Raw genomic sequence first — 567170 nt, forward strand, 5'->3', positions numbered from 1 at the left:
GTGTGGGGGCAACAGGCAGCTCATCACAAGTGAAAGCTAAGGAGCATGTTTAAGAATAGAAATCTTATGTCAGCGGGTACAGGTTTGTTTGCAAAATAATTCCAATTAGGTATTTACCATCTCAGTTCTGTAAGAGCCACCAATTACCCAAATAAAGCACTATTTTCTAAAGTTTTCATATTTTCTAAGGGCCTGATTCACTACCGTATGCAACTGCAATAGCGATTACGCTCGTAGTTCAACTGGGATGCAGTCAGGAAGCCAACAGTCAAAATGCCGACCGCCGGCTTCCCGACTGTGAAATCCCGACATGGTACTAATGACAGGCGTCGAAATCCCGACGCCTGTCATTATACCTACGCCGGGAGCCCGACGCCCGGCATACCGATCGAAGGTAAGCCGGGTGGCGGCCGCAGGGTGGGAGAGGGTTAGGTTAGGGACTCCCAGGGGGGGACTTAGGGTTAGGCACCCCCCCCGTGAGGGTTAGGGTTAGGCTAGGGAAAGAGGGGGTTAGGGTTAGGCACCCCCGGAGGGAGGTTAGGGTTAGGCACCCCCCCGGGAGACTTAAGTTTAGGCTGCGGGGAAGGGGGGTTAGGTTTAGGCACTTAGGGGGCGTTAGGGTTAGGCACTAGGGGGGGAGGTAAGGGTTAGGCACCCCTAAGGGAGGGTTAGGGTTGGGGGGGTAGGATTAGTGATACCTAAATCCCCTGTCGGGATTTCCACTGCTGCCGGTCTGCCGGCGTCAGTGTACTATGGCGATTTTACCTCATACTGATTCCGTTCAACTATGATAGTATGCTAATACATTGCGATCGCAATGCCCTCGCAGCACAACATAAGGATGCCCACTGTACTTACCACACATCCATAAGTTTAGCAAAGACTGCAAAACCATCGGTATAATCGAGTACCATAGCAGTCTCACGCAGTCTTGCACAAGCCCTGACCTTACGCAGAAATTGCTCATTTCCACGCACGCTATCAGGCCTCAGGCTGCATAGGCCATCGCAGTGGATAATTTATGCACGCCCCTGCAACGTTGTTGAAACGCACTGGCAGTGGTCCCCTGACCCCCCACCACCCACAAATGACACTTCCTGCCAATCACTCTGCGATGAGTCTGCACAGTCATTGCGATCGCCATCCCGATCGTAATGGCTAGTTCAGATGTAGCTCGGGTACCAAAATTCTATTCTACTTATGTCTCTGCTACATGTCAGCTGCATCAATTCACTCGCTTTCCATGGACGTTTCCAAGCAGCGAGGATGGTCGTTTAAAGTAACAATCACATTACCCTGTGAATATGTAAACAAATTGGCTACAGGGGCCGTACATGCAATGGAGCATTCCATTGGCTGCCTGTATTTATACAGTATTAGCGCAGGCAGCCAGGCACTCACTATATGTTATACTTGCAGTATTCTTGGATCTTGCTGTTATTTCTTTGCCCTGACCTCTGACAGAATTGTAACTACTTTACAGGATGAGTGCGTTAGCTGTTTACGCTTTGTGAATGTTTTCCTTTTCACAATAATAAAGTATTTTTAAAGAATTTTCCCTAAGTATAAGAGAACTATTAGTCACCTTGGGTTTCAGGTTTAGCTATTCTAAAGCTTTAGGTCCTGCAGAGCCACTGTACCATTACTGCATATTGTGTTACTAGTATTTCATGGATCATTAAAGTTCATTAGAACGTTACAAGATCCTGTGCGGAACTGATAGGAAAACAGGTCCATGAAGTCTCTTGCTGAAAGAGGAGAGGATTGCCTTCAACTGCATTTACCTGCAGAACTGTGTGCTTAAGACAGAGATCATCTTTTGTCTGGTCATTATTGTAAAGGAAACATCTTTTAGTATCTATGTGCTCATCCACTCGTGAATAATTATATTTATTTTATTATTCTTATTTTAAAATCAAAATCTAAAATGCATGTGATGTTTCAAAGACACATTCCTGTATAATGTAATCATTCCAGGAGGTGAACAAGAAATACCATTGCCCATGATCCCAGGGGAAGCCGGATTACAGCAAGCAATGAAAGCAGATGTGATTCACTAACGATGTAGCAGGTAAATACAGGAAAACCACACATTTTATTTTTACTAATTGACTTTTATCAGCATGGTCTCACTTTAAGCTGCTTAATCCTTATCGGTCTGAATATTCCCAGGGGGTTTTACATTTTTCTTATTTCTTTTCAGACTTGGCCTCCAGCACGCCAGGTTTCTGCTATATTAAGTCTGTTTGAAAGATCAGAATTTCCTAACAATGTTTTTATCTTAAGGGATCGTCTGTCACATATTAATAGCTAATCTTATCATTAAAATGCATGCCACAGCAACCCCTTTAAGATGTCTTTGGGGTTTATAAACACCTTGTCACTTCATGTTAAAAGGAACTGTTTTCTTTCAACTAGCAGGAAAAGTGATTTATGTTTTGATTTAATTACTTTCTATTTACATCAATAAGACGCATATATTATAGGAATCAGAGCCATTTACCAGATTCGGTCATGTATAGAAAGGGCTTTGGATGCAGCAAAACATTTAAACAAAATGTAACAACAACTGAAATTGATATTCACTTTAAGGAAAAATAATGATCTTCATCTACTGATGTCTAAACCACCATTATTGGGTCAATTGTAACTTAAAAGAAGTCTCTACACATTTTCTTCGCTCATAAATTATTTACAATTGGAAGAAACATTTCTGCTAGTGAATTTTTTTTTATATCGTAATAGGTAACAGCATATCAGCTTATAAGTTGATGTATCGATTCTGAAAAAATAGTAGCCTCGGCTCTTGCTCTCCCATCTTCATTCACTACAAGAGCATTTGGCAGATGATCCCAACTATTATGAATCATTTTACTTTTTGAGACTCATGTCATTGTCTCACCCCATAACCTGCCCATCTCCTGATTCCATTGCATACCCATCTGTAGCTCACCCCCTTCTCTCATGCTCCACTAGCCTCCTCACTTATAAATGTGACACTATTCCATCTTGTGTATATGACCTGACCTAACATTATTATATTGCGTACAAACTGGGCAATGTAAGTTTTACATTTGCCACATCTCTACATTACAGTAAGGTGTAAGCATACACACTTCTAGTTCTTGATGTACACCTGGCACAACTCCTAGTGATGTACAGTACAACTGATTGGCATGTAGTAAAAAAACTAAGCTATCATACGGTTGACACCAAAATGTTGCCTGACATAGTGCCGACATGGTCAAATTTGTAGACAACTAAAAGGATGACGTGGACATGAGGTTGACAGGGTCATTAGATCGACAGTCAAAATGTCTACAAGAAAAACAGACAGTCAAAATGTCTACAAGAAAAACAGACACAGTCAAAATGTCTACAAGAAAAACAGACACAGTCAAAATGACGACAAGCAAAGTGTCCAACTCTGGATGCACTTACAGTAAAAACGCTTTTACAGGCCTTTATCTTTGCTGTGTATGTGGTACCCCAGACCCTGGGAATACCACTTATGCTAAAATGACTGGTTAGGTCTCAAATGCTTATGCATGACTACATATGTACTGAATTGGACATTTCTCTGTATTTAAATTGGTCCAGCTACTGTTATGGTTGTAATTGATATTTAATGCCATTGACTGTACTTCCCTCTTAAAGAGGATGATGGTTTCACCCAGCTAGCCCAGACTGATTAAGACTCCTGGGGCACAGGACAAGGACACTCCCACTGGAATTTAGAGGGGAGCCCTGCATTCCATTGAGTGACCAGTAAACTGCCTTCCAGTAGTCTGGCAGAAGTGTTATAAGGAGCAGGGACTGACAGTCTGACTGCAGAGGTTAGCTGAGTGTGTGCTCCCCCGGCTGTCGGCAAAAGAAACAGTAGCGCGGTGACACTGGACCGGTAGCAGCTGTGTGAGGGAAGCCGTATATGATTGACAGCAGCTGGAGGCAAACTCGGGTGGAGCTGCCAAGTGGGTGGCGACAAAGGAAGAGGAACTTCCCCAGTGGGCGGCAGACTGAGAAGCCAGCTCTCTGAAGAAAGGATAGAGAGAGAGAGATGTAGTTACTTCAGTGACAGGCACCTGCTTCAGGACACCCAGATCAAGCAGCAGAGTGAGGTCTGTATTAAATTGCCTATTACTGCTTTGCACCTTCGCCCTACGCTTCAGCTGACAGCTTAAAGCACGCGAATGCTAGAATAAGCATGAGAGGACATAAGCACCCTGTTTTTATTGTGCTAATACTGGTTAAAACTGGTTTGGGGGTTGCAGTCTTGTTATGGGTTAGGTTAGTGGGTCAATCAGTAGTGACAGCCTATCAGGGACCTGTTTGGGCGGGCTCTGTTTATGAATATTAGGGCGCTGGGAGGAGTCAGCTTTCTCTTTTCCAGTTGTGATCTCCTCTGGATAAGTACCTCAGTACCTCAGTGTCTTAATAATTATCAGTAATCCTTTCTACTGTTGTGTTTACCTCCCTTTGCTATCCTATATATTCTGCCTACCTTCTTTTGCTATCCTATATATTCTGCCTATCCTGTATTCCCCTCTACCTTTCATCCTTCCTCTGTATCCTCCCCCCCACACGCTTTTCAGCTCCCCCTGCCTGCCCTTGGCCTTGCCAGCTCTTGATATCCCCACTCCTGTGTCCCATCTGCCATGCCGCGCCCGCGCCGCAATGCCCCCCCCCCCAGCGGCTGGCAGATGCAGCCAGGCCGCTTGCCTTAGCCTCTGCCTACCCTTACACGCGCGGCGCTCGCACTGCGCCCGCGCGGGTGTCATCGCGGGCGCCGGCGGCTATCACCGTAGACAGCGCTGTATTGGCGCCCTCACCGTCGGGCCTGCAGGCATGGCTGGCCCGCGGTGGGGGGCCTTCCCCGAGCTCATCACAGGCTTCAGGGGTTGGCGGCGGGAGCGTCGCTGCGGAGGCCGCGGCTCCCGTCGCTGGCCCCGCCCTGGTGGGGGAGGCGGGCATTTTAGGTGCGCAGGGCTCGCAGAGCCCTGCGTTAATGGCCGCCGGCCGACAGGACCCGGCTGGCAGCGCCGGAAAGGGGGGATTTGCGCCCTCACCCGCATGGCTGGCTGTTCCGACGGGAGGGCCATTCCCCCCAAGTTATTAATGCACCAGGGGCTAGCGGTGGGAGCGCAATCGCGGTAGCCGCGGCTCCCGTCGTGGGCCCCGCCCACATGGCAGCGGCGGCCATTTTAGATAGGCGGGGACAGCAGAGCCCGCAGTACATTGCCGCCGGCTGTCAGGATGTGGGGAGGGCAGGATCGCTGACCCCACTTCCCGACCCCGCAGGTTTTCGTTCGCAAGCGTCCGCGGCGCCACATCATTTGTGCACCCCTGTTTCCGCGACCTCCATTGCTTTAGGGGCAGGGAGGACAGAGCACAGCACCCCTGGCAGAGCGCTAACCCCCTCGGGTATGGTGCTTTTTTCCAGCCCGGCTGGGCTGCAGGCGCCTTCTATTAGGCGTGGTGCTGCGGCGGATAGACGCGGTGGTGTCTCCGCTCGCAGCACCCCCATAAATCAACAATATGGGTTACCTCTCGCTGCGCCATTACCGCAGGCTCCCAGCGTAGCGTTTTATGGCCCGGCGCGGCAGAATTTGACTTTGCACAGCCCGGCATTGGGGACGCAGTGGTCCCCTTATTTTGCTCAGGGCCTAGCGCAGCAGGTGCTTCCAACCATCCTGCCAGCGTTTACGCAGCAAGGTTTCGACCCGCGGCTGTCCCAGGTGATGCCGCCCTATGCGGGCACCATTTTTATTCTGCCCCCTCATGGTTCCAATTGCAACATCCGGTTTCTCACCAGGCACCAGACTATGTTGTCAGGCAGGACCCAATTCAGCAACCCCCTCTGCCAGCGGCCCCTCCTCCGGTTAGGCCACCCACCCACCCCCCCATGCTCAAGCCACGCGCAGGCGAGGGCTTCCACGTCCGCAGTGGTCCCAACCCAAGCCCCCGCAGCGGCCTCTGTGGCGCACGAGATTGTGTCTAACACTGTTGTTACAAGTCCACAGGGTCCATCTGCTTCGGCCGTCATTGCTGGTGATGCTGTGTCTACAGAGGATGCCCAGCCGTCGTCAAACCCGAACGTGATGGACATGCCACGCGGCGCAAGTCAGGAGGCGGTTTCCGCCGTGGCGTCAGCTACCCCGTCGACTTCCGGAGTAGGTGAGATACCATTGCACCACAGCCACATAGATTTGTCACACTCGGAGGATTCCTCCGACTCTTCCAGTTCAGTAGATAAACCGCGTAAGCTAATGCGCTATTTCGTTCAGCAATTGAAAGGGAAGCGTAAAAGCCCGAATAGAGCGCGTAGTTCTGCAGGCATCTCGGTTCCGGATGCGACGGGTGATGCCGTACACTGCTCTAACACTGCCATTTTAAGAGGCGTTAGGTCGAAAGTGAGGGAGCGTATTAGAAAGGGCAAATACGTACACATGTTTGCCATTACGCATGACGCCAAAAAAGCTTTGGATACAGCTAAATCTGGGGGGGCAGCAGCGGAGGAGGCGCGGCGCAGCTACGCCAATTGGCTTTGCGGGATGTATATATTTGCGGCTTGCTACACTGAGACTAGGCCTGCCGAGTTTCTGAACATCCTGAAGTACTTACACCTCGTTCACAGCATTCAGTTGTCCGCTAGGCATAATGTGTGGCGGCAATATGACGAGGCTTTCCGTAAGAAGCAGGATGGCCAGAAAATTCTTAGCTTTGGCTATAAGGACGTGGAGGTCTGGCTTGAGGTCACTCAGCAGAACAAACCCACCACGGAAGCACCAGTGGGCCGTAAGCAGCCCTTTGTTGCCCGCCCAGGTTTCAACACGGCAGGAAAGGGAAAGTGCTTTGCCTTTAATAACGGGCAGTGTAACAGAGGAGCAAGCTGACGTTTTAAGCATGTCTGTCTGTCGTGTGGAGGCAATCACGCAGTTAAAGAGTGCAGGCGCACAGGCGGGCAGGCAGCGGGACAGGGCGAGCAGCGAGCTGCTAAATAGAGCCGCTTCGCCAATACAGTTAGATGTGTTGGAGCGGTGGTTGGGCCGCTACCCGCTTAGGGCGGAAGCAGCCTTTTTATTGCAAGGTTTTCAGGAGGGTTTTCGTTTGCCAATAGTTAGGTCAGTTGCAGCGTTAGCAAAAAGGAACCTTAAATCGGCTAGGGATTATCCTGATATTGTGAGAGCCAAAGTAATGGCGGAGGTGGAATTGGGCCGCATGGTTGGCCCTTTCTCATCTCCTCCTTTAGTGGATTTGTGCATTGCTCCCTTGGGAGTTGTGCCCAAGAAGGAGGTGGGTAAATTTCGGCTGATTCAGCACCTGTCCTACCCGGAGGGAGGATCAGTTAACGACGCTCTGGACCCGAGGGACTGCAGCGTCACTTACCAATCTTTCGAGGACGCCCTCCGGATAGTGCAGGGGTTTGGTAGGGGAGCGCTATTGGCAAAAATAGACATAGAGTCGGCTTTCAGGTTACTTCCATTGCACCCCGACTCTTTTAGGTTCATGGGTTTTAAGTTCGAGGGTTCATATTTCGTGGACAAATGTTTGCCAATGGGTTGTTCCATTTCCTGTGCCTTTTTCGAGTGCTTTAGCTCATTTTTGCAATGGTGCATTCGAGTGGGTTCGGGAAAAACTGGGATAGCCCATTACTTAGATGATTTTTTATTAGTTGGTCCAGCTGATAGCGGTGTCTGCAGCGAGCTGCTTTTATCAGTGCAGGCTCTTTTTCGCGTTATGGGGGTGCCCATTGCGACGAAGAAGACAGAAGGGCCTACCACAGTTTTGTCCTATTTAGGTATCGAGATTGATACCGTGATGGGTTTATGTCGATTGCCCCAGGATAAAGTCAGTAAGATGCGGGAGTATTTAGGGCTCTGCCTCTCTGCAAAGAAAATTTCATTGAGGCAGTTGCAGTCGTTACTTGGCCTACTTAATTTTTCTTGCCGAGTGATTCCTATGGGTAGGATCTTCTGCCGTCAGTTGGAGAGGGCCACGGCGGGCGTTAAAAAGGCGCACCATTTAATTCGTTTGACTAGGGAGCTTAAGGAGGACGTGCGTATGTGGTGTGCCTTTTTACGGGATTTCAATGGTGTGAGGATTTGGTTACCCGAATTGGTGGCCAACTCTGAACTCCAGCTTTATACGGATGCGTCCGGAGCTTGCGGTTTTGGGGCATTTTTCGAGGGGCAGTGGTGCGCGGAGCCATGGGCGAAAAGCTGGCAGGACGCCGGTTTGACATCTAATATGCTCCTTTTGGAGCTTTTCCCGATTGTAGTGGCAGTAGAGATTTGGGCTGCGCAGCTTAGCAATCGTAGCATAAGTTTCTGGTGCGATAACTTGGGGGTAGTCCAGGCCATTAACAATCAGAGGTCAGTCTGCCCTCAGGCTCTCAGTTTACTGAGGCATCTGATACTTTTGTGTCTAAAGGGGAACATTGATTTCAGGGCTCGGCACGTCCCTGGCGTTGAGAACGGGATAGCGGATGCTTTGTCTCGTTTTTAATAGACTAGGTTCAGGGCATTGGCGCCTGCAGCCAGCGCCCAGGGCTTACCTTGTCCCGCTCATGTCTGGCAGATCATCGGGCCGGCATCGATGGACTCGCGTTGAGAGCTTTGGCACCGAGCACCTTAAAGTCATATACGGCAGCGTGGGATTCGTGGCTGGCTTTCTTAGCTGAAGTAGATCGGGGTAAGAATATTGAGGATAGCATGTTGCAATTTGTTTGGAGGTGGCACGAGCGGGGCCGGTCTAAGGCCGCAATGTCCGGCGCCTTAGCCGGCATCTTGTATTTTTAACGCTTGCGTGGTTTGGTAGACCCAACCAAGTCGTTCCTTCTGGCCAAGGCTTTAAAGGGTTGGGCTAGAGAGCAGGCAGGGCCAGGTGACTCTCGGAGGCCGGTTGACACCGGTTTGTTGAGAAATCTCCTGGTGGCAGTAGCAGGAGTAGCCTTGGGGCAGTATGAATCCTTTTTGTTTCAATTAGCTTTTGTGTTGGCATTTTTCGGAGCGCTGTTGGCGGCCGCTAGCAAGAGAGCAACAAGCTCGGGGATTCTTTTGAATAACGTGATGGTTAAGTCGGATTTGATCTTGCTCAAAATTCAAAGATCAAAGACCGACCAATTAGGTAGGGGACATTGGCTGTCGATCCCTGCGCATCCGGACCCGAGCATATGTCCAGTAACCATAGCTAGGCATTGCAATTCTCAGCGTCCGCAAGGCGGTTTGCAATGGCTAGTTCATGAGGACCTTTCGCCACTGACACGTTTTCAGTTTTCTGCAATTTTTAAGCTGTGTTTGGTAGCGCTTGATTTGCCGGTCGAGCTTTACGGCACACATTCGTTTAGGATTGGAGCAGCTACTTGTGCGGCAGCAGCGGGCTCTTCCAGCGACGCAATCAAACGGTTGGGTCGTTGGAGGTCTTCCGCTTATAAAGGTTACGTGAGAGGCGACATGCTGCCTAATTAGACAGCGCATCTGGCGAGTTTGTTTTTTGGGAACCCAGTGCCTTAAGCTGCCCGCCGCTAGGGGGGATTGGAGTTCTTTTCACCTTTTGCCCTCCATTGAGGTTTTGGTGTTGTTCACCTCCATCTGGGTCACTTAAATAACTCATTTTACCCGACCTTGTTGTTGGTTACTTGAAATTCGAATTAAAACTAACGTTCTTTTAAATAATTTCCCCTTACAGGTGGTGGTAGGGTGTTTGATAGGGTGTGGATCGTAGGCCATTCATATGTGTTTTGGGCTTGCAGGCACCCCCTTGCTCGTGATAGCCCCGGTAATGTACGCTGGATCGGGGTGCGAGGCTTTCGTTGGAGTGGTTTGTTGCCTCTTCTTTGGGAATCAGAGAAGAAATGGGGTGCCCCGGATTGCTTGATCATCCACTTAGGCGGCAATGATTTGGGCACTTGTAAGGGTGTTGAGGTTATCCTGGCCATTAAAAGGGATTTTCAAATAATAGCCGAGCGTTGGCCGCAGGTGCATTTGGTGTGGTCGGAGGTTATTCCTCGTAGGTTTTGGCGAGGGGAGCAAGGTGGCGCGGCTTTGGATAGGGTGAGGAGGAAACTGAATGCCGCTGTGTCTCGTCATGTAGAGGGTCTGGGAGGGCGTGTCATTAAACACCCCCGTATACGTTTTGAGGAGGTTGACTTCTACAGAGAGGACGGAGTGCATTTGGCAGGAGAAGGTTTGGCATTGTTTGTTTTGGCTCTTTTGTCGGGCATGGGTAGAAGTTAGTGGTCCTGTTAGCTGGTGGCGGTTCGTTGTCTAGGGACCTCGTTTTGGCAGAAAGCAGTGCTCCTCGGCGGCTCAATTTAGTGCAGCTGAACTTGGCTAGCATCCCCCCTTTGAGAAAGGCGAGTCGGTTGCTGCCTTAGGGGAGGACCAGGTCTCCATCTTATGGAGGGATCAGCACTGTGCTAGATTAAGGGGGGATGGTACTACTCAAGGCAGCTCACATCGGGTGGTGGATTCTCCACCTCCTTCTTAGTAATACTCTTAAACGGGCTGTAGTCGAGTTAGCACTGCTTTTTCGCCACCATGCTCGATCATTACAATTTCAATTCCTAATCTGATTTCAATAAATTTGGCTGCGACCTCTTTTTTGCAAATCTATATCGTTGTCAGTGTCTTTATTTTAGTTGGATAAGTTTGATTTAAGTATGGTAGAATAATAAAACTATGGGTGACTTAAAGCACGCGAATGCTAGAATAAGCATGAGAGGACATAAGCACCCTGTTTTTATTGTGCTAATACTGGTTAAAACTGGTTTGGGGGTTGCAGTCTTGTTATGGGTTAGGTTAGTGGGTCAATCAGTAGTGACAGCCTATCAGGGACCTGTTTGGGCGGGCTCTGTTTATGAATATTAGGGCGCTGGGAGGAGTCAGCTTTCTCTTTTCCAGTTGTGATCCCACCCACCCACCCTAGGTTTATTGAATCGGCTTGGGCCGATGTGTTTCGTTGGAATGTTGTTATTATATGTTTTTCTTCCAACAGGGGAGGTGCAGCTGGCGGAAAGCAGTGCTCCTCGGCGGCTCAATTTAGTGCAGCTGAACTTGGCTAGCATCCCCCCTTTGAGAGAGGCGAGTCGGTTGCTGCCTTAGGGGAGGACCAGGTCTCCATCTTATGGAGGGATCAGCACTGTGCTAGATTAAGGGGGGATGGTACTACTCAAGGCAGCTCACATCGGGTGGTGGATTCTCCACCTCCTTCTTAGTAATACTCTTAAACGGTCTGTAGTCGAGTTAGCACTGCTTTTTCGCCACCATCCTCGATCATTACAATTTCAATTCCTAATCTGATTTCAATAAATTTGGCTGCGACCTCTTTTTTGCAAATCTATATCGTTGTCAGTGTCTTTATTTTAGTTGGATAAGTTTGATTTAAGTATGGTAGAATAATAAAACTATGGGTGACTTATTTCTATTATTAATCTCCGGCTGTGTAAAGAGCAGCATAGCCAGTAACTATAGAGAGACTCTCACTCATCCTCCTTATCAGTTTTAGTACATTCAGTATACGCTGCACATTCCCGTAGGATATCTACAGGTAGAGAGAGAGAGAGCAGAAATCCTTGTTTAATTAGTGACTGGATGTTAAAAGTGTAGGTCAGCCTACGTGTATACTGTATTCCTCTGTGCATAATATTACCGCACTCCGATCTATCTAAGGAACACTGCATCCCAATCCAGTATGATAACTGGCAAGTGAGAAAACATATGCAGGCTGCTTAGGACAGACAGCATATCTCTCTATAAACCCCACAGGGCTGCTGTTAATAGAGAGGGAGAAACCAACATACTGTAGTGTAACAAACAGAGTCTTCCATTCAATACCAACCAGGCAACGGCCTACAGCATAGTGTCCATCAGCGTTTATACAACATTAATCTGGAAACCAAAAAGACAAGTTCCTGAGTGCACCAACTCTATAGTAAGCGCTGGACCTTATTACTGCCTTGCGTGCAGTATATATTTAGGTAAAAGGAAAATTGAATTAGAAATATATTTAGAGTGTAATTTATACTGTGGTTCTCTGATATATCGTTGCTTTATTCTTGTTTTTGATAATTTCATGTGTAAAACTATATTTAATGTGAACAGTTGGCATGGTTCCTCATAAATATGCATGTTTATTCAAATAACCAATCAATATCCACAGTCTCCCGAGTTTGCTGTTTGTCTAGATGCAAGGAACATTCAGTGTTCCAGTATAATAAATGTGATCACTTGGTAATGAAAACTGGTAACTTTACAGTGTTATAACATTGTTGAATCTGTATTAGTCTGTAGTAAAGAGTAACTTTAACTTGAAGTTGCAGCTTCCTAAAGGCCCCCATACATAGGGCGATATAGCAGGTGATCCGACTGATTGGTGCGATTTGCCTGCTATATCGCACCGTGTATGGCCCTGATATCGGGCCGAGCGCACTCCTGTGGGGTTGTACATCGCACCCCCTGATCTGTCTGCAGGACCATGAGATCAGGGGATGCGATGTGCGATCCCATGGATTGCTATGCGGGTGAGACAGGGGGGAGCCGGCATATCGGGCGCGCGGCCACCCAATCGCACCGTGTGTGCGGACCGCCCGATATGTCTGGCGATGGATCCCCTATCGCCTCGCACGGTGTATGGGGGCCTTTAATCTGCTCCATCCTCCTTACCTCTCTGATCAACTTAGAAGAAACAAGGAACCTATTCTAACCTGGTAAATGTAGACAGTACAACATCTCAGTTTTACAATTCCTGTTGGGTATCGCATTTAAAGTTGAGGCGAAAATGTGGCCAACTCTGGATGAGCCCAATTATAATTTTCCTGTGAAAAAATGTCATAGACATTGCAGGACATTTCAGGATATCAGATATTTTATAGTGACTAATACAGTGCTGCTATGAACACTGATGATCTGAATGGCTAAATGCTACAAACATCCTACTGATCTGATTGGCTAATAAACGGAGGATACAAGTATTGGAGCATACACACGGTCAGATTTGTCAGACTTGTCAGATGAACGATTGAACGATTAAACAATTTTAACGATTTGAACGATTTTACCAAAGTTTTGAACGATTTGAACGATTGAACGATTTTTGACTGCATTAAAATGAATGGAATCGTCCAAGTCTGACTGCAAATACATCAGATGTCAGAAATCGTTATCTGACCATCGGGAACGCGCATCGTTGATCGTCCATCGTTCAGGCATGTCAGATATGAACGACTGAACGATTTTTAAATCGTTATCGTTCATATCTGAAGGAAAAATCTGACCATGTGTATGCACCATATGACAAGGAAAAAATTAATGAAAACAATAAGGTGATCAGACTCTAGTCAAACACTAAACACACCTTCAAATTAAAACACAAAGGGGCATAATCAATTGGGGTTGAGAATAGCAAAAATCCCACACCAGCGAGGTTTTTCCTGCAGGTGCGGGATTTTTGCTATTCAATAAGGTGCAGATTTTTTCTTCCTTTGCGCGCCGGGAGGTTTTTATTCTCGCACCTCCAGAGCAAGTGTGATTTTTTTCTAAAATTGTTAATTTTAGGAAAAATCAGCGGGACTTGCTCTGGCACCTCGGCGGCAACCCCCTGAGGACTAATTACGCAATTGGAAGTTTCCAATTAGCTTAATTAGTTCTTAATGACTTACATTCTGTTGTCTTCTGCATCCAGCGTCGGAAGCCGGGTCTTCTGCAGCAGGGTGAGTATGTCAGTGTGTGAGTGTTTGTTAGTGTTTGTAAGTGTGTATGAATGAGTGTGTGTGCGTGACCCCCGGTGAATGTGTACCCCCCCACTACATCTCCCAGCAGCCCTTGCCCCTCCCACCAGCCCCTGGAGCCTCCCAGCTGCCCCCGGGACTCCCAGCAGCCCCCTCTCCAGTGAGAAGATATTGGGGAGGCCACCGGCGCCGGTTTTTCAGAGCTGAAAACCCCTCGAGCATTTTTTGAAAATTGTATTCCGCTGGTATCGGGAGCGCGCATACATGTGGTAATTCAAAACTGGGCGCGAGGGGTGTGAGGATTTTTCCTCGCTAAGCCTCGCGCCCAATTGAATATGCCCCAAACTATTAATCAGTTTGATGTACTCTACATTATGCATATTGACAAATGTAATATGATCACTAAAAATAAATAATTTCTAAAGGAACTTGTAAACTGCTATAAGGGAGTCTATTTAATATGTTGAGCCCACAAAGCTCTCTTTATTAACACTACATTTACAGTATTTACTGTACAGCTTCTGAATATTCGTTGCATGCGCAGATGCCAGTGGATCCGTCTAGTTTAAATAATTGCTCAACATAGCTTTGCAGAACTAGCACAGTCATATTGCATACTGAATGCCTGCTTGCTTTCAAACTAATTCATCACCTTTCACATGTCTTTCAGATGTCTATTTCATTTTGTCTGCTAGAAAACCACTTGTAGACTTTAATACACTGAGAAGTGTACAGTGGAGCTGTGCTTTTATGCAGGAGATGAAGAGCAATTATAGGAGGACAAGTACAACCAGTGAATACAGTCAATGCCAAAATGAAAAAAAAAATACAAAAATATTTCCTTGATGATGCTGTTAGTGAAAGTACTGTACTATAAGTTGTTAGTTGAGCACTAACAAAAAATCTAGTTTAATAGTTGTGCCCGTTTTAAGATGCAAGTAGGAACTGATTTACATGGTTATCTTACAGTTATACTCAGAACATGTTTGCCTCCGTTAGCCTCAAACGGTGCTTTGTAAATGTAAAGGGTAAACAAGCTGCAATATAATTTCACCCTTTCTTTTTACAGAACAACTTTCAATGATTACACATAAATATTATTGGTACAATAATAGTGCCCCAGTGCCATAGTTGCCTACTTTTGAAAAACACTTTCAGGGAGATTATAGATGGGAGTCGTTGAGGGGGTGTGGTCTGCCCCACCCCAAGGGTGTGTCTAGCTCCACCTATGAGCGTATATATATATTATATATACCTATAAACTGACACCCTAGCTACCCCACTAACATTAATATATCCCTGCCCTGCCACATTGACAATTGACATTAATACACGATCTCCCCCTGTCACATTCACATTAATAGATCCCAACACACACACATTACTAGATGGGTCACACTTTCCTGAGCCATAGAACAAATCTCTGGTAGAAATAAACTTATTAAGAAGCAGCCAGAGACAGCCAACCGATAACACAGATACATCTGGGGAACCAAGCTTTCCTTCATCAGCTGATGGTGGTCTACAGCTCTCAGCATGCGCAGCCACTATCTGGGAATTGTTGTGTATCAGCACATATTGATTTATGTCCTTATAAACTACAGTAAAGTAACAACATATCAAACCAACAGGCAGGGACTATAAGTCTCAATACACTATAGCAACCTGAATGCCTGGCACTGCTGGTACATGTAATATATTATATATATATATCTCCCACTATGCAGTCATCTGAACATGTCCTGCACGGTGGAGGTAAATAATAAAACCCATGCTTGGGAGTGTAGTGAGATAGGGAGAAGGTCCTACCTTACAGTGTGCAGAGTGGTTGGAGGTTCAGGACAGTAGTTGCTGGGAGGCTTGAGCTGCTGGCTTTGAGCAGGCCGACTCTCTCTCTCCTATAAATACCTGTATATATTATATCTTGTCACAGGCATTAATTGCACTCTAAACGGACACTCACTGACAGCCATCCATTTAATAATTAAATGGATAGCTGTCAATGAGTGCCCTTTAAGAGTGCTGCTGCGCCGCTGATCAGAGCACCGCAGCGGAAGCACCGCTGTGTACCGCCGCCGATGCAGCCAAGCAGTCTGCCCGCCGATGTCATTGCTAGCTAGCTGGCCACCGCTACTCACAACCCCCCAGTGGCCGGTCATGACATCCCGTGCAGATCCCGCCCCCAGCATTCCCGGACTCGCGCATGCGCGGTCCGAACTTGAAAAAAACAATAAAAAAATTCCGGGAGTTGATGTATACTTGCGGGGGAGCGGGAGGCTTAATAAAAAATTGGGAGCCGCTAAAATCGGGAGGGTAAACAAGCATTTCCAGTGCATCTGGAATTGTAGGGCAGTGCACAGACAGGATTTCATTTAGCACAGTAAGACATACTCCCGGAAAGCACTTCTACAAAGTTGGTAAGTATGCAGTAAGATTAGTGCAAGTTAGGAGGCGGAGCGTGTGGCTGGGTTGGGTGAGAAGTGACTCACGAGTCACTCGCTCACTCTATTGTGCGGCAGCAGCGGGGGCCCTGGCTGGGAGGATAGTACTGGGTGTGGGCGGCCTGCCAGTTGTTGATGTCTTCCACCGGGGTCCGGGGGTGGGAGAGTGGTGGACGGGCCCCTGAGTGTCCAGGCCCGGGACTAAAGTCCCGGCAGTTTCCTCCCTGATGGCGGCCCTGGTCAGGACCACCCACTTTGATTAGTAGGAGGGCTTGGTGTAGTTTCTATACAAACAAATCAAGTACCCAAGTTCATCCATGATCCTGCTCCTCCAATAGAAGAGTGGGTAGGGCCCTCAGGCAGTAGGGCCCACCAAGGATTTCCCCTGTACACCTGTGGGCCAGTCCGAGCCTGGTTGTGCCATGACATGGCGCAACTAGAAGGGTTATTTAACGTGCAAGGAGATGTATGTGGACACATCTGTACTGTTACTGTATTGGCATTTTTGTTTGTGAGACATAGTATGAGTAATGTATAAATCTTTCTAAATTATTTCAGTAAGTCCTAAGAAATCTGTTTGAGCTTGCAACAAGTAAATACTGTACTTCCCAACCATCCCAATTTCGGCAGGACAGTCAGGCAGTATTACCCCTTCCCATCCGCACACCATAGTGGAAAATAGATGCTGTGTCCACGTCCAAGCAGTGCCAGGAAAGGCTGGGACAGCACAACAGCCCGGCGAGCACTGTGCATGCCACAGCATGACGCGGAATGGAAGCATGTTGAGTGGCCATGTCCCAAAAATGTGTGATGTAATTGTGAACATAAGTAGGCTGCAAAGAGACACATATAAAGTTTAAATGCCTTATCAATTATGGATATCTGAGGGCAGGAGCACTAGATAAACTGCTTCTGATTGGCTGATTACAGATTTACCGCTTAATGCATTTTTGCATCACTATTGTAATTTATATACAGTATGATCTGATTCTGAGTACGTATTTAAGCAAGTTCTTTATTCATTCTTATTCAAAATTAATAACGATACAGAAAAATGCTTTATAACATGGGTGCAGATGTAATAGACATACACTACCGGTGCAGACCTGCATGGATTTTTTTCTCAGTTTTGCGTATGCACATTATAGGGTCCAAACTCAGCAGAGCCCACCTGCTCACCGTATCCAGGCTGTGTGCCCCATTGTGGTGAGCATATCAAGCGATCATCTGTCTGATGCCACTAGGCATGGCCCTAGCTCATTAATGAAGTAGAGTGCATTAATGTATAGTTGTATTTGCAGGAATGTGAACAGATACAGTAGATGTTTAGTAAATAATTTTTGTGCTACATAACTAGGACCATCCACTCCCTTAGGGGGTAATAAATCTATAATCTGTTTTGAACCTTATGGGTCAATCATTTTATAATCTGTTTTGTCAGCTAAAATGTACTAAGATTTTACCTTTATGTTTCTATACATTTTTATATGTATATGCCTTTATACTCTTATTTTCATTTTAATATTGCTTGGTTTTATTCAAATCTCTGCATAGTGGTGGTTAGGGTGGGCTTTATATACAAACATGTACACTCAGTAGTTAAAGGTGCTCAGTTTACAAAAAATTTCCTTTTTTAAAAATAAAATACCCATGTATTAAAATAGTGTAAATTACCCAAAATATTCAAAACAACATTCATTCGCATATAGGGCCTGATTCAGAGGTGCACGCTATTTGCGTGTGCTCGCTCTGAATCAGGGCGTCCTTTTTTATAAAAAATTCCGGCCTCCAGGCCGCTCGCACAGCTGTGGGTGACCACCCACAGCTTGTGCATGCGGCCTGGCGATGGTCGCGATTATCGCGACCGTTGGCATTTCGAGGAGACCCTTGTGGTAGGATCTCAGCACTCGCAATGCCAAGTGGACTTCCTGCTCTAATAGAGCAGGAAGTCCACTACTGACATCACGAGTGATGTCAGTAGGGCCGCCCGCAAACGGCAGGTGTTCTTTCAGGAAAGCCTCCATTTGTACAGCCACCCACCAGAGGTGGAATATACGCATGCACATCACTTGGTAACATAGGTGGTCAGCAGCTGTACATATAGGAGTATTGGGGTCACATACCTGAGAGATTAACTGTGAATGCTGAATATGCTTCTTCCTGAAGCGAAGCCATTAGCCAACTGCACAATGAAAAAGAATACTGGTGTATTATAAGTATGGCCATCACAGGGTAACATTGGGGTCAGCAGCAGTCAGTGGCGTAACTAGGGTCTTTGGCACCCATGGCAAGATGAAAAATGGTGCCCCCCAAAGTGGGCATGACCACATGCCACAAGGGGCATGGTCACTGAAAAAATGGGACGTCAACATTTCTTGTCACTCTGGGAACATTGCTTTCCATTCCATATGCCCCTTGTAGCAGTGCCCCTAATGCAATGTCCCCAGCAGTAGTGCCCTTTATGCAATGCCCCCTGTAGTAGTTCCCCTTAAGCAATGCCCCCTGTAGAAGTGCCCTTTATGCAATGCCTCCTGTAGTAGTGCCCCATAAATGCACCCTGTAGTAGTGGGCCTTATGCAATGCCCCCTGTGGCAGTGCCCCTTTTGCAGGGCCCTCTGTAGTAGTGCCCATATGCAGTGCCCCCTGTAGTTGAGCCCATATGCAGTGCCCTTGTAGTTGTGCCCATATGCACTGCCCCCTGTATTTGTGCCCATATGCACTGCCCCCTGTAGCTGTGCATAATGTGTAAGGGGCATTACTGTGTAGCATAATATGTTGTAAGGGGCATAATTTGTTATAAGGGCATTACTGTGTGTCATTATGTGTTATACATGGCATTATTGTGTGGCATAATGTGTAAGGGGCATTATTGTGTGGCATAATGTGTTATAAAGGCATTAAGGTGTGGCATACTGTGTTATAAGGGCATTACGGTGTGGCATAATGTGTTATAGGGGCATTACACCATGGCCTAATTTTTATAAGGGCATTACTGTGTGTCATAATGTGTAAGGGGCATTATTGTGTGGCATAATGTGTTATAAAGGCATTAAGGTGTGGCAAAATGTGTTATAAGGGGCATTACTTAGTGTGTCATAATTTGTAAGGGAAGGTATCATGAAACCACACACCTTAAACGTTGTCTTTGGGTGTGTGTTTTTTTTTCTTTTATTTGGGGGGGTGGGAGGAGCACTTGAAACTTTTTTGGCAGGGGGGAGCAAAATTTATAGTTATGCCACTGGACTTTGGATGCTGAATATGCTTCTTCCTGAAGCAAAGCAAATAGCCATCTGCAAAATGGAAAAGAATAAGGGTGTCTTTTAAGTATGGACATCACCGGGTAACATTGGGGTCACCAACAGTACACATAGGAGAGCAGTGGTGCAATATAAGTATGCACATCACTATGTAACATAGGTGGTCAGCACTGCAGTAGTACACATATGAGAATAGGCAGAGCCGACCCTAACCAATTGGTGCCCTAGGCAAGATTTTTTTCTGGTGCCCCCAGAAGAAAATCCCAGGTTATCCCCTCACAGCACCCATCTCAGCACACTGCTATAACTAGCTCATACAGCCACATGCTACAGCTCTGGCTGTAAGACTTGTTTACTTATTCCTTTTACAGTGATAGGGAGAAAAGGGACAGGTTTTAGGGAAAGTTCATTATACCCCTACCTCAGCAGGCATTCTACAGGGCAAATTCTCCCCTCACAGCACTCCTCTTCCCTCATTGCACAGCACCCCTCACCCATGACAACACCTGTCACCCAGGACAGTACCCCAACAGTACAGATTACAGCACAGCATCCCTCACCCAGCACAGCACCTCTCACAGCACACATTACAGTACAACATCTATCATCCCTCACTCAGGGCCTGATTCAGAGCCGCTCGTAAGCGGCCGCTCGTTCGCTCCGAGCGATGTTCGCACAACTGCGCATGCGTATGGGTTGTAATACGCATGCGCGAACCAATCATTGCGGTCGGAAATTGTGTGCTCGCAAAATAGCGAATGCCTGCTAATTTGAGTGACAGAATGAGGCGTTTGTGGGTGGTAACAGGGGAAGGTGCTTGAAAACGGAGAGTGGAGATCCGAACGCAGGGGCGTTTTAAGGGTGTGCATAATTAACAAAGCAGCGTCATCGACCACGTCACTTGGTTGTCTTTTAGCCTGAACTGTTCGCATGATTGCGGTAGGAAAATCCTACCACAAGCACTGCGAGCAGTTCATACGCCTTTCGATGTACTCGATTAATCTAATAAATAGCGGAGATGACGTAGGATGCGAGCGGCCAGGGGGCGTTTCTTTTAAAAAAAAGCGAGCGCATGTTTCATTCGCTCGTTCAGACATAGAGGCATCAACAGACCGCAAAGAGTGAGCGCTCTATTTAAATATCCGGCCCCTTTTTCTGAACGAGCGAGCGCAAATAGCGTCCGGCTCTGAATCAGGCCCTCAGTGCAGAACCCCTCTCCCAGTAAGGCACCCCTCACAGCACAGATTATAGTACAGCGCCTCTCGCTGAACACAGATTATAGTACTACACCTCTCGCCCAGCACAGATTACAGCACAGCACCTCTCACAGCAGATAACAGTACAAGATCCATCATCCCTCACTCAGTACAGTACCCCTCTCCCAGTACAGCTCCGCTCACAGCACAGATTATAGTACAGCACCTCTCGCTGAGCACAGATTACAGCACAGTACCCATCACCCCTCACCCAGTACAGTACCCCGCTCCCAGCACCCAGCACAGGTTACAGCACAGCACCCCTCATCCAGCACAGCACACCTCACAGCAAAGATTACAGTACAGTACCCATCCCCCCTCACCCAGTACAGTACCCCTCTCCTAGTACAGCACCCCTCACAGCACAGATTATAGTACAGCACCTTTCGCTCAGCACAGATTACAGTACCAACACCCATCACCCCTCACCCAGTACAGTACCCCTCTCCCAGTACAGCTCCACTCACAGCACAGAATAAAGTACAGCACCTCTCGCTGAGCACAGATTACAGCACAGCACCCATCACCCCTCACCCAGTACAGTAACCCTCTCCCAGCACAGCGCCCCTCACAGCACAGATTACAGTACAGCACCCATCACCCCTCACCCAGTACAGTACCACTCTCCCAGTACAGCACCCCTCACAGCACAGATTATAGTACAGCACCTCTCACTGAGCACAGATTACAGCACAGCACCCATCCCCCCTCACCAGTACAGTACCCTTCTTCCAGCACCCATCACAGATTACAGCACAGCACCCCTCACAGCACAGATTACAGTACAGCACCCATCAACCAGTACAGTACCCTCTCCTAGAACAGCACCCCTCACAGCACAGATAATAGTACAGCACCTCTCACTGAGCACAGATTACAGCACAGCACCCATCCCCCCTCACCAGTACAGTACCCTTCTTCCAGCACCCAGCACAGATTACAGCACAGCACCCCTCACAGCACAGATTACAGTACAGCACCCATCAACCAGTACAGTACCCTCTCCTAGTACAGCACCCCTCACAGCACAGCACCCCTCACAGCACAGATTACAGTACAGCACCCATCAACCAGTACAGTACCCTCTCCTAGTACAGCACCCCTCACAGCACAGATTATAGTACAGCACCTTTCGTCCAGCACAGATTACAGCACAGCATCCATCGCCCAGTACAGTACCCCTCTTCCAGCACCCGCCACCCAGCACAGATTACAGCAACCCTCACCAAGCACAGCATCCCTCATAGCACAAATTACAGTACAGCACCCATCATCCCTCACCCAGTACAGTACCCCTCCCCCAGTACAGCACCTCTCACAGCACATATTATAGTATAGCACCTTTCACCCAGCACAGATTACAGCACAGCACCTATCACCCCTCACCCAATACAGTACCCCTCTCCCAGCACTCGTCACCCAGCACAGATTACAGCACAGAACCACTCACTCAGCACAGCGCCCCTCACAGCACAGATTACAGTACAGCACCCATCACATCTCACCCAGTACAGTACCCCTCATCCAGCACCCCTCAGCTAGCAAAGAACAGATCACAGCACAGCACCCATCACCCCTCAGCCAACACAACACTACTCACCCAGCACGGCACAGTCAGCACCCATCACTCACAGCACAGGCATACCCCCACATCCCATCTACTCCCCATTTGTCTTTATCTCCCCCCTCACATAGCAATATCATCAGCCCCCACTCCCCATATGTATCTGTCTCCCATTCCACCATAGCAGTAACTATTATCAGCTCCCTGAGCCCCTACTCCCCATATGTCTCTGTCTCCCCCTCCCATAGCAGTGTCATCAGCCCCCACTCCTCAGATGTGTCTGACTCCCCTCATCCAGCTCTTACCTTATGCTGTGTGGTGGGGCAGGGTCTAGCAGCAGCTCCGCGGGTGTTGCCTGCCTTACCTCTGCACAGCTAGATCCCCTTCCATTCTCTGCTGCACTCTGCAGCAGCTGAAAGTGAAAGTGAAAGTAAACACTTCCTGCCTGTGTGAGAAGTGTCCTGCTGCTGCTACTGAGTCCTGACTGGCTCGTGTTGCCAAAATTCTACATCTGGCCCTAGGCTTGGGATGGCCCTAGGCATTCTTGTTGCCCCTAGGCATTTGCCTATAATGCCTATGTGGCACCCCACCAACACCCTGTGTTCCTACCCATGCTGATGTGCCTCTATGAAAATGTAAAATATTAATGTGACTCCTGCCATTGTCTAATATAGGGCATGATTTAACTGGTTTCATTAAGGTTCAGGGACTATTTGCACTGCCCCCTCAGTGGTGGTGGACGTTAGGGGACCAGTGAGTACTGTAGCAGGCTCAAGGATTTGAACTAGAGGAAAAATGGCGGTTGGTGTGTGCAGTTGTTGAGGTAGCTGGACAGGAGAAGGGGCTGCGCTGCCTTGATGCTTATCTGAGGGCTGCGGCTATACTCCGGGACAAGCAGCGGAGGTCTCTGAGGCGGGGAACATCCGATGGGACCAAGTTGTATCATCCAGAGAGGTTCCTGAGAACAATCAGCCTAAGAGGGGTGTGTCGGATGACCCCTAAGGGAGTGCCTCAGGCAGAGCTGCGGAAATATAGAGAGACTGAGCTTGTAAAGGAGCTGGAGGTTGAGAGCTGATACTAGAGGGGTAAGAAAACTGCTGTAACCTCAACAAATAGGCACTCAGTGACATTAGCGCTTATTAACTGGAGGCCTACAATTGTCCACCGTGACATATCCACAACTGTCCCTTCAGAGATCAGCGTGGGGTTTATATACTACATTCATGATAGTAAAATTAACCCCCTGATACCGCATATTGGAGGTTAGGTACAACAGTTACCAGCAGTGTTAGGGCGACACTTCAGTGCCAGCACTTGTAATACTATGAACTAAGGGCCTGATTCAGACCCACTCGCGAGCGGCTGTCCGCTCGCAAGTGGGTCGATGTTCTGCACTGAGCATGCGCACGACGGAGGGAGCTCCGTCGTGCGCATGCGCCAGACGCGACGAGCGAAGGACTTTCCTTCGCTCGTTGTGTCTGATCAAAGGGGGCGTGCTGTCGATGTTGATTGACAGCACACCCCCTTTGGTGGGCGTGCCGGGGGCGTGCCTCCCTGACGGGGGCGTTCCTAAGGGAACGCCTACCTTCAGAAGCCGGCCCACTGACATCACTAGTGATGTCAGTGGGAGTGATTTTGGCTCTGATAGAGCCAAAATCACTCCGGGCCTTGCGGTTGAAAACCTCAACCGCAGGCTCCGGCTCGCAGTTTCGATGGTCGCGATTGTCAAGACCATCGCGGCCATCAAACTGCACGCTCGTATAGGCTGTGGGTGGTGACCCACAGCTATTCGAGCGTCCAGGAGGACGCTCCATAGTTATGGAGGACGGCCCTCATTCAGAGCGTGCGCTCTGCTCAGAGCGTACGGCTCTGAATGAGGGCCTAAGGTTGCTAAGCAGAGAAGGAACTGACTGTAATACCAACACCATCGCAGCAGGATAAGTTACAGAGGATTACAGTATTGCATTAAATACAGACAAGTACTGTATGTAGCTGGAGCAGTTTAAGAACTGTTCTTCATATCCCGGGCAACGAAGGGTGCACCCTATTAACTATTTCAGCGCTGAACTAGCACTGTATGAGACATGTAAAGTGCAGTAGTGTGAGGAAAACATTTTCCTAAAAAGGTGTATAGAAAACTTTGCAATTGTATTCTTGATGTAACCTTGTCCATTTATCATACTCACGTGAGGTTTTTGTATATATTTTAGAGATGTTAGGGGAATTGCAAAATTAGTCATTTGTTAATTTCCACTAGAGCATACTTACACATTTATAGTTTGCAGGTTCGAAGTCCAGAGTTCGCTAGTGATCTGCAGGTTCCTGAAAAATAAAATAAACATAAGAAAGGATTCACTATTGCCATCTTTATTGTTATACTATGTTGTCTGATTACATTGTGAATAAACTCATAGTATAGGGTATCACACCTATGCTCTGAGAATAGGGGTACAATATATACGCATGCACATCACTACATAGGTAGTCAGCAGCAGTACACATGGGAGAATAGAGGGGTGGAGGCATGGACATCACATACCAGAGATGCGCAGATTGGATCTGGACTGCAAAAATAAAATAAATGCTGCTGATGCTGCTTCATATCACTCCAAGGATGATCCTGACACAAAATGGAGGAGGGGAATGTCCAGGAAGTGCCTCAGGTGACGTCCACATTGGGCAGGTTGGAACAACATATCATCGTTCAGTAGAGCGTACACACTGCACGATTTGAACAAAGGCCCTCATTCAGAGCCACTCGCTAGCGGCAGTATGTTCGTTCCGAGCGATGTTCGCACATCTGCGCATGCGTGCGGTTTTTAGTACGCATGCGCGAACCAGTCAGTGCGGCCGAAAATCATTTGTACGCAATATAGCGAGTGCCTGCTATTTTGAGTGACAGAATGAGGCGTATGTGGGTGGTAACAGGGGAAGGTGCTTTAAAACGGGGAGTGGAGATCCGTTCGCAGGCGTGCTTAAAGGTCAAAACGGGCGTTTTAAGGGAGTGCATAATTAATACAGCAGTGTCATTGACCACGTCACTTGGTTTTTTTTAACTCAGAACTGCTCGCAAAATAGCGGTTGAAAACACCAACCACAAGAATAGCGAGCAGTTCATACGCTGTACGATGTACTCGATTAATCTAATAAATAGCGGACATGACGTATGGTGCGTGCGGCCAGGGGGCGTTTTTATCAAATAAACGAGCGTATGTTTTGCTCGCTCGTTCAGACTTAGAGGTGTGAACAGACTGCAATTTGCGAACGGATCATTTAAATAGCCACCCCTTGTTTTTGAACGAACGACCGCAAATAGCGAACGGCTCTGAATCAGGCCCAAAATCTTTAATGAGATTGTCAGATTGAGCTACATGTAGGAGCGACCTGAAGATGCGACTGACAATGCCGCAGGAGCGCGCATAGTGCGTACACACTTGACGATTTAAACGATTTGTCGTTCTGATCCGTCAGAATTGGACGATTTGTCTAATGTGTACCCAGCTTAAGTCAGCTAACCCAGATTCACTTGTGTAATGTTCTCACAGCTGTACATAAGTCCAAGCCTCACTGCATATGTCACTGAACGTACTTTGGGCCTGATTCTGAGACGGACGCTTTGAAAGAGCGCTCGCTCTGAATCAAGGCCTTTTTTTTTTTTGTGTGACCTCCTGGCCGCTCGCTTAGCTGTGGGTGACCACCCACAGCTATTGCGAGCGGCCAGGATGGTCGCGATACCATCGGGGCTTGCGACGAGACCCTTGTGGTTCGGTCTTGTGGCTGCAAGCCCCAGAGAGCTTCCGGCTCTAATAGAGCCGGATGCCCGCCCAGCTACATCACTGGTGATGTCAGTGGGACCGCCCGCAAATGGCAGGCGTTCGCTTGGGAACGCCTCCGTTTGAAGTGTGGCTGCTGCACGTGCACAGAGTCCACCATCGACCTGCTTGCGATCGCTCAAGCACTTGCGAGCGGGTCTGAATCAGGCCCTTTAAGTGCAATATGAATTATTGTTAATCATAAAAAGTATTACTAACTTTGGGCCTGATTCATTACGGATCACTGTTGCTATGGCAGTTGTGATTACGCATGCAGTCCTACTGCGAAAATATGCTAATGAATGCTATTGCAATGCCGTCGCAGCCTACCATAAGGACGCCCACTTCACCTTACACACATCCGTAATACTTAGCAAGTCTGCGAAACCATCGGTAACATTGAGTACCATTGGAGCCTCACACACACTTGCACAAGGTTTGACTTTACTCAGAAATTGCTAACCTCATCGCACTCAGTGAAAGCCCAAGCTGCGTATGGCTTCGCAGTAGCAAATTTATGCACGCCCCTGTAACGGCGTTCAAACGCACTGACACGCCTGCATTTCGCGGACCACCCCCAAATGCTCACTTTCTGTCAATCACTCTGAGATGGGTCTGCGTAGTCACTGCAATCGCTGTCCGATCACAGTGGAGCCTTCGCATATGCGCACTGTGATGCATACGCATGCACAGTGCACAACTATCGGCCGTCTGTGTGCGTAATCGCAGTTGCAGCCGGTAATTAATCAGGCCCTATATTGTCTTCTGTCGTCTACCAATGTAGCAGTGCATTTCCGGGAATTATTGCCAATGGGTCCAGCTGATCTGGATCCCACGGATCTAGGTTGTATTTTGGGAACCTTTTACAGTAATAAATGTGTCCACCCGGGCTCTTACTTAATCTCCATGGGAATTTCACTTTAATTTCAAACTTAAACCAAGATAATGCTATTAACAGAGAGATGGATATATGGAAATAGATAAGGCATGATAATGGTAGCACTTATTACATGCATGACTCATCTCATTTTGGGGGTGATTCATTTGTTTTGGGTGTCCCCACTGGGCATCTTTACGAATGGGAACCCAACTGAGCAATTCAATTGTTGCTCCATTCGGTTACTTATAGCTGTGTGAGGACACATTTCTTCTTGCAGCCACCCGAGCACAGAATAATTGAATTGCTCCGTTGGGCACCTATTTGTATAGACGCCCGGCAGGGGTCACGCAAATCAATTGGATCTCCCCATTTGAATGTGATGCATCCCGCCACTCATTCTCAAACATAGCAGTGTTTACGTATGCCATATGTTTGAAAAAAATAACAAAGAACAGCTCTCGTTAGAGCTGTCCTTTGCGATAGAAGGACTTCCGGGTACAGGACCCAGGACTTTTTCTGCACATGTTGAGTGACACAGTCACCGCAGGGGGTGCTGGGAGGGATCCGATCGGATCCCTCTCAGGGGGAACGCGATTGGGTAACGCCATCTATAGATGATGTTGCCCACTGCATCCAAACTCTGGAATGTATCGCATTCAGGAGTTTGGTGCTTATGCAATAAGCTGTCAAACCTCTGAAAACATCATTTTTGGAGGTTTGACCGCAAAAATTGCTTTGATGCACCCGCCCAATATGTATGTATTCATTCTCTGCAGTAACTGGCAATAACAAATAGATACTGCAGAGAGGAAACGTAGGGGCCTGTTTATTATTTATTGCATTATGGCCCCAAACAACTCCTATCTACTGCATATTGTGCTTGGATTTGTTTGTGGAACCTGATTTGAGTCTTGGGCTGGAATGGAGTCTGAGGCTATTGACGCAAGATGGATGGTCAAAAGTAGCTTTTGCTTATAGATTGGAACCGATGATACAGGACATCGGACTGGAACTGATGGAATCAGGTTTCAGGCTGGAACCAATGGTGCTGGTTATCAGATTGAAACCGATGATACAGGATATCAGACTGGAACCAATGGAATCAGGTATCAGACTACAACCAATCGTGGAAAAACACACAACAATAAAGGGTGCTGTGATTATAACAATGATGGATGGGTAATCCGTCTGCTGCTCTCTGAGTGGTGACTAACCACTCTAATGGAATAAAACAAAAAATCTGAAAAATGGAAGAAAGCGCAATGGAATATAACAATTATATATTTAATATATTAAATTAATTAATTAAAAATAGCTATAGCATAAATGACAAAATGAACAAACTTGGACCATATGTGTTTCCTCGATAATAGTACAATGACTGTATAGATATATTCAACAATACTGTATACATAAATTTAAACATAAAAAATATATATATATACTGTATAAAAATGTAATGATCAGATTAATAATCTGAATGTGACTCCGTGGAACATATGTCCATACACCTCTATCCGATGCTGGAGGTGTATAAATAATCCCAGATGATAAGAAAGGAGAACTAGTGAATAGCTTGATCACTTGTACAAGCTATACTATATGAGTTAATTTGAACGGTGGTATTGTGCACAATACAAGCTGACCTGTTTAATATGGCTCCCGGTTTTCACTCCAAATAAGAACAGAGGGCAGTATCCGGAATGCCGCTCTGATAATATATGTCACCACACGAAGGGATAATCTCCTATTGGTATAATGGAACTTCTTATAATAAAGCACCGGGAATGAGTCAGCCCAGGGTTACCACTATTTGTGGAGCCGCTTGATAGGATCCTTCCATCTGGTCCGTGCTCCCTCTCTATAGCTGCAGCTGCTGATGATCGCTGTAGTCAGTGGTCAGAGCTCCGTGTATAGGAGAGCCAGGAAAGATGACAAGCCGGGTGTCAGCTAATGTACGGCTGCTGAATAAGAGCCGTTTTTTATAGCTCCATGATCCATCTGGAACTCAGCGGCAAAAGTGATAAGCCACTGTGGTAGGTGGTCAAAAGGTCCTTATAATGAATGAAGAAATAAGGTGGACTAACGCGTTTCTAAGCCCTCTTGTATCTGGCTGTTTCTCTGCCCTCTGTTCTTATTTGGAATGAAAATCGGGTACCATATTAAACAGGTCAGCTTGTATTGTGCACAATACCACCGTTCAAATTAACTCATATAGTATAGCTTGTACAAGGGATCAAGCTATTCATTAGTTCTCCTTTCTTATCATCTGGGATTATTTATACACCTCTACCATCGGTTAGAGGTGTATGGACATATGTTCCATGGCTTTACATTTTTATACAGTATATCTCCTTTGATCAGCAAGCCAATTGAGTATGTGACTGTCTCATCTTGCTTATTGCACCGATATTCTGCATAGAACCTCATGCTTGCAATCGTGTGTGGATTCAAATGTATGTGACTGTCTCATCTTGCTTATTGCACCGATATTCTGCATAGAACCTCATGCTTGCAATCGTGTGTGGATTCAAATGTATGTGACTGTCTCATCTTGCTTATTGCACCGATATTCTGCATAGAACCTCATGCTTGCAATCGTGTGTGGATTCAAATGTATGTGACTGTCTCATCTTGCTTATTGCACCGATATTCTGCATAGAACCTCATGCTTGCAATCGTGTGTGGATTCAAATGTATGTGACTGTCTCATCTTGCACAGTTTTTTTTTTCTCTTCCTGTATAGTCTGTATTGGTCAGTGAAGCATAGTTTATGGTATATATCTGGCCTGGTTTTTGCTCCAACTCAGAGCAAGTTATCTCCTTTGATCAGCAGAGCAATTGAGTCAGTTGTAGCCTGTCTTAATCAAGGGTTACCACTCCTTATATTCAGTCTAGGGGCAGCTGGGGTTAAAAACACCAAGTGTTAAATGCACAAAGTGTGATTACATAACAGTTAATCAAACAGTTGAACAAACATTGACCAACATCTTTGGTAATTTCAGATTAAGATACCATTACTTAAAATTTGTCTAAAAAACCTAAAACTCACCATGTACTACACATTTCATTTTTTCAAATCCCTCCTTTGTATTTTCTCTAAGGATATAACATCCCTAACTCTCCCTGCATCTCACCTCTCTGGGCACACTGACTCCCTATTGAGTCACTCACCTCCTCTAAAAACTAATGAGATTTCTTTTCATCAAAAATTGACTATTACAGCCTCATTGTGTCACTATAAAATTTTTTTACACACTTATAACTATATGTACTTCTCCATTCTTCTGCTTTTATTAAGGCCCCACACACGGACAGCGGATATACTATGGAATAAATATCCTGCAAACCTCACATGTCTCCCATCACCCTCCAAATCAATAAATGTGCCTTATAGAATTCACACTAGATCACAACTTATTATTTTACATCTGAACATCTCTTTACAATAACTACTTTTACCAATTTCTACATTTACTTGAGACTGCTGGTTTATACGTTAACCAAACTCTCTAAATAGCCCTTCACGAAGTGGCTTCAGCTACCCGTCAGACTTCACGTAAACTGATATAACAGCCATGGCTTTCCACAGACACCGACAAAAACTGCCTCTTAAAGTAGAATGTCAGTGGCATAAATCTTAATTCAAATGACTTCCACACATACTGTAAAATAGGAATCCACCCATCTGTCATCTTAACCCTCTGTCCCATGCTCACTTTCTACCCCATCCTTGTCACCCCTGTCTGTTTGCCCATCCCCTCTAGAATGTAAGCTCTCACGAGCAGGGCCCTCTTTCCTCTTGTGCTTATTCTTTCTTTACTTATATTATCTGCTCTATACTCAAAAGCACCTAACCCGTGACTTTTGCCATCCTGCTTCTGTTGCAGCAGTGTTTATATACCATGTACTTGTATTGCATTGTCTTAAACTGTATGACACTGTTTTCTTGTTCTGCTCAACTGTCTATGTACTATGTTTGTGCACTATGTTTATGTACTATGTAAGGCGCTGCGGAATCCTTGTGGCGCCATATAAATAAAGGATAATAATAATAATAATAATATATATATATATATTTTATGCTTAAATTTATGTATACAGTATTGTTGAATATATCATCTATACAGTCATTGTACTATTATTGAGGACACACATATGGTCAAAGTTTGTTCATTTTGTCATTTATGCTATAGCTATTTTTAATTTATTAAATTAATATATTAAATATATCATTATTATATTCCATTGCGCTTTCTTCCATTTTACAACCAATCGTGCTGGTTATCGGATTGGAACTGATGGTGCTGGTTATCAGATTGGAACTGGAGTGCGGGATCACCGGGATAGAACCAGATTGCCGGAGCCATGAGTGCAGCAAAATGGTACTAGTACTTGGAGTCTCTGGGGGTCATTCAGACCCGCTCGCGAGCGGCAGTACGCTCGCAAGCGGGTCGATGTTCCCCACTGCGCATGTGCACGACGGAGGGAGCTCCGTCGTGCGCATGCGGGAGACCCGGCGAGCGACGGGCTCACCATCGCTCCGGGTCTCGCACCAAAGGGGGCGTGCTGTCGATGTTGATTGACAGCACGCCCCCTTTGGTGGGCGTGCCGGGGGCGTGCCTGCCAGACGGAGGCGTTCCCATGGGAATGCCTACCGTCTGAAGCCGGCCCCAATGACATCACTAGTGATGTCAGTGGGAGTGATTTTGGCTCTGATAGAGCCAAAATCACTCCAGGGCTTGCGGCAGGGAGACCCTACCGCAGGGTCTCCGTCGTAAGTCCGATGGTCAAGACCATCGCGACCATCTTTATGGCCGCTCGCATATGCTGTGGGTGGTCACCCACAGCTATGCGAGCGGCCAGGAAGCCGCTCCATTTTCAAGGAGGAGGACCCTGATTCAGAGCGAGCGCTCTGGTCAGAGCGTTCAGCTCTGAATCAGGCCCTCTGTACAATGATAACAATCTGCTAGAGCTCACTGGAAAACACACAGCTAGGCTTTGGACAGCATTGCACTGACGAGTGCTGTGTGCAGGGAGAATCCTTATATACTCCTGGTAGGGATTGGCTGCAGGCATCAGTTGACAGCAAATTGGTCTCCTGTTGGTGGATGGACAGTCACCTGATAAAGACTGTCATGGGTGCACCCAGCAGTCAGCTCTGGAAACCATACTGCACATGGAAACCAGTGAGTATGTCGGAAGCTGCAGGGAGTGGAAGTGCCGAACTGAATCACAGGAGCCAGAGCAGCAAACACTGAGATTTGTGACAGGTAATTTGGATTTTTTTTTAGGGCTGGTTGATATGGAGTAGATGCCAGGACATGGGCTTTAATAAACTCTACCACTTTACTTCTAGCAAGCTTAATTAGCATGCGTAGCCATAATGCAACATGCAAGCAGTAGTTATCTACCTTTGGAACCCTTTAATAAAAAAATGTGTTAATGCAGCCTATAGAATACAAAGGATAATGCCATCTAAAGGCATTATCACAGTTCGCCAAGCATGCTATGAGGACCAGGACCATAACAAGGGATTTGCAATTGGTGCTCTACGGCTGCTGCATTTGGCTTGCAGGAATCCTGGAATTGGCACGCTGCAGCCAGTGTTGCTGTTGCAGAGCTGCCCTTTGGAGACTCCGGGCACTGGCGTATCTATAATGGCCCACACCCCACACCGCACACCCATACCATTAGTGTACTTACCTCTCCGAAGTCCTACCTACTTCGGCTGGTATTGCAGACTGAAAATCACCAGGAAAATGTAGCAATGGCCATTTTCCCCGTGATTTGCGCCATGTAACTAGAAACCTGCACATGTGCTGTAGACTCTACTAAGCTACCAGAGAGGAGGGGGCCAGCTTGGAGGCTGCACACAAGCTCCTCTCTCTTAAAATAATCCTGGATATTCTGGGCTGTTCTGTACTTCACAGTGCTGGTGGCCTTGCACGCTTGATGTCGGTGACATCATGACATGTGTTCAGGGACAAGATGCAGTGCCACCCTGCTTTGGCACTGCCGAAGACCACAACAGCTATCTCCAAAATCCACTGTGGTTTCTATCCCCTCCCCCCTCTTAAAAACCTTGATGCTCTAAATCAGGGGTTCCCAACCACAGTCCTCAAGGCACACTAACAGTCCAGGTTTTAAGGATAGACATACTTGAGCACAAGCAACTTAATCAGTACCTCAGTTATTTTGATTAAACCATCTGTGCTTTAGCAAGGATATCACCAAAACCAGGACTGTTAGTGTGCCCTGAGGACCGAGGTTGGGAATCACTGCTCTAAATTGACCAATATAGCAGAATGCCATACCAGCACTTCTCCCCACTATTCATCTACAATAACTTACCACTGGGTACAGAACTGTCACAAACTAAGTTGTCTCCAATGCAGAAGCCGCAGTGTATGAACTATCGTCCTAATTCAAGTTGGTTCGCAAGACTGCGTTCGCACGCAGCCAGCCGTAGTTTGCATTATGAGCATAAGACACAGTGCGCGTGTACGAACTGGCCACTGCGATCGGGAAGCGATTGCAGTGAGTATGCAGAGTCTTCACATGGTGATTGACAGGAAGTGACTGTTTGAGGAGTTGTGACGGGGGTGGTCAGAGAAACGCAGGCGTACTTGGCATTTAAATGGCGATACAGGGGCGTGCTTAATTAAGCCCCTGCAATAGCATATGCTGGCATAGGTCTAGATGGCGACAGGAAGTTTAGCAGTTTCAGCGGTAGGGTCAGGTCATCCACAACTGTGCGGATGATTCCGTTGTTACTCGATGTCACCGATGTTTTTGCTGACTTGCGGATGCATGGCTTGGCAAGTGAGCAGCTTTATACAGTGGTGGGCGTCTTGGTATAGAGCTGCGGTTGCCGTGCGATTGCATTCATTAGCATATTTTCGCAGCGAGCGGGGTGCGTGTGAATGCAGCCTTGCGAACCATCCTGAATCAGGCCCTATTTGCATAGGCTCAGTGTATTTAACTGTTCAGTAAAGTGTCAGTGCCCTGATATAATGCAGTTAGTAATAGAGATATGCTCTAAGATAAAAGTTCATTCATCAGAAAATGATGTTCTAGAGAAAGGTCTATTTAGGAACTTCTCAGCAGCATGAACAGAGTGTATTTCTTATAGTTACATTACTCAATGCTATTCTCAGCGTTCATACTATGGCTTGGTCAAATGGTAAACATTAAGTACTTTCATGATAGAGTCCTATAAAGAGGGAGTCATCTGGCCTCCATATATATAGCTTCTGTGATTTATCCTATGTACAATATATTTTGTTGTGAACTATACAGAATCACTGCTCAAATAATAAAGAACATTAATAACACTTTTACTGGCAGTAATATGATGGTTTGAGATGTAAAAAGAATGGCCCTCATTCAGAGCCGTTCGCTATTTGTGGTCGCTCGTTTAAAAACAAGGGGTGGCTATTCAAATGATCCGTACGCACATTGCAGTCTGTTCACACCTCTAAGTCTGAACGAGCGAGCAAAACATACGCTCGTTTATTTGTTAAAAACGCCCCCTGGCCGCTCGCATCCTACGTCATGTCCGCTATTTATTAGATTAATCGAGTACATCGACCAGCGTATGAACTGCTCGCTATTCTTGTGGTTGGTGTTTGCTACCACAAATTTGCGAGCAGTTCTGGCTATAAAATAACCCAGTGACGTGGTCACTGACGCTGCTGTTTTAAATATGCACACCCATAAAACGCCCGTTTTGACCTTTAAGCACGCCTGCGTTCGGATCTCCACTCCCCATTTTCAAGCACCTTCCCCTGTTACCACCCACATACGCCTCATTCTGTCACTCAAAATAGCAGGCACTCGCTATATTGCGTACCAACGATTTTCGGCCGCACTGACTGGTTCGCGCATGCGTACTAAAAACCGTACGCATGCGCAGATGTGCAAACATCGCTCGGAACGAGCGTACTGCCGCTAACGAGCGGCTCTGAATGAGGGCCAATGTTGGCAAAGGTAAAAGCATTTCCTCGATTCTTTGCTTGTGTTCGGCATTAAATATTTAGTGGCTGATACACTGTTGCATGCCACAGATGTGCCCACATTGGGTTCTTGGAAATAAATGCCTGTATTCATAGCACAAATGACCCGTTGTCAGCCAGACTCGGTTGAAAATGGAGATGTGGCTGAGATGTGTACGACTGAATCGCCTGTAGTGGCTCACTCACAGTGCGCAAAATCGCAAGCTAAGGACTTGCAACTCTGAATGAGCTCCTTATTGCCATGTTTGTCCAGTGTTTAACAAATAGAGATTATAAGGAGGAAGACGGCAACAGTTCTGAATAGCTGGTTTTTTCATCATTGTTAGCAATAAGAAACATTAGTTTCACTAGCAACAATTTAACAGCCTAATAAGTTTCAGCAAGCAGTGAACAACATTATACTGATAACATACATGTAGACACAGATGCTATGTTGCAACATTGTTAACAATAACCTTTACCTATGTAATAGAGTAATGGTGCATACACACGGTACTATATCTATGAATGATATGAACATAAACGATATTGTTCAACGATATATCGTTCATATTGTTCATTTTTATGCAATGAACGACCAACGATGCACATTCCCACATGAACGATAACTATATCTATGATTGTCCGTACATGCAGGCCAACTTGCACGTTATTGTAAACTTCGCCTGTTCAGAGATGTGGCAGGATGACTTCACTGAAAGATAACTTTCAAGTCATTGGTGGTACACATCGTACAGTGGGCCTGATTCAGACACGTTCGCTAGATGTGTACGCTTGCTCCCAGCGTATGCAAATTCGGCTAAGTGACGGCAAGGCAGGTGATTGCACGGCAAGGCATAAGCATGCCCACCACGTGCGATGGCTATGTGTATGCAGACGCCCACTAGCGCACGTCATCTCCAGGAAGTGTATGCAACCATCAGTACATCGGGTTCCATCGGAAGTGAACACAGCGCTTGAGGTTGACTATACCCTACCACAAGCACTGCAAGCACTTCAGTGTATAATTCAACTAGGTGACGTGTACTATGGCTGTTAATTTTGCACGCCTCTGAAACGGCGTTAAGATGCTCAGGCATGTCTGCGTTCGCACCTCCACTCCCCCGTTTCCAGTGGCCAGCCCCTGTTACCACCCACAAACGGCTTGACCTGTCACTCATTCAGCTGGGCTGTCTCTGCTGGGCGAGCGAATGCTTCCCGATCGCTCGGCCTAGTTCGCACATGCACACTGCCATGCATACGCATGCGCACATTGCAAAACATCACTCGCTCCGAGCAATCGCTTGCTAGCTAACGGGTCTGAATCAGGCCCAGTGTGTATGCAGCATAAGAATATTAATATCATAGATAATTTACTGCAGCAGCAGTGAACAAATATTGTGGTAGTGAGTTACAGGTTGAGTCTCCCATATCCAAATATTCAGAAATACAGAATTTTTTTAGCATGACTAAGATAGTGAAACCTTTGCTTTTTGATGGTTCAATGTACACAAACTTTGTTTAAGGCACAAAATTATTAAAAACATTGTATAAATGTACCTTCAGGCTCTGTGTGTAAGGTGTATATGAAACATAAATTAATTACATGTACTGTATGTAAACAAACTTTGTTTGAGCCACAAATGATTGAAAATATTGTATAAAATGACCTGCAGGCTGTGTGTATACTGTGTATATAAAACATAAATGTATTCTGTGTGTATATTGGGGTCCCATTCCCAAGATATTTCATTATGATATGCAAATATTCCAAAATACAGAATATTCCCATATCCAAAATACCCCTGGTCCCAAGCATTTTGGATATGGGAGACTCAACCTGTATATTTGATTTCAAACTAAGAGCCAAATTCAATTAGAGTCAAAAAGCTGCGTTCGGTGAAAAGTTTGCGCCAATTTCCGCTTTTCGCCTATTTTCAAAGTATTTCTGTATTCAATTCCAGGACGTTTTCACCTAAGTGAAAACTCCATATAGGTAAAAATAGGCGAAAAAGTATCTCCAGCAATAGGCAGGAGACAAGAAGTGCAAAATCCATATTTTGGAGTACAAATGTGGGGACTTGATTAAGAAACCTTTGGACACCCCCCAATGACTAATAAGGCAAAAAAAAAAACTTAGACCATCCCAAAAACAAGTAGGGGCCTGGTATTTTGGGGGGCAAGAAAGTTGAGATAGGTGTTTTTAGATTGCAGGAGGCTGCAGCAGGTGTATTTTTTAGATTTTTAAAATTTTAATTTTAGAATATACTAGTACCCATTTACATGTACCCCAAATTTAATTGCAGTACTTATTCTTCTCAAAAAATATTGCATTGTATCATTTTTTCACACTTATGCAAACATGCTTATAACAGCCATTTGACTAATTTTAAGATCACTAAACACTTTTATTAGGGCTATTATTGATTTCCAGGGTCAGTGAGGCTTTTTTTGGGGTACAGACTGATTTCCACAAATTATGCTGTCCTTTTCGCTAGTTTGTTATTAAATACATTCGCCTATCCACATTTCCGCCTGTTTTGGAATTGAATAGGGTGAAAAGCGGGGACGCGCATGAGGAAAACATTGCATCAAATCATTGCGCTTTTTGCCGATCTCTGCTTTTCCTGGCTAATTAAATTCAGCCCTAAAAGGGGAAAAATCATAGATTCACACCAATATACTCATAGACTAATATTTGTCTCTGTGATAATTAAAAAAATCTCAATATTCATTAATTCTATGATTGACTAATATATGTCCCTAAGCTTTTTTCAAGGATGTAGTTAATAGTCCGGCGGAAGGTCTAAATCCCGACTCGTCCTGCCTGACAAGGGACTTAAGATAGGCGTCAAAATGCCGATGCCTATCTTAATCCCGATGGCCGGAAGACCGACCCTCGCCATCCCGATTGTCCTCTGACGGGTAAGTAGAACACTTAGCCAGGGGATGGAGGGGATAGGTTTAGGGACCCCCAGGGGGACTTAGGGTTAGGCACCTCCCCGGGGAAGGTTAGGGTTAGGCTAGGGGTAGGTGGGGTTAGGCACTAGGGCGGAAGGTTAGGGCTAGGCACCCCCCCCTGGAGGGTTAGGTTTAGGGTGCGGGGAGGGGGGGTTAGGTTTAGGTACCCCTGGGGGGAGGTTAGGGTTAGGAACTAAGGGGGGAGGTTACAGTTAGGCACCCCTAAAGGAAGGTTAGGTTTAGGGGGGGAGAGGGGAGGGTTAGGTTACTTACCTTTCCCTGTCAGTATTTGATCCGGCTGCTAAACAGCCACCGGCATTACATACCGATTCCCTTTTTTCAAACTACTTTTTGATCAATAATTAATAGTACAAACTTGGAATCTTATTTTACCAATATAGGATTAATAAGAGATATGTATTAATACGACACAAATAAATGAAGACACACAGCAGGTTAATTTAATTTATTTTATTTCACATTTTTCTATTCACAGCACTCTTTAATCTTATCTTGATACTTTCTATATTGTTTTAGCATATTTCACTGGCCATATCCTGAATTGTCCTTTATGGACCTTTTTGGGTTTTTTATACAGTATACCTAATAAGTAAATTTTTATCTTTGGACTAAATTTGTATTACAATGGCTTTTTGTTGTACTTTGGCTGCAACCCCCAATAAAGATATATATTGTATGGTATAATAAGATACGAGGTCTCACAAAAGTTTCTCTCAAACTTATACATATTATAATATAATGTGTGCAGATGTATATTTGTATTCCTTTTGACTAAATGTAAGTTAAAAAGAAAGTTATTACTATTGTTCTTGTCTTTGATTTGAAAGGTACCACCACATCCCATGTTGCCCTGGTTGGCTATGGTAATAAGGAAGATCATGACAACAACATTACTATTATTGTGGATTAAAGCTGTATTAACATAAGGCAATAGAGGAGATTCTCCAGAGCCTGAAGAGGGCATCAAGTTTAATCTACACTCCAAACTGTCTAATTTAGACCAAATAACCTACTATATTACTGGGCATACACTGCACAGATATCTGGCCAATCCGCCATATATTGGTATATCACCAGGATAATTGCCACAATTGACCACTGTTTATCGGTTTGTTGGACATGTTGAACTTGTCCGGCATTTCTGAAAGATTTCATAACTAGTCGCCTGTATCTGGCAGTGTATGCGCTGCCTGGGCCAACTTCCAGCATTTCCCCTGTTTTGTCACATGGGAGAAACGAGGAAATGTTACTTCCCCGTGAAGGAACGTAGATATCGCATGGCCATACACTGTGAAATATATCACAGTGTGTGACAATATCTAATGGTTTCAGCTTGTCAGATATGTCTGTCGTCCTGAGGAGGTGGTGGATGGATCCGCTCGGATTCCTCTTCACAACCCCGGATCTCCATCTCATAGGAAGGAGAGGAGCTCAGGAATCAACGCCATCTGAAGATGGTGTATGTTAAAGCAATCAAACTCCGAAAGCTTCCAGTTTTCGTAGCTTGCTTAATATTAGGCGCCCATATCGGGCCCCTAATCAGTGACTGTTACAAAAATCATGCAGAAAATCTAGTTTCCACATGTGAAATGTGTCCATTAGTGATGTGAGTAGGCCTCAAAGGGTATTTGGGAGACAAAGTACTGTACCTCAATACGGGCCAGGGTCCTAGCCCTGGTAGTGGGTCTGGGGCATAAAGCTTTCTGCAATATAGCAAACACAAATTTCAATTATCCTGAATATCAAAACTATTAAATTATGCAATGTTTGCTATAGACAACAAAACACGTTATTGCCTTAACTTGTGCAAAATGTTGAATATCCAGATCTGTAAACAGGTGAAAATGGAAAAGTCTATTTAAAAATCCCTTTAAAATTTAAATGTGAGACTTGTGAGTGAAGATTATTGAAGGCCCAATAGGGCAGAGAGTGAAGTTAAATTGTTCAAATAGTCAATGTTAGCATAAGTTGACCTTGAATCACTGAAGTATCAGCTTATGGAAGAGATGTGATGACTCTGTGTCCCACTGCTGCAGAAGTCTAATGTGTGAGACACTACTCACAGTATATGAAATACAGATAAGGTTCTTTCAGTAGTTACAAATAACAGTGCATTTATTGACAGAGGACCTGATTCAGAGATTGATGCAAATCGTGTCGCGACTGAGATTCCATATGCAGCAGACTTGCAAAAGTATGCTAATGACTAAGTTACCATTTTGTGCACTGAAATGCCCACCACCGGTGTCAGAAATCCGTCACTGACGCACAATAGTGAGAACATCAGAAACATAGGTCGCACACCGAACTTCTGAGTAAACCTATGCTGTCTCAGACACAGCAGCTCTCCAAAGACGACAGGGCCTCTGCTGCTCTGAACGAATTCGTAGTGCCTCACTAGAGCATGCCCAGAAAATGCTCCTTCATTTCTCTAACTACACCATTCTCTCCCCAAACGCTGACTACCTGTCACTCACTTTGCAAAGAAATCCTCTATGCGACTGCCATTAATAATCCATCACCGCACATGTGCAATGCAGCTTTGACACATGTGCAGTGGCAATAATTGGCTCCACTGCGGACGACATTAATCTCTGAGTCAGACCTAAATCAAGATAAAAACAACAACAATGTTAGAGCTGCTATCACAAGGTCTGTGTGGATGTGTAGTGCTCAGGGGTTCCTACTGGTGCGCTGCTAGAAAACTAATGATAAGTGATACAACACTGCAGTACAATTGATGTTCAGGGGTATACGTTTATTAAGGGCCTGATTCATACCCATTCGCTATATACATGCGCTAGCAAGCGACCTGATGTTCTGCATACATGCATGTGCACGCTTCGTTCTGCGCGTGCGCCAACTACTCATTGCGATCGCATACCGCTCGCTCACCCTGCAAAGACAGCCCAGTGTAGTGAGTGACAGGAGAGGCCGTTTTTGGGTGGTAACAGGGGCAGGACACTAATAACGGGGGAGTGGAGATGCGAACGCAGGCATGCCTGAGAATTTCAACGCTGTTTTAAAGGTGTGCATAATTAACAGGCAGCGTCATAGTACACGTCACTTGCCTTTTTTTACACTGATTTCCTCGCAATGCTTGTGGTAGGGTAAAGCTACCTCAAGCACTGTGTTCACGATGTACCAATGTTTTAGTACACTTCCTGGAGATGACGTGGTGATGGTGGGCGGCTCTGCCTGTGCGATTGGGCATACACAAAGTGGCCGCTCACTAAGACATGGTGGGCGTGCTTATGCCTTGGCGAGCGATCTCTTCCCGTGGCGTCACTTTCACAAATTTGCATACGCATCCAGCGAGCGTATGCAGATAGCGAACGGGTCTGAATCAGGCCCTAAGAGTATACATATCATGGAAGAAATGCTGCTCCTGCATCTACTATTATAGTGGCAAAACAGGAAGCATTTACCACTGTATATATGTGTGAGGATACTGGGTTCTCTCAATCACCCAGACACCCAGCAGATGAAACCAAAGTGATGGTTTTTGTTTCCACAGCACACAGCAACAGATAATATGTATGGACAAGCGGTAAATACAGTGAACAGACAATTTGCAGGTAGCAGTCCAGACAGAGGTAGTCCCAGTAGAGTATAATGTCCCAGAACAATTCCACAAAATAGCTAGAGACCCTCAGTCCCCGCAGTAGAAACTATCACTGATCATGCATGCAGTGAATAGCATATAAGTCCACTCAATTGTTTCCAGGACCCCACATGTAGAAACTATCAGAGATCATACAGCAGCGATAGTCCCTAGGTCCAACCAAGCATTTCCAGGATCCCATACAGTAGAAGCTAATCACAGAACACAGCAGTGAACAGCGTATAGGTCCTTGCAGAGTTCCCAAAGTATAAATCCACATAGAACTGGTGATGCGTTCCACTAGCACCTTGGCAGAGCGAGGCCCCTTAGCCAAAGTCAGCGACAAGCATGTGGAGTTGCCTTCTGTGACCTCTTTTGAAACCTTCCAATTTCCCATGATATTGTGACCACCCAGGGGGGGTTGCACCGTTTCCTGATTGGTGCACGTCCCTTATAGCCTACCTCCCCCAGATATTACGTCCCTGACGAACACCTGCTGGGTTGGTTCCGTTCTGTCTGACAGATTCAAGTGAGGCACAAAACAGGCAAATGGAAGGAGGAGTAAATCCTGAGCATCTCCTGGGGAGGTGGGAATTAACTTAGGGGGTCTTTTGTTCTGGGAGGTGTCACCTTGCTCTAGTGGTTATGAATTACACAGACATATGGACCAGGCTAACATCAAGGGCTAGACAGTACTAAACATTACATTTCCTGCCATTCTTACAGTAAATAATATACCTGATCATGGAAATGTGTGTCCAGAGAATGATCACACATACAATAGGAGACGGGAAGGGCTAAAAAGTTAATTAATCGCTACAAGGACTGAGAAGCTGCAAATACATTTCTACCACACATCTCATTTCGTTACAATGTGTTACAAGTCGCAGTCAGGACTTGAATCCTTCTGACAGGTTGCCCATACAGGACGGGGTTACTTCAGTTCTTCCTGCGATCGGCACACCTCAGGAAGTGATGTGTTATCCACAGTGCAAACCTGATTGGGGCGTCAGCCTATTTGTACTCACTGGACTAGTGCAGTTGTGCCGACTATAGAGTATCTGTGAGTTCCCTCGGCTTGGCTGCATAGTCAGGTTGTTCCTGTTTTTTCTTCATGATACTTCCAGACGCACCAAGCAGCCCCCATGCTGCCATCTGTTAATCATACCTCCATACGGTTTCCCAGCCGCACCAAGCAGCCCCGGTGCTGCCATCTGTTCATCAAGCCTCCATACGGCTTCCCTGCTGCACCAAGCAGGCCCCGTGCTGCCATCTGTTCATCAAACCTCCATGCGGCTTTTCAGCCGCACCAAGCAGCTCCCATAATGCCATCAGTTCATCAGCTTCCTAACGGCAATTGCCACAACATTGGCACTATTGCCGCACCATCGGCACAATTGCTGCACCATCGGCTCCCAAACCATTGTCAAAACCAAACAGTATTCTAACGGCCATTTCCGCACCATCGGCACATCTGCTGCACCATCAGCACAATTGCCACACCATCACCACAATTGCTGCACCATCGGCATAATTGCCGCACCATCGGCTCCCAAATCATTGTCAAAACCAACAGTATTCTAAAGGCTATTTCTGCACCATCAGCACAACTGCCGCACCATCTGCACAATTGCCGCACCATCGGCTCCCAAGCCATTGTCAAAACCAAACTATATGTATACTAAAGGTTATTGCTGCACCATTGGCTCAACTGCCACACCATCGACACAATTGCTGTACCATCGGCTCCCAAGCCATTGTTTACACCTATATGGTTTACTAACGGCTATTGCCGCACCATTGGCACTATAGCCGCACGATCGATATTCTTATCATCATCATCGGTATCAATTCTAAGTGAACATTTTATCTATTGAATTCCCTTGTACCTCCATGTGAGCTGCTACTACCTTGAGTATAAATCCAGGCGACCGCCTAAGTACCGGTGAATGTTTCCCAGTTCTAAGGGAACAACGGGTGGCTGTTATTGGTGAAGATCTTATTAGCTGGGTTCTAGTGGTCTCACATGGAGTAGGCATCAGGATTCGTAAAGTGGGAGAACAATAAATCAGCGATTTGTACAGATATGCCAAGCTATATTGTTGCCAATGGCGCAGCGAATCACGCCATGCATAGCGCGATATGAGCACCCGCGAGCGGATAAGCACACTTGCCCTCATTCAGAGGCGGTCGCAAGAAGCGAACGCTCTCTCTGAATGAGGGCGGTCACTTCATTTTTGAAGTGCGGCCTCCTGGTCAATAGGTAAGCTGTGGGTTACCACCCACATCTTATTGAACGACCAGGTTGATCGTCACGATTATGATCACCATCGCGACCATCGAGGCTTGCGATGAGACTCTAAGGTTGGGTCTCGGCAACCGCAAGCTCCAGGGAGCTTTCTGCTCTGATGGAGCAGGAAGCTCCCCACTGACATCACTGATGATGTCAGTGCAGCCGCCCACAAAATGGTAGGCGTTAAGGAACGCCTCCATTTTGGAAACCACCCCCCCGGCCAGCCTACAAAACGGGGTGAGCTGTCAATCGACAGCCGCCCCTTTTGTAGCGAGTTCCTCTCTCGCTCCAGGGCTTGCGCACGCACAGTGCTGCCGCTGCGCGTGCGCAGGGCTACACATCGGTGCTTGCGACTGGGTCTGAATGAGACCCACTGTGTACACGACAGCGCCTTCATAGGATTGCATGGTGGAATTGCAGTGTGTGCCATAGTGTAGCATGGCATATGTAGTCATGGGGAATCATGGTGCGATCAGTGCGCACATTTGTGATGCAATCATCCACAATGTAACTGGGCGCATCTGTACATAGACGCATAGAGGTCTTTACTGTTGTTTGCGCATTCGCAATAATAGGAGCTATCTCCCAGAAAGAAGGTTGAGGCAAAACAAACATTTTAATAAACTTTATTGACAAACAACCTTTTAAACTTTGACCACCTGCTTCTCTCACACTAACGCACAGGACAAGAGGTACATATCGGAAACTTCAAGTGGCGATATCAGCGATGGAGAAGAAATCCAACGGTAAGGGATTTTAATTTTGGTAATACCAGCATTATATATATATAGATGAGTCCAGCTACATCGTTGCTGCATACGCAGCAAATCACATTGTGCAGGGCGTGCACCCAAGAGCGGATATACGCACTGCACTCGCACCCGCACCTCCATAGGATTGCATGGTCAGGGAATCTAAAATCAAAGCACTCTTTTACGTTGGTAAAGAAAAAAAAATCAAAGGGAAAATTAGCTGCAGAAAGACAAAACTGGCAATATGCCTTTCACCACATGGCAAGGAAAGGCTAAGGCCCTGGCTTTTATTTATGACTGGTGGTTTTGCTTCTTATGATGGTGTAAGACCTTCTACCTGTAGAAGTTTCAAAAAAATGAAAATAGTTAAGGCACATCAACCACCTGTGCGCTCAGAATTGTCACAAATCCCTGAAGGGAGTCTAAAGCTGCATACACACGTAAAGATTTTGTGTTCAACCATCCAACTAGTTGATTGGTTGGAATGAAACTCTGGTAAGGTATGAAAGCAAATGACAATCAGCAATTTGCTCTCAAATGCCGGAAAATGGACAAAAACTTGTTTGAACAAATGTTTTAGATCAAACATTTAACAAACTTGTCTGAACGACCATTTTCATCTGTTTTCTGGCATTTAGGAGCAAATTGCTGATCATCATTTACTCCCATACGTTACCAGATTTTCATTCCAACCAATCAACTAGTTGGATGGTTGGACAGAAAATCTTTACGTGTGTATTCAGCTTAAGTGTTTCCGCGGGTGCCATGTGTGAGCCTGAACTTTCCAATACTGTACTCAAAGATGAGCCTCCATCCACCATTTGTGCACCCTCTACAAATGTGGGAATGAGCAGCACAATTCAACATGCTGACATAGAAATTGAGGATGCTGCTGTGGAAGTGCACCAGGATGAGGGAAATATTTGTGTAGCTGATGCTAATAAGGATGTTGATGATGAGGATGCTGTTTGTGTAAATCAGGCAGCAGTGGAAACAGTTGTTGGCCATAATAAGGAAAAGCTTATTGTCTTGCCTGGGCATAAGACAAAAAAATCTACTTCATATGTGTGGAATTATATCTACCCAAATTCGGATAACAATTGTCAAGCCATCTGTACCCTTTGTAATGCCAGAGTAAGTAGAGGTAGGGACCTTAACTATCTAGGTACCTCCTCCTTGGTATGTCATCTGCAGCACATCCATCAAAAGTTTTGGTAAAATTTCGAAACTTTGGCTAAAAAAGTAACAACAAGCAGTCCTGTGTCAGCTAGCTCCCATCTCTCTGCTAGATCCAAGCACCTGCTATCTTCGTCACCAACGCCTTCATCAACAATATCCTCAATCATGATCAGAAGTAGGCCTGCATCTAATTTGATGAGGCCAACTCAGTCCTTTCCTATCCTGGATTCCTCAGAAGAATCCTTGAGCGCTATGCCTGCTGCTGGGAGTGGATTTTCATCCCAGAAGGGGACCAGGAAGACTACTAGTAGTAGTTAAAAAAAACAATTGACTGTTAAACAATCCTTTGCAAGGGGAAGCAGTCACCCAGTTGCACTGCGGATCACTGATGCCATAACATCTATGCTGGTATTAGATGTACATTCAATATCCACCATTAGTGCAGTGAGTTATAGACAGTTAATTGAGGTCCTCTATCCCCGCTACCAAATCCCATCTAGAGTCCACTTAACTAGAAAAGCAATTCCAAGCCTGTACAGGGCCAATAAAAAAACTTTAGTGTCCTTCAAACTGCCGTTGTACCCACTGTCCACTTAACCACAGTTATGTGGACAAGTGGAACAGGGCAAATGCAAGAATACATGACTGTAACAGCCCACTGGGTGGGTGTATTGCCTTCAGCAGCACCAACAGCAGCAGCATCTAAGGTAAAGCAGCTCATTCAGAGGCAGGCTACTCTGTGTATCACGGGTTTCACTAAGAGGCAAACCGCTGATAACCTCTTAGAAAAACTCAGGGAAGTCATTGCAAAATGGCTTACCCTACTTGGACTCTCATCGGGATTTGTGATTTCTGACAATGCCACCAGTATTGTGAGAGGATTACAGCTGGGTGAATTCCAAAACATGTCATGTTTTGCTTACATATTCAACTTGGTGGTGCAATTCTTTTTTAAAAATGACAGGGCCATGCAGGAAATGCTTTCTGTGGGTTGCAAAATTTCTGGACATTTTTCGCCATTCAGCAGGTGCATGTAGAAGATTGCAGCACCTGCCAGTAATGTTGCATTTGCCCTATCATCAGTTGACGCAAGAGGTAGTTACAAGGTGGAACTCCACCCTATGCTTCAGCGGATGGAGGAACAGTAAAAAGCCATCTAAAGCTACACAATGAACTATGACATATGAAGAGGAGGGGGAATGTACCTTCCTCAAGTTCAATGGAAAATACTTTCAATGTTGTACAAAGTGCTGATACCCTTCAAAGTAGTCACCTTTGAAGTGAGTTCAGACACTGCCAGCTTGAGTCAGGTAATTCCCCTAATTAAAAGGAAGAAAAAGGTGCGCTAATCAACCAGAAACACAATGCTTGACCAAAATGGCAGCTCCTAACAAGCAGGATCTGCTACCTGCTAAAAATTGGAAAGTGAACAAGGAAGAATGTGTAGGAGCGCTTGTTTGTAATAAATAAATTCAAATGTAAATACCAATAATTTAATCACAATGAATGATGACAATAATATGTAAACATAGGTCAATAACAACAACAATAGAGTATTGCTCTGTGCAATTTAGCTCTGTGCAAACCTTCAAAAGATTGAAACTGCTATAGTAGGACTAATGATAAGATGAACCTTTTCCAAGGTTGAAACAGAGCTTAGATATGGAAGATCCTGAAATATACAACAGTAAAACAGTATTCTTTCTTTATAAGCATGTATGTCCCAATGACAATGAAGTATTCCTCTGTGCAATAATTTAGACTGTCCTAGAAGAACACTGCTAGGGTAAAACTGCTGGTATGAATAAGTTAATTCTGATGTAAAACAAGGCTTTAAATAGGATGATCCTATAACATGAGAATTGAGACAATTTATCTTCTTTGTAAACGTTTGTGTCCCAATAACATAAACCAGCAATACTGAATGGCTGCAGTTGGAAATCACTGGATAAATGGAAAAAAGGCACTTTCCTATATATACCTGAGTGCAAATGGTATAAAATAGATAATGTCTATACCGCTATTAGCGGGAGTATTCCTCTCATGTATTGTGGAATATTTACCATGCACATCTGTCCAGTCTCCAGATAGCCCACAGGGAGATGCCGTGAATGTGATCTCTGGAAGAAAGTAGCTCTCTGACCGCTCGTCAGCGGGAGCGTGGGGCTGGCAGTGCTGGCGGTGCTGACAGGTTTAAGAGCTGATGTCTATATGCTCCATAGGCCCAGATATATCTCCCGTGTAGGTGCAGACAGCCGCCAAGTGAAGCCCAGCAAATCGCAGCCTCCTCAGGCAGGAAAGAACCCAAATAGCAGGTAAGAAAGGTAGTCTTGGTAGGAGCAAGCGGAATCCTTGACGTGTTTCTCTGAGTAATGAACACCCGGTTTCCTCAGAAGGAACCTAGTCAGCGATTGGCCTAGGAGGCTACTTCCTCATAATGTGGAAAATATGATGTTCATCAAAATTAACTACAAATACCTTTACCGCCAATTACGTAGAAAAATTACAGAGGCACCTGAGACTGTAACGGTGGATTCCAGCAGGGACAAATCAATATTGTGTAAAGATAATGTACACGCTCAGTGGCAAATGCAGGATTTCTAGAGGGGGCTTTCCAAATGCTTGATTATAGAGCGAGTGTGGCCAGTCCATGAAGAGGGTATAAGTATCACTTAACCAGCTTTTATATGCATCATACAAAGTGTATTGTGTGTCATAATTCCAGCATATATAGAGAACCAGTGATCACAATAAGCCATTAAATGCAGCAGTAGGACCATACTGCCTGAGATTAATGTTTTTATTTCAGATGTGGGCACCATTCCAGAGCATTGGAGCTAGTCCGGGCAGAAGAACCTAGCACTGCCCTGGACCTATATGTACATATTGGTCTCATCATGCACTAGATAGTGTATTATTATATGTTATTAATAATTAACTCTATTGATGGTCTATAGCAGTGCTCACCTAACTGTGCATGTTTTCTAGATCTCCTAGTTGGTGCACAGGTGTATTTATTACTGGCAGACATAAAAAATGCACAGGTGGTGCTAATTATTTCATTTGTGATACTAAGAAGAACATGCAGCAATAATAAAATTCTATATTTCTATTTCTATAATGGACATGGTGTGGCCTGGGGAGGGTGGTTTCCAGGCAATCAGAAACCCCCTCTGCATATGCCTATGACTGATGAGAGTGAGGAATCGGATGATGATGGCGACAACATCTTGCCTCTGTAAAGCCAGTTTGTTCACAAAGAGATCATTCCCACTAATGTCAGCTGCCCATTGGTAGCTTGTTTTGTGGGACCCAAACAAACCAATTGCTTCAGCCACAATTGGCAGTCCCTGTCACTGAAGTGATTGGTTTGTTAAACTGTGCATGTCCTGTTTAATATATACTACATAAGGGTGGGTGGAAGGGCTCAAGGACAATTACATCTTGCACCTCTTTCTTTGCATTACTTCCTGTTCGGGGCATTGCTGCCTGACATTTTTTATTTTATAGTTTATTAAACTGCCATCCTGTCTGCCACTGCTGTGTGGCAAATGTTTCATAGTTGTCCTATATTATTAAACACTGCCATGATTTTGTGCCGCTGCTCTGATGCTTGTTTTTTTTTTTTGTTTCATACTGCATTTATTTAAACTAAAATCACAAATAGGCATGCTTGCAAAATACTCTAATGGCATTTTTCAACCTTGATTTGTGCATACCAACCTGGTGGACTTGGCATTCCTTGATCATAACAGCCATGTTTGGTCAGATGCAACTCAAGCACCAAATGGAGAGGTTATTTTGTGATGGTATCTGGAGATGTTCTCCCTCCTCCCCTCCCAGCCTTCCCATTCATAATCCCAGAAGCACAATGATAAGAGATGTTTAGGACCAGACTTTAAAATCCCTCTGCCCCCTCTCTGTTCAGAGCTTCCATTTTGTGTACTGCCATATTAATAGTTAATCCACCCATTCAAGAATCGAAATGGGCAGGTGCGACACCGGCATTACTCCCATCGGTGTGAGGGTCCAAGGACAATTACATCTTGCACCTCTTTCTTTGCATTACTTCCTGTTCGGGGCATTGCTGCCTGACATTTTTTATTTTATAGTTTATTAAACTGCCATCCTGTCTGCCACTGCTGTGTGGCAAATGTTTCATAGTTGTCCTATATTATTAAACACTGCCATGATTTTGTGCCGCTGCTCTGATGCTTGTTTTTTTTTTTTGTTTCATACTGCATTTATTTAAACTAAAATCACAAATAGGCATGCTTGCAAAATACTCTAATGGCATTTTTCAACCTTGATTTGTGCATACCAACCTGGTGGACTTGGCATTCCTTGATCATAACAGCCATGTTTGGTCAGATGCAACTCAAGCACCAAATGGAGAGGTTATTTTGTGATGGTATCTGGAGATGTTCTCCCTCCTCCCCTCCCAGCCTTCCCATTCATAATCCCAGAAGCACAATGATAAGAGATGTTTAGGACCAGACTTTAAAATCCCTCTGCCCCCTCTCTGTTCAGAGCTTCCATTTTGTGTACTGCCATATTAATAGTTAATCCACCCATTCAAGAATCGAAATGGGCAGGTGCGACACCGGCATTACTCCCATCGGTGTGAGGGTCCAAGGACAATTTCAACTTGCAACTCTTTTATTTGCATTATGCACTGTTTGGGGCATTGTAGACTGTCTTTTTGTGTAGATCACAAACATTATTGTTATAGTTTATTAAACTGCCATTCTGTCTGCCACTGCAGAGCCATTCTCTGTCCTAGATATGCCATGTTCGTAATTGAACTGCCGCAGCCACTGAAGTCTTCTACATGTGGTTGTTGAATGCCAAAAATGTCCAGAGATTTTTATATCCACAAAGCATTTCCCGCATGCCCCTTTTATTTAAAAAAAAAAATGCGGAACCACCAAATACCTCAACTGGGGCACAGACTGATGTGAATGAGTCAAATTTCTTTGTAAATGACTCCCCTCCTCCCTCCCTCATAAATAGCTTTCGAATCCAAAACTTAAATTTACTACAAATCAACCATTCCTTTTCCTGCCTTTAACTACATACATATTTCAACTCCATCAGGCCTCAGTCTTGATTAATAAAAAACATTTGTTTCCTGATGTACCAAGTTGGAAGTTGAATTGCCACAGCTGCTTCAATCTTCAACATGCGGTTGCTGAATGCCAAAAATGTCCACAAATTTTTATGGCCACAGACAGCAGCACTTCCACAAGCAAGGTCACTGCATTTCTATTAGATGTATAAAAAAAACTTCCTCCAGATCAAAGATGTCTTTCAAGAACTGAAGAACTTGATCCTACATTGATCTTCCCTTATAAATGTTCTTAAGAATCAAAACATTAAAATATATAAATTAAAAACTAACCAATCCTTCCTTCCTTTGTCTGTCTTCAGTCCATAAACATATTCCAACTCCCTCGGGCCTCTGATCTAATTCTTGATTAATGAAAACATTCTTGTTTTTTAAACTTCCTATGGGGTTGTATAGTTTATTAAACTGCCATCCTGTCTACCAGTGCAGTGCCACTCTATGCCATGTTAGAAGCTGTCAATTCTGTGTTGTGAGTTAAGTCTAAACAAATATAATAAAAGTTCAGTTTTAATACTGTATTAAGAGTGCCCCAACAAAAAGTTTACTTTGTCTCAAATTGCTTGTTAGGATCTAAACTCTGGGGTGTACCACCGGTTATAACAATCTCTATACATCTAATGAAATGTATCAATACAAGTTTCTGTGAATTTATACAAATCTGTTAGTACACTGGTTCTAATTATAACAAACCCCGCTAATTGTGGGGTGAAATCAGTGCACCTCCCTAACCCCAAAACCCTACCACCATGTTAAAAGCTGAACTGCCACATGTTAGTGCCACCCACTGCTGTCGCTTAGCTTAGTCAGCCAGCTAGCTCGATGCAACCTTTTGGCCTAAACGGGATTAAATCAATATTGTGAGCTGTGAGGTGGTCAAAATTGCCTGGGAATAAATGTTATTGAGGTTAATAATACTGTAGGAACAAACACAGGCTCAAATTACTTGATTTTAGCTGTTTTTATATTTTTTTGAAAAAATACAGTTCCAAAACTGAAACACGCAAGGGCGGCGCACATCCTTAATATATTCATACATGCACAGGTAGGCGTCATTCCTGATGTTAATTTTGTTGTACCGAGTCTTGTTTACAACCCGGAGTGTCGCCTACCTGTGCATGTATTTGTATTTCAGCAGCTGATGTTACTATGGAGGGCACACATTAAGTAAGACACAGGTCAGAATCCCTGAGTGCTGGATAAACAGTTGTGTGTGTGTACGTGTGTATGTGTATACACAGAAGCAATCAATGTTGTTTGAATGTATATGAAGATTGAAGTCCGGTAGAAATGGACGTACTGTATGATCATGTCAGACATAATGTGCACAAGCTTTTCTGAAAAGAAAAAATACAAACTAAACAAGGAGTGCTACTATCTCAGGAGCCCAGAGACAGCCACCAAAGGCACCACATGGAGATGGCGGGGACCCACTGTCACTTCCCAGGATTCTGCAGTGCGTGAGAGTGGGTGCTCCTCACAGCTCACCTATTACACCTGTCAGGGAGAAATTTGCAGTGTGTGCCAACAGTCCCAGATCAATCTCCAGCCACCCTACACCCATGGCAGTTCCACCTGCCATCCCCCCAGGGAGGGCATTGCCTATTTTATCAGTACCGGGCCACACAATTTCTGATGACTGCCCTGCAGAGTATTGTCTGCTTGGCTGTGCTGGACCTGGAGGACTTTGTGTGGAGGTACAGTAGGTTAATTGGCTACCAGCAAAAATTAACCCTAATGTGTATGGGAATGGGTATGATATGGCGGTGCATGAGATGTGGGTGGTTCAAACTCTGACACCAGAAACTCGATTGTGCAGAATCCCAACAGGGGCCAGTAAGTACCCTAACCCTCCCCCTCTCCCCCTCTAACCCTCCTTTGGTGGTGCCTAACCCTAACCTCCTCCCGGGGTGGTGCCTAACCCTAATCTCCCCCCAGTGGTGCCTAACCCTAGCCTCCTCTCCCCACAGCCTAACCCTTCCCTAACCCTAACCCACCCGGGAGGTCCCTAATCCTAATCCCCCGTCCCTGGGCTAGGGTTAGTATACTTACTTTCGAGATGTCGGCGTTTGGGCTGCCGATGCCGGTATCTTGATCCCTACGGGATTGCAGCGTCGGCTTCCTGCTGGGCATCGGGATTTCGGCGTCTGTATACCGGCATCTGGCATTATGTCTGCCAGCATCGTAACCGCATCCCTGTGTATGTGTCTGTGTGCATGTGGTAGGGAATATAGAGTGTGAGCTCCACTGGGGCATGGACTGGTTTGAATGGCCAAATATTCTCGGCAAAGTGTTGCGGAATATGAAAAGGGGGGTGTTTCTAAACCACACCCCCTTTTTGAGTGGCCACTCCCTTCTCTTTTTATTGAGCATGATTTTTTTTTTCCTCTTTCCCTAACAGGTGCCCTGCCCCCTGCAACTCTAGAATATATATACACAATATGTAATATAATTTGTTTTCCAAGAAACAGTAACACAATATCTGACACAGTGCTAAACTTGGGACCACCCAATACCAGATCTCTAGTTTCGCCTATGTGACCTTTATGTCATGAACCTGAATTTGTGACCCAGTAAATCCAGTAATTTAAAGTTCTGCATAAATCATCATTACTCTCCTTTCTCTTCCCAAGTAATTTGTTTCAAAGCTGTTTCTAGCACACCCAGACCACACAAATGTTACTGTGCTGTACATGTTAATGCATTAAATTGAGCTGTGAGAGGTGCACAAGTATGAGAAGCAGATTAGTGTTCTCACATGTATCAAATGAATCTCAAGCAGCAATCTTGTATCTTCCACCAGATACCAGGTGCACAAATGTAGAATATGTATAAGGCGATAAGATGAGAAATACTCAGAGTACATTTGCAGTCCTCTTTGCTTAGTGATCTGACAAACCTGCCAGCAGTTGCTAGTCTTTGAAATGATGCCTTTTAAGTTTATGGAATCAAAATCCACCTGGGAATTTATAATAGTGTGAGTATGCAGATTATTGCTGGACCATTTCCACCACCTTATTTCTAAGCAATGCTATTTCATCACATACACACAGAGAGATGATAAATATATACAATATAAAGGGGTTATTCAGAGTGAGATGTAAATGTAAATTTTGGCTTTGCAAGTTGCATCCTTCTTTAGTATGCAATGTGTATCTTTTCTCAGCCATATGACTGTATGCGGCTGGAAGGACTGGGACGGTATGCAGTCGGGATGCTGAAGGTCTAAATGACGACTGTCGGCATCCCGACTGTCTAATCCCGGAAAGGGTCTAATGACAGGCGTCGAAATCCCGACGCTTGTCATTTTACCTACGCCGGGAGCCTGACGCCCGGCATCCCGATCGAACGTAAGCCGGGAGACTTATGTTTAGGCTGTGGGGAAAGGGGGGTTAGGTTTAGGCACTTACAGGGGGGTTTAGGGTTAGGCACTTGGGGGGGAGGTTAGGGTTAGGCACTCTTAAGGGAGGGTTAGGGGGGATTTGGTTAGTGAATAGGAAAATACTTACCTGTCGGGATTAGAACCGCCGGTCTTCCAGCGTCGAGATTAGATTATTTCATAACGATCCTGACTGGGACTGGTACTGGAATAGGTGTGCAGAGGAGGGGAGTGGGCGTGCAGATACGGTAAAAGTAGAGTAAGGACATGGTGTTGTAAAATGTGAATAAAATGTGTGGTGACAACGTCACAAATGAAGTCACCTGGAGGGTAATTAATTGCACACAGTGAACACAACCATATTTGTAAAATCACTAAAACTGCTGCAACAGTGTTTTTAAAGTCATGTTACACTGCAGTGCACACTCGTTTTGCAGAAATAAAGAATACGTCATGCTCAGCTGGGGAAGGGAAAGCATTTTTTTTTTGATTGAGTAATATTTTATTAACTTACCATTTTAAACTTGTAACATATAATACAACATAAAATAAAACATAGTGATGCTTGACAGGCATAACACAGCAACATGTCTAAGATTCAAAACCAATTCCAACATTTGGTGAATAGAACCAAAGGCCAATATATAGCGCTTAGAGGGAAATTGAAATACACTTCCATATTAATCCACCATAGCCATAGCAAAATTTATTTCTAAATATAGCAACCTAAAACATAGCAACAACTATAACAATTAAACGTAACAATAATTATAACAATTACAACTAATTTAACCAAAATAAATATTAACCATGGTGAAAATATACAGTTATTATGGGTATCAAAACCACTAACACATCAACTATAAATTTATTAACCTCAAATATAATAACAACCTTAATGACTATAAATATGTGATCGTAAATATGAAAGTGTACCTTATTGATTATAATTGCATTGATTATAAATGTGTTTACTACACTTATAATAACTATAAGGGGTAAATTTACTAAGCTCAAATTAATTAGAGCGCGACTAAATCGCACGTTAAATGCATATTCGCAATTTACTAAACACTAAAATAGTCCGAGTTTGTCCCATTCTAAAGGTAAAAATCGGTTAAGAACACCTAAAACTCGGACGGTAACATGTTTTCGGACTAATAGACCAGTGGTTTTCAAACTCGGTCCTCAGGACCCCACATAGGTCACATTTTCCATGTCACCCAGCAGGTGCACAGTAGGGATGTGCGCCGGACCATTTTTGCCGGATTTGGATTTGGTTCTAATTCGTCGTCCGGCTTTGGATTTGGATTTGGATTTGCCAAACTGCGGTGACTGGCTTTGGATTTGGATTTGGATTTGGATTTTTTTACAAAAATTGACAAAAAAAGCTAAAATCACATAAATTGGTATTTTTTTTCTTCCTAGAGTATTATTAACCTCAATAACATTAATTTCCAGTCAATTTAGACCATATCACAGCTTATAATATTGTTTTCAACATTATTGGCCAAAGGTTGCAGTGAGCTGACTGGTTACTAAGCGACAAAGCAGCGGCACAACGACACAGACACCACAGTATAAAGCACATCTATGACACATTGCCACACAGCAGTAGCAGAAATGAAAAGTAGGGCACCCACCCAGTGGGGTACGGCCAGCAGAGTCATAGTACTTGTTTACAAAGTGGGCTACGGCCCTAGGAGTCACAGTGCACAATCTTATTAGCATTACACCGCACATAGGGCCTGATTCACATTACACCATAAAGTAGTGTCTCTTATTTATGTTACGACACACAGTAGTGCCCCTTTTACACAATGCCCACAGTAGTGACCCTTTTACACAATGCCCACAGTAGCGGTGTCCCTTACACAATGTCCCCCAGCAGTGGTGCCCCCTATGCAGTCCCCTTAGTAGTAGGGTCCACTATGCAGTGCCCCCAGTAGAATGCCCCCCAGTAGTATGCCCCCCATTAGCAGGCCCCCCCCAGTAGTATGCCCCCCATTAGCAGGCCCCCCCAGTAGTATGCCCCCCATTAGCATGCCACCCAGTAGTATGCCCCCCCAGTAGTATGGCTCCCCCAGTAGTAGGCTGCCCCAGTAGCAGGCCCCCCCAGTAGTAGGCTGCCCCAGTAGTAGCCCCCCCTGTAGTATGGGCCCCCCCGTAGTATGGCCTCCCTGTAGTAGGCTGCCCCAGTAGCAGCCCCCCCCCAGTAGTAGTAAGCCCCCCCAGTAGTATGGCCCCCCCAGTAGCAGGCCCCTCAGTAGTATGGCCCCCCCAGTAGCAGACCCCCCCCAGTAGTATAGCCCCCCCCAGTAGCAGGCCCCTCTGTAGTATGGCCCCCCAGTAGTATAGCCCCGCCCAGTAGCAGACCCCTCCCAGTAGTGCAGACCCCCCCAGTAGTATAGCCCCCCCCAGTAGCAGGCCCCTCTGTAGTATGGCCCCCCAATAGTGCAGATCCCCCCCAGTAGTATGGCCCCCCCAGTAGCAGACCCCCCCCCAGTAGTATAGCCCCCCCCAGTAGCAGGCCCCTCTGTAGTATGGCCCCCCCAGTAGTATTGCCCCCCCAGTAGCAGACCCCCCCCCAGTAGTGCAGACCCCCCCCCAGTAGTATAGCCCCCCCAGTAGCAGGCCCCTCTGTAGTATGGCCCCCCAAGTAGTATAGCCCCCCCCCCAGTAGCAGACCCCCCCCGGTAGCGCCCCCGGACCTTTGACAAGTAAAAAAATAAAAAAAATAAAACTTACCTGATTCCCCGCTCCCGCGCCGTCCACTCTGTCACACGCTGAGGAGGGAGCCGGAAGACGGAGCTCATGTGTGAGCTCCAGCCGGCTCCCTCCGTGCAGCAGCCAATGAGAGTCTGTGTGACTCTCATTGGCTGCTGTAACAAACACACAGCTGCCGCTGGCGGCTGTGTGTCTGTGTCTGTGTAGGGCAGAGCGCTATCACTGCGCTCTGCCCTACACGCGAGGAGACCTGATGTCGGATTCTCTAGTGAGAATCCAACATCAGGCGGCCGCCGTTCGGCCCCGAACGGGGATCCGAGTCAGGCGGTGAACACCCGAACAGGGTTCGGGTGGACTCGGATCCCCAATGTTCGGAGCGGTTCGGATTCCACAGAATCCGAACCGCTCATCTCTAGTGCACAGGTGTGTATTCATTACTCACTGACATATTTTTAAAGATCCACAGGTGGAGCTAATTATTTCCCTTGTGATTCTGTGATGAGACCTGAAAAACATGCACTGTTTGCGGTCCTGAGGACCGAGTTTGAGAACCTGTGAAATATAACATCGATCCATCTCGTCAGCCTTGTGCCATAAACATCAATAGGACCTGAAAATTGCTAAGGATTCAAATTTGTCATCGTGGCCGATATATAGTGCGAAAGATGCTAAAACGAACCCAAATAGAAATCTCAAATAGAACACCTTTTTCAATTTGAGTTTGACATCACTGACAACTCGAATCTGTGGCCACCAAAAGGGGATTAGGCATATGCATACACTTCTCAAAGAGAAACAAAGCATGGCAGAGTTTGTGGGGGCTATGAGATATCTGATGCCAGGGCCGGATTAAAGGGGGGGCGACAGAGGCGGTCGTCCTGGGGCCCCTACACACATAGGGGGCACCCACACATGAGAGCAGAGCAGCATATCGCTGCCTGCCCTCTGATTCTGCTCAGCGGCAGCTCAGCTGTGTCACGAGATGATAACATCTCGTGAGACTATGTGTGTGTGTCAGAGGCTGTCACGGTAAGTGAGACCAGACAGTCACATAGAGCTGTTGCAGTCAGTGGCGTTCAATGTTGTTTATGACCACAGGGCGCCCATGGCTGAGGCTGAGCTGCTGAATCTCACAGACTGTTCAGTAGCCAGGCAGGTGTCCATAAAAGTTTCTTGCCCCTTTTTCACTTCCTTGTATTTATGTGTGTAATATATATATATATATATATATATATATATCATAAAAGAAATTTACAAAGGGCACACGTGAGCATATAATAAGTAGCAATTTACTGAAGTAATAAGGCTCACATATATCAAAGTTAGCATCAATAAACACGGTTACTCAGTAAGAGGAAGCATCGGCGTCCGTGTCTACGGGAATACACAGCACCTCCGTACTAACCGTAGCCGCGATGTCCTGATACCATGCAGGTTCCTGGTTGCGTTCACAGGTGCCGGGACCAACATTGATGTCACCACTTCTGCCATCAATAAGCCACGCTCACTGCATTTCGTCACAGTGGGACTTTGTTAGGGGGAGGTCTCTTTCGGAACTTGCGAAATCGGATGAGTTAGAGTGATTGCGTATGCATCTGCACAATATGAACGCATACGAATCCTGCCATGTTCGGCCAAGATGATCAAAATCGAATGCAAAATGCTAATTCAAATTTTGAATGGTTACGAATGAATAAACCATCGATCGACACGAATGACAACAAATCGTCAGCTTAGTAAATTCAGTAACCTGTTCCAAAAATGAAACACATGAATACAGACAATGTCATCCGAGATTGATCTCGGATGACATAGAATAGAAATCGGCACCTTAGTTAATTTACCCCTAAGTGTATTAACTATAGGTGTATTATTTATAATTTTACTAACTATAATTATATAGTGACAATAATAGTGACAATTAATAATTTATTAAACCATATAAATTGTGTCTGTAAATATAACTACATATATGCTAACCATAAATACAACCTTTATATGCTTGATAATTATAAACTAGAAAATTACAACCAAAATATATAATTCATGAAAACATATATACTTGCAGACATTTAAAAAAACGTCTATTCCCATATAAAATATAATAGCTATCTCATTTTACAATATACATTTTATGCCTATACATAGCATCACTTATATATACACAAACAAGGAAAGAGAAAGGAGAGAAACAAAAAAAAATAAAAACTTAAATAACTCAAAAGCTGCACTGGCTCTCTTATCATAACTTAAATACACAAGAAAGCCATACACTATTATATACATCTAATAATTGGTAAATGTTCCCCTAGAGATAAAGTACTATGAAATCTTCCTTATTTGTGTATGATGTGGCAAATCTGGACTCCATCCATCTACCCCAGATCTGATTAAATTTAATTTCCGCCTTACATGTAATATAGATATGTCTTTCATGATGAACAGTAAGGCGAATCAAAGACAACCAGGCTTCATCTTCCGGTCCCTCGGAAGCCATCCATAAATGATCAATAGACACTTTAGCTAAGGCACACATATTTATTATAAACTGTTTACTATTTTTATTAACAAGATTTCCCTCGATGGTTCAGAAACAACACGCTACTGGGGTGAGTATTACATTTGGAATTCCCAGTTCGATTAAAACAGACTTAACACGCTCCCAGAATTTGCAAACTAATTGACACTCCCACAATAAATGCCTAATGACCCCTCTTCTGTGTGGCATTTAGGACAATGATCGGTAGAGCGGCCTCCATATCTAAATCAATGCAGTGAGATACGAGCGGCCTCCACCATATCTAAACAAATGGAGTGAGATACGTACAATGTAGAAAAAACAATTGAATTTGTTGAAATCTATTAGATGTTGTAGAACCCTTAGGAGACTTCAATGCTTCAGCCCAAGTGTCATCTTTATTAGGACCCAACTCCTCTTCCAACTGAGATTTAAATTTAGGTAGAGAGTCAGCAAAATGTTTTTAATAAAGAAGAAATTAAAACAGGGGGTGAATTTTAAAACTGTATCAACAAGGCATGTCTAAGCTGCAAATATTGATAGAAATACTCTGATAGTAAATAATACCTCTGTCTAAGCTGATCAAATGAACAAAGAATTTAGTTATCGTACAGGTGACCTATTGTGGAAATGCCCACGGACTGCCAGACTGAGTTACAGTAGGCTGTAAACCAGCAAGTTTGGTAGGTATACTTGAGCTACTCAAGGAAGTATCAGGGTCTAATCCAGGAGCCTCTATCATGCCGGAGACCTGTCTCCAAAAATGTAATTGCTTGTTTTAATAAGGGCGGGTTAGATGCAATAATTGTACCTTCTAACAATATTTGTAGAGGAGTAAACCCAGGGACTGAGAAACTAAAAGTCTATGCAAAGCATTGCTGGACAGGTCCTGAAGCCATATCCGCAGATGTACCATTTGAGCTGCATAATAATAGTATTTAAAATTCAGTAATGCAAGACCTCCGGCTGATCTAGTCCTAGTAAGAGTATCTAAACTAATACGAGAACGACAATTCGCCCAAACCAGTGAAGAAAGGCGACTATTTAGTTTCCTAAATATACCAGCAGAAAGAAAAGCAGATGAATGCTGAAGTACTGTATGTAGAAAAGCTTGGGTTGCAGGACCATTTTTATTAAATTGACCAAACCCACAACTGTAAGGGGGAGTCGGCTCCACACCCTAATTTTATCTTTAACATAAATAAAAAAAGGGTTTATATTAAGGGAACCAAAATCACTAGGTGTGTTTGTTATCCAAATACCTAAATATTTAAAATGGTCTACCCAACAAAGAGGAAGAGAGACTAAAGGGGTTACCTAGCAGCTACCACTAAGTGGCATAATATAGGACTTAGCAAAGTAATTTTCTAGGTCAGAGTGCACTCCAAATAAATCTATGACTTTAGGAGCTGCTGGTAGCCTGATTACATAATTAGATAAAAACAATAATAAGTTGTCAGCATATAAAGCCACCCTATCTTCCCTTCCAGCCACTCGCAAACTTATAGTGTCTGAATGAGACCATAGGATACATGCCAGTGGCTCCATCACCAAAGCAAATAAAGACAGAGACAATGGGCACCCTGGTGTGTGCCCTGGGCCAATGAATAGGGGGAAGAAATAGAACCATTCACAGACACTGGCACTCGGCCTGTTGTATAATAATTGTATCCATTTCCGATATATTGTGCCAAATCCGAATGACCTCCCACAGGAAGGACCACTCCACTTCAATGATCATATTGAATATTTCTAACAATTTCAGAACAAATTTTTTGGCATGATTTTTTATACCTCAATAGGGATGCCATCAGCCCCTGGTGCTTTACCACCAGGGAACAATGCTATGGCTGCCCCCCACCTCGTCCACTGACAGAGGGGAATCAAGGTATTCTCTGTCCTCCTGAGATAACTGAGGGAGACCTGCTGAAGTTACATATGCCTGCAAAGCAGAAACATCACAGGTCAAGCAAGTAGCATATAGGGTGGAATTCAATTATCTCCAGCCCCTATCGCACCCGACGGAGCTATTCTATTCTTGCTCCTGTCGGGCGCGATCAGCTGCCAAGCGCTACATTTCAGCTTGCAGCCCCTGGGGGATGAGAGCTGAAATGTGCGAAAAGTGACATGTTTGGGCGCCCAAACATCACTTTTCGCGATCGCGCCCAGCACTTTGGTCGGGTTTAGCTGCTTTACGCGGCTAAACCTGACCTCTATGGGCACGATCAGCGTGAAATTCTGGCACAATTGAATAGCGGCCCGCGATCTCCTGTCACTTTAGACGGGAGATGCAAACCGCGAAATCAATTGAATTCCGCCCATAGAGATTTAAAATTAGAAGTGATTGTCTCAACAATGTCTGGAGCAGAGGTAACTGTGGACTTGTCTACCTTTAGTACTTCTGAAACACAAGTTGTGGGGCGTTCAACCTGCGCCAGATGTGACAGAAAACTACCCGTCTTATCTGCCTGCATATAAAATCTGTGCAATTGAAACAATAATCTACAGCTTGCTTTATCTGTTAGATGAGCACACCATTCCTCCTGAGCAGCCAACCATTGGATACGGGTAGAATCTAGTTTATCCCCAATATACAGTATTGCATCTCTAGATTTTTATAAGTAGCATCCAAGTCAACTTTAATTTTCCTATATTGCATTTTAATCTCAGCCGCTCGCCATACAAAGGAACCTCAAAGAAAAGCCTTAAGGGATTCCCATACAATTGACATCAGGGCGCTACCAACATTTACTGCAATATCTACTTCAACATTTACTTCCACATCTCTTCCAGCTCTAACCCCGCCCCCATTTGTAGTATCCACGAGGGATGTAATTTCCATAATTGTAATCCTCTGGGAATGCCCCAATCCAATTTTATTACCAATGGTGAATGGTCTGATACACCTCTTGCTTTATATTCTGTATGCAATATCTTGGGCAACAATGTACAGCACAAGGTCTATACGTGCAAAAGTGTGATGGGTGGAAGAGGAACAGAAAAAATAGCTAACCTGGATGTCTAAGTCTCCACACATCCACTCACCCCAATTCTTTTATAAAATGTGAAAAACCAGAAGCACCCTGACTAAAGGAGCTCATAGAGGTCCTCCACCTATCTAAGACTGGGTCCACAATAGAATTGCAATCTCCCAGGCATACCACTGGTGTATCAGGGAATTTTGCAATAAAGCCGGCAGCCCGTCTTAAAACATCAAATGAAAAAGGAGGAGGAATATAAACTGCCAATATAAAAATAGGAATAGAAGAAATATTACAGTAAAAAAAAACATAACGACCATAAGTTTCAATTTGTAATGACTGTAGCACAAATGGAACCTTTTTATGAATCAGAATGGAGACCCCTCTGGATGATGTAGTGTATATAGAGTAGTAAGCGCAACCTACCCAGGGGCGTTTAAGCATCAATGATTTACTCCCCACTAAATGTGTTTCTTTTAAACACAAACTATCAGAATTATATTGATTAAGTAGCTTAAAAACCAATTACCTTTTCAGGCGATCCTTTACATCTCTAACATGCCAAATTAGAAAATGTAACATTAAAAATAACAAAAACTAATATGACAAATAAAAGGAAAGACCAGTGCAGCAAAAAAATGGAAGAAAAAGAACATAAAAAAGGTACAATCTCTACAATTCAAACCCAACCAACCTCCCCCTACCCTGTACACCCCCCCCCTCCTTCCTGTGGTATGCTTATCCCCTTTACTTAACCAATGCTAGAATAACAACATTAAAAAGAAAAAAAGGAAAATTAGAAAAAACAGCCACCATTGTACATAATGTCCATAGATCTAACACTATATAAGCCAACATATTATCTGAAATTACATGTCTGAAGCAACTTCCCCTCCACAACAACATTCTGCTAATCTTAAATTAATGAGATGAATCAGAAGCTAACTGTCTATTGCCAGGTTTTCGAAAATCCAACCGTGCTACAGCCTCCTTTAGTGTCGTAAAAAAATGTTTCACCATCCGCTACTATGTGTATTTATCAGTGCCGTGTGGTGAGGTCAATGGCACATGGAGATGGGTCTGACTGCTGGGAGCCTGTCTCACTACCTACTCACTATAACTCTCCCCTCACTACACTAAGCTTCAGTGTCCATTGATTATCCTACATTCATCACTGTGTCTTCTTTTTCTGCTGCTGCTGACTGAGCTCCAATCTCTAGACAGTGCAGTGCACTTCCAGCGATCACCAAGTTCTTCATTCTTCAGAAAAGAAATGAGGTTAACACCAAATGTAACAAAGATTGGATGTGTTTGAGACATGTAGATAGAAGTGGCCACTGAAACCGTATTCTAGATGCTATAGATTTGGTTTCTCTGAACTGAGAACTACTTTATCTGCCACGAAAGAGAGCTCTTGATGGACACTTTACTCATATGGGCATGAAGGCAATATCAAGAGTAAACACAACAGGGAACAGGGATACATACTGTAAATTCCAGAGTGTTCTCTTGATGTCTCCAGTCTGAATTGGGATCTACCACAACACATGCAACTCAGCAACCACTCATGCAGTTCCAGACTTTCTAATTGGGTAATGCATACCCCTGAACTAATATAACAAAATGCGCTGACTCTAACGTGGCTAGCTATGTTATGCAGCTAATAAAGCAACCACTAAGTGTAGTGCACAAAATCAACAATCCCACAATGAGAAGACACTACAATACAGCATGGCACAATTTTCTGATTGAAATATACTTTGGCTCAGAACTGGCAGAAACCAGTGGGAACCAGGTACTGATCGGAGAAATCTGGCCATAAGTGGTTTTCCTGGAGGAATTGCGGTCAAAAGCCATACCTTCAACGTTGAAACAAGGCCAAGCTACTCAACTATGCACGAATACATAGGAACTGGGGTGCAGAAAAATGGACTGATGAGGTACTTATCCATTATGCAATACCATCAGGGAGGCATCTGATTGGCTCCATATTTATTCTGCAGCAGGACAATGACTCCAAACATACAGCCAATGTCACAAATAACTATCTTCAGCGTATAGAAGAACAAGGAGTCCTGGAAGTGATGATATGGCCCCACAGAGCCCTGATCTCAACACCATCAAGTCTGTCTGGGATTGCATGAAGAGACAGAGGGATATGAGCAAGCCTACATCCACAGAAGATCTGTGGTTAGTTCTCCAAGACATCTCTAAAGAGATGATTTATCTTCTGTTCATTTACTTTGCATATATATTACACACATATATATCTATATATATATATATATACACACACATATATATATATGTATATATATATATATATATACAGTGTATATATATATATATATATATATATATCTCAGGCATAAGATGTTACTTTCAAATGTACGGTGTGGCAGCACAGCCAAAACAAAAATACAAAATACACTATAGAACATGCATCAATCAGGCTTTAGAGCAAATTACAACATACAATGAATACACTATGAATGCAAAGCAATAAATCAGCCAATCCAACTTTTAATGGGGGCCTGATCAATAATATGATGGAGACAGTGACATAAAGGAGAAACCTGAGGGTCTGCACCAAATGAGTGACTCTGAAGTGTTAAATACAACCAATAAGGGCTAGGCACTAAATCAAAAATATAGATGATGCCCCTGTGCCTTACCAGATCTGGGTGCATGTGTCGCCAGCAAAGGAGAACTGGCCTGTGAGCTGGTGGTCGTGAACCTAATGGTTGAAGAATAAAAATGGTGCCACATGAGTCTTACCTGGCCTGACCATTTGTGTCACCAGCAGGGTGTAACCGTGATTTCTTACCCCTGTTGTCTACTGCTCTAGGTGGCCCTGTGTCATTTAGGTTTCCAGGTATTTTTTATGTGTGTATATTGTGAGCTTTCCCACTTCTCTCTTTGTCTGCCTGTCTGTTATTACACAGTCTTGTTCTATTACTGTTATGTTCACAGTTGTAAAATGCAACGGAATATGCTGGAGCTAAATAAGTAAATGTTAATAATAGTAATGTTGAGCCCAATGTCTTTGTTGACTTTCATTCCTCCACCAGTCTCCAAAATCATCTTCCTTCCTGACATATGCATCGGACTGAGCATCTCCCCTCGAGTGTGAAAGGGTGGGGTGATTAAGAGGCAAACCTATATTGGCTCATTGTAGTGCACCCATTCAAGAGACTCACATCTAGCTCGGATTGTCTCATAATTAGGGCTTCTGATTAGACCACAGCAAATCCTTTCAGATTTGAGTGGTCCAGCTCCAGAGGGAGTTGCCACTGCTGGAAATGCAGGGGACTTATCTGTTCGCCGATGGTGACCAAGTAAGCGATCTCCTACTCTGCAAAAAGTGTCTCCACTGCTCAGCAGATAAACACAAAGGAAGCTTGGGCAGTCCTTTATTATCTGGCTAGCTGCCCATCAATAAAGTAGGTGGGCTTGCCAAATCTTAATTTATTTTGTTCAGGAAGCTCTAATGAGTGCTTATTCAATTTATTTGGTTGGCTTTAACCAATTAATCTATGTTAGCTCTAGAAAGAAGCAGAAAGGTAAGTATTACCTACTACAATAAGAATAACATGGGCATATATTAAATATTCATTTAGAAATGGTACAAATATTAATTTAAAGTTAAAGGTGGTACAGATCACGGATATGAATAATAATAATAATAATAATGACAAAATATTAATTGTAACCACTTAACTGGCTAATATGTTTTCCACAAATGTCCCCAAACCAGTCTATTTTTTATTATCAAATTATGTAAATAAGCTATTTATAACCAATTCAGTATAATTTTATTCAAAAACTTTCCAATTTTAGGTACATTAGTATATTAGATTTTAGTTGATGTGTTGAAAAGGTTAAACATAAGGATCTGTGCAATTTTGACAAAGAACAAATTGTAATGGCTAGATGGTGGAGTCATAACATCTCCAAAAACAGCACATCTTGTGGGGTGTTCTCAGTATGCAGCAGTTAGTACCTTCCAAAAGTGGTCCAAGGAAGGACAACTGGTGAACTGGTGTGAGGAACATGGGCACTGAACACTCATTACTGCATGAGGGGAGCAAAGGCTAACACGTCTAGTCTGATTCCACAGAACTACTGTAGCACGAATTGCTACATAAGTTAATGCTTGCTATGATACAGATTCTTCGTAGCTACAGACCAGTCATATTACCCATGATTACCTCTGTCCACAACTGAAAACACCTACAATGAGCACATGAGCATCAGAACTGGACCATGGAACAATGGAAGAAGATGACCTGGTCACATTTTATTTCATACACAGAAACAAACAAATATCAGGTGCACAACTCCAAATTATTGATAATATATAAATGCAATAAAATTTTGCAATCAATAGATACATTTTATTTCATATCATGTGGATGGCTAGGTGCATGTGTGTCATTTTTCTGGGGTACAGACGGCATCAGGATGCACTTTGGGAAAAAGGACAGCCGGCAAAGGCAGTGGGAGAATCTGGGAAATGTTCTTCTGGGAAACCTTGAGTACTGGCATCCATGTGGATGTTACTTTGACCCATACCGTCTACCTAAACAATGTTGCAGACCAAGTTCACCCCTTCAAGGCAACGTTATGATGCCAGTGACCTCTTTCAGTAGGATAATGCCACACTGAAAAAGTTATTCAGGAATGGTTCGAGGAACATGACAAAAGACACCTTGTAACTTTTAAAGGATCTGATGCTAACGTCTTGGTGCCAGATAAAACAGGACTCCTTCCAAGGTCTTATGCAGTCCAAACCTTCGATGGTTCAGAGCTGTTTTGGAAGCCCGAGGGGGATCTACACAATATTAGGCAACTGGTTTTAATGTTTTGGCAGGCATACTGAACGCACTTAAAAAAAAAAAAAAAAATTTAAATCATAACTATACTTACAGTATATTTCTTTCTTCCTAAGTTTTGCCCTTGGCAGAAAGAGAACAGAGGGAGGTGGGTCTGCTGCAGTGCAGTCAGCCCAGGTTGATAGGCAGACCTATTATGATCACAGCCTCCCTCCTGCAGGGCCTGTGGCTAGAGAAGGGAAGCCGTAGCTTCCCTGAGCTCAATGAGCTGCGGGAAGACTGTCTTCTTGCAGCCCCGAATGAGCGACCTTAATAGGATCGTCCCCTTTCTGTTACCTGGTCGACAGTAGGAGGCAGTGGGGAGGTTGCCCCTGCGACCGAGAGGCCATCTGTGTGAGTTGATCCTACAGTTTGCATAAAAATCAACATGGCATTTGAAAATGGCATTTTTGCAGCAATTATTTGTGGGTTTTGCTTTGATATACCTGCCAAATTAATTTACCAAAATGAAGCCACAGTGCATGGTATAATTTTTTTGAGCTTATAGTTTTTGTGAAGATTTGTCTAGAATTGTTGTCAATTTGAATATCTTCAAATTCCATAGATTTATTTGTACATTTATCAAATGTTATGATTCATTTATTTACTACCTCTTATTTCCCCAAGTAATTTTATTGTTGTTATTATTTTAATATTGTCTTGAAATGTATAACTAACTAACACATAGTGGATGCTCACATCCAAACTTTTGGTTGGTTTCTACACCCTACAGATGAATCTATCACACCTAGGCAGCCAAGTGATATATTATTTGCATATCTTTATTTGTGTAATATCACAGGTCACTATGCAGATGCTGTAAGTATTATGTATTTAGATTAGGGGTGTGCACCGGCCACTTTTCGTGTTTTGTGTTTTGGATTTGGATCTTTCTTTGTGTTTTGGATCTGGATTGGTTTTGCCAAAACCACCCTTCCGTGTTTTGGGTTCTGGGTTTTGTGTTTTGGATCTGTATTTTTTTTTTAAAAAAGCATAAAAACAGCTAAAATCACAGAATTTGTGTGTTTTTCTGCTCCTATGCTATTATTAACCTCAATAACCTTAATTTCCACTCATTTCCAGTCTATTCTGAACACCTCACACCTCACAATAGTGTTTTTATATCCAAAAGGTTGCACCGAGGTAGCTGGATGACTATGCTAAGAGATACGAGTGGGCGGCACAAACACGTGGTCCATCTAGGAGTGACACTGCAGTGGCATACAGGATGGCAGTTTGAAAAACTAGGCCCCAAACAGTACATAATTCAAAGAAAAAAAAGAGGTGCAAGATGGAATTGTCCTTGGGCCCTCCCACCCACCCTTATGTTGTATAAACAGGACATGCACACTTTAACAAACCAATCATTTCAGCGCCAGGGTCTGCCACACGACTGTGGCTGAAATGATTGGTTCGTTTGGGCCCCCACAAAACAAGCTGGGCATTAAGCTGTCCCTGCACAAACTGGCTCTACGGAGGCAAGATGTCGTCCTCATCCTCCTCATCCACCGATTCCTCACCCTCTTCAGTGTTGTGTACATCCTCATCCTCACAGAGTATTAATTCGTCCCTGCTGGAATCCACAACCACAGGTCCCTCTGTACGTTCTGGAGGCTGGTCTTCCTGGAAGAGTTGATAATTCGTTTTATGAACATCATCTTCTCCACATTTTGTGGAAGCAACCTCCTACGCCTTTCGCTGACAAGGTTCCCGGCTGCACTAAACACTCTTTCGGAGTACACACTGGAGGGGTGGCAACTAAGATAAAATAGAGCCAGTTTGTACAGGGACCTCCAAATTGCTTCTTTTTCCTGCCAGAACAGGTACGGACTGTCTGACATGCCTACTTGGATGCTGTCACCGATGTAATCCTTTAACAGACAGACGCATGCTTGTCGCTGCTGCTTTAAGGATGCAGGTGCGGCTACAGCCCACACATTTCACAAAGACAGAAAAAAAAAGAATTTTTTTATTGTTTGTGGAGCACACTTTGAGGGTTACACCACCCTTTAACAGACAGACGCACGCTTGTCGCTGCTGCTTTGAGGACAGTATCATATGCAGTGACAGTAGACTTGTCAGAAATTATTGGCACGTCCTTCAGTCCGGACCAGATGTCCAAACCGGCCCTTGACTTATGACACAGGCGCACGCTTGGCACTACTTTGTTGATGCATGAGCGGCTACTGCGCACACAATTCACAAACACAGAAAATATTTTTTTATTTGGTTTGGACTGGAGTGTACTTTGGGGGTTACAGCACCCTTTAATGGTCAAGCCAGCCGGCCCTTTACTTATGACACAGGCGCACGCTTGGCACTACTTTGTTGATTCACGTGCGGCTACTGCGCACACAATTCACAAACACAGAAAATATTTTGTTATTTGGTTTGGAGTGTACTTTGGGGGTTACAGCACCCTTTAACGGTCAAGCCAGCCGGCCCTTTACTTATGACACAGGCGCACGCTTGGCACTACTTTGTTGATGCATGTGCGGCTACTGCGCACACAATTCACAAACACAGAAAATATTTTTTTATTTGGTTTGGACTGGAGTGTACTTTGGGGGTTACAGCACCCTTTAATGGTCAAGCCAGTCGGCCCTTTACTTATGACACAGGTGCACGCTTGGCACTACTTTGTTGATGCACGTGCGGCTACTGCGCACACAATTCACAAACACAGAAAATAATTTTTTATTTGGTTTGGACTGGAGTGTACTTAGGGGGTTACAGCACCCTTTAACGGTCAAGCCAGCCGGCCCTTTACTTATGACACAGGCGCACGCTTGGCACTACTTTGTTGATGCATGTGCGGCTACTGCGCACACAATTCACAAACACAGAAAATATTTTGTTATTTGGTTTGGAGTGTACTTTGGGGGTTACAGCACCCTTTAACGGTCAAGCCAGCCGGCCCTTTACTTATGACACAGGCGCACGCTTGGCACTACTTTGTTGATGCACGTGCGGCTACTGCGCACACAATTCACAAACACAGAAATTATTTTTTTATTTGGTTTGGACTGGAGTGTACTTTGGGGGTTACAGCACCCTTTAACGGTCAAGCCAGCCGGCCCTTTACTTATGACACAGGCGCACGCTTGGCACTACTTTGTTGATGCACGTGCGGCTACTGCGCACACAATTCACAAACACAGAAAATATTTTTTTATTTGGTTTGGACTGGAGTGTACTTTGGGGGTTACAGCACCCTTTAACGGTCAAGCCAGCCGGCCCTTTACTTATGACACAGGCGCACGCTTGGCACTACTTTGTTGATGCACGTGCAGCTACTGCGCACACAATTCACAAACACAGAAAATATTTTGTTATTTGGTTTGGAGTGTACTTTGGGGGTTACAGCACCCTTTAACAGTCAAGCCAGCCGGCCCTTTAGTTATGACACAGGCGCACGCTTGGCACTACTTTGTTGATGCACGTGCGGCTACTGCGCACACAATTCACAAACACAGAAAATATTTTGTTATTTGGTTTGGAGTGTACTTTGGGGGTTACAGCACCCTTTAACGGTCAAGCCAGCCGGCCCTTTACTTATGACACAGGCACACGCTTGGCACTACTTTGTTGATGCACGTGCGGCTACTGCGCACACAATTCACAAACACAGAAAAAATATTATTTTTTTTAGCACTTAGGGGGAGCACCCCTGATGGACAGAGCACCCCCTGGACAACACTACAGCACCCCTTTAGGACTGGGACACTGCACAGGACTTTGGAGTGGACACAGCCCCTATGGACAACTGACTGCACAACACAGTCCTGCCAGCCCCTATGGACTTTGAAGTAGTGGACACAGCCCCTATTAACAACAGCAGCACAGCACAACACAGCCAGCCCCTATGGACTTTGAAGTAGTGGACAACAGCAGCACAGCGCAGCACAGCACAGCACAACACTACTCTGCACTACACTACACTACACAGCCCAGCCAGCCCTAACTCCCACCCTCCCTCTTCACTGTCCACAGCCGAGTGAGAAAATGGCGCCGACGCGGGTACCTTATATAGGATCCAAAACCCGCGAGACTCGGAAGGCGGGATGATGACGTTTTGCCTCGATTTCAGAATCCGAGTCAGGCGGGAAAAGTCGAGCCTGACTCGGATCTGCCTCGGATCGGGGGGGCTCGGGGGGGTTCGGATTTCAGAAATCCGAACCCGCTCACCCCTAATTTAGATACATTCAATTACATTGTTGTAGTGATTTCAATGCAATCGCATTCTATGCTAAAGGTTTATGTGAAAGACTTTTATCACAAAGATGCCAATAATGCACAATAATGTGTCCTTGACGTCCTAAACATTGAGAATAAGTAATCCGATGGAGTCACCAACAGCTGCCTGTATTACATATACCAGACGCTCATGAAAAAAACACAAAATGGAACTTTTAAAGCATCAAGACAGTAATCATGAATTGCCTGGAGATTTGCAAGGATATGTTTTCTCATTGTACAGCAGCAAAGCACTAATAGAAAACACTAGACAATACATGGGTTATTTGTGTTTCAATTACGGCCTGACTTTACAGAATGGAGCCATGACATAGTATGTATTCATCACAAGCACACAATACTGCAGGACAACTCCAGGTGCCACTCTGTGCTTCAATCTAGAAAGGTGAACTTGACACATAATACTGAGCAATGCCTAATGCTTCTTTTAAGATGAAGCCAAGATTTCAGCTGCTGTGTCTTAATGGATATGTACTTTACTGTTGCAGAAGCATCACAAGATCTTCTGAATTTTGAGACAACTGAAATTGCCATCTCCAAAATGCCCAAGTACAGTTCTGATTTTCCTATTCTGCTTCTGTGAGAACACTATGATTGGTGATATAGGAAACCGTGTAATAATAATCTGCTGCACATAGCTCTCTTGTCATTTTTTCCCTCTGTAGCTAGGGTGTTTTTTCACGAGTCCAAAAGTATACACATGGGTACAATGTAACACCTGTGGGAGTAATATTAAAATCCATTTTCACTGCATGAAAGTTTTTTTTGTATTTGTATTATAGTTTGTATCACCACCCCTCTCCTCACACTCTCTCGGCACTTTCCTGCTGTAGTCTGACATCTGTAAACTACAATCTAGACATTTGAAAACTTAGGTTGCTGACAAACTTCATCTGTGTAAAGGATTATTACATGGAAACTTGGACTTGTCATTTTCTTTTTGTGATGAATATGAATGTGAGGTCCACTTTCATATATTTTTACCATGAGCTTAGGCAAAACTATGGAGGGGTACGAGAGTGCACAGGACCACCCATTAGTGCATTTGCTTTCCCTACAACTATACACAGGATGGGACACCTGACTGTTGATTGCTCATGCTGGCATGGCAGAGCACCCACCCCTTGGCCATCCTGCAGGCACCCAGAAGAGCCTCTCAGTTTATCAAGAAGCTGTCTGAGCTCAGTGCTAAATTAGTGAATGGACTCCCACACACAGACGGGGTCCCACAAATAGCCAGAAATGGTCAGCTGCATTGCTGACTCACAATGGCAATCTCATCGCCAGACATAAAAGAAGAAGGTGTGCAGTCTTTGACCCCTCATCAGTGGACGACAAAGGGCTCACTGGTAGTGAGTATACACCTGAGAATATCAGATCAATTATTCACAGATGGACGAATGCAGCAGTGAGATCTACGCATTTATGTTAAAAATTGAATGTGTAAAAAAAAAAAAGCGTAGCCTCCCCCCCACAGAAATCAACCAGCCCCGGGCTTTGGAGCCCCAGTATTGGTTGTTCTAAATACAGGGGACAAACGACGTAGGGGTCCTCTGTATTAAGCACAACCAGCACCAGGCTTTTGAGATCCTGTCCTGGCTGCCAAAATACAGGGGACAAATGACATAGGGGTCCCCCACATTTGGTGCAACCAGCACAGGGCTCTGAGCCGGTCCTGGTTCTGGAAATACAGGGAGGAAAAAATGCATAGGGCTCCCCCTGTATTTCCCAAAACCAGCACTGGACTCCGTCTAGCAGGGTGGTGATGTCACATCCAGGGGAGCCCTTTCACCGGGCCCCCCAGCCGCAGCATCACCCCTGACCACTAGTCAGCCCTGGCCGGGGATCCCTGGGAAGTTGGGGTCCCCCAAATAAAGGGGTCCACCTCCTCAGGGTACCCCAGGCCCAGGCTGATAGCCCGGGGCTATCCCGGAACCCCTGTGCGGTGGGTGCCGGGTTGATTATGTATAGTGTGGTGTATACTACAGGTCCCAGCAGGCATCCCCCGCATGCTGGTACTTGGGGAACCACAAGTACCAGCAGGTGGGGTATTAAGGGCCTGTTGGCACCTATAGTACCCCAGCAAAATAAATATTCAAATAAAACAAACAAACACCGTTTTTAAAAGTATTTTATTATGCCGCACCTTCACCTGGAGGGCGACGGCCTTTAAGCTCTTTTACAAGGCCGTCGCCCATCCAGGACTTCTACAGCATCTTCACCTGGAGCGCAGAGGCCAGTAAGCTCTTTTGCGCGGCCGCCGCACATACAGGGCTTCCCCTCATCTTCATTCTTCAGCTGGTCTCTACAGCTCCCCGGCCGACGACTGAATGGATGGGGCTCGCACTGCTGGCTGTATTTAAGCCAGCCGAGGGGGCGGGGTGATGACGTCGCAAGCCGTGATTGGCTCGCGGTGGCCATCTTTGAATCTCAAATGCCATTTGTGGAAAGGGCACGCTCGGTTCTCACCATTGAATTCAATGGTGAGAACCGCTCATTGGCTGAGAGGCGGAAGGCTCGCCTCTCTCAGCCAATGAGCACTCCGCATTGGGATTTCTGTACTGAAATCCCGGGCGGAGCTGTCAATCGGGCTGCCCCGGTTATCTCCGTTTTTTTTTTTGCCAAGACCCTGGATTGTGTGAAGAGGACCTGATCCACATATAGGAGGAGGTGAGTATGGATTTTTTTTTCACAGGTAATCCATTGGATTGTCTACTGGTGAAGAGGACAGATTGGCTTCAGTTGAGTATGTGAGATAGCGGGTGCATGTGTGAGTACATGTGTGTGTGCATGTATGTTTTAATAAAATTATACTTTTCTACGGTGTGTGTGTTTTTTTCAATATTGCTTTTGCTGTGGAACTAAAGGTACCAGCAAGCCCATAATGCTGATACTTGTGGTTCTCCAAGTACCGGCATATAGGTGAGGCTTGCTGGGAACTGTAGTTCCACAGCAAAAGCCAATATTTATATTTTCAAATGCACCACACTTTACCGGGGAGCTGGAGAGACCAGCTGAAGAATGAAGATGACGGGAAGCCCTGGATGTGCAGCGGCTGTGTAAAAAAACTTACTGGCCGCCGCGCTCCAGGTGAAGACGCCGCAGAAGCCCTGGATGTGTGGCAGCCGCGCAAAACAGCTTACTGGCCGCCACACTCCAGGTGAAGGTCTCAGTAAATAAAAGATTTATAATACTGTGTCTGTGTGTTTTATTTGAATATTTCTTTTGCAGGGGTACTATAGGTGCCAGCAGGCCCTTAATACCCTGCCTGCTGGTACTTGTGGTTCTCCAAGTACCAGCATGCAGGGGATACCTGCTGGGACCTGTAGTGCTATTGCAAAAGACAAAATTTATATTTTCTTATGCACTATACATAATCAACCCAGTACCCACCGCCCAGGGGTGCCGGGGATAGCCCCGGGCTATCAGCCTGGGCCTAGGGTGCCATGAAGAGGGGGACCCCTTTATTGGGGGGGTCCCCAACTCCCCAGGGATCCCCGGCCTGGGCTAACTAGCCGTCAGGGGTGATGCTGTGGGACCCGGTGAAAGGGCTCCCCTGGCTGTGGCATCACCCCCCACTGGACGGAGTCCGGTGCTGGTTCCGGGAAATACAGGGAGAGTGCTATGCATTTTTCCCCCTGTATTTCCAGAACCGGGACCGGCTCAGAGCCATGTGCTGGTAGTGCTAAGTACGGGGGACCCCTACGTCATTTGTCCCCCGTATTTTGGCAACCATCACAGGTTCTCAAAAGCCTGGTGCTGGTTGTGCTTAATACAGGCAACCCCTACGTCATTTATCCCCTGTATTTAGCACAACCAATACTGGGGCTCCAAAGCCCGGGGCTGGTTGTTTTCTGGGGGGTGGGGCCATGCCATTTTTTTTTTAAACACAGGCAGCCAGTCATGGTTGTGCTTAAATGCAGGGAACAAATGACATAGGGTTCCCCCATATTTATGGCACAACCAGCACCGGACTAGTCAGAACCAGCCCTGGTTGCCAAAATACTGGGGACAATTGACGTAGGGTCCCCCGTAGGTTATGCAACCAGCACTGGGCTCTGATCTGGTCCTGGTTCTGGAACTACAGAGGGGAAAAATGAGTAGGGTCCCCCTGTATTCTCCAGGACCAGCACTGGACTATTTCTTACGGGGGGCTGATTCCACAGCCAGGGGAGCCCTTTCACCGGGCCCCCCAGCCGCAGCATCAACCCTGACCGCTAGTCAGTCCAGGCAGGGGATCCCTGTGGAGCTGGGGCCCCCCCAATAAAGCATTCCCACTCCTCAGTGCACCCCAGGCCCAGGCTGATAGCCCGGGGATATCCCCAGCACCCCTGGGCGGTGGGTGCTGGGTTGATTGTGTTGTGTGGTGCATTTTAAAGAATATTTTCTTTTGCAGGTGAACTATAGGTCCCAGCATGTCTCCCTGCATGCTTGGAAAACCACAAGTACCAACATACTGGGCATTAGGACCCACTGCCACCTGTAGTCCACCTGTAAAAAAAAATATTAAAATAACACAACACACTTTAATATTGTAATATTTTATCTTACAGGTCTTCACCTGGGGGATAGTAGCCTTTAAGCTCTTTTGCATGGCCGCTGCCACCACAGGACTTAGGCAACTTCGCCTGGCGGGTGCCAACCCGCCAGGGCTTCGGCGTATTCGCCTGGCGGGCACCAACCCACCAGGGCTTCGATGACTTCACCTAGTGGGCGGCAGCCTGTGATAGCTCTTTTTGATGGCTGCCACCCACTAGGACTTCTGGCATCTTTGCCTGGTGGACGCCAACCCGCCAGGGCTTCGGTGTCGTCGCCTAGTGGGCGGCAGCCTGTGATAGCTCTTTTTCATGGCTGCCTCCCACTAGGACTTCTGGTGTCTTCGCCTGGTGGGCGCCAACTCGCCAGGGCTTTGCGTCTTCACCTGGCGGGCACCAACCCGCCAGGGCTTCCACATCTTCACCTAGTGGGTGACAGCCTGTGTCAGCTCTTTTGCATGGCCGCCGCCCACTAGGACTTCCGGTGTCTTCGCCCGGCAGGCGGCAACCCGCCAGGGCTTCGGCAATTTTGCCAGGCGGGCACCAACCCGCCAGGGCTTCGGCCTCTTCACATAGTGGACGGCAGCCTGTGTCAGCTTTTTTGCATGGCCACTGCCCACTAGGACTTACAGTGTCTTCACCCGCCTGGCGCCAACCCGCCAGGGCTTCGGTGTTTTCGCCCCGGGCACCAAACCCGCCAGGGCTCCGGCCTTTTCACCTAGTGGGCGGCAGCCTGTGTCAGCTCTTTTACATGGCCACTGCCCACTAGGACTTCCGGTGTCTTCGCCCGGCAGGCACCAACCTGCCAGGGCTTCGGCGTCTTTGCCTGGCGGGCGCCCACCTGCCTGGGCTTCTGACGTCTTCACCTAGTGGGCGGCAGCCTGTGTCAGCTCTTTTGCATGGCCGCCACCCACTAGGACTTCCGGTGTCTTCGCCCGGCGGGCGCCAACCTGCCAGGGCTTCGATGTCTTCGCCTGGCGGGCGCCCACCCACCAGGGCTTCTGGCGTCTTCACCCAGGGGGTGGCTTCTATGGTCCTCTGCAGGTGCTGCCGCCTCCAATGACGTAACGAGTCATGATTGGCTCGCGACGTCATGGTTGGTGGCAGCGGTGGGACCGGCGCCTGTTCGGGTGTCAGCGGCAGGCCTGGATCTGAGAAGATCTTGTCCCCATCAGCCATTCTGCCGAGTACAGCAGCGGCACCCATTTTAAAATTAAAAGATGGCCGCCGTGAGCCGTGATTGGCTAGCGGGGCCATGTTTGAATTTCAAAATAGCGCTGTGGCACCATTTTTGAAATGGACGCCGTTGCCATATTCGGCATAATGGCTGTAGGGGTCTAAATCCTCTCTGGTCCAGGCCCGCCGCCAACGTCCTCATCACCGCTGGACCCTCCGCTGCCAACACCCGTGCCCCCGCCGACACCCACGTCCCCCGCCAACAACCGCGACCCGCCGCCCGCCGCCGCCACTGAGGTCCCCACCACCGCATCCATGTCCCCGCCACTGCTTTGCCCGCTACCGCCCGCAAACGACGGCCATCTTGCTGCATCCAAGTGAAGCCACTATGACTACACCTGCTGGAAGCTCCTACTGCCGCTGCGTGACAAGTTGAAAAGTCCTATCTTTAAAATGGCGCATTCTTGAGGTAATAGTTTAAAAACTGTCACTTTCTAATTTACCTGAACCCCAAAAGCACGTACCCTGGCACAATAGCTACCTTATAAAACAAACCCCAAGTCTAAATTCCACCGTTAACTTGAGTTTTGCCTTCCCAAAAATCCCCCATAGACTACCTCACAAAAGGGTTCCTAATTGACAATGTCAAAAAAATGACAGTTGGAGCATTTAGATTACTCCCAAATCCTCCTTTTTTATGTTTTTGCCCTGAAAATTGGCATGCAGCACCCAGTGACAGTTCTACCCGGCCATGCCACATTTCAGATCCGTACCTCCTATATCCGTACCCCCCCATTCAGAATTCTCTATGGAGCAATCAGTTTTTTTAGATGCAGCCTTAATATAAGGGCACGACTGTGCCCTTATAATATACAGTATATATATATATAAATAACTGAAAAAACAGAGGGCGCTTAGACCATTAAAAAGCAACAAATGTTGTTTATATGAACACTTGGGTATACAACACACTTAATCAGTGGTGTAACTAGGGTCTTTGGAGCCCAGGGCAAGAAGAAGAATGGCACCCCCACACACACACACACACACACACACATATACCTGGAAATAAATGTGCGTGCGTGAGGCATGCAGCGAAAATGGGCATGGTCAAATAACAGAAGTGGCGTGGTCACTGAAAATGGGGCGTGCAAACATGACATGCCACCCATATCTCGTCACTCTGGAAACAATCCTTTCCATATGCACCTTACCTATACGGTGGTTTCTCACAATGTGGAACCCCTGAAGAAATACATCCTGCCTTAGAAGATGGCGTCTTCAGTCGGTATTCACTATTCATGTAGGTCACATCATCCTGAAGATGCCTGTTTGTGTAGGAATATTAACAAGGTCATCATCATACAACAGCGGATCAACCACATGTGTGCCTCCTGTGTAACTTCCTAACCCCCTGCGTCTCTCAGCCACACCACCTCCCCCTAAGTCATCACAGATGCACACGCTGACACAGATACAAACACGCTGACACAGATACACGCACACGCTGACACAGATACACAAACGCTGACACAAATACGCACACACTGTCACAGATACACACACACTGACACAGATACGAACATGCTGACACAGATTCACACACTGCAACAGATACACACACGCTGACACAGATACACACATAAATATATTGGTGGTGCGCTCTGGGTTATGCTAACTAGGTGGTGTGTGGGGAAGAAAGTTCCTTAATGCCAGACTGTAGATGAAATGTTCCTTAGCAACCGATCAGCTACTAATGTCTCAAAAACCTTCTTTTCCCTAACGGGAGATGTCTATAGTTATGTCCACAATGTTTTATCAAATCTCATGGGAATCCAACATGAGGGGTCTTGGAAGAATGTCTTAATAAATCTGTGGGATGTGTGTTCTTTATGGAGTAAAGTCTCACAATGAATGCTTGTTAAATTCTGTAGGATGGGTGTTCTGTTTAGACGTACTCTCTTCTCTCTCCTCTCAAATGTAATGCATAGGCACAGTATCAGGAACAGGGTATACACAATATTGCAGGTAGGTAAGTGATGGATGTACTTACCAAATTGGTTTGTTCCTGCTGGTATTACTTTTCCCGGTGCTTAAAGAGGTCCACGATAGAGAGAGGGGTAGTGTATAATATGCAATATAAAGGAGGCTATGGACTCCAATGAAAATAAGGTACTATTTATTCCATGATAAAAATTTAAAGACTCACAAGAGTCTAAAATAACAATAATGGGTTAAATGTGAAGTCCCAAACTGTACAAGACATATAGGTAATCCAAGTATTATGTATAAAAAGGGGGCGTGGTCCACCGCGTTTCATCCAGGTAAATGGACTTTCTCAAGGTGCTTACCTTTCCTTCTGTTCCCTCTTAAATATGCTTTCCAAATGTTATGTCCACGTTGCCGCTGCTCGCGCCCACCGCACTTCCGGGTTTGTGGTTGTGACATCATCATCACGCTGACACAGATACTCACACACTGACACAGATACACACACGCTGACACAGATACTCACACACAGTGACAGATACACACACACTGACACAGATACGCACACAATGACATAGATACACACACGCTGACACAGATACACACACACTGACACAGATACACACACAACGACACAGATACACACGCTGACACAGATACACACACGCTGACACAGATACACACACAACGACACAGATACACACGCTGACACAGATACACACACGCTGACACAGAAACAAACACTGATACAGATACACACTGACACAGATACACACCCCCACGCTGACACAGATATGCACACACTGATACAGATACACACCTGACACTGATACGTACACATTGACACAGAAACTCACACACACTGACACAGATAAACACACACTGACACAGATACACACACAATGACACAGATACTCACACACTGACACAGATACACTTAGCTAACACAGACAGATCCACATGCTGACACAGATACATACACACTGACCCAGATACACAAACACTGACACAGACACACACACACCCACACTGACACAGATACATACACACTGACACAGATACACACAAGTTGACACAGAAACACACGCTGACACAGATACACACGCTGACACAGATACACACACGCTGACACAGAAACACATGCTGACATAGATACACACACTGACACAGATACACACACGCTGACACAGATACACACATACACTGACACAGATATGCACACACTGACACAGATACACACACACGCTGACACAGATATGCACACACTGATACAGATACACATGCTGACAGATACACACGCTGACACAGATACATACACATTGACACAGATACTCACACAAACTGACACAGAAACACACACGCTGACACAGATACACACACTGACAGATACACACACACTGACACAGATACGCACACAATGACATAGATACACACACACACGCTGACACAGATACACACACGCTGACACAGATACACACACTGACAGATACACACACACTGACTCAGATACGCACACAATGACATAGATACACACACACGCTGACACAGATACACACACGCTGACACAGATACACACACTGACAGATACACACACACTGACACAGATACGCACACAATGACATAGATACACACACATGCTGACACAGATACACACACACTGACACAGATACACACACAATGACACAGATACACACACACTGAAACAGATACACACCCCCACGCTGACACAGATATGCACACACTGATACAGATACACACCTGACACAGATACGTACACATTGACACAGAAACTCACACACACTGACACAGATACACAGACGCTGACACAGATACTCACACACACTGACAGATACACACACACTGACACAGATACGCACACAATGACAGATACACACACATGCTGACACAGATACTCACACACACTGACAAAGATACACACACAATGACACAGATACACACACGCTGACACAGATACACACACAATGACACAGATACACACACGCTGACACAGAAACACATGCTGACACAGATACACACACTGACACAGATACACACACGCTGACACAGAAACTCACGCTGACACAGATACGCACACAATGACATAGATACACACACACGCTGACACAGATACGCACACACTGACACAGATACGCACACAATGACATAGATACACACACACGCTGACACAGATACGCACACACTGACACAGATACACACAATGACACAGATACACACACGCTGACACAGATACACACACAATGACACAGATACACACACAATGACACAAATACGCACATGCGCACACGCACAAATAAGCACACACTGACACACACACACACACTGACACAGATACACACACATGCTGACACAGATACACACACGTTGATACAGATACACACACACTGACACAGATACACACACACTGACACAGATACACACGCTGACACAGACACACACAATGTCACAGATACACGTACGCTGACACAGATACACACATGCTGACAGATCACACACACAGTGATAAAGATACACACACGTGCTGACACAGATACACACACACTGACACAGATACACACAATGACACAGATACACACACGCTGACACAGACACACACACAATGACACAGATACACACATACAATGACACAAATACGCACATGCGCACTCGCACAAATAAGCACACGCTGACACAGATACACACACGTTGATACAGATACACACACACTGACACAGATGCACACAATGACACAGATACACACACACTGACACAGATACACACACAATGACACAGATACTCACACACTGACACAGATACACTTAGCTAACACAGACAGATCCACATGCTGACACAGATACATACACACTGACCCAGATACACAAACACTGACACAGACACACACACACACACACTGACACAGATACATACACACTGACACAGGTACACACAAGTTGACACAGAAACACACGCTGACACAGATACACACGCTGACACAGATACACACACGCTGACACAGAAACACATGCTGACACAGATACACACACTGACACAGATACACACACGCTGACACAGATACACACACACACTGACACAGATATGCACACACTGACACAGATACACACACACGCTGACACAGATATGCACTCACTGATACAGATACACATGCTGACAGATACACACGCTGACACAGATACATACACATTGACACAGATACTCACACAAACTGACACAGAAACACACACGCGGACACAGATACACACACTGACAGATACACACACACTGACACAGATACGCACACAATGACATAGATACACACACACACGCTGACACAGATACACACACGCTGACACAGATACACACACTGACAGATACACACACACTGACACAGATACGCACACAATGACATAGATACACACACACGCTGACACAGATACACACACGCTGACACAGATACACACACTGACAGATACACATACACTGACACAGATACGCACACAATGACATAGATACACACACATGCTGACACAGATACACACACACTGACACAGATACACACACAATGACACAGATACACACACACTGAAACAGATACACACACAATGACACAGATATCCACGCTGACACAGATACACACACGCTGACACAGATACACAGACGTTGACACAGAAACAAACACTGACACAGATACACACACTGACACAGATACACACCCCCACGCTGACACAGATATGCACACACTGATACAGATACACACCTGACACAGATACGTACACATTGACACAGAAACTCACACACACTGACACAGATACACAGACGCTGACACAGATACTCACACACACTGACAGTTACACACACACTGACACAGATACGCACACAATGACAGATACACACACATGCTGACACAGATACGCACACACTGACACAGATACACACAATGACACAGATACACACACGCTGACACAGATACACACACAATGACACAGATACACACACACAATGACACAAATACGCACATGCGCACACGCACAAATAAGCACACACTGACACACACACACACTGACACAGATACACACACATGCTGACACAGATACACACACGTTGATACAGATACACACACACTGACACAGATACACACACACTGACACAGATACACACGCTGACACAGACACACACAATGTCACAGATACACGTACGCTGACACAGATACACACATGCTGACAGATCACACACACAGTGATAAAGATACACACACGCGCTGACACAGATACACACACACTGACACAGATACACACAATGACACAGATACACACACGCTGACACAGACACACACACAATGACACAGATACACACATACAATGACACAAATACGCACATGCGCACTCGCACAAATAAGCACACGCTGACACAGATACACACACGTTGATACAGATACACACACACTGACACAGATGCACACAATGACACAGATACACACACACTGACACAGATACACACACAATGACACAGATACTCACACACTGACACAGATACACTTAGCTAACACAGACAGATCCACATGCTGACACAGATACATACACACTGACCCAGATACACAAACACTGACACAGACACACACACACACTGACACAGATACATACACACTGACACAGATACACACAAGTTGACACAGAAACACACGCTGACACAGATACACACGCTGACACAGATACACACACGCTGACACAGAAACACATGCTGACACAGATACACACACTGACACAGATACACACACGCTGACACAGATACACACACACACTGACACAGATATGCACACACTGACACAGATACACACACACGCTGACACAGATATGCACTCACTGATACAGATACACATGCTGCGTTGTCCCTGTTCGGGACAACGCAGAGAGGAGACATCACTGTGTCCGGCATCCGCAGGCTGAGAACAGAGATTTCCATACTTTGGATTTATTGGATTTTCGTGTTTGCTCAGTATTCACATTCATATTGGAAAAAGGATTACCACATTCTCATTGTTGTGCCATCTATAGCAACGGGATAAGGAGCATCACGGACCATAGACAGTGTCATCTGGACACACTTGTTCCTATTTGGGACACTGGAGACCAAGATACAAGGGACTGCACCAGCTGCAGGATATTACTAACCCACTTGGACACCATCCACACTGTCTATATTTGGAGTGACACCGTGCCATATGAAATTCCTTCTTCACACAAGTTCTAAAGGACTACACAGGTTGTAGAGATTAAATCCATCTGGGATATTACCTGCACACTGCACTTGAGAGTGGTACTGGTAACTATATACGAGACTATTTATCAGCACACGATTGATTATCCATGTGAGAGAAACACCTCTGATTAAATACTACACTTTTTATCTATATATACAATTTATGTATTTACTCACACTATTTATATGTTATTATGTCTATGATATTTATTAAATTGTGCAATTTATGAAGGTTTCCACATGACTCTATTTTCATGCTAGTAGCATTATATAATAGCCACATTATTTCTATTGGTTATTACATGTATTAGTCACACGTGCGCTGTAGTGTTTATATACATTTTTGGTTTGTGTTTGTCTCCCAGAGAGACTACTCTGGTATACGGCAGCAATTTTAAAGTGTATTATTATTGCTTTTTATACGAATTATATATTTACTATTATATTTATTTTTATAATTAATTAATTAATTTTTTAAGTGGTGAGACCCACCCTCAGTGGCTCTTTTTCAGTGCCTTATATACATACATTCAGATACACACATGCTGACATAGATAACACCCTGACAAAGCCTACGCAGACAAACAGACACACATATACACTTCTTTCCTACAAATGCAGCCAGCCTGAGACAAATAAATGCAACAAATGCAAAAGTCATTCCCTCCCCCAATACCCTCTGATCCCCCACCCCACCCGCCGCCAGCTTCCACTTCCCCACTCCCCCGCATCAGCACCCTCCACCCCCCAACGGCACTGCACACTAATATTCACCTGCGGTGCAGCTCCAGAGAGCTGGGGAAGGAGAAGTCACACTGACAGTGACAGGTGTTACCCGGCACCGGCGGCAGCTCTCAGGATTCAGCATGCAGAATGCTGGGAGTACTGCCTTGGAAGTGCTGCACACTTCTGCTGCAGCTCCCCCTAGAGTCAGCCCCAGCAAGTCATTCACTCCAGTAGTCGGTCTTGTCGGTCAGGGGCCAGAGAGCAATGATAGCATGGTGGCAGGGGGGGAGCAGGGTGCAGGTACGATGCTCCGGCTGGCTGGCAACGCCCCCCCCCCCCCTGCTGGCACTGCCATGGCACCCAGGGCACAAGCCCCACTCGACCCCCTTAGTTACGCCACTGCATTTAATACTCAGTCCTTAAAAATAAATTCCGGCAATGGATCAGTTCTAGATAGATGTAAAGATGAAATGTGGTCTCTTCTTAGAGCAAACTTTTTGAATTCTCCTCAAGTTTTTTCTTCAGTGTATGGATGGACACCGATAGTACAATCCTCCAAAAAACCAATCCTTCCTTGGGATCGTGCTGGAATAGAACCCTCACGCCAGAAAACACCCTGAAATAATAGGCCAAAAGGCCACCATTAATATATTAAAAAATATTTATTTGACAAATATTTGATATAAAAACAGTCAATATAACGAAACTGTTAAGTCAGCTTAAATCAGATATTTCCAATGAGATATTCTGCTCAAACAGTAATTGGTTTAATTATCACACCCACTGCTATAACTATTGGCGAAAGCAAACTGTGGTGGACCCTGAGCAATCAGTAATATGACCCAACACGTTTAATCCTTAAAAAGACTTCATCAGGAGTATATAACAATTCAATGTATAATAACACAAGTTGCATAAACGCAGTTAAGCTGCAGGCTAAGGAAGCCAGTGTCCATACCTACAGGAGGCAGGTAGGACCACAAGAGAAACTTTGTGTGAAAGCCTGGCCGGAGCCTGTGATAGACTCTGCAGGAAGCAGAGAGAGACTTTAGATTTTTATTTGCAGATTAGCTGTCCAAGGTTAGTCAGGGGTGAAGAAGTGAGTCAGTGTCCGAATGGGGGCTAGGCATTATTTTTGTTTCCAGATTTATGCTGACTGTGAAGCACTTTTCTTTTATTTATAACCTGAAATTCTGTATGTGGACCCTGATTCGAGCATCTAACACTGCACCACTGACACACACACACACACATATATATATATATAGATATATATATATATATATATATATATATAGAAAGAATAGATCCAGAGGTACGGCACTCAGAGCATTTTCCAAAGCAGACTACAGGTACACAGATCTGTTTCACTGTTTCAATATTTATGATTTTTGTCAGAAGATATATTAATAAACATAAAATCACATCCTACCTTATAACCCACCAGATAGTGTGAATGGCCGACTCCCGTCTGGGAGGTGCACCGTGATGACCATAGCATATATACGCAACACACATCAGAGTAATAGATACAATCCACATGGAAACAGAATAAACATAGATGCGCTGAAGAGACAAATGTAACGGCTGCATTCAGTATATGTAACAAACAATCAAGCTTAAGTAGACAACACACAGCATGTAATAAATAATATAACATAACAACAAATACAGTGTAGTACTTAAAGAACTGTATCAAATGCCCATACTATTAAAGCATAATAATAGAACTTACTGGCACAGTATTAATGCAAATAGGTTAATGGTAAGATCTCATTTAACCCTTTGGGAAAGATCACATCTAAACAGTGGATCCAAAAAGTCTCCCATTTTATTAGGAGCTTACCTCTGTTACCACCTCGTCTAAGACAGGGCACGTAATCTATCATGCGGTAGCGGAGGCTGGCAAGATTGTGTTTGGCCTCTGCAAAGTTTCGAGCCACTGGTTGATCACTGGATCCACTATTAATGGTGGCACATATAGAGTATCTATGTGCCCCCATTCTCTCGTTGAATTTCCTAGTGGTCTTAAGGTACCCATCCACTAGACGATTAAGTTGAGCAATTGAACGATAACGATCGTTGGCAAATTGTTTGCAAATCATTTGCAAAAATGTCTAATACGACCAGCGATGCGCGCTCCCGCTGGTTGTTTAGACATCTATCATCGTGCAAATATGCTAGTCAACCTGACGATAAAGTCAGTTTGAGCATGTTTGCAGATGATTGATGAGCCTGCACTGAACGACTGTTCGTTCAGTGCAGGCTCATCACAGACTGACAAACGACTGCACGATTACAATGTCGTATACGTGCAGTCATTTTCATGTCTGTTAGTGCTTCGGCACCTTTACCAATATAGGTGAGACCACAGGGGCATACAATCTGGTAAATTAAAAATAGAGTGTCAAAAGTAAGATGGTATCTAATTTGTAGTTTTTTGCTTGAATGCAGATTAAAAAATGTGTCCCCTGTGAGCATATGTCTACAGGTCACACAAGAGCATTTAAAGCAACCATTTTTTTTATCAAAAAACTCCTAGATGGGGATTTACCACTACCTGTAATGTCTGTTTTGACCAATAGGTCTGTTAAATTCACAGATTTAGAATAACAAGATCTTAATGAGTGGTCAGATAACTGTAGGCCCCTATCAGTTTGTATTAATTTCCACAACTTTTTGAGATATTATTAATTTGAGGGGATAACACTTGGTATTGTGTAATCCATACAACATTTTTAGTGGTTTCTACACTTTGTTTTTTACATAAAAGGTCCTTCTGATCAAATGATAAAACCTTATGATTTAAAGGCAACAATTCTTTCCGGTCATAGCCACATAAAACAAAATGACCAATTAGATCATCAATTTGTACCGCCGCATTCTGTGTTACATTATTGATCCTCCTAAGAACTACCATGTGGGAGTAAGGGATACCAAATTTAAGACCCTTAGGATGGCAGCTACTGGTGTGAAGAAAAGTATTTTGGTCTGTATTATCTTTACGATGGACTGTACAATTAATGCCAGACTCCTGAAAACTGATTTTAACATCCAAAAATTCAATTTCATGTTGGTGCATCTTGTAAGTGAATTTAACAGGACAATCTGACATATTATGATCATTGACAATACACTGTAATTCTTCACATTGTCCATTCCAAATTAATAGTATATCACCAATAAATCTCTTATAAAAGAGAATCTTAGACGATACAACACTATTCACAATAAATATATCTTGCTCTATATCGAACATGTAGATGTTCGCATAGGTGAGTGCCACCGAAGATCCCATGGCACATCTCTTGGTTTGTAAGAACTCACCATCAAATTAAAATAATTTTTTTGTGAGAATCAATTCTAACAAATGTAGCAAAACCTCAATATATGCAAAATCCAAAGAACATGTCCTCACCAAAAGCTTCTTAACAGATTGTAAGCCCTCTGAGTGAGCAATCACAGTATATCACCCAATTGTTGGAGATTGTTAAGTAACATCGTAGTGTCCAGGAGAAAAGTGAGGCTGGTCATGGATCATCAGTTGTAATATAGAGTCCAACAAAATGACTGATGCCTGGAACAAAGAATTGCAAGCCGATATTATCAATCTACCAAGGGGGGGATAATTCCCCTTCTGGACCTTTGGTAGGGTATAGAGCAAAGTTGTGACAGGGAACTCAGGAAGTAGAATCTGATAGACTTTTTCATTAATACAATGAGCATCCATCGCCAGACAAAGAACCTCTTTCAGTTCTTGAGTAAACAGTGGTGTAGGATCACCCTGAAGTTTACGGTATACACCAGGTTCATCCAATTGCCTCACAACCTCATTCTTATAATCCTGGAGGTCCTGCAATACTATCGATCCCCCCTCATCAGATGGTCAAATAATATGTTCATTCCGTCTTAGATTGCTGAGTGATTCCCTCTCATCTGCTGTTAAATTCGGATGCATTGGTTTAGCATTTTTCACCAGTTCCATTGTTTTTGATCTAGCCTCCTCATAAAGTTTTTAATGGAGGGGTTGTTAGATATGGGGTTGAACGATTACTTCTTTTGTAATTTGCGGCACTCTTGTAAATAAAAGGACAAATATCGGCTGGATAAATAACGTTTCGGTTTATCACCGTCTTCAGATAACAAACAGTACATAAAACATCTTACCTTTATAAGCATTACACCCAAGTGAAACTCACAAGCCGGAAACGGGACACAGCACCGGTCGGCCGACGCAGGATGATGACGTCATCGCGCATGAAGCGCTCGACGTTAGTGACATCCATCACCATAACAACCAGTAGCTATAGTAACAAAATATAAACAGACGCTATAATAGCATTAGACCATGATACATATTGCACATCCATAAGTTAGCGACAGCATATACAATCTACACACTATTATAAAGCAAAAAAGCAAAAAAGCTATAAATATTGTCAATTGTACCAAAAAGCATCTACATTAAGCTTGCACATACTCGGAATAATATGGTAAATATAAATGATATCCGACTGCTATATTCTACTATGAAACCCTCAATTAAAAATACCCTGACACAAAACAAGCAACACACTTACAAAAAACATGATAAGGGCAGATTTTCATTTAAACCTCTTGGATTAATAATGTCTAGTCTATAGATCCATTTCGATTCACATTTTAATAGTGCCAAATGATGATCACCACCTCTGCTAAGCGGAGGGATGTGATCTGTCATACGGTACTTAAGATTCGCAAGAATGTGTCCTAAATTGGCAAAGTGCCGTGCAACTGGCTGCTCGCTTTTACCACTTGTAATGGCAGCACGAATAGCCGAACGATGTAAACCCATCCGTTCTTTAAATTTCCTTTGCATCTTCCCAATATATGAAAGTCCGCAAGGACATATAATTTGGTAGACGACAAAAGAACTGTCACATGTAAGATGATGAAAAACACAAAGCACCGCACAGATTTAGCTCAACAACCACCTTGTAAATGCAAAATAAATATTCTGTATTATTAATATTAAATACACCAAGGGGGTGCTACCTACTACTATTAATTATACATACAACAGACAAACAAAAAGGAGTAGTATATTGGTGCACTAGTCGAGAATTAAGTAATAATTCTTAAAAATTAACTTTTATTAATAATTGATTAAAATAGTCCCTCTAAAGATTCATAATTTGGCGAAGTATTAAAATTAAAGATTAAAGAAAGAAATGAAGTTTAAAAATGATATGCCAAGGGCTCCGTCACCAAATGGCAGACTTATATTCTTCCTCTCAGAACGTCTACTATTATGTCTGTAAATGTATAAACCTTTATTGTCTGAGTATTTTGTGTGAATAAATATTATTTGAATCAATTGTTATTTGATTTATTTATTTATGTCCTCTAAATATAAAGCACTGTAATCACCGTCTGCTCCAAAATGATGTTTATAAGTGCTTTCCAGCACAATTCTGCCAAATGAATGATGGTAATCCTGCTGCTATCAAGTTGTTACAAAATATAGCAACCTTGATTCACTCTGCAGAGTTAATAACAATGTATCAGTCTATCTCTGCTATTCAGATGGTGACATAGTTGGTATATCAATCAGTAGTGTCACTATCCATTTATATTTCAATTATTTATTTCACTCTTATGATGCCAAATAACATGCCATCAAATGCACATCAATCTATTTATGACATATGTCACCAACAATTATAGAATTATGTCAATGCAGCGTGTATATGAACAGTGCTTCTAAATACTACAGGACCTCAAGAACATATGTATATTTTTCATTGATCATCGATGCCGCACAGCATCAAGTCAGGCACATTAAATACATATGGTACTTTTAAAGAATATCCAGATAAATTGATTCATCCACACAATAATCCCAGTGAATGATGTTCTATCCAATTATATCTCTTATTAATATTAAATGTATAACAAGGTTTATAGATTCATTGTGGTCACATTCAATACTGCAAAGCAGCGTATATGTGTGTTAAACACATTGAATCAATACTATATGGACGATATCAGTTGTTAAATCACATCCATATTTACTATTACTCATAGATGTCACAAAATGATCAGACAGCGTACATATCCACTAGGTATATCACAACAGTGCTTATGAGTGCCACCGTTTTAATGTATGTATTGTTTGCAATGCTATCACACCTAAATTGATTTAATGTATATGCTGCTTAATACACTTCATATGGTAATCCTCAATGTTATAAGACTGTCTTTTGTCTCATTATTTATTCATTAATGATAAGATTGTCATTCACTGTCTCATAAATGAGGACACTCTTTTTAATTTATATTGAGTAACAGATCGATATATATATATATATTTACAAAGCACATTAAATCAGTGCTTATCAATGCCACAATTAATCAAACAGTATATATGTTTTCTCAGGGCACATTAAATTAGTGCTTCTAGACACCGCAGAAACATACATATATTTGCAGAGCACATTACATTAGTGCTTATGGACGCCACAATGTGAACCACATAATGCTTCTGATGATATCAGACATAGGTAGACATAGTTTGTAATTAACGGAGATTGCTGCTCAAACTACGTGTAGCCGCTAAGTAAAAATCGGCATTGTTTTTTAACATAAAGTGAACGGGGCCCTCAGCATAGACCCGATGCGCATTTCGCCTATGGCTTTATCAAGGAATCAACCAGATGGGGGTGATTAGGGCTTTTAAATACCCTTACCTTTCCTTACTGCCAATCAGTGCTCCGTGGAAATAGATTGCCGATTCTAGTATCAGACATAAGTAATGGATCATTGAAAGAATGATCCTGTGCATTCCAGTTACCTTACTGCAAATCTTTATTCTATGGAAATAGAGACAGGAATTCGAGTTAATTGCCGATTTTAGTACCAGACCTAAATAATGGATCATTGAAAAGATGATCCTATACATTCCAGCTGTAATAGAATTCATCTACAGATCAGATAGAAGATCATAATATCTTTGATGTTATGATGTAATACTATGTAGGAATCCAATTTATATTTATATAGGAGTCCAATTTATATTTATATGAATAGAACATATTTTTCACATATATAAATTTCCTTATACTGATTATTATACATATATCAGGTCTCCTCATCTACTTTAAACCAAGTGATGTAATAAGTGATTATATATTATATAGTGATATAATAATCCCACACAAATTTTAAAATAAAATAAATTAGAAGTCCTTCTCATTAGGACTAATATCTTTTATGAAAATTATATATAAGTGTATATTGTAATCTATGTAAAATATTAATTTATAAATTGTGAATAAATTTTAGTATTCATACATAATCTATATCCCTATATTATAAGATAATAAAGTGATGATGTGCTGTGTAATAAAAACAAAAGATAACTGTGAAAATTATGAGAGAGAATAAAAAATAAAACTTATGACTCTCATGCCCTAAACTAATATTATGTTTGTAAATACTCCCCTTATGTAGATAGGATAACATGATATATCTGTTGTTTGAACTGTCCAATAAGAATTTTATCCAAAGTATATATATGATAAAAAAAATTTATACACTCATAAAAAGACAGAATAATTATTATTTTCATTTAGGCCCCAAGGGTGAACACATCCCATCAAAAATATAAGGCGTGCTTCTCTTCTGAGAAGTTGTTTAGTTGTTTCACCTCCTCTACCATCTGTTTTAATTTTTTCCATTGCGAATGCTTTAAGTAAACGTGGGTTACTTTGATGAAAAATTAAAAAGTGTCTGGCTACCGTAGTCAATATTTAGAATCTCTTCTGATCCGCATCTGCTTTCCGGATATTTCCTGCATGTTCAAGCAGTCTTTGTTTAAAGGGTCTGCTGGTCATGCCTATATATCGAAGATTGCAGGGGCACATTAGACAATAAATGACATTTCGTGAATTACAGTTTAGAAAATCCTGAATCTGCCACGTATGATTATATCTGTCTGAGAATTGTTTTGTATTAATCATGTGTTGGCATGCTTTACAATGACCACAGCTAAAGAATCCTTTGGTGGTTAGTCTAACAGTGGATTCTGATTTATAATGGCTGTGTACCAGGGAGTCTCTTAAATTCCTGGACCTCCTCCAGGAAATTTGGACTCTATCTCCAATAATATTGGCTAAATCTGGATCAGCTCTTAAAACATGCCAATGATTTTGAATGATCTCTCTGATCTTTTGATTCTCTTGACAGAATGTACCAATGAATCTCAATGTTTGTTGTTCTTGACCCATAGATGTTTGTTTAGGTTTAGGATGAATCAGTAACTCTCTTCTTTTCTGTTTGGCCAGATGAAATGCTTTCCGCGTGGACCTTTTGTTATATCCTCTTGCTGTCAACCTCTGGTCCAATTCCTTAGCTCTTATTTTGAAGGTTTCTTCCTCAGCACAGTTCCTGCGTGTTCTCAAAAATTCTCCTTTAGGTATACCAGATATTACCGATCTTGGGTGGGAGCTTGTTGCATGCAGGATACTGTTTGTCGCTGTCTGTTTTCTGTACATATCAGAAATCAAATGACCATCTTCTTTAACTGAGATTAATAGATCTAAGAAACTCACGGACTGTTGGCTCATCTCTATGGTGAGTTTCAAGTTGAAATCATTGGAATTGAGAATAGCTGTAAATTTCTCAAATGTATCTTTGTCTCCATCCCATATTATGAAGAGGTCATCTAAATAACGCAGCCAGAGGAGGACATGCTGGGTATAGCGTTCATTACTGTCTGTAAAGACATGTTCTTTTTCCCACCAACCCATGTATAAATTTGCATAGGTTGGTGCACACGTTGTACCCATTGCAGTCCCCCTCTGCTGCAGGAAGAAGCCACCATTGAAGGTGAAAAAATTCCTTGTCAAAATGAACTCAAGAAGTTGAAGCAGGAATTTATTGAACTCTGAATGAATATACATGCTTAAAAAATATTCAATTGCATGCAATCCTCTAGTATGTTGTATACTAGTATACAGGGATTCCACATCACATGTGACCAACCATGTCCCAGAAGAAATAGTCAGATCTTCTATTTTCGTCAAAATGTCCATGGTGTTCCTAACATATGATGGTAGACTTACAACATATGATCTTAAATGTTGGTCAATAAAACAACTCGCCTTCTCAGTCTTGAGGATTACCATATGAAGTGTATTAAGCAGCATATACATTAAATCAATTTAGGTGTGATAGCATTGCAAACAATATATACATTAAAATGGTGGCACTCATAAGCACTGTTGTGATATACCTAGTGGATATGTACGCTGTCTGATCATTTTGTGACATCTATGAGTAATAGTAAATATGGATGTGATTTAACAACTGATATCGTCCATATAGTATTGATTCAATGTGTTTAACACACATATACGCTGCTTTGCAGTATTGAATGTGACCACAATGAATCTATAAACCTTGTTATACATTTAATATTAATAAGAGATATAATTGGATAGAACATCATTCACTGGGATTATTGTGTGGATGAATCAATTTATCTGGATATTCTTTAAAAGTACCATATGTATTTAATGTGCCTGACTTGATGCTGTGCGGCATCGATGATCAATGAAAAATATACATATGTTCTTGAGGTCCTGTAGTATTTAGAAGCACTGTTCATATACACGCTGCATTGACATAATTCTATAATTGTTGGTGACATATGTCAGAAAAAGATTGATGTGCATTTGATGGCATGTTATTTGGCATCATAAGAGTGAAATAAATAATTGAAATATAAATGGATAGTGACACTACTGATTGATATACCAACTATGTCACCGTCTGAATAGCAGAGATAGACTGATACATTGTTATTAACTCTGCAGAGTGAATCAAGGTTGCTATATTTTGTAACAACTTGATAGCAGCAGGATTACCATCATTCATTTGGCAGAATTGTGCTGGAAAGCACTTATAAACATCATTTTGGAGCAGACAGTGATTACAGTGCTTTATATTTAGAGGACATAAATAAATAAATCAAATAACAATTGATTCAAATAATATTTATTCACACAAAATACTCAGACAATAAAGGTTTATACATTTACAGACATAATAGTAGACGTTCTGAGAGGAAGAATATAAGTCTGCCATTTGGTGATGGAGCCCTTGGCATATCATTTTTAAACTTCATTTCTTTCTTTAATGTTTAATTTTAATACTTCGCCATTTATGAATCTTTAGAGTGACTATTTTAATCAATTATTAATAAAAGTTAATTTTTAAGAATTATTACTTAATTCTCGACTAGTGCACCAATATACTACTCCTTTTTTTTTGTTTGTTATACATGTAAGATGATGTCTGATATAGAATTCTTTACCAGAATGGGGGTGAAAAAATGTGTTGCCAATGATCAAATAGCGACATGTAACACATAAACACTTAAAACAACCCCATTTTTTGTTAGATAAAAAGTGTTTGGGCACAACATTCCCCATTCCTGTAACATCAGTTTTGACAAGGATGTCTCTCAAATTTTTCCCCCTTGTGTAACATGGATTAATCGATAATTCATTGAGACCCAATGCTACATCTGTTTTAATAATTGGCGACAGTTTTTTGGTAATCTTATTAATATTATATCCATTCACCCATGGAAATCTATCACCAGATTGAGTGTTTACTTTGGAGATCAATAATTGTTTCCAATCCAATGCTAGTACTCTTTCCTTCGTTTGCAATAACATTTGTAAGGAATAACCTCGAGTGACAAATTTTTCAATTAACTCATCAATCTGAACACAAGCTTTTTCGATGTTATCATTAATGCGTCTAATACGAATCATCTGTGAGTCTGGCAAACCAAGCTTTAAATTGTGTGGATGACAGCTATTCATGTGTAATAAAGTATTACGATCAGTCTCTTTTATAAATACTGAAGTACTAATACCACAATCATTACGAGTGATTAACAAATCAAGAAAGTTAATGCTTTGTTGATCCATACTATATGTAATTTTCACAGGATTAGAAGACACATTATGTTGATCAATTAATAATTGAAAGGACTCTTTAGGCCCATTCCAGATTAGAAAAATGTCATCAATAAAGCGAGTGTAAAACAGGATCATAGAACCAATCTCAACACGGTCAAAGAACAATTCTTGTTCAATGCCAAACATATATGTATTCGCATATGCCGGGGCCACAGAGGACCCCATAGCACATCCCGACAGTTGCAGGTAATACCTACCATCAAACAAATTCTAAGAGCTGCAATAAAAACTCAATAAATGGTTTTTCTAAAGAAATATTGGAAAGTAGTAACTGTTTCACTGCCACCATACCCGCATCATGCGGAATAACCGTGTATAAACTAGTTATATCAGCACATACAAACCATTTATCTGGAGGTAATGGATCGAGTCTAGCCAATTTGTTCAAGAACATAGTGGTATCTAGCAAAAAAATTTAATGACACTGAACTAGTGGCTGAAGAACTGTATCCAAGAATATTGCAGAAGGTTGTGACAATGAACCACGAGCCGAAATGATCGGACGTCCAGGTGTGGATCAATGCCCTTATGAATTTTCGGCAGAGTGTATATTAAGGGAGTCACTGGAAAATCTGGAAGTAACAGCTCTTTAAGCTTTTCATCGATATTATGCATATCCATAACCATAAATAAATATTCCGATAATTCTTTTTTAAAGGATGCAGTAGGTTCGCCTTGTAATTTCTGATATATCGTGACATCACCCAGTTGACGATAGATCTCATTCTTATATGCTGACAAATCTTGTACTACCACTCCTCCTCCTTTATCCGCAGAGCAGATAATAATATTGTTATTGGATGACAAAGATCTTAATGCATTACGTTCAAGTGGAGATAAATTCGGGTGTACAGGTGAAATTTTAGTGGTTATTTCAGAGACCTCCTGATCCAATAATCACATAAATGTCTTAATTGCTGCATTAGATGAAATCGGTTCAAAATGTGATTTCTTTTGTAGCTTCTTTAAGGACACGGGGATTTCTGTAGAACTAGTAACAGGTGATGTTATTTTATCTTTATCCTGTTTATGAAAGAACTCTTTTAATTTAAGTTTTCTCTGAAAACAATACTTTTCTTTTTGCCATGAGAAATCATTAAATGATGTAGTCGGTATAAAAGAAAGTCCTTTTTCCAAAAGGCTCTGTCCGGCCGTAGTTAACTCATAAGAGGATAAGTTAAAAATTATCTCCTTCGTGCCAGCGGTGGCTTTCCGCCATGTCCCCTGCCTTTGGTTCTGCCCCCCTCTCCGAGTGCAACCCCTGTAGCCGGGCCTTGTCTTCTTGTAGTTACCCCTAAAGGGGCACGAGCACCAGTAGATTGTTGTGTGTCAACGGGGGCAACTTCAGAATCACTCGCAGTACTAGTGGGGTCCTGTGAGGACTCAGTATCAAAATATGTTCTTGGATATCGATTGCGTCTAAAAAAAGGCACTCTCTTATCATTGGATATGTTCTCTGATAACCATTGATACACCTTATGATATTCATAGTCAAGCTCAACTTTCAATAGCTTCTCTTTCATGAATTTAATTAAGTCACGCCTATAGATGGCAATCTGATTATTTAATTTCGTAATCCAATCAGTCTCACTATCTGTTGTCAGACTAGATAGATGCATTGTTTCAAATGATGTAATTTTTTCTTTAGTGGACATAAGTTCCTTATTGGATTGTTCAATTACCAGCAGGATTAAATCGTAGGAGCATTTGTTCAGAATGCCAATCCATTTTTTACAAAAACTCGGGTCATTCCTGCCAATGGTCGGGCAATTCCTAACCCGGAAGCCTCAGGGAATTTTCTTAGAGCGATAATAGTCACTCAGTGAAATTGCATGATATTGAAAGTCCACTTCTTTTTTCTTTAATCAAAATAAATCACGATATATAATATCCAAGGAGGCCAACTCCGGAGCATCACTAAGGCATCCCTTATGTAGAATCCCCTCCCCTTCCACATCTGAGTAGCCAAAAATGTCCCCCACCGGGAATAGTGTGGGATTAAACACAAAATCATCTGCTGGTAATTCTGCCATACTTGAATCTGTTACTCCAATGCACTATAGAGACTTGCAAATAAATCCTTCCAACGTGCTGCAGAAGTATTATACCAAATCTCAATAATTCACGATGATGCTAATCAAAGCTACTGGTATCACCAATTTCATCAGTTAAAAACAAAGTCACACTTGCACATCACAGAAAACAGGATGGGTTCCAGTAATAGGTGAATAAATATAAATGAAAATCTGCCCTTATCATGTTTTTTGTAAGTGTGTTGCTTGTTTTGTGTCAGGGTATTTTTAATTGAGGGTTTCATAGTAGAATATAGCAGTCGGATATCATTTATATTTACCATATTATTCCGAGTATGTGCAAGCTTAATGTAGATGCTCTTTGGTACAATTGACAATATTTATAGCTTTTTTGCTTTTTTGCTTTGTAATAGTGTGTAGATTGTATATGCTGTCGCTAACTTATGGATGTGCAATATGTATCATGGTCTAATGCTATTATAGCGTCTGTTTATATTTTGTTACTATAGCTACTGGCTGTTATGGTGATGGATGTCACTAACGTCGAGCGCTTCATGCGCGATGACGTCATCATCCTGCGTCGGCCGACCGGTGCTGTGTCCCGTTTCACTTGGGTGTAATGCTTATAAAGGTAAGATGTTTTATGTACTGTTTGTTATCTGAAGACGGTGATAAACCAAAACGTTATTTATCCAGCCGATATTTGTCCTTTTATTTACAAGAGTGCCGCACCTTCCGCTATCTACATTTGATTATTCGTGAGGGCACCTTGGAATTTATTCTGTTTATATATGGAGTACCGGACCCCCTGTATATGTATATATATATATATATATATATATATAGTACAGTCAATCCAAGGCTGCACTCAGCGACTCAATAAATAGATGTATTCTTTAATTCAACGTTTCAAGCAAAGTGCTTGTCATCCCTGATGATGACCACTTTGCTCGAAATGTTGGATTAAAGAATACATCTATTTACTGAGTTGCTGAGTGCCTCCTTGGATTGACTGTACTACATAGGGGATTGCACCACATGGAGGGCACCAGCGTAAGTACTTTACTTTAAAACTGACGGGAGGAGTGCCGATGACTTGTTATATGTATATATATATATAAATCAGGCCCTCTATCTCCACCTGTCGGATTCTCCTGGACATGATAATTTTATAGTAATGAAGTAGCTAATCAATGGTTAGCTTCTTTAAAATGACATGCCGCAGGTCAATCTATGGCTTTACCATCAAGGGACATTCGAATTGCAGAACGGTGTAATGTATTCTTTGAACTTTTGAGTGGTTTGTCCCACATACTACAAACCACATTGACATACAATAACATACACTACAAATGTAGTATTACACGTGAGCAGATGTCTGATATACATTTTTTTGCCACTGTGTGCATGAGTAAAGTTCTTGCACGCCACCATGTAGCTACATGTCACACAGTTGTTACATTTGTAACATCCAGGTGATTTTCTCACAACATTATGAGGGTGGGGAATACCAAAGCCATATATATCCGTATTGTCACATTTGGACTATGGAGATCCCTTACTGATTGACTGGAAGTCGGGATCCCAAGTTGAGAAAGGAACCAGAGGTGAGGGGCCTGGATATATGCCTTCCTCATCCACAAGTACCAGATTTTTGCTAGAACTGACCAAAGGCACAAAGTGTAACTTACTGGGAGGTGTTCACCAGTGACCCCTCCAATTTGGATCTGGGTTTAAGCTGCACCCAAAAAGCAGGTCACAGCCCCTCTGGTCAGGTATCTGGCAAAAGTGGGAAAAGGAAGAACATAATTGCAGGTAGAGCACAGGAGAGTGATACTGGGAGTTTGCACTTGGATGAAGTACTGAGTACATACACTGTGGTTCCAGATGCAGAACTGGCACAGGAGGTTGACACTTAGGTGTCGGTACTAGGATGACATACTGAGTACACACACTGTGGATCCAGACGCAAAGCTGGCACAGGAGGATGACACTACGAGATTGTACTCGGATGATGTACTGAGTACACACACTGTGGTTCCAGACGCAGACCTGGCACAGGAGTTCTGGACACTTAGGAGATGGTACTCAGATGACGTACTGAGTACATACCGTGGATAAACACTAGGAATAAATCACAAAAAGAAAGGAGCATGGAACATGGAACGTTGCAACAGTAAGTATTCACTGGAAGTAACAAAGTTGTAACTTCCTGTTATCCAGAGCCCATTATGTTAACCGCAGGAACAAAGTCACAGAGCAGCACATGGATGTCCTAGCAGACCACAGGCATAATCCTCAACACGTCACTTGCTGCCACACCTGGCGTCTGACCGCTTAAGAGGTCAGGAAAAGCTGGCGATCAGGTAGGACTCCGGACACCTACAAGGCTTAACAGGAAATTTTTTGTGAAAAGCTCAAACAAGCTGAGGAGCATAAATCCAGAAAAAAGAAAAGTTTTTTAGTTAATGCAACCTGCGCCCCACAGACCGCAGCTTAGTCCACTCTTAGGAGCACCACTCCTCCAAAATCGCATACAAAAGACAAATAGAGTGATCCAAAGAAGTGCGATCCTCAGGAAGTGTATAAAGATTGTCCGTCTTGACAATGGTTCCACTTAAAACAGAAGAAAAGATATGCAGTATATCATATTTCTTAATGCGGGTAGACTTTAAATATTCTGGAGTCTGCTGACTGAGACTCACCCCAAACAAATGTAATGCTTTCACATAAAGGTATCTTTTTGCCAACTGTGGAGCTTAGAATATCTTGTTCCCAACCAGGACCCCTCAGAAAGGAGCACTCACCTGAGATCAGGTCTAAGTGTTCCCATAAAGGTTTCTTTGTATGTACAACCCAGTCAAAGGAAGGGAGTTCTCCACCAGCAGCCACAGCATTCTGTGGGCTTTATATATGGTACGTGTGGAGTCTATAAAATTTATATGACACTAGGAAAGTCTAAATTTAATGCACTAGGAGGCACCTTTTGCCTTTATTTTATCACAGATACTTCACCTATTGAGCCCTTCTGCTCCACGGGAGGTTTCTGTCCTCCCTGAGCTCACCTTAGGACACCTGCGTTATGGTTTGACAGATGTACCGCCCCAGTCAAACTCCCAACCTGCCACTGTCCCGGAGCTGCCTGTGGCAGCCACTGGAAGTTCCGGGGAGTGCGCATAGAGAGAAGACTTCCATAAATTACACTTATAAACACCTTTATCACTATTTGTTTTATATATATATATATATATATATATATATATATATATATTATACATATGTAATTTTTGTATTCTGTTATTTACTTTATATGTTGATTAAAGTTGTTTTTTCTTTTTTTCAGTTTTTGCACCTGATTTTTAGTTATATTTTGTTGTGTTTACCTTGTCGGCTTACGTGTATGTGGACCCTAAGCTGCAGTGACTGCCTGTGTCTGAGGGGTGCACTGTGTGATAGGTTAAATCTTAGACTGCATCTTGCAGTGAAACGCAAGCCGCATGATCACCATGACACCAGGGACGCTTGTGACCGGATGTCTGCCGCACCAGGGCTCCATGGGCTGAGCTGACCATTTCCATCAGCCCAAGGCCTAGATCTCAGAAACTGTAAATCCTGCAGCTGTAGTGGATGTGGCAGCCCCGATCTGAAATGAATATGTACAGAAGCTCATGGCGATAGGTCAACACTGGTGACACAGTGCTTCAAACACCAGCCAAATTAATATTTTGTCAGTGATGAGTCCATCATTGTGCAAAAGCCAGGAACCCATGGATGGGGGTTAGGATGGTCCACTTTAACATTGCCAAAAACAAAGATTCTTGAATTGTGCTTTCACATGACTCCTATTTTTGTATATTATAATGTAGTAACTTGTGTACCAAATTCTAGCTTTGTGCGTTGTAGTTTAGTGGTCGCCCAGAAGTTTACTTTCTGGAAGCTGACACAAATGAAGATTATGCTTTCAAATATCTTCTCATGTATATTCAGCTCTACTGGAGGCCCAGAAATTGGAATTTTCAACCGCTTTCAGAAACAATGGAGAAATATTGATAAAGACTGTCATAGTGCAGTGGATATTGCCCTCTTCCAAGATCCTGTATTAAACAAATTATGACAAGAAATGTTAGAATATTTACCAAATGCACTAGAAAAACAGCAAGAAAGTGGCAAATATCACAAGCTATTGCATTTATCTCTTTCGTTTCTTGGTGGTGGAAATAGCAGGGAAACTTTTCGAGCTCCTGGTTCTACTCACAACGCTCGATGGATGGGTAAAGGTATTCACGCTCTGAAAGTATGTCTCTTTCTCAATCAGTTCCAGTTAACACCTAGAGAGGCAAACAAAATGGTGAATTTGGCTTTGTTTGTAAGTCTGATTTCTGTAAAGTATTGGATTGAAGCTCCATTGGTAATTAGAGCACCATATAAAGTCTCCTACAAATCTATCCTGATGTAACAATTAGTAAGAAAGCTTACATTGCTTTTGCCAGACACCTCTGGTTTCTTTCTGAACACTTGGTAGCTTTAGTATTGTTTGACAATCGAGTGTCTACGAAAACCCAAAAAACAAAATTATAAAAAATCTGAAACTTCCACAGCTACCAGGTTTTCCACGATGTATTCAACTATCTGAGGACATACAGTAGATCTGAGTCTAGAAAAGTTTAATATAGGATGACCCCTAAATATTGTTTGTTTGGAAAATGTTTTGGTGTACTATTGATTTACTAAGGAATAAAAATAACCTTGTGGAGAAAGAAATTTGAATGTTTTATTTTTTGGACCACCATAATGGGGGCCTAATGGACAAAAAAACAGGGTATTCAGGCAAATGCATCAGTCCCTAGAAGGAACTAATGAAATCCACCCATTTGGAGGAGGCCTCCAACTCTGAAATCAGAAAGGCCCTATGAAAGGCTAAACCAAATATTCAATTGCACCTCAAAATGTGAGACCATGATGTCCACACGGCCGCTAGTGTGGAAGGAGTTTAGGATTAAAGGGACGCCTCCTGTTGGGTGGAATCAGAGCCCTGCTTGCCCAACCTTTTTAAAGCTTTTGTATTGAGTTTGGAGATCCCTTTCGATTTAGAGAATTAGGAAATACCCACTAGGTATGGAGAAACCAACACTCTGAATCTACCAGGGACATACTGTATAGCCACCAATCTTGCAGTTTATCCACCTTCTCCTGAGAAAGGTGGCAAAATCCAGCACAGGTATTGATCACAACACCTAGGTAAGATAAGCAAGAGATCAGACCTTTCATCTTGTCATCAGTCACGGGTACCATGTAATGAAAAACAAAGCTTGAATGGAAACGAGTAAGGCAACATTCCGAATCATCAGGACCCAAATCTCGTGACAAACACAAGAAAACTACACACACCAATGAAGAAAGGTGCTAATTATTTTTTTTTTTTAAAAAGGCACAGGATATGGAACATCTCATAGATAAGCACTTCTCTGTGAAATATTCACCTGAAATGCAGAAACCCATGAACCTAAAAGAATCAGGATGCAAGGGAAGCAAATGAAAAGTGGATTTAACATCAATCTTAGCCATGAGGGCACTGAGCCCTTAAGGCTTAAGCCATAACAATATTAGGAACCTTTTCAAAAGAGGAGATATAGCATCATTGACAGACAACCATGATTGATAAAACAGATGCCAAATAAGCCTAAATATGCCAGTAGTCTTATTGGGAACAACACCCATTGGGGAATGAACCAAATTTACAAATGATGGTTCCATGAAGAGTATAGCCATCCATCATAAACTCACTTCCATGTCAAACTTAATCCAAAATTCCTCCGGGAACTTCTGCAATGGTTTAAGCTTCCTAGGAGAACCCACACATAATCCTCGATTATGGACAAACAAAAACAGAGCATCCGATCAATTTGGATACTAATCCAACCATTTGGTCATAGCACCCAAACTGACCATGGAAGGGAAATTACAAATAGTGGTGAAGGTCTGCGCTAAAGGTGGTGCAAATATAGAGTGTCTCAGGTATTTAATAACTTTATACCAGCAGTTTTTAAATACAAGTCACCTTTAATCATATATTTTATGCAATGGGAATCACAATGCTCCCCTCTACTGTTAATTTAAATTGTATGATCACTTGTTCTTCCCCAAATAGGGTATTCTAATTCTAAAGTCCAGGCTATAAGGGTTAATTAAATAAATGGCTATTGGGTAAAGAAAAAAGTCCCTTAGTAAAAAGTTAATTTGTTAGAAAGTCACTTTGTTAAAAGTTAATTCAATCATTTGTTGTGTCCAATATGTGGGTGCAGGTGTTGGGGTTTTGGGGTGGCGTCCCATATCCCCCAGGTGCACAACTTACCCTTTGCTGTCTTTCTTCGCACACTTCCTGGTGTCTGGTCTGGTCCTGTTGTCCTCTTCTTCCTCCATTCGCTCCGTATGCTGCTCCTCTATGTTGCAGTGTGTGAACGGCTATCACACGCTGGCTGGGATGCAGCTCTCACCAGCTCACCGCGAGACTTCCGGGGTACCATAATCTTGTGAGATCACGCAGTCCCCAGGTCTCGGTCAGCGTACACGGCAGCTCACTCGGATATGCCAAGGAGACTTCTAGAATGTTCAGTAATAGGTTACAGAGGTGGTAGTGACTGCAATAGGTGATCAGTGCTCCAACGCATATCGGCCTCCAGGCCTTCCTCAGGGAGTTTAGTAAGCGCCATCTTTGTTGTGGTTCCCTTAATATAGTGTCTAATATGAGATGCCATCTTGGTTGTGGCAATCATGTGTTTACAGGGATTTGTGGTCGCCATCTTTAAATTTGTCTTTAGTGTCTTGGTGTTATCTTGGTTCAGGGCAATACTGGGTACATTAAACCTTAGTCTTTATTATTGGACTTGTATATGTTGGATACAGTCATCTTAAATATGAATTACATAGTAGTAATAAATTCTTTCCTATATTATTAATATACAATATGTAGGGATACCTCATATTCTCATAATCCCATTGTTTGTTGTATCTGTATAGATTGACAGTGATTGCATTCTTTAGCTGGTAATCACTGCTTTGACCTCATTCTCGATATTGAGACCTTTGGGTTTCAAGGATTTCAAAGTAAAAATCCAGATCAATTCTTCCTTATTAAGTGCCTTTTCAAAGTCCCACTCTCTCCAGTTCTCTTCTATAAGGCTAATCCCTAAAAATTTTAGGTTGTCTGGGTTTTGACTATCGGTTTCCTTAAAGTGTAAGGTTTAGTTAAGCATAGTCTCTCCCTTCTTCATATTCTGCATGTGCTCTGCAATCCTAATCTTCAGTCTGCGTTTTGTTCTCCCTACATACTGAAGGCCCCATGGACATTCAATCAAATAGATGACCCCTGAACTGTTGCAATTTATGTGTTGTTTTATCCTGTATGTTTCATTTGTGGAGTTAGACTTGAAATGTTTCACCCTTTTAGTGGTAGTATGTTTTCTCTTGCAATGATTGCAGGTACCACAATGGTAGAAGCCCTCTTTTATCTTTGTGTTACTTAAGATGGTTTGTGTTAGTTTTTCTTTTTTGATGTGGTTTTTCACCAATCTCTGTTTCAAATCAGATGCCTTCCTATAAATGATTTTGGGTTTATCTGATAACATGTCGGCTAAGGCCTCATCCTCTATTAGTACATGCCAGTGTTTGTTTAGAATTTGGTTCAACCTTCTCGTATCTTTACTATTCTGTGTAATAAATGACATTTTCAAGTGGTTGTTTCCCTTTTTCTCTCGTTCTTTGTAAGTGAGGAGTGCATCCCTATCCAGTTGTTCAACCTTGAGGTAGGCTTCATTTATCTTCTGCTCATTGTATTGTTTGGCTATAAATAGTTTTTTAGATCTTGGCTCTGGGTTCTGTAATGTTCTAATTTGGTGGAGTTCCTTCTGATTCTGGTGAACTGACTCATGGGGATACTTTGTTACCAGTTTTAGTGGTGGCCACTACTTGAGAATATGTAGCTATTTACATCCATGGGTTTGATGTATGTTTTGGTATGTAACTTTTGATCCTCGGTGTATATCGTGATGTGAAAGAAGTTCACACTCTTTTGCTTATATTCTGTTGTAAATGTCAGATTATGTTTGCTATTGTTGATGTGGTCCAAGAACTGTAGGAGTGTTCCTTCATCCCCCTTCCAAATAAAGAACACGTCGTCTATGATCCTCCGCCATAGGACTAGATTTGCACCAAAAACATGCCCAGAACAGATGTTGGTGTCTTCCCAAAAACTCATAAAGAGGTTGGCATAGTTTGGCACAAATCTAGTCCCAATTGCGGTCCCTGTAAACTGGCTGTAGAATTCGCCACCAAACCAAAAGTAGTTGTGCTTTAGTATGTAATGAGTAGCTTGTGTTATGAAATGTACTTGTTCTGGTTGTGATGTTTCATCCTGTGATAGGTAGTGTTGTATTGTGTCAAGTCCCTGTTCAATGACCATATACAAGGACATGACATCACTTGTACACAGCCAGAAACTCTCCTCCCACTCTACCTGTTGGATTATCCTTAATATGTCTGTGGTGTCTTTTATGTAAGATTTAGTCCTTTTCACATACAGTTGTAAAAAATTTCAATGTATCTGGATAGATTTGAAGAGATAGAGTCTATCCATGATATTATAGGACAACCTGGTGGTTCCATAATACTCTTGTGTACCTTGTGTAGGTGGTAAAATACCGGTATCGGTGTTGATGATACCCTGCTCTAGGCCTTTTTTAAGTAGTATTTTAATAATCTTCTGGTATTCCATTGTTGGATCTCTGTGTAGCTGTTTGTATGTTTCTGTGTCACCTAGTATTCTGTTAGACCCCATAATGTAGTCAGTGGTATGCAATATAACAATGCTACCCCTTTGTCTGCTAGTTTTATTGTTATATTCCTGTTGTTACTTAGTTCTTTTAGAGCTTGTTTCTCTGCATTTGTTATGTTCATACATTGTCCTCTTTTCAAATCTAACTCCACAAACAAAACATACAGGATAAAGCAACACATACAGTAAGTTGCAACAGTTCAGGGGTCATCTATTTAATTGAATGTCCATATGGCCTTCAGTATGTAGGCAGAACAAAACGCAGACTGAAGGTTAGTATTGCAGAGCACATGCATAATATGAAGAAAGGTTTAGATACCCATAGTCTCTCCCAACACTTTAAGGAAACCCATAGTCAAAACCCTGAGGGCCTAAAATTTATAGGGATTAGCCTTATAGAAGAGAACAGGAGAGGGGGAAACTTTGAAAAGGCACTTAATAAGGAAGAATAGAGGTGGATTTTCACTCTGAAAACCTTCAAACCCAAAGGTCTCAAAATAGAGAATGAGATCAAAGCAATGATTACCTGCTAAAAAATCCAGGAGGTGTGCGAAGCAAGACAGCGAAGGGTAAGTTATGCACCTGGGCGATATGGGACGCTGTCCCACCAGACACAACCCCAACACCTGCACCCACATATTGGACACAACAAATGATTGGACTTTTAACAAAGTGACTTTCTAACAAAGTAACTTTTTACTAAGGGACTTTTTTCTTTACCCAAAAGCCATCTATTTAATTAACCCTTATAGCCTGGACATTAGAATATCTTATATTGGGGAGTAACAAGCGATCAAACAATCTAACTTAACAGTAGAGGGGAGCACTGTGGCTCTCATTGCATAAAATATACGATTAAAGATGACTAGTATTTAAATACTACTGGTATAAAGTTATTAAATACCGCTAACACTATAATTGCACCACTTTCAGCGTGGACTTTAACCACTATTTGTAATTACGTTTTCTACAGGGTTGGGTAACCCTGTTAGCAGGGCCGGATTAAGGCCCACATGGACCTGGAGCTGAAAATGTTCAAGGGCCTATACTGAGTAGGGGAAGAGCTGTGATCAGTGCTGTGTGGGTGGTGTCAGAACCATCCTGGTGTATACACCCCCAAAACTATGAACACAATGCATAATTTTTTTTTTTTTTTTGGGGGGGGACTAGAAAAACTGTTTAAATACTTAAAATTGATGGCCAGCTAGGCAGCTGGTAATCATGCTGTCATGTTGATGGGCCTATTTTTATGAGGAGGCCTGGAGCTGTAGCTCCATCCGCCTCATTGCTAATCTGGCCCTGCCTGTTAGGTCCTGCAGCTTATATTGATATATTGTAAACCCCAAAACATAGTGTAGTGCGAGTTCCACCCTAAGACTAGTGATCATGGAAGGGGCTTTGTTTAGGACCACTGTTTCCTGCTGGCTTTGCCACCTGCTGACTTACCAGCCGGAAACAGTTGGAAACTCCTGGGCTCCTCCGTATCACAAGCAGAGTTGACGAAAATGACACCACTGCTACTGTGAACAAGTTGCTTTATTAAAGGCAAAACATTTGCCTTTGTTAGAAACCTGAGCCAATATCCACTCTGGTCCCGCCAACTGTCAACCATCGGAGGCTGCGTGACCTCAAGCCACATCTCCACGTCCTGGAAGCCCATATTGAGAATACTATCCTGCTTATGTTAAAATTCTTCATCATAAGCCCTCCAAGCATTTCCCCTAGAGCTGTGCTGCATGCTATGGATCAGATGCAGATATCTGATCACAATCAGATGTTCTTCAGGGAGGGTTTTGAGAGAACACGCAGCAAAAACATAAAAACCCACAAGCCAATTGCTATATGATGTAAAGGTGTGTTATTGTCACAAATTCTTGTTTTTAACATTAGAGAAACTGTTCTAAAACCTATTACATAATATTCTTCCACAATGATTACTATTATTTACTAAAATAAATTCCTTGTTGTTTTGCTAAAGCTAATGTCTCACATTGGCTGGACACAGGTTCTTATTCAATACGGATCGCAGCTGCGATTATGCACGCAGTCCTACTTCCAAAATATGCTAATGTTTGCAAGTGCAATGCCATCACAGACTAACATAAGGACGCCCACTTCACCTTACCCACATTCATAATACTTTGTAAGTCTTCAAAACATCGGTAACATCGATTACCATCGTAGCCTCACGCACACTTATACAAGGTCTGAGCTTTCTCAGAAATTGCTAACCTCATAGCACGTAGTGAAAGCCCAAGCTGCATATGGCATCGCAGTGGCTAATATATGCACGCCCCTATAACGGCATTGAAACGCACTGGTATGCCTGCGTTTCACCGACCACTCCCCTGCCACCACCCCACAAACGCTCGCTTACTGTCAATCACTTTGCAATGTGTCTGCGTAGTCACTGCAATTGCAGTAGAGCCTTCACGCATGTGTACTGCAATGCACAACAATCGGTCGTCTGCGTGGGTTAACGCAGTTGAAAACGGTAATGAATCAGGCCCACAGTTTTCACTTGCTTGCAGACTTACAAAATTAGCTTTTATTTATTAAGAATATTTTTTTACAGTGCCAGCATTCTCTTCAATGTTATACTATTTTCAGAGTGGTATAGGACAATTTTATATAATAACTATAAGTACCTTATTTTCCCTTGGCTCTGTCCCAAATTTCTGTACACTAATGCTTTATAGTGCTCTACAAATATTATATTGTTTTCTGCCTCTGAAGTTCCAATAAACATTAGTCCCCATCATCTTAAGAACATTGTTGTGCTTACTCAAGAGGGAAAGCATCACAATCATCGTCGTTGAGATGATGTGTGTAATGTATGGCAGTAGTCACTGGGATGCTATCTGTACTGTATGGAGATCAGTAGGATGCTGTATGTACTGTATGATGGTCACTGGGATGCTGTGTTTACTAAATTGCAGTCATTAGGGTTACGTTTAGGTTGTACCTAGGGTTAGGTTTAGTGTTAGATAAAGTGCATGCAAAATGACATTGTTGACATGCTGACTTTCGACATTCTATCAGTGTCAACATTTGAATGTTGACATTCAGACCATTTCGACATTCTGGTGTTGACATTCTGATTGTCGAGTTAATATGCCACACCCCTGCATGGAGAGATGTAAGAAATGTGATCAATGAAATGTGTGTAAGCAGATTGAGGGCCTGATTCTGACCCGCTCACGAGCGCTGAGCGCTCGCAAGTGGGTCGATGGTGCCTTTGTGCGCATTCGCACGACGGAGGGAGCTCTGTTGTGCGCATGCGCGAGACCCGAATAGCGACGGCCAAGCCGTCGCTATGGGTCTCGCACCAAAGGAGGCGTGCTGTCGATGTTGATTGATAGCACGCCCCCTTTGGTGGGCGTGCCGGGGGTGTTGCTGCCCATGCGAACGCCTACAGTCTGGGGCCGGCCCCACTGACATCACTAGTGCTCAAAGCTTTGTTTATTCTTGCTACTACAGTAATTAGTAGTGAAATGAAATGAAATGTAATGAAAACATGAAAACAATCAAATAACTCTCAAACTCTTGAAACTTTTTTGCATGCATCCATGAATCACATTTATTTCATGGCCGGACTTTGGTTTACTAGCACCCTGTGGAAGAAATTTTGGAGTGCCCCTCCCCAATTGTATTAAAAAATATTACTAATAATAATAATAAGTAGAGATGAGCGGGCCCAGTTCTCAGAGAACCGAGCCCACCCGAATTTCGGGGATCCGGGAGGATCCGAAACACAGCTCAGATCTTCCTGCCTGCCCTGGATCCCTATTCGGGATCCTACTGTCAGATCTGAAGGTTTTGTCTCGAGCGGCAATTTTACAGTCCCATGAAGTCAATGGGCTTACCGCTGATTGGCTGAGAGAGCCGTCTATCAAGCCCCCCGAACTGAGGACACCGTCAGCAACCCTGCACTGCCGACACCATCATCAACCCCACACTGCCGACACTGGCACTCCCACACTGAGGACACCGACGGCACCCCGCACTACCGACACCATCAGCAAACCTGCACTGAAGACACTGATGGTATCCCTGCACTGCCGACATCATCAGCACCCCTGCAATGAGGACACTGCCAGCACCCCTGCACTTCTGACACTGCCAGCACCCCCGCACTGAGGACACTGCTGGCACCCCCACTCTGCCATCACCCTGCACTGAGGACACTGCCAACACCCCCGCACTGCTGCCCCACGTACTGAGGACACCGTCAGCAACCCCACACTGCTGACAATGCCGGCCTCTCACACTGAGGACACCACCATCATCCCCACACTGCCGACACTGTCAGCACCGCTGCACTGAGGACTCCACTGGCACCGTGCAACCGTACACTGAGGACACCGCTGGCACCCCCGCTCTGCCGACACCACCGGCCGCTTCATGACGCGGGCGTCGGGCATGCAGTTGGAGGCTATGTAGCCAGCTCCTGCGCTGCCCGGTGTTAAGTGCGGCCGCGTCATGACGCAACCGCGGCCGGTGGTGACCGCAACCGCGTCAAGACGTCATGACGCGGCCAGGTACTATGCGCGGTGGGGGCGGGACCCAGCCATTAGCCCCCCTGACTGCAGGGGGGCTACTAACTGCTGAGCAACAGGCGCTGCGACACAATGCTGACCACTGGAGTGTCAAGTGCGGCCACCGCCGCGGTGGTGTCAAAAGCACGGCATGGGCGGGAATCTGAATGGACTGGACTGATTCCATCTTCAGACGTCATGAGCTGCTGCTGACAGCCTGACACAGACACCAGCTGAGACTGCAGCCAAGACCCCAGACAATCGTGTGTGCAGTCACAGTGAGTGTGCACAATTTGTATTCCCCTTGGTGTGGTGGGTGGGCTACTCTGTGGGGACTACCACTGGGGCCAATGCATAGGGGGTACTACTACTGGGGGCACTGTATAGGGGGGGCTACTACTGGGTGGACTGCTACCATGGGCAATGCATGGAAGGACCACTTCTGGGGGCACTATATAGGGGGACCACTACTGGGGGCACTGCATAGGTGGGATGGCTGTTACTGGGGGCACTGTATGGGGGGTGGCTGCTACTGGGACACTGTATAAGGGGGGGGTGCTACTAGGGGCACTGCATAGGGGGGACTACTACTGGGGGCACTGCAGAGGGGGGACTACTACTGGGGGCACTGCAGAGGGGGAACTACTACTGGGGCACTGCAGAGGGGGGACTACTACTGGGGGCACTGCAGAGGGGGGACTACTACTGGGGGCACTGCAGAGGGGGGACTACAACTGGGGGCACTGCAGAGGGGGGACCACTACTGGGGGCACTGCAGAGGGGGGACCACTACTAGGGGCACTGCAGAGGGGGGACCACTACTGGGGGCCCTGGATATGGGGCACTACTGGCAGCACTGTATATGGGGCACTACTGGCAGCACTGTATATGGGGCACTGCATTTCCCCCTATTCCTCCTCTCTCTCTCCCAACTTCCTCTCTTTCTCCTATGTCTCTCCCATCTCCCCCTATTCCTACCCTCTATCTCCCAGCTTCCCCCATTCATTCTCTCCCTCCCTCCCCCTCCCCCCCCCCCTCTCTCTCCCCCCTCTACCCCCCTCTCCCCCCCCCTCTCCCACCCCCCTCTCTCTCCCCGTCTCTCTCTCTCTCCCCCCTCTCTCTCTCTCCCCCCCCTCTCTCTCTCCCCCCCTCTCCCTCTCCCCCCCTCTCCCCCCTCTCTCTCCCCCCCTCTCTCTCTCCCCTTTCTCTCTCCCCCCTCTCTCTTTCCCTCCCCCCTCTCTCTCTCCCTTCCCCCTGTCTCTCTCCCTCCCCCCTCTCTCTCTCCCTCCCTCTCCCTCTCCCTCCCCCTCCCCCCCTCTCTCCCTCCCTCTCCCTCCCTCTCCCTCCCTCTTCCCCCCTCCCCCTCCCTCCCCTTCCCTTCCTCCTCTCTCTCTCTCTCTTCCTCCTCTCTCGCTCTCTTCCTTCTCTCTCTCTCTCTCTCTCTTCCTCCCCCTCCCCTCAGCCAAGCTCCCTTCACCTATGTCTTTCCTGGCCTCCCCAATTCCTTCTCTCTCTCCCGGCTTCCCCTATTCCTTCTTTCTCTCCCAGCTCACCCTATGTCTCTCTAGCTTCCCCAATTCCTCCTCTCTTTCTCTCAGCTCAACCTGTTCCTTCACTATCTTGCGGCTCTCCCTATTTCTGCTCTCTCCCGGTTCAACCTATACCTTCTTTCTTTCCTGGCTCTCCCTATTTCCTCTCTCTCTCTTCCCTCTCCCTTCCCACTCCCCATATTTATCCTACGTCTCTCCTGGCTCCCCATGTTCTCTCTACACCAGTTCCTCCTCTCTCCTGGCTCTCCCTATTTCCTCTCTCTCTTCCCTCTCCCTTCCCACTCCCCATATGTATCCTACATCTCTCCTGGCTCCCCATATTCTCTCTCTATCCCAGTTCCTCCTCTCTCTCTCTCTCTCTCTCTCTCTCTCTCTCTCTCCTGGCTCTCCCTAATTCTCCTATTTGGTCCCCTCTTTCCTTCTCTTTCCCCAGCTGCCCAAATTCCTCCTCTTTTTCCTGTCTCCCTCTATTCCTTTTAGAATTTTGCTATTTCAAACCTGCAGATCCATGTAGTATTAATATTAATTGTATACAATATATTTTTTATAATATTTCTATTTTATAATACTTGTTATGTGCAAATATTCATGTTTGTGTATAAGGGACACTATTGTGTGACATAAGGTGAAAAAGGGACACTGACGTAATGTGAAAAAGGGATACTACTGTGTGTTGTAACATGAAAAAGGGAAAATACTGTTTGATGAAAGGTGAAAAAGGGTACTACTGTGTGATGTAACATGAATAAGGGACACTACTGTGCAGTGTAGTATGATGAAGGGATACTACCGTGTGGTGTAACGTGACTATGGGGCACTACTGTGTGGCGTAACATGACTATGGGGCACTACTGTGTGATGTAATGTGAAAAATATACTACTGTGTGACGTGACGTGACTATGGGGCACTACTGTGTGACGTAATGTGAAAAAGACACTACTGTGTGACGTAACATGAAAAATTAGGTGGCTGCGCCCCTTCCTAGCAAGACCACACCTGAATTTTTTTGCATGCGCTCTCCCTGCTTCACCTATGGATTTGGTACACATGCTCTTTAGTCAAAATGTGTACTTACGGCTCTGCTTTGGTGTGCATAGATGACATCTGCGTTCAGCACCCCTTTCCTAAAAAAGTCCTACAGTGAACACTATCTAATCTACAACTGCTAAACTAGGGCTTGGGAAAATGCCATACCCCTTTCTTTGTGTATGACCTGCACCAGTGAAGTGCCAGCTTTACCAATAGATATCTTTCCAATCTGTCTGGTGGGAAGGAAAATATGGTCCATTTTCCAGCATCTGGGAGCAAATTTCTATTGTTATTTGTCCCATACATTCCCAGATTTTCTGTCCCACCACACGAATTGGACAGATATATCTATAGGTGTGTACACAGCTTAACAGAACCGACACCATACCAAATGTTTGACTCCCCTGCAGGATGTGCTCTGTTGTATGTATTTTAATAGATAATGATGTGTACTTGTCTGTTCTAATATCAATTATATATGTAAGAGCTAGCGTTCCCGCTAGGCTGTTTCAGCGGGGTGCCGCGCCCTGCCCTATTTCTGAAGAACAGAAAGCACCCTGCCCTCCAGCGCGGCGCCCCGCTGAGACAGCCTGTGGGTTCTCTCTCCACCTGCGGGTCGCCATCTCCCATGGGTGGTCAAAACAGTGGCGCAGCGGTCACTGCCAGTGAATGGATGCTGGGTGCATGCGCCCGGCATCCATTCACAGTGACCGCAGCGCTTGGGGGCTGCCCAGCATGTCCGTAAGTGCCGGACACGCCCCCAGGAGTGACAAAAAGGGGACATGTCATAAAAACATGCCCCCTTTTCTTTAGTCAAGCCCCCTAAGAACACTAAGAGCATAGACTAAGGAGTGGGAGGGGTCAGGAATAGTAAGGGGAGGAGTCTATGCCAGAAGCCAGATGCTGACACAAAGTGGGCCTGTGTGCTCTTTAAATGCCAGGGCCTATTTTTAGTCCCAGTCCGGCCCTGGTGGCCAGCCACCACAGTTGCTTGGCTAACCATTAGGCAAATCTTAGTGTAGTTTCTATAGAAGCAAACCAAGAAACAATGTTTATTAGTGGTCCTACTCCACTAGGTAACTGACCCTCTAATAGAGTAACAATGTAGAATTCAGTGCACAGTCTAGAACAGGATGTAGTGAGAATCCCGGCGAGCGGGAAGCTGGCGGTCTATATACCGGCGCTGGAATGATCCTGGCTCCAGTATCCCAATCGCCGGCATCCCGAAGGTAAGTATTGGGAGTTAGGGGAGAGTTAGATTTAGGGTTATGCACTATGGGGAGGGTTAGGGTTAGGCACTAAGCAGGAAGGTTAGGGTGTGGGTAGGGTGAGGTTAGGTTTAGGCACTAGGGGGGAGGTTAGGTTTAGGGACTGGGAAGGGAGGATTAGGGTAGGGGTTAGGGTTAGTGGTAGTATACATACTTACAGGTGTCGGGATTCTTACTGTCGGGATGCCGCTGTCTGTATTCTGCCCAGCAGCATCCCAACCTCCGGGAACCCATACCCAACCCGTCAGTACCACAACTCCTGGAAGAGGGTGTGGCTGCCCAGGCAGTGTGAATTTTCCCTGTACCCCTGTGGGCCAGTCCAACCCTGCCCACAATGTATCTCACACTGTATCTGATTCGCACTATATTCAACCCACACTGTATAACACACTGCATCCGGCCTGCACTGTATCCAATCTACACTGTATCCCGCACTGTTTCAGACCCGCACTGTATCCAATCCACACTCTATCCGACCTGCACTATTAACTGCACTGTATCTGACCCAGGCTGTATCCCGCACTGTAACTAACTCACACTGTACCCCGCATTGTAACCGACCTGCACTGTATTTAACCCACACTGTATCTGACCTTCACTGTATACTGCACTGTAAGTATCCGACTGTAATCTGCACTGTATCCGACTCACACTGTATCCAACCCACACTCTATTCCAAAATGTATCTGACCCGCACTGTATCCGACCCGCACTGTATCCAACCTGTACTGTATCCAATCCACACTGTATCTGACCTGCAATGTATCTGATGTGCACTGTACCCTGCATTGTATCTGACACACACTGTTTCTGACCCGCAGGTATGGAATGCTGTTTTTATGGTTGGGGAGATTTTGGGGAACTGCTCAACAAAAAGATTGATCGGGGATTTACATGGGCACAGAGTGGGGGTATCCCTACTTCATTTTCCCCCCGTATTTTGCATAACCAGCACTGGGCTACTAAAGCCCGGGGTTGGTTGCTCTTTTTTTTGGGGGGGGGGGCTCAACGTTTTTTTTTTCTACAGTTTATTCATTTTTTAGACACAGATGCACGGATGGAGATTCAACCATGAATCCGTGTCTTCATGATTGCAGCATGGATCTTTCTGATCCATGCCAGCTAGCATTGTATGCGGATCCGAACAACATATTGTACAGACGTAAACACTGTACGATATGCCGCCGGATTGTGTACGATATTGGCAAATCTTGCCTGCTGTTGGCAAGATCTGAAGATGCGAGGTATGACCCGCGGGGACGCGCATCGCCAACGTGATCGTGAGTGGACACACACGAATGGACATATTTTACACGATCTGTCATTCCGATGCGTCGGAATCGGGCAAATCATGTAAAATGTCGTCTAGTGTGTATGCCTCTTAAGACTAATTGTTTTAAGCAAGGATATTCCACGCACAATGTTCTGTGTTATGTTGTTTTCTATTGAACGTACTTGTTAGTTTGTTTGACTGGTTATTGCTAATACATTACTAATTTGGAAAACATTTCTAAACAGAAATAACTGCCGTGTGTTTGTACCGCTGCTCTGTTGGTTGCTTAGTTTACCCGGCCAGCCTGTGGCCCAGTGGCGGAACTAGAGAGTGGTGGGCCCAGGTGCTAGAATATGCTTTGGGCCCCTCCCCCGCCCATTCCTGACACCCCGCACCCCAACATTTTTTCACCACCCCTCACTCCCCCAGTAATTAAATCCAGTGTCTGTCCTGCTGCCCAGACTAATTTTTTTACCTCCTAGTCATTAAATCCAGTCTGTCCATCCCCAGTGTGTCAGCCTCATTCTCTCCCCCAGCCCCAGCGTGTGTCCCAGCCCCAGCGTGTCAGTCTCATTCTCCCCCCCAGCCCCAGCATGTCAGCCTCATTCTCCCCCCCAGCCTGTCAGCCTCATTCCCCTCACCCAACCCCAGCATGTCAGCCTCATTCTCCCCCCCCAGCCCCAGCGTGTCAGCCTCTTTCCCCCCCCCAGCCAGTCAGTCTCATTCCCCCCACCCAACCCCAGCATGTCAGCCTCATTCTCCCCTCCAGCCTGAGTCTCATTCCCCCCACCCAACCCCAGCATGTCAGCGTCATTCTCCGCTCCAGCCTGTCAGCCTCATTCCCCGCACCTAGCCCCAGTGTGTCAGCCTCATTCTCCCCCCCAGCCCCAGCATGTCAGCCTCATTCTCCCCCCAGCCCCAGCGTGTAAGCCTCATTTCCCCCCCAGCCTGTCAGTCTCATTCCCCCCACCCAACCCCAGCATGTCAGCCTCATTCTCCCCCCAGCCCCAGCCTGAGTCTCATTCCCCCCACCCAACCCCAGCATGTCAGCCTCATTCTCCCCTCTAGCATGTCAGTCTCATTCTCCCCTCCAGCCTGTCAGCCTCATTCCCCGAACCTAGCCCCAGTGTGTCAGCCTCATTCTCCCCCCCAGCTCCAGCGTGTCAGCCTCATTCTCCCCCCCAGCCCCAGTGTGTCAGCCTCATTCTCCCCCCCCCAGCCCCAGCATGTCAGCCTCATTTTCTCCCCCAGCCCCAGGGTGTCAGCCTCATTCTACACCCCCAGCCCGTGTGTCACCCTCATTCTCCCCCCCAGCATGTCGGCCTCATTCTTCCCCCAGCCCCAGGGGTCAGCCTCATTGTCCTACACCAGCCCCAGCATGTCAGCCTCATTCTCCCCCCCAGCATGTCAGCCTCATTCTCCCCCCCAGCCCCAACATGTCAGCCTCATTCCCCCCTCCAGCATGTCAGCCTCATTCTCCCCCCCAGCCCCAGCATGTTAGCCTCATTCCCCCCCCCAGCCTCAGCGTGTGTCTGCCTCGTTTTCCCCCCCAGCCCCAGTGTACCCCAGCATCAGCCTCTTTCCCCCCAGCCCCAATGTGTGTCTCAGCCTTGCTCCCCCAGCCCCAGCATATGTCCCAGCCCCAGCATGTGTCCCAGCCTTGCCCCCCCACCCCATTCCACCATAGCCACTTACCTTGTTTCCTTGGCTGCTTCTTCCTCGCTGCTGCTCTCAATCCACAGCTCCTCTCGATCCTCTCCCTCCAGCAGCCCTGCCCCTAGTTATGACATGGTGCACGTGACATAACAAGGGGCCGGGCCGTGACGGGTGTCTGTCATGTTCGAGCTGGAGCGGCCAAAGCGGGCCCGCTCCAGCTCCAACCATTTACTTAATGCAGACCGTGTTGGCGGGCAGCGGTGCTGTCGGATGCAGGTGGCCATGGGCCCCTACACCACAGCGGGCCCAGGTGCAAGGAACCGGCTGCACCGCCGCTAGTTCCTTCCCTGCTTTGGCCTATGTTGGTGAACAATATTGTGTGAGGTGGTCAAAATTGAGTGGAAATGATTTATGTTATTGAGGTTAATAATACTGTAGGAACAAAAAAAAGGCCTAAATTATGTGATTTCGGCTGTTTTTATGATTTTTTAGAAAAATACAGGGCTCGATTCAGACCCGCTCTTAAGACGCCCACTTGCGCACGTCATATCCAGGAGAAGTATACAACCAACAGTACCTTTGGGTAACATCGGACCCATACACAGCACTTGTGGCTGACCATACACTACCGCAAGCACTGCGAGCTCTTCTGTAGTTTAATATTCAACCAAGTAACGTGTACTATGACGCTGCCTCTCAATTATGCACACTTCTGAAATGGCGTGGAGATGCTCAGGCACGCCTGCGTTTGCACCTCCACTCCCCTGTTTTTAATGGCCAGCTCCTGTCACCACCCCCCACAAACGGGTTCTCCTATCACTCATTCAGCCGGGCAGTCTATGCACGGTGAACGAAAGATTCCAGATCGCTCAGGGTGGTTCGCGCACACGCACTGCGATGCATACACATGCGCAGAATGCAAAAATCGTCTGGCTGTGTGCAAACACTTCCTAGAGAACGGGTCTGAATCGGGCCCACAGATCCGGGGCCGGAGTAAGGTCTGTGGGGGCCCCCGGGCATCAAATGTGTAGGGGCCCCTATCAATAAAAGTTTTATATATATATATATATATATATATACATACATACATGCATATATGTGTGTGTATGTATATATTATAACATTATATGTACTGTATATTGTGACACAGTCAGATTAGGGGTCCCTCTCCTGGGTAGAGGTCTCCTTCCTTACACACACACACAGCAGCAGGGAAGCAGCACACCAGTCTGGATGCGAGTACAAGCTGGTCGGCACCAGTCTTTATTGTACAATGTCAGAAATAACATAAAGAAAACATAAACATAAATCCTAGCCCTGTCGGGGCACTAACTTCACAGGTGGTTCCCTCACTACCAGAACCTGGCAGGGCCTAATGCCTTCACCAGCAACAAAGGCACAGCACAACACTCACAGTTAGGTTTTCAAGTGTCTCTGAGCAAACTCCCTGCCTGCTCTCCCAGGTGAGACACTCAGCCCTAAACACACTAGGCTTATATTGGCCACTCTCAGGTGGAAACCCTAACAAGCCTGTTACCAGGCTAAGAGAACCAAAACCTGGAGTGGCCGTGGGTGGAGCCCTCCCTCTCCTCTCACCCACAACCCCCAGGTCCCAAACCGGCTTTTCAAAAAGCCGAGACTCAAGCCTGCTACACTGCAGACTTTCTCCTGGGGGTTTAAAACACATAAGACAGGAATCTGGAACAAATGTACCTGCCACAGACCACTTTACCAGTGATCCTATCACATATCCCCCCCCTTTGTTTCGACCTGTGGGGCGGAACAACTGAAGCCCCCAAACAATGAACGCGTGACAACGCGCCTGCATTGGCCAGCTGGCTTCCTGGCCTGTGTTCCACTGAAAATGTAAAAGTTTGTAACACCAAGAACCATCTCGTAATTCTTGCATTACTGTCCTTATTTTCAGACATCCACTTCAGAGGGGCATGGTCAGTGATCAATTTGAACTTTCTTCCGACCAAGTAGTACCTGAGAGCCTCTAACTCCTACTTTATGGCCAATGCCTCCTTCTCCACTGTGGCATAGTTTCTCTCATGTACATTCAACTTTCTGCTTAGATAGAAAATAGGGTGTTCCTCACCCTCCTTGTTCTGGGACAGGACCGCTCCTATACCTACTTCTGATGCATCGGTTTGTACTATGAATTCCCTTTCAAAATTAGGAGTCATCAGGACTGGTTGGGAACACAACGCTACTTTCAACTCCTGAAAAGCTTTCTCTGCCTCAGGACTCCATTCTACCATGACTTTTTGTTTGCCTTTGGTCAGGTCAGTCAGTGGGACTGCCATGGTGGCAAAGTTGGGTATAAACCTCCTGTAGTACCCCATAATTCCCAAGAAGGCTCTCACCTGCTTCTTATTCAGAGGCCGTGGCCAGTTTTGTATGGCATCAACTTTATTGAGCTGAGGCTTTATCAGGGCTCTGCCAATGGTGTATCCCAGATATTTTACTTCCTCCATGCCTAGACAACACTTTTTTGGGTTGGATGTCAAACCTGCCTTACAGATGGAGTCCAACACTGCTTGTACCCTGGGTAAGTGAGACTGCCAATCAGGACTATGAATGACCACGTCATCCAGATAAGCAGCCGCATACCATCTATGGGGCCTTAGAATCCTGTCCATCATTCTTTGGAAGGTAGAAGGTGCCCCATGTAGCCCGAAGGGCAACATCTTGTACTGAAACAAGCCCACTGGCGCTGAAAAAGCTGTCTTTTGTTTGGCGCTCTCGGTTAACGGTACTTGCCAATACCCTTTGGTTAGGTCAAGAGTGGATAAATACCTTGCCGTCCCTAGTCTCTCAATCAGTTCATCCACTCTTGGCATCGGGTAGGCATCGAATTTTGATACACTGTTCAACTTTCGGAAGTCATTGCAGAAATGCACACTCCCATCGGGCTTTGGAATCAACACAATGGGACTTGACCATTCACTATGTGATTCTTCAATAACCACTAACTCTAGCATATTTTTTATTTCTTTCGACACCGATTCTCTTTGTGCTTCTGGTAACCTATATGGCTTTAGATTAACTTTAACCCCTGGGTCAGTGATGATGTCATGTTTAATGACCGAGGTTTTCCCAGGTACGTCAGAGAACAGCACCCTATTTCTGATCAGAAACTCCTTGACCTCTTGTTGTTGAATTGCCGACAGGGTTTTTGCCACTGTCACTTCGGGAACTAAGGGCCCTGGATTTACTGGAGGGGCTCGGACGGCCGACAGTACCGTTCTATCTTTCCAGGGCTTTAACAAATTTATATGGTATATCTGTTCCGGCTTTCTTTTCCCCGGCTGGTAAACTTTGTAATTGACCTGCCCCACTCTTTCTAAGATTTCAAAGGGCCCTTGCCATTTAGCCAAAAGTTTATTTTCCACAGTGGGAACCAATACTAACACTCTGTCCCCAGGAGCAAAGCTGCGTAACCGAGCATTGCGGTTGTATACCCTCTGCTGTGCCTGTTGAGCCTGTTCCAGGTGCTCTCTCACTATCGGCACTACCGCAGCAATTCTCTCCTGCATTTGAGAAACATACTTAATCACCGTTTTGTAAGGACTAGACTGCCCCTCCCATGTCTCTTTGGCAATGTCTAGTAACCCCCTTGGGTGTCTCCCATACAACAAGTCGAAGGGTAAAAACCCGGTGGAGGACTGGGGAACTTCTCTTATGGCCAACAATAAATACGGCAATAAGTAATCCCAATCCCTACCATCCTTGTCGACCACTTTCCTAAGCATGTGTTTTAACGTTTTGTTAAACCTCTCGACCAGCCCATCGGTTTGGGGGTGATAAACCGAAGTTCTTAACTGTTCGATTTTGAACAGGCGGCATAACTCTTTCATGACTTTTGACATAAACGGTGTACCCTGGTCTGTTAGTATCTCCTTAGGTATACCCAGCCTGCTAAAGACATGAACTAGCTCTCTGGCAATGGTCTTGGTTGACGTATTGCGCAACGGGATTGCTTCCGGGTACCTGGTAGCGTAATCCATTATGACCAGAATATACTGTTGTCTCCTGGCAGACTTCATTAAGGGTCCAACCAAATCCATCGCTATTCTTTCAAACGGCACCTCTATAATAGGCAATGGAACTAGTGGACCCTTAAAATGTGGCCTGGGAGCATGATACTGACACTCAGGGCAGGATGCGCAAAAGTCAGATACCTCTTTATGCAGCCCGGGCCAGAAAAACCTCTGCATTATTCGCTCAGTGGTTTTCTCTACCCCTATATGGCCTGCCGTTATATGACCATGAGCCAGATCCAACACTGTTCTTCTGTAGGCTTTGGGAACTATTAGTTGTTCCACAACATCTTCCCCCTTCTTAGTCACCTGGTATAACAAATCCTGCCATATTGCCATGTGGGGATAGGACAAAGGACTATCAGGGTGTACAGGTTTACCATCAACTACTTTTACATTCTCCCTGGCTTTTACCAAAGTAGGGTCATTCAACTGCTCCACGGCAAAGACCTCTCTTCTGACCTCTAAATCAGGCAGACGATCACTTGACCTAACAACACTTCCCACCTCAATGGGAGGCACATCAGTTGGCGGGCCACCGTCACGCTCCGCATTCTCTAGTTCGCCAATCATAGTAGAAAAAGGGAATAACTCTGACTCAGAAGAAACTCCCTCCTCCACTACATCGACAACCTTCTCAAATGGATCGGAGTTGTTCACCTCTGGAACAAAACGGCTTTCCCACAACTTCCAGAAGAGAGCAAAGTCTCTCCCCAATATTGCATCGTACATCAGACCATGAACCAAACCCACAGAAACTATAGCAGAACCACATGGTGTCTCGATGTTCACCTCGGCAGTAACATAATATCGAGTATCCCCATGTATGCAGGTCACACCGACAGTTTTCCCCTCACGCCGCAAGGGGTTCACAAGCTCAGCTTTTATAAGTGTCACCAAGCTACCAGAGTCTAACAGTGCCTCTACTCAGTTGCCATCCACAGTGAGTACACACATGTGCTTATCAGTCTCAGCCTGCCGGTCAGCCGTACAGGCTATCTGTGCAAAGAAAGACCCCCTGCGGTAGACATGAGCAGTATCACATTGCATAGGTTCAGTTGTAAGTGAACAATTAGCGGCAATATGGCCGAAGCCACCACATTGGAAACACTGAGTCATATTAATGTCTAGTCGTTTACGGGGCAAGAACCTTCCTGGCCCGGTGACTGAGGGTGTAGAACCTGGAGACGTCAGGCCTGTCTCCAGGTTCTACACCCTCAGTCTTAGGTACATCCAACGCCCAGCACCCTTCTCACCTGGAACAGTCTTACTAGTGTCTGTGGGAGTTCGCCGGTGCGCCATTGGGGCTCGGTGGGGCATACTCATCAGCTCCTCAGCCACCACGTACCTCTCCACCAGCTCGACCAACTGGTCCGTGGACTTAGGGTCTGCATGGCTCACCCACTTGCGCAGAGTCACAGGTAATGATCGCAGGTACCGGTCCATCACGACCCTTTCCACGATCTGTGGTCCCGTCAGCATCTCGGGCTGTAGCCATTTTGAGGACAGATGGACGAGGTCATGCATCTGTGAACATGGAGGCTTATCCATATGGAACTCCCAGCAGTGGACCCGTTGGGCACGAACAAAGGTGGTGACTCCCAAGCGAGTTAGGATCTCCAGTTTTAGTTTTTTATAGTCCTTGGCATCAGCCAGGCATAAGTCGAAATAGGCCTTTTGTGGCTCCCCTGACAGAAAAGGTGCCACCAGACTTGCCCACATACTCCACCATATTGTGACACAGTCAGATTAGGGGACCCTCTCCTGGGTAGAGGTCTCCTTCCTTACACACACACACACACACACAGCAGCAGGGAAGCAGCACACCAGTCTGGATGCAAGTATAAGCTGGTCAGCACCAGTCTTTATTGTACAATGTCAGAAATAACATAAAGAAAACATAAACATAAATCCTAGCCCTGTCGGGGCACTAACTTCACAGGTGGTTCCCTCACTACCAGAACCTGGCAGGGCCTAATGCCCTCACCAGCAACAAAGGCACAGCACAACACTCACAGTTAGGTTTTCAAGTGTCTCTGAGCAAACTCCCTGCCTGCTCTCCCAGGTGAGACACTCAGCCCTAAACACACTAGGCTTATATTGGCCACTCTCAGGTGGAAACCCTAACAAGCCTGTTACCAGGCTAAGAGAACCAAAACCTGGAGTGGCCGTGGGTGGAGCCCTCCCTCTCATCTCACCCACAACCCCCAGGTCCCAAACCGGCTTTTCAAAAAGCCGAGACTCAAGCCTGCTACACTGCAGACTTTCTCCTGGGGGTTTAAAACACATAAGACAGGAATCTGGGACAAATGTACCTGCCACAGACCACTTTACCAGTGATCCTATCACAATATATATATATATATATATATATATATACACATAGGGCTGCGTGTGTGTTTGTATAATATATATATATGTATATATATACATTTTTCTATATTAGAGTTGTGCGCCTACCCCTGTGTTTCGGTTTTGGTTTTGGATTTGGATCTCCCCTGGTTTTGGATCTGAATCTGGTTTTGGATTTTTTTCCTTGGTGTTTTGTTTTCAGGTTTTGGTTTTGGTTTTGGATCTACAAAGAGACCTCTCCAGTGCTAATAAGCCAGAACGATCTGTTACCAATGTAGCAGTGAAAAAGAGGTGATTGCCAACCTCACTAGTAATACCAAAACAAAAGAGCACTGCGCTCTAATAACTATGTTGGGACATAGATGATAACACATATATGTGTGTATAGGTCTGCACTGACCAATTTATTCAATATTAATCAAGAATATACACATGAATAATACAATAAAAAACCAATAATTAGATATAGGACCGGAATTGATCAGATTCCTAGTCCACAAGATATAAAAATATCAACACTCAACATGTAAAACGAGCTCTGATTATAAATACTGAAATCAGCAACAAATTGAGTACACTATTAAAATAATAACAATTGTAAATTGCATAAATATATTGAGTTGCTACATATATCGCAAATGTAAGCAAGTAAATCCAAATACATAAATCGCAATAGTCCTGAGAAATCCCAAGTGCAATCCTTGCAGATATTTATGACTCCCATTGGAGAACCAATTGTAGCTAAATGGCAATGGGGTCTAAAAAATGAAATAACGTATCCTAAAAGGTCACAGTACGGCTTAGGTAACTGCCGCAAGAAGAGACTCCTGTCTCTAATCAAGCCAACGTGCTGGGAGTCATTTGGTTTCGTGCCACAAGCAGTCGGGCATTTGACTGCACATATAGGCGGCTCCGTGGAACAGGAGAGATCAGCCTGAGGTATCTGACGGGGTAGCTGAAAATATACGTGGTTGGCGGTCAGTAGTCCCGCATCGCTTACCAAGACACAGCCGGAGACCATACAGTGAGCAGCAGCCAGCGGCACCTCACACACTGATCCGCCAATTGTAAAGTAAGATCAGGTGGTGCTTGCTGGTGGTAATAGCCGCATAGAGTAAGTACCAAATCAGCGCTCCTCTCCGTCATGGTCTTCGCTCTCTCTGTCAGAGTCTCATGGAATCTCACGCCAATAAATAGTAAATAGATCCAAGTAGACAGCAGGGCAGGAAACCAGGAAATCCTTAGGAGAGGACAACAGCAGCAACGCGTTTCGGCTACACTGTAGCCTTTTTCAAGCTAGAATGCCCTCCTGTTTGAGTTTGGAGTATAAATAGCCACAGAATTGGAGATATTGGATAATTGAACAATCGGTATTAACTATTTCTAGTCCAACAAAAATTGAGTTTATTAGGACTTACCTATTCAGTTAGACAGAAATTATATATCTCTCTATAGGCCATAAATATAAATAAATAAATACCAATACAATGAGATCAATGAACATGGTTTCATTCATCCTTAGCTAAATGGCACATATACCTAAATATTAGAAGATTTATATGCATCAATAAATAAATACACATATATAATGACCAAAAGACAACACAATACAAACACAAATATTTTTGTTAAACAAACTGCATGAACTTGCTGCAAATGATGTAACAGGGAGGAGGTGCCTAGATGATTAACGTCCCTTCCTCTGCTAACTTTGGCTTTACAAATGGAACAGATGTCTTCACAACTGTTGTCAGAATTTAGATTAAAACAATTCCACACCCAAGACGTTGTTTTTCTGGCTTTCTTTTTATCATTCAACTGACCAATGATCCTGGCGCTTATCCAAAGTACATTTAAATTATATAGATTCAGAAATATTCCTAATTAATATAAAGCAGCAAGTCTTAAACACTGGGATTTGTGAATACCCATATATAGAACAGTCATGGCTCCATAGATTAAAAATATATATAGAAATCTTTATTATATAAATAAATATGTATCAAGTTTAATAAAGACAATTATCTCACAATTTTAACAAAAAAATGCCTCTTAGCATTGAAACAATATAACGCTGATGTATATTAACACCACTGCTTGAAAACTCACTTGTGTACTTGACACATTAAAATATTGTGGTCAGTTTAGATCAAATAAGTCGTTGACACTCAATACTGAGCAAAAAATCCAGTTGGGATTCTGAATTAGTGTCCAAAAAGGTATCAAGTGCAAGTTATCTGGCCACATATGCGTAACGCTGTGAATGAATTATACCTGTCTGTAGCCATTTGCATCTGTACAGTGCTGAGGTGTTTTAATAGAATCGGCTTCACAAGTGAAGTGAGCGGCTGCCGGAGCTGGGCTGACGTTGCGCCAGAAATCCCATTGCAACTCTCCCACTGGGCATGCACCAGAGATGCTGTTTATAACCCCTCAGAGCTGGCTGATAGCTTCAACAGTGCCAACCATGCTGACATTGATGCAAGTTTGCGCTTTAAACGCACAGTCACTTTGTAATGCAGAGACCTCTCTCTCAAATAGAGCCCATTAGCAGTTACTGAACTCATGAAATCACTATAGTATCCAAGTCTAGGACAGCATCGAAATTGATGCTATTTTGCGCTTTCAACGCACAGTCAGTTTGTAATAAAGAGACCTCTCATACATAGCCCACTCTCTACCAAGTTCTGAAGTCATGAATCACTATTGTGTCCAAGTCTGGGATAATACAGAGAGTGGTGCAAGAGTGCAAATTCAACCGCACAGTCAGTTTTTAATATACAGTACAGACACATTCATAGCGGCACACTAGTTGTCCTAGCCGATGGGGTTGGTGTCCTTGGCAATGGTTACTATTCGTAGCCTTTTCAGGACACAAGGGCAGAGCTGACTGCTTACAGTAAATGGCTAACAGAGCATCCTTTATTATGGTAATGAGAGACTTTTGCTTGCTTTGAGGGAAGGGACCTGATGCACTGTGTGTGACTCCCAACCCACTGGGTATGCGCCAGAAATCCCATTGCAACCCTCCCACTGGGCATACACCAGAGATGCCATTTATAACCCCTCAGAGCTGGCTGACAGCCACCACAGCCCCAACCGTGCTGACATTGATGCAAGTTTGTGCTTTAAACGCACAGTCAGTTTGTAATGCAGAGACCTCTCTCTCAAACAGAGGGCCTGATTCAGACCTGATCACAAGCGCTGAGCGCTTGCAACCGGGTCGATGGTGGCCCAGAGCGCATGCGCATGATGGAGCCGGCTACATCGTGCGCATGCGCGAGACCCGGATAGCGACGGGCAATCCGTCACTCCGGGTCTCGCACCAAAGGGGGCGTGCTGTCGATGTTGAGTGACAGCACGCCCCCTTTGGTTGATAGGCTGGGGGGGTGGCTGCCCAGACAGAGGTGTTCCCATGAGAATGCCTACCGTCTGGGGGCGGCCCCACTGACATCACAAGTAATGTCAATGGTAGAGCTTTCGGCTCTGTTAGAGCTGAAAGCTCTCTGGGGCTTGCGGCCATGAGACCCTACCACAAAGGTCTCATCACAAGCCCAATGGTTGCAATGGTCTTGACCATCGCGACCATCATCCTGGCCACTCGCATTAGCTGTGGGTGACAACCCAAGGCAATGCGAGCGGCCAGGAGGCTTCTCCATAAAAAAAAAGATGCCCTGATTCAGAGCGAGCGCTCTGTCAGAGTGTCCGGCTCTGAATCAGGGCCAGAGCCCACTAGCAGTTACTGAACTCATGAAATCACTATAGTGCCCAAGTCTAGGACAGCATCGAAATTGATGCTATTTTGTGCTTTAAACACACAGTCAGTTTGTAATACAGAGACTTCCCTCTCAAACAGAGCCCACTACTGTAGCAGTTTCTCAAGTCATGAAATGACTATTGTGTACAAGTCTGGGACAGCACAGAGTGGCACAAGTGTGAAAATTCAGCTGCATACTGTGTAGTAATACAGACAACAGGGCATGCACAGTGATGATCTTCCATATGCCATGGCATAGCGATACATGGCGTATGGCTTGGCTCCACTGGGCATGCGCCACATATTCCATTGTCATTGTAACCCCTCCACTGGGCATGCACCAGAAGTCCCATTGCAACCCCTCCACTGGGCATGCACCAGAGATGCCATCTATAACCCCTTAGAACTGGCTGACAGCCACCACAGTGCCAACCATGCTGACATTGATGCAATTTTGCGCTTTAAACGCACAGTCAGTTTGTAATGCAGAGATCTCTCTCTCAAACAGAGCACACTAGCAGTTACTGAACTCATTAAATCACTATACAGCAGTGTCCAAGTCTAGGACAGCATCGACATTGATGCAAGTTTGCACTTTAAATGCACAGTCAATTTGTAATACAGACTCTCTCAAACAGAGCTCACTAGCAGTTTCTGAAATCATGAAATGACTATACAGTAGTGTCCAAGTCTGGGACAGTGCAGAGAGTGGCTCAAGTGTGTAAATTCAACTGCATACAGTATATTAGTAATACAGACAACTCGGCATGCGCAGTGTAATGATCTTCCATGCGCCATGGCATAGCGCTACATGGTGTATTGGCTCCACTGGGCATGCGCCACAGATCCCATTGTAACCCCTCCACTGGGCATGCACAAGAAATCCCATTGTAACCCTTTGGAGCTGACAGCAACCACAGCGCAGACATTGACGCAAGTTTGCACTTTTTAAATGCACAATCAGTTTGTAATGCCTTACTTTTAAACAGCCTTTTAAACAACAACACTACTACAGTAGTTTCACTATAATGTCCTTATTCTTTTCCATGGCTCGAACCCAGGACCAGCATTGCAAAACAATCACCTAACCACTAGTCCACAAGCCAGCTATATTAAGAACCGCACATAGCGGGCTCATCCTTGTGCACTCCACACACCTGCTGCTGTTTTTAGCAATAAAAAAAATTGTTTCCCTTTCCAAATATTATACAATACTAGTAAATATATACACAGTACCCCACCATTAGATAATAATTCATCCCATCTCAGGGAAAGCTGTGTGCGCATCTCATTAATCTACAGTATCGGTTATACCATGATAACAACACGGGCAACTTCACTACTGTACAGTTATGTACAATATGTGCACTGATTTGTGTACCGTTCTAAGAGCTTACTGTACTGTATGTATATATATAGACACACGCACATATATACACATAGCTACACACATAGACACAGAAACACATATACATATAAACATTATTACTTATTTCAGAGGCAGCAGACCAGCAGCAGAAGGGGGCGGGACCAAATGTTGGGAGGGGGCGGAGCTGATTTGCTAGCCGCGGCAGGCGACTCCGATAAAATAAAAATAAAAAGAAGTTCATCTTGGGGAAGGGGCTATGTGTGGGGGCCCCGGGACAATTGCCTCTGTCGTCCTCCCTATAATCCGACCCTGCACAAATCCAAAACCAAAACACACAAGGGTGGTTTTGCAAAACCAGATACAGATCCAAAACATTTAAGAAGATACAGATCCAAAATAAAAAGAAAAACAAGGGGGTCGGCGCACATTCCTAATAATAATTCAGAATCACACACTTTGGCCCCCCCACAGAGAAAAAACATACACACATTGGCCACCATGGGAAAAAACAAATATATTGGCCCCCACAGGAAAAAATAAAACTCACATTAGTTGCTCCAGCCCCCCACAGATGACTGAACTGTCAGTAGCACTTCCAAGCAGAAGAGCTCCCAGACCCAGTCCCAACAGTGCAGCCATAGGGCTCTATTCATAATCATTTAATTGCTACAAAAGCAGGTGAAAATTAAAATTTTCAACTGCTTTTGTTGAAATTAAGTTTTTGGGCCATTCATCAAAAAGGTAATGCAGATATCACAGATATCACATGCTAATCTTTGTCTCCCGAAATGGCCCGAGGTCCCTATACACTAGTATGGAGACAGAAATTCATCAAGCTACGAAAATACAATATTTTCAGAGCTTGACTGCAGGAGCATTCACCATCTTCAGATGGCATTTTCTCCCGTAACTTTTCGGATCCCTCCGCCCCTGTCCAGCTCCGTCCAACTGATGCCAGGGTTTTTGTGTGCCTGCGTGAACTCTAGGTCATGCAGGCGCACTAGTTTCACTCCTCCAAAAGTGAAAAGATTTGGGAAAAAAGCTGATTTTCGGATCAGTTGTCCCCACACCGGAGAAATGATGAATTGCTCCGGCGTTCGTGGCGAATTGAAATGTTAACAAAATGAATAGAGCCCTTAGTAACTGAGGGGTCTATGTACTAAGCCTTGGAAAGAGATAAGGTGGACGGAGATAAAGTGTCAAACAATCAGCTCCTAACTGTCAACTCCTAGGAGCTGATTGGTTGGTACTTTATCTTCATCCACTTTATCTCTCTTCAAGGCTTAGTACATAGACCCTAAGGGCCTGAATTATGGCGGGATGCAGCAACGTGAGAAATGCAGTCAAACCCACAAAATGCGGGTTTGACAGCATTTCTCATATGCACCAAGCCCCGGAATGTGATGCATTCCCAGGCTTGGATGCGGTGGGTAACGCCAGTCCATCTCCTGACTGAAGCCCATAGGCTTCTATTCAGAGAGAGTGCTGTGAGAGGGATCTCTCCCAGTACCCCCAGTGGCGCGTCGGTCATTCTGCAGAATGACACCAAAAGCAGCCAGTATTTACCACGCATGCAATTTTTTTAATGTATTTGCACCACTTGCATTGCAACATGGTTGTCCAGGTGTACAGTTACTTGCTTTATCTTACTCTGTTCCCAAGTCTGAATCAGGCCTTAAATCACTGTTAAGATGGGACGGTGTGCAGCTGACCTATTTTGTAACACCATATCATCTGCATAGGTCATGGGCCAGCGATGCCTGGACCCGAAGTTAGGAATGATGGTGCTGCTGGCAGCTGGTGCTGTGGTTGCCGCCAGTCTTAATCAGTCCAGGACCCTGGCTATGTTGCATCCCCTATGGGGTTGCACCCCTGTTCGGCCTTTCAGTAGGAAAGGCTATTGAGCTGGCCCTTATTAATATACAGGTCAAAATGTAATACACATTGCTGTGTGCAGGAGCAAATCCATGCTCATTTTATATGCATTGAATAATATAATAAATGAGAATAGATATATATTTTTAATAATTTATATTGTTGACACTTTAGTCAGATAAACGGTATATTCAGATCACTAATAATAATAAACTAACAAACAGTTGGATGCCTTTATCCATCAAAACTAGAGATGTGCGCCGACCCTCGTGTTTTGGTTTTGGATCTGGATCTCCCCTGGTTTTGGATCTGGATTTGTTTTGCCAAAACCTCCATGTTTTGTTTTTCGGTTTTGGTTTTGGATCTGGATTTTTTCTTTAAAAAATCATAAAAACAGCTAAAATCACATAAAATTGGACTGTTTTTTGTTCCTACAGTATTATTAACCTCAATAACATTTATTTTCACTCATTTCCAGTCAATTTTGACCGCCTCACAGCTGACAATATTGATTTTTTTCATCTAGTTAAGGGCCAAAAGGTTGCATCCAGCTAGCTGACTCAAAACTGAGTGATGAATTGAGTTGAGGACTGTGCAAAGATGATGGTTGGTGTACCCCTTGAGGATTGAAGAATTGATAGTTGACGCAGCCACTGGCTGAAGTAAGAAGAGTTGATACTTGATAATTGGTGCAGCCACTGGCTGGAGAATTGATACTTGGCGCAGACACTGGCTGAAGTAAAAAAAGTTGATACTTGATAATTGATGCAGCCACTGGCTGAATAATTGAAAGTTTGCAGAGACACTGGCTGAAGTAAGAAGAGTTGATTCTTGATAATTGGTGCAGCCACTGGCTGAAGAAAGAAGAGTTGATACTTGATAATTGGTGCAGTCACTGGCTGAAGAGTTGATAAATGGTGCAGGCACTGGCTGAAGTAAGAAGAGTTGATACTTGATAATTGGTGCAGTCACTGGCTGAAGAATTGATAATTGGTGCAGCTACTGGCTGTAGAAAGAAGAGTTGATACTTAATAATTGGTGCAGCCACTGACTGAAGAATTGATAGTTGGTGCAGACACTGGCTGAAGTAAGAAGAGTTGATACTTGATAATTGGTGCAGTCACTGGCTGAAGAATTGATAGTTGGCATAGACAGTGGCTGAAGAAAGCAGAATTGAAACTTGATAATTGGTGCAGCCACTGGCTGAATTAAGAAGAGTTGAAACTTGATAATTGGTGCAGCCGCTGGCTGAAGTAAGAATAGTTGATACTTGATAATTGGCGCAGCCACTGGCTGAAGAAAGACGAGTTGATACTTGATAATTGGTGCAGTTACTGGTTGAAGAATTGATAGTTGGCGCAGACACTGGCTGAAGTAAGAAGAGTTGATACTTGATAATTGGTGCAGCCACTGGCTGAAGTAAGAAGAGTTGATACTTGATAATTGGTGCAGCCACTGGCTGAAGAAAGAAGAGTTGATACTTGATAATTGGTGCAGCCACTGACTGAAGTAAGAAAAGTTGATACTTGATGATTGGTGCAGCCCCTGGCTGAAGAATTGATAGTTGATAGTTGATTGTTGATGCAGCCTCCAGGCTAGAAAAATACAGAGCTATGATTAGGAAAGAACCAGTCCTGCAACAGCCTTGAGGGCTGGAACTCTTGGCAAGTTGCGGCCGTTACAGCCTTGAGGGCTGGTGAGGAGTGACGACAGGTGGCCTTTGGGCTGGGAAGCAGGATGCGGCCTTTGGGCCGTGTAGCAGCCTTGAGGGCTGAGAACCCTTGGCTGAATATCACTGTTGTGCGACTTGTGCTGCCGGGTTGACACAACAAGCAGCAGTTGGTTCAGACTTTTCTTTAAAAAAAATGAAAGGAACATGCAGGAGATGCTGTCTGTGGCCATTACAATTTCTGGACATTTATAAGCCATAACATTAAAAATGTCAGACAGCAATGCCCCAAACAGCGCATAATGGAAAGGAAAAAGGTGCAAGATGGAATTGTTCTTGGGCCCTCCAACCCACCCTTATGTTGTATATATGAAACAAGACATTCACAGTTTAACAAATCAATCACTTCAGCAACAAGGGCTGCCACTTGTGGCTGAAATGATTGGTTTGTTGGGACCCCCCACAAAACAAGCTGCAAATGCGCAGTGGACATTGGTGGCAATGATCCCATACACAAACTGGCTTTACAATACATTAGATTAGATGTCAACATCATCTTTGTCATCCCCATCAGTGTGTGCATTCTCCTCTTCTTCACACAATATGAATTTGTCCCCGGTGAAATCCACCATTACAGACGCTTCTTTATTTTTTTGACTTAAGTGCTGGTAAATGACTTCCTCATGGAATTTGTAATTCATTTCAATGAACATCATCTTTTCCACATTTTGGGGAAGTAACCTCCTACGACGATCACTAACAAGGTTCCCGGCTGCGCTGAAAAATCTTTCAGAGTACATACTGGAGGTTGGGCAACTTAAGTACAGCAAAGCCAGTTTGTGTAAGGGACTCCAAATTGCCTCTTTTTCCTACCAGTAGTGAAAGGGACTGAGTGACATGTCTATTTGGATGCTATCCCTAAAATAACCGTACATCATTCACTGAATGGTGACCATATCAGACAAAGTCATGGTAGACATGTCACTCATTGTAGCCAGTTCTTTCAGACCCAACCAGATGTCATGAGGTTTTGCTGACTGAACTGCATCACCACCAGCAGTGGGTCTCTTAGGAAAGTTTTGTTTTTCCTGGATGCTGTAGAAAAGTAGGAGATGCTGCCGTGTCACGTTCCGCTTGAGCTGACAATTTTTCCACCACCAGCTCTTTACATCTTTTCATAATTATGTCATCGGAAAGACACAAGGTATGACTTAAACCTAGGATCAAGTATGGTCGCCAAAATATAGTTATCTGATTTTAAAGAGATTGACGACCCTTGGATCCTGTCGAAGCGAATGAAGGGCTATATCTATAAGTCCAACATACTTAGCGGAATCACTCCGTTCCAGCTCCTACTTCAATTTCTCCATCTGCTTTTGCAAAAGTCCGATTAGGGGAATGACCTGACTCAAGCTGGTAATGTCTGAACTAACTTCACATGAGGCAAGTTCAAAGGGTTTGAGAACCTTGCACAACATGGAAGTTATTCTTCACTGTGCTTGACTAATGTGCATTCCCACTCCTCTCCCTATGCCATAGGCCACAGTGTAGCCTTGGATGGCCTTTTGCTACTTTTTTTTAATGTCCTTATACAGATTGGGAATTGCTATTCTAGAGAAGTGGAATATAGAAGGCATACGGTAGCAGAGACACAGGACCTCCATTAACTGTCTAAAATCCACTGCATTAATGGTGGATACTTGACACACATCTAATACCAGCATAGATGTTATGGCGTCAGTAATCCGCTGTGCAACTGGGTGTTTGCTGTCATACTTGTTCGCCAATGCAAAGGATTGTGTGGCAGTCAATTGTTTGGTTGAACTTGAACTACTAAAAGTAGTCTTCTTCCTGGTCCCCTTCTGGGATGAAGATCCACTCATAGCAACAGCAGCAGCAGCAGCAGGTGTAACACTCAAGGATCCTTCTAAGGAACAACGGATAGGAGAAGAGTCAGTCCTACTTCTTATGATATTGGATGCAGGACTCCTTCCAATCATGAATGAGGATGTTGATGATGATGCAGGTGTTGGTGGTGAAGATTGCAGGCACTTGGATCCAGATAGAAGGAAGCAGCTAGGTGACACTGGACTGATTGTTGTTAGTTTTTTTGTCCACAGAGTTTCTATACCCTTTCCAATGTGATGAATGCGCTGCAAGTGACGTAACAGGGAGGAGGATCGAAGATGGTTAATGTCCTTACCTCTACTCACTGTTACATGGCAATGGATACAAATGGCTTGGCAAAGGTTGTCTGGATTTGGGTGGAAATTATATTTTGGTCCTTTACCCAGGCATGGCAACAATGGGATATTTCCCACCATGGGCCACAACTGTTGCCTGATTTACAGTTTTTACACAAACAACCTTGCCATCAACATCCTCATCATCATCAACATCCTTATCATCCTTATTGCTATCGCCAACTACATAAATATCCTCCTCATCCTCCTCGTGCAATTCCACAGAAGCATTCTTGATTTCTACGTCACTATGTTGACTTGTGCTGCTCATCCCCACATTTGCAGAGGTCACACAAATGGTGGAAGGAGGATCCTCTTCAAGTACAGTATTAGAAAGGTCAGGCTCACAAATGGCAACCGTGGACACACTTGGACTCTCCTCTGGGATTTGTGATTTTTCGGAGCACACAGATGGTTCCGGTGTTTTACTCGTCTTAACAATTTACATTTTTTTTGTATCTCTCCTACCTGTACAAGCAGAGGGGCTTAAATCATCACTAGAACCATCAGTCATAAATAATAAAGGCCAAGACCTTATCCTTTCCTTCCCAATGCAGTGAATGGCATATTGCCAATTTTCTGTTTCTCTAAAGCTGATTTAGCTTTAGATGTTTTTTCTTTAACAGGGTAAAAGTTGAATTTTTTTGCCTGACTTTTTGGCCTGGCTTAAGCCCTGGTACATCGGCCAATGACGTTGACGGCCTTGCAACGTCATCATGACTGTTGCCTGCAGCTACAAGACTGGTATGTGGAACCTGCTCTCCTGTCATATGACTGTCCTCCATACTCACTGTGGTCTTACTGGTTGTGTGGCAGGCTAACACGCACACACCAAAAAATTGTTAATATTTTCACACTTGTGGTGTGGCAGGCTAACACGCACACACCAAAAAATAGTTTTTATTTTCACACTGGGGGTGAAGAAGAGCACCCCTGATGGACAGAGCACCCCCTTGACAACACAGCAGAACAGCCAGCCAGCCCCTATGCACAACAGCCAGCCAACTCCTATGGACTACAGCCAGCCAGCCCCTATGGACAGGACAACCTCAAAACAGCCAGTCAGCCCCTATGGACAACAGCCAGCCAGCCCCTATGGACAACAGCCAGCCAGCCTCTGTGGACAGGACAACAGCCAGCCAGCTCCTATATGGATTATAGACAACAGCCAGCCCCTATGGACAGGACAACCTCAAAACAACCAATCAGCCCCTATGGACAACAGCCAACCAGCCCCTATGGACAACAGCCAGCCAGCCCCTATGGACTACAGCCAGCCAGCCCCTATGGACATGACAACAGCAAGCCAGCCCCTATATGGTATGGATTATGGACAACAGCCAGCCCCTATGGACAACAGCCAGACAGCCTCTATGGACAGGACAACCTCACAATTATGCACAACAGCAGCACAGCACAGCTCCCAGCACAACCTCACAAGTCACAATTATGCACAACAGCAGCACAGCACAGCTTCCAGCTCCCTTCCTCTTCACTCTCCACAGCTGGAATGAAAAATGGCGGCGATCGCGGGACCTTTATACAATCCAAAACACACGAGAATCCAACAGCGGGATGATGATGTTTTGCCTTGTTATGAGATCAGAGTCAGACGGGAAAACCCAAGCCGGCTCGGATTTGCCTCGTATCTGCTAAGTTCACGTGGGTTCGGTTCTCAGGGAACCAAACCCGCTCATCTCTAATCAAAACAGATTAGAACATCAGATTTAGAATATGTCAAAATAAATTAAAAATACATTTTTGGTGTGGTTAATCATGGAAGGGTTGTGATCCACGCATGCGCTGCATCCGGCATGCGTATGCACAAGCCCCATCGAGCGACTGAAGTTCAGTTGCTACGGGCATCGCTACAAGATGGGGCGGCTGTTGATGGTGAGTGACAGCTCGGCCCGTTTTGTAGGTCGGTAGGGGGGGTGATTGGCCAAACGCAGGAGTTCCCTTAGGAACGCCTGGCATTTGAGGGAGGACCTACTGACATCACAACTGATGTCAGGAGTGGACTTCCTGCTCTATTAGAGCAGGGAGTCCACTCGGCCTTGCGGCAGCCGATGCCATGCCACAGGGTCTCGTCGCAAGGCCGATGGTCGCGAACTTTGCTCACTGCTCTGTAGACTCCATACTTTGAGGTCTTTAAATCGGGACAGTAATGAGTCTATGACAAACTGGGACAGTTGGCAGATATGAAGCAAGATATGAGGATACAGCAGCATCATGGGCCTCTACATACATCTTTCTATGGGCTCAAGCAATATACAAGCTGATAATTGATAAATATGCACCTATATTTTTGTGCAGCTCATTTTGTTGTCACCATAACCTACAAAATTATGTACAATGTACATATTTGTTTACACAAAATAATATATCATACTTTTGCATATTAAATATATATTTTTTGTGTTTCAAAATCTCCCATTTTGATATCTCATACATTTTTTACAGCTCATTAGTGCACAAATACTGCTGTCTAGATGCAATTCCCCATATAGCTTGTAACACCACTCTCTTTCCAGAGTGTAAAAATTCTTTCCTAGTTCGTCAATAATGACATTTTGTTAACAGAAACCAGTTCAATATTATTTGTGTGTAGAAACTGTGGGCTGAGGAGAGCCTTTATTATGTAGCGAGTTTGCCTTCAATTTACAGAGTTTACTAAGGATTTGTTTAAGGCCACGTATCCACTAGTAGATATTAATGAGCGATTGCATGATCACGACATCGTAATCGTGCAATCACTCATTAATTGTGCATGAATCGGGCATGGTCGTTTTCGTCATCAATCATCGCCTGAGCATGCTGGTGACAGATTGACCATGTTCAGGGATGAGGGAGGGTGCCTGCACTGAACGACATATCATCCAGTGTAGACACTGCAGGGGATGAGGAAAGACTGTACGACTACAATGTTCTAATCGTACTGTCGTTCCACTATCTGCTAGTGGATACGCACCTTAAGAATAGTGGTTAAGATTCATACTGACTTGTCTACTTTTTCAATTATCCATAAATCTGCATCTCTGGCAGGGAGCTCACTGTGACTTGGAAATGCCACCAGAGAGGAGACAAATTGGGGGGCATTTCTGAGAACTTGGACAATAATATAAGAGCTCGAGGGAATGTATCACCATAAAAAAAAAGAACAAGGCATTAACTCAAATTATAGATAAGAATTATTAATTATGGGATAAAGACAGTGTTGTGAATAATATATGTTTTGCCTGTATGGTGGGAGGGTGCACAATAATAAATATCTCCCTGACCTTTCCTGTAATATGCGAAGCCACCATATACGCAGCATTCTGTCACTTAAGACTACACTCAATTAGATGGCTCATTAGTGGCAGATCAGCCAATCAAGTGTGCAGTCAGGAAATAGCACGTCAGGTCGGGGAGTCGTAGGAGCACAGCAATGCAGCATTCGCATCAGCTTGACCAGTAGACAGTTATTGAAGGCAATGACCTCAGAGTCTGTCTGACATGTGCCACTTGCTAGGGATATATACTGCTGAGAAAACAGCCTGCAAAACAGATTCTAAGCAGGGACAGACTGACAGTGTGTTAAATAGGAGACTAGAGGCAGGCAGGTAAACAAAATAATTGTAAAGTCTCACATAGCAATACATTAGCTACTTCCACTGTCAGCAACATAATATTTGAATTGCGAAAACTTGCTCCTTGTGAAGCAAAGGGGATTGGGGAGGTTCCTAGCTAAATACAAGCAAAGTGCACTAATGTGCCTTATTATCATACCGTGCTCACGTGCAAAAACAAGATTGTGCCTCATGAGACATAAGTGAGCTTTAATTGACAAGACAAGCACAATTTAAGGAGATTTGAAAAGTTAGCAGAAGGCCACAAAACCTTTTACCTCAGCGAAAGGTCTACGGCTCTATTTATAAAGCTGTAATAACCCCTTTCCCCGAGGCACTGGTGGGTCCAGGGGGGGGGGGGGCGATAAGGACAATTGCCCCCCGTAACACACAGAACCAGCCCCGTCCCTCCCCACTGCTGATCCTGTTGGCAGTACTCAGTGTAGCAGCAGCGCCGGGCGCAGAGGCTGTGGTGAGCAGGAGATCCGTGGTTGCCGCACCCTGCCGCCGGCGCCACTGACTGATCCCCTTGTTGCTTGTGCCTATGCCTGCCTCTCTGTGTGACAGCCTGCCGCTGCGGTTGTTCATAAGCGGAGAGGACTGTGCCTGCGGTGCATATCCACTACGTGTCCCAGGAAAGACAGTACGAGTACAACATTGTAATCGTACCGTCGTTCCCCATCCCCTGCAGTGCCTACACTGAAAGATTAGTCATTCAGTGTAGGCACCCTCCATCACCCCCGAACATGGCTAATCTGTCATTATCAACAGATTGACCGGCATGTTTGGGCGATGACTGATATCGGAATTGAGCAGCACGCATCGCTGGTCATTTCCGACATTTTAGTGCACGATTAATGGATGACTGAACGATAACGATGTTGTTATTGTTCAGTCGTCCATTAATATCTGCTAGTGGATGTGGCCTATAGAAGATAATGAAGATAAAGAGCGCAGTAATTGTAAAGAGTGCTCCCCAGGAGCAAGGGGTGTCTGTGCACCTGTCAGATATTTGGTTCTAAAATAATAATGCTATAGTAACTTATTATACCAAAGGGTGCTAATTGTTATTTTTCAATGTGTTACTATATTTTCATATGTTTTATATGCATTAGCCCAAACTATGAACTAGAATATGTAACTGTGAAAAATATATTCCTGTCCTTGGCATTTGTACTTGGCGTTGTTATGTTGAACCTATTGAGAGGAGGGGATAATGAGCATAAATTATGTAAGTGGTGAGGGGAAGGGTTTAAAAGCATAAAATATATAAGGGGTGAGGTTGATTGTGATACATTTAAGGGGTGAGGGAAGGAGCATAAAATATGTGCTTAGGACAGGGCATAATGACAAGGGAGAAGAGTGAAATTTAAAATGAAAGTGGGAAAAGAATGAATAGAAGAAGCAAAATTATAAATAGATGGAGACAGGAATGGATATACAAACTATGACGTAAGGTTATTGACTGAAAACAGGAGGAGCCAGGACTGGAAGTGGGAGGAGGAATGAGGGGAGGAGTCATCTTTTATTCTTAAACCGTCCCCCTAAAAGAAAAGTCTAGATCCACCTATGCTCCAGGTTTACAACAAACACAGAGGTGTCACAGATTTCTCCACTGGTACCTCTCTTTCTGCTGTCCCCGTAGACTTCTATGGAGATGGCAGGCTGAATTAGAAAAAAGCTTAGCTTACACTGCTGGCTAACAGCACCTCGGGGTGCCATTACTAGAAATGTGGGAGCAGCAAAGCCAGATCCCCTCCAGGTAAAATCACTGATGGTGATGGTAGTTGTACACATGTTGTCCCTTTAACCCTTTACTGGCAACCTGGAGAAAAACCTCACTGAGGAGCTTGATTTTAATTCCGGCCCAAGCATGGTAAATTGCATCGCCTGAATATTAGGTATAGCTGTGATATTGAACAATAGATAATGGGATTTATTACAGGGGCACAGTAAATAGATCCAGTTTTACATCTCTTTTAGGTAGATGGAGATTTATAGGAGAGGACTTTTTGCACCTTCCAAGCATATTAGGGCTGATTCTTAGTCGGACAAATCTGCGGCTGTTTTTCCCTATGGCCGCGGCAGTCTGCTTAGTGCCTTATGCTAACCTGATTATCCACCTGTGTATGCGGAGTATCCGTGTATCTGCATTTGGAAGGCTGGCCTGCATACAGTTTTGCCATCCACATCCATCATCATTAGTATTGGGACTTGCATCCACCCCATGCTGGGTGCAATAGATCTGTCTAAAACAGGCGTCCCATCTCCATCTGCGTGCTTTGAATAAGCACGGAAGTCGGCTTACATGCTTAAGACATTCCCATGACACTCCCATGAGATGGATTATTTGCTACTATGCATACGTGAAAAATACTGAAAACCTCTACGACACATGTGTACACTGAGTGTACGCTGCTGCGTATTGCATCGCTGGCATTAGTACACAAAAAGGTCTGTCTCAGGGGAGTGTTATCGAAGTGACATGGGTATGTCAGTCAGGGGCACTGAGAGGGAGCTGCGAGTACTGATTACCAGGACCCGGGCTTGCTGGAGGGGCTAGACGGAAGCCCGGGTTCGCTGCTCCCTGACTCCCTCCTCCTAGTTCTGTCAGCGGTCATAGCACAGTGAGTACAGGGATCCTGTCGCTGAGCGCAGCAGCAGTCTCCTCTGCCTGTTCCTGATAGGAAGGGGGGGATCAATCGTACTTATCCCATCCCCCCCCCGTCCTGGATCTGACCCTAGCTGAGGGGCACAACGATGCAACGCAGGAAGATGCCTTTGTTTGTTTGGGTCTTTTTGTACAGAGGCGTGACCATGTCTCAGGGCTTGCACTCTCCAGCTCTCTCTAGTACACAATTTGCATATTACACCGCTGTGACTCCACAAAAAGTCTCAGTCATGGCTGCAATAGTGTGCATCTCTGAATCAGGCCTAGTGACGTGAGGTGAGGTCAATGGCTGGGGAGGCACACATATAAAAACACAGTTTGTATATCAAAACTCTGGAGCATGACAGGGAGTATGACAGGGGATGGAGTATGCCAGGGGAGGCTCTGCCTCCCCTGCCTAATCTGACTTCATGGTCTGATGTCAGTTGAAAGGCCTTGCTGCAATTACCTAATTATGTGTAAGTGTTCCATGTGTTTTAGATGCAAAGGTGTAATATCCAACTTAAGAGCTGTCTAGCAAGGAACGTACAGGAGCGAATGCACATACTTGCCCAATGTTTTTGCTCTGCGCATGTGTATGCATCCAGTGGCGCAAGTTCATCCCAGACGCCCGTTGGCAAGTTATAATTTGGTGCCCCCCGTCACAGCCGCTGACACTGTAATGTGCTGTAGCATTTTGCAAGCAGATACACCAGCAGTTGCACACAGAATATAGGCATGCCATGGAGGAGTGAGACAGAGAGTTATGGGTGAGAGGGGGCACCGGACTTGGCACACTGACAAAAGAAGCTGCCACACCAATGACTAGGGACAGGCTACAGACAGACAGAGGCAGCAGCTGACACAGAGCTCTCCACTAGTGTATGGTGGCTTCTCAGGTGCTGGGAAAAGGTGCCATGTATTGGGCAGCCATGGCGTTACACTCCAGTTATATAGTTACAGCCCTAAGTGGGGTGAATATATTGTATTGTGTGCAATGGAGGAGGTGCCCCTTCAGTGCTGGAGCCCAGCGGCAGGGCGCCTCCATTGTCTCCCATAGTTCTGCCCCTGTATGCATCGCACTGTGCATGTGCGAACTTGTCAGTGCAATCGGATTATGGTACGTAGACAACACGCAGTGTGTACGCAGACCCTTCCTAAACTGACTGACAGGAAGTGTCGTTTGTGGGTGGTGACAGGGGGTGGTCAGGCGAACGCAGGCGTTATAACGCCCGTTATAGGGGCATACATAATTAAGGCAGTGCGGTGGCATATGCAGCCATACCGTAAGATGTACACAGGAAGTGGTCAGGTCAGGTCAACCACTATTATGCAAATGGGTCCAATGGTTCTCGATGTTACCGATGTTTACGTTATCTTGCGTGATGATCAGGCTGTATATAAAGGTAGGTGGGCATCTTAAGACTGGCTGGTGGGCGTCTGCATACACAAAGCAATCGCATGCCGAGACATAGTGGGCATGCTTATGCCTTGCAGTGCGATCACCTGCGTTGCTGTCACTTAGCTGAATTTGCATATACGGGGAGCGAGCGTACGCATCTAGTGAGCAGGTCTGAATCGAGCCCTATGTACTAAGCCTTGGAGAGAGATAAAGTGGATGGATATAAAGTACCAACCAATCAGCTCCTAACTCATTTTCAAACACAGCCTATAAAATGGCTGTTAGGAGCTGATTGGTTGGTACTTTCTCTCCATCCACTTTATCTCTCTCCATGGGTTAGTACATAGACCCCTTAGACTTGGGAGGGGTGTGTCCAAACTGAAATCTAAATTGCAGTGTAAAAATAAAGATTATGTGGTCAAGATATCGGCAGTGAGCATCCTGCCCGTCACAATACCGGCAGCAGAAGGCGTATTTATTTTTTTCTTGGGGGGTGGGTGTTTTAATACTGCCTGTGCTAAGTGTGGTGCATTAATGTGTGTCTGTGTGGGGGGTATTATTATTTTATGTGTGTGTCTATTATTGTGTGTGTGTGTAGCAGGGTATTGTGTGTGTGTGGCGGGGTACTGTGTGTGTGAGAGGTTTATTCGTATTATCTGTTATATGTGGGTCACTCATGGTCTCTCCTTATCTGGCATTCACTGCAACTCTCTCTGTATTGATTGGTGATCACTGCAATGCTGTCTTTATTATATGGTGGTCACTGTGACTTTCTGCATTATTTGGTGGTCACTGCAATGCTTTCTGCATTATATGGTGGTCACTGCGACTCTGCATTATTTGGTGGACACTGTGATGCTCTCTGCATTATTTGGTGGTCACTGCGATGCACTCTGTGTTATATGGTGCTCAATGCGATGCTCTCTGCATTATACAGTGGTCACTGTGATGTTCCCTGCATTAAATGGTGGTCATTGCGATATTCCCTGCCTAAAAGGTGGTCACTGCGATGTTCCCTGCCTTAAATGGTGGTCACTGCGATGCTCTCTGTGTTATATGATGGTCACGGTGATGCTCTCTGTATTATATTGTGCTGACTGTCTACAGTATATTCTCTGCATTATATGGCCGTAACTGCGATGTTCACCGTATTATATGGCACTCACCGCAATGCACTCTGTATTATATGTCGGTCACTGCGATGCTTAAAAGGGATGACCAGCGCTATGTACTGCACAGAAATCTGACACTGACTGGGGGATAGAGGTGTTGCAACACACTATATAAAGACAGGCTTAGTGTAACAGTACAAGTGGGGGTCGGATACTGCACCCACACCTGGTGCCTGGACACTCAGCTCTCCCCCATGCTGCTGCCTGTATGGTGTTTATAGAGAGAGATGTGACTTCTGCAGCTGCACCGAAATGATCCATCTGTGGCTTACTCCAGCTGCGCCTGAGGGGCGACATTCAGCAATTTAGGAGTGTCACAATAAAATTATATCTTGCCCACCCCAACCTAAAAGCGTTGTGGCACCCCTAGATACTACCAATCAAATGATTTAGTGAGGTCTTCAAATCATCCCTGCCATAGCTGGACACAACACTTTGGTGAGCATCATGAGAACAATTACATTTAGAGGAAGTGAAAACTGTAACAAGGTGTCAGTAGGAGAAACTTACTGAGGGACCATTAACATGGAGAGAGTGCAGGAGAAGGGGCCATTGGAGCAGACTGAGAATGCGCACAAACCCAGACCCAGAGCTGGCAAAAAGGTGCATAGATTATTGCCAGATGGGCGGCCTGAGCCTGGGATGTCAGAGCAGTGAGTCTGCCCTCTGATTGGTCATAAGTTTCAGCCATTCAGTAATCAGAGTGTGGAAACTACCCACTACTCTGATAGGTGAATGATCCATGTAGTGGGAAGAACCGTCCATCAATCGCTGTCATACACAAAAACTATGCAGCTGTACATTGTATTGCAGTGCCGGGCAGCAGAGAAGCAGGGAGAGGTAACTCAAATGTTATTATAACACAATCAGAGCCACTGGGAAGTACCCTCTGTCTATGAAGTGTGCAGCCTCAGGCAGATGGCCGGGTGGGTGGCCCAAAAACATTAAAATTGGATCAGCCCAGAGGGAACATGTACCCTGCGCCCAACCTGCCCCAGCTAGAATATGCTGCCAGTATAGTCGTATTTATAATGGGTATTTATAATGGGTGCAAAGTGTTCGGTGTACAAGAATCCCTGACTACAAGGGGCTCCGTCACCACACTCCCTGTACCCATAGCATACTTACCTTGTGCTGGCAAGTGGGTCTCTCCTCCTCCGCGGTATCATCTTCCCAGTGACATCTTCAGGAAGATAGCATTGAGCAGTTAGAACAAAGCACTGTGCCAGAGCCTTTGATCTCTAGTTCACATGCATCATTTTACCGAATATCACTGGGAAGATGGTGCCATGGAGGAGGTGGCACCCACCTGCTACACAAGGTAATAGATGCCTACTTAACTTAGGATAGAATTATAAGAAGGTTTTCAACACTCCAAAAAAACAGTAGTCATAAAATACTGTATATTATGTGGTCTAGTTGCATTATCAGTATTTTATGTATAGTATGTTCAGTGACCTAAAAGGTCATGGTGACTATAGGGAGTCACAAAATGCAACAAATCCCCAACTCATTAAGACCTTTATGCCAATTAGGTTTGTCTTAAAATAATTATGAGCTCATAAATTACATAGCAATTAAATGTTTTTAGCTTCTACCAAATTTTCTGAAAAACAGACTTCAAAGGTACTGGGAAATATAAGATCACTTTTCAGTATTGCTAATCAGTCTTTGCAATATCCTGCTTCTTTATAGTATTCTTTCAACTCACTCATGAAAATAGTAATATTGTATCATGCACATTTCTTCCATGTACCAAGTGTCAGCTAAAAGATCTGTACAATACAGCAGTATCACACATTTGTGCACTAGAGGTGGCACATATTAAAAAGGGTAATTTAACCCTCCCAGTGCCATAGGCTATTTGACTCTGCTACTTTTGGACCCTAACTGCACTGTTTATATTCATTATACCAAGTGACCCTGCTCAACTACTATTAACCCTGTAGTACTACACTATTACAGCACTCTGAGTATGTCAGTTATTGAATATTGATTTGTCATAAAACTGTGTACCTGTACCCAGGCTGAATTATTTATGATATATGATTGTCATTGCTATCTGTACTGCATATAGTAGACCTGAGATCAAAGGTCCTATGTTTCATTTGTATTCAAGTAAAGCTATAATTACAGCTACTAAGTAGCTGATTTGAAGTTACTATTGTGGATGTTTCAACACAGTGTTTTCTCTATTGTACTATTTCTATACTCCCCCAGTGGTTCCCATACCAGCCTTATATTCTCTCACTGGTTGTCCGATACCGCACGGCAAGACAACTAACAGCAGAAATTGGGGTTGATGACGGCAACCACTGCCTGACTTTTTTTTTTTTCGTGGGATCACTGCACTAGCAGATCTCTCACTCCCTCTCCTCTGCAGCTTGTATGAGACTGAGCAGCAGAGCCTATTTGCAAACTGATTATCCCCACTTATCTATATCTTTCTCTAAATCCTAATTATCATCACATGACGATGTTTGAACATCGATTACATTTACCTTTGTGAGGATTTTAGAATGATATCACTGATATGTAAAGTGCAACGGAATCTGCTACGCTATATAAGAAACTGTTAATAATAATAATAATAATAATAATAATATGTATACCCAATGTATAATCATCCTCTTTTAAGGTGATCTCATACCGTATTCACAGGGATTTAGGTACATGTACCAGCATCCTTTCTTTACATTCCCAGAGGTTTTACATACCAACCTATTGATTTTCTCATTGGTTGTCCGATGCAATTTAGCAAGACAACCGATAGTAGAAGTTAGGGTTGATGACGGAGACCACTTTTGACTGCTACTTCCAGGGGTTACAGCACTAGCAGATCTCTCACTCCCTCTCCTCCACTCCTTTGTGTGATAGGGAGCAGCATAGCCTAGCTGCAGTATCTTATATACCATTATTCCTCTCTTCATTATTCACTGTCTTATCCTTATCTTGCTGGGTGTTGATACTCCAGGTTGTCACTCTACGTATCTATTGAATATACTCAGCAACATTCTGATCTGGTGTTTTTATGATTATCATACATGTTTAATGTTGTATTGTTTTTTGTTATATTTTCATATCTCGCCTTTCCCTCATCTGGGTAACCTCTACCGAGATAACAATCTGTGTAAGTCCATTTTAATCTTTTTTCCTTGCAAAAATTATTAAAGGTTATGTTTTAAGATATTTTGATTGAATTTAGCTATGAGAGTGCACTCCTATAAAGTCTTTGGGTTGAAGTTCTCATACAACTGATATACCCTCCCTTTTGTGTCTAGGTACAGAAGGTCGACAGGGTCATTATGTCGACACACAAATGGCCGACACATGTTGTTGTTTATTTTTTAAGGTTAGGCACTTACCGGAGGGTTAGTTACACCGACAGATAGGGTTAGGCCCTTACCCCGATGGTTAGGGTTAGGCACCATTAGGGAGGATTAGGGTTAGGTACTTACTTGGAGGTTAAGGTTAGGCACTAGAAGGGACGGTTAGGGTAAGGCACCTACTCCGACGGTTAGGGTTAGGCACCAAGGGGAGTGTTAGGGTGAAGATTAGGGCTAAAAAAAAAAAACATGTGTCGACCATTTCTGTGTTGACCATTTCTGTGTCTAACATTTCTGTGTAGAGATTCTGTACCTGTCGACCTTCTTACTAGTCGACCCTACTAGTCGACCTTTAGCGTGTCGACCTTTTGTGTGTCGACCTTTAGTGTGTTGACATTCAGACCCTGTCGACCTATTGCCTGTCTAACTTCCATTGTCTACCCAAACATTTTCTACCTATTTACTGTAGACCCAATGATCCACACACCCCCAAACTTGTAACTCCCATGCCACCCGCAACCCAGAAGGTAGTGGACCCCTGAGCCAGGCTTGTAGCTCCACCCATTCTTGTGGGTGGGTGGGGCCATGCCCTTGCGCACTACTCTCAACCCTGCCAGAAAGCACATTAATTCACTGGTGATCTGCATTTCTGCATAATGATTGCTCAGAAGCACTCAGTTGCAGTCCCCATCTTCTGAGGACTGAGGGCCTGATTCAGAGCCGCTCGTAAGCGGCCGCTCGTTCGCTCCGAGCGATGTTCGCACATCTGCGCATGCATATGGGTCGTAATGCGCATGCGCCAACCAGTCAGTGCAGTCGGAAATCGAGTGCTCGCAAAATAGCGAGTGCCTGCTAATTTGAGTGACAGGATGAGGCGTTTGTGGGTGGTAACAGGGGAAGGTGCTTGAAAACGGGGAGTGGAGATCCGAACGCAGGCGTGCCTAACGGTCAAAACGGGCGTTTTAAAAGTGTGCATAATTAACAAAGCAGCGTCATCGGCCATGTCACTTGGTTGTTTCTTAGCCTGAACTGTTCGCATGATTGCGGTAGGAAAATCCAACCACAAGCACTGCGAGCAGTTCAGACGCCTTTCGATGTACTCAATTAATCAAATAAATAGCGGAGATGACGTAGGATGCGAGCGGCCAGGGGGCGTCTTTACAAAATAGCGAGCGCATGTTTCGTTCGCTCGCTCAGACATAGAGGCGTCAACAGACTGCAAAGAGCGAGCGCTCAATTTAAATAGCCGGCCCCTTTTTCTGAACGAGTGAGCGCAAATAGCGTCTGGCTCGGAATCAGGCCCTGAGCTCAGCTGAGTTATCTCATTATCCGGAGCTGTGGTTGTGACTGGTCTCACTGACTATGGATGATGCGATCAATGGCATAGAGGGTGAAAGGAGCCGTCTGCAATGTGAAAACTCACAGGAGGAATCAACAAGCTGCAAAAAAGAGACAGATCTATGCAGCATTGTATTTAGCAGCTAGCAGCACACACATGGCGTTAAGATGGTGACATTGGTGAATAACAGTAATTAAAGTTTATTTGCTATAAGAAAAGAAACATGTCTAGCAGGGCTGAATATGCAGTAGTCCTCCAAAAAAACTAGGGTGTCTCAGGACATTGACAATGTTCTTACTCCTCATCCAGCATTCAACACTGTCTGTATTGTGTTGTTAGAAAGAAAACCATTAACATTTAAATGATTTTAAAATTGGTGACATAATTACTTAATGGAGCACGCAGAGGTTCATGCTAGGGCTGATCAACAGCCACAGTCCATCCCTGCTGCCTGTGCAATACTAGAGCCTCTGCATTAGCTAGTGAGCCCTGTCTATAACACATAGGTACTGCACAATAATGGACCTTAATAGCAGTATATAAAGTAAGAAGTTGTTGGCCATAGAAGCTATTAAACAGATGACCTCTGCATCCCTTATAATAAAAGGCAAGGTACAAACTGTCCATATATCTTACAATGTAATTGACATTGCATGCCAATGCTGCAATGGAATCGGTATGATTTACCACTGGTCCGCTGGCCGGCAGTTTAAATCCCGACAGCGGCAGCCTGACAGGGATGCAAATCCTGATCGTCCCCAGGTAAGTATTCACTAACCTATTCTACCCCCTAACCCTAACACTCCCTTAGGGGTGCCTAACCCTAACTTTCTCCCCCAGTGCCTAACCCTAATCCCCCCTCTAAGTGCCTAATCCTAAACCCCCCTTCCCCACCGCCTACACCCAAGTCCCCCGGGGGTGTGCCTAACCCTAAGTCCCCCCCGAGGGTGCCTAACCCTAACTCTCCCTCCCCCTAGTCTAACCCTAACCTCCCGGGGGGGTGCCTAACCCCTTACTTGCCGACTATCTGGCTGCCCCTTCCAGGAGGGAGCAGCCACATCGGCATGACTGGGGGGTGTGGCCGGCAAATGGGGGCGGGGCCGGACAGACGATGAGTGTTTTGCGGGCGGGGCGGGGCGGAGCCACGCAATCACGTCTTTTTGGCCCCGCTACACACTGCCGATATTACAGGCAGTGTGAAGCAGGGGGCGGGGCCAAAATTACGCAATTCCACGTGAATTGCGTCATCGCCGTCCCCTGCTGCGGGGGCTTTACATGTAATTGCGGGGGGATAGGAGGGGTCACCAGCAGCCAAGAGGCTTGCCTGCCTTCCTGGGAGTTTGGGAGTGGCACACGATTTTTGGGAGGCTCCCGACCAAATCGGAAGGGTAGGCAAGTATGCCTAACCCTAAGTTCCCCGGGAGCCCCTAACCTAACCCTCCCCCGCGCGGGTTGTCCACGCCCGGCATCACTTCGATCGGGATGCCGGGCGCCGGTCTCCCAGCATCTGTAAAATGACAGGCGTCTAGATTTAGACGCCTGTCATTTAACCCTCGCCGGGATTAAGCAGTCGCGAAGCCGGCTGTCGGGATTAGGTCCGCCGGCTTCCCGACTGCATACCCGCTGCAATGTAATAGTAGTCAGAACATTTGTAATCTCTGGTATAAAAGGTTCTGGTGTACAGTGAATATCAAACATTGTCGATGGTGTGTCCTCTGCAAAGACATGTCCATTCATGTTTCCTCACACAGGATAGATTGCTTACTATAATAAGCAGTAATGGGATTTTTCATACATACAACATTTTTTCATAATGATTTATAGAATATTATTGAATATACTTAAAGCATTGTGTGATTCCAACACCAATATAGCTATAATATTTAGAAGTTTCTTTTTTCATTAGCATTGCTTGTAATACTATGCAGCAATGGGCGTATCTATAATGGGGGCCTACACCCACATATAGTAATACAGTACTTACTCTCCACAGTCTCCAGTCTCTGCAGCACCGGGCCATGTGCTGTAGAGGTGCTCCCAGGAATAAGGCGCGGGTGCACCAACCCAGAATCAACTGCGCTGCCAGAGAGGAGGGGGCCCACATTGAGTCTGCACAGGCCCTCTCCTCTCTTAAAATCCCCCTGCTATGCAGCATGCTGGAGGACAGGTTGGAATGAATGTAGTGAGCTTCTGGTAGTTTTGCGTTGGGTTTGGTTCTTAAGGTGCGTATCCACTAGGCGAGAAAAATAAGCAATTGAACGATTATGACATCATCATGCAGTAATCGTGCAGTAAAATGCCGGCAAAGACCAGCGATGCGCGTTCCCGCTGGTCACTGTCGGGATTTGTCTTCGCCGACACATGCAGGCCAACCTGTCGATATGTTCCGGGATGAGGGAGGGTATCTTCACTGAACGACAGTGTGGGCACATTATCCACTGCACAGGATGATGAACGATTGCACGATTACAATGTTGTAATCATCCATTTGTTGCCACTCTCGTATAGTGAATACGCATCAAATCTAGAAATGCCTTTGGTGGTATTCTGTAAAAAGGTTGTCGTCACTTCTGTCATGCATCACAAATGGTTCTGTTGGATGTGAAACATTGGAGTACAGTTTTCTTTTATTTACAATCTAGAAATCCCAGTGGTTTTTGTAAGAAGGGGGGAATTTAGAACCTATCTGAGTAGGCTGATTGCCCGCTGTAACTCTTTTTATATTCACTGTGAACACTTCAGTTTGTTCAATTTTGTTCAACTGTAGAACGGGCAACAAATAAGGTAGAAGCACTTTCAGACAATAGGGTAAAATAGCCATTTCTGTATGCACAATATCCTTTCATAAAACCTCTACTGTTATAGTGCAGTGGTGCTGCTGACATGATTTGGTGCAGCCTTCATACAGAATAATGTATTTAGCTTCTTTGTTTTGAGGCATGAGAGCTTTGTCCCAATCTCAGATTAAAGAATGGTCTCTAAACATGCACGCAATTATAATTTGTCTTTTATCTGCTCCTGTGAAAGCGCAGCTGTGTTTTCACATAGCCCGTATTATATACTCAGCAGTACCACCCCTCCAAACTGACTCCTGTCTCCAAACAATGTTTAGCTGGTCCCAGAAAGAGATCTCAGCTAATTAAGATGGTTTAGTTTAGCCAGGAATAGGCTAGAAAGACCTCAGCTAACCTGCTAAATCTTTCATCTTGCCAACATGCTAGATATATAGTCCCCTCCCCATCGCAAGCTTACAGCCAAGACATGTCTTCCTTCCAAAACCAATCAGTAAACTATTGTGCTTTTTAGATGATACACCTTTATCATACTACAGTCCGACAGATATAGCAGGGTGGTTATTTTATGATGCTATATTAAAATACTAGTGCTCAGTCATCGCCAATGTCAGTGCCAGACTGGATAGGGATGTCAAATATTGTCATGAAAATTGCTGTTGTTATTGTTGTATTATTTTTATTTTGTGCATGAATTTTTATTGTTTCATTTTAACGCTCTTCCTATTTAACATTTTTATTAGTTTGTTTTAGAATCTGTAGAACACTGTTTTCACAGCTGCTACATAATAACTAAAATAAGGATCTTGAACAAATATATATATATATATATTATATAATATATATATATCACTCATGCTGTTTAATTACGCACACAGTCTCACTGCGATAGTATGCTAATCCACTGCGATCACTATGCTATCACATCACAACACAACATAAAGACACCACTTTACCTTACACACATCCGTAATCAGTGGCAAACGCAGGATTTTACAGGGTAGGGGTTTCCACACACACACATATATACTGTGTACACATACATACATACATACATACATACATACATATATATACACACAAACAAACATATGTCACACATACCCTTACACACACACCTACTGTATGTCACACTTACATTACACACACACTTACCTTGCAGCAGGTTGTAGACCTGTGATGAGGATGGGACCTGGCAGGCTAGCACCATGTCATTAGGCCAGGGCCGGCTCCAGGGGTCGGAGCACCCTGTGCCGCCTCTTAAGAGGGCGCCCTTACATTGCGCGCAGCAAGCCGTGCGCAACCGGAAAATGGGAGCATGGCCTAATTACAATAGGTCACGACCCCTATCTGATGTTATTTGGAGGTCTGCCGGCATGACATGCCTCCAAATAACATCAGGCTGGGGGAAGTCTCACTAGCTAGGCTTTCCCCAGCCCTCTCCCGTCACTGAATGGATGCCGCGCACATGCGCGCAACATCCATTCAGACTCAGGGGTCCGACACCGCGCAGTGCACAGCCACACGGGCCAGGGTGCAGACACGCTGAACTGGTGAGCCCCACACACCTCATCCAGTCCGGTGGCCAGCCAACCCGCCCACGCTAGCTATGAAGCAGCAGCCAGTGCCCACTGTGGTATCCACGGTCCACCACATCGTCCACACAGCCACCGCCGCCCGCAGAAATCGGAGACTGCGCGGGCAGGGATGATGTGTGACATCACACCCGGCCCGCCCAGCTCAATCTAGGAGGAGGGACTGTCAGCGCTCAGCGGCTGGTGGTGGTGTTATAGGGTAGGGCGAAAGCGCAGCAGCGGGGTGGGTGGGCTGGGCAGAGCCCGGCATGACAGGGCAGGGCCAGCCAGGGAAAATGGCGGCTGAAAATCGGAGCACCCACTGTAGGTAGTGCCTTTGTGCAGCCGCTCAGGTGGATTATGCCTGGAGCCGGCCTTGCATTAGGCCCCCCCTAGCGACAAAATGCCGCGATTTGTAGGTCAATCGATAGGGGGGCAGAGCCAAATTATGCAATTCTTATGGAATCACATCATATTGGCTCCGCCTCTTCCCAATTGACCCGTAAATCGAGGCATTTTGCCGCGAGGGGGCGGGACTTAAAAGATGGTGCCTGCTCTCCAGTCTGTCTGGGGGGTTTCTGGGTACACAGAAATCACCTCCTTCCGCTGCGTGCTCTAGTGGTAATCCTTAGCAAGACTGCAAAACCATTGGTAACATCGAGTACCATCGCAGCCTCACACACACTTGCACAAGCTCTGACCTTACTCAGGAATTGCCTAACCTCGTCGCACGATATGAGTACTCAAACTGAGTAAGGCATCGCAAGTGGATAATTTATGCATGCCCATGCAATGGCGTTCAAACGCAGAAGCACACCTGCATTTTCCCTACCACCCACCCACCCACCATCACCTTCCACAAATGGCACTTCCTGTCAATCATTCTGCGATGGGTCTGTGTGGTCAATGTGATCGCAGTCCCGATTGTGTGCGATAATCGCGGTTGCGATCGGTAATGAATCAGGCCCTCAGATCATAGCTTCAAATAACATAGCCAACAACTGATTTCAATGTTTCAATGTCTTTGTATTATGACACTTTCATCAGGGACACAGTATAAATGTACAGAAAGGATTGGTTCAAATCCCGACAGCGGATGCTGGACAGACGAAGATCCCAACTGGCTCAGGTAAGTACCCTAACCTTCCCGTCCCCCCTTTACCCTCCCTTAGTGTTGCCTAACCATTACCTCCCCTTAGTGCCTAACCCTAACCCCATTTTACCGCCCCCTGAACCTAACCCTCCGGGAGGGTATCTAACACTGACCTCTCCCTGGGGGTGCCTAACCCTAACCCTCCCCCCTAAGAGTGCCTAGACCTAATCCCCCCCCCCAAACCTAACCCCACTAGACTCCCTAATCCTAACCCTCCCCCCTCCAGTGGGGATAACGCTGAGGGCTCCCCAGATCTACCTTCGTTTGGGTTGGCATTCCGCGTCAGGATTAACAGGATTAACATAGGTGTCGGTATTTCAATGCCTAAGTTTTATCCCTTGCTGGGATTCCGCTGTGGGGTTTGAGACGGCGGCCATGCAGCCGCTGGTCTCATAACTACAACCCTAAATGTTAAACTCAGCCTAAAATACACTATATTACACCAATACTTGCCTACTTTTGAAAATGCATTTCAGGAGATTGTGGAAAGCGACACCTACAGTATGAGTGCGTGTTACAGTGGGCGTGTACTGCTAAATCTGAGAGGAGTGTCATAAAATTTACTTGCATCCAAATGTAATGAGCCCAAAAGCAGTTAGTAAGTTCTATTTGTTGATGAAAACACACTAAGGGTTAAATTTACTAAAGTGAGAGTTTTTAGAAGTGATTGTTAGAAGAGATGTTGCCCATAGCAACCAATAGATTCTACTTAACATTTAACTAGCACCTTCTAGAAGATAATAGCTAGAATCTGATTGGTTGCTACGAGCAACATTTCTTCTAAAACTCACTTCTAAAAACTCTCACTTTAGTAAATGTACCCCTAATACTTTTCAGAAAATGCATAGGGATCATTGTGCCTTATAACCAATGCAGGAAAATAATACTAATTATCCAATTTGAATGTATATATCTCTGTTTTTGCAATATAACAACTTCATAATGGGGTAAGGTGCAATCAGGGAGATTGCTAGACTCTTCGGGAGTCTCCCTCACAGTGAGGGAGAGTTGGTAAGTATGGATTACACCATGTACATAGCCAGTCAGTCCCTCTCCAGGGAGGGTCATCGGCTGATGACATCATCAAGTGAATCATATCACCAAGGAAATACATAGTAAACAAAAAAGCCATGGGTAAGTATCATCTGTATTTAATACAGCAATCATCAGAAACCTACTAAAATTGATACATAGTTAAATGTGCAGATACTAAGTAATGCAGCTGTATCTAAAAACTTAACATGCACGATAAAATTTAGTATGCAATTGTGATGCCGGCATTCGAAATAGTGATGCAGAATCCGCCGCCTGGAAGATAGTGCTGAACTGATGGTGGGATAGAGAACTTTTTTTGGTTCTTTTTAAGCGACCTAACACTGTCAAAGCCCCCAAAACTTAAAGGGGCCTAGCCGGACCCTAGGCCTCCGGCCTTTCACTTTAATGTTTCCTATACACAACAGTGTGTGTGTGTGTGTGTGTGTGTGTGTAAAGATCAGTCTTCACATTGTTCCTGGCCACTCAGAGTAGCTCCGCCTAATGTGTGTGTGTGGGGGGCGGGTGTAGGTGGCGGGGGAGGTGAGGTCCACCACCTCTCTGGGACCACTTTAAGCCCTGCACTGAACGATGTGGCAGATTCTCCTGGCAAATTAGAGTCTTGCAAATATTTTCTGTTTCTTTGGCAAGGTGGTCCATTATGTCCTCTGGACTGTACACCTGTGATCCAGCTGTAAACAACCAGAGTCTGAATCTGTATACGAAGTACTACGATGCAGCAGCCATCACTTTTCTCCACGCCAAGTCCTATTGTGCTTTTGTACATAGATTCATTCCATACAGATAAACAAGTGTCGCATATCAAATTAATCAGCGCAGTCTCATGAAGTTGTTAGTTGCATCCATTTGCGACTAAGCCACATTTCTGGATGAAAAAGATGCTCAGCGCAAGCCGACTCGAACGGGCCCTGGCAGCTCACTCGCTTCAGGTTTCTCATGCTTTAGAGTATTGGTGGTGAACTTACTAAGCGTCTGCCCTTGTTTTTCTGGGCAATTTTCCATCAATTTTGCAATTCGACCCATTTACTAAAGGTGAAACTGTCAGAAAACTGACCAAATAACTGACTTTAGAACACTGTAGAACATCGGATCAACTATGGATTATTTTACATAGAAAAGTATACAAACCGCAGATTTACTTAGCATTGGTTTGTAAACCGACTATCAACCTGTCCAAATAAACATACAATAATGTTACCTCATAGAGGATAGGTGCATGATGGATATCCTCAACGGTTCCTGTGTCTGCTGCATTTATTACTCTGATCCAGTTTGTGCTATCTGCTTCATGTTTTGGAATCTAGGCCCGGAATTCTGCTGTCATCCACACTACTACCGGCTTAGCATGAGAGGGAGCTTCATCAAGTCTCCCAGCTTCAATTACTCTCCTAATACAGAAGCCAGCCCTAAGGTTCCTGATCTGTGTCAACAAAACCCATGCAACCTGACAGTTTGTTCTGGCCTTATGGACGCAGCAGGGGGAACAGACCCAGAGGGTGGACACAAGGCCTGATTCAGAGATGGTTACAATTCCAATGTTTATGCAGTTGATCGAAAATTGGTGATCTGCACATGCATATGAGCAGCACTGCACATACATCAAGTTTCATAACCGTTGCAGGTCGCAGCAATGATTTGGCCACAGTTTGATTGACAGTTAGGGAGCTTTGGGGGCGTTACCAGGGGAGTGGTTATGAACATGCATGTGTTGCGACCAGTTTGGGATCGTGTCTCAGACTGCGATTGTGACCCAAATGCAGAAAAAATGGCTCCAGTGTCTCAGTCCAGCAAGGTTACTCAGAACTCTGATAATAATCAACTGATCTGAGTCCAATGCTGCAACTTTGTCATTTCCATTGGGCGTCTCAATGCACATCCTTTACAGTATGTTGGCAGCATAGTTGATGTTATATGTTACATACATAGTGTTTATTCGCAGCCCCCATTGAAACCTATGTGGGCTGTGGACAGTCAAAAAAATGTCAGAGATCTCAGTGTTTTCCTCCGCACTTATCTCAATACTAAATATAGGGAAACAATATTGTAGGGTTTGTCCAGCTTAAAATGCTGAATAACAGTCTTTTTTAGTTTACTAAAAGGAGCTCTAAGGAATGTAACACTAGAGATAGGAATTCAAGGTTTATTCATCAAGAGAGGAAAGTCCCCGGATAAAGGTCCAATGCATAAATAAACATATTCTCTATAATGGAGATCATCTGTGCCATAGAGACTATTGAGAGGAGACTCATTGTTTTTCAATCTTGGGAAATAAGGATTTTGCAGCTGCTGGATTATGAGCAGTGAGGAGAGAAATATGGGGTGGTGGAGGTAAGATGGCAGTAAAAATTGATCAAACAAGATAATTTTAGGGTATATTCAAATTTGTAAGAGGAGGAAGTCAGCATAGGACTAGGATTTTCTCCTCTGCTGATTGGTGGTGTGGGAATACTTTTGGATTGGGATTTGGATCCTTGGAGACATCGAGTAATGGTTTGGGTCGCTTTGTTTAAAGTTGTGGTGATTGTAACATTGTAGGAGAGGATTTTGTGAAGGGTATTTAGGTGTCGCTGTGTGAGCACGGTGATGATTGCAGGAAGGTTTATGGGAGGCAAGGTGAGAATAAAAGATATGAGAAGCGGAAGGCTGAGTTCAAGAATTTGCAAATGTTGCATGTCACGAATGTGGGTTTTCCTGTACCCAGACTGGAGTGTGCGGCAGGAGCTGGAGTGGAGGCTATGTGTACAGTAAACAGCTTGATGAAATTCCTTTGCATAGAGTATGAGGGGAATCAAGGAGAGCAGCCACTAAATAACCTATAGCATGTGTGACCTCTAGGTGATAAAATGTCCGAAGATAAACTGCTATAGCTATTAACCATGGGCTAGGCTTGATATGTAGTATGTGGGCTGCTACTGGTGAATTGTCACCGGTCTAGACTTGGTATATGGTGGCTGGGCTGGAACCGGTAGATGCTGACTGGGCTAGAACAAGAATATGCTGCCCAGGTTGGGACTTGTATAAGGTGATTGGGCTTGAACCGGTATGTGGTGACCGGCTGGAACCGTTATATGGTGACCAAACTGGGCCAGTATAAGGTTGACCAGGCATGGACCGGTAAATGCTGTCCAGGCTGGAACCGGAATATGCGGACTTGGCTGGAACTGGTATTTGCTGAATGTGCTGGGATCGGAATATGTTGAACAGGGTAGGCAAGAGCACAAAAAAGGTACTCCTATTAAGAGGCACACCTCCTATTAATGAGATAAAAGATAAATCTAAAATTTAACACCTTGTTATAAATTATGGGTATTAGTATTATTTTTCTTAGAATACACATTTTTCATACTTTCATGATTTTTTATATGTAATTATGTATATATATTTTTTTGACTTTTTATTTGATTATTATTCATCTTTTGTGTGGTATTGTACTGCTGTATTGACAGTGGTACATAATATTGGCGAATTATACTAATTTTTAGATTGGTGATGTTTTGCTAATTTTGATATATATAATTGCATAGTTATTTGACATCCTAATTTAAGCAGAATTTACATACATCTTACATGTGTATGTATGAATATATATGCATGTGTATATATGTTTGTATACGTGTGTGTGTGTGTACATGTATGTATGTGTATGTATATGTATGTATACATGCATGTATATGTGTATATGTGTGTGCATGTGTCTGTATATATATGTGTGCAATTCTTCTAAGAACATCATATTTTTATATTTTTGTATTATCCCTTCAGTTCTATATAAATATAAATATTAATACTGTTTATGCATAAACAAATAACATATATATATATATATATATATATCTATCTATCCCAATTGTCTCCAATTCCTCTTGGACGTTTATTTATTTATTTATTATTTTCTTGCATTGCCGATTTACTGTTCCCCCTAGCACAGCTGTTTTAGATGCAGCAATTAATGAATGACTGTGGATTTACCTAAGACCTCCCATTGGAGGATTCTATTGGAGGAGAGTTCCTTCTCTCTTAATTGTACTATCCAATCAGCTAACAGCGGGTATTATTTACACCCGGCTAGCGGGATGCATGACGAGCTTCCTTGAAAAAGCCCCCCGGCGAAACGCGTGTCGGCACCGCTCACGGGGTTCCTCTGTGCGCACGGAGGTCCCTTGCACCTTGGATCATTGACCATCCTGCCGTATTATATACCATCACTACAAACCAGGTACTTTTCTCCCTCCCTGCTCTCTCACCTACTGCGGCCCAGTACGGGCACACTGCACTGTTTGTCATCAGTGTGCTGTCACGAGTACAGCAGAGGCAGCAGAAGCATCTGCTTACTTTCTTCACTGTGCCATTACCCTGAAACTCTCATTCCCAATCCTCTGTATATCAAGAATGGGAAAAGCAGATTTCATGATATATCAGAACACAGGTACTAATTTTCACGATCTAGATACTTTTTATTGGGGGAACCTGGCACCCCTTTTCTAGTACATTTATACCAGCTTATTGATTAAAAGCAATAGGAATTATACAATTTGTGTTTTCCAAGTGCTATATTTTACATCTTTAAACAGCTGGGTTTATTCATATGATTATAGACCAGGTACTTTTTCTCTCCTCCCTGCTCTCTCACCGGCAGTGGCTCAGTATTGGTACACTGCACTATTTGTTAACAGTGTCACAGCCAGAGATCAGCACCGGTAGCAGAAGCAGTTGCTATTCTTATTTCACTGTGTCTTTACTGTGGAACTCTCATTCCCAATCCTATACTTTGTATGATTGGCAAAAGTAGATTATGTGGTACATAAGAACACAGGCACTTTTTTCACTCAAATTAGGATATGTTCTATCTATTGGGGTGACCTGGTACCCTATTTTCTGATTATTTGATACCTGATATTTAAATTTTTCCATTTCAGGATGGTCCCCAATTAATGACATATTTATTTTGAAAATTAATAATTAATTTTTTTGACCTTTTTGCATTTTAATATGTGTCATCTTTTTCACTTGTATCTTTTCTATTGTCACTTATATTTTCGCTGATATTTACACTAGGTAATTATTCACCTTGTTTACACAGTACACTATTTGTGTTTCCTTTTCTTCATTGCTGAATTTGTCATTATCTTTTTTTCTGGAATTTTTTCCAGATATTATGCTCGTCGTTTTGTATAATTTTTTTAATCCTTTTTAATAGACTTCAATAAAGATTTATCTTTTATCTCATTAATAGGAGGTGTGCCTCTTAATAGGAGTACCTTTTTTGTGCTCTTCCCTACCCTGTTTATCCATAGATTTTGCTCCGTGGGTGCACCCTTCTGTAGATTATAAATATCCGCTTTACCAATATTGCGTAGGAATTATATTGAATAACTATATATCTATTTTTGTAATTATCTCTATTTTTCCTGTGCGGTGATTCTCCAATTTGTTTTTTTCTCCATTACCCTTTTCCTCCCCCTTCTTTTCCCTTCAAATAAATCGGAATATGCTGTGAAGGCTGGGACTGTAATATGCGGACCTCACAGAAGAACCAGGAAGAAAATGCTGCTGACACTGTGGAACTAGGATGGTGTCTGGAGACAACAACATTGCACTGGCAACTGATCAGCACAACAGGGAAGACTTATATAGGAACTGCTGGCTCCTGATTGGCCACCCGAGTCAGCAAGACCGAAGAAGCATTCCCATTGATGGAGTTGTGGTCAGGTGACCACCACCAACATGGCGGCACCCATGCACCAGAGCGAGCAGGAATCCCGGCATGGAGGCTCTGGGCACAACACGCTGCAGGAGGCAATGAACATCAGCGAGACCAGAAAACTTCAGAGCAAGCCAAGTGAGACAGTGCAAACAGAGGTGTATGTAGGGGTCTGAGCGCCCATGTCACTATAGGCTCCTCTTGTGTCACTCTGGACATCCTCTGTGTCTCTCCAGACTCCCCTGTGTCACGCCTAGCCTCCTCCATATCACTCCAGGCCAAAAGTTGCACTGCTGCACCGAATAGGTTTTGCTTGAAATTGTGGTAAAATCTTCCTTAACCCAATAGAGAAACCATAACTATATAGACAATGGTATAGTGCAAAATCACAATCTCCCAAACATCAATGCTCCCAATCTTTAATTATTGAAGCCCAAGGTGTATGCTCCAATCACCCAATGCAATGAAAAACTGTGCTGGGTGCATAGGACATTAGATTCTCTTCAAAAAGAGATGGGTTGCAGGCCACATTGAGGAGAAAAGGGAATGTTCAAGTATCCCTACACCAAAGCTAGCATGGACCCCTCAACATCACAGACTCCCAGAGCCAAAAGGCTCCTTAGGGGAAAGAGGCCTTCAAGCTTCCTTCCACCACAAGGATGCTCCCAATGTGTTATATGGCAAATACAAACAGCATATCCAACATGTGGGAGAAGTTATTAGAATATGCAAATAAACATTAGGGATATAATTATCCTTTAATGTTAGATAGATAGTGCACACATTCCTTCATTTACAAGCATAAAGTTTAGCAGCTAAATAATTAGCATTTATATGGCTATAGAGAAGGAGCTGGGTGCCTGGCAAATAGCACACCCCTGTCAAGTGCCACTCTGGCCAAGAGGTATATACACCGCTGAGTGCAGAGGTAAGTAACCCAGTCTGATCCTTCAGAGCATAACAATACAGAGACAGGAGAACACAAGAATCTGGGAGTGTCTGACCATAGTAGGAGAAATAAAGGCTACGCACGAGAATATTTTGTAATGAGTATAACTCAACATGTTTTGCAAATACCTTGACTTGCTCAATAATTATAAATAAAGATTAGACAAGGAACACAGCATATTTAGTAATAACAGCTGTAGTCACAAATAACCAGAATTTTCCACTAATCCCAATTTACATACCAGTACTATATCAGTAAGAACCCAATAAGAAGGTGATTAGAATAAGTGATTTATGTTTATGACCAAACATGATGAGATTTTAGGCTTTTTAGCTTTAAAATGATGCCTTCATTAAATTTGCATACAAGAGTTTTCAGGGCTCTCACATATTTCATCATTACTTTTTTTTTCTTCATCAGGTAATAGTCCACATTTATGAACAAGCCCTGCCTTTTTCTACAAGCAAAAGACTCATAATCTAAAGAAAGTAAAGTTGTGATTATTTCTGCTCTTCTTTGATAGAGAACATTGCTTTTGCTTTTAATATGGAGCTTTCATTTTAGATATTTTACCAGAAACTCCATCAGAAACAGGACACTAATTACTTCAGGATCTGATTGCTTCGTGATTTATCTAGAAATTATTCTATACATGACAAAGCTTCTCTAATAAGGGCTTGATTCAGAGATATCAGTATCTCGATCTCTTTGAGATAGCAGCGTCGAAATTTTCACAGGCGACGGGATTCCGGCGTCGGTATCCTGACGTCTGGCATCCTGTCCGTCGGCATCTTGACTGGTTCCCAGGACCATAATATTAAATCTTTTTGCAAACCATGAGCTTAAAAAAAAAGAGTCATAGGGGTCTATTTACTGAGCAGTGTAAGGAGGCAGAGTGAAAAGTGATAAGGTGCCAGCCAATCAGCTCCCAACTGTCATTTTTCAAACACAGCCTGTGAGTTGGCAGTTGGGAGCTGATTGTCTGGTACCTTATCACTGTTCGCTCTCCTAACACTGCTTAGTAAATAGACCCCATAGTTACCAAAATTTGAAGAATACGCTTTTCAGGTCTTTACTTGTCAAGAACTGACATAGATGGGTGTCGAAGCTGGATAATTGGCTGAGACAAGCTCCGTTTAAAGTTGGATCGCAGCGACACCATCTTGCGACTGGCCGCAAGACGCCATCTTGGAAATGAGATCGCAAGACGCCATTTTGCGAATTGCCGCCTAAGTGCCATTTTAGATTAACTCACACTTTAGTACATGTGGCGATATTACTATTAGCATCATGTGATTGCATCTGTGACCATCGCCATAAGTTACGGCGATTCATCAAAAGCCCATTTCATGACTTTACATAGTTTGGGTGCTCTGGATAAAGTGTGTATATTATTATAATTCCCCTAAAGGATATATTTCAGAAATGGCTGTACAGTATGTCAAAATTGGATTGCATTAGCTAAACAGAGCAAATGGCCACATGACAACTAGCCTGTGAAGACAAGCTTCATGGACATAACGTCTGCTCTCACTCCAGGTGGCCCTGCTGGAATACAGCAAGAGGGTCGTTTGTAGCACCTTACATTAGCAGGCTTCCTACAATAAAATACCTTCAAAGCCAAGAGTGTTATCTGAGGTTTGGGTCTTGTAGCTGTGCTAATTTGCATCTACACAGGCCCTGGAAGAACAAAGACCAGTATTTTGGAGCCTGAAAAGGGTGGGGGCTGCTGGGGCATGAGCAAGTCATGGAACTATAATGCTCAGCATTCCACACTGCTAGATGTTCACTTCTAAGGATAGCTGAGAGCGAAGAAGTGCTCCCCATGTCAGTCTATGGTGGTCTCCCTCCACACAGATTCTCTAAGACTTCAGATCAGCGTTATCTGTTTGCTCTAATGAATTCACGTGCCTGTAGAGGCTCATGCTATAATTAAGTAATCACTGTGAGTTTAAGTGAGATTTAAGTGTACCATTTCTCATACACACATTAATACGCACAATTGCGTTGTTAACTAGTCGCATATTAGCGAATGCATAAGACCCTGTATGAAAACGCTGAATATTAGCTCCATGCACACGCATGTGCCCCAAGTTAACTAGCGTCTTTACATCAAACCCCACATACTCACACATTACATATTCACATACAAGGTTCCATAAGCTTTAAGGTATAAGATTCGAGTATGCACATTTATTATCATTGCTAGGAAATAAAGGTTATTTCGTAACTAAGGTTTTATACGTGATAAGTAAGCTATGTTTGGTATTGTACTGATGCGTACTCTCTCAACAGTATTCCGGTAATATCGATGGAGAGATCGCAAAATGCATTCTCAACTTATGGACCGCAGAGACTTCAAGCAACAAAATGTACATTATATGAACAACTGTTAGGATTTGCATGAGGCGGGAAACCAGAGACCACCAGTTGTTAGAGGCTGGATTGTGTCTATTTGAACCAACCTGTTAAATGCCTTGTAACATATGCCCTCTCCTTTAGGACCAATGGTATTAGCAACAAACTTCTCTATTGTGTTGTTTATTCCTGGGGGTATAAATATGTGTGCTCTGACCCTGGGTTCCTAGTCTTCGTGCTGAATGCTGATTGACGAGGGGTTTCTTGCTGATGCCTACATCTGGACCAGAGAGCGCTGCGTATGTATAATTTTACTTGGGTCTGTATAATCTCTTTGCACTAAGATTATATGAGGAGCATAGCGTGTAACTGCTGTACTTTTACTTGAATAATACTTTGTGCTTTGGAACCACAGGTTCTAGGTCTGGAGTCTTTATTTACTGTATGACTGCGTACGCAAATTAGCGTCATCCTTAGAGGTTTCCTTAGAGGTTTATAGGCAGGATATTAGAAGGTATAGGCAGGGGTATATAGAGGTTCAAAGGCAGTATCCTTATGGGGGAGATGGGATTTATCAATCAATGAAAAGAGTGATGATGTGGATAAATTGCCCATAACAACCAATCAGCTTATATCATTTTATAGACTGTACAGGATAAATGCTGCCTCAAAGCTGATTGGTTGTTATGGGTAACTTCACTTATCCTCTTTTCCACTCTTTTCACTGTTTGATACATTTCCGCCAAAGACAAGAGCCACTGAACATTTCATAACATTAGAAAATTGTGCTTCAATTGTTATGAAATGTTTCAAAATTACACATCAAGTAGTTAGATCATGAACAAGGCAGGAGTACTGTGTAATTTTCTTTTAAAGTTTGCTACTGGATTTCAATAATATTATGGGGCTATTCAATTCTATGACAGAATTACCGGAGCTGTAGGCAGTGCTGTGCATGCCCTAGTTTTACGAATGTAACAGCGCATGTGCAGCACAGCTTACAGCTGCGGAAAGTTAGTGTAGAGAGGGAAAATTATCTATTTCCTGAAAAGCTGTCATCGCAAAAATGGCAGCTTTTCAGAATAGCTACTTATGGAGAGGAGATATGATGAATTCCTTCGGTAATTAGGTAGAACTACATGCGAGTTCTAAACCTAATTACCTCCAGAGAATTTTTAGTAATGATGAATAGGCCCCTATGACTCAAGAGTTTCTCATGAATATAGCAATTTTCAGTTTTGAGGTTTTGTTTTCTATAGTGACTGGATACTGTTTTTATCCCTTTTGTCCTTCATGGACAAGGAAAGAGAGTACCAGACATTTCAAAAAGGTTAAGACCCTTTCACATTGTAACAGTATCCCCCATCTTTTCTGTATGATGATAATATATCACTGTAATCCATTGTATGTTAAACTTTTTAAAAAGTGTCTCCAAAATAGTTTTAGTCCCCCAGAAAGAATCATCACGCAAAGAATGTTCCAAGGGCATTCTACTTCAAAGGTTCACTTAAAGTCACTTGTTGCTGTTGCCGATACTGGTAGTAAGCATCCAGAGGATTGGACAGAATTCTCCAGAAGTGTTGGTCAGCTCGGGAAACCAAGGAAAAGATATAATAGGTTAATTTAGGGATCACAGCTAACTCTATCATCAGTGATTAAGCTCCTTTGCTGAGAGCCAATCGCTCTTTCAGAGTTGGTAGATAGAGGTCAGATCGTAGACCCCACTGATAATAAGGGGGACTGCGATCTGCAATGCTAATTAGCACTCTGCCAGAGATTTCTGTGAAATCTCCTTCAATGTGCCATTAGTACTTAGCAACAATTCATACAATTATGCAGACACTGCAGTTTCTACATAAGTTTATGGAAAAAAACTTGATACAAAGGCCTCATAGTCAGCAATCAAAACACATCCTTAAAGGATTTTAATCGTTTGAATGCCCTGGAGAATGACCATAGATCATTTAGAGGGAACGATAGACAACCTAACAGTGCAATGTGGACCCACCTGGCAACATTTAAGAACCTTTGAATGCATACTGTTACACATGTGACTTACCAGGAGGCGTCATCACCAGCATTGGCGCCATTTTACTGGAGATATGCGCATGCACATTAGACCCTAGCATAGTGCCAAAGTCTTCTCTGCACATGTACCTGGAACTGCACACCAGCGCCCTCCTCTGATAGGGGATGACATGGGTTTTAACCTTTATTTCTGATGCCCAGCAAACTGCTCTTGACATCCACATTGCAAAATGGATATCATTGGAAACTTGCACTAGGGAATTGTCTGTGCCATCCAGTCAGCAGGTAGCTTTAATCCATCAACAATAGCTATACTAATTAAAGCAAATACCTGATTGGTTTCACATACACATGTAAACACATCTGCTATTGATTGCTTTAGAATTGAGCTTCTATTTTCTTTTAATTTCCAGATTGCTAAATGTAGAGATGGAGCATTGTTGAATTGGTCCCTCCCCAGTGACTTTTCCTTTCCAGATTCAGTACTCAAGCCTAGCATATGGCATACATAAAAAAAAGCATTAATGCGCCCATATACAGAAATGTATGCATCTTTGTTGCCGGACCGTCCTCTATCCATATGTTTAGTTTTGTAGTCATCATCCTCATCAGGGCCCACTTTCACCAGCCTTTTCTTTGTGCAAAAATTGCAACTGATAACAATCTAATTATGTTTCCATCTAAATCAGCAATTGCATCAACATGCCCCCACTGAACATTGTCTACGTGAGAACTCTCCTTACAGCCCAGTGACACCTACTTATACCCCTTTCACACCAGAGCTAAAACCCGGGTTATTGCAGGGTTAACCCGGGTAGCTCCTTGGTGTAAAAGGGGACACGGTTGGATTGTCAGGTCGAGTGACCCGGCAATCCAACCCAGGTAACTTGCAGGGTTTAACAAGGGAATAACCGGTGAAACCCTGCAGTGTAAGCGGCACGATCCGGGTCAGGGTGACTTCAGTGGCGCTTGGTGATGACGTCATCTCCAAGCATCCACTTCAACGCCGGAAAAGCTGGGTCTCTGCAGACCCGGCTCCGGTGTGAATGGCACCAACTTGGGAATATCCTGGGTTGTGGGGAAATTCTGGGTCTGATCCGGATTGGAACCCCATCCCAGCCTCCGGGTCAGACCCAGAATTTTGGTATAAAAGCGGTATTAGTCGCAAGTGAAAATGTGACTCTGCATCACGACTAGTTGCATACACTTGGTACCAAAGCATGCGCAGTATGAAGAAAAACGCAAGATGCAAACAGGGATAGGATAGATCCACTCAGGGCCAGATTAAGCTCTGTGTGGCCCCTGGGCAACAAACATGTGGGGCCCCTATCAATAAAAGTTTATATATATATATATATATATATATACACACACACACACATATATATATATATATATATACATATAGTAGTTGTGCCCCTTATCCGATGCCCCCAGTAGTTGTGCCCCCTGAAATGTCCCCTGTAGTTGTGCCCCTTCTCTAATGTCCCCTGTAGTTGTGCTCCTTCTACGATACCCCCCAGCAGTTGTGCCTCTTCTTCAATGCCCCCTGTAGTTGTGCCCCTTCTCCGATGATCCCAGTAGTTGTGCCTCTTCTTCAATGCCCCCTGTAGTCATGCACCCTAAAGTAGTGCCCCCTGTACTAACTCCTCCTTCCCGCTGCTGTGAAAAAACTTACCTGCCTTCGCTCCATGCTGTCAGGGTTCCCGGGTCCCACCATCTCTGCTGCTGTCCGCTGCCTGCTGGATCTAATTGGATCCAGTAAAGGCGAGCAGGCTCCTCTCATCATGGGTAACGTCATGACGTCACTCGCGCAATGCATCACTGGGAACGCTGGCCTCTGAAGCGATCAGAGGATTCAGAGGCCAGCGTTCCCAGTTACCTTCCAGTAAGTTGGTCGCGATCTACATGCAGGAGCACCGCGAGCTTCCAGTAGATTGCGACCAACCTTTTTAGCCGGCCAGGGGTCGAGGACAGTGTGTGGGGGCCCCGGGATGACAGCCCCTGTTGCCCTGCCTTTAATCTGGCCCTGGATCCACTCTTCATAGGCCCCTGACCAGTAGAAAAATGAATATGCCAGGTATTGTCAACCCTAATCCTCAAGTACCACCAACAGGATTTCTTTAATCATACACAGGTGAATGAATCTATTTTGCCGGGTCAGTATTTATCTCACAAGTTACCATAGACAGAAATCCAGAAAACATGTCCTTGTGGATAGTGGTTGAGAACCCCTGGAATATGTTACTTTGTTAATAAAACAATATGTGCTGAATATTGCACCAGCATCTTGTAACCACAATTCTCTTTACATGCCAACTGAAGTCTGCTATCTGCTGGCATGTGTTCAGAATCCCAGCTTTTCTATGCAATCTTGTTAAGAGTTAGCATGTGAAGCAGTATTTATACAAGCCTATTAGAAACTCAATGCCACTGCATGGTAAATGCTGTTAATGAAACCTGTTTCAGCGCTCTGCCAGAACGTAAGCCATCAGTGGGCACTTTGCATTAGGTAATTTATCTCTGTGTGCATATACCACTTCTTTCTTTCTCCCTAGTGTAATGTAACTATGGTTTTCCTTTATTAATATTATTAAACATCCGTCCCCTGCCTCCTGCTGAGCATTGTTCCCAGGTGAGGACTTCTCCTTTGTCACACTAACTTTAAGAAAAAGAGAGGGAGTGGGGGGGAAAGAGGGAGGATCTCTGTGTCAGCCAGTGGATGTCAGTGCCCTGCATGGATCTCTTCTCTCCTTCCCAGTGTCTGTGAGAACAGCAGCATGTACTCTGATGATAGGTGACAATGATCTGCCACCAGTACAATCCCCACATACACTCATCACAGGAGAAATAAGGGGACCCCTGGCGTCGCTGCTGCTTGCAATGAACTGGGATTGACTTGAAGCAGCTGTGGAGCTGCTGGTACAAAGAGCTGAATTTCTCCTCCTGCTTTTATTATTTGCATTGCCAGCCTCAGCAGACAGAGCCATGAATCCGGACTTCAGGAGCTGGGTACTCGCCACTGTCACCTTGTTAGTGGTGTTCCTCATCTTGGCGGATATATCTGAGCTAGAAGAGGAGATGGGGTAATTAATTATGTCTATAAGCTTTCATGTTGGAACAGCTTGGGTGTACTGGGGAAATCGCTGATTATATAGTTTCTTTGTCCTCTTACTTAGCATAAGTCTACCTTGTTCCATTTATTTCCTATAACAAAGAGTTGTAGTTTAAACCCAGCATGGATCAGGTGCTGTGACCGTGTATATGTACAGTAGCTCTAGCATGACATGCAATGCTGATTTATCCACTGAATCAATACTTTTGATGTCGGTCTGTTTATACTGACCATCACTGCTGATGGCTCCATCAGCTTTGCTTACAGTATTGTCATCAGGGTCAGGATAACATCAGCAAAGAGAATGCAAAACAGTACTTGGGATGGAAAGGGTGCCGACAGAAGCTTGTAATGAAATCCTCATGCAAACGTAACATATTGTTGGAAAGCAATGTGCTTAATGTAGGACCATGCCTTTGAGACAAATCAGAGCTTATGATGCAGAACAGGGGATGCTGGAAAACAATACTTACGATGCAAAGCTGTGTTCCCATCACAATGCAATGTGTCAGAATGCACAGCCATGCTACTCTGCAAAGAAAGAATGAACTCACTTTAAAGTATGGGGAGTTAAAGGCTCATGTAAAGGAACCATAACTGATTTAATGAGTTATTCGCAGTTTCACTGTACCAGAGTAAAGGGGGATTGTCTCGTGTATGGGGAGTTAAGGGGGATTGTCTTGTGTATGGGGAGTAAATGCTCAAGTTGGGGAGTAAGGGCTCGTTTCTAGTGCTACATTCAGCATGGAGAGGGAATTAAGACTCTACTGCATGTGTTCTTTTCTGTATAGGTTTATTCAGTTCTATAGGAAAGTATTAGCATTTTATTATCTTACTTGAAGCCTCATTAGTTGTTTTCTCCAATACTTCACGGAGAGCTCAATAACTGCTGTAGTCTGTAGCAATACTAATATTAGAACTTTCACAGTGGGAATTATATTTTGTTCTATTGATTTATTCATTTCTGTCACTCGGTCATGGATGACCTATTGGAGTTTTGCTTCATTGTGGATGTACAATGCAGGGTTTGTGTTGTCTGTATCACCGTCTGCCAGTGAAGTTCTTTGCAGTGTGAGGTGTGGTGAGTGGCCCCCATTACTGGCACTGTCATCACACGTGTCTGGATCAATATTGGACAGCAGTGGGGATGAGCTAAGCTTTTCCTGGTATAGTCTGGGTGTGTTGAGAGTTTTTATTCTCAGTGCAGCCTTTGCTCTTGTTGGTAAGGATGGCTGTGCCACTGGGGCTGGTTTATGATATCAATGAATTGAAAATCTATTATGATTTTGTGAATCACTACAGAAAATTACCTGAACTACTGTTAACTCTTCCTTTTTAATGATTAAAATTCAAATAAAGTAATATAGGGTCTATTAGCATTGGATGGAGATAAAATGAATAAGGATAAAGGGGGTCTATTTACTAAGCAGTGTTAGGAGACAGAGTGAAAAGTGATAAGGTGCCAGCCAATCAGCTCCCAACTGTCATTTTTCAAACGCAGCCTGTGAGATGGCAGTTAGGAGCTGATTGGCTGGCAACTTATCACTTAGTAAATAGACACTGCTTAGTAAATAGACCGCAAAGTATCAGCCAAACAGTTCCTAACTGTCATTTTTTAAACACAGCCAGTGACATGGCAGTTAGGAGCTGATTGGATGGTACTTTATCTCCGTTCACTTTATCTCCATCTAAGGCTTAGTAAATTGACCCATATATGTACCTATACTATACATTATAATATGTTATGATATTCAGATACTCAGTATCTGATGGATGATGTACTTGGCATCAGAAAAATCCTTTATAATATTTAGTCATAGTGGAAACTGTGCAGAAATCCCATTTTGTCTGTTCTTTTAATTGATGCATTCACATACTGTACAGAGGAGACCTAAAAGATATATCACATTCAAGATCAACATCACACATTGGCTTCTGTTTTTGTTCAGTGACCATACTTCTGTAAGTTGTTTCATAACTGTTTGACCTATCCAAATACATCATAAAGTGTCAAACTTTAATCTAAATCATAGTTGTTGTCCAGTTGTTATATTATGATTGTACAATATGCCTTTGGTAGACACTTCTTGGGATCAGAGTCTGGCTGCTGATATGGGTGGGTCTACTGAAAAAAAAAATACTTTGCTGAACTAAAAAATAGAAATATTTTTATTATGTGTCTGAGTGTTTCTTCACTTTATTTTGTACAATCCTGTTCTGTTCAAAAACCTTGTTGACAACTCCTAATTAGTGGGTTAAAGAGTAATATAAATCGGTAGCAATACTTGACATTTACAGCCCTGAAGAGTGCACCTTTCACAAAGCTAGTGTTTTTCTGCCTGCATTTGGCTTTTTTCACATCTCTAAGCACTTGTTGAAAAACATACATTTCTTTAATGTCAAGACCTGTCCAGAACATACGGTATTTACTTTTAAATCTTGGAGACAGCAGAAAAGCAACATTAAAGTAAACAATGTAAAACTACAATGTAAAACTAAATTCAATAACTGCAGGTACTTCTCAGTCCTCCTTATAGTACAGTAGAAGTAGATCAGCACAAGTCAATATGGAAGATGTACATGATTGATTATGTGCCAGTCTGTTACTAAAATGCTTACTTACCTAATCAATATATCAAACAGATCATTCTTGCTTATGTATTTTTTCCATATGCAATGAATAATACTTTACCATGTCAATGCTAAATCTGGCTTGCCCTTCCATCTGAGGTGCTTTGTGCAGGTAGGAGATTTGTTTTTTTCTTGTGTAATATATCTACTGTACAATACATGTAGTACATTGCTGCTCAGTCTAGATGGTGCCTAAAATGCAACAAGTGGTTAGTGAGGCTACAGAGGACTGAAGCCACCATGATTCATTTTTGATTAGTTTGTTAATTCATCATTATTGTTTGGGTTTTTCACCAATCCGGAACAAATAAACTGTTTACTTACCATACAGTCCATGCTGTGCCGCTTCATGTTAATATTGTATACAGTATGCTGGTGTATTTTCCTCTTTTAAATAGAACTCCTGTGATAGTAATAGAGAATCGGAACCCAATAAGAAATTCTTTTTTTTTATCAAACTATCTATACCATCTCTTGCTTCTGTTGGGATGCCCAAAGAAGTAAAAAAACTTGTGTTCTATTCCAATTAATTCTGGAAATTTATATGAAGGGTCTATTGAAGAAGCTGAAAATCATATGGAAACTATTGGGGTTATTTAAGAAGAGCCTAATGCAGGAGATATCAAATGGGGATTATGGTCTGACCAATTTACCAATCAGATGACATTAGTCATTGTAGCCTATATGATGCCTCTCAGACAGCTGAACTGGGAGCCGATGGTCTCACATGGAGCAACTTCTAGCAGGGCATCTAGGAAATGTTTTGCTGCTGCATTAAGCTAGTGGTGAAAGATTTTGCAAAGGCAAAAGCGATGCGCTAGTACAGACTCTTTTCGAATCCACTGTCTCTGTAAGCAGAAATTGATAAATATCAGAGAAAATCGGAGCTAACAAATATGAATACATTTATCATTTATCAGGTAATTACACAATAAATAATAAATAGGCCCCCTAAATCAGGAGTCTGAAGTTTAGTGACAGTGCCACGTTACCACCCAGTTTTGGCCATTCACCAATATGTGGAGTTGAGATTGATCTTCATACAAGTGTGAATTGCCCGTAGATTTATGCACGTCGCTACAGGGCAGAATTAGTGCTATAAGTCACAAGATTCATCTGCAAATTGCAATGCCGCATAGGTCCCTTTGTGTCAACATTTTTAATGGTGCAGCAAAGCCTAGGACATAGGAGAATTGAATTTTAACTAATTTTCTGTTCCACTTTCTAGAGTTTTCATTCCCAGCCAGGGGCGTTTTAAGAGAGGAGGGCCCCATGTTCATTCCCTGTCCGGGGCCCCCTCCTCTCTGACGCGTATGGCCACCGACCGCAGCATCAATAGACTCTGGGCACTAGAGTGTGCCCAGAGTCTACTGCACATGCACAGGTCACTGGGGAAATGGCACGGCCCCTGACTTACCGGCGATTTCCTCACTGCGCATGCACAAAACGCCGGAAAATTGGCGGCGGTGGCCATTTTCCAGCATTTTGTGCAGGGCTGAGACACCTGACGCGGGACCTCGGAGAGGTAAGTATTAGATAATATGGGTGCAGGGTGTACACCCATTATAGATACGCCCCTGTTCCCAGCAATCTAATGGTTTCAATCAATCTGTCATTACCTTGAACTATGGAGCTCATTCAGACCCGCTCGCTAGATGCATTCTCTCGCTGCCAGCGTATGCAAATCCAGCGCATGCCCAGCACGGCAGGCGATTGCACGGCAAGGCATTAGTATGCCCACTATGTCTTGGTGTGCGATCACTTTGTGTATGCAGATGCCCATCAGCCATTCTAAAGACTCCCACTTGCGCACGTCATCTTTAGGAAGTGCATGAAAACATTGGTACATCGAGCACCATCGGATGTGCTCGCAACGCTTGAGATTGACTATGTACTATGACGCTGCCTGTTAATTATGGATGCCTCTGAAACGGCGTTGAAACACTCAGGCATGCCTGCGTTCATACCTCCACTTCCCCGTTTCTAGGGGCCTGCCCCTGTTACCACCCACAAATGGCCTCTCCTGTCACTCATTCACCTGGGCTGTCTTTGCTGGGCGAGCGAGTGCTTCCCAATCTTTTGCAGTGGTTCGCGTATGCTCATTGTGATACATACGCATGCACAGATTGCAAATATCGGCCAGCTACGAGCGATCGCATCCTAGCGAGCGGGTCTGAATCAGCTCCTATATTTCCTATAACAAGATTGTTTGTTTCATGTGGACCCACAATAACGGTATAAAATCCAAAACAGCTTTCAATGTTGAATCTCTAAGTGACCAGTGGAATAGGCACCATTTTCCTTCTCCTGTGATTGTGCTAATAGCATAAGATTGCAGTTGCTGAGCTGAAGTTGTACCATCGTTCTTACTCTATAAGCACTCACAATGTTAAATAAAAGATTATTTTGAATTGTGCTTCAGATATAATAGTCTTTTCATGTTCCTCGGGCGCACTCAACAGTATTTTTTTTCTTTGCAACAAGCAACACAATGAGAAAATACCTTCTATTCAGATTTAATAACCCCATCATGTTCAGTTCTATGGAAAAAAATGTCCTTTACAAATTGTTTTTAGTCTGTTTGGGATGAAATGGGTGGAGGTGGACAGTCAGCCTGACAAAGTGAGTTACGGGATGGTGTTCTTCATTTGAATCTTTGTGGGCCCCTTCACATCTTGCTATGGATAGGCTTGCCATGTCATCCCTTTAATTTGGGACATATATGAATTACACAGGTTCTGTGGCTGGCTAACTTCAAGTCTCCATTTCACCTGGTTTTAATTAGCCACAGAACCTGTGTAACTCACGTGTCCCGAATTAAAGCGTCCTAGCTACTAGCTAGTGTCTACATGAACATGTCGACATCTGCAAAATATTGTCATATTCACAAGGTCAACATGGGCTAGGGATAAGTTGCAGGAGGGGAAGGTTAAGGTTAGGCTGCGGGAGGGGAGAATTAGCACTACAGGGAGGGTTAGGGTTAGGCTGCGGGGATTAGGGTTAGTATTAATGCTAGAGATAGGAGGAGGCTGCAGGGAGAGGGTTAAGATTAGGGATAGGGTTATCATACTCATTACCCCTGTATAAGCTGACATCCGGACCCAGAAGACAATGCTGCATTGCCAGGTAAGTGAGGCCGCTGCACTGCCAGGGCACACAGTTTTGTTGACATTCTAATCATGTCGATAAATGTTGTCATGGTCAATATAAATATTCTCATGTTGACATTATGACTGTCAGTATGATGAATGTTGACAAAATATACCCAACCCAAAGGTCGAGACATTTTCTGCTTGTTACTAGCACCCCTCCCACCTGTCCTTAGGTGATTTTAGTCAGCACAGGTCCAGCATTGCTATTTACAGGTTAGGGGGCACTATTATGGTAAGTCCTTGATACATTGATATTATGGGGTCTATTTACTAAGCCTTGAATGGAGATAAAGTGAACGGAGATAAAGGGGTCTATTTACTAAGCAGTGTTAGGAGACAGAGTGAAAAGTGATAAGAAAGTGATAAGGTGCCAGGTAATCAGCTCCCAACTGTAATTTTTCAAACACAGCCTGTGAGATGACAGTTGGGAGCTGATTGGCTGGCACCGTATCACTTTCTTATCACTTTTCACTCTGTCTCCTAACACTGCTTAGTAAATAGACCCCATAGTTCCAAACAACCATCTCCTAAATGTCATTTTTCAAACACAGCCTGTGACATGTAAGATAGGAGCTGATTTAACTCCATTCACTTTATCTCCATCCAAGGCTTAGTAAATACACCCCTTTGTGCTAGTATTAATAGTGTTAATGATCTTCACCTTGACGTGGTAGATCGGCACACATTTTTACCCAAACATGCTAAAAGCCTAATTTATACCCATAGGTGTCACCAGAAGTGGTGACACCGGGGCACACTCTATAGCCCTCCCCCATCACGTGGCTCTGCTGCGAGCCCAAAAAGGGGGCGGTCTAACAAAGGGGCGTGGCCTATCAGGAAATCCCGATCACGTCACTCTGGGGATGTGCCCAGCATCCCCGGAAATGCTAAGCTGCCCCCGGAGACCTGTGCCTGCACTGTTGGCGGCTCCTCTGTGGATGGAGCTGAGTGCTGCAGGAGAATGTCACACTGCAGCACCTGGCTCCTGTCACTGAAGAGGAACTGGCATTTGGTGTCACCCCCTTCAAGGGTGACACCCTGGTGCGGCCCGCACCCCCATTGTGATGCCACTGTTTATACCCCAGGTTGATTATAGAATTTATTATAACTATATGACATGACTATCAATATTCTTTGGAGTGTACACCTTTTTTTTCTACATGACACTACAAGTGTCAGCATGGTAGCACCTCTTCCTATGGTAAAAGTAGGGTGTACAGTCCAAGTATGGGGGATAGCAGAAGTGTTTGGAGACTGTAGATGTGTATTACTCTGGAAGATCATATTAATTAGTGATCATTTAATAAAGTGCATACATTTGGCTGCAACATTCAAATGTACCAATGTGTCGGTTCTGCCAGAGTATACACACAGGTAAACACCAATATATTAATTTCTATTGGGAAATGCTATCTCAGAAGAGACTAGTGTGGTTATTCCCCATTCCTGAATATGGGGAATTACAGAAGTGTTTATAGACTGTAGATGTGTGTAACTCTGGACGTAACATCACTGATGGAGGGGTCGGGGTCAGAGTTCATACCAACTATTATTGCATTCCAACACTGTGCAGTCATGTTTATCACTCTTTAGCTTTATATACTCTGTACTTTAATATCAGAGATCATTTCTAGTATTGTAACATTTCCTGAGATTGTGGAAGTGACATAAATCAGTATATGTTAACAATGACTCACGTAGAAAGACATGAATTGATGAATGTTATATTAATGCATTTTATGTATGTTCCACTTGAAGTAACATTATTTTTTATATAAACTATGCAGTATTTACCATGGGTACATAATTTTCATGATTGTTTAGGTAAACTTTGTAGTGTATTACTAAGGGAGGAGAAATTAGGAAATGGCTAGACAAGACTAACATGTACAATGTGACATTATTACAATGCCGGTGAATCAGCCAGTTCTGAGAGGAGACATTAAATACTTCTCTTTCTTCTGTAGCATGAGTGTGTGTGTAATGAGTGGGAAGCAGTCATGACCCTGATATCAACTAAGCCAAAATCAGTTTGCATAAATGCAATTAGGATAATAACCATCATTTATATGTATATATGGGTGGAGTTGCATCCTTCATTTTTCGCTGGGCCTAAATCAGAATAAAACTAGGCTGCGGATGCCCATAACACTTGGCCAGATTCAGAGTTGTACGCTAATGTCGTCACTGCTGCGAATGTGCACGCAGCTGTGATGCGGATATACGCAAACGTCGCAACCACCGGGAGATGTATTGAGACAGCCACCTGCGTCTTTGCAAATCCACGCATCTGCATACAAAGGCATAGCATCTGTTGCAGATCATGTGATTGTTGCAGTCCTGAGTAAGCCTATGGTTCCACAGAATGGCTGTGGGATCTGAGACACCGGAGCCATACTTCTTGCATACGGTATCGCAGTCGCACGCTGTGATGACCCAGAAACATACTTACAGACATTCCTCTGTAGCTTTCCAGAAGCAGCAGGAGCAGACCTGCTGCTCACCTCTTTCGGGGGGCGGGGCCAGACGATAGACGCATTTAGGCCTGCCCCTTTACAGAAAACCCCAGATGGTGAAACAGATCGAGTTTTTTCTTCCAAATTGCGAGTTTAGAGGAGAGTTTAGATGAGAGTTTGGATGAGATTACTCACCCGAGATTGCAGTGTTTTCTCTCTTCCAAACTCACCCAAGCAAGCAGCCTGCACATATCAGTGAGATATGTGTAAGCTGCTTGTGTGTTAAGACCTGTAAAAATTGGGTTAAATATTTAAATTAAAATATGACATAAGTTCCTCCCCTAAAGCTTAACCAGCCCCGGACTTGCCAGCCTGTCCTGGTACCTAAAATTACGGGGAACAGAACGAGTAGGGTTCCACCATAAATTAGGTACCAGCACCAGGCTGCAGGGTCAGTCCTGGTTTTAATTATAGGGGTAAAAATTTTGCGTAGTGGTACCCCTAAAATTCAAACCAGCACTGGACCCTTTCTAGTGGGGGACTGGTGCCACAGCCAGGGGTGCTCTTTCACCGGGCCCATCAGCTCTGACTGCTAGTCAGCCCAGGCCAGGGATCCTTGGGGAGTTGGGGTTCCCTCCAATAAAAGGGACTCCCCTCTCCAGGGCCCGCCTGGCCTAGGGTGATAGCCCTGGTCTATGCCCGCCACCCCTTGGCGGTGGGTGGTGGGTTGATAGTGTAGGTGTAGTGTTAAAAATGTAATTAACATTGTCTTTACAGTAGAACTGCAGGCCCCAGCAAGCCTCCCCCGCATGCTGGTACTTGGAGAACCACAAGTACCAGCATGCGGGGCATTAAGGGGACACTGGTACCTGTAGTTCACCTGTAACAAAATGTGTAAAAAAAAACAAGACACACACACACATACATACTCACCTGCTTCCAGATGTTTACGTCCCCTTCTCATTGTAAAGTATCCAATGGTTGTACCTGTAAAAAAAGATCCAATACTCACCTTTTGTCCCACGATGTTCTCCACAGTATTCCAAAGAGGGCCCTGGAGACACTGCAACAAGACGCTACAGCACATTGTTACAGTATCGCTAATGACAGCTCCGGGCTTGAGCTATCATCGGTGCTGGGGCACCAGCCAATCAACGGCGGCTTCCATTAGTGGTCGCTCATTGGCTGGGTCCCACGTGGAGGAGACGCTCATTGGCTAAGCCCACGTGGGTCCCAGCCAATGAGGGGCCGCTAATGGGAGCCGCCGCTGATTGGCTGGCACCCCAGCACTAATGATAGCTCAATCCCGGAGCTGTCATTAGCGGTACTGTAACAATATGCTGTAGGGTCTTGTTACAGAGTCTCCGGGGCCCTCTTTGGATTACTGCGGAGAACATCCTGGGACAAAAGGTGAGTATTGGATCTTTTTTTCAGGTACAACCATTGGATACTTTATGTTGAGTATCTGAGAGCAGGTAAGTATGTGTGTGTATGTATGTAAGTAATAAATCTATATTTTCACAGTGTATGTTGTGTTTTTTTACACATTTCTTTACAGGGTGAACTACATGTACCATTGAGACCCTAATACCCCGCATGCTGGTACTTGTGGTTCTCCAAATACCAGCATGCAGGGGAGGCTTGCTGGGACCTGTAGTTCCACTGTAATGACAATGTGAATTATTCAAATTTTTACACAGTACACCTACATTATCAACCCGCCACCCACCGCCCAGGGGTGGTGGGGATAGCCCCAGGCTATCAGCCTCAACCAGGGGTGCCCTGGAGAGGAGGACCACTTTATTGGAGGGGTCCCCAACTCCCCAGGGATCCCTGGCCTGGGCTGACTAGCATTCAGGGCTGATGCTGCGGCTGGGGGGCCCGGTGAAAGGGCTCCCCTGGTTGTGGCATCAGTCCCCCGCTAGAAAAGGGTCTGGAGCTGGTTTTAAAAATAGGTGGAAACACACGCCATTTGTTTTCAACTTGTTTTTAAAACCAGGTCTGGCCCTGCTGCCTGGTGCTGGTTCTTAATTTACGGTTGAACCCTATTCATTTTGTTCCCCATCATTTTAGGAACCAGGACTGGCTGGCAAGTTTGGGGGGGGACCCTATGTAATTTTTTAAAAATAAAAACACTTTATAGTAAATATACAGGCAGAAACATACACAAATCACACTGATCTGTGTATGTTTCTGCCAAACTCGCAGCTAAGGGGGTGATCTATTTGAAACTTCTATTTCACAGTGAGTTTGCTACAATCTCACACGAGATTGGAAACTCGATTCTTAGTAAATTTGCGAGTTGCTTCTTTTTCATCTAAAGTACTTCCTATTTTGCCCGATGGTGAGTTTTTTCGAGTTTGCAAACTCACGAGTTTTAACAGTGAAAAAAGAAAACTCACTTCAAACTCACTCGAGTTTGTATTTAGTAAATTAGCGAGATGAAAAAAATGCTCACACAAACTCGAATCTTAGTAAATTTACCCCTAAGGGTCTGTTTGCACAACTGTAAACACATGCAGACTGGCACAGGGAGCTGCACTTGCTTTATTAGAGGAGGGTTTTTTAAAGTTTTATTGAAACCTGATAGAAAATTTTGTTTTTTGTATTTCTCGTGCAAAAAACAAATGGTTAAAGTGTATGTGATGTATGTCTGATGTGAACTATGTAGATATGCTGTTTTTGTTTATTTTTTTTGCTTGAGTTATGTCCAATATGTACCCAAATCATCTTCAGGCACAGTGTGTTATGAAGACACAATTGGTGTAATCACTAAGTGTCAATTATACTCAACATAATAGAATTTCAGGGCTTTTGTATAAATATTGAATCATGAGTCTTTTTAGCGGATAACAATTATTTATTCTACAATGAAATGAATAACAATTGACAAGTATGTTTCTAAAAACAGTCATACAAGGGGAGGATACACTCACATTTGAGTGGGTTTAAAATCGCTTTTGCAAATAGAATCCTAATGATTATAAATACAATGAATCCAAATACCAGCATGTAGTGGATGGGTTAATCCTCCAGACACCAGTGAGCTCCTGAATTATATCCTGGCTTCAATCAACAGGCTGCCTCTTCATTAATGTATGCCTAGGACTTTGTATTTCATCCAACATCATCTGTTGGCATCAGCCCTTTTCCCTGTTTCACTTAGCAGATATGGCACAGTCCACATGTGACCCTAATTTTGAAGGTTAGTACTATCACCTGAAAATTCATATCTAGATCTGCTGAGAATAGATGGCTCATATGCACTCTCTGGCTCAGCTAAGTGATTGATAGAGAATAATGGCCATCCGCAGTAAGGTTCAAAGCTTAGTATTTGTCAGTCAAAGCAGTAGTGAATTCAGAACAAATAGGTTTCTGGAATGAATCCTACTCAATTCACTCATCTCAAATGCAGACCTGTTACTCCAACTGCCTCTGACCTATGACCCATTAGAGCAGAAGCTTTTTCCATACTGTTCTTTTTTTTTTTTCCTTACATAATAGAAGGTCATTTATAAGTGCCGAGCACGGTGTGCCTGGCTATTGCACCTGTGTGCATTCCTGTATGGTCTGACCTGCACACATCAAGGGGCTATTGGGATTCCCTACTATATGTGGCTCTTTTTTGTGTTTACTGGTTTGTTTTACATTGTGCAATGTGCTCCTAAAAATGTGCTTCTGAGCCAAAGTACAAATTGTGTCCCATTAAATGCATACAGATGTGTACTAATACACTGTGGCTTCAATCGCGCCAAATACTGTAGCTCCTCTCGGCTCGCCAGGTCACCGGGCAACTCAGCTACACTGCGCATACTTCCTGCTGAAATTGTGCATCTTATTCACATTAATAAAACAGCTGAGAGCAACACAACTCCCTTGCTACTGATTACACTAATGTGGGACATTTGTACATCTGTGTGTGACTGAGGGCCTGATTCAGACACGGATGGATTTTCAAAGCAGCACACAAGCGTCTGTGCAAATCTGTCCATCTCAGATGCAAATGCAGAATGAGGTATCAGACACCTCCTTGCTGCATTTGCAATTCCAGCACTGCGCAGGCTGGGATCACCATCACGCCAGCCCTGGAGGGAACACACTGACCTCCTCCATTGCTCCAGGTTCTGCTTTCTGCACAGGAATAAGTAGGCAGCCCTGGCGGCATGTGCAGTGAATGTGGATTTGGGGGAGTGTGTGTGAGTGCTGCTGGGACTGGTAGTGCATACAGGCAGAGGAGGGCACCAACAACTATCTTGCCTCCAGGCTCCTGGTATGAACTTACACCCCTGCAGACAGCAGACTAATACCCCTTTTACACCAGAGCAAAAACCTGGGTTTTTGCTGGGTCTACCCGGGTCGCAGCTCAGTGTAAAAGGGTCCCTGAAAAATAACCCAGGTCAAGTGACCCAGCAATCCAACCCAGATAGCTACCAGGGTTGGACCCGGGTAATGGTGCAGTGTAAACGGTGCAACCCGGGTTATCTGACCTGGGTCATGCCTAAAATGAGCTGATTGGTGGTTGTGGGGCATTCACCACCCACTTTTAATGACCTCACAGGTTTAGCAGGGCAGACCTGAGTTCAGTGTGAACAAGGCTGACCTGGGAGTTACCCAGATCGAAAGTGCAGTGTAAATGGGCCTGATCTGGGTCTGACCAGGGTTGGAACCATGTCCAAAATCCCAGGTCAGACCTGGGTTTTTGGTGGAAAAGAGGTATAATACCTCTTTTCCACCAAAAACTTGGGTCCGACCTAGGTTTTCAGACATGGTTCCAACCCAGGTCAGACACTGTTTACACAACACCATCGATCTGGGTTATTCTCAGGTCAGCCCCGATCACACTGAACCTGGGTCTGCCCTGCTAAAGTTGTGAGGTCATAAAAAGTGGGAGGTGATTGCTCCACAACCACCAATCAGCTCATTTTAGGCATGACCCAGGTCAGATAACCCGGGTTGCGCCGTTCACACTGCACCATTACCCAGGTCCATCCTGGGTCTGACCCTGGTAGCTACCCGGGTTGGATTGCAGGGTCACTTGACCCAGGTTATTTTTCAGGGACCCTTTTACATTGAGCTGCAACCCGGGTAGACCCAGCAAAATCCCAGGTTTTGCTCTTGGTAAAAGCTATGGAATTTGCCATTTAATGAGAAATGATCAGTATAGATGGTAAACTACAGTATACATTCTCTTAATATATTTTATTGATACAGTGAGCAACAGCATTCCTTCCACAGTGGTTGTTCAACTCTGAATGTGGCCAAACACAAAACAAGTCAAACAGCAAATCAATATTATTATTGGCTAATCACAGGTATCATGGTGGAATAGATTGATGTGAATGAAATTGAGCTAGCAAGTCAGAGGAACTTAACCCACAATTGTGTGAAATAAATAGTAGTGATCGAAGATCATTGATCCTATTAAATGAGCAATCTCCCTGTTAGCTGGCCTGGCAGGTGACGGTGATCAGCGGAGAAACATGAAGATCCATTCCATCAATGATTATAGACAGTTTTGTTACTATTATATAGAATATTTCCCAAAAGCACAGAACCCAGCAAATTTTTTCAGATGAGAACAAGGAGAGTTTTGTAGCACGATCATGGGCTGTAGTGACCTGGCAATACCTGAGACTCCAAGGTTGGCATAACACATCTGTCTGTTATACACAGAGAAGTAAAAATAAATACAGGTTTTAAAATATTTAATTGCACAAAATAGATCTGCATTGCTGTTAAAAAAAAAGGCTTTTAAGGTTTTCACACTTTAAAAAAAAATATATCAACCTTATCTTAATGTTATATGACTGTGGGTTCTGATTCAGAGATGGAGGCTAATGCGATTGCAGTTGCATTTTTTGATATGCAATGCAGCTATGAAAATATGCTAATGTCTGCAAAGATCACCGAGCATAAAAACGCCCACTGCTGCCTTCTTGATGACGCATACCTGCATAAATACCAGTAACATCAGCGCACATCGAGTGGCCATCTTGCCCTTGTGGGCTGAGATTTCTTTTTCAGGTTAATCCAACAAATTATAATTTTACTTATCTGAGTTGAGCCACTAATTGGCTTCAGAGCCGGATTCAGGCAAGATACCGGTTTGGGCCCACGCCCACCCTCCCTCAAACAATTCATGTACTTTGTTAGGCTCTGTGGAAACCTTGTGAAAATGAAGGATAATATATAAAATATATATATATATATTTCACAATATGTCCCACAGTGGTGGGTGACAGGGGGAGGTAGAGGCTGACTGGGGAGGCATAGGGTGACAGGGAGAGGCAGAGGGTGAGAGAGAAAGGGTGATGGAGAGAAAGAGAGGGGGACAGGGAGAGGGTAACAGAGAGGCAGAAGGTGACGGAGAGAGGGGGACAAGGAGAGCGTGACTGGGAGAGGTAGAGGGTGACATGGAAAGGGTGACAAGCAGCGGGTGATATTGAGAAGCAGTGGGTGACGTGGAGAGGATAACAAGCAGAAGGCGATAGGTAGAAGCAGTGGGTGACAGAGAGAGAGTAAGGGTGACTGAGTGTAGGTGAAAGAAAGAGGGTGAGGGGCAGTGGGTGACGGGGAGAGATTGATGGGAGATGGTGACAAGGAGAAGCAGCAGGTAACAGGGAGAGGGGAACAGGTAGAGGCAGAGGGTGACGGGGAGAGGGTGACAAGCAGAGGGTGATTGGGAGAAGCATTGTGTGACAGGGAAAGGGTAACGGAGACAAAAAGGGTGATGGAGAGAGAAAAATCAGGAGTTAACTGTGAGTGAAGAACTGACCTTTACACAGTCTGACTGTAGTGTAGTTACTGTAGTGCTCCTCTCCTCTGGTTTTCATGCCGGAGCCGATCATTAGATTGTGACGTCGGACCCCTGGGTGGTATGGCGGCCGTCTCGCCACAGAGAGGATGAGATAAGAGGAGGGGAGGAGAGAAGATAATAGGGGAGGAGATGAGGCGTGCCGGACCGCCTCCTACTTCTTTGTTTAGGCCAGCCGCATTGTGACTCATTATTATCACTTCTGTCAATACTACAGTGTGGCCCCCTTAATTGCAGCGGGCACTGGTGCAATACATCGGCGACACCGCCGATATGTCCACAACTGAGCTTGCCGGATGATCAGGGACGGATTTTGGGGGGCCCGTCTGCGTGCCCATGGGTCCCGCCGGGTCCTAGGCGGGCACCTAGGTTGCCTAGCAGTAAATTCGGCCGTGATTGGCTTGCACACTTGGGATCTGATCAGATATCTCTCGAGATTTGATACCTGCTAGGCTTCTGCCTTTGTGGTATTTATAGTCCTGCTCAAGTCTTTAGGCATATTTATTAACACTATTTTTACTAAAATAATGTGAAAACGAGTGTTTACTAAAGGGCAATTGGAGTAGAATTTGCAAAATTCTTCTCCAAACCCTAATTATTACATATGTTTAGTAAGCAGATTGCATTTCCCATGCTTGAAATCAGAAATGTGATTTGTCCAGATTTACTAAAAATATATTTTGAAAAAATACCGGAGGATGCCCTGTGATAATAACTCCACCTACAGATAGCATTATTAGGGTTTTCCCCCGGTTCCCCGACTCCTGTTCTGCTCTGACAGGCAAAGCAGTGCCGGGACCGACCCCTGTGATCAGCTTTGATTATTGTAAAAAAAAATAGTTAAAACACTTACCTGCATCCAGGGACCGGTGATTGGTGCTCTGGGGCTCCGGTCAATTGGTCTCGCGTAGGGGGCGCTAGCTGTGCCAGCGGCGAAGCATGCACAGATTCATTCTTTCTGTATTTTTTTTTTTTTTACGGGATTCGCAGGGACAGAGCTTTATTGCAAGCTCTGTCCCTGCATGCGGATGTAAATACATTCATGTGATATTTCCTAAATTTGCAATGTGAATTTAGTTGACAATATCACACTACAATCTGCATTATAAATGCGGATTGTAATAGGGGCCTTTGTGCATAATATTATATCATTAGCCTAAGTATGACTACCAGAAGTCTGTGCACATATTACATTGTATTATTGGTGTTATTACTTATACTGCTTTTATACCTAAATTCCGGGTCTGACCTAGAGGTTGGAACAGGGGACCTCATTCAGACCCGCTCGCTAGATGCATACGCAGGGGCTGGCTGGCAACTTTTAGCCAGGGGGGCAAATGCATGCAGGCGGCCCTGGCAGAGGAGTAGCGTGTTGCCAGGGTGCCCGAAGAACGTGCGTGCTACGGTGCCCCCCCCTCAAGTGTTCCAGGGAGGAGGCGGGTCCATATGGCATTAATGTAAAGTAAAAATAAAGATTAGGGGCAGCCCCCTGTCAAAGTGCCCATATGCAGTGCCCCCCTGTGCCCCAGGAGAGGACCCCCTTATGCAGGCCTCCAGTAGTGCAACCTGTAGTGATCCCCCCTATGCAGTGCCCCTTATACAGTGCCCCCAGTAGTGGTCCCAACTGTGCAGTGCCCCTTGTGCCCCCAGTAGTAAGCCAATTATATAGTGCCCCAAATAGTGGTACCCCCTATGCAGTGCCCCTTATATAATGCCCCCAGAAGCAGTCCACCCCCCATGCAGTGCCCCCAATAGTGGTAACCCTTATGCAGTGCCCCTTAAATAGTGGCCCCAGTTGTAGTCTCCCCCCTTTGCAGTACCCCCAGAATTGCCCTTTATATAGAGCCCCCAGCAGTGGTCCCTCAATGCAGTGCCCCCAGTGGTAGTCACCTCCCCCCTATGCAGTGCCCCTAATAGTAGTCCCCTCCCCCCTATGAAGTCCCTAGTAGTAGTCCCCTCCCCTTGTAGTGCCCCTAGTAGTATCCCCCTTTGTAGTGCCCCCAGTAGTAGTAGTCCCCCCCTTGTAGTGCCCCCTGTAGTAGTAGACCCCCCCGTGTAGTGCCCCCAGTAGTAGTAGCCCCCTTGTAGTGCCCCCATTAGAGGTAGTCCCTCCCCATGTAGTGCCCACAGTAGTAGTAGTCCCCCCCTTGTAATGACCCCAGTACTAGTAGTCCCCCCCTTGTAGTGCCCCCGCTAGTAGTAGTCCCCCCCATTGTAGTGCCCCTGGTAGTAGTAGTCCCCCCTTGTAGTGCCAACCCCCCCCGTAGACACACGTAATAAATTTTTTTTTTTAAAAACCACTTACCTGAATCCCCACTCCCGCCACCAGCATCCGCTCCTCCGTCTGTCCTCCCGGGCCGGGCCGGGCCGCACTGCATTATGGGAGAGACGTCATATGACATGATGACGCCTCTTCCATTGACCACTGCGGGAGCCGGAAGATGGAGCGGCTCCCGCAGTGGGCGCAGCAGCAGCTAATGAGAGTCTATCAGACTCTCATTGGCTGCTGATCAAAACAAACACACAGCTACCGCAGCCGGCGGCTGTGTGTTTGTCAGTGTAGCGCTGACCAAACTCTGTCCGGTCAGCGCTACACACGCGGTGCAGCCTGTGTCACAGAGACACAGACTGCCCGGGGCCAGCGGCCCACATGGCGCTGCGGCCCGGGGGGCATATGGCACCCTGCCCCCTGGCCCAGCCCGCCACTGTGCATACGTTCACACGATGCGTATGCAAATTTGGCTAAGTGAGGCACTTGCACGGCAAGGCATAAGCATGCCCACTATGTCTTGGCATGCGATCGCATTGTGTATGCAGATGCCCACCAGCCTGTTTTAAGATGCCCACTTGCGCACGTTATCTCCAGGAAGTGTATGCAACCATCAGTACCATTGGATGCATACGCAGTGCATGAGGTTGACCATACCCTAACGCATGCAATGTGAGCACTTCAGTGTAAAATACAGCCACGTGACATGTATTATGACGCTGCCTCTTAATTATGCACGCCTCTGAAGCAGTGTTAAGACGCTCGGGCACGCCTGTATTCACATCTCCACTACCCCATTTCTAGCGGCCAACGACTGTCACCACCCACAAACGGCTTCTCCTGTCACTCACTCTGCTGGGCAGTCTATGCGCAGTGAGCGGACGCTTCCCGATCTGTCGCACTGGTTCGCGCATGTGCACAGCGATGCATACGCATGCATACAATGCAAACCATTGGCAGCTATGGGTGAACGCATCCTAGCGAAAGGGCCTGAATCAGGTCCAAGGTTCCAAACTGGATTGGACCCGGAATTTAGCCGGCGCCAACCCAGGAAATTTGCGTGTCGGCGCCATTCACACCGGAGCCGGGTCTGCAGTGACCCGGCTCTTCCGGCATGGAAGTGGACGCTTGGAGTTGACATCATCTCCAAGCGCCACTGAAGCCGGCCATTGTGACCTGGATTGCGTTGTTTACATTGCAGGTTACACCCGTGTTAAACTCTGCAGGTTACCTGGGATGGATTGCCGGGTCACTCAACCCGAAAATCCAACCCTGTCCCCTTTTACACCAAGGAGCTACCCGGGTAAACCCTGCAATAACCTTGGTTTTAGCTCTGGTGTATAAGGGGTATCAGTGAGTAGCAAATGCTGGACTCAATAAAATACAGCTGCTGTCACTGGTTGCCTGGAGATAGGGAAGAAACTTTCAGACCGGGATGCGGTTAATATCCCTACGATTGGGATGCCGACTGCCGAAATCCATCCAGATTCTGCATTTCTGATAATCAGCAATAAGAAAGCACCATCTCTGTACACAGCTGAATATGATTGTCGTGGAGAGGTGATTAGTTTCTGGTCACTGTACCCATCTTATCTAGATAGATAGCTCTACTGTACTGTCTGCTGGCCTTACATGTTTCCATTCTACAAACTTAAAACACTTTCCCACCATGTTTCATTTATTTAAGTAGTAAGAGGCTAGAACTGATTTGTACAGATCAGATGTCAACTACTGGTTAATATCATTTAGTGCTGGGATGGTGAATCATGTGAAAAGGAGGAGACCTTTTTTAATTTAAATTCCGTTTTATGTTCGCTAAAACTCAGCGAGGCTTGCAAGAATTGTATGCAAAATAATTTTGATACTTTGTCATTATGGTAGAGTGGTGAATATAGATTCCGAAGACATAATTCATTTTTGACACTTTAGACATAGAAAGAAAATGCCTGGTGTGTCTAGCAACGAGACCTAGGAAGAAACACTGAGACAAGTAGATCCACTTTGAGTGCCTGCATATTGTAAGACAGCCCATTAATAAATCAGTGGCTTAAAGGGATAATCCCTGTCAGTCAGGTTAATTTGTTAAAGCCTAAACTGGCTTTGTTGGCAGGAATTTGCTGTCACTGTCTCGTATAGAGAGATTTTGGCTGAATTCAGACAATTGTGTGATGTTAGGCAGACATATAGCACACCGTAGTCCTTTGAGTGGAAGTGGCCCCACCTACCAGCAGAATAGTTATAGAGTAGAAAGTGTAGTCAGCTTAGTAACTTCAGAGAGTGTTTAAAAATCAATGCATGTCTCTTTGGCTTAGTGATATTTCCTTTTGAAATGGAAATCTGGGATATCTGAATCGATAGAGGAAAAGTGAATAGGTCAACTTTTGGAATGGCCCTCATAAACAGAACATATTAAATGATAACTTGTTAATTTGACAAACAATTGTTAAACCTTTAATTTCTGAATTGGGGCTTTTATTTAGTTTTGGACACACACATCTATCAAGAGCACATGAGAAGTACGATACCTGTTTGCGCAGGAATAAATTATAGCCTTCACTGCTTTTTGTACCCAATCCTCTTTTGGTTTTAGCTGTTTATTCCAGACATAATAAACTTACAACAAAACATAGAATTTGACTGCAGATAAAAAACTCTTGGCCCATGTAGTCTGCGCCTGTTTTCCTACACCTTTCCTGCCCCCCCAAAATGTATACAGTAGATCCACGATTTTCTAGGGTAAACAAGTGGCGAGGTTTGCATAAATAGAAAAAAGTCACAGTAAATCAAAAAATGTACATGCAGAATATGTAGGGGTACACACCAGAAACATAATGAGAACATAAACAATGAACATGTGCAGCCTAGATCACTCTATTGTTTAGTACATACTTGACTATTCTCCCGAAATGACAGGGAGTCAAAATCGGGTGGCACTCCCGTCCACCTGGGAAAGTGGTCAAATCTCCTGAGTCCCGCACACTGCAGCCTCCCCCCTCCACATGTTCGTACCCACCGCAGCCGCCCACTTACAGAGCACAAGTGGGTGGTGCGGGTGGAGGGGAGGGCACCCCTGCTATATAATGCCTGTTTTCTCAGCACCGCATAGCAGGGACGGGGCCACGATGACGCAATCATGCTGCCATGCCCCGTGCACAACCCACTTTCCCGGCCGTCACGCCCCCTCTCTTCCGACCTGGCTGCCCCCTCCCGCTTTGTGCGGCTAAATCTTATGCTTTTAGGTGTGTTAAATACTAATGGGTGCCCGAACAGAGAAAAAATTCCATTGCTCTGTTGAGTGCCTATTCGTATAGACTCTACGTACGTGTGCAAAACAATTGAATCGCCCCTCAAGAGTCCAAATCCAGGGATAACAACAGGATCCAGACATCTAAAAATGACTAGACACAGGAACACTCTGGTGGAAGTCTCAGAGAGAGCTGGAAGCAAGGAGCCAGGATCTTGCACAGGGAAATTGCCACAGAGTTACAGTCACCGGTTATGGCCCCCATATACAAGCAACAGATTGTTTCAATGCTTCAATCCACAGATGCTGTGCTGGAGAATCAGTGAAATCCAACAATGTTGGATTTTCCCCGATTTGCCGATCACATTCAAAAAATTATCGTGATGTTCAAATCGGTGAAATGTAATATGTATAATTTCACCAATCTTCCTATGCATCGAGGAAAATTGGTGGCCACCAGTCGGCATTTCAGATCGGCGCATGGCCGTTTCTGATCCGATTGCAGAATCAGACAATATGCTGGGGGCCTTTAGACTTGATGATCTGGCCCTGAGCACATAATTAAGCAAAAATAAATAGCAAGTCTCAGGTGCAGCTGAGGTAATTAATTAGGGAATTAGTCCAGGTAATCACAAGTATAGTGTCTGAGATGTGCTGCATCCTGACCACAGGCAGGGTAGATAAACTGCACAGATCATGACACAGGGGACACATGCGCTGGATGACCTTGCTCAGACAAGGCCCCATCTTTTCAGAACCGAGCAAGGTTCTAAGAGGCTACAGCAGTGAGCATCCATCTCTGAATCAGGCCCACAGTGCCTTAGCATTGCTATCAAAGAGGCAAATAGTTAATTTTGCCAACCTACTACAGTATATTTAAGGTTAGTAGGAGGATACTGACAAGCATACATGTTAAATCAAAGTGAGTTAATTAAGCCCTATAAAAAACATACCAGCAGAACACATGTTCTAAATAAAAAATAATAATATTACAAATAATGGACTGAATGCTGGGTGGACCATGGATGCAGGATGGCCTATGTGTCCATTTTGTCACCAGTGTCTTCTTTAAACACTTGTGTATACTCCTGGGGTGTTCACACATCAAGGGCACATGAATATCACATGTGAATTCAAGCTCTTAGGCTCCCTTTAATGTCAGTGCTACCTTCTAAAGCAGAGGTTCCCAAACTCGCTCCACAGTGCTCCCTAAGGGTGCAGGTGGTGGAGTAACATGTCTTTGTGGCCCCGCCCCTCCTGTTTAAAGTCACTATTTATGGCAATTTACAGTTGGGGTGGGTCTGAGTGTCACAATTCAATGCGAATCATATCATAATACCAATAATGAGCAGCATGGTAGTCAATTCCAACCAGGGCCCAATCTCTGTGGAGTTTGCATGTTCTTCCTGGGTTTGTAAAGCGTTCCTTTAGGTCCTCGGTATCCTCCCACAGTCCAAGAACAGACTAGTAGGTTAATTGGCTTCTGATAAAAAAGAGCCCACGTGGTAGGGAATATAAATTATAAACTGATGTGAATGGCTACAGTTTCTCTGTAGCGCACTCACTAATATGTGTGTACTATATAAATAACTGTTAATAAACACATTTATTTTTTATAATAATTTAGAGGGCCTGCTCAGTGGTGCACACAGTCCCTGCACAGAGATAATATGTAAATGGTGGTGTTATCCTTCGCCTTGTGTACTAGCATGCGCTGGAACGTGCAAGCCCTGACACACTGCCCACTTTCAGTGCCTGTGCATGCTGCAACACCTCCGCTGGTTCTGGACAATCCACCATCAACACTTATATCAGCCCTTTGGCAATTGCAGTCTCTCCGCCTGAACACGGCCACTGTGGCTGTGGCACTGAGTTTGAGAACACAGCGACTTTCACTAACACGCCCATGTTTCTGATTTTTTTTTTGCATTCTCTTGAGACTACAGATGTGTCCTCTTGCATCTTTGCCGATCGTGCTACAAACGTGCGCACGCATCGCGCCATGCAGTTACCCGCAGTAGCATACGCTATGATACGCCATGGCGTGCACTACGATCGCACCATGCAATCCTATGGAATCACGGGTAATGCAGTGTGCATATCCGCTCGCGGAAAAATGTCTCATGCCATGTGAGGAGCGATTTGCAAGAATACACATCAGTACCTCCCAGTCACCACCCAGGAATGTCCATGGTTGCCCCTCACCAGTTCTGTTACCAGCGGTCCCATACACCACACCGTATTTGTGCATACACTCAGGGTAATGCATGCACCATAGGAGTCTTCAGAATATTTCACACAAGCGCGGTATCAAGTAATCGCTTAACTACAGTATGTGAACATCGGCACAGATTATGTATAAGTTAGATGAAATGAGTCATTGTTGAAATATTGGCATGGCTGTAAGGCTTAAATCCCATTATCATGAAGCTGTTTGTGTGAGCGATGCGAGAAGGGGCTGTCTTTTCTATACATCAAACCACAAAGTTTTCCATATGTTTCTGTGCTGCTGCTTGCCTGTTGCAGTTGTTGATGCCTGTTCCTTCTTTTATTTCCACTCATTTTATCATATTACAAGGATCTTCTCATTGCCGTGTGCTGGTCACTGGAATGTTCAGAAAATAGACATTAACTTTCCACTGTGGTCTGGGAAGAATATGATACATAGAAGTGACAGTTGGACATTTTTATAAATACCACAAGATGAAATTACAGTGACTCAAGTTGTGGGCTGTATATGTGTTAGAAATGTATGTTCAGTGGCTGGATACTGTTAAATATGTAAACATTTAAGTGAGTGAGGGTTCTGCCCCTGCCCCACTCGACTAGTAGCACTCACTGTGAACGTAGAAGGGAGGAAGAGGACACGTCCTCTTTCCCCTGTGTTTCATGCTTTCTGACAGTTATTGTGCTTCTAAAACACTGGGTTAAGAGGTTGTGAATTATATATTTTTATCCTGGTGCAGATAGGGAGAAGTATTATACAGAGGCAGGATGGGAAGGAGAGAACTCTGTAACCTCTAGAACTATGATATTTAGGACAAGGTCCCCACCTCTCATGGCAGGAATGGCTCTGGTTCTCAGCATGGGTGACAAGTCATGTTTTTATACAGTATAATTGTACCTTCTACACCATATAAGATCATCTTTTCAGAATGTACCTCGTAGTCTGGTTACACACTAGAGTTATGTTTGCATAAAAAAGCAACATCAATGAAAAACTATGTTTGCTTATGTGTATGTTATACATTTCAGATGCAGTGTATACATGGTTGATATACACTATGTGGGACTCATCCTCATGTGTTTGCTAATACTGTATATTTGGAATGTACAGAGGTTTACTAAGTATGGGCTATTTTCAGCAGCCCATTGATTTCATTGGTGTTTCCAGAGAGTTTGTTACATGTAGAAACCCCACTTAAAAAAATGGCCTATTAAAATTAATGGGAGAAGTTTTGCAAAAGGCTCTACTGATAATGTTTGGAGTGTAATTGAAAGACTTTGTGGCTTATTAAGAGGTGAACACAAGTCCACTGTAATAACTCCTTCACTTAGCTGTCTATATGTTGCATACTGAGGCTGCCACATAATCCCATGCTCAGTGGTGTTCCCCAAAGTGGCTCTCCCGGGGTGCAGGGACCCCATCTAAGCAAAAGGGGGAGCACTTCTGTTCTATCTGCGACAATTTCAGTATTGTGACTGAGAACCGGGCTGTGTTGGCTATTGTTTGCCAATCTAAATAATTTCTTTGATTTCCTGTTTCTGACCGTTTTTATTTTATTTCATTTCAGACATCTCAGTCTACTTGTAACCATGACATTTGGTCCATTTCCTCACACAAACACTGTGCTGCCCTGGCCACACTGACTTTTAATCTGTCTCGGACTCCGTTTGTGTCTTATCCCTGATACAGGTTGAGTCTACCTTTTTTAGAATGTAGGCCCTCATTCAGAGCCGTACGCTCTGAGCAGAGCGCACGCTCTGAATGAGGGCCGTCCTCCATAATTATGGAGCATCCTCCTGGACGCTCGTATAGCTGTGGGTCACCACCCACAGCCTATACGAGCGTGCAGGTTGATGGCCACGATGGCCTTGACCATCGCGACCATCGCCACTGCGAGCCGGAGCCTGCAGTTGAGTTTCTCAACCGCAAGGCCCGGAGTGATTTTGGCTCTATCAGAGCCAAAATCACTCCCACTGACATCACTAGTGATGTCAGTGGGCCGGCTTCTGACGGTAGGCGTTCCCTTGGGAAAGCCCCCATCAGGGAGGCACGCCCCCGGCACGCACACCAAAGGGGGCGTGCTGTCAATCAACATCGACAGCACGCCCCCTTTGATCAGACACAACGAGCGAAGGAAAGTCCTTCGCTCGTCGCGTCTGGCGCATGCGCACGACGGAGCTCCCGCATGCGCAGGGCACACCATCCACCCACTTGCGAGCGGACAGCCACTTGCTAGTGGGTCTGAATCAGGCCCGTAAGCTCTTACGAGCAGGGCCCTCTACCCTCTTCTGCTTCTCCTTACTTTACTTTCATCTACTTCTTACTCACCACTAGGGCACCTAACACTTGGCTGCTTATGTGGGTGTTATGGTTGCTAATTTAGCCATGTATATTATCCATGTCCTTTTCCTGTATTGTATTGTATTGTTCTGTAAGTCACTGGTCACCTATTTGATTATGTACTTTGTAAGGTGCTGCGGAACACTTGTGGCGCCATATAAATAATTATGATTATGATGATGATAATAATAATAATAATAATAAAATCCAAAATGCTTGGGGCCAGGGGTATTTTGGATATCGGAATATTTCGTATTTTGGAATATTTGCCTACTATAATGGAATATCTTGGGAATGAGACCAAAATCTAAACACAGAATGCATTTATGTTATATACACCTTATACATACAGCCTGCAGGTAATTTTATACAATATTTTCAATAGTTTTGTGACTCAAACAAAGTATGTGTACATACATAAAATTCATTTATGTTTCATATACACCTTATACACAGAGCCGAAGGTAATTTTATACAATATTTTTCATAAATTTGTGCCTTAAACAAAGTTTGTGTACATTGAACCATCAAAAAGCAAAGGTTTCACCATCTCAGGGCCTGATTCAGCAAGGAATGCACGCTACAAGACGCACGCACCCAGCCGCTGCTAGAATATTCTAATCAATGCACACGCACGGAGACCACAGCACAAGAAGCAGACACCCAGCAAAACATAAAGCCGCCCACCTATGCCGTGATTGACAATGTACACATCGGGAACATCGAGTGCCATCGAAGCTGCGCATAAGCTAAGGGTAGACCTGACCCTGCCGCAGGAGTTGAGAGATTCCTACACGCAGAGACGCGCACGGCTACGTGCGGCACCACTGAGATTAATTTATGCACGCTCCTGTAATGGCATGCGAACGCACAGGCACGCCTGCATTCGGCCGACCACCCCCCTGTCACCACTCACAAACGGCACTTCATGTCAGTCAACATTGAAGGTCTCTGCGGGCTCCGGACTCTGAGATAGCCCAGACTCATGTAGTAATTTACCATCACCTTGGTTGCTGTAGATCTTTCTTTAGCAATTGAACCCCCCCCCCCCCTGTAACATCCCTCCCCCAGTGTCCATATGTCCCATTTTTGGCACTACCTTCACCCCTTGTGCCTACAGGCCTGAGGTCTCAGCATTACACCCTTCAGTCTTCATATATACCATCAATGGCATGCTGTCAAAGCGAAGGCATAAATGTATAGCTATAGCTTCTACTAGCACTGCACTGCAATGTTTGGGCCACTCAGTTCCGCTGCACATGAGTGGGTTGATGGCAAAAACTCAAAGAGGGAAGGTAGGAAAGGAGATTAGTGGAGGAGCTCTAGCCCATAGGTGAGGGATCAGAAGATCCTTCTCTGGATGGGCTATTTCTAAAAGGGAAATTGGCTAGAAAAATGTGAGGACATCTGCAATTTTTCCAAACCTAGGTGATATCTTAAATCTTGCCTGCGCTATAGTGCTGTTAATAGAGAGTGAAGGACCATACTTATTTTTGTTTTAACAGCCGTGTCCATATGTTTTAGGAATAGAAATCATTTAATAAATAAGCCCCTAAGAATGTAGAGGAGGCACAGGGCAGGTCATCTACAGTAGATGCACTACTGCCAATCCAAAGCATTTACAGAGTATCAAATGCATGTGAGAATGAAGTCTATAGATAGATGCAGTATAGCAGCTTAAACCTATATTAATAAGAAAACTAACAAACGTGCAAGTTCTAGTGTGGATGTTTTATAAATAAGGATTTGAAAAAATAGTACTAAAAATAATGAATAACAATATTTATGAATGCTACAAAGTATTCAGTTACATTTTCAACTGATTATAGATGTATTTGCAAAATGAAACCCCTGCAGGCAGCATGCAGTAGGGCTCGGTTATAAATCAACACTTGTGAATATTTAAGTATCTCAATATTCATCTGTCCATTTGATGGCAAGCAGCTAGCTGTTACTTTCTAGTTTCATATATTTTTTTTTACTTCATTAACAATTTGCAGCAAACCTACAAAAACTTAGAGCATACATGCCTACCCTCCCGGTTTTCACAGGAGGCTCCCGATTTTTCGGGTAATCCCCCACACCCCCGGAAGGGTAGGCACTTCCCAATGAAGTGGGCAGAATTGGGAGAACTTCTGCGGCGATCACTGGTCCCTGTGTAGGGGGCGGGGCTTAATTATGCGATTCTACATGAATCGTGTCATTTAGCCCCATCCCTTATTTAAATGTGCGCCAATTTGCCACAGAAGGGGCAGGGCTTAATGCCGCGAATCACCAGGCCTTGCCCCCATCGCGACCCAGCTGCTTCTCCTCCCCGGGTTCTCCCGGGGAGGAGATTGACAAGGTAGGCAAGTATGACTTAGAGTACAGTAGTTGTCACAGCAAGCATATGCATAAATATTTGATAACCCCCCACTCAAAAACTACCTATTATGTGAATCTTTTCTGAGTTTCCAGACCTGGAGATGATTTCTTGATTTATCAGTAGCCTTAATTCACCGCTGATTCTCCTAGGCAGTCTTTGCAGCTCCTTCCACAATGGTGATTCAGGCTGTGGTCAGTGGACTATCTGTAATGGGTGTGGGGTGCACACCAGCCCTTGGCAATATCACACTCTCCAGAGCTCTGCATTGGCATTGGCATAGGCACAAATCATTTTGTGCATGCGCAGTTGAAAAATCTCCGGGAAAATAGCGGCAGCAGCATCATCTTCCCGGTAACCTGCGCATGCGCAGTAGACTCTGGCACAGCAAGAGGAAGGGCCCGGACAGAGACTGCACACGGGATCCTTCCTCTCTTAATATGACCCTGGTTAGATATGTAGGATAGGTGTTTGACTGTAATCTTATTTCATCTTGTGGAACAATCTTCTATGTTACCTGTATCCCCTAAATTTAATTTTATTGCCACTTTGGTTGTTTTCCTTTGTGTCTGACTACAATTGTTCCTAAGGATGAACTGCTTGTAAAATTTGCTTAAATTTGAGTGACACAGGGGCAAAATGAATAGATGTTTTCTCCGGAAAGTTAATAATTGCCAGAATTAGATAATGATTTTGCTTTACAAATTCCGTGATTATTAGCTAGCAGATTAGAGTCTAACCCTTTGCCGTGGTTCTTCTAGTTAATGGCATGTGTGTGATGCAGATCACCTTCTCCTTTTGGAGCCTCCACCCACAAGGGTTGGAGCCTCCACCCACACCTTGACATGTGGCTCTCCTGAGATAACGTCTGGGTCCATGAACAGGGGGGAGATTTGAGGGCCCCCTTACAATGCCACTTATTAAGACAACAGATCACAGAAATTTATCAGATATGTTGCACAATCCACCCTGGTACATTTATCAATGGGGTAAGATAACCAGTGTTAGTCAGACTTGCCTATTTTCCTGAAAGCCAGGAAGCTCTTGAGATTTGGGTCTTGGATACCTGGAAGAGCAGGCAAGTCTCCTGGAGCAGACTGCCACCCGCCCACTGCCACCCAAATACTGAGCGAAAGTGGGCAGGCAGAACGATCGATGACGCAATTCATTGTGGTCGACATCCTAGACTGACTTTCCCTATAAACTCTGCTCACTAGCTTCTTTCTAGACTACTGAATAGGACCATCTCATGGACTGTGCCAGAGCCATGGCAAACAATTCCTCTAAACTGTCTCAAAGATCTGCCCAACAGAAGAGGGATGTTTTAGGCTAATCTGAGGCACCAATGCTCTAAATTTCAATCACTAAAAAATGTGACATGTTTTGCCTGGAAACAGACATTAGCTTCTAAGCATATGCGCACTAGATCATGCAAAGGCACAAATCCAAGTGTGATTGAGCTGTCTGATTGTTAATGGCCTGCACCACTACAAGCTTAGCCCACCAGACCACAATGTTGCAATTGCAAAGCTGATAGAACCAAAGTTCAAACGCAGCAACTATCGGAAATAATTCCAACAGCAATATATTTGCAGTAAAACCTGCAGAATGCCAAGCTTGAGGCCTAGGCTCAACACCCCATCCATCTTTTAAGTATGCTCCAATGCCCACGGAGCCCAAGTATATAACTGCAAAATAGGGCTGGCCGTATGTGGGTCTAAACAAATACAACCCCAGTAAGTTCCTTCCAGCATGACAATCCATACTGTATCCTATGCTGCAGTATGTCTAGCTGTGGCCCTTTCAAACTTCCTACTGAAAACCTTCCCTATCGGTATAACCCCACATTAGAAATGTGGTAAACCTAAAAGAGATTGTACTTTACTCAACTCAACCATCCTAGATGACAAGCAACTACCGATCTGAATTATCAGCTCCAGCACTTTCTCTGCCGGCCACTGACAACAACCCTCTACAGTGTCTATTTCAATGCCCAAATAAGACAAACAGGGAGCAGGTCCCTTCGTCTTATCATTAGCAATGGGCACAACTAAAACCTAAAACAAATCTTGTACCAAAAAAGGTTTTTGCTCCAAGGTCATGAAATTCATAAGACCCACCACCAAAAAGTTACCAAAATAATGTATGATCCTATTGTGACCTGTGCCTGCCTGCATACACCAATGGAGAAAGGAACTGAACATTTCAAAGAACACACAAGATACTGCACAAGCCGTGAGCAAACAGTCATCCACAAAATATTGTCTTTTAAACTGAAACCCATCAGTCTGAAGGAATCAAGGTAAAAAAGTAATAAGCTTCAGGCTGATACAATATCAATCTAGTCATCAGATGCCTTAGGCCAAAACTCCTAACTAAAGACAATGGCCCTCATTCAGAGCCGTACGCTCTGAGCAGAGCGCACGCTCTGAATGAGGGCCGTCCTCCATAACTATGGAGCGTCCTCCTGGATGCTCGTATAGCTGTGGGTCACCACCCACAGCCTATACGAGCGTGCAGTTTGATGGCCGCGATGGTCTTGACCATCGCGACCATCGAAACTGCGAGCCGGAGCCTGCGGTTGAGGTTTTCAACCGCAAGGCCCGGAGTGATTTTGGCTCTATCAGAGCCAAAATCACTCCCACTGACATCACTAGTGATGTCAGTGGGCCGGCTTCTGACGGTAGGCGTTCCCTTAGGAACGCCCCCGTCAGGGAGGCACGCCCCCGGCACGCCCACCAAAGGGGGCGTGCTGTCAATCAACATCGACAGCACGCCCCCTTTGATCAGACACAACGAGCGAAGGACTTTCCTTCGCTCGTCGTGTCAGGCGCATGCGCACGACGGAGCTCCCTCCGTCGTGCGCATGCTCAGTGCAGAACATCGACCCAGCCGCTCGCGAGTGGGTCTGAATCAGGCCCAATGTGTCATCAAAGGACTGATAAATGACACTGCAAACCTCACAATCATTGGCATAATTAATTGAAGCCCCTGGAGATTAAGATAGTTGTTGAATTAACATGAATTTACCCTGCATCTTCTTTGGCACAATGGTTAAAAGTGAGATGCATAAATTATTTAAAGGAGGATTGTAAAAATGGGTCTGACATCCTACCCAAACCAAGCTCAACGTCTAGTTTAGTCATAACCACATCAGGGAAGTCCCTGGTGGAGTAAAGTTTGTGCGAGGCGATGGCAACAACCAGACCAGTAACAGGAACATTAAAACATTCCACAAAACTTTGCTGTAGGAATTCTGCTTCAGTCTCTTAAGGGTACCACCCCAACCATTTGGACAATTCTGAAACAGAGATTGGAGAAGAGGCCTTCCCCAAATCATTTGCAGCCTGGGTCTTCGTAGCAAAGGAAGTGGCTGCTTCCCTCTCACAGTCCTTGGCCGAATGCTCCCCTGCACAGATGGCACATGAGAGGTGAAACTTACAATTTGCCCCCCCTCGAATAGTGAGCTATTAAATGCAAAATAATTCCCATCTGTAAATGTGCCCTGATGCTTTCAAACAGCCCCTGCTGGACTCTTACATGGAAACACATCCCCAGTGAATCTCCTCTGTTGCAATAATTCTAGCAATAGACATACATTTAATAAAGTTAAGGCCATCATGCTTCTTAATCATAAGAATGCCAAACCACCCCCTTTTGACTTCAGTAAATGTTGTGAATTTAAATCATATATTTTAAAATATTTCAGTACCTAGGTCCAACCTCCAAGTAACAATCAGAACAGACAAGAATTCTGCTTAACTAATTGTTGTAGTACCTATAGGCATTTACCAAATACCCCTTGATGACTTAGCTAATGCCAAACCTATCGTTCATTGTTCAGTGATTTTGTACATATCTACAATAAATAACCCTTGGCTATCCTGTCTCTCACATTTCTACACAACCCTCTGTAATAGCTGTGTTAGCAAAATGCATTGGTCACATCTGAGGTTTGGTTTAGACTGCAGTGCGGGAGACTGAAGAAGTGTGCACAAATGTGGGTGGTTTTAACCAGGACTTCCTCATATAGTAATATGAGGATGCTGCGACGCTGGATGGCGATGGCTGGAAGGATGAAGTCTATTATATGAGTACTTGGTAATTGCATAGGCAGAAGATCAATGATGGTTGAGATAACTTGATATAGATAAAAGTCCAATGTAATAGAACAAACTTGTTAATAGTTGATTAATGTCCATAAATGAAGAATGACATTTGATTTGTTGTTGATCTGATGTTTGAAGAATGATAATTGACTTGATGACGATCCGATTTTGAAGAATGATAATTGATTTGATGAGGATTCGATGTTTGAGGAATAATAATGGATTTGAGGAGGATTCGATGTTTGAGGAATGATAATGGATTAGATGAGGATCCAATGTTAGTTGATTGGTAGGAACAGATGATGAGTTTATTAGAGATGATCGGTGGGAACCGATGATGATACTTGGTAGGAACTGATGGTAATACTTTATTAGAGATGATCAGTAGGAACCGATGATGATTTGATAGATAATTCCCAATGATAATTTCCAGACTCCAGCAGATGATAATTGAAAGATAATTCTTAATAGCAAATCGAGAATGTGGCAGATCATATCAGAGGAATTCCCAATGGAAAGTCTGGACTGCAGCAAATGATGAAAGCGTCTTGATAGAAGATGGAGACAATCGCATAGGACGAACTGCGCCATTCAGAAACAGCAATTGAGGGATCTCTGCACTAGAGCTGTTACTTCAGTAAGAAGCGATGTTGTACTGGCAACAGAGGCCAGTCAGTGAAAGGAATTTATAGGACTAGATTCTGGATGATTGGTCAGTGCAGTCAGCAGTTCAGCAGGCCGTGCACTGAGTGGAAGCTTAGCATCATGTGACAGAGTCCTAGATGTCCCGCCCTTGTATCCGTTCCGAAGGAATACCCAGAGTGCGGCCTATATGTCAACAACCTGGAGAAGCCTGTTTGTAGTAGAAGGCCGTGGAGCACCAAGTGTACATCCTGATACCGTCCGTGTGCGGCGCATGACCAGGAGAGCCCTCTGTGCCACCCTGTGTCAGCCTGGCAAGCATGATGGCGAGCTGCTATCACTAGAATAAGAGCTGCTGCAATCATGAACACCAACATCCAACAAATACCCACCAACTCCTGATGGACCCAAAATCTGACAGAAGCAATCTGATCCACTAAGGCACTATGTAGCATCTGCTGCAGGAGACGCTGCAGAAGATGCAGTAAAAAGGGGAAAGAGGAGAAAGGGATGGGGCAGAGGCTCAGAGAGATGACAGGAGTCACAGAGCTGCACCCATCTGGGGAATAAACAGTTGAAGCTGCAAATATTGTGACCTGGGCCACACTATACTACTGCAGCTAGGACTCCTGCCAATACAATGACTGCTGCTGAGGGCACAGGATTGTTTGCTGGAGGACTTGTGGGAGCGAGAGCGGCCACAGATTGGGCGGAGCTTCCATCCATCGGCTGCTTGTGGGACCTGGGCAAGATGTGCCCTGGTGCAAATACCAGCAGGATTTCATAAATCCTCCCTTACCCCCCAGAATCTTTGCCAATCACTACTGGTTATCTCTTTAACTTATACTTTTCTTTTGAAACATGTACATAGGGATTGTTTTCACATATTCTAATGTTATGTAATTCAGGCTTGTTTCTTTCACTGACCTTATGTAGTGTTCTTCGTAGCCTTACTGGTTTTACTGTTTTGGAAATGAACAATCTTGATTGCTTTACCCCAATATGTCATTCACACACTATGGTTCTTCCTCTTCGATATATTAGTTTATTCACCATTGCACAAACTTGGGGTCTGAACACAGGGCCTGATTCTTTGAGAGCGCTCGCTCTGAATCAGGGCGTCCCTATTTTTTTTTAAAGACGGCCTCCTGGCCACTCGCTAAGCTGTGGGTGACCACCCACAGCTTTAGCGAGCGGCCAGGTGAAGGTCACAGTGGTTACGTCCATCATGACCATCGAGGCTTGCGACGAGACCCTTGTGGCAGGGTCTCGTTTCCGCAAGCCCAAGTGAGCTTTCGGCTCTAATAGAGCCGGAAGCTCACCACTGACATCACTTGTGATGTCAGTGGGGCCGCCCCCAAATGGCAGGCGTTCCTTCGGGAACACCTCCGTTTGGCCAGCCACCCCCCCTGCCCGCCTACAAAACGAGGCAAGCCGTGAATCAAAATTGACAGCTGCCCGTCGCTGGCCGGGTCTCGCGCATGCGCACGCCGGAGCCGGCTCCGGCGTGCACATGTGCAGTGAGCGACCATCGACCCGACTCGCGAGCGGGTCTGAATCAGGCCCACAGTTCTATTCCCTTTGAAGATAGACAAAGCAGGGATACAGAATAAAGTAAATGAGACCTATGCAGAATATTGATAAGTAAAAACTCTTTAAAATGCATAATATTGGAAATGCAGATAAAATAGTTAATGTAAAACTACACAAATACAATACACTCATATATATATATATATATATATATATATATATACAGTACAGATGGTTAACCAAGCTAATAGAACTGTAATAGTTTAAAATAGCTAATATTCACTGACAAGGTTACATAGTATTCCCATTGTGATTAGGAACATATTCTGAGGAATTAATACGGTGCCTCTAAGGGGAAAATGTCCCAAAACGTCCGTCTGAAGATAGTGCTACCAGAAACATAAAATCCATGTAATGTGAAGTCACAGTATTGTATATAAATTATCTTTCTGGTGAGAATGGGGGAACCTAGGAAGTGAAGGCAACGTGCCTCTAGTCTTTCTGGGGTCCTATACTGCCCATTATATTGTTTTGCAGTGTTACTGTATGTGCAGCGAAAGAGGCCTGGCTTTTCCCTGGTAATTTCCCTTATGACAAGCATCTTCACTATAGTCTTCCATGATAGGTAGATCTGGCTTGTCAGATTTTCCACTGTGAACGTCAAATGAACTTCACGTGAATTTTTGGAGCCAGTACATAGTTTTTAATACTTAGAGCAGTATTCAATTTGAGGCGAAAACCCGATGATGTAATTTTTGTCTGTTTTATTTATCCCTATATTCAATTTCAAAGACTTTTCACCGATGCGAAAAGTCTTTGTAAAAAAAGGCGGATAACTTTTCTCCACACAATAGGTGGCGAAAAAAAGTGCAGAATTGGAGTTTAGGGGTGCAGGCTTAAATAAAATAGCCTGGACCCCTGGCAATGGCCCCTAAAATTAATGTGTGTCAAAAAAGTAAAAAAAAAAAATTGGGACACCACAAATAATTAACTTGAATTTTGGGGTTAAAAATAAAATATGGGGGACAAAATCCTAAAGTATCAAAATAGATTCCAGAGGGGTTCCCAAGTATGGGGAAGGTGTTTTCTTCATTGCGGGTGATAGCGGCATGTGCATTTTTGAAGAATTTTAAAAATGCACTTTAGGGACTTAAAAATATGCTTGCACCCATTTTCATGTACCCCAAATTTTATGGAAATAGTTATTTAAAAAAAAAAAAATCTAAATGCTATTCTTCACCCCTTCTTCTTAAGCCGGATTTATGCACGTGTCATGGCTATTACAAACCCCGACTTCCTTCAGCAGACAAAAATGAGGGTACCCATAGTGATCCCCCATGTCTGGACATCTTTAGAGGGGTGCCAGGAACAATTCCCGAAAATTCCCTGTTTTTTTCTATACTTACCTATCCGCCGGGTCCCGATTCCGCAGCTTCTGGAATTTAATACGGGGATAAGCGGGCACGCGCCCGATACTTTATACCCTGCCAAACCTCCGATGTGGAGCGAAAAGTCCGGATTTTTCGCTCCAAATTGAATACCCCCTTATTATTATACTTATTATTAATAATATAGTTTACTATACTTATTATTAATAATATATTATTATTTATTATAACACTGTACACAGAGTAAACAATATTATAGTGCATGCTACAGATACTTTGAGACTTAACCTTTCTTTCAAATGAAAACACTTAAATCATAATTGTTTGTAAAAAGCCTTCCAAACAACAACACAATTGAAACTAACTCTGCTTCGCATAGCACTTGTTTTAAAGAAAGAACATAAAATTGGAGAAACAATGGCCCCCGCTGGGTGTAGGACAGGAGAGGTGAATGCATTATTGGTGAACTGTGATGCTAATGAAAGTGGAGGTTGATTTGTTAACAAATTCCAGCTCTAGCTAACCTTCAAATTTATCCTTTCAATCAGAAATAACATTTAGAAAAAGCAAGTTGTTTACAACAAACAAGAAAATCACATTGGGAATTTTCTTTTACCATTTTGTACATATTTGTTTATTATTTTAAAGGAACCTTGTTACATAAAATATTACTACTATTACCACGACTACTACTACTAATAATAATCATTAGTAATAATAATATTGTAATCAATTATTATTTAATATCAAAGGATTCATGTCACGGGATGTAGTTAGCAGACCGGTGGATGGGATTCTGCCAGTCTAAGGGCCTGATTCAGACCCACTCGCGAGCGCATAGCGCTCGCAAGCGGGTCGATGGTCGGCCAGTGCGCACGCTCGGCGTGCGCAATGTGCGTAAGCGAGCCCCGGAGCGAGTGAGAACTTCACTCGCTCCGGGGCTCGCTACAAGACGGGGCAGCTATCGATGTTGATCGACAGCTCGCCCCGTTTTGTAGGCGGGGAGGTTGCTGGACAAACGGAGGCGTTCCCTTAGGAATGCCTGCCGTTTGTGGGCGTTAATACTGACATAATTCGTGATGTCAGTAGTGAACTTCCTTCTCTATTAGAGCAAGAAGTTCACTCGGGCTTACGGGAACCGAGACCCTACCACAAGGGTCTTGTCGCAAGCCCGATGGTTGCGATAATCACGACCATCGCCAGGCCACTCGCAAAAGCTGTGGGTGGTCACCCACAGCTATGCGAGCGGCCTGGAGGGAGATTTTTTTTTTTAAATCTGCCCTGATTCAGAGCGAGGCCCTAAGTCCCTACGGTGGAAGCACGACGTCGGAATCTAGACTGATGCCAGCCCAAATTAGGTAAGCCGGGGCGTCTTTGCTGATAGCCTGAGGAGGGATGTTAGTTTAGGCAGCATAGCAGGGTTAGGGTTAGGTTTTGGGGGGAAGGTTGGGGTTAGACACCCCTAGGGGGGGTTAGGGCTAGGCACCATAGGAAGGGGGTTATGGTTAGGCACTAAGGGGAGAGGGTTAGGTTTAGGCACGAAGGGGGGAGACTTAGTGCCTAAACCTAACAGGAAGGGTTAGGGTGTGGGGTGGGGAGGTTAGGGTTAGGCTACAATAAGGGAGGGTTAGGGGCAGAAAGGGGCAGAGGATTACTATACTTACCCAACCCCTATTACATACCCATTCCCATGTCACTGCCCTTTATGTGCAGAATGCACTTGTAGGCCCTATCAACAAAAGAACATAAATATATTAGAAAATTTGCAGGGCAGATGTATTATATAGTAGATAATATGCAACAAAAAAGTTACCAGAAAATGTACCTCACTCTAAACTTTGAAGCAGGGAAGTTTTAGGATGGATGGGATAGAAACATTCAAATATATCAAAGGTTTTTTCAAAGAGGAGGAAACCATTCTGTAGTGGCAGCGATGTATTAGGACAAGAGAACATGCACTAAAAATGGCTTAAAGAGAATTTCCTATACCTACAGCACTCCTGATATGCACAGTAACGCTGATAATCATCCTTCATTTATCTGATTCTTCACCATTGAAAACATGAATATCATCACTTCTCATTGGAAAGTTGTTTTAACAACTTTCTGCACTAGCCACAATGGCAAGCCTATTAGCTTCATGGACAAAGTGAAGATAATTATTGGTGGAGCACCTCTGTAGTGGAGCCACCTTATCATTTCTTCCTTCAATGGCAACACTTGGCTCGGACCACATCCTGGCAGAGAAGCAAGGACCCCGCCATTTCCCATACTCAATGACTGACAACTGTATGGACAAAAAGAACATTTTATTTATCTCCAGTCCATGACTGCAATGCCAGGTTACCTTTTTCTTTAAAATGTCAAATTTCAGTTTATCCAATATACAATAAAATAGAACACAATTTCTGTACTTAAATACATTCACTGTAGAATAACGCTTTTCCTTATGCAATTCTACTTAAGCGTGTTAGGTAAAACAGTCTATACTAAGGCCACATATCGCTGCATGAGCGATATCGTGTAGTGTGTCTCTGGCAATGGTGTGCTCAATGTCCTTAATGACATCGAGCACACACACTGAATGATATCATTCGGTACCCTCCTTCATCCCCGAACCTGCACAACCTGACGTTATCGTCAGGTTAGACAGCAGGTTTTAGCAATGAGCGACATCGCCAACGACCAGCGGGAGCGCGCATCACTGGTCATTGATGGCATATCCACTGGCCAATATAATGAACGATAACAATATCATTATCGTTCAGTCATTCATTTTATCGGCTAGTGGATACGCGGCTTTAGTTTATGAGTGAAGGTAAATATATAGGTGTATATACACTACAGTATATGGCAAACACTTTTCTACTAATACAATAGAACACACCTTTCTCCTCACGGTAAGCAGTCAGGAAGCCGGCGGACCTAATCCCGACACCTAATCCCAGCTTCCCGACTGTCATATCCCGGCAAGGGTCTAAAGACAGGCGTCGATATGCCAACGCCTGCCATTAGGCATACGCCGGGAGACCGACGCCCGGCATTCCGACCGAAGGGATGCCGGGCGCCGAGTGCGGATAGCCGTGTTTAGGTTTAGGCAGACCCCCGGGAGGATAGGGTTAGGCTAGGGGTAGGGGGGGTTAGGGATAGGCACTTAGAGGGGGGAATTAGGGTTAGGTACTGGGGGGGAGGTTAGGGTTAGGCACCCCTAAGGGAGGGTTAGGGGGTAGAATTAGGTTAGCTAATACTTACCTGAGGACGATCGGGATTTCCACTGCTGCTGGGATGATGGTGTCAGGATTCATACAGATTCCCCCCACATATACACTTTCTAAGACTTGATATTCCCAGATTTCTAATGATGAGTTTGGTGACAGTTCAAGACAGTCTGCTCCTTCTTTTTCTTGTTCCAGAGACAATTATTTAAGAAAGAGCAGGAGTATGAGCATATTATAGCCATACTAGTTAGGGAAGAGTTATGAGTCCTTGGCGGGGATGTGGGACTCACTGTAGAGATCTCTCGCTTTTGAATGCAAAGGAAATTATAATTTCTGTTTAGGAATGTGATCCTTATAAAGTAGGGGTAAGCTTTGATAGTTTCCTAAATAAGGGGCTCACTGGAGCTACCAACAGTGCATGTTTTCCATGTCTCCTCACAGAATCACAAGTGAAATAATTAGCTCCACCTGTGGATCTTTTCAAATATGTTAGTGATTAATGAATACACCTGTGCACCTGCTGGGTGACCTGGAAAACGTGAACTGTTAGTTGCTCTCGAGGACCGAGGTTGGCTACCCCTGTCCTAGAGGGTTAAGCAAACCTCAAATAGCTCACTGTCTCTAAGAGGTCTATGTACTTAGCCGTGGAGAGAGATAAAGCGGATGGAGATAAAGTACAAACCAATCCATTCCTGTCATTTTACAGGCTGTGTTTGAGAATTGACAGTTAGGAGCTGATTGATTGGTACTTTATCTCTGTCCACTTATATGTGAGGAGGACTTTGCCTGGCTCTGGCCATGTTTTAACAAATTCTGAGGTAAACCTCCCTTCCATAAAGTATGTCACTGTGGTGCGCGCCCCCTCCGGAGAACGATCCCTGCTCCCGGCGTAATTTGCTGCCTGAATACAGTTTTCTATCACTTTCATTACTTGCCACTGAGGGAAGCAATAATATATCTGAAGTCTCTCTTATGCTGCAGGCCATTGGGGATAGGACAGTTTGGCTGTGCGGAAGTAATTACTTTAATCTGGTCCCTTAATCTAAATTAGCTATTGCTGTGGTAATGTTTATCCGTCTGTTATATTCCATAACAAGATTACTTGGGGCAGTTCTATTGAATACAATTTGTTTCTAAATTTGTCACAAAATCTGCAGGGTGAAGTGAGAGGGTTATGTTGTACTGTGAGGGATCTTTGGTCCTGATTTAGACCCGGTCGCGAGCGCTGGGCGCTTGCAACCGGGTCGATGGTGGCCCACAGTGCATGCGCACGACGGAGCCGGCTCCGTCGTGCGCATGCGCGAGACCCGGCTAGCGAAGGGCACCCCTTTGTTGCGAGACCCTCCGTCGCTCCTGGTCTCGCAACAAAGGGGGAGAGCTGTCGATGCTGAGTGACAGCTCGCCCTCTTTGCTGGGCGGGCTGGGGGGGTGGCTGCCCAAACGGAGGCGTTCTCATCGTTTGGGGGCGGCCTCACTGACATCACGAGCTCTGTTAGAGCCAAAATCTCTCTGGGGCTTGCGGCCATGAGACCCTACCACAAGGGTCTCGTCGCAAGCCCGATGGTCGCGATGGTCTTGACCATCATCATGTAGCTGTAGCTGTGGGTGGTCACCCATAGCTATGCGAGCGGCCAGGAGGCTGTTCTAAAAAAAAAAAAAATGGCCCTGATTCAGAGCGAGCGCTCTGTCAGAGCGACCGGGTTTGATTCAGGCCCTTAGTACATTAGAGCTCCATTTATTTTCCCCAGTTTTCACTTCTCCTGAGTCCAGGGGCTCAGAGAGGGGGGGAGTAACAGGTACTAATTACCCGGACCTAATTGCGGGAGGCGTGACCACGCCCCCTTGAAAAAAAAACAACAACATACTTTTGCAGCGCCACGCAGCGGGGACGGGGCACTGTGAGCTCCTCAGCCCGGCGCAAAGCCAGAGGGGGGCGCGATCAGTGTGATCACTCCCCCCCTCAGGCATAGGAGATGCTGTGGCTGCTGCTTAGCAGCCGTGAGCAATCTCCCACTGCAGATCAGCACATGCTGTGTGCTGGGCTGCTGCGAGGAAGGGAGGAGACAGGAAGGGAGGGGGGGCGGCGCTGAACCTGGGCCCCTGCCAGGCCCCCCTGGAAGCCCGGGCAAATTGTACCCGCTCCCTCCCTCTTGGCGCCCCTGCGCACAGCACTGTGAATAGAACAAAAATAGCAAAAAACATAAGAGATGTGGCCATGTCTCCTTTGATTAGGTCACGCCCCCTTCCCCCGGGCACGGACCGGCTTTCTACGCCTATGCCTGAGGTAAAGCAGTGACAGTCAGACAGGAGACCAAATCAGCAGCTCCCTCCCTCCTCCAGGGAATCAGTATGCGGCCGGCGGTTCAAATCTCTACAGAGGAAGCCCAGCAGGGGTGAAAATCCCGAAGCTAGAAAAGGTATGTATTAACTAACCTTTTTTTTACCGCCAAACCCTCCTTTAGGGGTACCTAACCCTAACCCCCCTCTAAGTGCCTAAGCTTAACCCCCCCCTTCCCCGCAGCCTAAACTTAAGTCTCCCGGGGGGGTTCCTAACCCTAACCTCCCCCTGGGGGTGCCTAACCCTAAACCTCCCTTCCCCATGCCTCACTCTAACCTCCCGGGGGGTCCTCACTGCCTGTGTGCTCAGAACAAGGTTTCTATATTTTCAAAGAATGTCAACTTGTAAAACAGGTGTTTTCATCATTATTATACCACACCCTGCTACAGTAGTTGAAGAAAAAAAGGATTGAGAACCTCACACCAAACTTCAAGAGACCAGCTGTTCAGGGGCGTATCTATAATGGGTGCAGGGTGTGCGGGGCACATGGGCCCCTGGGTCCAGGAGGCCCCCGAACCACACCCCCTGCACCCATAGTATTACTTACCTCTCCAGAGTCCCACATCGGCGCGGGGGTCCGGCGCTGTAAAAATGACTGGCCGCTGTGACCATTTTCCCATCGTTTGCGCATGCGCAGTACAGGGAAAATGGCTGCCGTGGTCATTTTCCCGGTGACCTGTGCATACGTTATAGACTCTAGGCACACTCTAGTGCCCAGAGTCTATAACTCCGGCGCTAGCCGTGCACAGCTCAGTGCGCTGCCGGGCACCGGACCGAGAGGAGGGGGCCCGTCTCGGACACTGCACACGGCCTCCCTCCTCTCTAGAAACGCCCCTGCTGCTGCTTGTACAGTGGATTGGAATAAGTGGACAAGTTGTGCAGTCACAGAAGAACATAAATACATTGGAAACTGTTTGAATCTTTCCTAAGTACAGTTTCAGCATTGCTCATTCTCCATCAGGGCTCCCTCCTCTCTAGCCAGTGGTACAAGCGAGTAGACTCTGGTGCTATGCCAAAGTCTACTGTGCAGGTCTCAGCCCATATTCCTGGCAAGTTTTCACAGCTTTCTAAAGTTCAGCTAATGTTGGAACTGGTAACGTAAAATGTACAATGTTGCTGAAGTGCAGTTAGAGTGAACAAATCAAATGAAAAAAATGAACATTTTTACATAAGGGGAGAATTCAATTAGCCATGATAAGCCATTTTTCCACCCAAAAATTGCTTTTTTGTGCAAATTTGTAGTTATTGTGCAATCCCATAAACTACAACTTTTCGCGGGTGCAGATTGTCCATATCATTTGCCACTAAAAGTTTTCACCACCTCCTGAGTATGTGAAAAGTTGTGCAACACTCCTATGTTTGGCTAAAAATGTTGGTACCTGGTTCAGAACCACTGGGACACCCTCATTAATAACTAATTAGGCAAAAATAATGTTTTAATTAGCTTAATTTGGCCAATAATGACATGTAATTTTTGGGGTGAAAAAGTACAAAGTGCAGGAAAATGGGTTAATTGATGTGGGACAGTTATATGGGGAGCTGTATGAATGGAAAAGGTGTTTTTAAAATTGCAGGTGGGTTTTGAAAGTGTCTTTAAATGACACAAATACAGTATATACTTATAGGCATTTTAATGCAAACTCAATTTCAGTAGAACATTTATTTTGCCAAAAAACACTAGCTATCTATCATTATTTCACTGTTCTAGAAACATGCATATAACAGCCATTCCAAATACTTTTATTATGGCCTCTAATACACTTTTATATTGTTATCCTATATCAGTTTGGCTTTTTTTGGGTTACAAGCAGATTTCCTAATTTTTACCTACACTTATCGCTGCAAAATACACAAAAAATTATTGCGAAAATGACGCTTCTTGAATCTTGTAATAGGATTTCGCAAAAAATGCAGATGTTCATAGCTGTGATAAGTGGTAAAAACCTGCGAATGGCACGATAACTTAACGTGCATTAAGTTATCACATTATCGCGGCCAATTGAATTCCCCCAAAGGTGGCAGAACATGTAACATATGTGTCCATTGATATGAATAGTAGAATACATACGTGTCATGGGTAAAAGCAATAACCTGGTGGGATTACTACATATAGCTGAAGAAGAAGGCACATAGGTAAAAGTGTAGTCTGTAAGATAAAATAGTGTTCAGCTAGCAGTCCATGCCATTTGTATCCACATAAAACATATCAGCAGATATTAGACACAGCGGCCACCACAGTCAAGATCAAACCAACAGACGGAGTAGTCAGCAAAAGAAATAGACGAAGCTATTTGTGAAGAATGATTTCAAAATAAACTGTAGTTCAACTGTAATTAGTGCAGATAAAAGCAATAAGATATCTGGTAGTTGTATGGGTAAAAATGGCAAGTCATACAAACAGTCAGAAGCTGCTGCCAAGCATAGCAGAAACAAAACAAGGTCCCACATCGCAGACTGATAAATAAACTCAAAAACTTGGGATTGGATTATAAAATGTTAAAATGGATACGAACTTGGTTTCAAAATAGGAAACAGAGAATTGTAGTAAAAGGATTGCAGTATCCGGAGGGAAACACAAGTTACAAGTGGTGTACCCCAAGCATTTGTACTTGGACCAGTGATTGTTAATATCTTTGACATTGCAAATGGTATTAAAGGGAATGTATGCCTTTTTGCAGATGACACAAAAATATGCAACAGGGATAAAACAAATGATGGAAGATTTAGGTACACAAAAGAAAGGGTCATGAATGTGGCAACTACAGTTTAATGCTAAAAAATGCAAAATCATGAACTTGGGTCTGTAGACCCCAAAGGCTAAATGAAGGCTAAATATAGTATCGGGTGCTCTAATGGAAACTGCAGAGGAGGAAAGGGATCTAGTAGTCACTATTTCAGGTGATTTAAAGCCTGGAAAGCAATGTAACAAAGCAATGAGAAAGGCAAGTCAGATGCTTGGTTGCATAGGGAGAGGAATCAGTAGCAGGAAGAAAGAAGTAATGATGTCTCTATATAGGTCATTGGTAAGGCCTCATCTATAGTACTGTGTTCAGTTCTGGAGGCCACATATCTAGAAGGATATAAAGACATTAGAGACTGTACAAAGAATGGCAACTAAAATGGTGCATGGCCTACATCACAGAACTTAACAGGAAAGACTAAAATATCTCAATATGTATAGTTTAGAGCAGAGAAGGAAAGGGGGAACATAATAGAAACTGTCAAATATATCATGGGTTTTAACAAGGTGCATTAGGGAGACATTCTTCAAAGAAAGAGAAGTACTAGAACACGGACACATGCACTGAAACTGGAGGGAAGTAGGTTCAAAGCAAATTTGAGGAAAAATTACTTCACAGAAAGGGAAGTGGATAAGTGGAATAGCCTCCCATCAGAGGTGGTAGAGGCTAAGACAGCAGAACAATTTAAAATGATTGGGATAGGCATAAGAATATCCTTACAAAGAACTAAGGATCACGTAGGGCTGAGGTTTCTAAAAGGTAAAAAATATCAGACTAGATGGGCCAAGTGGTTCATCAATTCTATGTTTCTATGTAATACAGTATGCATATTATAATATCAGCATCTGTTATACAATAAAGGACAATAAGTAGGGTAAAGATTAGGTCAACAAAAATGTGAGCTGTGTTATGTGCATGTTGTCACAAGTAGGGTAGAAAAGAAAACGTTACCGCATGGACAGTGTAGAAGCTATAATTAAATAAAACAACCAAGTTTGAAATTCTTATTCAAACCATGAAGTATAAATTAATTCAGTTTATTCATCCATCTGAGTTCAAACTGACAGAATATACAATCTCTGTCTCCACCCCAATTCATGTTGATGGTATATTTTGCATGTTGTTCCTGATGACAGCCAAAATTGTGGCTGAAACGGACGCCGTCGGGCAGATGCTACATACACCAATGTTGGAATAAAGCTTCATATTTTCTTTCACCAAACAAGTGAGTTCTGGCCCATCATTACTGCTGATAGGTGCTATCATTTTTCATTTATATTTCTTTCTATTGCATAACTTTTAATGTTTATTTTTATGAATTTGGTTTGGCTCCAGTTGAAATGCGATGTGACCTGGCAATGCCAAAAGATTTAAACTGGCCAGGAGGTCAGTAAATATATGGGCTTTTTTGTTTGTTAAATAACCCCTAAAAAAATCTATAGCACTATTATGTACTGATTCATAGGTCCCCAAGTGTTTTACCATGTTTCAGAATTATTTATGGGTGGTATATATTAATTTATATCTATAAATTATAATTCACTTTGTTTGGATGGTGCAGATAATAAGAAATCCCACCCATATTAATAAATATGCAAAGACCCACATACTGTAAAACCATACTGTTGTATGCTGGCAGAGCCTAGTGTTCTGTAGAGAACCATTGTCTTTGCTCATAGGCATAACTCCCTTAGCTCATCACAAATTTTGCTTATCAGCCATTTTCATGTGCGATAATAACTGTACCATACAATACTTTGTGAATTTCCTAGTGGCATTTGGTTTGGTATGACTGACGTTTAGGCATGTCATAGTGTTACTGTGGTCTCTGAGTCCAGAATGTTTATTAATATAACCAACAGCTGGCAAAAGGGATGATTTTGCAACCTCCTAAAATTGCATTATAGCCTATGCACAGCAGTAACCTGAAACTAGATGTAACATAGATTCCTCTTCGATAGTCTTAATTCTGCAAATTATATATCATTTTTCTTTAGGCGAGGATGCCTTTAAGTAGACAGTTAACTTCTTTAATGCCAGGAGATCCTTGGTAATAGAAAATTAAAATTGTTAATAGCCAGTATAATTAAATTATTATAGGTATTATAATTCAGAGTAATTATCATTTTCACATAATGCGTTTATATAATCAGATAATTAATGTCCTAGTAGATTTTTTTATAAGTCCCTGAAACGGGCTAAGCTTTTGCATGTTTCAGCTTGCAAAGTAACTTTGTAAAATGATAATGTTGAATAATGTGAAAGATCTTTCATTCTCTTGAACCTCCATGGAGCTGTGTCAATAAAAAGCTAACAGAGGATTCAGATTCTGTCATATTAATTATCCCCAGCTGAATATTTATGACTCATTAACATTTTTCAGTGTCCTAACACTGCTGTTTTATATGCTTGATCTCTAATTGTAAATGAAAAGGACTCTTTTTTTTTTCTTCTAAAAATAATCATGTTATATTTAACCATGCAATATCCTATTTGTGAATTCAAACGCTTCTGCCTTCCAATGAGTATTATGAATGGAAAGCACGCACCACCATTGGGAGATAACCTGCTTTGAATTACTTTTGGCCAACGTTTTAGTAGTGATGAAAAGTTTCAAGCAGCAAAAAAAAAAGTTTGGCAGTCTAACAATTTCTGTACTAAAGTACATCATTCCAACGTTATCGGTATGAATTACCGCCGGACCTAAGCCCAGCGGATGAAATACCGACGCTGGAAGGCTGGCACATGAACATCCCGACAGAGGTAAGACCCCTAACCCTCCCCCCTAACCCTCACCCTTCCTTAGGGGTGCCTAACCATAACCTCCCCCCTAGTGCCTAATCCTAACCTCCCCCAGTACTGCCTAAACTTACCCCCCCCTCCCTGCATCCTGATGTGGCGCTAATGATCGGCGTCGGTATTTATAAGCCTATCATTAGTCCCATGCCGGGATTTCACTGTCGGGAAGCCAGTGGTCAGCACTGGCTTCCTGACTAAATCCCCATTCCAACACTGAGACAGGGGTAGACTTTTTTCCCCAACCAGGCTACATTATCCCCAGCATGTCATTTATATCTGCAATAATCATGACATATTGACTAATTATTAACAACTAATATACCCAGTAATTATTGGGGAATAATACAAGCACATTTCAGCTATATTAAGTCACATTGCATAAATGGACCCACTATTGTATATTACTATAATGTTCCATGAAGAAATGACTGTGCAATCTGTTGGACTAGTCTATGGTCCATATTCATTTAGTGGCAAAATTGGCCGATTTTCGCCAAAAAACAGGCACAAACGAGAGGGGCGAAAAAAAACCATGCAAAATGTTTTCACCATCTCAAACCAGGTAGAAAAAAAAGCATTTTTGCCTAAAAATGAGGGGATCTCTTTCAGAATCCTTTGGACACCCCCTAATGATAAATTACCCCAAATGTTTTTTGTAATTTGGTGAAAAACGAACCATCAAATTTTGGGTGAAAAAAAAGAATGATGAAAATTAGTTTAACGTATTGGGTCTGGTTTTTCAGGGGGGTTGTATGGATGCGTCAATTGTTTTAAACATTGCACGTGGCAGCAGCAGGCGTTTTTCTCTAAAGAATAAATTTTATTGCAAATAACACAGTGCGAGAGTACAAATACACAATCAATGTACTTTCCAAAACAAGAGAAACAGGGGCTGGGGGCCCGAGTACAATATATCACAGTACAAAAAACAAAAGCAGGACATGATTTTTACATTTAAATCCAAGTAGGAAGGAATAGCAAGAATTAGAACAAAGACAAAGAAAAGGAAAAAGAGAGCGGGTAAACTGGGAGGAATGGGAGAAGGGGAGGGGGACCACCATGAATAGCCAGATTATCTGGCTGACGTACCAAAGACACACAAAGTAGAACATATCATAGAAATAAAAGATTGAAATTGTATATTATAAGGTAGGTACATATTCAAGTTATCTATACATGACCATAATATAGCCCAGAAGGGAAGTGTACATATAACAGCAAGGAAAATCCACAATAAGTATAGTCAGACCCAAATTCCCAGGTTATTACCTTATATCTTAGGGATATGTGAGCCAAGGTTCCCAGACTTTGTCAAATTTATCAGATCTATTATGCAGGGATGAGGTGATCTTCTCCATAAAACCAGATCTTATCCATTACCATATCTATGGGAGGAGGAGTGGGAAGTTTCCAGTATTTGGCCCAGCACATTTGGCTGCATGAAGAATATGAAGTGTAAGCTTATTGGTGTAAGCACTAAGACTAAAGATTGATAGCCCTAATAGTGTGGTCCAGGGGATCAGAGAAACTGGTGTTGAGAGAATATTCTCTAAAAGGGATTCAATGTGGGTCCAAAATGGGCGGACTTTGGAACAGGTCCACCAAATATGGGTAAAATTACCTAGTTGGCCACACTCATGCCAGCATAATGAAGAGGATAAAGGGAAAATCTTATTTAGCCTTGAAGGAACTAAATACCATCTGGTATAGATTTTGTATGAGTTTTCTTTAATCAGTAAAGATATGGAAGCCTGCAACATTCTGCCTAATGACTTTCCATGCATCCTCTCTTGGGGAGGCATCTCGCATTCCCATTTACTTTCATGAGGCAGAGTGCAGTCCGAATCTGAGGAACGCAATAAACTGTATAGAATAGAAATAGTACCCTGCCTCATGCTGAGTAGAGACACAACCTTTCGAGAGGCGTGAGCTGTGGGAATATCTTTGCTTTGGGTAAGGAATTTAAAAAGGAGCGAAGTTGTAGATATTCATAAACTGGGCAGAGAATCTGGTACTTATGGGCTAAAGATTCTAGGAAGCACCATGAGTTGCCCTCGATAAAATCAAAGACAAATCTAGAACCCATCAATACCTGAAGCCAAGAGTGTGACTGGAGAGAGGAGCCCGGAGGAAAATCTGGGTTATCCCAGATAGGGTTAAGAGGAAAAGGACACGTAGAGAAGCCTTAGCCTTGGGTGCACAGAAACCACACCGAGCAAGGGAATTGGGTAGCAGGGATACAATCATATGCCTCATGGTTTGACCTAGTCGGAAAGAGGAGAGAAACAAGTGTAGATACTTTGGCTTCTGCAGGGTAAATTGACTGATGGGGAAAGCAAGGTGAGCATTTGGCTCAAATGAGTCGCATAATAGAATTTTCTTATATCAGGCAGGCCTCTTTCTCCTCCCAGTGGGCTTCTAAATAGAGTAGAGGTTTTATGCATAGGTGGTTTATCTAATCAAATAAAATTGAGAATGTCCCTCTGCACCTGACTCAGCAGGCATTTTTTTAACGGTTTTTAAAAGTGCGCTTTTACAACATGAAAATATATTTGCACCCATTTTAATGTGCCCCCAATTTACGTGGAACAGTAATTTCCAGGAAAAAATTGCTTTATAATTTTTTTTTTCATATATGCAAATTACTGCCAACCGACACAATTTAAGAGCCCTAAGTACTTTTATTACAGCCAATAATACACTTTTAAATCAATTTCCAATGTACGTCAGCCATTTTTTGGATTACAGACGCAATTTCCTGACTTTTTCACCAATTTTTGCCTGGTTTTTTTTGCGCCTCCCTTTTTCACCTGTTCTTTGTTGCCAATGGCGAAATCAGCCTATTTTGCCGCTAATTGAATCCAGCCCTATGTGTATACAAGTTACTGTGGCAGAGTTAGTATACTCCAACGGGTGCCCTGAGACAACAAACAGCCCAGATTGCTTAACCAGTGTGATGTTTATTGATAGCAGTGGCAGTACAGTCGTACTCACTTATCCACACTGATTATGGTGCGGAGCAGGATGTCATACATCTCCCCAACCGGTGAGTGTATGCAGGTAGCGGTGCATCTAGAACCAGACTTTCTGGTAGCAGAGGATCGTTGTATAAGGCAATATATCACAGGTCTCATAGAGCTAAGTTTAAGACTTGTGTCTTCCACTGTGGCACTCTAACACAGTGAACAAGATGGTGCTGTGCACGAGCAGTACTAGGTCCAGTGGCCATCTAGGTAAGGGAGTGAAGCCTCACCTGGAGGTTCCAGTATGGAGTGTGTGCAGTATAGCTCTCCATGATCAACACAACCTTCCTACCCATGTCATGCTACATCAACCCTTTCCTGTCTCCCTTAATATTTAATTTTTTTGACCATGTATGTACACCTACTTAAAAATTAACTTAAGTAAACACAAATTATTTAATTAATTCCCTCAGTTATCTTGAACACATAAACAAATAACTAAGATATATATTTGATATCATATAAACAGTACATATAAATCCTTAAATAACATACTTATAATATAGTACAGTTCAAACGATAAGATAATATATCACTACACTAAACCACTCACAGAGGTGGTTTCAAGCTTATAATTTCACCCAGAAATAATGTTTATTTTCTACTTTGGATTGTGTTAGGATTTTGCGTAGTGCTATAGACAATTCACAGACACACCATATCAGCTATCCTAGATCGCATATACACTGTACATATATGCGCTGATGCAGAGTGGGATACTTGCTTGTTGTGCATCAAAAAATATGCAAATTTATACTTTGCATGCCTAAAAACTAGAGATGAGAGGTTCGGATTCTGTGGAATCCGAACCGCTCCAAACATTGGGGATCCAAGTCCACCCGAACGCTGTTCAGGTGTTCCCCGCCTGATTCGGATCCCCCTTTGAGGCCGAATGGCGGCCTCCTGATGTCAGTATTAAATATAATACCACAGTGTTCTAGAAATATATTCACTCCTAGAATGGACGCACAATAAGTTCATCAAAAAAGTCTGGCTTCTTATATGCAGACACAAAGGTGATCGTGTAGGATGGGGCCACTCTGAAGTTTTTAATGGGTAATTCAATTCACTCCTAGAATTGACACATCTCTATTTCTACAATTATGAGAATTTGTCCTCACTAAAATTATTTCCTTCATGACAGAAAAGATGTTCTGCAACTCTCATAATGTGCAATGGGGTTGAACATTGTCCCATCCTATGCGATCATCTTTATGTTTGCATATAAGAAGTCAGTCTTTTTTGAAGACCCCAAATTGCAAATTGTTTACCTACTTAAGGTATATAGATTTACAAATTTTTTGGAGAGATAGTAAAACATCTTTTGTTAATACTGTAGCATAAAGTCAATCTAATTGAATCTCCAATTAAATTCACCTTTACTTACAACAAGTGTTGTATCAATTATTTGGATGTGAATATTAGTTTGGTTAATAGCCTCATTGTCACATCAAGAACAACTGAGCATAATATGTTGCTGCGAGTTGAAAGCCACCATTCAATGGCATTAAAGAGGGGCCTTCCTAGGTCTCAGATGCTCAGGGTGGCCAGGATCACCAGTGAACCAAGTGAAACTAGATAAAGTAGCCAACAATTTCATAGAGAGAATTTATCCCATAAGATTATTAGAACAATATGGCTCTTCATTGCTTGATGACATGCTCAGCTTTGGAAGAAATTGAAATTGATCAGCCGGAAGCTAAACATTTTAAGCTTTCTGAGCATTATAGAGCCAGCTTAAAATATAAAATAATAGGCCATATACCTATGTCCATCAAAGGAGGCTGTGGAGCTGGTAAACTTATTAGCACTGTCTCTTTAAGATGGATTTTCACTTATAGCAGGTGAAGCCGGGTCTTTTAATAGATATCATGGCATTTGTTTGCTGCTACAGTAACAGTGTTGTCATGACATTTGTTGCATCACTTCCGGGCTTCCGGGGCCGGGTGTTTCTCTTCTGGTCAGTACTATAATTCTCTTCTATCCAGCATGGTATTTAGGGTACGCCAGCTTTCTCTCACATGCTTGTTACTCTATTACATGTGATCATAACGCCATAAAACGTTGACAAAATGTTTGACCATCTGTTTACATACTGGGGCTGTAACTGGTAACTATATAATGAGACCTGTACCTGCTAATACAATTAACTTTGATTTGCAACAAAAACCAGTGAATGTCACCTTTTGTTCCATATGGGATATCTGCAAGAGATCCATCTTATGGGAGTGTAGCTGGAGTTCCGTGGTATTCTGAGGTGTGCATACAGTGAAGGGAAGCCTAACCTGCATGGGGCAGGTGCCAATACTAACAATGACAGTTGCAGCTGAGGATGGAAAAACAGTGGTAGGCCGTACGTATAGTTTCACTCGCATAGCCGTACGTATACTCGCATTAGCCCTACATACACTCGCATTACCTGTGCAAACACTCACATTATCTGTACAGACACTCGTATTAGGCGTACAGACACTCACATTAGCGATGGGGCACTCACATTACCCATACAGACACTCACATTAGCCCTAAGGACACTCACATTAGCCGTACTAACACTTGCATTAGCCATGGGACACTCGCATTACCTATACAGACACTCGCATTAACCCTAAGGATGCTCGCATTAGCTATTGGACACTCGCATTACCTGTACAGACACTGGCATTACCTATACAGACACTCGCATTAGCCCTAAGGACGCTTGCATTAGCTATTGGATACTCGCATTACCTGTACAGACACTCGCATTAGCTATGGGAAGCTGTCATTACCCATACAGACACTCGCTTTAGCCCTAAGGACACATGGGGCACTCGCATTACCCATACAGACTCTCGCATTAGCCCTAAGGACACTCTAATTAGCCATGGGACACTCGCATTATCTGTACAGACACTCGCATTAGCCCTAAGGACACTCGTATTAGCCATGGGGCACTCTCATTGCCCGTAAAGATACTCGCATTACCCATACAGATACTCGCATTACCCATACAGACACTTGCATTAGCCCTAAGGACACTCGCATTAGCCCTAAGGACACTCGCAGTAGCCATGGGACACTCGCATTACCCATACAGACACTCGCATTACCCGTACAGACACTTGCATTAGCCCTAAGGACACTTGCATTAGCCCTAAGGACACTCGCAGTAGCCATGGGACACTCGCATTACCCATACAGACACTCACATTAGCCCTAAGGACACTCGTACTAGCCATGGGACACTCGCATTACCTGTACACACACTCGCATTAGCCATGGGACACTCGCATTAGCCCTAAGGACACTCACATTAGCCGTATGGATACTCGCACCGGACTGCTTGAACTTAGGAGCGGCGAGCATTTATGTTATATGTACTGGCTGCTTCTGTCTGTTATTGAAACAATTTGGATATCTCTATCCTGATATCCATTTGGATAATGTCTCATTATTATGTACACACCTAAAACTGCAGATATTCCATATCGATACACTTCCTACATTGGAGGACCAGATGCTGACAAGAGGGGGAGGAAGTTAGATGAATGGGGGCAGACTCCTCCTCTTGTCTTAAATGCTCTGGGCCCCCTGAAGGATTCCTCCTACCCTGGGCAGACACAGGTGTTTCTGAACATGATTAACAAATATCACCATCAATTAAATTCTAGCTAGGTTGTCATGTCTCCACAGCCCCACTGAAAATAGCCCCTGGTCAGTTCCATTACAGAACTCCAAAGGTAAGATTTTTAAGGACAACAATTAATGTAAAGTAATGTCCACCACTTGTTCACATAAACATAGTTTGCTGCTCATTTACACATGGAGAAGCAAACAAACCAGCACTGCATGTCATGTGGACCAAGCAGAAGGAACTATACACTGCTTGGGTGAGTTTTCAGTGTTGGACGTACAATGCCAGCATACCCATGGATGCCAGGGCATATTGGCACTTGTGTAACTACATAGGGATTTTGTTTCAGGTATGATCAGACCGGAAAAAAAAATCCCCAATAAATAACCTGTTAACGGATGAAAAGACCCCGTTAACGCATAGGTCTGTGAACATTTCACGGATTCTATGTGTTAACGCCTGTTAACATATGTTAATACCTGTTAACACATTAAATTAACAGGTGTTAAAAAGGGTTTTGAATGAAAAAGGGGCTCTAATTGAATAGCCTCGGGCGTTAAAGCCCGAGACTGCTATCCTTTTTTACACCTGTTAAATTAACGGGTCTGATTGAGTTCCCCCCATAGTAAAAGATTTAGAAAATATCCCCACTATATTCAGAGTCAATTAATTTCAATAAACACTCCCCTAAAACTGCATTTTCCACTTTATTAAAGTAAAAAATTCTAAGAGATGTTCTTCTGTCTTCGTTTCAACATTCTTTCTAAGTTTCTTCTGTCTTATCTAGCAATGCATAGGTTAAAAAATAAAAAACCATCACAGATCATGTGAATCTGCTCCTTTAGGAATCAACAAGTAACCAATACATAGCAGAAGTGTTCTGATTGGTGAGAGTGTGGGAAAGCCGCTGTGTTTGACTGGGTCTCAATGAATTTCTTTGTAGCAATATATTATTTTATTATTATTTTTATTGTATGTATTTCTACTTTGCACATTTCTGTACTGCATGTGCAAACCGAAAATACATACACAAATTTTGGTGCATTTTGCACCAAAATTACTCCTTGCCTCTGTAGACACGTAATAGCGCAGGTGTGGGTTAGAGTAGGATGAGTACAGCAAGGGCACGTACACCAATCAGGAAGAGTATTTCTTGCAGGTGCTAGAGGGCTGGTGTAACAAAATGCAACTATGATAATGATGGACAGCAGCACTAAATGGCTACTTCTGATTGGATGATTGTGGTTAGACCTTTTCCAGCTCGCAGTACTTAATTACTGTGGCTGCTATATTATAGGAAATCTTGGCTGTCTATTTGTTTACTTTATTGGCATTTCCATTTGGATCACTACAAAAAGAAAATTCCCATTTGATTTTTTAAATGGAATAACAGCTGTTTGTATTTATTTGTATTTAATTTGTATTTAATTGTGTTTTATATTGTAAAAATAACTGGCATTTATTAATAACAGTGAAGACACAATTCCCTTTTGTGAATACTATATAACACTTCATTACATTGTTATATTGTACACAAATACGGTAATGTAACTTTCACATTTACAACGAACACTATCAAGACACATCTTTGTGCTTCCTCTACGCTATGATGGGGGGGCAAATATATACACTTGTTACTCCTGATGTAAACAGCTGGGTCCCAATGAACATATATTCATAAATGTCCTTTGTCATGCATGCGCCTTTTCCTGCTTACATTTATTATGCAAATCCGTCCAGGTCTACATGAGCTCACATTTGTATAAGCTTATAAATTGCTTTCATCATCACCACAACATACAGTATGACTTAACATGGTAAAGGATTTACACTTAAGATTTGGCTTAGACTGCAAAAATATATAAATGTGCCCTCTGTGATGTAGACGTCTAGATGTAATATTGCATAGAGTCAGCTTTCTGTACAAAACTACAAACATCAGAAAATCTGTCTCATAGTAATACCCAGGATTTATAATGTCATCACTTAGAAAGTGGATTTTAAAGCAAAATATATGGACCAAGGTTTTTATATATATATTTTTTTATTATTAGGTTTCTTGCTTGGCCATAAAACATATAAAATGTGAGTATGGTCACTGCATCAGGTCTGCCTGCTTGTCTGACACTAGCTTTTAGCCATATATTATCCACATAAATGATATCTGGGATGTGAGTGGAAAGCATATAGCAGCATTCAGTATAATTATACAGCACTGTACATTTCGAGTGTAGGAGTGTGGATTTATGAACAGTTAGATATGAGCAATTCTGCTCCAGGAGGACAAAAATAAATAGCAAGAAGCCCAAACAAAGACATCTAAAAAGATGACTCTTTACATCATGGTCCAGTGATTCAGACACATGCTGGAAGTATTCAATTTATATGATTAAAATACCTTCCGCTGACTAAAGAAAATTTATTAGATCATCTAAAATCGGGTTTTAAAATCAAAATTAGCAATCTTCAACAGGCAAGTGGGAGCTGTCAGTGAGTACACAGTAGAGCGAGCTTTTCCTAATTCATTAAAGTCAGATATTGGTTAACTATAAATTAAGTGTGTGCGAGAGGTCTTTTTTGTGGGGATACTTGGCTGTCCTTTTTTTTTTTCGTTCTAGTCTTTAATTCTTATAACTGGTTCCAGAAACGGGAAGAAATCAGTTAAATAAATTCAGAAATGAATAAAATAAGATTCTGAACACTTATAGAGGCTTGTAACTTGTATCTACTTGTAACTTTAGGTAAGTATACTATCCGCACCTTCTTTTGAGTACTGGAACCTTTTTCCAAAGAAAAAAAAGCATATACTTTATATCCTTGTTACTGCACTCTGAACTAAGGGCCTGATTCAGAGCCGCTCGTAAGCGGCCGCTTGTTCGCTCCGAGCGATGTTTGCACATCTGCGCATGCGTATGGGTCGTAATGCGCATGCGCCAACCAGTCAGTGCGGTCGGAAATCGTGTGTTCGCAAAATAGTGAGTGCCTGCTAATTTGAGTGACAGGATGAGGCGTTTGTGGGTGGTAACAGGGGAAGGTGCTTGAAAATGTGGAGTGGAGATCCGAACGCAGGCGTGCCAAACGGTCAAAACGGGCGTTTTAAGGGTGTGCATACTTAACAAAGCAGCATCATTGACCACATCACTTGGTTGTCTCTTAGCCTGAACTGTTCGCATGATTGCGGTAGGAAAATCCGACCACAAGCACTGCGAGCAGTTCAGACACCTTTCGATGTACTCGATTAATCTAATAAATAGCGGAGATGACGTATGGTGCGAACGGCCAGGGGGCGTCTTTACAAAATAGCGAGCGCATGTTTCGTTCGCTCGCTCAGACATAGAGGCGTCAACAGACCGCAAAGAGCGAGCACTCAATTTAAATAGCTGGCCCCTTTTTCTGAACGAGCAAGCGCAAATAGCGTCCGGCTCTGAATCAGGCCCTTAGGGCCCCATTTAAAATCGTGCCTAAAGACAAGCAGCATATTTAGTTTAGTATTGCAGTGATACTAACGAATTGGTATTCAAAATTACTCACCACTCTAGCAAGGTCTGGGGAGGTAAATCGACTATCCCCTTCCTCAGCAGCATCCTCTGCTCTGTTCCTGGCAGCCTATAGCGACGAGTTGCTGTGGCAAACGCAAGACACTTTCACCCTGCAGGGATCTGGTGGTGCCTGGAAGGCTTCACTGAAGCCAGAAAAGCTGCTGCCAGGTCCCCATTGCTGGCAATAGGGACAGTATTGCTCTCTCCAGGTATAGATAGTATAAGCGATACAGTTACAAACAGTAGTAAGCTTAGATTACCTCTGTCTGTTAAATATTGAAAGGAGGACATAAGCTATTTTAGTGAATGTGAAAGGGGTTATGCCTCACTGATAAATAGGGCCCTATATACCTTCTTCTGTGATCCCCTGGTTGTATAACCTATCTATACAAGTGTTACGGTAACATGTTTGTAAATACACCAATATAAATGTTAATGAGTTTTGTGTTATATTGTTACTGTTCTTTTGATACTAGGGTGGATATGGATGGCAATACCAAGCAGTCTATTATAGCCCTTCACATTCTAACCAAGACAACATATCTTGCACTAAGGTCAACAAAGCTCAGCAGCTATAGTATTGGAGGGGGGTGCTAATGAGGGGTTAACCCCTTGATGTTCCTTCCTTTCTAGTTGCTGAGATTGTAGAAATAATATTTAAATTCCTCCATGGACAAGGTGCGGTGGGTACTATGAAATAGAGGTTAAGCATCAAAGGATTCACTTTCCTAACAGATTCCAGAAAAAGCATCTTCATGAAGTATAAAATGTAATGCGTTGTGGTTTAGTGCCGCTGCACTTTTCCTGCTATACTTCCTAGTATGTAGGTTAGTCCTGAGCGCTGGATCTCACAAAACAACTGCAAGGTGTTAAAACATGGAGGGAGCCACAGATAAAGTCATCAGCAGTGATTATGTCCCTCTGCGGAGAGCTAAATTGTGTGCATGTTACCAGCAGACTTTGCAGAACCACATAGCATTTAGGCACCTATCAAGACCACAGAAGATAAGGACCAACTGTTGGGCATTCAGAGTGAGCATTTAGAGTCATGTCCAGAGACCAGAGGAAGATTTGAGGAGTCTTAAAAACTCAAAATTGGGGAAATTTGTTAAGAGGAGTGACTAGGTAATATACCTCTGCTGGACTTCCAAGGATCAGAAGTCACAAAAAAGGACTGCAAGAACCAGACATTCGGGCTGATGCAGAGTTGAACACAAGTTATTTTTCAGAATGTATCTTGCATATTTTCACCCCCAAAATGACAGCAACCCGCCTGAATTTTGCCGACCATTCCCTCCGTTTGCTCCCCTAAACAGTGCTTTCCTGTCAATCACACTGCAATTCCTGAAGGTATGCATGCAGGATTGCAGAGGGGACTTGGCACATGTGCAGTTCATTGATAATCGGTCAACTGCATACAAGTTGGAACAGTGTACATCTCTGAATGGTTCCATGCATGGACTGCCTTGAGAACCCAAGAATAGGGATTGGCTTGGAGAATCTGGTAATTGTAATATATTGTTGCCCTGTATGTTTTATTGCAGTAAATCAATGTAATTATTAACCCTTAACAAAATAAGTGCTACAGCCAGGGGCGTATGTATAATGGGTGCAGGGTGTGCAGTGCACACGGCCCGCTGGATCCAATGGGGACCCACACCACACACCCTGCACCAATATTATCTATTACTTACCTCTCCAAGGTCCCGCATCGGGTGTCTCAGCCCTGCAGAGAACGCCAGAAAATGGCCGCGACAGCAATTTTTCCGGCGTTTTGTGCATGCGCAATAGACTCTGGGCACAGACTAGTGCCCAGAGTCTACTGATGCTGCGATCACTGGTCAGTCTGCTGCCCGCCGCCGGGGAGAGAGGAGGAGGCCCCGTACATGGAATGCACACGGGCCCCCTCCTCTCTTAATACACCCTTGGCTACAGCTCTTTGTTGATTGTGTTAATTACCTTAAATACATTTACATATCATTGCTGACATTTTTATTCTCCCTTTGAAGTAGCATTTTAGCATAATTTTACTAGGTAGTGTAATTTGGAAATGTCAGTAACCCTTCTAATATTTTTAGTGAGACCAAGGAAACAAAAATTAGATCTTATAAATGAGCATGGCAGTAATTTTAATGCTACAGAATTTATTTTATTTACTGTGATTCTTGCTCCACTTGTCTGTAGTTCTGATTGTTTTGTACACTGTTATTTTTTTAAATGTACATATTCTCGTACTACTCGTTTGAATTGGATTCTTGTAAATTCAACTGTTGTTATTATTATATACTCTAACAATATGTATATATGGTAACCATGGCAAGGATTTTAGTTCGAACCACTCACGACGCATAAAAATAGAGCATTTTAAAAATCAATTATAAATTGATGTGTACTACATAATGTATAGGGTATTTGCTCTCACCTCTTATGCATGCCACAAATCATCAGCTGGCAATATTTTTGTGGGTATTATACCTGTAATGCTGCTGTAGCTTTTGTAGATTCAATCTAAATATGAAGATGTTTTCTTTTATTCTATACAGCTGTTGCTATAATAAAACATAAATTGTACCATGTTTTGATAGATGGCTTCCTAGACGTGCATGCACAGATCCATCAAAGAAAGCATTAGAAAAGAAGACCTTTGAGCAAACACAGGATCCTTTGGGGCAGCAGATACAGGTGTGTCCTCATGCACCTAATGGTTTTGTACCATATGGCGCGAGACCCTGGTGCGACTCACACGCTCCGCCAGAGGTTGTGATTCCCATAATTTCATACTTTTTAATGAATTTATGCATCTTGTTCACATTTTAGCTGCATACATATTCACTTATATAATACCTTATGTATTTAGAACTAGCTAGGATACCCAGCATTCCCCGGGTTAAGAATGGATCTTGAAGTATATCTGCAGCCTTTATTTTTTACATTGCAGACCAACATTGGAGAGCATGACATATAAAATGTAGTAACGGTCAGTGCAGGTGCAGTGTGACAGTTGATCCACCGACTCACTGCTCTTCTGTTGTAGCTCTGCCTGTCCCCAACTGGTACATATCATCCTGTGCCTTCAGATCAGTGCAGCTTTAGGCACTTTAAGACGTGCAAACTTGCTTAAACCACTGCATACTTGGTGGGCACCATTTAGACCTCCATGGACCTGACTACTGCAAACACCACCATTCCAAATATGGTGGAGCTAGGTGCAAAACTCTGGCTATGCATAAAGGACAAACAGACACACACACACACACACACACACACACACACACTCACATACACACACACACACACCCTTTCTCGCTTATTATATAGATGAGTATTTTTGGTATAAATTTGCAGATTAAGCATAAGAATATAAGGCGTGAGACATGGTATGGGTTACTCGTATAGAAATTCTGGGCCTGATTCACTACTGTTCGCAACTGCAATTACGCATACAATCGGCCGATTGTTGCGCTCTGCACATGCGTATGCATTGCAGTGTGCAAACTAGCTATTGCAGTCAGGACTGCGATCGCAGAGGCTACACAGACTCCTTCCAGATTGATTGACAGGAAGCACCATTTGTGGGTGGTTAAGGTGGGTTGGTTAGGGAAACGCAGGCGTGCCAGTGCGTTCGCACGCTGTTGCAGGGGCATGCATAAGTTAGCCACTGCGATACCATACACAGTCTGAGGTCTCATGGCGTGCATGGTTGTTAGTAATTTTTGAGTAAGGTCAGAGCTTGTGTAAGTGTGCGTAAGGTTGTGATGGTGCTCGATTGTACCAATGGTTTTGCTATTCTGCTAAGTTTTACAGATGTGTGCAATGTAAAGTGGGCATCCTTATGTAGTGCTGAGTTTACATTGTGCTCACAATGGATTAGCATAGTATCGCTGTTGAACTGCGTACGTACGCAATATTGTGATCCGTAATGAATCAGGCCCTCTGTCTTTTGTCTTTTCACCAATTAGTGAATAAGTCACACACAGCAGTACTGTACATCAAATGCCAGCACCAGTCTACAGGGTACACTTGCATTGAACTTTTCTCTCATTTGTGATGTGAATAAGGAGCATATTTTGTGAAAAAGTCTCTGGCGGGATGCTTGGCGCAACTAACTGGCAAAGGCCATGGTGCACCTAGCAGGGCTATTTGGCACAGTTTTAGGATAGGTGTATGTGGACACATCTGTATCAGTGGCAATTTTGTGGATACCCCTGAATGGACAACACTCAAGGAGACCTCAGGTAGTGTGTTAGGAATAGAGGTGAGCGGGTCCAGTTCCCCGAGAACCGGACCCAGCCAATCTTAGTGATCCGATGCGAGATCCGGATCCGGCTCGGGTTTTCCCGTGTGACTCAGATCTGAAAATAAGGCAAAACGTCTTCCTCTCGCTGTCAGATTTTCGTGGGTTTTGGATTCTATAGAGGTTCCGGTGATTGACGTTATTTTCACTCCAGCTGTGGAGAGTATACACAGCAGATGTGCTCTGTTCTTCTAGGGTGCAGTCAGTGTTGTGTGTTGTCAGTGACTTGTCACTATTTGTTCAAGGGTGCATATTTGCAGTACATAAAGTGGGGAGTTCTGCTGTGTCACTCACTGTTGTCCTGTCAATCAAGGGGCAGGGGCTGCAGTACATAAAGGGCTACTGCTGTGTTGTCCATGAAGGTGCTTGGGCTGTAGTACATAAAGGGGTGCTGCTGTATTGTCCTGTCCATCAAGGGGCTAGGGCTGCAGTTCATAGAGGGGTGTGGTGTTGTCCAGGGGTGCTCTTCCCCAGTGTAAAAAAAAAAACGTTAATATTAAAATCTTTTTTTTTTTTTTTTTCGTGTGTGTGCTAGGTAGTTACTAGTTAGTAACTCATTACACTATTATTGTTTAGTGACACTGCCAGGCCAGATTGCAATTTATCATCCACGTATTTGTGATTCTGCAGGTGGTCTGTCTGCACTCTGCAGGGGTGCTTTGTTGTCCATAAAGGGGTGCTGTGTTGTTCATCAAGGGGCTGCTGCCTTGTCCAGGGGTGCTCTTCGCCAGTGTAAAGAAAAATAAAAGTTAAATAAATTTGCAGTCCACAAAAAATAAGATCTTTTCTTTTACTTTTTTTTTGTGTGTGAGCTAGTTAGTAGTGACGATATTATTGTTCGGGGACACTGCTGGCCAGACCACAGTTTATCATCCACGTAACTGTGACTCTGAAGGTGGTCCATCCACACTCTGTAGGAGTGCTTTGTTGTCCATAAAGGGATGCTGTGTTGTTCATCAAGGGGCTGCTCTTTTCCTCAGTGTAAAAAAAAATAAAAGTTAAATAAATTGGCATTTCACAAAAAATAAGATCTTTTTTTAGTTTTTTTTGTGTGTGTGCTAGTTAGTAGTTACGCTATTATTTTTCGGTGACACTGCCGGTCAGGTCGAGGTGTAAGTTTGTTTATATGGAAGACAATCAAATGAGAGGAGAGCAGGAACCACATACTAGTGTTGCCAGCAGTCATGATGACAATACAAGGCCGTCAACGTTATTCACGAAGGCCGATGCCCAAGGGCTTAAGTCAGGGCATGTAAGATCAAACAATGTTTTACAGTGTTAAAGAAAAAAAAACAAAAGCTAAGTTAGCTGCAGAGAAATAAAAAAATGCCAATATGCCATTCACTACACGAAGTGGCAAGGAAAGGATAAGGCCTTGGCCTTTATGTATAACTGGTGTTTCCTCTTCTTATGATGATGTAAGCCCTCCTCCCTGTAGAGGAGTAAAAAAAATTAAAATTGTTAAGGCACAGGAACCAACTGTGTGCTAACAAAAGTCACAGATCCCCAAAGAGAGTCTAATTGTGTCCACGGTTGCCATGTGTGAGCCTGACCTTTCCAATACTGTACTTGAAGAGGATCCTCCTTCCACCATTTGTGTGCCCTCTGCAAATGTGGGGATGAGCAGCACAAGTCAACATGCTGACTTAGAAATCGAAGATGCTTCTGTGGAATTGCACCAGGAGATTAAGGAGGATATTCTGTAGTTGGTGCTAATAAGGATGATTGAGGATGTTGATGCCGAGGATGTTGTTTGTGTAAATCAGGCAATAGTTGTTGCCCATGGTATGAAAAAGCCCATTGTCAAGCCATCTGTAATTTTTGCAAAGCAAGAGTGAGTAGAGGTAAGGACCTTAACCATCTAGGAACCTCCTCCCTGTTATTCACTTGCAGCGCATTCATCAAATTGAAAAGTATGTTTCAAATTCCGAAACTTTGGCTAAAAACATAACAATCAGTCCAGCGTCACCTAGCTGCTCCCTTCTCTCTGTGAGATCCAAGCACCTGCAATCTCCAACACCAGCTCCTGCATCATTATCAACATCCTCAATCATGATCGGAAGTAGTCCTGCATCCAATTTCATAAGAATGACTGACTCCTCTCCTATCCGTGATTCCTCAGAAGGATCCTTGAGTGCTACGCCTGTTGCTGCTGCTACTGTGAGTGGCTCTTCATCCCAGAAGGGGACCAAGAGGAAGACTGCTTTAAGTAGTTTAACAAAACAATTGACTGTCAAACAATCCTTTGCATGGGGGAACAAGTATGATAGCTTGATAGGGTTTTAGACAGTTAATTGAGGTCCTGTGTCCCCGATAACATTTCCCTTCTAGATTCCACTTCACTAGAACAGCAATTCCCAGTCTGTACAAGGACATTAAAAAAACCTTATTAGTGTCCTCCGAAATGCCATTGTAATGCCATTGTACCCACTGTCCACTTAATCACAGATATGTGAACAAGCGGGACAGGACAAACTAAGATTACATGACAGAGACATCCCACTGGGTAGATATATTGCCTCCAACAGTGCAAACAGCAACATCAGCAGCATCTAAGGTACAGCAGCTCATTCAGAGGCAGGCTACTCTGTGTATCACCGGTTTCACTAAGAGGCATACTGCTGAGAATCTCTTTGAAAACATCAGGGAAATCATTGCAAAATGGCTTACCTCGCTTGGACTCTCCCCGGATTTGAGATTTCTGACAATGCCACCAATATTGTGAGAGCATTACATCTGGGTGAATTCGAACAGGTCCCATGTTTTGCTCACACAGTTCATTTGGTGGTACAACATATTTTACGAAATGACAGGGGCGTGCAGGAGATGATCTCGGTGGCCTGAAAAATTTTGGGACATTTTTGACATTCAGCAACTGCATGTCAAAGATTGCAGCACCAGCAAGTATTGTTGAATTTGCCTTGCCATCAGCTGAAGGAAGAGGTAGTAACTAGGAGGAATTCTACCTTATATATGCTTCAGCAGATGAAGGAGCAGCAAAAGGCCACCCAAGTCTACACAATGGTCTATGACATAGGGAAAGAAGCTGGAATGGAACTTAGTGAAGCACAGTGGAGAATAATTTCCATGTTGTGCAAGGTTCTCAAACCCTTTGAACTTGCCACATGTGAAGTTAGTTCAGGCACTGCCAGCTTGAGTCAGGTCATTCCTCTAATCAGACTTTTCCAAAAGAAGCTGAAGAAACTGAAGGAAGAGCTGAAAGGGAGCGATTCCGCTAAGTATGTCGGACTTGTAGATCAGGCCCTTCATTCGCTTTGCCAGGATCCAAGGGTCGTCAATCTCTTGAAATCAGATCACTATATTTTGGCGACCAAACTTGATCCTAGGTTTAAGTCATACGTTGTGTCTTTTTTTCCGATGAACACAAATCTGAAAAGATGCAAAGAGCTGTTGGTGAAAAAATTGTCAGCTCAAGCGGCACGTGACATGGCAGCATCTCCTCCTTCAGTTTCTGCGGCTGCCAGGAAAAAAAACTAAATTTTCCTAAGAGACCTACTGCTGGTGATGCAGATCAGTCAGCAAAACCTTATGACATCTGGTCGGGTCTGAAAGAACTGCCTACAATTAGCGATAGGTCTACCGTGACTTCGTCTGATACGGTCACCATTCAGAGAATGGTAGATGATTATTTTAGGGATAGCATCCACTTAGGGTGACAGACACTTGGTTTCACATCTGGAAGGAAAATGAGGCAATTTGGAGTCCCTTACACAAACTGGCTTTGCTTTACTTAAGTTGGTTACTTCCAGAAAATGTGGAAAAGGTGATGTTCATCAAAATGAATTACAAATTCCATGAGAAAGACCTTTACCAGCAATTAAGTAAAAAAATATACAGTGGCGCCTGTAATGGTGGATTCCAGCGGGGACGAATTAATATTGTGTGAAGAAGAGGATGTACACACTGATGGGGATGATGATGACGATTACGACATTTGATCTTATCTATGTTGTAAAGCCAGTTTGTATATGTAGAGCTCATTGACAGCAATGTCAGCTGCCCATTAGTAGCTTGTTTTGTGGGGACCCAAGTAAACCAATCGCTTCAGCCACAATTGGCAGTCCCTGTCGCTGAAGTGATTGGTTTGTTAAACTGAGCATGTACTGTTTAATATATACAACATAAGGGTGGGTGGGAGAACCAAAGGACAATTACATCTTGCACCTCTTTTCTTTGCATTATGTGCTGTTTGGGACATTGCTGCCTGACATTTTAAATTTTATAGTTTATTAAACTGCCATCCTGTGTGCCACTGCAGTGCCATTCTCTTTCCTAGATGTGCCATGTTGGTAATTGAACTGCCAAAACCACTGAAGTCTTCGACATGTGGTAGCTGAAAGCCGAAAATGGCCACAAATTTTTATGGCCACAGACAGCATCAGGCATCAGTCTTGATTAATAAAAAAATTTTTTTTTCTGATGTGCTATGTTGGAAGCTGATCTGCCACATGTTAGTGCAGCCCACTGCTGTCTCTTAGCTTAGTTGGCCAGCTAGCTCGTTGCAACCTTTTGGCCTAAACTGGATGAAATCAATATTGTGAGATGTGAGGTGGTCAAAATTTACTGGAAATGACTGGAAATAAATGTTATTAAGGTTAATAATACTGTAGGAACAAAAACAGGCCAAAATTATGTGATTTCTGCTGTTTTTATGCTTTTTCAGAAAAAAAACAGATCTAAAACCAAAAACAAAACACGCAAGGGCGGGTTTGGCAAAACTAATCCAGATCCAAAACACGAAGTAGATACAGATCCAGAAAACAAAAACAAAATACGGGGGTCGATGCACATTCCTAGTTAGGCTGGTAACTGCTCTTCTGAACAGGTATATTTGTTCTGTGTTTCCTTCCAGGGATTGCAGTTACATCATGTTATGATATGATGTAACAATGGATAGAGAAACTGATGTTCTACGTCATAGGGGCATATTCAATTAGCCGCGATAAGCCGTTTTCGGCAAAAAGTTTTCACCAGTGAGGTCATTTCGCCAGGCAGAAACTTATCCCCGTATTCAATTTCAAAGACTTTTCGCCATGACGTCATTTCGCCAGGCGGAAACTTATCCCCATATTCAATTCCAAAGACTTTTCGCCAGTGACGTCAATTTGCCAGGCGGAAACATATCCCCGTATTCAAAGCCCAAGACTTTTCGCCGGTGACGTCATTTCGCCAGGCGGTAACTTATCCCCGTATTCAATGCCAAAGACTTTTCGCCGGTGACGTTATTTTGCCAGGCGGAAACTTATCCCCGTATTCAATTTGAAAAACTTTTCGCCGGTGACATCATTTCGCCAACGGAAACTTATCCCGGTATTCAATTCCAAAGACTTTTCGCAGGTGGGGAAAGTCAATGCATTGGAATAGGTGAAAAAGATTCACCTATGAAACCCGGTGGAAAAAAGTGCAGAATTCGGGGTTTGGGGTGCAAACTTGTGTAAACCACCCTGTACCCTTGGGACAGCCCCCCAAAGGTAAACTGTGTCAAAAAAAGTTTAAAAAATACTTAAGAACACCCCAAAAAAGTACTTTAATTTTAAGGGTAAAAAAAAACAAAGTTGGGGGACAAACTTAAAAACCAGCAAAATAGTCTCCAGTGGGATCCCCAAGTATGCCCCAGGTGTTTGCGGCAAGTGGATTTTTAAAGTTTTTTAAAACTTAACTTTAGCAACTTCAAAATATGCTAGCACCCATTTTCATGTACCCAAATTTGCTGGGACTACTAATTTCTGCTAAATGCTAATCTTCACCACTTCTGCAAAGACGCTAATTACCAGCTATTGAGAGCATTTAAGTACCCCAAATACCTTCAGCAGGCCTATTCTGGGGTTATCTATAGTGATCCACAATGTCACTGCATCTTTTTGGGGGTTTCAGGCTGATTTCCCCAAATCTGACATGACTTTTCGCTGGTTTCGAATTCGCCGGGTTCCGTTTTCGCTAATTTGGAATTGAATACAGGGATAAGCGGGGACGAGCGCGATACTTTTTCACATGCAAAACCAGCAATGTCGGCGAAAAGTTCGGGACTTTTCGTGGCTAATTGAATATGCCCCATAGAAGAAAAAAACAGATCTAAGTCTTACAGCTTGCAAGAAACTGAAGTAGGTAAAACAACAATAATGAATATTAAGATAACTGGGTCCCACCTGACAATGGAGACATTTCCGGAGCACCATGCTGATGTTTTCAAATGTTTGGGCTGTTTTCCAGGAATATACTCTGTCAAACGGAAACCTGGAGCATGATACACTCACTGAGAAGAGTTCCTATAACTCTTAGAAAAATAATATAAAAGAACCTTGAATGTATAAAAAAAATTGTTATAGTAAAGGTCACATACTCAGTTCAATGGCAGCAGTGACAAAGAAATCAAAGAACATACTGAGAATGCAGAGACCTAAGAAATAACTCAGTTTATAATGAGAACACTCTCTGCACTAGGATGACATGTTATATAAACTGCAAGGAGCAAAGTTCTTCAGTGCTCTTGATCCCCTGGCCTGGATGCTGGCATCTAGTGCTGAATGAAGAAAGCCCTATGGATTATACAGATTTATATCTATACAATTTTGAATCACATTTGCACAATATTTTCCAAAATAAGATACTAGCATGTCGAGGGGTCTCTCTCTTTCTTCAGCCCAGCTTTATTCAAGCATGCCCCAGAGAAGGTGCAGCTGTTACCACCATTCCGATTCAAGCCTCCAGATCCAAACCGGTTCCACATCTGCTACCTCCGATTCAAGTAAGGTTCAAGCCAGTGACGTATTCCTATTTCTAGCCTGCATTGTAGTTTGAAGTCCCCAGGACATCCTAAAGACTTTCCTAGTGCTTCCAAGTGCCAAGAATTTAAAGAACAATTTAAACATGCTTGGGATATGCATAAGAATATCTTAACAAAGAAGTGAGGATCACATAAGGTTGAGGTTACCAAAAGGTAAAAAAGGGCAGGCTAGATGGGCAAAGTGGTTCTTATCTGCCGTCAAATTCTGTGTTTCTATGTTTATGTTTAAGACTACTACCTACAGTGATCCTATTAGCAAGTCCTCTGAGTACAACTCTCTTGCTCATTGTGGGTTCAAGTGGACTGTACTTTCACTGTACTTTATATTATATTTGTACTCTGCAAATTACATTGCTTCCTCTCAGCAGCTCCTTTTACTTTACTTTACTCACTATACCATCGGTACCTCTGTCGGTGGTGATTATTGCCCTGAGGGTCCTCTCTTAGGCCCTCATTCAGACCCGCTCGCAAGTGCTATGCGCTCGCAAGCGGGTCGATGGTTGTGCATTGTGCATGCGCGGCTTGCGGCAATGCGCGTGCGCAAGCCCCATAGCGAGTGAGAAATTCACTTGCTCCGGGGCTCGCTACAAACGGGGCGGCTGTCGATGTTGATCGACAACTCGCCCCATTTTGTAGGCAGGATGGGGGGGTGGCTGGACAAACGGAGGAGTTCCTGAAGGAACACCTGCCATTTGTGGGCGGCCCTACTGACATCTATTAGAGCAGGAAGCTCACTGGGGCTGGCGGCAGACGAGACCCTACCACAAGTTTCTCGTCGCAAGCCCGATGGTCGCAACCATCGTGACCATCACCTGGCCGCTCGCAACAGCTTAGCCAGCGGCCAGAAGGCCGGCTTTTAAAAAAAAAAAGCGCCCGCCCTCATTCAGAGCCAGCATTTGCGAGCGGCTCTGAATGAGGGCCTTAGAGCGTAAAAGGTTTGTGATAAATTTTTACTCCAGTGTTCACTTTGGCTGCTGGGGACTGCTGGATCTTCTTTAAGAGTCTAGTGACCCAGCTCTGGTAATCGCTTTGCTACATCTGTACACCAGATGGGCTACCGATTACCTGTATTACTCGCTGCTCTGTTCCATGAGTTCTCAAATACTGGTTCTGGCTCCTTATCCCTGTATTCAGGGTAAGTGGTTGAGTTCATTCAATTAGTAGGGACAGACAGGGAGCTTTCCAGGTGTCACTGACCTCTCTGAAGGCACCAGGCATTTACTGCATGGGTCTCACCCCATGAGTTGACCTCTGATTTAACCACATTGATTCCGCTACAACCCTTCAACCAAGTCTATGGGTCCTGACTAAGATCTCAAAACCCAAAACCACAATTGTGACAGGGGAGAGGTCTCCTGCTTTCAAGGAGCGCTGGTGCAGGAAGATGCTACATGGTCCACTGGCTCAATAGTGGATCTTCCTGGTATTTTTTTTTTTTTGGGGGGGGGGGTGGACAGGCTGATTTTCAAAAATATTTTTTATTACCTGTAGGGTTTTGTGGCACTGCAACCTTTTAAATTGGATAGCACGGTTTTCAGGAGCATACCAGTGACAATGAAAAGATGGACGCAATAGCCACTGTAATTTTTATCACAAAATCGCGCACCCAATTGAATATGCCCCTTTGTGTACAAGTAACCATTGATAATATCCTGGTGTATGGGCAAAGAAGGGCTGAACATGTAAACCTAAATGCAGTGCTAATATGTTACGGAGAGAAACAATTCAAACTTACTTCATCTTCATCTTGTTAAAATGCAAATAGGAGGTGTTGTATTTTGGTCACATAATAAGTAACAAGGGTATGGCCAGCCCCAGATCTACTAGCACTCTGTGTGATAATTTTTGAAGTGCTCTCCCCCTCGCCATTGCCCCTACAGTGCCCCTATGTGCCATTGTCCCCTCAGTGATTGTATATATCCCATTTACTCCCAACAGCATCTCTATATGCCATTGTCCAAACAGTGCCCATATATGCCATTTTCCCCACTGTGCATTTGGAGACGGACAGTTTCACTGTGTTGCGGCTGTACTGCCTTCCTTCTACCTCCTGTGTCGCAAGACTTGCAGTCACTCTCCTGGAGTCCCTCCAGTTGGCGGGCCATGGCCTATGGAATCGTCACACAGATAGTAATAGTTATGCGCCATGTGACCCAGTGACAGTGACCTCACAGCTCATGTAGTCATCCAATGTGCCCGGCCCACCTCAGAACATGATTAGAGCATTCGGGCAATCCAGGGATTGTGTCTGAGGACAAATCATAGTGCCCTGCAGTATGACTCTAGTCGAACAGCTCTCGAGCCTACCATGAGGGAGGATATCAAACCAGAGTCAAAGAACATATAAGCAGCCATAAAGATGTCCACACCAACATGCCAGGAAGTAGAAGAGAGACTGTGTTTGGCATGTTCAACTATTGGGCTAAATTTTTAGGTTAGGACAAGATCCTGCTCCTTTTTGAACCTTACTCTAAAATGACACAATATATATTGCTTTTTAAATGCCAGTTTTTGAGAATATCAAAGAACTCATAACAAAGCAAACAGGAACAATATTATGTATCTTTGATATACAAAGTAGATGGCTAGTTTAGTGTAGTGCAGGAGGATTCAGCATGCGGCCCTCCAGCAGTGGTGGAACTACAAATAACAGCATGTCCTGCCACAGTTTTGGTATTAGGACATGCTAAAACTGTGGCAGGGCATGTTGGGATTTGTAGTTCCACAGCAGCTGGAAGGTCGCATATTGAATATCTATAGCTTAGTGCATATGTAGAGCCATTTGTTTGAGAGTAATTGCTTTTCAATGGATGTCTGACAAAAAAACACCAATGTAATGTAAATAGATACATTTGTTAGTGCACAGAGCAGGGGTTCCCAACCACGGTCCTCAAGGCACACTAACAGTCCATGTTTTAAGGCTAGCCATAGCTGGGCACAGGTGACTTAATTAGTACCTCAGTTATTTTGATTTAACCATCTGTGCTTAAGCATGGATATCACTAAAACCAGGACTGTTAATGTGCCTTGAGGACCGTGGTTGGGAATCACTGGCATAGAGACAATTTGATTGTCTCAAAATCAAACAGGTAGGACCATCAAGAGTCCCCATACGGACAGTGGGCCTGATTCAGAGCCGGACGCTATTTGCGGACGCTCGTTCAGAAAAAGGGGCTGGCTATTTAAATTGAGCGCTCGCTCTTTGCGATCTGTTGAAGCCTCTATGTCTGAGCGAGCGTCCGAAACATGCGCTCGCTATTTTGTAAAGATGACCCTTGGCCTTTTGCATCATACGTCATCTCCGCTATTTATTTGATTAATCGAGTACATCGAAAGGTGTATGAACTGAACGCTATTCTTGTGGTAGCATTTTCCTACCGCAATCATGCGAACAGTTCAGGCTAAAAGACAACCAAGTGACGTGGTCGATGACGCTGCTTTGTTAATTATGCACACCCTTAAAACGCCTGTTTTGACCGTTTGGCACACCTGCGTTCGGATCTCCACTCCCCGTTTTCAAGCACCTTCCCCTGTTACCACCCACCACCGCCTCATCCTGTCACTCAAATTAGCAGGCATTCGCTATTTTGCGAGCACACGATTTCCGACCGCACTGACTGGTTGGCGCATGCGCATTACAACCCATACGCATGCGCAGATGTGCGAACATTGCTCGGAGCGAATGAGCGGCCGCTTACGAGCGACAGAAGCAGCAGAATGCATGGAGAACTAGATACAAGGTACATTTACTGTGGTTTGGACATGTGATGATGTGTATTGTATTGTGTATTGTATTGTGTTGTCTTTGTTTCCTTTCCAAAAACTTTACTGTTTATTTTATTTCGAAAAACATTACTGTATCTGTCTTGTTCTGCAGGGACATTTATTTGCTGGACTTCATGCAAATTAATTTCATATTGATACCATTTGTATTTTATGAAATCCGTACAAACTTTAACCAGAGGCGAATTGAATATCTCAACTCAATAGATCAATACATGATTTTATGTGATCATTATTATGATATTATGTGATAGGATCACTGGTAAAGTGGTCTGTGGCAGGTACATTTGTCCCAGATTCCTGTCTTATGTGTTTTAAATCCCCAGGAGAAAGTCTGCAGTGTAGCAGGCTTGAGTTTCGGCTTTTTGAAAAGCCGGTTTGGGACCTGGGGGTTGTGGGTGAGAGGAGAGGGAGGGCTCCACCCACGGCCACTCCAGGTTTTGGTTCTCTTAGCCTGTTAACAGGCTTGTTAAAGGTTTCCACCTGAGAGTGGCCAATATAAGCCTAGTGTGTTGAGGGCTGATGGTCTCACCTGGGAGAGCAGACAGGGAGTTTGCTCAGAGACACTGAAAAAACCTAACTGTAAGTGTTGTGCTGTGCTTTTGTTGCTGGTGAGGGCATTAGGCCGTGCCAGGTTCTGGTAGTGAGGGAACTACCTGTGAAGTTAGTGCCCCGACAGGGCTAGGATTTACGTTTATGTTTTCTTTGTGTTATTTCTGACATTGTGCAATAAAGACTGGCGCCGACCAACTTGTACTTGCATCCAGACTGGTGTGCTGCTTCCCTGCTGCTGTGTGTGTGTGTAAGGAAGGAGTCCTCTACCCAGGAGAGGGACCCCCTAACCTAACTGTGTCACAATATGGTGGAGAATGCGGGCAACCACACACACTGAAGTTGCAGCAAGAGGAAAACTTTCTGTTTAAAAATTAAAGGGACAGACACCCAGTTTGTGAGTGTGGAAATAACACTGTGTCCTTGGAGTCCCATAGAGGAGGCGTCAGCCAATGCTCAGAGAGGCAAGGTTCAGCTTCCAACCTACACCCCAGGACAAAATGGAGGACATGATTAAGGCCTTGCTCCAAGCTACAGCAGCTCAGCAGGAATCTACCAGAGTTCAGCAGGAGACGAACAAACTTCAGCAGGAATCTACCTGGGCACAGCAGGAATCCACCAGGGTGCAACTGTTGGCCTTGGAGACAGCCCAGAGGCAACAACAGGTCGCCATCGAGGAAACCTGCCAGGCCATAAAAGAGGTGCTACAGCACCTGGTCGCCCGGCCCAGAGATGTTGCTACTGGTCCTCCCACCCCCACTCACTCTGTACGAGCCAGTCCCTTCCTTCAAAAGATGACTTCGGGCGATGATGTGGAAGCCTATCTCGCCGCATTTGAAAAAACAGCCGAAAGGGAGAGTTGGCCCCAGGAGCAGTGGGCAAGTCTGGTGGCACCATTTTTGTCTGGGGAGCCACAAAAAGCATATTTCGACTTATGTTTGGCTGATGCCAAGGACTATAAAAAACTAAAACAGGAGATCCTAACTCGCTTGGGTGTCACCACCTTTGTTCGTGCCCAATGGGTCCACCGCTGGGAGTTCCATATGGACAAGCCTCCACATTCACAGATGCATGAGCTCGTCCATCTGTCCTCAAAATGGCTACAGCCCGAGACACTGACTGGACCACAGATTGTGGAAAGGGTCGTGATGGACCGGTACCTGCGATCATTACCCGCGACTCTGCGCAAGTGGGTGAGCCATGCAGACCCTAAGACCGCGGACCAGTTGGTCGAGCTAGTGGAGAGGTACGTGGCGGCTGAGGAGTATGCCCCACCAAGCCCCGATGGCGCACCGGCGAACTCCCACAGACACTGGTAATACTTTTCAAGGGGAGAAGGGTGCTGGGCGGTGGGATGTACCTAAGACTGAGGGTGTAGAACCTGGAGACAGGCCTGCCAGGCCAGGAAGGTCTTGCCCCGTAAACGACTAGACATTAATATGATTCAGTGTTTCCGGTGTGGTGACTTCGGCCATATTTCCGCTAATTGTTCACTTACAACTGAACCTATGCAATGTGTTACTGCTCATGTCTACCGCAGGGGGTCTTTCTTTGCACAGACAGCCTGTACAGCTGACCGGCAGGCTGAGACTGATAAGCACATGTGTGTACTCACTGTAGACGGCAACCGAGTAGAGGCACTGTTAGACTCTTATAGCTTGGTGACACTTATAAAAGCTGAGCTGGTGAACCCCTTGAGGCATAAGGGGAAAACTGTTGATGTGACCTGCATACATGGGGATAATCGATATTATGTTACTGCTGAGGTGAAAATCGAGACACCATGTGGCTCTGCTATAGTTTCTGTGGGTTTGGTGCCTGGTCTGGTGTACGATGCAATATTGGGGAGAGACTTTGCTCACTTCTGGAAGTTGTGGGAAAGCCGTTTTGTTCCAGAACTGAACAACCCCGATCCATTTGAGAAGGTTGTCGATGTAGTGGAGGAGGGAGTTTCTTCTGAGTCAGAGTTATTCCCTTTTTCTACTAAGGTTGGCGAACTAGAGAATGCGGAATGTGACGGTGGCCCGCCAACTGATGTGCCTCCCATTGAGGTGGGGTGTGGTTGGGCCAGTGGATCATCTGCCTGATTTAGAGGTCAGAAGAGAGGTCTTTGCCGTGGAGCAGTTGAATGACCCTACTTTGGTAAAAGCCAGGGAGAATGTAAAAGTAGTTGATGGTAAACCCATAGACCCTGATAGTCCTTTGTCCTATCCCCACATGGCAATGTGTCAGGATTGGTTATATCAGGTGACTAAGAAGGGGGAAGATGTTGTGGAACAACTAATCGTTCCCAAAGCCTACAGAAGAACAGTGTTGGATCTGGCCCATGGTCGTATAATGGCAGGTCATCTAGGGGTAGAGAAAACCACTGAGCGAATAATGCAGAGGTTTTTCTGGCCCGGGCTTCATAAAGAGGTATTTGACTTTTGCGCATCCTGCCCTGAGTGTCAGTATCATGCTCCCAGACCACGTTTTAAGGGACCACTAGTTACATTGCCTATTATAGAGGTGCCGATAGTGAGAGAGCACCTGAAACAGGCTCAACAGGCACAGCAGAGGGTATACAACCGCAATGCTCGGTTACGCAGCTTTGCTCCTGGGGACAGAGTGTTAGTGTTGGTTCCCACTGTGGAAAATAAACTTTTGGCTAAATGGCAAGAGCCCTTTGAAATCTTAGAAAGAGTGGGACAGGTCAATTACAAAGTTTACCAGCCGGGGAAAAGAAAGCCAGAACAGATATACCATATAAATCTGTTAAAGCCCTGGAAAGATAGACCGGTACTGTCGGCCGTCCAAGCCCCTCTAGTAAGTCCAGGGCCCTTAGTTCCCGAAGTGACAGTGGCAAAAACCCTGTCGGCAATTCAACAACGAGAGGTCAAGGAGTTTCTGGTTAGAAATAGGGTGCTGTTCTCTGACGTACCTGGGAAAACCTCGGTCGTTAAACATGACATCATCACTGACCCAGGGGTTAAAGTTAATCTAAAGCCCTATAGGTTAACAGAAGCACCAAGAGCATCGGTGTCGAAAGAAATAAAAAATATGCTAGAGTTAGGGGTTATTGAAGTATCACATAGTGAATGGTCAAGTCCCATTGTGTTGATTCCACAGCCCGACGGGAGTGTGCGTTTCTGCAATGACTTCCGAAAGTTGAACAGTGTTTCAAAATTCGATGCCTACCCGGTGCCACAGTGGAGAAGGAGGCGTTGGCCATAAAGTGGGCGTTACAAACTTTAAAATTTTCGGTGGAACACAGGCCAGGGGGCCTGTTGTTTAAAGCACACGCGTTTTCACGCATTCATTGTTTGGGGGCTTCAGTTGTTCCGCCCCATAGGTCGAAACAAAGGGGGGGATATGTGATAGGATCACTGGTAAAGTGGTCTGTGGCAGGTACATTTGTCCCAGATTCCTGTCTTATGTGTTTTAAATCCTCAGGAGAAAGTCTGCAGTGTAGCAGGCTTGAGTCTCGGCTTTTTGAAAAGCCGGTTTGGGACCTGGGGGTTGTGGGTGAGAGGAGAGGGAGGGCTCCACCCACGGCCACTTCAGGTTTTGGTTCTCTTAGCCTTGTAACAGGCTTTTTAAAGGTTTCCACCTGAGAGTGGCCAATATAAGCCTAGTGTGTTGAGGGCTGATGGTCTCACCTGGGAGAGCAGACAGGGAGTTTGCTCAGAGACACTGAAAAAACCTAACTGTAAGTGTTGTGCTGTGCTTTTGTTGCTGGTGAGGGCATTGGGCACTGCCAGGTTCTGGTAGTGAGGGAACTACCTGTGAAGTTAGTGCCCCGACAGGGCTAGGATTTACGTTTATGTTTTCTTTGTGTTATTTCTGACATTGTACAATAAAGACTGGCGCCGACCAACTTGTACTTGCATCCAGACTGGTGTGCTGCTTCCCTGCTGCTGTGTGTGTGTAAGGAAGGAGTCCTCTACCCAGAAGAGGGACCCCCTAACCTAACAGTGTCACAATATATATATATATATATAAATATATATTGTGACACAGTTAGGTTAGGGGGTCCCTCTCCTGGGTAGAGGTCTCCTTCCTTACACACACACACAGCAGCAGGGAAGCAGCACACCAGTCTGGATGCAAGTACAAACTGGTCGGCGCCAGTCTTTATTGTACAATGACAGAAATATAAAGAAAACATAAATATAAATCCTAGCCCTGTCGGGGCACTAACTTCACAGATAGTTCCCTCACTACCAGAACCTGGCAGGGCCTAATGCCCTCGCCAGCAACAAAGCACAGCACAGTACTCACAAATAGGTTTGTCAAGTGTCTCTGAGCAAACTCCCTGTCTGCTCTCCCAAGTGAGACAATCAGCCCTAAACAAACTAGGCTTATATTGGCCACTCTCAGGTGGAAAACTAACAATCCTGTTACCAGGCTGCGAGAACCAAAACTTGGAGTGGCCGTGGGTGGAGCCCTCCCTTTCCTCTCACCCACAACCCCCAGGTCCCAAACCGGATTTTCAAAAAGCTGAAACTCAAGCCTGCTACACTGCAGACTTTCTCCTGGGGGTTTAAAACACAAAAGACAGGACTCTGGGACAAATGTACCTGCCACAGTTCACTTTACCAGTGATCCTATCACAATATATATATATATATATATATATATAAGAAAGTCAAAGTCCGCTTTCAAAGCATAATACATATAGAAATTGCAGTGGTGCTCCTCATGAATCCCAAAGGGCAATCAAAAATATAAAACATAGAAAAAAGGGCACTCACCAGATAGTTGAAAGATAAAATCACATCTTTATTGAAAACTCACTAAAAAGTTGTCATAGTAGTCAACGTTTCGGTTCTCTCAGGAACCATCATCAGGGCAGCAATTCATAGATGCAAACAGCATAAACGGTGTAATGGTTAGCATTACTGCCTCACAGCGCTGAGGTCATGGGTTCGATTCCCACCACGGCCCTACCTGTGTGGAGTTTATATATTCTCCCTGTGCTTGTGTGGGTTTCCTCCGGGTACTCTGGTTTCCTCCCATACTCCAAAAATATACTGGTAGGTTAATTGGCTCCCAACACAAATTAACCCATAGTGTGTATGTGTGTGCGCATGTGATAGGGAACATAGATTGTAAGCTCCACTGGGGCAGGGACTGATGTGAATGGGCAAATACTCTCTGTAAAGTGCTCGGAATATGTGTGACTATATAAATAACTGGTAATAAATAAATAATAATAATAAACAGTGAAGCATGTGGTGAAGCATTGTCCCGTTTGCATCTATGCTATATATATTGTGATAGAAACACTGGAGAAGTCTGGGATGGCATATATGTGTGTCCCAGATTCCTGTTATTATTATTATCGTTTATTTATATAGCGCCACAAGTGTTCCACAGCGCCTTACAAAGTACATAAACAAATAGATTGATTTACAGTGACTTACAGTAGAGTACAATACAATACATTACAGGACATGATAATATACATTGCTACATTCACGACCATAACACCCAGATAAGAAACAATGCAAAGCAACCAAGTGTTAGGTGCCCTGGTAGAGAGTAAGAAGTAGATGAAGGAAGAGTAAGGAGAAGCACAAAAGGGTAGAGGGCCCTGCTCATAGGAGCTTACATTCCTATCATATGTGTTTTAAAAACCCCAGGAAGAGTCTGTTATGTCAAACAGACCAGAAGTGTCGGCTTTTGGTAAAAGCCGGATAAGGGGTCCTAGGGGTGTGGATGTGAGAAGAGAAGGGAGGGCTCCATCCACAGGTCATTCCAGGTGTTGGGCCTTTCAGTCTGAGAGCAGGCTGATTAGTAGTTGCACCTGGATGTGGCTCAGATGAGCTGTGTTAGGTTTTGGTTCAGTGTCTCACATACCCTGGGAAGAACAGACACTGAGGTTTTTTTCAGAGACACTTTGATATTTGAAAGTGCTATGTTTGTGTTTGTGGTAAGGCAGTAGACCCTGACACTTGTAGAGAAGGAGTAACCTGTCCAGTTAGTGCCCAGACAGGCTAGGATTTAGTTTTATGTTTTGTTTATTTTGTGATATACATTGCACAATAAAACTGGTTCCGACCAGCTTGCAATATGAACTATTTGTTCTTTTATACACTCAGCTAACATTATATTTTAGAAGTATTGTTAATAATAAAAAATAATAATAAAACAAAACATTAATTGTTAAAACATTATATTTCCATATGCATCATGTTGCTGCTTGGTCCTGTGAGTGTATTTATATTCATTTCTTGGAAAAGGAAGTGGCACATTGCAGTTACTGAGATCAATATGGCTTTACATAATAGAGAGAAGCTTCTGTTGGAAGGTTTTACATGTGTACGTACTTGCCTGGAGGTGACACATCAAGCAATGGCCCTGATGGGAATAGAGTAAGAAAGAGCATGTAACTGTGCACCTTGGTAAAACCATTCTGCACTGCAGATGGGGGAGATTTAAAAAGTGCAGAAAGATTTAGATTTGGGAGTGTCCTAGCTCAAATGTAAATTGCAGTGTAAAAATAAATCTGTCCAGCATTTGTGGGCTACATGCAAAACCAGCCCGTATTTACCCCACATGCAAAACAAATGTATTTGTACCCCTTGCATTGCAACATGGTTTGTCCAGGTACAAAGTTATTTCCAATATCATACTCTGGGCCTGATTCACTATGGATCACTATTGCGATCGCAGCTGCAATTTCACACGCAGACCCGCTTTGAAAATATGCTAATGAATGCTATCACAATGCCATTGCACAGCCAGCATAGAGACTGCCACTACCGCTATCTCACATCCGTAATACCTTACAGTCCTGCGTATACATCGGGAACATCGAGTAACATCAGCCCCTCATGCACAATTACAACAGGTCTGACCCTACTCAGAAATTGCTAACCTCATCACATGCAGCGAGGTATGGCGGTGGCTAATTTATGCACGCCCGTGCAACGTCGTTCAAACCGCCAGACACGACTGTGTTTCTACAACCACTCCCCCATCACCACGCCCAAAGGCTCATAGCCTGTCACTCACTCTGCAATGGATTTTTATCTGCGTAGCTGATCGCAATGCGATCGCAAAGCTAACTCACGCATGCACACTGCAGTTCATACGCATGCGCAGTACGCACCATCGGCCGATCTGTGTACGCTGTTGCAGTTGTGATCCGTAATGAATCAGGCCCTCTATTTCCCAATTGGAATTAGGCCCTATGTCCTTTCCTGCAGTACCTTTGATGAACCTACACTGCAGTATCCACCTTTGAACTTTGTGTGTGTGCATGTCATATAGTGTAGTGTCTAAGGTGAAATGTGACGTTATAGAAAAAATTTTGAGATCGGGGATGATTCTGAGTCTGATGCATCTCTTTTCACTGACGCAAATAACGAGTTTTAACATACAGCATATGCACAGATGCGAATGCACTCATTTATGTAATATCTCCGTCCAAAACTAATGATGACTGTTGCCGCTGTGGACGGAAAAACACTGGGCAGAACGGCTTCCTGCATCAAGCCTCATGGATCCTCAGAGCTCTGCAGGAACTGGCATTAGCATGAGGTAGTAAGCCAGGCTCCTGCGGCATCAACATGGCCACTTTGCATCAGACTCAGAAACTGTCACGTATCTGCACTCATTCTTTAACTGTATTTGCTATATGCTCTATGATAATAATAAGATTTTAAAACATTGCTATTTATATTTGTTATGAGAAACAACACTTATTGGCTTCCCAGCAGTACAGGGATTACCCAATGGTGCAGAGGCGTTTTATGTACTTAGTGCTCGCCATCCCCTCCACTACCATAATTACTGGATGAACATTTCTGTTAAAGCAACAAAAATTATAATTTCAGTGTATAGGAATTGTTTTTTGGAGGCTATTTATCAAGAAGTAGATTGATTATTTATTTATTTATTGTCAGTTATTTAAATGGCGCACACATATTCCGCAGCACTTTACAGAGAATATTTGGCCATCGCATCAGTCCCTGCCCCAGTGGAGCTTACAATATATATTCCCTACCACAAGTACACACAAACATACACACTAGGGTTAATTCTTGTTGGGAGCCAATTAACCTACCAGTATATTTTTGGTGCGATCACTTTACCTCCAGGTTAGTACCCGGCTGAGTTACTGCGCATCCAATGGATCTCCCGCTGAAAAAAAACATGGACCATAAAACAGAAATGTAGTCTATAGTTTATGATGGGCTTACACCATGTAAAGACACCATTAGTAAGTAAATGGGGCCTTTTTGCTGTCCTAGCACTGGCATAACTATAGAGGGTGCAAGGGGTGTGCTTGCTATGTGGCCCGGCGGCATAGGTGACCCGCCAGCCCAGCAAGCATCCCCCTGCACCCACTGTAGTACGGCCGGCCAAGTCGTCAACTTGCTGCTGCAACTGGGAACGCTGATCTCTGAAGCAACCAGAGACTAAAGAAACCTCTGATTGCTTCAGAGGCCAGCATTCCCAGTGATACTGTGCATGGTGCGCGGGTGACGTCATGACATCACCCATGTCACCCGTGATGAAAGGAGCCTGCGCCTACTGGATTTATTTAGATCCAGTCAGCGACAGCGTCTACATGGGGCGCTGATGATGTGGACTGGAGCAGTGCCCAGCAGACAGTGTGAAGAGAGGTAAGTACTGCACAGGGGAGTGGGGCCTGTTCTACACTGGAAGGGGGCACAGCATAAGGGGCACTACTAGCGGCATTACTGGAGGCACAGCATAAGGGTCACTACTAGGGGAATTACTGGGGGTACTGCATAAGGGGCACTACTGGAGGCACGGTCAAAAGGGCATTTAATGGGAGTGCATAATTAGTAAAGGAGCGTCATCGACCATGTCACTTGGTTGTCTTTTAGCTTGAATTGCTCGCAGTGATTGCGGTAGGAAAGTCCTACCACAAGCACTGTGAGCAGTTCAGATGCCTTTTGATGTTCCTGATTAATCTAATAAACACCAGAGATGACGTGTGATGCGAATGGCAAAGGGGTGTCTTTACAAAATAGCGAGCGCATTTTTCGTTCGCTCGCTCAGACATAGAGGCATCAACAAACCGCAAAGAGCGAGAACTCAATTTAAATAGCCGGCCCCTTTTTTGGAACGACTGTCCGCAAATAGCGTCCGGCTCTGAATCAGGCCCATATTCCACAGCACTTTACAGAGAATGTTAGGACATTCCCATCAGTCCCTGCCCCAGTCAAGCTTACAATCTATATTTCTTACTTTAAAACCAAACCTCATTCTCTGATAATTCCCTGGCTCTTAAGTGTACCAAATATTCGGCTTTAACCCTGGCCTCTTTCTAGTACAGAATTAGCATTTCTAAACAAAGCTGCTGATACTTGTGTGCTTTCAGCTACAGCAATTCATTCAGGAAAACAAGACTGCCACAAAACAGTTTTATTGTCTATAACATCTATTTATATGTCAACAAATATCACAGTTAGAGCACAAAAGACAATTCATTGCAATATAATCACTTTAGATAAAGTATCCTTAATAGGCCAGGAATAGACTGATGAATAGTGTACTATTTTGGTTTACATTGTAATCTGTTTCTTTGACCAATATGCTATACCAGTGTTGGCTAACCTTGACACTCCAGCTGTTATGGAACTACATAACCCAGCATGCACTGCTACAGTTTTGCTATTAGGGCATGCTAAAACTGTGGCAGGGCATGCTGGGATATATAGTTCCACAACAGCTTGAGTGTCAAGGTTAGCCAACACTGTGCTATACTGTAGTAGTGTATCCTAACTCTTCCATAGTCAACTTCTTACAAGAGGCCGGTGTCTTAACAATAATGTGTCCTTTCCTCTCCTTGGTGCTTTTTCGATCTCACACAGATACAGTATTCCATGGTCCTGGTCATTTGCAGCAGCAGTCTCATGTATGCTGGGGGGCTTCTGCATACTCCCTGTGTGACATAGGAGAAGTGTCAGGGAAAGGATAGTATAGATTCTCCGCTAGGGAAGAGACAGTGATACAAGTGGCGACAGCAATGACTATGTGTGTTGGGCGGGTAAGCCACTGTACTGTGACAGGAAAATACCAGTGGCAGCACATGTCTCGTGTGAATGGGAGAAGCTGTGCCAATGAGTTTTACACTCGTTTCCAAACATTATAGAATAGTTTGGCATGTGGAAACCTTCCTGGCGTTGTCAGCTGATTATCAATTCTTTCTGGTTTTTACCTATTTTCCTAGAACATCATAGTAGCATTTTTTTCCCTAGAATTTCTGGTCTATAACTAAATAGTTAATTCATTTATTACCTTCATTATACTCATCATTGAAAGCTCTTACTACTATTTTATTAACATGATTGCGATGGGCAGTTTTAATATTGAGCATAAAAGTGAATGAATGATTGGCTTACAAAGCTCTATAAATATCAAAGTTGAGATGATATTAACCAGTTAACTTGCTTCAGTGCTCTAGGCAATGGAAACAAATATTCTATAGGTAGCCTGTGTGGCTAGTAATGACAAACTACATTATTTTCATTGCACCCATTAATTTACTCTTTAAGGCCCCATTTGTATTCCAATCGTCATTTAAAATGTGGTTGTAGTGTGATATTTTTTACTAAACTTTAATTTAATTTAGGAAATATCATCTGGATCTACAAACATCCATATGCAGGGACAGAGCTTGTGATAAAGCTCTATCCCTGTGAATACTGTCCGCACACTTGACTGTGTATTTTGCCTGCTCTTCTGCCGGATACCACATACATCCCCCAGCCCCCCGGGATCCTAACCCCTCCAGCCATGCGAGCCCCCCGTTCAGCTTACACTTACCTTGTGATCAGTCAGCTGGTCTCCCAGGCTCCAGCACTGTGACTTCGGTCAGCTGCTCTATGCAGCAGCTAACCAGGGTCACAGTGCAAGAGCCCAGAGACCAGCTGACAGGAGCCCCAGAGAACCTCACTGGAACACCGATCTCCAGTCCCTGGATGGAGGTGGGTATTTTTTAAACTATTTTTTTTTTTTTACAGTGATCAGCGTGTGGTCCATTGAGACCACAAAGCTGATCACATGGGGCTGGCTCCCGGCAGAACAGGAGTCGGGGAACCAAGGGAAAGCCCCAATAATGCCATCTGCAGGTGGTGTTATTATCACAGGGCTTCTCCTGGTATTTTTTCACAATATATTTATAGTAAATCTGGGCATATCACATTTCCCATTACAAGTATGGGAAATACGATCTGCTTATTAAAAATATGTGAATTGAATGGATTGGAGTAATTTTTCATGAAAACTAGTCCAATTGCCCTTTAATAAATGTATGTGATACTAAAATAATGTGAAAAGGGTGTGAAAACACCCGATTTCACATTATTTAGTAAAAAATAGTGTTAATAAATATGCCCCTAAATGATGAGTGCCTGTCCCTGTGACCTGTTTGAATACTCCATTTGCTGTAAAAAAAACATTGGCCCTTATTCAGAGTTGGGAATAGAGTGTAGCTGCCCATCCACTAGACGATTTATGTGAGCGATTGAACAATGATAATTATATCATTATTGTTCAATCATTCATAAATCGTTTGCAAATTGCTTGCAAATCGTTTGTAAAAATGTCTAAAACGACCAGCGATGTGTGTGCCCATTGGTCGTTTAGACATCTATCATCGTGCAAACATGCTGGACAATCTGACGATATCGTCAGGTTCAGCATGTTTCCAGATGATTGATTAGCCTGCACTGAATGACTGCTTATTCAGTGCAGGCTCATCAAAGACTGACAAACGACTGCACGATTACAATGTCATAATCGTGCAGTCGTTTTCATGTCTACTATTGGGTGGGCATCTTAAGATAGAGCAAGTAACTGTGCATCTTGGAAATACCATGCTGGTGGGGCAGATGTAACATGTACAGAGAGATTTAGATTTGGGAAGGGACGTGTCCAAACTGAGATCTAAATTGCAGTATAAAGATAAAGCTGTCCAGCATTTGTGGGCTACATGCAAAAGCCAGTATTTACCCCACATGCAAAAAATGTATGTATATGCACCCCTTGCATTGCAGCATGGTTTGTCCAGGTGCACAGTTACCTGCTCTATCTTAAGCTGGCCACACACTAGACCAACTTACATCCAACCATCCAACTAGTTGATTGGTTGGAATGAAAATCTGGTAAGGTATGAAAACAAATGACAATCAGCAATTTGCTCCCAGATGCCGGAAAATGGACAAAAACTGTTGTTTGAACAAATTGTTTAAATCAAACATTTAACAAACTTGTCTGAATGACCATTTTCATCTGTGTTCTGGCATTCAAGAGCAAATTGCTGATCATCATTTACTCTCGTACGTTACCAGATTTTCATTCCAACCAATCAACTAGTTGGATGGTTGGATGAAAGTTGGTCTAGTGTGTGGCCAGCTTTACTTTATTCCCAACTCTGAATCAGGCCCACCTGATATTGATGGAAGTGTTCTCCTTTAAATACACTCAAATCAGTTACAATGTATAAAATGTTTAATAAGTAACAAATTTAATGAAACACAGTAAGTCATGTAGCAAAATCCAATATCAGCTGTGTATTTAGTAGACAGCACTAGGCTGAATGTCCAAAATAAAATAAAATGAATATAAAAAATAAATATATATAAAAACCTACCCTCCAACATGACCCATTCCATCAGGTACACAATGTTCTGCTGCTGAACTTCCCACCTAATTTATGATTGCAGTCACCTGTGTTGAACTAGTTAATTGATGAGACAGGTGTTTCAACACAGACGGCTGCAATCATAAATGAAGTGGGAAGTCCAGGAATGGATCAATTTGTACCTGATTGAACGGGTCATATAGGAGGGTCTGTAAAAAGTCCCAGAGGTAAACCAATGGAAAAATTAGCAGCAAAAGTACTCATATGGGATAAATTTCCAAAGTATTTTTAGAATGTCAATAAGTAGCAGCGTGAATTTTACTTTCTGGTCGGGCAGAAGTGACCTGTCTAAAAACTGAATGGGACACGGCTGTAGCTTTCCATTGGTTTACCTCCAGGACTTTTTATATATATTTATTTTTTTCTATTCATTTTCTTTTCTTTTGGACATTCAGCCTAGTGCTGTCTACTAAATACACTGCTGATATTGGATTGTGCTACATGTTTTACTGTGTTTCATTAAATGTGTTACTTATTAAACATTTTATACATTGTAACTGATTTGGGTGAACTTAATTGTAACTTCCAGACTCTATAGTTACTTTTACTCTATTTGATGTATTATGTATGGGTGAGAGTGACTTCTTCACACAAATGCATTGTGTCTGAAAGCTTTAACTCTTCAGCACCTGGGTTATTTATCTATCTTCTATTCTCCTTTAAATACCAATGGACAGAACTAGGTGAGCACAAAAAATCCTCCCAGCCTTAGTAACACCATTAAATGTGGTGTATACAAAATATAAAAGTACTGTATGTTTTCCAGTGCTCACCATCACTGCTATCATTCAAACAGAATAGGATGCCTTTTATAATATAATTACTTTCCTGTTTAGAACTAATTCTTTTTAAAAACATGGAAATAGACAATCATTAACATGAGAAGTTATATTTATATGCGTCACACCATGCTTTCCAGTAGAAAAAGCTAGGAAAACCATGAAATATAGATGTAGATGGCTCCTCTCTTCTAGTGTCATAATAGTACAGCTTGGTTTAACAAGATAAAGGCGTAATGATAATTGCTAACTTGATATGAACATGTTTCCCATATAATACGCCTCTGTAACTTTCTCTGTCTGGTTCCGTAAATGTCAAAGAGATAAGTCAAATTAATGTCACACCTCATTTTAATAAGTATAATTGTTGTCACATTAGGTGACTGCTGTTACTGCCATATAGATATTAGTGTCATTGTACAATATCTTTAACATTATTCTCTTGCACCCACATGAAAGCAGACATGTTATTACATTACACTGACTGATATATTTTGCTATATGTGTTAACTGTTTTTTTTTTTAAACATTATTTTTTACACCTGTAAGACTCTCCCCCCTTAGCTTTAATTTCCCCTGTATGAATGTCAAGATTGATAATGTATATTGAAACCCGAGCAGTATTCAAGTAAATCTGGAATTGTGCTTCATATTCATTTCTGATATACACGTGTTTGGAATTCATGTATATAAGTTCCGAACAAGGCCTAGGGATTCAAGGCTTGCTTGCTATTATTAGAAGGCTAGTGCACTTGACACAGTCATTATTCATGGTTTAGGCTTTCTAACTGGATTAACGCCAGCTGTACTGTCCAACTATTTGCAGGTTCTCTGTGTGTGGAATGAAAGTCAAAGACAGCTAGAAATAGCTACTGTACTAGGTCTTAATTTAATTCAGCAATAACATTCTTATATTAACATTCTAGGTGCTGAAAAACAATTGTATTCATTTCCTTTACATATATATATTCTGCAATGCTGTACAATCAGGGAATTGTATTCATACTCATCAATCCCTGCTCCAGTGGAGCTTGCAATCTACAGTAATTTCCATACCACAAGGCAGGCAAACATACACATAACCAGTGACAATTTAGTCAGAAGTTAATAATGTATTTATTTGTGATGAAATTGCAGTACCTGGGGAAATCCACACAAAAATGGAAGAGCTTACAAACTACTGAGGGCACCCTGGTAGTAGTGAACTCCTAAGCAATGAGAGGCAGAAATCCTAGCCAGTAAGCGCACGCACTGAATGCAAACCAGTAACTATGGTCCCCTGCTGGGGATTTCACTGGTTCTACATGGGTTAAATGAAAATATTTTAGCAAACATATTGAAGCAAATTAATGAAACAAGTAAGTTATTATTATCTAAAATAATAGCAACACAATATAGCAAGTCACAAATATGAGTTAAATGTTTTACACAGTAAAATGTTGTCCTGATGAAAACAGTAATTAAAAATAATAAATGCACCAAAATGAAGAATATGTATGGTAAACAGGGGAAGGGGTGGCTTAGACACATATTAGTGCCTAGCTTACACGAGGCAACAACTGAAATAGCACCACTCACACCCCTTATATACTGTACATAAACATATACTTTTATGCTGTAGTAAAGCTTCCAATATAGATATCAAGTGTGGTTTTTCCTGCAGAAATCAGAAGGGTTATATGATTAATTAATTGCAAACAAGGGGATTGTAATACCCCTAACCCGCATGTAAATCCATGTCTAGCTACAGTATTAATCATAGCCAAACTAGTTAGTCTGCAGACTATATTTTGTATTAGCAACTTTTATAATTGGGGGTCTAGGTTATTTGTGAATAAAACATACTTATTAACTACAATAAGAGAATGGAAAATCAAATGTTTGTTAGCTGATTATTAAGCTGTTGGACACCTAGTGGTCAATTTAATTATGCGTACAAAAATCCACGCATTCAGGTGAGATTGGGCCACAGGGGGGAGAGTCCCGCTGCCATAGCCGGTGTTTCTACTCCATTGCAACGGCAACTCGCCCCCCTTTGCTCGTAATGGAATTGGGCCCCTAGAGTAGGGCAGCCTATCTGGCAGATACAGTGAGACTGCTAAGCAGCTCGTGTGTATCTCTAGTTTATTAGTAACAAGAGATGACATGAATTCAACTGTCATAAGCTCACAGGACAGAGCGGCGAAAGTCACATAACATATGCACTCAGATCCTTGTGTACACAAGGAGCAATGACAGAGCTCAAGATCAAGGAGCCAAAGTCGAATTAGATCGATTCCTCTTGTTATACGGCTATACTGTCTCTAAAAGTTTTATTTTGGCTATCCTGCTGAGCACAGGAAATAAAATACAGGCTGCTGGTAAGACAAAAAAATATGTCCAGATATTTAGTACTAGATATTGACATTTTGTTTATTCTGCAGAGAATAATTGTGTCTGTCCAGAATAGTCATAGTAGGCACCAACAATTAATCTCCCAAATCCGCGTTGCAGAGAGTGGTGTGTTCACAGCACTGATCAGTTATAAAATTAAGCCCTGAGAAAATATCAAGATGTGGCACCCTGACCAGTGACATTACACATGCCTAATTAAGTTTGAAACCACATTGCACAGACCACATTGCCAACTACTGTACATAATACATTCCATATTGCACAAACCACCCACTGTACTAATTTACCCATTTATTTGGAATATTAATTTTAACTGTGTCCCCTGCTTCCATATAGCTGGAGAGGAGAAGTTTTACCTCATTAAATGTGAAGCTATCACCGCAGTTCTAAATCTGTAAGTTTCCCTTAATGCCTTATGGAAACTGCCTTACTATATGTTTATAAAACCAGCGCTTATTGTATATGTCTGTACAGCAGTTTTCTTGTTATGGTCTGGTTCAGTAAACATAGTAGGTTAAACATTGCAAAGGTACATATTGTTCCACCTTTACATCTCCCCTTTGGATTTGAGGGCCTGATTCAGAGCCGCTCGTTCGCTCCGAGCGATGTTCGCACAACTGCGCATGCGTATGGGTTGTAATATGCATGCGCGAACCATTCATTGCGGTCGGAAATTGTGTGCTCGCAAAATAGCGAATGCCTGCTGATTTCAGTGACAGGATGAGGCGTTTGTGGGTGGTAACAGGGGAAGGTGCTTGAAAACGGGGAGTGGTGATCCGAACGCTGGCGTGCCAAAAGGTCAAAACGGGAGTTTTAAGGGTGTGCATAATTAACAAAGCAGTGTCATCGACCATGTCACTTGGTTGTTTCTTAGCCTGAACTGTTCACATGATTGCGGTAGGAAAATCCAACCACAAGCACTGCGAGCAGTTCAGACACCTTTCGATGTACTCGATTAATCAAATAAATAGCGGAGATGACGTAGGATGCGAGCGGCCAGGGGGCGTCTTTACAAAATAGTGAGCGCATATTTCGTTCGCTCGCTCAGACATAGAGGCGTCAACAGACTGCAAAGAGCGAGCGCTCAATTTAAATAGCCGGCCCCTTTTTCTGAACGAGCGAGCGCAAATAGCGTCCGGCTCTGAATCAGGCCCTGATTTAGGGATGACCATCGATTATTGCCAACCATCGATGGATAATTTCCAATGGCCGATGGTTTTTCCTTTGATGGTGGAGATCCAGTAGTTCTCGGTCATCAATGGCAAAGAGCCCCACAATGTTTTTTTTTCCTCCTTGGCTCTGGGACACAGAACATAGCACCATCCCCCGGCACAACCTGCGTAGCCTTGCTCCCAAATCTTTTTGACCCGCTGCCTAGTGTCTACTAGAGAAGGGCTTACCATCGGTGGATGAAACCATCCATGGTATCCTGCCTATGGATCGATAGTTAACCCACCGTTGGCCATTCTTAGCCTGATTAAAATTAAACAGACAGCATAGCCACTCCTACTTTTAATAATCTTATCTAGATGACAAAATCTAAAGAAGAATGGTGTTTATTGTAATAGTAGAAGAAATTGGTAAAACTGTAATACAGTACAAACAGTAGAATGCACTGATATAATGTAATGCAAACATAAAACAGCTGTCAGCAGATATTGGCCCTCATTCAGAGCCGCACGTTAACAACAGTACGCTCGTTGCGTTCCGATGTTGACTAACCGCGCATGCGTCGGTGTTACACTGCGCATGTGCGTACGGCAGATTGCAAGCTTTTTTTCTCTCGTTCCTAAAATAGCGTACAGGAAGTGACATGTCAAATGTGATTGACAGAACAGGGCGTTTTTGGGTGTTGACGGGGGTGGAGATGAAAAAACGCAGGCGTGGCGAGGCGTTTTTGGGGCGTACATACATTAGCAGATGCGAACGTCAAATGTGTTCGGACCGTCTCATACGTCACTGAAACATCCGCTTTCCCTTCAAAATGCTCGCACAGCTTAGGGTCAGGATTACTCGACCACATTGGCGATGGCCTTCTCCTCCGTCCCGGGACTCCACGATGGTGCAGCGATTAATCGCGGCTGGTCAGTAAAGTAATTAGTGTTGGATTGAAATCCGGCTTGGTATGTGTTTGGAAAGCAGTTTATTGGGATAGCACAAAAGCGTACGCAGGTGGAAATCAGAGCTGCTAATGTCATGATTACACAATCAATTAGCGTACATTTTTGGGGTTTTATTTTGGCCACAATTTGGTGGTTATGGCCTATTGTAACAATAATGTCATCATCTTTTAATTAGCTCCCCTTTTTTTTGGTTTACTGTGGAATTTGCATCGCTATGTGATTTTTTAAACGTTCCTTAAAGAGGCCTTTTTTTTTTTTAAAGAGGGTCAGTTTTTGCGTTTAAGGCCAGGATTAAATGTAACCCATTTGTACAATAATGTCACAATACAATGTCAGTGTTTTGTTTTTAATTTATTGTTTACACACAAACAAATTGGCCTAATATTGTATTGCCTTTTTTTGTGGCCAAGATATTTGATCCAAAAAAAAATATAACATAACTACTAACATAAGCGTAAATACAAAATTTAAAAACATTTCACAAGAAAGGAGAGGGAAGTTTTGACCAGAAAGGAATATGAGCCAAGCACAGAAGGAGTGTGGGAAAAGTCGCCATTGCTGTCACCGTTTTCTCGCCCGTTTGGCTGGGTGAGGGTGGGCGCCAGACCGGGTCCGGGATGCCATCGGGCTGGCCTGTCCAGAGGCAGATGTTGTGGCCTCTGGACTAGGCACAGGGCTAGGCACATTTGGAGGATTGGCTGATGTTGTGCCAGAGGTGGAGGATCCGGATGTTCCGGCAGGAAGGGAGGTCGGCTCCACCATGTGCTGGCGAACGAGCTGCTCCAGGGCATCGGCGATGCGGATGTTGGCCCTGGTATTTTCCGCCAGGGCCTGACCAATGGTCACGTTGGCCGCAGCATTTTGCTCCAGGGCCTCAGCCACCCGTATCAGACTGGCGTCCATCCTCTGCAGAATCTCCGTATGGCAATCCGATTTAAAATTGAGTTCTGTGAGGAGGCCCACTGCCTGCGAGGGGGCACGCCCTGGACTGGCTTCTGCAGGGTCCTCAGCCGGATGTACTGGTTCCTCCCCTGCAGAGCCAGCAGAAATTCTGCGCCCAAGGCTCCCCTCTGGAGCAGACTCATCCGCCTCTTTCTCTGTTAGGAAATTGGAGAAAAGACTCACATTAGAATCTACATATTGGCACAATAGCATTTCTGAGTTGGTGACATCACAAGACTTACCTTGGCCAACATGAGGAGCCGCAAAGTCTGGCATGTCCGTATCCATGTTGGACACGCCAAACACCTCCACAGCCTGCACACACCCCTGTGCCATCTCTTCTAAGTCTGTCAACTCCAATGACACAGGGGTGGGACCCCCACCTGTCCCCCTTGCATGCCTAGCCCTGTCGGCAAGTTTTTGTTTGAGACGATATTTGAAGTCTGCCCATCTGTGGAATGAATTTGGAACCATTATCCTTTTTTTTACAATGGGGTTTGTTTATAGGATGGGAAAGTGTTTACTTACCGCCGTTTGACATCCCGGGCTAGACGGACATAATCACCCACCCTATTGACAGCAACGGCGACCTCCTCCCACATTCTCCACTTCTGGCTTTGGCTCATATTCCTGGCTGCCTGGGGCAGGATGTCAACGCACTTCTGGATCAAAACCTCCATCTCCTTGCTTGTGAAATGTGGCTGCCTTTTTTTTTTGCCAGCTTTGGCGGGTTGACTGGGGCCAGCAGTCTCTTCCATGTCATCCTCCTCACCTATTTGGGTAAATATGCAGATTTAGCCACTTCACAACTTGCACAATATTATGTTTTAAAAGAATCATTGACACAAAATGCATGAAGGCCTTACCGTCGCAATTTTGACCATTGTTTCCCTGGTTTGAAGCCATGTCTCTGCTTCCAGCATGAAATCATCCAGAAATTCTATGTGATTTCGTGACGTATTTATACATGCGTCCTTAGTTTGCGGCCGCATCATTGATTGTGCGTCCCTATGATTCATCCTTAATTTGTGCGGGAAAATAAACACTATTTATGGCTTGGTGTGTGTGGAGTCGAGGTGGGGTTGTTGGAGTGTTGTCGGTTAAGTGGTTTGGATTTGGTTGTTTGCGGTTGGAGGATTTGGCAGAGTTGGTTTTTTGTTTGTTTTTGCTACATTTCTTTGGTTTTTCCGTTCGCATTTTTTTCATTTTTTCCACATCCTTTCCTGATTTGGTAAGTTTTGTGCATTCAAATTTGTGGCCAATTGGTGTATTCTTCTGTTTTGTGGTTCGTTAATTTGTTTAACACTCATTTCATCTTTTTTAGTTTTTTTTGGTTTTCGGACCCAAAGAAGTTTTTTGTGGAAATCTTATATATTCGAGTTGGGTAAGTCCATTTTTTGTCTTGCATTTGCGAATTAATTACCGCATTTTTGACTGTTGGTGTAGTGACTTGCATTTGCGAATTAATTACCGCATTTTTGACTGTTGGTGTAGCGACTTGCATTTGCGAATTAATTACCGCATTTTTGACTGTTGGTGTAGTGACTTGCATTTGCGAATTAATTACCGCATTTTTGACTGTTGGTGTAGTGACTTGCATTTGCGAATTAATTACCGCATTTTTGACTGTTGGTGTAGTGACTTGCATTTGCGATTTAATTACCGCATTTTTGACGGCTTATTCATCATATAATCCAGTTTTGCTTTTCCCTTTTCCATTTTTTGGGTCCATTTGAACCCTATTTGACGTACGGTGTGCAATGTCGTTTTCATCGATGGCCAAATGTGTGTTTCCGCTATTTTCTGTGTTGGCTTGCAACAATTTTTAAACAAAAAAAACACCCTCTAAATTTTTGAAGTCTCATTGTTGGCTTTTTTACAGTTTATACGTATCATGACAATACCCCGGCATGTAAGCAGCTATGGATGGTATCAGAAAGCTAAGCTGTTTTTTGTTACTTTTGGGGTGGGTCAAAAGCCTTACATTGTAAACTTTGAATTTCAGGTAGATCTGGGGCGAATTGTTCTGGCCCTGCTCCCGGAAGACGACCAACCTCAAACTCGTCCCAGGCGTAGGCATCGTAGGCATGCAAGGCCCCAGATATTTCGAACACGTGTCACCCTTTTTGGAATGCCCGATGATGAGGTTTTAAGACGCTACCGTCTACCTCCCAAAATCATCATAGACACTCTCTCATTAATAGAAAGTGATCTGGAGCGGCAAATTGACAGTCCAACAGCAATACCACCACTGACGCAATTTATGGCGGTGTTACATTTCTGTGCCTCAGGATCGTTTCAAACAACGGTGGGAATAGTGGCGGGCATCTCCCAATCCTCCTTTTCCCGGATCCTGAGGGCAGTGATGGAGGCACTTTTCAAGCACCTCCATCATTTTATTAAAATGCCTTTGGATATGGGTGCCCTTAGTGTGGCCAAGGCCAATTTTTACCAAATAGCTGGCTTCCCACACATCATAGGGGTTGTGGATGGTACTCACATACCACTTCAGCCTCCAGCACGGCAATATTTAGAAACAGGAAACACTATCACTCCCTGAATGTAATGGTGGTATGTGATGCCTCCCTCCAGATCCTGTCCCTGAATGCTAAATTACCCGGAAGTGCTCATGACTCCTTCGTCATCCGGCAATCAGGGATATGGCAGAAATTAACCAACCTACAAGCTGGTGATGCGTGGCTTCTGGGTAAGTGGAGACCTTTAGTACATAACAATGTTAAGCTTGATACACAGTGTTCCTGATGTGGTCTATTTTTGTTCACAGGAGACAGTGGATACCCTTGCATGTCCTGGCTGCTCACTCCTTATTTGGCTCCCACACCAGGGCCACAAAGTGCGTATAATTCAGCACTTACAGCCACCAGGCAAGTGGTGGAGCGCTGTATCGGCCTTTTAAAAGGCCGATTCAGATGCCTCCACCGCTCTGGTGGCGAGCTCATGTATGTGCCGGATATGGTGTCGAAAATTGTGGTCCTGTGTGGGATATTTCACAACATTGCCATAAGAAGTGGTGTCCCAATGCAGCTAGAGGATGCCTTACCTGAGGATGGCCCCCCCGAGGTTGGTCGAAGGTCAGTATGTGGGGGGGCCATACGCGATGATGTGGTGGCCAGATTTTTTAGGTAAGTTTGAACAAAACTCCAGTGTTTATACCTAATGTGTTTGTGTTTTTTGGCGAACATCTAATTTATTTTTATTTTTCTCACCATCTTCTGTTTGTTCACATAATCTTTGGCACTCCAACGCTCACTACTTCCTGCTACCCTTACCAAACCTGGATCTGGTCCTTTTGGGCATATATTCTGGAACCCATATCGCAACGCCATGTTTGTGGAATCATGTTGGCATGGTCCTTCGTCAACCAGTTCTTGATTTTTTGTTTTTATTTAATTATTTCTTGGTATGTGTTGTATTTGAATTTATCACTGTGTATTTTTTTTGGGAGTGACCACTTTGTTTTCTCTGTTATGTTGTGAATAAATGTTTGAAGAGTGAAATGGTCTTCCTTTTTTGGGACGTTAACAGCAAGTGTAACCAGGTTAACACAAGTTACATTTGACTAAGGGGTAAACCAGTACTGACGCCAGTTGAGCAAAACTGAAATATGTTTTCAGCTTCCCAATCCACACCAAAAGGAAGCCTGGCCCAACCTTGGGATTTGTAAGATTGGCCTAAGCAGCTTGCGCACCAAGTAGGAACCTGGAAAATGTAGAAATCTGTAATTGACACTACACCCAAAAAGGGAAATGACATTGTTACTGTTATGTGTTTCTGGTGTCTGTTTGACATACAAAGACAAAACACAATCTAACTTTTAAAAAAGGGAAATCCTTGCAGGAACAGTCTACTTATGTCAGGCTAAACTATCTTGGTTTTGGTTTTTAAAAATGAGCCACAACGTATATTTGTCTTAATAAATTTATTTGGAAAATAGAACCAAAAAAAAAAAACTAATGCCGAAGGAGGCCAGACAGCCGGTCGAGGGCCACCAGAAGGCCGATTACATGTTGGCGCATCTGCCCCACAACATCCGCCACCTCTTGCCGACGCCTCTGTTCCTCTGTGGGTGAGAAAAGTGTTTGGGTTAATACAACAATAGGGAATCCACAGAAAAATTAAAAAAAAAAACCAAATCACTCCTAAACCCAAAAACAAAAATAAAAAGGGTGGGCTGGCAAAAATACAAGGCCTAGGTACAAATTCCCACAGGTATGATATGTGTATGCTTAAATCACCAGGAAGAGGTAAAAGCAAACCTTCACAATCAACAAAAGTCAAGCCACAAAAACACGAAGAAAGGCACGACACATGATTACATACAAACAGTTTGTGCTTTAAAAAAAAAATTTAAAAAACATACCGGGAGATAAATCGGGAGCTCCGGCCAAACCTCCATGATCCTCCTCGGAGGATCCGTCATTCCCCAAAGAATGGGGCGGAGTTATGCTGGACTCCGGGGAGGGGGTAATTGGAAGAGGGGTGGGTGGAGGAGAGGGGGAAGTGGGACGGAGGGGAAGGAGGCCCGACATTTCCGGGAGAGGGTCTGGGAAGGATGGGGAGGAGTGGGGAATAGGGGAAAGATTTGGGGTGGAGTGTTGGCTGGGGGTTGGGGAGAGTGGGCGGGAACGCCGTCTGGACGGACGTTGACGGCGGAGTCTTGGCTGTCCCCCTAAAATATGTCAAAGAAATTGCGTTTAGTTTATGGACAAATCCGGGCAACCAAACAAAACAAAAAAAAAAAAAAAAAAAAAAATAGCAGTAGAATTAAAAAATCAGAAATAGAGGGGAAACATGCAGACGCAGATATGAGTACAAATAATAAATAGAACAGACAGGAAAACATGCAGACGCAGATATGAGTACAAATAATAAATAGAACAGACAGGAAAACATGCAGACGCAGATATGAGTACAAATAATAAATAGAACAGACAGGAAAACATGCACACGCAGATATGAGTACAAATAATAAATAGAACAGACAGGAAAACATGCACACGCAGATATGAGTACAAATAATAAATAGAACAGACAGGAAAACATGCACACGCAGATATGAGTACAAATAATAAATAGAACAGACAGGAAAACATGCACACGCAGATATGAGTACAAATAATAAATAGAACAGACAGGAAAACATGCACACGCAGTTTGCCCCACAAACACAAACATTAAAACCACAATACATAACACTTACTTGCCAGGATCTGCATGCGAAAGCATGCCAGCAAGCGGGGCGTTCGCCGTTGCAGGTCGGACCACCTGCGCTCCAGCTGCCCGATGTTGCGGCGTGAGCCGAAGGACCGCAGGCGGGACCGTACCTCCGCATACGCGGAGCGCTTCTGCCGGTTGGTCATGGGTTGAGGCTGGCTGGTGATCCGGCGATCCATGACCTCCGTAAGCACCAGCAGCTCACGCCTGGTGAATGCGGAGGCTCTCATGATGGCAATGGTGTTTTTCTTAAAAATCATTTTTGATAAAGTGTGTAAAAATTTTCTGATTGGCTAATGTATTTTGGAAATTAACAGGAGCAATTTTATTGGTTAGTGTATGAGTCATGTGTTCGACAGGGCCAGAAATCTCTGGAGAGTTATGATAGGCTTGATGCAGTGACATGCGTAAGCAAATTTAAATAAAGAAATCAACCCAGGGAAATATGCGGGGATCCACAGCAATAGTACAATTGTTTAATTGTGGTTCACATGTTTTTTGAACAATAAAAGCGAATGTTTCATCCGTACGTATTCTGCGGGTAAACACAAACACGGACAAGAGTAAAGTTTCTTGCATTGTGTTGAAAAAAAACAAACAATTAAGCTAATTGATACATTGATTGGCATGATACGATTGATGGAGGTAGGCAGAATAAAGGAGCAGGTAATCGACATCTGACAAGGCCACTTCCTGTTTATACGTGTGCGTGCGTTCCTTTCAAGCCATTTCGGGGATGTACGCTCGCTATTTCGTACGCTCGTTAGTTAGAGGAGGGGTCGTCAGAGTTTAGGGAGGAATTTTAGATGCGAACGAAAATACGAGCGAGCCATTGAATTTAAATATTTTTGTACGTACGCCTAACGTACGTGCGCCCGCTTGCGAGTGGGTCTGAATGAGGGCCATTGTCATTAATGTTGTGCTAAGGGGAGGAATTCATGCACCTCTGCTGACCATGTGAGATCTAAGATTCAGATTTGCCCTATAACCTACCCATGGTGCATTGGGTGTAGCTACTACAGAAACCTGAGAAGTTAAATTGATATCATGCTGACCACTAGGTAGATCTTACATAGAATAAACACATACAGTAAACAATGATGCTGAAGGCATGACAGGTAGGTGTCAGTAAATATGTCCAAAATCTAAGAGCAAGTTCCAAATACTAGGAATAAATATATGCTGAGACATAACTGGTCCCAACTATAGAAATATGTTATATTGGGTATTGAGCTGAATGAATTACATTTTTTAAATATGTTGGATGAGTCGTTTCAATAAATAGATGGTGCAAGAGCTACCCATCTACCAGGGGTCAATTTTATTTCCCAGCTTCACCATGATGCACTTGCACAGGAGCACCAGGTGATTAAAATCAAACACACCAAGTTCTCTCCTCTGTGCGCAGCCAGGCATGTATTATTTAAATTGCCATCCATCTTTCTCCTAACTGCCACCCAATCCCAAAATCTGTCCATCTGTCCATCTTCCTGCATGTCTGTGTGTTTGTGTATGAGTATGAAAAAGAAAACATAATATGTGGATGAAATTAACAATGTTAAAAATAAACATTATAGAACATAAAATATTAATTTTTCATTGTTAAGGCCAGGTCTTAAAGTGGTCCTGTAGAGGTGGTGAAACTCATCTCCCCCATCAAGGTCCCAACTCCCCCCACTGCCCCATACATTATTCAGAGCTACTATGAGATTGTGCCTTTCCAGAGACTCAACTAGAGTAGTCCAGAGCAACTAAGGTGTCCAGAGCAAATGAAAAATATGTTGCCCCTTGAAAACTGTTCCTTAAAATTCTTGCTATATACTGTACTTATATTGGTGCTGAAATACATATTAGAAATACAAAAAGAGAAGTGCAAGAGCAAAGTAAAACATCAATATAAATCCTCCTTTACTAAATCCTGTCTTTCTTATGACATCTCGTGGTTAGGTAGATTAGCAGCATTTAAAATGACCCTACTTCCAAAACTTATGTATTTGATCCACACAATCCCGTTTTGGTTTCCTAAATCCTTTCTAAATAAGTGTCGAACTGTTGTATCCTTATATTTATGGAAAAATAGACCTCCTAAAATAGCATACTCTACATTGATTCTAACTAAACAACAGGGAGATCTGACACTTCCAGATATAATTGGCTACCATGAAGCTTGTCTTCTGGCCCAACTTTGAAACTGGGTTTTTCATCCTTCAGCGAAAAGCTGGGTCCTCTTAGAAAGGGCACAGTGTGTAGCTAATCCACTAGCCAATGTATTGTGGACCCCTAAATCTCTGTGACTCAAGTGTCCTTCAATACTATCATCTACAAAAGCTTCATTGCAAGTCTGAGATAGAGTGCTCTCTCTACTTAACCTGGACATCCCCTTAATTGCTCATCTTTCCTTTCTGGCTCTCTTTAAGCTAATTCCCAATTTATGGATATCTGTATGGACCTCTTGTGGGACCTCTTGAAAGAGGGCCTCTTACTACCCTTTTCTAGACTGCAAAGTTGCTTCACCCTCCCATTTTGTTATGATTCTCAGTCAATGATGAGATCACAGGACTGCTGACAATGGATAAGACTGGGTAGAGGTGTGGTAGTCCTTCCACAGCTGGAGCTAGCTGGAGTGAGGCTGCAGAAATATGACACAACACAAGCAGTGGCAGGTCACTGTGGTATGAGCAATGTTTAGGGACTATAATGCATCTAGGAAGCTAGACAGGGTCTGACTAGACACAGGGTATGTACTGCAAGGCAGGAGCAACCAGGACTAGGATATGCAGGATTTCAGACAAGACTGGACTGGCAAGACAAGATGGGCAAGACTAGAATGACAATGACAAAACAGGTGTGACTTGAGTGACAAGGACAAGACAGGCAAAACAGGACTAGAGGGCTGAGGTGCGACTTGAGACAAGACGGAACGGCCGGGAGGGCTGTGGTGAGACAAGAACTAGATGATGCAGCCTTGAGGGCTGAAGTGCAACTTGAGACTGGACTTGAGTGGCCTTGAGGGCCAGTGTGCGACTTGAAACAGGATGGAGCAGGCTTGAGGGCCATGATGACTGGAACTAGGTGCGGTGACTGAGACAGGTCAGAGTGGCCTTGAGGGCCATGGCGACTGGAACTTGGTGATGCAGACTTAAGGGCCGATGTGCGACTTGAAACAGGATGGAGCGGCCTTGAGGGCCGTGATGACTGGAACCGGGTGCTCTGACTGAGACAGGACAGAGAGGCCTTTAGGGCCATGACATGACTGGAACTAGATGAAGCAAATGAGACAGGACAATAAACAGATGAGCTTTAGACACGGCAGGAACAGTGACTGGAAGCAGCATGGATGAGAACACTGCAAACTTGACTCTGGTCAACATAAACAGACATGGCTTCATAGTCAATGGATTTGCAGGCTGTGAAGCGGCCTAGCTGGCTGAGATGCAGGAGCCAGATGGCATACAGGTGCACTCAGACATGGTAGGACTATAGACTGGATGACACACATCCAGATCAGACAAACAGGCACTGGGAACTGGAACAGCAGAACTTGGTAAACCGGCTAGAACTCAGGACCACATACTCTGGAAGTCAGGCATTAAAACCGGCATGGAGTGAAGGGATGGCTGTAACTTAACAGATGCAGGATCCAATCAGAGCAAACCCTGCAAGCCTCCCTAATGACAGACTAGTGTGCAGCTGGGTTCAGCACAGAGAGACAATTAATAAGTGTGCAGCTGAAGTCTGCTCACAGACAGACAGGCAAGATACAGGTTAGCTGAAAACAGACTAGACAGGATTTCCAGCTGCCTGCAACAGCCAGAACAAGACATGATGCAGTGTCCCAGTAGTAACTATGACTGGGAACTGCCACCAAGATGATCTGCTAACCACAGATCCTAACACATCTACGGCTGTATACCAATATTATCAGATTAGTCATTGGTTTAAGAGTATTAAACTTTTAGAATACATAGGTGTACTCCCAGGAGATCTAATACCCCATTTAACATCTAGTAGAAGACAAGGGGACATTTCCTACTGGTATAACCTTAGGCTTCAATTATAGCAATGAGAAAAGTTCCCTTCTCAGGTATGCTGGAAAATAGATTTGTGCCGATCTATTTCTGATGCTCAGTGGAATTTAATTTCTACAACATCTTATCGCATGTCCAAATGTCTGAATCATTCAGAAATGTATATTAAATTATTGTATAGATTGTATCTGTCACGAACCCGGGCTGACTCGCAGATACAACAATCTGGATCAGCTGGTTGTGATGCCGGCGCACCGCGGTCACTTACCAAAATACACGGTTCTTCTGCCACCATGCAGACTGTTCTCCGGAGGTCTGCGATCTCCCAACAGATTAATAATAAATCACATTCAAATGAGACACAAATATGTAGCATGGGCCTATCCAGGCACGCAAGTTCAATAAGAATCACGGAGAATATGCTAGATTAAATGTGTTTAATCCAAAAAATATTTTCAAGGCTTAGTTACAAAAATATTAATAAAAAGACAAACAGATTATAATGCAAATATTCTCTTACAAAATAAAAGAGAGAAATAATTCAGAGTCCCTAAGACACTTACACTAAAGTTCTTAGCACTGCTGATGGGGTGGGGGATCTCACCCACAGGAATATCCTGATGCACTCCCAGACCTGACTGTCTGAACCCCAAGGAGTGAACATTGAATGTTGGATGGTATTCTCTTTTTATACATCCCTAATTCTTTGTTCATACTTAACAGGGTCTCCCAATCAGGTCAGCAGGGTTTGAGATTAATAGATTTCCAATACAGGGTTACCTGGCCAAACTAACAAGGTCCCTGCTTTAAAGATAATTGATGATATAACTCACTCTTCAACTTCCCCCTTCTAGACCTATAGTAAATACCAGAATCCTTATCTTAGCCTCTATAGCATAACAATAGTCCTTAGAAGTAGGGCACTGGGGTACAAGGAGGTCTGGTTCTGGGATTATGATCTAGGACACTGACTTCAGGGTCATAAAAAGGGAGAGTTGTTCACACATGACCTCACACTGTGAGGGATATACATAATTTTGTTACCTGAAAGCCATTCACTTGCTAATTCCAGCCCTTTCTGACCTGCACACCAAATACACACAGGTCAATTAAAGGACTTCATAGTTCACAAAATATTATTTCTGGCGATTATTCTTGTGATTAATTGTCACACGCCCCCCTGAAGTTGGACACAGGAGAGACATGATCCACCTATCACATTCTCTCCTGTGACCCCCAATACCATGTTACCTCATTGCAGTACCCATCTGCCTCTTAAGCAGCAGCTGCTACATTTACCAAGGGGTCAGGTTTCTGATCATTTTCATTTAGGTGACACATGGCTATTACACAAGTTTCCATGTCATGCCAAGCTCTGAGAATATTACTGTGGTAATGTTGCTCTTCCATCCCTCCCCTGCTGCCAACACATAATTGACATCTTGGAGATGTGGCACTATTAGCTGGGGACTTTCCCAGGCAGCCTGTAGCTTGGTCAGCTGCATAGGGCTCAGCACCAGGCCCTTGTGGCCCAACTCATAGGTGCCCTCCCTCATGCTGCAGTCATACCAGAGCTTTTGTTTCACCTGCGCAGGGTTTAGGTCATTCTGCGCCAGTCCCCTGAGGGACTGTAACTCCTCCCTGAACGTCACCATGTACGACACCACTGACATTTCAGGGGGAATCAATTTACCTTCCCACTCTTCCTTAACCAAATCTAAGGGGCTGCACACTCTGCACCCATATAGGAGTCCAGAGGGTGAGAAGCCAGAGTGTTCCTGCGGCATCTCGCGGTATGCAAAGAGGCGACGTGGCAGGAACCCCTCCTGGTCTCTTCCCTGAGACTCCACGAAAGTCCTAAGTATTTGGTTTAAGGTGATAGAGTGGGATTCAGAATGGGAGTATTCAGCAGTACCTAACATAGACACAACCTTCTCATCAACCTTAGGGGTAGACCCTGAAGCTATAGCCTCAACCATGTCTGATTGTGGGTGACGGATACCACCTTCTACCCTGTGCCTTGAGTACGGCACGTCACTCATGCCTTCTGGGCAGTCCTGGGCCTCCAGCTCATCTGACCTGGTCTGAATCACTGCTGGTTCAGGTAGGGAGTACTTCCCTTTATCACTCTGCCCTGGCTCCATCTCCTTACACAGTATCTGGGAGTGATCATTGTCAATTTCTAGCTCCCTGAGACCTACAACAGGAAAGGGAACTTTTGCAACCTCCATGTCAGTCATTGGAGACAAAGTACAATCAGACACCACATTTTTAAAAAATTGATCACCAGCCTGCACTTCTAATTCAAGAGGTAGGATGCATAACAGTGCCAGCTGTGACTCTGACACACCCTCCTCCCTCACAGGATCATCTAATGCATTTGTGAGGGGTGGGTGCGGTGCAATGCCTGCTGCCGTGCAGGTGTACGTCTGTTACTTACCTTGCGTCGCACCCTCTCACCTTCAGGCCGTGTGTTGAGCAGACGTTCCTGGAACCTCCAAATAGAACACGGACACGATGACCTAGGGGTAAGGAGACGAGGTGAGAACCGTCCTTCCTCACGTCGACCGACGCGCCCTACCGAACCGGGGGATAAATTCAGGTTTTAAGTGAAGATCATCATTGGCACTTTTGGCCTCAGATCCCGAATTTTCACCTATCGGTACTCACGCACCAGGTGAAGATCCGTCCTTGCACCGGGTTGCAAGGTTCACCATCCGCCCAGAAGGAAGGAGAGATAGATAGTAACAAACAAACAAAGAGAGACAGTACACACAGATATTCCTCACCGTGTCCACACTTGCTCTTCGTCCGCTCACTCGCCTACAGGTCCCTGTAAGGAGATACACAACACAGCCGTGCAGGGCCTAAACCTATGTCAAGCAACTACACATACTAAAACGGCATCACCCTCAACCTGCAGTGTGTGTAGTGCGACAGATATAACAACAACTAAACTTTTGCCCTGCACGGAACACCAATCACAGACTAAATATACAAGAGTAAAACACGGTACTGTCTCTTTAAATGTCTGCCACCTACCTATCCAGAGCTGGCCAGCTCCTCTTCTCGGTGACTGGGGAAACCACTACCTCATGGGTGGAAGCCGTACAGCTCTCCACCACTGCTCACACCTCTCATCCGCCTCTCTGTTAGCGCTGCAGCTAATGGGATCAGGGTCCTGGGCCTAACGCCCACGGTCTTACCTGCGGCTCAGGCCTAGGTGCCTGCCAAACGGTGGGCTCTGGTAGTGGTCTGGGCCTAATGCTCAGACCACTTATTATGGGGCTCAGGCCTATTTGCCTGCCTATCGGTGGGGCTCATATATAGGGCCTAGTGCCCTCCTGTATGGGAACAGGCCTATGCCTGATTTATGGCCACGGGCCTGGTGCCCGCCTACTTTATTGAGTAGTGACCTGGGCCTAGTACCCAGGCCACTTATACCTGATTAAGAGGGGATCCTTTTATGGGGCCTAATGCCCGCTACTGTGCCCCGGGCCTTGTGCCCGACTAATTGCCCACGGGCCTAGTGCCCGACAATGCTCCACGGGCCTAGCGCCCGACAACCCTGGCGGTCTAGGAAGGGGGGTATATGGTGGGCCTCATGGAGGGCCTACCTGCTACGTTGGAAGAGGCTGCGGGGGGGAACTTCGTGACGCTCTTTTACTTCCCTCCCCTGCAGTCCTCTTCGGTCCTCAGCCGCATTCTTCGGCCGCTGGCCCGTCCTGGCCAGTGGCGCCGCCTCTTCTTCCAGCCGGCACCGCCTGTCTTCTTTCTTGACAGCGGCGTCTTCTGGCCTCTTCCGCGGCTGCCGCCCCTGTTGCCGCGCCGATCTTCCGCTCTTCGGGAGGTCTTCTCTCCTCCCTCTCCGCCGCCGAACTAACTTTTCCCGCTCTGCGCCGTCTAATACAAGACGGCATGAGTGGGCGGGGCTATGACGCGGCGAGCCGTGATTGGCTCGTCGCGTCCGCCTCTGATTGGCTGCTGGCCCGCGAGCCAGGTTTGGCTCGCGGCCAGAGCCAAACGCCCGCCGCACTGACTGCCGCGCCCAACGCCTGACTGGCGCTGAGAGCAGATACTCTGTCCCAGCGCTGGCTTCCCGCCGCTTCTTGGCTGCCGGGCGCCAAGCTCCGCTGAGCTTGCGCCCGGAGCCAAGCTTCTCCCGGCGCCAAAGTACCGCCGGCACTGGTGAAAGGGACCAGGCGGTCCCTTCACCAGGTGCCCGCGGTATCTGCACCGACGCTAGGGACATTACTGTCCCAGCACCGGCAACGGATGTGTCCCGCAGAGGACACATCCCCTCTGCCTGCCCCTGCACCTCGGCTGATGCTGGGATCAAACACGTGATCCCAGCACAGCCTTCCACACATTGCTATCCAGCATTCCAGTCAGGTCCTTATCAAACAGCCCAGTGGGGGGTGTATGGCTTATGACTGGATCAGTTTGCTGTTCAGCTTTGATAGCATCCCTCTGGAATACCTGGTCATTGTAATGAGTTAGGGCAGCAGCTGCCCCACCCTTTCCAAATTCAGTGTCTGAGACTGACGAGTGTACAAGGAGGGAGGGGGAATAAGGGGGATTAACCTCTATTGAGCTGGTTTTCACACCTGCAAGGGTTAACTCACAGCCCCTCTGCGCTGCTGTGGGCCGGGTCATTACTGTAAATGAAGGGGTTACATTGGACTCATTGTTGCATACAGTATTAACCTCAAATACTGATAAGGGAACAGTTATCAAATCATTTGTTAACCCCATATCACACATATTTGCAATGTAACACGTTTCTGCCTGCCTAGATTCTGCACTGGGAATCTGCAAAGGGTTAGTTTCTGGGACAGACAGATCAGCAATATTTTTGTCATCACATACTGTTATACCCAAATTGCACTGGTCATCATAATTCACCTGGGTGAAAACAGGGTTATCTTGTATTATCACAGAATTATCAACATCAGCAATGACATCATCTTCACATGTCTCTGTCACCTTCCAAAATGCAAAAGGATCACTGAGCATTTCAGGTTCTTGACACAAAGTCACAACATTGCAAGATTCAGTATGAACACATACTACCTGAGATGAGTCAAACGGTGCAATAGAGATAGCAGGAACAACATTTGCAGGAACATATTGGGATGAGAATCGTCCAACTTCAGTGTCCACTAACACATTTGTGGGATTATTCGCAGACATTCCAACCTCTCTCATAGAAGTAGGATTCTGAACATTTATGTTCTGTGCAAAATTGGCCTCCCCCTGTAGCAAATTCTGGGCATCCTGTGGTGGTACGCTGCTAGTACCATCAGCTTTCCTCAGCAGCGTGAACTTGGCCTCCGGACGCAATAACTCAGCAGAATACTCCACGTTGACTGTAGCTGGGGAGGGCATCTTTTCCTTGCGGGCAACCTCTGTAGGCTGGGTGGCTGCTTCTCTAGCTTGTGTAATAAGCTGTTGCAGGCGGTGCCTTTCAGCATCCACCCGGCGACACTGGTCTTGCCAAAATGGGGTATGGAGTTTCTCCCAATCACATGCTTCTTGAAAAGCGCATTCAAAACACTCCTCTAGACACCACAGCTGGTATGCAAGACTCATCTTTGGGCCCGGAGAAATAGTACTCATGCGATAATCGCTAAACGCATTGGCTGGGTCTTCCTGTGCAGATATTAGCTACTTGATTATCTCACTGCGATTATTGCTGTGGCAGGAGACACCTTGCAGCTGATATTCTTCAATTAGCTCTGCTATACTCATCGTTGGCAATGGATCATCTGGATCTGGTACAACATGTTCACTCTGATCCCGTGGTGCTGACTGGGTTCTCAGCTCAGGTTCCAACTCAAGGAAATTCTCTGGGTGAGTGACATGTAAGTCTCTAGCAGCAGGCTAATACTGTAACCCAGCCTGGTCCAGCTGGTATAAGCGCTCTGCTTGGCATTCTGCAGCTTCACATTCTGCAACCTCCCGGGCAGCTTCCTTGTCTGCCTCACGTTCCGCTGCTTCCCGTTCTGCAACCTCCCGGGCAGCTTCCCTAGCAGCAGCAGCACGTTCCTCTGCTTCCCTGGCTTGGGACTGATGCATTAGCTGCATTTGCTGCAGGAGCAACGCAAAGTCCTTTTTCCCCAAAACTTTGTGGGCGTTTTCCAAGAACTTATAAAAGGCCATAACATCACTGGAACTAGCAAAGGTATCCGACCTTTCCCTAGTATCGGTGGTAATGTCCAGTGTCAGAGGATTTCTCCCAACAAAGTTTGCCTCAGCGTTATCCTTTCCAGCATCCTGGCCCTTATCTGCCTCTAGGAGTGCTTGGATCAGCTGATCTTTGCTCTTGTGGGTGCTGACAATCCCTCTGTCTTTACATAGGTCACAAAGCTCATCCTTCTTTAGATGCTTGTACCCAGCGGCCATCTCGGATCTCACTTCTTGCCAAATAAAAATAGAAAAGAAAAACCAAGAGAAGGGGGGGGACAGAAAGTATTTGCAACTGTATGTCTTTTACAATATTATAAGCCTTGAGCGTACTCTCCGGTCAATTAGAATGCTGATCCTATCCAGAATCACACAACTAATTGACTTAAGTTCTTATCAAAATAAAAATGATTATCCCACCGCTTGCCACCAATTTGTCACGAACCCGGGCTGACTCGCAGATACAACAATCTGGATCAGCTGGTTGTGATGCCGGCGCACCGCGGTCACTTACCAAAATACACGGTTCTTCTACCATCACGCAGACTGTTCTCCGGAGGTCTGCGATCTCCCAACAGATTAATAATAAATCACATTCAAATGAGACACAAATATGTAGCATGGGCCTATCCAGGCACGCAAGTTCAATAAAAATCACGGAGAATATGCTAGATTAAATGTGTTTAATCCAAAAAATATTTTCAAGGCTTAGTTACAAAAATATTAATAAAATGACAAACAGATTATAATGCAAATATTCTCTTACAAAATAAAAGAGAGAAATAATTCAGAATCCCTAAGACACTTACACTAAAGTTCTTAGCACTGCTGATGGGGTGGGGGATCTCACCCACAGGAATATCCTGATGCACTCCCAGACCTGACTGTCTGATCCCCAAGGAGTGAACATTGAATGTTGGATGGTATTCTCTTTTTATACATCCCTAATTCTTTGTTCATACTTAACAGGGTCTCCCAATCAGGTCAGCAGGGTTTGAGATTAATAGATTTCCAATACAGGGTTACCTGGCCAAACTAACAGGGTCCCTGCTTTAAAGATAATTGATGATATAACTCACTCTTCAACTTCCCCCTTCTAGACCTATAGTAAATACCAGATTCCTTATCTTAGCCTCTATAGCATAACAATAGTCCTTAGAAGTAGGGCACTGGGGTACAAGGAGGTCTGGTTCTGGGATTATGATCTAGGACACTGACTTCAGGGTCATAAAAAGGGAGAGTTGTTCACACATGACCTCACACTGTGAGGTATATACATAATTTTGTTACCTGAAAGCCATTCACTTGCTAATTCCAGCCCTTTCTGACCTGCACACCAAATAGCAATGGACATACCATGTTTATACAGTCTATAGAACTAAAGGACACACAGTTATATAACACTCCTCAAATCACAGGACATAGGCCCTCATTCAGAGCCGCTCGTTAGCGGCAGTACGCTCGTTCCGAGCGATGTTTGCACATCTGCGCATGCGTACGCTTTTTAGTACGCATGCGCGAACCAGTCAGTGCGGCCGAAAATCGTTTGTACGCTATATAGCGAGTGCCTGCTATTTTGAGTGACAGAATGAGGCGTATGTGGGTGGTAACAGGGGAAGGTGCTTGAAAATGGGGAGTGGAGATCCGAACGCAGGCGTGCTTAAAGGTCAAAACGGGCGTTTTATGGGTGTGTATATTTAAAACAGCAGCGTCATTGACCACGTCACTGGGTTATTTTATAGCCAGAACTGCACGCAAATTTGTGGTAGCAAACACCAACCACAAGAATAGCGAGCAGTTCATACGCTGGTCGATGTACTCGATTAATCTAATAAATAGCGGACATGACGTAGGATGCGTGCGGCCAGGGGGCGTTTTTAACAAATAAACGAGCGTATGTTTTGCTCGTTCGTTCAGACTTAGAGGTGTGAACAGACTGCAATGTGCGTACGGATCATTTGAATAGCCACCCCTTGTTTTTAAACGAACGACCACAAATAGCGAACGGCTCTGAATCAGGCCCATAGATCATTATAAACCCCTCTTCCTGGAATGCCTATCTTCAAAAGAGGTGGGGTAATGCCTCAGCCCTTCTAGACACACACAGGTCAATTAAAGGACTTCATAGTTCACAAAATATTATTTCTGGTGATTATTCTTGTGATTAATCGTCACACTTATCCTTTATCGTTTACATACCATTTGGTCAACCCACTCAAAGTTCTGTTGGCTGAATTGCAGGGAGGATGGCCATATTTATCATGTTTTTTTGGACATGCCCTGCAATTAAAGAATTTTGGAAAGAAGTATATTCTTTGAATGACAAAGTATTAGGACTTGGTCTGTCTCCCTCCCCTGATCTGGCTCTTTTTTCATCTATACCCTCCATTGGTTCGAGCATCTCAAAGTTATGTGTTAGGTCATGTATGTATAGCAGCACTAGCTCAGAACTGGAAACAGCCACATCCCCCTACCCTACTTAAGGTATTTAAAAAAAATTAAGTTCCATTTTGAGATGGTAACTGCCTTTGTGTCCTATTCATTCAAAGCTTCCTCCCCACTTGTAAAATGGTGGCCATGTAATGAGTTTGTTACTGAAGGCGAAGGTATGCAATTTCTTAATAAGCCTTCATTATCTGATTCACTTCAGTTACGCCTGAATGAAATAGATGACACTTGATCTATTGCAACTTGTATGTGTTTCTGTTTCTTTTGAGGGTTTGCTGTCATTTGTTAGTAATATTTAATTATTTTTCTCCTTCATTGTTGTAAATGTTATATTTAGTATTGTGATCTATCAGTCCTGTCTAGATTTCTTTTGGAAACGTTATGTTGGATGCCCATATGTATCCCCCTTTTTTTTCCCTCTCCTCCCTTAATCCTCTTTTTTTCTGTATCCTATATATGGCTGGGATAAATACCACTACCATTGAGACTAAAATGTTAGGTCATCTAAAAAGAAAAAAAAAATGATACCATCAGTGTCACTCTTATTTTTCAGTCACTCTCTGAGTTTTTTATCGGGTCCCCAAGTTTTTGTTATTTGGGTGCCCCATTTTCTTTTTTTTTGCCATCCCTATGTACACCTGTGTACTTGAGTCTTTTCTGACCTATATGGTAGTTTCCCTGCAATGGGGGACCTCTGTAGAAGCTGAGCCTCACTAGGCAGACAGTGTCTTGAACCAGTATTCAGTATGCAGATAGCTCATGTGGTACGGAAGCTACCTGTTTGCTTAGGAATAATATGTCATATTCATACAATAGAGGTTCAACGAGATAATACATAGTAATATAAGTTATTGGGCAAGGCAAAATGTGAACTTCCCTCATCAAACATCCTGGAGAGACGCCATCTTACAATGTCTCTTCAGCTCCTTCCCATGTCTCATCAGCCTCATTCCCCTGTGTAACTCCAACGCCCATCCCCCATGTCTCTTCAGCACCTTTACCTGTGTCTCACCTGTGTCATCCATCTCTCCAGTGCCATCTCTCCAAATGCTTTTCTTTGCATCATGTCTGCATCATCTTCCTATATCTCACAAGCATCATCTCCCATGTCATCCCCCCTGCGTCTCTCCAACACCAACCCCTCTTTTGTCTCTTCTGCACTCTTACTGTGTCTCACCAGCACCATCTCCACTGAGTCTCTCGAACACCAACCCTTCTTGCAACTCTTCAGCACCAACCCCGCCTGCCTCTGTACAGCGCCATCCCCCCATGTCTCTCCAAAACCAACTCCCTTTGTGTTTTTCCAGCACCAACCCCCTGCGACTCTTCAGCATCATCCCCCTGCATCTCACAAGCATCATGCCCCCTGCATCTCTTTAGCATCATCTTCCTGTCTCTCCAGCTCAACCCACCTGTGTCACTCCAGCAGCTCACCCCACCTGAGTCCCTCTGTAGCTCACCACACCTGAGTCCCTCTGCAGCTTACCCCACCTCTGTCCCTCTAGCAGCTTACCCCATCTGTGTCCCTCCACAGCTCAGCCTAACTCTGATAAATAGACCTGTTATTAGTAGAACATTATGCATATAAAATCTCAAGTTATGGATAGAACAAAAGACAAATTTTTCATGTGGCAACTTACTATTCTGTCTAGGTACCACAGCTTAACGAGTGTGCCACCATTTCACAACATACAGCCTTATAGCCCCTGACATTCTTGTGAAATGAAGCCTGGGAGTCTTGCTCTTGTTGACATTTTTTTATTTTAAAACAAGTTTGGGGACTTAGGGCCTTAGTCAGTTTCTGACGGAATTGCAAAGCTGCTCGCAAGCAGCTTTGCAATTCCATTGTGCAGATATGGTAATGCACAGGAGGCATCACACCTCCTGCTGCATTACTTATCAGAGCTGCATTGTACAACGCAGCATTAGATAATCTGGGGAACATCGGCCGGCTAAGGTGACCCATGGGGTCACATAGCCGGCCGCCACAGATGAGAGCAAGAAGCCAGGAAATCTCCATCAGCCGCTGGAGATCCTGGCCTCTTCCCTCCCCCCCTGGGAAACGGAGGCTATCGCTACCCCCTCCCCGCCCACAAATGGCAGCAGACTGTCAATCACTGACAGTCTACTGCTGCTCTGAGTACACATACGCAGTACGGGTCAGGCACCTGCGTAGATTCCCGATCATCAGGAATCTGCTTTCAGTCCAGATATAAACCCATGCACACCAGCCCTTCAGGCCAATGCCAGAAGAAGTGCTACAATATTACTATGGTCCAGGTGTCTGTAAACCTACAGACATAATAATCTATGCTATCATTATGCTATCATTATAACATTTTATTTAATACATTGAGCTGTTCCTACTGTACAGAAAAACAAAGTTTTAGGACTCTCACATTCATCCTGTCTACCTCATTTTGTGAAAATAACTCAATATATAATACGGCGTCTTCCATTTTCCTAGACTTTTCTGCTGCTGTCTTCTATTTTTTCTTTTCTTTTGTAGTGTCAAGAATACAAAATAAAAGCATATTTCAGACGGATAGTACAGTAGATTGGAGTTGAGTATCACTTGTTAAAACTTTGAGAACAGAATCAGCCTTATCAATGCAAGTTGGTATATAGACTCCTAATTGCTATCAAGCTTACTACTGTATGCAGAGTAGGGAATTGAGGAAATACTTGACTAGGCAATATAGGTACAAATAAAAGTGACAGCTCTAGAATTAAGTTCAGTAGTTTATTTGAATGATGATCATTTAAAGGGGTTGTCCACTTTTGTACAATAACCTACTTAAGTACACTAAGGACCTAATTCAGACCCACTCGCAAGATGCAATCGCTCGCTGGCAAAAAGGGGCTGGATATTTAAATGATGCGCTCGCACTGTGTCGCATAAGGACGCCCACTATGTTTTAGTGAGCTATGGCAGAGTGCGCTCGCAAATGTCTGAAGACGCCCCCTTGCCACTCGCAACACACGTCATCTCCGGGAAATTAAGGATTAATCGAGACCATCGTGAGCCATCGGAGCTGCTCACAGCCCTTGGGGTTGCCTTAGCCTGCCGCAAGCACAGCGATCAGCGCTGGCTGAAATACATGCAGGTGACATGTACAATGATGCTACTTTGCTAATTATGCATGCCCTTTAAACACCGTTTTGGCGGCCAGACACGCCTGCGTTCGCACATCCACTCCCCCGTTTACAAGCACCTTCCCCTGTTACCACCCACAAACGGCACTATCTGTCACTCAAAGCAGCGACCTGATAGTGGCTTACGAGCTACCAAAATCATATTACAACGAATGGCTTGCGCACGCGCACTGCGAATTATATGCATGCGCAGATAGGAGGAAATCGCTCGGAGCGAGCGATCACGCCTTAGCAAGCGGGTCTGAATCAGGTCCTAAGTTACACTCATAAAGCCCTTGGGGATTCACACCTAACAATTGCCCCTTTAACCTGTACTCCGCTCGCTCCCTTTCCTCTGCATCTGAAAGTGGGTAGAGGAGATGTGTCAGACTGTACCCATAGAATATTAAACTAAGGTGTTGGTTCAGTACTGAATTGATTGGTTACTGCGCTTCTCTCAACAGACAGGCCTGGCAACTGGGGGCTACAAGTGGGACACTTGTTTCAGATTCTGTTGGTCCTCAAACCCTCAGGAATCTTGGGAGTTCAGTTCATGTGTCCCCCTTGCCTGTGCCACTGCAGTATTCAATAGAGCACAGGCAGGAAAAGGGAGCCCAGTGGCCAGAACACAAAAAAAAAACATTTTTTTGCCGGCACAGCACAGAGACATTGAGTCACTGGATCAGAGAGGAACTGTGCCATCTGCGAAGGGAAGCGGTAGTCAGCAGGAGGTAAGTGTGAGCTGGGCTGGAGAAACTCTGGGGTTGGGGGGTGCTGGAGATGAAGTGACACAGGGGAGGATGGAGCTATAGACATGGGAATGGGGAGACAAAGGGGTATGTGCTGGAGAGACACTGTATGATGGAGCTGAGAGACATGGGGGAATGATGCTGAAAGACACGAGGCTGAGAGACAGACTATGGGGAGTGAGTCTGATAGACACAGCAGATTGAGGCTGAGAGACACATGGGGGAATGTGGCAAAGAGACAAATGGGGGTGAGACTGAAAGACACAGGGGAGATAAGGATAAGATACACAAGGGAGATGAGCTGTTGGCTACAGATAGAGAGATACAGGTGGGATGAGGCTGGAGACACAGGTGTGGTGCTGGAAAGACATGGCAGAGATGGTGCTGGAGCGGCACAGGTGAGAATAAGGCTGGAGTGGCACAAGCTGGGATGAGGCTGATGAGATGGGGATGAGGCTAAATAGACACGAGGGTATACTACTGAGAGACAAGCGGGGATGAGGATGGGGGATAAGGCTGGAGAGACATAGGGGGATGAGCCATTGGCCAACCAGCCTATACCTAACAGGGAGGAATAACGGGCCCCAAAAAACATGAGTGTGCCGGGCCCCAAGATTTCTGTTACCGGACCTGTGAACAGGTCTCGCATACACTACTGGCCTATTGTGCTACAAATTTAAATAACCATTCCAATTACTCAGACAGTGATATCTTTTTCTGCTGTCAGCCTGGGTGGATATGCAAAAACTTGCTCAAGGGCCCCATACAATTACAGGGCAGTCTGCAGATCCACCGATCAGGCCAGAACAGCCAATCTGCCTTTCGGAAATGCTGACTGGTGGCCATCAATGGTTCTCGATCCATCAGGGAATCCATGAAATTGTGCATGTTAAAAAGCCCGATTTGCTGCTCACAATCATATTTCAATCGTGATCGGCAAATCAGTAAAATCCAACATGTTGGATTTCACAGATGCACTGGCCCCGACATATGGGGATCAATGATTTGCCCCAATCAATCGTAAATGTATGGGGTCCTTTACAGATGAAACCTCCACTTAACACTGCACAAAGTCCAAAATTTAAAAACTCATTTAACCCTTTTCTTACCATGTGCTGAGTCTATTTTGGCACCCCAATTGTGAAATGTACTTTTTTACATGGCCTCCAATACCACTTCTTGGCAGTTAATACACCTTTCCTCCCTTGAAATGTAATATCTCTAAAACTAAATTTATCATCTTTCTCTCCCTCTTTCCCTCTCTTTTGATAACTTCTCCCTCTGCTTTGTTCCCCAAGTCAGATGTCTTGGTGTCCTCCCACATTTAGGCCCTTTCCTAGTCCACCTCCGCAATATCTTGAGAATCAGACTTTTCCTTATCCTGGAAGATACTAAAACTCTCATGCATGCCCAGAAACAGTTAATTTTAATAAAGTGCTCTAATTGTATGCCATGGGAAAGCCCCCTGTTTTAAGTGCCCCAGGCACTCCAAAGTTTAAGAGTTTGGAGCGCCTGGGTCAATTTAACACAGGGGGTTCTCCCATGGTATAAAATTAGAGCATTTTATTAAAACTCACTGTCTGCATATCACTTGGCTGTCAGTCCACCTTCTTGTGTTCTGCAAAGCACTAGCTATAAGAGATGAGCTGCTGTTGCTGGGCATACACAGCCATATCCAAATTAAAGCTGGGTACACATCAGACCATGTGTACCCAGCCTGATGTTGCGGACGGCCTTGTGGCCTAATGTAAAATGCCATGCCTGCAAGCCACTCCCCCCATTTTCATCATGCTGGGGGCATGCCCACCGCTCCACGAGCTAATAGCCATGCCCCCAGGCCCTCTCTCTAGTGAATAAGTACAGAAACCATGTGAATGAGTATTTTCTTACCTATATGGTTTCTCTGCAACGTGGGAACCTCTGAAGAAATTGATCCTCCCAGGACAGGCAGTGTCTTCAGTCAGTATTCACTAATGATACAGGAGATCACATGGGCAGCACAAATGGCATAGTGGTTAGCATTACTGCCTCACAGCACTGAGGTCGTGGGTTCACTTCCCACTACGGCCCTATCTGTGTGGAGTTTGTATATCCTCCCTGTGCTTGCGTGGGTTTCCTCCGGGTGCTCCGGTTTCCTCCCACACTCCAAAAATACACTGGTAGGTTAATTGGCTGCCAAAAAGAAAAAAATAACCCTAGTTTGTATGTGTGAGAGCATGTGGTAGGGAATATAGATTGTAAGCTCCACTGGGGCAGAGGCTGACATGAATGGCCAAATATATTAAGCGCTGCATAATATGTGTGCGCTATATAAATAACTGGTAATAACTACATGGTAATAAATGGTCTGGAAGCTGCCTGTTTGTGTTGTAATAAAGCCAATGTCATCATCATGCAACTTAAGTTCCAGATAGTTACAGAAGTTTTGGGGCAGGACAGAATGTGAGTTTCCCATATCAAACAATTTTATATTAATAAAATATATTTCCTTATTTGGTTCTATTTGCATTAATAATATGACTTCTTTAGAATTGCTGTCTTACTGAAGACTACTGTCCCCCAGTCTTTTCTTCTAATAGAACCAGTGGTCCTGCCATCCTCTATGTGTGTCTCCAGTACCTTAGCCTTGGGTGTCCCCAGTGCCATCATCCTGTCCTAGCACATAATAGCCCCTCTCCTCCACACACAGATCATAGTCCCGTAGCACAGAATAGACTCCCTCCCCACAGACAGATCATCATCTCCCCCTAGAACACCAGATCCCCCTCAGACCGATCATCTCACCCAGCACAGAATAGCCCCCTTCAGACTGATCATCTCCCCTTAGCACAGAATTACACCTCCCAACAGACAGATCATCGTCACCCCTGGTACAGCAGATCCCCCATCCCAGATCATCATTTAACCTTAGCAAAAAATTATCCTTCCCCCACAGAGAGATCATCTCCCCTTATTACAGAATAACCTCCCCCCAACTCTCAAATAATCATTAATTCCACCCTCCCCCAGGTATTCCCGCCGTGCAGGCTGTGAAGTTAACTTCAGACACAGAGCCTTCCAGGCTGTGAAATTAAACTTAAACTTGACACTTCACAGCCTGGGAAGGGGAAAGTGGAGAGGAGACAATTTGGCTAACAGGCTGCTCTGAGCAGCCCACTCCCCGTCCCCCCTCCTGTGGCCACGCCAACCACTGCAGCCAGTCACCCACGGACCTGCGCCACTTCGTTAACCCTCGATGTGATGCTGATGGCAGGCTGGGTGGGGCTTTAATAGGCTGGCCTCTCTTCTCATGAGAGAGGCTCAGTCACGGCCAGGCACTGACAGGCAGCCAGGTTGCCTGTGTAAAACACATACAGACAGTCCGTACAGGAGCCGGGTGATGTGAATCGGGAACGGGGCTGAAATTGAAAAGCGGACACACAACCAATCGGCCCACCCCTGTATCTATCTATCTATCTATCTATCTATCTATCTATCTATCTATTATATGCAAAAGATAGATGGCACACTGTCATAGGAATGTAATTTGTATTAAATATTAGGAAAAATATCACTACTGTAAGAGCGGTGTGTTGAGGCGGTGTGGTGTTGGGTATAGTGTGTGCTTACCTCTCTCCACATGGTCTCACTTTCAGGCTGCTGATCATGTTGTAGATGGTCCTGGAACACAGGCTGTATGACTCATTGCAAAGAGTAGGATGTGAGGAGCAGGCAAGCTTATGATTTTAACACATTGATAATGTACTTGAACCTGTCCCAATTCATGGTTCTAAAAAAAACACTTGGGGACAAACTTAATAGCCTCTGGGTTGTCGAAAGTGCCAATCAGGGTTTTGCCTTAAAAAAGAATTGCAGCTACTATACATCGCCAAAACCCTCTGCACTGTCTGCTACCCAGAAGCTATTACGCTTGGCCCATAGACTGTAAAACTGTCAGGCACACCTATTAACTATGTGCATAAAAAGTTGCACAATGGATTGAGATGGACCAATAATACATCAGGCAGCTATTGGTGCAATTCCCTGTTCTGCCGATGCCTGGGTCGGGGCACCAGTGAAATCCAACATGTTGGACAATCCTGATTCGCCCAGGACTCTAACATTCTGTATTTTGCCAATTCTCTGATGGATCGCCGATCATCGATGACCACCGATATGCATTTTTGATCGCTGATCTGCGGATCGGATTGGTGTTGGTAGAGCGGGAATCAGCCTGTAGATTTATGGCCCGCACTACATTAAATGACTGAGATAACTAAACAATTGTATCATTAAAATAAGTCAGCAGATAGATTTTATAAACAATTTTCAATAATACATGAGCAACAGAGCACATTACATGAAACACCATGTTACAGTATTGCACACTGATTTTAAGAATGCAGATTACTCATTACTCCAGTAAGGTTAACTAATTCTCATATATGATGATCTGTCACTAGTATACAGGTTATAAATTACATTCAGCAGGTGCACATGAAAATTCTGCGCTCCTGTGTAGACATTTATTCTAATGATGCATATGACCTGCGCTGGGCTTAGACTGTATGTTGTCTTAAAGTAAATGTAAGAATTTTTTACAAATAGCTGTGCTGCACAACTTGTCCTGGATGGAACTGAACCGGGTGCACATTCCCCCATCCCGGTCTGCCATTGTGTATAAAGGCGCTGTCCACCAGTGGACTGGTGATGTACACCTGTGTGTGCACTGAGTATCTCCATGTTCTCCAGTTTAGAAACTACCATTGAATGGTTTCTGCTGCATTTGTACTCCAATTATTACACCTTGCTTGCTGTAAAAAAATATTTAGTGAATATTCTTTTGACGACACATTATTCAAAAAGGAAAAAAAATAGCTGGCTATTAGTATTGATAGTTTACTTTTGTACTTACTAGAGATGTGCAGTTCGGTTATCCAGATATGTGAGTGAATCCAAATTTTCTCAATCCGAACCGAACCGAGTCACGGTTCTGATCTTCCCACGGTTCAGAATTTGGGGTTTGGATTGCAAAAATTACATAATTTTAGCTGTTTCTATCATTTAAAAAAAAAAAAAAAAAACAGACCCAAAACCAAAACACTTGAGGGTTGTTTGGCAAAACCAAAACCAAAGCATGAAGATGCATCCAGATCCAAAATCAAAACACGGGGATCAGCGTACATCTCTAGTAATCACTATAAGTAGCACTTTAGGGAATCATTCACAGTTGGTTGTACATCTGTTTTTATGTCTATTTTTTGCATGAGATACGTATTTTAAAACTGTGCATTTGCACAAGACTCTGTATGCATACATCCATATCAAGATTTTTTTCTTAAATGAGATACTGTATAGTTCATTACACCTGTAGAGGTGAAACAGGTGAGGGAAGGATGAGTACAGCAAAGTAATTTTTACTCCATTGGGTGTGGATACCTAAAGATATACACCTGTTTGGAGGACTGCCATTTGCAGATGGTCTATGATACAATATGCAATGATGATGATGATGACGACAACTAGGAGCAGCTCTACTTAGCTTCATCCGATTGATCCATTGCATTTTGACCTATCCCAGCTGCTAGTACTTAAATCAGGGATGGGAACCTCAGGCCTGGGGGCCGTATAAGGTCCGCGGAATCATTTCGTCTGGCCCTCTGAGCTTTTTCCTGCTATCCTCATCTGGCTAGCAGGGTGCCTAGAATGGCACCCTACAGCCAGTATCTCAGCCAGTATCTATGCAGCAGTGCTGCCTGGAGCGTCCTTAGGACGCTTCAGGCGGTCACATCGCTGCCCGTACAGCTCCCCGGAGCATCCTGAGGATGCTCTGGGCATTGCTGTAATCTCTGGCGATTGTGGCTCCGCACCACGTGACCTCACACGGAGGGGGCATGGCCTGCACCGGGCTTGCAAATAATGTTATATATATCAAAATGGCCCTAGGCAGAAAAAAGGTTCCCTACCCCTGGCTTACATCATTAGCTTTGCAGCTAAATTCCATTAGGTCATGGTTATATATTTGTATTACTTTTACTCCATTTTGACTACTGCAGGACAGAATCCCATTGAATTATGTAAGGGGAAAACAACAGATGTTTGGATTTAGTTTGATATTATTTGTATTTAATCCCAATGTGTATTAAAAATGCGACTTTCGAATGTATTTATAACTGACATATTATAATATTATATTGTGCAAAAATAGAGTAATGAAACTTTATCATTTACTTCTAACACTGTCAAACCACATATTTTCACTATCCCTGCACTTTCTCTAAACTATTCTTAGCCAAATGCTGTTTTTGAGCTGCATGCAAGTTGAGTTGTGTCCAACTGACCATATGAGCGCAAATACCCTTTTATGGTGTGTGTACCTTTCCCCAGTGAGTGTTTTGAAGAGAGGAATGACAGGGCTTGTCTAGGGGAAAAAGGAATCATTTGAAATGTCATTACAGAACACTTCTTAGCTGGAAAACCTTAAATCCCAAGCACTCTGGATAATATATCCCATACCTGTATGTATGGAATATTAGCTTCTTTTACACTTAAAGTGATGGCACTTTCTCCCTTGCTGTGTGTGTATATATGCAATGCATATTGTATAATTTCCCTCCATATAATTATTATTATTTTTTAAATCCCTATTTTAAACTCTACTGCTTAAATAATCAATTTATTCTCAGGATTTACTGGAAATCTTCTCCTTTCAACCTCCCATTTCTAGATTTCTGGAACAACCTACTTCAGTTACAGTACTTAAACCTGCTACGTGATAAAGAAATTTCTATCTCCAGGTTCTATAAGCATGATTGTAATGTTTAATGACTACTGGCTATAACCAGGTCACTGCTGTATAGTATATGATGTGTCCAGGACATACTTGAAAATGGGAGATGACTCTCAATTTACGTTTTCCTGATTTAAATACTTCATAAATAAAATAAAGCATCTGACCTATACCTAAACCACAAAGTTTCTAAAATATATTTGTTACAGGGGCAAACGCAGGATAATTAAAGGGGGGTTTCTACATCCTCAATACCGGAACAAGGAAATAACAAAAAAAAAACTATATATATATATAAATATTTATATATATAAATATATATATATAGAAATGGTTGGCACTCCAGTGCCCTCCAAACGTTTCTACCTTGGCAGGTAAAAACACTGTATAGAAAGAGATGGTGGCACTCGCGACGACTCACAAATCAAGCAACAGCCCGTTGTGTAAATAATCAACGTTTCAGGGACTTTAATGCACCCTTCGTCAGGATATAGAAAGAAGAAAACATTAACATACGTCCTACCTTAGATACACTGCACCAACGAGTGAGCAGACGCCGTATATATATATATATATATATATATATATATATATATTCCATGTAAGGGAGCACTCACCAGGCTAGTATATCAACAGGACAGAAATTTTTCTTTTAAGTATTTATTCCATGATGTAAGTCGACGTTTCGGTCCCACAACAGGACCTTTCTCAAGACCCCAAGACTGCAGAAGCAGAGAGAACCATACCTAACCACCACCACCATGCCGCCATAAATACCATACAAGGGACAAGACACGCCCCTAAACACCGCGTTATTCGCGCCAAACCTTATGTCCTATTATTAATCCAAATAATAGTCATACTATGACCTTATACTCACTTCTAATCAGCTCAGCGCCATAGTACCACTCCACAAGCCGGAAGTCACATGTCACGGACACAGGAAATGATGCACCTGCATCATCAGTTGACATGACAATATACGCGTGCGTTCCACACTGTGGAACGCACCACTGCGCTAAACCGGAAGTTACCTTCCGTGCACAGTCAAAAGAATCCCATAAGTATAATTTTAATTTAACGGTACTGGCACAAACTGCGGGGCATAATAACAACCTATCCCAGTAAAAGAAACAATAGAGCTCTCTCTAGAGGATGGAAGCAATACTAATATGCTCTAGAAAAACTACAGCTATGGTGTTTGGGAAGCTATGCACAATCCCAAGCATGAGTAATCATGGGAACATGGAAATAACATCATCACCATTACAAATACATAGCAACGAACTAGACAAACAACATTAAACATACATAAAAAATATATTTACTATACAATAGGTCAACAGGTCCAAAAAAAACCTACTAAAACCTTATCAGAAAAATATATATATCATCATATCCTATGATCCTTGAGAGGTTTTATACAACCAGTCACTAGTCCTAATAGGGCAACCACAAAAAATCATAGAAAAATATTCAGAGGATTTACCTAATTCAAGCCCCTGGGCACCAGTGTGCCTAATCGATGGATCCATCTTGCTTCTCTTTTTAGGAGCTTCAGACCCCTGTCTCCACCTCTAGGGACCGGTGCAACCCAATCGATAATCATATATCGTAGTGTTGAAATTTGATGTTTCACCTTTAAATAATGTTGAGCCACTGGTTTATCAGAACTCCCTGTGGCATATGCCAGTCTGATAGAGGATCGATGCTGTGACATCCGTTTCCAGAAAGTGCGTATCGTTTTCCCCACATAAAATAGTCCACGTGGACACACCAAATAGTATATCACATGGTCCAATAAACATGTTAGATGGTGTTGCAGGAAGATTTTACTCCTATTCTGTGGGTGACAGAAAAATTGTCCTGTAATCAGTGCTCTACAGGTGGTACAGTTCAAACACTTAAAACAACCATTGCATTTACGAAGCCAACAAGTGTCATTCATTTTATTAGGGCGCATATCTGTGCGTAACAAGACATCCTTGAGGTTCGGGCCCCTTCTCACACCTAACAAGGGAGGGTTTTTTTAAATTTTCTTGAACGCTGGGTCTGACTAGACAATAGGCCAGTACTTCCTAATAGCTCTTTGCGTGTGTTGTAAATTTGAATCACACCTGGTACTTAGAATCATCGTATTTGAGTCAATCTTCCGGCGAGTAGGACAGTCCTGTGAAAAAATCTTTTTAGCCCTGGTGAGGCTTCTTTTGATTGTCTTCATGGAGTATCCACGTGCTGCAAATCTATCACACCATTCCTGTAGCTGTAACTCAGCTCGCTCAGGAACAGAGTTATTGCGCAATACTCTGATAAACTGAGATATAGGTAAGTTAGATTTCAAGGATACTGGGTGATGGCTCGTAGCCCATAGCAGCGTGTTTCTGTCGGTTTCTTTTGTGTACAGAGTATATTCTAAACCATTTGAACCCTTAAAAACAGTCACATCCAAAAAGTTGATTTCAAAGTTATCACATGAATATGTGAATCGAACTGGACCATCAAGTTTATTCAAACATTGTGCCATTTCTACAAAGGAGTCAGTGTCACCATTGTATGGGCGTGTCTTGTCCCTTGTATGGGTATTTATGGCACCATGGTGGTGGTGGTTAGGTATGGTTATCTCTGCTTCTGGAGTCTTGGGGTCTTGAGAAATGTCCTGTTGTGGGACCGAAACGTCGACTTACATCATGGAATAAATACTTAAAAGGAAAATTTCTGTCCTGTTGATATACTAGCCTGGTGAGTGCTCCCTTACATGGAATATATTGGTGGCAACTCGTGAACGTTTTTGCCTTTGGGTTGCTAGTGGGACATTTTGTGCACCCCAACAACAATAACACGGTGGAGTGTGTGCAGCTTTATGCTTCTACTATATATATATATATATATATATATATATATACATATATATATATATACACACATACATACATACGAAGGTGAGTCAAAATAATATTTTAATCAACTTTCAGAAAAGACAAATACATAATTTTTGGCATAATCTCCGTGCTTTTCAATATTCTTTGTCCATTTGTCAGCAAGCTTCCGTATTCCCTCATAAAAAAATGTTTTAGGCTGAGCTTCGAGCCACGATTGCACCGCTGTCATCACCCCTTCATCAGACGTGAATCATGGCTGATTTGCAAATGATTTGCAACATAATCCACTGTCACTCGTCTATCCAACAGAATCAGTTCACGTGCACACTCAATGTTCTCATCAGTCATGGACGTGGACGGGCGTCTGGCTTCTTCTTCATGGCTGACACTTGTGTCACCTTCTTTGAACTTCTCTATTCATTCATACACACTTCTTCATGACAAAACACTTTCTCCATACTGTGCAGAAAGTCTTCGATAAATATCGGCACCAGACACACCCTCAGACCACAAACAATGAATCACTGCACGCTGCTCTTCTTTCGTACAAATCACAAGTGGGGCAGCCATTTTTCCTTTCACTGCAATCACAAATGAACTGACGTAACATTTTCAACCCTGCACAGCAGTGACTGAGGAGACAGCGACCTAATACAGAAAGCTTTGATAAGACAGTGCGGCCAACGGAAGATTTAATTTTTAAGCAATATGTGATCAATAGTGCAAGCGCTAGCAATGTATTGGAAGGACCAGGGACAGGTAACCAATGGAGAAGATATGGCTAAAGCTCTAGACCTCTGCATAAAAGTAGGCCCATCATCATGACAGCATGAGGATGATCAGCCACCAGCTAGCCACACAGTGGATCATAAGTATCAAAATTGTATTTCTATTTTCCTTACAAAATAATTAAATTTTTATACTTTTACATATTTAGGGAGACATTAGGGCTGATAGTGTAAAGATATACACCTCCACATGGCACTGACCACACCCACACAGAACTGGTCACACCTCCTCTGCTTCTCATAATAGGCCCTTCAACATTTTCAGCCCCAGACCCATGTGGCCCTTAATCCGGCCCTTGGAAGGACACCCTTGTAGCAGAAGTATTCATTAATAATTGCTACAGAAAATATAGAGGATTTTAATGACAACTCACCATTGTGACTGTTGGGCTGACCTGAACACAGTGGAGAGCTCCTGCAGCAACCCAGAGAGGGGGAGGGTTCAGAAACCCCCTGAGAGCAGAAAAAGCTTCCTTGCCTCTAACTGCAAAAGGGAGTTTTGGGCTGTTGGTGTGTGTTCGCAGGGGGGATTTCTAGGTACTCAGAACTCAGATCCCCCCACCCCTGAGTGCGCAACTGTGTTATAGACATTTTAATTTTTTTACTTCTATTGGTTCCTTCTCATAAAATGCAGAGAGAATGCAGTAAATCTGTACCATGTTAATGAAACATTTATTCCAATGCTATGGCAGTGTCAATTCTAAAAGGAACAATAAATCCAAGGTTGCAGTCCTGACACATTGAGACCTCAATAAAGAGCAATTTATAAAAAATTAAAAAATGAACAAATATGTTCTTCAAATTATTATTATTATTATTATTATTTTATTTTATTATTTTTAATAAGTAATGTGAGAAGCTCTAACAGAGGCAATTAAACAATCATTAACACTTTTAGTGCTCTTGTAGATGGGAAGGCATCGCCTGTTTTCACAACAATGAGACATCCGTGAATTTATGCCAGCCAGCCTTGGGATGTTCTTCTTAGCTGAGAAAGCACATTACCTCCCTCTCTCTATTTTATGGTGATTTACACCATTGAAGCACAATTTTGTGTACAGCTTAAAAATGACAGCAATTTAAATAAAACGTAGAATCCGATCCATGTCTGTAACCTTCACTCTGTGTACAGAGTGCAGTAAATTGAAGAAGCTCAAGGTTGATAGCATTATTCAGAAAAACATATTTTTGTTGCCTAGAGGCGGGCATCAATGCCAACCAAATGCTGGATTCACTTATCTTCCAATTCACATATAATGTGCTCGGCCTGTTACTTGAACCTGTTTTATGGCTTTCCTGGAAGTGATCCATGATGCAGACATTAGATATAACTTCATAAATAGAAAGGCGAGACTAAACTGAGATTAAAGGGACAGATTCAGATACTGGTATCTAATAGTCTACAGATGTGTCAGGTGGAGAGGCTGTATGGCTCATGGAAGTCACGGTAGACTGGACCCTTCCCAATGACATCATGCTACAGTTTATTGCAATTGTGTACAGTATTTACAGAAGTATGACTGCAGTTTATTCCATACAGATGACAAACTGGTCCACTCTGCTTCTACCTGCACCATCCCTTCAGCTCCCTTCCAGTTTTTTAACTATCTGCTCCCCCACCTCTCTTTTTCCCTAATGTAGAGAATGTGGGCATATCAATTTATGTCTTTGCAGCCCCAACCATTGTGGACATTTTTGCATCACACAGAGGGAGCAGGGCATAATAACTTTTCTCTACAAATCACGTCATAGACCTTCAGGAATCTGGGAGGAGGTGGGTCTACTCTCCCTGTACATTCCCCCAAAAATAGAAACAATTCTGGTTATTCTGGGAGAGTAGGCAAATAAGTTCCTGCTACAGCAATTCAGCTACAATATCATCCACTCACATGACTCTCTTCTCTCTTCCCTTTCTTCCAATTTCTTCCCTGCTACTTATCTTAGGGTTCTGTCTGTCTGTCTGCCATTCCCCGTTCTACACTTGAACTTGTACTTTACACTTGTGCTACTGAGTGCTTGCTAAGTGAGCAGCAAACTCTTCTTCTTATCCTCCGTGGACCTCAGTGTTGTCAGCTGCTTAGTAAAATCCAGAATTTATGTTTCCTTATGAACAACTATCTATCACTTGTATAGAAGTATTCACTCTAGGACAGTTGTTCCAGAAATGCACGCAAAGCACAAGATGCCCGCTGTATGGCCTTGGTGTCTGTGGAATGCCATTGTATGTGCAACATGAAATAGTGTGAGTGCAGTGCTGATAGAGTGTGGCAAGCCAATACAGGGAATAAGACCAGCTACCAGAGATGTCTGAATGTGTAACAATACTGTATGTCCAGACATACATACAGATGTGTCCAGCTACATCTGTGCCAATTGCACTACAAACATATGTACGCATTACGCCATGTGATTACCCGCAGCAGCATATGCTATGGTAAGCTTCAGTGCTCACTGTGATCGCACCATGCAATCCTATGGAGGTGCGGGTGCAAATGCAGTGTGCCATACTTGGCACAATTTTCTGCGTACACAGCAATGATGTAGCAGGACACATCTATAGGACATATATTTGGTTTATGATTTTGTGGTATATGGATTATCACAGGACCTGATGTTACCTTCTGCTGATGCATCCGGAAGGAGTGACACTTGTCCCAGTACTTCTCTTCAGCGGCACTCTTGTTACTGTCCAATTTCACACTACAGCAGAGAGGCAGGGATTTTCCCCCAGATAAAGACAGTAATAAGACCAACATTTCTTTATCTCACCCAGAGCAGAACTCAAAGGTTTAGCATGCTCTCCTGAAGGTGGATACAGCTTGCTGAACAGCCGGTAAATAACTACTTTTCTCCACTGATCGCAGCAGGTCTGCTTTCACGCCAGTGGTTGTCTATAAGTGTAAATGGTCTTGTCATACCAAATAGTTGGATACTCAATAGGGATGCAGCTTTCCCTCCTGCAGATGTGCACAGCTTACACAGGAACACCCTATTTAGCTCTGGCACTGCAAGTCCTGGCATTGACTTACCCAGTTTTGATCTGTAGAATATAATAGCAGTTTGACTATCTCTCAGGCATATTTTCTCTGTCTCGCTTACTGTAAGACTTAGGCAGCTGGGTACTCTATGGCAGGATGCAAAGTCCTTTGCATGTCTTCCAGCTGAAAATAATGGATGGACACTCTCCACTTCATCTCATCACCTCCCTATTTGCTCACCTCTAGACCTTCCTGCCCTCCATCTGCCCTCCCCCCAGCAGGGCTCCTCCAATCTCTTACACCCTCCTGCTCTCTCTGCACTACTCTTTGCCCCCCTTCTGGTTTTTCAAAAGCTTTTACTCCCATTTTATTACACTGCCTCATTGTATTATAGTTCTCTTTGCAGCTTAGTGCGAGGGGCAATCATAGTGATATTCCCGCGTTTGGGAGCTATTACACAGTGTATATAAACTGTTTCATTATTTGCACATTCACTTTGAAAATAGTTTTATATTATAATCACATTTTTAGTTTTAATTAAAATTAAACCATTTTTCTGTGTTTAGTAGCAGTGGTATACATAGTACTGCATTAAGTCTCCATCTTCATCATTACCCTTCCACTAAAAAGTTCTATCTCTGTAATTTTTCTTCGCAACCTAAAAGCACACTTATACCGTCATATAACAATACATTTCAAGTGGCTACATAGAGAGATAAAAGCGGAGATTACCGCTACCTTCCACACACGGTCAAGCAGTTTATCTTCTTTCTGAATCAACTGCAGCGTACAGCAATATTTTGAGATGCTTAATGTGCATTTCATTCTGCAACATGGAGTTTCTTTCTGTGAGCACTTCTGTAATTACTTCAATTAATCTCATTAATCCCTGTAAACATATATATTAAGTCTGATGAATCTGATTATTTCATCATCTTTTCATGTTGATTATTGCATAACACCATTGCATTAAATGTATATTTTAGATGTCATGTGCTTGTTTTTCAGAAAAGATCATGTGGGCCTACTGAAAATGGAGATCCTAATACACTACAGGTCTTGGCATGCATGCAAATTGTTATATGCCTAGAGAAGCAGTGTTTATTATTATTATTATTATTATTATTATTATTATTATTATTATGTATCACCACACATATGAGATTTCTATGCAACTGAGTGACAGATAATAATATATAGTAACATTGGTAATAATAACATTGGTAATCAATGATCCAGTTCCCTGGAAGGGCTGTCAGACAGAGCTGCTGAGCAGGGGCGCACTGTATGGAAGGATAGTGCACGGTGATAATTTAAGCTGGGTGCATACTTGAACAATATATCTGCAGATGATGGTTATTTATACACAATGAACAATCATAATTTGTCATATGGCCAGGGGTCGCATCGCGCCACCCTCCTCAGTGCCCTATGCAGCAAGTGTACGGGCGGTCATCTGCATATCTGCAGATCTATCTGCCATCGGCTGTGCTGCACGTGATATGGTTGTGATATGTTCACAGACATAACAGGATTAATGTAATAGTTTCCGAGTTTTAATTGCGAGACAAACGCAGACCTTATCGCACATTTAAAGGTCCAAGTATGTCCCACAACTCGCCAAATGTAATACCCTGCAAACTTGAGGCTATTACATTATACAAGTCTGTGCGAGTTTTCCTCTATGTAAACTCGGATCTTGTAATACGACTTGCACTACAAGGTCTGAGTTATACAGAAACCTTCACAGATCAGTGAGATACATGAAGGCTTCTGTGTTTAAAAAAAAAAGTAAAATGTAAAAATAAATGTTAAAAATTATGTGGGGTTCCCCCTTAAAACATAACCAGCCCTGGGCTCTGTTAAGTCTGTCCTGGTTCTTGAAATACAGGGGAACAAATGTGTTGGGTTCCCCTGTATTTTATGAACCAGCACCAGGCTCTTTTGAGCTAGTCCTAGTTGAGAGAATACAAGGAAAAATAATGTTGGGGTCTCCCATATTTTCATCAACCAGCACCAGGCTCAGTGAGCTGTCCTGGTTGTGGAAATATGGGGAACAAAATGAGTTAGGAACCCTCATATTTTTCGCCATTAGCATCGGACATTTTAACTCTGTCCCCCGACCAAAGCATTACAACTGATCGCTAGTCAACCAAAGCTGGGGATCCCTGGGAAGGTGGGGACTCCCCAATAAAGAGGTTCCCCCTCCCCAGGGTACCCCAGGCCCGGGCTTATAGCCTGTGGCTACCCCCGTCACCCCTGGGTGGTGGGTACAGGGTTGATTGTGTAAATTTGTGTAAAAAATAGAATTAATAATATTGTCTTGTACTGTAGAACTAGCAAGCCTCCCCTGCATGCTGGTACTTGGAGAACCACAAATACCAGCATGCGGGGCATTAAGGGCCCACTGGTACATACATGCACAGTCACATTCACACTCACGCATACTCACCTATAATCCCTGTAGCCATACATATCCACTTTTCCAGTAGCATCCACACCTGTAAAAAAAATCTATACTCACCTATTCCTAGGGTATATCACGCCCAAGTAGATATTCATAAAAAACTGACATGCAAAACCAAGGGGAAGGGTATTTGTTTACACATACACTTCCTCCACACAAATGACTGGGACCTGCGTGACACCTGTCATTACAGGAGCTGCCAGCCAATCAGCGGGCACCCCTGTAAAGCTGCCCGCTGATTGGGAGAAAGTTTGACAGACAGGCTGACCGAAAGTTTGACAGGCAGGCTGACTGCTCAGAGCCAATCAGCAGGCAGCTCTTACGGAGGTGCCCGCTGATTGGCTCTGAGCGGTCAGCCTGTCTGTCTAACTTTCCCCCATAGACTTCAATGGTGAGAAAGTGCAATTGAAGTCTATGGTGGGACCGCTACTTTGTAGCTTATGATGGGAAACACATACCCTTCCTTGTGTCTGACTTGGTTTCACGTGTCCGTTTTTTGTTTTTAACCCCTTGGATGTAAAGATACTGGCAATATGCCTCTATACGCTCCTACCTATACCATCTAAAACCTGCCTATAAACCTCTAAAATTGTCGCTATTTGCGTACGCAGTCATACAGTAATATAAAGACTTTAGACCTTGAACATGTGTTTCAATTATGAATTATTCAACCAAAGTACAGATAATACATGCTGTGATCTAAGTACAATTTAGTGCATAGAAATTATACAGACCCAAGATACAGTTATTACATATGCAAAAAAAACAGTGATTAAACTTCAAACAATGAGAGAGAGACGGAGAGAGGGAGAGAGAGAGAGAGAGAGAGAGAGAGAGAGATGTCTGCTGTGAGCACATTTCCAAGATGGCTGATGAGGGTGTGTGTGTGTGTGTGGGGGGGGGTTGTTAGCGCCCGTCCTATTGTTCAAACCGCATGGTCTCCAAACACAAACTCCATTTTGAATGTAAGAAAACTCACATAATGTTGTAACTCTGTAAATCATATATCCACTAATGGTCATACTTATAATAACTACAACAACCTATTTGTACTATACAACAACAAAACTGAGTAGAATTATAACTATAATAACAAGACTATTAATTTACAACTTCCATGAATCAAGCACATGTTTCAATGGGGGGGGGGGGGGGGAGTATCACATGTAATGCCATTGTCTAACCCACGCGCTGGTAGCCATCTTTAACAAAAACTGCAGTGTTTATCTTACACACGATTATTACTTGTACCGTTCAAAGCTGTTATTAATTAAACTTCCATGATATAACACTGATACCAGCCTATGATTACATTCATGATACTATACAAACTTATTCAGATAGTAATTGTCATATAGTAGCCAAAATACCAGTACTCACAATACACAATTCTATCATAACACTGAAATAACACCAAACCCATGCCAGTCTTATTGCCATAATCACACTATTAATAATTCACCATTCCAATGAATCAAGTACATGGTACCAGGCCCATATCACAAAAGGAACAACACATGGAACCAAGTTTGTATGTATATATCAGTCAGACCCATATTGAATACTACTTTTACAAATTCACTTCATTATTAAATGTTAACACAGCCTTTACCAGACTACAATACAAACGTGTTACACATATAGTTTACTACAGATTGAGACAAACTTGCTACAAATACACTAACTACCCAAGGGATATTCAAAGCATTACAGCTTGATAACCTTGCTGTTAATCACCATATTAATCACTACACACAATCAATATAAGCTATAAACAGATTAATACAAACTTGTTACAAATACCCAAATAGGCTAACTAATGTACAGTTTACTTAGCCATTATGAGTAGATATCTCCAGGCCTCCTGGGGAATGAAGCTGCATTTTGGCCTCCTTCTGGGGGGGGGTGGGGGTCTGCTCTGCCTGTGTCTCTGGTGTCTCCTTGCAAGAATGTGTGTTCCCAGTGTGTCCCTGTAAGGGTGTCCACAGTGTAAAAGCCATACTCCTCCCCTCACCTGTGAAAAGGGCCTCCCAAACCCCCACCTTGAAACTCCTATCCCACCTCGCATGTAGGCTATTATGTATTCACTAATGTGTGACATATTAACAGCGCAACTGTGTGTATTAATGTGCGTATGAGGTATGGTAAAATATGCGATCGCTTGATGCTAATAGTAGCATCGCCATATGTACTTAAGCGTGAGTTTAGCTAAAATGGCGCTGGGTGGTCATTCGCAAAATGTAATGTAGTTCTATATTTACCTCAGTATTCATATTGCCATTATTGGCCACCATCAGAATTTCATTCTTTCGTTTTACTCTATCTTTACATTTTCTGCACTTCAACACATTAGGAACACACTTGACACATATGCCAATTACTATGATGACAACCAGTATAAGGATCAGGAGTTTACCTATGCTTGCGATCATTTCCTGGACCCACTCCCCTAGACCTGAGAACCACTTCACTGGGTTCAACCATGAAACCCACTCCTCTACCTTCTCCTCTACTTCAGCTGCTGAAGCATTATGGTTCTTCCGAAATTCCTATTTTAACTGCAGAATTTCATCCATCTTCCGGTCTATCACCTCCTTGGGGTCACTGGTGTTATTAGTAATATATGTGCAGCCCTTTACTCCAAACTGGGTGGCCAAAGTTACGCAATACCCTCCAGTGACAGCTGTTAAATAATTTAGCACTAGTCTGTGTTGCACCAGTTTTTTCGCTTGCAATTCCCTAACTGTATACCTGAAGGTGTCATCATACATCTCGGTGATATTATCTATCAATTTAGCAAGATCTTGGATATATCTAAAATTTAGCGTACCCTGAGCGATCCTTGTGGGATCCAATGCGACTAAAACTTGAAAGCCAGTTGTCTCACTAATTAACTGAGTGGCTTTATGCACTTCACCAGGTATCATATTATTTGGTCTCTGTGTTCATACTGTGTGTGAAGATATGGTGATGGTGTGTTTTTATGAATATCAAGCATTTCACCATGTGTAAGGGTCATAATTTCTGGAAGCAGTCTTCCCAAATAACATAGCAATTACGGTACTAAGATTGGTCAGACACTCCCCTGATTTGGCATAGCACTCCTCCTCCTGACTCCACTCCATCAGCACTGCCATCAGCTCCCATCTCCTCTATCGGTCCTCCATCACAGAAACTGGGTATCCCCAAACAAACCAAGATGATGGGAACTTTTTTTAATCCTCCCGGCACAAGCTCGCGATCGACAGGTCCACATTATTGGCCTCGTTTCCGCCTTGTATCTCCACCTGTTGGTTAACCTCCCTATAGTGAGTGGAATGGACCCACGTATCTTCCCCGGCCACCCTTTGAGGATGTGGTACTTTGTCAACAACGTCAGATACGGACCTTTCCACCGATCAGTCAGGCAACCTGAACATAAGAAATTATTGGATCATAATGGTTTCTCCAGGTTTAACATCATGAGAGTTTGCTTTAGTCATGTTAATAATATTTTAAATTTCAGTTGTTCTTACTCATCTTCGTGAGACACTGCACAGTAACCTCATTATCATATTTTCACATAAGGCTGCCTGTTAAACAGTATCTCAAAGGGGGACAGGTAGACAGATGGTCTGGGATGATCTTGATATTAATACCCATCACCTTACACAGGTTATAGAAGACATTACTTGTGAAATGAGTATCCCTCCTATATTCAATTATTCTAGGGATACTGTATTTGTACACAAATTCCTGCAATTTAAATTCTGTTATCAATATCTACTGCTCTAAATATTGTCTGGGCCCCTGGGTTGGACAGTATTCTGAGTATTTGACCTTAGCCTGGCATGACTGCTGTTTGTCCTTAGCGACCTTGTTTCCTGTGTGTGAGAGATAAAGCACAATAGTTTAATATCATTTAAACATGACCTAAATACAACAATAAATCGTCCACACTTTACATTAGAACAGATCCATTGGCAGGTTGAAAAGATTGTAAACAGTCATATAAGGCCTGGGAGAAGATACTGAGGTTGTCTATGAACCAATGGGACACTTGTGTCCATGTGTAGTGTACACCTCCCCCTAGGTGGGAAAAGAAAAATACTGACAGTCAGGGTGTTAGGGCACAGGGAAGAAAGCAGAACAGAGATTGGGTATCAGTTACATCAATTACCATTACCAGGTTTTCCCTAGTACTTCCCATCAACCTGTCTATTTGCAGACCACAAGTATGACCCGACTCCTAGCGTTGGCTCCCACTCTCCAATAAAGCATTAACGGCCACAATTGGAGCTGGTGCCTGTTGGACATTTGCTGGTCTCTGTGCATATCCCTTATGGGGATATCCAGGTACTCCCTGGTTTGGGGGTCCTACCCTTTGCCGTGCAGCTCTTACTTATGTGTCCTGGATGGTTGCAATTAAAACACTTCCGTGGGAAGGATTGTTGTGTGGGTTGAGCAGGAGAGAAAGGTGGTGGGTATGGGTAAGGATATTGAGTAAAAGGATATTGTGGGAGGTATGGAGCTTGTGGGTAGTATGGGACTTGTGGTTGTGTAGGATAAGTGGGATAAGGCTGTGTTTGCTGTGGTGTAGTATTAGGGAGGGCGTATAACTGTTCAGGTGCAGGTGTGGGTGCAGGTGTGTCTGCTGGCTGTGATGTTACCGTCATTCCTTCCAGAGCTTGAATACTGACAGCCATTAGTTTCTCGCTCTGTGTCTCTCCCTTCTTTGAGATGTTTTTATCATGTTCTATGGCGGATTCTATGAGGGTGTGACTCCCCTCCAGCCAGGCTGTGAGGTCTGAACCCGGGTTTTTAGGTTCTCTTTAAGGCCATCCATGAGTATGGTGACAATCATTCCCCTGTGGTGAATGCTATCTTTAATATCCTCTAACCCAGTGTACTGGGTGATAGCCTGCAGAGCCCGGTCACAATAATCTTCTGCAGATTCACTCTCCTTTTGCTTTATGGTGAAAATTTTGTTCCAGTTAACTACTACTGGAAAATATATACCCAATTGAGTAATAATGCGGGAAATATTACCTTGGTTTACTTGTTCTGTTAAAGGAACATCACCATCCAATACACAATCCGTGATAAATTTTGTCACGTCGATATTTCGTGTTAGACAGGCCCTTAACACCACCCACCAATCTTTATTGGTGGGCTCATGAGAACTACCCAAATTTCTCAAAAATCTTTGACATTTGGCTAATTCCTTTCTGGGATCGGGGAAATCATTTATGATAGAATTTAGCTCTGCTCTTGTCCAAGAACAATGCATTACCAAATTCCTTGTAGGTACAACTCCGTTTGCGTCTGCATTCCCTTTCGGAACAGTGATTGTCCGAATGGGATGCAGACCAGCCGCAGTGCTACCTTTGACCTTATTACCTGGCTGGGGGTTTAATCTGTTGCTGCAACATATAGTATTAACAAGACCATCGCGACCATCATCATGGACGCTCGCATATGCTGTGGGTGGTCACCCACAGCTATGCGAGCATCCAGAAGGACACTCCATTTTCATGGAGGAGGGCCCTGATTCAGAGCGAGCGCTCTGGTCAGAGCGTTCGGCTCTGAATCAGGCCCATAATGTTGTAACTCTGTAAATCATATATCCATTAATGATCATACTTATAATAACTACAACAACCTATTTGTACTATACAACAACAAAACTGAGTAGAATTATAACTATAATAACAAGACTATTAATTCACAACTTCCATGAATCAAGCACATGTTTCAATGGGGGGGGGGGGGGGGGAGGGGAGTATCACATGTAATGCCATTGTCTAACCCACGTGCTGGTAGCCATCTTTAACAAAAACTGCAGTGTCTATCTTACACACGATTATTACTTGTACCATTCAAAGCTGTTATTAATTAAACTTCCATGATATAACACTGATACCAGCCTATGATTACATTCATGATACTATACAAACTTATTCAGATAGTAATTGTCATATAGTAGCCAAAATACCAGTACTCACAATACACAATTCTATCATAACACTGAAATAACACCAAACCCATGCCAGTCTTATTGCCATAATCACACTATTAATAATTCACCATTCCAATGAATCAAGTACATGGTATCAGGCCCATATCACAAAAGGAACAACACATGGAACCAAGGGCCTGATTCAGAGCCGGACGCAATTAGCGCTCGCTCGTCCAGAAAATAGGGGTGGCTATTCAAATGAACCGTTCGCTCTTTGCGGTCTGTTCACGCCTCTATGTCTGAACGAGTGAACCAAACTTGCGGTCGTTTTTTGGAAAACTACGCCCCCTGGCCGCTCGCATCCTACGTCATGTCCGCTATTTATTAGATTAATCGAGTACATCGACCAGCGTATGAACTGCTCGCTATTCTTGTGGTTGGTTTTTGCTACCACAAATTTGCGAGCAGTTCTGGGTATAAAATAACCCAGTGACGTGGTCAGTGATGCTGCTGTATTAATTATGCACACCCGTAAAACGCCCGTTTTGACCTTTAAGCACGCCTGCGTTCTGATCTCCACTCCCCGTATTCAAGCACCTTCCCCTGTTACCACCCACATACGCCTCCTCCTGTCACTCATATTAGCAGGCATTCGCTATTTAGCGAACGAACGATTTTCGGCCACACTGACAGGTTCGCGCATGCGCATTACGATCCGTACACATGCGCAGTTGGGCAAACATCGCTCGGAGCCAACGAGCGGCTGCTTACGAGCGGCTCTGAATCAGGCCCCAAGTATGTATGTATATCTCAGTCAGACCCATATTGAATACTACTTTTACAAATTCACTTCATTATTAAATGTTAACACAGCCTTTACCAGACTACAATACAAACGTGTTACACATATAGAGGGGTATTCAATATGAAACGTAAACTTCGCTGTCGAAGTTTACGTTTCATATCGGAGATTTTACCTGCGTTAAAGTATCAGGCGCGCTCCCGCTTATCCCCGTATTCAATTTGAAATCGTCGAAAACGGGACTCGGCGATACTTGGATCGGCGAAAGAAAAATTTAATTTTCTGGAAATAATTGTAGGAGCCCCCTAAAGATGTCCAGACCTCAGGGATCACTGTGGATACCCCCGTTTTTGCCTGCAGAAGAAAGTCGGGGTTTTTAAATAGCCTCACGGGTGTTTTTTTTCCTGACATTGAAGAAGTGATGCAGAAGAGCACTTAGGTTTTTTTTTTCATTTTTTTAAGTGGTCCCATCAAATTTGGGGTACATGAAAATGGGTACTAGCATATTTTCCTTAAAGTTAATTTTTTAAAATTCTGCAAAAATGCACCTGCCGCTACTTTGCGCAATGAATAAAACACCTGCCCCATACTTGGGGACCACACCAGAAATAATTTCGTTAGTTTGGTAATTTTTTTACCTAATTTTTTTTTTTTAACCAAAAAATTATTATTTTTTTTTTAATGGTGTCCCGATTATTTTTTTGGGACATTTTTTTTAACATTTCCTTTTAAGGGGACATTCCCAAAACTACAGGCTATTTTTTATAAGCCTACACCCCCAAACCCCTATTCTGCATTTTTTTCACTTGCTATAGTGATTTGAAAAATTATCCCTGTTTTTTTAAAAATGACCCTTGACCCCATTTAAGGAAACAAACGGGAATTTTCGGGAAATATGCCTGGGACCCCCCTAAAGATATCCAGACATGGGGGATCACTATGGGTAACCCCGTTTTTGCCTGCAAAAGAAAGTCGGGTTTTTAAATAGCTTTGCCAGGTGTTTTTTCCTGCTGCGGCTATTAGAAACCCCAACTTCCTTCAGTAGTTAAAAATGGGGGTACCCATAGTGATCCCCCATATCTAGATATCATTAGGGGGGCCCCTAGAATATTTCCAGAAATTTCCCGTTTTTGTTAAACTGTAAAAAAAAACTGTAAAAACTGACAGTTCCCACGTGGGCGAGTCACACAACGTGGGAACTGTCAGTTGCTGGACCCAATCAGCGGGCGCTCTACAGTGAACGCTGCCGCTGATTGGCTGACGGTACTGCAATGCCCTGTGAAATGCCGATAGCAGGCATTCGGGAGCTATCTGTATGTGTGGCAACACACATACAGATAGCTTGTAGCGTGGATCGGCTAAATGCATTTTTTTTATTTTTAAATCCCGTGGATTACTGCGGAGACCAGCGCTGGATGTAGGTGAGTATGAAATCTTTCTTGCAGGGCCATGTTTTTTGGATATTCTACTTGGACAAGGGGACCGAACATCTGGTATAGGTAAGTATGTGTGAATGGGTAGGTGTGTGTAATAAACTTATACTGGGCACGGTGTGTGTGTTTTGTCTTTTTTAACTATTTATTTTACAGTGAAATTACAGGTGCCGCATGTCTGCTGGCACTTGTAGTTCCACAAGTGCAAAATGGCAGGCATGCTGGCACTTGTAGTTCCACTATAATTACAATAGTCTTACATTATTTGGCCCCCCTATTACCCCCATACCCACCGCTCCAGGGGTATGGGGATGAGCCCCAGGCTTCAGCGTAAGCCTGTGGTGCTCGGGAGAGGGGGGACCCTTTTTTGGGAGTCCCTGACTCCCCCGAGATCACCGGCTTGCGCTGACCGACTTGGGGTGTAATGCTTTGGACCTGGAGTCCCGGCGATTGGGTCTCCGGGCTGTGGCATAACACCCCGGTCGGTTGGGTCTGGTGCTGGTCTTAAATATAGGGGGTACCCCATGTCGTTTTTGCTTCCTATATTTAAAACCAGCACTAGTCCCTGCAGCCTTGGGTTGGTTTCTAAAATACGGTGGAAACCTACACTTTTTGTTCCCCGTATTTTTAGAAACCACCACTGGCTGCAAGCCTGGGGCTGGTTTGGCTTTTGTGGGGGGACCTTATGTCATTTTTTTTGTAAATTTTTACTAATTTTTTTTACAGGATAACAAAAACGGGAATTTTCGGGAAATATTCTAGGGACACCCCTAAAGATGTCTACACATGGGGTTTCACTTAGGGTACCCCCATTTTTAACTGCTGAAGGAAGTCGGGGTTTGTAATAGCCGCGGCAAGTGCATAAATGCGACTTTGAAGAAAGTGGTGCAGAAGAGCATTTAGATTTTTTTTTAGGGAAAAATAACTATGCCCAGCAAATTTGGGGTACTTGAAAATGGGGGTCAGCATATTTTAAAGTTGAAAAAGAGACTTGAAAAAATCATGAAAAACCCACTTGCGCAAGGAGCTGCAATGAAAAAAACACCTGGGGAATACTTGGGGACCCCCCCAGAGTCAAGTTCGCTATTTTTTTAACTTTGTTCCCCAACATTTTTTTTTTTGACCCCCAAATTCAAAGTGCTTTTTTTGGGGTGTCCCGATTTTTTTGGTTTTTTTGACACAGATCGTTTCAAGGGGTCATTCTGAAGGGTGCAGGCTATTTTTTTAAACCTGCACCCAAACCCCAATTCTGCACTTTTTTTCGCCACCTATTCAGTGGTGAAAAGTTATCCCCGTTTTTTATCAAAGATTTTTCAAAACTGCGATAAGTCTCTGAAATTGAATACGGTGTAAAAGTAAAACCTGCGATAATGATGTCATACCTCCGATATTAACGCAAAAACGGACTTATCGCTCCCATATTGAATACCCCTGATAGTCTACTTCAGATTGAGACAAACTTGCTACAAATACACTAACTACCCAAGGGATATTCAAAGCATTACAGCTTGATAACCTTGCTGTTAATCACCATATTAATCACTACACACAATCTATATAAGCTATAAACAGATTAATACAAACTTGTTACAAATACCCACATAGGCTAACTAATGTACAGTTTACTTAGCCATTATGAGTAGATATCTCCAGGCCTCCTGGGGAATGAAGCTGCATTTTGGCCTCCTTCTGGGGGGGGGGGGTCTGCTCTGCCTGTGTCTCTGGTGTCTCCTTGCAAGAATGTGTGCTCCCAGTGTGTCCCTGTAAGCAGGGCCGGATTACCAATGGGGCGGGTGGAGCTTCAGCTCCAGGCCTCCCATCAAAATAGGCCCACAGCATCTGTTGTGCTGCGGCAGAGAGGAAATAAATTTTTCCTGCTAGGCTGCTACATCCAGCCTCCCCTGTCTGCAGCTCTCTGAAGCTCTGCCACCAGCCCCCGACCACCCCCTCCCTACCCTGTCTGTGGCTGTCTGAAGCTCCGCCCCTGGCACTCGACCACCCCCTCCCTGCCTTGCCTGCAGCTGTCTGAAGCTCCGCCCCCGGCACATGACCACCCCCTCCCTGCCCTGTCTGCGGGTGTATGAAGCTCCGCCCCTGGCACCTGACCACCTCCTCCCTGCTCTGCCTGCGGGTGTCTAAAGCTCCGCCCCCTGAGACCCCGGCAACCGACCACCCCCACACCCCCCTCAGCCGCCGCCCGCAGTCCAGATGCGGCCAGACTGTGACATGGACTTGGAGGCACAGTGGAAGGGTTCAATAGCCCTCCCTGCATCGGGTGTCTCAGCTCCGTGCCGCGTGCAAACCCAGCTGCCACCCCCGCCGTGGCAACCTTAAGCAGCCGAGCAGTAGGAGGAACAAAGGTAATGCAAACAGCAAAGGTAATGCACACACTGACTATTTTAGTCATCAAGTTTTATATATATATATATATATATATATGTGTATGTATATATATATATATATATATATATATGTGTGTATGTATATATATATATATATATATATATATATATATATGTATTGATTATGTGTATGTCCTGTCCATATGTATGTATGTGTGTATATATATATATATATATATATATATATAGAGAGAGAAGTTCAAATCCCAGTAGCACTCATTAAAAGAGTCATTGAGGGAGTGCACGGTGCATATGGTAGATAGCAGATACAAAGAACCAGCACATCCAGTAAATTAATGCAAAAAAAAATCTGTATTCAGATAGCAGCAAAGAGCGGCAGCATAAGTGATAACAGTCACTGATAGAGTCCAAGCAGGGTGAAATATAATACTTAATAGAAACCAGGGTGGTCACCAAACTGTCAGTATGCATCTCACCGGACCCTAGAGCAGCAAGCCTAATCTCGACAGCTGTTTCGGCGCTGCATGCGCCTTTATCAAGAGCAGAGAAGACTACAGCACAAGGAGCCATGTATATAGCCATACACATTAATGAACTCACCCACAGGTGCGCGCGTCCACCCCCCTGACACAACGGCTCCAGGAAGTGGCTAGGCGCACACGTGGGCAACAGCGTGTAGCCGAACCACGTGACAAACTCGATCACATGATCGGGGATGACGTGATGGTAACCTAGACAACACAGAAGCGGTAACCACGGAGCCGCATAGTCATAATAAAGCCAAAAAATAGGCAAGGCAATATAGCCAATAATGCGTGCTAGGGGAACTATAATGACCCCAAACAGGTCATATCAATCCACTAAATTCAGTGACTACAATGGCTCAAGTGCATTACAATCATATCAGAATGGCAGTAATAAACACAATATGACACACCAACGATACTTGACAATAGACAACATATATCAATATAACAATACCCCAAAAAACAAAAAAATAACAAAAGACATGTACAAAAAGACATATGGTGGAGAGCACAGGATATATAGAAAGACAGGAGCTTAATTAGAAAAGTCAAAGAAAACAGCTCAAATATTGACCCTCATTAAGCCCATTGGGTACAACAGTGTTCAATCGGTCAATCCAAAAGCTTTCCCTCTGTAATAGGAGCTTATTCCTGTCACCACCTCATTTTAGGGGAAGAATGCAATCAATCGGCATACATTTGAAATCCTTAATGAGGTGTTTAGCTGTGACAAAATGTCTCGCAACTGGTGGCGTATTAGTATCGACCAAATGCAGGGCTTTCTTAATTGAGGAACGGTGGAGGGCAATTCTCTCCCTGAGCGTACGGATAGTCTTACCCACATAGAGCAAGTTGCAGGGGCATTTAATTAGATAGACCACAAACCGACTATTACAGTCCAAGTGATGACGAATTTCATAACTGATGTTACTTTTAGGATCCAAAAAGTGAGTGCCTAGAATTAGAAACTGACAGTTGACACATCCATGGCATTTGTATGCTCCATTTTTGGAGCGTAACCAATTTTTATTGGAAATGGGTCCTATGTCAGACTTAGACAAAATCTGTTTGATGTTGGTGCTTCTTTTATAGCAGAAGAGCGGTTTGTCCTGACAGAGTGACCCTATATTGTCATCACATTGTAAAATGTGCCAATGTCGTAGCACCACTTCGCGAATATGCTTAGAGGCAATTGAATACGTAGAGGAAAAAATCATCCTGGTGTTTCCCACCTTTGGAGCTTTGTTGGCCAATGCATCCTCTCGCTTAATCTGCATACATTTATTGATAGCCTCTTCAATCTCGTTATTGTGGTAGCCCCTGTTCACAAATCTCTGGCCCATCTCCTCCAGGGCACTTGGTAGATCATTCAAATTAGACGTAATCCGTACCACTCTAAGGAGTTGTGAAAATGGCAGCCCTCGTTTGGAAGGATATGGATGAAAGCTATCCGCCAGTAAGAGAGTGTTCTTGTCAGTATCCTTACGATAAATTCTGGTCGATAATCCATGAATGTCATTAGTTACGCAAACATCTAAATAGTTAATATTCACCTCACTATAGGCTAATGAAAACCTAATGTTAGTCTCCAAGCTATTGAGAACATCAATGAATTGTGTCAGGAGTTCCGATCCGCCAGTCCACACTACAAAAAGGTCATCGATATATCGTACATAAAAAAATATAAATTTTGAAAAAAAGGGGTGTGCCATAATATGTTGATTTTCATACATATGCATATATAAATTGGCATACGATGGGGCCATATTAGACCCCATCGCCGTCCCTCTGAGCTGTAAATAAAAAGAATTTTCAAATAAAAAATAATTTTTACGTAAAACAATATCCATGAGAAGCAACAAAAATTCAATACATGGACCCTTGTAGTGTGGACTGTCGGAAAGCAAACTCCTGACTGATTCCACACCGTCCTTATGATCAATATTAGAATACAAGCTAGTTATATCAAGTGTAACCAATAGGCTACCAGCTGGTAAAGGACCTAGCTTATCAAGCTTGTTGAGAAAGTCAGTGGTGTCCTTAAGATAATACTGGGTTTTTTTTACCACCGGCTGTAACCAAAAATCGATGAATTGAGACAGGGGTTGGCAAAATGACCCACATGAAGAAATTATGGGTCTGCCCGGTGGTTTAACGAGTGTTTTGTGGATTTTGGGCAGGATATAGATTAATGGAACCCTAGGATGTGTTTGTGTAAGGAAATAGGCCATGGACTCGTCAATATATATATATATACAGTATGTGTGTGTGTATATATATATATATATATATATGTGTGTGTGTGTGTGCATATGTACTGTCGATATGTATGTATGTGTATATGTGTACAGCATATGTATATGTATATATATATATATATACTAATTTAGCCAGCGCCTGTCTCAATCCCCTGCTCATCCCCACCCCCTCTCTGCTGCCCTCCCCCCTCATGTGGCTCCATTCCGCCTACATCCCCTGTTCGCAACTCTGTCCCCACCCACTTCATCACGGCTCCATTCCGACCATATTTCCGGCCATACTGCCACCATATTTACCCCAACGGCCGATCCACTACTAATGCTGTCCTGTCGCCCCCGCAGTGGGAGCCATTGGGGCTCCTGCATTGAGGAGACGTGATGGCGTTGCACAATTATTATGTAGTATATATGAATATATGTATATATATATATATATATACACACACACACACACATCAGGGTGCACACATACATGTTATAGTATAAATGTTACGCACTAGAGACGAGCAGCGACTTTTGTGTGTATTTTTGTGTATCTGGGACACTACAATGTGGAATAATGTGTATCTGGGGCACTGGAATGTAAAATAAAGTGTTTCAGATGCATAACGATGTGGCATAATGTGTATCGGGACACTGCAATGTGGCATATATGTACTGGGACACAGTGGTATATAGTGTACAATGGGCACTACAAAGTAGCATAATGTGTAACAGGAACATGACATAGTGTCTTATAGTGTACTGTGGGCAATGCTGCAAGATGACGCAGGGGCCACTGCGGCTCCCGGCCTCACGCCCGCAGAGTCAACTTTGTCAGGGAGCCTATGCAGACTGTGTCCAACGGGAGGGGTTGGATGAGGACTCCGATGCTTCAGACTGAAGGTAAGAGGCCAGGGCTCGGTGCCTTCCTAGTGCTTCCTAGCTAACACATCGTAGAGTAGATAGACCTGTAACCCCGTCCTGGGGCTCTTACAGATGTGCTAGACCAGAGGTAGGCAACATGTCGCATTCCATCTGATGTGGAACTAAACTTCCCAGCATGCCCAATCAGCCAAATTGTTGCAGGGTATGCTGGTATGCGTAGTTCCACAGCAGCTAGCAGGCCACATGTGGCCTACCCCTGTAGCTAGCTAGTGCTAGACAGATAAACCATTGCTAGTGCTCCTCTAAGTGTGGGCACTTTATTAATTAATGGAACAGGTCTCTGCTGTGTGTAGTAGTGTGAATAGGCTTCAATTAATTTGTGACATAGTGTGCGGCATAATATGAATTTGGGACATAGGACCTCATTCAGAGTTGGTTTCAAGCACCGATGTGCTCGTAACTGACTCGATGGTTAGTCCTACGCACGCGCAGTGGCCGCACTGCACGTGCACAAGCCCCAGATCGACAGAGAAACTCTGTTGCTCCGGAGCTCGCTACCAAAGGGATGGCTGTCGATGTTGATCGACAGCTGCCCCTGTTTGGTAGGCGGGCCGGGGGTGGTTTCCAAAATGGAGGCGTTCCTTTATGAATGCCTACCATTTTGTGGGCAGCCGCACTGACATCATCAGTGATGTCAGGGGTGAGCTTCCTGCTCCATCAGAGCAGAAAGTTCCCTGGGGCTTACGAGTGCCCAGACCCAACCTTAGGGTCTAGTCGTAAGTCCCGATGGTCGCGATGGTGATCACCATCACAACCATCAACCTGGTTGGTCGTTAAGCTGTGGGTGGTAACCCACAGCTAAACGATCAACGAGGAGGCAGTCGTTCAGGATGCAAGCGGCCGCTCTGATTCAGTGTGACCGCTTGCAACTAACGACCGCCTCTGAATGAGGTGCATAGTGTGTGGCATAATATGAATTTGGAACATAGTATGTGGCATAATATTAATTAGGGACATAGTGTGTGGCATAATATGAATTTAGGGCATAGTGTGTGGCATAATATAATTTTGGGGCATAGTGTTTGGCATAATATGAATTGGTGCAGGTATGCTGGCATGTGAGGAGGTTGAGGGGCATTGATGGGGCATGTTGCGGTGGTCTATACAAGTTTACATATATTTTGGTAGTGGAAAATGGTATGGCTCCTGAACTTTTTAGCTGGCTCCTAGATTTTACAAACAGATTGTCGAGCCCTGGCATAATGTGTACCTGGCGCAGTAAAATGTGGCATAGGGCCTGATTTGATGAGTGGCATGTATAAGTGCACACAGCAGCATCTTTTGGTGGTCACTCACCTGCAAATTTATGCAAATGCCACTGGAAACTCCATCCCTTGTGTACATCTGTGCAGATGAACATGCCAGGACTGAGATGCACACGTTTAGTGCCGAGACACGCAGTAATAACGATTGGTGCTTCCTTATACGCCACCATTGTTCACACCATCCAATCTTGCTCCAGCCCTATGGCATCTACAGTGTCTCTGTCTGACCATGGCCTCCTATGCCTGACATGCCCACAACACTCCCATAACGCCCACTCAACGGACCATGTCTGCGTGTATTTCTAGCCACCGCCCAGTCACCTCCCAGGAGCGCCCATCACTTTTCCACTACATTTCTGCTACCATGCTTCTCTTTCACAAAAGCACCTTTGTTTATTCATTCTGTGTAACTCATGCGCCTTAGTGTATACTCTCTGTATCGCATGCGCCATACTGGTTATTAGGAATTATAGGGCATGCATAGTTGCAAGAAATTGCCTAAGTACGTCACCAGCGCATTTCGTGCGGCCCTAAATAATGTTTAAAATGCCATTGCTGTATGTATATATAGATAGAAAGATATATGCTTGTGTATTTTCATGTTTGGAATGTATGTGTGTGTGTATATATATATATATATATATATATCTTTAATAAATAAACATTTTATTGAATGCTCAATAATATAGCAGGTGGTGTATGCTTCGGGATGCAATCGGGAAGCCGGCTCACATTATACCGACAGCCGGCTTCCCGACTGTCATATCCCGGCGAGGGTGAAATGACCGGCGTCTAGATGTAGACGCCGCGCATTTCACCGACACCGGGAAGACCGGCGCACGGCATCCCGATGGAAGGGATGCCGGACGCCGTGAGCGGACAGCAACGGGGGGTGGGGAGGTTAGGGTTAGGCACCCCTAAGGGAGGGTTAGGGGGGTTAGGTTAGTTAGTACTTACCTGGGGACGATCGAGATTTCCAGAGCTGTCGGGCTGCCGCTGCCGGGATCTGTTCCACTGTCGGCCTGACGCTGCCGGGAATCGAACTGCCGGCCATGCGTCCAGCGGTATTACCTACCGATTCCGTATGCTTCAATGAAGCAGAGGGGAGGGGAGAGAGTTTGAGGTGGTCGACGTAGGTGGTAGCTATGTCCTACACGGTACTAGTCATATGTCCTGTGCAGACCAACCCCCTCTGCGGCAGCACACAAAAGGCCCTTCATAAATTTCTGCTCCAGGCCCATGCGGACCTTAATCTGGCACTGCCTGTAAGGGTGTCCACAGTGTGAAAGCCATACTCCTCCCCTCACCTGTGAAAAGGGCCTCCCAAGCCCCCACCTTGAAACTCCTATCCCACCAGTGTGTTACAATTGCTAAACAGGTCACTTCAAATGGACACAGATCAGCCTCCAAAAGCTTGCTGTCCCCTTATTCCCCCCTGCATGCATAACTAAGCTGCTAACATTTTACAAGGTACATTTTGGTGTTTTAACTCTCTACGGTCCATAAGTTGAGAATGCATGTTGCGATCTTCACCCCGATGATACTGTTGAGAAAGTGCACATCAGTATAACACCAAACATGGCTTACTTATCATGTATTAAACCATATATACCAAATAGTCTTTATTTCACAGCATTTGTAATAAATGAATAAAACTTGGATCTTTTACTTTATAGCTATGGAACCTTTTGTGTAAGTGTGCATTATGTAAGTATTAGGGATATGAGAAAAGACGCTAGTTTGCTATGTGATTGCGCACGCATGCAGCTACTAAACAGCGTTCGCATGTAGGCTATTAGTGCGACATATTAACAGCGCAACTATGTGTATTAATGTGCGTATGAGGTATGGTAAAATATGCGATCACATGATGCTAATAGTAGCATCGCCATATGTACTTAACTGTGAGTTTAGCTAAAATGGCGCTGGGCGGTCATTCGCAAAATGGCGTCTTGCAGATTCTTGTTTCTAAAATGGAGTCTAGCTGCCATTCGCAAAATGGCGTCGCACAAGCTAATTTTTATGCTGATTCCATCTCAGCCACTAATCCAGCTTCGACAGATGCCTACTTAGAATGAAGAGGACATGATCTACACTAGGAATAGGTGAGTTTTTTTTACAGGTGTCGTGGATGCTACTGGACAAGTGGATGTGAAAGGCTACAGGGATTATAGGTGTATATGTGTGAGTGTGAATGCGACCAGATAATCTTCCATCAGTTGCGAATCTCAGATGGACATCCCAGCCCCTCTGCACCCTTGGATCCTTTTCTTGCAGATCACTGCTAGTTGCAGCCACCACTGACATTTAAATCGTGCTGTGCTCCACCCCCAGCACTCACCGATAATCGATTCTGCAATTTATTTTAAAAAAAAATATTTTTTTAAATAAAATTTTTACCAATTTTTTCCCTATTGTCTAATTTCATGGATCATTTTGATTATGGAGATCCTGTATTTATCTTGAAAACATCAATACAAGGCACAGTATACTAGGGATGGCCATTGAGTATCGATGGCTTGCAACCATTACTGGTCTATGACCAATGGTAATCAGGGTTTTTTTTTCCTATTGAGGGCGGGCACTGACACCACACCATCAATGGCTACCTCAATGTTAAGAAAACATTGACTGCACCAGCCTAATTTCTGCAGTCTGCACATGCACAGAATTCAACCATCATTGGCAAAACAATCTATGGTTTTTAACAGATTTAAAAACCATCTGCCATCGATGGTACAGCTGTCTATGGCCATCACTACAGTATACCATAAAAATTCCTATTTTAATGGTATACTGTCTTTAAAAAGAAAAGATTTTTTTAAAATAAAATCCTGTTGGTTTTAAATAGATGTTTTTGACCTAATTCAACCATAACATAACCTGGCAATTTTTTCCAAACAATTTCCAATATTTTGGAAAAAATATTAACAAGTTAAGTGGTTAAGCCAGTAGTTCCCAAACTTTCTTAAATTGCGGCACCGTAGAGTACCTGCATTCTTTTCACGGCACCTCTAGGCCAAAAGTTTTTGAGAAATTCAGAAAAAAATTATTACTTAAGTAAATTGTGTTTTTTTGTCATCCTTAAGGCCAGTTATATGGTGGACAGCAGAGCCGTAACTAGATATTTTGGTGCCCTGTGCGGGAAACAGTATCGGTGCACCCCCCCCCCCCCCGACCTCTCTCAGATAATGCTGCCCTTTTTTTCTTCTGGGATGCCTTTAGTTCTCAGAGCCCTAGCACCCTGTCCCCTCTCTCTCTTTCTCTCTCTCTCTCTCTCAGGATCCCTTATCTCTCCAATACCACCTTGTCCCCATTCCTCTCTCTCTCCCCTTGCACCTTGTCTCCGTTCTCCCCTCAATCATTCTTAGAGCCTCTCCTCTTTGCCCCAGCTCCTTTTCTTCTCTCTCAGTCCTGGACCCCTTCTCTCTACTATGGCACCTTTCCTTGTTTCCTTTCTCTCCAGTGACCCCTTTTCTGTGCACTTGCCCTAGTATCACCTGTCTAAGTGTAGTGAGTGTAGTAAGAGGCAGAGCTAACCTGTCAGTCACTCACTCACTGGGAGTGGCACTGACCAGGACCTGTTGTTGCCAGGGGCATAGAGAGCCACGTGGGGCCCCGGTAAAGAGGGGGGAGTGGCCTAATTTCCGAAGGCGTGGCTCCGCCCCCTTGAAAAAAAAAGTGTTTTGCAGCGCCCCAAAGCGGTGCTGCACGCCGGGGAGGGGGCGCTGTGAGCCCCTCAGCCTGGTGCAAAGCCAGTAGGGGGCGCGATCAGTGTGATCGCTCCCCCCTTCAGGCATAGGAGATTGCTGTGGCTGCTACTATGTGGGAATTGAAGTTGCTGGGAGGTGGAGCCACATGGAGGGGGGAAGCTGCCAGATGCTGTCCTGTTCATTTCAGAGCTGGGCACCGTGCATCGCACTGTAAGCTCAGCAGAGCGATTGTGGTGGGCAGCCAGTGTTCTGCCCTCAGGGCTGTTCTGCTCTGTGAAGTGGCACCGGCCGCACCACACAGTCCCTGGTGGACAGGGTTGTACATCTGTTTGTCCATATATTTTATGATTGGCAGCCACTTCCAATCAAGTTCAACATAAATAATTTGATTTGGTCCTGAACTACCAATCTGTGGCACCCCTGCACAGAGGAGTAGCGTAGAACCATGGTGACCGGAGAAAGTGCATTTCGTAGCGCCCCCCCCTCCCTGTACTCAACTGTGTCAGTGGGGTATGGCCAGCCTGCGGGGGAAAACTGAAATTAAGAGAAAAACAGCAAACAGTGTCAGTATCACATGGGGTATGGAGGTCCCATTGGGGGAATAGAATGCTTCAATGATGCACTATCTAACATTAAGGGGTAGCTCCTTTGGCAATACAAATGAGACTATCTGCGCAAGACCTTTCGGGGTAAGCAGATAAATGTTCAGCAGCCGTTTAAGCAACCTGGGTCCCTTCCCAGTTGACAGGATAAGAGCTAAAAAAAAGCTAAAGTCTAAACTATAGCCATGCTTATGGCGCTAAAACATTTTAAGATTAGAAAGAAGGAATATAATTAAAACAAAGATAGTATAAGGAAGAAAAGTAAAAAGAATGAGAGAATTCCCGCTCTGAGTAAATGGCTAAAAAATATATGTATTTATTTTATAGCAAAGTATTCATAAAATTGTTTCACAAATAACAATAAAATACAAGGTACCTGGAGATGTGTAAACAACAATATATAATAAAAAGCACAATTTCAATCAGTTATAAAATAGTATTTAATATGTCTGTGTGTATCTGGATCCCTGATGAAGCCCAGACGGGGGAAACCGATTTTCAAATAACACTTAGTGGTCATGCCTGGGAACACCTCCATTACTTTTAATAGCAAAGCTGTGACTTTTTTTTAAACTCATATCTTCCAATAAGAAAAGGAGAGGAGAGGGATGGTGACAGAAACCAATAAGAAAGGAGAGGAGAGGGGTGATGACAGAAACCAATAAGAAAAGGAGAGGAGAGGGGTGGTGACAGAAACCAATAAGAAAGGAGAGGAGAGGGGTGGTGACAGAAACCAATAAGAAAAGGAGAGGAGAGGGGTGGTGACAGAAACCAATAAGAAAAGGAGAGGAGAGGGGTGGTTACAAAAGCCAATAAGAAAAGGAGAGGAAAGGGGTGGTGACAGAAACCAATAAGGAAGGAGACTAGAGGGGTGGTGACAGAAACCAATAAGAAAAGGAGAGGAGAGGGGTGGTTACAAAAGCCAATAAGAAAAGGAGAGGAAAGGGGTGGTGACAGAAACCAATAAGAAAAGGAGAGGAGAGGGATGGTGACAGAAACCAATAAGAAAAGGAGAGGAGAGGGGTGGTTACAAAAGCCAATAAGAAAAGGAGAGGAAAGGGGTGGTGACAGAAACCAATAAGAAAGGAGAGGAGAGGGGTGGTGACAGAAGCCAATAAGAAAAGGAGAGGAGAGGGGTGGTGACAGAAGCCAATAAGAAAAGGAGAGGAAAGGGGTGGTGACAGAAACCAATAAGAAAAGGAGAGGAGAGGGGTGGTGACAGAAGCCAATAAGAAAGGAGAGGAGAGGGGTGGTGACAGAAACCAATAAGAAAAGGAGAGGAGAGGGGTGGTGACAGAAACCAATAAGAAAAGGAGAGGAGAGGGGTGGTGACAGAAACCAATAAGAAAAGGAGAGGAGAGCGGTGGTGACAGAAGCCAATAAGAAAAGGAGAGGAGAGGAGTGGTGACAGAAACCAATAAGAAAAGGAGAGGAGAGGGGTGGTGACAGAAACCAATAAGAAAAGGAGAGGAGAGGGGTGGTGACAGAAGCCAATAAGAAAAGGAGAGGAGAGGGGTGGTGACAGAAACCAATAAGAAAAGGAGAGGAGAGGGGTGGTGACAGAAGCCAATAAGAAAAGGAGAGGAGAGGGGTGGTGACAGAAACCAATAAGAAAAGCAGAGGAGAGGGGTGGTGACAGAAGCCAATAAGAAAGGAGTGGACAGGGGCAAAGAGCCTATCCCATGGATGATAGGGGAGGGAATTAAATATGTGAGAAGTGAATGTAATCAATCTGACAGGAAAGGGGAGGTGACAGAAGATGATCACAGAGGAGGGGGTGGCGGAGGGGAGGCAATATGGGCAGCTAGAGGGAGCATGAAATGTAGAAACGGATCTCAGATCCATAACTTATTTAGGATATAGAGCAAACAAACCGAGATAAAACTAACAAATGGCCATCATACTGTGCAGTGCCCATGAATTCCGGAAACCTGAATGGCGCCCTCTGTCCATTTTGGCGCCTGGAGCTCATGCTCCACTGGAAACACCCTGGCTACTCCCCTGCTCCTGCAAGTGCTTAGAGGCACCCAGGGTGCCACGGCACCCAGTTTGGAAACCACGGGGTTAAGCTATATTAAGCTAAATTAACTTACTCTGAATTGAAAACTGATTATTAACTAGAGTTAATCAATGCAATATGATTGTAGTATAGTAGAGTAGGATAAAAGTAGTGCTACAGTACTAATAGACTACTTACAACTATAAAGTAATATTTTAAAATGGATTTTTAATAAACCAATAGGAGAACAAAAAAAAAAAATCACACTCTTTTACAGACACTTACCACAAAGAAAGAATTGTAAAGATTTACAGTATGTTGCTTTACTTCTTCCTTCCATTGAATTATGGGCCTGATTCAGAGATGGATTAATGGATGGGACCAGCATTGGAAATGTGTGCTGGTTTCTGTAGTGCTATTTGGAGGTCTCTAGGTTATATATCGCAACTTAGATATGTCTATGTATGTGCTGTTATCATGTGGCACAACAATATGCAATTATATGGCCCAGAGTGGGTGCTATTATTATGTAGCATTAGGGACAGAGAAGCTTTGACGTGGCCTGGTGCTTAAACATGTACTGTATTTGTAAATATATGCAACACAGATCTCTGAATTTCTATTATCATGCAGTGTGCTGGAGGGAACATTTTTATCTAGTCTAGAGTAAACCCTTCCATTTACAAGCACTTGTGAAAAGTTGATCTGAGCAACCACTATTTTCTACAGATGCAAATCCCGTCACAACTGCCTCTTTGTATGCAACACTAAATGTCACAGTCTCGCGTACCATTGGGCGCAGATCAGTTGAATATCACTAGAGCCTTTGCAACTGCATAAAGGGATCACAGTTGCAGGCTGAGACACCCCCCAAAAACTGTTGTGGCACCCATGGGTTTGAGTCACAACCCCCCTGTTGCCACACACAAATGGTCCCTGCCTGTCAATCTCTTAATCCTTAACGCGAGCGACAATGGTAATCCATCCATGTGCAGTAATTAAACCAGCAGCCAACTGCAAAAATATTAGGTTTGCATCCATCTCTAAATCAGGCCCTATGACCTAGGCACAGAACAAATGCATTTCTCAGACAGTACCCTGTAAATTAAAAACCACTCAAAGCTAAAAAAGCTCACTTGGTTATGCACTTAGGATGTAGCCTAATACCCCTTTTCCACCTAAATTCCGGGTCTGACCCGGAGTTGGAACAAAGGGCCTGATTCAGAGCCGGACGCAATTAGCGCTCGCTCGTCCAGAAAATAGGGGTGGCTATTCAAATGAACCGTTCGCTGTTTGCGGTCTGTTCACGCCTCTAGGTCTGAACGAGCGAATAAAACTTGTGGTCGTTTTTTGGAAACTACGCCCCCTGGCCGCTCGCATCCTACGTCATGTCCGCTATTTATTAGATTAATCGAGTACATCGACCAGCGTATGAACTGCTCGCTATTCTTGTGGTTGGTTTTTGCTACCACAATCTTGCGAGCAGTTCTGGCTATAAAATAACCCAGTGACGTGGTCAATGACGCTGCTGTATTAATTATGCACACCCATAAAACGCCCGTTTTGACCTTTAAGCACGCCTGCGTTCTGATCTCCACTCCCCGTTTTCAAGCACCTTCCCCTGTTACCACCCACATACGCCTCTTTCTGTCACTCAAATTATCAGGCATTCGCTATTTTGCGAGCACATGAATTTCGACTGCACTGACTGGTTCGCGCATGCGTATAACGATCTGTACGCATGCTCAGTTGGGCAAACATCGCTCGGAGCGAACGAGAGGCCGCTTACGAGCGGCTCAGAATCAGGCCCAAAGTTCCTATCCGGATCAGACCCGGAATTTTGCCGGCGCTGACTCGGGATATTCCCGAGTCAGCGCCGCTCACACCGCAGTCCGGTCTGCATAGACCCGGCTATTGCAGAGTGAAAGTGGACGCTTGGAGATGACATCATCTCCAAGCGCCACTGAAGCCGGACCAATCGGCCGGCTAGCAGCGCACTCCAGGTCTTCGTGACCCGGAGTGCGCTGTTCCCATAGCAGGGTTTCACGGGCTATGCCCGTGTTAAACCCTGCTAGTTACCTGGGTTGGATTGCCAGGTCACTCGACCCGGCGATCCAACCCTCTGCCCTTTTACACCAGGGAGCTGCCCGGGTTAACCCTCCAAAAACCCGGGTTTTAGCTCCGGTGTAAAAGGGGTATTAGTTGGAAGCCCGATATCTAGCTATAATAGAACCTTATTTCTGACTTGGAATTGTGTCTTTGTTGATGTGTTCCAAATAAAAAATATGAAACAGCAACCATAATAATGCTGCATTTGAGTCCGTCCATTTTCTTTGTCACAAAGTATTTGGGTGGACGCTGCATTTTACTTTGATATAAATAATGTAAGTAGTCAGGAATGTCTCAAAGACATAAATGAGCTAGAGCTGCAAATTATAATGTGAGGATGGCTCCACAATGCAGGTTCAGTAGAAATGTGAGGAAGTACTGCATTAAATTTCACAAGTACATGGTAGAATGTTTCCCAGTATAAGCAGTAGGATCAATAATTCTTTGTTGTAGTTCAAGCTTGTTCACTTTGCCTCAAATGTTAAGTGTATCTAAAGCTGAAGAATTTAATGTGAATTTTAAAACTTTAGAATTGTTTAACGACCTTTTTCCAGAACCACTTTGAAACAATTTCTAACTGTAAAGCTGCATACACACACGATTTTGTTACCAACGATTTTATGAACGATTTTCTGTCAGATTATCTTTCAGATTTTTTAAAGTGTAATGAACGATTTTTATGAACTACAAACGATTTTTGCATATTCCCTTAATGAAAATCGTTCAGTTGACAAGTCTGACTGAACTACAAACTACAAACGTGAACGCGCATGAACGATAATCGTTCATCATTTGACTCAGAAAGTGAACGATTTTTTTCAAACGATTATCGTTAAACGATATCGTTTAACGATAATCATTAAAAAAATCGTTGTGTGTGTATGCAGCTTAAGGCTTGACAGGCGTATAGTTTGCGGCTTAATTTTTATTACTTTTGCTTCATCTTTAATAAATTTGTTTTTCTTTTTCTTTTCTTTTTTTTTAATTAAACAAACCACAGCTACTTTTGATATCAATTGTGCAATTTTGCAAAAGTTGTGATTCTTCTGCAAATGTTGCATAAAGCTTCATAAATGAATTACAATATGAAGATGCATCTTTAGAAAAGGCAGTAAGTACACTAGAGCGCCACATTTTATAAATGTCCATCATTCCGTTATTAGAGCATCAGCTGCCAGAGAGACTGACCGGATGCACATGAAAATCCAACTAAAGCAATTGCTCTGGTGCCCACAATCATTGGTATGTAGTCATTATGTCGCCTTCAGAATGTCAACACCAGAATGACAACATGGTCTAAATGTCGACATTCAGAATGTTAATATGTTCAAAATGTTGACAGTGGGAGTGGGGGCGTGGCCACGGCGGATCTGGTGTAGGCAGCTGGTCCTGCAGGCTCCCCAGTACTATATCCTGTGTACCTATCCTGTGCACAGTTACCAGGACAAAACTGTTCGCCATCGACTACTTACCCTCCGGGATACTGCTGGTGCTGGTCTTGGGATCCGAGGCTGATCGTGGTGTCCGGCGGGGTCGCCGAGAGTTCGGGCCTTATCGCCGCCATTACTGTGCCTGTGTAGTGCCTGTGGAGCTCCTGCTGCTGCTTTGCGCTCCCGCTGTGACGCGGCTGTGCTAGCCGGGTGTAACCTCCGAATCCAGACGGACTGATGCTTGCTGTCGCGGTCGGGCAGTCGAGACTCCGGTGAGTCTGGCTCTCTGCCCCCTGTGCCCCTTGCTGGCCTGGTGTTCGATTAGGCCTCCCGGTCATGTGACGCCGCCGGAGCTTGTGTTGGGCGCCATTGCTGGCTCCGGAAGGATGGCTGTTCCCGCTCCTGTTTATGCCCAAGGTGGCATTCTGAGTGTAGTGCCCTGATTGATCTATACTTCATGCAACTTATGTGAGCCCGCATCATCATCTAATATACTACACTAAATACACCTGGTTGGCTATTTTTGTGACTCAACTTTCTTGGATCTCTTTTTCAGCCTAGTCTTTATAGCACTCCTATTGCAAATACCATAATTTTCAAAGATATTGTTTATTGTGAAGTGGGCTGTTACTGAAGAACCGGCTATTACATACTTGTCTGGTGGTATAATGGGAAACAGGGTGCGGCGGCTGAGGCTAAACTTGAGCGCTTTGCCCGATCATCAACACCCCCTGTACCTCCAAGCATTGCCCCTCCAGGGACATCCGGACAACCAACTGTCACACCTAACACTGGAATAGGCTCTACTTCATCTTCGGAAGTGACCCTACAGCAGGTGCTGGAGGCAGTCACCTATGGCGAAGCAAGACTGGCTGACAAAGTATTCAGTATGATCTATGTTTACTAGGACATGATGTGCAACGGGTGCGGGAACGTGTCGGAGAGGCGGAAACCCGTGTTTCTAATCTAGAGGATTCGCACACCCCACTACAATCACAAGTTGCTTCTCTACCTACACAATTGGCTAATATGCAGAATAAAATCTCTGATATCGAGAGCAGACTCCGTCGAAATAATGTGAGAATTGTGGGGCTTTCTGAGAAAGAGGAGGGTTCCACTCCTGGATCTTTCCTTGAAAAGTGGCTCATTGATTTCTATGGCAGAGATTCGTTCTCAGCCCATTTTGCAGTGGAGCGGGCACACTGTGTTCCTCCTAGACCTTTGCCACCCGGCGCTCCTCCACGCACATTAATTGCTAGACTCCTACATTACCAAGATCGAGACACTATTCTCAAGTTAGCACGTATTAAAGGTCCATTGGAACGGAATGGAGTTAAACTTCTATTTTCCCAGATTTTGCGGTGGGGGTTCAAAAGGACAGAGCAAGATTTATCCCTATTAAACGTCGCTTCCGTGACCTAAATCTATCATATGCAATGCTTTTCCCCTCTAAGTTACGGGTGGTGGCGGAGGAGGAGACCAGGTTCTTTGCTTCCCCAAAAGAGGCGGCTGCTTGGCTGGATCGTAGATAACCTGGTCCTCGGCAATTGGAACCAGAGTGATTATGAATAATATATATCTGTGATTATATATCTATATTGTTTTTGGAATCGATGATTTCAGATTTAATATGTTACTTCATTGATTGCAATATATACAATACGTAGGCACTGGATATTCATGTTAGTTTATGGAGGATAATATTCAATATTTACTACTTTTGCTCTTTGTTCACTTTTTGTCAGTTCTTATAAGTAGTAGTGAATAGGGTACTGTTGCTTTAATATTATTTTTATGCTGGGGAGCCTATCATGTTTCTTGGTGGTTGTAAGTATTCATTGCTCCCATTACTCTCAGCTTATTTTAGCTATTAGAGTAATTGTTTTGCTGGGTGGGTTGTGTTAAATTAGATTGTAGGGGGGAGAGTTTAATGTTTAGGGGTCCAAGTATGCCTTGGTTGGGTTGGTATTCGGTGTGGTGGGGATTCGGGAGGGATTTGTTTCTTCTTTTTTTATTTTAATTTTATATTATTTTTATGTTTTGTAATGTGATGTACTGTATTGCCATATCGACTTTTTATATTAGTTTTGTTAGTTTGAAAAATGTCCTTAGTAAATTGCTGGTGGATATCCTGAAATTCTTTTTATTCCTCTATCTATGACTAAAATATTGACTTGGAATGTGAGGGGTATTAATGTCAGGATAAAATGCTCCTTGGTACTTAGGGCCTGATTCAGAGCCGCTCGTAAGCGGCCGCTCGTTCGCTCCGAGCGATGTTCGCACATCTGCGCATGCATATGGGTTGTAATGCGCATGCGCCAACCAGTCATTGCGGTCAGAAATTGAGCGCTCGCAAAATAGCGAGTGCCTACTAATTTGAGTGACAGAATGAGGCGTTTGTGGGTGGTAACAGGGGAAGGTGCTTGAAAACGGGGAGTGGTGATCCAAACGCAGGCATGGCGAAACGGTCAAAATGGGCGTTTTAAGGGTGTGCATAATTAACAAAGCAGTGTCATCTACCACTTCACTTGGTTGTTTCTTAGCCTGAACTGTTCGCATGATTGCGGTAGGAAAATCCTACCACAACCACTGCGAGCAGTTCAGACGCCTTTTGATGTATTCGATTAATCAAATAAATAGCGGAGATGACGTAGGATGCGAGCGGCCAGGGGGCGTCTTTACAAAATAGCGAGCGCATGTTTCGTTCGCTCGCTCAGACATAGAGGCGTCAACAGACCGCAAAGAGCGAGCGCTCAATTTAAATATCCGGCCCCTTTTTCTGAACGAGCGAGCGCAAATAGCATCCGGCTCTGAATCAGGCCCTTAGACAGTTGCGACAATATGGATCAGAGATTATCTGTCTTACAGAAATGCATCTGGTGGGTGGGAAACTTTTATCTCTTAAGAGACCATGGGTGGGTTTCATTCCCCATATACCTCCTCTTCTAGGGGAGTGTCTATTTTTATAAGTAAAACAGTCCCATTTGTCTGTAATAATGTTAAGATTGATCCTGGAGGGCAATATGTTTTTTAGATTGTAACATTCATTCATTTAATATATGTATTTTAGCAGTATATATTCCTCCACCCTTCTCATATGAGGTTTTGAAGCGTGCTGCTGAATTTGTAGCTTCCTCTCCTGATACCCCGATACTGTGTCTTGGTGACTTCAACAATGTACTAACTCCTGCTGTGGATAGGTGGCGTGAATCGTCTACTTATCACGTCCCACTAGGTAGAGGGTGGCAACATATGTGGCAGATATTGGCTGGATAGACCCCCAACATCCAAATACACACCAATATTCCTGTTTTTCCCATTCCCATAATTATTTTTCCAGAATCGACATGGCCCTGGTCTCCAGAGATCTGTTGCCCTGCATTTCTGGTATAGAGTACAAGGCTAGGGGTATATCTGATCATTCCCCGCTATTCCTGCAGTTAGATATGAAAATAGATAGGGGTCAACATTTTTGGAAGCTACATCCCTCCTGGTTATTGCAAATGGGGGCGGGGTCTGAACTAGAGGCGGCATGGAAAGGTTATTTTGCTGATAACATGGGTTCAGCTCCCATTGATATGATATGGAATGCATTCAAGGCCTTTATGCGAGGATCACTGATAAAGAGGGTGGCAGAGCTGAAACTATTCTATAGGAAAAGAGAAATTGAATTGGAAACCAAGTGCCGAGCTTTAGAGATGGCATATTTGGTGGATAAGCTAGAATCCTCCAGGGTATCATGGTTACATACTCAAAAAGAATGGACTACTCATTTACAGGACCGGACTGGCCGTCGATTATTATTTACTTCACATTCCAGATATTTTCAAAGTGATAGGTCAGGCAGTTATCTAGCGCACTTGGTTAACTCAGAAAGACCTAGTAATACTATTGCTAAGTTGAGATCAGCTGATGGCTTGTTAGTTGATACAACTCCTGAAATAGCAGATGTGTTTATGAAATTTTTTAAGAATGTCTACTCGTCTGATTTAAAATGTAGCCAGGTAGAACTGCGGAATTATGTAAATGATACTTCCTATTCTTAAATCATTTCCGAGTGGCAAAGCTCCCGGAATTGATGGTATTCCCCTTGAAGTTTATAAAAAACATGCATTATTTTTTACTCCCAAATTATTAGACCTATTTAATGCTTTGTTTGAGGAAGGGGTCTTCCCTGTCTCCATGTCTGAAGCGGTGATAGTGGTACTTCCGAAGCCTGGAAAAGATCCCCTGTTTCCGGAGTCATATAGATATCCCTGATATCCACCGATGCTAAAATTCTGGCCAAACTCCTGTCTATGCAACTTAATCGAGTTATTGCTACTATAGGTCATCCAGACCAGACAGGATTTATGCCAGGGAAATCCACTTCTGAGAATCTGCAGAGATTATTTACACATCTACAGATCTCCCATGGTGATGAATCATCTTCAGGTATAGTGTCACTAGATGCAGCTAAAGCCTTCGATTCCATAGAGTGGCAGTTCTTATGGGAAGTTATGCGAGCATTCGGGATAGGTCCACGCTTCATTAAATGGGTCCAGTTGCTATATATGGCCCCTAGTGCAAGGATCTCAATAAATGGCTATGTTTCACCTTCCTTCTATTTATCTAGGGGAACGAGACAGGTTTGCCCCTTATCTCCATCCTTGTTTGCTTTGGCAATGGAACCACTGGCATGTGTACTGCGCTCCCATCATTATATAGTGGGTCTTCGGGTAGACAATAGAAATGATACTGTTGCCTTATACGCTGATGACCTTTTATTGTTTCTGGTTGACTATGCTCTCTCCATGCCAGCGGTGCTCCAGGTTATTACAGCCTTTGGTATATACTCTGGACTAAAGATTAACTGGGGAAAATCCCATATTCTCCCACTTAGGGGGTCCCCTCCCGCATCTCCTAGTATATCTCTTCCCGCTTTAAGTATTTGGGAATCTGGGTTACCAACTCTCCACAGGATTATATCTCTCTTAATATCCAACCTTTATTGGAATATCTCCGAATGAAATCTCGCACATGGGTTAAACTGACTCTGACACAGACTGGTAGAGATAATTTGGTAAAAATGATCGTGCAGCCTAAATTCCTATATGTATTCCAACAATCTCCTATTTATATCCCACTATACATATTTAGAAAACTAAACAGTTTGATCTCCTCTATGGTCTGGATGAACAAGCATCCTAGGATTCAATTGAATACTCTGACTAGATCCCGGGGTTTGGGGGGACTCGCTCTCCCCCATTTTAGATTATACTATTTTGCGTCTCAGTTAGCACATTTGCGATTATGGTTACAGGGTGGCCCAGTGAGTGACTTAATATGTGTGATGGTTTCCCAGGCTTCGCCGGGACACTCCCCCTTACAGGCATTATTTGTGGAGGGATACTCTAAAAAAGATCCTCCTATGTTCTATCAAGCAGTTTACATCTGGAGGCTAATTTCAATAATGGTCAAGTATGAAGGTGTAGACCCGGACACTTCACTATGGAATTCCAAAACACTAGATGAGTTGTCTTTTTTACAAACAGATAAAGTATGGGGTTCTACAGGGTTGATTTCTTTGGGGCAATTGTATGATAATGGTATCCTTAAATCCTTCACTCAGTTAAGGGATGAATTTTGACTACCTGGTTCATATTTTTACCGATATCTTCAGTTGCGACATGCGCTATCTGCCCAATTCTCTGACTCTTCACCAAACATAATAGATTCTCCTGTTAAAAAGTTATTGATGTCCACGGGGTCCCGTAAAATCATATCTAGTGTATACTATTATCTTATGTCCGCTCATCACTGTTCGGATCTTCCTGGTCTTCGGGAATGTTGGATGGCTGATGTGGGTCCTATGAGTGACGAATCATGGAGTCTTGCCATGGAATCTCCGAGATGCTCTACTGCATCAATTAGATTCCAACAGATACAGTTATTCATTTTGCATAGGACTTATCTCACACCCGTTAGGCTTATGAAGTTTGCTGGAAGGGTAAATGATAGCTGTCCTAAGTGTGTTTTACTTAGTGGTACTTTCTAGCATTTGATTTGGGAGTATTCTGTGATAAGTACATTCTGGAACAGAGTTCTACAGATTATGGCTACTACTGGTATCCCTATTTCTATACTAACACCTAGTGTATGTGTTCTTGGAATAATACCTTATGATGTATTGGATAAATATACTACCCAATACGTTATTAATCTGTGCACATTGGTAAAAGTTGTCATAGCTAGATCATCGTTGGCTTCTATGGGACCTGAATATATGACGTGGAAATCACTTGTTAACTCTACGGTGATGCATGAGAAATATATGTATATTTCGTGAAAGTCTGAGTCTAAGTTTGAGAAGATATGGAATAGATGGCTTCAATCTAGTTTCTATGAGATATTCCGTAACTCATAGGTGGTTCCTGCTCCATATTATGTTTTAATTTGTCATTGTACGTCTTTGTTTGAAGCTCTTTTTTGAAGTTATATATTATACGGTAATATCAATAATAACAAAAACAGTAATTCTAAGCGTGTTAAGTATATCACATTTGTAAAAAGAAGGGAATTTTCTTTATTTTCTTTATTATAATTTAGTATGATTTTTTATTTTTTTTGTTATATTTGTAGATGGGATATTATCTGGTTGCTTATTAGTTATTATATATGTTTAAGATAAATATATATGTATATATATAAATATATATGTATATTTTATTTTATAATTTGTTTAAAACAAATGGAACCAGATATATACTTTAATTCTTTTTATATGTCTAATAATATATATATGATGTATGATTTGTAGACAAGTTAAGGTGTATACAGGTTAAGTTGTATGTACTACATGTTTACATGTTTACATGTCTAAAAAACTACAATAAAAACTTTACTCAATTAATTAAAAAAAATTTTGACAGTGTAAATGTCAGCATTCCGAATTCTGACATGGTCATTACGTCCATATTGTGATTATATTGTGATGTCATGGACAACAGTCCATGACCCAGCATAGGGGGAAGTGCCGAATCTGCACCCCCAGTGCAAGCACCTGTGCACGCCTATGAGTACAGTACATGTCAGTGTTAGGTGTTGGGTTATGGTAAGGGTTAGGCTGCATTTAGGCTTAGGTTTAGGGTTAGGCTGTGGATAGGGTAGGGTTGCAGCTTAAAAAACTGTAACAACGTTATGTCAACATGCCGACCGTCAACATGCATAATATTGATATGATGGTTAAGTTGACATTGTGCATGTCAACATGTTGACATGTCAATGTCACCATTCAGAATGTTGATATTCAGAGCATGTCGACATTATGGCTTCGACATTCTGAATATCGACCTTTTGTACCACACTCCAATCATCCTACAATATTTCCCTTTTTAAATTGCAACAACACAACACCTACTGAATATATCACAAGCCAACCCACAACCTTCACTGACATTTTTTTGTTGCCGTTAGCAGGTTCAGGTAACATTGTTTTTACATGTATTGTGATCATCTGGTATTTATTTTTTGTTAGCTGATTATATTTTATTTACTTTTATGAGTAAGTTATCACTCTATCTGTAGCTTGTTGGTCACTTACCAACATTTGGAAATATTTTCCATGAATACTACCCCTATCCAATAATACAATTATATAATAATTTATGCAGACATGGGATGGACCACTACAAAGACACACTATCATAGGTAGTGCGTTATTGACTGTGTTTATACTGACAGATCAAAGTTTGATATTAACATTACTATGTAAGTTTTGGAATTGTAGCATTCAGCAGGAAAAAGGCTCATTGTGACAGGTAATAAAAGATTCAGTGGAATCAGCCAATATATTGTGCGCCCATAGGCCAGTGTGTAAGAGTAAAGGGCAAGATGCCTGCAGGAAGCCCTTTCTACATAAGGGTCGAGCCTCCAGATGTAAAGAACCCCACCCCAAAACCTCTGAGGCTTCCCCAGAGAGGAGGGTATGTTGGCAAGTCCTATGACCCTATAGGGTTAGCCCCAACAAATTGAAATACTGGTAAGTATACATTACCCCATATCACTCTGTTAAGTTATCATCATATCAGTCTGGCTGTTCAAAACAGTTATGGCCTCAATTTGCTTTTACTCTGGTTCCAGCAATAAATAGCTTAAGACACATTTTGCAGCCATTGCTTAGCCAAAACCTTGTAAAAATCTTTCTGCCAAGTTGAAATAGGTCTGGCAACCACAGACTTGCATGGTTGTATGAGCCGTAAATTCCAAATCTTTATTAAATTGCTTTTTAAAAACGAAAATACTCAGGATGGAAGGCTTACAGGACATCTTATTTGTCCTGCCATAAAAATGTTTCTGTGTGAAAACATCACAGATGTTTACTATGGTTTTGTTGGAAAGATTGCCTTTACCAATGTAAACATTTGGTCTTACTCATATACCTCTACCAGAGCAATAAAGACTTTAATGTATTGTCTACCTGGATGATATACTCTGATAATTTACCAAGAGGTGATCCTATCATTCCTGGCAGACCTAGGGTTTGCAATAAATTATCAAAAAATTAACAAAAATGAAGTTTAGTTTATTCCCATCAAATCATGTTTCTTGAGTTTCTGATGAATATCCCTTCTTTCTCTCTGAGGGGTATATTTACTAAAGTGACAGTTTTTAGAAGTGGAGTTGTTGCCCATAGCAACCAATCAAAATCGACTTATCATTTATCTAGCACCTTCCAGGGGATAAAAGCTAGAATATGATTGGTTGCTATGGGCAGAATGGGTATGATATGCCGGCTGTCGGGATGCCTCCTATCAGAAAACCAACAGCGGCATCCCGATGGTTGGTATCCCGACAGGGATCGGGTAAGTATACTTACCCTCCCACCTGGTAGCCTGACTATAATCCTCCCTGTTAGTTCCTGAACCTAAGTCCCCCTCCTTCGTGCCTAAACCGAACCCACCCCCCTTAGTGCCTAAACCTAACCCCCCCAGTGGTGCCTCACCCTAACCCTCCCCCCTAGGGGTGCCTCACCCTAACCTCCCCACCAAAACCTACCGCTAACCCCTCTAACTGCCCTAACCCTCCCCCCTGTGACTAAGAGGATGGGCGCCCCGTACTTTCCTTGTTCAGGTATCCGTTCGTCTTCTCTCCAGCTTCGGGATTTACTGTAGATAGGTGTCGGCATTTCGACGACTATCTTATCTCCCTTGTCGGGATATCAGCATCGGCATTTAGACCGGCGACTGACTACATCCCGCTATGGGCAACAACTCCACTTCTAAAAACTCACACTTTAGTAAAAATACCCATGAGTGTACAACTCAAAACATTTTAAATGGTGTTGTCTTCAATATCACCAATTTTCCAGAGAGAGTTCATCATGTCATTACTCTCTTGGATTTAGCCATCATTTAGGAAAGATGATTGTACTTTCCCTGGGGTTTCTCCATATTATTCTTAGTAACCTCTTAGAATATCTGTAAAGATGGTCCCTGATTCATGCTGAATGCCACTGGCCAGACACCATACACTTGACACCCCAAGTAATTTAAGAGATGGTGCACCTTGCCTATCCCAGTCCACTGACAGAACCTTCGCCAGTAATTTACAGTTACAACACAAGCTTTCTTTATGGTTGGGGAGATTTCACACATGATAAGGCTGCCCTCCTTAGTCACTACTATCAGAGGTTGGCTTGTGTCTCCCATTAAAAATGTAGGTTTTGACACTACCCAATTTAAAGGAGCAGCTGTCACCAGAGCTGTAACATGCTCTAAATGCATCCTGTACCTGCCCATCCCCTTAATGCCCGATGTCATGATGTTGAACAGAGGGGCGGGGATGGCAGCACTGGTAAGTGGTGCGCTGTCTGGAGCATCCTGAGGATGCTCCAGCCTGCTGAAAAGACTGCAGGGTGCTTGTCTGGAATGTCTAAAGGACTCTCTGGTGGCGCTGCAGCAGTGATCTTGGCGGCAGGGTGCCGTTTAGGCATCTTGCTAGACAGAAGCAAGGATCATGGGGCGACGACAGTGCGTTGGCCCAAGTTGCACGCCCTAGTTATGGCCCTGACTGCCACCAAAGCAGCTTCAAAGGGTTTGCCACTCTAAACGATCATGCATGCATACATTAAAATTTTCACAAAATTTTACTGGAAACCTATCAAAGGAAGATTAGGGGGTATATTTTAATCAATATTAATTTGATTTTGTGTTTCTGGGTCTAAATCACACATTTACTAACAGATGAATTTTAAATTTGTTTTAAAAAAATTTAAAAAATCATGTTAGTAAATGTATTTTAGACCCTAAAACACAAAATCAAATTAAAATCAATAAAAAATAGATCAAAATTGAACTTTAGTAAGTATACCCTTATGTTTCACTGAGCAACCACCAGGTATGTGGTAGTCTGCCCACCAGCTCTTGCTATGTGGAAAGTCCCCTGATGAACAAACTGTAGTTTACAGTACTTTGTGTTCTACAAACTGTATTTATTTTAGGGAATATGATTGCCACTTAGCAACAGCACTCAACCCCCCTCCCCCCCCAAAAAAATAAGAAAGAAATATCTTGCTTACTGTTAGTTACTCTATAAAATAGCAAAGCTTATGAAACCTTTGTCTTTACCTTTGGGCAATTCTGTGGTCACAGACTAACATTCAGAGCACACATTTTGAACTATGATCTTAATAATCTCGTCTTAATTTTCAGGGACAAAACTGAGAGTGGTAAGAGCTGCTACTCCAAAAGATGTAATGTAGGATGAAACATAATGCATTTGTTCCAGATGAATATAATGTATGTTCAGGACCATTACAGTTTTGGTGGTGGACCAACACAAAAAAGACATCAACATTTATAGTGACACAACTTTATGAAAAGTCTGTGAACTAAGCATTACAATTGAAACTATTTTATTTCTAGGATACAGAGTACATGTTAGAGGCCATGTCAGTATGTGTTTTTATATAATTAAGTTAATTTGTTTACTTATTTAACAAAAAAACTATGGTCGTGGACTAACAAGGAAAGTGGTCGCGGACTAACAATGAAAGTGGTCGCGGACTAGAAAATGAAAATTAATTTCAAAAGTTTATTGTAACAGTATTTTAACCATCTTTTCCTTTCCAATTCAACATAAAGGGGGCGACTCAATTCAACGCAAATTGAATAGCGCCGGGAGCGAGCTCCCAGAGCTATTCAATTCAATTCAGTGTGCTGTGTGGTCGGAGAATGCTGGTAAACGCGCCTTAACAAGGGTGTTGAGGCGCGTTAACTGACATTCTCTGACCAAAGTGCCGGGCGTGAGGCTATTAGCGTCGCGCTAAGCAAAAAAACAGCTGCGCACCCAGCACTGTGGTCGGATTTCTCCTCGCATCCCCAGGGGGGTGTGAGAAGAAATCCTTAGCGCGCCCAAACAGCGTGGTGTATTGAATAGCTGCAGGAGTTCCCTCCCGCGGCTATTCAACATCGCGTTGAATTGAATTCCCCCTTTAGTGACTTAATAATCAATATATTCCTTAGAACAGTGTTTTCATAAGTAGGCCCTATAGTGCCTGATAGACCCATTTCTGGACCACAGAAACATTTTGATGGATCATGTAACAGAAGTTTAAAAATATAAAGCAAATGGAGGTGCATTACAATCAAAATAATTATTAGGCCTTATTCTATGGTTCCCTATACATTTTATAGATGTTTACATGTAGCTTTTACATATAAGTTAAATATATTTTTTTTACAAAATGTATGATCAGGGCTAGCAATGAAAGTACTCACTGACTAATAAATTAAATCCATCTCATCACCTTCCTGGCGCATGAAGTATTCATTTATCTTTTATGGGAAGTTTGGAAAAAAATGGCAATAAAACTTTTTGCAGGAGTTCCATGTTTGCATGGTAGCTGCAAATACAGAGGTTAGCTGGAGTCTGAGATACTAGCAGGCAGAACTTTGGACACAGACACAGCTCAAAATACTTTGATTTTCACATTTTTAATGTTGGATATTCCTTCTTAACAGTCATCACAAGATATCAACACTGTATTTTCTCCATTGGCTGTTGGTGACTGACTTGCCCGTGCTGCAGCCTTCCTAAGGCTGTGTACAAACTAGACGATGTGTGTACCCAGTGACGGCAGATGGACGGCACGATATATCATGTGGTCCGTACACACTGCATGATCTGTTGTATGACCACCTGATATATCGTTCCCCTGCCGCATTCAGCGGTTTGGTGTCAGCAGCCGGATCTTCTGATCAGCTGTACTTGCATAGCACATAAGAAGATGCAACAAACGACGCTCGTGAACATGCAACAGTGCATACACACTGAGCGATGTGGCCGATATATCATTCCGATCTGCGTCAGAATGCTGTATCATCCGATATATCGCTCAGTGTGTATTCACCTTAAGTCTGTCCTTTTCTCTGATATTAGTCTTTTTTTTCTTCATCTATTTTGGCATGATAGACACAACTTTTCTCAGCTGAGGTTTTACCCTTGTTGTAAAATACTTTCTATAAAAAAGAAATCAATGCCTTATCTTGCAATTGTTATACATTACAATCCTTAAATCTTCATAAACATGTGAAATCTTATTTAGGTTATGTTGAACTCATAAAATGAATACATTTGAGTAATAATGCTTATGTTAGTCCGTGACCAGGTGTTAGTCCGCAACCATCAATTTTACTGAATGTGCTCACTTTTGAGTTGTTTCAAATATATCTGATTATTGGCCCATCTAAGTAGTAAGAAAATTCTGAGCTCCAAGTTCCTAATCATAATAACTTTTATAAAAATAATAAAAAAAGGATTAACATGGTCACGGATTAACAGTTGGCATCAAGGTTAGTTATAAAAGAAAGTATACCTATTTCAACTCCAAAAGTCTTAAAACAACATCCTAGACACCTTTACATTTGTAGCCATCTTTGAAATTGCAAAGCATCATTGGTATGCATCTTGTGAATGTTTGAATATTCATGATGTTTATTACATTGAAACAGTCCAAGCGTATGACATTATTAAAATGCTTATAACATTCATGAAATTAATATTTCAGGAAAAATGAGACCAGTTTAGGAAAGTAGAATAAATTGCCTTTGCAAAAATATGTAACACTTCTATATTCAATAAAAACTAAAAAAAATTATGTTGCAACTTTGTCCACCTTAATGTGGAATTGCCCCTTTATGCAGGCCCTCCAAGAGGCTCCAAAAGATCAAAACATTTGAGGAGTTTCACTTTTCACTAAAAATTCCAATTTACACTAACAGCTTACATTCATGTGGACTATCTTTAAATTATCAAATTATCAAGGATGTTATTCTAACCTCTTACAAATATATGACCCCTTCATTCTAACAGGGTCAGGCATTTTATTAATTGTTTGTTCTAGAGCAGTGGTTCTCAACTCCAGTCCTCAAGTACCACCAACAGGTCATGTTTTGTGGATTTCTTTAATCACAGGTGATTTAATCTATTTTCATAGGTCAGTAATTATCCCACCTGCTTTCGCAGACAGAAATCCTCAAAACATGACCTGTTGGGAAAACTTGAGTATTGAGGTTGAGAATCTAGAGAATGGGATTAATACCAGTAAACTTCCAACAAGGCTTCAGTGAAGCAATGAAGCACAAAGCTGTTTGCAGGCGTGTACATTATCTCCATGCATGAGCCAATACTACTGTGCATGCGCACCTTCAATGCTAGTGTTAGCAGGGAAAATAATAAAATTTCACTATCTCTGTCTTTCAGTGGAGAACAAGGATCCTTACTGCCTAAGTCCACCTTTTGCTTTGTGCCAATCCTACTGTTTTCCCTAGAACAAATAAAGTTTTCTTGTAGAAAGGACACTGTACCAACAGTTGTTTAAAATGATCTATGGAAGTACTGCCTGGCAGGATAATCAGCTTTGTTGCGCCATCCACTGCGTTGTTGAGATTGAAGTTGGCAGGAAAACCCTGGTAGTACAACTCAGCAACCACTTTGACTGAGTAAGAACACACAATTTGGTTGTCAGTCACAGGGACACTTCCCTTTGTAAAGGGTAATAGGCTGCTTGGTAGGGTGGACTAATTCCCCTGGAGACAAAGAGAGATGATCATCAACATGAATGTATTTGTTTTCGCAATGCTAGTGGCTCTACTGTGTGGTTTACTTCTCATTGTAGAAGTTACAAGTCCCACCAACAGGTGTCAACAGTTTTGCACATTTTTCTATAATTCTTTTAGGCTTATTCCACATTAATTTTGTGCATTTGTTTCATCTTAAGTGCCTACTAATACCAGCTCTCTACTTACTCGAGTGCCATAGTATCATGACTATTTGCGTTGACAATTCTTTAGCCCTCCAGCAACGGTTGCACCGATGAACTCTTTGTCCTGTATCATTTGATACTCTGCTAAGGACCCAATCCTTCTGACTCAAGGACATGTGCCTTGCTTTACTTGTATGTCTCTATGGATCAGATCATATTTACTCAGGTTTTAGTTGCCCTTTTCAGTTCACCTTTCTTGAAAATCCTAACCTTGATGTATTCTTGCCATTGACATTTATTATCTTCTTTTTCTGTTTCTGTTTTTGCATTATTCTGTTAGTTATTATTTAACATCCATTCATATTTTTAATATAGTATTAACTTTACTTTACATATTTCCATTTATTAAATTATTCTATACATTGGTGATTTTCCTAATGGTCTTCCATTGTTACCATTAGTCAAATTATTCTCAAGCTTGGTATTCCACTCCATCTTCTTGTACAATTACTGTACTGAGCTCATTACAGAAACAAAGCTGGGATGACCAGTATATATAAATCTAGAATAAAATGAGCATAAATGATTTGATTTCTTCTAGATACAAATAAAATGATACTTCCGTATCGGGGAATTGGTAACTGCTAGAGATGTTCAAATTTGTTTGTGCGGGATGCATCAAGCATCACATTTTGCATGCGAAGCATCCCGCCACTCTTCGCATGCATGCCGGCGTTAATAACACCAGTATGCATAAATATTTGCAAGTAAAATAACAAAGAATATCTCTCCTGATAGGTGCTGTCCTTTGTGATAGAAGCACTTCCAAGTTTATGATCCAGAAGTCCCTCTGCGCTACGTTGTATGACACGCGCGCTGCTGGGCATGCTGGGAGGGATCGATTGGATCCCTCTCAGAACACTTTGCGAAAGAAGCCTATTAGCTTCTATTGGGTAAAGCCATCTGAAGAGGGCATTGCCCACTGGGTCCAAGCTACGGAAAACTTTGCTCCCTTTACTCTGTGTTCTAGCTCAGTTTAACTGTTCTCCTTTTGTTCCAGCATGTTTTAGCTCAACCTTCTTTAGTTCCTATATAAGCCTTGCCTGTGCCTCTCTTCCTTGCCAAATTATTGTGCTCCTACCAGTAATGAATTTCCTGGTACTGCATCCTATTATCTACTATTCATGTACCAACCTTAGATTGTCCTCGGTTATGCCTTTGCTTCTCTGTGTACTGGACCCAGCTGCCAATGACTATTCTTTATTACACTATCCTCTAGTCTCCGCACTGTTACACTGTTCTTCTAGAAGTGGTTCTTTATATTAGCTCTTAAGTTAACATTTTTTAATTAATTCTCAAACTTACAAAATAATAAATGAGCAAAATTTGAGCAAGAAGAAAGAGTTAGACCATGTCTGAGCTTTTTTATTAATTTATCTTTATACAGTAAAATGAATAATGTATATATATTAGGAATGTGCAGGCTCGGATAGGTTCGAGTTTGCATGCCGAGTTCAAATTTTTCCCTCCAAAAATCGGGTCTCAGAAAGAGGCAAAACGTCATCTTTCATGGACAAACATCATCTTCCATGGACTTTTGGCCAGTCTGGTTTTAAACTAGAAATTATCATAGCACGGACAAGTTTGAGGCCCTCAAACTCAACAAATTTAGTCATATTTCTAAAAAGTTGGAATAATTCCCTAGCAGCTAATCAGTAAGGACGCTCACAATATTAATAGGGGTCACTGTAGTGTTTTCAAACAAAATATTTCCTTTCACCATTGTTAGAGACTCAATATTACTTACGGACCTGAAAATATTGTTGTTTGGAGCTTTCCACATGATCCCTGATGGACCTTTGCTTGGTGTTGACAGACATATAAATGAAATTTGAACTGCAATAAAAAAAACAGACTAAAAAAACAGATATTTGAGAGCTGGAAATAATCTGAAACTCCATCCATTTCTCATCATCCTCTGTGGAGATTTGCTCACAGCAGGGTTTGAACTCACTAGCTGAGCAAAGATAATTTTGTGTGACCTTTCAGTAGTCTATTCCTGCAGAACATGCACAGTGCAATTAATGGCTGTGTATAGTTGAGCATTGAGTTTATTTTGAAAACTAGAGCAGTATTATATACTGAAGACATTTACCGTTTAGGAAAAAGATAGTATGGACTAAGTCATAACAGGAATGTTGTGGAACCGGAGAGATGGCACAACTTGAATTGGTACCATTCTTTTCTCCTGCTTTTATTTTATTCAGTATAAAAGGAAAGTGTAATACATTGTGGTATAAATGCTAAAAAACCAGTGACTTACTGGAGGACCGCTGTGCTTTCATTGCACAGGAATTATAGAAATACTCTACAGATTCTGCTTCCTGTGCAGCAATCACTTATGCTGCACATTACCTCTTTTATTCTTCAGCAGATTTCATAAATGTCCCCAATATGGATTTTTTTAAATATGTACTATGCACATTGATGTAGGAACTTTACAATTCAGTATCTTGTTTCTATTTTCTATAGTTGCTATACCAGCATTATCAACAAAAAGTAATTTACTTTTGTTAAGGATTGCTTTGAATGAAATAATATATAAATCGAAAAATTATTTATATAGCTTAACTCTTATATAAATTAACTCTTTTTTATATTGTGTTTTTCTTTGGATTTTTTAACCAAAGTTACCAATTTTCCCAAGTTTCCCTTGGAAACAGGGAGGCGGCACCAATCTATTTCTTTTTCTGATACCTGGGCTCTGTAATTTAATTATTTGGAATTTAATATATTTTAAAGAGAAGAATCTAAAATCCCTATACACATTACAACGAAAAATAGACCGGGTCTGTAAAACATCCTTGGAATCCCTCTGTGCATGTGCGCACTGAAAGGGGCATTGCCTTGCCTCAACGGGGTGTGGCCACGCCCCACAGGGTTGTGTCGCTAGGCATAGGGGTACACCTCCATCTCTCAGCATGTCAGATAGAGCTGCGGGAGGTGGAGCTGCTCGGCCAGGTTTCCAGGTCAAACCAGCCCATCAGGCCATCGACCTTTCTGGCATCTGATTGCAACTAAAGGCCTGATTCAGAGGTGGATGCAAGAAGGATCGGTGCTGCATTTGCGGTAGCAGCAGATCTGAGAAGTTATGTAAATTATAAAGGTCTCATCTTTTGACATGAGACAAACCTCTGGCTTCTCAGATCTCCTGCATGCGAATCAGATAAACATCGGGAATATCGAGCCAACCTTAGAATGCAGTGGAAATTCTAGCTTGCAAAGAATATCCACTGCAACTAAGCTGCCAAGACCAGTTAATCTTCATTGGAGGACTAGTCACTGGTTTCAGCACAGCCCAAAAACAGGTGCCCCTGTTTTCTTAAACACTCCCCGACTCCAAATGAGTGCAGTGTGTCAACCACACTGTGAGCAAGACCACTGCAGCACATGCGTACCGTAGCTCCGGCACATGTGCAGCAAGGAAAACATTGGTCATTTGCGACCAAATCAAAAGAGCGTCCACCTCTGCACCAAAGTCTATAAAGTGAGTAATGGTGTGGAACTCTAGTTCGCAATGATGCACTAAACTGTGTCAGGTGTAATATGATTCAATTCACCTATTCAGCAGCAAAGTTCCCCTGGAGATTAGATTAGTAAATGTTAGCAACTAAAGTAGTACATCTTTTATTTTTAATTTTTTTTTGTGCCTAACCCTAACCCTCTGACCTCCGGAATCCCCTCCATCGGGATTTTAACCAAATTCCCCTATATTGAGACCTTGCATGATGTCTTCACAAATAAATATGTTTATTGGTTAATTTTTTAACATTTCTATTACTATGTCAAAAAAGGTGCAAATGTGCATGACTCCATAGCATCTTACCATCAATCAGCTTGTAACTGTTGCAAGGTCATGACACACTGAACAGAAGCACAGCCACAACAGCCACTGCTCATTTCATTTAGCATTAATGGGGTTATTTATTTAGTTTGTGCTATGGCATTGCAGGTGCAGCTTGCATTTTTATATTCCTTTATATTTTCCTAGTTTCCTTTATAATACTGCTCAGCAGAGCTTCATTTATGTCGTAAATAAAGCATGAGAGTGTGGGACATTGGAATATTTAAACATGCTTTTACATTGGTAGACGTGTGCCTCGGAATGCACTCTCAAGTTTAAAGTCTGGATGGTGTAAGAGGAAACCAATTGAAAGTCCTGGAAGATGCGTCATCGTCACCTCCATGGACACATTAAAGAAATATACTTTTGCTGGGGAAAATGCACCCGCTAAGCTCCTTAAATCTCTTTTTTCTATTTCACCAGCAGTCTTGTCCTCAGTTATCAGTATATGAAGCATTTACCAGCCCCACAGGTACAACCATCTGAGCATGCATTGTCACAGAATACTGTCAGTGTCTGACGTCATATATAATGTTGCTTGCACTAAGGGACAGCAGTTTTGCACCTTTCGTGACCCCCATCCAAAGCATACGTCTGGTGGCTGTTGCCGTGGTTACATGCATGTTTGAACCTTTGAGTAATGTTAGAAAATAACACTTACTGAATGCTAAAATAAAAGAAGGCTTAATCCAGACTCTGTGACAAAGGAAAACTGTAATAATTACTTATTACCATCCAGTTATTATTCTCCTTTGAATAAATGCAGAGTTGTCTCCCGTTGCACAGCATTGCTGCTTTTTTGTTACATGTCAAATGCCGCTGAGCATTTTATCAAGACCCTCATGACATGAGGTGACAGGTGACAGGTGATGTAATACACCCTTAATAATGCATTGTCTTTCTTGATGGGGATCTGATGTAATGCTACATTTTATTTCAAAGCAATACAGCATGTAACAGCCAACTCTGCCTAGAAATGGGTATTATAACCAGGTTTTGGACAAGCAGCAGGAAAACTTCTAAGCTCTCTATAAAGGATCATTTGATTGTTAAAGCAAAGCTTACAGACAGTAACAGAATTTGATAAATAATGTATTTCCTTTTCTCTTGCAGGAGCTCTGGAGGGAGAGGCACAATCAGATCAGCTGTGGAAAGCTTACATAGCAAATCTAATAGGTTTGTAAATGGGATTTTTTTTTCTGTTCATTTGTTTTGGCTGTGAGGCTGCTATTAATTCGCTACGGCCCTAATTTATGATGCTTGCCTCAGTAGGAACAGTTATCACTCACCCCAATTCTCTACCTGCCTGAGCTCTTCATTGCAACTTCATTTTAAATTATATCAGAAAGTTTTAGAGCGAGTGAGGCAGCAGGCAGATAAAGGGAGGAATTTGCAATTGAATTGCATTATCTTTTTATTTCCAGAGTGTGTTTCCAGTCTTCATTTTGTTGTATATTCTTCGAATAAATAAATGTTTCCATATTATCAAGAGGACCTATTATTTTAATATTAACTGATCTGTTCTATAAAAGCAGGCTAGAGGGGTGGTTCTCTAACACTTCTTGTTTCAGCAATAGAAAACGTCATTAGCCATCATTTATTATTAGCCATTAGCCATATATTTATTAATAAAATATCATCTGGGCAGCTGAGCCAGGAGTGGTAAGAGCTGACTCTCCATGTTCCTGGGCCAGTCTTCAGGTAATGCTCATCCATGACCCGGCTTATGGACTCATACCTGTGCAGTGCATATGAAAGCTTTGACAGCAAAGACCTAACTTGGGTAACATTTTATCATCACTAGACGATATGCTCCCTGAGCGATATCGTCTAGTGTTTCCCTGGCAAGGTGTGCTCGATGTTGCTCATGACATTGAGCACACCTGCTGAACGATATCATTAACGATATCGTTCAGCGACGGGCTCTCTCCCCCATTTCCCAACATGCAGCAACCTGACTATATCGTCAGGTTGGCCTGCATGCTTGCCAGATAAACTATAAAGACGAATGACCTGTGGGAACGTTCGTCATTATCGTTCATCGTTTAGGTGAAAAAATGGATGATAAAGTGAAAAAGTGAACGATAACGATATCGTTCTGTCGTCTACTTTAATTGCCCAGTGTGTACACAGCTTAACACACACAGAAGTACAGTATAACACTAATGATTATAAGATTTTGAAAGTTGTGAACCTATCTTTATCATTTCTAGGGCAACTTTTGTTATAGATTCTGAATATAGTTGTTATCGTATTATAATATATTACTAATATATGTAGCATAACAACGTGTTAGTAAAATAGCTTGCTGGCTACATTGTAAGTAAAAAAATATTTTCAATGGTTGTCAGTTCTGCTACATTTTGGACATCATTTTTAAATTAATTGCCTTATATTTATATTTTCAATAATCTTTTTCCAGTTGTTGTTTTTATGATATATCTTTGAATAAACAATTAGCTGAAGCAGGCTATATGATTGACTGGAACAAGAGACACACTAAGGTATAACAAGTCACTGTTTATAGACCCATTGCCCCAGTGTTGTGAGACAACAGTACTAATTACAGTACCACTGTGCTTCCCATTACGAGGCAGAATGACCCTGATAATATTAATACATGCATAAAATTTTTTCATTTTGTTTTATTACTTAATCCATGCAAGTAAGCCTATTTACAGAGGAATAGATTGAAAAATATATTCTTGAATAACTATTATTATTTTTGTTATTATTATTATATTTATTATATAGTGACATTTTATGCAGCACTTTAAAAAAATGTTTAACCTTTCACGTCAATCCCTAGCTCAGTGGGACCTAAAGTCTAAATTACCTACCATAGATAAACACATCAGTTCATTTTCTGTGAAGCCCATTAACTTGTAGTATGTTCTTAAACTGTAGTAGAAAACTGAGGTCTTTTAAGAGCAGACTTGGTGTTGGAGACTTTTGTCTTAATTTTTACGAAACAGACAGACTTTTAGGTTGCATGTGTCTAACACTTGTGTTCACCTGAACTGAGCTGTTAATGTCAAAACGCCTCAGGCCCTGTTCCTATTTACCAGGCCAACAGAGCTGGTGACCCTGGTTGTGGGCAGGTGTCGGCCAACATTCCCTGTCTCTCAGCCACTGTGGGTACCACTGGCCTCACCTCTTCTCCAGGCCGATGTAGGCGGCTTGATTACAGGCATCTGCGGCTTCCACAGATGCCACTGGACACGCGTACCCAGTGGCATCTTTACCTCTGGTGACACGGTGCGAGAAGGAGCGGAAGGGCTTGTAGTGCCAAAAGGGGTGTGGCATCAATGATGTGGGTGTGGCTTCGATGGTGGGGGTGTGGTCTTGTGGTCCAAACCCCCGTTTTTGTCACTCCGGGGGTCCCAGAGATGCGGACTTCCCCCGGGGACCAATCTCACTGTGTCGGAAGCTGAGTGCTGCATGTCATGCTACAGTGCAGCACTCGGTTCCTGTCACTGAGGAGTCGGCACTTTGGTGTCACCCCTCGGCAGGTGACACCCGGGTGCCGTCCGCACCCCTGCACCCTCCTTGTGATGTCCCTGCGAGTACCACTCTGTCAGAAATTTAAAGGGCCAAGTGTGCCAAATGTGATGTCACATTTGGCTCCAAATTCAAACCCCCGCCCCATAAAAGGAAGTGTTATTCCAAGTTTTCGGATCTGATTCGTCTGACAATTCTTCCAGCCTGCTCCCTTGGTACTGCGTCCAGTGACATCCTGGTTCTGACTTTGGCTTCCCTCTGACCTGATTCAGCTTATTCCCTGGTACCAAATCCAGTGGCAAACGCAAGATTTTGAAAGGGGGGGTTCCAAATAATTGCTTACAGAGCCAATGATAAAAAAGTCTAACCAGAATAAGCCTGCAACATACACTTTGTGTACTTCAAGTGTTTTAATATAAATAACAATAAATAATATAAATAACAAGACATCTGGGCATAAAACTTGCAAAATGTAATTTGTAGCAACTGCACATGTGCGAAAACTTCAGAAAGCCAGTACAGCAAATGTGTTACCCTGAGTGTACACACAATGATGCTGCTGCGATCAGATCAGATGGTATTGAAATGGAGCGGCAGAGTAATGGGAGTTCCTGGGTGGTGACCTGAAGTCAGCGCAAAAAGAGTGTCTCATGGGCATGTTATGGGAGTGTTGTGGGGTCATCAGTGACAGCTGCTGTGTTCTCAGATAGCCGCAGCTACAGAGGTCATGTTTAGACGGGGAAACTGTGCCTAACTAGTCAGAGTCAGAACGCAGCAGTGCAGTGGCGTAACTACACATTTTGCTCACCACCAACAAGAAAAAAGGTTTTGGCGCCCTCCCCCCCCCCCATGGCATTTTGATAATACTAGTGCAGGGCTGTTTGTAGTCAATTTGGCTCCTAGTGCGAACAGTTAAAAATGCGCCCCTAACACCATTTTATTCCCCATAGTAAGGCTTCAAATTACTTTTCTATCACCTTCTCATTGCCAGGGGTCTCATGCTTGTTGCCAGGGGTTTCATGCTTGTTGCCAGGGGTTTCATGCTCGTTGCCAGGGGTTTCATGCTCGTTGCCAGGGGCCTCATGCTCGTTGCCAGGGGTTTATTATTATTATTATTATCCTTTATTTATATGGCGCCACAAGGGTTCCGCAGCGCCTTACATAGTACAGAAACATAGTACATAAACAGTTGAACAGAACAAGAAAACAGTGTCATACAGTGTAAGACACTACAAGACAAGTACATGGTATATAAACACTGCTGCAACAGAAGCAGGATGGCAAAAGTCACGGGTTAGGTGCTTTTGAGTATAGAGCAGATAGTATAAGTAAAGAAAGGATAAGCACAAGAGGATAGAGGGCCCTGCTCGTGAGAGCTTACATTCTAAAGGGGATGGGCAGACAGACAGGGGTGACACAGATGGGGTAGACAGTGAGCGTGGGACAGAGAGTTAGGATGACAGATGGCTGGATTCCTATTTTACAGTATGTGTGGAAATCATTTGAATTAAGATTTACGCCACTGACATTCTACTTTAAGAGGCAGTTTTTGTAGGTGTTTGTGGAGAGCCATGGCTGTTATATCAGTTTACGTGAAGTCTGACGGGTGGCAGAAGCCACTTCATGTGGGGCTATTTAGAGAGTGTGGTTAACGTGTGAACCAGCAGTCTCAGGTAAATGTCGAAATTGGTGAAAGCAGTTATTGTAAAGAGATGTTCAGATGTAAAATAATAAGTTGTGATCAAGTGTGAATTCTATAAGGCACATTTATTGATTTGGAGGGTGATGGGAGACATGTGAGGTTTGCAGGATATATATTCCATAGTAAATCCGCTGTATGTGTGAGGGGCCTGGATTTGGTGATATGTCACCAGATAATAAAAGCAGAAGGATGGAGAAGTAGATATAGTTGTAGGTGTGTAAAAGTTTTTTATAGAGCACAATGAGGCTGTAATTGTCAATTTTTGATGAAAAGAAAGCTCATTCGTTTTTAGAGGAGGTGAGTGACTCAATAGGGCGGCAGTGTGCCCAGAGAGGTGAGATGCAGGGAAAGTTAGGGATGTTATATCCTTAGAGAAAATACAAAGGAGAGAGTTGATAAAAAGAAATGTGTAGTACATGGTGAGTTTTAGGTTTGTTATTTTTAGACAAATTTTAAAGCAATCAGTTTCTTAATCTGAAATTACCTTAGATGTTGGTCAATGTTTGTTCAACTGTTTGATTAACTGTTATGTAATCACACTTGGTGCTTTTAACCCCAGCTGCAAACAGCCCCAGCTGCCCCTAGACTGAATATAAAAGAGTGGTATCCTTGATTAAGACAGGCTACAACTGACTCAATTGCTCTGCTGATCAAAGGAGATAACTTGCTCTGAGTTGGAGCAAAAGCCAGGCCAGATATATACCATAAACTATGCTTCACTGAACAATATAGACTATACATGTAAGAACAATTCTATGCAAGAGATGAAATATCACATACATTTAAAAACTGCACATGATTGCATGAAGGTCTATGCAGAGTATCTATGCAGTAGGCAGGATGAGAGATGAAATATCACATACATTTAAAAACTGCACATGATTGCATGAAGGTCTATGCAGAGTATCTATGCAGTAGGCAGGATGAGAGATGAAATATCACATACATTTAAAAACTGCACATGATTGCATGAAGGTCTATGCAGAGTATCTATGCAGTAGGCAGGATGAGAGATGAAATATCACATACATTTAAAAACTGCACATGATTGCATGAAGGTCTATGCAGAGTATCTATGCAGTAGGCAGGATGAGAGATGAAATATCACATACATTTAAAAACTGCACATGATTGCATGAAGGTCTATGCAGAGTATCTATGCAGTAGGCAGGATGAGAGATGAAATATCACATACATTTAAAAACTGCACATGATTGCATGAAGGTCTATGCAGAGTATCTATGCAGTAGGCAGGATGAGAGATGAAATATCACATACATTTAAAAACTGCACATGATTGCATGAAGGTCTATGCAGAGTATCTATGCAGTAGGCAGGATGAGAGATGAAATATCACATACATTTAAAAACTGCACATGATTGCATGAAGGTCTATGCAGAGTATCTATGCAGTAGGCAGGATGAGAGATGAAATATCACATACATTTAAAAACTGCACATGATTGCATGAAGGTCTATGCAGAGTATCTATGCAGTAGGCAGGATGAGAGATGAAATATCACATACATTTAAAAACTGCACATGATTGCATGAAGGTCTATGCAGAGTATCTATGCAGTAGGCAGGATGAGAGATGAAATATCACATACATTTAAAAACTGCACATGATTGCATGAAAGTCTATGCAGAGTATCTATGCAGTAGGCAGGATGAGAGATGAAATATCACATACATTTAAAAACTGCACATGATTGCATGAAGGTCTATGCAGAGTATCTATGCAGTAGGCAGGATGAGAGAAGAAATATCACATACATTTAAAAACTGCACATGATTGCATGAAGGTCTATGCAGAGTATCTATGCAGTAGGCAGGATGAGAGATGAAATATCACATGCTCGTTGCCAGGGGTTATACGGGAGAAGATGCAGCTTTCTGCATCTTCTCCCGACTGATATGCACTGTGTTCCCTGACAGACACTAGAGGTCAAGTAGCACCTCTAGCATCTGTCTCCAATTAGGTGGCAGCCATTTTTGGAGAGTATTTTCAGCTGATTCCATGCGGGCGGCTAGTCCGCATGGAATCTGCAGCCAAGCGTCCCTTACCTGTTTAAGGAAGCAGCGGCTCGGCTATTGAGCAGCCCGTGGGGGCCAAGGCACCCTTCCCCCTGGCCCAGCCTGACACTGGGCCAAGGGGGGTTTCCAGGTGCTCTGTGTGTGTACCTGGAATTGCACACCTGGTTCTTGTTGGAAATATGTGTATATAGGTGCAGTGGTTTGGCAGAGTTACAGCGGGTAAAATAAGTATTGAGCACATGAACATTTTTCTCAGTAAATATATTTGTAATGGGGCTATTGTAATGAAATTTTCACCAAATGTTAGCAGCAACCCATGCAATCCATACATGCAAAGAAATCAAACCATAGATGTCTATAAATTAAGTTATGTGTAATAACAGACCCTCCAACATGACCCATTCCATTAGGTACAAAATGCTCTGCTCCTGGACTTCCCTCTTAATTTATGATTGCAGCCACCTGTGCTGAAATACCTGTCTCATCTATTACCTAGTTCAACCCAGGTGGCTGCAATCATACCTTAGGTGGGAAGTCCAGAAGCAGAGTGTTTTGTACCTAATAGAATGGGTCATGTTGGAGGGTAGGTAATAATGTGAAATTACACAGGGAAAAAGTATTGAACACATCAAGAAAGGGAGGTGCAAAAAGGCATGGAAAGCCAAGACATCAGCTGAAATCTATCAGTAATTAGAAAGCAATCCCGCCTTTTGTCAGTGCAAATTAATATAAGCTTTTTCAGTCCCAACTGATGGCCTATAAAAAGGTGTCTCATTACCAAGGTGTCACACAAGAAACATCTCATGATGGGTAAAAGCAAAGAGCTCTCTCAAGACCTTACCGATGGCATTGGTTACGGAAGGATTTCTAAGCTTCTGAATGCTCCGGTGAGCACTGTTGGGGCCATAATCCGGAAGTGGAAAGAACATAATTTTACCATAAACCGGCCACAACTAGGTGCTCCTCGCAAGATTTATGACAGAGGAGTGAATTATCAGAAGAGTTTTCCAAGAGCCAAGGACCACTTGTGGAGAGCTTCAGAGAGACCTGGAATTAGCAGGTACAATTGTTTCAAAGAAAACAATAAGTAATGCACTCAACCGCCATGGCCTGTATGCACACTCACCACGCAAGCCTCCATTGCTGAAGAAAAAGCATGTTGAAACTTGTTTAAAGTTTGCTGCACAACATTTGGACAAGCCTGTGAAATACTGGGAGAATATAGGCTGGTCAGATGAGACCAAAATTGAACTCTTTGGATGCCACAACACACACCATGTTTGGAGGAGAAATTGCACTGCACATCACCCCAAAAACACCATACCAACAGTGAAGTTTGGAGGTGGGAACATCATGGTGTGGGGCTGTTTTTTGGCATATGGTACCGGCATACTTCATTTGTTTAAAGGAAGTATGATTGGAAAAATGTACCAAGACATTCTTGATAAAAAAATCTGCTGCCATCTACCAGGATGCTGAAGATGAAACGAGGGTAGACATTTCAGCAAGACAATGATCCCAAACACACAGCCAAAGACACTCCAATGGGCACATTCATCACATTTCACTGGTCATGTGGGGGTGAGGAAAACCCTGGACTTGATCCTCAGGAGTTACTGGTGACCGTCTGTATGTATATTTGTATCTATGCTAAGCACAAGGTACAGCCTCAAGCTTATAATGGTCCTTTATATCCCCTACTTGTTCCAAACCGTCCATGGACCCATATCTCCATGGATTTTATTACAGAATTACCCCCTGTCAAGGATTCAATACTGTCTAGGTGGCTGTGGATAGGTTCTCCAAAGCAGAACATTTTGTTCCCTTAAAGCATTTACCTTTGGCTCAGAAGCTAGCTGATATATTCATCAAAGACCCCCAGGCTGGCAGCAACATCACTGGCTCATCATTCTTTGGCTTAGCCACGGCTCTATGTGTAATCCAGTAACAGCCATTTGAGCTGAATTATTTGCAAGGAGTGCTTCAGGATTGTACTATTATTCTGTATCAACCTCCTATTGTGATTGTTTTAATTGCACATACTTTATTCTGCAATATTTCAACAATTAATTGGAACTCTTCGTTAATTACTTTATTCCAGCTACCAGGTTGCAGTATTGCTATTTACAGTTTCCATCAATCTGGGTTTCCAAAGATTTAATAGAGCAGATGTAATTCACTAAGAAATTCATCTAATAATATTCTATCTCTCACCAACTGCAATGGTATGAAGATACCTGTAATTTGTAGCCATAGACTAATTGTTGCTATACTTTATTTTTGTGCATAATAAATGTACAGCATGGTTGTATTATATATTATTAGTCTGCTATTTTATTAATTTAGTGTTTGCACTCTTAGGGCCTGATTCATAGATGGACAGAATTGTAGAGCCGCACACATGCAGCTGTGCAATTCCGTCCATCTAAAATGCTAATGCCGTAGGAGGTGTCTGTAACGATGTGACTGAGGTCACAGCCTGAGATCCCAAAGTTGCCGAAACTGAAGCTGTAGAGCCATCCAGAACATTTTTAGGAAGCTCCAGGCAGCGCTCTTCTTCCTGATGCTGGTGGCCCCACCCCTTCAGCGTGACATTGTGACATTACATGTTTATAGGGCAGGGCCACACCATTGCCCTGCTACGGTACTGAAGTTTGTATTTTTACTTCTATCACTTATGCACTTAAATCTGATACAAAGTGCAAAGTCATTTTCAAACGCCTGCTCTGTAGCACAAATAGAGGCTTGGACCCACCACAACTTCATACACAAACTAAGCATTTGCAGAGGAGCAGAAGTTTGCACATGGAGATGCGAGTAGAATATAATTCCTATTATGCATTCTGGTGTGTAATTGAATCTACCCCTTAATAGGAACTTATTGTACTGTGATTTTGCATCATGTACAGAAATGGGCCATCACTCTGCTTCAAGGTGTACTTCTACTCTCTGCTTCGGAGCCACCTTCATAAAGTTGCATAAAGCATCTATGTGCTGAGAGGTGTGTGCAACCGTCACGTCCATATCAACCTCTTCAATCAAATGCATTTCTCAGTTTTTCCCTGCAATTTAATCATGAGATACTGTACAAAGGACGTCGATAAGTGTGGTGTCAAGCTCTGTATTACATTGCTCATAGTTGGGGCTGGTGCTGATTTGGAAATGAATCAGGCATATTTTTGCTGAAAGGAACCGTGCACAGAAAAACAGAATATTCATTATTAGCAGCAGTGGCGGTTCCAGGGGTGGGGCTGCAGCACAGTCCAAAATTCAAATAGGGGAGTCACACCAACTGCCAGTGAGTCTCAGCCATCTATGTTTGGCAGTGTTTGAAATGGCAGTTGGTATGTCTTCCCTATTTGAATCTTGGACTTCGCTGCAGCCCCACCTCTGGAGCTGCCACTGATTAGCAGTGTGTACTGGAGATGCCCTTCACTGTGCGCTCTATAAGGCACATCTCTCTCCCCCTCTTTATCTCAATAAAATAATCTTGGTCCACAAAATCATATCTGTTTCTACACCTGTCTGCAAAATGAGGCACACAAGTGCTACTGAGGTGCGCAGGTTTGAGAAGGAATAAAGTTGTATCATACGGAGGAGGGCGATAAAAGGTGTGAAGTGGATACTAATTACCTGGGCTAAGGGCAGCTGCTGCGGGAGATAAAAATCCCCTGTGGCCGCTTTCTGGCACTGCACATAGTATTTTCCATTATTTTCCCACACCACTGTGAATTCGCCACACCCCCTTCAGTACCCATGCCCTGCGCAGTCTTCATGGCTCATGTTTAATGCAAGGGCAGCAAATGCAGGATTTCTAGAGGGGGTTTAAAAGTGCTCGCATTTAGCCATTAGATGGAGCAGTAAGGCCAGCCCACCAGAGCATTGGAGCAAGTCCGGGAGTCTGGGCTAGCGACAGAACCTAGCAGCTGCCATGGACATATATGTACATATAAGTCTTCTTATACAATGGATAGTGAATGTAATAAAGTATTAATGATTAACACTATAAATGGCTTACAGCCATGGCCAAAAGTTTTGAGAATGACACAAGTATTGGTTTTCACAAAGTTTGCTGCTTCAGTGTTTTTAGACCTTTTTGTCAGATGTTACTATGGTATACTGAAGTAAAATTACAAGCATTTCATAAGTGTCAAAGGCTTTTATTGACAATTAATGTTCATTAAGTTTATGTAAAGAGTCAATATTTGCATTGTTGACACTTCTTTTTCAAGACCTCTGCAATTCACCCTGGCATGCTGTCAATCAACTTCTGGGCCACATACTGACTGATGGCCACCCATTCTTGTCTAATCAATGTCTGTAGTTTGTCAGAATTTGTGGGATTTTGTTTGTCCACCCGCCTCTTGAGGATTGACCACAAGTTCTCAATGGGATTAAGGTCTGGGGAGTTTCCTGGCCCTGGGCCCAAAATTTCGATGTTTTGTTCTCTGTGCCACTTAGTTATCACTTTTGTCTTATGGCAAGGTGCTCCATCATGCTGGAAAAGGCATTGTTCGTCACCAAACTGTTCCTGGATGGTTGGGAGAAGTGCTGCTTTTAGAGGATGTTTTGGTACTATTCTTTATTTCTTGGCTGTGTTCTTAGGCAAAATTGTGAGTGAACCCACTTCCTTGGCTGAAAAGCAAGCCCACACATGAATGGTCTCAGGATGCTTTACTAGCATTCCCGCTAGGCTGTTTTAGCGAGGCGCGGCACCCTGCCCTCCTTCTGGAGGGCAAAAAGCACCCTGCCCTCCAGAAGGAGGGTAAAAAACGCCCTGCCCTCACAGCCTGCAGGTGCAGTCTTCACCCGCGGGTTTCAGTGTCCCGCGGGTGGAGAATTGTGCGGTGACCCGGTCACCGCTGGAGAATAGACGCTGGGCGCATGCGCAAGGCATCTATTCTCACTGTCTGCAGCGCTTGGGGGCTGCCCGGCATGTCCATAAGTGCCGGGCACGCCCCCAAGTGTGACGAAAAGGGGACGCATCTTATAGACACGCCCCATTTTCATGACCACGACCCCTTTTTGGCGCGTGCGCCTTCGGCACGTGCACAAAGTTGCCCTCTCTAGCTCCGGTGCCCTGCCTGCTGCCGGAGCTAGATTGAACACTGCTTACTGTTGATATGACACAGAACTGATGGTAGCACTCACCTTTCCTTCTCCGGACAAGTGTTTTTCCAGATGCCCCCACAATCTCAAAGGGGATTCATCAGATAAAATAACTTGACCGCAGTCCTCAGCTGTCCAATCCCTGTACCTTTTGCAGAATATCAGTCTGTCCCTGATGTTTTTCCTGGAGAGAAGTGGCTTCTTTGCTGTCCTTCTTGACACCAGGCCATCCTCCAAAAGTCCTTGCCTCACTGTGCGTGAAGATGCAATCACACCTGCCTGCTGCCTTTCCTGAGTAAGCTCTGCACTGGTGGTGTCCTGATCCCGCAGCTGAATCAACATTCGGAGACAGTCCTGGTGCTTGCTGAACATTCTTGGGTGCCCTAAAGCCTTCTTCACAACTATTGAACCTTTCTCCTTGAAGTTCTTGATGATCTGATAAATGGTTGATTTTATGCAATCTTACTAGCAGCAATATCCTTGCCTGTGAAGCTCTTTTTGGGCAAAGCAATGATGACTGCACGTGTTTCCTTGCAGGTAACCAAGCTCCACCCTCCTTTTAAAGTTTCCAGTCTTTTATTCTAACTCAATCAGCATGACAGAGTGATCTCCAGTCTTGTCCACGTCAACACTCTCGCCTGTGTTAACGAGAGAATCACTGACATGATGTCAGCTGGTCCTTTTGTGGCAGGGCTGAAATGCAGTGGAAATTTTGTTTTTGGGATTAAGGGGGTCATTCAGACCCGGTCGTTAGCGCCGATGCGCTCAGACCGGGTCGATGGCCCCCCACAGAGCATGCACACGATGGCGCCGGCACCGTCGTGTGCATGCGTGAGACCCGCTACGACTGACAGCGCCGGTCGTAGCGGGTCTCGATCCAAAGGGGGCGAGCTGTCGATGTTGATTGACAGCTCGTTCCGTTTGGAAGGCGGGCCGGGGGGGTGGCAGCCCAAACGTAGGTGTTCCCATGGGAACACCTGCCGTTTGGGGGCGGCCCCACTGACATCACTAGTGATGTCAGTGGAGAGCTTCCGGCTCAGACAGAGCCAGAAGCTCTCTGGGGCTTACGACAAGGGACCATTGCGACCATCACCGGAGCGGTCGTTAGAGCTGTGGGTGTTAACCCACAGCCTAACGACCGCAACAGAGGCGGGCGGTCAGGATGCAAGTGGCCGCCCAGTTTCTGAGCGACCGCTTGCATCCTCCGACCGCCTCTGAATGAGGCCCTAAGTTCATTGTCATGGCAAAGAGGGACTTTGCAATTAATTGCAATTCATCTGATCACTCTTCATGACATTTTGGATTATATGCAAATTGCCATCATAAAAACTAAAGCAGCAGACTTTGTGACAACCAATACTTGTGTCATTCTCAAAACTTTTGGCCATGGCTGTATGGCAGTGTTTCCCAAACTGAGGTTCTGAATCAGACTCGGACTCTAAGAAGTGGATGCATGCTATGGGTGATTATCGCCCATCTGCGCATGCGTATGCATCAAAATATGCATGCGTGAACCAATCACTGTGTCCCAGAATTGTGCGCTCCTGCGCTCATAGTACACAGACTGGACGCTACTTTGAGTACCGTTTGTGGGTGGTAACAGGGGAAGGTGCTTGTGAACGAGGGAGTGGTGCCGCGAACCCATATTATGCACACCCATAAAACTGAGTTTTATGGGTGTGCATAAGAAGCAAAGAAGCGTCATTATAAACGTCACTTGGTTGTATTTTAGCCAGTGCTTGTGGTGGGGTAGGGTCTACCTCATGCGCTGCATGCAGCTCCGATGTCTCTCGATGTAACCGATTAATCACACACTTCCTGGAGATGATGTGTACTAAGAAATAAAGGTGGGCGTCTTTATACTGGCGTGCGTTCGCTCTGCCGTCGCTCTCTAAGATATAGAGGGCGTCCTTACACCAGACAGTGCGATCATGGCATTTGCATACCCGGCCCCTTTTGGCTGCGTGAGAGTGCAGCTAATCGTCCAGGTCTGAATCAAGCCCTGAGAGCCCTGAGCTTCTTTGCTAATTATGCACACCCATAAAACTCAGTTTTGACTCCCAGACACGCCTGCGTTCGCAGCACCACTCCCCCGTTCACAAGCACCTTCCCGTTACCACCCACAAACGGCACTATCTGTCACGCAAAGTAATGTCCAGTCTGTGCACTACGAGCGCACGATTCCCGGACACAGTGACTGGTTCGTGCATGCGTATTTGGACATATACGCATGCGCAGATGGGCGACAATCGCCCATAGCGTGCATCCGCTGCTTAGCGTCCAGGTCAAAATCAGACCCTCAGTCCTCAGGGACCCTGTGTTAGAGGTTACTAAAGACCAAGTTTAGGAAATACTGGTCTATAGTATAGTATAGGCTGTTGGGGAGAGGGTCTGAAAAATGTACTTTCTGTATGAAAAATATTTATCTTATATCAGTAGCATAAGTGGACGGGAAAGGTAAAACATCCCATAATAAATGCACATACATAATATAACCAGTAAGAGATAGTACTGAGCTTTCTAAGCGCACCTTATGTTAATATGCCTTGAAACCTCTTACTGGCACAGCAGACTTTGGAGAAGTTGCTGTCACTAGGCTTGCATATTATACAATACTGCTATTGTACTCCTGATTCGAGCTGCTAGCTGGGTGGGGCGAAATGTTTCCGGGCATCTGGAAACTCCCCTGTGTTTTCCCATGGTCAAGGTGCACTTGCACAATTCAAGGCATGCGTTAGGTCCAAAGCTGCATTTGTTCTGCTGTTCAGGGTTCATATTTGTTCTCCAGTACATGCAATATTGGAAGATGTTGTTCACGTCTGCAGGTAACTTATTCACTATTGACTTGGTGCATTGAGTATAGAAATAAGAAGACCTGGCATAAATTTTATAGAAGAATCTAATCATGGCTGGCTCCGTGGTAGTAAATTGTACATAATGTGTAATTAGAATCTATCTACAATTTATAGTACATTCCTTTTTAGAGAAAATTGCAATGTCATGCCTTTTTATGCCGTCAGTGTTTAGATGTTTTATTTTTTTCTTTCTAAAAACCATTCATTTCATAATTAACAGATCATTAAAAAAATAGACTTCTGTAACTTTCTCTTCAAATAGAAATAACAGTTTGAGTAAACAGCAGTGCATTAGTAGTGAGGAAATATAGTCTTGGGGTTCGATTCAATTAGCAGTCAGGGGAGCAAGTTGTCGCTGCAACGATGTGAAAACGCAGAATACGGCTCTACAACTCACCCCTCCTCATGGCCTGATCTCGCCCCGAACTCGGCGGATTTTTGCGAGCAACCCTATGAGGCTGTGAACAAAAATTGTCGAGTCCGGAGCCCCATTAGTGCGGTGTATAATCGCACAACATCAACCCCATAGAATCCATATGATCTACAATATCACATACAAACATTTATGCACGAATAAAACTCCTAAAATATGAATTATCTTCGAAACCTGACAAAATCTAATTCTGACATGCTGAGCAAGGATCTGAGTGCAATTTGCCACACTCGTAAGTGGGGTGAGGTGACTGCACACACAGGCCCTGAGAGGTCATCTACAACCATCGTCTGAATGTATTTGCCTATGTCTGATAATGAGCCAATTCATTTTGATCAGATTGTTATTGGACATAGTAATTGGGACCACACGAGCCGCATATGTGTGCCAATTACTGTATACATCACAGCAGGTGTGACCAGCATAAGGAACACATTATAGAAATAACAAGTGCTGCACACACACATCAATTTATTGCAAAGCTCCACCCATTTATTGACCCTTTATTTTAACAGACTGGAATAATTATTACGGTAGCAGATATCTTGTGATTCTATGGCTGGGAAACAAATCACTAGACTTGATGCTGTAAGTGCTTGTATCTCCCTATATGCCCCATTGCCGTCAGAGAATAAATCAGAGAAGACAAATAAAGAGTGGCAGAGAAAAGTATAGAAGATATCAGTGTACCTGGCAGATCTGTTAAAATAAATGTGGACAACGAGGAGTTAAAAAGATCCACACAGACTCTTAATATTCCATCATAATATTGTGATATTGTCCGATCACTTATAAATAATTAGCAATTATTGCTTATCTCACCAAAAGGGGGTGCACCCTGGAATAAAGTAAATATCCACAAAAGAAAAAAGAAAAAAGTATTCCTATCATGGGGCACTCAAGGACAATGTTATTATTTTCACCTAATCACCAAATATAACAACAGTAATGACCCATTGAATAAATTTAAAACATAACTTTTAATCAATCCTTGGATTGGATGCAGCAAAATAAATTCTCAGTATATTTTTATTATTTTTATCTATATATAAAACCATTAAAATAATTGTGCCACCTTAAAATGTTTAATTGATACTTTATTTATGCGGACTAACTACATCAAATTCAGTGTAGTTTAACGTCTCTCATGGGCGTCTGTAGACAACGGACATATATAATATCAGTATGTACTATGGGCCTGATTCAGAGCCGGACGCTATTTGCGCTCGCTCGTTCAGAAAAAGGGGCCGGCTATTTAAATTGAGCGCTCGCTCTTTGCGGTCTGTTGACGCCTCTATGTCTGAGCGAGCGAACGAAACATGCGCTCGCTATTTTGTAAAGACGCCCCCTGGCCGCTCGCATCCTACGTCATCTCCGCTATTTATTAGACTAATCGAGTACATCGAAAGGCGTCTGAACTGCTCGCAGTGCTTGTGGTAGGATTTTCCTACCGCAATCATGCGAACAGTTCAGGCTAAGAAACAACCAAGTGACGTGGCCGATGACGCTGCTTTGTTAATTATGCACACCCTTAAAACACCCGTTTTGACCGTTTGGCACGCCTGCGTTCGGATCTCCACTCCCCATTTTCAAGCACCTTCCCCTGTTACCACCCACAAACGCCTCATCCTGTCACCCAAATTAGCAGGCACTCGCTATTTTGCGAGCGCTCGATTTCCGACCGCAATGACTGGTTGGCGCATGCGCATTACGACCCATACGCATGCGCAGTTGTGCGAACATCGCTCGGAGCGAACGAGCGGCCGCTTACGAGCGGCTCTGAATCAGGCCCTCTATCCCTATTAGTGGAGAACCAATAATGTTGCCTTCACTGTTTTAATCCTGAAATACGGCAATTGCAGAAAAGGGATTAATCAATCCACTGCTACATAAAGGATACCATATGGATATAATGCACCCAGTATTGCTAACATACCATTATAGGCTTATGATTGCTTATTAATACCTGATTGTAGATAAATTTATTATTAGTGCATTGTATATCTCCTACTTCAGCTATTACTAGATCATAGTCCAGTGCTCAGTTATTAGACATATCGTATAATAAGCTACCATGAAAATATATGGTGCAATTTGATGTCCAATAAGACCATCCAGTAACTTGATATCATGTATCCCTTATTATAACCATCTTAATTGTATCCACTATCCTTAAAAGTAGATGAGATCGATATTGTGGATACAAAGTGTCCAATTGCACTAATATATTATTATGAGCTTATATGGTTCTAGTGATTCACTAGCTGCAGATAATTTACACCTGCACTCTCCTATCCCCCATTAGCAGGGGTTAATATTATACTAGGGGTGTGCATCGGCCACTTTTCGTGTTTTGTGTTTTGGTTTTGGATCTGGATCTTTCTTCGTGTTTTGGATCTGGATTGGTTTTGCCAAAACCACCCTTCCGTGTTTTGGGTTCTGGGTTTTGTGTTTTGGATCTGTATTTTTTTGAAAAAAAGCATAAAAACAGCTAAAATCACAGAATTTGTAGGTTTTTCTGCTCCTATGCTATTATTAACCTCAATAACCTTAATTTCCACTCATTTCCAGTCTATTCTGAACACCTCACACCTCACAATAGTGTTTTTATGTCCAAAAGGTTGCACCGAGGTAGCTGGATGACTATGCTAAGCGACACGAGTGGGTGGCACAAACACGTGACCCATCTAGGCGTGAAACTGCAGTGGCAGACAGGATGGCAGTTTGAAAAACTAGGCCCCAAACTGTACATAATGCAAAGAAAAAAAAGAGGTGCAAGATGGAATTGTCCTTGGGCCCTCCCACCCACCCTTATGTTGTATAAACAGGACATGCACACTTTAACAAACCAATCATTTCAGCGCCAGGGTCTGCCACACAACTGTGGCTGAAATGATTGGTTCGTTTGGGCCCCCACAAAACAAGCTGGCAATTAATCTGTCCCTGCACAAACTGGCTCTACGGAGGCAAGATGTCATCCTCATCCTCCTCATCCACCGATTCCTCACCCTCTTCAGTGTGTACATCCTCATCCTCACAGAGTATTAATTCGTCCCTGCTGGAACCACAGGTCCCTCTGTATGTTCAGGAGGCTGGTCTCCCTGGAAGAGTTGATAATTCATTTTATGAACATCATCTTCTCCACATTTTGTGGAAGCAACCTCCTACGCCTTTCGCGGACAAGGTTCCCGGCTGCACTAAACACTCTTTCGGAGTACACACTGGAGGGGGGGCAACTCAGGTAAAATAGAGCCAGTTTGTACAGGGACCTCCAAATTGCTTCTTTTTCCTGCCAGTACAGGTACGGACTGTCTGACATGCCTACTTGGATGCTGTCACCGATGTAATCCTTTAACAGACAGACGCACGCTTGTCGCTGCTGCTTTGAGGATGCAAGTGCGGCTACAGCCCACACAATTCACAAAGACAGAAAAAAGAAGAAGAATATTTTTATTGTTTGTGTAGCACACTTTGAGGGTGTCACCACCCTTTAACAGACAGACGCACGCTTGTCGCTGCTGCTTTAAGGATGCAGGTGCGGCTACAGCCCACACATTTCACAAAGACTGAAAAAAAAAGAACAATATTTTAATTGTTTGTGTAGCACACTTTGAGGGTGTCACCACCCTTTAACAGACAGACGCACGCTTGTCGCTGCTGCTTTAAGGATGCAGGTGCGGCTACAGCCCACACAATTCACAAAGACAGAAAAAAGAAGAATATTTTTATTGTTTGTGTAGCACACTTTGAGGGTGTCACCACCCTTTAACAGACAGACGCACGCTTGTCGCTGCTGCTTTGAGGATGCAAGTGCGGCTACATCGCACACAAGTCACAAACACATTAAAAAAATAGTTTTTTATTTTTTGGAGCACTTTGAGAGTTACACCACCCTTTAACAGACAGACGCACGCTTGTCGCTGCTGCTTTAAGGATGCAGGTGCGGCTACAGCCCACACATTTCACAAAGACCGAAAAACAAGAACAATATTTTAATTGTTTGTGTAGCACACTTTGAGGGTGTCACCACCCTTTAACAGACAGACGCACGCTTGTCACTGCTGCTTTAAGGATGCAGGTGCGGCTACAGCCCACACAATTCACAAAGACAGAAAAAAGAAGAAGAATATTTTTATTGTTTGTGTAGCACACTTTGAGGGTGTCACCACCCTTTAACAGTCAGACGCACGCTTGTCGCTGCTGCTTTGAGGATGCAAGTGCGGCTACATCGCACACAAGTCACAAACACCTTAAAAAAAAAGTTTTATTTTTTGGAGCACTTTGAGGGTTACACCACCCTTTAACAGACAGACGCACGCTTGTCGCTGCTGCTTTGAGGATGCAAGTGCGGCTACAGCCCACACAATTCACAAAGACAGAAAAAAAAAGAACAATATTTTAATTGTTTGTGTAGCACACTTTGAGGGTGTCACCACCCTTTAACAGACAGACGCACGCTTGTCGCTGCTGCTTTAAGGATGCAGGTGCGGCTACAGCCCACACATTTCACAAAGACAGAAAAAAAAAGAACAATATTTTAATTGTTTGTGTAGCACACTTTGAGGGTGTCACCACCCTTTAACAGACAGACGCACGCTTGTCGCTGCTGCTTTAAGGATGCAGGTGCGGCTACAGCCCACACATTTCACAAAGACAGAAAAAAAAAGAACAATATTTTAATTGTTTGTGTAGCACACTTTGAGGGTGTCACCACCCTTTAACAGACAGACGCACGCTTGTCGCTGCTGCTTTGAGGATGCAGGTGGAATCTAGACGGGATTTGGAACCGAGGACACACTACCTCCATCAATTGTCTAAATCCCACTGCACTAATGGCGGATACCGGACGCACGTCTAACACCAACATAGCAGTCAAGGCCTCAGTTATACGTTTTGCTTCAGGATGACTGCTGTCGTACTTCATCCTCATCACTAGGGACTGTTGGAGGGTCAATTGTTTAGTAAAAGTAGTGATGTTCCTACTTCCTCTCTGGGATGATGAACAACTCCCAGCAGCAGCAACAGCACTAGGAGGAAGTGGTTCTTGATCTTTCCCTATTTTATTTTTATCGGAGAAAGTTTGGTCCTCCATTTATGTTATATTGATATATACGTGCGGCTAAAGCGCACACAAACACAGAAAATATTTTTTTATTTTTGCTGGAGAGTAGTGCACTTTGTGGGTTACACCACCCTTTAAGAAATGAGCCAGCCGTCTCTTTACTTATGGGACACAGGCGCACGCTTGGCGCTGCTCCTTTGTTGATGCACGTGCAGCCACAGTGCACACAAGTCACAAACACAGAAAATATATATTTTTTTGTTTTGGAGTGTACTTTGGGGGTTACAGAACCCTTTAACGGTCAAGCCAGCCGGCCCTTTACTTATGACACAGGCGCACGCTTGGCACTACTTTGTTGATGCACATGCGGCTACTGCGCACACAATTCACAAACACAGAAAATAATTTTTTTTTTGGTTTGGACTGGAGTGTACTTTCGGGGGTTACAGCACCCTTTAACGGTCAAGCCAGCCGGCCCTTTACTTATGACACAGGCGCACGATTGGCACTACTTTGTTGATGCACGTGCGGCTACTGCGCACACAATTCACAAACACAGAAAATAATTTTTTTTTGGTTTGGACTGGAGTGTACTTTCGGGGGTTACAGCACCCTTAACGGTCAAGCCAGCCGGCCCTTTACTTATGACACAGGCGCACGCTTGGCACTACTTTGTTGATGCACGTGCGGCTACTGCGCACACAATTCACAAACACAGAAAATAATTTTTTTTTTGGTTTGGACTGGAGTGTACTTTCGGGGGTTACAGCACCCTTAACGGTCAAGCCAGCCGGCCCTTTACTTATGACACAGGTGCACGCTTGGCACTACTTTGTTGATGCACGTGCGGCTACTGCGCACACAATTCACAAACACAGAAAAAAAAATTTTTTTGGTTTGGACTGGAGTGTACTTTCGGGGGTTACAGCACCCTTTAACGGTCAAGCCAGCCGGCCCTTTACTTATGACACAGGCGCACGCTTGGCACTACTTTGTTGATGCACGTGCGGCTACTGCGCACACAATTCACAAACACAGAAAATAATTTTTTTTTTGGTTTGGACTGGAGTGTACTTTGGGGGTTACAGCACCCTTTAACGGTCAAGCCAGCCGGCCCTTTACTTATGACACAGGCGCACGCTTGGCACTACTTTGTTGATGCACGTGCGGCTACTGCGCACACAATTCACAAACACAGAAAATAATTTTTTTTTTGGTTTGGACTGGAGTGTACTTTCGGGGGTTACAGCACCCTTAACGGTCAAGCCAGCCGGCCCTTTACTTATGACACAGGTGCACGCTTGGCACTACTTTGTTGATGCACGTGCGGCTACTGCGCACACAATTCACAAACACAGAAAATAATTTTTTTTTTGGTTTGGACTGGAGTGTACTTTCGGGGGTTACAGCACCCTTAACGGTCAAGCCAGCCGGCCCTTTACTTATGACACAGGCGCACGCTTGGCACTACTTTGTTGATGCACGTGCGGCTACTGCGCACACAATTCACAAACACAGAAAATTATTTTTTTTTTTGGTTTGGACTGGAGTGTACTTTCGGGGGTTACAGCACCCTTAACGGTCAAGCCAGCCGGCCCTTTACTTATGACACAGGCGCACGCTTGGCACTACTTTGTTGATGCACGTGCGGCTACTGCGCACACAATTCACAAACACAGAAAATAATTTTTTTTTGGTTTGGACTGGAGTGTACTTTCGGGGGTTACAGCACCCTTTAACGGTCAAGCCAGCCGGCCCTTTACTCATGACACAGGCGCACGCTTGGCACTACTTTGTTGATGCACGTGCGGCTACTGCGCACACAATTCACAAACACAGAAAATATATTATTTTTTTAGCACTTGGGGGGAACACCCCTGATGGACAGAGCACCCCCTGGACAACACTACAGCACTCCTTTAGGACTGGGACACTGCACAGGACTTTGGAGTGGACACAGCCCCTATGGAGAACTGACTGCACAACACAGTCCAGCCAGCCCCTATGGACTTTGAAGTAGTGGACACAGCCCCTATTAACAACAGCAGCACAGCACAACACAGCCAGCCCCTATGGACTTTGAAGTAGTGGACAACAGCAGCACTACACTACACTACACTACACAGCCCTAACTCCCACCCTCCCTCTTCACTGTCCACAGCCGAGTGAGAAAATGGCGCCGACGCGGGTACCTTATATAGGATCCAAAACCCGCGTGACTCGGAAGGCGGGATGATGACGTTTTGCCTCGATTTCAGATCCGAGTCAGGCGGGAAAAGTCGAGCCTGACTCGGATTGGACTCGGATCGGGGGGGCTCGGAACCCGCTCACCCCTATATTATACTATATTTAATCATTAAAGGTGCAGATGTTAACAATCAGATTATTTAGCAGGTGATATGAACAGAGATATAATTTGCACCTGAATAACTAGTGTACTTTGCTATGTTATTAATACGGGTATCGTAGTTGTATAACAATGTATCCAGTAGTCTCCAACTTAATATATGACATAAATATTTTCCAAATAACTGTAACTGCTGGGTCACATTCGCCCACTGATCAATGTCCCATATGTCTAACAGACGCCCATAACCATTAGGAACATATTATATACACGGTGGTCACAACATAAACACACACACTATACACGCCAGATAGCGTGCATCGCTGTTTTAAATTTATTCAATGGGTCATTATTGTTGTTATATTTGGTAAGGCTCCTAAAATAAATGTGGAGTCTGCTTGAAGGACACCAGCCAGTCCTAAATACAATTATATTAAAATTATACCTTTATACAGTTCTCTTGTTTGGTCTTATGTATAGGTTTTTTGTTGAATGTTTTAATAAAATCATAATTTAAAATAAAATGTATTACCCTATGTATCTTTATGTTCCAATTCAACTATTCTTAGCTGTTGCAAAGTCGGTTCAATAGGTATACATATATATTCCTTCTATTGGAATGGCATGGTTGGTATATTATTGTCAATGCAGTAACATTATTTTAGGCACTTGTGTTTTTGAGAGAGATATACACAGTACAGTACACAGGAAATCACATGTAAATTAGCCTCCTTTCTCAGCTAGGCAGGGGATGGGGTTATCTTCACCACCACATGCCTGGCTTGAGTGCACACTGGGAGGGTCCTTTGTGCCTGTATATATTATGCCTTGTCAAGCCAAGTCCTGATTGGTTAGCTTAGTGCTGTCTGTCTACCCCTCTCCAAGTTTATCCAACCTGCTCCAACATTCAATAGGATTAGGACAGCATTTCAAGTGCTTATTTGAATTTACTGCAGATATGGAGCCTAGATTTAGCTTTATATAAAGAACACATGCTGCTATAGTGTGTGTTTTCTACTTTAGAACAGCACTAACAGGGACGGTTCAGGATTGTGCCAGTGATATGTTTCCAAATCTCCATTGAATGTTGTCTTGGGCAGGATACATCAAGTATTGCATTTTGCTTGCGATGTGTCCTGCCACTCATCGTATGCATGCCAGCAATAATAACTCTGGTGTGCATAAAGAAAATTGTAAAGGACAGCTCTCCTAATAAGAGACATACTGTAGCTCCCACGATCTGTATTCCTTCCCTAAAAATGCTGTATGCTCATACCCAATTGTGAGGATGCGGCAGTGCGATGAGCCACAATGATATGGCAAAACAATGCAAAGTCAGCATTGGCCCACTACATCTGCTGACCTCCTTGCCTCCTGAGCCAGCGGGCAACTAGGGAAATAGACAAAGTACCCTTGGATGTACAATTACAGCCTCAGTAACAGCTGCTGGGAAGTGTGTTCTGTCACCCTGGGTCTATTTACTAAGCCTTGGATGGAGATAAAGTGAACGGAGATAAAGTACCAGCCAATCAGCTCCTAACTGTCATGTCACAGGCTGTAGTTGAAAAATGACAGGAGCTGGTTGGCTGGTACCTTATCTCCGTTCACTTTATCTCATACATGCCTACTCTCCCGATTTGGCCGGGAGCCTCCCGAAAATCGGGTGCCGCTCCCGGCCCCCCGGAAAAGTAGGCAGTTCTCCCGACTTCTTCAGTCCCCCCACAATGTAGCGCTAAACCCCCGCTGCGGAGGGGCTGATGACGTGATTTGCGTCATCATAACCCCGCCCCCTGCCTTGCAATGCCGGAAATATCGGCATTGTGTAGCGGGGGCGTAGCCTAAATTACACGAATGTGTGGCTCCGCCCCCAACCCCGCCCCTAAACACTGGTAATGTGTCCAGCCACGCCCCCTCTATACAGGCCCCACCCCCCTGCTAAACCGACCTGGCTGCCAGGAAACCGACCGAAGCAGCCAGGATGTAGGCAAGTGTGCTTTATCTCCATCTAAAGCTTAGTAAATAGGGGCATATTTATTAACATTATTGTTATTAACATTATTTTTACTCAAATAATGTGAAAATTGGTGTTTTCACATTATTTTAGTATCACATAATCGCAGGGGGGGGGAGAAGCGGTAGGGGATTCTGCATGCTGATGTTAGTACATCCATGTGATATTTCCTGAATTTGCAATGCAAATTTAGTTAAAAATATCACACTACAGCCACTTTTTAAATGCGTATTGTAGTATAAATGGGCCTTAATGAATCTGCAAGTACTACTGACTATCCCTATATGGCGGTTGCAAATTCTTTCTTTAAAATAAAAAAAAATATATTTTATACTAGAATCTTTGCATTTATTCAGACTCTAAGGGGTATAATTAGTGAAGTGTAGGATTTTTAGAGGTGGAGATGTTGCCCCTAGCAAACAATCCGATTCTACTTATCATTTATCTAGCACCTTCTAGAATATAATAACTAGAATCTGATTGGTTGCTATGGGCAACAACTCCAATTCTAAAAACCCGCACTTTAGTAAATATACCCTTGAGTGCTGTACCTTCATTTGTTGAGTTTATTATACACGACATGCCCGTGTTTAGACTGTTTAGGCATACCTACCGACTTTCTGTCTGTCTCCTCCGACAGCCAGGTCAGTGTAGCAGAGGGCCTGGCGGCAGTATAAATGGACGGTGCAGGGGCTTAGCAGCGCTATTTCATCATCGCGGCCCCACCCCCCGCTTTACAATGCTGATATTTCCGGCGTCGTAAAGGGGCGGGGCTACAATGACATGATTCAGCGCGAATCGCATCATTGCCCCCCTGGTCCCCGGACCGCCCACTTTCACTCGACAGGTGGGTGCAAATCTATAATAGGTGCAGGGTGTCCAGGGGGGCCCCACACCGCACACCCTGCACCCATAATAATACTTACCTCTCCGGAGTCCCACGTCGGCGCGGGAGTCCGGCGCTGTAAAATGACTAGAAAATTACCGCCGCGGCCATTTTCCCGGTTACCTGCGCATACACTATAGACTCTGGGCACACTCTAGTGCCCAGAGTCTATAACTCCAGCGCTGGCCGCACACAGCTCAGTGCGCTGCCGGCGGCCGGGTGGAGAGGAGGGGGCCCGTGTCGGAGACTGAATACGGGCCCCCTCCTCTCTAGAAACACCCCTGAATACTGTGTTTAGTTGTGGAGGCCATATCTCCAGAAGGATCTCAAATACTGAGATATTTTGTAGAGATACTAAAATGTTGCAGGGTATACTTATCAAAGCTTACCAGGAAAGCCTAAAGGGCTTCATAACTTGGAGCAGAGGAGGGTGAGGGGATATGACAGAAATGTTCAAATATATCAACAGTTTTAATAATGTACAGTAAGAATGTACTGTATTCTACTAAGGAATAGAAGTATTAGAACTAAAACTGTAAAGCAGCAGCTTTAAAGGAAATTTAAGGAAGAATACTTTACAGTAAATGTAGTAGATTGGTTGTATAGCTTTCTAACATAAGTGGAAGAAGTTAATAGGAGAGGAAAACGTAAACATGTTAGGGATAGACATAAGGCTATTCCAGAGCCAACAAGTTTGAAGGGGTTTATTTACGAAGCTTCGGATTGTAAAACCAGGCAGTTCTTATGGTGTTTATGCCTGGTATTTTCTATGGCAATGCTTTTAACACAGGACTTCCGGGTTCTGTGGAGCGCACCAGGTCTTGTGACTTTCACCTCACGTGTAAGCATTAAGCAGAATCACGTGTTGTGTATCTCTGGAATGCAGAACTTCCGGGTGCGGTGGTACGCACTCGGGTTGGTGACTTCCGGCTTCCGGTTCCACACACAGCCGCCGGCGTTTGTCTAATTGATATCATGTGAGTTTATTGTATGTAGGGTATTTAAGGATGGAACTGGGTGAGCATACCACGCTTCTGACGACGGACCAATTGATGTCCGAAACGCGTTAAGCGGGTCTCACCCTCTGAACTGTCTGCATGGTCTGCTGCCTCCTCTTGTTGACTTCATCCTAGTGGATCTCTATATCCGGAGTAGCGGTTCCACTGTTTCCATGGTACATCTGGGTGTGGATGTCGACATTTGGACGGGGGCTGGATGCAGTTTTATATTTGTTACATGTGTTTTATACTTCTTGTGATTGTAAGTGCAAATTTGTCATTAAAAGCATATGTTGTTTGAGACATACTGCACTATTAATCCTACTTTTTTTCTTACTTCTCCATGCATATGGAAATATCCTAAGGGAAAATTGTCAGCACCTCAATAGAGAAGCTTAATAGTGGATATCCAGAACTTGGAATTACTAAATACCATTATCATTGGTGACTATTGTCCTTTTTTGTGTGAAAACACAGTGGTGTCCTATTTGTTATACATGTTGAGTGGGGAGCGCTTTTTGGATTTTATGTACTACTTTTGTTCCATGTATGTTAATTGAGTATTTGAGTGTATACTCCTGTGCATTTACCTAGGAGCACCTCCCTCTTTATTTGCGCTATATTTCCTCTATCTACATTTCTATAGATCTATTGTTATGTAACGATAGTTGTTCTTCACCACAGCTTATTTGTAATGTTTGGATGCCCCAAAGCGAAGGTGATTGTCCCCTCCTTGTCACGCAGGCTATTGTCATTGGGATGTTGCAAAAGGCTTCATCTGTTTTTCTTGACCACTTTTAAAATAAATATATTCTAATGTTTATTAACACCTTTAATTGCATTTCCTGAACATGGCCTAATGGATTATTTTTAATGCAAGTGAGCATAGCGACTAACAGTTCTTGATTTCTAGATGTAAGCAAAGGCTTTAGAAATGTGCCCCTACAAATCCCTGTTTTTTCGTAATCATTTGTGAAGCTACTGTAGCAAGTCCCTACGTAAGGATTTCTTGAAACATGGCCTTTAATTACTTCCCAACACTTATCTATTTGGCTGGCAGTGCTGGAGCAGTGCTCATCAGCATCCTGTGCAGGCCCTGTGTGACATCACATAAAGGGGGCGGGGCCAGTTGTAGTAGAAATTTGAAGAGCTTACAGGACGCTATGGGCAACTCTACACACTGCAGGGTGTGTGCCAGGACATCCTTTGGACCCTCTGAGCAGCACTGAAGCTGCACTACAGGCTGTATGATGCCATACCAGGCAAGCTTCTAGCCAGATGCAGCAACAGCAACGGTTCCACCCCAGTGCCCTGCGCCATATTGCGTACACCCATATCTATGGCCCTGTTGGTTGGTTCAACCACAGGGCCGGCCCTAGACCAATTTTTTTGGTAAGCGAATATATTAATTGGCGCCCCTCAACACTTTGGCAAGCACATAAAAAAATTAAAAGGGCGTCGTCTCGAGGGAAAGCCGTACCTACGAGCCACAACCCATTTTTGTCATGCTGGATGCATGCCCAGAACTCTGGGAGCTGCTAGTCATGCCCCTAGTACCTCTCTCCATTGAATAGATGCAGCGTGCAAGCGCTTGGCATTTATTCCCTGCTTGCTTTAAGCAGCACTAACAAATAGTATCATCATTGTAGACTACCTGCAGATCCCCTCTTTACTTTCTGTAGCAACAGAGGCTAGCTGGCAAATTTAAGCCTAGGGGCAAGAACAGACCATAACACTGGCCCTTGAACAGTAAACCATCCTCAAATAGTGGTTTTAAGTATAAAACACACTGTGGGGAAATTTTATCAAAGGGAGATGAGCCCTTTTTATGGAACTAAATGGGAATTTTTGCTGGCTAAAGGGCGAGATTTGACTTTGCCCTATATATTGAGGGGATTACCATCTGCAATAAGTATTTATGAAGAGCGTGCCAGTTCTGCCTGTTTTATTAACAGTATCCAGAAGAAAAATATTTTTTTTAAAATGCTTTATTTGTGGAATATTTTTATTAAATGAAGGATTGTTTAAACCATTTTACTAATTTATATAAAAAAAAGTATTTTTATAAAAATGTACCTTTCACTTTCAGAATATATGTATACTAGTTGTCCCAACCCACACTGCTTTCACCTCCATACTAATGCATAACAATTTATAATTCCATGCTAGCACCTGGAATCCTTACACTTTCTAATTAATTTCTGGACAGAAAAATCTGGTAAATTATTTTCCCATAATAATTCCTTACACCCCTTCATGCATCATGTTAAAGCCGTGCACTACCAGATGACAATGACAACACTATACTGTACATTCATTATCAAATAACAAGCAAAAAATAACCCATGTACACCATATTAATCATTGACTGCCGATAGCAAGTCCCTTGTAGACTTTGAACCATGATGGGTACACACTGACAGTTATATTGGCCGATCAATTGATCGGCCAATATATCTGCTGCCCGTCGGCCAGTGTGTACCAGCGATATGTCTATGAACGACCTCGGCATTCACAGACATGTCGCATTGGCTGTGCTGCACAGCCGATGGACAGATATTTCTGCAGACATATCTGTCTATCGGCAAGTGTGTACGGGAGATCAGCAGATCACCTGTAAACAGGCAGTGGCAGCCGCGGTGAGAGGGGGCGGACCCACCCCCGTTCCGGCTAGCGGACCCATGGAAAAAGAGACATATGATGGTCGTTCAGTGTATATGAACAACCATCATCTGCAGATATATCTGAAGATCACTCGATCTGCAGATATATCTTTCCAGTGTGTACCCCGGGCCGTAACTAGGGTAGTGCGACCAGTGCCATGGCGCTGTTTGGACCTGTCACTTTTCTGTTTATTATCATTCTCACTTGTAGCTTCCTCTTCTTTCATCCCCAGCATCTCCTGGCCTCTCCTATCTCTTCCCCATGAGACCAGTCTCCTTTTTTGGGTGCATTATGCCCCCATTAGAGGAATGTGGGGGCGCCAATTCTCTTTCTGGCACAGGGCACCAAAAAATCTAGTTACGGCTCTGTGTGTACCCACCTTTAAAGTGGACCTGGAGAAAGGTCAGAAAGTAGTGTCATGCAGGCCGGACCAAAAGGATTAGTAGACCATTATTGTGTTCAGAGTGACAACAACAAGAGGCATTTTAAGGGATCTATATACAATACAGGAAGCATACCAGTGAATAAAATAGAGAACAGAGCATCCAAGTGACTTACTTACAATACTGTGAACATTCTTATGACCATCAAAAAAAAACACAATACAGACTACACCATATTGACCACCATACCCACCCACACCACTTGCATGTTCACGGCTACACTCAGTGTATACAGACTGAAACAAAGAGCTCGTGGCTCACACTGGGGGAAGCCATATTCTCGATTTGCTAAAGTGCTACCCGCTTTTAAAAAAAACCACTGCAGATCACCTGATTATGTCCATGTGCTGGGGATGATGTAGGCAGCAGAAATGGCACTGTAGAAACAGATCATCAGCACTAGGACAGCCAAAGTAAGGGGGGGGGGGCGCACATTCCTCTGACCTCTTTACTCAGTTGTGTTTTAAAGACAGTATGCAGTCGCCTGTGCATTTAAGTGGGACTGTCCTATGTGGTTTAGGTATTTGGTTCAATTAAGGGATCAAAGTGCGCGTGCATATCCTTAAGGCGCGTATCCACTACAGGAGAAAAATTAGCAATTAAACGATTACGACATCGTTATCATTCAATCGTTCATTAATCTACAGTAAAATGTTGGAAACGGCCAGCGATGCGCGCTCATCGCTGGTCGCTGCTGGCATCTGTCATCACCTGAACATGCAGGCCAACCGACAGGTTGTGCACGTTCGGCGATGAGGGAGGGTGCCTGCACTGAAAGATATATTCAGTGTGGTCACATTATCCACTGCACAGGGTGATGAACGATTGTACGATTACAATGTTGTAATCATACAGTCGTTCCACTCTCGTGTAGTGGATACGCACCTTTACACCAAAGGTTCCCTAACGTGCTCCTCAAGGTACCCCAACAGTTCAGATTTTAGAGATGTCCAAAGTTGAGTACAGGTGGTTAAATTAAATTGTCTGAGGTACTAATTAAGTCACCTGTGGTCAAGCATGGATATCATTAAATCCTGCACCATTAGGGTGACGAGGACAGAGGACCTCATTCAGAGGCGGTCGCAAGAAGCGATCACTCTCTCTGAATGAGGGCGGGCGCTTCTTTTTTTTGGTGCGGCATCCTGGTCGCAAGCTAAGCTGTGGGTTACCACCCACAGCTTAGCTAGCGACCAGGGTGATGGTCATGATGGTGATCACCATTGCGACCATCGGGGCTTGCGACCAGACCCTAAGGTTGGATCTGGGTACTCGCAAGCCCCAGGGAGCTTTCTGCTCTGATGGAGCAGGAAGCTCCCCACTGACATCACTGATGATGTCAGTGCGGCCGCCGACAAAACGGTAAGCGTTCCTTAAGGAACGCCTCAGTTTTGGAAACCACCCTCCCGGCCTGCCTACAAAAAGGGGCGGGCTGTCGATCAACATCGACAGCCGCCCCTTTTGTAGCGAGCTCCGGAGCGAGAGGGCGTGCGCAGAGCTACCCATCGACCCGGTTGCAAGCACATCGGTGCTTGCGACCAGGTCTGAATGACCCCTAGAGTTTGGGAACCACTGCCTTACACCATATCCACTTCAACCATGCTTCCTGCATTGTGTGTAATTGAAATTGCTAAGCAAAGGACACATAGGAATCTGGGGGCACACAGAGAAAGGAAGGATCATTGAGGATCAAAGGAAGATATGTACTAGAGTCAACAAACAATTAGGGGGGTCAGAGACTGGGGATTCATACAAATATTTATATACATACATACAGATATATATATATATATATATATATATATATATATATATACACACACACACACTATATTCAGATAGAGAGAAGGGAAGATATTACGTGGAGTGCAGGAAGCAGAGCTCTCATAGGCTGCTCTCCTCCTGAGACCCAGGGTCTTTATAAATAAGCTGCTCGCCACTCTGTCTGACCTCACAGCCACCAGAGTGGGAAGAGTATCAGGCACCACGCTCTCTGTGAAGTGAGCCGTGGAGCAGTACCAGTACAGTAGCCCATTTTAATGAGCTGCAGCTGTCAGTCCGACAGACACTATCCGGGTTCTGCATGAGAGCCTCTGGGATCATTTGTGAATGACTTAAATTCCTCACATACCTTCCTGCCTGGTCCATCCATGTGCAGTTCACTTGCCTCATCTCCGGGTTTCCTGTCAGGTAGTGTCACATGATCTGACTGCCGCTGTCTGACTGGTGAAGTGTCTGTTGCTGGCTGCTGCTCCTCAGCCAGAGCCAGCTCCTCTTTACACTGTCACTGGCAACCAATCTGTGAGTGCTGCAGCGTGACCCTATGACATCACACTAGCGCGCTGCCTACTACACGTGCAAAGGGGGAGGCAGGACTGAACAGCCTCTCTGCATTGGGACTTGTAGTGTTGCTAGTGCCCCTTCCATGCAAAGGGGGCGTGTCTGCCGAGCAGCGGAACAGCCGCTGATGTACAGGCAGTTTTGTCAGTGAGTGACACAGTCTGCCCGGCACCTGCGGCCCGCCCAGAGATCAGCTGCTGGCTGCCTTGTGTTTAATAATAAAGTAGCATGGTCGCAGCCACGGCGCCCTCCACTATATGGCGCCGTACGCGTCTGCGTACCATGCGTAATTATAGAACCGGCCCTGGTCAACCAATTTCCCACATATTCTTTGGGAAATGCTCATAAAATTACTAGTTGGAAGCACTCAAAGACTGGAGTTTAGAAACATTGATTTATGTCTTTATAGAGTATAATATAATGGTATTGTCATTAAGGCAAGCTTTCTATGTGAAGCAACTCCCACTGTTCCATTGGCAGGCTTAGCGTGCTTCAATGGGATGCAGCTGATGCAGTCTCCTAGAAGCCGTGCATGTGCACATGCTGGCAGTGATCATGTGACTGGTGTGACATCGCTGAATAGAGGTGAAGCCCATAAAAGCTGTCACTGAATCTAACATATTCCTGATCCTAAATAGGCAGAAAAAACTTGATGCATGATGAGCCCAAAGTAGCAATTTATAACATAACTCTGTTTTGACTAGAGGGAGAGAATTAGGAAGAGAGGTGACTGACTAACACCAAACAATACGTTTTAATAATAGGTTTATCTTTTACAGTGGGTTCTTTATCTGGAACATTAAAAGTTTGGTACTAGCACTTTATGCTAATGCCACTACAAGTGCCTTCCCTAGTGTAGATCCCATGTGTCAGAATGTGCAAGGACTGAGACGCCCACTCACTCATTATCATCTTGTTTATCTTTAGATGCACCATCGAACTTGCACTAGCCCTATGAGTATGGTTCCTATGTGAGTGACTGTGCATCTCTGTACACAACCACTTTTAGCAACAAGTCTGCAACGTGCCTGTGACTCTCCCATTGGGCGGGATGTACTAAGGTTGCGGTGACCATTCCGCCAGTCACCACAACCTTACTAATCACATATGTCCTAACATATGCAATTAGTATCGCAAAGGACAGCTCTTGCAACAAGAGCTGCCCTTTGCGAAGCAGCTGATGCTGGGTGAGGGGGTCTCCGTGGGACCCTGCCCCCTCCGAGCCCCGGGAGCTTCCTGCTGGTGACCTGTGCAGGAAGCCCTGGGCTCCTCCTCCTCCCTGCACCCGGAAGAAGATTAGGAGGAGGAGGCAGAGGACCCAGCAGGAGCACGGGACGGCAACCATGGAGAGCAGGTGAGTGGGGGCCAGTGCTGGGCGACAGCGAGGCAGCAGGGAAGCGTCGGGCGCGGGGTGCGGTAAGAAGCCCATAGGCTTCTATAGGGTAACGCCAGGTTTTTCTGGCCTTACCCTCCGCACTGATGAAAGGGTGGCCGGGGCTTAGTACATATGGAAATGCGGTAAAAAAACCCGAAAACTGGGGTTTTACTGCATTTTTCCTTTAGTACATCCCGCCCAGTGGATGCAACATCTCTTGCATCTGTATAGCTGCCCCCCAGTTACCTCCCAGTCACCATCCATGAAATGCCCCCATTTCTGTTGATGTGCTTCTATATGTGCGGTGTGACTCAGATGCATGTGCAGACAAATACATTGGTCCATTGCATTTGACATTGCCACTGCATCCAACTCAGTCCCTCCTGTGTCCAGTTGTCTGAGAATAGTCACAGGCAGATATAAAGACCTGTTTGAGTGTTGGAAATATTGCACACAGTTTCTTGGGACCAGTCTCTGGGACTTTGAGATTTCTTTGTCCTTGCCATAATGGTGCCACTAGGGAGGAGTCATTTATCATAAACTAACAATAATAGTTGGAAAAACCCTACACTATTTGGGTGACTTTAAGTCCCGATGGTTGTTGCCAATTGGCGATGGCTGAATGTGTTTCTGTGTCCATGTTGAAGTGAAAACCTCAAATGTGATAACCCAGGAAAGATATCTGGGGGTAAATTTACTAAGATGAGAGTTTTTAGAAGTGGACATGTTGCCCATAGCAACCAATAAGATTATACTTAACATTTAACTAGCATCTTCTAGAAGATAATAGCTAGAATATGATTGGATGCTATGGACAACATCTCCATTTTTAAAAACTCTCATCTTAGTAAATTTACCCCCTGGTCTTGTTTAAGGAATATATTTTTCAAGCTTTCAGAATAAGCATTTGATGTGAAAGCAGGACAAACTTTCAGACACATACTGTATCTCTGGTGGCTTGACAGATCCTTTGAAAGGATAAAGATAGCTTCTATCTTTCTGAAAGACAGACGGCACATTACTGAGACAAAATGGCATAAACAGATATTTATAGTGACCATCCTGGGCTTTAAACACAGTCTTACATTCATCTCCTTGTCACATACAAATGAGGTTACCACTCAAGTCTAACTTTTTAAAGATACAATTCTCCTATATTCAGCTGAGAAGCTCAGAGATTAATGGCAATGGGAAGCTATCTTTGATAAGGATGGCATTAAGGCCACTATAATAAATATAATGTCCTAACCCCCATCTTTTTTTTCTGACAATAAAGAATCCTATGCCAACAGGCAAATGCAATTTTCGTATTCTCTTGTATATAATCGCTCATGACCTTGGTCTCAGGTAAAGATAGAGGGAAATGTTTGCCTCAAGGATGAATTTTTTCAGGGTTTAAACTTTAGATCAATGGGATAATCCTATTCCTGATGTGGGGAAGGTCCTCAACTGATTGATTGCTAAAACCACCCAATAAAGGGTAATATTGAGAAGGTAGGGCTGATTTAGTATTGTCAGAAGGGACCTTGGTACGACATAAGGGAGATACAGTAAACAAGTATTGCTTATAGCACTGCATACAGTATCCAAGAGTACTTGGGATGTCAGGCAGCGAAGGACGAGTGAATGTAACCTTAATCACATTAGTCCTAAAATAACTGGGTTTACGGCAGCAGGAATGACATGGAACGAGGAAGTCTTCCTATGCAGTGCTTTGGTATGTAAAACCAAAGGAACAGTTTCATAGTAAACAGCAGCTCCAGGAATTTTGTTCACACCAACTGCTGTGAAGATGACTGCCACCTGTAGTACAATTCTTATGCTACTGCTGAAGTGATAAACTTTTCCATCTGGTCCTGAATTAAGAACGGCTGTGAGGAGCTTCAAGACTATGGGACTCAGGGCCTGATTCAGGTTGGTTTGCAAGGCTGCGTTCGCACGCACCCCTCTCGCTGCAAAAATATACTAATGAATGCACTATACAAAGACACCCATCACTGTATAAAGCCTGCCCACTTCCCATGACATGCATCCACAAATCTGCGAAAACATCGGTACCATAGAGTAACATCGGAACCATCCGCACAGTTGTTGTTGACCTGACCCTACCGCAGAAACTGCTAAACTTCCTGTCACCATCTAGACTTCTGCCAGCATATGCTATCGCAGGGGCTTAATTATGCACGCCCCTGTAACCGCGTTTAAACGCCCAGGCACACTTGCGTTTCTCTGGCCACCCCTGGTCACCACCCTCAAACAGTGACTTCCTGTCAATCACTGTGTGAAGACTCTGCATGCTCACTGCGATTGCTTCCCGATCACTGTGGCCGGTTCGCACACGCGCACTGCGTCTTACATGCAAGTGCAGAATGCAAACATCGGCTAGCTGTTTACGAACGCAGCCTTGCCAACCAACCTGAATCAGGCCCTCAGTATGGATAGGTGCTGCATCTTCAGTTGCAGCGGATCTAAGGTGGTGTTGTCACGAATGGTGTCTGTGAGTTACCTGTCTCAGGTGATGAGTGGGATTCAACGGAGACCGACATGGCTGGAACCACAGATGACGTAGATAGCTCTATTGCAAGATTTATGTAGCAGTGAGAACTGCCTTTGAGGATGAATGACAGGAACTTGGAGGAACCGGACTGGGACCGGCAGGAAGACTTGTTGAGTTGAACTGGTGAACTTGGTACTTGACTCTGGACTGGAATAACGTGGATTGAACTGATGAACTTGGAATTTGACTCTGGACTGGAATAAAGTGGATTGAACTGATGAACTTGGAACTTGACTCTGGACTGGAATAACGTGGATTGAACTGATGAACTTGGAACTTGACTCTGGACTGGAATAACGTGGATTGAACTGATGAACTTGGAACTTGACTCTGGACTGGAATAACGTGGATTGAACTGATGAACTTGGAACTTGACTCTGAACTGGAATAACATGGACTGAACTGATGAACTTGGAACTTGACTCTGGACTGGAATAACGTGGATTGAACTGATGAACTTGGAATTTGACTCTGGACTGGAATAATGTGGATTGAATTTATGAACTTGGAACTTTACTCTGGACTGGAATAACGTGGATTGAACACATACAGATCTATGGAGACAGCTGGCAGTGGTAAGGCAACAGGCAAAAGGTGAAAACTAGACAGGTTCGGGACAGGTGTATTTTGTAAAAAAAACGCCCACTGCTGGCTTCTCATGTCCGCTGGCTGTGTCCAAAGATGCAGCATTGGATCCACAGTGAGACCATCGCCGGCCTATTGGACATTTGCGTAAACCTCAGATACTCAGGATGTCTGGCAAAACTACGCTGCTGGTGCCAATGAAATTGCATCCCAGGATGCAGTCGCGACCTTCAGGGCACCCTGAAAATGGGGCCCACACATCCAAGTTTTCTGGAGCGCTACTGTTGCCACACCAATGACAGCTGCATGTCAATCATGATGCAGCTAATGGGGCAGCTGTATGGAGGCACATTCCCATTGTGTCTCAGGCACATGTGCAGTCCTCCAACCATTGGAAAACTGTGAGAATATAAAAACAGTGTCTATCTCTGAATCAGGCTCCTTGGATGAATGCAGTGTGACTGAAGTGGAGAATGAATCAAGGACCCTGTGTGGGTTGTATGTAGAACTGTGCCAAACTTTGCATCCCCAAGTCAATCAGGCTCTGTATTTCACAGTCTTTTCAGCCCTACAGGTTTTGAAAGTGGGACTGAAAAACAGGGAGCCAATTTAAAGCCTGACAGCTTGGATTGTTCTTTCTCCTGAGAATGTTCCCTGAAATATAAGTTGATTTTAACATAAAGAGATATTCACTCTTCCAGTATAAACGGAAAGTCTCTTATAGTGAATTCATCATATTTTGCTCCATCAAACATTGCAATAAAGAAGCTATTAATGCTATTGAAGCTATTATTTGAGCATTTTGGCTAACAGGTAAATGTTCCTAGCCAAAATAACCTACCACTTTTCTAAAAGAGACAGACTGAAGGCATTGATATTCTACAACATGCTTCATTGTTCCACTGGACATCAGAATTAAACATCCTGAACCAAACTGTATATTGAGCAGTGGTGGTGCTACCTTGTTTGAAACGCAAAAAAAAGAGGTAACTGTGGACGTCACTCATCCAAGCTCATCAAAAATTAATTTTAAAGGCCTCTAGAAATGTCGAACTATTGTATACCAAAGGATATAAGGGTGATTCTCAGGCTAGTTGTTGCCTATCTAGCAGGAAAATAATATAGACCAATGTCTTCTGAAAGTTAGTGGGATGTAACTCAAACTGGATTGAACATTAGTACTCATGGATTGCCATCTGGGAGTGGCAAGGCCACTGGAGTTGGAACTGGGTTTGATGGAACCAACATTGGCTGAATAACAGCCATACATTAGACATAGAACTGGAGACATTACAACTTCATTCAATTTCACCTTTTGTTTATCCACCTGGGAAATAAGATGGTGAATCTTTTGGTGAGGGACTACAAAATAAATACATTTGTGGCGAGAGTATATTGTCATTGCTGCTGGATGCTGTACTACTAACTAGGATTGGTGGTGCCTGGAACAGGTGCACATACTCTAACAGACCAGTGTTTTTCACCAGGGCCCCACAAGTAGGTTTAGACTTTGCTGTGCAGCTCCCTGACAATGCTCCTAGTGTAATAGGCTGGTAATATGGAGAGTAGTCAGACAAGCCAAGAACTGGAACATAAAGAGCAACAGCTAAGACACCGGTGAATCCAAGAGCAATGTTCAGAAATAGCCATGGGTACGAACCTAATGGCTTATGCAAGGTACCACATCAGCAAACAAATTCAAGCATAACAAGTACGGTCAAAATTGGGGAGATCAATCAGCAAATATCTTGAACAGGAGAAAGATAATAGAATGCCTATGATGACTTAGTACTATGCCAGAATTGAATTTAAATAGGCTGAATCATAAAATTTGACAACAGTAGATGATTACAAATTGAGGAGAATGCCAAGACGCCAGCCAAACAGAAGAAGCAGCAGTAAGGATGCCTAGCCAGAGAATAATGAGACTACTGCTGCTGGACCCAATAAGGAAATGCTAGACTCTGGTGTACTGGAACTATTGTCTGTAAGAAACATGAAAGCTAAAGGTCCTACCTTCAAAATTAAAATGTATTATCCTGAATGGTAGAAAGGTGCCACAGTAAATGAACACCACAAAGGGTCACATCAGGCTAGACACACACAGGAATGATATTAGCATTTATAAGTAACACAGACTCCAGGAGCTCAGATGTTCACATTATTGCTGCACTATACACTGTATAAATGTATGGTCTAATATAATTGTAATCTGACGATGTTAGGTGTCAGTTCGTGTTAAGTGGACAGCGCAGACAGTGTAACGGTTAGCATTACTGCCTCACAGTACTGAGGTCAAGGGTTCAGTTCTCTCTACGGCCCTACTGTTTAGAGTTTGTATATTCTCCTGTGCTTGCGTGGGTTTCCTCTGGGTACTCCGGTTTCCTCCCACACTCCAAAAATATACTGGTAGGTTAATTGGCTTCCCACAAAAATTAGCCCTAGTGTGTATGTGGTAGGGAATATAGATTGTAAGCTCCACTGGGGCAGGTACTGATGTGAATGGACAAATATTCTCTGTAAAGCTCCACGGAATTGGTCTGCGTTATACAAACAACTTGTAATAAATAATTAATAAGTATAAAGTTTCATAAAATTATCAGGTCTAATGCTAGTGTTAGTTATGTGTAGCTTCCTCTGTCATTATTGAGTGTAATATAATTGTTTATGGCCATGCTCAGTGATTTCATCATATAGGATACATGTTGGGAGAATCTGTTAAGGGTACTTTTTTCTACCTTTTTTTAAAAACAATCACAACGGCAAAAAGCCATGGAGGCCAATGTCCCAACTCTCTAATTTTTTAAACAGTGATTTCCCCTGAAAAGCATGCAGTTTTCATTGATTTAAAAACATGAATTTTTGAGCAATAATTAAAAAACAAGGTTTTCCCCATTCAACTCAACGTCACAATTATTTAATGGTGTTCCAGCGTGTGCTTTACATAGAGAAACCACATTAAAATGAATTTAATAAATGAACAGGAAAATCTTTAGGCAGCTCCATTTAACATAATAAATAAATAAAGCATGCTTCCCTCAATCCTCAATCTACCAGCCCTGAGATGAATATGTTCTTCCAGACCCCCCTGGGCTCTGGGGGACAGGTCAATGAACAAGATTGGGACCCAAAGTGCGCGACATACCAGTGCCTAGAGTGGAAGAGAATGATTATCTACAGTGGTTAGGTCATGATGAATAAGTGTAACATCCTGTGTCAGCATAGACTATAATATTATGGTCATATTTTCATAGAGTATAGCAGCTTGATCATATGTTCAGAGGTCAGATGAATTTGTCTGTACAGGATGTAATAGAATTGTATTGTGATCAAAACACATTTAACTTTGGATGTCAGTTTATGTTGTGAGATCCTATATCTGTATATACTGTAATAAAATTGTAGTATGATCATGCACAGTGATTCGATAATGTAGGGTAGATATAGTAGTGTCTTATGACTGTATAAAGTATAATAGAACTGTATTATGAGCAATTCCATTGATCATGACATGCTGGATAAGGGTAGTGCCCTATGTCTGTATAGAATGTAACAAAATGGTAATATGGAAATGTATAGTAGTTCCATCATCCTGGAAGGCATAGCCTTTTTTACGCCTAAACTGTAATATCATTGTATTATGATGATATCAAGGTCATGTTGGGAATTGTTGCGTCCTATGTCTATACAGAATAATTGAGTAGAATAAGTCTTCCAGTGGTTAGATCTTGTAGTGTTATCTTTCTCTATAGAGTGTATTGTATATTAGAAAAGTTATAGATGAAATAAGAACATGTTGATTTTACAGTATAATTTAAATCAGAATTGTTATCAAAATTATTTTCAATTTTCTGCATCAATTTAGATATAATTGAAAAAAGAAAATGTACTTCATTAAAGTAGTTTACAGTTTTTATTATAGTGTGTTTATCATTTTGCTATGGATCTTCTTTCTTTATATGTAGTACCTTTTAAAAGCCTGCAGCTGTCAGTGTTGTCGTTTTTTTGTCTAGTCATTGTCTTTGGGTCTATTTAAAATTTAGTACTTCATTAAGGCATGAAAGGCCTCTTCAATTTAATTGATTTAAACTGTTAAAATTCTTTGCGGAGCTCTGTGTAAACAGACTTTTATGGTGTAAAGTCAGTTTTTGATAATGTAAAGCAGATACAAACAGGAAAACCAGGAACAAGGGTGAGTGAGGAAGTGGGGTGAGTGGGGGATTTAGCAGTATTTATTTATTTATTATTTATTTATTACCAGTTATTTATATAACGCACACATATTCTGCAGCGCTTTACAGAGAATATCTTACCATTCACATCTGTCCCTGCCCCAGTGGAGCTTACAATCTATATTCCCTACCACATGCTCACACAGATACACACTATGGTCAATTTTGAGGGAAGCCAATTAACCTACCAGTATATTTTTGGAGTGTGGGAGGAAACCGGAGTACCTGGAGGAAACCCATGCAAGCACAGGGAGAATATACAAACTCCACACAGTTAGGGTAAGTAATAAACAAAGAAATCAATGAAACTAAATAAAAATGAATTGCCAAAAACATGATATTGACAGAAAATGACATCTGGAAAAAAAATTATGTAGTAATAGAAATAAAATAGAAAATGTGAGAAGTTAATTACATGAAATAAACAAATCATTATCCTCATTCCATCTGCAGTTATTTTGTTGACTTCAATGATAGCTTTATCATCAAAAGCAACAATTGTACAGCTTGCATTATCTTCATCGCTAATAAATTGTTAAATACATTCCACACTTTTATAAATAGGTGAAATGTTCTTCCAGCCTTGATTTCTCCTTATGTTTTAGCTGAAAATAAAGGGATGCATAAAGACTGGTGCTGCCCAAAACAAAGTTCTGTAATGCTGGCCATACACTAGTACGACCAGCATAAGAGGAGATTCATCGTACGATTTCCCTTGAACTCCCTGGCAGCTCCCTGGCAGTCCCGGGCCACACGATTGACATATGACATACATACGATCTCATGATATGATCAATCTGCAGTTTAGGTCATTGGAAGAACACACACTTCTTCAAAATGTCACTGAAATGATGCCGGTCTGACGCACGATGCATCGCATGCATAAATACTTTGGCACGATCTGCATATGATAACAATAGATATGATGGGCTGTACATCCGATCATACGATACATTTTAAGAGCAGCAGGAGCGTGCATCGGATTGTAACCTACCTAAATAAAACACGATTTCCACACGATTAATCGTATTACGCGTCGAAAATCGTGAAATCGGCCCGAACTAAATCAAACACGATTCCCACGCGGTTCATCGTATTACGCATCGAAAATCGGGCAATCGGCCCGAAATCGCACTAGTGTATGGCCAGCATAAGAGTTTAGAAAAAGGGTAAAGCAACTTTAATGCAGTTTTAAGCATAAAAGAATGGCTGAGTATAAACATCACCATTGTACAAATTTACCCTCCAATCTAGATACACAGAAACATAGAATTTGACGGAAGATAAGAACCACTTGGCCCATCTAATCTGCCCTTGATTGTCCTAAGATATTAATAGACTGACACATGCAACGGTAATGAGTATTGTAACAAAGCATTAGTGCAACCAGCAGAATCGGACATTTACATCAATCATCCTTTAATAATATGTTCACATTTAGGTGGAACAGTCCTGATTTGTGCTTATGAAAAGTGGTAGGCCTTCATGATTTGTGGACAGATAAGGGACATGGTCTAAAATGTCCAGATTTTAAAAATCAGCTAAAGGAATTATAGCAATATAGTTATGTTATAACTACTTTAAAAGTCAACTCCAGTTCCCATTGCACCCAAATCCTCCCTCCTCCAGCTTATTTACTATTTGCATCAGAAAGAAAAATCTTTTAAAAATTTTTTTAATAATAATAATAACAATCATAATTATAAACAATTTCAAAATAAAGTTATAATGGATGTAAAAGTTCCCTCTCTGACAAATAGTGCAAAAATTTTGAATTATAAATTCAGTATCTATCTTTTGCTATATAAGACATCAGCCAGATGGTACTTGGATAGATAAAACCTGCTGTCTACAATACAGATTGATACAACAGGATTCCAAAACAATTGGTACATAGCTACGCTCAGAATATTGTCCAGAGCTGTCATTATAAAGGCAGGGTAAGAACTCCACTTTATTCCCATTTGGAGCATTACAGTGGAGCACAGCAGGCAGCCATTGGCAATATGACATTGGAGTGCCTTGCTTAGTGACCCCTGTTGTGACACACTGTGCTGTGCAAAAATATTGTCAAACTGCCTTTTCTTCTTAAAAAGGTCTTGTACAAGAGCTACAAACAGTAGTGAGGAATGAGCTTCACTGTCATTTTCTTTAAATTTCAAACAATAGGAATGAACCTATTTTTAGATAAATATGAGTCAAACATACAAAAAATACTGTATAAAATGAAATTTTACTGTAATTTAAAAAAGCAGATGTAAAAATAACAAATTATATAATTGTTACAAAAAAAATTTCAAATTGCAAATGTTAAGTTTAAATTTACATTGAGAAACCTCTACATACATAAAATTATAATATCATAAAACTCACTTTATTAAATAACTATTGTGACATTCTAGGGTATATTGGTCAGTAGAGTGGTCAGTGGAGCAGTGTTTCGGTGCTCAAATAAGTGTCACCACGCAACTTGTTTGGGCTAAAACAAACAGAATTCTATGGGGCTGCAATGTACTTGCATGTAGCAAGCTCTGGAAAGCGTCACTTTCTGGAACTTCTGCTCTCAATCTATAGATGATGTTGCCTATAGAAGCCTATGGGCTCCTATTATGCAGTGTCCGACTCCTCGGGGAGGTATCCGAGGGATCCCTCTCATTCACACCACAGTTCGTGCATACACAGGCCTACGACAGCAACATAAATGTTGTCCCCTATAGCCGGGATCAACATTTAGTTTTAATATATGGGGTATATGGGAATATAAGGCTATACTGCTTGCATTAGCATTTTTTATAATGACATAATGAAATTTACTAATTTAGAGATGAGCAACGTTGTCTAATCTGTTGCATAAGATGTATGCCTCTTTCCGCATTAGGCAGCAACATTTTGAACATTTCGCTGAATTACTTAAATTTTATCCTCCCAGCTTTAGTCATAGAACAACATAAAAAGAAACAGAGTGATATAAAGTGTTAAAAATAAGTGTGAAGTGGTGATACCCCAAAGAAGGAAGTGGTATGATTTATCGCCGGACCCCTGCCCGGCGGTTGGAATCCCGACACCAGGAGGCCTGCAGAGGAGGAAATCCCGATCATCGAAGGTAAGTATTAGCTAACCTATTTCTAACCCCCTAACCCTAACCCTCCTTTAGGGTACCTAACCCTAACCTTCCCCCCCCAGTGCCTAACCCTAATCCCCCCTCTAAGTGCCTAACCCTAACCATGCCGACTAAACCTAAATCCCCCGGGGGGTGCCTAATCCTAACTCCCCCCGAGGGTGCCTAACCCTAACCCTCCCTCCCCCTAGCCTAACCCTAACCTCCCGGGGGGTTGCCTAACCCTAAGTCCCCCCCCCGGGGGCCCTAAACCTAACCCCCCCGCGCAGCTGTCCGCAGCAGCGCCTGGCATCACTTCGATCGGGATGCCGGGCGCCGGTCTCACGGCGTTGGTAAAATGACAGGCGTCTAGATTTAGACGCCTGTCATTTAACCCTCATCGGGATTAAGCAGTCGGGAAGCCGGCTGTCGGGATTAGGTCCGCCGGCTTCCCGACTGCATACCCCAAAGAAGTCCATCCAGTCCAGTCAAGAGCAGTTCAAGTATAGCAAGTCAGTTATGGGGTGAATTTTGGGGTGTGGGGCCTCTTGAACTGCTCTGGATGCACTTCTTTAGGGCATCATCACTTAACACTTCTTTTTAACACTTTATATCACTCTATATTTGTTTTTTTATATATGTTACATCTGCACACATTTATTTTTCATTTTTCTAACACTTTCAACACTAAGCAGCCACTTTCTAATACATCAACACTTCACTGCTATTTTTTATTTTATTTTGTGTGGTGCCTTGGGGTGGTTTGGCTGGTGTGGTTTGGGGGTTTCCCATGTCCCAGACATGAACCCCCATAGTGTTAGGGACTTACCCAATGAGGTTACCTTGACGTTTGTGGGTAAACTCATATCTTTGGATAAATTTATGCCAAAAACCTCGTATATGATGTATAATTATTAATGGTTGTATGGTGCATCTGGTCTCTCTCTTTTTTTCGATGTTGTACTATCAAGCAACATGAAACAGAATGATTGATATAAGAATGAGCCTGGGGGCTGACTTGTGTGAATATCACATGATGGTCCTGGTTCTATTAAAATTAGGGGTGAAATGTAATAGCATCCGAGTTTATGTGCGACTATGGACTCGCATCAATTCTCAACGAGTTTGACACAAGTTTTACACAAAAATCCAGATGTTTTTGGCAAACATTTGGATGCGACTTTGTAAGGGCCGAAAATGCATGATGTGAGTTTCAGGCAAATTTACACCTTCTCGCACTCTATTATATTCAGCACGTTTTTTGCAGCAAGCTCGCACCTTTTTCAAACTCGGACTCTGTTACATTTCCCCCTTGAGATTCGTTTTTAGGGTACTGATATTTAAGGCTTTGGTTTTGCGGGCCAAAGCTTCTTGGTTTCTGCCGTGCCACCCTCTCTAATGTTTTGTTGGTTTGTTGGTTGTATGGTTGAGTGTTTTTTCTGCGGCGGGTCACCAGTCCCAGTGCAATTTGTTTAATGTTTCAGTGCATTTACGTCCATTGACTGGTTAGTTGGCTGTACTACCCTGAAGCAGGTAGCGTCACCACCCTACCGGGTGGCTAGTCAAGAGAGTAGGTTGAGTGGAAAACTCTGCTAGTGCTATAATTTGTGTGTATGCACCTTGGGCAGTATCTGCCTGCAATACACTGTCTTAGTTGTTGTGTGTGCATTGTTGGATTGTGTTTATGCTGGTCATGCTTTCTTTGTCACTATACCCCTCAGACCATAGCAGGTTTATAGAAACTAGTTAAGTCCTTATGCAGTATCAATGAATGAATACAATGTTAAAGTATAAATTATATTGTTATTATCCCTTTAACAAATCAAATAATTTTTTGTGGTCCATTATTGACGTTTTACTTTTTTTTGGGTGCCTTGCTTCTCGAACGTGAACCCCTTAATGCTAGGGATGCCAGTATAGAGGAGCCTTGACGATTGGCCTGGCGCTTATTCATATATTTGCAATAGTATGTAACTAATACCTCTGAATCGCTATTATCATGTAGGATTTAAGTATTGGTTTTGCTGCAGTGTGCTGGGGGGCAAATCTCTTTTTTTTCTGTGTTCAGTGTAAACCCCGCCCTTTACAAGCACCTGTGTTATGCAATTAAGCTGATCTGAGCAACTACCATTTTTTTTGCAAGTTTGGAGAGGCATGAAGGCATAGCATTAGGAGGATGTGCTGATGCTTATAGTGCCATGTGGAGGTTTTTTGGGGTACCTCCAAGGTAAGTTAGCTCTCAGCTTTTATATGTACTGTTATCATGCAGTACATCAATTGTAATTATATGACCCAGAGTGGGTGCTAGCATTATGTAGCAATAATTATTTTGGGGTGAGCGTTTGGGAGTGGGGCCCCCGGGGGGGGTTCTGACTGGGCCTTTCGCATGGCATCACCACTTAATTCACATAGAATACCTTTATCACTTCTCTATTTGTTTGTATATTATTTGTGTCATTTTAATTCTTTCTCATTTCATTAACACTTATTGATTTATACTTACACATCTTTTGTTTATACTTCACTATCACCTTTTTCCCTTTTTCATGTGATGCCCTGGGGATGGCCCTTGGGTGGAATTTTTTTGGGGTGTCTTACTTCTCGGACGTGAACCCCTTAATGCTAGGGACGCCAGTATAGAGGAGCCTTGACGATTGGCCTGGCGCTTATTCATATATTTGCAAATGTATGTAACTAATACCTCTGAATCGCTATTATCATGTAGGATTTAAGTATTGGTTTTGCTGCAGTGTGCTGGGGGGCAAATCTCTTTTTTTTCTGTGTTGAGTGGAAAACTCTGCTAGTGCTATAATTTGTGTGTATGCACCTTGGGCAGTATCTGCCTGCAATACACTGTCTTAGTTGTTGTGTGTGCATTGTTGGATTGTGTTAATGCTGGTCATGCTTTCTTTGTCACTATACCCCTCAGACCATAGCAGGTTTATAGAAACTAGTTAAGTCCTTATGCAGTATCAATGAATGAATACAATGTTAAAGTATAAATTATATTGTTATTATCCCTTTAACAAATCAAATAATTTTTTGTGGTCCATTATTGACGTCTTACTAATCGGAAATCATAATTTGAAAAAAACATGGCAGGTCAGTATCTTAATATTCAAGCTTGCAGGTCTTATAGCAGCTGCTCTGTACAGCACAGACAATAATAACTCTGGATAGTATAACGGGCTTGGATACAGCAGAACTTATTAGCAACTCTCTGGCTTTTACTAGTTATAACAACAGATGATTTAGAATATACATTAGCATGTGGCACCTTAGAGCTGCTTGAAAGTCCTGCAGCGTTCCATATAATGCTCTTCTTACAACCTAAGAGTAATATTCAAACTGTTTTCTACTTCCTAACTGAACTGACTGCATCAGTTCTGAATCAATCACAGAAAAGAGCAACAACATCATCAACACGTGTTCAACCCTGCTCGGGACCCGTGTCAATGCGACCCGGGTCCCGTTCTCTGCATAGAATGAGCCAGCGCTTGGAGATTAGATCATGTCCAAGAGCCCGCTCCACACGTGATGCCGATGGTGGCATCGACCCGGGATTAGTGCTGTATGGGGTCTCAGCCGGGTCACGCCCGGGATGGACGCGTGAACATAATCCTGGGTGCACCCGGCATTCTAATGGAAAATATGTATTAGCGTCATTATACTACTGTATATACACAATAGAAAGTTTGGTTTTTTAAATCGACATACGTTAAACTGCATCATCTCAAGCACAGAGAACAGATAAACTACTTGATAAAATGGTTATAACAACCATATTGCCATACAAGATAGAGACGCTTTATAAGCCAATTCCACACCATCCTCTAGGACTTGATTTCACTACATTACTACTATGAGTCAGTGAAATGAAAAGGAGAATGCACTTCAAAGAATTTGCTATAGAACAGGCAAAATAATCTCTCTCTTTATACTTAGAAAATATCACGACTCCTGTAACCTTCACATGTCTCTGCAGCCGCTGGAGTTGTGCCAGAAGTCAGTGTATTGGTGTAGATAATATGTAGTCCTCAGCGCTCATTAAACAGAACTTGTCATGCTGGTCTTGTCAACGGATCCTGGCCAGCACATGTGTGCTAACTAGTGGCAGAGTTTTATTTAAGGAAGAACAAAAACTTAAAAGAATGTTTTCATATGATTTAGCAGAGGGTGAGCTGTGCTGTCTTATCCCTTTTTCTTTTGCTCGCTATGGGCTGACATTTCTTTAGCAGTGTAAGTCACATCTTCTGCCACTGCTACGGATGAGTGAATAATATCTCCTGCCGACAGTAGACTTTTAAAAGAAAATCTTGACTACCTGCTTATTGTCTCAGGGTTTTATTTTTTTCAAAACACTGTCGTTATTTATAAATAGCTTTCAATATATACAAAAATATTATAATGATCATCCATGCAACTTATATAAGGGTGATCCAATTAGCCACCAGGTACACAGGAACTTTGTAAGCTGACACTATTCAGGTTATCCAGACAGGAGAGCCTCACTTGCCTTTGCTTGTTCCCCCATAGAAGTGTGAGGAATAAATGAGAAAGAAGTCATACCATAACTACCCACTATGTGCACAGCCACACATTGGGAGCCTGGTGGCTAATTGAATCCCCCTCCCCCTCATAGTGTCAGCCTTGACGCATATAGGAGAGATGATGTGAGTTAGTACATATATTTTGTCTTTCACAAACCAGATAGGAACATGTTTATCTCACAAAGCTGTGTTGTCTAATTGGTAGGCACAGCACTGTTCAAATCCAGGGCTGTTATTCTACAGACATGTCCCCTTTGAGCTTTCTGCAGGCAGGAATTAGGGAAACAGTGGCAATCTCAAAGAAGTAACTCCCTAAGTTTGCTTTTTAGCAAAGATAACCTGATGTGCTATTCTCCTCTCTGACAATTATTCAGGGTATTCAATACAAACGGTGTCATAACTAAGGGTGTGTGAGCGGTGCCACCGCCCAGGGTACAGGGCCCAGAGGTTGGCACCATTGCTGGAATGGCACCCTGCAGCTTGTAGAGCCACTCGGAGTGTCATTTGGATGCTATGAGCAGTCCTGGTGGCCTTACCCTCACAACATAACATCATGATGTCACCTGTTGGGTGGGTGGGGCCTGCACAGGGTGTATTTTAGCACTGCTTAGACCCTGAATACACACAACCCATAATTACTGGGGGCACCACACTAGCCCCTTGACATTTGGACACCTTACACCAGGGGTCTTCAACCTTGGCCCTCCAGCTGCTGTGAAACTACACATCCCAGCATGCACTGCCATAGTTTTAGCATGCTGCTATATCAAAAAGGTGGCAGTGCATGCTGGGATGTGTAGTTCCACAGCAGCTGGAGGGCCAAGGATGAAGACCCCTGCTTTACACAGATAGTGACAGAGCCAGGCAGTGTAAGGCTTTGGTAGAGTTTGTTTCCAAGTTCTAGGTTCTATGGGGGAGATGTATTAAAGCAGTGGAGAGAGAAAAAGTACCAACCAATCAACTTCTGTCATTTTTCAAGCACAGTCTGTAAAATAGCAGTTATTAGCTGATTGGTTGGTACTTTAGCTCTCTCCACTTCTCTCTACAAGGTTTAATACATCTACCCTAAGAGCCTCAAAATCAATTTGTTCATGTCGGAAGGGCATTGCCAGTCCTGTCCCATCACCATTTACATAAAATAGATTGGAAGTTTTTTAATGTAGATTAATGAAGATCTGAACCCTGTCTGCTGTGTGCTATATTTATAGGTAGATTATCTGCTTGTGGTAAATATACAAAACTGCTTGTACTGTACTTTCCTCTCTACCAATCTCCCTACACAATGAGAACATGTTGCCCAGAGCTATAGTTCTAGTGAAATTCATACTACGGCTATATGACCAAACCACCACTAAATATTAATTTGCAAGAGAGAGGAAAGATGAGAAAGGAGTAAAGTCATTTAGTGAGTCCACAACCAGGGACAGGGACAGTGTGAATCCAAATCTGTGCTGAGTGAGCAAATGCCTTCTTACTAATTCTTTCATATTTTTGTCATCATACATATTTAACACATTTTCTCCAACACTGCACAAAAACATAAAAACTAGGGATTCTGTATGTAATGCCACTGGATGTATTTCCGGCTGACTAAATACCAACGCTGGAAGCCCAAACCATCAGGATCCCCATTAGGGCTGGTAAATACCCTAACCCTCCCATCTCTCCCCACTAACCTTAACCTTCCCTTAGTGGTGCCTAAACCTAACTGCCCCCTGGTGGTGCCTAACCCTAACCTCCCCCCAGTGATGCCTAACCCTAACCCCCCCTTCACACACCCTAAACCTAACCCTCCCCTCTCCCTCCCTAACCCTCCCTTAGTGGTGCCTAACCCTAACCTCCCCCCGGTGATGACTAACCCTAACCCCCCCTTCCCACACCCTATACCTAACCGTCCCGGGGGGTGCCTAACCCTAGCCTTTTCCCAGTGGTGTCTAACCCTACTAACCCCTCCTTTTTCAAGCATAATCCTAAGCCTCCCAGGAGGGTGCCTAACCCTAAGTCCCGCCTGGGGTGCCTAAAACTACCCATCTCCCCCCCATGACTAACAGCTAACAGTCCCTTCATTAGATAGGCATCTGTATTTAGATGCCTATCTTTAGTACAGAGTCGGGCTTCCAGCATTGGAATTCCGACGTCCGGCATTCCGGACTCCGGTAAATTAACTGCATCCCAAATCTAGCATTGGGCAGGGATTACTATGTTAACAATAAATTTGGTATTTTACTGGCTCATTTTATAAAGCTGCATTCAATATAACAGAAGTTTTTTTACACATCTGCGTTTGCCACCAATAACTTCACCTAGACCAAAATCATTACAGATGTGGTTTCAGGTCAAATATTTGACAAGATACAAAGACAAGAAGATTAATTGTTCTCATTCAGCCAGCAGATGGTGAGGGTGGAATATTGAATCCATACTTCTAATTCCAGCTGTTCATGGGAGATCACTAAAACATGGCGCAAATCCTGCAGTAGAATATATCCCTTATTACAATTTCCAAACAAATTTAGGCTGAGATTGTATAATATGAAGCAATTTCCTGTCAATGTTCTACCAGTAAATTTAAAGTATTAGGTGCCTTATATATTAAATTTGGTACATATTTTACCAGTGCAGGGCAAATTTCCATTCTATAAGCTTATTATAGTATGATGTTTTACTATTATTTTTGTAGACACTTATGCTGACAGGATATGTTATAGTGACAACCTGTTGTGAGTATTGGGGTATTAGACACATATGAATTGCCATTAGCCATTAATATGAAATTCATCAATGCTGTATTGAACATTAATTTTAAACATCGCTAATTACTAATGCACAGGTAGCATGGATGTAACTGATGAATTATTCTGATTGATTCTGACTTCTCTCTCATCCTCTGTGAAGAAACCATAAAATTTCAGATGTTTATTCCAATATTATCAAATTATGTGCAATAGAGATGAAAGCAATAATATAAATACCCAATCAAATATAAGTTCATTATTATATATTAGCTGCAGAATCCATAGGTTGTGTGTGAGAACACCTATGCTAACAAACAGAAAAACATAGAAGTGGTGTCACGGTTGGTGTCTGAGAGTTACCTAACTCAGGTGATGAACTGGATTCAGCGGAGAACAGCATGACTGGAACCATAGATGAGGTAAATAGCTCTATTGCATAACACTTATGTGGCAGTGAGAACTGCCTTTGATAATTATTGGCAGGAACTTGGAACCAGTAGAAAACTTGGAGGAACCGGACTGGGACCGGCAGGAAGACTTGCTGAATTTAACTGGTGAACTCGGAACTTGACTTTGGACTGGAATAACGTGGATTGAACTGAAGAACTTGGGCTTTGACTCCGGACTGGAGTAATGTGAATTGAACTGGTGAACTTGGAACTTGACCCTGGACAGGAGTAACGCGGATTGAACTGAAGAACTTGGGCTTTGACTCCGAACTGCAGTAGAGTGGAATGGATAGCTTGGAACTTGGATCTGACTCCGGACTGGAGTAAAGTGGAATGGATAACTTGGAACTTGGAGTTGGCTCCGGACTGGAGCAATATGGAATGAACTTGGAACTTGGAGTTGGATCTGACTCTGGACTGGAATTAAGTGGAATGGATAGCTTGGAACTTGGACCTTGGATCTGACTCTGGACTGGAGTAGAGTGGAATGGATAACTTGGAACTTGGATCTGACTCCGGACTGGAGTAGAGCAGAATGGGTAACTTGGAACTTGGGTCTGAGTCTGGACTGGAGTAGAGCGGAATGGGTAACTTGGAACTTGGATCTGACTCCGGACTGGAGTAGAGCGGAATGAGTAACTTGGAACTTGGATCTGACTCCGGACTGGAGTAGAGCGGAATAGGTAATTTGGAACTAGTAACTTGGAACTGACTCTGCACTGGAGTAGCGTGGAATGAACTTGGAACTGACTCCGCACTGGAGTAGCGTGGAATGAACTTATAACTTGGAACTGACTCCGCACTGGAGTAGCGTGGAATGAAAGTGTAACTTAGAAGCAAAGGTTTCACACTAGGAACTTAGGAACACAGGTCATGCTGCAGCAAGACCTCTGGATATGCCAGGTATTGCTGTTGGCAGGATTTCTGAATATGTCAGGTATTGCTGTAAGCAGGATTTCTGGATATACCCGGTATTGCTGTAAGCAGGATTTCTGGATATACCCAATATTGCTGTAAGCAGGATTTCAGAATATACCAGGTATTGCTGTTAGCAGGATTTCTGGATATACCAGGTATTGCTGTAAGCAGGATTTCTGGATATACCAGGTATTGCTGTAATCAGGATTTCCAAATGAACTGGTCTAGGAACCAGCAGGAGCCTGGGATACCCCAGGGTTGTCTTAATAGCAGTGTTGGCCCTGGGCAAAGCAATGCACTGGGGCCCCTACCCACCCATTCACGGGAAAATAATGTAATTTGTCAATAGAATGAAACCCTCCTGCATGACCATCTGACCTCCCAAACATGCAGAGAGACTCTGTCTGACCGGGCTGCAGCAGGTGGGTGAAGTGAAACTGGGACTGAGGTGAGTATTCATCACGGGTGGGGGGGGTATAGGGAATGAGGTGGGGGAGGTTAGATCGGAATACAGTACACCAGCGGCCGTCTTATAAAAATATCACAAATTTACCAACTGGCTGCGGCTGCAAGGGGGCTGGCCCCTACAAGGTTCGGGCCCTTGGGCAACTGCCCAACAAGCCCAATGGAAGAGATGGCCCTGGGATACCCTTGTACTCAGAAGTAGCACGAACTATACAGCACGGGAAGTAATGAGATGTTCGGGCCCTGAGTGCTATCAGAGGAGGATCTTTATACTCTGGGTCTGGCAGGAATTGGTGGATAAGGTCAGGTGGTCTGGTAGTACCACTCTGAGTGGTGGAGGGCACAACATGCCGAGGGAGCAATCATCTCTGCAGTACTGAGAATCAGAACTACACCTGCGATTCCAATCAAGGCTAGCAGTGTTCACAGACAGAGGAGGGCCCAGGTGAATAATCACTGTGGAAAGGAGAGCACAGTCCAAATGCATACACAACACAGAAGTGTTGCAGTCAGTATGATTTAGAGCAGATCTCCCAGGCGAATTGCACACACAGATCCATGGAGCAGCTGGCAGAGGTAAGTCTCAAGGCAAAAGGTAAAAACTAGCCAGGGTTGTGACAAGTGGATCTAAGGGTTTCCACAATGTAAGAAGACAAATATACAGTACACTCTAGCTCAATCATAAAATGGACATTAAATGAACATTGCTACGTAGTTAGTCACATGACACAATAATTAAAAATGATCAAATATCTATTAAGGTATTAAAACAATACTGTATGCTGTGGTTGTGGAAAACTGAAAGTTCTGTATATTGAGCTCAGAGTGGTAGGTGTAGTAGACATTATGAATGTCAACAAAATAAACCGCACCCTTCTGGCATGAATACTCCAGACATCTCTCTCCCGTCCACTGATTCTGAGTGCTGCTGACCTCTCTGATGTACTTGCGGCTATGGACCAAAATATTGCAGGAGGCAGACAGAGCATGCTGTGCTGAGCCCCTAGGCATGCGCTGGGTGGATAGCTAAAGAACACAGGTGGTACAGTATAGCCCACCTTGGAGTGAAGGCAGCGCCAGCTAGCACTGTAGCGGTATAGTATGACCAAAGAATAAGCTTAATGCGTTTCACTGTAGATAAGTATGAATATGAATCCAACACACTTTTATGTGGAAGTGCACCATATTTCAAAGTTAATTGATGATCTCAATCACCTGTGTGGTGCAGACTCATGATAACCACATACCCTTTAACTAATAGACATATTTTTCAAAATCATATATGGAAAACATACACATACATCATAGTATACTGGTCATTTTTTTTTTAAATATTAAAAATAAAAATAACTTTTAATAACGGTAAAAGAGATCTGACTTGATGAATAAAGTTATTAATTCAGAAAGACAGAATATATATTAGACACAGAACACACATACAGTATATCAAATTGTAGTTTGATGTAGCAAAAAAATAGTCACATAACTATAGGAAGAATAATAGTGTATATTTTATTTATATGATTTCTAAATCTATATTGACATTAAGGCTATCTGCACTCTGGACATACACATAACTTTCTGTCTACACAAGATCTCGCTCATGGCCCCTTTTATTAATTTTGACAGGTTACACTCCAACAACCCTTAGACAAGCAGGATAGCTATTTTGTTTCTCTAGAAAGTGGTGTGTAACCGTGTGTCAATATTAGAGGTATGCGACCTAGATTTATGAAATCTGGACCATCTGAATTTAGGGATTCCGAATAGAACCGGGTCATGGTTCGGATTTACTTTAATGTCACGCTTCGAGCAGAGTCCCAATTTGGATCTGTTGCCGGTTCGGAACTCTGTTTTTAAAACTGAATTCGGGTTTTGGATTTGGACATTTTAGCTGTTTTTATCGATTTTTTTATTGATTTTTATCGATTTTATCTGAATCCAAAACCAAATGCAGAACACTTGAGAGTGATATTAAAACAGACTGTTAAGGTTTTATTTTATCAGCAACAAAGGAACAGGTGGTACACCTAGTGTGATGGCATTTGAAAAAAAACGTAATTTTCCCCCATTGATGGTATCTGTAATAGCAAAACTGTGGCACTGCATGCTGAGATGTGTAGTTCCACTGCAGCTGGAGGGTCCGAGTTTGACACCACTATATTAGAGGAAGAATTAAACTTGGGAATGAATGACAAACTTTTGTCAGTCAATTTGTTGGTATCTCTTCTGTTTATGCAACAAAGTATTCCTATTTAAGGAGGAGTGTGTCAAGGCTTTATCGAAAAGGTTCTGAGGATAGTCTTTCTCCTTAAAAGAAATAAGCAAATCCTCCACTTGTTTGTGAAAGACTTGTTGCAATGTACAGTTTCTGTGGAGGTGGGTTGTATTGCTTTAGGAATGTTACTTAACATTTCTTGTGATGGTTACTGGAATAATGTAAATGACTATTGGTACTGGAGGAGTTTATTATATGTGGAAGTATGGACAATACCATCAGTTATCTCGAAATTGATATCTAAATGAACCGTGTGTATAGGATGTTGAGTACAGGTGAAGGTTAACTGTAAGAGAATGTAATTCAGATAAGTAATAAACTATAACAGATAGTGTAAAGCATCCCCTTCCCAAATAATAATCAGGTCAAAGATACAGCTACCATAAAGGACCTAATATGGACTGAAGGGGACACCCCAGATGAGAGACTATATGAGGCAGCCCATGTAGATGTTATCAAAACTGTGTGTGAATCTGGTCCCCAACGCTGTACTGAGAACCTGTAAACAGTGCAGATGATCAAAAAGATAATGTTCAACTGCTTCCAATGCAGCAGAATGGGTGTTGCTGGTGTATAGTGCCTGTGCATTACAGGTCACAACCATGTTTAGAGGGGAATTCCATATATGTTACCTCTGAGAGACAGCATATGGCTGAAGAAACAATCATTATAGAAAGACAGATTATAAGTAAGGCCCCAACACCAGAAATAATAAGTCTTCCCAGTGGATTGTGAAGTGATTTGTGAATTTTTGGGTAGATGATAATAAACAGGTGTAGTGGGGTGCTGTGTATAAAGAAACAAGAATTCTAATTTAGAAAGTCAGTGATTATATTACAGCTGTAAAGTTGAAATATTTAATCCATGTAGTGATTCTACTGAACTTCTCAATATATAGGAACATTATTAGCAAGTTTTCATCAACCACAGCCTATATTTGTCTGTTTCAATAGATATTTGATAGTTTTTTTATACTTGTGACTGTTTGTGTAGAAATGTTAATTCAATGGTTTTGTTATATATAGCTTGGTGTACATATACTGTAGATCTTAAATGATATAAAACCTTAGATCTACTTAGCATAGATCCACTTTTTTCTTTCTCGAGTTGATTTGTGTGTGCCCGGGCACTTCTCATTTTAGAATCTTATCATATTGGCCCCAACTGTCTCCCCACTGACCCATAATGTGCAACATTATTCTCCCTGTCTTGCCCATTTTAATAGGCAGTGGACAGAATGTGGAAGGGTCACCTACTCTTCCTGGAACCCACGGGAAACCCCAAACATTTGGAAGTCTTCTGGACATTCTAGGAGTATAGGTAAGTACATTTTTTTACAGAGCCATTGAAATATTTGAAATTACTCTTCAGGAGATTCCCCTGCATGTGAGGATCCTGATACTCTATGTGGCTGCTTTACTAAGAACTTGGGGGTCTATTTAAGACCCTTAACATTTTGTTACTGTAAATTGTAATTTATCACTTAAAATCACAGTGATAAAAAATTATTTTGTGCATGGATTTATCAAAAAAGTCTTGCTGGGACACAGGGCCTGATTCAGACCCGCTCGCGAGCGCTATGCTATGCGCGAGACCCGGATAGCAACGGACAATCTATCGCTCCGGGTCTCGTACCAAAGGGGGCATGCTGTCGATGTTGAGTGACAGCACGCCCCCTTTGGTGGGTGGGCTGGGGGCGTGGCTGCTCAAACAGAGGCGTTCCCATGTGAACGCCTCCGTCTGGGGCCGGCCCCACTGACATCACAAGTGATGTCAGTGGGAGACATTTCGGCTCTGTTTGAGCCGAAATCTCTCTGGGGCTTGCGGCAACGAGACCCTACCACAAGGGTCTCGTTGCAAGTCCGATGGTTGCGATGGTCTTGACCATCGCGACCATCTTACTGGTCACTCGCTATAGCTGTTGGTGGTCATCCACAGCTATGCGAGCGGCCAGGAGGCCGCTCTAAAAAACCAGAAGGCCGGCCCTGATTCAGAGCGAGCGCTCTGTCAGAGCGTCCGGCTCTGAATCAGGCCCACTGTTTCCAATAAATGCCTGTCCAAGCAATGAGTGAATAGGGACCTGGCTGTCTCACTGCAGATGTCTGGACATCAGTCTACACAAACGCACCCATCAGGCCATGCATGCGCAAAAACTGCAAAAAGGGAGTCTAGAGCTTGATTGGAAGAACATTCGTCTCTGGAGATGTCAGTCCCCATTGAAAATTATGGGGCTGTGGTCTTTAGTGTTAGTTTGCTTAATGTAATAGATATATTTTATAAGTATTTCCACTTTGGACATTGAATACTCTATTTACTCGCATTGCAAGTGTCATCTGTTGACCCCATTCCGAGATGTATGTGCAAGCCCTGTTCCATTCCATGTCCAATGCAAAACCGTTAACCATTAAGCTTTACTGGTGTTTTCTTCGCATAAATGTCAGGCCTGTTGGAAGCTCTCTGCACAGTCCTGACTCCTGATGGGTATATATGCGGAAGTTCTATCCAGGGGACAGTAGTCTTAAGCAATTGGATGTTTTATCATTATTGGCTTTGAACTACAACCTGGAATTCTGTGATGCATCTTACTTGTGGTCTAAGTTGGAACTTGGTGGTGGGAATGATGGTGCAAGTGCAAACAGAAGGAGTTGAGCTGTAGAGGGAAGTCCATCTCTTGGAGTATATCTCAAATCGAGGAGCGCCATAAACATGTCAGAACCATCCCTATAACATATATCTAACAGGTGCTTCTCAGAACATACTGCTCTTAATGCTAGTCCATTGTACTTGTGGGTAGCGAGGACCGCTGGTGACATTTGATATGTTCCACTCCCTGGTGAAACTGGAACTCACCACTCATGAACTACATGACTTTGTGATGACTGTGGTACTTGTCAGATTGGGAAGAGAATCTATCTCAAACCAAATGGAATATGAATCCACTAACACAAGGCACTCTTTTCCCCTCCATTCAAAGAGATCTTCAGCAACAATGGACCATGAAGGGCCAAAATAGGGCATCCATAACCTCCATAGCCATATGGTGGCCTCATTTCTGGGGTTCCCCTGGTGGGCCTGATGAGCATGGAAGCCTTGAAGGGCATAAAGTACCAGAAAGCACTGACAACACAGGAGGATGCCATCTGAGAGGATCAATTCATCATGGATGGCAAAGAAAGACTTGAGGTCATAAGACAGTTCCTTGTAGAAAACCATGCAGAAATACGAGACAACTGTTGGCAGAGGTAATGCCTGAGTGTGGCATCCTGGAGCTCCTCCATGCTGCTGAAAGAGAGGACATCAAACTTCATGACATCCAAGCCATCATCAGCATCAGAGAACCCTGAGTCTGTAAGGTGGCAATATGAAAAGGCATCAGCAACATGGAAGTCCTTACCATGTTTTTATATCACATGCCTCTGAACAAATTCAACGTTTCATGCTCAAGCTCCAAAGGTACCATCTGTACCTTTGGAGCTTGAGCATGAAATGTTGAATTTGTTCAGAGGCACTATGCAAGGGTTTGTGGATAATTGTGATCAGGGGTTGGTGCTCTGTTTCAACCAGCAGTGGATGCCCATAGATGAACTTGTTTTGAAACTTTTGACAAGCAAAGACTAGAGCTAACAGTTCCTTATCAATTTTTATAACATGACTCAATAAGGCTGGGAGGTATCGTCAGAGATCACATCAGGAACATGTATACACATACAAAATAGTCTGCGCATCCACTAATTAATAACCCACTCAATAAATAGTAATCAGAACAATAAATTCAGAAAATAAACAACTAACACAGTTGTAAATAGTATTTTAGAACAGTATTGGCAAATTGTGCAGTCTTATTAGTAATGTAAATAAAAAAAAATGTAAATAAAAAGAATATAAATAAAAAACAGATGTGTCAAATCTTAAATAAATTTAATTGACCCATTAAAATCCTTCTATTAGTGAAATGTAGCACATAAATAATGAACATAACATTCACAATGTAAAAAACATTTAACACACTGTAACAGATAAAAACGTAATAAAAAAATTGTTGCAGATCTCTTTGATTCTTATAAGTATTGTAGATCACTCAGAAAATTCCTTTCAGATGTTACAGGATCAGCCTCTTTAAAAATATTCCAGAAGTCTCAGGCTGTATGTAATTAATCCAACCACCTCAGTGGTAAACTTAGACTGTGTCTGGTATTATCCAACCTTTTTTTAGAATGTATAATAAAAGGTGGCACTCACAGACCAACAATCATGTAATGGAAATAAGTTGTTACTTATGGACCCTCCTATCAGGGCCGAAACTAGGATTTTTGTCACCCGGGGCAAGACTGTAATTTGGGGCCCCCCCTGGTAATTCCCCCATAGTAATGCCCCATGCAGCAGTTTCCTTATAGTAATGCCCCCTTCAGCAGTGCACCTATAGTAATGCCCCCTGATGTAATGCCCCTGTAGTAGTGCCCATAAAGTAATGCCCCTGTAGTAGGGATGTGCAGGCTCGGATAGGTTCGAGTTTGCACGCCGAGTTAGGATTTTTCCCTCCAAAAAAAACGAACTCAGAAAGAGGCAAAACGTCATCTTGCATGGACAAACATCATCATTCTTGGACTTTGTCCAGGAATGATGATGTTTGTCCATGCAAGATGACGTTTTGCCTCTTTCTGAGTTCCGTTGTTTTGGAGGGAAAAATCCGAACTCGGCGTGCAACCTCGAACCTATCCGAGCCTGCACATCCCTACCCTGTAGTAGTGCCCCTGAAGTAGTGCCCATATAGTAATGCCCCATTGTAATTCCCCTGTAGTAGTGCCCATATAGTAATGCCCCATAGTAATGCCCCTGTAGTAGTGCCCATATGGTAATGCCCCTATAGTAGTGCCCATATAGTAATGCCCCTGTAGTAGTGCCCATATGGTAATGCCTCTGTAGTAGTGCCCATATGGTAATGCCCCTGTAGTGCTGCTTACACACACAAAAAAAACATTACTTACCTTATACCACGCTCCAACGTCCACCGCCATCCGGTCCACCAGGCTGCTCCTCAGAACTATGGGAGAGACGTCATGAGGTCTCTCCTATAGTGCCCATGGGGAGAGCCGAAAGCTGGAGTTCAGGAGAGAACTACAGCCTCCGGCTACAGCGGCACTGCAGGGAAGGAGCCGTGCACCTGCTGGTAATAAAATCTCAGCGGGCGTCCGGCTTGGAGCCCGCCTGCGGCGCTGGGCTGGAGGACACTGGCGGCGGGTGCACCTCCAGCCCCCCCCCCAGTTGCGGCCCTGATCCTATGATCCGAAGTGAATATATCCACTGAAGGCAATAGATCTTAATAGAGCCAGCGGCAACAGTCCGTATATCAGTGCTCCGTGGCCAAGTATATCAGATAGTCGTTGGCGGAAAAGATGTCCGTATGGTACGGGGGCGAACTTCCAGCGGAGGTATCGGTATTCCGGCCGACAGTGATATCTGTGGCCTGATTGGAAGCACACCACCGCAGTCACCACCAGCAGAGGTATCTGTAATCCAGCCGGTGGTGATAATTATAGACTGGATGGAAACAAACGGCAGACGCGCCGTCAGGGTGATCACTGGTTCCAAAAGATACAAAGTAGAGAGCAGTGCAACAATATTGCAATAATAAAGCGTGTATGAGCGTCCCACTCCTGGAATCAAACTGTATGGGTTTGTTACATTGCTGGCAGACAGCACCAAGACCATGCAGGGAGGTAACAGCAGAGATCACATCAGGAACATGCACATCAAAAAATTGGAGCACTGAGCTAGAAGTGAGCATAACCTTGAGGTGAGAAATAGCAGCAGCAAGGCAGTCCAACCAACACCATTCAACATTGTCATGGCAGAGTGAGTCTGTGACTTCACTGTTGTGTGGCAGAAATTTTGAAAGGTAGTTGGTCATACCCAAGAAATTCTGCAGACACAACTTATCTATGGGGGTAGGTATGTGTTGGATAGCCTGTGTCTTTGCAGGATCCAGCTTAACACCCTGTGAAATTAGGAGGTGGCCAACATATGGCTCCTCAGTTACTCTGAAATGATAATTGTCAGGGTTTAACTGCATGCTGATTTCACAGATTCTTAGGAAGACTTTGCGGAGGAGCATGCTGTCCTCATCCATGGTGCAGCCTCAAACTTGGATGTCATCCACAGGAATCTCACAAGGGTAACTCTCCATGAGATGCTCAATGCAACATTGGAACTTCACTGCCAGTGCATATGCCATAGGACATTCGGAGGAAGGCGTATCTGCCCACAGGTGTCATGAATGTAGTGAGCATGAATGATTTCTTGTCCAGTGTGATATTCCATAATCCCCATTTGGCATCCAGAGTGGTAAATATCTTTCCATTTGGCATATAAGCTATTACTTGCTCCACAGTTCTGAGGGGGTGATGCGGTCTCATCAGGGCTTTGTTCAAATGCACAAGGTCAATGAAGATGCAAACTGAACTGTCCTTTTTTACTGCAGCAACCATAGCAGACACCCACGGTTTCGCTTCTACCACTGGAGCAATGATGCCCAATGATGTCATGCAATTTAAATCTGCTATCACTTTGTTTTTCATGGTGAGAGGCACATGTCTGGGAGCACATACTGTGGAAAGTGCAGTGTAAGGTTGTTTGTCATCAGCGTTAGGCTTGGATCGGCACCAGCATGGAAAATTATTTTGTTTGCCACAAGCATTGCAGTGTTTATTAAAAGCAGGACATTTGTGGCATTCATGGGAATGGTGACCACCACAATTCACACAACGTGTTTGTTGCTGTCGTAGGTCGCATACATTAGACTATCTTTTAAACTCCATTGCACTTTTATTGGACTGCTCATGCAGCATGCATATGTGTATAGCAGTGTACAGTGTTAATTCCTTCTCACGTAATAAATATGCATGAGTTACATCATTATAAGTCCCACACACAATCCTGTCCCTGATGAGCTCACTTGCTAATGCACCTTAATCACATTTCTTTGCTAGTAGTTTCAATCTGGCAGCATATGACTGGATGCTCTCAGAGGGGCTCTTGTATGTACCTTTTTTGATTTGCCAGCACAGCAATATAGGTCTCATTCCTTTTTGAACTTGAGCCATGCATCTGTGATGGCTTTGTCTAAAGCCAGCGGATCTATGTGTCAGAGACCTTGTGCCATCACAGCCAGGTTTCTAACACCATGCAGGTCACCCGGGACAAGACAGTAATTTGACGCCCCCATAGTAATGCCCCCTGAAACAGTGCCCCTATAGTAATGCCCCCTTCAGCAGTGCAGCTATAGTAATGCCCACTGAGGTAATGCCCCTGTAGTAATGCCCCCCATAGTAATGCCCATGTAGTAATGCCCCTGTAGTAGTGCCCAAATGGTAATGCCCCCATAGTAATGCCCCTGTAGTACCGCTTACACAAAAAAAACATTACTTACATTAAACCCCGCTCCAACATTGGCCGCTGTCCAGTCCGCCCAGCTGCTCCTCGGAACTATGGGAGAGACGTCATGATGTCTCTCCTATAGTGCCCATGGGGAGAGCCGAAAGCTGGAGTTCAGGAGAGAACTCCAGCCTCCGGCTACAGCGGTGCTGCAGGGAAGGAGCCGGGCGTCTGCTGGTAATAAAATCTCAGCGGACGTCCAGCTTGGAGCCCCCCTGTGGTGCCGGGCTGGAGGACACTGGTGGCGGGTGCAGCGGCTCTCCCGGTGCATGTGCACATCCAGCCCCCCCCCCTAGCTGCAGCCCTGCACTATGTAAAGTGGTCTGTGTGCAAATCACCACAGGACTCTGAAGAACTGCAGAAGTGTGCCTTTACTAGCTGCAGTCATGATGAATAATGGCTGTAGAGGCACATCCTGATTAATAAGTTGATGTCGGTGATGCAACTTCTGCCACATTAAACCAACCAGCATACATCTACAACCACAACTGTTATACCTTTTAAAAATAGTTGAATATTGTAAAAATATGCAGATGGTGCAGGGTCACTCAGTTTGCCCCAAAAGCAAAATCTACAAGGCCTCCCGAGTCCTATCTACAGCTGTTCTTTTATCATTTGTGTTTTACATTTTTGAACTATAAGGCCAAACATTAGCTAGATATAATAACATGTGTATTTGTTTATCAAGGTCATCAGTCAAATAATTGTACCATAGTTTTTGAAAATGGATTATTTAAAATATATAGAGTCAAGAAAACAGAACATTAAGACACCCAGTGGTGGTGCAGCAGAGCTTACTTAGCATGTGAAACAGGAGCTCTGAACAAATGATCCTTCAATGCCTGACATGTTTACTTAACGTCTAGCACAGAGCCACTTAATGGTCACACCAGCCAAGCTAATTAGAAATTGCTTTGGGTCAAAGAATTACAGTGTCAGGTGAGCAGTAAGATGAACATGAATCAGGAGTGTGGGAAATTAGCTTGTTGCTTGTCATAATAATAATAATCATTGTAAAAGAACACATTGCCAGAAAATGTATCCTACGGTAAGCGGAAATTATGTTACATGACAAGGTTTACTGCATTCAATAATTCTTCTTCAGCTCTCCGGACATAAGGTAAGCTGCCTTATTCACTTGGATTGTGCTACATACAAAACCAGCTGTGGCAGAACTACAAATCTCAGCATGTCTGGCCAGACTGAAGAACCATTATTGCTAAGGAGCCATAGGTCCCCGAAGCCTGGCCTAAATTGTACAGAACATGCTGAAAGTAAAAAGTAAATGTTTTCTAAAGAACATTGACATACAGTACAGGGTATTTCTTTTCTCCTGGATGTCAGCTCGGCTTTTCTTTCAACTGTTCCCAAAGCTGAGCTAAGTGCTCTGCTCCCGCAGCCTGACTCTTTGATCATTTATTTTCTGACTTGTTGCTCATCTGCATGTTCAGAATTTGTGCCTGTAACTGAGAACTGTGGAGGCACAAGCTTTGAATCTCAATAGGAGACAAATGAAAGGATACATGTCCTGTTCCTGGTCAACCTGGACAAGGAACATGTACAGTAAGAGAGGGCATTACACTAACTTTTCTGGTCTGATACAGACCCATTCCCTGAGCTATTGTTTAATGAAAAGAGAATGCAGATGAGTTATGAAAAGGAGTATATATTTATCTGCTTAATAATTAAATAAAACTGTATGACGTGTAGTGAGAGTTGGATGGTGTCACACTATCCCACAGTGCATTCACCCCGCTGAGAGCCCCCACTCTTTCTAATGATGAAACAAATGTACACTACTTACATGAACCTACATTGGACCAGCGCACTCACCTGCCTCCCACAATTACCCAGGCCCTTGGCCACCACTGCTATTGGTCTAGTTCACCACAGCTGCCCATGTGCACCTGCAAAAATATAATCATTAAAAAAAACACAAGGTGGGCATGTGGGCAACCTGAGTAGAGAATAGACACTCTAAAGGAAAGAGTGAGAGATAAAAGAGGGGGAGAGAGAAATAGAAAAAAGGGGGGAAAGAAAGCTAAAAAGGGGTGAGGAGAAGAGATGGAAGGGAAAAAAGGGCAAAGATAGAAAAGGGGGAAAGTAAAGAGAAGGGGAGAGTGCGAGTGAGATGGTGGAGAGAGTGAGACAGAGAGACACAGGTGAAGGAAGGGGGAAATAGAGACAGGGAGAAAGGGGGAGAGTGCGATAGGAGGAAGGGGTGAAGTGGCGTTGCCAGGCTATGAAGTGAGGAGAAGCTAGTGTTACGTGTAGGAGGCCACTGTTTGTTTGAATGTAATTTTTGTGTTTGTTTTTTCAACAAATGGTTTTAAAGAGTTTTACTCTCACACTTTAGCTCAGTATACCTTACATTTACACTTTAGCTCAGTATACCTTACATTTACACTTTAGCTCAGTATACCTTACATTTACACTTTAGCTCAGTATACCTTACATTTACACTTTAGCTCAGTATACCTTACATTTACACTTTAGCTCAGTATACCTTACATTTACACTTTAGCTCAGTATACCTTACATTTACACTTTAGCTCAGTATACCTTACATTTACACTTTAGCTCAGTATACCTTACATTTACACTTTAGCTCAGTATACCTTACATTTACACTTTAGCTCAGTATACCTTACATTTACACTTTAGCTCAGTATACCTTACTCTTACACTTTAGCTCAGTATACCTTACATTTACACTTTAGCTCAGTATACCTTACATTTACACTTTAGCTCAGTATACCTTACATTTACACTTTAGCTCAGTATACCTTACATTTACACTTTAGCTCAGTATACCTTACATTTACACTTTAGCTCAGTATACCTTACATTTACACTTTAGCTCAGTATACCTTACATTTACACTTTAGCTCAGTATACCTTACAATTACACTTTAGCTCAGTATACCTTACTCTTACACTTTAGCTCAGTATACCTTACATTTACACTTTAGCTCAGTATACCTTACATTTACACTTTAGCTCAGTATACCTTACATTTACACTTTAGCTCAGTATACCTTACATTTACACTTTAGCTCAGTATACCTTACATTTTCCCCGTCACAATGTAAGCTCGCACAAGCGGCCAGTAAGTCCTAAGGGGTCTAAGCAGATCATGTTCACTACACCTGGTTCTATTGTCATTTTAGGAGTTTATATGTGTATTTATAATATATATCAACTTTTAAGGATTAGAAATAGGAAGAAATGTATATAAAATGATAAAGAAATTGTATTGAGCAGATGGCCAACATTGAAATATGGAGATATTTGTCACTTACTGTACTGTATGTTATAGTTGAAAATAGTAAAACAGTCTCTCTGAGCTCCAGTAGCACACACAAGGCCTGAATTGGAGTCGCACACCTTGCCGATGTTAACTAAGTTGAGCTATTATTTGCTACTGTGCCAGGCAGTATTACAGTGCCTACAGTGGGTGTCTCAGTCCTCTCAGATGTACACAAGGGAAGGGCTTTGCAGTGGTATTTACATAAAGTCGAAGACAGACGATTATGAAAGGATGCAGCCGAGACCGTGTCTGCAGCCACCTCTAAGTCAGTCCCTCACAGAAATGTAATAAATGCAGTTGCCAGAAGAGAGAACAGGGGCCTTACTAGAAGTGCTCTCTCTACCATTCACTAAAAGCAGCCGTATATCATTCAATTTACTTTTCCATCACTAAGGGAATTATGTAATAGCCTGCAAGATGCTGGCTCTGGTGAGAATTTGGCGAGTCTGGCAGTATTCTTAAAGCACCAAACACTTAACTAAAAGGCAACACCAACCTAGATGGTTGGCGCTTTTATCTATAGTGCTGAGTTTATATGTAGATATTCATTGAATAGCATAAATAGGAGCATAAGTAAATATATAATTTAAAGGCAAAATCATTCAGTTTTACTATTGCTGTAGCTTGTGTATCTATAATGGGTACAGGGTGAGGTGCACAGAGGCCCCTGAGCACACCTTGCTCCCAGAACATATGTACGCTGTTGTGTAATCTCCCTTCCCCCTCTATAAATTTCATCGGCGGCACCATCTTTCCGGAAAAGTCTTTAGAAAGATGCCGCCAGGACAGAAAATATCAAAGACTATAGAAAGAAGGTACAACCGGCAGAAGGTAGGGTGGTGGTGGTAAGGGGGGGGGGTCCTCTGCACTGGTGGGGGCCTCATTGGCTGTTCCCTAAGTCCTTTGGGTGTCATCCTCCATCTGTGGATCCTCCCTATCCTTCACCATACACATTCATTCTATCTCATTCTTGCCATTTCCATCTCAAATGCAGATGAGGTGGAGATATAATAGTTAGTGTGACAGGAGGGGGAGTTGAAGTGGTGATAAGGAAGGTTGAAGTAGATAAAGACATTGAGCAAGGAGGATGGGCAATTGAGCTGGAATGAGAGGAAGAAAGGGCTGTTTGGAGAGACATGAGAAGTCAGTGCAGGTAAGAGAAAGGGAATCAAGAACATTGATAAAGAACACTCAAATACAACAAAAGCAGGGGTTTAAATAACAAAAGCCAATTAAGTAGGGGTCAGACTACAGTAATGCCAAGAAGGAGGGTACACATGGGCACAGCCTATAAAATAAAGGTCAAGGAAAGACTCAGCCTGCCACAAATTTTAACCCATGGGGAGCTGCTGTCTCTCTCCGTAAATTACCCAAACCTTGCCTTTTGGTCTGGGCTCCATCACTGAGCCTCCATGATCAAGTGGCCCAGAAGTGCAGTGCAACGTCAAGTGCCACCTAGATCATACTTGCCTACCTTTACTTTCTGCTCCCAGGGAGAAGCCAGGGGAGGAGAAGCAGGTGGGTTGCGAATGGGGGTGGGACCTGTCAATTTGCGTAATTAAGCCCCACCCCTTCATGGTAAATTACCACAATTGGCGCAAATTTACATAAGGGGCTTGGCTAAATGCGATTATTGAAGAATCGCGTCATTAAGCCCCACCTCCTACACAGGGACCTACGATCGCCGTGGAAATTCTCCCAATTTTGCCCACTTTACTAGGAAGTGGGCAGAATGTGGGAGAAATGCTTACCCTTCTGTGGGTGTGGGGGGTAACCCAAAAAATCGTGAGCCTCCCGTGAATTCCAGGAGGGTAGGCATGTATAACCTAGATACGGTACTGTTACTAATCATACATGGAGTTCATGTAATTTGTATACAGCCTGTTCACAGGACTGACTTGAAAGGCATGAAATTATACACATTTTCACCCAAGACACAAGTAAGTGATCTGTGGTATGGAGACAGGCAATTGGTCATTCCCTGGTGATATTGTAGTTTTATTTATTTTTTCTAAAAGTCTTTGTAAAGTTTGTACTTTTCAGAAAAGTAGATGTAGATAGTAAAAAATATATATATAACAGAGATATTTAATATCTTGCCTTTAGCAGCGTTCTGAAGATTCTGTGTATATGTTTTTTTTTTAAATTTAATAATAATTTATTTCTTTTTAGAGTTGACTTAGCAATAAATAACTCATCAGATCCACCTGGTACAGACAGAAGCAATGAGAGTATCAAATCCAATATAAAACCAGCAACAGTCAAATGGAGACACAACCAAACGCTTTCACTGAACATCAGGTACGTAATCTTGGTTATTGTACAGGAAAATACTCGCAGTTACCAGAGCTCTTGACTTCTAGAAATGTTACCCATTACTTATGACTAGGTTCATGTTTTATAACTTGATAACTGATATTACTTGATGTTGTTTTGTTATCAAGCAAATTAGAATTCAAATATCGCAATCCAACTTATCACCTTTGTAATTAAACTTCTTCATTCTGAGTGGTTATAATCTCTGGCTGACTAAAAGAAGAAAACTGTGTGTTTTCTAGTCAAGGGTCTTTCAAAGGGAGTTCCCTCACTTTTCCAAAGTGTTATAACATTCCAGAATATGAGTATTTTTATTTTTTTTTAAGATTATGATTACCCACTATTGCTAAAGCCAAAGTCAGACATTTTTTTTACTCCATTTTTCTTTGTTTTCCAAACATAAACCTAACTAATTTATCCTTTTAATGAACAGGGTTAATACATTTTTATTTGAATTTAAAATTGCTAAATGTACACTTGCCCATGATTTATCCCAATTATACCTTTACTTAGTGTAACATTCCAAACAATAGGGTTGACTCAGCAGTGGACGGAATTGCAAAACCTCACACAAGGGGCTTTGAAAGTCTGTCCTGCTAAAATTCTAATGCTGCAGGAAGAGACTGAAGAGAAGAGACTCCTCTTGTCAGCATCTTTCTTCCCAGCGCTGCTACCGAGATCATAGTCTGGGATCAATATAGGTAACAATGTTGTGCGGCACCGGCCAGCTGAGTAAGTCTCAGCTTAAGCAGGCTGGCTGGCTTGTGAGGACAGGAAGTCTGCGTCCATACGCTGACCCTGGCCTCGTACCTCTCGGAGAAAAGGGGTGACCCCAGTAATCAGGCAGAGGCAAAGGAGTGCCTGCTTGCAATCTCGCCGGTCCCGGGTCCTGGGCATGATTATCGGGAATCTGTCTGAAAACTTGAAAGTACGTCCTCTGCTGAATCAGCCCCAAAATTCACATAGATAATAAGGGGACAAGGTGCATAATTGAAAGAAAAAAACAACAACTGTATCAGACATGGCCAATAGTGGGCACTATACAGCCGAACCATTCTTTCAGTGCTTATTTATTCGTTGAAGTGAATAACAAACTTGTACAGAAATGTGATCATTGCTGTAAATATTAATTTGTTTATGTTATATGTAAATGTGTCAGTCGTCCCCGAGGTATTGGAAATGAGGAATCCTCCTACAAAAACCCTGCACTTTCCCCTGATTTACTCATAAATAAGTCCCATGGGACATGAATACTGTAATCAAGGTAACCTTGTATACAGACCAGAGAAACAAACGCGTTGCTGCAGAAAGCTGAGTTTCTCATTTACACAATAATATTCTTTGTAGAGAAAACCTAAATATTCCTATTGAATGTTTCCTGTTTGCTTTACTACTGCTAATTTTTATCATGTTTCAATGCAAACTGGTAGACATTATGGCAGTAACAAAACATTTGGTTAACTTAATTAAATATTGATGCATCGATTTGCTTAGCGCTGTTAACTGATTTTATTTTTAATGAAGAAAAATTATTTCTGTTTCAAAATACACGTGTCTCAGATATACAACACAAGCCCTTGCTAGTGTGTAATATTTTCATAACTTAGTTATAAAACTTTAGATTTCATGTAGAGGTCGATAATGAAATTTTGTGACGGAACAGGCCATTTTGCAGAAGTGTGAAGTTCCGATGATACAATCTTCGTGTTCCACTCTTTCTTCTCCATTCCACTGAATGGCCTTCTACTCTGTATCTGTAAATTCAATATTCACACCACTATCTCATAATAAAGAAGGTGCCAAACAGAACACTTCTTCTCAGGAAGACCAAGAAAAACAAGAATGTTTTGTATAAATGTATTGGATCATGAAATGAAGATTTTCTAAACTCGACATGACACAAAATCAGTAATACTGTAATACTATTTGAATGTATTGTAAGAGGCACATCCACTTCAGTGAGCACACATACAGTAAATTCTGACAATGATGGGTTTTTGGCAGCAGCAATGTTTTGTATGAACCAGTAAGGCACTGGAGAATGTTGGATAAGATTAAAGTACAGGTTGAGTCTCCCATATCCAAAATGCTTGGGACCAGGGGTATTTTGGATATCGTAATATTCCGTATTTTGGAATAATTACATGCCATTATGAAATATCTTGGGAAAGGTACCCAAATCTAAACACAGAATTCATTTATGTTTCATATACACCTTATACACAGCCTGCAGGTATTTTTATACAATATTTTCAATAATTTTGTGGCTAAAACAAAATTTGTGTACATACACAAAATTAATTTATGTTTCATATACATCTTATACACACAGCCTGAGGGTAAATTGTATACAATATTTTTAATAATTTTGTGCCTTAAATAAAGTTTGTGTACCTTGTACCATCAAAAAGCAATGGTGTCGCTATCACAGTCATGCTAAAAAAAAAATCTGTATTTCGGAATATTTGGATATGGGAGACTCAACCTGTACTGAGAAATAACTGCCTGTTATCCTCCAGCTAAAAGCTTCTTTCACACTTAATCATATGCTTTCTGTCTTTTCAGGAAACAAATATTGCATTTCTTGGATGCAGAAAGAGACATCTCAGTTCTAAAAGGAACTTTGAAGCCGGGTGATATAATTCATTACATATTTGATCGAGACAGTACTATGAATATATCCAAGAACTTATATGAACTTTTACCTAGAACATCCCCTATGAAAAACAAGCACTTTAAGACCTGCGCCATTGTGGGAAATTCCGGAATTTTGCTTAACAGTGGTTGTGGAAAAGAGATTGATTCCCATGATTTTGTCATAAGGTAATATTGCAAATCATATTTGTCTATGAATTTTTTTTTGAGCATGGCAATTTTCTTTAACTACTGTACTAACAGGTCACTGTATCTACAAACAGATTGTCCTGTCTATGGGGCAAAATAACATGACCATGGATGGTCTTTTCCAGCGCAATCATTTCCTTATGAATTGCTGAACAAATTGCAAGAATTAAGCTGTGGGGTTTTTTGTTGTTCAAAGTATGAAGAAATAGAAATGCCTGGTGTAAGCAGGCACAGATTTAGCATTAGGCACAATAGGGGTTGCAGAGGCGGCTCGTTCTTTGCAAAGTGCTTATTTTAAGATTTTTCCTTTATCACAGAAAAAATGAAATCAGCGAATTATGGAAATCACCTGTTGTGGGTTTACTAGTAAAATGTTACAATAGTTGGGTAGAAGGAGAAATAGTAGGACTAGTCAAGCTAGGAAAGATTTGATGTGATACTATATTCTGTTCCATGACTTGAGCTCTGGAATGTTCTGTGTTAATGAGTTATATAGTAGATAGTTGTTTGGATTGTATGGAGCTGAATGGTCCATTGATAACAATCTGCTTCTGGTTGCAAGTGCTTGTGTGGAGTCAAATGGACAGTGTGTATACTGTGGAGGTAACAGAAAATGCATAGGATATTGTATGTCCTGATTCCTGTCAGCCATTTTCCATTGTTTGTTTTATCAAGAGACCGCTGCTGGCAGATCATTTATAGCCAAATCACCTGTCAAAAAGCAGATCAGAGGGGATTCAGATAAATAACATAAAAACATGCCCATCTACACAAGCCCTGAGGCTAGTTATATTTATTTAGTATCAACACGCTTCAGCAGCAAGTATTATTTTCTGTAATATCTCTAGGGCTGTTTTAGTGCAGAGACCATGTACCCTAGGCTCCGAAAATCTGATTTTTTTTTCTTTAAATTAATAAGAGTCCCAAAATTTTACTTAACCTGTCCTACCATCTCTCTGTCTCACATGTGTATGCACTGGAAACCCAAACTTGGCTATGTCTCAATACCTGAAGATAGCTGTCTCTGGCCTGGGAGCTTCTAAAAAAAGAAATATAAATAAATATGGAAAAGCCCTTTGGAGAAAAGCCAGTTTTACCCAAGTCACAGAAATCAGATGACACTACTAATATCTGTAATAATTTATAGAAGATGATGTATAATTCCTTATAATACACATGTTTGTAATGAGCACTGACCTATTGACATCAGTACTCACTGTTTACACAGACATTAATATCAGGCATGTATTCGTATATAAAGAATGTTGTATATTATATAGTAGTTTGTGTTCTGGGAGAATAGAATGGTTGTGCAGTAATCCACTAAATGCGAGTTAAGTAATATTTTCTTGTGTCTGCTGCTTTGGCACAAGTACTTCTGTTTTGCTAGATCTTGGACAGAGAATTGTTTTTTTTTGTAAGGAAGTGTATTTATTGGAAATCTGTACTATTATTTTGGCATGAAAACCAAACGTCTGTGATTCACAACTTGTCGACTAATGGCATTAAATAAAAACTGTTACTGTGCCAATGTAGTCTGCACATTATGCTGTATATTATTTATCTTCTAGAGAACTGTCTGGGATGAGAACTACTGTGCTGTTACAGATATATCAGTAATTCATGCCGCTATATAAGCAGACACTTTTGTTCAAATGGGCACCCTTGTTTGTACACTGCATACAAACATAAAAAAGTATATTATACAAAACCACAAATGTCACATGAAAAGTCACAGGGTTCTCCAAAGTTGACATAAAAATGTTGAATTTAGGAGTCATTAGTAAAAATCTACATGAACTTAAAATTCATGCAACAGAGAAGAAAAAAATACACAGTCGTATCACTTTTAAAAGAAGTTGACTGTGCCTAAAAAACGCTTTTGGGATACTTAAATTAACCATTTATTTTGCTTCATGTTGTTACAGAAGATATAACTTTCTATGAGCAATGTTAACTTGATGCAGTACCTCTTAGAAACCCACAGGTTGTACTGTGTTATATGAAATACATTTTGCATACATTTATTTATCCATGATGGCTAGTGGGTAGTGCTAAATATCATTCTGTATCGCTGCATATGACAGCGTTACAAAATGTATTACCACACTATTTAACATTCCGGGGCTCCTTGGCGAGCACTGTTGAAATTCCCCTAAGCAGCAGTCTCTATGGCAATATTGGACCCCACAGGTATGATAAGCTAACGCCATTAGCTTAATGATTTCTCAGAGTCAATGTTGCCATAGAGGTCTATGGGGACATTGGTAAGCTTCTGTAACTAGGGTAATGTCATAGAGATCTTTGATTCTCCATTGTTAACCCTTTGTTAAAAATAGAACAATGATTACAGTACCGTCTGTCAATATTTTTATCGACATGTTGACTCTTCACGGCTTCTTCAACCGACCCCATAGGAAGAGTTTTGCAAGTTTAAATTCTGCAATGTAATGCACTTTGCGGCAGGGCAATATAACAAACCAAAATATGCTGAGATGTACATTAAACCTAAGTGAAAAATTTATTTAATGTGGTTGGCTTCTGATTAAAATAGACTACACTGTATATATATATATATATATATATATATATATATATATATTATATATTCATTTTTTCTGAAATACAAACACATCTGAACTTATGGGTTTAGAGTCAAATCGAATCCCAGTTCAGAATCACTTTGGACTTCAGAGTGGAACCGAGTTCCGGCTTGGGTCTGCTGTCAGTTCGGAACTCAGAATTGAAAGCCAAACTCGAGTTTTGGATTGCATGTAAACAGGTCCAAATTATATGATTTTAGTCATTTTATAAAAATTTTTATCGATTTTTAAGGAATCCAAAACTGAACCAAAAAACATGAGGGTGGTTTTGCCAGAATCCGCAGTGGTGGCTTTGACTGTTTACAACACTATACCAGGACATCCTATGAAAATGATTGCACTATTTGCTCTGACATATACCTAAATGTTCTGTAATAGCTACAGCAGTTTATTAAATAAACAAGCCACTAAAAACACAGCACATTATTATTACACTTGGTTTGTTGTGTCTGGAGCTAAGAATGATTTTTACATCTGAAGGAATGGCAGCAGCTCTCATGCTGAGTTATAGTCTCGCAGTGTCTCTGTGCTCAACAGGTGCACAGAGCAGAATGTGAGATTAGAGACTACAAAGCCCATTGAGTCACGGCAGCACGGAGAGACTGTCTTCAGAGACTGGAAGTATTAGTAATGTGACTTCAAAGATCCCGTTAAAGGAAGTATGAATTCAAATAAGACTCTATTTGCATTGATGGAAGGAGAGAACAGCTGATTTGATGCAAGCCTGGTTAGATCCCTGATTAGTGACTATGGACAAGTCTTTTCATACCTTGGAGCCTTATGTCATAAACTATTAAAATCAGGGACATATTAGAGTTGAAAAAAATACATCAACAGATGTGATCTAAACCTTTGTTTCCAGCTAATTTTTGACTCAGGCCCAATCAAAACCTGAAAGGAATAGTTTGAAACTGTAGTTCTCTAAATCGTTCCTCAGGACCCCCCAAACAGGTCACATTTTCCAGGTCACCTAGCAGGCGCACAAGTGTACTTATTACTCACTGATGCATTGTAAAGATCCACAGGTGGAGCTAATAATTTCACTTGTGATTCTGTAAGGAGTCCTGGAAAACATGCACTGTTCGGCAGGACCGTAACTAGGGTTTTGCGGCCGGTGCCATCGCACAGGGCACCACAGGTCAGGGGGCGCTGTTTGGGCCTGTCAAATTTCTATTTATTATCAATCTCACTTGTAGCTTCCTCTTATTTTATCCCCAGCATCTCCTGGCCTCCCCTATCTCTTCCCTGGCCCTACCCCATGAGGCCATGGCCCTTTTTCGGGTGCATTATGTCCCTTTGAAAAATGAGGGGGGCGCCAATACTCTTTCTGGCACAGGGCACCAAAATGTCTAGTTACGGCTCTGCTGTTCGGGGTCCTGACGACTGAGTTTGAGAACCTGTGGTTTGTAACATTCAGAATTACATTGCTTAGAGTTAAGGCGCATTTTACTAAGGAAAGAACACCTATTGTCTTCATTCTTTAAAACTAGCAACACACATAGATCTGCAGTAAAAATAGGCTATAACAGCATGCAAATAAATCAGAGCATTAGAATGTTTACAGCAGCACACATTATTTCAGCTCAGGCAACAATGGGTGTGCTTGTGTAGGCAACTTTGAAATGCAATGTTCTAAGCCAACATATAGACAATGATGTGCTACTGTTAAACTGGGGTTGGAAGATTGTGGTGTTATACACATCTCTCTAAAAGGGAGAGGTATCAAACCATTGAGCTAGATAGACTGGAGAAGCTGCCCATACTGTAGCAGCCAATCAGCTTCTAGCTATAATTTATCTAGTACAGTCTATAAAATGACAGAATCTGATTGGTTGCTATGGGCAGTATCTCTCAAAGGTTTTATAAACCTCCTTCTAAGAAACATATTTTATACATCTAACTTGCTCCATTTTTCAAAGGGTTATGAAATATCTGTTGATTTTTTAATAACTCCCGGAGCTATCAGTTCAACCACTTCTAGAAACCCACAGGTTGCCTTAGTCTTTATATTTTTATCATTTGCAGTAGTTATCGTTCATATTAGTATTGTCCGTGGGGAGTACAGAACCTAGAATTTGTTTTCTGTGTGGCTATATTTATACTCTTGATGTACTGTTTTAGTAAACTGCACCATAACTTTTGTAGATGTAATTTGGCACCTGTAGAGGAGTATGCCAGAGATGTTGGCATGAAGACACACCTGGTAACCATGAACCCTTCAGTTGTACAACGTGCCTTTGAGGACCTAGTGAATGACACCTGGAAAGATAAATTTCTTCAGCGACTGAAAAGTTTGAATGAGAGTATCCTGTGGATTCCAGCATTCATGGCTAAAGGAGGAGAGGAGCGTGTGGAGTGGGTGAATGACCTCATTATCAAACACCACATTAATGTGCACACAGCCTACCCTTCTCTACGTCTCCTCCATGCGGTCAGAGGGTAAGAATTCACCTTGCAATCACAGCTTAAGTACTTTAGTAAAAGAGGTGATGTGTTGAAGAAATAATTTTTCAACTGATATAAGCATGTGTGTAATCTATAAGCCACAGTAAGATACTGACCAACATGCTATAGAGAGGAGACATAATATTCAGAATGTGGCAAGCTTCTAATGAATTTAAATTTTCTACTTACAAAAAGTTAATGTTTTATGTTCCATTCCCTCCTATGAGCATCTTATTGAAAAACAAATCATGATTGGAAATAAGTTGTCTTAATTGTCTAGCTATTTATTAAGCATATAATGATGACAACACAGAGCCAGTAATATATATATATAGATATATAGATATGCTGAAGATCCGGCACTCACACGCACATTAGAATATACAGAGCTCCGATGCCATAACCAGATAAATGTAGAATACAAGCAACAGATGAAAGGCACTCAGAGAGTTAATAATCCAAATGACTACAGCAAGGTAGTATAGTCAACGTTTCGGAGCAACCTCCTTTATCAAGACCATATAAAAAATGCATTTTTTATATGGTCTTGATAAAGAAGGTTGCTCCGAAACGTTGACTATACTACCTTGCTGTAGTCGTTTGGATTATTAACTCTCTGAGTGCCTTTCATCTGTTGCTTGTATATAGATATATATATATATATGTAATCCGGTCGGCGGCACTCAGAAAGAATGAGACTCAGTCTATGATGAAACCAACGTTTCAATGCTCTATTTTTGCATTTTTGTCAGGGTGCAGGTGTGCTGCACCCTGATGAAAATGCCAAAATAGAGCATTGAAATGCCGCCAACCAGATACTATAATCAGGCTACACGATTAATCCCATGGGAGACCATTAATCCAGATTTATAAGAGAAAAAACTCCGGGGTGCACTCACCAGATTTCATAAAAATATCCTTTATTTGATCCATAGGGTAAATAGGCATTACTCTGTTTCTATTTACCCTATGGATCAAATAAAGGATATTTTTATGAAGTCTGGTGAGTTGAGTGCACCCCAAAGTTTTTTCTCATATATATATATATATATATATATATATATATATATATATATCTGTCAAAACAGCTCTGACCCATGAAGGCATGGACTTCAGAAGACCTCTAAAAGTGTCCTGTGGTATATGGTGTCAAGATCCTTTAAGTCCCATAGGTTGCAATGTAGGGCCTCCATGGCTTAGTCTTGTATTTCCAGCACATCCCAAAGATGCTCAATCTGATTTAGATCTTGGAAATTTGGAGGTCAAGTCAAAAACTTCATCTATTTGTTTCTCAAACCATTCCTGAACAATTTTTGCAGTGTGGCAAGCTGCATTATTCTGTTGAGAGGGCACAGCAATCAGGGAAACCTGTTGCCATGAAGGGGTGTACTTCGACTGTAACAATGTTTAGGTAAGTGGTAACATTCACATAAATAACAGGATCCAGTGTTTGCACAGCAGAACATTGCCCAGAGAATCACAGTACCTCCGCCAGTTTGCCTTCTTCCCATTGTGCAATCCTGGTGCTGTCTCTTCCCCAGGTAAACCATGAACATGCATCTGGCCATCCACATGATGTCAAAGAACATTTTATTAATCAGACCAGGCCACCTTCTTCCAACATTCAGTTCTGATACTCACGTTTCCATTGAAGGTGCTTTTGGCTTTGGACAGGGGTCAGCATGAGCACTCTGACCGGTCTACAGTTACGCAGCCCCATACGCAGCAAGCTGCTATGCACTGCGTGTTCTGACACTTTTCTATCACAGCCAACATTAGCTTTTTCAACAATTTGTGCTACAGTAGCTCTTCTGTGGCATAGGGCCACAGGTGCAAGACCACTCAATACAGGCACCAATGAGCCTTGGGCACCCATGACCCTATTGTCGGTTCACTGGTTGTCCTTCCTTGGGCCACTTTTTGTAGGTACTAACCACTGCATACTGGGAACACCCCACAATACCTGATATTTTGAAGAAGCTCTGACCTAGGTATGTAGCCATCACAATTTGACACTTGCCAAAATAACTCAGATCCTTAGGCTTGCCTATTTTTCCCACCCCTTGACACTGCCATTGTAAAATTATAATCATTGTTATTCACTTCACCTGTCAGTGGTTTTAATGTTATGGCCGACCTGTAAATATAAAGTATATATATATATATATATATATATACATATATATATATGTATATATATATATATATATACACTCGCACACACACAGTGTTCATATCAGGAACAAACAAAATGATAGGTACATAACAAATCGGATGGGAAGAAGACATGGGAAAATTGCATTCAAGGATTTTTCATACAGGTTGAGTAATGCCTTTCCGGGACATATATTACGCAGGGTTATAATCCTACGCCATCATAACTGGCATAGTCTGGCTGTTCCTGTACACGTCATCACTAGCTTAATGAATACCACTTTGGCTCCTATTAGGAAACTTTCACCAATACCCTAAAACCAACTAAATATAGACCATCCTTTTGGAGTCCTTGATTCTACTTGTATTCTTTAATTTCATTGATCAATTACTTCATGGGATTTTTATATGTAGATGCAACACTCTTGATCAATTAGGTAGTTTGTAAAGTTACTTTCCTCACCTGCGTTATCTCTTCACTTAAGAAATGTACTGTATGTCCTTAGTGGTTTCATTAATATTTTCATCAATAATTATTGCTAATTTGATAACAATTTTAGGAATGAATACAACATAGTGCCTATGATGGCAAAATACCAAACCTGACCATTTTGTTTTGAGTTTCTAAAATCATCCTCTGGAATTTCAGTATCCTTCTTGTTGGAAACATCTGACCACAGTAAAATGTCCTGAATATGTCTGCAGCATCTGCTTATTTGCCCTCTAAGCCAGACATATAATACATTCCCATATGTATGACTGGAAATGAGCAGGCCTCTATTTTCAAGGAAATATGTCATTTATATGTTCAACCCGATCTAGGCTTTTACTGTACCCTTGTCTATATCTTATCATGTAGCCAGTGGCATCCCTACCTGTCTTTGCACCCGGTGCGGCGCCGGCTAATAAGGGGGTGTGGCCTCATGGGTGAGGGCGTGGCCTCACGGTCCGAACACCCGTTTTTATTTCACACCGGGGGTGCGGGAGGTGCAGGCTGACTTGGGGCACCAGCCTGTGTGAAGTGCCGGCTCCCTCACTGTGCTACGAGCCGAGTGTTGCATGTAGTGCAGCACCCGGCTCCTGTCATTGCGGGCGAGCACTTTGGGTAGTGTCTAAATCCCCTTCACGGAGAGGACCCTGACATCATCAGCCAGTGTCCAGCATCATTCCCTACAATCCAAGTGGGCATAGAGGGAGAATATAACCATGTGGCGAGCGTAGCGAGGCACCGATCCCGAAGCGTGGCGAGCGCAGCGAGCCCGTGAGGGGACAACTTTCTTGTTTTAGTGGGGACAACTTACTGCACTTCCACCCTCACTCACGTCACTTCTAGGTCCCTAGCAAGAAGGGGAAATAAGCTCTACCCAGCACTTTGGTGTCACCCCTCGGCTGGTGACACCCAGGCGCAGCTCGCACCCCCCGGACTTTCCTAGTGATCCCAGTATATGTAGCTAGTCAGTTCTCCTTTTACAGACATTAGTAAGATTTTTATGCATTAAGGTGTTAGCAAACCAAGTTCTATTATTTAAATCAACTCCCCAGCTGGCACCCGTAATGTCTACAGGTTCAGTGGAATAAGTAACATGAATCAGTGGTTCATTGATTAAAACGTAAATTATACATGTTATTTGTAATATTAACCTTGTTTACAGTGAGGTTATAGCAAAGACCATATAACTGGAGCAAAATATTAGAGGGACAAATGTTCTTGTATTCTGCTAGGGACAATCCTCAGAAAGTGGTACTATAAGAACAGGTACATGTTGTCCAGCATGTTGTTACTCCCTTTACAGGCAGCCATTGCTGCTGTTATATGAAAAAAGTCTTATTGTACGAATATGTGTTCTCCTGCATAGAAAATGTGCAATTATTTTCTATTATGTTATTAGATGTGCTATGTCTATATTTTCCTGTCCATATAAATCACCAGGTGTAGGTCAGTGTGCTTGATCCCCATGCAGCACTCTGAACATGCTGACAAGAGCAGTATTATTTATTTTATGTCTGTAGTTATGTTTGTAGCAACAAAGAGTCTCTATTACTACTTATACTATAATACTTATATTATAGACCATATCTATAATAGGTGCAGGGTGTGCTGTGCACATGGCCCCTAGGTCCAAGGGGGCCTACACCCATTTATTCAATACTCCGCATTGGGAATTGCAGCACTGTGCAAAGAGCAAGTAAAATGCAGCTTCTCCATTTTTCCATTATTTTACGCATGCGCAGTAGGGAAATCGCCGGGGAAATAACTGCCGTGCCGCGTGTCTCTGTAGACTCTGGCATAGCACTAAAGTCTACTCTAGTGCCCATAGTCTGCTGCGCTCAGTGCACTGCTGGCTGCCGGGTAGAGCGGATGGGGCCCCGGACGGATACTGCATACGGACCCCCTCCTCTTTTAATATGTCCCTGGTGCTAGCAGAGTGGTTTCTTTGCTTGCTGCTGGTTGGAGTGCTTTGTTCATCTAGGCGGACTCGTTTTGCTTGCAGCAGGATACATGACTGCATACAGCAACTCCTTCCAATATGTGTTAACACCTTCCAATGCAACATATGTGGATGTGATGAGAATTAAGTACCTTGTACTGTATTTCCACTTAGGAGACAAAGAGTTCTTTCACTGATCTTACCTTGATTGTGATCAGATCACCGGGCTGCGGGTTTTGTATATATATCGCCTTCTGCTTAGTTTTCTATTTTAAGCCTCTCTCAACCTGTGTGTGGATAATAGGAGATCAACAAGCATTAAAATCCAGTTTGTTATATATTTGTACATTCCGGATGACGACAGGGCAAGTAGCTGTGCATTTGGCAATTTCATTCCTGTTTGAACACATATTTTGGCAATTTTGTATTTTAGTGTTCTTTCTACTTTTAATGAACTCTGAGAGTGGTTTGGAGTGTGTAGCTGTTATGTGATTAACAGAATCTGTCATATATGCACAGTAAAGTGTGCGCTTGTATTTAAATTAAACATCTGTACAACCCCTTAATCTACTTAAAAAAATCCTTGAACAACTTCATTGTATGTAGTGGAAGCTGATATTACAGATTGGTATGCTTCAGCCCATCCTGAAAATAGGCCAACACAAATCAGCACAGATTCAAATATTTGACATTTAAGCATTGTATAAAATCACACTGTACATTTTGAACAGGTAACATTTTTTGTATCATATGTGCTTCATTTACTTTAACAGATTTTTCAGCAGTTTACAGTTGACAAATAACACATAATTTTGGTGCAGAACACAATAATACACAACTATGCTGGTCTAAACCCTTATAAATAGTGATTCATATAAAAAATTAAATTATACCAAATTTAATGATATATCATGTGTATCAATAAAAACACAAAAGAGTAAAACATGCACACAAGCAAGATAATTATCTTATAAAAGTTCCAGTTCCTTGAAAGTAACAATGTAGCAGCAAATTGATAATTAAATAGCTGTTTTACAGCATATGCTATTGATCCTGTGAATCGTTACTTAATAGTAAAATTTGTAACAGCAATCAGCAATGGTTGAGTAACGATTTACAGAATCAATAGCATATGCTGTATAACAGCTATTTAATTATCCATTTGCTGCTATATTGTAACTTTTAAGGAACTTCTTGAACTTTTACATGCTAAGTATCTTACTTATGTGCATGTTTTTACTCTTTTGTGTTTTATTATTGATACACCAGGATATATCATTACATTTGTTAATATTTAATTACTGGTTTGAATAACTATTTATAAGGGTTTACACCAGCACAGTTGTGTATTATTGTGTTCAGTTTGATTGTGCAATAGGCAATACCTCTGATTAGAGTTCTGCAGGTGTTTACCCATATCCTTTCTGTCCCTGAGGTGCTTGGTGTGTTTATATGTTTAACCAAAAATCTATGGTGCAGTCAGCTAACATCCTGAGTCCTTATAATGCTGAGAACATGCACCCTATAATTGTCGGTTTGTTATACCGCTGGACATCAGCCCAGCGGATGAAATACAGATGCCGGAAGGCCGGCATATGGAGATCCCGTCAGGGTAAGTATAAAGGCTATCCCTAACCCTCTCCCCCCCTTAGGGGTGCCTAACCCTCACCCTCACCTCTCCCCTAGTGCCTAACTCTAACCTCCCCCCAGGGGTGCCTAAACCCAACCCCCCTCCCCGCACCCTAAACCCAATGCCCTCCCAGGGGGGTGACTAGCCCTAACCTCCCCACGGGGGTGCCTGACCCTAAGCCCCCCTTCCCCTAGCCTATTCCTAACACCCTCCCGAGGGGGTGTGTAACCCTAAGTTCACCCGGGAGACCCTAAACCTAACCCTCCTCACGCGGCTATCCGCTCCCGACGCCTGGCTTACCTACGATCGGTATGCCGGGAGTCGAGATTTCGCCGTGGGGCTAATCATAGGCGTCGGTATTTAGAAACCTGTCATTAGTCCCATGCCGAGATTTCACCGTCGGGAAGCCGGTGGCCAGCATTTCAACCTGACTACAATGGAAACTATGGGGTATATTTAGTAAAGGTCTATTTTAATCAATTTAATAGATTTAAAAGGGATAAAAATCGATCAACATTGATGTTGTGTTTCTGGAGCTTAATAACATATTTACCAACACTTAAAAAAAAATCAAATATTGTCTGTTACTAAATGTGTGATTTAGCCCCAAAACATAACATCAATTTTGATAATTTTTTTTTATCATTTTGAAATCAATTAAAATCTAATACAATCAACCTTTAGTAAAAATATCCCAGGATCTTCTGTAAAATCCACTCTTAGCAATTTGGTCAGTGTCAGGATTTATACACCCTTTGTGGGTGTTCATTTTGTCATTTGTTATACATTGCAATTAATGTTAAGAGAGAGTCTTATTTTAGGTAAGAATAAACGTTAAGTTTACATTTTTTTCACCATATCACTCACAGACTGTTTATATTGCTTATATTGTTTCTTTTCAAGGGTACCCCGCCCTAGGCTTCTTTGTCTTTTTTTGGATATACTTCTATGCTCTCTGCATAGAAATATCTCTAAACCCTTTTCAGTGTCAGGATTTGCAAGATTAACTGGATGTTGGGGTCCCGTATGTGCTTGGCATTTAATGACAGCTATAGCTTTATGTAATTAATTAGATTCAACAGAAGTTCAGTATGCTGAAAATATTTGATAGCTGTGCCTGCAGAAGTTTTGAAATATCTTATACCTCTTTTCCACCAAAAACCCAGGTCCGACCTGGGTTTTTGGACATGGTTCCAACCCTGGTCAGACCCAGGTCACACCCATTTACACTGCACCTTAGATCTGGGTTACTCCCAGGTCAGCCCTGTTCACACTGAACTCAGGTCTGCCCTGCTAAACCTGTGAGGTCATAAAAAGTGGGAGGTGACTGCTCCACAACCACCAATCCACTCATTTTAGGCATGATCCAGGTCAGATAACCCGGGTTGCGCCGTTTACACTGCACCATTACCTGGGTCCATCCTGGGTCCAACCCTGGTAGCTACCTGGGTTGGATTGCAGGGTCAATTGACCCAGGTTATTTTTCAAGGACCCTTTTACACTGAGCTGCGACCCGGGTAGAACCAGCAATAACCCAGGTTTTTGCTCTGGTGTAAAAAGGGTATAAGTTTCCAGAATCATGAACTACCCTAACTGCATAGTGAAAATCAGTGTCATCTACTAACACACTGACATTTGTAAACACCTAACCTGAGCTGCATTTAAGAAGGTGCTATGCTTCAATTACTGAACCATGTTGGATAACAATAGCATATGCACCCTGCACCAGTCTATAGTCCAAAAAGCCATTTGAAACGGGAGTATCTGATGGTGAGTGGTGTGTATATGTATTTCCCCATCCTATGGTATAGGTGTAGCTGGGCCACTGGGCCAAATGGACAGCTTGATAACACAATATGTGTTGAATTGCATCAACATGTCCCCCTCCCCAATTTACAATGTCCAGAATCGCAGCATTAGAGTAAGCAATTATATATATATATATATATATATATATATCATACTGTTAGTAGTTTACTTTAAAATATTTTAACAACATAGAACTGTTTCATGACTCCTCTGTAAGTTGGTTCTGTGTTAATAAAAATACTTCTAGAAAAAAATTCTAGTTCAGGCTATAAGATCTGTCTGCTTTTAATTATTATTCTATTATCACTTTAATATGTTACAAATATTTATCAACAAGCTCTCTTGCACATATTTACTTCTTACAATAAGTGATATGGGTGAGGCTCGGTCTCTTTGTTGAACAGCTGTGTTACATCTTGATAAAGGATGTTTGGATGGGAATCTGAAACATGAAACATTTCAACCAGGCTGGAAAATGATGCTTCATATGTTATGCTTATTTACAGAAATAACAAATAAAATTCAAAGCTGGAGAGGAAGGGGGAATTCTTAGTCTGTGGGTGCTGCTCTCTCTCTTCTCTTACAATCTCACCATCTCATTGTATGTACTGTATGTTGTATGGGCAGTATATATTATATACTTGCCAACACTGAATGCCTCCCCTACAAGAGATCCCTGTAGAGGAAGGTCCAAATGGCATGTTGAGGAGGGTGTGGTGATGTAATCAGCATCTCCGCTACCCCGGGTCATGATGCTATGAATGCAGTATCATTCTGCAGGGATTGGGGCTTAATGACACAATTCACTGCAAATTGCGTTATCCCCCAACCAATCACTTACCTGGGGAAATCAATAGGTCAGGACCAACAGCTGAAAAGAGTGCTCAAAAATACAATCTGGGTTTAGGGTTACAGAAAACTAAATTGTCAAATAACAATCTAGGTCAGGGAAATGGAAGGCAAAGTAAGTAGTCAAACAGGCATGGGTAAAAATACTGACAATATCAGGTATACTGCACTGAATGCTATAATCAACAATGTGTGTGTGTGCAACTACTAGTAGCTAATTAAACAATGATCTCCAATCAAAGGATCTCTCACAGCCTGGCTACTATTGAAGATGGACATGTATAACACAAGGAGTAGTAGAATTACTGAGATTAGTAATGTTCTTGTCTCTGATGCTGACACTAATCCCAAAAGGCAGAAATGACCACAAGAGCAAGTGCAAAATACCTCCTGCATATGAAATCACATAATGACCATATAAGGAACAAGAATGTAGCATAGGATGGGAGCTGATTGAAGCGCAGGAAACTGTGGTGCTGTTGGTGTAGGTGATGTGGTGAACAAAGGCAGCACTGGGACATACTGTATAAGTACATGAAGTGTAGCTTTATTGAGAGTCATAGTGCTCCCTGACTAAAATGTTTAAAATTGTCTCTGCTGGGGTTGTGGTCTGGATGCTTGGGTGTGGGGACCAGGGTAGATTGTGTTTGGGGACCCTGAGAGGGGCCAAAAAAACAAGTGGGGGACATACTGGGGATGTTTGGTGGCTCCTTTATCCAGACTTGTGTCTTTGCTATACATCCCTCTATTATATAGTCTATGTAGCTCATACGTTGTCCCACAGACAATTACCACTAAGGCCCTTCTAGTCTTGGGTCATGAAGATGTGGGGAGCTGCTTTGTCCTCCCTACCTCGATGGTGGTGTCCTTTTACCACACTTGTTTAGGTAAGACTGTTCACCATCCAGTTTTGCCCGCATTGGGCTTTACATAGGTGGCATGTAGCACAGAGAGGTATTGGTGATTTGCTGGCTCCAGTGTTTCCTACCACTCTCATACATTCCTCTGCTGGTACAGAGGGTATGGGGAGGGTGGTTGGTTGGTTGTGTCGCCCGGTCGGCACCTTCACATGCTATGATCCCAGGGCAGCATGGTCCAATAGGATCCGTTCGAGGGTCCTCCACGGCTCATGCATGCGCTGACCGATAGCCATGCCTGCGCAGGAGGACTCCCAGGTCATAAAACCAAAAGTCCTCTGATAGCAAAGAATAGTTCTTTTCGGAAGAGCATTGCATTTGTAATCACAATTGTATGTGTATACCAGCGTTATTAACATTGGTATGCATGCGGTAAGTGATGGGATGTATTGCATCCATAATGTGATACTTGATACATCCCACCCTCTGGATGCTAATATTATTTGCAGTGTGCCTCCTTCTTAATGTTTATTTGTTCATCCTATATTTCCTTTCTGATAATTGATTTACAGTATTAAAATAATTGGGTTTCAGTCTTTCATAATGCTGTTGTGCTCTTAAAGATAATGGTACAGAACATTATGTTTCCATTCCTTACCTGTTCTTTGGTGATGTATTATGTTTCTTACTGTAAGACATGTGAGACTGCTATTAATTCATGCCCTTGAGATGTAGGATGGATATATTAATGTAAGGGGGTGAGGATGATATTATGAAGAATTTCTTTAGGGCTAAATTCCTGATAAAGGTTTGTAAATAAAGATACATGTCAAATTTGTGTGTTTTCTTAGTGGGGGAAAATTTGAGTCCCTTGCTTATAAGTGAGAAGTTATTCCTGTCCAAAGGTGAGGTGCTGAGATTAAATATAAGTGTTTTTGTGGTAGCTAATTACCCTTACTGCTCAGTTTGTGTTTGTTTTTTTCTCGGTGTGGTGGCATCCTCTGTATCCTCCTCCGGACCTATGACTTTTCTTTTTAACTGCTGATTTGTTGTTGTGCAGTTTCTCAGGCCTGCCTCTAAATTTAAAAAATCTTGTCCCCATGTGGTTCGATTGTCAGTGGTCTTAGGGCCTGATTCACTACCGATCACAAGTGCGATTGCAATAGTGATTAGGCACGCAGGTCAACTGCGATAGTATGCTAATCCATTGCAATAGCTATGCCGCAGCAGAGCAACATAAGGACGCCCACTTTACCTTACACACATCCGTAATGTTTAGCAAGACAGCAAAAATATTGGTACAATCGAGTACCATCGCAGCCTCACGCACACTTACACAAGCTCTGACCTTACTCAGAAATTGCTAACCTCAGCGCACGCAATGAGGCTTCAGGCTGCGTAGGGCATCGCAGTGGATAATTTATGCACACCCATACAACGACATTAAAACGCTGTGGAACTCCTGTGTTTCGCCGACCACCTCCCCTTCACTACCCACAAACAGCATTACCTATCAATCACTCTGCCATGGGTCTGCATGGTCACTGCGATCGCAGTCCCGATCGCAGTGGTCAGTTGACACACACACACTGCAATGCATAGGCATACGCAGTACACAACAATCGGTCGATTGCGTGTATATTAGCAACTACGATCCAAGATGAATCCTTAGTTGACCTTATTTGTTGATGTACAGAAATGTGTTGGATGGACAAGTTTTCATAACATGAAGGGGTGTTCTCAGCATTCCCTCTAGAGAGGTAACTAAGAGGGACAATGTTTATGCTAATATGGGGAGAAAAACCTCTTGGGTGTGATTGAAAACTTATTAAAAAAAAAATAGTTCACAATGTTTTATCTTCCATATATTCTCTCTGATACCTTACATAGTCATGATTACCCATTTTATAAACAGTATATTATAGTGATGAGCGGTTCGGATTCTGAGGAATCCAAACTGCTCCGAACAGGTGGAATCCGAGTCCACCCGCCTGACTCGGATTCCACCTCGAGGCCGAACGTCACCCGGCCGGCGTCGGATTCTCGCGAGACCTCGCGAAAGCCGCGTGACGTTCGGCCTCTATAAAAGGCGTGGCGCCCGGCTGTTGGCGCCATTTCGCGTGACTGTATCAGACGGAACAGTCACGCTTAGTTAGTGATAGAGAGGGGAAAAGTGAGACTAGAGTTAGATTACAGTTAGAGAGAGTAGTTCTTGCCACTGTGTGCTCCGTGACTGGGCTTAGCCCACTATGTGTGTATTATACAAGCTCTGTGACTGCACTTAGCCAACTGTGTGTATTATACAAGCTCCATGACTGGACTTAGCCCACTGAGTGTATTATACAAGCTCCGTGACTGGACTTAGCCCACTGTGTGTTTTTATATTATACAAGCTCCGTGACTGGACTTAGCCCGCTGTGTGTATTATACAGGCTCCGTGACTGGGCTTAGCCCACTGTGTGTATTATACAAGATCCGTGACTGGACTTAGCCCACTGTGTATATTATACAAGCTCCGTGACTGGACTTAGCCCACTGTGTGTATTTATAATTTTATACAAGGTCCGAGACTGGACTTAGCCCACTGTGTGTATTATACAGGCTCCATGACTGGGCTTAGCCCACTGTGTGTATAATACAAGCTCCATGACTGGGCTTAGCCCACTGTGTGTATTATACAAGCTCCAGGACTGGGCTTAGCCCACTGTGTGAATAATACAGGTTCAGTGACTGGGCTTAGCCCACTGTGTGTATTATACAAGCTCCATGACTGGACTTAGCCCACTGTGTGTAATTATAATTTTATACAAGATCCGTGACTGGACTTAGCCCACTGTGTGTATTATACAAGCTCCATGACTGGGTTTAGCCCACTGTGTGTATAATACAAGCTCCGTGACTGGTCTTAGCCCACTGTGTGTATTATACAAGCTCCGTGACTGGGCTTAGCCCACTGTGTGTAATTATAATTTTATACAAGATCCGTGACTGGACTTAGCCCACTGTGTGTATTATACAAGCTCCATGACTGGGTTTAGCCCACTGTGTGTATAATACAAGCTCCGTGACTGGTCTTAGCCCACTGTGTGTATTATACAAGCTCCGTGACTGGGCTTAGCCCACTGTGTGTATAATACAAGCTCCGTGAAAAGGCATAAGCCCAGTGAGTGTATTATACAAGCTCCGTGACAGGGCATAAGCCCAGTGAGTGCATACAAGCTCCGTGACAGGGCATAAGCCCAGTGAGTGTATTATACAAGCTCCGTGACAGGGCATAAGCCCAGTGAGTGCATACAACCTCCGTGACAGGGCATAAGCCCACTGAGTGTATTGTACAAGGTCTGTGACAGGGCATAGCCCACTGTGTGTATACAAGCTCCGTGAAAGGGCATAAGCCCACTGAGTGTATTATACAAGGTCCGTAAAAGGGCATAAGCCCAGTGAGTGTATTATACAAGCTCCGTGAAAGGGTGTAAGCCCACTGAGTGTATTATACAAGCTCCGTGACAGGGCATAAGCCCACTGAGTGCATACAAGCTCCTTGAAAGGGCAAAGCCCACTGAGTGTATTATACAAGCTCCATGACTGGACTTAGCCCACTGTGTGTTTTTATATTATACAAGCTCCGTGACTGGATTTAGCCCACTGTGTGTATTATACAGGCTCCGTGACTGGGCTTAGCCCACTGTGTGTATTATACAAGATCCGTGACTGGGCTTAGCCCACTGTGTGTATTATACAAGATCCGTGACTGGACTTAGCCACTGTGTATATTATACAAGCTCCGTGACTGGACTTAGCCCACTGTGTGTATTATACAAACTCCATGACTGGACTTAGCCCACTGTGTGTATTTATAATATTATACAAGCTCCGTGACTGGACTTAGCCCACTGTGTGTATTATACAGGCTCCGTGATTGGACTTAGCCCACTGTGTGTATAATATAAGCTCCGTGACTGGGCTTAGCCCACTGTGTGTATAATACAAGCTCCGTGAAAGGGCATAAGCCCAGTGAGTGCATACAAGCTCCGTGAAAGGGCATAGCCCACTGTGTCTATTCTACAAGCTCCATGAAAGTGCATAAGCCCAGTGAGTGTATACAAGCTCAGTGAAAGGGCATAGCCCACTGTGTCTATTATACAAGCTCCGTGAAAGGGCATAAGACCACTGAGTGTATTATACAAGCTCCGTGACAGGGCATAAGCCCACTGAGTGTATTATACAAGCTCTGTGACAGGGCATAAGCCCAGTGAGTGCATACAAGCTCCATGAAAGGGCATAGTCCACTGTGTCTATTCTACAAGCTCCGTGAAAGGGCATAAGCCCACTGAGTGTATTATACAAGCTCCGTGACAGGGCATAGCCCACTGTGTGTATACAAGCTCCGTGACTCCAGTTCATAATGATAAATTAATATGGATCACAAGAATTAACCGAGAGGAGAGCAAAAACAACAAGCAAATGCTAGCGTTGCAGTGGCTGGAAGTACATCACTTTCATCTAAAGCTGATGCTCAAGGGCATAGAGGCTTTAAAAACGTAGGGAACCTGAAATCAAAAAATTTAGATTTCACAGGGGTAAAGACAAAACAAAAACCTCTAAAGACTACTACTATTGCTGAAAAACAGAAAATTGGCAACATACCATTCACCACACATAGCGGCAAGGAAAGACTCAGGCTTTGCCCTTTATTTCTGAGTGGTGGTTCTGCAACTGTCAGTGAGGCAAGACCTTTTCAATCAGACTATAGAAGTGTGAAAAAATGTAAAACCAATAAGGCAGTAGATCAAACTGTGTTTTTTGAAACACAAATGTCAGAAATCCCTGAGGAGAGTCTAAGTGGGTCCACGAGTGGCATTGCTATGTGTAAGCCTGACCTTTCAGAGAAGCCGCCCTCCACAGTTTCTTTTCCATCTGTAGTTGTGGGGATGAGCAGTATTGCTGAGGACATAGAAATTGAGGATACAACCCTGGAATTGCAAGAGGATGAGGGGAATATTTGTGCAGTTGACCTTGACACTAATGAGGATGTTGAGGATGAGGATATTATTTGTATAAGTCAGGCACCAGTGGAAGCAGCTCTTGGCCAAGATAAGAAGGCCATTGCCATGCCTGGGCATAGAACCAACAAATCCACATCTTTTGTGTGGAATCACTTTTACCCAAACCCTGACAATGTTTGTCAAGCCATTTGTAGCCTCTGTTAGACCACAGTTAGTAGAGGTAGGGACGTTAAGCATCTAGGAACCTCTACGCTATTACTTAATCTGCAGCGAGCTCATGATAGATGTTTGATAACAGAAACTACTGCTGAAAAAATAACAACAAGCAGTCCAGCATTAGCTAGATGCCTTCTCTCTACTAAATCCCAGCACCTGCAATCTCTGCCGACAACACCTTCCTCCTCAATATCCTCAGGAATGATCAGTGGTAGTACAACATCCAATTTGTTAATGCTAAGTCACGGTGACTCCTCCAATTTCCAGGACACCTTAGAAGAAACTGAATCTTTGAGCACTAGGCCTGCTGCTGCTGCTGGTGGATCTTCATCCCAGAAGTGGACCAAGAAGACTACTAGTAGTATACCAAAAAAACAATTGACTGTTAAAGAATCTCTTGCAAGGGGAAGCAAGTATGACAGCTCTCACCCTGTCGCACAGCGGATCACTGATGCCATGACAGCTATGCTAATATTAGATCTGCATCCAATATCCGCAATTAATGCAGTGGGATCTACACAGTTAATTGAGGTCATGAGTCCCCGGTACCAAATTCCATCTCGGTTTCATTTTACTCGAAAAGCCATTCCTCGGCTGTACCAGGACGTTAAACAGAACCTAATTATTGGCCTGCAAAATGCCATTGTACCCACTATCCACTTACCCACGGATATGTGGACAAGCGGTAGTGGACAAACTAAAGATTACATGACTGTGACAGCCCACTGGGTGGGTGAATCACCTTCAGCAGCAGCAGTATCTAACAAACAACACCAGCTCATTCAGAGGCAGGCAACTCTGTGCATCACCGGATTCAATAAGAGGCATACCGCTGACAATCTCTTAGAAAAACTAAGAGATGTCATAGAAACAGGGCTTACCCCACTTGGACTCTCCTCGGGATTTGTGATTTCTGACAACGCTACAAATATAGTGAAAGCATTATAGCTGGGTGAATTCCAACACATCCCCTGTTTTGCTCCACAATAAACTTAGTAGTGCAGGTTTTTTTTAAAAATGACAGGGGCGTGCAGGAGATGCTGTCTGTGGCCCGAAAAATTTCGGGACATTTTCAGCATTCAGCAACAGCATGCAGGAGATTGCAGCACCTGCAAGAGCAGTTAAATTTGCCCTGCCATCAACTGAAGCAAGAAGTGGTAACGAGGTGGAACTCAACACTGTATATGCTTCAGCGGATGGAGGAGCAGCAAAAGCCATCCATAGCTATACGACAAGCCATGACATTGGTAGAGGAGGGGGAATGTACCTTAGCCCAGCACAGTGGAGAGTACTAGTACTTTCTGTCTTGTGCAAGGTGCTCAAACCATTTGAAGTTGCCACTTGTGAAGTGAGTGCTGACACTGCTAGCTTGAGTAAGGCGATTCCCCTGATTTCGCTTTTGGAAAAGCAGCTGACGAAATTGAAGGATGAGATTAAACAAAGTGATTCCGCAAAGTATGCTGGACTGATAGATCAAGTCCTTTGTTCGCTTCACCAGGATCCACGGGTGGCCAAGATCTTGAAATCTGATCATTATATTTTAGCAACCATGCTTGATCCTAGGTTCAAGTCGTATGCTGTGTCTTTTTTTACAACTGACCCAGATCTTAAAGAACCAAAGCGCTCCTGGTGAGCAAGTTGGCAGCTGAAGTGACACATGGCACTACGATGACGTCTCCTCCTACGGTTTCTCCAGCAGCAGCAGCCAGAAAAAAAAATCACCTTTTCCAAAAGACCCAGTGGTGATGCAGATAAGTCAAGTCAACATTTTGACATCTGGTCAGGTCTAAAAGATTTGCCCAACACCAGTGACACCTCTACCGTAACTCCATCTAATACGATTACCATCCAAAAAATGGTGGAGGATTATTTTCAGGACACCGTACACGTAGACATGTCACAGAGTCCATTCGAATATTGGAAGAAAAAAAAGGCAATTTGGAGACCCTTGTATAAACTGGCTTTGCTTTACTTAAGCTGCCCACCCTCCAGTGTGTACTCGGAGAGAGTTTTCAGTACAGCCAGGAACTTTGTGAGCGAACGACGAAGGAGGCTACTTCCACAAAATGTAGAAAAAATGATGTTCATTAAAATTAACTGGAAATTTCACGAGAAAAACCTTTCCCGCCAATCACGTCACAGTACAGATACTTCTGTAATGGTGAATTCCAGCGGGGATGAACTGATATTGTGTGAGGAATCGGATGATGTACACACTGATGAGGGTGAGGATGGCAATGATGGTGACATCATGCCACTGTAGACCTGTTGCCTTTAGTAGATTGGAAGATTTTAAGATTTTTTTGTGGGGGTCCAAACAAACCAAGCAGTTCAGCCACAAAGTGGCAGTACCTGTCACTGAAATGCTTGGTTTGTTAAAGTGTGCATGTCCTTTTTAAGATCCAACATAAGGGTGGGTGGGAGGGACAAGGACAATTCCATCTAGCACTACCTTTCATTTCTGCCACTGCTGTGTGGCATAGTTTCATAGTTGTGCTTTAAATTGTGGTGTCTGTGCCACTGTGCCGCTGCTCTGACGCTTGGTAACCAGTCAGCTCACTGCAACCCTTGGCCAATAATGGTGAAAACAATAATTTAAGCTGTGAGGTGGTCTAAATTGACTGTAAATGACTGGAAATTAATGTTATTGAGGTAAATAACATTCTAGGAAGAAAAAAAAGCCCAATTTATGTTATTTTAGATTTTTTTTTGCGAATTTTGGCAAAAAATGCAAATCCAAATCCAAAGCCAGTCACCACAGTTTGGCAAATCCAAATCCAAAGCCAGACGACGAATTAGAACCAAATCCAAATCCGGCAAAAATGGTCCGGCGCACATCCCTAGTATATTATAATATTATTAGGATATTTAATAAGCCCCATTACGAGAATATGTGATTACCAGAACTTCTAAGGATAGCGGTTATTTATAATTGGCACATCATATGCAGTTTCGATCTTTGAATTTAAGTTGGATTACAGATCTCTCGAAACACGAATTATGCAGACATTTGTTTTGAAAATTCATGGTTTTCTTGATAAATATTGTGTATCTGGATTTGATAAAGCATTCGGAGCAAATCAAAAAAGGAGCAATTCGTTCATGGAACAAACCATGTTGCACTGCAATGGGTTTAAATACATTTTTTGGGGGCGTGCAGGGGAACTACTAACTGCTTTTAGATAGAGTGAACAAATACAGAGCAGCTTTGTTCTTAAATTGAAATTTAGAATTAAGCCCTTACCTTCTATAAATATCTCTAAACATTTTAAATCTATCCCACCTGCAGATGAGTGTGAGCATCAAGCGAACAAGAATGACCAGGAAAATGACCTACAGGTAGCAGCATTTCATTCCTCATGGATATTCTGATATCATATGGGGGAATCAGTATGAAATACCGACAGTTGGGATCCTGGCAATCAGAATCCCGATGCCGGGACCCCAACAGGGTTAAAATACCGACACTTGTTGGTCAGTATGCTAACCCTCCCCCTCTTCCTACCCTAACCCTAACCCTAACCCTCCCTCTTTGGTACCTAACCTTAACCTTCCCCCCTAGTGCCTGAACCTTATCCCCCCCTCCCCACACCCTAAACCTAGCCCTCCCTAACCCCTAAGCCTAACCCTCCCCCCATCCCCGGTACTTACCTTCAGCATCCTGCCAGTCAGAATGCCAGCCCCAGGATTCTGTCCGGCAGGATGCCAAACGCATACCTGTATGGGATATCTTGATATTATATGGAGGTTACTTAGGCTCATTGTACTACATGGCAGTCACTGATGCTCTCTGTCTTATACAGTGGTCACTGTGATGTTCTCCTTATTGTATGATGATCACTGATGCTCTATGTATTGTATGGTAGTCACTGATGCTCTATGTATTAAATGGCAGTCACAGATGCTCTCTGCAATATATGGCAGTCACTGCAATGCTCTCGGCATTATAAGTGAATCACTATAATACTCTCTATTATATGGTGGTCATTTTGATGTTCTTAGTTTTATATAGTGGTCACTGTGATCCACTCTGTATTATATAGTGGTCACTGTGATGCTCTCTGTATAGTATGGCGGTCACTGTGATGTTCTCTGTTGTGGGCAAGGTAGTGGAAATACAGACAGCGATACTTTTGAGTCTTGAGATTGTAGAGCCTGCATGCTCCACTCAAAAATGAATCACAGAATAAATGTATAGTTTCAACACTGGGCTCAGCTTCTTTGATGCAGCTAGGGATTGAAGTTGAGTCTGTACTATGAGATGTACCTCCCCTGCTACTTTGTAAGTATGAGGGCAACCTGGGAATGTCTTTATAGCACTAATTCAACTCATGTCTGTCGCTTAATCTTATTATTGCTGGTGGGCAGCAGTTGAAACTCTCCCCTAGCTACTGGATTCATTTTATTGCATACGGCGCAGATTTTGTAACGCCCTTTTCTTCGGTAGAATCATATTATTGGAGGTAGGCAAATGGACCCCCTAGATCCCTACCGGAAGTTAGCCACTTTCCTGCACTGCCTTGTGGATAATCCAGCCCTGTTGCACCTCCTGGTTATTTGGGTGAATATCACCAGTTGATGACCAGCCTCCTGTCTAGACAAGACTTCATTTATTTATTTATCCTAAAGCGGAAAAATAATTGAAATTCACAGACTTGTCTACTCTCAGGTCATTAATATGGATATGTTAGGTTAATTAAGTGACTAGTTGTCTCCTTTAGAATGGCTTATTAGCATCCTCCCCCATGGGTTGTTTCCTGGCCACATTCCAAAAACAATTGATCTGAGGCTAAATTTTTTATGAACAAACAAACTGATACTAATTCTGTAAGTGGACCTCTTCTCATGACACAAGCACAAAGAAATGCCAACACTGTGTGACACATTATTTTAAATATTCCATTAAAGACATTCCATTAACCCTACTCTAGCAGTGCCATTAGACAACCATTAACCCTTTAACATCCTTGACCTGTGAATTCTTTCATGAAAATGTTTTCATCCAATAAAATGGCTTCCTCCGCTGTGTATATGTGATGAGCCCTTTTAAAATATCACACCAGTTAACAGGGATATATTATCTTAATTTAAAAAAATATTTTTGTACTTATTTTTCTGTCAAATTGACAGAATATTTATATACTTTGAGTCTCCCATATCTAAAATGCTTGGGACCAGGAGTATTTTGGATATCGGAATATTCCGTATTTTGGAATATTTGCATATTATAATGAAATGTCTTGGGAATGGGACCCAAATCTAAACACAGAATGCATTTATGTGTTATATACACCTTATACACACAGCCTGCAGGTCATTTTATACAATATTTTTTTTGAATTTTGTGCATCAAAAAAAGTTTGTGTACATACATGGAATTCATTTATGTTTCATATACACATTATACACACAGCCTGAAGGTTATTTTATAAAATATTTTTAGTAATTTGTGCCTTAGACAAAGTTTATGTACATTAAACCATCAAAAATCAAAGGTTTCATTAGCTCAGTCATGCTGAAAATATTCCGTATTTTCGGAATATTCCGTATTTCGGAATATTTGGATATGGGAGACTCAACCTGTAAATAATTTTAGCTTCCCTATTAGAATTATAATTTAGAATTATAATTTGATGCATGCTACGCATAACTTTATAAGTTGCTGTTCCTGGACAGATTGTTTGGTAAGTGAGCGTAGTCATTGTCTGTGCAGTAAGAAACATTACAGGCTGTAGCCATGTTTACATGTCTTAGTAAATCCATTCAATGTGTCTCTTGGGCCTACCATGAAAGCTACTGTTATTCAAAGTAACTACATCATTTAGACCACATTTCCCTTCTGGAGTATAAAAAATAATGGGACTGAATCAATAAGAATGTAAGTAAACTGAAGTGTAAGGTTACATAGAAGAAATGCTGTTATTCGTTATGGTTATTGTGACTACACAAAGAGCTCTAAGTATAGAGTTTGCAAAATAAAGGCCGTGGGTCGGTAGATTGTGGAATTAAACAGATTTAGTACAAGCACTGCAGGCCAGCAATTGTTTGATTTTTGTTCTTTTCTTTGCAAAGTAACTAAATGCATGCATCAACAGGGAACTACACAAGGTTTGAAGACCATTAGCTGTGGTATTAGCTCTGTAAAGAAGTGAAGCTATTTATTCCAGTGGCTTAAATAAAAAAATAAAAATGAACTGTGATTCTTCTGACTGTAACTGACATCCCTTCATCTGTGAAGCTTTTCTGCAATAATAAGCTTCTTTTTAAACAAGCACATTTATAATCCCGGCACTGTGGTCTCAGTACTACCCCCTGTAGATAATTGTATTCACACTAGCCTTCTGCTGGAAGAGCAATATACTCTTTGTAGCGCTATGCACTGCTAAAAGTTGGTTGTCTTTTTTAATAATTGGGTCACTGAATCTAACAGACTTATCTCCAGGAAGCGAACAGGTCGTACAGAGTCGTCACACATAAGTCTTACTGTCAAGACTGAATCCAGTATACTGATGAGAGTTTTCCTATGCATATCCTATCTCAGTATGCCAGAGAGGAATGTGTCAAAGAAGAAACAATTTCACAGAGCACCAGACTTAGGGTTGCAATGTCTTTCCTGCCAAAGGAGTTATAGGAACATCTAATATGGTCTAATCCACACTCATGATAGAAAATGTCATACTTGCTTGCTAAAAGTACAAACATAGGGCAGCACAGACGGTGTAAGGGTTAGCATTACTGCATCACAGCACTGAGGTTGTGTGTTCGATTCGTACCAAGGCCCCAACTGTGCAAAGTCTGTATATTCTCCCTGTGCTTGCGTGGGTTTCCTCCGGGTACTCTGGTTTCCTCCCACACTCCAAAAATACACTGGTAGGCTAATTGGCTCCCAACAAAAATTAACTCGTGTGTATATGTGTGTGTGAGCATGTGATAGGGAATATAGTTTGTAAGCTCCACTGGGGCAGGGACTGATGTGAATGGCCAAATATTCTCTGTAAAGCGCTGCGGAATATATGTGTGCTATATAATTAACTGGTAATAATAATAATAGGCCCTGATTCAGAGGTGGTCGCAAATTCCGGCATGGCTGCGATCCCATACACAGCGGTTGTGGGAAAATGTGCAAATGTCACAGCCGGCGGGATTTGTATTGAGATACCCACTAGTGGCGTCTCAAGTCCGACGCTTGCGTTCAAAAACGCACCATCGGTTGCGCCATCAGACTTCTGAAATGTTGCTCAGAATGTCCGGTGCAAGTAAGATGCCGCAGCCTTAACTACTGCATGCATGGCTGCGACATGTCTCCAAAATGGTCGCGACACGCATGCATTTTAGTTGCCACTCCAACATTACCTCCCCCAAACAGCTACTGCCTTTCAATTACTCTGTGCCCTAATCATCACCACTAGAGCTGTTGCATGACCATCGCGGCATGTGCGTAGTGTGACTCTGATGCACAGGGGTGTATCTAGGGGTCCGTGCCCCCCCGGCAAACTAAGGGACTGGCGCCCCCCTCCAATGACTGCTTCTACTAAAAAAAAAAAAATAACAAACACTGGGGGTAGTTTAATTCACACATGTGAAGAAATAGGGAGAGTATAATTTTTATTTATCTTTGTAATATATCTTTTATATATCTATGTATATATCTTTTATAGAATTTACTCCATTGCAAACCACTATATATAAATTTATTTATGCAAATAAAAACAGGAAAAGCTTAAAAACATTGAATCAAAAACAAACAAAATGCATTATTAGTAACATAATTTACATATATTCAAATTGGGCTATCTATACTGCATTACACTTAACATTAACTGATACCTACACTCCACCTTTAATTTACTGGGATGATAGATCTTTTATACTTTCCAACATAAGAATGAAGACAGTCAATATGGATCATGTCTTATTCCAACATGGGGTTAGCCACAACCCATAAAGATGATAGCCAATCCCCCAAACTGAGGAAAATAAAAAATTTATTACACTTACACTGGGGGTAGTTCAATTTACATGCCTGTAGAAATAGGGAGACAATATATACATATATATATATATATATATATATATATATATATATATTTATTTATTTATTTTATTTTTTCAGTTATAACACTTACTACATGCAAAGAACTGTTTATTAATTTCTATATGTCAACAACACAGGAAAAGAGGGCATCAATAACAAACAAGATGCATTGCGGGCAAGATAATTTGCATATATGCAAATTACCTTGCGAATAGAGCCTTGTGATTGATGTGGTGCTTGCACTCTTTTTCTGCACAGTTGACATATTGGAATTAGTGAGTGGTGATTGGTATGTGTTGGGTATTGTGGGGGAAGAGATATATTAGGGATAAAAATAAAAAAAAAATACTCTCCCTAAGTAGAGAGACAGGAGATTATGTGCTAGTGATATCGGGCTGAAACAGCGCTGCCCCCTCTGCTGGTGCTGCTGGCAAGGGCTATCCAGGCCAATAAGAAGATATGCTCCTGCTGATGCATGCGCAGACTGAAAACATTGACCTCTTGCGATGGAAACAGACACTGCGCCCATCTATAAATTAGGCCCATAGTCTTTATATTTTTTATTGTAAATCATTCCAGTTAGAGCTGACTCTACCATTAGGTCAATTGAGCATGGGCCGTCCTTTGGATTTAAATTAAACTCCCCGTGGATGACAATGGATAAGAGAGTTGTGTGCTTCATTTTTTTTACTTCATATGAGCATACACAGACCACTTCATATGTTATGTTAGTTATGTACTGTATCGATTCCAAGTATCCCAAATGTCCACGGACAGTGCTAAATTGTAAAAATGATCCAGTGCTTTTATTTTCTATAAAAAGGTATCAACACACAGAAAAGAGGTGATGACACTCTCCTAAAGTTACAAGGGGATCCAAAATTTATAGTAGCTTCCATACTTTGGACTAGTTTTCAGATTCTTATTTAATTCATTTCTGACATTGGTTTAGTGATTTTTTTCTTGTTACTGAAATCTATATCCATACCACCATTAAAAAAACCACTAATTGGTGCAATAAGATATTAAGGATGGCTGGGAGGTATCACTAAGCACATGCAGGGACAGAGCTTCTGCGCATGTGTGGTCATCAGACTTTGCATGTGCAAGCAGAGAGTGCAGGGGGGGACCAATCAGCTCAAGTCCATAGGGTACAATGCTTAATGTCACACGGATTTCCAGAATTGGCCTTTCTAGACACAAAACACTAATTCAGTGTATTGTGGTATGCAGCATTAATTTGCCCACACCTCCCAACTGTCCCGATTTTGGCGGGACAGTCCTGCATTTTGGGCACTGACCCGCCATCCACCCACGACCCACAGTGTCCTCTGCGGTTGGGGGGGGGGTGGTTTCAGGTTGGCAGTCAGGATTTAAGAGAAGATTGAAATAGCCTTAGATTTACAGATGTGTCCACATACATCTATCCTCCATGCGATACAAATCGAGCCACACATAATGCGGGGGCTCCGTCTGAGTCGGTAGCACCAAGCATTTTTCATGCAACTTTTTACCTTCAAATGAGTCTTATTCCCACAGCTTCTGCTGATTAAAATGATATGCAGCATGCCTATGTTCTGTGCACGTCTGCAGCTGCTGTGACACTGTAAGTAGTGTTTCGCAGATACACCCGCAGAAGCACATAGGCATGCTGCATATCATTTTAATCAGCAGAAGCTGTGTGAATAAGATACATTTGAAGGTAAAAAGTTGCAAGACAGACGCTTGGCGCTACCGAGTCACTGCGTGAATAAGACACATTTGAAGGTAAAAAATTGCACAAAAGACGCTCGGCTCTACCGAGTCACTGTGTGAATAAGACACATTTGAAGGTAAAAAGTCTCATGAAAGACGCTCGGCCTTACAAAGTCATGCCACAACATGGAGTGGTTAGAAGGTAGTTTAATTCGCAAGGAGGCTAGATGTATGAGGACACATCTGAGGCTTAACATACTATCCCTTTAAATTGTGACACCATGAATTACATAGGTTCTGTGGCTGATTAAAACCAGGTGAAATCCAGACTTGAAGTCAGCCAGCCACAGAACCTGTTTAATACATGAGCGTCCCTGATAAAAGGCATAGTATTGTAAGTCTACTTAGATAGATTTTGCTTTTTTGGAGTGGTTCATCAAGGAGTCTATTGAGCAGGCAAATCATTTGCACTAAATGTAGGCTGCTGCTAGTGCGTCCTTATGATGATGATCATGACTAGTAGCCAAGCAAGCTTTTGGATAGGAGGTGGGCATACTGATATATGCATATAACTGCATACGGGACAATATACACATTTATTTCTGTGCATGCAACGCAGGATCATATACGGATGATTTGATTTAATCTCTGCATCCAGCCCAATTAAATCAAAGCATACTTGATGTAAAACGTCTGACAGATTATTTGTAAGCATGTTCACACTACCGCAATTTGCATGCATTGGAAGTTCTAGATAATGATATTGGATAACATGCATCCTTTATTTTATAGGACTGCTTTACACAGTGAAGTTTTCCAAATCCATTATCTGCTCATTGTGTAGTAAGGTCAGTTCTAGTAAAGTTATCAGAGTCTGGGTAGTGCTATATCTATCCCCTGTGATGTCAACATCCTAAGCGTACCTTGAGGTCAGAGCTGTTGCAAATTTCAAAGTCAAAGTTAGTCTCAACTTTGTTAGCTCCTCCACTCCCTAGGACATAGGGTAACTCATCCTACCCTAGACTTATGTTACCAACTCTACTAACCCCATGGAACATAGGCAGTCTGCACAACCTAATTCATCAGGGCACACTACTCACCTGGGTGACAGTTACTACTGTTGTCTCTTTTCTGATACAGCAATTTCAAAGAGGCCATCATGGAATAAAAATAGGCTTTCTTTTCCTTGAAAACTGGCTGAGATGTGAGTAGGAGAAGCTTTAGGAAGGGTTGGGGCTGTCTAAGGAGTTTGCTGGCCATACCATGCACACCCCATGCGCACACTGATGCCTGGAAAGATCTACCAGAAGATGACTTAGGAAAATCTCTGCCGAGCCATAGTAGATAACTAGTGATTACTCACGGACAGATTGGGAATTTCAAGTCGCCTTGAAAAATATTCTGAAAGTGGCCTCATGTGGTAGGTGTGGCTTGATTACCAGTAGGCAGGATCAAATCACCAGAATCAGGCTGTCAGTGTAGGTGTCACCATGAACCTGGATGTTGAAGTAAATAACACACAAAAGGCTGTAGCTATTGCTTGAAACAGTATTAGAATATTCTCCAATGTCTCCTCTTCAAACACACTGGCAATTCTGCATGGACAACTGTTAGGTGCACGCAGCTGTTCCTTCAAAATGAAAAGCATGAAGAAGGACATATAGTACCTCCTGACTTCCAAATTTTCCCTACTGTCCTAAGTTTGCATACAGTCCCACCACAATCAAGAAAGTTGTCAGACATTCTTAAGCTCAGTTGCTGCCAGGACTGATCCTGGCATGGTAGGGCCCTGTTTGGGAAAGGGACAGATACAATTCACGTCTGGAAAGGCAATAACCTAATAAACACTGTAAGACATCAATGTAGCTACAACATTAAATAATAAAAAGTCTTTGATGGGTCCCCTGTGGCTCTCCTTAAAATGCAATAGCATGGAAGAAGTATTGGCAGGCACTTGGAACTGCTCAGAACTTTTAAAACAACAAGAACAATTCTGGACTATACCATGACCTTTGGACTAGACCAGAATGCTTTTTCATCTGTTGATCTTGACCTCTAGATCTCTGACCCTAACTTTGTCTAGACCTCCAGACTGGACCTGGACTCTCTCTAAACCTCTGCAATGGACCTGGACTCCCTCTGGATTTAATGTGGACTCCCATTTGGTCTTCTGGCCTTGGTTTGAACTATCTGGACTGAGTCTAGACTCTCTCTGCTCCTTAGGGCTTGGCTGAACTCCCTTTGCTTCTCTGGACATGACCTTGACTACCTCTGCCTCTCTGGGCTGGACATGGACTCCTGCAGCTACTCTTTACTATACCTTGACACACACTGCTCTTCTGCATTACTCCCCTCCACCCCCCCTCCACACACACACACACACACCAGTAAAGGACTTAAATTACATTTTCTTGTCTGAATTGAGTCTAAAGTCCCTCCGATTCTCTGGAATAGGCTTTGACTTTCCCATAACCTTTGTCAGCTTACTCTCTTTCTATGGTAAACTACTCACAGAATGATTGGCAGCTATATCTAGTATCTTAGTATTTTTCCCTGTTAGATTGACAACTCTTTTGGCAAGACTGGCAGCATTTTATGTAAGGTTGGTAGCTCTCACTGTCAGATTTACAGTTTCTCTGTAAGATTTGCCGCTCTCTCTAAGGGGTCTACCACCATCTCTTCATCACCTTCGGTATCTCTGTAGTTTCCTTCACTGACTTTGTTTCTTTCTGCTGTACCCTTCTCGCGATAGTACCCCTAATAGTGGGTTTACTTTTAGGAGCTATGTATCCTTTATACTGTTTTTAACTTCATGAGAGTGGACAGACTTTCCTCATCAATTATGCTGACCTATTTTAAGATTGGGGTACCCAGATATCTCATATCTTTGGACAAAATGTGTAGGTAGCCACATATATGCTTTGGTGTGCAAGCAGTTGTTTAGCAAAATGTATGTTTCAATCCTCTTTCAAATATTGAAACAAGTTTAAAATACTACCTGCAAGTTCTAGGTGGTCATTGTGTCAGTCTCTCAATACTTCAAGGCACCGCTTTGCAAGGAGCAAATCCTTGTTGTTCTCTCCAGATATTTTATTTCTTGACAGTAGAAAGAAGAGCCCATGAATTTAGGCAATAAAAAAAAACCACAAGAAGGACCATGGAGACTATTTATATATACATATATATTTATACTATCATCATATGATGAAAGGAAGACACTCTCCAGACTTGACTTGCAATATTAATCAGTTTAATAGGACATACCAAATTAATTTGCCAACGTTTCTGTTCTATAAGAACCTTTGTCACGGCATCTCAGCATTTCATAACATCAGCATATTTTAACTGTATCTCCCTTGGGTCAGGTGTGGTATGTCAGTCACTGTGTTCTTATAGAACCGAAACGTTGGCAAATTAATTTGGTATGTCCTATTAAACTGATTAATATTGCAAACTTCAAGCCAAGTCTGGAGAGTGTCTTCCTTTCATCATATGATGATAGTATAAATATATCTATGGGTAACCACCAAAGCTACCCTGGAAACACCCCAGCAATTGATATACGCTTCAGTGAGAGTGCCGGACCACGTCTCTATATATATATATATATATATATATATATATATATATATATATATATATAATATGACAAGGTGTGGTGTGTACATGTAGGTGTTTTCTTTTTTTGTTCCTATTAGTTACTTTTGAGACACCATGGGGGAGATTCAATTGTTTTGCATGCCCCCTGCTGGACGTCTATACAAATAGGCGCCCAACAGAGCAATTCAATTTTTTCTCCGTTCAGACGCATCTTAGTGTTTAACGTGCCTAAAAGCATTGTGTGGCTAAACCCATTTATAGAAGTGGCTATAGTGCCCACCATTAAGGGCCCAAAAAATTGAGGCTGCGAGAAGAAATGTGTCCCCCCGCGGCATTAGGAATTCCATCCCATGCTACATTTAAAAAGGGGGTTGAACTGCGCTCAAGTGTAATGGCAGGAGGCGTGTTCCAGTGTGCTGTGGTGGTGGTGGTGAGTGTGTGGGGGTAGATAAATGGGGGGGTTGGGGTGGATGGTACGTGGGATGGTGTTGGTTTCTCGAATATGTATTTGGGTGCGTAATGGTTTGGTGGAATGCTGCAGCTTTGTGCGGGAGTACCTCGTCCTGCACTGGTTAGATTGGTGATAAGGAGGGGGGTTTAAGGTGCGCTCTGCCTTGGTGTTATGGTATGGATGATGGGTATGGTGAAGTGAAAGGGGAGGAGATGAGAAAGGGGGGGATATAAAATGTATGGATGGATGAAATTAAAAAAGTCAGGCAGAAATTGGGGGGCCAAATCTTTTATTGGAGAAGTCACAGTGCTGCTCCTGATGGGTCCATCAGGAGCAGCACTGTGACTTCTCCAATAAAAGATGCAAAGTTATTTGTTTTTCTTATTTGTTTTGCTTCCAACACAGGATAAGCCCCATAGTTAATTTTTTTATTTTTAAATTAGCATTTACATTTTTGATGTCTCAGGTTTAATTTTCAGGTTAGTGACAATGACTGCTTCAGTCCAGCTACATCAACATATGCTCAGAGTCTCGATGGAACTGCAGATCTATAGTGCATTTAGAGTTGCATGTGTCTTAAAATCCGTATAACTGTAACTATGCATGTAATGCTCCAATTTTACTGTACTGAAATTAACTCCAAATCAGTCTTATAGACCACAGGTTCTCAAACTCTGTCCTCAGGACCCCAAACAGTGCATGTTTTGCAGGTCTCCTCACATAATTACTAGTGAAATAGTTAGCTGCGCCTGTAGATCTTTTAAAATGTGTCAGTGAGTAATGAATACACCTGTGCACCTGCTGGGTGACCTGCAAAAAGTGAACTGTGTGGGGTCCTGAGGACCGAGCTTGAGAACCACTGTTATAAACAAATAGTATTTGTTGTAATAAACAGGAATTTTTCTAACAAGTTGCCGCTGATTTGATAATAAAATGCTTTCTTCATTACCTGTATTGGTGTAAATTGTGTGATATCATTCTTTGTACACAACATTAGCAACCAAGAGCTTGCCTAGCCTTGCAACGCACAGACAAGCTGATAGCAGTTTCTGTGAACTGTGAATAAAAAAGTAATCAATTAGTTTCGTATTTTGCTCCTGGAGATCCACAGGCACATCACTCTATTGAAGCCCATCTCCTGCCTACCTGCCTGTAGGGTTAGTCCATTTCAGCCATATGTGTTCTCTACAACCGTAATTGAATTAAATGTATTCCGTAGCAGATGCTTACTTTCCTGTTTTCATTCTGTGCTGCCACAGCCAATTATTTACTTAACTCATCTCTGGAACACACATCAAGTTCTCCTTGTGATAGAAGATGCCCCTGGCTGGGTTCTATTTCCCCATACAGTTGCAATTGGCTTATCTACCTGTGCACCTGCTCACAGGACCTGGCTGGCGGAGTGGCCGGGACTTGGACATTTCTTTGTATTTCATTTAGTAATTGAAGGATGCAGTGAGCCGTCCCTCGCTTTCCATTAAATCGTTGGGTTTAATCTGTCTTTCATTATAAGAGAAAAGGGATAAGTGTCAAGCGTTATGTGTTAAGGTATTTGGGATATGCAGAGACTGATTTAATGAGTTATATGCTATACAATACTTACAGGAGCATGTTTTATCTCTCATGGAAAGACAGGGGTTAATGAGGTCTCTTCTTATGTGTATGTTTTCTGGCATAGATGAAAACAATTTACTGACGGTGTAACAGCCATGTGCCAGGTATAACTTGCTTCCTGAAGCATTTAGCACAGGATTCTTACGGTTGAATTTCGGCGATGCTTTACCATGGCTTGTACCACACTCTGACAACTCTTGTTTCATAAATATTGTATATTTAGAGGTCTGAGGAACCCCTAAATGAAGCAATAAGCAAACTGCATATTGTATGTTATTGTCCTGTTATAGTTACAAATATGTATTGCTTGTGCAGCTCTTTCCTTGTGAACACATTGAATTGTAATGTTTATATATACTGTTATGTGGCACAACGCAATCTGTTCACTAACAGATATAAGCAAGTTAATGAATACACTAAAACAGTGGCCTAATGTTATCGAGACCTGAGCATGTGCAGTAGAGGTGTCCCTGGTGCCATGGCGCGGGCACCATGTTATCTGAGACCTGAGCATGTGCAGTAGAGGTGTCCCTGGTACCATGGCGCGGGCACCATGTTATCTGAGACCTGCGCATGTGCAGTAGAGGTGTCCCTGGTACCATGGTGCGGGCACCATGTTATCTGAGACCTGAGCATGTGCAGTAGAGGTGTCCCTGGTGCCATGGCGCGGGCACCATGTTATCTGAGACCTGAGCATGTGCAGTAGAGGTGTCCCTGGTACCATGGCGCGGGCACCATGTTATCTGAGACCTATGCATGTGCAGTAGAGGTGTCCCTGGTACCATGGTGCGGGTACCATGTTATCGGAGACCTGCGCATGTGCAGTAGACTCTTGCACAATGCCAGAGTCTACTGCAACACAGAGAGGAGGGGGCCCCGTGTGCAGGCTACTCCTTTATTAAACCGCCCCTGGCTCTGGTAATGTGGCACATTTCATAAGCCTTGTCGCAGGTTATGCCACAAATCCTTTCTTGAAGCAGCAGCTATTCTCCAGTGTCATTTTACGATTTGCCCTCTCAGAAGCTATGGGTCTGTTTTGTTTGATGGTTGCTTTCCTAATGGTAAGAGAAAAAACCTCCAATAGAGTACTTAAAAAGTTAACCAATAAGATAAATATACGTGTAAATTGCATTCAAAATTTGAATGATTTAAAACAAGAGTGCAGAATTAGTAACCCACAGGTTGGGTCATGCAGCCTCTTCTCCCAGGTAAAGTGCCCTTGGCTATTCAATTAGATACCCATGATCAACTTGCCAGCAGCCCCTAGGCAAAAGCTAACAAAGATTTCTGCTTGCATTCTCTGGAGGGCCATATGGAAGTTCAAAACTTTGCTAGATGCTGAAAAAAGGCAGGAGGCCTCCAATAGAACAATTGTGAGTTGAGAGATAAAATTGGATCTAGTGCACTTACATTTTCTTATTTGAGATGATAAATCAGAGAGGATTCTGTGTTTCCAATTATTTGTTTCCTCAGATACGGGAACTGCTACTTTGCACATAAACTATAGGAGGTTTTCCCTTACCAGTGCTCTTTATACTGCATAAAACTCAAATCAGCCTAGTGTGGAGATGGACATTGGGTTCATGGACTGGAGTAACTGTAGCTGCAGGATCCAAATATATATTTATTTTGCAGAGTTATGAACTGTTTCATATATCCAGGGACAGTCCTGGGTTACAGCTGTGTCCAAATAAATGCTCCTATTTTTCAATATAACAAGTGAATAGTTCTCTGTATAGAAAAAGCTATTCTCAAATGTTACAAAAGATGTGCATTTATTGTAATTTAAAAATAAAAAAATACGAGCACAATATAACTGTATTTGTTGAGCATTGATCTGTGCCAGCTCCAAACTGGTACAATAAACAAGTTTATTTTGCTCATTTAAAATGAAGGAGTCTATTTACTAAGCAGTGTTAGTAGACAAAGTGAAAAGTGATAAGGTTCCAGCCAATCAGCTCCTAATTGCCGTTTTTCAAACACAGCCTGTGAGATGGCAGTTGGGAGCTGATTGGCTGGCACCTTATCACTTTTCACTCTGTTTCCTAACACTGCTTAGTAAATAGACCCTTTAATCTTTGCACTTAGTGTCACAGGACGCTGAACCCCAAAGTTTACTTACCAGGTCCGGCATCATTGGCTCCCAGATCAATGGTAGGGCTGCGGGCGGGAGGTGCCGTTACCTGTTGTAGTGAGCCCATCTGCTGCTGCGGCCTCACCTGCACTCTCTTCCTCCTCCAGGCTGTAGCATGCTGCTTCCTGGTCACTGCACAGGCGGCTCCCATAGGGCCGTACGTGCCACTCTGTGCAGGACTTAAAGGGCCAGGCATGCCAAAATCAAGAATCAAATTTAATAATTAGAAAGAGGCAAAACGTCATCTTTCATGGACAAAAATCATCTTTCATGGACTTGTCTATGAAAGATGATGTTTGTCCAGGAATGGTGACGTTTTGCCTCTTTCTGAGACCCAATTTTTGGCAGGGAAAATCCGAACGGAAGCTAGCGAGCACATCTCTAGTAAATATACCTCCAGGTGCATTATATTACATCACATTGTGACTAAGACACATTTTTGGCAAAAATAAGACACAAAGGGCCTGATTCAGACCCACTTGCGAGCGGCTGTCCGCTCGCAAGTGGGTCGATGTTATGGACTGAGCATGCGCACGACGGAGGGAGCTCCGTCGTGCGCATGCGCCAGACACGACGAGCGAAGGAAAGTCCTTCGCTCGTTGTGTCCGATCAAAGGGGGCGTGCTGTCAATGTTGATTGACAGCACGCCCCCTTTGGTGGGCGTGCCGGGGGCGTGCCTCCCGTCAGAAGCCGGCCCACTGACATCACTAGTGATGTCAGTGGGAGTGATTTTGGCTCTGATAGAGCCAAAATCACTCCGGAGCTTGCGGTTGAAAACCTCAACCGCAGGCTCCGGCTCGCAAATTCGATGGTCGCGATGGTCTCGACCATCGCGACCATCACAATGCACGCTCGTATAGCCTGTGGGTGGTGACCCACAGCTATACGAGCGTCCAGGAGGACGCTCCATGAAAATGGAGCCCGGCCCTCATTCAGAGCGTGCGCTCTGCTCAGAGCGTACGGCTCTGAATGAGGGCCAAAGATGACACTCAGTGCTATCAGAGTCTCATGGGACCTGGTGGCTCACTCGCACTAGGCATCTTGCGCCATGTGGCGTATTGAGGCTAGATGTATGAGGACACATCTGTACTTTTAATTTCAGTGGTAAGTTAAATGAATACATTTATACAATGCAGAAGGCATGTTTCTGTAATAACAAACCAGCAGTCCTGTTAAACAAGTGCTACAATCTATAAAAAACAAATATAATTACAAAGCAGGAAGAAGCTGGGTGCAGCAAGTGAAGGCTCGTAGGGCAGCTTGTTGCCTCACTGATCTCTACATTTATACATATCAGTATAATAAATTAAAGTAATATACGGTGGCGGATTGGGCCACCGGGACAGCGGGAAAGTCCTCGCTGGGCCGTTCCCATCTCCCCTCTGATGGGCCGCTTTACGCTGACCGCCGGTCGGCCGCTCTGAAGACCACTACCGTAATCGGAGCTCAGCTCCGATCGGGTAGCAGTGATGAATAAGCTTCTCCACATGCGCAGATGCTCATTCAGCAGTAATATGTGAAATGGCCACGGGAGGGCTGCTGCAGCAGCTCCTCCCATGGGCCATTGTGGTGCACGTGAGTGCCACCTCACGGCTCCGCCTCCGAGTCCATCAGCCACCACACCCACCAGCGCAGGAGCCGGGGATCTAGCTGAGCCTGTGACCGAGCCAGGAATGGGGCAGAGCAGTGACCGCAGGGCTCAGGGAAGCGAGGGGCCGTGTCTGGCATCAGCAGTGGCACTGTGAGTCATATATTGTCTGTATATATAAGCTTAAATAAAGACTGCACTCCAAGATTCTTGTAAATAAGCATGCATGTATTGGCATCAACGTTTCAGAGCCCCTGTGGCTATGTTTACTTGATTGCCTTGAAAAAAGAGCCACAATGGGCTCTGAAATGTGGGTGGTGTATGCCTGACCATCTTACTACTGAGGTCACCCAACCACCCAAGGAGTTGTCTTTATCAGAGAGTGCCAGTCCAGTCATACATATATATATATATATATATATACACATACACACACAAATACATACATACACACAGTGGGAATGGGCGGCACTCGAGTCTTATACAGCATAAAACACCACACTGTTACAGCATAGTCCGCCCAGCGCCATTTCGGTTTTAATAAAATGAGGTTTAATAAAATGAGGTCTTAGCTAAAGGATGATATACTCTACATTAATTAAACAAAGCTAGTCATAGAGGGAATATTGGGAATATTAGCAAGCTGGTTCTGTCTGGTGATGCCTAGAACAGAGTTTATTTGAATCAAACATGCCCTTGTCTCCCCCATTCTTAAAAAAACCTACTCTTGATCCTAACACTCTCGCCAACTACCGACGCATCTCTCTCCTCCCTTTTGCATCCAAACTCCTTGAGCGTATTGTTTACAACCGCCTTACCAGCTTTCTTTCCTCCCACTCCATCCTTGACCTTTTCAGTCTGGCTTCCGTTCTCTCCACTCCACAGAAACTGCCCTCACTAAAGTCAGCAATGACCTCCTTGCTACCAAATCCAAAGGCCACTACTCTCTACTCATTCTCCTTGACCTTTCTGCTGCTTTTGACACTGTGGACTACCCTCTCCTGCTGCAAATCCTTCACTACCCTCTCCTGGCTATCCTCCTACCTCCTCCTACCTCTCTGATCGATCCTTCTCTGTTTCCTCTCATGGCTTGTAGAATATGGGTAAGGCGTACTCTCTAGTGGATGAGGGAGTGTGTAATGTAGGTAAGTAATAATGAACTGTGTAACAGAGAGACTTAGACGTTGGTGTTGGGTCAAAGGCTTTATTAAGTAGGCACAATGCTGCTTGAGAACAATTGACCCAGAGGTAGTGGGGGTAGAGCAGGATGGATGCATGGGGGGGAAGGTGGGTGGACCCTTTTAGGGGGCTCCTTACTGTGCAGTTCTGGACCAGCATGTTGTCCCTGCTGGACCTTTGGTCAACAGTCTTAACGCCCGGCAGTGTGGTGGTGGAAGTCTGTTTGGGGTGGATGGTGTGGCGGCGTCCCGCAAAAAGTACAACTTACCTACCGGTAGGTGCCTGGGTAGGCATTGCAATAAGGGGATGGTGATCGGCAGTCTTTAGTGGTGTGTAGCGCCAGATCAGCTGGCTGTTCTTTGTGTGCTACGGCTCCTGGTGTGGCTGTGCCACGTGCTGCTGATGCCGGCGATTATGTTTGTGCTGGCAGATTGGAAAATGTCTGAGTCAGCGTGGTGGCTGGACCCGGGCTGGGTTAGCAGACTGCGACGGGCTGGCGGCTCCGTGGTGTGGTATGCGCGCCTGTTCCCTGTGCATGTGCCGCGTGGATCAGTGGGACGACCGAGGGTAGGTATCCGGGTATGAGATGCTGCTTGTAGGTGGTGTTGAGCGGATCCTCATGGCTCCTGCGGCTGAGGTCACCAGGTGTTAGGCGGGGGTGAGTGGGCTTGGTGCCGGAAGTGCTGCGGTCACAAGGCGGGGATGCTGCTCACCGGAGGTGCTGGCGGCTTCGTGTGATGTACGGTCACTGTGCACGGCAGGGGGGATCTCTGGTGATCAAGTGGGGTTTCAGGACGTGGTTCTTTGATGGTGGCTGATGTGGATCTCCAACGCGTTTCGGCTGTGCCTTAATCATGGAGGTTACTGGTACATGGTGTTTCAGCGTCTTAAATGTTTGTAGGGGGGTGGGTGTGTCCGGAAATGGCCAATGCGGGTGAGGTGTGTGTGTAATGGGTGTGGTCAGAGGGTGATGGAAGTCTGACGGGGCTCGGTGGTAAGAGGCTAATAGGAAGTGTGGGAGGGTTTGCCGGATGGGAGAGAGAAGTGACAGGTGTGTGGGCGGAATGGATAGGAAGTGTACAGGTCTGTGGGAGGTGATGACGCGGGGGGCAGAGTGGTGGGTGGTGGTAACAGGGGGGTGTAAAGGATGGTAAATCCATAGCAAAGGATGAACGATTGTGTTAGGGAGAGTGGGCGCTGCGGTTTAGGTGGTTACATGTAATTTTGTTGTGTGCTAAGTGGTGGCTGGGTATGTAGGGGTTGCAGGTGATTGTGGTGTCGTGGGGAAGCTGGGGTGGTGGAATGCGATAACTGCTGTGGGATAATGGTGCCGGGGGATAAGACGGCGGCGGGGGGGTGGCTATCGAATCGGGGGGGGGAGGGGGAGTGGAAGAGTACGTGGGGGTCGTGGATGATTGGTGTGTGTAGTGTGCTACGTCTAGATGGAATTGTGTGTAGTGTATGGGCTGAGCGAGTAGTGTGTACGTTGGGCTGTGTGGGGTTGTTATGGTGATGAGGGGTAGTGGACGGGCAGGCGGATGGGGAATACTGATCTAACGCCTGGGTGGGTGACGTTGGTGTGGAGATTGTGTGGGGTAGTGCAGATGTGTCTGGTGGATTGATGGGCTGGGGGGGTGTTGTTACGGGTGGGTGCGGTGGTGGGGGCTGGTACCTGGGTGAGTAGGATGTGGATAAGTTGTGCATGTCGTCTGGGTGTAAAAGGGGCTGGGTGTGGTTGTATGGGTGTGTGAGGTGTGTGTGGGTGTGGGTGGAGGGATGTGGGTGTGCGGGTCTTACTAAGTGGGTGAGTATCGAGTGGAAGGGGGTTGAAGGTGGTTACTTGCTAATGACGGACTTGATCTCGTTGTCGATGTTCAGACCATAGGTGCGAGGGTTTGGAATGTGATTATCCATTTGAGTTCTTCCTTGTTGAGTATTCTCATGTGGTCCCCCCCTCTCCAGTTCTTTTGCATGTGTCTGATCCCTATGAATTGCAGGCCTGTGGTGCTGCTCTGGTGATGCTCGAGGAAGTGTACCGGTATGTTATGGCTGTCTGATTTGTTAACGATGTTTCTGAGATGTTCCTTGATTCTGGTGTGTAGTGGTCTGGTGGTTCTCCCTACGTACTGTTTGTGGCATGGGCACTGTATGAGATAAATGACATTCTTTGTGTGACATGTAATGTGTTCCTGTATTTTGTATGTGGTGCCCGTCTGCGAGGAAGTGAAGAATGTGGTGGGTTTTGTACTCCTGTAGTGTAGGCTTGTGCAATTGGAGCATGTCCCGCAGTGGTAGAAGCCTCCTCTCAGTGCTCCTTTGTCTAATGTGGTCTGTATGTGTGTTGGTGGGGGAATGTGATTTACAACCAACTTGTTGTGTATGTTCGGTGCTTTTCTGTAAATGACTTTGGATTTGGGCGGTAATACGTCCGATAGTGTTTCGTTTTCTGTAGAAGGTGCCAATGTTTGTTTATTATTTTCTTAATGTCGTTGGCATGGGTGTTATACTGCGTGATAAAAGCGAGGTGGTCTTGTGTCATTGTGGTATGGGGTTTGTTGTATTCGAGGAGTGGTGCTCTTTCTCCTTCTGCTACTTTTTCCATTGTGTCCTGTAGTGTGGGTATGTGGTATGCTTTTTCTGCGAATTGTTGTTTGAGTGTTTCTCCCTGTGATATGTAGTCTGTTAGTCTGGTGCAGTTTCTTCTGAGTCTTTTGAATTGTCCTATGGAAATGTTGTTGAGCCAGTTGGGATGATGACCACTACTTGATAGGATGTAGCTATTAATGTCAACAGGTTTTTGGAAGGTCTTGGTGTGTATTTGTCCATTGTGTATGAATATCTGTAGGTCTAGAAAATTTACTGAGGTTCTGCTGTAGTCTGTGGTGAATTTGAGATTTTTGTCATTATGGTTGATGTAATTGATGAATTCTAACAGTGTGGATTCTGGTCCTTTCCATATACAGATGATGTCGTCTATGTATCTCCTCTCATGGCTTATTTTCCCCTCCACATCCTCTCACAGTAGGTGTTCCCCAAGGTTCTGTTCTTGGACCACTCCTTTTCTCCATATATACATCCTCTCTAGGTGAACTCATCAGCTCTTTTGACCTCCATTATCATCTCTATGCTGATGACACTCAGATCTACCTTTCCTCCCCTGACATCTCTCCCTCTCTCCTCACTTGTATCTCCAACTGTCTTTCTGCTATATCTTCCTGGATGTCCCAGCGATTTCTTAAACTTAATATGTCTAAGACTGAGATGATCATCTTCCCACCCTCCCACATAACCTCACCTCCCACTATTTCTTTATCAATTGATGGCACAACTATCTCCTCTAGCCCCAAAGTGCGCTGTCTTGGAGTTATCCTGGACTCCTCCCTCTCCTTTAAACCACATATCCAGAACCTCTCACAGTCCTGTCATTTCCATCTTAAAAATATGTCTAGGATCAGACCCTTTCTCACCCAGGATGCTGCTAAGACCTTAATACACTCACTGGTCATCTCAAGATTGGATTACTGTAACCTACTCCTATCTGGCCTCCCCAAATCCCATCTCTCTCCTCTCCAGTCTATCCTTAATGCTGCTGCATGGCTTATCTTCCTCTCCAAACGCTCTACATCTGCCTCCCCTCTCCTACAAGCCCTCCACTGGCTCCCCTTCCCCTTCAGAATCCAATTCAAGGTTCTCACACTCGCTTACAAAGCCCTCACACACTCCTCTCCCATTTACATCTCTGACCTCATCTCCCTTCACCTTCCTGTCCGCCCTCTTCATTCAACAAATGCACACTGCCTCTCATGCCAACTGATTACTTCCTCCCACTCCCGCCTCCAAGACTTTGCCCGTGCTGCTCCCCACCTCTGGAACTCTCTCCCTCTCCCCATCAGACTCTCCAAATCTCTACAATCCTTCAAACGGGCTCTCAAGACCCACTACTTCATCAATGCTTTCCAGCTCTCATCCTAACTTGCTACTACATGCTCCCTCCTCCCTGTCTTCCCCATCTGTATCATACCCATCTGTCTGCCCCTCCCCTTGAGAATGTAAGCTCTTGCGAGCAGGGCCCTCTACCCTCTTGTGCTTCTCCTTACTTTATGTTCATCTACTTCTTACTGACAACTAGGACACCTAACACTTGGTGCCTATGCTTTGTTGCTTAATTGGGTGTTATGGCCACCTATGTATCAATGTATTTATCCATGTCCTTGTCCTTCATTGTATTGTATTTTACTGTAAGTCACTTTTTGGTTATGTACCTTGTAAGGCGCTGCAGAACACTTGTGGCGCCATATAAATAAACAATAATAATAATAAAAGATCATTACGTTTACCATTGAAAGCTTATCTCCATCATAGGCAAAGGTTATAGACATTTCTGAGTGAGTTTAAGAAAGAAATCGACAGATTAATAGTGGATTCTTTTTGGGAGGGCCCCGGGGCATCTACGTGTATTTGTTACAGCTGGAGTGCCAGAGTCTTGGTTTGTTTTATATATATATATATATATATATATATATATATATATACCATCCCCAGTAATTTACCTGAATCCAGTCACATCACAGGAGCATCACAGCGCCAAGCGATCTTGGCATTGAGACGTTCCTGTGATATGTCTGCCCGGCGAAGCCTGGTGTATTGCCGGTGGTATTTCTATATAAATCTGCTATGCTTGCTGTCATATCAATGGCCAATATTGGTACATATGCCATTTTTCAGTGTTTTAGGATTGCAATAAATTGTTTTACTATTTGATGCACGATGTGGCACCCCCTTCTTGTGCTTTGATTTTAGGATAGATAGATAGATAGATAGATAGATAGATAGATAGATAGATAGATAGATAGATAGATAGATAGATGTAAATACCATAGGTACAAGGGGTGCAGCTGCTATGGGACCTTCAAATACCTAGTTACGCTCCTAGATAGATAGATATGAGATAGATAGATAGATAGATAGATAGATAGATAGATAGATAGATAGATAGATATACACACACCTGTTTTTATATGGTACATTTATAAATAAAGGGATCACACATCACTATGTACTTATAGCACCATGCATATCTGTCTATTCTCTATTCATTGCCATGTATGTAATATTGATGGTGTAGGTGCATTATATATAGGCGATAGGACACAGAGGATTTGTCTCATATGCAGACACACAGTGCACCCATTGTACGGCCTCTGCCTGCAACCAGGTATGATCTCTAGCTGGGGAAGTGTGTGTGAGCCACATATTTACATTACATTGACCATACAGAATTTAATTTGGTGCTGGACCACCAACCTGAGGCATGAGGTGTTGTGGCGCACAGTTTGGGAACCACTGGTATACAGCATTGTGGGCCTGGTTCTGAGTCAGACGCAGTGACAATGTTGGATGCAGTGGAGCAATGTTTTCATCTGATTTGCACCACATATACATCCTGATGGTGTTGGTACAGAGTCACAGTACTTATTCACATGCACACACAAAGAAGTAAATTAGAAAGGTGATGGGCATTCCTGGGCAGTTACAGGTTTTTGGTTTATTAGATGCAGATGTAGTGCAGTATGGAAATGTTACCCTAGTGTCGCGTGTGGGTTGCTGAAAGTGGCTGCGTACAGAAACTCTGAATTGTTCACATTGGAGGCCATACTCATACGGATGATCTGCAACGATGGTGGCATCTAAAGACACACAAAGCATGACTGCAGCGTCTGTAGACACTAACAGTGGGCGTCTCAGTCCTTGCACATTCAGACACATGGATGTACACCAGGAAGGGGCACTGTAGTTGTATCAGCATAAAGTCACAGACGGAACTGCAGCAAAAGACACAAGGAAGGCCGCCACTGCGTCCAACTCAGAATCAGGCCCTATGAGGAGGGATCTCGCCCCTGCATCAGACCACGCCCCAGTTAGGGCTGCTCCCATAAATTTCCCAGGCTGGTTTTCCATCCCAATCCGCCCCTGTATACAATAATAACAGACAAATGCTGTGAGAAATTTGTAACTGCATATAACAGAACAAAATCTGTAATGTTTCTTTAATGTGAATTTGTAATTATAAATATATAAAGCAAAAGATCAAGAAAGCCCGCTTAGTAGAAGGACATCTATTCTGTCCACATTAAAATAGCCAAGAATGATTGTACTGTATTATTGTAAATGACAGCTGTGGTATAATTTGATTATGTATTTTAGGCAGCCAAAGTGTCATGTTCAGTAAGTGTTAGCTCCATCATAAATAGCAATGTCCTACTTGTTATAAAATGATTCCAGCAGTGTCCTTAACTTGTTATGTGTAATTGTGTTATCTGTAATTCCTAGCAAAACATAAATGGGTCTTGTTTAATTCCCTGTACGGCGTACACGGCGGACATGACACATTTGATCTCTGACTGATTGCTCATTAAATATTTGTTTTCATAGGTCACTGCTCTGGCATTGTCTTCTGTCACCAGAGCAACCGCATCCTGTGTGCATGTGTCATCTTAGAGCTCTAATTCCAGAGCTTGTGTATAATCCTTTTCTGCCTCGGTAATGAAAGTCCCATAAGCCTAGTTCCTTAGTGGGCCAGAACGTGGCAGGTGACAATAATTTGCCATAATCGATGTTGGACAGAGCCTTGGGCACATGTAATATAATTTGTTGCAAGGACAGAAAACATCACATCATATATATCTATTGTGACAGGCACTTGATGCCGAGTAATTTACAGAAGATAACAGCAAGGGTGGGCTTAGCCATCTTTAGATGTCTCTGTAATTACATTTCAAAAAAACTAACAAAAAAAACATAATTATTCCTTTTAGTGAATTATAACATATATTACATGTTTTTTACATTATTCAATGTTACAGCTATTACCAATGAATTAAATACTGACACATGCTATAATGTGCCTTGTTATAGGAAAGCTCCTAAATATCAGTTATGTCTAATTTGGTATAATATTTCATTCTTATAACTAGCTCCAGGCAAAGGAAGAAATCAGATAAATAATATCTGAAAATAATAAAATAAGTATCTGATTACTTATCCAGACGGTGGAAGCTACTATAAATCTTGTATCAACTTGTAACTTTAGGAGAGTATTGTCACCTTTTGTGATAGAAAAAAAAGCAGTGGTAATGCCAATATGCAGTAAAAGATAGAAACCACTGAGAGATTAATAGTGATCTATATCCTGGGAGTGATCTATATCCTGGGAGTGATCTATATCCTGGGAGTTAGAAAATGGTGTTATGGAAGTGAAGTCACTCTATTAGCATTTGTTAGACACAAAGGATCCTTCTGAATTCATAATCTAGGTACATATTCATAGCTTCCAACCTCTCATTAGACTATGTTCTAGTGTGACAATATTTTTTTATTTTGCAGTAAATAATGACTAAACAGTTATGTTGTGTCCTAAATGAAGAAAGCAGTTTTTCAAATATAGATTTTAATGCCTTTATTTAATTATGCTGGCGATTGGTCTCCTTGGGTGAATTCAAGCCCCACTTTGCACTTTGGACTGATGCAGAGTTTGAATGTATTTTGTGTCTTCTGGTGCTGTTGGGGTGTTGATAGTAGATGCTTTTGAGAAGGACGGGGGAGGGCAAGCTCTGTTTTGCAACTGGGAGACGTTATACCCTGGCCAAAAGTGCCTGTTGTCAAATGTACTGTATCCTTAATAATAGTATATTCACACTAATCCATAGCTTCCCAAACGCGGTCCTCAAGGCACCCCAACAGTTCAGGTTTTAGAGATATCCATGGTTCAGCACAGGTGGTTAAATTAAATTGACCGAGGTTCTACTTAAGGGCCTGATTCAGCAAGGATTGCTATTGCGATCGCAATAGCGATTATGCAGTCTCACTGAGAAGATATGCTAATGATTGCAGTCGCAATGCCATATGCAGCCTAACATAAGTATACCCACCTTACCTTACACACAGACTGCAAAATCATCAGTAACATCGAGTACCATCACAGCCTCACGCACACTTGCATTTTTGCATTTTGCCGACCACCCCCCCATCATCACCCACAAACAGTGCTTCCTGTCAATCACTCTGTGATGAGTCTGCGTAGTCCCTGCGATCTCAATCCCGATCGCAATGGAGTCTTCGCGCACGTGCACTGTGATGCATACGTATGCGCAGAACGCAACAATCGGCTGACTGCGTGCATAATCGCAGTTGCGAACGGTAATGAATCAGGCCCTAAGTCAGCTGTGCTCTACCATGGGTACCTCTAAAACCTGAACTGTTGGGGAGCCTTGAAGACCGTGTTTGGGAACCTCTGCACTAATCTATAATGTGTTGTAAATGAAAAATATATTTAGAATTATGTTATTTGTTATTCCTCCATATTGTTATGCATTTGTGCACTTTTACATCATTTTTAAAACTGGTACAGAAGCTACTACAGATTCCATTAAACACCTCCATTAGTGTAATACATATATTAAAGCAATAACATTTGAACAAAACAGAGGTTCCTGATGACTTTAAGGTGCCCACACACATAGCGACATATTACACGATTTGGCCGATTTCGACGAATCGTGATGACGAATCGGGTAAAAAAGTACAAATCGTGAGTTTATACTCACGAGCACGATGCCGATTCGCGTCCCCGCTCGTCGTATATCGCATCTTCTGATCTGCCATGCTATAGGGCAGATTAGCCAACCATGAACATGATGGAAGCCGATCGTGAGGGTTTTTCTCCTGACGATGAATCGTACGATTCATCACACAATGCGGAATTTGACTGACAGAAGCCTGGACATGCCCCATCACCATCTTGTGCAGCATCGTGTATGGAGCAAGACAGTCGCACTTTGGGAGCCTGCACACTGAGGTCTTGTTTTGTTGGATATTTGGTGAGTATTTGTACAGTTTAAATGCAACCACACTGACCACCAATATGTGCTCCCCACTGCCCACCAATGTATGCCCCCAGGTGATAAATGCATGACCCAGCATTGAGGTGGGCAGTGGCTGGGTCATGCATTAAGCTCCCCCACTGCCCACCAATGTGTGCCCAGAGGTAATAAATGCATGACCCAGACACCGCCCGCCGTATTGAGGCGGGCGGTGGCTGGTTCATGCATTAAGCTCCCACTGCCCACCAATGTGTGTAATATAACAAAAAAATAAATAAATAAACACGGATTTTACAAAAAACCCACCATACATTACATTTAAAAACACACATTATTTAAAGCTGGTGGTCTTCTACCTTTCGGTCTCCAGCTGTTGTGGAACTACAGATCCCAGGATGACCTGCCACCCACCTTTGAAACTGTTTTTAGGGCATCCTGGGATCTGTAGTTCTACCACAACGACAGGCCTAAAGGTGGAAAACCCATACTGTCAAACAAAGAAAAACATTATATTACCAAGCAATAAACACATGACATTCCTGTAAAAGAAAACATGATTAGAATACCATAACAAACCTTTAAAAACCTGTAAAAAAGAAACATTAAACATTAAAAATGTGAACTATAACAACATTACATTTAACAAAACTATATACACAAATATTTAAATGTCCTTTTTTTTCTTATTCATAGATAGTCCATGGATTCTGAACGTGAATTTGTTACAGGATTCATTGAAATCCTGCACTCGAAAGAGTGTCTGTGGAAGATCAGTTCTCGGAAGTACCACAATAAGTCGCACAAGTTGGCCGCACTAGAGGAACTTTTGGTGTATACGAAAAAATACATATCTGATGCAGACCTGAAAACTGTACGACAAAAGATTCAAAATCTCAGGACAGTGTACATCAAAGAAAAAAAGAAGGTGGATGACTCCAAAAAATCAGAAGCGGCCACAGATGAAATATATACTCCTGCTCTGTGGTACTACCAAATGATGTCCTTCATCAGTGAACAAGAGCCTCAAAGGGAATCAATCATCTTGATGTCTGAGCGTGAGGGACATGAGGAGGTTGCAGAAGTCTTGGTAAGTAGTGACATAGTTTAAACCAAAATCCTTAATGTTTTTGTTGTTAAATCCCAAATGTCCAATTTAGTCAGTAGTTCACAGACAGTCCTCCTGCCATGGTACAGCACCTGGTCCATTGAAATAGGTCATGTACTCCTCCCTCACTACTTTGGGACGTGCGGTGGATGTTGTTGTAATTGGTGGTGCAGACACAGGTGTCAAATGTTCAATGTCCTCCAGGGGTCCTACATCTTCTGGTCTAGCTGGGACAGGTCCTCGTTGAGTAGATTTTCTTCGCAGAAAGTTGTGCAGCACACAGAATGCCATCACGACCCAGTCTATCTTCTCCACATGTAGATTGATGGTGGTGTGGAAAATGCGGAAGCGGTTGCTCATTATTCCAAATGCATTTTCCACAATGCGCCGTGCCCGGGATAGACGGTAGTTGTAGATCCTTTTCTCTCTGGTCAAGCCCCTGTGTGCAAATGGCTTCATCACATGTTCATGTAATGCAAAAGCCTCGTCTGCAACGAAAACGTAATTTAGGCCGTGCTTTGTCTGGTCCAGTGAGTGCAAGTTGAGGGTTTTGTTGGCGAGTCTCTGGTAGAAAGCCGTCTTTTTGAAGGACCCACCATCCGAAGCACGGACATTCTTGCCGACATCCACGAACAGAAATTCGTAGTTGCCATTCACCACTGCCATGAGATCCGGTGTTGTCAGGTGGGTTGATGCGGATGTGTTTCCCATCGATGGCTCCTCCACAGTTAGGGAAATTCCAACGTTGTTCAAAATCTTCCGCGATGCTGGTCCACTCCTCCACGGTGTTAAGAAACTGTAAAAATAGTAAAAAAGGGGTTAAAACATGACTATAATTTTTTTTATATCTTTTTTCCCTATATAGACTCCAACCCAAGACCCTGATTTAGCATCCACACCGGACCTCAGTCTGCTCGGTGGTGACAGTGATCCGGAGAATAGCACACAAGTGGAAACTCCACTTCCACCTGGACCCTCATCTTCTCAACAACCCCAAAAAAAGAAAAAAAAACAAGGGAGAAAGGAGAATCTTACTGAACGTGAGGACCATTTTTTACAAAACGCAGAACGGCTGCTGCAGAAACCCCCAGATGCAATAGATGATTTCACAGCTCATGTGAACAGCACAATGAGAAATCTGGATACAGATATCCAAATAAATTTTTTAAGGTTAACCCACGACCTGTTGAGTCGCTGTATGAGCAAAAATCTAACAAATTCTACATACATTGCAGATCCAATGCTATTTTCCACTGCCCCAAATAGGTATGTCCATCCCCCCCCTGCCCAGTTAGATATTACTCCCCCACCAAGCACCCCAAGCACCAGCACCACCTTGTATAATGCTCTGCTGGATGCAGCAGATGAGTCACCCCAATATACAGAGATGTACATTTTTTCTTGCTTTTAATATTACCAAATGTTATGATTTCTAATAGGTACTTGCTGCATGGGATAGGGTGGTGATGACGCCATTTGGACAAGGTCACTACGCACATGGCACAAGTAAACATTGCTGGAAGCCGGGGCCACAATGTATACTTGTGCCATATGTGTATTGGCCTGTTCAAACTGGCGTCTGACCCACCCTATCACATACAGCCGGCTACCTATTGGGATTCATAAAATTTGGTGATAATGTTCTTTTGTAAAATTGTTATAAAAAAAGTATATTGCACACAGTTTAGTGCACACATTCAGTTGCCTGCAGGTCAGTACACATTGTACTAAATGAAGGCTATTTTTTGCTTTATGTTGAGTAAAAAATAAAAAAAAATGTTTTTCTTTACACAAGAAAACAATGTGTGGTGTTTTTTTTTAACTTACCTTGCAATAGTGGTACTGTAGCACTTTTACAATGGCTTTGCAGGTCTCCGGAATGATGACGCCCAAGGACTGAGGTGAGATGAGTGTCCCAAACTTTAGGTCTTCCAGTGACCTTCCTGTAGCCAGGTACCTTAGGGTAGCCACCAATCTGTCTTCAGCAGGGATTGCCCTCCGCCACCTTGTGTCCTGTCTCTGTATGTGGGGGGTCACCAGATGCAGCAATTCTTGGAAGGTGGTGTGATTCATGCGCAGGTAGTTCCGATAGTCGTCCGGGTTGTTCGCCTTGATCTCCATCAGCAGGAACATGTGAGAGCGGGTATCCCTTTGTAGCAGCCACTCCTTGGTCCAGCATGCTCTCGTCCTTCTTCGCTGGGCCCTCTTCCTAATCTCCCGGACCCCAGCTTCATCGACCAACACTCTATACTGATAGGGACGCATCAGTACAGAATTCAGGAACATTATAGAATGCAGGTAGGTAGCACACACTTGCAAGTAGAATAAACTTTGTAAAAAGCAAGCCAAATACAAAGAGCACAGTAGCAATGTACAGGATTCAGCAGGAATACACCTAGCCTCATCTAGTAGCAGAGCAGAATGTACACAGAGTTTAAAGGGTGCCTGCTGTTTATACTCCATAGATAGCCCCTCCCATTGTTATGGCTATTTAAATTTCCCACCAATAGTCAAGAGCCTGTTTTATTTTTTTTCTAAACTCACGTTTTGTTATGGCCAATCTCACGATGCGTACGATCCAATAGATCGTGAGATCGTAAGACAGATTGGGTGTCTTTTTTCCAAAATCGTGATCACGATGGCAAGGGAGCTCCCGTGAAAGTTCATGAGGAAATTGGCCATAAAATCGTATCGTGAGGACATCGGTATGTGTGTGGGCACCTTCAGTCTTCCCAAGTGGATTTTAGATTTTAGTGGGTTTTTTTTAAAGCTTTTATTTTTTTGGGGGAAATATATGGTTTATGTTGAGGGCATATTCATTTAGCAGGTATTAGCCAAGCTGTTCTCCCATGACACAAGATCAAAACTTTATCTCATCTTATTAGCAGCAAAACCAAGGTTCTCACCCATCCACTAGTCACTGGCTGCCCTTCAGTCAAGGCACAAGAAGCTTCCTCCCTCTCCTGACCCTACTCTGTAACCCTATGAAATATCCATAGTACTAATACTTTATGCAGCTAATAACTAATGTTCTAAATGGCTGCTAGCACTCTTCCCTATTGGATAATGACCGGTGATGGTACAGAGGGCCTGATTCAGAGGTGGACACTCTGAAAAAGTGCTCGCTCTGAATCAGGGAGGTTTTTTTTTTTGGAGTGGCCTCCTGGCCGCTCGCATAGCTGTGGGTGACCACCCACAGCTATAGCGAGCGGCCAGGTTGATGGTCACGATGGTCAAGACGAGGGCCTTGTGGTAGGGTCTTGTGGCCGCAAGCCCCAGAGAGCTTCTGGCTATAATAGAGCCGGAAGCTCTCCCACTGACATCACTGGTGATGTTAGTGGGGCCGCCCACAAACGGCAGGCATTCGTTTGGGAACACCTCCATTTGTGAAGCCACCCCCGGCCATGCCTACCAAACGGGGCGAGCTGTAAGTCACCATCGACAGCTCGCCCCCTTTGGTGTGAGACCCGGAGCGATGGAGCACCCATCACTAGCCGGGTCTCACGCATGCGCACGATGGAGCCGGCTCCATCGTGCGCATGCCCAGTGGGCAAACATCAACCCGGTTGAGAGCGCTCAGAACTTGCGTCCGGGTCTGAATCAGGCCCAGAATTCATTATGGGTATGACTTTATGATGATGCATATGTGACCCATCACAATTTGGCAATTTAAATTGATTTCAAGGATGCTTAACATGGCAATAAATAAAATAAGTATTTTTTGCAGAAGATATGGACCTTCGCATGCTCACCTAAATATATATATCTCTCTGCCATATTGTGCATCATGCTATGCCACCATCATTGTCATTTTTTCTCTATCATAGTGCTAATGCTAAGCACTGCACAATAAATGCATTTACCATATCACACATGCAAAAAGTATACAATATACAGTTGTGATAATGTGCTGTCTTGCAGAGCGGTGGGACAATCCTGGGAAATCAGTACTGTCCACCTGAAAACAGGACAGGAAGTTATGTGTAAATCCAGGCATTGTTAAATGTTTGTTGGCATAGATGACTATGTACAGTAACATTGCCCTGGTTTTGCATGTTCTCCTCTCAACCAAGCATGATTTTGGACAAAGAGGACATTAGACATTGGGCCTCCACCTTTAAAGGAGCCCAATAGAGAACCACTAACCTTGCACTATACCCACTAGTCTCATACTTTTCAACACTGCAGTTCTAGTAATTGGGGCAGAGGGCATGGCCACAGCATGATGCTGGAGGTTTGCCTAAGCTGCCCCTTAGTCACCTCATGTTCCCTCCAAACACTCGTTCATTTAATGAATCGGTAGCAGGTGAAAGCAATACCTGTTCACCTATGGTCTGCTCAGCTTAAATGGAAGATACCTCACAACTTTCCTACTGTGAGACAATCATACTGTATCTGCGCACAGGCCAGGGCAATGGAGCTATCTAATGACCAATGATATCAGAAAGTTGGAATGTATGTAATCATCATTTACGGCCCTCAACAGGCACAGAGCTTACCGTAAGGAAAAAAGGGGGCATTTCTGAGTGGGTTGGGGAAAAGTTTTGGCAGATCAGAGGCAGGACTTATTTGTCCCGATTTCATATGTCTAATTGTTGAAATGTAGGTGATATTGATTCAATAATATTTATTATTCAATAATATTTAGTCACTTAAGATATTACAGCACTGGCTCAATCAGTTTGCACATGCACTTTGGACACAAACCTCAATTTGAAAGATTACATTGCGTAATGTGTGTGTATATATAGTAATTAATAAAATGTGATAAAATTATTATCATCTCACACTAAACATTTTTCATGAAGTTGAAAATCTGGAGTTGACAAATTCCCTGTTGCCAAGAAAGGTTATTGCTGTCATAGCAGAGAGTCATGGAGACTAATAAACTCCTGGTATTCATTCATCTAGAATCCCACAAGGAGGTTTGAGGTGGATTAAGGAGGGGTCATGGGGGAAAGTGCCCCGGGCCCTCTTCTCTCTGGGAGCCTCCACATTTGCAAGTTGACTTGGGATTTGTGCAATTCTTCCTACCTGTCCCCTACCGCTGGCCGCTGTATAGTAGCACAGACACACACATCAGACAGGGGGAAAGATGAGACTGCAGCTGCAGAGCAGCAGCCTCCCTTGACCCTCCGCATCTCAGCACTCACCAGCTGCTGGGCTGGGGAGGAAGGCTGCTGATGTTAAGCAACAGCAGTGTCTTCTCTCTTCCTGTAAGAAATGTTACAGGGAGGGGGGAGGGGTCATTGCACTGGATCCTCCCCTAGATGGGCAACAGTATAAAGTAATACTTAATGGGGGTTGGCTGGATGATGACTGGGGGCATGACAGGAGTGCCTCTCCCTGTCTTAAGGTACCCGGGGACCCCAAAGGCTTAATGGTTTAATACAGCCCTGGGTCATGACCCCCTGGTCTGCCCTTCAGTGTGATAAGCTGGTAGATAAGAGAATGTCATCAGTTCTTGTGTTCTGCTCCCTACTTAAGGAACTCCATACCCTGTCTGACCAAACTCATTCAGTCCCTACTGAGAATGAAAGAAGATTTCAATAAGAGTTAGAAGAGGAATAGAAGGGAGGGGGGAGGGGGCAAATCTATCAAAAAGAAGGGCCTACATAGAACAGTTAAAAATGAGAACAGATGGATCTTTAAACTATCCTCAATTACTCTTTCAGCACAACAGAATAAGATATTAGAAAAGGCATTAAAGTTGTGTTATATCAACATGTAAATAGGTTTGATTTAATTACTGATCTTAATAAATATATATGTATTTTAACACTACAACACCGTTGTTAGAAAAATCCAAATTGACAATTTGCCTAAACCTACTGTATATGTAGCTTACAATGCTACCCAGAGTCAAGAGGCAGCTGCATAGACATTTTATATGATCCCAAATCACAATGTAACGTCTGCTGTGGTGATAACTTAGTCCAAACACGGAATATGGAAATAGAATCATAATGTGGGAAAACAATACTTAGTCTTTATGCAAACAGTCCAGATTGATGCTTTAGCCTTTCAATTTTCCTTGTTTGATGAAATAACATGAATGCCTCATATGTAAGGAAAAAAAGAACAATATTATGCAATAAATGCAATACAAGCTCCCACGTGTAATTTAAAAATGGTAATGAATATAAGTGTTCAAATTCCACTACAGATAGCCTAAGGGGAAATGGAATTAGAGATGTATGTATGCTGCTGATCACCAAAAGGCTTCATTATAGAGAGCTAAGTAGTTTGATTTCTTTTCCTTACCAATTTTCTATTTAAGATGATTTTAGGAAAATTTAAATTAATAGCAAACACAGATCAAATTTGACCAGTGAGGAAAATAAAGTTCTTAACCATCTTTAGAAAGATAATTCAATGGCTATTGAAACAGCCGACAAAGGAGGGAATAATTGTTCAAGACCATAAGAATTATTTAGAAGAAGCAGATAAAATAATGGGAGGTGAAATAGCACCCAGAATGTTATCAGATGATCCGACTCCAGTATTTTTACAAGAACCTTTTGAATTACTTAATAAAGATTTAATTAAAGGTATACTCAATTTACGAGAGTTTGATTGTGTAGCAAATATCCCAGGATGTCTTGTTTGATCATATCCCTAAAATACATAAATACAAAAAACAACTGAGAAAGACTGATAATAGCAGGAAAAGATTATTTGATGGCAAATTTACCCCAGTATATTTATGTAACCCTGCATCCTTCTGCAAAAACACAACATTCCTATGCAAAAGATTCTACATACATTTTAAGAATATTTTAGTGGCATGAGACTGTGAGATGGTTCATGGTTGTCCATCTATACTACAAGTGGCAGGATTTGATCGATGATTGGTTGTAAAGTTGGCAAGAGAGCTTAGAGTTATTGAAAAGTGGCTGCATTTTATATATGCATTTAACATATATACTGTTAACACATGAGTTTGAATTTAAATACTTTTTTGTATTTTATGTCCTTTTTATCCAGTCCTAATGCTTTGAAAATAGATGATGTTAACGACAATTGCACATATGACACCTATCCATTTGTAGATGAGCATGCGTACTTGCCAACTCTTCAGTACAATTTTAATCTGACCTTTATAGAGGCTCTTTGCAGAAATCTCAAGGAAAGGAATAGAGTGCTGACCTAGCTGTGCTTTAACCCAATCATGATTTGTTAAATGAATCATTGGTAGAATGGCGATGTTTGTTCTTTTAAACGCACATCCTAAATAAATATTGCTATATAAAGCTTATAAATAAGCGTAGACTGTGAGAATTTTACTTTATGCATAGAGTAAATGAAATCATTCTGTACAGTTGTGTAATATTGAAAAACAGGGATATTTTCAAGTAGTAATCTTTAAAATCTGGGACTGAACTGAAATTAAAGGAATTGGGAAACTGGTGGCCACTCTGAAGATAAAGGTAGAAAGATAGAAGTTGGCAAGCAGGAGACATGTTGGCCATGGCAATGTATTTAAAATGGCTTTGTTCAAACTTTCTTACATCTGTGTTGAATGAGTTTGTTCTTCATTTTGGTGGTAGATTAAAAGTATCATCAGCCCTGAACAGTCATGGGAAGTAATACCCCCCACTACTTTCCATATATTCCCTTATGACTGATCACTTAAAATAAACACATTTTTTTAATGCCCATGTCAGACAACATAAAATGTACATTTGTATTACAATATTTAGGATCCCCCCTGTGAAATGTACTAATATACACAGTACACATCACATATATTTTTAAATAACCTGTAAAAACTTTCATTAAAGTCTAGTGGAATAAACCTGAAGATCATATTGTACTACTGAGTCTGAAAATTGGGGCTCCTTGCAGTGTACACCTCTATAATCTGCCACTGTAGTATACCATTATTTCCATTTTGTATTAATGATTGATGTATAACACAGATAGTTGCATAGAAGGGATAGGTATGAAATACCACCGGATGCCAGTTCAAATCCCGATGGCAGAAGACCAGCAACAGAAGATCCAGAGTATTTTTACTATTACTAACCATACCCCCCTAACCTTCCCTTAGGGGTGCCTAACCCTAACCTCCCAGTAAGTGCCTAAACCTAACCCCCTCTTCCCCGCAGCCTAAACCTAACCCACCCAGGGGGGTGCCTAACCCTAACCTCCGCCGAGGTGCCTAACCCTAACCCCCCCTTACCCTAGCCTAACCCCATCCCTCCTGGGGGGGTGCCTAACCCTAAGTCCCCCCCCGGGAGCACCTAACCTAACCCTCCTCCCCCCCGCCCGGTTTACCTTTGTTCGGTATGCCAAGCGTCGGTCTCCCGGCGTAGGGATAATGATAGGCATCGGGATTTCAACGCCTATCATTAGACACCTGCCGGGATAAGACAGTCGGGAAGCCGGTGGTCGGCATTTCGACCGTCGGCTTCCTGACTGCATCCCGCATAGAATTATCTATGGTCTAGATAACATAGAAGAAAAAATATTCCTCTAAAGATAGAATCCATGTATACTATTTATGAGATCTAATAAGATTGAAATGGTTATATTAGAGTTTAAACAATGAATGTGTGCAGTGCTTGGTTCTATGGAAAAAGCTGCCACTACTCAAAATAAAGCTGTCACTACTCAGAAAAAGGGGCTGCTACTCACCTAAAGTTACAGTTTGATACAAGAGTTATAGTAACTTACATCCTCTGAACAAATCTTTTGTTCAGAGGATGGCAGTTGTTAATTTTTTTAATGAATGAATTTATTTATTTACCTGTTTTAACTATATTTAATTATTCGATTGTTTTATTCCTGTTTCCATAAATACTGTAGTTCTAATTAAACATTATAGCAATAAAGCTACCATCAGAATAAAATCACTGTACTGTATGTTTAGCTCTTCTAAATTTTCTTCACAATAAGTAATCAGTTTGTATGAAACAGTTAAAGTATGAGGTGAAAAGGTAATCTTTTCCATGCTTTTAGCCGCAATTCCTGTACTCAGACTAGTAAATACAGTACTTTACTTGTACTGTCTACTTTTGATATCTTAATTTTCACTTACTGTACAGTAGAATACATGAAATGTCAAAGTGTCAAAATGCATCTCATTAAATCATAATTATATTAAAACTTAAATTAACCAAAGGTCAGTGAAGGTCATTTATTAACATAGCTCTAAGGTGCAAATCTGCAGTTAAACCATATTAAATAACCAGTAATAAGCTTTCATCTGTCAAGTGCACATATATGTTGGTTGTTGTTGTTTTAGTGCAAACATTTGTCTATGAGTAATGTCAGCAAATAGCCTTTGCTTAGAGGATGATGTAGGAGACCTACAGCAGTGTACCTTACTTAAAATCTCTCTGCGCATGCTTAGATAAGCGTATACACATATATACGCCTATCCGGATTTGCATTATTATGGCTCTACCGTCAGTCTGGAGAGACGGTGCGGGGGATGGAAGGGGCATTCTAATGTAGGCTGCTTAATTGTGAACAGAAGCATACTGACACACATATGTGTGAAGAGCAGATGCGAATACACAATGATGAGGATGGTTTACTGCAGTAGGGAATCACTCTGATTGGTTAATTGGGAATGCACCAGTGACCAAGCTAAATGCTTTTGTGCATATATTTTGTTTTTGTGCATATATTTTAGCACTTGTTTTCCATACGTGAGATGGAGAGTTAAGTTCTAATTGAATCAAATGCGCATAAGTAAAATAAATGGTTAAAAACATAGGTGTAAGTGTACATGAAACATTTGCCAGACGTAAACTGGGATCATAAGCTACTGAAACTGGAAAGTATTTGGAAGAATTCTTTAAACATTCTAAAGGATCTTGGTCATTTCTAATTAGGGGCCTGATTCAGAGATGGACAAAATGCTGTTCAGCGATTTATTTGCTAATACGCATGTGCGAAAGTCTAGAAAAAAAGTCTGGCAATTGCTTATGACATCGCTATGATTAGAGATGGCATCTGTGGTCCACAGGCCTTTCAGGGTGGAGACTGGGAGGTGAGCTGAAAAGTCTGTCTCATGGGCATGTTATGGGAGTGTCAAGGGCGTGTCTGCATTCCCAGTCGTACATCCACGGCGTCAGAGGCCATATTTGGAAGTAGTTGAGATGGGATGTAGTTATGAGAGCGGCGGCTGCGATGCCGGCGGTCTCAATACTGAGATGGGAATCCCGACAAGGGACTTGATAGACGTGGAAATACCGACACCTATCTTAATCCCGACGCCAGAACGCCGAAGGAGGTAAGTCCAGGGCGCCCTTAGCATTAGCTGCGAGGGGGGGTTAGGTTTAGGGAGCATAGCGGGGTTAGGTTTTGGGGGGGAGGGTAGGGATAGGCACCACTAGGGGGTAGGGTTAGGGTTAGGCACCACTTTTGGGTGTTGGTTAGGGTTAGGCACTAACGGGGAGGGTTAGGGTGTGGGTGGGGATGGTTAGGCTACAAAAAGGGAGGGTTAGGGGAGAAGAGGGGAGGGTAAGTATACTTACCTGACCCCTGTCGGCATACCAATCATTGGGATGCCGGTGTCGGTATTCTGACAGGTGGCTTCCTGACAGCCGGAATTACATACCGATTCCGTTGAGATGAGTAGCCCCTGGGCTACCGCAAGTGCTGATCTGATGGTGCGCCGATGGTTAAGTGTTTACAATCAATGTAACAGTTGTAGAGTTCACAGGGCCTGAAAAAGGGCATCTCAGCCCTTATACTCTCCGTTGCATGCTGGTGCACAAGGGGATGGCAAATGAGATTAGCACTTGCATATATCCACAACCGCGGTTGTACTAGCAAATGCATTATCGTACGGGATGCTGACTACTTCCCACTAGCGCTCTAATAGCCTTTTTAAATGTAGGATTTATGATCACATTATTTTTATATAACTACTCTGAAATCTCTGCATTTTTGCATTTATTTATACGGCATATTGATTACTTAGCTAAGATTAAATGAAACATCTTCCATGATAAGTACATTATATCATGCAAATACTGTATGTCTTAGATCTCAGCTAGGAACAATAATAACAGAGGGACTGATTCAGAGCCGGACACTATTTGCAAACGGTCGTTCAGAAAAAGGGGCCGGCTATTTAAATTGAGCGCTCGCTCTTTGCGGTCTGTTGACGCCTCTATGTCTGAGCGAGCGAAAGAAACATGCGCTCGCTATTTTGTAAAGACGCCCCTTGGCCGTTTGCATCATATGTTATCTCAGCTATTTATTAGATTAATCGAGTACATCGAAAGGCGTCTGAACTGCTCGCAGTGCTTGTGGTAGGTTTTACTTCCCGCAATCACTGCAAGCAGTTCAGGCTAAAAGACAACCAAGTGACGTGGTCAATGACGCTGCTTTGTTAATTATGCAGTCCCATTAAACGCCCGTTTTGACCGTTTGGCACGCCTGCGTTCGGATCTCCACTCCCCGTTTTCAAGCACCTTCCCCTGTTACCACCCACAAACGCCTCATCCTGTCACTCAAATTAGCAGGCCCTCGCTGTTTTGCGAGCGCACGATTTCCGACCGCAATGACTGGTTGGTGCATGTGCATTACGACCCATACGCATGCGCAGATGTGCGAACATCGCTCGGAGCGAGCGAGCGGCCGCTTACGAGCGGCTCTGAATCAGGCCCAGAATCTCTCAGGTGGGAACAAAACCCTAAAAATAAATATATTTTATTTTCCAAATAACAATAAAAATATTTATATGCATATAAAGCTCCCCAAAGTTGCTAATATATTTGTATACCATTTATCAATACTTACAATGGAGACGTTTAATAAATGGCAGCTCCCATATACTCTTCACCTCTCCCTGTACTGTTGGAACCTGAAGTGTCAATTGTAAAGTGCAACAGAATTTTCTGGCACTATATATAAATAAGAACTAACAATTGAGAATAAAGGGCACAATACTTAAGAAATAAACAGTGCAACAGGCGGTAGATTTAATGGTAACTTGCCAATTACCTTCAGGGAAAAAGTAGAGGAAGAGCACTAGCTAGTTGTTCTGGGAATCTAAAGAAAAAAGAAATTACTCAAAGTGTAACAAAAACAAAGTATACACATTTATTACATTAATAGTCACAATAAAATAGACAATAACATAAAAAAAAACTAGATGCAACTATATCAAGCTAGTAACCAAATGTAGATATATAGTATATACTTACATTTTTCAGAAACAGTAATAGCTTGTATATAAATTTAATTACTGGTTGCCATGTTTTCTCTGATGTATAAAGTTATATCAGCTCACATGGAAAGCACATGATGCTGAGATACTGTAAACACACATAAATGCCATTTTTATACTGTATGCGGAAAGGTTTGAGAAAAAGTACATTTTACAATAGTGACTTGAATTTCAGTAATATTTATACCACACATGCCTTCCAATTGTCCTGATCTTGGCAGGGCATCCAGATTTGTGTCTCATAAAGGGAAGGAGTGACACCACCAAAGTTTCTAGGACTATTGGTGAGGTGTTTATATGGGCTTTGGGGCGGGGCTTATTTTGCCACGATTTTGCGTATGTAAATGTTGGGAGGTAAGCACATGGATAAATACTGGTTGGTAACATCATCACTCTATACCCACCATGGGGGAAACACTGAGAAAAATAATAATGAGGAAATGTGCTACGAGAAAATGGCCACCATTCTCCAGCACACTGATGGCTAAATGAGTGGCTGTGTGCCAAGGATGTGTTATGAATTACAGGGTACATGTAACGAATTGCATGATCCTGGTGGAAGAAAGAAAGTTAGAAGGGGTCATTTAAGAGAGAAAAAGACAAAGATCAAAAAGTCAGCACTTGTAGTGATCTGCTGTGGTAAATATGAGAAATACCAGGAGTCAGAAATTCAATACTAATTATTTATTACCAATACAAAATGGTCTTACTATAATTAACTTACTAAAATGTAGCTAAAAAAAACAATGTGGCCATATTAACCAGTTAGTTACTAATATATGATACAAAAATAGCAAATGTAGCAAAATGTCAATATAAAGTGCTGTGCTGGTGATAAAACCTCAGCAGCTAAGGAGTATGAATTGGTGGGGTAAAGGACAGCGGCAGTATAGATAACTTATCCTGTTTAAAATATATGCCAATAACCTCTGCGATCAAATGTCCACTGTGAAATTTGTTTGGTCTGTTGTTATTCCATTAAATTATCCAACATCCAGACACAAATAATTCAATCAGGTGGTTCACCACTTAGGAGATGCTAGTATTCTGAAAGCAGTGAGTGCAGTGTGGGTCCAGTAATAATTTTAGCTGGACACTGAGGGCAGCATAAGTATGAGCAGCCGGCTTGATAATTATCAGTCCCCTCCTGGATAGATATTATTAACTGTTCCAATGGACACCACTGAGCAAACAGCCTGTAAGTCTGGTGGTAAGGTTGATAGTCAAGAAGCTGCCAGATGATTAGAGCTCAGTGGCGCACTGGAGAAGGTAATGATCGCTGTCTTCCACAATGCTGTACAAAAGATTAAAGTTCTTAACTCTGTATGTGTTAGGAGAAGGTATAACAACACTCCTGCTGGAAAACCACTCTCCACCTGGACTAGTTTTGTCACGTGTCACATGACTTTTTCAAAGGCATCATCTACAATTCTAGAAAATATATTATACAGTGCATCATATTTTTAAAGTGCAGTTATGCTGATGATAAAACTTCTCACATCAGTGGGTACATAGACTTAAGAGCAGAATTATTGGCCACCTGTGCAGGCTCTTTCTGTGACCAATGCAGGTTTTTTTTTAAGATGAAAATTACTCTAGTTTGCAAAACTTATTATACCTGGTTCAAGCCTCCTATCACATTTGCACCTTACACCCATAGTCTAGCTGTTTTTAACTTGGAAAAAAACCCCAAAAACATTAGCACCTCTAGGCACGTTGCAGTACGCACCCTCTCCCGCCCCGTGCTCATAGGTGGTGCTTTCACAGTCTTCTTGAAAAGTTGTGACCCATAGGATTATAACCTATATACTACAATGACTAACTCTATCTATTGGGGCAGAGCTCCAAAAATATAATTCCTTATAGAAAAGCTGTGGGAACCCCCGAAAAACAGCCCTTTTGGGAGGATTTACTGCAAAACAGTTTAATAAACAATCCTCTATATGTTGGTTTTAACCTCTTTTAAGCTTGTTTCATGCTTGGAAATGGCTGGGAGACATTTTCTGTTCTTCTATTTCTTTTATCTTGAATATACCAAAATGCAGCACTTAGGAGCAGGTCTCCCTGTACCTTTCATTTCTGCACTTCTTGTCACATGTCACATCCCATACAACAGTGCTGTGGAATTAGATGGCATTTAAAAAATAGATGATCATTCTCTAGTCCAATGTTCCATCATTTTATTGTGTTTTGTTTACAAAATAGCCAACAGAAATGTATTGCTACCATTTATTTTCTTTGTGTCACACTGTGACAGACTGCTCTGCATTCTCCTGATGGTTTTCTATGTGTCTATTTTTAAGAGACACTTTGTTATTTTTGATACAAGAAAATGTAGGGGGAACAAAAGATTAAAATTCCTGTATTTTCTGGAAAGGTGTTCAATGCACCATGACAATGAATTATAACTTGTTTCACTATCTTGTGTACCCATCATTTATAAATTAATAACTGGGTAGCCATGCAACCTGAATTCATCAGTCCATAAAATATGTTGCCTTTTAAGCCTTAAATAAGGTAAAGTCATAGGAATCCTGATCATTCAGGTGCCTTGGGAATACGAAGCATGGAATATAAACACTGCGAATTTTGGGGGTCTATTTATCAAACTAATTATACTCTTAAACCATGTGGGAACTGCTGTTTAAGCAGAATTAAGTTTCACACAGATATTAAAGCTATTAATTCTGCTTTGCAAGCAACATGGCTTGCAGCAGCTATCCCCATACTTTCTATTGGGACTGCTATTTAACAAGCTCCAAACCGACTAGCTTTTAGGAACTTGCCTGTTGTTATTAACACCTTTTAAGGTGGGATTAAATTTAGATTTTTGGGTATGTACCCGTGCGCAACCAAAAACTTCTGGCACCTGCGACAGGAGCTGCTCAGGGATGAGGTCACCAACCTCTCCTTATAGTATCTAACAAATATAATCTTGCACCTATTAGTGCTACCTGAGCGCTAACCTTATGTATTTTATTTTGTATGTGACTTGTTGTGACTAGTGTATATTAGCTTTACGAGCATTAGTTATGTTGAGTACTATCGCACAAAATCATACAATGTGATACAATGTAATAAAATAGCGCAGTCATCAGTGTTATAAAATAACCAACGGTTTTTATTTTAATATTGAAGGGAAATTAGTTAGTACATCAATTATATTGGTATCAAATAGATGATATTATATAAATGATATTTATTAGCCGGCTGTGGTCAGTTAAAACATGTATCTACATCGAAAGACAAGCGTAGGGTGGGGGCGAGTGGTTGGAGATGTGTTGACACAGGACTTAAGGACAAATTGTGTATAGTGCTGTGATAAGGTCAGGGGAGGATAATGGGGGATGGAAATTGAAAGTTCCGTATTCTCTGGGGCGTCTCTCTACTCTACTTGGGTATTGTTTGTTAAATCCTGTGCAGTATGTTTGTTTTCCCACCGGGGTCCACTTGCACTGGAGTCAGTCCTGTGTCAACACATCTCCAATCACTCGCCCCCAGCCCACATTTGTCTTTCAATGTAGATGCATGTTTTAACTAACCACAGCTGGGTAATAAATATCATTTATATAATATCATCTACTTGATACCAATATAATTTATGTACTAACTAATTTCTCTTCCATATAAAAATAGAAACTGTTGGTTATTTTATAACACTAGTGACTCCAGTGCTATTTTATTACATTGTATCACTTTGTATGATTTTGTGCGATAGTACTCAACATAACAAACGCTCGTCAAGCTAATACACACTAGTCACAACAAGTCACTTAGAAAATAAAATACATAAGGATAGTGCTCAGGTAGCATCAATAGGTGCAAGATTATATTGATGGATACTTTAAGGTGGGATTAGCCTACTGTTCCCTATAGGAAAAGACTAGTTGGAGAGGACAGAATTGCTGTGCATGTGCAGATTGGCGGCCAGGTCCAAACCCGTAAGTAAACTGATAGCATAAACATCAATTTACTAATAGTGTTTCCCAAACTCAGGGCCTGATTCAGAGCCGCTCGTAAGTGGCCGCTCGTTCGCTCCGAGCGATGTTCGCACATCTGCGCATGCGTATGGGTCGTAATGCGCATGCGCCAACTAGTCAGTGCGGTCGGAAATCGTGTGTTCGCCAAATAGCGAGTGCCTGCTAATTTGAGTGACAGGATGAGGCGTTTGTGGGTGGTAACAGGGGAAGGTGCTTGAAAACGGGGAGTGGAGATCCGAACGCAGGCGTGCCAAACGGTCCAAACGGGCGTTTTAAGGGTGTGCATAATTAACAAAGCAGCGTCATCGGCCACGTCACTTGGTTGTCTCTTAGCCTGAACTGTTTGCATGATTGCGGTAGGAAAATCCAACCACAAGCACTGCGAGCAGTTCAGATGCCTTTCGATTTACTCGATTAATCTAATAAATAGTGGAGATGACGTATGATGCGGACGGCCAGGGGGCGCCTTTACAAAATAGCGTACGCATATTTCGTTCGCTCACTCAGACATAGAGGCGTCAACAGCCCGCAAAGAGTGAGCGCTCTATTAAAATATCCGGCCCCTTTTTCTGAACGAGCGAGCGCAAATAGCGTCCGGCTCTGAATCAGGCCCTCAGTCCTCAATGCACCATAACAGTCCAGGTTTTAAGGATATCTATGCTTGTGCACAGATGGAATAATCAAACTGGCTGACGTACTGATTAAGGCCCTCATTCAGACCCACTCGCGAGCGGCTGTCCGCTCGCAAGTGGGTCGATGGTCTGCACTGCGCATGCGCACGACGGAGGGAGCTCCGTCGTGCGCATGCGCGAGACTCGCCGAGCGAAGGACTTTCCTTCGCTCGGAGTGTCTCATCAAAGGGGGCGTGCAGTCGATGTTGACTGACAGCACGCCCCCTTTGGTGGGCGTGTTGGGGGTATGCCTGCCAGATGGAGGCGTTCCCAAGGGAACGCCTACCGTCTGATGCCGGCCCCACTGACATCACTAGTGATGTCAGTGGGAGTGATTTTGGCTCTGATAGAGCCAAAATCACTCCTGGCCTTGTGGTTGAAAACCTCAACCGCAGGCTGTTGCTCGCAGTGGCGATGGTCGCGATGGTCAAGACCATCGCGACCATCATCCTACATGCTCGTATATGCTGTGGATGGTGACCCACAGCTATACGAGCGTCCAGGAGGACGCTCCATATTAATGGAGGTGGGCCCTGATTCAGAGCGAGTGCTCTGGTCAGAGCGGCCGGCTCTGAATCAGGGCCTAAGTCACATGTGCTTAAGCATGGTCATCTTTCAAACCTGGACTGTCAGTTTAGAAACCAGTGTACTAATAACTGATCTTAATGGATCAGTGTCCTGGCGACTGGGCAGTGGTAAATAACCCCCCCAAATATAAGGAGTTTTCATTTTGGGTGGCATATCTGGTTTACTTTTTTTTAATACATAGGTCAGTTGGGCTGGATTAAAGGGCAGTCTCCCAGGAGACAAATGTTTTATAAATATTTTCTTGCTGAGGAAATAGGATTTCTATGACATGCTTACTAAATGTTAGTAAGACAACTTTGTATTGATTACTTGACCATCACTGGCTTCTCATGAGTTGAAATCAACTTCATTGCGGATGCAATTGCAGCATCATTGATCCCTATGAATAGGCGTACCATACTATCCCTTTAAACTGGAACACATATGAATTACACAGGTTCTGTGGCTGATTAAAACCAGGTGAAATCCAGGCTTGAAGTCAGCCAGCCACAGAACCTGTGTAATTCAGAGTGTCCCGGTTTAAAGGGACAGTATGGTAAGCCTACCTATGAAGAACATGCTCACAGGGCAGGCAGCATTAAGATTAAACAATCAATCAGAGACTTTGTGGGGGATAGATCACATTGCATTTTTTCCAGCTGATTGTTGCACTCCAACGGGTAGATTTATGATCCAGCTTTTAAAGGCTTAAAATGCCTTCGGCCTTATGCAGCAATTACAAACACATAAATCGCATGTAATTTAAGGCAAACAGCATGCGATTTAGGAAAAAACACCGCCATTCTACGTGGGGGACACAGATGTACTGTATGTTTGGGTTCCCAAACCTACTTAGCATTGGCCAGCACACCCCTAAGTACAGGGTCCAAGGTATCTCAACTGTCAAAATCACCTCTTTTTGTGGGTGTGATATTTTGGCAAGTTAATGCATCTTCGTATTTATTGTCTTTTAGGAAAAAAATCAGGATGACGTTCACAAATGGTGGTCTTGCAGGACTTTCTCAGTAGATTTGCTTTGATAGATCCAGCAATATTAATTGTGGCAAAAATAGCATAAAAAAGTGTTGGTTTGTGCAAATTGCCACATAATATATCCACCCATAGGCGTATTTATAATGGTTGCAGGGTGTGCATTGCACACGGGCCCCTGGGTTCAGGGTAGGCCCCACGCTGTGCATCTTGCACCCAAAGTATACTTACCTTGCTCTGGCAAGTGTGTCCCTCCTCCTCTGCGGTGCCATCTTCCTAGTGACATCCACTGAAAGATGGCGCTGTGCAATGACTGCAAAGACTCTGGCACGGTGCAAGAGTCTTTGCTCTATAGTGCACACGTGCCATCTTCCCAAATATCACTGGGAAGATGGCGGCGTGGAGGAGGAGGGACCCTTTTTCCGGTGCAATGTAAGATGCCTGGCTGGAGGGGGGTTAGGCACTGCTAAGAATAGGAGGCCCACTGCACATGAGCCCATTAGGGCATTAATATGCCCCTGTGCCGTTGCTGTTGAATGCTTTTAGTCTTCGTCCATTCCAGCTTTCATGAATATATTCACCATGGGCCAGATTCAGACCCGCTCGCAAGCGCTATGTGCTCGCAAGCACTATGTGCTCGCAAGCAGGCTGATGGTTGTTCATTGCGCACGCGCGGCATGCGTAAGCCCCATAGCGAGAGAGAAATTCTCTTGCACCGGGGCTTGCTACAAATGGAGTGGCTGTCGATATTGATTGACAGCTCGCCCCGTTGTGTAGGCAGGGTGAGGGGGTGGCTGGACAAACCTGAAGGAGTGCCTGCTGTTTGTGGGCAGAACACTTCTTTTATACAGAGGAAATAATCTAGTCCCATGTTTAATATTTAAGAAATATTTTCTGAATCCATGCTGCAACATTATATACATGTATATATATATATATATATATATATAATATTTCAGAAATTAAGTGTACGGGTATGAATAATGTTTTCTTTTTCTCTTTTAGGTACTGGCTAACCAATAAGGTGCATATAAAGAGACCTACAACTGGGATCCTAATGTACACCTTGGCTACACGTTTCTGTAACAGAATCTACCTGTATGGTTTCTGGCCTTTCTCCCGAGATCTCTACCAGAACCCTGTAAAATATCACTACTATGACAGCCTAAAGTATGGATACACATCACAAGCGGGACCACACACAATGCCGCTGGAATTTAAAGCTTTGAAAAATCTGCATCTGCAGGGGGCTTTGAAACTTACAGTGGGCAAATGTGAATCAGCGACATAGCATCTTATTCATGGCTACTGTATCTTTCTTACTACAGTAATCAGTGGGACCATGGTGGGAGGATGTCAGGGACAAATGTCCAGATACAATTGAGTTTTATAAGTATTGTTGGCCTGAAGAGCGGACCCAGGCTAAGATATCATGAAGCTAAACGGTGATGATGTATTGGAGTGTACAGGATATCTAGAGTGCTTATAGCTGTGGACCTATCTTTCACCAGATGCCCAAGCACATACTTCTGTGCTAACAGTGTCCTTCTTGCTGTAAAGAAGCAGTACTAGCAACACAACAACCCAATCCATGGCATGTATGACAGTGAATCTGGTGCTATACATCAACAATGTAAATAACATGATTGTCTGTAATCATGGCTTACTACTCCTCCAACAGTGTAATGAAAGCTCTCATACAATGATGACTTTTCTTTTTCTTTCACAAAAGATTAAAGTAGGGAATTGCTTTACAGAAAATGTAAATAAAACCGCATTAGGGTTCACTTAGACAATTTAATAGTCGTTAACAATTTACAGCAACAAGTAAGTATCTTACTGTGGAAGTTAGTTGGCGTCAACTACACGACGTAAGCCTCAGATGTTTCTAGTACTACTGATTTGTGCCTAGAGATACAACTGTTTTAACTGTTTATTTGTATCAAAGAAGATAATCAGATGTGCAACTATGTATTTCCATTTGGGATAGGCATTATATTGGATCTATGTGATGTGTAAGTTATATTGGTGTGTAAAAGACAGAGGCTAATGTTTACCGGTCAGGAAGTAGCACATTGTACAATAAGAAAGTGTCACACTTTAGATGATATTGGTTAAGGGCAGGCAATACTCCTGAATGGCCTAGCAGCAGTTTAGAATCACTTATGAAGACCTGATTGTAAAAGTGTGGCTGATAACTGTGCCGATCCAAGTGTCCTGTTTGTGGCTCAAGTGTAACCAAATAAAGTAAATTTTAGATAATGTCAATCACTGACTTTGTAAAGCTCTCTAACAACTTCTGTTTTTGTCTCTTATAAAATGTTGGCTGGCCATGGTCAGTTGTGTCGATGATCTGGTTGACTCACTAATTTTATTGTGCAGATGGGTAGCAAGCGGTGTTTTGTAATATGTGTGATTAAAGGTTATTTGTGGTCAATGCTGTTAATATTTTTAGAAAAAAAGTAGATGGAGGCACTGACATCATATCTTCTACAGAACCTTCTGGGCCCCAGAGGCAGCACCTGAAATGGAGGAGAACCTTGGAAATGTTTTTTGCTAATAGAACTTTCCCACTTTACAATGAATCAGCAACATAACGATTGTGTTCTCTCAGGATTCCATATGTTATTAACACATTTCTTACATTACCTGAGTTTTGGGGAATTAAGTCTTGATTGCCTAAGAAATATCTAGAGGGTCATAAGTGGGACTGAATCTACATGTTTGGACCTGAAAGTCAATCTCTTACTCCATCACACTATGCCGCAGGAAAAGTACACTTGTTGTGTTATTGTAAAGTATTGCCGGAAGGCCAAGGACTGCAGAGGAATGATAGCAGTGAGGTTTGTCATGGATCTTGTTTTCTTTTTGTGTGAATGACATATATTGTCAAACTTGGACAATTTCAGTAAATAAATTTAAAGATAGAAAACAAGTTGTTTAAATCAATATTTCCTTGTCATATTGTACTGATTTTTATTGCATGCCGTCTTTAGATGCAGTCGCTGTCACACAGGAGCACTCCACTGTTACCACACAGGAGCGTCCACAGAAATACACGGCTCTCGCGTTCAAATTCTCTCACTGGTAACCATTGGGACTCACGCGATGTGTCTCATAAGCATGTGCAGACTTAAAACATTGGCCAACTCTGTCCGGCGTCAACACTGCGTGCACCTCTGCATCAGGAGCATATGGTGCTAACCAGTGGTCGAAGTGGGAATTTTGAAGTGGGGGTATGGAAAATTTTGGATTGTACATATGTACGTGCTGAAGGTGCTTGCATGGCGGAAAAAGGGGACGTGGCCACCCAATAGGGGTGTGCCCTTAAGGCACGCCTCCTCTTCATCAATGTAGTGTACCACACAGAAGTGCCCCTTATAATATATTATGTCATGCAGTAGTAGTGCCTCTTACACATCTTGCCTTGCCACAATATTATATTAGGTATAATGTATGATAGGGCATAGGCACAGAAATGAACAAATGTGTAAGTTGTTAATATATTTATTATATAAAAAGGAAAGCAGTGAGCGGATGTCACAGGGTTCTACAAACATCACTGGTAAGTACTTAGATCAGAGCTTACCACAGAGCACTGATTAGCACTTACCAGTATCAGCGCAGTATCAGGCCGCATGAAGGTGCGGTCACCGGGGCACTGCTGCTTATTGATGGCCGGCTCCAGAATGAGGAGAGACGTGTGCAGCACATTACTGCTGCCAAACGAGAACAAACTGGTTGCGCACAGCAGGGCCAAATGCAGGATTCTCAGGGAGGGGTTTCCATTATATATGTCTACACACACACATATATACAAGTAGGTGCGCATGACAGAGGCCCCCAGTAGTAGTCCTACCTATGTAGTGCCCCCAGTAGTAGTCCCCCCCTATGCATTGCCCCTTATATACTGCCCCCAGTAGTAGTCCTCCCTATGTAGTGCCTCTTATATAATGCCCCTAGTAGTAGACCCTCCTATGCAGTGCCCTAAGTGGTGGTCCCCCTATGCAGTGCCCCTTATATACTGCCCCCAGTAGTAGTCCTCCCTATGTAGTGCCACTTATATAGGGCCCCCAGACGTAATCTCCCCTATGCAGTGCCCTAAGTGGTGGTCCACCCTATGCAGTGCCCCCCCAGCAGTGCCAGTGCCCCCAGTAGTGGTGCCCCATATGCAGTGCCCCCAGTGGTGCCCTTTATATAGTGCCCCTAGTAGTAGTCCTCCCCTATGCAGTGCCCCTTATATAGTGCCCCTCCAGCAGTACCAGAGCCCCCAGTAGTGGTCCCCAATATACAGTGCCACTTATATTGTGCCCCCAGTAGTAGTCCCTGTATGCAGTGCCCCTTATTTAGTGCCCCCCTGCAGTGCCAGTGCCCCCAATATTGGCTCCCCCAGCAGTGCCAGTGCCCCCAGCAGTGCCTCGCCCCAGCAGTGACAGAGCCACCAGTAGTAGTCCCCAATATACAGTGCCACTTATATTGTGCCCCCAGTAGTAGTCCCTGTATGCAGTGCCCCTTATTTAGTGCCCCCCTGGCAGTGCCAGTGCCCCCAATATTGGCTCCCCCAGCAGTGCCAGTGCCCCAAGCAGTGCCTCCCCCCAGCAGTGATAGTGCCCCCAGTAGTGGTCCCCCCTTGCAGTGCCCCCAATATAGTGCCCTCCAGTAGTGCCCCCTCCCAGCAGTGCCCCTTACATATACACAAACAAACAAAAAAAATAAATAAAAAACACTTACCTGAATCCCCGCTCCTGTGCCCGCCGCCGTCCATGAGCCGGGAGGTGGAGCCCGGCTCCGGCAGTGCCTCCCTCTGTCTAGGGCTGTGAGCATGGCGCACTGCCCGTCCACTGCTGATTCAGCTGTCAGCGCTTCCTCGTCAGGTGGTATGAAAGCAACCTGACGCGGAAGCACTGACATCTGAATTGGCCGGGGCTGGGCAGCGCCGTGCCGCTGATCATGAATGGCGCAGAGATGGAGACAAGGCTGTCTCCATCTCTGAAGAAAAAAAAATTGGTTGGTCAGGGTGGGGGTTTCTGGGTACTTAGAAATCCCCCCCTCCATGCGCTAGTGCACAGTACAGCGCACAGCGCTGCCGTCATTTCTAATCTGGTGCTGTCTGCAAGCTAATTGGCACTCACAGACCCGTAGCCAATCAGGAGCGGCCGCTTCTGATTGGCTGCCGGGTCCACAAGCTCCAATTAGCTCGCGGACAGCCCCAGATTAGAAATGACGGCGGCAATGTGCGCTGTATTTCTATGGCAAGCAGTTTGTTCTTGCAATCTATTGCAAGAACAAACATCTTTGGCGGGATGCGGGTGGCACAACAGGGATCAGTGCTCGGAGGAAGTGACGGTATATCATACCGTTGTATACCGGCACACTTCGAGCACTAGTGCTAACTCTATGAATGACAGGGTCCAATCCACTTGTGTGACTGAGTAATTGTCCCATAGAAAAGCATGCATTCACATATCTTTACATAAGCCTTTTAGAAGGGGTGTCTCGATATGCTGCATAGGCTTAATGCAGTTTTCTAAGTTGATGATAATGGTGGCTGTATTTCCAAGCCAGACATATCTATTTGTTACATTTAAAGTTGCATGTACATATCTTAAGGTACGTGTCGCTGTAAATACAGCTATAAAAGTGTTGCTTGTATGCAAAAGTCACTATTTTACACTAATTACTTTAAATCGGGCTACTTAATACATATATTTAGTTCAGGCCCTAAGGGCCGATTCTAAATCGGAGGCAAGCCCAGAAGTGGTCGTGCCTGGCATTTATCAGCAGACAGCACATGTGGCCAAAAAAGCAATCGCAGACTGCACGTGTGCTGTACTATACATACACAACTTCACTGGGGATACAAGAGTGGACACCTCACTCCGTGCTTTCCCAGATCTCTATGTGCGTGAAATGTAGCTCCAACTGGGCGGTTACTGTGCGGATGCATGGAATAGATCTGTCTGATGGGAGTTTCATGGAAATGTCTTGGGCATGTCGGCAGGCTTCTGTGCTTATTTGTAGCATGTGGATGGAAGTAAGCCGCCTGCTTTATTCAGATCTTTTGCACCCAGCACTAGGTGGGTGTAAGTGCCGATATTAGTGATGATGACTGCAGATGTGGGCAGGCAGTGGGCACATTAAGATGGTGAGATACACGCATTAGCATAAGGTAAAATATCTAACTGCCGTGGTCCTGTGTGCTCCAACTCAGAATTAAGCCCTAAATATGTAATGAAAGCAGGGCCGCAACTAGGGGGGGGCTGGAGGTGCACGTGAACCAGGTGCGCCGCTGCACCTGGCGTCAGTGACCTCCAGCCTGGCGCTGCAGGGAGACTCTAAGGCGAGCGCCCGCTGAGATGTTATTACCAGCGAGCACCCCGCTCTTCTCTGCAGCACTGCGCTAGCCGGAGGCTGGAGTTCTCTCCTGAACTCCAGCTTCCGGCTCTCCCCACAGGCACTATGGGAGAGACATAATGACGTCTCTCCCATAGTTCCGAGGAGCAGCCAGGCGGACCCAACGGCGGCGGTCACAGGAGCGGGATTTAAGGTAAGTTTTTTTTTTTTTTGTGTGTGTGTGTAAGCGGCACTACGGGGGCATTACCAGGGAGCACTACAGGGGCATTAAAAGGGGAACTGCATAGGGGGACGCCAAAAAATATACTCGCTTACCAAAAAATTTCGGCTAGGGCCGGACCTGTGTATAGCGCTGATGTTCCCGTGGGCCACTTCCGCGACAGGGCCCCTATGCAGAGCAATACAACTATAACTTCCCAAATAAAGTAAAATGTTGGCAGAAGCAATTTCATCATGGGCAAAGCTGTGGGAAACAGCTAGTTATTCATAAAATCAACATCACAATGACAGGGTCAAGAAGAGCGCCTCTCCTTTGCTGGCAGACTTGGAGACTGTAATCACTGCTCTTGTGAGCAGTCATACTGGGGAAAATCATTGTACACCTCTTTACAGTTCTCTGCAGCTAAGGCTTGCTTTGTAAATGTATATGTTATGGCCTTTTTCTCTGTTTCCTTTTATGTCCCATGTGAACGACCTGCATTGCTGTCTGTCTATAGAGTGGATTCAGATGCTTTCGTACATATATACACTAAAATACAAGAAGGGGACTAATGTGTTTTGCTGAGAAAATTCAACAAATGATCTGTAACATTGCAACATTATGTAATTAATGCATTGCTTTCCCATCAGAAATATGTCCCTTATCAATATCCACTTCCAATTTCCATATTTACTCTGTTTTTGTGCACTGATTGTGCAGAGCAGGTCAGGGCTACATACTGTATGTGAAACTGTAATGAGGTTTCTGTAATACGTTTCCTTATAGAATAGATTCAATACTAGTGTATACTAGAAGGATTTGTTGTTTTACTTTTCATTGCCTAGTTGACCTGATAAATATTACATTACAGTATGAGCTATGGTAGATTGCAAAATTGCTGTACCTAGTTTATTCTATATACTTTCAATCAGAAAATATGATTTTATTGAGTCACAAGGCCACTATTTATTATTACTAAAGTATTGAATTTGTTTTATAGAGGTTAGTTTAAAATTTTAATCTTTAACCACTTAACTGTCTCTTTTTTTAATTTTAATAAAGCTTAGAAAGTATTTTAAAAAATATATTTCAATATTTTATTGCCAAGGGGGTGTCGCGTACCACCCCTGGTCCATAAGCCCCCATTGTAAAATTACTTCCCACCCAAAATAGACCCCCCTCCCAGTTGCAATTGCTCTCAATAAGCATTATGCCCCACCCCCATAGTGGTAACGGATCCCTATTTGTGTATTCCCCCACACCCCCAGTGTAATAGGTCACCATTTCTGCACATGCCCTCCCTCCTCCCATCATGACTGGTGTCATTTACCTAATTTAAAATCCGTCCATCTTCTCCATATTTTTTAATTGGGCTATTACACTGCCTTCTCACCACCCCTAGAGCAAATAGAGCGCTCCCTCATGGATATTACCCCCTCTTACTCCTCCACCACATGCAGAGCACGGTCAAGGGAACTGATTATCAGTCTCTCCTGCTACAGCTGATCTCTGCACACCTCACACTTTGGTCCCCAGCGCATGTACTCCAGAATGCCTTTTGCACGGCATTCTGGGGCGTGAACCGGCAGTGATGTTGGTGGTGGCAGACCGCCGCATCACTGCCAGGGGGGCCGGACAGTCACAGGAGATCCGTTCTGCACATGTGCACAATGTATCTCTTCTTCAAAAGCCGGGGAACGCAGCGTGGCTTTGGGATGCAACCTTGTTAGCTGAAGCACAACACACGCCAGTTAAGTGTTTAAATGACCAAAAAACATGAAGAACACGATGATACAATAACATAAAATATATTTAAACTTACAAAAGTATTTTATGTTTATGTGTACTTGATGTGTTAAGTACATTACATCCTTTTTTTTTAATAGACGACTATTTTTCAGTGCATAGAAAGAAAAACCCTACCTATCTCAACCTTCTCTCAAATCTTTTAGATGTATGAAAACAACTTTGTGAAATATCTCCATGTAGATCAGTAAATAGACATTTTGGCACTCTGTGAGAGAAAGAGCACTGGCCCTCCCATGGCATATTTTGATGGGGCCTGGATGCAGCTTGATGAATGTTTCGACATGTCTGATGTTTGCAGCCAGTGCCCTGAATATGGACAGTGCGGTTCTTATGGTTATCAAAAGTTCACTAGTTTGAGATTCACAAAAAATGTTCTTACCTTCTGCGTAATGCAGCAATAAGTTATTACCATTTGCTCGGGCACCCTATAACTATTACTGCCCTGGACCAGGGGCAGTAGTATACAGACAGGCAGCTCCCACACATCCACAGTGATAATAAACCATATAAATGGTACTGTGTATTTTACTGGACCCAGGGGTAGTATGCAGACTGATAGCTCACACCAGCACACACCTGCAACAATAATATATCTGATATATTCTATATAACAGTAACAGAACTCAGGGGAGGCAGTATACAGAATGGCAGTTCTCACCAGCACTCACCTACAATGAGATAGGAAAGCATGCGCATTGACCCCTCACCTTAGTGGCCTCTGTCTGGTTCTGTATGACAAACTCTTTGTTTTGAAGGTTGAGTCTGTCCTGGTACCGAGTTGGACATCGATGGATTCTAACCATCGATGTTTTTGCTCCGATTGTATTGTTTACCCATTCAATGGTGGCCTTTTCGTTGTTTGTCACCATCAAATGGTAATCATTTGATGGTGTACCGATGGTGTCTTGTTTTCTAGCTATGCTTCCCGTGGCCCCTTCCTGGCTGCTGTGTGCAGTGTCAGCATCATAGAATCTTGGTTTCGTTGGAGGCAACTGGGCATATTGCTAGCTCTGATTGGCTCTCATTGTCACAGTGAGCCAATCAGTGCGCAGCCCTCACCCTGCAGTAGCAGCAGCAAAAGTCACTCACACAGCAGCACCTACACATACACTGTCACAAGAGTCCCGGGTGCTGCATTGTCCTTGTCTCTCTGTCCTCTGAGTCCTCGCTGCCTAGCTCAGCTGGATATGATGTAACACACTGACTGGACTGACTCACTTCAGCAGCGAACAGCCTCGCCTGTCTCCTGTGCGAGAGTGGCAGTGGGTTAGCATTGCAGATTCCGCCGCCCGCCCGCCTGCCCGCCCTGTCCAAAGGCACTGGCCACACCACCCTCCTAACAGCCTTGTTTCCATGTATACTTTAAGTTTAAATGCTACACATAGCTCATTTCTATAAGGCAGCATGCAGTATAGGTTTAGACTGAGAATTATTATTATTTTATTATTCAATGAACAGCCATCCTTCCAAGTAGACCATAGAGGTGTCAGATGAAGATATCATTAATGCAACCACATTGGTTTTATATTTGATTAGATAATTTACAAATGAAAATGGTGGTATCTGCGTACTTGTAAAATTAATTGTATTGTCTTCTGATAGGTAGAATTTGGCAGATCAATGTTGGCTAGATGCTTAGGTATGCCAAGTTACTGTATACATCCAGATGCAAGAATAGCATTTGGTTTTATGAAACATGTTTTTGGTTAATTCAGATTTAGGGTGGAGAATACACATTTATGAGGGAGTTCACTGTTTAGAATAAAAATGTTAACATGTGAAAAAATTGGTGGTAATTATCATAATAATCATGCCAGAACAGCGACTCTGTTAAGCAGCTCTCCGTTATGTCAGAGTGAACAATGATGTGAAGCCTTTCACCACTGCAATCTTCAAGACTAAACTTCCAGGTTTTGACCCGGCACCTTAATCCTCCTCTTTTCCAGTAACTATTGTTTTTGGGCACATGCAGAGAAATTAAGGAGAATAGGCGGTTACAGGGGACGAGTGCCCCGGGCCCCCTCTCTCAGGGGGCACCCCTGGCTAGAGCAGCTCTGACCAGGCACTGCGACAGGAATGTACAAGGGATTTTAGACTCCAAGGTGCCCTGGCCTTTCGGTCTTCTGTGCCAGTTTGGTGACTGTGATGGGGATGCTCTGATGCTGTAATTGGCAGGGTGCAGACATGTGGGGGGCGGGAAGCCCCTTCACTGGAATCTCCTGGTTGGCACAACAAAGTTTGGGTTTGGTTTAGGCACAGTGTGCATGACATCCATACACTGAGTGAAGAACAGCAGAGTGAGGAGTCTGCCACTGTGAGGAGGAGCAAGCAGAAGATCTAGTGTAGGTAAGTATGGCTATGGAGAGACACGAGGGGGGGGCTGCTTCTGCAAAGACACAAGACAGAGGGATGTGGATGTGGCTGCTTCTGCAGAGACATGGGGAAGCTGTATTTGCTGCTGCAGAGACACAGAGGGGATGTGGGTGCTGCTGCAGAGACACAGGTGGCTTAATCCTCCCCTCCTTTGTATAACTAATATTTCTGGGGACATGCAGAGCCAGACTAATGGAGGGGCACAGGATGCCATGACGTGCGTGCACTGAGTGAGGATCCTGCCGTCATGAGGAGGAGCAAGCCGATCCAGCATAGGTAAGTGCGGCTATATTGAGACACAGGGGGGATTGTGGTTGCTGCAGAGACACAGGGGAGGCTGTGGCTGCGTCTGCACAGACACAAGGCTGCTGCTGTGCATATGCAGGAGGACTATGGCTGCTGCTGCAGAGACACAGGGGGAGCTGTGGCTGCAGCTGCAGACATAAGAGGGCACTATTGCTACTACTGCAGAGACACGGGGTGCTTAGGCTCCTGGATAGACAAATGGGGGAAAGTCTGACACTATGCAGAAACACAGAGGGGGATCTGAGGCTATGGAGAGACACTATAGGGGGATCTGTGGCTATGGCATAGAATCTAAGGCATGGGGAACTGAAGCTGCTATAGAGATACAGGGGGAACAGAGGCTGCTGGAGAGACATGGCGGGATAAGACAGCTGCAGAGACACTGGGGGGAAGGGTATGGAAATTTTCCACAACTTTCAAGATTAGAAGGAAAAGCCTGGGCACAATAATCTTAATTAAGACACAAATTAGAAAAAAAATATACTATCTCTGTTGTATGATGATGCTATAGGTTATATTCCTACTTAAACAGACATTTTCCAGGCCATTTAATTAACTACATGAATAGTGAATACTGACTGAAGTTATCGTCTGTCAAAGGAGGATCCATTTCTTCAGAAGTTCCCCATTGCAGAGGTAAGAATAGACTCAAACTGACTGGGGAGGGGTCAAGGTAAATTAGTGTGCTGGGCCCTGAAATTTCTATTGCCGGTCCTGGCTATGAACAAGTTCTGGAATCTGTGGTTGATCTTGCTTGTCTTCAGTCTCTACCACCAGCAGCACCACAGCTTTAATTGCCTCGCTGCCACAGGGAAAACTAATGCTGGAGGTGGATTGTGAAGACAAGCAGAATCAGTCCGATCACTGCCTGTAAGGAGGTTTTGGTGTCTGCCACCACTACATGAGTGCAGGTTGGACCTGGGCTGCTGCCTCATGGAGGTGTGGGGTGAGGAAGCACACACACAAGAGGCACAGTCAGGGGGGTCATGCTGACAAAAGGGAGAGGGCCCCCCTGTCTTAAGTGCCCTGGGCCCCCCAATAAAATAATCTGGCCCTGGGCATATGCACTGATTTATGGCCACACATTTGCTGTAAAACTTACTTACAGGAATGAAGGTAAGAACATTCAGCTTGCCAGGGAGGGATTATAAGCACCCTCTCCAGTGATATTGATATGTAAGGTCTGCTAGCACTACCCTTGATGGCATTAGCAACTAAAGACAAGCCCCAAAGAGTTAAGCTTTGCAGAGCTTGGTAAATAGCTTCACTTTGAAGTCGCCATTGCGTTAGTTTACATAACACGGGGAAATATTTCCATTACCTAGATTTGCTGTAACCATGCAGAAACAGCTAATTTAAGGCTTAGAAACTGTTGATCACCAGGTCCCATGATGTACTATATTATGCGTACTCTGGTTGCATGCATGCAAATTTCTAGGTGCACTTCAACCACTGCAAATAAAACATTCAATTGTACATCAGTGGCTCATGTGTAATATGGTTGGCCATGGTGCCCTTTCACTTGCACAATTCATTTAAGACTTAAAATTTTTTGAAACCGAGCAGTACATATATGCCCAGCTACATCCTTGCCTGTAGCACAGTGAATTGCGCCATGCGTGGCGCGAAACGCACTCCCGCGATCAGAGACACACATTCGCATCTCCATAGGAGTGAATGGGAGACGCATTCCCGCGATTTCTATAGGACTGAATGGAGACGAACTCCCGCGATCTGGGACGTGCCGTAGCATATCGTGGTGCCTAGCTCTATGCGCGCAAACGTTTGTGGCGTGATCAGCCACAATGAACCTGGGCGCATCTGTATGCTTAAGAGAACAAAGTAAAGGTAGAAATGGTAATAAAGTGCAAGCAGTCGGGTAGTAGTGTGCTGAGGTCACATGTTTACTCTTTAGTCCAAAGTATATATACGGATAACCTACAAGCATGATTCATGCCCTTTTTCCCAGGAGCAGCACCAGGAACTAGAGGTGCACATTGAATAGCAGGAAGAAAAAAATGGTCCAATTTGCGCAAAACAAAACTTAGCCCTGGATTTTTTCTAGCCATAAATGACCTTCATTCTAAAGTTGTTTAAATAGTCACATTTTATTTATTTTATATAAATTGCTGATCTTTGCTCAGAAAATTGATAGTTGAATGTTAAACAAGGAAATTTGTAATTTTAAAGCTAACCTGCAGAAACAATGCAAAAATAATGTTAGAAAAGGATATTGCCTAGTAGTTGCTGGATGAATTACATCCTGCTGCCTCCTGCTTTTCCTGCAGAACTTCAAGCTCATAAAATTCTTTTATCTTAATTATTTACTTAGATACTTAAAGAAATTCACGGGTTATGAAAACAGTGATTAGCGTTCAGCAGTATCATTTACACAGTGGTACCACTTACCAGTTATTTGAAATCAGTGACTGGATAAGAGCCTTTACCTTCCAGCTTACTAATCAAACCACTGCTTTGTTTAATGTATTGTACTTGAGTAATTTGCTGCCTGAGTTAGAGGGCCACAAAATTGCAATTTTGATTTTATATAAAAAAGAAACAAAAAGTGACATTTATACATATGTGAGGAATTGAAAAAGATCTTCTGCAGAACATTATATTAGCATAAGTGGCTATTCTATAGTAATGGGATTCCTAGGGAATAACCACAATGGGAGTTGTAGCTGTGTATGGAGGACAGTGACATCAGTCTGAATCCCACACAGTGCTGCCACTTTTGCAGTCTCATCAGGCAATTTGCAAACAATGAGGAACATTTATGCAAACTGATGTAAAGGAAAAAAATCTGGTTTTCATAGCAACCTATCAATTATCCCGTTTTACTTTTTCGTTTAGCTTAGAAAATGAAAACAAAAATTTGACTGGCTGCTTGGACAACAGTTCTTTCCTGGTTCTACGTATTGATCTGACCTGATCTGGTAGTCCAATATATTTTACAAACATACTTGAGATGCAATTCTTCTTACAATTCCACCTACTACTGAAAGTTCAGATGAACATGCAGATTCATAAGTACATACACATTATTACAATGTACAGTACCATGGGATATGTGATCCTCATCTATCAAAAACATCTGGACTGGAGGTGCCTCAGAACAAGTATTGTACAGAATGGTTGGTAGTGGTGCACACTTACAGGTTTGTCCAACATTGTACCCTTGCGTCTCATAAATTGTTTAACCTCCATAAAATCAGATCAGCACATGTGACTGGTTTTCTTGAGATAAAACATTACAATATCTCATCACAAGCTTGTGAATCTTATAACCTGCAAGACGATTATATAGGTGTGAACCCAGCTTTACTCACAACTGGTCCAGCTACTGTTTCTTCTCCACAGTGACCCCAACCACAGCTCAGGTTGAGTTACCCTGCACTATGACAATTGGAAAAATTAAAAAATATAATCTTCTTTCTGGCATGAGTCAATACTATTGGCCCTACAGAATGTGTTCTGTGTAAAGAATGTGACATGTAAATGATTGTGGCATAGGAAGCTGAAGGTTACACTATGTATTGGCAGGCTCTTAGTACAGTTGCTTTAGATGTCCCAACTCTGGTTAATGAGCAAATTGGCCATATTTCCAGTTGTGCCAAGGACAATAGGTCATGACTAGTGGTTTATGGTGTCTTTGATGTAGCTCAGGGAGTGGCCTGTGTGACTGGAGTGAATCACTAAATATGTCCTACTTTTAATATATAAATAATAGGTGCAGATCTGGATTAAGCCACTGGTGCTGATTCGGAGCTGCATATATGTCAAATGCAGATGCAGATGCATTCTGTGCTCAAAAATAAATGCAGCTGTGTGTCTTTATTCAGGTTGGCACCATATATGGAGCTGCACCGCCCCTGTCCATTAACTTGTGAAATTAGCTGTCATCACCATCAGTGGTCATTTGCACCAACCCTATCTTTGGAGCAAGAGATCTATCTGAGATAAGAAGGATCTCTGCATACACTCACTTCTGAATAGACCACAATCCCATCTACATGCCCCCAGAAAACCTATCCTATGTGCGAACACCCATTTCCCGCCCAGGTACACCCACTTCCCTGCAAGTGGAGATGTGGCTGATGTGCCTAGGACTCTGAATCACCAAACAGTAGTTGTAGCAAAAAAGATTGCAAGAACTTTTTAAAGAGTCAACTTCCATGCAACTCTCGATCAGATCCACTATGGGGCAATAGGCACTATAGTGGTTTGCCAAAAAATCCAAAACATAAACCAGGTAAAAGCTCACTGTACCATAGTTGGGAGCCAAGGTTGCCCAACAGATGATCCGGTTGAAAGGCATAATTACTTAGCAAGCTAATGCTTATGTTCAAGGATGCCAAATTCTGACCTTCTTAAAGGTAATTTAATTTGGGACTACTGATATTGACACCAATTTAGAAAGCAAAGAGACCATAACAAAGATTGGAGAAAAAAACTCAGGGCCTGATTCAGAGATGTACATTCATCCAACGATCAGCATACATCTCTTGACTGTTAAGGGTCTGCGCCTGCGTAGGACCCGTCCTGTGCATGTGCAGAATGGGTCCTGCGATCTCGCTCGCAGACCCCCTATACTGCAGCATGTTTGACATGCTGTGGCATTTGGGGGGCAGAGCGGGGTGGCGTGCCAGGTCACCGTTCCCCCTGTTTTCTGAGAGGGACGATACCAGTGTCTGTGTCGAAAGATGCAGATTCCTGGCCTCTTACATGACCAGTACCTGTTCAGGCTGCGGGAAGCTTCAGCTCCCGCAGCCTGAGCAAAGGTGCAACTTGTTATGATGGTTGCGATGGTGATCCCAGCCTGTGACATCAGTAGCAGTAGGTTTGGGATCGCAAATGCAGCAAGGAGGTGTCTGACATCTTCTTCTGCATTTGCAACGGAGTTGGACGGATTAGCACAGATGCTTGTGTGCGTCTCTGCAAATTCATCTATCTCTGAATCAGGTACTCAGCTGTAAAGATAAATGTACAGATATTGACCACATATTTCTACCTAAACTGCCTGACGTGGTTGACAATCATCATACATTTATTGACAGTTAGGAACAAGTCATATTTTTGTAATTAAATAATATATACAGCAAAAAAAACATGACAACTTCTGTCAGTACTAAATGTAATTTAGCATTCACCATACAAAGAATATTCTCAGCTTTTAGCAACCATACTGCCAGGGATTATGATAGAACAAAGGAGGACAGCCTTATTAATGGGGTAACAGAGAGGCTTTCTGTATTCATTTTTGTGACATAAGAGATCTGATTAGGTTCTGCCTCAGCCATGGGAAATGAGTTAGAACAAGTAGATTTGTTTAACTGTGGAAGATTAGTAGGACACCAACTAAGTGATTAGAGAAATTGGTTTTGTGGATTCAATAACAGAAACTAGAGTTAGACCTCTCCTCCTGTTTTATAAGGAATAACGATAAATGAGCTGAAAATGATGAAAGACAAAAGCCTATCACCACTAAAGAAAATGATACAAATTATCATATGAAGATAGTAACTGTGATACATGATTTTAAATGTGCATTTTAACTCCGTCCTGTTCCCCAAAAAAATTACATATTTTGGCCGAGATCCCAGTAAAACAATTTGCATTTATAAATAGCATTAAATCAATGCTAAATATCCTAAGTGAAACTAATTTAATTGCAATGTACAAATAAACTATGAATAAGCAATTGGGTAATATACAATACAATTTCAGTAATAAAGAGCAATAATTACTGCTGAATGTCAAATGTGAGGAGACTAATAATTGTGTCAACCATATCAAATTTACTTTAACAAGTTTCAAATATAAACCCCTATGGGTTTTACATTTTTTAGTACAGTACATTTGTGGCTCAGTGTATAAAGTAGTGAAAAGCCTTAACTCCAAATTATAGTTTGCAGGAATCTATGATCTGCAAACTTTCCTTGTTCTAGGGAATAAGATTGCCATCTAGCAACAACTGGTGGGATTGGGCAGCAAGCATCCTGATTCTCCTCTAAAAGGCAGGGGAGTGACATTTTTCCATCACTAATAGCCCTTTTACACCAGAGCAAAAACCTGGGTTTTTGCTGGGTCTACCTGGGTCGTAGCTCAGTGTAAAAGGCTCCCTGAAAAATAGCCCTGGTCAAGTGACCCGGCAATCCAACCCAGGTAGCTAGCAGGGTCGAACCCAGGATGGACATGGGTAATGGTGCAGTGTAAATGGCACAACCCGGGTTATCCAACCTGGCTCATGCCTAAAATGAGCTGATTGATGGTTGTGGAGCAGTCGCCTCCCACTTTTTATGACCTCACTAGTTTAGCAGGACAGACCCAGGTTCAGTGTGAACGGAGCTGACCTGAGAAAAACTCAGATCGATGGTGCTGTGTAAACGGTGTCTGACCTGGGTAGGAACCATGTCTGAAAACCCAGATCGGACCCAGGTTTTTGGTGGAAAAGAGGTATAACCTGCCGACACGATCAGTGAGGCTGCACCTGCCCAGCAGGCTATATTATGCACAGGTCACATGGACACTAGCAGCTGGGCAGGGCTACTGCTCAATTAATCAGATTTTCGGAAGTGTACTGGCAGCAATCCTAATAATTAGAACATGAGGGGCAGGCACAGGATTTTCGCAAACACACACATACTGTACACACACATATATCAAACATGAATAATGTATTATGTATAACATACACAATAACACATACAGTATACACACTAACACCTACTGTACATTACACATATACACATAGTAACATTTACAAATATAGAGTATACACACACTACCACATATATACACATTAACCCATGCATACACAGTATATGAACACTAACACTTATACAGCATACACCCACTGATATATATAATTAATATAGACACTCTAACACACACACATATATATATATATACATATATATATATATATATATATATATGTATATATATATATATATATATATAAATATATATAAAGAAAGAACAGCTGCACTCACGGGACTTCCAATAATGAGTACTGGACACAGCAGTGCAGTTCAACGTTTCAGTCTGTAAAGTCTATTATCAAGAACAAAGTAGGTGAACAAGTGAACATACCTTTATAAGACAGCATACAGAGTGTGGTGTGCATGGCCGCCCCTCCTGTCCGGCTCCAGGTGGGTGACGTCATCCGCATGCGGCCGACGCGTCACTTAGCACGTAATGACGCTCGGCATGTGACGTGGTCAAGATGACACATCCATTCCAGTGTCAGACATCAGGCAGTGGGTGGCATTGTGTGTGCGGTAACGATAGTAAGCTGGAGGGTAGTGCAAAATAAATCTTAAGTTATGTGTGTTACAACAACAGACAATAACTAGTATATAGGACATAAGGGGTCTATAAAACACAATAATATGTACCTAGAATGTGTATATAGGTGAATCCACAGAGCGGACTCAAGACAGTAATAAAAATATGACATATAAAGAGGAACAAAGACATATAACACATAACAAATGTACAGAGACCTGGTCCTGAAACAACTGAACTAAAATTAAAGCAAGAAGATGACTTTGATATAAATGGCTATAGAAAATAAGTTGAGTGTTGCTGAACAAATGGAATAGGTTTTCTGAATGAATAAAGAATAAACACTTGGGTAAGTGTGTTATAACCAACTAAGGATGTATTCCAAAGCCAATACTCCAGCTCCAGACAAGTCAAAGAAATGCACACACACGGGGTAAAGATAGATATCCATTAGTTTGGTTGATTTACAACACCTGGTATTCCTAGATGGTCCCCCATCCAAGTGCTGACCAGGCCAAACACTGATTAGCTTCCAAGATCAGACGAGATCGGGCTTATCCTGTGTATGTATGGTTGTAACTAACTGCTTGAATATTGGATTACAATAGTTCCCCTCAGCATTGTGAGGTATAGTCCAGGTATAGTCAGATCACTACTGAGTAGCGGATAAAGATACACATCCAAAGTCATATTTGACCAAATAAAATGTCAAGTAAGGTAAAGGTGTACCCACAAATAAAGTTGAATGACATGCAAAAAGGCAGTGATCATTAGCTGAGGACCAAAAGGTACCACATAAAGAAAGCAGATGTGAAGTTCTGAATTTGTTGTGGACCCAGGGTGGTGATAGGAGCAGACACAGAAGCAGACAAATGAAAAAGTGGAGTTTTTAATAAGTAAATTAGAAGACATGGGAATGGCAAATAAAAAGTCCAGGTATAGCACTAAGTGCACTTGATAACTGTAGTGGGGGTGAATGGGGAAATGTCCAGATAGTGACAGACAGGAACGGTCCAGTATACAAATATGGTCAGCTGTAACAGAGTGCAGATATGATGAGCTGTAACTGAATGCAGGAATGATGAGCTGTAACAAATGCAGGTATGGTGAGCTGTAACAAATGCAGGCTGAGGTAATGAAGTCCAGCTGGGAGTGAAGGGAGGCAAGGTGCAGGGTACAGCAGGTACTCAGGCAGGTGAAAAGGTATGTGGAGGGTGCAGGGTAAATCCAGCAGATTGAAGCAGGCAAGGTTCAGGCTAGAAGTGTATAACAAGCAGGCAGGTAAGGCACAGGTACTCTCCCTCAGCCGCAGCTGAGAAACACGTTGCACTGGCAAAGGAAGGAAGGCTCTGGACCTTCCTAAATACTCAGTGCCGCGCTGTGACTGGCTGGAATGAGCACATGACCTACCAGGATTGGACAGCTGGAATCACATAGCTGCAGGCAAGATGGTGGCACCCATGCCAAGGGAATGGAAACACCGCCAGACCTCACCAGGGCTAGTGACAATGCCCCTCGCCAAACACCAGCACCGCTGCCAGAGACCCCCCGCCATAACAACCTCACAGGTAATACCCTGTGACTACCATGCCAAGAATCCCTGGCCATGACAGCAGATAAGTAGACATTAGGTACCCAAGAACAAATGGACATCATGGGAAAGTATGAAGAGAGAATATAGTACGATGATAAAAGGCAAATATGCCACCAAGGTTTAGAGAAAACACACAAAGGACAAAGTCTCATTGAGTCCAAACGGAGCCACAGTGTTCATATTATGTATCCACTGGGCTTCAAGTTGCATCAGATGTTTGTCTCTGTCTCCCCCTCTCTTTGACATTGGCACGTGATCGATAATTTTATGTCTTAATGTGGCTTAATGTTGACAGCAATACCAGTAACAAACTTAAAACACCCTACCTGATTGTGCCTCTCATATATACCTTACCAAAAGTCCATAAATCCTTACAGTCCCCTCCTGGACGCTCTATAATTTCCGCCAGAGGAAATCCAAATTTTTGGATTTATTTGTACAACCGTTAATTATGAAGGAACCGACGTTTCTCAAGGATACTAATACCTTCCTTGAGAAATTACGTCAGTTGGACCAATTACCCAAAAACCTACTAGTATGCACCATAGACGTTATATCGTTGTACACCAGTATTACCCATATACAGGGATTAGAGAGTGTGGAAATGTTTTTACTATCAAAACCGGAATACAATGGACCAGAGATTCAATTGTTCATACAACTTTTTGAAAAAACACTTACAAGGAACTACTTCCTTTTTGACAATCTGGACCTCATTCAGAGTCGGTCGTTGCGGCCGCACGGTCGTACGCCACCGATGTTCGCTAAACTGCGCATGCGTAAAGTTCGCAATGCGCGTGCGCAAACTAGCTGCTATGATCAGAAATTTCTCTCTCCTTGAACACAGCCAGGTCAGTAGTTTGAGTGACAGAATGAGGCGTTTGTGGGTGGTAACAGGGGAAGGTGCTTGAAAACGGGGGAATGGAGATCCGAACACAGGCGTGCCTAATTATGCGAACAGCGTTTTATGGGAGTGCATAATTAACAAAGTAGTGTCATGGCACATGTGACATGGGTGGTTTGTACACTGACCTGATCGTAGTGCTTAAGAAAGGGTATGGTCAACCTTAAGCTCTACGACCAGTTCTGATGGTTACCGATGGTCTCGATTAATCCTTATATGGCCGGAGATGACGTGTAATGCGTACGAGAAGGGGAGGATGTCTTGCAGCCGCATCCTCCCCTTGGTCGGCCAGCTAACGATCCGATCTTAAGGACGCAACTTGCGAGTGCATCATTTGCATAGCCGGCCCCTTTTCCCTTACGACCGTGCGGCCGCAACGACCGACTCTGAATGAGGTCCTCTGTTCTTTTTACAGAAAAGAGGCTGTGCCATGGGATCCCATGTAGCACCGGCCTTTGCTAATATCTACATGTTTTATGTAGAGAGGGCTGTATTTTTACTCAACCCTGAGTTCAATGAACACTTGCTTTATTTCATCAGATACATAGATGATATCTTTATATTATGGTCTGGCACAGCACAACAATTCATCACAGCAATGCATAACATCAATCAGATGCATGAATACATCAAATTTACCTACGAATGCAGTTCCGAGAGTATTCATTACTTGGATGTTGACATTAGCTGGAATGGTACTTCTTTCTCCACTAATATTTATACTAAACCTACGGATTGCAATACCCTCGTACATGCAGGAAGTCATCATCCTGTATCCTTAAAAAGGAGTTTACCATGGCCCTCATTCAGAGCCACTCGCTAGCGGCAGTACGCTCGTTCCGAGCGATGTTCGCACATCTGCGCATGCGTACGGATCGTTATACGCATGCGCGAACCAGTCAGTGCGGCCGAAATTCATGTGCTCGCAATATAGCGAATGCCTGCTATTTTGAGTGACAGAATGAGGCGTATGTGGGTGGTAACAGGGGAAGGTGCTTGAAAACGGGGAGTGGAGATCAGAACGCAGGCGTGCTTAAATGTCAAAACGGGCGTTTTATGGGTGTGCATAATTAATACAGCAGCGTCATTGACCACGTCACTGGGTTATTTTATAGCCAGAACTGCTCGCAAGATTGTGGTAGCAAAAACCAACCACAAGAATAGCGAGCAGTTCATACGCTGGTCGATGTACTCGATTAATCTAATAAATAGCGGACATGACGTATGGTGCGAGCGGCCAGGGGGCATTTTTAACAAATAAACGAGCGTATGTTTTGCTCGCTCGTTCAGACTTAGAGGTGTGAACAGACTGCAATTTGCGAACGGATCATTTGAATAGCCACCCCTTGTTTTTGAACGAACGACCGCAAATAGCGAACGGCTCTGAATCAGGCCCCATATTCTCAATTTCTTTGCGTTTTAAGGATCACAAGTAAAACAGCACGGTTGAAAAAGAATTGGACAACATGATGACCAGGTTCCTAAAGAGGGGCTACAAGTTAAAGGACCTGTTGAAAGCAAAGTCTAGAGCCATCAAGAACAGTATAAAATCGGATAAACTACCTTCCACTATAAAACCCTAATAAGGCTCGAACTATGTTTATTACATTGTACAACTCCGCAAGTAATTACATCAATACAACTGTTAAAAAATTCTGGCCGGTGGTGAATATGGATTCTAGCCTTAAACCTTTGCACACCTCCCAAATTATGATGGGGTACCGGAGAGGGAAGAGCTTGAAAGATTGGCTTGTACACAATGATGTATCCTCAATTGAAGCATGAAGGGAAGGTAACTTTCTCTCCCGAAAACCAGGATATTACAAGTGTATTGGCTGCACTACGTGAAGCCACATGGAAACAGGATCGGATGTAGTTGATCCACATTCTGGCAAGAGGATTCCCATCAGACATGTACTTAATTGTATGACAAAATTCATTATCTACATCATCTGATGCCCTTTTGGCCTTGCATATATAGGCAAAACATCGTGTACAGCAAGAATAAGGATGGCAAAACATCGCACGGCCATAAGACAGGCACTGGAAGGCAGAGAAATTGACCAACCTGTGGCGAGACACTTTAAGGAACGGAAGCATCCTTTGGCCACATTAAGACATAAAATTATCGATCACGTGCCAGTGTCAAAGAAAGGGGGAGACAGAGACAAACATCTGATGCAACTTGAAGCCCGGTGGATACATAATATGAACACTGTGGCTCCGTTTGGACTCAATGAGACTTTGTCCTTTGCGTGTTTTCTCTAAACCCTGGTGGTATATTTGTCTTTTATCATCGTACTATGGCCCTCATTCAGAGCCGCTCATACGCGGCTGCTCGTTCGCACTGAGCGATGTTCACACAACTGCGCATGCGTACGGATTGTAATACGCATGCGCGAACCAGTCAGTGCGGCCGAAAATCGTGTGCTCGCTAAATAGCGAATGCCTGCTATTTTGAGTGACAGAAGGAGGCGTATGTGGGTGGTAACAGGGGAAGGTGCTTGAAAACGGGGGAGTGGAATTAGAATGCAGGCGTGCTTAAAGGTCAAAACGGGCGTTTTATGGGTGTGCATAATTAATACAGCAGTGTCACTGACCACATCACTTGTTTTTTTTTACTCTGAACTGCTCGCAAAATAGTGGTTGAAAAAACCAACCACAAGAATAGCGAGCAGTTCATACGCTGTTCGATGTACTCGATTAATCTAATAAATAGCGGACATGACGTATGGTGCGAGCGGCAAGGGGGCGTATTTTCCAAAATAACAACCGCAAGTTTTGCTCGCACGTTCAGACTTAGAGGCGTGAACAGACCGCAATGAGCGAACGGTTCATTTGAATAGCCACCCCTTGTTTTAGAACGAATGACCGCAAATAGCGAGCGGCTCTGGATGAGGGCCTACTGATGTGCCCAGCTATAACGTGGCATCACAGCGCTATCTCTCACGCCACGTATGGCGCGCCACACACCACGCCATGAGTCGCGCCACAAAGAAAGTTTATTAGTGAAAAAGTCATTACGTGTAATACAACATTTTGCCCACCAGATGTCACTTTTCCTAAACTACATAGCGCATGCGTCAGATTTCATTAAGTGTAATACAACTTTTTGCCCACCAGGTGTCACTTTTCCTAAACTACATAGCACATGCGTGTGATTTCATGATGTGTAATACAACATTTTGCCCACCAGGTGTCACTTTCCAATGTACCGTATGGTATGTTCTGTATCACCGGCCGATGATTGTTTGACAGAAGCTTAGACATTAGACTTTACAAACTACAGAAATCTATTAATGGGTGAAGCGTGTGGCCTAGCGGTCTAATGCCTAGTCTCACTGCTTCTCCTCTCTTCTTGTTCCGTGGGTTCGAGACCTTGAAAATACAGTATGTTTTTTTAATTTATTTTTAAAATCTTCTTAAAATATTCAGTATTCAATACAGTACATGTGGAGCGCATGTCTGCCCAGTGCTTCGGGAGTCAAACAGCGAAACTAGGATTTTTATTATTGTACATACAGTACTGTACCTTAGAACGCAAACTTGCATCAATGCCGGCGCTGACATGAACGCGGACATTATAGTTATTTATTATGACCATCAAGTGGCAATGGGCCCTGTTAAAGAAACTGGTTTCTGTATATCAAACTGACTGCGCGTTTAAACCGCAAAATTGCGTCAATGTCTGCGCGTGCCCAGTGGTCGGATTTTAATCTCAATGGAATGTGTGCCCCATGTCCAGTGGAGCCAAGCCATACATTAAGTTGCGCTATTTTATGGCGCATACCCAGTTGTCTGTATTGCCAACAGTACTGTTGAATTTTCACACTAGTGTCATTCTGCACTGTCCGAGACTTACAGTACCGCACAGTATACACAATAGTAAATTCATTACTACAGTACATAAGGTGCTACAGTAGTGGACTAACAGCAGTTTGTAGGGCAGATGCAGAGCGCAAACTTGCGTCAATGAAAATTCTGTCTTAGACTTTGTAACATTATTAATTTAATGCGGTACACTAGTTGTCCTAGCAGACGGGGGATGGTGTCTTTCCCAATGGTGACAATTCGTAGCATTTTTCAGGACACTAGGGCAGAGCTGACTGCTTACAGTAAATGGATTAACAAAGCTTCCTTTATTATGGTAATGTGAGGCTCTTGGCTTGCTTTGGGGGAAGGGACCTGATGCACTGTGTATGACTCTCGGCCCACTGGGCATGCGCCAGAAATCCCATCGCAACCCTCCTACTGGACATGCGCCTGCCAGAGATGGAAATGCAACTGAATACAATACTGTACCGACTGCAGTAATACAGCCAACTGCGCATGCTAAGAGATAGCATAGTGCTACATGGCGTATGGCTTGGCGCCACAGATCCCATTGTAACCCCCTCCATTTCTAATCCATCGCAGCCACCGTAGCGCCAACCGTGTAATACAGAGAGCTCTCTCTCCTACAGATCCCACTACTACCGTACTAAAGTGGGAGACACATATAGAAATCGTTGTAATTCCTACACCGTTCACCTGATTTGGATGTAATTGCTCTCAAATTAAATCTGAAAGTCTGCAGTTAAAGCAGATCTTGTTTGTTTCATTTCAAAGCCATTGTGGTGGTGAATAGAGGCCAAAATATGAAAATTCTGTCAATGTCCCAATATTTATGCACCTGACTGTATCTGTATGCAGCGCTTGCAACAAGGTCGCTCATGCGCGCTGACATGCATGGACATGTTTAGACCTGCCCCCAGTCACGGTTTGCCAGAGGCCGCCACCGCAGTGCCATTGCATTCATTTCAACAGAGTGTCGAGAGCAGTGTGCGTCGAACAGCAATGGAGCTCGTCTTCCACTGATTCCATGCCACTGCGAAAGCATGCAAACCAATTGTATAAACATTTTCTACTCACAGCAACCTGCCCGTACACTTTCACCAACATTTTGTGCGTCTCCGTCACTGATTTACCCAATTTGAAGCAAAACTTAATGTTGTGCTGTTGCTCTTTTGCTGTTCCTATATATATATATGTGTGTGTGTGTGTGTGTGTGTGTGTGTGTGTGATACCCCAGAAGAAATGGATGTAGTTATTCAATCATATAGAGCCTGTTAGTTATATAATAATTCATTGATGTACACCGTAATATATATACAGTATATGTTCATGTTGATATGGTAATGTAAGAGGGGCTGTAGCAATGTAATGGCACCTATAGCCTGGTGCCCTATTGTCCTGCTGGTCTCCCCCATCAGTGAGTGATGGACTTTTCTAAAACAGCCACAGCATGGACTTCACCATTAACTGCAGGCGGGACTTGTGCTGGACACTGCTGGCTAGGAGAGGTTATAAAGAGACCCGACAGTTGACAGTTGGGAGGAGTGTGCCTGAGGCAGTTAAGTGGAAAGGAGCTCCTACATTAAGTGTCCCTTAGCTCAGGGACATCGGTGGTGGTGTCCAGGGAGCGGCATCCAATCCGTGTGTGTTGGAGGGCAGGACGGGCACGGAGTGAGCTGCCTGAGGGGACAAGAGAGCAGGACTCATCGGAGGCTGTGTGAGAGGGTCCACAGCCATGAGGGGAGCACAGGAACTGGAGCTGACAGGAAGCTGCCAGGTACATAGAGGGAAGTAGCATCCATGGGACCACCCTAAATCCTTCCCCCTCCAGAGTGACTGACAGCCGGGAGCCAGAGAGGAGAGAAGACTGCTGTTCCAGGTGCTGAAGCTGTACTACAGGGAGCAGGTCTGTCAGCTAAATACACATCACACCTCAGTACAGCACGCTACACATATAATAGACAGTTATACAGCTATACTATGGTCATGATCAGCATTAGTATCTTCTGTTAGTAGAAGAATCTACTGAACTGATATATCTAGCTTTTAGCTAAATGGCTCAAGTTAAGGTGCATACACACTACACGATATGCTCCCTGAGCGATATCGTGTAGTGTGTCCCCGGCAGGCTGTGCTCAATGTCGTTCATGACATTGAGCACAGCCGCTGAACGATATCATTAACGATATCGTTCAGCGCCAGGCTCTCTCCCCCATTCCCTGACATGCAGCAACCTGACGAGATCGTCAGGTTGGCCTGCATGTCAGCCCGATGAACGATGATGACGAACGACCCGCGGGAACGCCCCCGTCAGGGAGGCACGCCCCCGGCACGCCCACCAAAGGGGGCGTGCTGTCAATCAACATTGACAGCACGCCCCCTTTGATCGGACACAACGAGCGAAGGACTTTCCTTCGCTCGTCGCGTCTGGCGCATGCGCACGACGGAGCTCCCTCCGTCGTGCGCATGCTCAGTCCATAACATCGACCCAATTGCGAGCGGACAGCCGCTCGCGAGTGGGTCTGAATCAGGCCCTAAGCCTTGAAACCTCTTTGTGCATAATCTGCTAATAGAGTTATTCCATTATTTGCATGTACAGCAGTTTGTCAGCATAAGACTAATCCATTTTCCCACAGTACAAGATCAGAAGCGTTCCTGATTAATAAAATTCAATCCCAAAGTGTGTGAACCATTGTTAAAGGTGTTATTAGTGTACTTAATGCTATTATTAGTGTAAGTCTTTACTATTGGCTGTAGACTTGAAAGATTATTGTTAATTGTAAATATTCGTTACAAGTCGCTGTATTATTAAATAAAACTGCAGAAAATTCATTCATTTCCCTATCCAAGTCTGCATGAGTGTAAATCCTACAACTATCTGGCTGAAGAACTCTGGGTAAGCCTCTCTTGATACCACTTAATCCGGTGGGGGTGTTACGTATATATGCAGCGTACATACATATATATACACACTAACACATACATACACATATGTACAGTCCACCACATACTTACACACGAACACAGACCTGCACATTTATACACACTAACTTATACATATACATATTTATACTCCAAATCAGTATACATACATACTCACTTTTGATGCAGCTGCTGCAGGTTGCTAATGGGGATGGGCACCTTGCATTATTAGGCCCAACCGCCTTATGGCATAATGCCATGATTCGCTGGGATATGGGAGCGGGGGCTTGCTTTATTGGCTCTGCTAGTAATGCCCCATATAGTAGTGCCCCCAGTATTAATGCCTCCATTAGTAGTGCCCACAGTTGTAATGCCCTCATATAGTTAATCCCCCCAGAGTCATGCCCCCTATATAGTCCTGCCCCCAGTGCTGGTGCTTCTGAAAAAACAATACAATAAATACAAACACTCCGGCTCCTCAGTTCTATGGGAAAGACATCATGACATCTCTCCCATAGTGCTCTCTGTGGGAGCCAGAAGCCGGACCTCAGGAGTGAGCTCCGGCTTTCGGCTGCTGCTGCAGGGAGGGACCCGGGTGCCCACTAGTAACAAATTTCAGTGGGCGCCCGGCAAATGGAGCCTCCCTATGGCGGCTAGTGGGGGTGGGACCGGTGCTGTGTTTTTTTTGGGGGGGGATTTTATTTTTTTTCTTCTGGGGACTCAGTGGCGCCCTCTAGGGGCCGGCACTCCGGGCGACAGCCACAGAACAGCCACTGAATGAACACCTCAGGGTTAATATTGTGTCTGTTGGAAAATGAGCAGAATAATATCCACATTTAATGTCTTCCCCGCTGAACAGTTTATTTAGGCAAACAATACTGGTAAACCTTGTGAAAGGCTAACTATAAAAACCCTGAGATGAAACATCACACACACATATTCCTCCAAGACTGCCAGCACTCCACTTAAAGAAGTTTAACTGTCCCTGGTGCCCGAATCAGCATGTCACATATATTCCAAAAGAATAGACACTGCACTTCAAGGATACGATTTCACTGCCATAAACATAGTATATTAGAACTCAGCATTTCAGGGCATCAGCCACTTTGTCAGGACACACCAATATACAGCAAAGATTGTGCTGATGAGCAGGTCACTCAGTGTGGGGCTGGAGAAATCCGCCCACACCAGGAACAAAATGGGTGTCACCACACCTAAGTGCTGGAGAGTGCAAACAGTCTGGGAGAGACTGTTACAGCCAGGTGAGGCTGCACTGTGGAGACAGTCCTGGTGGGACGGTGCAATAAAGAGCCCAGTGTGCCTACAGGCCAGTGGGTGCTAGGAAGCCAGGCCCAAAGGCCTATGGCCAGACCTGAGACAGGACTGAGACTTTTGAGAGACTTTTTGCATGCAGACTAGTGAGCTAGTGCCCTGAGTGAGGGATAGGTTGTTTTTGCTTTGCATTTCATACTGTAAGATGACAGTAAAGCTCCATTTATTTAATTTTTATTGTGGAAGCTGATTGTGACACTTATAAACCACCTAGACACTGCATCATCCACCGAGTTAATTACCCCAGTTTATCACAATATATATAGTTATAATAGTTTGGCACTCTCACTTTCAATGGTATAATGTGCTGCTCTGACTCAGGAAGAATAGATGTCACTCAGAGGCTTCAAAACGATGTATTGTGCAACAAGCAACCAACGTTTCAAGATGCACACATTCTTTTATCAAGGCAACATGTGGGGAAGGGACACACACACATAGAATATATGTAAAGGAAAGGGTTGGAGGGGCTAAATGTTTATATATATATATATATATATATATATATATATATATATATATATGTTAAGTGGTTGAGGCATAACATATATACTGTATGTAAATATAAATATATATTATCATGTTTATTTCTAAGATTTATTTTGTTGCATCTATTGTATACATTTAATACATTGAAGTTGATGTCAAATAATGTAAGTGACAATTTTTTAACATGACAGAACTACACAATAGCCTTTTATGTTAAATTACATGTGAACGGTGAAAGAATGTCTCGTTTAAATATTTATACTTTACACAGGCAGTAATGATATGTCCTGTGTATATTATACAGTCATACACAAGAGATGAAAGTGTTTTATACAATTTGTTTGAAAGGCTCCAGAAAACTTGTTACAGAGGGGCTATCCCTCCCCTGTCTTTCCTACATAATAACAAATAATCCAGTAATTGTGGCTGCAAGCAACAGTGAATATGTTTGTTTTATGTTAAAATAAGTGAATGTCACAAGTTTTCCAATAAATATAATTTAAAATACACTGTATAACTATCACCTTATACAGTTTTTCACACTGTTCTTATATATACACTGTGCCCAATAAACAGGAACATCAAAGCAATAGAAATGTTTGTGGATTCAGGGCCTGCTTCAGAGCCGAACGCTATTTGCGCTCGCTCGTTCAGAAAAAAGGGGTGGCTATTCAAATGAACCGTTCGCTCTTCGTGGTCTGTTCACGCCTCTAGGTCTGAACGAGCGAACAAAACTTGCGGTCATTTTTTGGGAAACTACGCCCCCTGGCCGCTCGCATCCTACATCATGTCCGCTATTTATTAGATTAATCGAGTACATCGACCAGCGTATGAACTGCTCGCTATTCTTGTGGTTGGTTTTTCCTACCGCAATCTTGCGAGCAGTTCTGACTATAAAATAACCCAGTGACGTGGTCAATGACGCTGCTGTATTAATTATGCACACCCATAAAACGCCCGTTTTGACCTTTAAGCACGCCTGCGTTCTGATCTCCACTCCCCGTTTTCAAGCCCCTTCCCCTGTTACCACCCACATACGCCTCCTCCTGTCACTCAAAATAGCAGGCATTCGCTATTTAGCGAACAAACGAATTTCGTCCGTACTGACTGGTTCGCGCATGCGTATTACGATCCGTACGCACGCGCGGTTGTGCAAACATCGCTCGGAACGGACGAGCAGCCGTTTACGAGCGGCTCTGAATCAGGCCCTCAGTGTTGTATCTATAACAAATGCGGGGTGTTTAGTGCACCTGGGCACGAGTCCAGGGAAACTTCACGTCAGCACCTTGATTCAGAAACCTACTCTATATCTAAGGGGTGGGCTGTTGCCACTCATTGCCTGTGTCCAGTGATGCAGCGACTTCTTGTTACCATATCACTGCAAGGCATGCTCCAAGCCTATCAGTGAATAGAAGCCTTTGCATTTCATCAAAGAGGGAGATCAGGAGGGGAAGAGTAATTACAAAGGATCCCTTGTTATCTTAGTTTGTAAGATACATACTCTAACAGGATAGCTAACTTTACCTATATTGTTCTTGTACTGAAATCCCCTGGTAATGACCTCTTATGCAGTATTAACCAACTACAAAATAAAGGGCCTGATTCAGCTTAGGACAGAATTGCAAAGCAGCACACAAGCAACTTTGCATTTCCTTCCTTGCTAAAATGCAAGTGCAGCAGGTTGTACTGTATCTGCCACCTCCTGCTGCATCTGCAATCCCAGCACTGCAACCAATATCGCAGCCTGGGATCCCCATCGCGATTAGCAATATGCCCCCCCAATCCCTTCCCTTGTATATATTATTATGTCATTATCCCCCCAAAACCCCTTCCCCTGTTGCCTTAATAAAAGAATATGTGCATCCTGAAATGTTGGCTGCTTGTTGCACAATACATTGCTTTGAAGGGAATTGGTATGAAATACCGCCGGCGGTTCGATTCTCGGCAGCGCCTGGCCGACCAAAGCAGAGTTCCCGGCAGCAGAAGCCCGACAGCGCTGGACATCCCGATCGTCGATAGGTAAGTATTGACTAACCTAACCTAACCCCCTAACCCTTCTTAGGGGTGCCTAACCCTAACCTCCCCCCCCAAGTGCCTGACCCTAATCCCCCCTTTCCCGCTGCCTAAACCTAAGTACCCCAGGGGGTGCCTAACTCTAAGTCCCCCCCGGGGGTGCCTCCCTACCCCTAGCCTATCCCTAACCCTCCCGAGGGGGTGCCTAACCCTAAGTCCCCCCCCAGGTGCCCTAAACCTACACCACCCCCCACGGCTGTCCGTGTCGGGGAAATGTCAGGTGTCTAGACGCCCGGCATTTCACCCTCGCCGGGATATGACAGTCGGGAGGGCGGCTACCGGTATTAAGGCAGCCAGCTTCCCGATTGTATACCCCTTGAAGCATAGGCCTCTGAGTGGCAGCTATTCTTCCTGAGTCTGCATTATTTGTGAGGAGGGCACCGGAGCAGCACATTATACAATTGAAAGTGAGAGTGCCAAACTATCATAACTATATATAAGTAAGTCCGGAACTAGTTAAAAGTTATTAGGTAGTATCTCGGTGCCTTTGCAATTTAATTTGAATGATACAAAATGTCCCAAAAGTTTCATTAAAAATAACCAACGCAGCACTCTGAGAGGATTTGTAAAACACCATCTTTTTACTGTATATAATAAATCGTTGTTCCAATCAGGATAACATAATATCCAAAATCGACAGTTGCATAAATATTCCAGTTATATAAGCATTCTAAGTGCGTGCATCCTGTCTCTGGAATAAATATAGCAATGAAACAATGTTTCAATGTGCAACACATACACCAAAAGGTATCAAAATTGTATCCAAATAGTAAAATCAGCATCTAGACAACATGTCAGTCTCATCTCACCACTGCTACTCAGCCGTCATTCCATGAGAACTCAGAGTCCTTTTATCAAGCTGTATGGGAATGAACAAGCAATCAGGCATACACATTACACGATCCGTATGATATATCGTTCCAATCAGAGTCAGAACGATATATCGTACGATATACTGTATCTTATAATGTGTACCCAGCTTGATACATACACCAAGCATATCATCCATTAAACATCTGACACAGGGCCTGATTCAGGTGGGATCGCAAGGCTGCGTTCGCACGCAGCCAGCCGATGTTTGCATTCTGCGCATGCCAATAAGACGCAGTGCGCGTGCACGAACCGGCCACTGCGATTGGGAAGCGATTGCTGTAAGCACGCAGAGGACCTCATTCAGAGCCACTCGCAAAATGCGAGCGCTCGCTCTGAATGAGGGCGGCCGCATCTAAAAAATAATCCGGCCGACTGGCCACTCGCTAGGCTGTGGGTTACCACCCACAGCCTTAACGAGTGACCGGGATGATGGTTGCGATGGTCAAGACCATCGCGACCATCGGGACTTGCGACAAGACCCTTGTGGTAGGATCTCGTCTGCCGCAAGCCCCAGAGAGCTTTCGGCTCTAATAGAGCCGAAAGCTCTCCCACTGACATCACTGATGATGTCAGTGGGGCCGCCCACAAACGGCAAGCGTTCGCTTGGGAACGCCTCTGTTTGTGAAACCACCCCCCATCACGCCTACAAACCGGGGCGAGCTGTCGATCAACATCGACAGCCGCCCCTTTTGTAGTGAGCCCCAGAGCGAGAGAATTCCTCTCTTGCTCCTGGGCTTGTGCATGCGCAGTGTGGCCGCTGGGCGTGCGCACAGCCAAACATCGACCCGCTTGCGAGCGATCAGGCGCTAGCGAGTGGGTCCGAATGAGACCCAGAGTCCTCACACAGTGATTGACAGGAAGTGACCGTTTGAGGGTGGTGCCGGAGGGTGGTCAGAGAAACGCATGCGTGCTGGGCGCTTAAACGCCATTACAGGAGCGTGCATAATTAAGCCCCTGCGATAGTATATGCTGGCAGAAGTCTAGATGGCGACAGGAAGTTTAGCAGTTTGTGCGGTAGGGTCAGGTCAACCACAACTGTGCGGATGGTTCCGACGTTATTTGAGGATGCATGTCATGGGAAGTGGGCGGCTTTATACAGTGATGGGCGTCTTGGTATAGAGCTGGGGTTGCCGTGCGATTGCATTCATTAGCATGTTTTCGCAGTGAGCGGGGTGCATGCGAACGCAGCCTTGCGAACCAACCTGAAGCAGGCCCACAAGTTGGTTTATATGAGCTGACACTGGGTGCACGGCAAAAAGATTAATTACTAAATTAAGCAAATAAACAAATGGCATTGATTCACTGCACTCACCACTCCTAGATCTTGGGTGCATGTGGTATGGGCCCTATTTATCAATGAGATTTATATTCACAGCGACTGATTAAACTTGTTGAGTACTCCAGCCAACTATCATTTTTTAAACAGATGACAGTTAGGAGCTGATTGGCTTGAGAAGTTTTATCACTCGTTGTGAGTGATAAAACTCGTTGATAAATAAGGCCCTATATTTTTTAAATAATAATCTCAGAGGCTCTGCACTCATCATAATAAAGCATGGGGATCTGACAGACTGTCCACTATTTTGTGTGTGTGTTTTTTCCAGGCCAAGAGTGGAGTGGTGGGCAGGGCTCTCTCTCGCCTAGGGAGCTATCATTTTTGGCTAAAGCTCTGCCCCATAGTATAGAGTAGAATAGACTATCCCCTACGGGTTATTTTAGGATAATTTACCTATTTATAATAATCAATGACCCAATATTTCTGGGTTGTACATTAATAGTATTGGTGCCAATTTACAAAAAAAATTTTTTGAGAATGTACACCTGATGTATGAAACACTGATTTCTACACTCTTTACTCCGCAATTGTATTGGGATAATTTATGACTCTACACAGTTATTATTATTATTATTATTATTATTATTATTATTATCCTTTATTTATATGGTGCCACAAGGGTTCAGTGTGTATGAACAACCATCATCTTCATATATATCACTATAGTGTGTACCCACCTTAAATCCATCCCTGGCCCGGCTTCATAGCTGGTAACTCTGTGACGTGCTACATCTGGTTAATGTGCCTGTTTTACCTCTTAGCTGTTAATGTGCCTGTTTGTTCCTCTTAGCTGTACTTGGTGAATGTCTTCTTCTTGCTTTGGGAAGTGGTTTCTTGCAAAACCTCCAAGTCACACCATCCAAGATTGTCCAGCAAATTAGGACAACTGCATAATTTGTTCTGCCAGAACAGTTGGGAGGGATGATTAATTGACCTTTTGTACACGTCTATGCATTGATGGAAATGAGCCTGATGGAAAAAAATAAATGCAATTTTAATGTCATTTAGACTATTCTCCTTAATTAACTTCACATTTTTAGATATTCTCTTAAAACGTTGCATTTATGTGCTAAATAAGTCATGAGAGTAAGAGTACATCATAACTGCTCTTATTTAATGTTAGTGCTCAATAATTGCACAGCAGTTTCTCAAAAAGGCTGATTGCATCTACTGTGGGTGATGATTAAATATTCTCTGTAAAGTGCAGCATTATATTTAAGCCCTATATAAATAAACTGTTAATAAATAAATAGCTTTAAAATGTGCACTCAACCACAGCAACCAATCAAACACCTACTTTTATTGTTCAATTTTCACTAGACAGATAAGAGGTAATTGGACTACAGCAACCAATTAGCAATTACAGTACAGGTGAGTGGCAGCTGTCTTCTTCTCAATGATTTTAAGATGCTTTCAAAGCAACAATTATACTTTTCCATTAAGATAGCAAGAACATTGTCATCAGCTTTCTCCACAATCTCTTTGAACTTCCTGGAAGCTTTGTTCATGCTTCAAAGATGTAGAGTTTCATCAATGTGTTGGGTCACGGAAAGATGGAGTGTCATCCTTTTAATAAGATTCTTCTACAGTAATGTACCCTGAGTGTCTGGCCTCAGATGCTCAAAGCTCCGCCATTTCTTTTTCCTCATTGCCCTTTAGTCAAATGATTAAATTTTAAGCAAAATGCTGGACCAGGAAGGACTTCCCCAAAGAGGTTTCCATCACCAGTAAGAAGAACGCGAATGTCAAGGATTGAGTGTTTGAATTCACCAGTAGCAGGGTGTTTCAGAAAGTTACATGCAGCTTGAAGTTTAGGTGATTTACGGGCAAATGCTGATTTGTAGACAATGCTAATTTTGGGGGGTTTGTGTTTGCTCAGCTACCTGAACAGAAAATACAGTTTTAAGCAATTTGACTAGTAAGTATGATTTCAATAAATTGTCTATTACAGCACTTGGAGCATTGGAATCCCCTTGGGCTAGCTGAGCGTACTGGTGTATTTGAGAATCTGGATGATGTAATGATGCTGTTCTACATGTGCACCAACAGAGGATGAGGGGGTGATCTGCTGCAGTAGAGAGGATATCATGGTCGGATTGCAGATGATAGGAGCACCGTTAGCTGTGCAGGTAACGTAAGCGGAGGTGTTGATACTGGAGTAGGATGCACGTTTTCAGTATATACTGAGAGTGGGTATGCAGGTACTGTTCTTTGGGACTGCTCGGATGCAGGGTTTTGGGATGACAAGGGCAGGTGCAGGTTATGCTGGAACAAAAGGGCAGGTGCAGGTTTTCAGAATGTCCACTCTTGGAATGCTGGAGCAGGTTTTCAGAATGTATGAACACTGGAGCAGATTTTAGAGATGAGCGCCTCTGTACAAATCCCAGCAGCTGCAGCATTTGCATAATTTTGCAGTACCACTGTATACAGAATTACAGTTGTGACAGGGTTAGCGTCCACCTCTGAATCCAGCCCTTAGTCCCGGGACCCACTGCTATTTGATTTGTCTTTAAAAAAAATCCAAATGGTAGTAATCCTACTTATGAAAGGTAAATTTGAGTATCTTGAGAAATGTGTTTAGAGACATCAGAATCAATCATTTACAGTTTCAGATACATTTTCATGCATGAAAAGGGGGTAGAAATAGTGCTAAGGAGTATGGAAGATAATAATAAAAAAATTGAATTTGACCATATGAATTGTTATAGGCACAATAATATTTAATCTAAAATGTACTAGAATTACAATATACTGTTTATGGGTGTATGTTGGCGTATTGTCATGCTATATTTTCACTCAATGTATTCCGTATGGCACAGCAAACTTCTTTAATGCATGTGTGCACCATTCTTGTTGATCAGTGGCAGTGCATTAGTGAGCAGAGGTTCACAAGCACAGTCCGTATCTCCACAGACAGTCAGTCAGCTTTGCGAATGTTCACAAGCTTTATTCAGCTGCAAGCTTAAGCAGCAAGCTTTACATGTCAGGGATTTCTACTCTTAACTGAGTAGCACTCAGAGGAGCTCAGCATGGCAGTGCTTTACTGTAGCAAACTCCAAAAACAACATTCTTCCTGAGCCGCTAAGCAACACTGACGCTTCATAGTCCAGTTTTAGTGATTGTAGAGTGCCCCTCAGAGGATACAGCCTGAGCTCTTTGCGAAGTTCTGCAGAAAGATTCACTGTTGTAAAATGTAAAAAAGGTGTCTGCGCTAATTCCAATTCAAAATGACCCAAGACTGTATAATAATTATAAAAATGTATTAAACATGTATTAGTTAAACATGTATGAGAGCTGCTGTTCAAAGTAAAAACATATACATACATTAAGCATTAATACACAGTGTAAATGTGCCTCCAAACAATACGACTTGTGTCAAATAACTAACACAAAATTGCTGTTATGGAATTAAAACACAATGTGTCTATGAAATGCTCAATGTAGTATTGGGACCAGTGGAAAATTCAATCCCCTCTATATACCTTATATGGAGTTGATCACATATACATAAGGAAAAGAAAGGCTTTAGGTGTGAAACAATATATTGATGTATAGTCACCATACAAGATCGTTTGAGGAATGAGCCGCCTGTCCAATGCAAAAGCTCATGCTTATATTGTATGACCACAATGCGTTAACTCTGTATCATAAAAAAAATAGCAATCAACCTGGCTATTGCACAATCCTGTGTCATGTTCTGGATCACAGAGCTCCAGCTTCTGTGTTAAATTGCTCACAATAGATCCACGTTCTGGCGTCTCCTTATTGTGGCACAGCTCCGGTGGCTCCCGACCAGGCCAGGTGAGTAAATGTGACAATGGGCCTCATTCAGACCCGATCGCAAGCGCCGATGCGCTCGCAACCGGGTCGATGGTCCTCACAGAGCATGCGCACGACGGAGCCGGCTCCATCGTGCGCATGCACGAGACACGGCTAGCGACGGGCACTCCATCACTAGGGGTCTCGTAGCAGACGGGCGAGCTGTCGATGTTGAGTGACAGCTCGCCCCATTTGCTGGGCGGCCAAACGGAGGCATTCCAGTCAGAACGCTTGCCGTTAGGGGCGGCCCCACTGACATCATTAATGATGTCAGTGGGGAACTTCCTGCTCAAACAGAGCAGTAAGTTCCCTGGGGCTTACGAGAACCCAGACCCAACCTTAGGGTCTGGTCGTAAGCCCCGATGGTCGCGATGGTGATGACCATCGTGACCATCACCCTGGTCGGTCGCTAGAGCTGTGGGTGGTAACCCACAGCCTAGCGATCGACCAGAAGGTGGCACTTAAAAAGTAAGTGGCCGCCCTCATTCAGAGCGATTGCTTGCAGCAAGCGATCGACTCTGAATGAGGTCCAATGTCCTTAGTTAAATGTCGCTCCAGCAACTCGCAACCAGGTAATAGCAATGTCCAGTCTACCATATATAGTGACTGAAAGCAGTATATTTGGTTATGGGTGGAGAAAATGGATACTTGTATACTGCGATTCCGTGTGGTGTGTCGCTTCTCCACTTCCAATTAGCGCAGACACCTTTTTTAAATTTTTTGGCTTTTTGTGAGGGTTTGCATAAGATCCCTCAGGTGTCATCAGCTGGTTCCCATACTGGACAATATTTGAATTACAGCGCACCATCTTTGTTTTCTTTTCACTGTCGTAAGTAATCAAAAACATCAATGCTCATTTATGACTTTTACTGTCTTCTCAGGTAGCAGAGCAAATTAGAATGCAGCAAGAAGCTGTACTTCAAATTAGGAAGTTGAATATGAACAAACATTGGTACAGAAGCATTGATGGTGTTAAAACATTGCTCTATCACCATCGTTGGCAAAAGAGACAAAGACTAGTTATGTGCGCCAACCCCCGTGTATTACTTTTAGTTTTAATTCATCATCGGGATTTGTTAATGGTTTTGATTCTGTATTTCAAAAATTGGTAAAAACAGCTAAAATCACATAATTTGGCCTTGTTTTTATTCCTACAGTATTATTGACCTCGATAACATAAATTACCAGTCATTTCCATTCAATTTTGACCACCTCACATCTCACAATATTGTTTTCACTTTTCACAAGGCTGCAGCGAGCTGACTGGCTAGACTAAGCAACAAAGCAATGGCACAAATGCACAGCAGTTTAAAAGAATATAGGACATCTAAGAAACATTGCCACACATCAGTGGCAGACAGAATGGCAGTTTAATAAACTATAAAAATGTTTGCTGTTTATGCAAACAGACAGTTAGCAATGCCCCAAACAGCACATAATGCAAAGAAAAGAGGTACAACAAATGGTTTGTTAACAAACCAATCTCTTCAGTGACAGGGACTGCCACTTGTGGCTGAAGTGATTGGTATGTTTGGGACCCTAGCAAAACAAGCTACCAATGAGCAGCTGACATTGCTGGCAATTATGGCCCTGATTCAGAGCCGGACGCTCTGACCAGAGCGCTCACTCTGAATCAGGGCCCACCTCCATTAATATGGAGCGTCCCCATGGACGCTCGTATAGCTGTGGGTCACCACCCACAGCATATACAAGCGTGCAGGATGATGGTCGCGATGGTCTTGACCATCGCGACCATCGAAACTGCAAGCAAAAGCCTGCGGTTGAGTTTTTCAACCGCAAGGCCAGGAGTGATTTTGGCTCTATCAGAGCCAAAATCACTCCCACTGACATCACTAGTGATGTCAGTGGGGCCGGCTTCAGACGGTAGGCGTTCCCTTAGGAACGCCTCCGTCTGGCAGGCACGCCCCTGACACGCCCACCAAAGGGGGCATGCTGTCAGTCAACATCGACAGCACGCCTCCTTTGATGAGACACTCCGAGCGAAGGAAAGTCCATCGCTCGTCGTGTCTCGCGCATGCGCACGACGGAGTTCCCTCCGTTGTGTGCATGCGCAGTGCGAACCATGGACCCACTTGCGAGTGGACAGCCGCTCGCGAGTGGGTCTGAATGAGGGCCAATATCTACATTCAAACTGGCTCTACGGAGGCAAAATGTCATTGCCATTATCACCCTCATCAGTGTCTACATAATTTTCACACAATATTAATCCAGATCCTGCTGGAATCCACCATTATAGGTGCCTCTGGACTTTGACATAATTGCCGGTAAAGGTCTTCCTCATGGAATTTGTAGTTCATTTTGATGAACATCATCTTTTCCACATTTTGAGGAAATAGCCTCCTATGCCGATCGCTGACAATGTTGCCAGTTGTGCTGAAAACTCTTTCTAAGAACACACTGGAGGGTGAGCAGCTTCAGTAAAGCAAAGCCAGTTAGTACAAAGGCCTCTAAATTGCCCTTTTTCCTGCTAGTAGTCAAAGGGACTGGCTGAAATGCCTATTTGGATACTGTCTTTAAAATAATCCTCAACCATTCTATGAAAGGTAACCATATCAGATGGAGTCGCAGTTGAGGTTTCTCTAATTTTAGGCAATTAATTTAGAGCCGACCAGATGCCAAAATATTGTGTTGACTCCTCTGCATCACCAGTGGGTCTCTTAGAAAAGCTGAATTTTTTCCTGGCAGCTGCAGTTGCCAGAGAAACTGAAGGAGGTGACATCACAATGTCACATGCTGCTTTAGCTGACAACTTGCTTGCCAAGAGCTCTTTGCATCTCTTAAGATCTGTGGGCCTGATTCAGAGCCGGACGCTATTTGCACTCGCTCGTCCAGAAAAAGGGGCAGGCTATTTAAATTGACCGTTCGCTCTTTGCGGTCTGTTGACGGCTCTGTGTCTGAACGAGCGAACAAAACATGCAGACTTTATTTGATCAATAAGTCTGACATACTGTACTTACTGGAAACACTTTGTTTCATCTTCTCCTACAGTTTCTCAAGTTGCATTTCCAAAAATCTAATTAGGGGAATGACCTGACTCAAGCTGGCAGTGTCAGAACTCACTTCACAGGTGACAACTTTGAAGGGTTTCAGCACATTGCACAACATGGAAACTATTCACCATTGCACTGGAGTAAGGTACATTCTTTCAATGTCATGTCTCATTGAATAGCTTTCTATGGGTTTCTGCTGTTCCGCCATTCACTGAAGCATATAAATTCCACCTTTTTACTACCTATTGCTTCAGCTGGTAGCAGGGCAAATTAATATTTTCTTGCAGGTGCTGCAATCTTCTACATGCAGCTGCTAAATGCAAAAAGTGTCCCGAAAATTTTCGGCCCACAGACAGCATCTCCTGCATGCCCGGTCATTTTTAAAAAAAATTCTGCAATAGACTCTGAAATGTTCCTTGTATTGTATTATTTCACACTTGAACTTACTTATTGTATATTCTTGATGCTTCAATAATGAAAAATCAGAAAAAAAATTCTGCAACACCAAATTGATTGAGTAAGCAAAACATGGGACATGTTCGAAATCAAACAACTGCAAAGCTATCACAATATCACAAATCCCAAGGAGAATCCAAGTGAGGCAATCCATTTTGCAATGGCATTCCTGAGTTGACACTGGTATATCTCTTAGTGAACCTGGTGAAACAGAGTAGCCTGTCTCTGAATGAGCTGGCATTTGTTCGATGCTGCTGTTGTTCATGCTGCAGAAGGCAATATACCCACCCAGTGGCCTGCCTTAGTCAAATAATATTTAGTTTGCCCAGTTCAACTTGTCCACATATCTGTGGTTAAATGGACAATAGGTACAACTGCATTTTGGAGGCAATTAATTTAGTTTTTTTAAATTTAGATGGGATTTGGTAGTGGGGACACAAGACCTCAACTAACTGTGTAAAACCCACAGCATTAAGGGCGGATATTGGATGCAGATCTAATACTAGAATAGCTGTTATGACGTCAGTGATCTGCTGTGCAACTGGGTAAACAACTGTCATACTTGCTTCCTCTATCAAATGACTGTTTAACAATACATTTTTTAAAAACTACTAATAGTAGTAGTCTTCTTAGTCCCCTTCCGGTATGAAGATCCACCACCAGTAGGACTAGTGCTCAAGCATTCTTCTGAGAAATCATGGATAGGGGAGCACTCAGTTAGCCTTATCAAGTAGGATGGAGGACTACTTCCAATCATTATTGAGGATATTGATAATGAAGGTGGTAGTGGTGGAGAAACTTTCCCTTTATAAAAGGTGTTTTTTTTTTCTTTGGGAATACAGTAAAATATGTTTTTTTGGTTTTTAGATGCCCTGGCCCTTGAGCATCAGTTTTAGTGGATGAAGCTGAAGAGGTATCGTCATGATGACTGGTGGTGACAGCAGCTGCAGCTTGGTTGCTGCTCATGCTATTATATTGATTAATCATCGTGTTCCATATCGATGTCTGAATTAAAAAAATATATATATATATATAATTTTTTTTTTAAATGTGCCCACCGTCTGCGACACACTGCGCAGATTGTATAAGATGGTGGCCCTTGACCTACTGACCATTACTGACTGTTATATATCACTGACACAGTATTACAGGCAGAAGTTTTTATCAAAAAAATTATAATTTCTTGCTAACAAAAGAAAATGTGCCCACCGACTGTGATACACTGCGCAGATAGCATAAGGCGGTGGCCCTTGACCTACTGGCCTTTACTGAATGTTATATATCAGACACAGTATCACAGCCTGAAGTTTTTATTACAAAAAATATATACTTTTTTAACATAAAATAACGTGCCCACCAACTGCGACACACTGTGCAGATAATATGAGCTTTGGCCCTTGACCTAATAACCATTATTGACTGTTATATTTCAGAGAGAGTTTCACGCCCTGAAGTTTTTATCATAAAAACAATATCGTTTTTTATTTACAAAAAAACATGGCCACCAACTGCAACACACTGCGCAGATAGTATAAGGTGGCCCTTGACCTACTGACTGTTACTGACTGTAATATACCACAGACACAGTGATTTTATGACCAAAAAACTACTTTTTTAAAAACACAAACATGTAATAATATTAAATGATGTTCCTGCACTATAAAAAAAATGATTTGCTGACTGCCTATCCAAAGCAGTAGCCCGGCCAGTATTACCTAGGGGGCTGTCACTGATTTGAGTGGCACTGCCCATTAAAGACTCTCAAAGACTCTGACCCTCACTGTCTCACTAACTGTCACTTCCCCTCCGATGGTTCTGAAACAAATTATGCCAACTCACAGTGGGGGGTACTTATATCGGATCAAAAACAAACAAGATCTGAGGCCGGGAAGATAACGTAGCATCTAAATTTGGAATCCGAAAACTGCTCGGAGACCCGAGCAGCAGCTCAGACTTCCTTAGTTAATGTAAACTTGGACTGGTTTCATTTCCGGAGACCAAACCCAATCATCTCTAAAAAAACACATGGACATTTTGCAAGACAATGATGTCCAATATCCCATCCCTACACAGGAGTATGCTGCACTGAAGACAAATAAGTGTGTACTTTTATATTGTCTTTTATCTATTATTATAAAAATATATATATTTCCTTTATGGAGAATAGTATAGTCACATACCTCCCAACTTTTGTCCACGATGAATAGGGACACTTTCCGCGTCGAAGGTGCGCTATCCCACAAAGGGGGTGGAGCTTAATTGAAAGGGGCGGGTCCTAATGGAAAAGGGGCCGAGCCGTGCTGCAACCACCGTTATTGTCACTATAGGGGGCGTGCCCAGCACTCTCCGAGATGCTGGGCAGCCCCCAGGCTTTCCTGGGGGGCGCAGCATCTGTTCACCTTCTGCACAGGTGTGTGCTCTCCCCAACTTTCCCCCCATTGCGGGACACTGTGGCCCGCGGGTGGGACAGCGGAACAGTCTCAGAAAAACGGGACTGTCCCGCTGAATGCGGGACAGTTGGGAGGTATGCAGTCACCATATGAGTGTTGGTCAAGGTTAGTCATGGTGGGGATGTGACTTGTATAGAGCCTGATTTAGAGTTGTACACTAAGCCGATATTTTCGCAGTTGAGCAATAAACGGCAATCTGTGCATGCATCTAAGTCACATGGCGTCTGTGTTACTGTAGCTGCTCGCAGTTTTGAGGGTGTCACAGCCTCTGTTGTATAAATTCCTATGGTCATGCTGTTCAATTATAGGGTTATTCCGGACTGTGATAATCGAATGATCGCCACCGATGCTGTGTTTTGTACACAGAGGCTTGGATGAGGAAGCCGCTGATGTTACAGGAGGCGGGGAAACGCATAAAAGAACTGCCAGATACTGCAAATTGCTAGCCAGTAATCTGTCCTGTTCTATATACAAACACCTTGCGTTTATGAGGACCCTCTATATAAAGCTGCATGATAGGGAAGCTGCCAGCAGCTGGGAGGACACACTGTGCTGCAGCTAATTATAACACTGCCAGCAAATAACCCAGGTTATTGCACATGAACGAGCATCAACCCAGGTTACTGTGCAGTGTGAAAGTGCCCAGTTGAAATAACCTGGTTTGAGCGACCCAGCATTTCAACTCGGGTAATGAGAATGGTTGAACACGAGTTCAACCCGGCTCGCTGGGCAGTGTGAACAGGTCCCATTCACTGCATAGGAAGAGCCGGCACTTGGAGATGATCTCATCTCCAAGAGCCAGCTCAGCAATGATGGTGGTGATGTTATCGACCAGGCATTTTTGCCGGGTCTGCCCGCCACTCTGAAAGGGGTCTCAGTCTGAGAGCTTCTATGGAATGCATGCCATTTCAAATAGGACACTGTAAGCTGTAAGTGATTGGAACTTTTCAGATATTGGGATCTGTTACTAACATCACTTTCAATACTAATGTTGTTGCTACAGAACATTGCTACAAATTGGCTTGATGATTTGCTACATTCTAATAGACACTCTTTGCTATTTAATACAATAAGTATGCTGAATCTAATGCAATATCTACAGCTTGACTACAGGCCGCCATACACGGTGCGATTGCACCGTGCAAGGCGATAGGGGATCCATCGTCCGACATATTGGGCGGTCCGCACACACGGTGCGATCAGGATGCGATGCAGGCTCCCACCTGTCTCATCCGCCTAGCAATCCATGGGATCGCACATCACATTCCCTGATCTCATGGTCCTGCGGACAGATCGGTGGGCGCGAAGTACGACCCCGCAGGAACGCGCTTGGCCCGATACCAGGGCCATATAGCAGGCAAATCGCACCAATCAGTCGGATCGCCTGCTATATCGCCCCGTGTATGGGGCCTTAACATCATTGCTGAACTATATATTCACAGCTCTTGTTGCCGCTACGAAAAAATAAAAAATAAAGACTGCAAAACAATTTATATACATATAATCTTATATGAACAACTTTTTTTTTACTTCTGATGAAGGATTACATGTGTGCTATTTTATGTATTTTTATATAATTTTGTCTCTTGCATATTACTGGCCGGTATTTATATGAATATTGTATGTGCACTGTATGCAAACTTTTTTTTATGCAAACATTTTTTTTATTGAATAAATAAGTCAAACATACTCACAATTAGCGCCTCTATTTGAACTCACAAACTAGTTGGCTACAGAAATAAGCAGTGGCGGCACTGGGGTTGTTGACACCCAGTTTGGCCAGCAAAGTCCCTGTAGCCAAAAAGAGGGCGTGGCCTTGTGGCGCACTTTCAGTTTCATCATTCTGTGGGTGAGCCGGGCTGCCGCAGAGACTCTGTCTGCACTGCGGGCTCCTCCACAGTGATCGGGAACTGGGCACTGAACTGTGATGTTAGTATGCAGTGCCTGGCTTCCTGTCACTGGGAAGGAGCTGGATTTTTGGTGTCACCGCTTTGGAGGGTGACACGCGGTGCGGTCCACACCCTCTGCATCCCCCTAGTGATGTCGCTAGAAATAAATCCATATTTTTAAAATGGCTTCCTAGGGCATTCTATGGGGCAGATTCAATTAGCCGTGGGGTTCTCCCCTCGACTAATTGCCGTTCAAAATTCCTGTGGCGCGAGGAGAATGCTATTCAATTAAATAGCCTTTTTCCCATACTGCAAAATCGGGACTCGCATACGTAAACACATTGATTCCGCGTAAACTGTGAAATCAATGTGTTTTTTCCCCGCACGCGAGGCCGATCTGGTTGTTTTAACAATGATTTTACCTCGCACCTCCAGGAGCTGTGAGGTAAAGTCTGACTGCGGGGACTCGCGCGCAAGGTCTTGGGGACTCCCTTGCACGGAATCCCCAGCAATTGAATTGGTCCTGCATGGCAATTAGGCCTGGGGAAAACCCACGGCTAATTGAATCTGCCCCTATAAGCGCCTCTAAGAAAGTGGCAAAAAGTCAATGTCCACCAACTAATTTCCATACAGTCAAAAGATGTATGTAGTGTATAAATGTGTAATGATGTCTTATTATTATTATTATTATTATTATTAATAATAATAATAATAATAATACATGTATTTATACAGTGTAGCGCCAGCAAATTCCATTGTGCTTTACAGTTGGGATCAAAATAATGTACATGTTGAGGCTCCCATATCCAAATATTGTGTTACTAGTAATGTGTTTCCTGAATTTCTCAATAAGAAACTTTTGGCCAAGGGGTGCCATGAACAAAATGCTGATACGCTAGGGTACCGTGATTCAAGAAAGTTTGGGAACCACTGGAAAGCTTATATAGGTTATGTGGGTGTTCTGGAATTTGATAAGCTTGTCTAAAGAAGTTTGTTTTCAGACACTGCTTGAAAGTTTGGTATCCAGAACAAAGTGTGCGAGAGACGACATTCCACAGAGTGGATGCAGCCCAACATTTTTTATTATGTGTTTAGAAATAGAAGCAGGTGATGAGTGTGGGTGAGCGATGCACATCTTGTGTAAAGGAAAGGGATAAAGTTGGGAGATATTTCGAGACAAGTGAAGAGATGTAGGCTGGTGTAGATTTGTTGATGGCTTTGTATGTTATTAGAAGTATTGTATATTTGATTAAAAAAATGCAGACAACCAATATAGGGACAGAGCAGCAGAAGAAGAAAGCTTTACAATATCAGATTAGCTGCTACATTCAAAATAAATTGTAAGGGTGAAAGTCTGATTAGAGAAACAACAGTAAAGAGACTATTGCAATAACACTGATTAACAACATTTTTATAATTTTCTATCCCATAAAGTAAAATCGGTGAAACTTACAGTATTTTGGACACTGAATTCAAATCTGGTTTTAGAGGCAGTTTATGAGGAACAGATGAATTACATTTTACAATCAGTGTACACTTTTTTTGCCAATATGGGTATTATTACATGTAAAATATCTATAAACTTATCTTAAAAATGAAGAAGTGTACGATTTTTAGCTGTATTTCCCTGAAGGAACATCCCTTTTCAGTGTCCAGCAATAGTCTGCCAACATAGATGGGCTCCACTTTCCTTGGTACTGCTTTTCCATGTAGAAGATATCCTGATGAAATCGCTCATCACTGATTGCCCCAAGATTTTCCGTGAAAAAGTCTAAGTGGGAGTCCTAAAAGTGAATTTTTAGACTCTTATTGCATCCAATAGCTCTACATGAGGTCAGAAGGTCGTTTACATCATCACGGTAGTTTCGTGATTTCCCAAAAATCCCTTGCAATTTCTCTTAAAAGACAACCATGCAGATTTTTCATGCTCATTATGCTCTGCGTTGAATTTTTCATCTCGAAGCAGTTCCCTGATTTGAGGTCCAACAAAAATACCCTCCTTTATTATTGTCTCACTGATTTTGGGGAATTTATTCCTCACATTCGTGAATCCACGACCAGTTTTATCCATAGCTTTGATGAAATTCTACATCAGCCCAAGCATAATGTGCAACGGAGGCAGATACATTTTCTCCAGATCAACAAGAAGAGTATTGACTACATTCCTCTGCCTTGGAGTCAGTGATGTTCGTTTTGGCCACACTTTCTTTATATAATAATTTCCAGTCCTGTTTATGCAGGCTTCTAGTGAGTCATTTAGTTTTGACATTTAACAATACTCTTTGATTATAATCAATCATGATAAATTTAATCAATTATAATCCATTAAACAAACTATGAAAATAGCTTTGTTTGCTACTATTTTGGTACCAAATGATCTAAAGAGCTTTTGCTGGATCAAAAATTATAGAAACACTCTGAAACCCAGGGCCAAATGAGGCAAGGTGTAGCCACTCCCAATGTGTTTCGTCCCGGGGACTTCATCAAGGGGATACTGTGTTGGTGGGGTGTTCTCCTATTTATACCCCACCACTGGTTCATTAGAGGTTAGGAAACTACATCACTTCCTGTCTATCTACTCTCAAAGTAGACACTTCCTGTCTATCTACACCCCACCAACACAGTATCCCCTTGATGAAGTCCCAGGACGAAACACGTTGGAAGTGGCTACACCTTGCCTCATGAACTTGTGACAAACAACTTCTTTCCATTCACTCAGATAAGCTGCTATTTATATTTTAGAAAATATATTTTCTTTTTAATATAATGAAATATTGACAGCTGTAAATACTTCTCTTGATTTTATCCATATGTTCTTACCCTTTTGAGAGGCTGATTGTATTTTTTATTAACTGTTTTTATTTATTTTTTATCTTATACTATCTATTCATTATTATGTGTCTCTGAATAAATTGTTTAATTATTTATTTATATATACTTATTTGCACTAGCACTTTATTTTCTTTGATTCACACAATGTGTATATGCACTTGAAAACAGTATTTCATTTGAGTCACACCAATATCATTTGTGCACTTTAGCAAACTAGTCGCTCTGCAGTAAATCATTTTTATCTAATTGTTTACCAATACCTTTACCAGTATTTTTTGTCATTGACATTGAGTTGATGCCTTTAAATATTAGGCATTGTTGCTGCATTATTTATTTTTTATTGTTTCGTTTTTGCACGATTATTAAGTTATACACTTTACCTCACTCCATTATAGTAATATTGGCACCGTACCCATCTATTTTTTCTTTATATATATATATATATATATATATATATACATATATACTGTATATATAACGATTTGTCCCTGTAACTTAAAGACAGTCACAACTGGCAAAGGGAAACACATGAACAGTTCTTCATAAATCTCTCACAGTCTATTTGACCTATATTAAAATAAAAGGTAGTGTGGTGTGACTGAAACATTTCTTGTCAGTAGATCAGAAAAACCGAGTGCACACAAATGGTACAAAAGCTCCTCATCATGCACATAATGTCAATATAGAATGGAGGCAGCCATTTTGTGGACTGAAGCAATCTTCATGAGTCTGTATCAAACAAATCTCTAGGTACTAGTGACTCAGCAGTCTATTATTATTATTAATATTTATTATTTATCTCTGCCCACTTTATCTCTCTCCAAGGTTAGTACATAGATCCCTCAGTAGGCTGTACTTTCATAACTATTGGATCAGCCCACAAAATATTTCAAATGACAATTAAAGCCGATATATACTATAAGAACAAACTTATATTTTATATTTACAATTCCATTTGCATTGGCATTTTCCAAAGAAAATATGGAGAGAAGAAGCTAACTTTAACTAAACTTTATAATAATCTCCTATAGTCTGTCCCATCTCCAACATGTATGCACAGTGGAAGCCAGGGTGCACATCTCCCTTCCAATGGCTAGGAAGACAGGTGGACAGGCTTTAGGGGAGAGGAGAAGTGCCCACTGGGCGTCTGGGAATATGATACGTATGGGGGCAGGACAGGGAAGAGCGGTACGGAATTGGAAGGAGCATGGATGGCGGGTTGGGAAAAAGTAGAGAGGGGGCAGGGTGGGACATAGCAGGCGGTAAGACAGGGCAGAGATGGGTGCAGACTGAGGTGACCCAGCATATGCCTGGTCCCTCTTACAGTTCATCTATTATTAGTTGCGTCACAAGGGGGGTGCGGGCCGCAAGGTGCAAGCTCCCCTTCAGTGCCGGGTGCTGCCCCTTCTCTGTGGCCATACCCCCTTTTGGCACCGGCGCCGCGTGCATGGCATCCCTCCCAGCACCGGGTGTCACCGCGGGGAGGGACGCCACTGTCTATAACTTCTTATGGTAGTTAGATGCTGGATGTATAGCTTGCAGGTTTACCAGTGAGTGATGAACTGTTATCATGACAACATGACAGTGTAGCTCTTTAACCATGCGATGACCGGAGGCTGTCATGCCTTCATGACCTGAAGTAACAATTGTTTTCATTTTTAAGATGGGTACACACTGCATGATATATCGTACAATATATTGTTCCATTGCATATTGGAATGATATATCATACACATCGTATAGTGTGTACATCCGATCCATCGTTAATGACGGTTGTGCTGTTTACTTGCAGCATTTAAAGCCACATCACGCTGTTATACATCGGATTGTGCAGTGTGTAAGGCGCACATGATGTATTGTTACATTGCATCGCACCATCTTCAAACATCATATAATGTGTACCCAACTTTAATCTACTCAAATGAGTTTTATGATACATTGTGATCATGTTAAAAACTGGATGCATAGGTGAAGGAGGAATGTATTACAGGTTTACTTAGTATCAGGTACTAGTTATAGTTGAAATGAACTCTGGGCCTGATTCAGACCCGGTCGCAAGCGCTGTGCGCTCGCAACCGGGTCGATGGTGGGCCAGTGCGCATGCGCACGACGGAGCCGGCTCCGTCGTGTGCATGCGCGAGACCCGGATAGCGACGGACACTCCGTCACTCCGGGTCTCGCAACACAATGGGGCGAGCTATCGATGTTGAGTGACAGCTCGTCCCCTTTGGTGGGCGACCCGGGGGAGTGGCTGCCCAAACGGAGGCGTTCCCATGTGAACGCCTCCGTTTGTTAGAGGCACAATCTCTCTGGGGCTTGCAGCAACGAGACCCTACCACAAGGGTCTTGTCGCAAGCCAGATGGTTGCAATGGTCTTGACCATCGCGACCATCTTCCTGGCCGCTCGCTATAGCTGTGGGTGGTCACCCACAGCAATGCGAGCGGCCAGGAGGCCGTTCTAAAAAAAAATAGCCCGGCCCTGATTCGGAGTGAACGCTCTGTCAGCGCTTGCGACCGGGTCTGAATCAGGCCCAGAGTTCATGTCAACTGTAACAAATACCTGATGCTAAGTAAACCTGTAATGCATTCCTCCTTCACCTATGCATCCAGTTCTCATGGGAACGCCTCCGTCTGGGCAGCCACCCCCCCGGCCCACCCACCAAAGGGGGCGTGCTGTCACTCAACATCGACAGCACGCCCCCTTTGGTGCGAGACCCGGAGCGACGGCTTGTCCGTCGCTATCCAGGTCTCACGCATGTGCACGACAGAGCCGGCTCCGTTGTGCGCATGCGCTCTGGGCCACCATCGACCCGGTTGCGAGTGCTCATCGCTTGCGACCGGGTCTGAATCAGGCCCTCTCTCCACTACCACCATTGTCTGTGATGAAAGTTCCTGACAGTACTGGCATAATGCACATCTACGGGTTATCTGGCTACTGATGAAATTAATCCTAGTGTGGGTGTGGGATGGGGAATATAAATTCACTGGAGCAGACAATGTATAAATATTCTCTCTAGAGTACTTAATAAAATATGGTGGCACTATATAAATAACTGGTAATAAATAAATATTTTATTTTCTAGGCCAGATATGGAGAAAAGTATAATAGGAAAAAGTATTGTTCTCCTAGTTGCTCTAATGTAGAGTACAGTCTAGAAATAGACCACAAATTTTTTTTATTAGTTCTCTCATGCCTAAATATGTGCACTAAATTCATGTTCTGATGTAGTATTAGGGTCCAGTAACAAAAGTACCAACTTTATCTTTAAACACCATCCTTTCCCAATTATTTTTATTTATTACTACATGCAGATTCTACACATGTAACATTTACTCATCAGTCATATTTTCCCTGCCCTGAATAAGTCTACAAATCACACTGGAAGGTAATTATTGTACTATAGATTTATTTTCATATTTTAAAAAGCCACACACCTGTATCATAGCAAACATACCTCATTTCTCCAAGGTCCATTCACATTTATATCTCCCAGTGCCGCACATTTTTACTTGCTTCTCAGCCCCTGATTTTGCCACCTTCTTCTAAGACAAAAACGACATTCAACAAGATATTTCCTCATAATATACCACCTTCTATTCTATTACACTCCACAACTCACAACAAGTTCATCCTCTTCAGTAATCATGGACCTTGGTGAGTCTGTTATTGGCCCTGGTGGATTTTCCCAGCTTACATGCCACATGGTACACCTTGTACTGTCACAAATCTCCTTGAGGTACTCTAATGTTCTTATAACTATTGTTATATTATGTCATTACAACTCATGTAAGAGACAAATGGTGGTTCAGTGGTCACACAGCGTGGGGTCCCCCTGCTATAATATTAACCAGCCCCAAACTGGTCACCCCAGGGCTGGAAAACCTCAGAAAGTCTGGACCCCAATAAATTGGGATGATACATGGACCCAAGAAGATGCAATCCTTGCGTTTGTAGGTAATAAATTGGTGAAAGAGGAATTTGTGGGGCAGTGTTTCTTAATCAAATGATACAATATTTGGTGTTTGTTTAATATTTATTTTCCAAGTGGACTACAGATGTCAGGAGCCCTTAATGTCCAGGCATGCTGGCACTTGTTGCTCTACAAGTGCCATCATGCTAGGACAGACTTCCTGGGACTTGCAACTCGTCTGCAAAGAACAATTTTATTAACTATTTAATATCTATTACACACATACCCAAAGCCCAGGGTGTGTGTGGAAGAACTATGGGCTTTCAACCCAGGACTGGTTGTCCCTCAGGTGGTGGAACACGATTTTTGGGGGGATCCTGACTTTCCAAAGGATTTTCATCCCTGGGCTGACCAGTTGGGGGCTGGTATATGTTATGGCAGGGGGACCCCACACTGTGTGTCTCACTGCTATAGCATTAACCCCTTAGCTGATTCACCCTGATGCTGGGTATTGGGAAGTAGAGGAGATTCCACACCGTTTTCCCCCTTATTTTCCAATACCAGACCAGACTAAGAGGTCCAGGGCTGGTTGTTGATTTGAGGGGGGATCCCACACATTTTTTTTAAATTGTAGCTATTTTAGCACCATCTAAACTAGTGGCTTTGAAGAAGAGGGTTGGTAATATATTATATTTTCTACTAGACTTTTACTCTTAGACTATTAGTTCTTGATTAATAAAAACAATCTTTTTAGGGTCAGTTAATTTATTAAACTGCCATCCTGTCTGCCACTGCAGTGCCACTAAGTTTCATAGACGTGCTGCCATGTGTTTGTGCCACTGCTCTATTGCTTACTTTGGCCAGCCAGCTTGCTGCAGCCTTTATCCAAATTGGCTAAAAACAATATTGTAAGCTGTGAGGTGTCAAAACTGGATGGAAATTAATGTTATTTATGTTAATAATATGGTATGAACAAAAACAGGTCCAAAATACATGATTTTAGGGACAACTATCTTCAAACATCTTAAGGCATGTGACAGACATCTCAGGACTCACCCAAACAGAGTAGATTAGGTAATTTAGATTTTTTGATTTTATTTATCTGACATAATTCCTCCCATACATCATTTTTTTATATTTGTTTGGAGTAATCCTTTAAACCTTATCCTAGTAATTATGGTATAAATATACAAATCCTTACTTACTTCCTCTTATTAGACAAACAAGAATTTAGAGACTGCTACATTTCTATCAATCACTGTAAGAACAAACTGCTGCATGTCCCCGCATAGACATCTGGACTGTAGTCAACTTCATCCTGGTTCACACCCACAATGAGAGTGAGTTTATTAAGTATTGACATATCACAGGAAGAGGAGGGACTTCAGTGCCAATCTAGAGCCAATCTAGATCCATTATCAAATGGCTGCAGTCGAATGGTTTTGCAACAACGATCAGCGATGGCGCCATGGTCTCTGCCCTCCCATGGCGGAGGGTAGGGATTTGAGTCAGTCGGGCTGACTGAGAATTGCATCAGCCCCCATCATGCTAGTCAGACTCTGCCAAGATAGAAACATACTGGTGAGTTAATCGACAAAATTTAGACTGTAATACTGGGTAAACACTTGCCAATGTGTACCTGGACGATATGTCGGCCAGATGGGCCAACATATCGTACTGCAGGTACACATCGAGTGATGTAATGAACGACGCAATGGCACTTCATGTGATATCACGGCGGACCGGACGATAATGCATGCGACTGTGGGAGCGTGCAGATAGTCCATACACACTATGCGGTCTATTGGTCCGATCCACTCCGGAACGATAGATCATTCAATGGATCGCACAGTGTGTATCTGGCTTTAGCTCCACTGAGGGAAGCACTGGTGTGAATCATTTCATAAAACGTTGGAGCTATATAAATAATAAAGATTAATAATAAGGACATGCATAATGTTATAATTATTTTTCTGTGTGTATTACAGTCAAATTTATATCTGTAATAATTATTACTTTTTAACTGTGGAATATTAATCCACCTTTTTATTACAAAAATGTCCCCTTTATAGCTGCCTCAAATTATCCAGTATTGCTATGAAGATTAACACCAATCTTATGATGAAGATTCTGCTATATAATGAGAAAGAAAGCAGTAGTTTGCTGCTGTACAATGTACATTTTTCAACACTAAAATGGTTAAAATTATTTTAAATCATTAAATTATTTATGTCTCCGTTATTCCCCTTTCTCATGCACTTTAAGCAGATCATGATATTAATAGGTCAGCACTGCAGAGTTCTGTGTTCTAATTTATCCTACTGGCAGCTACAGTCAAAAGGAAAAACATCAGGTAAAGCTTTGTATGCATAAACTTATTCAGACAAGATATCCTCCTGGCCTTAGCTGTCAGTGCAGAACATGTTTTCTGACTAGTACAGCTCTGATGTTCCCAAGAACACAACCAGCATTTTTCTTCACCCCATCTAATCAGCCTTTGGGAAACTCTCACTTCTTATCCTCTGACATTCCCACTATCATCATGGGTGATATGAACATACAGTACTGTACCCAGGGCCGGATTAACAATGGGGCGGGTGGAGCTCCAGCTCCAGGCCTCCCCATGAAAATAGGCCCACTAGACTCACTGCTGCAGTGCAGACAGGAAAAAACAATTTTCCTGTCACCACCACAGCATTCTGAAGCCTATCCATTATACTGGCAGCCAGAATTCTTGCCTATTCCACCCCCGCCTACCCTCGGGCTTGCGTGAAGCTTTGCCCCGGGCTGTCCGAAACTCCGTCCCCCGGCCGACTGTGAGTTGCGCTAAACTCCGCCTCTGATTCATGCTAAACTCTCTGAAGCTGTGTACTGCATACTCTGAGTTGCCCGTAGCTCCGCCCCGTGTCTTCCGAGGCTCCGCCCCCATGTCTTCCGAGGCTCCACCCATTGACCCCTCCCCCTCCTCCCTAGGCAACTGCAGCTGTGTACTGCATACTCTGAGTTGCCCGTAGCTCCGCTCCGTGTATTCCGAGGCTCCGCCCTGTGTCTTCCGAGGCTCCGCCCATTGACCCCTCCCCCTCCTCCCTAGCCAACTGCAGCCGGGCACTAGCTGTGACAGAAAACTCAGGTGGGTGTGATGTCTGGCACCAGTATATGCATTGTGTGTGTAGTATATTATATATAATATCTGATCACATTAAGGTTTAACAGCAGCATATATATATATATCACACAAAGGTTTAAAACAGTTTGATATAGAGATTAAGATTATATATATATATATATATATATATATATACTGCTATTAAACTGCTTTAAGCCTTTATGTGTGTGTAATAAGTTAATATAAACCTCTATGGAAATTAAGTTTAATAAGTATGTAACTTGGGAATGTGTATATATGTATGTGAATATGTATATATGTGTTAATAATATGTATGCGTGATTATGTGTGTGTGTGTGTATATATAATATACATATGTGCATGATGCATGTGTGTAGATAGCATATATATGTATATACATATATATATATATATATATATATATATGTGTCTATAAATATGTGTGTGTATATTAGATATATATATATATATATATACACACTTACACACATATATACACACACTGTGGTAAATGGGGAGATGGGCAGGGTCTAGGAGCTTGAGGCGCACATAAGGGACCAATTATTTTCATTGAGGGCACCACAGCTGGGAGTGCAAGAGGGGACGCATAATATGGAAGACTTCACAAGCCCTTCCTGCATTGTATATAGCGGGGTCGGCACTAGGTTACTCGCACCCAGTGCTGTCCCTTGCTCCCCCTCCGCCCCTTCCCTCCCCGAGCTTATACTAATAACTCCAGCGAGCGGATGGAGGGCGGGTTTTTTTTCAGACCTGGACCCGGTATAGGTATTGAGTACCACCCCACCACTCCCAAAGGGACAGTGTCAACACACACAGGCAGAGTCTTGATTAAGGTTATTAGGGGCCCCCTATGATCCCCCCTCCCCGTGCTCTCCATCCCATCCCCTTTGCTGCATCCTGTACAGCACTGTGTCACAGCACAGAAATGTTGCGCCTCCAAGTTCCAGCTGCACTGCACAGTCGCGCTGTAAGGGCTATGGGCCTGATTCAGACCCGTTCGCTAAGCTGCGCTCGCACGCTCTTGCCGATAATCGCATGTTTGCGCATACGTATGGTTTGCAGTGCAAGCCAGTCTTAGCGATCGGGAATCGTGCGCTCGTTGTACACAGACTGAGCGCTATTTTGAGTGACAGATTTCACCGTTTGTGGGTGGTAAGGGGAAGGTGCTTGTGAACGGGGGTGTGGATGTGCGAACGCCGGCATGTCAGGCCGTCAAAACGGAGTGTTATGGGTGTGCATAATTAGCAAAGTAGCGTCATTGAACACGTTACTTGGTTGTATTTTAGCCTGAACTGATCACAGTGCTTGCGGGAGGTTAAGGCCTACCACACGCGCTGCGAGCAGCACCGATGGTCCTCGATGTTCCCAATTAAACACACACTTCCTGGAGATGACGTATGCAGCGAGTGACAAGTGGGAGGTTTTATAGTCCTGCATACGCTCACTGTCATCACTCTCTATAGAGGGCGTCCTTACACCACACAGTGCGATCGCGGGATTTACATACCCAGCCCCGTTTGCAAGTGAAATGCAGTTGCTTAGCGATTGGATCTGAATCAGGCCCTATGTGTAGGGGCCCTCCATGTGTAATATGTATGGGCTCCGAGATAAACACCCACTTCGCCCTGCCGTTAATCCGGCACTACAGAGCAGCTGGCCTCCTTGTGACTGACAGAGACCTGTCACCTAAGAGAGTTGAGAGTGAGGTAGATAATCTTAATTCTAGTCATGTGCTTATAATTACAATATGTGGGGTTTGGAGGGCATATTTATGTATTCATATGTATGTGTGCATATAATATGTTCGTATGCACACACATATATATATATATATATATATCTCCAATAGACCCGACATATTTAAAATAATATATGTATATGTATGTGTGAAAAAATATATATGCCAGGGTATAGGAGATCTGGTCATAGTGTAGAACAGGGGTGGGGAACCTTTTTTCTACCGAGGGCCATTTTGATATATATAATATTATTTGCAGGTCCGGTACAGGTTACGCCCCCTCCACATGAAATCACAAGGGTGCGGGCCACAATCGCCGGTGATTACAGCAGCCCGGAGTATCCTGGGAATGCTTCGGGGAGGTGTAAGGGCAGCAGTGTGACTGTCTGACGAGTCCTAAGGAGGCTCCAGGCGGTACTGCTTTATAGATTCTGGCTGCAGGGTGCCAATCTAAGCACCATTCTAGCCAGATGAGGCTAACAGAAAATAGCTCAGAGGGCCAGACCAAATGATTCCGGGGGCCTTATACAGCACCTGGGCATAAGGTTCCCCATCCCTGGTGTAGGGTATTATAGAGCTGCAAGATGTATCTGTAATTGGCAGTTATATGCCATGACTGTTTAACTATTGTTGCTAAGGGAATGATTTATCATATCCCACATTTTATAATGTGGATGGGATATGATAATTTTTCTTAAATTTGAAAATTAAAACTTTCACGCAGATTTAGGAATAATAGTACTGTGCATGCGTGGAACAACCACAACACACTTGTCACGCCCCCACATTATTAGTTACACCACCACAGCGATTGTCACACCCCCTGCAGCAGCACTCAATAGGCCCTTCATAAATTTCAGCTCCAGGCCCATGTGAATCTTAATCTGGCTCTGACTGTACCCATTGATAATCCACATTCTTTTTATGGCTCCAAAGTACTGTCTATAACCTCTACTCTCAGGCCTCTCCCCCTGGACTGACTTTTCCACGCAGTGGTATAGCACTGCCTTGATCTTGTAATCTCTAGATTAGGTTCTGTTTCTGTCATTATCACTCATTTCCCCCTTTCAGATCATCATCTTACCACCTGTAAGCTCACCTGCAATATTTAGATCCCCCTGCTGCAGAACTGCACCAAGCCTCTACATACCCTCAGAATTTTTAGTCCTAATAAATAATTAGCAATAAAGTTCCACCTCTCAGCAACAACTGCTTTCGTAACTTCTACATTATCTTCTCCTGATTCCACATCTTAAGCAACTTTTAGCAATAGCCCTTAATCAAGTGGCTCCAGCTACTCTTCACACTCTGCACTGACCAGAAAGTAACCTGTGGCATGAATACTAGTCGATTGGTCAACAGTAAAAAGTTTGACATTAAGAAGGTTGACTCTAGATGGTTGACACATTCTGAATGTCAGCATTAAATGGTCGACATGCTCATAAAATCGACCATCGTCATTTAGACATGTATTTAGGTTCACAGAATTAAATGGATGACACAGTCAAAAGGCCGACATTTAACATGTCAACATATGTTTTTTCATGACTTTTAGGGTTAGGTTTAGGGATAGACTTAGGGTTAGGTGTAGGTTTAGGGTTTGGTTGAGGGTTGACCTTCTAGGGTCGACCATCTGAATGTCCACATTTATGCTGTTAATCTTTTGAAGCACACCTTGTGGCACATTAAATTAACACAGGGCCTGGTTCTGAGTCACATGCAAAAGAGATTGCAGGAGCATCTATTGGCGATCGCCCGTCTGTGAGATTATGTAAATGAAACTGCAAACTCCTTCCTTTGTTTACATTTGTGATCTGAATATGCAAGGACTAAGGACGCCCACTTTTAGTACCCGTGCATGCTATAATATCAATTTGTGTGTCCCTATACCTACACCACTATTGGTCACACCATCAGAAATTGTACCAGTCCTATGGTCAGCACAGTTTTTCTGTCTGACCACGGCCTCCCTAGGCTTGCAGAATCTGTGCATCTGTGAATGTGACCTCTTACATTGACAGGCCAACAACACTCTGTTACGATTCTCTCGCACAGGAGAGATCGCAGGACTGCTGACCAGGGCTAGGTATGATGGAGGAGTGGCAGTCCTTTCACAACTAGGGCTAGCTGGAGTGTGGCTGCGGTAAATTACACAATAGGTATAGATAGGGTACACTAGCAGCAACAAATAATGGTCTGGGTACGTCTTGGGACTAAGGGCAGGAATGACCAGGACTGTAGTGAATAGCAGGATAACAAGGCAAGGCAGACTAAACTGAACAAGACAAGAAAAGACTATGACAAGACCAACAGACAAACAGACAAGAACTGGGCACAACAAAATAGACACAGGGTACTAGATGTGGCCTAGAGGCCGTGGTCTGGTTTAGACAGCTGGAATGCGGCTGAGAGCCGGGTGATACTGGGCAGATTGAGGTGTGGCTGAGATAGCCGAGGTGCGGCTTTGAAAGCAGGGTAGTTCTTGGCAAAGAAGCAGCCTGCAAGCTGAGGTGTGGCTTTGAGAGCCGGGTAGTTCTTGGCAAAGAAGCAGCCTGTGGGCTGAGGTGTGGCTGAGACAGCCGTGGTGCAGCTTTGAGAGCTGGGTGGTACTTGGCTAGGTGTGGCAGCATCTGAGTAAAGTTGTAACAAAGTCTCTGATGCTGGTGTACAGGATAGCGCACTAACGTCACTGGAGTGCGGCCTGTGACACCGAGTTGACACGAGCAGCTGACGCTGCAGTGTAGCCTGTGCCACCAGGTTGACACAAGAAGCTGAGATGGTATTGGCAGGGTTCAAACAACAGGCAGGTGGACTCAGATACTGCAGTAACACATACTGGAGGCGCGAGGTGGAGACACTGCAGGTAACAAGCTGAATGCAGACAGACAGGACTGTGGTATAATACTGCAGGCCTGAATGTTGACAGGATCCAGATTCAATAACAGATGAACTCAGTATACCGGCAAGCACTTAAGAACTGAACACAGCAAACATACACTGGTAATGACACAGTAAAACCGGCCTGGAGTGAAGGATTGGCTGAAATTTAACAGAAGCAGGGTCCAATCAGAACCAATTCCTGGAGAGAGCAATTCCTAATCAAAGGCATGTGTGCACCTGCTCTGCACACAGACAGCTAGGTCATTAGTGAGCACATGATACAAAACACACAGACAGACATGAATGACAGGCTATGATCCAAACACAGACAAGACAGGATTTCCAGCTACACTGTACCTGCAAAAAGTCAGAACAGGGACAGGACATGATTCAGTATCCCACACACCCCCATAATACGCCCAATGAACCGCCTAGGAACGTCCAACACTTTTTCGCAACCTTTCTGATACTGTCTGTCCTGGTCGCAACAGCATCTTTGTGTGTACACTCTGTGTAACATGTGTCGTAGGGAGTTTCAGAATTTTCTGCGCATGTGCAGTTGCAATTAATTGTTCAGCTACATGAACATCGGCTTTGTGTTCCAACTCAGAATCAGGCCCACAATGCCTTTGATGGTGCAAGATACAGTAGTAGTCTCATACTTCTTAAAATGTCCTCACATAGTGGTCAACGCAAAGTTGAACGTAAGTTGGGCATAATTGCTCCCTCATTGCGTGCACATAACTAAATATGTATCTTTGCCCATTTGCAGAGTTATATACATCACCTGCACTTGCACCAGCCCTATCCATGGAGTCTGAAAACATGCATACACACAAAACTCTCCATGGGCAACAGTTCGGGGTCTTTATCAAAGCTTGATAAAGACCCCGAACTGGTCGAAACGCCTTGGCGGCTGAGGGACATCACAGGACCTTTCCAGAGCTGGTGTGAGATTGATGATAACTAATAGCTGAGGTTTCCACCCGGGTTAGAAACATCTCCTCAGTCATTATATGCATCTATTTGACCGGATTCTGGTAGGAGGCCAACTTTAGCTGTGATGATGTACCTGATGTTTGTTTAAAGTAGCCCAATTTACATTCTTGGGTGTTTTCTGTTTCCTGGCAGTGGATCAACAGTTCATGTCTTTTAACCAATTATTGTTTGTTTTGCATAATAAATGTGTTAAATGCCAATGTTTGGTGCATAGCAGCCAATTTATTTCGGAAGGTATGCTCTCTGAGGCTTGCCATTAGGTGAAAACATTCACCAAATGCTTATTTGTTCCATTATTATTATGTAAGTTTTGATGACTATCTGCACTAGATTGTATTCTCTTTTTTACATGTTATAACCTAATACACCTCACCAATCCTCAAAGATGAAAAAATTAAAAGAAAAAGACATTACTGATATATCTAAGATAAGTATTATTTTGATACCATTCACAACTGGTGCTAGGGTGTTATACCCTTAATTTTTCTTTGTTTTGACTTACCTTTGGGGAAAATAGATACAGACGTGGCAGGCCTGAAAATAGAAGAACCTTCCCCATTTGTAACATATTTGTGCAATATAAACCATTTAACAAGTGGGAACGGGAAGACACAGAGATAGAATACAGTAGGACCATGGTTTCCATTATAGGATCATGATTTCCATTATAGGACCATAGTTTCCATTTCAAAAGCATAATGTATTTTACATAAAATATTTGGGATACTAAGCTTGCAAGCAGGACCCTCTTACCTTTATGTTTGTCTCTTACAACCTAGTCTTGTTCTATTAAGGTTGTTTCCAATTGTAAAGCACAACGGAATATGCTGCGCTATATAAGAAACTGTTAATAAATAATAATACTGGTAGGATAGGGAGTTTTCTAATTGGGAGTAATAGCCACCTTAGTACTGTAGCTATAAAACCATGGCCAAAGACATATCAATCATGCTTAGTAATCATGGAGGGATACAGATGGAGAAGTGCAATTTCTGGGGTAAGGACAACCAGTGTGGCCAATACTGTGGTGATTAAGTAGATTGCTTTCTAGAGTTGATGAATAATAGAACAATCCCCAAAAATATGTATTATATCCCTAGCAGAGGAATATAATACATATGGTCTCAACTCAGTTTAGACTAAGGGTGCCCATACATGGGACGATTTTTCACACGATATGGCCAGTTACGACAGGTTGGACAGACCAATCGTGTGAAAATAGGTGTATTTTGTGTGTTCTGTTTAGGGATGAGCGGGTTCGGTTCCCTGAGAACCGAACCCACCCGAACTTCGGGGATCCGGGGCGATCCGAGCCCAAGCTCGGATCTCCCTGTCTGCCCCGGATCCCTCTCCCGAGGCAAAACCTCGAGATCTGCTGTCGGATCTCGAGGTTTTGCCTCGAGCGGCCATTTAAAAAAAAATGCCTTTGCCTTTAATGGGCAAAGTGCTGATTGGCTGACAGAGCCGTCTGTCACGGCTCTCAGCCAATCAGCATTATGGTGCTCATTTGCATGTAGCACGGACTCGTGAGATCCGTGCTACATGCATCTGTGTGATTGACAGTGACACAGAGCACAGATGGGTCAGTGAGACCCGTCTGTGCTGCTGTGTATTTCAATGACACAGATGCACGCACGGACCAGGAGATCCGTGCTACTTGCATCTGTGTCATTGACACAGAGCACTAACGGGTCCGTGAGACCCGTCTGTGCTGCTGTGGTAAATAAAAAAAAAAAAACCTGTGTAAAAAGAGAAAAAAATGGCGTCCTCCCCCCCAAAAAAAGAGCAACCAGCCCCGGGCATTAGTGACCCAGTGCTGGGTGTGCTTAAATACAGGGGACAAACGACATAGGGGTCCCCTGTACTTAAACACAACCAGCACCGGGCTAGTCAGAACCAGAGCTGGTTGCCAAAATACGGGGGACAAACGACGTAGGGGTCCCCCGTATTCTGCGCAACCAGCTCTGGGCTCTGATCCGGTCCTGGTTCTGGAAATACAGGGGAAAAAAATGAGTAGGGTTCCCCTGTATGTTCCAGAACCAGCACTGGACTTTTTCTAGCGGGGGGCTGATGCCACAGCCAGGGGAGCCCTTTCACCGGGCCCCCCAGCCGCAGTATCAGCCCTGACCGCTAGTCAGCCCAGGCCGGGGATCCCTGGAGAGCTGGGGACCCCCCCAATAAAGGGGTCACCCTCTCCAGGGCACCCCAGGCCCAGGCTGATAGCCCGGGGCTATCCCCGCCACCCCTGGTGGCGGTGGGTGGCGGGTTGATTGTGTGGTGTGGTGTAAATAAAGAATATCAAACATTGTCTTTACAAGTAGAACTGCAAGTCCCAGCAAGCCTGCCCCGCATGCTGGTACTTGGAGAACCACAAGTACCAGCATGCAGGGCATTAAGGGCCCACTAGTACCTGTAGTTCACCTGTAAAAAAATGTTTAAAAAAAACACAGGACACACACACCGTGACAGTATAAGTTTATTAAACATACATACACACACACACACACACACACATGTACACATACTCACCTATGTAACCCTGTAGCATCGGTCCACTTGTCCGGTAAAGTATCCATAGGGGACCTGTGAAAAAAAACATACTCACCATCTCCTATGCGAGGTTCTGTCCTCTTCGTTCCAAAGTAGGCATCCCCGGACTTGGCAAAAAAAAAAAACGAAAACGCGATCCACGAACTTAGTACCGTTCTATAGAACGGTACTTCCCGAATGAGAGCTTAGCGGCGGGGTATCACCATGGAAACCCCGCTGCTAAGCGTTCATTGGCTGAGAGAGGCCATCTCCCGTCTCTCTCAGCCAATGAACGGCTCCCTCCATTGTAGTCAATGCTGGGAGCCGCAAGGTTATTAAAGTTTACCCTGCGGTTCCCACCATTGACTACAATGGAGGGAGCCGTTCATTGGCTGAGAGACGGGAGATGACCTCTCTCAGCCAATGAACGCTTAGCAGCGGGGTTTCCATGGTGATACCCCGCCGCTAAGCTCTCATTCGGGAAGTACCGTTCTATAGAACGGTACTAAGTTCGTGGATCGCGTTTTCGTTTTTTTTTTTTGCCAAGTCCGGGGATGCCTACTTTGGAACGAAGAGGACAGAACCTCGCATAGGAGATGGTGAGTATGTTTTTTTTCACAGGTCCCCTATGGATACTTTACCGGACAAGTGGACCGATGCTACAGGGTTACATAGGTGAGTATGTGTACATGTGTGTGTGTGTGTGTGTGTGTATGTATGTTTAATAAACTTATACTGTCACGGTGTGTGTGTCCTGTGTTTTTTTAAACATTTTTTTTACAGGTGAACTACAGGTACTAGTGGGCCCTTAATGCCCTGCATGCTGGTACTTGTGGTTCTCCAAGTACCAGCATGCGGGGCAGGCTAGCTGGGACTTGCAGTTCTACTTGTAAAGACAATGTTTGATATTCTTTATTTACACCACACCACACAATCAACCCGCCACCCACCGCCACCAGGGGTGGCGGGGATAGCCCCGGGCTATCAGCCTGGGCCTGGGGTGCCCTGGAGAGGGTGACCCCTTTATTGGGGGGGTCCCCAGCTCTCCAGGGATCCCCGGCCTGGGCTGACTAGCGGTCAGGGTTGATGCTGCGGCTGGGGGGCCCGGTGAAAGGGCTCCCCTGGCTGTGGCATCAGCCCCCCGCTAGAAAAAGTCCAGTGCTGGTTCTGGAACATACAGGGGAACCCTACTCATTTTTTGTCCCCTATATTTCCAGAACCAGGACCGGATCAGAGCCCAGAGCTGGTTGCGCAGAATACAGGGGACCCCTATGTCGTTTGTCCCCCGTATTTTGGCAACCAGCGCTGGTTCTGACTAGCCCGGTGCTGGTTGTGCTTAAGTACAGGGGACCCCTACGTCGTTTGTCCCCTGTATTTAAGCACACCCAGCACTGGGTTACTAATGCCCGGGGCTGGTTGCTCTTTTTTGGGGGGGTGCACGCCATTTTTTTCTTTTTTTACACAGGTTTTTTTTTTTTTTTTTACCACAGCAGCACAGACGGGTCTCACGGACCTGTCATTGCTCTGTGCCAATCACACAGATGCATGTAGCACGGATCTCCCGGGTTCGTGCTACATGCAAATGGGCACCATAACGCTGATTGGCTTCCTGTCTGCCACTGCAGTGCCACTCCTAGATGGGCCACGTGTTTGTGCCGCCCCCTTGTGTCGCTTAGCATAGTCATCCAGCTTCCTCGGTACAACCTTTTGGCCTAAAAACAATATTGTGAGGTGTGAGGTGTTCAGAATAGAGTGGAAATGAGTGGAAATTAATGTTATTGGGGTTATTAATAGCGTAGGAACAAAAAAAGGCCCATTTATGTGATTTTAGCGGGGTTTTTTTATTTTTTAAGAAAAAATCCAGATCCAAAACACAAAACCCAGAACCCAAAACACGGAAGGGTGGTTTTGGCAAAACCAATCCAGATCCAAAACACGAAGAAAGATCCAGATCCAAAACCAAAACACAAAACACGAAAAGTGTCCGGTGCACACCCCTAGTTCTGTTACCCCGATGCGCATCCCAGCCGTCCTCTAGTTGGATCGCAGATCAGATGGTTTTGCAGAGAGATCTACGATCTTTTGAGTACGATGTGATACACTTCTATGCATCTTACCCTATGATCGTAATGCTCAATCGTACACCATTTGACCACATCTTATGAAAAATTTCAAGGGAAATCGTACAACTCATACCAACTTTGAATCACACCCTGTATGGGGGCCTTAAGAGGGCCACATTCTATGTAGACTAATGGCAGTAATGTTCAGTCTGTTCAGGATATTAAATTTCAGTATTATTATGGAATCTCCAGGGCCGTAGCTAGGGTAGTGCGGCTGGTGCCATCACACAGGGCACCACAGGTCAGGGAGCACTGTTTGGGCCTGTCAAATTTCTGTTTATTATCATTCTTTCTTGTAGCTTCCTCTTATTTCATCCCCAGAATCTCCTGGCCTCTACTATCTCTTCCCTGGCCCTTTCCCATGAAGCCATGGCCCTTTTTTTAGTGCATTATGTCCCTTTGAAAAACGACGGGGGGCGCCAATGCTCTTTCTGGCACAGGGCACCAAAAAGTCTAATTACGGCTCTGGGAATCTCTATATGAAGTGTGAGGTAGTGTAAATATTTTCCTATTGTTGTGGTGAAAGGTTAATATTCAGAACCAACCCCATTGTACTTGGGAGTTAGATTTGGAAGCTTGGAGATGTACATTTCAAAATGTTTTCCCTCTGCTGTTGCCCCTTTCACCATTCTAGAGTATTTGTAGGTATTTATATAGGTCTTAAAGTGTTATAGATTATTCTTAAACACCCTAAGGGTGCCTTAAGCCTGAAACCTTCATAGTGCAATTCAACATGAACTAATCTAAAATGAAAATATGGGCAACCATATATTGTGTTTAAAAAAATGGTCCATTTTTAATTATATAACACTAAGTATGGCGGTGAAGGGAAGGACGGTCAGTTACTCAATGACCACTTGACTTATGTAAATTGTGATTTACACAGTTAACACAGATAGCAAGGGACTTCTTTCACAACGGCAACAAATAGGTTTCAGACTCCCATACCAATACAATCACCAGGCCTGATACAAAGAAAGTGCCAATGACCACAGTAAAGTAAAATCAGCCTACCCAATGCATTGAAGTGTAGCGCACCTAAATCATGCAGAAAGATGGTCACTGGTCTGCCATACTTTACCTGCCCCCAAAAAAGCCAACACAGGAAAATGGGCAAAGGATGGGAGGGGAACAAACAGGAAAAGAGTCAGATCCCTGCCTGAACAATCACTATAAAGCTAAACTCCATCCCTAGTGACACTAACAGGGGACCCTATTGTACATCACACTTACCATATACCAAACATTAACTACTAACTGCCCTGCAAATAATGCTCTCAAACTGACTTTGGTCCGGAGTTTAATATACATCCCACATATTAAATGCCCTCCCTAGTCAATCTTTGAAAAACAATTTTAGTTCAAAACCATAAATCTGGATAAAGAAAATGCAGGACGTCTCAGGACGCAGTCTCTTACAAATGTTGATATATCAAAAATAGTTTATAGAATATACTATTTACTACGTATCACAATGTATGCTAATGACTTTCTACATACTTTATACTAATTACTTTATGCTAATACTTATTTAAATGTAACCAATCATTTTGAATATTATCTTACTGTATGGAGGTAAGCAAGTGACCTGTTGTTATTATTGAAGCAAAAACATAGCTAAATGATGTTGGGAAGAAAACCACAAGGCATCACAGTGTGTCTGATTAGGGTCAAAGCCAAGGGTTGAAGCACCTAGGCCCCTTTAAAGTTTATGGTAGCCCATTTGATTGTGCATACTGGTTGACAGAATATAGCCAATAGAATTTTGGAGGATGTGTTTAGGGATGTTATATTAGTGCTTTATTTGGTTTTGGAAATCCCTCCATCCAAACCAATTATTTAAGTGTTACTTAAATTATTGTAATTAGTGGTGGAAAGAACAACAGTTTAGTTGATTGGTTATAGTCATTAGCTTGGTGCGTTCTACTTGCGGTTAGAGGCCAATTGACCCTGCCGGGAGATGATTCAGGGAGAGATGTATCAAACCTTGGAGAGAATCAACCAGCTTCTAATTTACATTTTATAGACTGCTAGGTAAATGACAGTTAGAAGCTGATTGGTTGCTATGAGCAACTTCTCCAATGTATCTCCTCCAAGTTTTGATATATCTCCCCTACAGTCCATTTGGCCATGACTTTGTAGGAAAGTTGTTGAACATCAATGGTTGAGATTGTATGCATGTTTTTGTCTGCTCTGTTATCCGTTTTCTTGTCTGCCACCATACTTATACTACTAAATGATACAATTTGAATTATTAAAGTCAAATAAATTTGATCAAGCTTTAACACCAACTCATGTTGTCCTGTGTGTTTATTTGTAAGTTAAGTTATTGTGTTATGTCAATCTTGAAGGTGAACTGTGAGAACTGTGAAATTTCAACCATTAGGGAGTTTAACAGAAAGCCTGGGAAACAAAGTTGAGTAATACAAAATAATAGTTTAAAATGTCTCACACAGAATATGATCTCAGTAGAAATCATTATACATTGTTATTTTATTTGTGGACAAGATGTCTTCCAGCTTCCATTTTAAATGAACAATAAACTAGCACAGAAAGGATACTGAATTGTTGTAGGAGGGTTTAACAAATCTGCTGACATTAAATCAGATACCGAAAATAAAACTTTAGGATGCTAAATTGCTAATTTGCAAGATTTACCTCAGGAATTCATTTCGATAAAGCTTTCAGGGTTAACTCCTAGTGGACAAACTAAACTACTTCTTAAAAATAACTACCGTACTCCATCCCATACTTTCGGAGTATCTGAAATGGAAGTGAGCATATAATGAGGAAGGGGGTATAATTGTTTAAGTGTCTGGAAATAGACTATAAAATTAGAGGGTCCTCTCTAGATCCAGGTTTTTGTCGTGGCTTGATGACATCTTGTTATGTTACTATTACTTAAGCCACCATATTTTTTCAATAGAGTTATATGACTATATGTCATACATGGGGGCTAATGTATCCGAATATAGCTGACATGATTTTATGAAGGAGAGGCATGTACTTTTTATAGGTCATGTATGAAAAGATACACCAATTTGGGTAATAGGGTAACATTTGTAAAGTTTCCAAAATGCCCAAACAAGATATATAACAGTTAATCCTTTGTGCTTTTGACTTGCAATACCGGTATATGATAAAAGTGAGGGGAAAGTTAACTTCAAAGATTAAATCAAAGAGATCAGAACAGGTATGCCCAAGTAGCACAGAAATTCCATCTTCCAGATATAGAGACATTTCATTTGTAGATTAAAGGTGTCTCTGGGGCTATGGAAAGGGTTTTCTTCATATTTACTTGCATTGACTTTATAAAGAGAAGCTTTAGTATGGTGTTCTAGCACTTTGTGCATAGCCAACAATAAGGTCTCTGGGATTAATACAAACACCTAATTTAATAATTTAAATAAAAATTCTTGCCAAACTTCTTCCATCAAACTCTCTGACTACTATCAGTTCAAGAGATCTTACTTCCTACTTCAACGGCAATATTGATAAAATGTGACATGTAATGGAATCTTCTTCCTTTCATTAGCCTCCTCAATTCCTTCTCTGCATTGTGTCTCACTTTCTCTTCATTTGATCTCACAAATTGCGATTATCTACAGTACTCACTTTTTAACATTCCATTCTATTACATGTCCTCTTGATCTTACATTGTCACAAATCTGTTGATCCCTGTCTCCTGTACTCATTCCAGTCATAACTAAAATCTGTACTGTCTCTCTTTTCTGGTATCTTTCTGTCATTAGTCAAAGCACACAGTGACTACACCTATTCTGAAGGACGTTCCCACTTCTCAGCTCCCTTGGCTATCCATGCTTTGTGCATACAGTTGTCTCACACATTTTCTCTCCTCATGCATCCTAATGTACTCTCTTCAATCAGACTTATTTTCTGAACACAACACAGAGACTACTGTGACTAAAGTGGCCAATGATTTGATTATTGTTAAATCTAAAGGCCACTACTCACTTGTAATTCTTCTGGACCTTCCTCTGCTGCATTTGACTCTGTTGACCACTCTCTTCTGGTACACATACTGCAATCGATAGTTCTTCAGAACACTGTGCCATCCTGCTTATTAAATCATTCTTGCAATGTTCATTTCTTTGGTTAGAACTCCTCTCCGCTTTCTTTAATACTTGAAAGACATGGACTGTGGCGGCCATTTTCCCTGTACTGCGCATGATGGGAAAATGGCCGCAGCAGACATTTTTCAGGGGTCTTTACAGTGCTGACATCAGCACCGCAGTGGTACTCTGGAGAGGTAAGTATAATATATGTGCGAGGTGTGCAGTGCGGGGCCCCCACTGGACCCAGGGGCCCGTGTGCATCACACACCCTGCACCCATTATAAATACGCCCCTGTTACTAATATGTGCCCCAGTACAATTATTATATGCTCCTCTATTTAACAATTGTCTGTGATATGCACAGGGGCATCTTTAGAGAGGAGGAGGCCCGTGTGCATCGCCCGACATGGGCCCCCTCCTCTCACTCCAGTGGCCGGCAGTCGACTAATGTGGCTGGCCGGTCACCGCAGAATCAATAAACTCTGGGCACCAGAGTGTGCCGAGGGTCTATTACACATGCGCAGATCGCCGGGGAAATGGCGCGGCCACCATTTTCCCGATGATCTCCTCACAGCGCACACGCAATACACTGGAAAAATGGCTGCGGTGCCCATTTTCCAGCGTTTGAATAGCGCTGGGAGACCCAATGCGGGACTTCAGAGAGGTAAGTAATACAAAGTATCGGTGCAGGGTGTGCGGCACGGGCCCCCCCTGGACCCGGCGGGCCCATGTATATCACACACCCTGCACCCATTATAGATACGCCTCTGGATATGCAGCAGGTTCAAAGCCACACAAAAAAAAATCACATTAAGAAGTTTACCCCTTAGAAACTCAAAACTGTTATTAAATTATGAAAACCATATTATATAACAGTGACTCCAAAGCATTACTAATCCTTTAAGCTGTATTATTATCTACCAAAAATGTTTAATTAATATATTTTATTTCTGTGCTAAATTCTATTTCAAATCCAAATATATTATGATTTTATTACATTTTGTGACTTATACCTTGCAGAACAAATATACAGATGTTAATTAGTACAGTACTAGGGTCAGGAAACAAAGCAATTAACAACCAATGCAGTACGAAGTGCGTGAAAATAAGACATGTGATGATCAGTGCAGAACTAGGAGCAGGAAAACTAGACATTTAATAATCAGTGCAAAACTCAAGAGAGGGGGGTCCTTATATGTGCCTTAGATATATATAGCACACTAATACTGGGTACACATTAGCTGATGTGGACCAAGCACAATATCGTAGGCGGCGGTACCCAGCGGGGGTCCCTGCATCGGCAAGTGCATACACACTTGCCGATGCCGGGAGCGACAGCAGGGGGCCAAGTTGCTTCAGCAGCATGGCCCCCGCTGACGATATCGCCTGTTGGACCTGCATGCAGGCCCGTAAAAAATGCTAGGACAAAAAAGTGGTTGTGATATGAAATATATAACATTGGGAATAACACATATGCTTCTTTTGGAATATTTTCCTTTTAATACTAATTGTTTTTCTTCGATTTTAAAAGGAATAACTAATGTAACCAAATATTACCTTTTCTTAATGTAGATTACTTCATAATTAATGGAGTGCTTCTGATAGATTTTCTGGCAAATTTTAGGCCAGACCTTTCCACGAGTTAGAACTGGAATTTCCTGCCCGCTATGAAATCTGGTAAGTGCCTCTTGGATAAGTGTATCCGTTACCATATAAGAAATACTTTGTGGTTGTATCTTGCCATCTAATGATGAAGAATCATCTTACCTTGTGGCAGACACATTTGTAGGTGATGTGTTTGGAGGAGGTAGAGGAGGAACATCTGGTGTTGGCACAGGCACACTTTCAACATCCATATCTGCAAGAGTGTCCACAGGCAGATTTTCATCTGATAGTCCCATTCCAAATTCGACCAGAAAATCGTGTATATCAGTATAGCAGTCATCCAAAGAGCAGGACTCTTCCTCCATGACTGCAAAAGTCCGAAAACCAAGCAAGGCTATTTATAGGCATATGCGTACGCAGGTATAACTATGCGACACACATATGCATTCAACACGCGTACTCCCTTAATTAACAGATGCCTACAAAACAAAACCATACTTCCAAATTAAACCCACTGTCACTAGGATCTTCCAGGTCGCCACTATGCCGCACATGCGTATGCCTGCTGAGGCACTAGGTAAGATACCTGCTTTGTGGGGATTGTAATTACTTATGGAGTTTTGTGAAGATATAATAAAACAATAATTACTGTCTAGTACTGAACAGTCATTTTTTGGGGGGCCAGCCAATCACACATCCCCATAGTTTATATAAAGTATGCACATTGTAATATTTGCCATTGCCATCATGAGAGCCGCAAGCTTCACATGCAGGGAGCTGCGGATCCTGGCCCAGGTGGTGGACCGGCGCCTGGGGCCCGTGGCCCCATATGTTACCAACCAGCAAAAGCTGCGTGCCTACGCAGAGGTGCGGCAAAGGCTACGCCACATAGGCTGTCGATGTACAATTGTACAGCTGGAAAGAAGGTGGTCCGCTGATCTCCGACGGCAGACCCCGGACCTCCTTGCCCACTTGCAGGCCGTAAACACGTGAAAAAAGTTTCTTTCCGGTTTGTATGCATGTTGGTGTGAATGTATGCACGCATATGCATACGCGTAGCTCCTGGGCGTTCTTTAGTTTGCTGCAATGTTTTTTTTTTCCATTATTCAATTTGGGTTTGCTGCTATGTGTTTGTTTTCAGTGACCACTTTCTTTTTGGATGAGTGTTATTTTTTGGTGATATTAGGTGTGTGTGTGATATTGCATTCTTCAGGTACTTTTAGAGATGTATATATTTTAATACATTCATATTTGCACCAAAAACATCAATCTCTGTCTGTCTGTCTGTCTCTCTCTCTCTCTCTCTCTCTCTCTCTCTCTCTCTCTCTCATATATATAGAATATATATATATATATATATATATATATATATATATACATATATATATATATAATGTGTATTTGTATCTGTGTTTATATATATGTGCATGTATATGTATTAGAGATGTGCGCCGACCCTCGTGTTTCGGTTTTGGTTTTGGATCTGGATCTCCCCTGGTTTTGGATCTGAATCTGGTTTTGGATTTTTTCCTTGGTGTTTTGTTTTTGTGTTTTGGTTCTGGATTTGGATTTTTTTTCTTAAAAAATCATAAAAACAGCTAAAATCACATAAAATGGGCCTGTTTTTGTTCCTACAGTATAATTAACCTCAATAACATTTATTTCCAGTAATTTCCAATCAATTTTGACCACCTCACAATATTATTTGCTTCATCTAGTTAAGGCCAAAAGGTTGCATCCAGCTAGCTGGCTGACTAAGCTAAGTGACATAGTGGGCGGCACTAACATGTGGCAGTTCAGTTTCTAATTTCCAACACTGATACAGGGCCTGATTCAGAGCCGGACGCTCTGACCAGAGCGTTCGCTCTGAATCAGGGCCCTCCTACATGAAAATGGAGCGGCCTTATGGACGCTCGCATAGCTGTGGGTTACCACCCACAGCTATAGCGAGGGTCCATGATGATGGTCACAATGGTCAAGACCATCGCGACCATCGGGCTTGCGACGGAGACCCTGCGGTAGGGTCTCGCTGCCGCAAGCCCTGAAGTGATTTTGGCTCTATCAGAGCCAAAATCACTCCCACTGACATCACTAGTGATGTAAGTGGGGCCGGCTTCAGACGGTAGGCATTCCCATGGGAACGCCTCCGTCTGGCAGCCACGCCCCCGGCACGCCCACCAAAGGAGGCGTGCTGTCACTCAACATCGACAGCACGCCCCCTTTGGTGCGAGACCCGGAGCGACGGAGAGCCCGTCGCTCGCCGGGTCTCGCGCATGCGCATGACGGAGCTCTCTCCGTGGTGCACATGCACAGTAGGGCAACATCGACCCGCTTGCGAGCAGGTCTGAATGACCCCCACAGTGTGTTATACAGTCTGGGTTGGGTACACCAATAGTGCACTTACTGTGACAGCAGTGTTGGCAGAGCAGGGTTACTAACGGTGTCCTCAGTATATGGAATGGCAGTCTTACGGTACTGGCAGTGTCCTCAGTGAAGGGTACCATTGATATAAGCAGTGTGGGGGTGCCAGTGGTGTCTTTAGTGCAGGTTTGCTGACTGTGTCGGCAGTGCGGGGGTTGCTGGCGGTGTCCTCAGTACATGGAATGGCAGTGCTGGCAGTGTTCTCAGTGAAGGGTACCAGCGGTATCAGCAGACCGGGGGTGCCAGCGGTGTCCTCATTGCAGGTTTGCTGACTGTGTCGGCAGTGCCTGGGTGTTCTTAATGCAAGGTGCAGGCGGTGTTGGCAGAGTGGTGGTGCCAGCGGTGTCCTCATTGCAGGTTTGCTGACTGAGTCAGCAGTGCAGGGGTGTTCTCAATGCAAGGTGCCGGCGGTGTTGGCAGAGCGGGGGTGCCAGCGGTGTCCTCAATGCAGGTTTGCTGACTGTGTCGGCAGTGCAGGGGTGCTGGTGGTGTCCTCACTGTGGGAGTGTCGGCAGTGTTGGCAGTGTGGGGATGTCGCTGACGGTGTCCTCAGTACGTTGGGCAGCAGTGCAGGAGTGTCGGCAGCAGTGGTGTCGGCAGCGGGGGATGCTGCCAGTGGGGGTACCTGTGGTGTCAGCAGCAGGGGGGGTGCCTGCAGTGTCAGGCGGGGGATAGCGGGTGCCATCTTTTTTCCCTCCTTTCTAGTGTTTTCAATGGGCTTAACGCTGATTGGCTGAGAACCATGACAGATGGCTCTCTCAGCCAATCAGCATTAAGCCCGCTGAAAACAAAACCTTGCGACTCAACAGAGGGGTCACAAGGTTTTGCCTCGGGTCAGGGAGGCAGGCAGGGAGATCCGAGCTGCGCCCTGGATCCCCGAAATTCGGGTGGGTCTGGTTCTCAGGAAACCGGACCCGCTCATCTCATATATATATAAATACATACACACACCTTTTATGCAAACATATTTGTATATTGTAACTTTAGACGCTAATAATTAATTTTGAACATTTCATTTATTCATTATCTCATAGGACAACAGCGATGACTCAGAAGAGATCGTGCTCACCGGCCACCCCTGCACCCTCTTCAAACAATTCCCCCCCTCCCTCCCCTGAATCCTCTTCAAACCATTCCTCCCATCCCTCCCCTGCACCCTCTTCCTCTTCAAACCATTCCTCCCCTCCCTCCCCTCAACCCTCATCTCTTCCCCCTATTTCCTCCCCTGATCAACCCCATTCCCACCACTCCTGCCCTGGTCCAGCTCCATCTCCAGCATCATGTGTGAGCTCCAACTGGGCTGCTTCGTCCCAGGGAGGTTTCAACAGTTACTTTTGCATTGTAAATTAGAGATGAGCGGTTCGGATTCTGTGGAATCCGAACCGCTCCAAACATTGGGGATCCGAGTCCACCCGAACCCTGTTCGGGTGTTCACCGCCTGACTCGGATCCCCGTTCGGGGCCGAACGGCGGCCGCCTGATGTCGGATTCTCACTAGAGAATCCGACATCAGGGCTCCTATTGTGTAGGGCAGAGTGCTGTGATAGCGCTCTGCCCTACACAGACACAAACACACAGCCACCAGCGGCAGCTGTGTGTTTATTACAGCAGCCAATGGGAGTCACACAGACTCTCATTGGCTGCTGCACAGAGGGAGCCAGCTGGAGCTCACACATGAGCTCCGTCTTCCGGCTCCCTCCTCAGCGTGTGACAGCAGAGCGGACGGCGCGGGAGCGGGTATACAGGTAAGTTTTTTTTTTTTTTAACTTGTGCAAGGGCCGGGGGCGCTACTGGGGGGGGTCTGCTACTGGGAGGGGTCTGCTACTGGGGGTGCGGGGGGGACCATACTACTGGGGGGGGCCTGCTACTGGGGGGCTATACTACTGGGGGGGCTATACTACTGTTGGGGGGCTATACTACTGGGGGGGTCTGCTACTGGGGGGGGTCTGCTACTGGGGGTCCATACTACTGAGGGGCCTGCTACTGTGGGGGGCTATACTACTGGGGGGGTCTGCTACTGGGGGGGCCATACTACTGAGGGGCCTGCTACTGGGGGGGGCATACTACTGGGGGGGGCATACTACTGGGGGCGGCTTACTGCTACTGGGGGGGCCATACTACAGGGGGGGCCATACTACTGGGGGTGTCACGGCTTGGCGTGCGCTTGGACCCGGAGTGGAGTCGGATGAGGAATGAGGACTTGTTTGCTGGTACTTGAAGGCAGCCGGCCTTAGGGGAGTATGACTCATGAAGCAGTGGCACGCGACGGGATCAGAACCAGGCTGCGAGACACTGGCGGAACTTAGAGACCCGGGGTAGGCTGGGTATAGCAGGTAGACGGGATCAGGAGACAGGTAGTAACAGGAGCAAACTGCACCAAGGCTGAGAGGGGAGTCTGCAGAAACACACTGGTACTGACAATTTAAATGAGCAAAGGAGCACAGAGAACTAGCTCACAGCATACGCTGTGATAGACGTTGCACTGGCATCTAAAGAGCCTCTGGACAGCCCTTTAGTACCCTCAGGTAGTGCAGGATTGGTTGCTAGCCTCCCCAGCCCAGACTGAACCTGATTGGCCAGAAAAGACATGTGACCCAAATCCAAGATGGCCGCGCCCAGTGGTCACAGCATGGAAGCTCTGCCAGTCTCAGCCCCTCTCACCTGCCTCCAGATGGAAGCCCTTGGTCTGCGGAGACTCACAGCACCCAGCGCTATTCTCCAGGAACCTGCACCTCTGCTGGAAACACCATGCCACAGCGCCCGGAGCGGTAAGCGCCGCGATCTCAGCAGCCTGTCACCCCTGGTCGTGACAGTACCCCCTCCTTTAGGAGTGGCCTCTGGACACTTCTTCAGTTTACCAGGATTCTCAGAGTGAAACTTAAGCACTAGGCGAGGAGCGTAGACATCCTCAGCTTTCACCCAGCAACGTTCTTCGGGACCGTAACCTTTCCAATCCAGTAGATATTGGAGTTGCCCATAACGAAAACGAGAGTCCAGGACCTGTTTGATCTCGAACTCTACACCCCGCTCAGTCAAGACTTTGGGGAAGCGTGGCAGAGTCTTGCGAAAGTGATTCAGGATGAGAGGTTTCAGCAGGGAAATATGAAAGGAATTTGGTATTTTGAGGTAGGACGGAAGTTTTAATTTATAGGCTACTGGATTGATCACTTGAACGATGGGAAAAGGACCGATGAAACGAGGAGCAAATTTCATAGACGGCACTTTAAGGCGAAGATTCCGAGTGGATAGCCATACTAAGTCACCTGTTTTTAGGTTGGGCACCGCTCTCCTTTTTTTGTCCGCTGTTAATTTATATCGAAGAGAGGCTTTTTGTAAGGAGGAATGGACCTGAGTCCAAATCTGAGACAATTTCTGTAGGGTGGAGGTCACTGCTGGTACATCGAAGACTGGCAATTCTTGAAACTCTGGTACTCTGGGATACAGTCCAAAAACTACAAAGAATGGGGTTTGCCCCGTAGATGAATGATAGGAGCTGTTATGGGCAAATTCAGCCCAGGGTAAGGTGTCCGCCCAGTTGTCTTGTGATGAAGACATGTGAATTCTTAAGAAAGTCTCAAGGTCTTGATTGACCCTCTCTGTAGACCCGTTAGACTGAGGATGGTAAGCTGTTGAAAAATTCAGTTTGATTTGAAAGATAGAACATATAGCTCTCCAAAATCTGGCTACGAACTGTACCCCTCTATCAGAAACAATCTCAGTTGGAAGTCCATGGAGACGGAAGATGTTGTCGACGATAACTGAGCCAACTCTGGAGCAGACGGCAACTTCTTGAGGGGAACGAAATGAACCATTTTGGAGAAACGATCCACTACTACCAAGATGGTGGTAAACCCATTAGAAACAGGTAGATCCGTTACAAAGTCCATGGAAAGGTGTGTCCAAGGATGGGTTGGTACTGACAGAGGTAGGAGTGTGCCGGCAGGAACCTGTCTGGATGTTTTATGTTGAGCACACTGTGGACAGGAGGCGATAAAAGCTTCAATTTCCGACTTCATAGCAGGCCACCAGTATGATCGTTGCAGGAATTCCAAGGTCTTGCGTATGCCCGGGTGTCCGGCAAAACGAGAGGTATGAGCCCACTTCAAAAGCTGCTTGCGCATATCTGAGGCCACAAATGTCTTCCCGGGAGGGGGTTGAATGCAAGTGGTAGTGAATACTCTGGAGTCTAGAACTGGAGTTTCCTTATGACTTTTGGAAGATGCGTCGGAGGAGAGTGATCAAGAGAGGGCATCTGCTTTTTGATTTAGTGAGCCTGGGCGAAAAGTTAAAGTAAAATTGAAACGAGAAAAAAATATTGACCATCGAGCCAGGCGGGAACTCAGGCACTGAATATTTTTTAGGTATAGGAGATTCCGATGATCTGTATAAACGGTGATGGGATACATCGCGCCCTCAAGAAGATAACGCCACTCTTCAAAAGCTAGTTTCACAGCCAATAATTCCTGCTCTCCAATGGGATAATTATTTTCTGCTTGGGAAAATTTCTTTGAGAAGAAGCCACAGGGATGAAACTTGCTATCCTCGAGTTTCTGGGATAGTACTGCCCCTACCGCTTCAGAAGAGGCGTCTACCTCAAGAAAGAATGGGTAGTTAATGTTGGGTTGTCTCAGCACGGGGGCGGAAATGAAGGCTTGCTTTAAGAGTTGAAAGGCAGTTTCAGCCTCTGGAGGCCATCGGGATGGATTTGCCCCCTTGCAAGTTAGGGCGGAAATGGGTGCCATGAGAGTGGAAAATCCTTTGATAAACCTACGATAATAATTTGCGAAGCCCAAAAATCTTTGTACTGCCGTCAAAGGATTCGGACGAGACCAATCCAATATTGCCTGAACTTTCTGGGGATCCATTTCAAGGCCGGCACCTGAAACGATGTAACCTAAAAAGGGAACTGAGGGAACTTCAAATACGCATTTTTCAGCTTTGCAGTACAGGTGGTTCTTTCGTAGGCGAGTTAACACCTCCTTGACTTGGGATCGATGTCTGACAATGTTGGAGAAGAATATCAGAATATCGTCGAGGTATACTACCACAGAGATATATAATAAGTCCCGAAAGATCTCATTCACAAAGTTTTGGAACACAGCTGGAGCGTTACAGAGACCAAAAGGCATTACCAGGTATTCAAAATGCCCGTCTCGAGTATTGAATGCTGTTTTCCATTCGTCCCCGGCTCGTATCCTAATGAGATTGTAGGCTCCTCTTAAATCCAGCTTGGTAAAAATAGTAGCACCTTTTACTCGATCGAAAAGTTCAGTAATGAGGGGTATCGGGTAGCGATTTTTGATGGTTATATCGTTTAAGCCCCTGTAATCGATGCAAGGACGCAGGCCTCCATCCTTCTTAGATACAAAAAAGAATCCTGCCCCTACCGGTGAGGAGGATGGTCGAATGAACCCCTTTTGCAGGTTCTCCTGGATGTATGCTGACATGGCTTCAGTCTCGGGTAGGGAGAGTGGGTAAGTACGACCTCGCGGAGGAGTTTTGCCAGGAATCAACTCAATAGGACAGTCCCACTCCCGATGAGGAGGCAGAATATCGGCTCTGGTCTTACAGAAGACATCGGAGAAGGAGCGATACTGGTAGGGAATTGGAGTAGTGGTTGCAATGTAACTACCTTTGACGGGTTTGATTTGAGGAAGGCAGGATACTTGACAAGTCTCTCCCAAGGACAAGATCTGCATGGTGCCCCAGTCAATATTGGGGGAGTGCTTGCGTAACCCGGGGTATCCAAGGATGACCTCATGGGAGGCTTTGGGAATTACTAGGAATCGGATAGTTTCAGTGTGGAGAGCTCCGATACGAATTGGCACAGGAAGGGTACGTTGAGAGACGATTCCGTTGGTAAACTGAGTGCCATCTACAGCAGATAGAGTGATGGTGTGGTCGAGAGAGGAGACAGGAAGCCGGAGCCTCTGGACAAGTTCAGCGGTGATAACATTTTCAGCGGCCCCTGAATCGAGGAGAGAAAGAACAGTTTTAGAACCAGTGGAGATCTCAAAAGTAATGGAGAGGGTAGATTCATTTTTTGACAGAGACAGAGACATCACTCCTAACCTGGTGTCTCCGGCACAGATTAGGATCGGGAGTTTCCCGGACGACGTGGGCAGGCTGCAACCATATGACCGGTCTCCCCGCAGTACATGCATAGATTTTCTCGTCGGCGTCTTTGCCGTTCTTCTACCGTGAGGCGGGCCCGGTTAATCTGCATGGGTTCGTCACCCGCAGGTTCAGACGGAGGGAGGGTTGGAGTAGTGGTCGGCCGGAACCTAAAGCGATCTCCCCTAGTTTTTTCACTCTGGCGTTCTCTGTACCGCAAATCCACTTTATTGCAAAGGGAGATAAGCTCATTGAGGGTAGCCGGCGGATCACGAGTGGCGAGGTCATCTTTTATGCGATCTGTCAATCCATTCCAAAAGGTGGAAGTCAGGGCTTCTTCATTCCATTTTAGTTCCGAAGCCAGCGTTTGAAATTGAATGATATACAGACTGACTGGTCGGTTCCCTTGGCGAAGTCGCAGGATTTCCGTCGCCGCGGAGGTTGTTCTGCCGGGCTCGTCGAAAATCCTCCGGAAGGACGTGAGGAATCCAGAGTAGTTGTCTAGTAACGGGTCGGACCTCTCCCAGAGAGGCGAAACCCAGTCCAGGGCAGAACCGGTCAGTAGAGACACTATATATGCCACTTTGGATTTTGGAGATGGAAAGTTCGCAGGCTGTAGTGTGAAGTGGACGTCACACTGGTTGAGAAACCCTCGGCACAACTTGGGGTTCCCGTCAAACTTATTGGGAGTCGGAAGGTGCAAATGAGATGGTGCAGGTGGAACAGGAACAGCTGGAGCTGCTGGCTGCTTGGTGGCGGCAGGCAAATTAACAGTAACCAGGGAAGCTTGCAGCGTATCCTGACGAAGAGACATTTCCTGCAGGAACTGAGCCATTTGGGGCTGAGACGCCTCTAGTCCCTCTAGGCGACTGGCGATACCCTGGAGCAAGTCGGCCCTCAGATCCTGTCCACTAGCCGAATCCATCTGGCCAGTGCAAACTGTCATGGCTTGTCGTGCGCTTGGACCCGGAGTGGAGTCAGATGAGGAATGAGGACTTGTTTGCTGGTACTTGAAGGCAGCCGGCCTTAGGGGTGTATGACCCATGAAGCAGTGGCACGCGACGGGATCAGAACCAGGCTGCGAGACACTGGCGGAACTTAGAGACCCGGGGTAGGCTGGGTATAGCAGGTAGACGGGATCAGGAGACAGGTAGTAACAGGAGCAAACTGCACCAAGGCTGAGAGGGGAGTCTGCAGAAACACACTGGTACTGACACTTTAAATGAGCAAAGGAGCACAGAGAACTAGCTCACAGCATACGCTGTGATAGACGTTGCACTGGCAACTAAAGAGCCTCTGGACAGCCCTTTAGTACCCTCAGGTAGTGCAGGATTGGTTGCTAGCCTCCCCAGCCCAGACTGAACCTGATTGGCCAGAAAAGACATGTGACCCAAATCCAAGATGGCCACGCCATGCCAGTCTCAGCCCCTCTCACCTGCCTCCAGATGGAAGCCCTTGGTCTGCGGAGACTCACAGCACCCAGCGCTATTCTCCAGGAACCACAGCGCCCGGAGCGGTAAGCGCCGCGATCTCAGCAGCCTGTCACCCCTGGTCGTGACAGGGGGGCTACTACTGGGGCAGCCTACTACTGGGGCAGCCTACTACTGGGGGGGGGGGCTGCTACTGGGGCAGCCAACTACTGGGGGGGCATACTACTGGGGGGGCCTGCTAATGGGGGGCATACTACTGGGGGGGCCTGCTAATGGGGGGCATACTACTGGGGGGCATTCTACTGGGGGCACTGCATAGGGGACCCTACTACTAAGGGGACTGCATAGGGGGCACCACTGCTGGGGGCATTGTGTAAGGGACACCGCTACTGTGGGCATTGTGTAGAAGGGGCACTACTGTGGGCATTGTGTAAAAGGGGCACTACTGTGGGCATTGTGTAAAAGGGGCACTACTGTGTGTCGTAACATAAATAAGAGACACTACTTTATGGTGTAATGTGAATCAGGCCCTATGTGCGGTGTAATGTGAATAAGATTGTGCACTGTGATTCCTTGGGCCGTAGCCCACTATGTAAACAAGTACTGTGATTCTGCTGGCCGTTCCCCACTGGGTGGGTGCACTACTTTCATTTCTGCCACTGCTATGTGGCAATGTGTCATAGATGTGCTTTATACTGTGGTGTATGTGTCGTTGTGCCGCTGCTTTGTCACTTAGTAACCAGTCAGCTCACTGCAACCTTTGGCCAATAATGTTGAAAACAATATTATAAACTGTGATATGGTCTAAATTGACTTGAAATTAATATTATTGAGGTTAATAATACTCTAGGAAGAAAAAAAAGACCAATTTATGTGATGTTAGCTTTTTTTAACAATTTTTGTAAAAAAATCCAAATCCAAATCCAAAGCCAGTCACCGCAGTTTGGCAAATCCAAATCCAAAGCCGGACGAGGAATTAGAACCAAATCCAAATCCGGCAAAAATGGTCCGGCGCACATCTCTATTGTAAATATATATTTATTTATTTTTTTACATTTCAGATGTGCCACAGGATAGTTTTGCCAGTGTGCTCAGGAGGGAGTTGGATCTCCTGAGCACATACGTGCATCTGATGGGCGAATCAATTAGCCGCATCAGGAGGGCTCTTTGAATTTTGTTTACCTTTTTTTTTTTGTTATTTTCCAAATTTGTATAAAAAAAAAAAAACATTATTATAATAAAAACATGTGTTGTGTAATTATTATATGTATTATTTATTAGAAATTAGTATATTAGAAATTGTAAGTAAATATATACACATTGATACATACACTGTAAAAATAACTAACAACAATAAATACATTAGAAAACAAGGATGGAGGTAACCTGACAAACAATCAGCTCCTAACTGTAATTTTTTAAACACAGCCTGTAAAGTGACAGTTAGGAGCAGATTTTTATATATATATATAAAAAAAATCACAGACTTATAACCATATATCCTACTAATTAAGTGCAGACATACAATCAGTTACTATATAAATATATCTTTATATAGGGTAGTTACGTGCCCTATGCAAACAAATAGATATTTTATTACATTTAAGGCCCCAGGAAATTGTAATTACAGGAAGTGAGGTCATCTAGCTAAGGTAAATAAAAATGAAGCCAAAGACTCCATTAGCAATGTGCTGATCACTGCTGTGGGACTGATCATACAGGTTCAGGTAAGATACATATATGTTATATTTTATATATTTTTACTTCTCCACAATGCTTGCGGTTAAAATCATTGTATACTATTTTGAATTTGAGAATAATTGGGAATAGCTTTTGCACATTACAGGTTGAGTCTCCCATATCCAAAATGCTTGGGACCAATGGTATTTTGGATATCGGAATATTGCGTATTTTGGAATATTTCCATTCCATATTGAAATGTCTTAAGAGTAGGGCTCAAATCTAAACACAGAATGCATTTATGTGTTATATACACCTTATACACATAGGCTGAAGGTAATTTTATACAATATTTTCAATAATTTTGTGGCTCAAGCAAAGTTTGTGTACATACATGAGATTCATTTATATTTCATATACACTCTATATACACAGCCTATAGGTAGTTTTATCCTTTATTCTTAATAATTTTGTGCCTTAAACAAAGTTTGTGCAGTTTGAACCATCAAAAAGCAAAGGTTTCACTATCTCAGTCATGCTAAAAATATTCCGTATTTCAGAATATTTCGTATTTCGGAATAGTTGGATATGGGAGACTCAACCTGTATATACATTATGCTATAAATGTTATCATTTTTAAAATTGTGAAAACCTGCTGCATATGTTATCATTATTATTATTGTGAAAACTTCTAAAATTTAATACATCTAAAGATAAAGTAATAAGCTCTATTCCCTACTCCAATTGAGTGTTTATATCTACATCATTAGAGTGACTAATACTAAAAGTTAAAGATGGGATATATCTATACATATATTTTTTAACCCATCACTTAGACATATATAGGAACAAGGACTTTTTTAAAAACACTATCAGGCACTAGGGCTTTCTCAAGATGTTTCTGGTTAAGAACATTATGTGTATATAATTTAGATTATGTCTGCAATTAAGATTAATATTTGCGATACCATATGGATTATGCTATGAATGTTAATTACTAATAGTAACACTGTGGAAGCCTTTGAGATTAAATACATTGTTGTTGTGAGGATAAGGTAATAAGTATTACTGTAAGCTTTTATTGAGTGTTGTTATCAATATTATTTAAGATAATTTTTTATTAAGAACTAAGAGGGTTCATATTTTATTTTTTGACCCATTCCTTAGGTATCTGTTTGGTTCATACATATTACCACAAAAATCATCATCAGATATCTATACTCCGATTTGGTATATATTTGTGAGTATGATATAAAATTGTATATACTAGCATCTAAGTTCAGTTACCATATTCCTGAGAAATTCTCCCTGCCGGTTGTAGGCATGATATCACAGAAATTTGGATTCCAGAGAATCCCTATTTGTTTGCCTGGTGAGGCGTTATTTCTTATGGTATGTACTTTTTATTTTTATTTTATATAAAAAAAAGTTTCATCTATCTAATATATAGAAATCACAGATATATTTTGTGATCCATAAGAATGATCTGTTTGAGAAAAATGATTTATATGAAAACTAAACTTGTTTCCAGTATTAGCTATATATCTGTACAAAATTAACCCATTCACACCACTATTTTGACATCCTTGTTTTATTGTTATGATGTAGTACATTGTTACCCCTGAAGAAGTCCGTATAGGATGAAACGCGTCGGGTAAAGATTGGGCACACCTGTTTGGGGTACCCCAGATGTGGAGTATAGAATTCAAAGGTGGGAGAATTTTTCTCACTATACCCCCAATCTGAATTGTGCTAAACCTTGCTGCATGTTTTTTACTGTCAAGTGTTTTAAAGATTGTTATCTTAAATAAATATACATATGCACATCAGAATTTGTATTTATTATTCTTGGGGTGTCTTCCCTTGGTGTGAGGGTTTATTTCTCTAGTGAAGGATAATACTCCAAAAGGAGGAATGCGCTGATTAAAAAAAAGCTTTGTTTACTTCTATGCGTTTTGAGAACAAGTCTCCATTTGGACATGTACTCTTTCAAGCTAAAGAATCTAATGTGGAACATATAGCTTGAAGATAAACTATGTGATTTGTGGGTCTTCATTGCATTCTCCTCCACAAGACTTTGTCTTTCCCAACGCATTGGATTGAAACAAGATAATCTATTTGAGATCAAATATTACCTAAAGACTAAAATAATAATAGCGCCCTCTTTCATATGTTTGTTGT

General features: G+C 43.4%; 1 protein-coding gene and 1 pseudogene across 1 annotated transcript; one reads left to right on the plus strand and one right to left on the minus strand.

Annotated features, from left to right (window-relative positions):
* Positions 1–169661: 169661 nt before the first annotated feature.
* ST8SIA2 (ST8 alpha-N-acetyl-neuraminide alpha-2,8-sialyltransferase 2) lies at positions 169662–485083 on the plus strand. The gene is made up of 6 exons (XM_088452858.1): positions 169662–169996; positions 343096–343158; positions 410522–410650; positions 413231–413488; positions 418258–418551; positions 483194–485083. Exons 1-6 carry the CDS (start codon positions 169899–169901, stop codon positions 483477–483479), a joined length of 1128 nt encoding a protein of 375 aa, XP_088308984.1. The 5' UTR covers positions 169662–169898; the 3' UTR covers positions 483480–485083.
* Positions 485084–500983: 15900 nt separating this feature from the next.
* Positions 500984–501103, minus strand: LOC148481890 (5S ribosomal RNA; annotated as a pseudogene).
* Between the last annotated feature and the right edge of the window lie 66067 nt (positions 501104–567170).

The sequence above is a fragment of the Taudactylus pleione genome, unplaced genomic scaffold, assembly GCF_031769625.1.
Source record: "Taudactylus pleione unplaced genomic scaffold, aTauple2 ptg000556l, whole genome shotgun sequence".
Taxonomy (NCBI): Eukaryota; Metazoa; Chordata; class Amphibia; order Anura; family Myobatrachidae; genus Taudactylus; species Taudactylus pleione.

Excerpts from the sequence above, each read along its gene's own strand:
- ST8SIA2 (XM_088452858.1), top strand. The coding sequence starts at position 169,899 with ATGAATCCGGACTTCAGGAGCTGGGTACTCGCCACTGTCACCTTGTTA. Across the intron at positions 169,997-343,095 it reads GAGCTAGAAGAGGAGATGGG|GAGCTCTGGAGGGAGAGGCA; the intron begins GTAATTAATTAT and ends TTTCTCTTGCAG. Across the intron at positions 343,159-410,521 it reads TTACATAGCAAATCTAATAG|AGTTGACTTAGCAATAAATA; the intron begins GTTTGTAAATGG and ends ATTTCTTTTTAG.